The sequence below is a fragment of the Polypterus senegalus genome, chromosome 1 (genome assembly GCF_016835505.1).
Source record: "Polypterus senegalus isolate Bchr_013 chromosome 1, ASM1683550v1, whole genome shotgun sequence".
Classification (NCBI taxonomy): domain Eukaryota; kingdom Metazoa; phylum Chordata; class Cladistia; order Polypteriformes; family Polypteridae; genus Polypterus; species Polypterus senegalus.
Window position 1 is genome coordinate 253,885,029 of NC_053154.1, and position 576,716 is coordinate 254,461,744.

At 38.2% G+C, this 576,716-nt stretch overlaps 4 protein-coding genes across 13 annotated transcripts; 1 reads left to right on the forward strand and 3 right to left on the reverse strand.

Annotated features, from left to right (window-relative positions):
• The first annotated feature begins 15,706 nt into the window (after positions 1-15,706).
• On the forward strand, positions 15,707-49,557 carry noc3l (NOC3-like DNA replication regulator). The gene is made up of 21 exons (XM_039772080.1): positions 15,707-15,877; positions 20,537-20,741; positions 20,931-21,054; positions 21,256-21,413; positions 26,217-26,279; positions 27,022-27,149; positions 27,644-27,805; positions 28,936-29,029; positions 35,940-36,115; positions 36,369-36,497; positions 38,196-38,327; positions 38,404-38,484; positions 38,703-38,803; positions 39,019-39,091; positions 40,331-40,394; positions 40,492-40,563; positions 41,496-41,677; positions 44,012-44,140; positions 47,528-47,625; positions 48,501-48,585; positions 48,701-49,557. Exons 1-21 carry the CDS (start codon positions 15,869-15,871, stop codon positions 48,833-48,835), a joined length of 2,400 nt encoding a protein of 799 aa, XP_039628014.1. The 5' UTR covers positions 15,707-15,868; the 3' UTR covers positions 48,836-49,557.
• A 3,093-nt stretch (positions 49,558-52,650) lies between these two features.
• plce1 (phospholipase C, epsilon 1) lies at positions 52,651-362,931 on the reverse strand. 8 transcript variants are annotated; one of them, XM_039772100.1, is made up of 35 exons: positions 362,800-362,931; positions 325,999-327,511; positions 194,805-195,090; positions 180,323-180,639; positions 149,844-149,989; positions 129,205-129,463; positions 128,718-128,926; positions 126,023-126,064; positions 125,011-125,692; positions 121,881-122,051; positions 121,574-121,691; positions 121,061-121,217; positions 120,673-120,792; positions 118,084-118,220; positions 117,546-117,784; positions 115,837-115,898; positions 114,965-115,130; positions 112,158-112,265; positions 109,071-109,187; positions 104,801-104,959; positions 101,885-102,014; positions 101,485-101,526; positions 99,355-99,470; positions 95,522-95,636; positions 92,448-92,579; positions 87,863-88,192; positions 86,526-86,689; positions 78,257-78,518; positions 77,493-77,611; positions 75,090-75,215; positions 68,281-68,490; positions 63,680-63,841; positions 62,739-62,957; positions 62,015-62,141; positions 52,651-57,199 (listed from the first exon to the last, which is right to left on the reverse strand). In XM_039772100.1, the coding sequence occupies exons 2-35, from the start codon at positions 327,166-327,168 to the stop codon at positions 57,063-57,065; spliced, it is 7,056 nt and encodes a 2,351-aa protein (XP_039628034.1). In that variant the 5' UTR covers positions 327,169-327,511; positions 362,800-362,931; the 3' UTR covers positions 52,651-57,062. The 8 variants fall into 8 exon arrangements, with proteins under 8 accessions (XP_039628034.1, XP_039628025.1, XP_039628042.1 ...); XM_039772091.1 differs by having other exon boundaries at positions 121,869-122,051; XM_039772124.1 differs by having other exon boundaries at positions 57,125-57,199; positions 61,930-62,141; positions 121,869-122,051.
• A 78,727-nt stretch (positions 362,932-441,658) lies between these two features.
• Positions 441,659-452,538, reverse strand: slc35g1 (solute carrier family 35 member G1). The gene is made up of 3 exons (XM_039772159.1): positions 451,683-452,538; positions 443,472-443,652; positions 441,659-443,240 (listed from the first exon to the last, which is right to left on the reverse strand). The coding sequence occupies exons 1-3, from the start codon at positions 451,927-451,929 to the stop codon at positions 442,496-442,498; spliced, it is 1,173 nt and encodes a 390-aa protein (XP_039628093.1). The 5' UTR covers positions 451,930-452,538; the 3' UTR covers positions 441,659-442,495.
• Positions 452,539-488,565: 36,027 nt separating this feature from the next.
• On the reverse strand, positions 488,566-564,634 carry lgi1b (leucine-rich, glioma inactivated 1b). Of its 3 annotated transcripts, none has more exons than XM_039772179.1 (9): positions 564,213-564,634; positions 562,963-563,349; positions 562,537-562,608; positions 533,412-533,483; positions 529,005-529,076; positions 509,331-509,402; positions 499,106-499,275; positions 495,917-496,081; positions 488,566-490,009 (listed from the first exon to the last, which is right to left on the reverse strand). In XM_039772179.1, exons 2-9 carry the CDS (start codon positions 563,157-563,159, stop codon positions 489,192-489,194), a joined length of 1,638 nt encoding a protein of 545 aa, XP_039628113.1. In that variant the 5' UTR covers positions 563,160-563,349; positions 564,213-564,634; the 3' UTR covers positions 488,566-489,191. The 3 variants fall into 3 exon arrangements, with proteins under 3 accessions (XP_039628113.1, XP_039628105.1, XP_039628119.1); XM_039772171.1 differs by lacking the exon at positions 564,213-564,634 and adding an exon at positions 564,051-564,206; XM_039772185.1 differs by lacking the exons at positions 562,537-562,608; positions 562,963-563,349; positions 564,213-564,634 and adding an exon at positions 561,113-561,188.
• Between the last annotated feature and the right edge of the window lie 12,082 nt (positions 564,635-576,716).

A 576,716-nucleotide genomic window follows, 5' to 3' on the forward strand; every position in this document is an offset into this window, starting at 1 on the left:
AGCTCTGTCACTTAGGAAATATTTTACCAAAACCTGTAACCATATTGTCCCTCTGGAAGAAGTAATATTACACAACAGCTCTCCTGCCAGATTGGACATCTTACTGCTGCATCTCTTCTAGCCATCTGCAAAGGTGAAACTGGGAGAAACCCTGGATCATCAGACACGTGGATCCTGCTGATTGTTTCTTTAACAGGGTTACAAAGACACCTTTCAAACTAAGCTCTTTCCCTGACTCTGGCATCACTGGTCTTTCACTCCTTTTTGTTTCCCCCTTTCTTCACCTTTTCCTTTGTTTTGTCTTGGTAGAGTAATACATTGCTGTGCTTTCCCCTTTTGTATTATTAATATGTAGCCTTTGTCAGAATGCCTCAAATCTCACAGACTTACCACTGTTTAAAAGGTATTGTACCATATGAGTTCTCAACACCTTCCCTCCTACATCTATAACCTCAGGCAATTAGGTGTAGTAAAAGACAAGCAGGAGTTAAGTTACAATTTGTACAATGTATTATTGATGGTATTCAGAAACAATAATATGCAAAGTACATTTGAATATTGGTAACCATACAACCTGATGATAATGGTGATGTGTAGTCTCAGGCGGCACACAGACTTGTTAGTTACTTAAAATGTCTCTAGTTGAGACATGATTTGTGGTCAGCTTTCTTCAGAACAGGCCGCATGCCTGTCTCAATATGGCTGCCGAGCTGTGGTCTTCATTGTGTTGTCCTTTTCAGTTCATGGTGTGTGAGATGCTCCATCATGTGGTAAGAGAGAGAGAGTGAGGGAGAGAGCAAATTGATAGGTTTTCTGTCCAACCCCTAGAGCCAATAGGATGTCATGGTACTTAAAGGCTTTTGATACCAGCCAGTTCCAAACCGCCATACTTCAGACCAATGGGGGAATAAAACACCTTAACACCTGCCCTCCAAACCATCTGTTAAGGTAAAGCTTGGGGTTGACTGAGAGACTTCAGAGAAACACCAAACTTGTTTGAGGCACTTACTTCATCCACCAACAACCCTATCGTAAAATTCAAAGAGACCCATTCCTAAAAGGGGGGATAAACATGAATGCTTCTCACTAATGTAACACTAATATTCTATTGCTTTCCCAAAGTTACAAATAAAAACATAAAAAATATTTATCAACATGAATATAAAATTTCACATCACAACACCCTTTTCAGGCACACTACTGATGAAAGCTACACTGCCAAAACTGTACTATCTTACCATCTTTTCTATTTTTCAATGTGGAAGTAGCCTCTACCTATTTTTCCCCATTTCTTTTTTGTTTTTCCTTTTGTAGATGTGCACTGACACAGCACACTTTCTGGATATTTCAGTGCGACTGTATGATGTTTGACAAATCAGACTCTCTTCCTACTGTCTCATCCAGATCCTGCTTACAGGCTGTCAAGGTTTTTGCTTCCCCCTTGTGGCTTGGTAGCTTCCTGGATTCCCACAACGTTTTGAATAAAGAAGTGCTTTCTGGCTTCTGCCTTAAATGTACGTCCTATTAATTTCCTCTTATGTTTTTGAGTATGTGATTTACCAGTTAGTTGAAAGAATTCTGTTGCATCCACTATCGATGCTTTTCAAAATTTAAAAACCTGAATTAGGTTTTCCCACGCCGTCTCCTTTGCTCGAGATTAAACAGGTTTAATTGGTCTCACTTGTGCATTATATAGTCTAAGCATAATGCACCTTGATTTATATTTACCAGTTTTTACAATACAACGTAACATTTCTTTTGCAGTTCTAACTGCTTCTGCACATTGCTGAGATAATGAGAATGTAGCATCAAAATAAACCTCCACCTGAGGCATCCCCTTTGTTTCTTGTTTAATAAATACACTTTGTAAAATACTTATTTAGTTAACTTGTGGTTTGCTTCTCAGTTTCAGTAAGAAGGTAGATAGATGTCAGTGTTTGAACTTGTCGCTGGACCCACTGCTGTACAGCCCCACAAAGGATGCCATATTGTGATGACTTGTGCAGAAACATGGATGGCTTCTGTCACCATAGATGGGCCAAGACTTGTGCATGGATGACCCAAACCCTGTCACTCAGGACATGAACATAATGGCAATTCAAAGACATTTGGATGTTTAATGTAAAGAGACTAGCATTGCAGTACTGACATTTACTTGCCAAAATGATTTTATTTATTTTAATAAGTTTTAATGATGTTCTTAATATCTTGTGTATGTGAACAGTCACGGTGTTCTCTGGAGCGGGTTCTCACATGTGCATGATAAGTAGTAATGGCTGTACAGAGAGATATCAATTACAGTATGTCTACATGCACATGTTTACCACTTCCGCCGCATGCAGAAAATTCAATTGTGAGGGGAAGGTGAGAGTAGTATTGTAAATTCTAAGCAAACATTTAAATGTAGAAGGAGTAACACATTTAAAATAACTTGCCTTAATGCTAGAAGTATCAAAAATAAGGTAAGTGAGTTGGAGTTGTATCGTGGGCACGGAAAGTATTCAGACCCCCTTCAATTTTTCACTCTTTGTTATGTTGCAGCCATTTGCTAAAATTATTTAAATACATTTTTTTCCTCATTAATGTACACACAGCACCCCATATTGACAGACAAAAAAAAGAATTTTTGAAATTGTTGCAGATTTATTAAAAAAGAAAAACTGAAATATCACATGGTCCTAAGTATTTAGACTCTTTGCTCAGTATTTACTGTAGTAGCAGCACCCTTTTGAGCTAAAATAGCCATGAGTCTTCTTGGGAAAGATGCAACAAGTTTTTTACACCTGGATTTGGGGATCCTCTGCCATTCCTCCATGCAGCTCCTCTCCAGTTCTGTCAGGTTGAATGGTAAACGTTGGTGGACAGCCATTTTTAGGTCTCTCCAGAGATGCTCAATTGGGTTTAAATCAGGGCTCTGGCTGGGCCATTTAAGAACAGTCACAGAGTTGTTGTGAAGCCACTCCTTCGTTGTTTTAGCTGTGTGCTTAGTTAGGGTCATTGTCTTGTTGGAAGGTAAATCTTCAGCCCAGTCTGAGGTCCTTAGCACTCTGGAGAAGGTTTTTGTCCAGGATATCCCTGTACTTGGCTGCATTCATCTTTCCCTCGATTGCAACCAGTCGTCGTGTCCCTACAGCGGAAAAACACCCCCACAGCATGATGCTGCCACCGCCATGCTTCACTGTGGGGACTGTATTGGACAAGTGATGAGCAGTGCCTAGTTCTCTCCACACACTGAGGAGAGGCAAGACACATGACAGCCCGCATGGTGTTTGCTAAAAGACACCTGAAGGACTCTGAGATGGTGAGAAATAAGATTCTCTGGTCTGATGAGACCAAGATAGAACTTTTTGGCCTTAATTCTAAGCGGTATGTGTGGAGACAACCAGGCACTTCTCATCACTTGTCCAATACAGTCCCCACAGTGAAGCATGCTTCAGAAATGGCTGCAATATAACAAAGAGTGAAAAATTGAAGGGGGTCTGAATACTTTCCGTACCCACTGTATGTAGCAGAGCATAATTATGATATTATAGCAATAACGGAAACCTGGCTAAATAACAAAGATGGGGATAAGTGTAACATAGAGGGATACACATTTTTTAGGAAGGATAGACAGAACAGAAAAGGAGGTGGGGTTGCTGTTTATGCCAAACAGGATTTAAATGTAAGTCATCTTCAGTTGGATGATGAGCCCCATCTTAGTGAGGACATGTGGCTTCGCCTGGAAAATATTAGGGAAAAAGGTCTTATTTTAGGAGTGTGTTATAGACCACCCAATTCAGACAGTAATTTCAACACACATCTTTTAATAATATCAAAAAGGCAAGTTTACAGGGGTAATTATCCAAATATTAACTGGGATAACCTTACAGATGTAGGAGCACAAGAGCAGGAGTTTTTAGAAGTAACATGTTAAAGCACCAACACGGGGTGAAGCCTGTCTGGATTTAGTATTCTGTAATAATCAGGATAGAATTGAGGGTGTAGAGGTGATTGAACCACTAGGGTCAAGTGACCATAATGTAATACAATTCTCAGTATTTTGTAAGAGTACAGATGCAAAGACTAAAATTGTTAAGTTGAACTTTAGTAGGGCTAATTTTGAGCAGATGCGACAAAGTCTAAGTAGGATAGACTGGGATAAGCTTTTAAATGTGGAGACAGTCGAGGAGCAGTGGAACAGGTTTAAAAATGTTTTACATGTAATGCAGGACAGATACATACCTAAATTTGGAAGTAATAGGAAACTAAAAAACTCCACATGGATTAATAAAGATTTAAAAAGAAGTTGCAAAGGAAAAACTGCTGTATAAGGCATATAAGACTAATGACTGCAAAGAGAATCATAGCGTATGAGAACATGAGGGCAACCATTAAGAAGGATATCAGAGAGGCTAAAAGACAGTTGGAGAGGAATATAGCAGATAAGGCGAAAGAAGACCCCAAGAGATTCTTTCAGTATTTTAGTAGTAAAAGAACAGTTAAGGAGGAGGTCAAGTTCATCAGGAATAGTAAAGGGAATTAAAAGATACAGACAATGAAATAGCAGATGCCCTAAACTTACATTTTTCTGAGGTGTTTACAAGTGAGCAAGTGGATAACCTGCCAGAGGTAAACACAACTACTAAGGAGGTACTGAGGGATTTGGAAATTGTAGAGGGAGAAGTGCTGCTCAGATTAAATAAGATGAAATCAAACAAATCACCAGGCCCAGATAATATTTATCCTCGTGTTCTTAAGGAGGCTAGTGAGTACATATATAAACCCTTGACACATATTTTTAGGAAGTCACTGTGCACTGGAGAGATTCCAAAGGACTGGAAAATGGCAAATATCATCCCATTATATAAAAGGGTGACAGGGCAGATCCAAGCAACTATAGGCCAGTAAGCTTAACAAGCATCACAGGAAAATTAATGGAAGGAATTATTAAGGATAAGATTGAGCAACACATGGCAAGGACAGGAGTTATTCTGAACAGTCAGCATGGGTTCAGAAGAGGGAGGTCGTGTTTTACTAACATGTTGGAATTCTATGAGGAGGCAACAAAAGGATACGATCAAAGTGGAGCTTATGATATTATTTATCTGGACTTTCAGAAAGCATTTGATAAGGTGCCACATGAGAGGTTGGGCATCAAGTTAAAAGAAGTGGGAATTCAGGGTGATGTTTTTAGATGGGTGCAGAATTGGCTCAGACACAGGAAGCAGAGGGTGATGGTGTGAGGAACCTCATCAGAACTGGCCGATGTTAAGAGTGGTGTTCCACAGGGGTCAGTGCTAGGGCCGCTGCTATTTTTAATATATATAAATGATTTAGATAGGAATATAAGTAACAAGCTGGTTAAGTTTGCAGATGATACCAAGATAGGTGGATTAGCAGATAATTTGGAATCCGTTATATCATTACAGAAGGACTTGGATAGCATACAGGCTTGGGCAGATTTGTGGCAGATGAAATTTAATGTCAGTAAATGTAAAGTATTACACATAGGAAGTAAAAATATTAGGTTTGAATACACAATGGGCGGTCGAAAATCGAGAGTACACCTTATGAGAAGGATTTAGGAGTCATAGTGGACTCTAAGCTATCAACTTCCCAACAGTGTTCAGAAGCCATTAAGAAGGCTAACAGAATGTTAGGTTATATAGCACGATCTGTGGAGTACAAGTCCAAGGAGGTTATGCTCAACCTTTATAATGCACTGGTGAGGCCTCATCTTGAGTACTGTGTGCAGTTTTGGTCTCCAGGCTACAAAAAGGACATAGCAGCGCTAAAAAAGGTCCAGAGAAGAGCGACTAGGCTGATTCCAGGTCTACAGGGGTTGAATTATGAGGAAAGATTAAAAGAGCTGAGCCTTTACAGTTTAAGCAAAAGAAGATTAAGAGGTGACATGATTGAAGTGTTTAAAATTATGAAGGGAATTAGTACAGTGGATCGAGACTTGTATTTTAAAATGAGTTCATCAAGAACACGGAGACAAAGTTGGAAACTTGTTGAGGGTAAATTCCGCACAAACATTAGGAAGTTTTTCTTTACACAAAGAACGATAGACACTTGGAATAAGCTACCAAGTAGTGTGGTAGATAGTAAGACGTTAGGGACTTTCAAAACTCGACTTGATGTTTTCTTGGAGGAAACAAATGGATAAGACTGGTGAGCTGCTTTGGCCTTAAGGAACTTTAAAATGGTTTTATCGTCTGAGACTGATCAATATTTCTTCTACAATAGAAATAGGTGAGAGGTGAGGAAAATTGAGCAGCTTTCATCTAGCAAAGTTTCTAATTTGGAGATAGTGGAAAAATTGTGTTGATGGGAAGCCAAATTTGGAGTGTAATTATTCGTAGGATGCAAAGACATTATATACAAATCTCTAAATGGTTTAATCCCATACATTTTCCAAACATTAAAAACTGTGTAAGTTGAAGAGGGTGGAAAAAGGTGGTTATCATTTAGAGGTGCCACAGATAAGATATTCTCTAATGTGAAGTGTTTCCAACATTGGTTCCATGTTCTGAGTGAATGAACGACAATTGGGTTGTTAGCACATTGACGATACCTTGCATTTACTGGTATAAAAAGCAAGGAATACAGAGAAGTATTGCAGGATTTCATTTCTATTGCGGACCAAGCTAGTGTGTGTTCATCTATTTGTTTCAAAGTCCAGGTTTTTATTGATTGTATGTTTGCTGTCTAGTAATAAAATTGGAAGTCAGATAGAGCCATGCCGCCTTCTGATTTAGGTCATTGTGGAGTCACCCTTTGGATTCATGGATGTTTCATATTCCAAATAAATGTTATGATTGAATCTAATTTCACAAAAAAGTATTTGTTAATGTATATGGGAATTCTTTAAAAAAGGAAGATAAGCTTTTGGAGGATATTCATCTTGAGAGTGTTATTTGTCCCTACTAAAGTAAGATGGAGGGTGGACCATCTATGTATGTCTTGTTTGTTTTCTCAAACAGACAGCAACATTTCTTGTAAAAGAGCTTTATTTTTACTTGTGATATTTACCTCGTATATACAGTGCATCCGGAAAGTATTCACAGCGCATCACTTTTTCCACATTTTGTTATGTTACAGCCTTATTCCAAAATGGATTAAATTCATTTTTTTCCTCAGAATTCCACACACAACACCCCATAATGACAACGTGAAAAAAGTTTGGTTGAGGTTTTTGCAAATTTATTAAAAATAAAAAAACTGAGAAATCACATGTACATAAGTATTCACAGCCTTTGCTCAATACTTTTGTCGATGCACCTTTGGCAGCAATTACAGCCTCAAGTCTTTTTGAATATGATGCCACAAGCTTGGCACACCTATCCTTGGCAAGTTTCGCCCATTCCTCTTTGCAGCACCTCTCAAGCTCTATCAGGTTGGATGGGAAGCGTCAGTGCACAGCCATTTTAAGATCTCTCCAGAGATGTTCAATCGGATTCAAGGCTGGGCCACTCAAGGACATTCACAGAGTTGTCCTGAAGCCACTCCTTCGATATCTTGGCTGTGTGCTTAGGGTCGTTGTCCTGCTGAAAGATGAACCGTCACCCCAGTCTGAGGTCAAGATCGCTCTGGAGCAGGTTTTCATCCAGGATGTCTCTGTACATTGCTGCAGTCATCTTTCCCTTTATCCTGACTAGTCTCCCAGTTCCTGTCGCTGAAAAACATCCCCACAGCATGATGCTGCCACCATCATGCTTCACTGTAGGGATGGTATTGGCCTTGTGATGAGCGGTGCCTGGTTTCCTCCAAATGTGACGCCTGGCATTCACACCAAAGAGTTCAATCTTTGCTTCATCAGACCAGAGAATTTTGTTTCTCATGGTCTGAGAGTCCTTCAGGTGCCTTTTGGCAAACTCCGGGCGGGCTGCCATGTGCCTTTAACGAAGGAGTGTCTTCTGTCTGGCCACTCTACCATACAGGCCTGATTGGTGGATTGCTGCAGAGATGGTTGGCCTTCTGGAAGGTTCTCCTCTCTCCACAGAGGACCTCTGGAGCTCTGACAGAGTGACGATCGGGTTCTTGGTCAACTCCCTGACTAAGGCCCTTCTCCCCCAATCGCTCAGTTTAGATGGCCGGCCAGCTCCAGGAAGAGTCCTGGTGGTTCCAAACTTCTTCCACTTACAGACGATGGAGGCCACTCTGCTCATTGGGACCTTCAAAGCAGCAGAAATTTTTCTGTAACCTTCCCCAGATTTGTGCCTCAAGACAATGCTGTCTCGGAGGTCGACAGACAATTCCTTTGACTTCATGCTTGGTTTGTGCTCTGACATGAACTGTCAACTGTGGGACCTTCTATAGACAGGTGTGTGCCTTTCCAAATCGTGTCCAATCAACTGAATTTACCACAGGTGGACTCCAATTAAGCTGCAGAAACATCTCAAGGATGATCAGGGGAAACAGGATGCACCTGAGCTCAATTTTGAGCTTTATGGCAAAGGCTGTGAATACTTATGTACATGTGCTTTCTTAATTTTTTCTTATTTTTAATAAATTTGCAAAAATCTCAAGTAAACTTTTTTCATGTTGTCATTATGGGGTGTTGTGTGTTGAATTCTGAGGAAAAAAATGAATTTAATCCATTTTGGAATAAGGCTGTAACATAACAAAATGTGGAAAAACTGATGTGCTGTCAATACTTTCTGGATGCACTGGATCCACTAAGATAAATGGGAAGGTGTCCATTCTGCTGTTGTGTGCTACAGAATTCGCCGGGCAAAGCACACTTTTATTCAACTTGATTTTGAATCCAGATATCTTTTGAAATAGTGCAGTTAACGCTGCAGGCACAGAATTGTGTGGGTCTGATATATACAGTACCCTATCATCTGAATATAATATTTTCTGTTCAAGTCCTTCACTCAAATACCCGTTATCTGTGATGCATTTTGAAAGTGAACAGCCAATGGCACAATGGTGATTGCAAATAGCAGTGGTGACAGGGGGCATCCTGGTCTACCGCATTCTAGTTTGAAGTAGTCAGAAATAATATTGTTAATGCAGACTGAAGCTTCTGAACTGGTATACAGTAGTTTGATCCATGCACATATATTTGGGCCAAACCCATATTTATGTAATTTGATGAATAGGTAGTCCTATTCAGCCATATGAAATGCTTTTTCTACATCTATAAACTAGATTTCTGGGGTGTTAAATTTAATGGGTGAATGTACAAGTATTATATTAAAAAAACATAGAAGGTTTGAAGTTAAATATCTGCCTTTAATAAATCCGGTTTGGTCTTGTGATATTGCAGAAGAAAGCACTTTCTCAGTCCTTCTGGCTATATCTTTGGAGCGTATCTTAACGTTGTTATTCAGAAGAGAGATTGGTCTGTATGATGCACATTGTAATAAGTCCTTATTTTTCTTAGGAAAGATGGTAATTAATGCTTGTAGTTTGTAGAATTGTGTTATCTTTAGCTAATACAAATGTTGCTAATAATATTGGAGCTAACTTATTTGAACATTTATTTATTTATTTTATAAAAATCCACTGGATAGCCATCAGGGCCAGCTGCTTCCTCACTTTGAAGTTAGTTTATAGCATCTAGTAATTCTGGAAGTGCCAGAGGTTTGTCTCTCTAGGAGTATCTAGCTATTGTATCTGTAATGAGTCGATGAACTCATTAGATTGTATCTTATCTTCTTTAGAGTTAGCAAAATATAAGGAATTATGGTACTCTCAAGATGTGTCAGTTATATTTTTATGGTCTATGATTTTATCTGTCTGTGTGTTAATTGCATTACAAACTTTCTGCTTGTGGATTTGTTGGACTAAGATCTTATTGGCCTTTTCTCCATGTTCATAATAATGATGTTGTGATTTAAAGATAAGCTGTTCTGTTTCTTTAGTAGTCAAGAGGTGAAATTGAGGTTGGAAAACCTCTCTTTTTCCTATAAAGTGTCTCACTTGGAGACCTGGCGTATTCTAGATCTATTCTGTTAATTTCTCTGATAAACGCAGGATGCCTTCTTGGTTTCCAATTTATTTTTATGAGAAAGATATGAAATAATCTGCCCTCTTAAAAATACCTTCAGAATTTCCCAGAGTGTACCTGCTGAGACCACTGAGGATGCATTTGTCTTGAGAAAATAATTTGCTGTACAATTCTCGTCACCAAATGACAGGGGGTTAAGACGGCAGCTACAAGATGAGTGTGTAGGAGGCAGTTATTTAACCTCCATGATCAGAGGGGCATGGGCAGAGATAACAATAGTGTTGTACTTGAAAGATTTGATAGTGGGCAAAAAAATATCGTCTATGAGGAAATAATCAGTTCTTGAGTAACTGTGATGTATGGGTGAGATGGAGTATGCTGTTATGTTTGGATTTAAAAACCTCCCTGGGTCTGATAAGATACGATCCGGTACAAACTGTGTAATTATCTTTGTAGTATTAGATGTTATCGCCATTGTAGCTGAAGAACCTTCCAGGTCTGGATTAAAAACCCAAGTAATATCTCCTTCCATTATAATTTTGTAAGTGCTCACGTTAGGGATAGATGGAAATACATTTTGGGAGAAAGCTCTATGATCTACATTAGGTACTTAGATATTAATCAAAATCACTTTAATATTAGATAAGAGAGAATAAGATATTGCATCTGACACTACAAATGGAATAGTTCTGAGTATTAGGATTCACACAACCCTGGGTTTCTTTGAGTATCCAGACCACTCTTTGCAAATGCATATGTCATAGACATACTGCTTCTGAACTTTTTTTTTGATATTTTGTAGTCTCAGGTTAAGGTAGTACATTGTTTCATATAGATTTCATAGTATTGCCAAGTAATACAGATACGGAGCGTATAGTTATGTTGGCACTAACCGTTATTGCTCTTCTTCTATCCCTCCGAAGGACTGGAAAATGGCAAATATTGTCCTGTCATATAAAAATGTTGACTGGACAGATCCAACCAACTATAGGCCCGTAAGCCTAACATGCATCAGATTTAAATTAATGGAAGGACCTGTTAAGGATAAGATTTAGCAGCATGTGGCAAGGACAGGAGTTTTAATAAACATTCAGCATGGGTTTAGAAGACTGTGGTTGTGTTTTATTAACATGCTGGAACTCAATGAGGAAGCAATAAAAGGGTATGATCAAAGTTTAGCATATGATATTCATCCTTGGCTGCAGAAAGCATTTGATAAGGTGTTACATGTGAGGTCGGGCATTAAATTAAAAGAAGTGGGAGTTCAGGGTGTTGTGTGTCAATGGGAACAGAGTTGGCTGAAATACAGTAAGAAAAGGGTGATGGTGTGAGGAACTCTATCAGAACTGACTGACTGTTGGCGCAGTGCTAGGTATGCTGCCATTTTTAATACTGATTAGGGTAGGAATAGAAGTAACAAGCTGGTTAAGTTTACAGATATCGAGCAAAGAGGATTGGCAGGTAATTTGGAATTTGTTAAATGATTACAGAAGTACTTGGACAGCATACTGGCTTGGGCAGATGAAATTTAATGTCAGTAAATGTAAAGTATTACATGTAGAAGTTGAAACATTAGATTGGAATACACAATGGGCGGTCTGAAAAATCAAAGGTACACCTTATGAGAAGGATTTAGGAGTCATAGTGGACTCGAAGCTATTGACTTCCCGACAGTGTTCAGAAACCATTAAGAAGGCAAACAGGATGTTAGGTTACATAACATGATGTGTGGAGGACAAGTCCAAGGAGGTTATGCTGAAGCTTTATAACACTGGTGAGGTCTCATCTGGAGTACTGTGTGCAGCTTTGGTCTCCAGGCTACAAAAAGGACATAGCAGCGATAGAAAAGGTCCAGAGAAGAGCGACTAGGCTGATTCCAGGTCTACAGGGGATGAATTATGAAGAACAATTAAGAGCTGAGCCTTTACAGATCAAGCAAAATGCAATTAGGAGGAGACACGACTGTAGTATTTAAATTAATGAAAGGAATTCGTACAGTGGGTCAAGACTGTCCTTTTAAAATGGGTTTATCAAGGACACAAAGACACAGTTGAAACTTTAAGGGTAAATTTCACACAAACATAGGAAGTTTTTCTTTACACGCAGAACCATAGACATATGGAATAAGCTGCCAAGCCGTGTGGAAGACAGTAGGACTTTCAAAACTTGACTTGATGTTAGTTTAGAATTGAGTGGATAGGACTGGCGAGCTTTGTTGGGCTGAATGGATTGTTCTCAACTAGATTGTTCTAATGCATTGTCGGGCAACCGGTGCGCCGCGAAAACTTTTGTAAAATATTTAAAACTGCTAGTGTTTTTGAACTTTTGGTTGATTAAAAAGATAATGTTTCAAAATATATATTTTATGTTGGAAAAACAGATAACGGAACACTTACGGAAATGAAGTCTAGGAAACGTGAGAGACTTCAAATGATCGACAAGGAAATGCGCGTCTGCCTTTCGAAAATTGATCCTCGCATCAATCTCATATGTGCTGAAAAACAATCTCAATGTTCACATTAATTAAATTTAAGATTTATCCTTTGATTCATTTATTAATAAAATGTCTTTCAAACTTGTAAAATTAACTGTTTTTATTGGCGATTGTCCATAGATTGTGTCGTCACGACTGTATTAATGGGCAGTCCCTCAGCTGCGCCGCAAAAGAAACATTTTGGACTTAGTGTGCGACAACTCAAAAGTTTGCCTTTGACTGTTCTAATGTCATACTTTTAAAGAAAATGGAATCAAACCAGTTTAATTTTAAATTTGTTCTTACATTAGCAGTTTTGGTTTTTTAGCTTAAAAAACAAATTCGTGGGTAGCAAGTTTGCAATATAATCATAAAAATAAATTTTATTTATACTGCACTTTATATAAATCTCAAAAAGTGCTACAGAGTAAAATAAATAAAACAAAAAGACCTAAAAAAAATACTTCAATAATAAAATATCTTCCTTAAAAGATAAGTTTTTAAATCTCGTTTAAAAACGTCAATCGACTGTGAGGCTCGCAGGTAATCCGGGACGGCGTTCCACAGTCTCGGCGCCACAGAAGAAAAGGTCCTGTCACCCATGCTGCTGAGCTTAGTTCTGGGAACTTGAAGGGTGTTAATGTGTACAGAGCGGAGGGTACGTGAAGAAGTACAGCCCAAGATAAATGTACAAGACAAATTACATCATTTTTTCAGAAGAGCAAGGCCAGAGCGTTGGAGGTGACCCAGCTGCATGGTGGGCACACTTCCTTATTCGAAGACAGCAGTGAAATAACATGTGATCGGCCTGACGTTCCCAATGGATGCAAGATGAAACACAGAGGACTCACACAAAACCCCACGTGGGCACCGGCCAAGTGTCCAGGCCTGGATCTGACTGTGGGCTCCTGAAGGTATGAGGCAGCAGGACTAACCACTATGTCATGATGACTGTAAAGTGACAGGCAGCGTACAATTGAGGAATAAAGAGTAACGCGATAATCAAGAACTGGTACTGCACAGTAAAGCACAGCAGGTAGCACTTGAAGTTGGAGAAATGGCTTTTAGTAGCAGCTCTCACTTAAAGTAGAACATTTATGTTTTCATTAACACCTATTGGTCCATTTCTGTGTTGCAGGGAGATGGTGTTTATACTGGAAATACGGATTGCAAAATAGGTGCCATCTCTGAATGAGGCACTGGTTCACTGAAGGGCACCTCACATACTCATTTATAGTCCTCAATTAACTTCATTTGCACATCTGGGCAAGGATTTGAACCCAGGACTCTTATTTTCCTTGTATCAGCCTCTAACATTAAAAAATTGGTAATGTGAGCCTAAATTACAATCACATTATCATGCTACAATATTAAAATCATAGCTCATGCTTTGTACAAGACCATAGTAAAAGGCATCATAGAAACAGGCTTGTAGTGAGTTAGTGTCTACCTGGCACAATGTGGGTGTAAATCAGCAATGAACCTTGGAAGTGCCCACTCAGCAGAGCTCTTAATATGACACTTGAAATGAAGGATTAAAGGGGGCTGCAGAAAAATGCCACACAAGTGCCAGCCACAGTGAGCACAAGACCAGAATCAAACGGCAGTAAAGAGATATTTTAGGCAATATTATTTTTAAAGTAAAAGCCATGCTAAGACAGCTTACAAGCACAACTACTTCTCAGTACAGTAGTATGAGCAGGTTATGACATTTGTTTTACGTCAGACCGGAGGTGTGTGCTGAACACTGAATCAGCTATGTAAATGCTATGATGTGGAAGGCTTTAGGCAACATGGCATCCAAAGCGGTTAGCTTTAACATGAACTTTTCAAAAACGATCCAATATTTCTCGTTTTGTTGCATCCCTATTAGATTTCCATGTATGGTTGTTTTTTTGTTAATGCATTGAGTCTGATTAGGCTGCCAGTGTCTAGGAAGGGAATGTGACGTTCGCGTCCAAGTGTCTCCAAGTGTCCGTGCGCCTCCCACTTAACGGGCGGCTCGGGCTCGCTGTGAACAAACACTTAATGCATCGGTGGTGCCACAGTGTGTAATACTCGAGCTGAGCACAGATCCGTGTCACTGTCGCTATGAAGGTGGCGCGATCTCTCTGTTTCCCAGCCGTTACACTCCCCTGGCCCACTGCGCGCCTTTAGCCGAATAAGACTACGAAGTGCAATGCCACCCTTACATCTGCCGCTCTTCTATTTGGGGACGTTTCTTCATTTCAGCCTGACTGGGATTTGGATTCGATGGGCATGGTAATAGTTTGGATAAAATAAATTAATACGTAACTAAATCAAGATACTGTGAAATGTGAGTATAGAAAAATACACGTGTCACATGTTTGCTGCCGCCTTCATGTATTATTTTTTCGTTTCTTTCTTTAAGTGACATTTCACACAACCAAAAATATAAGCCATGAAATGTTCATTGACGATCGTTCAGCTTGGTCCGGGGAGCGACTGAAATAATTGTCAATTGACATAATAAAAACATTAGCCAGGGTCCTGGATTTTAAATTGGGGGTGGGGGCTAACCCGTCGCCCCTTATAGCCTCGCCCCTGCTGCTCAGTGGGCGTTCCGCTTTACTTCACTCGGGAATCCTGTATGTTGTGACATAAGCGAGTCCGAAATAAATGCAAGAAAACTTTGCACTGAATTAGTGTGCGGAGCGAACAGTTTCATTCTTGAAGCTCCGAATCCATCATTAGGAAGCTGCAGCTGAAGTGTCGTTTGTAAATGTGGCACTTGATGGCTGGAGATTTACGTCCAATTCACAGACTATTTAGTAATCAAAAAAACAGTTTTCGCTAGAGACCAACCTCCCAACTATGACAAGTAATTTGACAGTTTTCATTTTAAATTGTATTTTATATTATGTACGGCGTTACCCAAAAAATAAATACTGAAAGAAGTTAGCAATAAAATATATTCTGTAGCACATTTTATTATATATATCAAGATTTCATGATGTTACTTTAATTTATTGTCACATTTCACATTCTTATTTATTTATTTAATATTCCTTCATACCAGATGGATGGTGTTATTTGCACGTTTAACTTTAGTATGTGGCGGAATTAAAGAAACTTTAACATTGTGATCTCAGTGCCTTTACGAGATACCCAGTCATTAACTTCTAGTACTAAAGAAATATTACAAGAATGCTGCGTTTTAAGTCACAGATTCGCGCAAGCGCAGTAGCTTGTATGTCACTGCTCGACGTCATGGCGTTGCAGATGCTCGACAATACAATATTCCTCCACAGCACTGGGTGGCGAACTACACAATTTCGAGCGAGTGTTTTTACTCTCCACGAGTATTGTACTTTCTAAATTGTTGGAAGCAGATTCCACGTGTTTTTAGAGCTACAGTATAGTTAGACTAGGTAGCGTTTTAAAGGTATATACGCTCCCAGTTTGGTTCACGCTGCAGCGTTTCACGTAAAATGGGTCCGGTAAGTGCTTTTACATTTCGGCCGGTTTATTTTTCACAGTTATTTCCTGTACCGTGTTCCCCAAAGTGACGAAATGATTAAAAATATATTTTAACAGATTATAAACGTTTTTAGTAACTTTTATATTTTATTTAAAATTTTGTCAACTTCAGCCATGCCAGGTAGATACCATATGTCTTGTGCTTAAATAATTTCATGAGCGGATCTGTTCAGGGTTCCCATAAGTGGCTTCGCATCCCCGCCTGGGCACGGACTGACCGTCGGCCTGTATATTCAGTGAGCAGCTCGGAGACGCGTGTGTTTTGTTGACTGGCGACTTCAAATGAACCTGAAGGGACTGAAGGAGTGGGAGTTTCGGTTACGTGGGGTAGTGGACCCTCTGATGAAAGGGCCCATTCCTGCCTTAGAGCTCGTCCACTTGGCTCCATCATCGGTGTTCCATTCTCCCTTCGTTATTTATTCTTTTATTTGCTTCAGTTCTACAAATGGCTCTTTGCTTTTTCAGTATCTGCGAAGAATGCAGTTGTTTTGCATTTTTTATTTTTTCTTAGTTTTATCATCATGTTTCTTTTTGTTATCCCTGACAGCGTTCCGAAATGTGTCAAGTTAAAAAACCAATAAAACAAGCAGTCAGAAGAGGTTCGCTGTCCACTTGTAGGACTGTAGAGGTTTGATTTGCCAGACGTGGGTTCACAGACAAGTAGAAATGCGAAATGAACGTGACGGTAAAAAAATAGCCTCCAATTCTAAGATTATGATTTCCATACCAAGGATATATTTTATATTAAGAAGTCTCCAGTTTACGTGACTGGTCGGTTAACACACCATAAATCATCAATTGGTATAAAAAGTTCGACAGACACAAATATCTACACTACACGAGTTGAGCACATTTGTTAGAGCAGTGCAGGGGCAAAGTGTATTTTAATGATTATAGATATCAGCCAGCATCGCTGTTGGCAATCTTTCCACGCACACGTTAACTGTGAGTGTTTCATATTGATTAGTAGTTTAAATCAATTTGTTGCATACAGTTATGCAGTAGTTCAGTATGAGGGAAATGCTTGGCTGCTGGACTACAAAGACTGTGCATTAAAGAAAAATATTAAACAATAACAGGGCCTTACAAATATCAGAGAAATCATTATGATAAATGAATAAAAGAGTATTCATTACACCAGAATTACAGCATATGCGAGAAACAAATAAATAACTTAAATATCTCAATTTAGGGAATCAACAATACTGCGTCATAGAGCTCAAGGCATTGTCTTCGTTTAGGATGCGGATGGACTGAAGGCAGAAGAGCCTCCTTTTTTTTAAAGCTGGCCCTTAGGGCGGGCGGCACGGTGGCGCAGTGATAGCGCTGCTGCCTCGCAGTTAGGAGACCCGGGTTCGCTTCCCGGGTCCTCCCTGCGTGGAGTTTGCATGTTCTCCCCGTGTCTGCGTGGGTTTCCTCCGGGCACTCCGGTTTCCTCCCACAATCCAAAGACATGCAGGTTAGGTGGATTGGCAATTCTAAATTGGCCCTAGTGTGTGCTTGGTATGTTTGTGTGTGTCCTGCAGTGGGTTGGCACCCTGCCCAGGATTGGTTCCTGCCTTGTGCCCTGTGTTGGCTGGGATTGGCTCCGGCGGACCCCCGTGACCCTGTATTCGGATTCAGCGGGTTGGAAAATGGATGGATGGATGGCCTTAGGGCAGTGGTAGCATGTACAGAGACAACTTTTTTCTAATTTTGGTTCTAATTTTGGAAATGAAGGGATTGTGTTAAAAAAATGCTTTAGTTGCCTCACATTTTTATTCAATCTTTTTGTTCACCCACTGAATTAAAGCTGAAAGTCTGCACTTCAACTGCATCTGAGTTGTTTAATTTAAAATTCATTGTGGTAATGTACAGAACCAAAACTAGAAAAAAGTTGTCTCTGTCCAAATATTTATGGACCTAACTGTATGTCACTACAGCACAGGGAAGAGGCTGTTGTAGGGATGGTTGGTGTCCCTGATCATTCTTTATCCTGGTCCTGCATCCCTTGGTATGGATGTCCTAGAATTTAGAGAGTGCACACGTAGTAAAGTGTTCAGCTGACCACACCGCTTACTGCAGGGCTTTGCAGTCCTGTTAGACAGTAATACTTACTGTTAGGATACTTTGACTGTGAAAGACAGAACTTCTTTAGTATCTGGGAGGGCAGCCTACAGTCCCTGAGGTGTCAGAGATAATAAAGATGTTGTGCCTTCTTCACTAAGGTATCGGCTCACGTCCTCTGTGATGTGGACCCAGCAGTTATCTGAAGCTGTCCACCTGGGATGGTGATGCCTGTCCTGTTTTCTCCCAAAGTCCACATTCAACTCTTTTGTCTTCCAGACACTGAGGAGTAGTAATGAGCGGACTCCACGGTTTTTGCCTTGCCTTGCGTTGGGAGAAATCACGGAAGTGTTCGTGAATATCACCAAACTCGGCAAAGTGCATTGAAGTCAAAGGGGGTGGATTAACTGAACTAGATTTGATGAGATTATAATGGTGCAGTCAATCTTTGAAGTGTCCCTGAGGGATAGGGAAATACCTGACAACTATACTGGACAGATTATTGTGGCCAAAAAGGTGACCTGAGCTTAGCGACAGCGGTGCCAACCTCTGCACCACAGAGCCTCTGTGAGATCAAAGAAGAAAGAACTTGGTCAGAGACAAGTTACTAAAACAAAGTGTAAATTCCAAAATCATAGTCAAAAGTCAGAAAAAATATGTAGGTTTTTTTTAAGGTAGAAAATGTAAAGTGGCTGTGCGTTGGCTATTTGATTTTGAAGTTGTGCTGAAGGCTCTCCAAACTGTCTGTGCTGATGCTTTGCACATTTTCTTCTGTCAAAAAGATAGAAATGTCTTGTAAATACTAAAATCTTTTGTTATTTCATAGTCTCCTGTGTTGTTTTTGGCTTCAGGCTCCTTCAAGGTTTTTTTTTTGGTTTTTTATTTTTTATCTCCACATGGCTAATTATGCATGAATAGGGCACACAAGATTGACCTGCACACCTGATGTGGTGCTGGTTTTGTAAGGCATTATGATGAGCTGGGGAAAAAAATTCTCCTAAACCGGCCAAATTATCGGTAAATAATTTGACGAACAAGGGCAAATGCAAACGCAGCAAATTTGCTGCAAATAACACCTTGGTGAAATTCGTTGATCAACACTGACACCAGTGCGACAGACTGTGCAGTTCATCCATTTCTTTTATTTGTCATGAGTATACAGGTAGGTAATTTGCTGGGAGAGATAAAGAGGACTGTGCAATCTGGTAAGCAGTCTGCAATTTGTAACTCGGAGGTCTTTTTGTAAATCGATCAGACGTGCCCGACAGTACATGTTACTTAGTTACCCTGCTGTTTTCATTGCACCACAGGCATGAATGGCTCTGTATCCACAATGCAGAAGGGTTCTCTAAATATCCATTGCAGTTGCTCTCTCCATCAGAGGGAACAATTGCTTAATATTCTTATTGATCTGTATTTGTAGCTCGCACTGTGAATGTGTTTTGAACCAAATTGTGCTGATGTGGAGATTTCAGAAGTGAATTTACTCTTTGCTTTTGAATATTTTGAACATCGTGCAATGAAAGTATTTCAATGACAAGAAGAAAGTGTGTTTCCTCTGCTTTGTCTTTGATCGCATCCTCTTGTGCTTCTGGAAATATAGATGCAACCATCTGTAACGTCATTATACCAGCTGGATTGAAGGGGAGAGGGTTTGGTTTAAGCCATAATGAAAATTTTTATATTTGAAAACTAATTGCTTGCTGTTGATAATTAGACAAAAGACTATCTAGTTCATTGATAATGAATACTTATAATTTGTTCCTTGATAATGACTTAGTAGTTTGTAAATTCTGCAGTGGTGCACAAAGCCTGACGAGTAGCGATGATAATCAAAATTTTTAGTGCAGTCTTAAATGTTAAAATATAGTACACCATGAAATATGCACAGCATTCAATTCTGAATATGATACTACTTATTTGTGTTATTGAAGTGCTCAGTTTTAATGCATATTTCACATCAAGTCCAAAAGTAACCCAAGTATTTAACTTCAACATGAGCAGAGCATTTTATATGGCAATGTTATCAGGACTGTTAATATCAATGGTGCACTAAGTGTGAGAATTTGTAATGCATTTTTGTTATCCAAGAAATAGATTAAATAAAAAACAATCATAAAATGCAAGGGAAAACGTCCATTGTATTAATGACCTATGCTATGAATACATTATTATGCTGTACAGTATCGATCCTTGCGTCCACTAGACACTGCTTCACTTTGTATTTATCAGTCTTACAAAATCTAGTTTAGAACTTTCACTTGTTCTTAAGAGTTTTTAAAAACAATTCAATACCGCAGATAAAGCAGTTGGATAGCGACATACCCCCAGTTTTTGCAGTGCCTGTACAAGATAAGGGTTAAAAAAAAATAGTTATGCTACAACTTCCAATTTGGCTTCACGTGTCTGAAATTTAAATTTGCTCATTTGTGTAGGTCTATATCCCCAACTATGCACTTGTAGCCTGCTCTTATTTGTAGCTCAGTCTTGTAAAAGTGCTACAGACTTAGTTATTTAAACACAATCAGTTGATACTTTTTGTGTGTGTTTATTTATATTTATCTTTTTTGCAGAGGAAAAATAAAAAAAGAGCACCAAGCTTTCGGAAGCTGCTTAAAACAAGCAACATCAAGCTTGAAAACAAGCATAAGAATCGTCAGTTTAAACAGCAGAGCACAGCAAAGAAGAACCGCAAAGAACAGAGGAAACTTAGGATTGCACTAAAAGATGCTTCGTCCAAAGTTCCTCTTCCCCTGGAGACTTATAAGAAGAGGCCGGGTAATTGCATTTTTGTGAATTTTTGTTTTGGCTTTGAGTATTTGTATTAAATAGTGAGGTGCTGTAAATGTTTAGAACTGAAAGTTAACATAATAGTCAGATGCGTGGGTATTTGTAAAACGCAGATATATTTGACGTTCTGCATACTTTTTTTAGTTTTATTTATTGATGTCAAATGTTTCTACACAGATGAAGAGGAGGAGGAAGAGTTTGAAGAGTCTTTACCTATAGATATGATTGAAGAAGATGATTTAGAACAGTTGAAGGCAATGGCACAGAAAGCTTCCTTTCTTACAAGAGATCTCGCCTCCAGGTGCGCTATACTTAAGTAGTTAGCTAAAGTTTATGTGACACTGGCTCCAGCGTTGCACATCCCAGCAACTGAGGTGTATTTTTAAATACATGTTAATTCAGGTGGATTAAGAAATATTTTTAATGGTTATTGACCACATGGTTTTAAAAGAAACAATTGTCATAACCCTAGATTTTACTCTCTTGACTTGATTGATTCCAGTGAGCCAGTGCATGCAAATAAACGCAAGCGAGAAGATGTGATTGGTAAGTATGAGAAAATGCCAAGAAGGGTGCAGTTTGAAGAGGAAAAAGAAATCATTCATCTTCTGCCAATCAAGGATAAAGCACGGATTATTCCGCAAACAATGGAAAGGCCAGGTAGAGTAAAAGTACTTTTTGTCCATCCAGTTATTCTTTTTAAACATATGTTCTGAAAAGTTAAAACATTTCTTTTATGTAATATTTTGTTAATAATTAAGGGTGGCATAGTTCTGTACTGGGTTTGTTTATTACATGCAGTGTTTAAATTCTGTTTCTGTCCTTCACTGTTCCTCTTCAGGAGCATGTAATGATAATAGGTGAATTGACACATTTTATATGCCTTTAATACCTTCTGCTCTAACAGCAACTCATTATTGCAAAAGCAATATGATCAGCTAATTTCCCTTTGACCATAGCTTTATTATTCTTTACGATGAGATGAGACTTAATATGGAAATATCTCTTCATTCTGGCTAGTCTGCTGAGTTGTGTAAAACTGCACTTGTATAGGTGATGGACGCAGAGTAAAAAATACTATCCTAAGAATATCAATATTCTTTACATATGCTGATTTAAAATACATAGTATTCATTTGACATTTTGAATTAAATTCACCAACCCGCTCACATTCTGAACCTGCTTATTCCAATGCAGAAACTTGTGATAAAACAAAAAATCAATATGTAAAATATGCACAAATACAGTCATATGAAAAAGTTTGGGAACCCCTAATTCTTTGGATTTTTGTTAATCATTGGCTGAGTTTTCAAAGTAGCAACTTCCTTTTAATATATGACATGCCTCATAGAAACAGTAGTATTTCAGCAGTGACATTAAGTTTATTGGATTAACAGAAAATATGCAATATGCATCAAAACAAAATTAGAGAGGTGCATACATTTGGGCACCCTAACACTTAGTTAACCCTCCTTTTGTAAATATAACCGCCTCTAGACGCCTCCTATAGCCTTTGAGTGTCTGGATTCTGGATGGAGGTATTTTTGACCATTCTTCCATACAAAATCTCTCCAGTTCATGCTCGGCAGCCATCAAATTTAACTGGACAGCCTGCTTCAAATCATCCCATAGATTTTTCAATGGTATTCTAGTCAGGGGACTGTGACGGCCATTCCAGAACATTGTACTTCTCCCTCTGCATGAATGCCTTTGTAGATTTTGTTTTGGGTCATTGTCTTGTTGGAATATCCAACCCCTGCATAACTTCAACTTTGTGACTGACATTATCCTGAAGAATTTGTTGATATTGGGTTGAATTCATCTGACCCTCAACTTTAACAAGGGTCCTAGTTCCTGAACTAGCCACACAGCTCCACAGCATGATGGAACCTCCACCAAATTTGACAGTAGGTAGCAGGTGTTTTTCTTGGAATGCGGTGGTATTCTTCCGCCATGCAAAACGCTTTTTGTTATGATCAAATAATTCAATTTTGGTTTCATCAGTCCAAAAGCACTTTGTTCCAAAATGAATCTGGCTTGTCTAAATAAACATTTGTATACAACAAGCGACTCTGTTTGTGGCATGAGTGCAGAAAGGGTTTCTTTCTCATCACCCTGCCATACAGATGTTCTTTGTGCAAATTGTGCTGAATTGTAGAAGGATGTACAGATACACCATCTGCAGCAAGATGTTCTTGCAGGTCTTTGGAGGTGATCTGTGGGTTGTCTGTAACCATTCTCACAATCCTGTGTATGTGCCGCTCCTGTATTTTTCTTGGCCTGCCAGACTTGTGTTTAACAGCAACTGTGCCTGTGGCTTTCCATTTCCTGATTACATTCCTTACAGTTGAAACTGACAATTTAAGCCTCCGAGATAGCTTTTTATAGCCTTCCCCTAAACCAGGGGTGGGCAATGTCGGTCCTGGAGAGCCACGGTGGCTACATGTTTTCATTCCAACCCAATCGCTTAATTATAAACCTATCATTGCCAATCTCAGACCTCAGGTTCTTATATCGTAGATTTATTCCTTTCCAAGGCATCAAAACTATTTGTAGCCTAAAAAGGATAATTTTCAGTCTGTCACATTGTCTATTAAGTGTTTTATTAAATCAAACAATGCATGATGAAACACACACATATGCAAATGGGAAAAAAAAGAATAGAGAACTGCGGGCTGCTTTGTTATTTACATCTTATTGCTAATAAGGAGCCATTAAAACACTGAATGCAGCTGTTTAAGATTGAAATAAGCAATTAAGGGTGGGGAACCTTAACAAGCAAGACCACTAAAATGAAGCATCAAAATGTCACTTCAGCAGTAAGTGCTTCATCAGCAATAATTGACTTCTCATTAAGAAACTGGGTTTGAACAAAAACCTGCAGCCACTGCGGCTCTTCAGGACCGACATTCCCCACCCCTGCCCTAAACCACGATACTGAACAATCTTTGTTTTCAGATCTTTTGAAAGTTGCTTTGAGGATCCCATGCTGTCACTCTTCAGTGGAGAGTCAAAGGGAAGCACAACTTGCAATTGACCACCTTAAATACCTTTTCTCATGACTGGACACACCTGTCTATGAAGTTCAAGGTTTAGTGAGCCAATCCAACCAATTTGGTGTTGCAAGTAATCAGTACTGAGCAGTTACATGCATTCAAATCAGCAAAATTACAGGGGTACCCAAATATTTGCACAACCAGTTTTTCACATTTGATTTAATTTCATACAACTAAATACTGCTTCACTAAAAATCTTTGTGTGGAAAACACCCTAGTACTTTGATGTTCCTAGGAAATGAAAGACATACCACTGTTATTTTTTTTTAAAGTAGAGTAAATTATTATGCAGGCTGAGAAGGGTTCTGTCAGTGAAGTAGAGAGCAATCTGTAGTCTCTACAAATTCTGTAGAATGGACCTATGCTTCAAGATCTAGTTGAGTGGAAATGGCAGAATAAAATCTCTGATTCTAGCCAGGTAGTCCTCACAACCAGTGTACAGTTTACTATGGTACATTCTAGCACCTGATGTTTGTTGACAGCAAGGAAAGTTCAGTGTTGGAGCTCCCATGAACACTAGAATCCCTGAAGCCTACGAAAAAACTCGTAATCCCGGGCCACCTTAAATTCTTTCACATCTCTCCATTAGTGCCTTTTGTTTTGCAAATGTGTCGATCAGCACAAGCAACCTGTATCCCATCCCCCACTGACGGAGCCCAACTCCCGCTCAAGTGTGTTAACCTGTGTGTGAGGTGCCTGGAGTTGTAAGAGGGTAAATAATGCAGTATATCATTATTTGGAATACATGCATTTCATGTGTGTTCCATGTCTACAACAATCTGTGTAAGTGTAGGATGAAAGGAAATGTGAGGCAAGAAATGCTGAACACATACCTAAAACAGAAACTTTTTCCATGTTATACTAATAATGACATGAAGTGTATAATGTGTGAAGACTTTATTTCAAATATCAAATCAAATCACGTATGCTTTTATTCAAGAATATAACCAAAGTAAAAAAAAAAAAAAAAAATGTTGCTGTCAATGAGTTAAAAATCCAAGTTCAAATGTCAATCGATAGAAAGTTGATATGTATTCTTGAATGGTGCAGAGGTAAGAACTGCTGCCTTATAATTAAAAGGTTTCGGGTTCGAGACTGGGTGCTCCACGTTTTGAGTAGTGACGTACTACTACTACTATTATTATAATATAATAAAAACATACATTTGATTTGAGTCTGTAACACCCAGTGTAAATTTTGGGTATTTGTAAAAGTTAGAACTTTTATTTTTCTGTTTTATTCTGGCAGTGGCATTCACGTGGTACAACAAACTTGCCCCCCATCCTGAGATGATGGCATTTATCTCCATTCCTTTCACAAGATAAGCCATTTCCCGTGACTGCTATCGGACTATCATATGGCATTTGCACTTTGACAACAAAGACACCTGTGCAAAACGTGTGAGAAACGAGAGATTTGCTCTGATTTCAGACATCTGGCAACGTTTTGTTGAGAACTGTGTTTTGAGTTACAACCCAAGGCAAAGACTTTGAGTCTGCGGTCATAAAGCTTATGGAGCTGTTTTTGGACAAAGGCAGAACCGTAACAACATACAGCTTCTTCACAGCACTTTTGCTGGTTAATAGACTGCTGCACCACAACACAACTCTGCTTGGTACCATAAGTAAAATGGGACTTCCACCTGCAGCTAAAGCCACTTCAGTACGCGAGCAATTTGCCATGCTGATTCTAATTCTTACCTTGATAAAAAGAAAGCTTTATCAAAATTGTTGCGATGCCAAGTGTCAGTGCCTGGCAACGAGAATTGACAGAGAATAGGATAGATTGCCAAGCACAACATATTCTGTACCAGTTTGGATAGCCTTGTAATTAGCTGTTAAAGAAATATGCTGTGCTAAAAGAATTGATGTACGGCCATCGTTTAGACGTTCTTATACTGGCAGGTAGATCATTTTCAGTAGTTGGTGAACATACTGCTAAGAGTGCTGCTTTCTGTACAGGCCTGGATCTTTCAATTATAGTGTCTGTTCAGCACCTCTTTACTGTTGTGCATTCTACTTGACAACAGTGCATAAAGGTGTTTTTTTTTCGCACTGTTAACCTGCATCTTTCATTTTTACAATGTGTTATACATTTACTTGCAGGAAAAACATTCCAAGTTGTGAAGTTGTGTTTTTTTTTTTTTTTTTAAGTTCTGCTTGAATTTTGTTTCAGTCTGCAGTCGAATAATAATATAATTGGCCTGATTGCTGAGTTTTAAATGCCCAGTGTTTTCATACAAATATTTTTGCCAATATATTTTTACTTCCAGTTTTCACATATACTAATTTTTCGAAATGGGAGATTGTGTACTGTTCTCTTGGCTTAGAGCCTACTGGTTCCTTCCTAACACCAGCATACTTTGCATTATCATTTCTCATCCCACCTTTTGTTTTTTGTTTTGTAGTCCCTAAGAAGCTTAAGAAGGAGGAAGAAGAGGGGGAGGAGAAAACTGTTGATTCTGAGGAAGGTACTATTTCAATTTAGTTTTCTATTCAGTCAGTTGCATCATATTATTTTTTAAAGTGATTTACGGTTGATATTCTGATGTTGATGTTGAAGATATGACCCAAGTGTTCATCTTTTGCTCTTGAAAGTCACAAGACACAGTCTTGAATCGTACCTCATTCTAGAACTGTCTTTCCTAAATTTTTGGAGGTGGGCAAGTAATTGAAAAGATTTGCCAAAACAGGATAAAATAGTAGACTCTTCTTTTAAAACATTGCTCGGCTCCTCCCCATTACATTGCTGTTAAAGCTCTCACTCGCTGTGTTTTTCTAGGTACTGAGCAGTGTAGTTGACTGCAGATAAAAGCCCCTGTGGCCATACAGCTTTCCAAAGTTCTCATTGTCCTCCATAGCGGATACAGAACGTTTCAACCTGCAGATGCCTATCTAGGCTACTGTTGGTCACTGAACTGTCGATAATGAAACTGGGGTCGAAGTCATTGCACTGCATGTTGTGACCACCCACAGTAGGGTGCAACAGTATCAATGCACTACTAAGTTCCAAATTCGTAAAAGGGTCCTTTACATATTTAAAAAAAAAAAGTTCATGCTGGGATGCAGAGCATAAACCATGATTGCAAAAACAATCATTAAATGTTGTATTTGTTTTCCATTTTATATTAGTCACAAATTTCTGTTATAGTATATGCATCACCAAATTTTATTGCCAAACATTTTTTTACAATGTATTTTTTTTCTATTTAGGTAAACAGCCGGAGCTTCCAGTTCTTACAACTGAAGAACTTCTAGTCAAAAGAAGACAAACATTGCTGGAAAAGCAAATGCACATAGCATCCCTTGCATCAGCCATTTTGTCTGATCCTCCCAACAATGTGTGTATAGTGTGTGCCTGGAACCATTCACTTTAATGTCGATGGACAAATATAAAAATTACAGAAACAAATGAACAGATTTTTCTTTTGTGACCAGGAAAGGGATTAATTCTATTTTTGATTCCGTATATCAGGCCATTTAATTGTTAATCAAAAATATTTGAATGAAAAGAGAAATCTAACACTCAACAGAAAATGCAATTTCTACCTTAAAAGCAGTATAATACAAATGTTTGTGTTAGGCATATCAGTTAAACAGTAAATGCCTATTTGTTAATAGGCTGTGATGCAGTCAAGACATATTTGAGGACTTGTTTGTCAAAAGTGTCATTTTTCAGTCAAGTTGATTTGCCATTCCATCAAATTAACTGGGATTTGTTCTGATATTTTTACTAGTTCTTGTTACACTGATCTGTCAAAATGGAACCCTTTATAAATAAGTTAGTTATTATTTTTAAAATATTGCTTTTTTTTCCTTGTTTTTTTTAATGCAGATTAAGAAACTGAAGGAGCTTCGATCAATGTTGGTAGAGAATGTTCCATATGTGGCAGTTACTGTGCGGAAGTTAGTGATGCTTTCTGTAACTGAGGTTTTTAAGGATATTGTGCCATCCTACAGAATCAGGCCACTAACTGAATCCGAAAAAGCATCAAAGGTAAACATTTATTTTAGGAATTATTAGATTTTAACTTTTGATTTGGATAAGGTATGAAAGATAACAGAATCTTTCCTAGTAAGATATCTGGATTACTTAAATATTTTATAAGTTGAAAATTTGGTAGTTTCTTGTTTTGATAAAATTCTGCGTATTGTTTAATGTTGTATATGCACCCTTTGAAATTTGTATTAACAGTTTGGCAAAAGCTTAAAACTGCATTAACATTTTGTTGACACAAAAACTGTATGATCTTGAAGTGTTTGAAACTTCTTAGTAAATTATCTCCTTTTATTGGGGTAAATGTAATGTATTTCTTTCTAGAGTGAAGTTTTTAAACTGTATTTCTTGAGATGTCCTTAACTCTGTTCCTGGAGATCTGGAAGGGCTGACCACCCAATGCCAACCCTCACATCTCACCTTAACTCTATTTTCAGCCATTTTCCAATAATATAGGAGGTGCACAGCAGAAAAAAAGTTCTTTATATATGGTTTGTCAGTCATATAAATACCTTTAAACCGTAGTACTGTGTTAGATTTTTCCGTTTTAAACCTTTTACATTTTTCTTCTGAAATGGCCAGCAGTTTTAGTTCTTGATCACACTACTCTACTTTAGAAATGGCAACCAGTAAATTTGATCTAATCTTTATTTCACTTACACACACCATATCAAATTTGTCTTTACACATTAACAGTCTAAACTAGTCATGTTCTACATAACACTGCACCTTGTGTGTATTTGTTCATTTATTCTCACAACTATCCATTCATTTTTGAAATCTCCTATAGCTCCAAATTAGAACAAGCGACAGCAGTCTGTGCTGGCAGCATCAAGTGCATGTAATGAGAGATTTATACTATCCATTTCAATAAAATCGGGACTTCATAAATACATTTGTGGATGTAGCATCTGAGTTATTGTGGAAAATTTTACACAAGGAATTCATGTCTTGTAGATGAGATATAAACTGTATAACTCGTGTTGTTCACTGAACCTTAGACTATTTGTTTTTGATTTTACAAATGATCATGACATAAAACTGCTTAACATGTTTGAAAATGGTCACATGGTTAGCTAATTATCTATTACCTTTTTTCTTTTTTTTTTTTTTTTTTAATTTTCTTTTAGGTTAAAAAAGAAACACAAAAACTACGCGAGTTTGAAGAAGGCTTAATTTGTCAGTATAAGTTTTATCTTGAGAATTTGGAACAAATAATTAAAGGTATATATTTTATACATTGTATGAGTATTAATGCTGTTACACTGCCTAAATACTGTCTGTTAACACACAGAAATATCTTGAAAATGAGATGAGCAGTATTTCTTGTTTATAAATTATAAATTTAACTGTTAATACTAGTATTGAGAAAACTGGCAGAGAACTACATATTGCCACATAATATTTTAACATGTATCATCCACCACAAATGTTTTGAATGCTTAAGTGATCAACCTCGGAGAATGCAGTGTTTATCATAGTTAAACTATGTCAATTATGTGTCTCAGAAGGTCAGTACCACCATCTCTGTTTCTATCTTGCTTACTCTACTTTGCATTTTTGCCCATAAGCTTATCTTTTAAGAAATGGACATAGTGTTCACGCTGTTAACAATGGCAAAATACATGAAGGCCGCCACCCAGTGTCTTTATAATACTGCTTTTGATATATTCCTGAAAGGTCAAGCAGTGTGTGTGTGTGTATGTATGTATATATACTGCTCAAAAAATTAAAGGAACACTTTTTTTAATCAGAGTATAGCATCAAGTGAATGACATTTGTTTGGTGGTTAATCAGTTTCAGCTGCTTTGGTGTTAATGAAATTAACAACAGGTGCACTAGAGGGGCAACAATGAGATGACCCCCAAAACAAGCAGAATTTAACAGGTGGAGGCCACTGACATTTCCCCCCCCCCTCATCTTTTCTGACTGGTTTTTCCACTAGTTTTGCATTTGGCTACAGTCCGTGTCACTACTGGTAGCATGTGGCAATACCTGGACCTACTGAGCTGGCAGAGGTAGTCCAACTTCTCCAGGATGGCACCTCAATACATGCCATTGCCAGAAGGTTTGCTGTGTCTCCCAGCACAGTCATAAGGGCATGGAGTAGATTCCAGGAGTCCAGCAGTTACACTAGGAGAGCTGGACAGGGCTGTAGAAGGTCCGTAACCCATCAGCAGGACTGGTATCTGCTCCTTTGGGTAAGTTGGAACAGGATGAGCACTGCCAGAGCCCTACAAAATGACCTCCAGCAGGCCACTGGTGTGAATGTCTCTAACCAAACAATCAGAAACAGACTTAATGAGGGTGGCCCGAGTGCCCGACGTCCTCTAGTGCGCCCAGTGCTCACTGCCTGGCACTGTGGAGCTCGTGCTTGTCATTTGCCATAGATTACCAGAATTGGCAGGTCCACCGCTGGCACCCTGTGCTTTTCACAGATAAGAGCAGGTTCACCCTGAGTACATGTGACAGACGTGAAAGAGTCTGGAGAAGCCATGGAGAACCCTATGCTGCTTGTAACATCGTTCAGCATGACCAGATTGGTGGTGGGTCAGAGATGGTCTGGGAAGACATATCCATGGAGGGACAAATGACCTCTACAGGCCAGACAACGGCACCATGACTGCCATTGGGCATCAGGGTGAAATCCTTGGACCCATTGTCAGAACCTATGCTGGTACAGTGGGTCTTGGGTTCCTCCTGGTGCACGACAATGCCTGCCCTCATGTGGCGAAAGTGTGTAGGCAGTTCCTGGTGGATGAAGGAATTCATACCATTGACTGGCCCCCACGCTTGCCTGACCTAAATCCAATAGATCACCTCTGGGACATCATGTACGTGAAGGCCATACAAACTACAGAGTACGATTTTGAATTGCTGCAATGAAATTTCGTCAAAATGGCCTAGCCTGCCGCCTCATTTTTTCACTTGAATTTTCTGGGTGTCTTTGAATTCAGCCCTCTGTAGGTTGGTAATTTTCATTTCCATCAAACAATGTGGCATCCTTTCGTTATTAACACATTACCCAGTCCATATTTTTATAGATACCCAGCAGGATGTTTTTCCCATTGAGGTCTGATGTGTTTTCAAATTGTTCCTTAAATTTTTTTTGAGCAGTGTATGTGTGTGTGTGTACATGTGCTATATTTGTATGTTTGCAGGTGGATTGCTTAGGTAGTGGCTTCTTGGTGGTGTAATACAGTAATATGAAGATAGTGGAAAACAAATTTGTTCTGTGATATAGATATCTTCAGTAGTCTTTTATACTGTGTTCTTGAGCGAGTGGAATCTAATGCAGAAATAGTATTAATGTAGAAAATAACAGTTCATTTGTTTAATATTTTTTTATCTAATGAACAAATTGTAAATACATTATCCTAGGTGTAGCATTTTGCAGATTTAATGAGATGGGTAGCCTAGAAAATTGATGGCATAATCTTACATTTTTCACTGATTTAGTGTTCTGCTGTTGACTCTCTCAGAGAAAATTCTGTTTATTAGCAGCTGAACCACCTGAAATGTTAATCAAATGGGCTTTTTTGGATAGGGGGAGGTTAGACTCCTTTACAGAACACACATCTATGCTGTAAGGAACATTTAACCATCAATACATCAAATTCTCAGTATTTCACCTGTATGTTGTTTCTGATCCTGCAAATAAATATACACAGATAAACTGTTCGGATACCTTACATACAATGTGTAATACATTTTAAGTGTTGCCGTATTTTTTTTTTTCCAGGAGTGACTAGAGCAGCAAATAAGCATAATGATGCTTGCATATACAGTGCATCCGGAAAGTATTCACAGCGCATCACTTTTTCCACATTTTGTTATGTTACAGCCTTATTCCAAAATGGATTAAATTCATTTTTTCCCTCAGAATTCTACACACAACACCCCGTAATGACAACGTGAAAAAAGTTTACTTGAGGTTTTTACAAATTTATTAAAAATAAAAAAAACTGAGAAATCACATGTACATGTAATACTTTGTCGATGCACCTTTGGCAGCAGTTACAGCCTCAAGTCTTTTTGAATATGATGCCACAAGCTTGGCACACCTATCCTTGGTCACTTTCGCCCATTCCTCTTTGCAGCACCTCTCAAGCTCCATCAGGTTGGATGGTAAGCATCGGTGCACAGCCATTTTAAGATCTCTCCAGAGATGTTCAATCGGATTCAAGTCTGGGCTCTGGTTGGGCCACTCAAGGACATTCACAGAGTTGTCCTGAAGCCACTCCTTTGATATCTTGGCTGTGTGCTTACAGTCATTGTCCTGCTGAAAGATGAACCGTCACCCCAGTCTGAGGTCAAGAGCACTCTGGAGCAGGTTTTCATCGAGGATGTCTCTGTACATTGCTGCAGTCATCTTTCCCTTCATCCTGATTAGTCTCCCAGTTCCTGCCGCTGAAAAACATCCCCACAGCATGATGCTGCCACCACCATGCTTCACTGTAGGGATGGTATTGGCCTTGTGATGAGTGGTGCCTGGTTACCTCCAAACGTGACGCCTGGCATTCACACCAAAGAGTTCAATCTTTGTCTCATCAGATCAGAGAATTTTGTTTCTCATGGTCTGAGAGTCCTTCAGGTGCCTTTTGGCAAACTCCAGACAGGCTGCCATGTGCCTTTTACTAAGGAATGGCTTCTGTCCTGCCACTCTACCACACATGTCTGATTGGTGGATTGCTGCAGAGATGGTTGTCCTTCTGGAAGGTTCTCCTCTCTCCACAGAGGACCTCTGGAGATCTGACAGAGTGATCATCGGGTTCTTGGTCACCTCCCTGACTAAGGCCTTTGTGTACTTGTGTACATGTGCTTTCTCAGTTTTTTTATTTTTAATAAATTTGCAAAACCCTCAAACTTTTTTTCACGTTGTCATTATGGGGTGTTGTGTGTAGAATTCTGAGGAAAAAAATGAATTTAATCCATTTTGGAATAAGGCTGTAACATAACAAAATGTGGAAAAAGTGATGCGCTGTGAATACTTTCCGGATGCACTGTATTTTGATGAAGTCATGCCACTTATTTCTGACCAAAACGTCATTTATATTTGAGTACTACATGGTCGTCTTATGCACAGTAATCCCTTTTGTGTGGGATGTTACAGAACTGAGTACAACAAAACAGTACCTGTAGTTTGGGGCATCCGAAAGAGAAATTAAAAATTTATACATATAGTAGGGTTGTACATTATACTGAAAACCCTTTTTTTTAAAACGGTGCGGTACCAGCATTTTGTGAATTTTAGTAACATGTGTAAATGGTAGTTTTCAAGCACTGTTTACCGAGTCATTTATAAGCACAATCAGAAGTCCAAGGAGGTACTGTCTGCCTGCCTTTTGATTTTAACATGCAAATTAAATATAGCTGGAATCCCCAATGGACCCAAACATATATGTATATATTTAAATGAACTTTCTCTTTGCATCACTGGTCTCCTGTTATCGATTTGTAGAGTGTGGCGCACAAAGGAGGCATGTGCAATTGTATGGCAGAACAGGGAGGTGTGTGTGCGTGCAAGTTGGAAAATATAAGCAGGTGGGGGGAGGGGGCGCGGTGTAGTTAATGGTAGCCAAACTAATCCCATTCTCCTACTGTGTATATGAATATATGAGTCTGTGTATATAAAGGAGAGGCTGATTACGTGGGAGCCAGAATGATAAACGAGGTACTGATAATGATACAACAGGTCATCAGAGTGCAAGGAAAACATGCAAAAATATCTGAACATGTTTCCATCAAAAGATTATTACACTTGGCTTCCATTCACTGCTTTTGGTTAATGGGTCTAATAATGCACATTCTCCTTTAAACCTCCAACTAATTCTCCTAAAGCCAGCAGTTGCAGTCACATATTTTCACACATCAGCAGAGTCTCACTTTTTCTACTAAAACATTGTTAGGTATGCAACATTGACTAAAAATGGTCACCTACTGACTAAGAGTATCAATCCGCTGATTGAAGGGATCACACCAAGAATAAACAATTCAGTCACTGACCATGAGAATGCTTTGTGGTCTGCGTGTGGGCTTCATGCGGGAAGTGTACAAGCCATTTACAGAGTGTAAACGGAGCAGGGAAGTTTTCATGCACCTAATTCTGTGTTGTTTATAAGCGCAGTTGGATTTCCAAGTGGGACTTAATTCAGAACCCCCCAACCCAACAATAAATAAATAAAGATATGTAAAATACAAAGTTGAGTGACTCACTTAATAACTCGCTCATCAAAAACGCTATCCCATTTAGTTGAAAAGCTGACATTTTGGCAGGATGGTACATTTAGGGCACTAGGTATCCACTAAGACGGGACGTTTCAATATATTGATATTTAGCGGTAGAAAAAGTAAATGCCCCAAAATCTCACACGCTTTGACTTCATAGAAATTTTATATTATATAGAAAAAATATTTTTTTTTTGCTCACTAATAATGCTATAGTAAATAGGCCATTTTAATGAACCTCATCTTTTTTTCCCAGTTAGTGTAGATATAGTGCCATGCCAGTTGGAACATCTTCAGCACAACATTGCAATTCGCCAATAGTGTGGACGGATGAGTAAATAAGTGAAGCCGTTGTGACAAGATGAAATATTCACCATAGCTGAAGTGAGATATGGTGTATACTGGACGTGTATAGTTCAGCTGCCATGGAGGTAAAGAGAAATACAGGAGAAGTTTGATTCCTCATAACAAAAAACTATGACCAGTGTATGTCTAACACCAAGGAGACCCAGCAAATTTCTATGTTCAATTTATTATACTCTAACCTGTATACATGAAACATCCTTCCATTATCCAACTCGCTACATCCCAACTACAGGGTCACGGGGGGTCTGCTGGAGCCAGTCCCAGCCAACACAGGGTGCAAGGCAGGAAACTAACCCCGGGCAGGGTGCCAGCTCACCGCATACATGAAACATCACTGTCAAAATTCCCATGCTAGTGCCTACACTGACCATACTTCATGATATTTCCTTTTTGTAAGGTGCTGTTTGCTACTTATTTCATTCTTCATAGTACATGCACATAATAATGCATCAAATACATTAATATTAGTATTAATAAATACTCGATGAGCTTTCTTCATTTTGCTTGCTTGTATTTTCTTCCTCTGATTGTGACACAAACATGCAACATGTTTTTCTTGTACTGTATATACAAACATTTACTGACTCGGCAATAAAAGACTTGTAACCGCTAAAAGAAAGAAGTTGAAGGTTGTGAATTTGTGTTTCATCCTGTAAGCATATAGGCGTGAGCATTACTCTGACTTGCACTGTGGTTTGATGTACTGAAAATCTCACGACACGTTGTTCTCCTCATAACACACACAAACATTGAATCTTGAACGTACAACTGACAAAACACAAAATGTAATGTTGAGCAAATGATGTAAACAAATGAAAATCTTTTACATGGATGGAAAGATGATTATTTTCTTTACCTTCTTTATCCTGAGAAGGGTTGCGGGGAAGCTGGGATTTAACTTAGTACAGGGCACAAAGCAGGTGAACATAAATAGTCCCATCAACTTCAACAGAAGCCAAAGTCAGTCACTAAGAAAAACAAGAATTGATCTACAGCAGGATTGTTTGTTTTTTCCATGGGCAATTGTATGTAGAATATTCAAGAGTAAGAAGCTCCAGTGAACCAGTATTAGCCCCTGGTTTAACAACAAAAAATTACAAATATTATTCTTTTTTTAATGTCTTTTTTTTTTTTAAAAAAAAGAAAAAGGTACACAGGTACCTAGTACTTACGATACACCTGAATAAGTGACAGCTGTGGTCCATTGTCATTTCCCAAGAGCAGCTGGATAACACCAACTAGAATTTTAAAGCATGTAGCAGCTCTCGGATATTCTGGGATGAGCAAAACACTCCTGAATTATTCAGTACTTTCTGCTACCTGGGGGATTATCCTTGTTGTGCCTTTTTTAATTGTTGTCTGCTGCATTCGTGCAGAAAAGCAGTAGGTTTTGTATTTAGCAAATTTTTGAATATCATGAAGAGTTTTCAACAAAGGTAAAACATTTTAGAAAAGTGGTTGAAAGTGCTTTACTGATTATCATACTGATTTTTTACTAATCCTCTGCTTTATTTAATAGTAACACTTGTGTTTTCTCTAGACTGGAAGCAGATGAAGAAAAAGAAAAGTGATGTTGTTTCCTTAAAATCTTACAAAGGTCTGGCTGAAGTTGCAGTAAAGTGTTTATGTGAACTCCTTCTATCCTTGCCTCATTTCAATTTCCACAATAATATAATTGTGACGATTGTACCCCTGATGAATGAGCATTCAAAACAGGTGACTATAATCCATTTCATGGCATGTATAATTTGTTGCATACTTGCAGAAAAACAAATTTTATGTACTTAAATTAATCAATGTAAGGAGTCGTCTTAGTTGTTTCGACTTTAAGTTAGTTTTACAGATCATGAAGCCTGCAGTTGTGTTTAAACTTGGATTTCCAAAATGGGAATGATATTCCAAAATGATAATTTTTCTTTACATTTGTCATAATTATTTACAAACGGACATTTTTTTCTACTCCTGTTAGGTTTCAGAAATGTGCTGTGAATCAGTTAAGAAACTGTTTACACAGGACAAAGAAGGACAGGCCTCTTTAGGAATGGTGAAAGTTATTTCTGGCCTTGTTAAAAGTAGAAACTATGATGTCAGACCAGAGGTAAGTTTAATCATTTGTAATTCTCAGTTAAAAGTTATGTAGTTTTATAATAGGGTATTTAATTGGCATTCTATTTCATTTTATATTTGAAGATGTTGATCAGTTTATTATGCTAGGTTTATGCCAATAATTGCTAACATCATCTTTGATTATATACAGCATGTTTGTGTCAATGTCACATATACAGAGTACAGTGCAGTTATTTATTTTCAAATGCTAATCAACATGTTGTAACACTCTTGTGCCCTGATTAATGAGTTTAACAACCTTACCTTGAAACATCCTTACTGAAAAAGCTCCGAGCATATTTGTTATTAACAGTGTAAGTTATCAGGAGAGATGCCTACCTAAGTGGTGAACCGCACAATACTTCATTGAAGGTTTATAAGGATATAAGAAAGTTTGTTGTGGACCAACTTTTTTTTCCATTAGAAATACACAAACTTCTCAGTTTCCAAGAAAAAAATCGGCACACATGTTTAATATATAACCTGAAGTCAAAGAAGAGAAAAAAATGAAAGTTTGTGGCACTGATGAACACAGTGAGTTGGTGTGCTGATGAATGTGGTGATCCACCCTGGCAATAAGATTAGTCTTTAGAATGCTGAGTTGTGTCTAACCTCCAAATCAAACGGAATCAAATTGTGTCTTTGATATTCTCAATATAGAATAACCCAAACTGTAGCCAGTTGCATTTTTTTTTTTTTTTATCCTTAGTTCTTCAGAAATGGCACAGAATATATGCTCCCAGCAGAAATACTTCTTTCCCTTGATATTTTTTTTTAATTATGCTGACTGCCACAAAGTTTTCCAGAGAGGATGAAAAATTCCTTGGCCTGTCTTTTTTTTTTTTTTTTTAAATATATATAAAGGATCAGCAGTTCTCCATGATTAGGTCTACAGTATAAAGGCCTTGGGAGTGAAGAGCTACCTGCATATATGGTTGTGGACAGTAATGGCAGCTCTAAACTGGTCTGCTGCCACTAACGTAGTGCATTATTCTGTTGATACATTATTACATTCATCTAATCAAATAAGGTCAGATTGACTATGTTTTGTATGTTAATGTAGTTGAGAACAGACGAGGTTTTAGTTAATCGGACACTTAATCTCTTTATACTTACTCCATTGACAAGCTAATGTGCTTTGTTTTGCATCTGAGTTGATTCTTACTCTGTTGCATGTTCTGACATAAACTATTTTTAAGAGTAAGGACTAGGTTTGGCTATTTCAAAATAATATACAGATCTTTGAAAGGGAATCTAATTGTTCATATCCAAGTGTACATTTCATACACATTTTCTAAAATTTTATTTTGCTGTTTGAAAATTGTTGTGTAATTCTTTTGTTTTCAGAACTTTAAACCAATATTGAACTGGATTAATTTTTAATTTTGGGGTGGGGAATAGTGCAGTGTATGGTTTTAAAATAAGCTGTTTTATTGTGTTGCTTAGATATACTGTTTTTAGGCAGTGATTATTTTACATATACAACTATAATGAAATGGATTATAATTACCAGGATACTTGATTTTTGATAAATATCACTGCTGCAGCCATTTGGAAATACATTACTGAGAGCATAACTTGCTTTCTTCAAGAACAAACCTGGATGCTATAAAAAAAGGCAAAAAGCGAACTGACATGAATGTCAGGAGATGGGTCTAACACCATTGTTTGTCAATTTTTATTATTCTAGGTCTTAAATACATTACTATGCTTGAGAATAAAGGAAGTGCAAGTAAAGAAGGATGCAGATGATATTGCTCCAAAAAAGAAGTTTATGACTTACAAAGAAAAACGAAAAAATCTTTCAAGAATGAAAAGAAAGGTTGGCACTTCTACTTAGTCATGTGTCCACATACCTAAATGAATTTGAAATTAAAGTAGACTTTTGTCCCCTCTAGTGGAAGAAAACTGAGGAAAAGCTTGAGAAAGAACTTTTAGAAGCTGAAGCATCAGAAAGCAAGGACAAAAAACTCAAATTGGTATATTTATCTTCTGAAACTTCATTACCTCTGTATTTTTCCACCGCTCTATACTTGTAAATTTGCCTGTATTTTTTTTTTTTTCTTTTCTATCAGAAAGTCATTCTTGTTAACCACCATGTTAGATAATGTACATATGTTTCCAGCTTTGCTTAAATTATATATAATGGATCACTGTATAAGAAAACTTATCTTAAGCCTTTTTTTTCCTTGTACAGCATACAGAAACACTGAATATTGTGTTTTTAACTTATTTCCGGATTTTGAAAAAAGCACAGAAATCAACTCTGCTTCCTTCAGTTTTAGAAGGTCTTGCAAAGTAAGTTTTATTTTGCATATTTTCTATTAATTCATAACGAATTTTTAAGACCGATTAGCTTCTCTTTTTTCTTTTAGACCTACACATGAACTATATTAAATTATTCCCCAAAAAGGATCAGTATATTTTGACATATTTTGAAAGAGAGTGAAAAGCTTTTGTGGAAGCGTTTTATTAAACTCTTGACATTTCTAATATTTTATATTTATTTCTAGATTTGCTCACCTTATTAATTTGGAGTTCTTTGATGACCTTCTGATCGTTCTTCAGAATCTAGTTGAATCTGGGGTAAGCAAATGCTTGGTGTGTGTTGAGTAGAGAACTTTTTCTTAATAGTAAATAATAATGTCGGCCAGTCATTTTCTAACCTGCTTAGTCCTGGACAGGGTCATTATGTGGGGTGCTGTAGCCTATCATAGCCGGCAAGGGTGTCAGTCCATCACGAACATACACGTACATATACCCTCCCCAACCACACACTAGAGCCAAGTTAGCATTCCAGTCCACCTAACCTGAATGTCTTTGGACTGTGGATGAAAACCACACAGACACGGGCAGGACCCGAAATGCAAACCTAGGTGGTCTTACTGCGAGGCAGCAGTGCTACAACTGGGCCACCGTGCTGCACACATTGTTTGTCTCATTATTAAAGTAATCAAAGATTACTGTGTTTAAGACCACTAAAATGTCTACTTTAAGATGTGATGTACTGAAATAATGTACTTCAATGTTCACCTGACTTCACTTATTTCTTTTATTTTATTTAAAATTGTTTGTCCTTCAGAAGTGGAAATTATAGTCGGAAGGCCCGGTTCCCATTTCCAATTCAAACAGATAGTACAGCATTGACACATCCAAGCGTGGCTCTGAATGCAGCACAACATTTACATTTCTGGTGTGGCTAAAGGATTGTTAAATGGAAGGCTGCAGTGTTGAGTGTAGTGATGTTGGTTGAAGGTGAACACTTCAGGAATATTTAAGCAGCCTGCCTCTTTTATACTGAATGCAACCTGCAGTGGCTTTACCGCTATAACTTTTTGATGCCAGTTTTATGATGCAGCTTCCGATACTGGACCCCGTTTATCAAGTACTTTAAACGTGTTACTATCTCCTCTTTATCCTTGTTAAATGTTTGCCTAAATTAAGATGCTGTTGTGTGCATCTTCTGTTTGACAGCTGCCTTTTCAGTATGTCATTTTTGATCTTCCCAGATACGCAATACAAATCGATATAAAATTCATTTCCTACACATTTTCACTTTCCATTCCAAAAATAATTTAATGTGTAAGATAACCATTCCATTACACAATCATTATATCCACAGTTAATTTTCAAAACTTTTATTTAAATGTTGTTTGAACTGTGCCAAAGATGCATATTTTTGTGTTTGGACATTTTATTCGCAGAAACAGTAGAGTTAGTATTGTGCATTAGAACAGCAGCAATAGAGTAGGTTGTTATTCATTTTAACAAAGAATTTGAAGGTTAAATTTTTATTTTGCTTGTGTCTGAATTTATCTCCTGTAGGATCTTAGTTACAGGGAAAACCTTCATTGTATTCAGACTGCCTTTCAAGTTCTCTCCGGTCAAGGTGAGCAACAAAATGCAATATTTCCAGTGCTAATTTGCATTTTCTCAGTGTGTTACTAGATTATTACAAATGAAGTAATGGCTGTATATGTTAACAGGTGATGTCCTTAACATTGACCCCCTGAAGTTTTACACACATCTCTACAGAACCCTGTTCAGGTTACACGCAGGTTTGTATTTGTGCAAGTAAACTTCTTTGCATTTCTCATTGTATAAAGAAAAAGAACACATGCATTTTAGTTATATTTTAGGTGTAGGTAATCCATTTTTATTTAAGTCACTTTATACTAGTCTTGAAATCTCATTGTTCTTTTACTAAAGAAGACACTTTTCCATTTGTATAATGTATTCTTTAAAAGAATTAGGATTAAATTTGACTGGCACATTTTATATTTGTAATTTGAATGAAAACAGAAGTCTGTTTTGTTTGAGTAAATTGTCTCTTTAAGCGAGTGGTATTTACTCATGTTCACAAAGAACAAAATGTTTGGCTTCTGATCGTAGCCTCTTTCTCTTCATTAGGTGTATCTGTCTGATTTGACATACCTGCTTGTTTTACATTTTATGAAGAGGATTAATCAAAATAAGTGTGCATGCCTTTCAGTGGGTTGTTAATGTTTTAGTGTTTCTTTGAATATAAACTGAAAAAAAATGAAGACTGGTCAGTTTTAAACTTTAGGCATGGTATATTGTCTTTCCCTTTTATTGTTTGTTGCAGTCACAATATCCGTAACTGTACTTTGCTGTACCTTACAGACCGTTCACTAGAAGTAATTTTTCCACTATGTGTGGTTCTTTAAGATTTATGTCCATTGCATAAAATGATTTTCTGCAACACACTAAATGTGCCTTGCAGGTTTATATAAAATGCATGTGGACTGTGTAAAAACAGAGTAATTCATTCTCGGGAGTGGAGCTACTGTATGTGTAAGTGAGATATGGCATTGCAGTCAGGACATGTGGGCCTGAAGTGGGGGGGGGAAAGAAAATGTTCTCAACCATTAAGCTTTATTGTGCCATCCAGTTGTGTGTTTTAAGGATTTTTTTCATTCATGTTAAATATAACAGTATTTCCTTTAAAATAGTCTTTTTTTTCCTGCAGGGGAATCCAGTGATGACATGATAATTGTTCTTCGATGCATAGATGCTATGCTTAACAAGCGACGGAAACAAGTGACGCTGCAACGAGTTCTTGCTTTCATTAAAAGACTGACAACTGTTGCTGCTCATGTACTGCCAAATTCAAGCATTGGCATCTTAGCGTCTCTCAGGGTATTAATGCATGTAAGTTTATTTTTTATTTAGTTATTTTTTTTCTCCAGAGATGAGAAGAGTGCAAAATTCTAATCAAGCAGAATTATTAGTAACAATTTACTTAAGTAAAATTAAACTACTCAAGTAAAAGTGGAAAAAAGTCTCTGAAAATGACTCTCATGTTAAAAGTGCAATTGAGTTATGTTAGGTGTTAAAAATAAGCTCAAATTATAAATATCGTTCTGAAATTAGAAGCAAAACCAGGGTTAAAGTTATGAAAACCTGAGCCTGACATTGACAATAATCTACTAATATAATAAAACGCTTAGTCTCTAGGAGCCATCTGGATTGGTCAGTTTGGCTTTGTTGGAAAGAGGAATGGAGGTGTTGGAGCCATGCTGAGAGATGCCTTTAAAGACAGGAAGTATAAAAGCAGACAGGAGATGAGCAGGGAAGCTTGAAATGACAGAATCTCGGAGCAGGCTTTGCAAGAATGCGCTTCATACAGGGGAGAGCCTGTCGGAAAAGTGGTGAAAATGTTTGTTAGTAGGATTGTGAAAAAGTATCAAAATATCACAAGTTATCGATACTTAAACATTTTAAAGATTACTCCAAAAGTTATGGTATTGATTCTGCACCCTGCATTATGAATGTAGTTCCAGTTTGCATTGGTTGGAGTTACAGCCCTGTTTTCACTCACTCGCTGGTTTTATTGTGGCAACTTCGGCTTCACAGCCTTCACTAGACTGTGTATACAGTAGAGGGAACCATTGAGTCCCAAACCCCAGACACAATCGCACCCAAACCAGTCACGAGTTCAAATATAGTTCCTTTTTTAATTGATAAGCGTTATTTTCACAGAACAAAATAGGAACAACCAAAGTAAAGGCCCAGTAGACAATAGTCTTCCTTCTTACTCGTCCCATCAAGCCTCATCCACGTCCTCCTGACTGCCTTGCGGTTGAGATGATTCGGCTCCTTTATTTTAACCAGGCGGTACTATCACACAAGTCAGCATACAGAGAATTTTAAGAGGTCTCTAGTTTCTAAATTATTTAAACATTAAGTATAAACATGTAAAGTGTTGTGTTTGGAGTGGGGATATGACAAATCATTTTTTTTCTATTGGTGAAAATGTTTTTTGTAGTTTGTTAAAATGTTCAACCCGTTAAGGCAGGCATCTGCAATTGTTTTCAGCCAGCGAGCTAGTTTCATTCAGGGCCAACTGTCTGCACTGGGGCTCCTTCAGTACCTCAATTTTTGACCTTCTCTGTAGACAACTAGACAATAATAACTGGGGGAAAAAAACACACTTATGATCAATTATATTACATCATCCAAGGGAAGACGTGTGCTTCGGTGAGAGAGAATATTGAGTTTGTACAGCAGGCAGTGAAGTGACAAGACCTGATCAGATTTTGGAGACATACATTCAGAGTTTGAATTGGAGAAAGGTAGTGTGACATATTAGTGTGTAATGTCCCACATCAAGCTTTCCATACATACATCCATCCATTCATCCATTTATTTTTCTTGCATGCTCACAGTTAGTCTATCCCATCAAGCTCCAGTGTATTGCAGGGTGAACACACACCCACACCACTGTCATTCCTGCCTCGCAGTGCTGGGTTCTGCGTGGAGTCTGCATATATTTACAAATTGATTGGCATCAAAGTGATTGAATTGACTTACGAGTTACATTTGTGTCAGTTCTTTCATTTCTATACCATCAGCAAGAGTTGACTCATAATGGATTTTTTTTATTAAAAACAAAAAAAAAAATATTGGTAAGGTGACACTTCAGTATTTTTTCATACACTCCCTTTAAGTATTACAATTTAATAGCGGTTTGCATCGGATTGCAGACTTGCAAATATAGCTGAAGATGCGGGGCTGAGAGACTTCATTCAGCGAGGCCTGACAATTCTTGCACGTTACCTTCTCGTGGGACTGTTGTCTTTCATCCCTCATATGTGACGCAAGTCTTCGCAGCTGTAGCGTTCAAAGGGGACTTCTTAACATTGCTGAAATACTTGATTAATCACAAATAATACTTGTAATCGTTAGACATGCGCAGTTGCAATACATATACGAGCAATTTTACAGTGAGCCATGAAACTTTTTTCTAATTTTTCTAAAATAATTAGTATATTAGTGTTTAATAATTTTTTTAATAACAACTTTTGTATTTACCACTGTTACAGCACAAAGGGAAAATAGTACACTGAAGGAGTGTTTTACTGAATGCTGTTTAAGAAGAGACAATGTTTGAAAATGGTAGAGAACTTAAGAGGGACTGTATTTGTATTTTTTAAATTCTGCCTCGGTCTGCTGAAGATTTGCTTTGTTTTTTTCTGTAAACAGACTTTCCCTAAATCGGATATCCTTTTGGACAGCGAGTCACATGGTAGTGGTACATATTTGCCAGAACTGGATGAGCCTGAATATTGTAATCCACAAAATACAGCTTTATGGGAGTTGCATGTTCTACAGGTAAAATTATATTATTGGCAAATATATTTATATGGTTTCTGTGGCACTGGTTCATTAGTATTTGTAGAGCTGAATGAGAGACCCTAAGAGAATGTTTATTTTTATTTTTTTTACTCTTATGTATTGATGGTTGTGTACATTTCACTAGTTTTCAAAAGGCTAGTGATTTGTGGGCGGCACGGAGGCGCAGTGGTAGCACTGCTGCCTCGCAGTTAGGAGACCCGGGTTCGCTTCCCAGGTCCTCCCTGCGTGGAGTTTGCATGTTCTTCCCGTGTCTGCGTGGGTTTCCTCCGGGCGCTCTGGTTTCCTCCCACAATCCAAAGACATGAAGGTTAGGTGGATTGGCGATTCTAAATTGGCCCTAGTGTGTGCTTGGTGTGTGTCCTGCGGTGCGTTGGCACCCTGCCCTGGATTGGTTCCTGCCTTGTGCCCTGTGTTGGCTGGGATTGGCTCCAGCAGACCCCCGTGACCCTGTATTCGGATTCAGCGGGTTAGAAAATGGATGGATGGATGGTGATTTGTTTTTTTTTATTTTTTTTTTTTTTATCTCTGTGAGTGTATATTGGAATTCTCTCCCAAGTCCAGACTGCATCAAAATTTGGTAACACGTTTTTGTAATTTTCACAGTTTACATTTCTAAACCTTTACAGTGGATGAATAGGTGTGACAAAAACATGTACAGCTAATGAAAAATGATTTTAAAGAAGCAACAAACATTTGTCAATGAATTGTTTTTGAAAGAGTTATCAAAATATTTTAAATGGACTGTAATGTGTTACTGCTCTCTAAAGCTTGGTAGTTACAAGGACTATGCAGCTAACTGCAGATGGGTGCTGCTTTTGAATTTTGTTTGCATATGTAATAAATACACAGATGATTTATTCAATTATAGTGCATGATTTGTTCAGGAAAGTGTCCACCTTCGTAGAGTTCAGACCATAGCTAAAAGGACCCAGTAATTGAATTACATTTTCAAGGTGAAAGTAAGCAAACGGAGTATTTCAGTGTTAGACAGTAAGCTTTACTTGCTCTGTGCAGGACTGCCTGTCTGTTCAAATTAACCACAAATCACTGAGGAGGATTTTAATTTCTTTAAAGAATATATGCTGTGAAGTACTTGGTTTGTGTGGACTACAAGCATCTCTCTCTCCCTTTTCGCTGTTTTCATCTTGGTAATTAAGTATCCACAGAACTCTGTGTCTCTTTAAACTAATGTCTGTGAAGCTCATACATATAAAATAACTAGTTGATGATTATGTTAACAGTGCTCTAGAAAGTGATCCTGGCTGGCTGACATATTTGTCCCATTGTTATTTAGTTTGTGTGGCACAAACGCATCAATTAATCATTTATTCGTATGCAACAAGACATTAACAAAGGGTCCTTTTAATTGTGGTTATAAAGCGTCAGTAAAGTAGGTGGTGGTCTCTGCACTGTGTGACATGTTGAGGATTCCCAGGTATATAATGAAGACCTACCTCTCGCCTAAGCCCCTTCAGACCGGGCCAAAGTGATTATTTTAGTAGGCCACATTGCACAGATGAGGAACTACTTTACTGATGCTGTGTAACTGGCGTAATATCGCTAAAGGAATTGCTTCTTAAGGTCTTGTTACAGTGCATCCAGAAAGTATTCACAGCGCATCAGTTTTTCCACATTTTGTTATGTTACAGCCTTATTTCAAAATGGATTAAATTGATTTTTTTCCTCAGAATTCTACACACAACACCCCATAATGATAACGTGAAAAAAGTTTACTTGAAGGTTTTGCAAATTTATTAAAAATAAAAAAACTGAGAAAGCACATGTACACAAGTATTCACAGCCTTTGCCATGAAGCTCAAAATTGAGCTCTGGTGCATCCCGTTTCCCCTGATCATCCTTGAGATGTTTCTGCAGCTTAATTGGAGTCCACCTGTGGTAAATTCAATTGATTGGACATGATTTGGAAAGGCACACACCTGTCTATATAAGGTCCCACAGTTGACATTTCATGTCAGAGCACAAACCAAGCATGAAGTCAAAGGAATTGTCTTGAGGCACAAATCTGGGGAAGGTTACAGAAAAATTTCTTGCTGCTTTGAGCACAGTGGCCTCAAAACCACCAGGACTCTTCCTAGAGCTGGCCGGCCAACTAAACTGAGCGATCGGGGGAGAAGGGCCTTAGTCAGGGAGGTGAAGAACCCGATGATCACTCTGTCAGAGCTCCAGAGGTCCTCTGTGGAGAGAGGAGAACCTTCCAGAAGGACAACCATCTCTGCAGCAATCCACCAATCAGGCCTGTATGGTAGAGTGGCCAGACGGAAGCCACTCCTTAGTAAAAGGCACATGGCAGCCCGCCTGGAATTTGCCAAAAGGCACCTGAAGGACTCTCAGACCATGAGAAACAAAATTCTCTGGTCTTATGAAGCAAAGATTGAACTCTTTGGTGTGAATGCCAGGCGTCACGTTAGGAGGAAACCAGGCATCGCTCATCACCAGGCCAATACCATCCCTACAGTGAAGCATGATGGTGGCAGCATCATGTTGTGGGGATGTTTTTCAGCGGCAGGAACTGGGAGACTAGTCAGGATAATGTACAGAGTCAGCAATGTATAGAGACATCCTAGATGAAAACCTGCTCCAGAGCGCTCTTGACCTCAGACTGGGGTGACGGTTCATCTTTCACCAGGACAACGACCCTAAGCACACAGTCAAGATATCAAAGGAGTGGCTTCAGGACAACTCTGTGAATGTCATTGAGTGGCCCAGCCAGAGCCCAGACTTGAATCCGATTGAACATCTCTGGAGAGATCTTAAAATGGCTGTGCACCGATGCTTACCATCCAACCTGATGGAGCGTGAAAGGTGCTGCAAAGAGGAATGGGCGAAACTGGCCAAGGATAGGTGTGCCAAGCTTGTGGCATCATATTCAAAAAGACTTGAGGCTGTAATTGCTGCCAAAGGTGCATCGACAACATATTGAGCAAAGGCTGTGAATACTTACGTACATGTGATTTCTCAGTTTTTTTATTTTTAATAAATTTGCAAAAACCTCAAGTAAACTTTTTACACGTTGTCATTATGGGGTGTTGTGTGTGGAATTCTGAGGAAAAAATTAAATTAAATCCATTTTGGAATAAGGCTGTAACATAACAAAATGTGAAAAAGTGATGCGCTGTGAATACTTTCCAGATGCACTGTATATAACAGTAAATGTGCAGTAGATATATTTTTACAACACAAAAACTAAAGTGTTACCTTAGTGTGCTATTTTGGATTTTGTATGGAATCTGATGTATTGAGGCTCATATTAATAAAATATCAGTAAATGATAAAGTGGTTGCCTTAGTTATACATGGCCCTTATACTAGATATGACAAATAACATCATATTATTTCATTTCAGAGACATTATCACCCAGTGGTTAAGAAATTTGCTGCTCATCTGCTTGTAGGGGCTCCAAGTGAGGGCTCTGGTGCCCTTTCGACTGACCTTGGCCGAAGGTAATGTGCTAAAACCAAGTCCTGTACAGTAGTTAGCCAATGTTTGCACAGTAGACTTTTTATTATACCGTTTCATGAATTTGAATGTGGATAGCTGTCTGTCTTTGTGTCTCTGGAGTATTGTAACATTGTTGTGGCAGTCTCTGTGATGTTAGGCGTTCTAGTCACACTTACACAAGTTGTTGATTTAAAAGACACAAGCAGCTTTTGTTTGCAGTCTACTAGCCATGACAATAGGGGATAACAAAATATTAATGGCTAGCATTGTTCAATTTTTACAAGTAATTATTGTTGCTAATCCAGATTTCCTGAAAATGAAGACTGTCGTTTATGTGTCGCTTAGTATTAGGAGATATGCAGCTTTTTATCACACAAATCAACGTGAACAGACCGTCGCATGAAGTGCTGAGTCTGCCTGCTTTCGCTGTCGGCTCCGAATTTGTGTCACTGTGTTATACAGCTGCTTGTTTGTTGTAAAAAAAAAAAGCTTTTCATTTATGTGATCACATTAATATGATTGATGTCTAAGGCAGAAGTTCAGCAGAGAGTCGTTTCACATGAGCGCATGCACACCTTGCCAGACCAGCAGTACCATGACATCAGACATCTTTGGTGCCACGAAAATTATTAGCCGCTTTGCAGTGTTTAATGTGTTTGTGTTCGGACTTTGGGATTCCAGGAAAACCTTCCGTTGGACAAACTGCACATTTTTCTCTTATCAGAGTTTAGTAGTTGATGATGTAAGTTATTCATGTCTGAGGGGCTGCTGTGTTGATTATCCCATGTCCAGTAAATAGCAAATGTTGACCATCTCAGTTTGAATATTTTCAATATGGTAGTTGAATTTTTAATCTTTTGTTTTTTTTACCCCCCAGAGCATTCACTGACCTGTTTGCCGACTACTCGATGAGTGGTATGACATTCAATCCTCCTGTTTCTTTGCCTCCATCAAAAAAGAAGGTCAAGTGTCCTCTTTTGTTCTATGAGCTCCCCTGCAGTGCACTGTATGTGCCAAAGAAATCTGAAGTTTGTCACCATTATTCACTGGTCTGCTCTTTTCTTTTTCTTTTTTTAGGATAAATTTATTGCTGGCGATGGACTGTTTGACAGAACTTTGCAAGAATTTGTGGACCGTTGCCTTGGAGCCACAGATGAGACTTGCACTTTAGACTTTGCCACCCATTTTAAACGTTTCTCTGGAAAGAGGTGAATGGCTTCATGTGAAGCAATACAAAGCTGGATGGACTTCAAGGTTTTATTATTTATGTAAGAGGAATTTCCATAAAAAAGCAACTGATTTTTCAGAAACCTGTTGCTGCAGTAAAACGAGTGTTTTATATTCTGTTGCACTCAAGCAGCAGAGAGCTTAGGTCTTTGGCACAGTATTGAGGATGTGAAAGGGCAGCGGAAATGAGGCACGAGCAGAAAACGCCATACTCGTCGTGATGAAGTGTGTAATTCAGAGGCCCGTCTAGTCAGTCAGCCACCAACAGTAAGAATCTGCGCATGCTGCCCCCCGGACATTGGCCCATCTAGGGTGGGGCATAATTGGCGTCAGGCGAGATATGGCACCCCTGACAGTTAATCATGCCTTTCCATGTACTTTAAGCCCATAATTCAGAGATTGGGCACATTCCTAATTTGATTTTATTTTTTTTACTTACCTTTTTACAGCAGCCTACAGTTTTGAGGTGGGGACCCCTGCTGACCTCATTACTCCAAGTGATGTTACACCACTTACAAAAATGGCCAAGTTGTTTGCCTGTTGTAGGCTGCCACTTTGCCTCCTGTTAGACTTGTATGGACATCTCTTGTTTCACTGGTTTGTTTTTTGTTTTGTATGTAATGAACAAATCAGACTGCTGTTCATATAATATTGAATACAAAAACTTACACGAACAGAGGAGGGCATCGGTCTGAAGAGATGCAAACTGCACTCGAAACAACAAGCTTTCTCTGTAGGCTTTTACCTTGCAGTAGTTCATGAAGTCCCTATTGAGGGTGGGGGTGAGGTGGGCTTACCTGCCTTGAAGTCCTTGTGTGTAGCCAGGACTGTAATTGATGGTCTATACAGCAGCATGGCATCAAGATGAGCCCTTCTCACGCTGGCACTGGTGGACCTGCCTGCTCTGAAGCCTTAGCCCCTGCACCATCCTGTGCCCAGATGTGACCTGGCAGTGTTTGAAATCGGTAATAGTGCTCTCGGGTCCTAGCTGTTCACAATGAAACTTTGTGACGTCTTCAGCGTTTCCCTCGATTAACCAGCAGAACAAAATTCCATCATGTGTACGGCTTCTAAAACGTTTTCACATTGCCACGTCTTTCAAGTCTTAATTTCCATTGCATTTAGGGCAGTTTGTTGGTCACAAGCACATCCTAAATGTCAAAAAGTGTCTTAACTTTACAAAAAGCAAAAAAAAGTCACATTTTTGTGCTTCAGGTAATATTTTCACTTACCATATGCTTTAGTGCGTTTTGCTCCCCGTTTTGGGTACTTTGTTTATTCACAACCAGTAAAACCAACACCTAAATGTCGTCTGTCCTACTGGCACTCCTGAAGATGGTCAAAGATAAAGTGAGTTTGGGTGAGGAAAGACCTGCAAGGTCCAGCATTGACTTCGTATTGGAAGTCAGTGTGGGGGTACAGTGTGACGTTCCTAAAGAGGAGGAGGAGGAGGAGGAGGAGGGCCAAAGTAGCCAATATGTCTGTTTCTGCTGAACACCTGGGAATTTTTTTTTTTTTATTTTGCAACAACATTTATTTTTATGGCAGATTGATACTTTTTAGAAATGTTCATTTGTTTTTTGTAACTTTTCCATGGCAGGTTGCTATATAAAGAATTTTAGTTCAAAGACCTGTCTCACCATTGCTATTCTGGCCTGGTCTTTGTGATGACAGTGTGTGGCTGTCCTCCCAGTCTGTGCCAAAGCAGCGTATCACCAAACCTAACTGTGTACGCCAAACATTTGCTTTGTGGGTCAGCAAGTTACAATTATGTGAGGAGGTCTCTTTTATAGACCAGCTGGCACTCTGTTGTTCCTGACCCATGTCTGGGTGTGTAGCCCCCCTGAAATGTCAGAGCGCTGTGTCCAGCAGCATTCGGCTTCTGTGCTGTACTGATGATGTCATTTATGGAGAGGCATGTTGGGGGTAAAGATGACCGGGACGTGCGGGTGTTAAATGAGTGCAGGCCCAGTCGAGTCACCGCCTCGGATTACGCCAGTTTATGAGCACCAGCTGACCAAACAGCCTGTCTCTGGACTTTGGGTGTTAGTTTTGTGGCTCTGGTTGACATTTTCTTTGCCTGACGGCTTGTGACTTGTTTACTGTTTGGAGAGGAATGAGATTACTATGCGAGTGCTAATTTGGACTTTTAAAAGGAAACCATAGAGCCAGCTAACAGCGAAACTGTGTTACCGACCTGCCGCCTTCATCCTATACAGTGGAACCTCGGTTCATGAATGTCTCGGGACAAGAGTACAAATTGGGTTACGATCTGTTCACGACCACACGCTCGGTGTACGAACAAGCCAGTTTCCCTTTTGGTTTGTGTGCTCCGATGATTTCCACACGTGTTCAGTCTCTCCCTGTACTGTACATTGTTCTCAGTGCATCCCTCAAAACTGTAACCTCCTCTCAACCCAGCTTCCTCCTGTGGTATAGCGGGGTCCACAGCTCCCGCCAAAAAGGCCAGTTTTAATAAATAACTAAATCAATAAAGCCGGTGCAGGAGAGAGCGAGCCTGGGTGTTTGTCTCAGTGTTGTTCAATGTTTTTACATTTAGTTTACTATCACACTGTGCATTCTATGGTATAATTAACTATTTTTGTGCTTAAAAATCTTTAAAGAAAATATATTTACATACAGTTTGTACGGTCTGGAACGGATTAATTGTTTTTACATACAATCCTCTGGGGAAATTACTTCGGGTTACGACCAGAGTTTTGGAACGAATTATGGTTGTGAACTGAGGTTCCACTGTATTTCTGTGCCCTGCAATAGACAACATGTTTTGGAAAACCATAGAAGAAGGTTTCTATTATCTTTCATCTTGAGGACATGTTACTGCAGACAATCCGTCATGTTTTCAATGCTAATGTGAACTGCTTGCATGCCCAAGTTTGAAAAGGGTCTAGCATGGGCCGAATGTGGACTTGGCCACCGATTTCTGCAGTGGCAAAGCCCTGAGCAGCTCACAGATCATGAAGAACAAATAAAAATGAGGGCAAAGAAAGCACCACAGCAGGAAAAGCAGGTGGCTGCTTGTGTCCACTTCGTTCTCAGTAGCACAAATGGCCGTACTGTTCATGATTACTGTTGCTGCTTCATTTTGAATCTGGTTTGTAGATTTTGAGCCAGGAATGGCAGTCGGAATGTTGAGGCACTGAAGTTATTAACACTTTGACAAAAACAGTCAGCATGGATGTGCCTTTTGAAAGCAAACTGAACTTAGTAAAGCTGATTGAACTGTGCAGCTAAAGGACGTTGTGAATTGTGATGGTGCAGCAGCACAAACGGGAGAATTCAGGCATCCCAGCTGTGGTGTCACACAAAAAAAAATCCGTCTTGTCGAGGGTTCTAGTGAGAATGGAGGGGTACTTGCTAGGCATCATGGGACGGCCTTGACATGTACAGTATAGGGGCAAAGTGGAAGGTGAAGACAGAGAAGACTCTGGTTCAATGATCCTGAAAAATGTGTTGGAGAAACTTGAGAGCGTGAGAGAGACCCCACTGATGTGTGTTGAAGACCTCCATGAAAGAAAAAAATGACAAAGCAATAGCTTTACGCTCCTCAAAATTGCATCTTCATCACAACACAACTTTTCTTGGCCTGCAGTAGAGAAGCCGCTCACCATCTCCTAGTCGCCTAGTGGCAGGTTCTGATGTGTCTTTGACTCGGTTCAGCACCAGGCCAAGAAAAGGAAATCGGAAAGACCCTCCTAGCTGGGTTGGATTTACAACCCCAATTCCTGAAAAGTTGGGACGCTGTGTTAAATGTAAATAAAACCAATATAAAGCTTTGCAAATGTCATAAACCATATTTTATTCCAAATAGAGCACAGAAAACATCAAATATTGAAAGTGAGACCTTTTGAATTTAGTAACATGATGGGCAGCTTAGAAAGGCAGAGTCCCAAAAGTAAAGATGGGCAGAGGTTTGCCAATCTGCAGAAGATGGCAAATTGTGGAACAATAATGTTCAACGTAAAATTATGAAGACTTTGAATATCTCATCATCTACAGTACATCACATCATCAGAGGTTTCAGAGACTCTGGAGAAATCTCTTTGCACACAGGACACCACCGAACATCAGTGTTGGGTCTTCGGGCCCTTGGTGGCACATCATTCAGAACGGGCCTGACTTTGTCTGTGAACCTAGTTCACTGTGCCATCCCCAAGTGCAGGTTAAAGCTCCAACATATAAAGAAGAAGCCATTTGTGAACATGATCCAGAAACGCCACCCTCTTCTCTGGGCCAAAGCTCATTTAAAATGGACCGAGGCAAAGTGGAACACTTCTGTGGGCAGAAGAATCAAAACGTGAAAATCTTTTAGGAAAACATGGATGCTGTGGCCTCCAGACTGAATAGGTGGGGGTCCACCTGGCTTGTTATCAGCACTCATTTCAAAAGCCTGCACCTCTGATGCTATGGGGGTGCATTAGTGCCTGTGGAATTGGCAGCTTGCACATCTGGAAAGACAACATCAGTGCTGAAAGGTATAAACGGGTTTTAGGGCAACAAATGCTCCCAGTCCAGGTGACATCTTTTTCATGTCCCACTGTGGGATGTGCTCCATGCATGGAGGCCCAACTTCACAACTTACAGGACTGCTGGTGATGTCTTGGTGCCGATCTTGTGGGGTCCGTGCTACAAAGAGCCGTTTTGTTGGCACAAGGGGGATGTACACAGTATTAGGGTGCCGGTTTTAATGTGGTGGTGGCTGATTGGGGTGTGTGTGTATAAAATGTGTTAAATGTGCTTCTTTTAACTTTAGAAAAATGTAAAAATCTGCACACAGATGGCACAGATAGGTAACATTAATAAATTGGAGCTTATTAAATGTCTGGCTCGTAGCTTCCTACCAAGGATAGTGGCCAATTTCCAGCACCAATGACAACCAGCATTTCTCTGAGGTGTGCTTCATGTCTGGCTGTGCTCGTTATTGGGGGTTTGTATGGTTGATGAGGGGGAGCTGAGGCTTGGCTACAGCAGGCGGCCTTTCTGTCATACAACTTTATATAAGCGGGCAGTACAAAAAAAGAGAAAAAACTCCAGCAGTGGGGCATTTCCCAAAGTTGTTTATGTCGTAGGCCTCTGCTTTCTTCTACCGTAAGCAGAGTCCGTCACTTGTACAAATGAATAAACACAACCGGTCCCACGGGCCTGTAACATCTAAAACCACAATCCAAATATCTCCGTTATAATCGGCAACGGTGGTCACACCAACATCAGCAGAAAATGAAACCAAGTCTGACGGGCATCAGTATCCATGAGCATGACCATTGCACTTTATTTCGTATACAATGGTGTTACATTTAGGATTTAATGCTCTAGGTGAAAGCCAACACATGAGCAATAAGTTCACTTTATAATTGAACAGCCATCATATAAAAGTAGCGACATACAGAATGGGTGAAGCACCAGCAGGACGCCATGCTGGCACGTTGACTGAACCTGTGAGGCGAGTATATTCAGGTGCCATCCCCGTGTGCCGGGCTGCAGGCTAATGTCTCGACGCACACAAGGAGGCCCCAGGGCTTCTGCAAGTTGACATTTCTGGCTTGTAGCCGCCTAACATGGTAGAGTTTCTAATTAAGTTAAAGCTGAAGTCGACCAATCGCTTGCGAAGTGGTAAAGGCTGATGGTGAGACGTTCGCTCACATTTGACTGGAGGCCATGCAAATCGGCTTCTGCTTATTCAAGATCTAAATAAATTACATTTCACATAAATACACAGCAATGTTCACCAAACATCACAATTGTCATTACAAAACCACAGCTCTTAAAACAAATAAATTACACATTTGTTGAACCCTTCATTTCAGTTCTGTTTTTACTTACAAAAGTCAATGCTAAAAAAAAAGAAGAGCTTTGTTAAATGGTGAGCGGCCCTCTTCCTAAAAGTAGGCTGGGCATTGTGTGCTGCAAGTCCAAAGCCGCACAGAAGTGACGTCATGGAGGTCTGGTGGGACGTGCGGGGAGAGCAGAGTGCACAGCTGTGTGCGCGTCAGGATTTGGCCATCGGGGTCAGCATGTAGAGCAGCTCGTTCACCACTGACACATCATCTTCTTATCATTTACAAGAATATTAAGAGCTATGTACAGTATTTACACACAAAGTCAAGTACAACATGCAAACAAATAAAGGCTGTTAAATAATCACCTTGAGGATGAAGTTATCCGTTTTGTGACACAATAAAGTACGTCAACTGGAAAACAAAACCAAACAAAAACCTGTAACCGTTCCTTTAGAATCCATGAAAACACTGAAACCAAAGCAGCACGGCCTGTCGTCTCATTCGGTCCAATGAGCTCCTCTGGCGCGACACATTTTGTGTTTGTAACACTGTCTCTTACTGTTGCTTGAGCTTCTCTTGCCCATTTTTGTCTCCTGTTGTGCTGTCAGGAGCTTCAGCGGGAGGAAGTGAAGCCACGTGTGCCTGGCTGGCTCTCTTTCAGGAGGTCTGCTCTGTTCAACTTCACATGAAGCAGTGCTGGCATTCCTAGTGACTGGAGCTTCCTTCAGAGACGTCGCCCTCTGTTTAATATTCCATCACATGGGAAGTCAAAATTCACTTCATTAAGTGTGTCTGGTGTGCTAGCCGAGAGTCATCCTGGCCGCTACCTTAAATGTCTTCAAAATATCAGAACATGCAGCTGCTGAGTGAAAAAGCTCCAAAATCAAATAAACATCCCCAAGGGAAATCACCCTGTTTGCCATGCTGGGACTCCTTGGCACAATCGCCAAAGCCGTTCACATTCTGTTCATACAGTAACGTGTGCCAGAGTCGGCCACAGTCGAGCCATGGAGCACATATGGCCATCAAGGCAGGTTGTCTCTTGAAAATAACCCAAGGATCTGGCCGGCCTTCCATCAACAACAGAAGAAAATGTTTCCACCATGGAGAGAGTTGCGCTGAGGAACTGAAGAGTAGCAACGTGTGATTTATTAGATACTGAATGAACTAGGAGTCGGCCGAATCCATTCTTCAAGAACAACTAAACAGGAGCAGAGTCGGTGCCTGTACTTGAACAGTGTCAGCTTCAGAGATGAAACATCATGGCATCAACTACTCCAAGGAGAACCTTGAGCTAAGGAATTCACACTAGGAGAAATTCAAGAAAAGTCTCACAACTGAGGGTGAAACTCGGACACACGACTAGGACAATCCCAGTGAGGTGATCATCCACCACCAAGCCACTGCTGACAAGGCCGTATGAGCAGCCTGCGGCATTGAGGGTGCAGTCTAAAGCAGTGGAGCTCAAAAAAAAGTCAAGAATAAAAACAAAAAAAGGTGAAGAACGTCCGGGTGCAACTGTTTGCTTTTTTAGTTCAGATCGGAGATGCCTGACACTTCATAGCAAAGTTTGAGCAATTCCAAAATGAGGAACAAAAAAATATATAAAAGTTCCAAAGAGTGTAACAAAAAAAAAAATCGAAGAAAAGTAAAACAGATTTCAGCTGAAGACAACTGGATATTAATGAATCAGAAGCAGTTCTTCATGTTGTGCACCACAGCGGTGCTTTCAATGCCCTGGAATGTGTCTTCTAACAAAAAAGAAAAACTGCCAATTTTACGCTCGAATATTTCAAACAAACCTCCTTATATATAGAAAGAGTAGTAGACACTTTGCTGATATCCTCTCGAGTTAAACAAAGAACTGATAATCAAACAAAAGCCTTCCATCAAATTCAAGTAAATGAGCTCCCTGAGCCTGCATGACACACTACCATTTGTATAAAACCAAAGCCCAAGACTGAAGTGTCCTCCGGACAAAACACCAGCGCCTCATAACCCTGACCTTCAAAGCCTGTGGCATGGCTGCTTGTGTGCTCCTTGCTTCAGGCCTCTTGGGTGGCACGATGTTTGGCGATGGAAGCCACACAGACAGAGTTTGTGCCATTCAAATTTGAAACACAATAAAATTATAACGGCACAACATCAAAATCAAGGTACATGACAGTCTGGACTTTAACAGGGAATACCTCCAAGACAAAATACACAAGACAGGCCATTTCACCTTAAACTTGCAGCTTGCAGGCAGCTCTTGAGCCCGTGCATTTCAAGTGCAGGCTGTTATGGTTCTTCACTACGGTGCATGGCTGGCAAATGTATCAGGCTGAGGCTTCTGATAAAACCTTCCACCTAAAAGTGTTGCTCAGCTCATTTTCCAACATGTGATTCTTGAAATTAACGTCCAACTCCTGGCATCACTTGTGTAATTTCCAGTTCCTGAGTAGAGGGAATGACCACGTAGAAGAAGAGTTTGCACTGACATGCCAGTTCACCCTTCCTGCAGCTCTTCCGCTGATTTCCGCTAGGCCTTCAAGTCCGTCTTGACACTGGCCTGCAAAGTAAAAGCACACGTGAACCAAAGTGTCTCAGACCACTGCAGTTAGGAGAATGAGAATTGTCAGGGCGAATAAGTTCTGATCCTTCTCTGCTGAATTCAACTGAAACAAATGAAAGCAAAGACTGAACCTCGGACAGGAGAGCACTAAGCAGGACGTGCCCACTGGACTCGATATGCATTCCTCACAGGCTGGTGCGTTAATGTTGGAGTCCTGTGTAACTCCAGAGCAGCGCTGCTGGACATGGACTGTGCAGTTTTAGTAAGTTTTATCTGACGTCAGCTTGTGGGTACAATGACTTGGGAAACTGCCACCTCCTGCGTGTGCCATTATCCACAAACTGCAATAACATCTTCAACATTTAACAACTGGCTGCTAAAATATAAACTAATGAAAATCCATAACCAGCTTAATGCTTTTCAAAAATTGTGCTGTGAAAACTGCACATGGTGAAAGCTATTATTGTTTTATGTAATTAATTTGTTGGTGCTTTTGTATGGGGCCGTACTTTTAAAGGTAACACTTACTTTGGATGTTTTAGATTAATACCATATACACTATTTAAAGATATCTTTTATCTATAGATTGTCTTGGGCACTGTGTGATTACATAGCCGATTCCCTTGAGCTTCTTATCTGCTGATAAACCAGTCAAGCTCATTCTTCATTACTGTGCAGACCCTCAAACCAAGTGGCTTGTTCAGCTAAGCAATAACAGGGAAGCCCCAATGACTACATATATACAGGGTGGTCCAGATCAAATTATGCAGATCCAGATCGTCTGGATGACTTTGATTTATGCAGGGACGATTCCAGTTCGGTGCAAAGACGATTCTTCATGTCGTCAGTTCGTACACTCGATAGTCCGGGATTTTTTGGGTGATTTTCTATGCAATACCCTTAATAAGTTATACCGTAATGTAAATTGCATAATTAGATCTGGACCACCATATATATATATATATATACTCAGCAAAAAAAGAAACGTGCCTTTTTCAAGACTGTGAATTTCAACAATAATGTTTTAAAAATCCAAATAACTTTACAGATCTTCATTGTAAAGGGTTTAAACAATGTTGTCCATGCATGTTCAATTAACCATAATCAATTAATTAACATGTACCTGTGGAATGGTCGTTAAGACCTTAAAAGCTTACAGAAAGTAGGCATATAAGGTCACAGTTCTAAAAACGCAGGACACTAAAGAGACTTGTCTACCGACTGTGAAAAACACCCAAAGAAAGATGCCCAGGGTCCCTGCTCATCTGCGTGAACGTGCATTAGGCATGCTGCAGGGAGGCATGAGGACTGCTGATGTGGCTAGGGCAATAAATTGCCATGTCCGCACTGTGAGACGCCTAAGACAGCGCTACAGGGAGTCAGGAAGGACAGCTGATCATCCTCGCAGTGGAAGACCACGTGTAACAACACCTGCACAGGATCGGTACATCTGAATATCACACCTGCGTGACAGGCACAGGATGGCCACAACAACTGCCCGAGTCACACCAGGAACACACAATCCCTCCATCAGTGTTCAGACTGTCCGCAATAGGCTGAGAGAGGCTGGACTGAGGGCTTGTAGGCCTGTTGTAAGGCAGGTCCTTACCAGACATCACCAGCAACAAAGCCGCCTATGGGCACAAACCCACCTTCGCTGGACCAGACAGGAGTGGCAAAAAGTGCTCTTCACTGATGAGTCATGGTTTTGTCTCACCAGGGGTGATGGACGGATTTGTGTTTATCGTCGAAGGAATGAGCGTTACACCGAGGCCTGTACCCTGGAGCGGGATCGATTTGGAGGTGGGGGGTCCGTCATGGTCTGGGGCGGTATATCACATCACCATCGGACTGAGCTTGTTGTCATTGCAGGCAATCTCAATGCCTTGCGGTACAGGGAAGACATCCTCCTCCCTCATGTGGTACCCTTTATGCATGCGCATCCGGACATGATCCTCCAGCAGGACAATGCCACCAGCCATACTGCTCGTTCTGTGCGTGAGTTTCTGCATGACAGCAATGTCAGTGTTCTGCCATGGCCAGCGAAGAGCCCGGATCTCAATCCCATTGAGCGCATCTGGGACCTGTTGGATCGCAGGGTGAGGGCTAGGGCCATTCCCCCCAGAAATGTCCAGGAACTTGCAGGTGCCTTGGTGGAAGAGTGGGGTAACATCTCACAGCAAGAACTGACAAATCTGGTCCAGTCCATGAGGAGGAGATGCACTGCAGTACTTCAAGCAGCTGGTGGCCACACCAGATACTGACTGGTACTTTTGATTTTGAGCCTCCCTTCATTCAGGGACACATTGTGAAACATTTTTAGTTTATGTCTTATGGTGTTGACTCTTTTAGTGTTCATACAAATATTTACACATTAAGTTTACTGAAAGTAAAAACAGTTGAAAGTCAGAGGACGTTTCTTTTTGCTGAGCATATATATATATATACATATGTGTATGTATGTATATATATATATATGTGTATGTATGTATATATATATATATATATATGTATATAATATATATATATATAGTGATGTATATATGTACAGTATATCCACTGTATGTAGCTGAGGGTATTCTGCCTTTGGCGTGTCAGAGGACTGCGACTCTGGAGTGTTTCATCTTAGCCTCATTTAGGGAGGTACGAAGGTGGGTGAAACACAGAAGTGAAAGACAGCAAGTTATTATCTTTTTGTGTTTTACTCCTCTGTCTTATTCAGTAATTGTTTTGTTGTTTTACTTGTTGCAAGGCCCAGCAATGACAGAAAAAACTTGCATCGTTCATTATAAATGTAGTATAGGATGCAGAGAGACAGCCATTCTTATCCATAGATGAATTCTGTTTTACTTCACAAGGGACATTTTAGACACAAAGGATCATTGTGAACTCTGCAGATTGTTCTAAACACTGCTAGTTCACAGCTATCAAAGCTTGATATTAATGTACGTATAACTTCAGTGGCTTTCCATTTGTTTTGTTTGTCAAGGTGCATGCTTTTCAACATTCAAGTTTTGCATAGTTAGGATGTCCTGTGTTTCCTGGGAAAAACCTCCATGTAGAAGTCCCAACTTCTTCTTCAAACATCTCTACATGTGCCATATTTTAGACGTTGCTAATTTCACACGGCAGTAAAAGCGCTGGACATGTTTTTGCTGTAAACTAGTGAATTACATGTAATTTTAATTCTATATAAAATCTACAAGGTCTGCCCCATTCACTCTAGGAATAGTGGTAGGTAAGTTGTTTGAGTGGCGCACTGCACCTGACACCATAACACAGGTGTCCTAAGATAAGATTCCTTTCCTGTCTTTGCAATAAGACATACGCTGTGAGTTTGTGGCTTACAGACGGCAGAAAATGTCAGAGGAACAGAAGATCAGTGAAAGTACAGACTGGGAAAGCCAGATGATCCTTCTGGTTTGTGTGGTTACAAGAAAGAGGTGTGAGAAAAGATGGCACACAACTAGCTAGCTTGTTATGGCCAGATATTATTGGCTCTTCCTATTATTGTGAAGCAGAGTGCACCAAGTTTAGGTTTGTTCACCCACTAATAGTGAATGAGAGAGGGAAACCAAATTCTGTTGTCACAATCGCAATCCTGCTCAGTACGAGAGGAACTGCAGGTTCAGAAATGTACCCAACTGATGACGACCCCCGACTCCACCTGCTTCCACCCATGCAGTGCCATGCAGTTTGCCCAATCTTATCGAATGGCCCACGGTAGCCCTCTTCTGAGAGAATCTGAAGTTTTGGACAGCTTCTAAGTGGGGACTACTCGAGTATTGAAATATTGATGTAAAATAATCACTTTTTGGATGAAGACAGCAATATTTAACACACACTACAGATTACATGTTAACAAAAATATATGACTGGTGAACAAATGATTGTAATAAGACAATAGAAGCTAAGATGACTTTTAAATAGTAAAACATCACATAGGTCAATCAGTAAACAAACGTCAGACTGTTAGCGAGTCATTAAGGTCACATTTTGTTACTTGTCTAAGAAAAGAAACTGAAATGAGCATTTAGTCCTTTCTACCCGACTTTAGCACTGCTGTACAGCTCTGGGTTGAATTCAATCAAAATCTGGTATGCAGCATAAATTATGTTTAAGCATTTAAAATAGTAGATATTCCCAAAGCTACATGCCTGCATTATTAAATTTAAAAAATAAATGCTATTATTTCTTTAGTATATGCCCCATTTCTCAAATAAGCTTTTAGCTAATGAAAAACACAGACTGGTGTTAAGATGGCTGAAAACTGGAATCATGAGCTCAAACCTGGAGGGGCAAATTATTTCTTTCAGCTGAGCCATCTGACTCTGCCTAATATTTTATTTAACTTTTCTTTTTGTTCAAGTCAACATGAAAGGGCAGGCATGTTGTTTTTCATGTTTCAGAATAGGGTTTCCTTACAACACGTAACATAAATGTTCTCCATACTCACTGGTCGTCAATCCATTGCAGATCAAACTATCACACCAGTCAATCGTTCGCATCAGTCATGATTCTGTATAGGAACATGCGTTATGACAACATGCCCAAAATAAATCGAAGGAGTGCATTTTTTACAGTTGCGGCAGGTTAAATGACATGCGCCACCATCGCACATTGAACATGCAATTTTGTAATTTCAAAACCAGCCTCCTAACCAATAAAAAGTCACAAATATTCAGATTCTCTGGTCTAGGGCTGAAATGTCAAATGACAAGCCATACCTGAAAGCGACGGAAAGAAAATGTCAGTGACTTTATTCGGCAACCTCACTGAACAGCACACTGCATGCAGTTTTCTCATCCTTACTCTGACCGTTGTCAGCAGATGTCAGTGTAGCTGGACCCAAAGAGCTTCGGTTTTGTTTTCCTGATTTGGTTAATTTCTTCAGTTCACTAGCAAAAGAAATGCACTTCTTCTTGTCATCCCGCACAGTCTACCAATTTAAAAATGGTATAAAACAGAAAAAAATATGATGTTAAAAAGAAATTGACATTTCTCATTTTTTCTTACTCCGCATAGCAAGTTTTGTAAGACAGGACTTTTATTGATTGCTTAATTTTGAGCAGGAAAAACTAAATTATTGGTCGATGAACTAAATCTAAGGTGTTCATCCATTCACACACACCATAAGGTTAAATCTAACCACTAGCGGGTTGTGTATCCAGGCCTAGGTGTTGCAGGACAATTTAAGAATTTCTCTGGAGAGAAACCATGAAAGTAGTTTGAATTGATTATGCTAAAGGCTGGTGCCACTGAGCCCTGTTTAAAAAGTGCTACACTCTGTCAAAGATGTAAAAAAAATGTAAGAGAAATGGAGACCAAGTCTGTTTGCTAAAATACTCCTGATATGTACTATGCACATGTCTATAAATACAAAAGGATGTCCAGATACTTTGTAGTAAAGAAAAATGAGAACGTGATAGACATCAGTGACACCTGTAGGATGGCCAAGCTGAAATCTTGGAGTCCAGCTCAGATGCTCACATATTGCTTCACATTTAGCTTTGGCCGAGTTATGAAGTCTTCTTACCTGAACCTGCTCTTTGAGCTTGAGAATGAATTTGCCTGCTCCTTTCCACTTGCTTTGAGCATGGAAAACACTCTCATTATCAAAGAGTATGCGCTGGGAGGGCTTAGACGCTGATGCCCTCTTACTGACAGGCTCTTTGATGACCTCCTCCACAAGTACATAATCATTTGGATTGGGGTTGTTTAAGATGCTGTATGAATATTTGGCCTTGCTGAGTGTCTGTAGATAAGAAAAGAACAACAGTTACCTACCAGAATTCCCATAATTATAAATAACAGCAGCATGAGATAAGATGAAGGACACTGAAAAACTGGACAGAAGGGGTTATCACTAGAGTGATGAAAACGATATTTGTTTCTTGCATATTATATAATGAATGGAATGTATTTGTCATTACTTCTAATAAATGTGTGAGAATTATTTGTTATATATTGGCTGGTGTGCATACTTTCAAAGGAAAAAACTTCAGATTTATTAAGAATGTGCTTTATAATAGAAATTAAGAAATGATTGACAATCCGATAAACAGTGGTGCTGTTCGGTAAGTGTACATGTCTACTCCAGGTGTGCATTTACGTTGTACATCCAATTATATTCTACAGTGGAGGGGTGGACTAAGCCAGCCAACTGAAACAGCATATTATGAGTTTAGTTTTTTTATAAAAGGTCAACTCTGGCCTGGAGTTAATGCAGCAAGTCAATGTTACCAGCATTCTGGCAACCACTCTGAGAGGCAAGATGATCCACAAATTTAAAATGAATATGGTCTTCTATTAACTTATCACATGCACTAAAATTATGGAACAAACAAGACAACAGTAAAAATATACTATAAAATATATATTTGTTGAGAAATAAAGAAGAAAAAAAAAAAAACACGAAATAACCCAAGTTGAATTTTGACCTTTGTCACTTTGTCACTGCCAGGTACAAGTAAGTACCTGTTGAATGATGTCCTGTGCGGAGCTCATCCTTGGAGCTTTGATGACTGTGCGTGGCTGTTCTGGTGAGACATCATGCACCTGAACATAGAAGCTGTCTTCTTCGGCACTGGAATTATAATCCTCCAGCAATTCCGTGACAGAGTTTATTTGATTGAGATTCTGTTAAAAAAAAGAACAATTTTTTTATAACAGAGCATTTGGAAACACTTCCACTTTTTAGGAAAGTCACTATAATAGTTGGTGATATAATACTGTACAAAGTTCATCATCTGTTTATCCCTCTGCTGGACTCAAATTCATGACTTTGTGATTCTGACTTCTTATGTGGTGTAGCATCTTAGATAAAGAAAAGCTCCTTCAGACCAGAAGGCTGCTTGCTATCCTTTGTTGTGGACGCAGGCAAGGTATGAATCTTTCTGGGAGGGATTTTAAGGGAGCACTGGGGAAAGATTTTGTGGTTGCACAGGTGATTGACTGTTTCTCTTTTCACTCTTAGTTTGATAAAGCAGGACCCAGAAGAGTCACCTTGACTCCACTTTTGTCTGTGCTCACAATGATTTTAATTCTGGGTCACCTAACAAGCGTTGTTGCCAGCTGACCTGCTAGCACGGGTTACACATTCGTATCTGCCAAAAACTGTAATAACCATTGCCATTCAATATAAACCTGCTTTACAGAAATCCAATCATCCATCCATTTTCCAACCCGCTGAATCCGAACACAGGGTCACGGGGGTCTGCTGGAGCCAATCCCAGCCAACAAGGCAGGAACAAACCCCGGGCAGGGTGCCAGCCCACTGCAGGGTGCACACACACCCACACACCAAGCACACACTAGGGACAATTTTTTAAAATCGCCAATCCACCTAACCTGCATGTCTTTGGACTGTGGGAGGAAACCCACGCAGACACGGGGAGAACATGCAAACTCCACGCAGGGAGGACCTGGGAAGCGAACCTGCGAGGCAGCAGCGCTACCACTGCGCCACCGTGCTGCCCGCTTTCCAGAAATGCATACAATAATAAATTAGAAATAATAAACAAGCAATAAATAAAAAATATCATAATGTTAATGTTCAATACACAAATGTATGCAGTATTTTGAAATACTAAAGTGGAAAGCAGTTCAAGTTCTCTCAAAGTGACATTTCTACATTTATTTCCTGAACTCATAATTATAATACCTGGCCAGCATTAGACACAAGGCAGGAACTCGCTGCAGAAAGGACTCCAGCCCATTGTTTGTTTCACTCGAGCACACAAGCATACTGGACCAAGTTAAACTTGCCACTCAACCTAACCCACATCTCTTTGGGATATGGAAAGAAAACCCATGTCAATACAGGGAGTGCATGTGCTACCAGCCTCAGGCCTAGGGGAACCTGGGCCAGGTACAATTCACTGTAGCTACAGGGTGCAGCCACAGCGATATGGTCAAAAGCAAAAAGGAAACAGGCAGCAGTCCCAAGTCTCAGACCATACTTCTCTGTTCCACTTTATTCTCCTTTTACCAGAAATATTTATATGCTTCAGTTTCTGCATAGATCAACATGGCAATCAGTGAAACAACGGTGCAAGCCAATTTCCTCCTCTAGAACAAATGGTGTAAACACATTTACTTTGGTTCAACAATGGCATTGTGGCCAGCTATCAAAAAGTACTTGATTAGAAACCAATGTCCCCAGAACTCGTTACTTTTCAAAGGAAGCAGACAGTTCTGTTATCGCCACATTGTGTGTGGATGAGATACGTAATCAAATGACACTAAGCAACACACAGAAATGTCATTTTCTTTAGAATACTGAATTCTAGCCCATTATACATGCCACTGTCACAAAGTTAGTAATGGACATAAAAACTGTACCCAGGATACTGGAGCTGTGCACCACTACACAGTACCTTCCTTATGCTGTTTACATGCAAACAGAACATAAAGCCCACCTAATAAAGGAATATTGTAACACATTAATTCAATCTGGTGACACGGTATGTTTAAATTCAGAAAGATATAATGTTGTTTACTCAGAACCTAGCCACGGAATGTTTGCCCTGCCAAATAAAAGATTTCAGGTTGGAGTTCCTGCACAAATTATGTAACCCTGCCTATGTTTAACTTCTATAAATAATATATGCCAATATATCACTGTAAAACTGTATTTTATTGGGGCAAATGTTAGCAAATCCTTTCTTTCTATAATCACACATGCAGTTTCAAATTTTATATTTAAAAACTTCTGTAGACCTGCCATTTCTTCATCAACTTTGGATAGTGAAATGCCATACTCATTTTTTGTGGCAAACCAAAAGTTAAGTAACATTTCATTTTAAATTATCTGCTTATTAAATTGAGATTGAGACTGGTGGTATTGTCCAAAGTGGACGCTCACCACATGGCCTAAGTGTCATCTTTAGGTGTCTTTAGTGCTGCACAGCATATTTCATTTCACATTCTGTAAAACTCTAAAATAACTTAGTAAGCTGAACTTAAACACACAACTAGTGTAATGTTTGGAATTCACCAGAAGATGGAGTAGGATTTGCACGACTTGGCAATTTCCAATACTTCTATGCCATCAATCGTGACACATCAGCAACATGTCTCAGACGCAGTTCAGTCATTGGGCAACATTGTTTAATTTTAATTTAGGTGCATGAGAGTTATGCCTTTTGATCTTGGATTTAAAATAGTTAATATTGCAGTAATCTTGAACAAAACAATTTGCTTTGAAAAACAAATTTAATGTCAATTGCTATCATTTCTAAATACAAGAAGAAAAGTGGACATTTCAAATATGATTTAAACTATAATGTTTGACAGAGGCTTATGGGCAGATCAAACGAGGCACTTCAACAGAGTGGGTGCCATAAATGTATTAAGGAGGAGATACGTCCTCTTGTAACTGTTTCCTTTTCAGTTTACACATTCATAGCAGTTAATCTATTCCTGCCTTTTGAAACACCCTCAAGTTACTATTATACTTGTAATCAATATATTACGTATTATATCTCAGTAAGTGCTCTTTTTTTAGAGAACAAAAATTGTAAATGTAATCTCTGTTTACGAAATGTATTTTCAATATTTATTCATTGTCCTTAATGTATAAATATCCCTGAGATATTTTGAACACTGTCCAGGAGGTCAGGTCATTGAGTAGTAAAAAATACTGACATAGGAGGATCAAGAACAATGCACACCCTCTTGAAACGTGAAATTTGCATTTTTAACTATTTAATTAGATGAATCTAATGAATCGTTCTTTTTAAATAGTAAAATTTAGGATCCATACACTATAAAAATGATAAAGTAAAATATGTAAATAAATATGTAACAAAACCTAAATTCAAACCGATATATACTGTGTAAATATAGGTATTTAATTAACTGGTGTCACTTGGTACCCTGACTTTAGACAATATGTTTTCATCCTTTAAATAACTGCAGGTCAAACAATCTCCCAGTAAAACATGCTGTTATTTTTTTCACAATTGAGGCAAATATATTAATTTGTTCCAGAAACCTGTGTTCTTAAGTGAAGCATTACTTATTTAATTTAAACAAAGCCTCTCCCAAACTGACTTATAATGGTGGTCTGTAGGGCACAAAAGGAAACATGAAACAAAAGCCTTAAAATTTACCACGTATGTCCACAACAAAGAAGAAAATTGTCATTTCAGAGAACGTGCCACTTACGCTTCTGAGGTGCATTTATTTCAACAAAACAAATCTGGGAGTAATGAATTTTTGTCACTTTTTAGATGCATGCTCACATCTCTGTTTACACTGATTGATGGAAGTGGCATTTTCATTTTAAAACAATACCAGAATTACCGAACCTGGGGCATAATTTGGAAGCGCTAGAGCAGAACATTGCCAAGTAGGAAAATGGGCAAAATGTGGCCGAAAGGGAACATGAAACCTATATTATATTATATTATATTATATTATATTATATTATATTATATTATATTATATTATATTATATTATATTATATTATATATGGATAATAATGGCTATATAACTAGCTGTGTTACCCGATTTTGTCCTGGAAATTTTGTAAGAAAATATGCATCTGATATACCGCTGTGATCCACTCGCTTGTAGCGTTGTGCTCAAGACATTATGGCAGGAAGACGAGAGCCGGTTAGCATCTAAGAGTGCACGTAGTAAACATGAAAAAACAGTGCTTGCTAACCACTTTGCATTTCATCTTCATAGAGCTTTCTTTTTTCATTTCATAATGTCTCTTCTTTCCTACACAGGACACCGCTCGATCTTCAGTCATCCACCCTATTGGTTAGCAGTGCTATTCATGTAGCCTATCAAAGACTTCATTTGCATAAAGCACACTCTCTGCCCTAAATTACTCTAAATTAGCATAATTTTAATAAACATTGACCAAACATAAAATTAACCGAGAAATAAAAAAAACAAGTGTTGACTAATTTTTTTTTCTTTCCTTTTTTTTTGTTTTTTACAAAATCAGAAATAATTCAAAGGTTTGCACATTGACATTTTCCAGGGCACACACATCAGTATTTATTATTGATCTGCTTCTAGGAAAAATTACTTACTGTATATGGATAAAAAATAGACTTACATCCTCTTTAGTTTTCAGACTGATTCTTCCCATGTAGCCTTCTTCTGGAAACCAACTGTCGATTACTTTTACCACTTCCTCCTCGGGCCCAAGGACACGCTGAAATGGTTGCTTTTTGCATTCACTCTTATCCTTTTGCAGAAATACTTTCTCTTCCAGCAGATAGTAATCATTAGCATCAGATATTGAACTTTTCTTTAGGAGAAGTACCTACATAATGCCGAATAGAGAAAAAAGATACATATTTAATTTACTGTATATATATATATATATATACAGTATATATAGGCAGTTGCCTTAAATCCGGGTTCATGAACATTTCTGCTGACTGTTTAGTTTTCTTAACATTTTATAAAACTATGATTATTCATTGTACCCATTTATAAATGTTGATATGAAAAAGAAAATTACAGCAAAACTCTTTACATTACATATCTATATATATAGTTCACTAGGGGCATGCACGACAGTGAGTGCAAGTAAGACAGAGCCACGCCCACCAACTCACAGAGCCCCTCCCACCAACTCTAAGACCATGGGATACGCTCGACAGCCACGACAGCCAACTCTAACCCTCCTACTGCGTCATGGGATATGCACGAGAGAGCCCTGCCTGCCAGCCCTAACTCTCTTCCCGCGTCCACCCACAAAACCGGTCCCACCCACACGCAGCCGACATGGCATTTCTCGCCAAGCATCTGCAATATGCTTACAAAATAAAGCAAACTCTATATGCAGCGAAAATTTACTTCTCCAGCTAGATTCCATGCTCAGAACCATCAAACCCTTCACTAAATCATACAAATACATGCATGAAATCGCTCAGTCCAATCCAACAGCAGCTGTACGAATGGTTTTCGAGGAAAACCCTAGGCAGAATTTACGACGCTACAATGCCCCGACATGTCACATCAATGTTGCAGCTATTTTCGTCGGAGAAGATGGCGAACTGCCTGCTGAAAGGGACATTTGCATCTGTCCCATAGGCAACTCATGTAGACAGATTTCTACGCTCAATATAAATTGCAATCCTATGGTTTACCCACTTTTATTCCCTTACGGAGATTGGCTGGCACAAAGATTTACAACATGTTCCAGATAAAAGAAATGCCAAGCAAAGAAGGCTTACTCAATGGCAATTTTATGCGTACAGGTTAGCAATGAGGAATATTGTACGTACAACAGTACGTCGTAGATGCGTAAGTTAAAACAAAGGGCGTGCGTCTCAGCTATCTCAGATTGGATCAACAAGATCTGCGCGTGGAACAATACAAAGGACTGTCAGATGCACTGCAAGCAAACGCTGAAAATAAAAGCGTACTGTACGTGTAGGCAAAATGATCATATTACCGTCCACATTTCCAGGAAGTCCAAGATACATGCAACAAAACTAGCAGGATGCCATGGCCATAGTACGTAAATTCGGACAGCCTCATTTATTTATCACTTTCACATGTAATCCTGCTTGGCCGGAAATTCTACATGCATTGTCGGATACCCAAAGACCACACAGACCTGATATCCCACATGCTGTTTACTCTTCACAATAATTCTAACAACCAGTCTTCAGACACGGTCAGTTGTACGTGGCTTTTTCTAGGGTTAGATCTTTCAAGAAGTATTTATTACTTCTTCATTTCTGAATTTCTTTCTCGCCGTTTTCTGTTCCTATTCTTACACTGCCGTATGCTACGGCGGGCTTCAGCTAGTTGAATATATAACAAATGTATGATTTGGAGCATTTAGATTTAGTCATTTTTGGAAAACAATCAATTATTAAAGAATGATTAAAATTATATCTTAAACATTAAACTAAACACCCATAAGAAATGTTTTGCTTAATACATTACCTGATCTGAGAAAGAGACCTGCAGGCTACTTAGCAGTTCAGCATTGCTGCTCCTTCAAACTTTTTAATTCACAATGTAACATACAATAGTCAGTGGTTCTCAACTGGGGTGTGCAGCCCACTAGGGGACTTCATTAAACTTTCAGGGTGCAGCAAGATGACTAATGATAAAACAGTAGTAAAATACTTGTATCACTAAAAATCAAGCTAGAGCAAGGGTATCAAGTTTATCTTTTTAAAATGGCTTACTTTATCAATATCCAAAATATATTATATATGGGGTGTAATCACTGCTAGACCCTCTTTAACAATCATTTCATATATCGATTGTATCCATATATAATTTAAGAGGATCACAATTACACCTGGCATTAAAATGTGTCTCCACAGTTAGCTTGTGTCGGTATGCCCCACAAAGTGCACCGCAGCTACTACCCTGTAGTTATAATGGGAATGGGCTGCTTGAAGAAAAAGTGAAAAGAAGACAACATGCTATGCTGCCATAAAGAAATTTTGTGTTTCAGAATGATGGTAAAAACGTCACAGCCTCATGAAGGAGATGCAATTTGACATAATTGCTTACACTGCTCACTTTTTAAAACCGTACAGGTTTCAGAGCTGGACACCATTTCACAGCTTACCTGACTGTTGTCACAGCCCTACACAATTTTTCTTTGTCTTTTCCACAGACCTGATTGTTGTATGTGGATAAAAAAAATAAGTTAGCATTTCCACTCATTTTAAATGATGATATCAATAATGCAAGCACTCCAGTGCTGAATCCAGTGGATTACAAAGTAGCTTCTGTAACTATGTTATGAAAATGTCTACAGCAACTAATTTTGCACTTAAAAATTATTTTCTGTCCTTTATTTTCAGAAATACAAAATTATTTCATACATTGTTTAAAAGGTAATATGGTGAGTACTGTGCCAAGTGAATAGTGAACAGCTTTTGTTACAATCAAAAAAATTTGCAGTGACAAAATCAGTATTTTGGTAATTACTGGTTATTTATCCCTAAAATGCCAACTAGTTTTATATTATGTTTAAGAAATCTAGGGACTAGAAATAACTTTTACTTACTAAAAACATCGGATGCTTTTGTTTTCAAATTTAAATTCAAAAACAAGCACCTTTGTCAAGGAGAAACAAAAGTGTATAAATCACAGCCTGTGTAGACCATGTGGAGACATGGAAGGAATAAAAGTTGAGAACCACTGCCATAAATTTAAAACTTTTAACTCTAAATTTTAAATATTTAAGTTCCCTTAAAATTAATCTAATTTAATCTAATAAGTGGGTAACAATTGAAAACAGTTAAGGAAAATTACTAAACTGTAAAAGTTAGTATTAAAAAAGCATAATTTCCATTAATTACAGCTCCTACTATACAGTATACTTATAAAACCTCGTTTCAATTTTAAATTGTTAACTTAAACATAACTAAAGAAGATAAAAAAAATAAAACTGAACAGAAATGAAACATATTGGAATTGTGGAGAATTTAATTCTTTTGGTAGGATGGAGCAATGGTTAGATGGCCATTTTGCAAAGGAAAGGTAATGAGCTCTTGACAGTACAGTGTGAATTCTGTATTTTCACTGTGATTACTTTTTTTAATATTCCTAAAAACCAAACTTTGAATTCAGAAGAATTTCACTAAATGCAAGAAAAAACAAACCTTGAAAAATCACTGTGCTTTATTGTAAATGTTCACATATTAATTAAGAAATGATATACCAAAAACTATCACCTATTTTTTGCAAATGTACTGTCCAATATCCTTTCCTATACACTTCTTATAAGAAAATAGAGTAATGCTTTGGCACTCCTGCAAAATGGGGAATTGACTGTACTTTGTAAAGTAAAGGTTAGTCAGCTAAATACATTCCTTAGAATTCTACCACATTTACCTTCTCATTCACAATTTTCAAATATACTGTATTTTACTGTTACATGATACAGTAGCAGAAGTATGCTACCAAACCTAGGCCACTGTATCTGCGATGTAAGGCATAGAAAAAAGTTTGGGCTTGTCTTTATTTATATGAATGAGTCACATTTGGATGTATGAATCTATTTTTAAGCTAAAATATGCCCTTCTCTCACAAGTCTGTGTGCATCATATAAGAATGCTCACAGTTATACTAAATGAATGAGCTCAGACAGTGAGAATCCCTCAGTTTTAAGGCTTACAAGTTACAAGTCCTTATCAGACAAAGCAGACTGAAATAAAGACATGCACTATTTTGTCAATCTAAAGCAGGGGTGGCAAAATTAGAGCCTGGAGAGTCACAATGGTTGCAGCGTTTTGTTCCAGCCTCATTCTTAAATGGTGTCCACTCACTGCTGCTAATTTAAACTACTTCTTTTACCTTAATTAAAATTAATTAGTTAATTACTTAATTAGTTGTTTTTTTCATTACCCAGATTCCAAACAGTAAAAAATTGCAAAGCCAACAGATGACTAACTACCAAAGGTGTCTCCAAAAGTCCTGGGGCCTCGTGTATAACGGCATGCGTAGAATTCGCACTATAACATGGCGTAAGCACAAAAGCCGAAATGTGCTTACGCACAGAAAAATCCAGATGCAGGAATCTGTGCGTACTCCAACTTCCATGTTCTTCCGCTACATAAATCCCGGTCAGCGTGAAAACTAACGCTCGTGCACGCGCTTTATGTAACGCCCCAAATCCTCCCAGAATTACACCTCTTTGAATATGCAAATCAATATAAATTGCCTTTAAGCCCAGCCTTCTGTGAAAAGACAAAGGGAAAAGCACGGGGGAAAATATAAGAATTTCAGCGAATACCAAGTGGAGGCAAAGAAAAGACATACTGTTTGTTTAATTAAACCATGGTATAATCAACAAAAGGAAGTTGATCGAGTGACATAGCGTGTTGGAGAAACTTGAAAGCTCAGATATCAGTCGCCGTGAAAAGGCGAGTCGTAGCCCACTGCCTGAGTGCCATATGAAAGCTTATTAGAATACAGAGAAAAAAAAGGCACACAGTGAGGAAAAAGCACGAAATCTCAACTTCAATCTTGAAATTTCCACTTTAATCATGTAGTATATTTAGTCATTAAAATAGAACATCATAAACGTCATCTTAAAATCGTTTAATTAACCAGTTTCTTAAATCACGTCGTAATTAAAGTAGCACGTTAAATGCTTTGTTTTGTATTTGATCTTCTACTCGTATGTGCTCTATGTGTGTGAATCACTACTTGCTTCTTAAACCGGCTCTCTTCCTCCAACTGGACACAGAGTCCATTACATTTGTGATATTACAGTTCTCTGAATAACTAAAATACTGAAATGTATACGTGATATCATTTTCACGATGATAGGAGTTAAAGCACGTTATTAAACATGGGTTTCACGGCGCAGTGATTGTGTGCGACCTTCGATGAAATTATTTATTGCAGCAGTTCTCTGGGGCGGCTCTAGGCTTGTGGCGGCTCTAGGCAGAGAAAGAATCGGTGGCCCCATCGCCCACCAATGTCAATGTGGTATCTTCTGCACGGTGGATGGCCATGTCCGTTGCAGATTCTACATAGCCACCTCATGCTAATGACATAAGCGTTTTACTTTTGTCGAAATTTGCCGCTGCGTTTTTAGCTGTGTCGTTATTTTCTCTTTGTTTTATTTTCAATATATATTGACGTGGCCGCCCCTGTAGTCCTTGCTTTTCTTTCTCCAAGTAACCGATTGCCACACAATCAGCTATATAATAGACGTTAAGCCATCTGTAAGCTTAGAGCGCCGATTCTTTAAAACGTTTAAGGAACATTGAAATATCTTCGTAGTACATGTTTAATTATTCTATCCTTAACGCCAGTCCCAGTGAAGAATATAGATTATTTAAATGAAGTCAAAGTTTTAACTGTATAATATAATAAACATATTTTGCTGCATTTCATCTTCAAAATTATATCGTCATCATATGTAAATACGCGCTTTATAAAGTGGCGCAGGTTGTGTAATATTATAACTGTAGTGCAAGTTTACAGTGAGGTGATTGTACTTATAAGTACAAACATTTCTACAAGGAGCAATTGATTGAGTGCGTTTATAGTTCTTGGGATGAAACTGTTTCTGAACCGCGAGGTCCATACAGGAAAGGCTTTGAAACGTTTTGCCGTGGCTGAGACAGCGTGTTCTTGAAGCTGTATACCGATAATTCTCTTTCCGATCAGCTGCTGCCGTGATTCACACTCTGATACAGTGATATAAATACTCCAAGTGGTGCAGTGACAGTAATATGGAAAAAGATGATCCGCTGTGGCAACTCCTAACGGGAGCATCTAAAAGAAGAAGAAGGTGCAGTTAGAGTAACAACGCTAAAGCAGTTATGGTATTTGGAATACTATGGCTATTCCCTGGACCATTATATTGTTACAAGTTAATTACAATCAGATGCATTACACTAATAAACAATATGCGGTTAGTTTCAGTGTATTTATAAAGCCGCGTCAGGAAAATAAGTAGTGACCACATAGGAACAGTAGCATTGCTTTGACGCTGGGTGCTGCCAGTCTGCAAAACCGAGCGGAGAACTTGCGTACGACAAGGTATGAGGTACCGTGGAAAAGTGCGTGGCTTTACGTCAAGTGTAGGCTTTATATATCGCGATTTGAACGTGGAAAATTTCTTACGCAACATTTCTGTGCGTACGCACCGTTTATACATGAGGCCCCTGGACTGCCACCATTTTCATTCCAACTAATCTCCTATGTAGCTGTTAATTAAGTCCATTATTTAATTTTATTGTTTCAGGATGGATGGAAAATTTACCATAAATACTGTTTATTAGAAATACTTTAAGTAATGCTGAAATGAAATGTTATATAGGTATTTTTTTCCTCATACTTTCACTTGGAGAAAGAGAAAGATAAGTGTGTGGTGGGGGGTTGAGTTCAGTATGTATGATGCATATGTACGTGATCACTTACTTTTTCAATGAGTTCTCTGGCCGTTGCCTTTTCTTTCACAGTGATGACAATAAAAGGCTCAGGGCCTGGCACCCCATGAACTGTTACTTTGATGGACGTAGCTTGTCTTTCTTCAGATCTAAACAACTGCACACAATGTCAAAAAATTTGTCTTAATTAGACTTTTAATGTATGGTAAAACAGATTTTTCATTGTATATTACATATTTAATACTAAAATTCATTTTAGCTAGATACTGTATTTAAACTTAAACAAGCACTTCTTCAGTAATTTTGGACACAGCGTAAAAGAAACTCGGTCTAAGAAGTGGGTTAATACATTATTACACAATACATGCACTAGCGTTTTTCTGATTTGAAATGGTTTGATATAGGGTAATTATATAGCTTACTATAGGTGAGTCATTTATCCTGACCAATTTAAATTTCAAGTGGAATTTGTTAAATTTGTTTAATAAAACATCAGTAAGATGTGGTGCCTATAATCTGGAATGTTTTTCTTTGTTCTACTTCATAAATTTCTGATGACAAGAGCCAGTAAAAGTTACTAGAAAATTCTCCATCCTTAATATTTCTTTATATTATCAAGAATGGTTACTCAGCATGCTCTATGAAAAAATTGGCAATTGTTTATTTGCTTCTTTCTTTTTCTTCAAACCCTAGATGTATCATATAATCCTTGTGTTTTTTTTTTTTATTTTATATCCTTAGTATTTAGTCAAAAGCACAAAATGCTAACTAATGAGGGGTATTGCAAACTTAGTGACTATATACAAGAGGCCAACGACATTGGCTCTTTCAAAAATATAAGGTTTCATTTGAAGAAATATAATATACACAATATAATTAGTATAGCTCTGATTTATTTTCACTTCTTATTTAAATGCTTTACCAACATGTAATACATTTTCTGGCAAAGCAAATCTTGAACCATAGGTTATATAAAACATAACAGAATACAATAAGCAAAAAACACTCCTGATCCAAATCTTCTGGTTATGTTGACTATGATCACACATACAGTACACACATAAATATTATTTATTTTATCATATACAGTATAAGCCTGTTGTTTATTGCTTTTTTATTTGGCAAAACAAAACATATAACATGAAAAGAACAACAAAACACAATGATGAGAACCCACAAAACCATTTAAAAAAAGGGCACTGCTACTATGAATGTTATGATGCCATCTTACGTGTGATCCTTCTCAAACGGCCTAAAAGTGACACGCATCCTTATGTCAGTATTAACCGTACAAGGCAGCTGAGTATACTGTATTTTGATTTAGGCACTTTTACCTCTTTAGGGGAAGAATCAACAGACTATTCAAAAAGTAGCAGTAACACCATCATAAAATTTAAAGCCAGTAACATTTTAATGTGTAGGGGAACCTTTTTTTGTAGTTTCGTTGTTTTTGTTGAAGTTCAATAAATTATATTTCTGCTCTTTTCTCCACATTTACTGACTATGCTGGGGAGAGCAACCCACTTGCTGTACTCACTGTCAGTATGTACATTTACATCATGCATTTAATCTAGAAACCAGTCCAACTTTGCATAAACCACAAAGTAAAAGCAAAGAGCAGTAAATGAGATTCATTCATTGGGTGTGTAAACATTATTCATTTATGATGATGGAGTTTTTTGAGGTCCTACGGGCTTTTCATGCATTGTGCATATAGATTTTAATATAACTTTGAAATCACGACAAGGAAATTGCTGACGTCTTTAAAAATTAAAAATGTTTTCGACATCCTATTCAAGGCTTTTCAAAAATGAAACTAGTTTTAGCCAACAACAGAAGGATTTGAGAGGAATTTAAAAGCATAGTGCAGTGCATCCCAATGTTATGCGTTACTTAAAAGCAGAGATTTGGCTTGATTCAAAATGTTTTATAATACATTCTGGCAACAAAACTAATTTAGACTGCTACGTGGAAGTTTTTTCACTGTTTTTGCTACAGCATATCTTTCATTTTTGACTGTTCATCTTGCTAGAATTTTTGAATCAAATGCATGGGAACACCCAACAAAAACATACACAGAAGAGGCAAGAAAAGCAGAAGAAAAAGTTGAAAGCAAGTCATGCACTCATTTAAAGAGACATTTTACAAAACCAACATTTGTACATCTTTAATAACACTGCCCATGACTCAGTATTTGAAAAATACTTTAGAAAATGGATAGATGTTGAGAAGAATGTAAAGAATTAATAAACATTTCTGGTGCTATTGGCTTCTGTAATCATTTGCCTTTAATAAGGGAGCTTTTAATTTATTGAAGAATGATTTTAGGTACAGTAAATCTGGAAACGCTTCACCGTGTCCTTTGGTGTCTAATTAGGGAAAGCTTTGGTTAATATGCACTAATTAGGTTTTAAAAAGTGCACAATATACTAACGGATGAAGTAGGTACAGTTGTCCCATTAGGATTCTCTTCTGTCCTCCTACTGTAAATAAACAGTGTTGATACTTCCAGCGGCTCATTGTGAAGATTTCTCAGCTGTAAATGCCTGTACCCTGAAATAAAACACATGTCCAATACAAATCATCTTCTGTCTAGTCTCACTCAGCAGATACTGTTTACATTCATGCAGAAAATGTCAGCCAACTAAATTGTAAATGTTGGAATGAGGGATATTGAACTGATGAAGAAAAGTTGATTATGTAAACGAAGAAAGTAACAAAATAGTATTCAAATAACCAAACTAACGACCAGAATAATAATTTGGAAATTACTGCTCTGTTTTCTGTACAACCATTATTTACAAACACTACATTGGTAGAAACATAACATCATATATAAAAACAACACCTATAGGAAATACTGCAACCTTTAGTTATAGGTTATTTGGTTATATTTATATTAAATTAACACACAATGTCACTTTGAACCTTTAAGAAAACTACTTCTACAAAAAATTAAGCTTTCTGTTTTCCAAATAATATTAAATTAACAAATACATTATTCATTGAAAAATTTACACTGTCAATTGAAAGCCAAGTTTACCCAAACATACCTGAAAAATGAGTCTATTACCTTATTTATTTTTATTTTGAGAAGTTTTTTTTTATATAAAGTACTGTAGTTTAAATTGATTGTCAAGTTGATTCTATACAAAAATTACCTTTTCAATTGCATTTAAGGAAACCTGAACCATTTACCTCTTTTTAGTGCCTTCAATGGAATTATGCGTTGAGCAGTGACAGCAGAGCTGTTATTTTCAACTACTGCAAAGCGAATAAAAGCCAGATCCTCAAAGTAGACATGGAAAAGGAATTGTTCATTCCACATAGGATTTAAGGTGTTGCGATGAATAGGTTTGGTTCTCATGTGGCAACTGTCAGCTGGTGTTCCAAGTACATCTACTTCAACACAGGGGCTCCCTAATGTGTTACCAGGACAGACATTCTGCCCAGAAATAATCTAACAAAAAAGAAATAAAATATCACAAAATCTAAGTCACTTTCCAACTATTATTATTGCATTTTCTGTATATTTTATCTTGAAAATATACTTAAAAAATCATCTAACACATTCTCACTTTTTTTTCACAATTTTTTGCACATTTTGAATTATATTACAAAATACTTATCTGTCTTTTTAAAGTGATATACTGTATAGCAGTGAATAGATGTAATTCTTTTCATATTACTAAGACAGTGGCCCACCTTCTTGAATGTTTTATACCAGTAAGAAGATACTTACGCTGACGAGAAAAGCTTGCAAAACTGTCACTATTTTTCTTGAAAACAGTGATATGCACGGACCTGTGTGAGAATCTTCTCACCACATGCGCCTGTGAGTAGCTTTAGTATGGTTTAACCTGTACAGCAAACTCAGTATAAGAAAGACTGGGGGTTATTGGTTACAAGCTACACAAGATGTGGCCATAAGTGCAAAATGCCAGGTTGCATGGCATTTTGGAGAAAGCAGATATCTTTGTCTCTCACCTGTGACATAACCATCATCCTTGCCAAAAGAAAGATACAATATGGGCCAAGAAAAGATAAAATACGTCATTGAGCTGTGTATTGGATTGTTAAAAGTTTGGTTTAGAGGTGAGCATCAGTCACATGGTGACTTACTGCACCTTACTCAATTTCTATGATGCAGGACTTAAACTTTTGTAGTTTAGCAGACGTGGGTGATAAGACTTTATTCCTGGATAATTTTAGGGATTTTATAAATACCAACCAGACCACTTTTTTAGGTCTCAAAAGGGGCATTGTCGGGGAAAAAAATAGGCCACCTTGTTAGCCTTTATCTATTATTTTTATTATAGTAGATCAGCTGTGATTGTACTGTGAAAAATAAAAAGCACTGATAAACGGATTTACTCTCATCTGTGTCATATCCCCACCCCATCCCCAAATAATTTACTGCTGTTATAAGAATCCACTTACACTATATCCCGAATTCAAGTACATTTCAGAGGAGAAACCAGGAATACAGTCGGGAGTACAAATGAAATATTTTGCGAGAGCAGGAGAAAGAAGGCAGGAATGGATGAAAATGGAGTGGAATTTTGTGAGGAGCGGTGTAAAACAATGACAGGAGTGATCTGGAATGGTACAGCAAAAATCATTGTTGTGCAGAATCCTAGCCTACTGTTTCCTATAGAAAAACATGATAAAAATGGTTGTATTGCTCATTGCAGAAGCACATGACTTGAGAAAATTGACTTAGATGAACCTAATAACGACCTGGGGTGCATTTCCTGAAAACGATTAATCTTACAGATTAACACGCAACTTTATGATGCACATGCTAAAAGTTCAAGTTACTTTTGCTTGTGTTTCCCTTCTTAAGAAATCATTTTACGAGTAGGTATAAAGTACTACTTAGGCCGGGTTTATACTTCATGCGACGCGACACATGCTGCAGCGTTTGCTCCTGCTAAGCAAGCGTTATACTGTTTATACTTGCGCGCGTACTTTCCGTAAATCTAGAGGAATCCACCAGGTGGCAGTGCAAGATATTATCACGGTGAGAATAGTTTCGGCTTCGCTGTGTTGTGAATTGCCTGGAACACCCATTAAATTCTGATGACACCTTGCCGCAATAGCTTTGAAAAGGATATTAATGATTAATTCTATCAATCCAAGGATGTGTCCATTCCGGCTAGCATTGGGCACGAGGCGGAAACAATCCTTGGACGAGGCATCAGCTCATCGCAAGGTGAATACAAGCACTCACATACACTAGTGTCATTTTAGTGTCAGCTGCAGATCTTTGGAAGGAAACCGGAGCACACTGAGGAAACCCAGCAGGAAAACATGTAAACTCCAGGCAGGGAATATCAGCGACGTGACTCCCCGCAAGACAGCAGCGCTACAGCTCTGCCACCATGTCACCCCCATGTGTGTAATTATTAACAGTGTTCATTATTTAAACGAAATTAACGATTTATTTGCAAAATGTAACATACATACTTTAATGCATTTCATCATGAAAGTAATATCAAGTATAAATCTAAGGATTCTAAATGTGCAGAGACTTAGAATATCATACATTTAATGTGTTCAGTGTGGCGATCTATTGCTGTTTCCCGCTGCTGTCAGGTCAGGAGGAAGCCCCATAAAAGAAAGACAGCACAAATATTGGAGCATGCACATCAAACCTACTAGGATCCGCATAGTGGCTTTCTGTCACATGTAGATAGTAAACAGAGACTCTGACGTCATGTTCTGACTTTTATCACACTGCGCCCCCTCCACTTTTTGCTAGTACTGCAACTCACGCACATGTTGCATTAATTCCTGAGGAGATGCTCAGAGGACGCGTCAAATGAACGCTGGGAATATGTGGCAGCCATGATGTGTGCGTGTACGCGTTCTGAGCGTGAAGTATAAATGAGCCCTAAGTTAACTCCGCCCCTCAAGTCACCTACAACAAACATCAGAAGTCGGCTGAAAAGCAGTCGATTGGCAAGACTTTCATTAATCCTTCCATGCAATGAAAAAAGTTAAAAGTAATATGAAGTAACCATAACATTATAATTTCATAATATAATAGGACAAAGCATATAAATGTACAGTACACAAAATCAGACATGTATTATTTCTGAAACAAACATAGGAAAATGACAGACACATGCCATAAAAGAAAATCCCTGTACTAAAATACTAAATAAATAAAAAGCACATTTTTTTGGATAGCATAAGAGGGCAAGAATACACAATGAGATAATGACATCCTGCATGGAGTTTGCATAGTCTCTTCAACTGAGCTTCCTCTGGTTTCCTCCCACGATTCAAAGACATGCAGGTTAGGTGAACTGCCATTGTTGACAATACTTTCTTATCTACAACACTGATCTGTGATATTTAGTAACACAGGCACTGGAAAGGGTTTTCTTAATGTTTGGCCTACAGACATCTAGCAGTTTTATGATAATAAGCACATCCATTTAACCATAACCGAACTGCAATTTAACTGGTGTGCTTCTTGTCAGAAAAATGTCACAAGTTAGATGGCCCAAAGCAGTTTAAGCAGTGTGTGTCAGGTAATTTGACTAGTTTGTTTCTGATCTGAGCTGTAAAAGTATTTTAAAAAGTAACTGCGAATATGCACCTGACTTTAGACTCTTAAAACAAGGGTCAGATATTCATTTCAAAATATTAGTTGGAGCTGCTTTGGGCTTTCTGTGTCAAAGTGTCTAAACTGATACAGGTGCAGCTCACCATATCTCACACTGGCTCATTCACCTTCTGATCGTCATCTTTGACACACCATGCAGATCAGCAATCTGTCGTACTTGTAAAACACATAAAAGGAAGTGTTCTATTGACTCAGTTATAATGTGAAATGATGTGTGATCTAGGGAAGGTAACTTTGTCACCTGACCTGGTATGTTGCCTAGTCCATAGCACCAGTTCTTCGATGTTTTCAAAAATAGTTTCAATGATATCGTAGTCTAAAAGGGCTGACAACATTGTAATTTGTTCTGAAAAATCTTCAAATTTCACTCTAAAACAAGTAATAACTTCTGTAAAATCCATTTCATCAGCAGTGTTAAGCATTTTTCTAATTAATTTATGTGGTTTATTATTTACCTGTATCTCCCGCAGTAATCAACAGAAGACGATTCACCAATCAAAACACATGATGCGTTTGGAGGAATATTACAGGCAAAATTAATCTAAATGATACATTTATTTATTTATGCATACATTTCATCACACATTTATTTATTTTTGCTCACATCAGATGATACATTTATTTAGGCTCACATTTCAGGGAATTGTAATGTTTATGCGCATTTATGTATTTATATAATTTTGTCGAGAGTGTGCACCCTTGTGTGAAGCCTATCACTTGTGTTTTCTCATTTATATTGTTTTATTTTCTTTTAATGGAACTGTTCTACTATTCCTAACTCTTTGTTTGCTTAAAACAAAGTCACAGTCATTCTCTGGGCTATTTCTACCTACTGCTACCATCTTTATCACATTAATAAGATAGCCTTGGATTTTTCCACTTATTCCACTAGTATAGAAAGATTACCTTTTTGGACTTTTTTTTCATCTTTGCGACATTTCCCTTCTCCAGCATCATTACTTATTTACACACATTAGCAAGATGTTGCAAGTGTCGATAATTCCATCACTTCAGGATTTTAAAATCATCTAACTATCTAACACCTTTTCTTGGTGCCATTCAGATTTGCGTCTAGATATTATACTTCAGTTTTCTCATACAATTTGAGCGCACTTTATTTACTACAATATTTTCTATACTGACAACTCAAATGCCCTGATTATTTAGCATTGCTTCATATCATGTCTCTATTTTAAACTGCTACTTTCATCAAAACTCTAGGCGACTATGCTTCTTAAGGGGAAGGTTTTTTGGATATGTTTCACTGGTGCCACTTTTCACTGATCTTCTTGTGAGCCCTTGAAGAACTATAAAAAGAGCCTGGTATGAATCTAGTGAGAAGTGTTTGAATTAATCTCTCACTGTTTGTTAAAAAGAAAATGAGCCAACGTATCTGATGGCATTTAAAATTATTAGGAATAACTGATGGTACTGTATAGATGAAAAACTAATAACAGATAAATTCAGTAACAGCTGTTGCAATCTAAGGCCTCCTGCATCCTCCACAAGGACATAAATCCAAAACTGAGATATATGATGGTGATTTGTATTATTTCACATTAAATTAAATTCAATGCATAAACTGGATTAAAACAAATTTCAAACATTAGCTTAATTACAAAAGTATCAATCTAATTTAACAGTAAAATTTAAATTGTAAGCAGCTTATTAAAACACTAATCATTATTATAATTTAACCCTGAAAATAAAACATAAAAAATTAATAAATTACAATTAATTCACTCATTTTCTGAATTGTCTTTTCCAGTACAATTCAGCGTTTCAGTTCCTACATCTACACTCAGGCATACAGGGCCAAATCAGATAAACTGGCCTATTTGGATGTTTTAGGGTGAGTGAGAAAACTGTAGCTTACAGAAAATACATGCAGACATAGTGTGAGTATGCAAAATCCACATTCAGAGAGAGAGAGAGAGAGAGTGGGGTAAGGTTTGTTCCCACAAGTTTTAAGAAGTGCACATTATTTACTGTTTAATAATCTGATTTTATTTCAGTATCAGAAATATAATTACTGTATGTATAGTTATTTCACTTTGAAATGTATATGGCAAAATGATGTTGCAGTGGGTGGTGCTGTTGCCTACAAGCTCCAGGAAGCTGTGTCAATGTCTTCATAGAGTCTACATGTTCTTCCTAGACAGAGTGTTGTTCCTCTCAAATCCTATAGAAATAATCTTGGAATATGCTTTAATCTCATTTGGCTCAACATTGCTGGTGTAGGTGCAAATTAAATATGACTTAAATATATGCCTCTGGCAACTAGTACCTTAGAAAAAGCAAAGATTGTTTTATATTAGCAGATGAGATGCTGAAACAGAGACCTGTTTTTACATTAAAAGGGACTAAAACCTTTTTTTCCCCAATTTCAAGACAAAAAAATGCCAAAAACAGAAGAATTCTAAACGGGAAAAAGTACATTTATGAAAGTTAGATTAATAATTTAGTCCTGCATTTCAGAATTAAGCAAGCATGAAAACACATGTGTCTTCGTGGGTTTTGTCCAGTGCTCCAGTTTCCTACCACAGTCCAAAGATATGCAGGTTAGGTGAACTGGCAATCCTAAATTGTCCTTAGTGTGTGTGGGTGTGTGTGTGTGTGTGCCCTGCAGTTGGCTGGCGCCCTGCCCGGGGTTTGTTTCCTGCCTTGCGCCCTGTGTTGGCTGGGATTGGCCCCAGCAGACCCCTGTGACCCTTTAGTTAGGATATAGCGGGTTGGATAAAGGATGGATGGATGAAAACACATAGCCCTGATACTGCATTGGCTATATACAGTATACCTGTATGTTACCCAGACAGCATTTGACCTGCTTAAACTGAACTGTAGTAAACAGGTTCAGAAAAATGGAATACTGGTACTCACAGGCACTTATATTAACTCACAGGCTTTTTTGGAAAAAAAAAAAAATAATAATTTCCCTTTCTTAAGTCAAAGCACAGTTCCTTAAATGTAAAAAAAAATAAAACTTAGCATATGGCATATGGCAGTTTGTTCGTAAAGATCTAGAGCTCAGTGTTACCAGTGTGTACTGTCATTGAGTTCTTTATATTCCACATACATGGCTCAACAACTGACTAGTAAACTGAAAACTTAAATATCACTTGTTCAGAGATCAAAATTGAAGCCTTTCATCCACCACCAACAGTAACTAAAACTGAGTCTCACTGTCTTACAGAATTTCACAAGCAAATCTAGTAAAGGATAGAAGGAATCACAAATGTGTTTCAACATGTAAATGTTTAATCTATTATAATAACTTTATTTGAAATTCAAAACTATCCATTTTTTAACCTCATTTAATCTAGTAAAGGGTCTTGGAATCCTTTACATCAATCAATTTATTCACCAACCAAAAAATGATTCTATTTTCATGGGTTCAGTGAGAACTTCATAAACAAGGCAGGAACCAATTGCAGTGCAAACTTTCAGATACCAGCAACAGTAAACCTGGCCAATTAACACACATGGCATGTGGATGTGGAAGGAAAAACTGAGTAACCAGAATGTGAATCCTTTTTAATTTGTAATTACACAATTTAATTCAGTATTTGCGTTCATAGCAATTACAAAAATGAAAAACCTTGATAGCCTTATTGTAACTGAAATGGCTGAGCAGAGGAAGTGGCAATTTATGGAGAAAAGGAAAGAAATATTAATCCCACCTTACTTAAGAGCAAAAGAAACTCAATTAATCTAGTGAAAAAAGAATAAATATATATAATTATATGTATATATATATATATATATATATATATATATATATATATATATATATATATATACTGTATATATTGTGAAGGACAGCCGGGTCCCATGCCCGGCAGGGACGCCCCTGCTATTTATGTTCCCGGGACGCTTGGTGGCAGCCTCCCTGGCCGACGGTGACTCCCCAATCGCCCGCAGGGCTCCATGGGAGATGGAGTCCTCCACAGCTTGGTTGGGGCCCGGCATGGCCGCTAGGGGGAGCTGCCTGCTTTCCACAGCCCTGCTGGACGAGCTTTCAGCACCACCCGGAGGTGCAATCGGGACCAGGTGGTTAATCACCTGGAACGCTTCCGGGTGGGCTATAAAAGGGTCCAGCCACCACCACTCGGAGAGCCAGAGTTGGGAGGAAGGAGACGAAGCTTGCCTGGGAGGAGTGGTGGAGAATTGTGGTTTGTTTTTGTGCTTTGTTTTGTACTTTGGGAATGTGTTTGGGCTGTGTGGCACGGGGAAGACGTGTCACACAGCTGAAGAAAAAATAAGCCTGTGTGTTTGTGTACACGTGCCTCTGCGTGGTCTGTGCTGGGTCGGGTGCTATATAGCGCCTTTTACTATATATATATATATCAGAATAAATGGCACAGCTCAGAATGGTTGCAGTTTAAAATGAAAGGTAAAGAGTTCTGGGAAAAGCTTAACACTACCCATTCCCCCACATATGCTTTAATACAGCTTTCTGCCAAATCTTAATGTGGCCATTTTGAGTCAAACCAGTACTGTCTTAAGAGACCAAAGTGGATCAGTGCTTATCACTCACCACAACAAGTTGTCTGCAAGATATTAATCGAGAAATTATGTTGAAACAATTAAAACAAGATTTGGAAAATTTAGGCACACTTTCACAATGTAATTTGCAATCTGAGAAGCAGTAAGGCAGGATCCAGGGAATTTTTGAATGTATATTAATTTTATAAACAAAGAGCATAGTTTTTAAATAAACTGAATTTCTCCTAAAAAGAACTGTATTTTAACTCATATGCCTAAGCTACTTACTGTATATAAATACTGTAATACTGTAGCCATGACTCTCGCTGGAGAATTTATACTTACAATTAAAGAGAAAACAGCAGGACCCATACTCTCAACATCTCTTTCTAAAGGTGAGAACTGCTGGTACATTGGGCAGCTTTTGTCCCTGAGAACTGGTGGCTTTAAAACATATCCACAACCACCATTTTCCTCAAACATTGCTGCATTCAGTTGCATGGGAAGGTCTATTAAAACACAACAATGTAAAAAGGCAACATTATAGAAACAATGATAGCAGTTCTGTGCATACAATGCAGCATATGGTCTCAAACTAATCAAACACATTTGTTTTAAAAGGTCCAAAAACTAACACAAAGGCTAATATTTATGACTTACATAGTATTAAAGATGAAACACACAGAACTCTGTGAATATTTGAATGCATTTGACTGATATAAGAGCCATTCTCTGATCTAGTAGAAAAGCATTAAAACATTTAAAACACTGATTTATTTGTGTACATTTTGCAGGGTGGTAAATAAATAAGTTTGTAAGAAGATCAGTTCTATAAGCAATTCATTTAATATTTTAATAATAAAGTTAATTTACTGATTTAAACATAATTTTACTTTGGCTTAAAGCATTTTGATACTGTACATTATAAGGATGTTGAAGCTTGGATTTAAAGTAATAGAAAATCAAACAAATATTTGGTTTTTCTTTCTAATAAACATTAACCAAGACAAGTAAATAACTACTGAGATTTGGAATGGTGAGTAAACTATCATATGTATAAAAAAAGAACTCAGTACTCAAATTATTCAAAAACATGTGCAGTGATACAATAGGAAGTCCTATCTAAGAATTTCTTCTCTTATCTACTGTTAAGCTACATCCCATAATTAGGGGAAACATGGCCATATTTTATGTAGCATCCCGGAAGTATTTACTATATCAGAGCAAAACATTTAACTGAGTCTGCTATTATCATTTATAGGAAATTTTTGAAGTGGAATAAGGCACAACTGCAGAATGCACCTAAATAGTTCTATTTTAACAAGGAGTTTTGCAATTACTTTTATCTTAATTTTCTTTAAAATACTCAACAGGTAATAAACTTCTTACTGAAGTACAGTAGAATATATCTATGATATTCCTTATACTGCAAATACATTCAGGAGTTTGCATTTTCAATTTTTTACACTTCTTCGTAAAATGCAGTATGCCATGTTAATGCTCTAAATAAGAGCTGCTGGCTGTGACTTCAGTTACGGGAATAAAAACAAGAATTACAAAAAATAAATAAACTATATGTATAAGTAAGTCAGTGTAAGTCAGTTACTGAACATGCTATTTTTAATTATAAGTATAAGAAACAGAACACTTTTGAATACAGACATAAACCTGTTACTTCTTACCATCTGTTTGATAATTCAGTGCCACCAGCTGAATCCCATGCAGCCAAAAAATAAGAGGATGTGGATTTGAAGAGTCAATTCTTGTTGCAGCTGGGTATGTTCTCAGTAGCTGGCAAGTAGTGTGCTGAATTAGCTTCTGTGAATATCTCCTACAGAGACGTTTTGCTGCATTCTCATTGACAGAAGAGATATGATAGCATTTAGGTGTCCGAATAATTGCACTCAGTGAAGTATTTGGACTAAGTGTAGAAGAAGGAAGAGAGAGAGGAGGAGGAGGAGACGATGAAGCAGAGGATTCCTCCCAACTGAGTCGCATGTTGTCTAAAGAGCCTGAAATATATACATATATATATATATAAAAATATGCATACGATAAAGTACCTGCCAAATAATACAGAGTACACGATACGTATTTCACCCTAATTGGGGCTCATCAGGTGTATGCACCTTTGCAAACCATTACAGGGAACAAACTTCAGACGTCAGTAACTGAGGCGAAGCCTCTGATATACACAACAGTAAGTAAAAAGGTGGAAAGTATTTACCGGGGTGGCCAACTCCAATTCTCGAGAGCCACAGTGGCTACAGGTTTTCAATCTAACTACAGTGGAACCTTGGTTTGCGAGTATAATTTGTTCCAGAAACATGCTCACAATCCAAAGCACTCATAAATCAAAGCGAATTTCCCCTTAAGAAATAATGGAAACTCAGATGATTTGTTCCACAGCTCAAAACTATTCATATAAAAATGATTATTACAAAATATAAAGTAAAAATGCATAAAACAAATTAACCTGCACTTCACCTCTGAAAAGAATCATGGCTGGTGTGAGTGAGTATCTAAACTCTTGTGGGATTCCATCCAACGGGAAGACTCGCTGAAGAGCGTCCCAAAGCAATCGCAGGCTCCCAGCACTGTAGTAGTTCGCCGAAAAAGCAAATCCGAAAAGATCGCAGACATGCTATAAGAGCCTGCCGTTGATGGGTGATACAAGGAACAAGGAACATTATAAATATGCAGGGCACAGTATTACTTGGCCACTAACCAGGGCATGACCCTGCCTGACTGCTGTGACTGTGTATATGAGAGCGGCAGATCCCGTTACAATAAATAACTGTGCTGTTACTGTTTCAAGCTGAATAAAAGCTGGTGTCGCTAAAGTACTGAGACTCAGCTTCGTGTTTTAGGGTGCAAAACAGAGACTCACACGTTACACACACACACGTGGAAACAATGCTGTAGTAAACAGTATACAGTACGCTCATACGGATGTTGACTATACGAGTGAGGCATGCCGATTGACAATTACCCACAATCACGTAGCGAGAGAGAGAAGAACCATCAGCTTAGTTGTTTTCACGTGATGCTCGTTTATCAAGTCAAAATTTATTAAAAATTTTATCTCGTCTTGCAAAACACTTGTAAGCCAAGTTACTCACAATCCAAGGTTCCACTGTATTTTAATAATTAGTGACTAGTTTTTGCAACTAATTATCTTCATTTAATTTATTTACTGTTGAAGAATCAGACCCTTTAAATCAGAGATGAGCAACTTCAGTCCTGGGGCCTCATGCATAACGCCGTGCGAAGAATTCACACTATAACATGGTTTACGGGCAAAAGCGGAAATGTGAGTACGGCCAAAAAAATCCAGATGCATAAATCTGTACAAACGCCAACTTCCACGTTCTTCCGCTACATAAATCCCGCTACATAAATCCCCTTCCAGAATTACGCCTCTTTGAATATGCAAATCAATATAAATAACCCTTAAGCTCAGTGTTCTGTGAAAAGCCAATGGCAAAGGCACGGGGGGAAATAGAAGAATTTCAGCAAATACCAAATGGAGGCAAGGAAAATCGTACTATGTGTTGGTTTAAACAGTGGTATAAACAACAAAAGGAAGTTGATTGAGTGACATAGAGTGTCGGAAAAACTCGAAAGCTCAAGTTCACAAAGTCGCATAGTGCATGAAATAAAAAAGAAGTTGTCAGCTATCAAAGTCGCCGTGAAAAGACGATTTGTAGCCCACCGTCTGAGTGTCATATGAAAGCTTATTAGGGTACAGAGAAAAAAAAATAGGCACACAGTGGGAAAAAAAGCATGAAATGTCAACTTTAATTTCAAAATTTCCACTTTAATCACATAGTTTATTTTGTCATTAAGGTAGAATGTCATAAACTTCATCTTACAATCGTTTAATTTACTAGTTTCTGAAATACCATTGTAACTAAAGCTGCACGTTAAATACTTTGTTTTGTATTTGTCTTCTATGTGCCTATGTGGGTGAATCACTACGTGCTTCTTACACGGGCTTTCTTTTTCTCCGACAGGACAAAGATTCCATTACATTCGTGATATTACAGCTGTCTGAATAATTAAAATACTGAGATGTATACTTGATATCATTTTCATGATGGCAGAAGTAAAAGCATGTTATTAAACTTGGGAATACGTTGGTGCAGTGATTGTTCATGTCTCACGCAAGATGCTTGCTGTGCCGTGCGCAACCTTTGATGAAATAATTTATTGCAGCAATACTGTCTCTTTCAAACATACTAACTCCCAATTCCTGTCCTTACTTTTCTTTCTCCAAATACCCAATCGCCACACAATCAGCTCTGTAACAGACATTAAGCCATCTGTAAGCTTAGAACACCGATTCTTCAAAACTTTTAAGGAACACTGAAATATCTTCATAGTACATGTTTAATTATTCTATCCATCTATCCTTCCAGTGTCATGCCAACCCCAGCAAGAATACAGCGCAAGGCAGGAACAGTCCATGAATGGAGCGCCAGCTCCTCGCTAGCGCTGCGGCACCGTGTCCTCACATGTTTAATTATTAACAATACAGTATAGATTATTTAAATGAAGTTGAAGTTTTATCTGTATAATATAATAAACATATTTTGCTGCATTTCATCTTAAGTGATATCGTCATCATATGTAAATACGTGCTTTATAAAGTGGCTCAGGTTGTGCAATATTATAACTGTGTTGCAAGTTTACACTGAGGTGATTGTACTTATAAAACAGTTCTACAAGGATCACTTGATGGACTGATTGAATGCGTTTGTAGTTCTTGGGATGAAACTGTTTCTGAACCACAAAGAAAGGCTCTGAAGCGTTTGCCGTATAAGACCAGTTCAATAGACAACATGGCTGAGGCAGCGTATACTTGATGCTGTATACCGATAATTCTCTGTGATTCCACACTCAGATACAGTGATATAAATACTCTGAGTGGTGCAATGAGAGTAATATGGAAAAAGATGATCCACTGTGGCAACCCCTAACAGGAGCAGCTGAAAGAAGAAGAAGAAGAAGAAAAAGGTGCAGTGAGAGTAACAACACTAAAGCAGCTATGGTATTTAGAACAGTTTGACCATTCTGTGGATTATTATATTATTACAGGTTAATTTCAGTGTATTTATAAAGCCGCGTCAGAGATGTGGATCTAAAAAAGAAAGGGAAACCACACTGGAACAGTAGCTCTGCTTTGAGGCTGGGTGCCGCCAGTGTGCAAAACTGAACGGAGAACCTGCGTATGCCAGGGTTGGAGCTACTGTGAAAATATGCGTGACCTTACAGCAAGTTTAGGTTATATACATCGCAAATCGAACGTGGAAATGTCCGTACATAACATTTTTGTGCGTACACACAGTTTATACATGAGGCCCCTGGAGAGCTGCAGTGGCGTTAGATTTTTGTTACAACCCAATTGCTTTATGAGAAATTATTAGTTGCTGATGAAGAACTTATTGCTTAAGTAACACTTTTCTCCTTCATTTTATTTGTCTCGCTTGTTTAGAGTTTGAACCCTTAATTGCTTATTTTAGTCTTAAACAGCTGTATTCATTGTGTTAACTACTCTTTACTAGCAGTAAAACGCAAATGGCAAAGGAACTATTAATTCTACATCTAGCTTGTCTCTGTTTACATCTGTGTGTATTCATTATTCACTAGTTAATCATTAGAAAGGAAAAAGAAAACTTTAATTTAAGAATGAACTAACATGATAGAGTTAAAACACTAACAAGCCATGAAATTACATAAGATCTGTTATTGGTGAGGATTGGCTTCTAATTAAGCAACTGGGTTAGAACCAAAACCTGCAGCCACTGTGGTTCTCCAGGATCGGAGTTGATCACCCACTTCTTGTATACTATATACAATAAAAGTATAAAAATGGGATACAATAATATATTATTAAATCATCAAATATACTTGCCTGAATCAATAAAACAAACAATACTAACAAGAAAAAAGGACATTGAACTGCAGGGAACATGCATCCTATAATAAAATAGTCCTCTGAGAAATACAAAACAAAACATATTTCAGATATATTAATCAAACAATATGGTTATTTACTTCAATTTTTACATTAGTGTGAAATCATAATGGAGGGATCTCCTCAGACCATCATAAGCAATAGGTAGGATATTAACGTAATGGAAAACCAGCCAATCTCATGTAAAATTTTCTTTATAGTGTACATTAAGGTTGTGTTCTAGTTGTACTTTTTCTCTTTATTTCATTATAGTATATAAAAATAAGCACTGCAGGCATTTACTTTACCTTTTCCAGATGCTTTAACAAGTGTCATGGATTCCCCAGGGCTCATTTTGCCAGGATTGGCGCCAAAGATATACTTCCTGCTCTTTCTCTCTTTTCCTCTGCCAGATCCTGGTGGAGTCAGAGTTGAAAGGCCTTGTTCCCACATAAAATTATACATACAAGTAAGTTAAAGGTCTGAGCTAAAGAGAATTTTATTTTCCATCTTTATTTTCAAGGGAAATACAAATCAGGTTTTATATATGTTCCCAGTAGTGTGCTAACAGCAGGAGGAGGTAAATAAAATGTCAAAAAATTAAAAAAGACTTTAAATTAATATTTTTCTCCTGCAAAGAGAACAGTAGTATGTTAACAGCCATTTGGAATACTGAAAAAACACTAAAATTACACACAGCAAAGAGCTACTTGCATTATGACAAAGCAAACAAATTGTTAGTAATGGGCAGCATTTACTAAAGAATTTTCAACAGGTTAATAATTATGTATGCAAGCATTTAATATGCATTTAAAAAATTACTCTATACTTGGGAAAGACTATGTAGTAAAGATCTTTACATCATAAAAAAGGTGATTCAACACTGAGCAAGTATGAGCTATGTGGACCAAGTTAAAGTAAAAGGTAGTATTTTAAAGTCAAATTATTTGTTCACAATTATGTTTGCACTCATAGGCCCTGGAAACTTGTGTTGTTAAGTGAGGCATTATTAACAATAATAAAGAAAAAAAATCCCCAGTAGCTATTAAAGGTAGATTATGATTCATCACAACAAAAGCCTTTAAAAATGAAGGGAATTAGTACAGGATTGAGATCATTACTTCAAAATGAGTTCATCACAAACACGGGGACAACAATTGGAAACTTGTTAAGGGTAAATTTTGCACAAACATTTGGAGGTTTTTCTTTACATAGAGAACCATAGACACATGGAATAAGCTACGAAGTAATGTGGTAGACAGTAGAGGCTGGGTTGGCAAGCTTTGTTGGGTTTAATGGCCTATTCTTGTCTAGATTGTTCTAATGTTCTAAAATAATTATTTTCTGTCATGGATTCTTGGTAATGTCTTTCCTGAAGGAAAGAAAAGCACATACATGTTCACAGCATCTGTGGTGTGTAGGGATTTCATGTAAACTGGCGGTAAGATGGAAACCACTGTGTAAAAGTGAAGTTCTTCAGTATATTATTATTTTGATTTGATTTGATATACTTTATTAATCCCCAAGAGGAAACTGTCTTTTCACATGACCTTTATAGGTCAAAGCGCATGGTCAGCAATTATGAAGTAACTAAACAAACTTTAATGAAAAATGTTCATTTTGGTATTTCTGTTTTTGATTATCTCCATAAGTCCATTGCTAATGATGATGGAAAAGCTGTCCCCATCAGTAACACAAATGGCAGCCTAGAAAAACAATACATGCCTATCCTGACACCTCTATGTTTTTCAGTAACTCTCACTCTCTGGAGTGCTTTATTAATCTATAAATAATGTTTCACTTAACAATACTAGTTTTTGGAGCAAATGAAAGACTAAGAATCTAGGCACTCATTACAAGCAGCTTTTATTTCTAAAAGCACAGTTAAAATGTTTAAAGACTGTTAATAGCTATTATATAATGGTTATGCCACAAATGTAAATAAATAATATAAGTAAATGTGTCACAGGCAAATAATTGCAACCTGTGATAAAACACAAGAAAGTAAACAGAAAAAAAGATAATCCAGAAAAGATATTTTAGTTCACAATTTACATTGATTTACTGATGGCTGGTGCTTCCTTAATATGCTTAATATTTATTGATGATGCAACAAAAGAATCATATTATAGTTGAGCATACTGTATGCTGTTTGTTCAACTTGACCTTCATGAAAGATTTTTGATAAGGCACCCAAAGAATTCGGGGCACAGTGTTCAGATGTAGCTAAAGCAGTGGTAATAACAGGTTATGGTGAACAAAAGTTTCTGAATTAGCCAAGTTCAAAAGTTGGTTTTTCAAAGGTAAACAAATGGAAAAAGCTAGTAAGATATTGGTTATATGCTATACTATTGATGGCAAATCAAATTAACATTTAGAGCTATCTCAAAATTTACTTGAATATTTCGTGAAGTCCATATCTTTCTATCTTAAAGATATATTAACTCCATAATTAAAAAGTGGGCATAGATTCTGAAATCCAGGTAACATAACTCAAGAATGCAAAGAGCTAGGTACTATCCTCGAGGCACTGTGTGCAAGGCAGGAAACAACAGTAGATAGGGAGGTAGTCCATTGCTGGGCAGACATTTTAGAGTTACCAGTTACCATAATGTGAACATCTTTGGGTATGTGGGAGAAAAACTCTCCAGACATACTGGGAGTACAGGTAAACTACATTCTGACAGTGAGCAAATGTGGGATTCAACCACCAGATGATACTGGATCTGTTGGAGGAATCTTGTGAACATTCCATGCAGAAGGTACCCCAACCAGGAATCAAACTTTTTTCCAAATTATACCAAAGCAACAATTCTACTGAGAGTGGTGCCTGAAGATTAATTCAGTACCTTAAAAATCATTTACAATTAATGTGGTGTCAAAATGATTACATCGATATGTTTGCAAGTCTTACATTTATTCATTTTCAAGTAATTGTCTTGAGGATAAATTGTAGGTATTGCAACCTAAGTATATTGGTTTAGAAAATGTCCAGAGATTCATTGTGTGATCATCCGGAAGATGGTGAACCTGTTTATGCCTAAATAAATGGAGATACATTCTAAAAAAAACATACAATTGTAACAAATTGTATATTGTTATTTAAGGAAAATGTAAATAACTTTGAAAAGATATTTAAGTTAAAATTATAGTAGAGAATGTTTGAAATTTGTACAAAAATGTAAAGAGCATTTAGTGATATACTAACGTACTTCTTTTTCACCTTTTATGGATACAATCTAAATGAAAACAGTTTTTGCACAGGAAGAGTGGGACACGCAATTATGATCAACTAAAATTATTATTAATTAAAAATCCAATAATATACACACAAATAAAGAGAAAATAAGTAAAAAATAAAAAAAATAAAATTGATACAGACCTGGAAATTTTACTGCCTGGCAATATATAATTAGATCAGAGAGTTCTTGAGCTATTTGACGACTTTCCTTCTTGTTTTGAAGATAAAATTCTTCACCAAGTTCCATGTCAAAAATCTATAAAAAGGTTTTTGATGCACAGCCTATTACACAATATTGTACAGAGAATAATGAAATAAGTCTACAAATATGATAACAGACAAAGATATCATATTGTCCACTTTCTGCCATGTCTGTGAAGGGTTGCCAGTGAATACAGGTTTTCATTGCAGCCTATTGGTTAACCCGAGACTGTTGTGACTCATCTGATTGAGCTCATTCTGTGTTTCCAAGAGTTTAGACTGCAGTTTACTAAACATATATCACATAGGTGAACTATTCAGACAGGATTGTGATCAAATTTTGGCTGACATTAAAAAAGGAGGCTAAAATAGGGAAGTAACAATCAATTGTTGTCAAAATAACAATAAAATGGAACACCCCATCTATGCTCTAACCCCATCCACTTCACCCTAACTTGTGAGAATTGGTGTTTAAAGGGGAAAAACTATAAAATATATTCATACCAAGAAACAGACATAGCATACACAGCAAGACTGGACAAAGAACAGAAAGTCAAATTTTTAAAATTAGGAAGCACAATACAAATCAACAGTCTTCAAGTCCCACATCTGATGCCTAGAAGACTGACAGTTTTTAATATGTATTCAACATCTTTGATGCACCTGTTATGATCTCTAACTAAACAATTTGCAAAAATTGGAGTTTAATTCCAATATCGCAGCACATAACAATACCTGCAGTGGAACTACATACTAATTGTCAGTAACAGCTTGTACAGTGCAAATTGTCTACAGTTTAGACAATGAATGACAGTAAATCCGGATTAATCAGCTACAAAGTAAATGCATCTACATGAGCCAAACTGTTGTAGCATTAACACACAGGTATTTTTGGTTAAATCTAAATAAACAAAAAGTCAGAGTAACAAAGAAGTAATATTACAAGAAACAATTAACCTCTGTTTAAGACACTGGTAACAATGAAATGTTATAGTGAAAGTAGATGTCTATTAACATATCTGAGTAGCTCTAGCCCTGCTCATGCTAGTAATTTTCATCTGTTTTAAATAATCCTGAGCACATGTAACTCTTCTTTAGAGGGATATCATCTCAAAACTGTAAGGAACTATAAATAAACACAGGTGCACTTGTTTAATTTGAATTGCACCCACTATACATGTGTTGGAAAACTAAGAATGTAAAATAAAAACAAATTTTTCCTTTATGGTATTCTACAAAAATTTATTTACTGCAAAAAATACTCTTATTTTAGAAATCTATTATGATTACTAACGATTTAAAGATTTTTGCAAATTTCAATTCTCCACCATTTATGTGAGCTCAGGGAATAATACAAAGACACTCCTAGTATTCATGTAGTTAAAAAATAATAAACAATTAAAATATTGCAAACACCATTAAGTGTGTGGATGCCCAAAGTTTCTGGACTAGTAGGCCAAAATGTTATTTGTAAGGGGCCTGATATTTTTGGGGTTAATGCCAATTATAATGAGCTTCTCTCTTCTCATTCATCTCTTTTCAATATTCTTTTCCAGATCAAGTCAAAGTAATTAGTTACATTTTATTTGCAAGGTATAAATGGATAAATACCTTAGGTGTCATTAGTAATTATGTCAAAAACTTTTGTTAACATTTTATCTATAAGAAGTTAATTGATGAATACCTTAGCTGTCATTAGTTAAACCTGTTTTATTGATTAAAACACTCAAGCATGCTAAATAACCAACCGTAAGTTCACTGAAAAGTACAGGAAAACCCTGGCAACTCCTCCAACTAGCACACTCATGGAAGTGTTCCAACTTTTGCTGACCTGCCATATCCTGTGATATATTTTCAAAGTAATTATCTTTAATTTATTTGAACATGTTAACCTCATCAGGGAGCACCAATCAGCTGCCACTAGAAGACATTCTTTAAAGAACTTTCCCATGGGTAAACCTTTTTTAACTTTACTGTTGTGTTGCAGCTCTAGCTAACTCTTGTAAATCTATCTCTACTGTGTTGTAGTGACTTGCATTACTATGGTAGTCCCAGTGGAACGAACTTAAATCTTTATAGCACTTTTTTACCTTTACTGCTGTGTATGGAAGTAGGCAGTCAGAGAATAATATGTTGTAATAAAATAATCCAAGTTTTATTTATAAATTCTGCTGTTTTTAAATTGTTGAATAAACTTGAATCAGTATATTGAAGCTCATATTTTTAATAGATGTATATATAAATGTAGCTGATGTTAAAAAGCTTTCTCACATGACAATTTACAGCAGTAGGACTAGGTCTTCCACAGACACTCATATCTAAGGTGTATTACTAGGGCACTGCAGAGACAGTCAAATCAACATTATCAGGTACAAAGGGAATAAGGCCACCTCAGAATATGCACACTCCTAACTACAGTACATCTTCTAAATCTGCGCATCAAAACCAGTCATCAGTTTTGTAACTGACAGCATCACTTAGAGCTGTGCTATAATTTACACAAACTGGCAAAAACCATTTGAAATATATTCTTAATTAACAGGAGGTACTGGGCTGGTTGTACTTTGTCTGAAGGGAATGTCTACATAAGTTAAAGTCCTGAGAAATGAGTCACATGTAAAATAAATAAATAAATATAGGAAAAAATAAATATGATCTAAGAATTCAGGGCTGACCTATGTTACTATCTCAGTAAATATGTTATGTCTTGTACCCTACTTTTAATTATTTGCTTTTAATTTTTTTATTTCACCAGTGTATAGCAGTATTAACTTGTAGCTTCTTCTATTCCTCTTCATTTTCTGAATTTACGACAAGTTTTAGCAAATTGCTTTACTAATATTCAGAGAGGCAGATGATGAATATTAACTGTAATGGCCTTCTAAGAGTACTGTATTATAGTAAAAATATCATATATGCATGGCATTAAAATCTCAACAATATGAAGTATTTTTTGAAGATGCATTGTGGGCCAAATGAAAACCACCACCAGCCTTGTAAAATCAAGTGGTGTGGTACATTTGTTATTTTTATATATATCTTCATGTTCTGAAGTCCACAACATATGTTAAACCAAGTGACAAAGAAAAATACTTAATAAGACAAAAAGTTAAAAAACTAGGTTAAAAACTGAATCTGCTATACTATAGAGGAAAATGTCTGGGGATTGCAAACAGCATTGCTAAAATGAAAGCATATACCATAATCATATTACTGATCTATAAAGAGAAGTCAGTACTTATTATTAGTTTTTGAAATAAAAAGGTTATGCTTCACATCAGCTATATGTATAAAATTGATGGTGCTGTTCTTATTTCTCTTTATCTGTTTTCACTTGTCAGATGTATTAACATACTGAACATGAGTGTATATATACTTTATGGTTCAAATGAACCATACATTTTAGAGCTGTTCTTGCATACATAATGATAATGTTTACAATAATGTCCCCTTGAGCTTATCACACTTTGATCTCTAGCTTGCACTGGAATGACTGGCAGCTTGCAGCAGTTTCTTGCCCTTTACTGGTAAGCAGATGCAGATGCAGATCTGGTCTGGAACTACTACAGAAGGAGCTGCAGACTGTTGCTGAGTCACTTGGTCTGTTCAACGTGGCATGTTGCCACTGTGATTTTAGTCTGCTAAGATGGTTATACATATTGTTTATATAACAAATAAACACAGACAAAAAAGAATGAAACACAATAAATTTTACAAGAATGTATACTGTATTTAAGGTGCTGCTAATGACATAAATTAAAATTGTAGTTTACCTTTCCCTTGTTGTTATTGTCTGCTTTCTTGATTTTTTTGGGAGTCTCTTCATTGTATTCAAATTGAAAACGATCACTTGATGATCTTCCCTCCGATCGATCATCAAGAATGTTGTCTGGCCAAAAATAAGGAAAGAGAACTCTTTAAAATCTTATTTGACTTTCAGCTATATTGAAAGAGCTGTGCAATGACATTCATCTAATCAAAAAGAAAACCAGTACATTTTGCAATTACCCATAATGAAAAAGCTGTTGACAGTTACTAAATGCTTTGTCTTAAGTTCAGTGATACTACATGCATTTTAGCTTGTCTTTAAACTACAAAACAAAAAAATCCTGGATTCCTAGAAAGTATAACTAAAGAAGCAGTATATCTATATTTACAGTTACAGTATGTACAGTATTTACAGTAACTGAATTCTTTACACATAGAATTAACTGCAAACAATAGTGAGTTCATTATCTGTTCTAATTAATATAAGAATATTTATTTCTAGTGTAAGATCTCAGCTCTTCAGTAGTGTTCTGCTAAATGAACTAGGTACGACAAAATGCTGTACTGGAAATTACTAAATGCAGTATCATATTTTTCTTAAAGTAACCAACAAGTACTAAAGGCAACATGCCTTTATAATGCCTCACTGTGACTGCTCTTTTGTGTTTAGCCAAGTCAGAAGTTTTCTTCTTTTTTGTAAATTTTGTGACTATTTGAAGGAGTTGTTATTGTTTGTTATTATATTTCTCAAACTTCTAGAAAAAGCTACATTTCCTCCTTGCTGTCTGTCTATCTATAAATTGGTGACATGCTGGCTAGACCTTGATGACCATTTTACTGTATAAACCATACAGTTTATGGCGACCTGGTGTCTAAACACCCATAAGTATTTCCACTGCAAATAAACAATTAGATTCTAAAAAGTTCTTCTAGTAACATAAAAATCTCAAAACAAATTGGCATACCTAGAGAACAACCTATGCTGACCTACTGTGCTACCACTTTGAATAGGATTTGTCATAAAAAGACTTTTAAAATGTTTTAATTTTAAACTTATTGTCCAATATTAAAACAATGGACACCTGCAACATTGGTGAAGCAGTGTTAAAGAATATGATGTTAATCAATCTTTTAATTGGCAACAAGATAAGCACTGCACTAGTGGAGCTTTGAACAAGAATATAAGCAGATTGAAGAATTCCATGTATCTAACCATCCATCCATACATTACCAAATCCACTTAATCCCGTTTTAGAGCTGTGCAAAGCTAGTTACAGGACAAGTACCAGACATATAAGATGACAATTTAGTTGGATTTTGAAGGACATATTTATATAATTAGACACTGTTCATGAAGGCTACAGCTATTTGCTAATGGATATTCAGCCAGTAGCTTCACATGCCATAAATAGATATTTACTTTTCCATGTGTTAGCATGCTAAGAGGAGATGTGCAAAATGATTTCCATAACTTATTATTCAGTTTTGGTCCTTGAGTAACAAGTTATTGTGCAACCCTCAATACAGTTTATGTGAAGGTGGTTAGTGAATCAGACATCTATATCCATATTCAGTAAAGACTAAATTATTTAACAAAGGTATTCTATATGGTTGTTGGAAATATTTGTCCATTCATACATTGCCTCACTCACTTAACTATTTCAGGTCTGCAGGGAGCTTCTGATAATCAAGGAACCCATCCTAGAATGGGCAGTGGTGAAAATATAGTATTAATTCCTAAATGTTGTTGGGTTTTGTCATTAAAATAGATAATATACAAAGTTTTTAATACAACTTGACAAAAAGTATAAAATTCTAAAACTATATAATGTATGCGGCATTAATAATGAACAAATAAAGGGAACAAAAAGTCATGCATTCCTAAATGTATCAATAACATGAGTGAAGCAGGCTATACTTGTGTAAATAAGAGTACAAACATTTTCACCATTCTAATTTATGTTTATATTTTATAAATACAGTTAAAAAAATTTAATATTCAGAAGAGGGTGTACTATGGTATCATTAGATCACGCCATGTAATTGTGTTTACTATTGGAAAGCATACACAACAGTGCAATTCAAAGACAGGTGAAAGTCATGCAGCAGAACTGGCCAAGAAAAAGTTCCTTTACCTTCCTGGCCATTAGTAGCAGGAGAGACGGTAAGGACGTCAGCTAAAGGAAAACAGTCAGATGGAAAGGACAGGAAGAAAAAAGGGAAATGGAGACGAACAAAGTGTAATTGTTGAATTAAAACACAGTTATTTCATAAACACTACAAAAGCTGAAAAGATGCATTAAACATAAAATTAAGTATCAAATGTGTTTAAACCAGCTATCCAGAGTCAGGTCAACACATGTGCAGGAGACAGAGGTTAATTACATAACATGTGTAAAAGGAAACAAATTCAGTTAAACACATATTTACATGTTTAATTAGAATAGATACCATTTAATTAATATGAAAGTATATGATTATGATTTTCTCATTTTTAAAAGTATGAACAATATTAAGAGGTTAGCTTTTTTATACCATCAGACAATGATTCATAATCGTAATCATATTCATCTTCTTCATCCTCATCTTCTTCATTGTTAGTCAGTGAATTAGTTGCTGGGCTGCCATTGCTATTTTGAGCCTGCATAAAAGCAAGTTGATGAGCCTGTAAAAGACAAATAAAGAAAATATGTTTTTAAGTGCCAATTGTGTATTCTCATATTGATATGGACCAGTGATTACTACAAGGCTATAACAGATAAAACTAAATGATGTATTCATGCTATTGTTGTCAAAAATATCAATTTATGAATAAATATTCATTCTGAAATTTTAAAAAAGGTACCAATACTTGGTTTCCGTACTACCAGTCCTGTCCAAATATGTGCTTTCCTGCTTGCTTGGTCTTTTAACCCACAGACTACCATAAGCAGACACACACATTGCTCCATCCATGGAGCAGAAACCCCACTTTCTCTTACTCCCTGTACTGCTGCTCAAAATTAGCAGTGAAAACTGGGGCCTTCAAACAAAAGTCTGCCATGGAATTTAGTGTCTCTATAAACCTAGTTCAGGCCCAATAGGGCATAGTTGTTTCTTATCTCTTTGTGCTTGCATTCTCTTGCTCATGTCTCTCCTTCTGATTTAACGTATGCTGCTTTGGGAAAATTCAAATATTGTGCTTCCTCAGCTGTTTTTTTCTGCAGTCTGAATTCTTAGCTTACAGGTGTATTACATGTTATTTTCAGCAGAAGTCACTGTGAGGGATGGATCAACATGTCAAAACTTTGGAAAGCACCACTTAGGCCACTACTTACATCTTGCATCTGAAAAACAATGTCAGAGGCTTTTGGACAACTGCACTACCTTAAGAACAATACTGTTTACAGTTATGTAAAAATTTTAAACTACTTTTGATGTTTACAGAAGACTGCACTACTCTTCTTGTTTCGCATTTTAGTGACTTTTGAATATGTGACTATATTAGTCAAAAGGAATCTACAGTAGTTACTGTATCTTTATATAGATTCTTCAATAAAAATTTTGATCATCAGTTTTTGTGTTTCCCTCACTCCTGGTAATGAGGTTGGGATTTTGAAACGTACACCAAAAACAAGAAATATGTGCAAACTAATGTCCAAATGGTAATGTGTCAGGGGGCGTAATCTGGGTGTTGCCACTGTACTACTACAGGGTGGCAATTGCCAGACGGTAAGAGAGTAGAGTGGTCTAACAAAACCAAAAAGAACATCAAAACCTTAAATTAAGAAATCTCTGGCCAGAATTCAGTAAGCAGGTTGTCAAAAGCTAGAGCATTTGTGAAATGTTTTAGAATTATATCTGTAAACTTGGATGATGACACACAACATGTAAAATAGATCAGATGTTGTGATTTCTGGGACAACATTCCCTGGCCAAAGTTTGAGTGGACACTCAAAATGGCAGTGCTGACAAAAACAAGATGCCATAGTGGTAATTTCAAAATGCATCAATAAAATAAACAAACCATTTCAAAAAGAAAAATGAAAGTGAAACTAAATTCTACACAATTCAAAAAACAAATACTATATAGTTCATTAAAGAAAGCACTTTATCATATACTTGCAAAGAAGACCTTTATTGCATTACATTTTTAAAGTGTGTACAAAAAAAAATGTTAGAACTTGCAGCAGCATGTAGATGAGCGGGGTGCTAGAACGATTTCCATGCTGACGTCACTCATTGATGCATGCTGCTTCTAACCCAAAGGTTGCAGGTTTTTGTCCCAAAAGAAGCATTTACCAGTGTCACCACAGAGTGAAATTACACCAAAGAACAGAACTAATGGCATGTTGCGTAAGTGATTCATGGTAAGATATGCACCCAGGAGCAACAGTGCCGTAGCTGTAACAAATTTTTACCCATTAGGACTTTAGAACCATCTAAAAGAAAGGCATGTTCAAATATTATGAATAACCTAAATAAATATAACTTGGACTTTATAAACATTGTATAGATAACTTCAGGACAGAATATACAGACAAGTAAATAAACAAGAAACAAGTGGTTTTACAATTACCTTGGTTTATTAAGTGAATTATTTGTCTAATAAACTTTTTTCCTATACTTTCTTACATTCTAGTTGTCCTTAAAATTCAAAACATCTACCCCATCTTCTACCCATGTCTCCTTTATGATACTGTCTAAATCTTGTACTGTATATGTTGCTGATGAAATTATGATTAATAAACGGTTCATTACCATCTTGCGTAATATATTTTATATTTAAAATGCACTTCAGTCCAATATACCATACAATCACACACACACACTCTCACACACACACACACACACACACACACACACACACACACACACACACACACACACACAGAGCTTTATATTTTTCCTTTGGCTCCAGATAGACTCCCTTATAAAAAGTTAAAAGCACAGAAATAATATCTGGCTGAGGACAAATCTGGCTGTTCTCTGTCTCACTACAGGATATATTCACAACATATTAAACACATGATTTTCACCTGGGAAGGGTTATTTGAAATAAATTGTATGAAGCTCTGGGCAACAATCCAGCAAAGCAATCTTAATTAAAGTAATGTGGGAGGAGTCAGAGGTAACTCAAAGATACTTTAATTTACTTGGAAAGCAAGAACAGAAGTTTAATTTTTGTTTAAAAATTACAGTAAAATAGATGTATTTATTAACACCATTCTAACTGGGTAATTTAATTTTTTTCAGCAAGCTTTAGTATAAATGTACTGTTTGAACCTATTGAATTATAAGTTTTAGATTAAAGAATAACATCTGAATTATTAATTAGAAAAATATGCTTTATGATTAAAAAGTAATAAATACTAAATAAAAACTGACATTGTAGTACATTGTAAAAACCGTAAACCCAAACAAAATGTATCCGGTACATAATAACCAAGCTATGTTTTCTCAGCACCTTACCTTTTGTTTCAGTATATCAACAGGAGCTTGGTGTGCTTTCAATTTCTTATTTTTCAATAGAATTTTACCCTTCAGTTGCAATGGCGATGGCAAAAGTGGATCATCTGAGAAGTCACTCTCAAATAAAAACCTGGTCACCAATTTTTCACCAAAAACATTCTAAATAAGAGATACCACCAGAAAGGATAAAAAGGTCAGTGTGTTAATGTATGTTTCATTTACAGATAAAGTATATTTACTTAATTTACTTAAATACAGAACCTAAGTAATGTTTGCACAAAAAGAAAACTAACCTTTATTTCGAAGAATAAATAGTGACATAATAAGGAGTTTTAACCCATACTACTTCTACTTATGTTATGAAAAAGGGATTAGGCACATAGGTTATGTTGTTACCTTTTCGTATTAGTTTAACATAGCCTCGTATGTTGCATGGTGTTCTGTTCCTTTGCCAGGAAAAAAAACAAAACTTTTAGAGTGACTAAAAATTTAATAATGTAAAGAGTGGAATCATCTGACGCTATGAAAGTGGTGTATGCTAGGCACATCGAATCTCTGTATATTTATAGAAGACGTAACAGTGATTTTCTTATGTGCTGTTCTGACTAATTGCACTTTTTAAATTATGAAAACCCTTTGGTTTTCCACTCTTCAGATATTAATTTATCTCAGACCACCACATAATATTATAATATTTATATATTTGTTCATTTTTTTAAATCTTATAAAATGGACAATTCTAACATCTTGCCAGACTGATATCTATATTTAAAGTAATTCAAAAGTTACTTATTTTTATTAATCCAGTCAAATTGCAAATTTCAGAAATATTTACCTTAAACATTAATCAAACTTTATTTTATATACATCCTTTCGTAAAATATACCATAACAAAGTGCTTTAGAAAGCATGCAAGAATACACATCTAATGCAACAGGACACAGAAACAAGCAGGAATGTTGCTAATCAATACATTTATGTGTTTACAATGTATAGAAAAGAAGATCAGGAAATTAAAAATAAAGCACAAAAATGGACCAGACCTAACAGTATGTAGCTCCCTAGAAACCCTGCCACTTACATATATATATATATATATATATATATAATAAACCAACAAAACATAGAGCATTGTATTTTCTCACAAACATCCATCCAGCTTCCCACTTTATAAAAATACTTTATGTCCATAACAACGTACAGCCAATCCCAGTAGCATCATAGTCAGCAAGAAAACATGTTTTATAATAAGGATCTGGACATATATACTGCTGTTTTCACAGCTTCAATGATTAAGACATGAACTTGAAACAATATGCTACACAGCTGGTAGACCTCTCTCTGATATAAAACGTAAATAGTGGAGTGTACAAGTGACTTTTAAAAGATGCCACAGCACAAAAATGCAAGCTAATTCAGGTCAGTCCAAAAAATAAAGAGTGCCTCAATAATAGTACAAAAATATCAATGAAACACATTAATTCACAAATGGGAATGCAGTCAACATAATAAAACAACCAACTACTACAAAAAGCTTTCTTTAGTAGAAGTATGTTTGTATGCGTGAAGTAAATTGTATTTATTTCCACTCCATTCAGTGAGGAACAGCCAGAACATAACGGACAGCATAAACTAATTTATCTGTGAAATTTCAACACATATTACAACTTTTCTGATGCATTTTCAACAACAGATCTGATAATTTTTCTTAAAAACTATGATAAAAATGCAGAAAACTTAATTCAATAATGTAAATTCTGCCTAAGTGAATGAAACAGAATTCTGCTAGGCGCAGTGCCAGGTTATTAGCGCACCAACCTACTGTTTGGTAGCTAACCCGTGCAGCTGGGTCCCCCAAACACTCCACCCCATTTATGATCTGTGCCCTAGGCGAATACCTAATTCACTTTAATGGTTGCACTGGCCCTGGATAGGACTAGATTATTAATGGATAAAAGATGAAAAAGTGAAAAGATACTGTATGTTGGATCTTGTGCTGCATGACCAGTATGATATGCTGTTTCCAATATGAAGTTTCCACCTCCCATTCTTTTTGTTTCATTTTCATTTGTAATGACAAATTTAAATCCTTTAAATTTCAGGTGCATACTCAGAACCGGTGAGAGAGGAAATATTTGGTAGAGTTTATAAATGACACCTCTAGGTCTTTACACTCGCCCTATTCAGAAAACAGAGAACAGTAAACAAGCAACTTAGGAAAGAACATTTCATTTTAAATTCAACTGTGCACTGCTGTCAACTTAATCTTTGCATTTACAATAATTTTGTTTATTTAAAAAATACATCTTGAATCATTATATTTTGGAAAGCTTGCAAGTTGACTAATTTATTTGTAGTTTGGCTGATTTTATGCTTTAATTCATATTATATAATGCAGTCATTGAGTTCTTAGTTTCTGATTGCAATTAAAAGTTGGCCCTGATATACCAGCCCTGTTTATTGCACTTTCAGATATAATTAAAAGTACACATAGGTTTATGTCGACAGCAGTGCGATGTGCTATATTAATATAGATTGATTCTGCATTTAATGTATTGTGTTATATTTGTTATTTGTTGTTGATGCTATACTACTGTCACTAGTCTTGAGAGACACACAAGTAACATATTATATTATGTACACATCTATATATTTGAACATTGACTTTATAAGAGCTACATCAGCTAAATCCAGCAATAAAAGGTACGAGCTAAATATTAAAGCTTAAGGAAGCATACAGGTGTCCCAAACAACATGTTTGAAATTATTAAGGCAAGGATATGCCAGTTGCTACTTTCAAATGATTTTTCAGCACAAACATAGAGCTATGCAGTGAAGAAGTTAATGGTAAATTAAACACAAAAACCAGGCAGTATTTTGACTGTGAGGGTCTGAAACGAGTTACTAAGTAGTGTACTACAGTAGCATTTTCGCACCCTTTACATTTTGGTTTAGTGATATTCTGATAATGTCAGCTGAACAGCAGATGAAATCCCTGTGCTCTGTAAAACATTTCTTATGCTCTGTCCCCCTCATTGTCCTTGTAAGGTAAAATAAATTATAATGTGTGTGTGGAGTCTATCGATAACCATTGCCGCAAGGGAGGCATTTAATGGGCTTGACTAAATGTAATATGCCGGAACAGGAGTTAATGAAGTGCACTAACAGCTTTTCTCTCTCCACTGCAGATCATCAGATAGAAAGCCTACCTAAACCCAACGCCCATACCAATTCTACTTCCGGCTCAAGTCCCCTCTCTGCTCTTGACCTCACTTCCGCCAAGAGGCCTTTAGACGCTTCTCTTCCTCACCTCCATCTATAAATCCAGCTTATTCCTTTCCCAGTCAAACCTGTTCTGGACTCAGTCATTTGAAACTACTCAAGTGAAATTCATTGCTTCTTTTTTAAAGGCTATTTTAATTATATGGGATGGAACCATAGACCTTTTCCCTTCTCTTTGTGTTTCTTTCACACCATTAATTATAATATATGTTCTCTTGTGACTGCTTGTAGAAATACAGGTTATTCAATAAAAAAACAGTAATAAGATGCTTTAAGTTTGTAAAAATATTTTCCTTTTGTGCTTGGGTTCAAACATAACATTATATCTCCAAACACTTTTAATCCAATTCAGGATCATAGTTTATCCTCGTAGCAAACAACCCTAGACTGGTTGAGAAAACAGTCTCCACTCACAGTCATGAAGATCCAGTTTGGACTCTCCAATTAGCCTACCACACAATTTTATTAGGTGGGAGAAAATAACATGGAGAAATGAGAAAGTGGATTTGTATCGGTGCTAAATAATTAGACTTTTTTATGTAAAAGTATAAATATTAGGTTCTCCTTCAACAAAATATTGTTATACTCCAAAGCAGTAAATGCTGGTTTTGAACTTATCCAATAAAAACTTGCATTATTAATCCAGGACACAACACATCAAATCATTAAAGGAAAATATAAGCATAGTACCAGATTTTATTCATTTAAATTTTTGATTAATTTGACAACTCCATTCCATATAAATTCACTAAAAAGTATACTAAAAGAAAGTAACCATGTTGACTGTTCTCTTAGTTTCAAACAGTGTAAGAGAAAATAAACAACCTGTTTCGAAAACCCTAAAACACGTGCTAATTAACCAAGAGAATATGTCACACGTTTTATTTTTTGTTTTGCTAAAAGGATTAAATGCAATAATAAAAAAATAAATGTGTGAATCTATGTTTACTGAAATTGCTATGTAACAAATGATTATCAATTAGTTTACCTTAAATATTTCAGCCATCTTGCGCTGCTGAGGCAAGGAACAGTGATTCTCAATTGACAAAATAACTGGCAAGTCTGAATTGATAAATGCACTTCGATTGACAGCTTCCACGACATCCTGTGTAAATATTGACAAAAATGTGTACAGTAAAAATAATAAACATTTAAATAGATGAGAAAGACATCTTGTTTAAAACTAGTTACAACTCTACAGTACAAGTGAATCTGAAGGGCAAGATACTGAAACTAAAATATTTTGGAACTTCGAAACTGGAGGTTTTTATGGAATATTATTTAATACCTACTAAAAAATCTAAGATTAATAAACATAAACGTATTACAGTTCACCTTAATTAAGCATTAATAGCAGGCACAAATGTAAGAAAGAGTTTTAGTACCATAGACTCTATGCGGATATATTCATCATCGAATTATCATATATTTTAATGGAAAATAGAAACTCTATATAAATGCAATTAAACTCCTAGTAATTTTTCAAGTGTATAGTAAAATCATTGTTCTGGGAGATTTGATTCTGATTAAAGTGGATTTAGGGAAATTATATCTCTCTATTATAAAAAAAATCCTGTTGGAGGGAATGACTAGGAGATGATACGTGATCTTCATCACAGAAGATCACAGAAGATATGAGAATGGCCACGGAGCGTCTCTTGGGGTTATAGAACATGAGATTCTTGCAAGACACGCCCTACTTACAAGCAATATCAGAGCACAGCCAGCAAAAAAATCAGTAGTGTAAAGGCATGCAGCACACACAGATCCAGGGTCTTTGCGCATATAAAGGACAATACGTTATAAATGAAACATTGATGACTAAAAGATCGCATTAGTGCAAACAAAAGGAAATTAATCATCAGGACCACGTGTAATTGGAAAAAATAGTAGGACAAAGCAAGGTCAGAAATAAAAGGCATAAAACAGAAAACAAAGTCTTTTCGCATTCACATCATTCAATGCACAAAACGTAGATTTACACAATAATGGATGGAATGGAATACGCTATGAGAATCTGTGGTCCCGCAACAGTTAAAGCAACGACTTTAGTTTAGTTTAATTGCAAAGAAAACACAATTCAGTCAGGTGTATATTTATGATCACGGAGAAACGATCACAACGCGAGCAGCAGAGACACGAAGTGGTAAAAAGGACAGCGGTTGTACAGGCTTTAAAATGATTGAAGGTGCTCCCCCCCTTCACAATGCGAGCAGCATTATACGTCCTGCAAGAAAGAGATTTAACCACGCCTGGGGCCGGAAATAAAGGACAAGTATTGATTTTACAAAAGTTTTTAAATTAAAAGTGAAAATAATGAATATGTAACAATTCCTATGAAAATAACAATCTCTTTCAATTGTATATCCAGTAAACCAAACACTGGGGTGGGCGAGCGAAGCGAGCAGGGGGTGGAGCCCCCTAGTACATTTTAAATTAGTGTATGACTATATCAATAGATGAAAAACATCAAAAGATTTAAACACATATGCAGTACATAAGCTGGAACACCTAAAAGATGTTTTTACTAGTTTTAAATTTCAAACTGTGATTTATACTTTTGATCAATAGGCTTACCCTTTCACTCCGAAGTCCATAATGAAAAAATAATTACATTTCTTTTACCCTGCTGCTTCATTCCATTTTATCTCCCTTCTGATAAAACCATGATTAGCACACCAATTCATTTTAAGTGCAATCCATACAAACGCTGCAAGAAGTGCAAAGCTGCACATTATTAACAGTTTGAAATTCTTGTGAGAGTTATTGATCTTATACAAAGTGTTTCTGTTTTACTTTGTTATTATGACTCTAAGATTCTATTTGGTCTATGTGTGCATCATTTGTAAATTTCATTTAAAACATTTTAGTAGAACAAACTGTATAATAGAATTATGCTTTTATTAATGTAAAATAATGTGCTGTTTAATAGATCTTAATTTAGATAAAAATGTATAAAAAACATTATTTAGAGAAAAACATAAAATTCTACATGATTCTCTATCAGTGGTTCTCGAGTTCAATCCAGGGATACCACTGTGGTTACAGATGTTTAACAGATGTATCCAAATGTTGACAATTAGTGACATGTAGTATAGACACATTCAAGCATATGACACTGAATTCTAAAGCAGAGCTGCTACTTCAGTGTCATGTTAATCTGTGTGTAAATTAGTAAGAAAAAGCTTAAACCAGTGGTTCTGAAATTCAGACCTGTGGACGGGGGCAAAGCTTCAAGGGGGTCTAGGATGCCCTGGCAGAAGCCAGCCCCCTATTCATAATCAAGGTTTCTCCTTAACATTTTTTTTTTATTAATTAATGTTTTATCGTCAACAAACTGAGCCACAGAAATCTTCAATGGGGCCTCCCCTCACTGCCCCCAAGGAACAGCTGTAAATTTACATCCCAACCTCAGCTTTTATCAGGATTCTTGCATTCACTATGCAGACTGTTATTTCCCAGTTCCTGAATATTTTGTGATGATACAGAAAATACTACATTTTTGCTGGAATGTAGCAAGCAATTTTGCGTGTTAATCTGGACTGAATTACTTTTCCTTTTTCTTATTTTTAACATTTTTTTCTTTTTTTATAAAGTTCTGGTTATTTAACTATTTTCTTACTAACTGACATGCAAGTGAATGAATTTGAAGTGGTTGTGTCTCTTTATCATTCTGTGATTGATTGCACTGTTTGTAACTAATTGGCAGTATCTGGACACATTTAAGGTAGCGAATTCCACAAAATGCTGCAATAGGAATAAATGGGAAAAGAAAGTTGAACATTTTAAGCTATGGCAAAAAATAAAAAACTTCTAGGGTTACTAAAAATGTAAATGTGATACTGGCACATCTGCTTGAGCATAAAATAAAGTAAAAGAAGTAAACCTAACCCATTAATTTGTGAGTCTGATTGGAATGAAACTCTGCATCCACTGCAGCAGCCCCAGGACTGAACCTGAGAACCCATGCTCTATAGAAAACACGTTCATTATGGTATTTATTCAAAAATCATTAAAAAAACATTTACAAGATTGTGAAAAAGAGCCTTTATATCCATGTAAAACTGTAATTTACCTTAAATGAAATTTTTGTAGTAAGTGTATGTCCGTGGTATATTACAGGCATGCCATCATCTCCATCCCAGCAATCCAACTCTACACTTCTACAACCTTGTATAAGCACCTGCAAAGAACAGCAAGGAGAATTATATAAATTGCATTTAGCTTACCACATCAAACATAAACAAAAAGATTGGAACTTTAAAAGACTGTAAAGATAAAACTAAGAAAACATATGGGATAAAAAGATTTATTCATGAAATGGCCCTTTTACATTATGTATGCTTACAATGAATTGAATGAATTAGAATGGGTTCCTGCTTCATATTCATTTCTATGAGTAAAGGCTCCAGCCTTCACTGTCCCTAAACAAAACATTCATCTCATGTCACATTCCTTATTTAGGGAGATTTGGTTAATCCATTTTGAAATTCAAATAGTTTGATTAATAAGAAGAAAAGGGCTTTTAAAGGCAGTGATCAGCATGAGCTCAACCGCGTGCAGAAGGAACTCCGAGTCCAGCTCAGGGCGGCGAAGGAGCAGTACAGGAGAAAGCTGGAGCAGAAGTTGCAGAATAACAGCATGAAGGAAGTCTGGGATGGGATGAAGATCATCACTGGCTGCAGCTCGAAGCGGGGTGCCACCATTGAGAGAGATGTGGAGAGAGCAAACCAAATGAACAACTTCTTTAACAGGTTTGACCACCCTAACCCACTCTCACCTTGGAGTACTGCATCCTACAACCATCCTTCTAATGATACCAGCATAGGAGAGACATCCCCACCCACAATTACAGCAGTGCAGGTGAGTAGAGAGCTGCGGGTCCAGATGAAGTATCACCACGACTGCTGAAGGCCTGTGCGCTGGAACTGGGGAGTCCTCTACAGTGCATCTTCAGCCTAAGTCTGGAACAGGGGAGAGTCCTGAGGCTTTGGAAAACATCGTGTATCACCCCAGTCCCAAAGGTATCACGTCCTGTCGCTCTGAAGTCACATATGATGAAGACCATGGAGCGGCTGCTGCTTCACCACCTGAGGCCTCAGGTCCGCTGCGCCCTCGACCCTCTGCAGTTCACATACCAGGAGAAGGTGGGGGCGTAGGATGCCATCATCTATATGCTACACCGATCACTCTCCCACTTGGACAGAGGCAGTGGTGTTGTAAGAATTATGTTTTTTGACTTCTCTTGCGCCTTCAACACCATCCAACCTCTGGTCCTTAGGGACAAGCTGACAGAGATGGGAGTATATTCACACCTGGTGACATGGATCGTGGACTATCTTACAGACAGACCTCAGTATGTGTGTCTCGGGAACTGCAGGTCTGACATTGTGTTCAGCAACACAGGAGCGCCGCAGTGGACTGTACTTTCTCTGGTCCTGTTCAGCATATATACATCAGAATTCCAATACAACTCGGAGTCCTGCCAGTTGCAAAAGTTCGCTGACAACACTGCTATTGTGGGCTGCATCATGAGTGGGCAGGAGGAGGAGTATAGGAAGCTAATCAAGTACTTTGTTAAATGGTTCGACTCAAACCACTTACACCTGAACACCAGCAAAACCAAGGAACTGGTGGTGGATTTTAGGAGGCCCAGGCCCCTCATGGACCTCGTGATCATCAGAGGAGACTGTGTGCAGAGGGTACAGACCTATAAATATCTGGGAGTGCAGCTGAATGATAAATTGGACTGGACTGCCAATACTGATGCTCTGTGTAAGAAAGGTCAGGGCTGACTATACTTCCTTAGAAGGTTGGCGTCCTTCAACATCTGCAATGAGATGCTGCAGATGTTCTACCAGACAGTTGTGGCGAGTGCCCTCTTCTACGCGGTGGTGTGCTGGGGAGGCAGCATAAAGAAGAAGGACGTCTCACGCCTGGACAAACTGGTGAGGAAGGCAGGCTCTACTGTAGGCATGGAGCTGGACAGTTTGACATCCGTGGCAGAGTGGCGAGCGCTGAGCAGGCTCCTGTCAATCATGGAAAATCCACTGCATCCACTGAACAGGATCATCTCCAGACAGAGGAGCAGCTTCAGCGACAGACTGCTGTCTCTGTCCTGCTCCACTAACAGACTGAGGAGATCGCTCCTCCCCAACACTATGTGACTCTTCAATTCCACCCAGGGGGGTAAACGTTAACATTATTCAAAGTTATTGTCTGTTTTTACCTGCCTTTTTATTACTCTTTAATTTAATATTGTTTTTTGTATCAGTATGCTGCTGCTGGATTATGTAAATTTCCCCTTGGGATTAATAAAGTATCTATCTATCTATCTATCTATCTATCTATCTATCTATCTATCTATCTATCTATCTATCTATCTATCTAATAGAACTTAATTTTCAAAGTAATTAAAATTGACTTTTACAGACAAACATTTTGAAAACATCCTAAGCATATGTTTAGAAACACATGTTAAGATCACATTAAGGTTCTTTTTTCCCTTCATAGCAACAAAAGTCAAAATATGAGCTATGCCAAAAATATAATTAAACACATAATGGTGTTAGTACAGGTTCAGATATGAATCATTACTATGCACTAGACTGGGAGGAAGGGAGGCAACACTCACTGGCGGGAAGTGGATGGAGAGAAAGAGGAGAAGGAAGAATATTGTATGTATTCGTACTTGTAAAACTTTGGAGAAACTACTGTGAGGTATTTTTATAATAAAAATCTCTATTTTTAAGCTGCGACTCTATTGGTGTCAGTGTTGTCCAGAGTTTGAGGCTCTGTGGTACCCCTATCTGTCACAAGCAATGTCAGGATAAAAAATCTTAAAACTGTTTTTTCATCAAATAAAAGATTTGTTGATCCTACCTGACTGTAAAGCTCCACAGAAGATTCTCCCTTAAGCTGATGGCTTGTGAGATATGTATTATGTGATGATTCTATATAATAATATGACAATGGATACTGTAGATCTTCCAAGTTCATCTGAGATTCTTCATTTTTTGATGCAAAATTGTCCTTGTCCATCAGAAATCTAGAATAAAGCAAAATTGCATTCACTTTTAATTTATGTCAGAAAGATTAACACTCTCTATTTTACAGTGAAGTTTAATAATATTATTATAACAGGTTTGTCGCTAGTTTTCATCATCATCCTTGTCCCAACCCAAGTAATTGCAAGTAGAAAAGCAAACAACTTGGCTTAATGAGGCAAAATAACATTTGTTTACCCTATCATGTCACTACTACTCTTTTTTAGTGTGGAGCTACTTTTATAATGGCATCGCTTGTGACAAATTCCCCCCTCCCCACCTAAGCTGTATTGTATTACTATCAGAACAATTGTTTAAATTTCACATTGCTATAAGATAACTTTAAAATAAGACTGTTAATTCTAATGTTAATAAAACAACAATATTAATAGACATTATTTTAAAAAACGCTGTTGTCAAAGGTGAACCTAAATTTAGAAGTTATTTCAAGTATTCCTCAGCTACTCCAGTTATTAACTAAACATTGATTTGAGATGGGCAGTCATATGACTTCTCTACGCATTCTCTATTAGCTGGACAATACAAGTCATGTGCATGAGACTGATATACCATATTGCACCCCTGTATTTCTGTATTATTTTCAAAAACCTTTAAAAAAAAGACATTGAAAATACAAACTGATGACACATTATATATTACCAGGAGAGATAATTTTATAATTTTTGTGAAGACTTCTCCATGTACTACCTTGCAAACCCTTCAAATGACATCCACCCTTGTTGGCGCATACTCAAAGACGGCTCAAACTTCTGCAAATAAGAAAAAAATTTTAAAAAAGCTTGAAGCTACCTTAGAAAAAACATGCAGATTTTTCTATTTATAAACATGAAGAGTATCCACAACATTTGAAACTCCTAGTAAATAGATTCATACAGAGACAGTGCCTACAAAAATTATTCACAACCTTGGAAGTTTCAGATTTTATTGTTACACAATTTTGAATGACTGTGGATTTGTTTTAGCTATTTTGACATCGATCAACAAAAGAAGACTCTTTAATGTCACAGTGAAAACAGTTCTCTGCAAAGTGGTCTATATTAATTGCAGTCGTTGCAGATATAAAATACAAGGGGTTTAATACTTTTTATAGGCACTGTAAATACAACAAACATGATAAAATGTTACTTAAACATTTATTATGGGATTATTTCTCCATAAGCAAATTAAATATATTAATTACTATATTATTGTTTTACTTGTCTAAAAGAATGAAATATATTCAACAACTAATTGGGTTACTTTAAAGTGAATTTTCAAAAGATTCATTCCTGGGCTTTTAACAACAAGTTTTAAAAACAGATTACCAGGAAGAAGGCCATTGTGCTATCCCTCTTTTGTAAAGTTTCAGCAGGAGATTTTATGTCTTGCTTCAGTGCACACTCCTGGAAAATGCTGTAAACTTAAACTTCCTCAACTGTGCATATTTTCGCACCTCAGTGGGTACACTGTCTAAAATTGTAGAATTTAAGAAACTGAAACAGCAGAACTTCATTTACACCTATTTATATATATATTCTAAGCTTGTTTCACAGGTTTAATATCAGTTGAGTTTTTGGTTTACATTTTTAGTTGTTTTAATTACTGTTTTTGAAAACAATAATAACTTCATTGAAGAAGTAAAATAGTCTGGTATACAGCCAAAATACTGCCGTCATGTATCTGTTTAAATGGACAACAAGTGTCAAAGTAAGTCTACATAAGATACTGCAATGCAGTAAGCCAATTAAAATTCCCAACACAAAATTACTTTAATCATATAGCTGATAACATACACACACACTATATATTTTAGTGGTTTAAGGCAGCTTCAGGGAAAGACAAGAACAAGTTCAGGTGGGGATGTCAGTCTACTGTAAGGCACACCTGTATACCCTCTTACACTCACTCGTACCAGTCAACTAACCAACATGTCTTTAAGACATCAAGGGAATATCAGAGTACAGTACCTGAAGATAATCCCATACAGACACATGAAGAATTTACAAACTGTTACTGGAAACCCAAAACTATGGACCACTGAAACAGCAAAACTAATTAATGCTCCACTGTTAAACCCTATGAAATATGATTACTAATTCAAAATTATTGTTCTAATGTTTCTGTCTAATAATTATTATTTATTATAATAAATCAATAAAAAACAGTGAAAAAATATGTATTGAATCAGCAAAAGTCAGTATGATTTATTTCAGAAGATGCAAATCCATCAGTGTTTATATAGAACAGTGGCAATAATAATTTATGAAGAAAAAAGTGTTACAATTTATTTAGTAAAAAGAAGGGTTACCTCTTGTTTATTAAAAGACTGGAAAATATATTGCACATATACAGTATGTATCACTATAACAATTATAACACAGACCTAACCAAATATGAAAAGATATTAATTTACAAACCTGGATTATACTAAGAATTTCATCATAAGTATGATGTTCTCCTTGACAGTTCACAAGGAAATCATTCAGCTGTTGAATGGCCATTCCTAGTACTCCCAATGTTGTGCTTTCAACTCCAGTTCCATTAGTTACAATACTAGCAGCTGCTATTGCATCAGAGATCTGTCTTTGATTATCAGACATTTGTTGTCTGCTTCTTATGAACAGTCCAAGATCGGACCCATTACGAGTGAGAAGGTCTAACAAAAAAACATAATTATTCATTATTTCACTTTTAGTGCAAATGGTCTGTTTTCCAAATAAACAAAAACATTTTATGAACCTTTTTAATGAAAATGTGTAATAGTTAATGATTTTTATCAAACTACAACTATAATTGTACAGTGTTGTTGAATACATTTCAAGTTACATATACAGTAAATGGGTTGAATGTACAGTAGCTTTTAAAAAACTGCTGCAGCTTATGTAAAGTTTTAAAAGCCTGAATAAATAAGACATACTGATGCTGTTACATTAGAAAGAAAAAACTGAAACAAACCTAAGTCTGGTTGCAGGCCACATATATTATCATCTATTGACAAATTTGTATAGAGAGGAGTGGCTTCAGATCCCAGGCGATTACATGGCAAAGCATAAATATCAAATAGATCCTTAAGATCTTTCCGGCTTCGAATACTGTGAAGTCAGCACAATACACAATTAGTTCACAAATAACCTCACTGATTAAAACATACATTTTAAATTTCACACTGTTACTTTTAGATGTTTCCTTGTTGGATTCTAGAAGTGTGCAGTTGCAACATATAAGTAGCATAGTATTGAGGCACATATACAATCACACTGTTTTGATAAAACATTTGTTATACTTTATCATAGAAGTTGTATTCTGTTATTATTAGCCATTATTATACAACATTGAATCACAGTGTATATAATATTTTCACATTAATTAACAGAAAAAAATATATACACTGTTTAATATAAAAACACATCTCTGCAAAGTGATTTAATTTAATTACAAATCTAAAACAAAAAACTGTTCACGCTGTGTCAGGTTGCATGGAGATCATAAGTAAAATGCCAGAAGTTCTCAGCTGGAGTGAGGGTTGGATTCTGACTATGCCACTCTATGGCATTAACTCTACGGCATTAACATTGCTTTGAAGCCATTCCTGTGTAGCTTTGGCTTTAGACTTTGGGTCTATGTCTTACTGGAAAACAAACCTTATTCAAAGGCACAAGTTTCTTCCAGACTACATCAAGGTTTTCCTCCAGGATTTCCCAGTGTTTTACCCTCTTCCCTCACTAGCCCCCTAGGGCCTGCTAATAGTGGTTTTCTCTTTGACAGTTTCCAATAAAACTGCTACTGGTGAAACTCACCAGAAACAGTTGTTGTATGCACAGTCTCTCTAGACTCAGCCACAGTAGCTTGCAACACCTGCATAACTGTCATACGTCTCTTGATGGTTTCCCTCACTAGTCTTCTTGCACAATCACTCATTTTTTATGGATGGCCTGCACTAGACAGATTTACAACTATGCCATAGTCCTTCCTTTTTTAATGACTGATTTAACTGGACTCCAGGGGATATTCAGTGACTTTTATATATCCCCTGACAGGCTTTTAAATCCCTTTTTCACAGAGTTGCTTAGGTTACTCTTTTGTATTCATTAGGCAGGTTAGGCTACAATATTGACATCACAAGTTGGATATTTCAGCTACAAGGTCATTTATATTATAATCGACTGAAACCCTTTGACTACAGATGATCTCCATTTAACAAATTATGTGACTTTGAAAACCATTTGGCTGCAACAGGGATGATTTACAGGTAGGTGTGTCATTTTAAAGAAGTTGAAATCAATTCAAATCAATTGAATTGCAATTATTTTGTGTTTTATATTTGCAATTATTGTAGATCACATTGCATAAAACTGTTTTCACTTTCAAATTAAAGAGACCTATTTATTAATGTCAAAAAAGCCAAACTCAATCAAATTTGATTCAGTGTTGTATAACAATAAAATGTTAAAACATACAAGGGGTGAATACTTTTTATAGGTAATGTATATGAACAAAACAGTGTTGAAATTAGAGAATGGGTCATGTGCTTGTATGCAAGGGGCCTTCATCAGAGGATAATGCTTAGACATACAAGAACCAAAGGCAATATATAGCAAAATTAGGTGGGGGGAGCTAGGTCAGTGTGCTTCGGGGTTAGGGGGGTTTAGGTCGTAAAGTTTTATTTATTTTGAACATGTTCTTCTTAAGTTTGCATATGCTGGGTTTATGTCCAAATGTCTGTTAATGGCGTTTTTGTTTGATATTCAAGATTCAGCCAGTTCTCTGGCACTTTTAGTTCTTGCCTTAAATATTACTTGTACATTGTCCCAGTTAAATGTATGTCCTGTTGATTTTATATGCATATAGATCAGTGATTGTGAGTCCTTCCTTCTAAAGGCGTTGCAATGTTTGAAGTGAAAAGATGGAAAAGATAGCGTCTATCTTTCGTTATATATTTGTTCGTTATATATATACCCATGATCATGTGTTAAAGGAAAAAAAGGTTTACCTGTGTCATTTCAAATAGGTATTGTCAGGCTAGCAAAAGTGGAATAAACAGCTGCTGTGCCATGTGGATACCTCACTTCTTTGTAAAACCATTGCACTCATGTCAGATAAAATAACATCCTTTAAAGGAATTTTTAAGTCATATTAAATTATTATTAAACCTAAAATGGTATTACTGGAGTTATACTATATTGTGTTAGGTGGCTCTTAACAAAGTCATCTTGCACTTCCCAACAACTGAAACAACATCACATATACAATTTGTTTTGTTACATACTGTATGTATAAAGAAAGGTGCAGATGAAAGCCATAACTGAAAGGAGAAAGTTAAACAAATCAATAATACTGATGGGTTGTTGGCTACTGCAGCACAAGTACAGCTAGTCACTTTCAAAATTTGCTTTGTCCATTAAAAACCCAAGAATACACATTTTATTTTACTTTTTCACATCTCAGATTTCACCTTTGTTGAACAGCTAGTAATAAAATATTCACTTAAATTCACCACAGATGAACAAGTTTACAAACTAAGAAAATCATCAAACATATACTTACCTAAAAGATTTGAAGAGCTCCACAAATTCTGTAAAACTCATGTTACTATCTGAGATCATTAAGTTTTGAAAACCTTTTAAGCCTTTACTGCGGCCATGCCAGCTTCGACTGCTCCATGTGCTAAGTTAAACAAAAGGAAACATGCTTGTTTAGTCTAACACCTGTAGCCACACATTTTAAATATAGTTCTTTTATTGCACAGCTATCAAAAATGTCAAGAAATCCTAAAATTTATAGACAAGCAACTTTCTGAGTTCTAAATAAATGAAATACAGTCAGGCTTATTTGAATAAAATTGCAATATTTTCAAAATATTTAACATAAATTATTTGTTTTTGTCACTCATAGCCCAATGGAATCATTCCTTTTTTGTATAGGTGTTACTTACTATGATTGGCCTTTATTAGACTGTGATAGTACTGGAGAGGAAGCAGGTCTGACTGGACACGTCAACGCTAAACTAGAGGAGCCAGAGACAGCCAGAGATTGAGATTTTCTTGATGGTAGGGTGCTGACTCCAGTAAAACCAATCCTACAGCTCTCGTCTAGATCAAAACACATTCAAATAAAATTTAATTCAGTTTTAAAATGAATTGTGAAGATATTAATCATATTAGTTATACAAATTATCGATGCTAAGCCAGGAAATATGCTGTTTGTAAAATATTATTAAACACATAAAACTGCATGTAACTGGAAAAAAAAATTTTGACTCCTTTAGTAAAAACTTATTGCCACCATTGATTGCCAATGATTTACTTTATTATGAAACAACACCCTTTTTAAGAACAATATTTTTGTCTTATGTAAAACACCTTTAAAGTTTAAAGCTGAATCAAAGTATGATTATGTCATTACAACAGTAAAAAAGTATGTGAGCTAAGTAGATTTGGAACAATACCAGATTCTTCTTGCTCTACAAACTCTGGAGGGTCAGAGCCACTCCTAATACGGGTTTCTTTATATGTTTTTGGTTTTCGAGGCACCATCTCATCATCTGTAGCATCTCCACTATCTCCCTGTTGATAAAAAGATGAAATACTTTAGAAAATACATATATGGGTGATTTATTAATTATTCTAAATCAAAAATAATTAGTCTGGGCTCCGTTTAATTTAAATACTACTGCTGAACCAACGCAATATGAAAGTCCTGAAATATCTGCCTTGATTATAGATGGATATGTTCTTTCTTACCCTCATAAATACCTTCTTTTTCTTTTTTGTTGAGTTGATTCCAAGAGTACTGTTCCTCTGTACAGCAGGCTTCTCAACAACTTTTGTCATTGTTCCTGTATTTGAATTGCCTGAATTCCACCGCCTACCTCCAAATAATTCAATGGCTTGAGCTAGTGTTGGTCCCTCATATTTACCATCCTCCTGCAAATATATTGTACAGCTTACATATGTAGTATTAATCAATAATACTCTGTATTGATGAAATGCAAATTTAAGAAAGGCTAAATTTGAGAAACACTTCCAAAGGAAGTGCTCTTGCACAAAAATATTTTGATCAGTGACACTTGAACAGAAATTACTTAATTACAATGCTAGCTTAAAGGAACCATATTCAAAATCTTGGTGCCTCCATGATTATTAACACGAAAGGATTGTAACATTTAGGAAATACTTTATCTGTTACACATTATTAAAATCAATACTAAATAATATATGAACTTCTAGAATTAATCACATAATGTGATTACAAAAATTATTTATATCAAAAACACATTAAATTACAAACCGGATTCCAAACAAGTTGGGACACTAAACAAATTGTGAATAAAAACTGAATGCAATGATGTGGAGATGGCAAATGTCAATATTTTATTTGTAATAGAACGTAGATGACAGATCAAACGTTTAATCCGAGTAAATGTATCATTTTAAAGGAAAAATATGTTGATTCAAAATTTCACGGTGTCAACAAATCCCAAAAAAGTTGTGACAAGTAGCAATAAGAGGCTGGAAAAAGTAAATTTGAGCATAACGAAGAGCTGAAAGACCAATAAACACTAATTAGGTCAATTGGCAACATGATTGGGTATAAAAAGAGCTTCTCTGAGTGGCAGTGTCTCTCAGAAGCCAAGATGGGTAGAGGATCACCAATTCCCACAATGTTGCGCAGAAAGATAGTGGCGCAATATCAGAAAGGTGTTACCCAGCGAAAAATTGCAAAGACTTTACATCTATCATCATCAACTGTGCATAACATCATCTGAAAATTCAGAGAATCTGGAACAATCTCTGTGTGTAAGGGTCAAGGCCGTAAAACCATACTGAATGCCCGTGATCTCCGGGCCCTTAAACGACACTGCACCACAAACAGGAATGCTACTGTAAAGGAAATCACAGAATGGGCTCAGGAATACTTCCAGAAACCATTGGCAGTGAACACAATCCACCGTGCCATCCGCCGTTGCCAGCTGAAACTACAGTGCAAAGAAGAAGCCATTTCTAAGCAAGATCCACAAGCTTAGGCGTTGTCACTGGGCCAGGGATCATTTAAAATGGAGTGTGGCAAAATGGAAGACTGTTCTGTGGTCAGACGAGTCACGATTCGAAGATCTTTTTGGAAATCTGGGACTCCATGTCATCCGGACCAAAGAGGACAAGGACAACCCAAGTTGTTATCAACGCTCAGTTCAGAAGCCTGCATCTCTGATGGTATGGGGTTGCATGAGTGCGTGTGGCATGGGCAGCTTGCATGTCTGGAAAGGCACCATCAATGCAGAAAAATATATTCAGGTTCTAGAACAACATATGCTCCCATCCAGACGTCATCTCTTACAGGGAAGACCCTGCATTTTTCAACAAGATAATGCCAGACCACATTCTGCATCAATCACAACATCATGGCTGCGCAGGAGAAGGATCCGGGTACTGAAATGGCCAGTCTGCAGTCCAGATCTTTCACCTATAGAGAACATTTGGCACATCATAAAGAGGAAGGTGCGACAAAGAAGGCCCAAGACGATTGAACAGTTAGAGGCCTGTATTAGACAAGAATGGGAGAGCATTCCTATTTCTAAACTTGAGAAACTGGTCTCCTCGGTCCCCAGACGTCTGTTGAGTGTTGTAAGAAGAAGGGCAGATGCCACACAGTGGTGAAAATGGCCTTGTCCCAACTTTTTTGGGATTTGTTAACACCATGAAATTCTGAATCAACATATTTTTCCCTTAAAATGATACATTTTCTCAGTTTAAACTTTTGTTCCGTGATTTATGTTCTATTCTGAATAAAATATTAGAGGTTGGCACCTCCACATCATTGCATTCAGTTTTTATTCACGATTTGTATAGTGTCCCAACTTTTTTGGAATCCGGTTTGTACAATATAGTGCATGAATATAACCCTACAATCAACTAGTATGCAACAATTGTTGTACTAAACTACAAGATAGAGTGTACAGTTTGAAGATATTCAAAAGTAATAAGTTAGGCAAAAAAATGTTCTTAAAACCATACAGTGATGTCTGATATTAAATTATAATTATGGTGTGTGATACAAATGTATAATAACTAATTGCAAAAATGTTAAGCTTCAAAGAGCAAACTACACAGAATGAAATCAGCTACTATGTCAAACATGCATGGTGCATTACAGAAATACCTCAATGAATGATGATTTTGGAAATCACCAATTTCTTGAGTCTGGTTGTGGCTATGTGCATGAGTGGGCCATATAATGGACTGGCACTCTGTCTAAAGCTGTTTCCTACCTTTTGCCTCTGTGAACCAGAATTAGATTAAGTGGGTTTAATAATAAAAAATAGTATCACTTGCTTTAATAATGTTTAATATTTTCAAGTTCTCTAAATATCCAGGTAGGAAATATAAAGTGAAAATTCAACATGCATTGAACTTTGTCATAGACTGAGACAAGAATTTGAGATTTTTTAAGAAGATTCTGAAGGAAACCAAAAACCCAGAGGACACATCAATCTGGAATGTTAATTAAGAGTCTCAACCTGCATATCAAAAAAATAAAATCTAACCGTCACTGCAATCACAGTAATTATGATGTTAAAATAAGAAAGAGAAATTGCATTTCTTTTTATCATTTCAATGAGCATTTAAGTTTAACAGTTAGAATTTGTGAAGTTTTACTTATCACTATTAAAATAAAAATGAACATAAATTTCTTCCAATTTCTATTACTATTCTGCTCATTGTTTTTTTAATTAAAGCTTTACTATTTTATTCAAAATTACTATGAAGATACAATGTACTCTATGCTCGAACCAAAAACATTTTCTAAATGTACAGTATGTCTTTAAGTTAAAAATCTGATTTTGCTGTCTTTTGCAATATATTTCTAATGGCTTAACAAAGTTACCTGATATAAACTGATGTACTGTCTTCTCAGCCACTGAAGCCTCTGATCAGGAAATTTCTTCATTTTTCTCACAGCAGAAACCAATTGTTGCAGTCCATCATAAAGCATTTTGGCAGTATAAGCTGGAGCCACAATGTGCAGCAGCTTATTATCAGTAGTATGCACACCATACAGTAACGTGATCCCACTCTCTTCCAATGACATATTACATAGTTTGTTTTGAATGCAAACAGCATGCATATCAATTCCTGGATGGCCCATATATACGGCTTTTACTGCATATAAGTCCAAGAACCCATCAGAGAGTCCATTTAGTCCTACTTGTCCACAAAACTGTAACTTACAAAAGCTAAGTTCACCACTGTTACCTGGTAAAACATTCTTCATTTTAATATTTGATGGACAACAATTTGCTGACTTAGACCAGGTTAAAAAACAGTTATCAGGCTGCAACTTTAACAAGCAGCGAGCAGAGAGATGAGTTTCTTGATCATAATGAATGACTGTAGACCCTTGGAGTAAAAACTGGTGGACATCAGGCTTAATAGATAAAACATACCAAGGGATAAGTTCAGTATCATGGTTGAAAGCCTTCTGTTGTTCTTCTGTTCCTTGAAAATCCATATCCTTGGTCTGCTCAAATAAATCTCCTTCTGAATCTGAGAGGTCTCCAACTACAAATCTAAACAGATGCAGCAACTCAGCCAACAAATAAAATAAAAGCCTCTGTAATGTTTAATTAACAAATAAAATATGCTAAGCATTTTATATTTACATTTCACCATTCCATCAAAATAAAAAAATAACACAGAAGGGCTTTCTTTCACTCATGAAAGTAACAAACAAAGCCATATGATTAAATAAGAAAATCGTTGAAAGGAGTAAAATCTTGATACTTTACCTACATAAAAGTACTATGAATGCCCGTTCTCAGGCAAAATAAATATTCAAAAAGGTGGGTAAGTAAAAGTGCATAACAAATAGGCAGATATAAAAGTATCAGCAAACTTACAGCACACGGTTGGACTCAGATGTTTTTCTCACAGAAGAGGAGCTACAAATAAGTAATAGAAGGCGGAGGAAAAGAAAGGAAAAATCACAAAGAAATGTGAAAAAGTGCCAGGTGAAGAAACCTGTCAAGTAAAGGGCAAGGAGCTATAAGGATTGACATTCTCTTTCAGATAATTCCAGAATTTTATTTTAAACAAAACAGGCATGCAGGGCCAAGAAAGATTTGGAGCAAAAATGAACTCAGCATTTCTAAGCATAAATCTTCTAATTTATATTATTAAAAAATATTTAATGCTACTAAAGACAAGCTGAATTAACATTATGAAAACAGAAGACCATTATTAGTTTTGGATAGCTAGTAATTAAGATAATCTAATATCCATTCAGATACTTTTTCATAAGCTGTCAGGTATTCTGCTTCAACTACATGACTCAGTAGTTAGTTTCAGATTTCCACAACATCTTGTGTGAAGTAATGTTTCCAGGGTTCAGTTTCTTAAAGGTGCAAGTATTTGACTTACTATTTAACTGAAAATATTCTGATGGATAAGTCTTATGAATGCCTTTAACAATTTTTAAGACTCTGATTAGGTCTCTCTAAGCTCTGCCTTTCCTGTTTAAGGCTAAAGAGGTTCACTTCTCTCAGCTTGTTGAACATGTCTCCTTAGTTCTTCTCTGCACAGCTTGCAGAGCTGCCTTTATTGTAGCATGAATACCAACAGTGCACATGATAATCCAAATGGGGTTTCACTACTATATTATAGATTCTCACAATGTTCTTTGATTTATATTTCACCATAATTTACAAATACAACCTGAATATTACCTGCCTTTTTAAATTGATTCTGAACATTTTTGTCAAGGCAAACTTCAACATCTTTTTAGAAATTACTTCCTGTATGAAATTATTGCCAGTCTTGCATTTATAATTAACATTTTGCTTGTCTGTGCCATGGTTGTGTCACTATATTAAACTGCATTTCTTAAGTGTTCAGATGTTTTAAATTGTTTTAATTGTCACCTTTTCCATCTGCTATCACTTCACTTTAACCTGTTGATTCCATAATTTATCCATCCAGCCATCCATTTTCCAACCCGCTATACCCTTACCTAAATATTAAGAATCTATGTCATTATTAATGTCATATATTCAAGTACAGGTATGCACATTTAAAAGGTTAATGGTCTAAGCACTGATACCCAAGGGGAGTTCCTGATAACCTCATTACATTTGGAGCAATTGTCCCTGCACTCTTAGTCACTGGCCTACTGTGTTACAAAAAAAAAGAAAAAAGAAAAAAGTAGAAATTCAACCAGAATACATTTTTCTATATGAGTGTGTCTAGATATCTAAACAATTAATATTTACACCTTTTGGAAGGTTAAGACTACAGTATTGTGTTTATAAAATATCAATAAAATCCATTGTAAAATTTCTTACCACTAACAAAATAATTTTAAAATCTCATCTGGAAAATTGTCTAACTAGGATGTTACACATGGTTGAAGGTTATTTAGTTTGAAGTGCTACAATTTGTATATTATATTTTTGGACTAGAAAAAACTGTGTCACCATAAAACTGGCACTGATAAATAAATATCTCTTCCTTTTAGACTGAATTGAGGTGAAAGGACAGAAAACAGTAGAAGGTAAAAAGATATCTCTGTTTCATTTTCAAATTACTTTCCAGAACCCATATGTTTAAGCAATTATTTATAAACTACTTTGTTTTAACCCTGCCCTGTTCAGGACTAAGTGGATTAATAAATGACTGACCCATTCATATTTCTAATTATTTTTTTATATTCTAAACTGTACTCCTTCCTACTTAACAGTTACCTCCTTTGCTTGTTAAAAGAAAGACTGTCTATTAAGCAAGATGTTTACTTATGTGTAAGTATTAAATTATGCAAAAATATTGTAATGATTCTGTCTCTTGCATCAGCCAGGGAGATGACATCAGAGCTGAGTCCACAGTAGTATGAGCTGGCATTCCACATTCAGTGGCAGGGGTGTCTACAAAAAGGGAATGAGCCTGAAACATTAGTTTGGCCAAAGTGAGCTGTCCTTCTAAGAATAGCAAGTCACCTAAAAGAGCAATAAAATGAGCTAAAATTCACTGCATGATTGCTGTCAAGTACAATACAGCACTACAGTATTTTTAACCCTGCTAATGTATGAAGAATCATCTTAAGAAAAATGAATGTGATGATTTTCTTTTAGAAATCCACAGATGTTAACACAATGCATTGGAATGTCTAACTGTAATAAAATCTGTTTCAAAAGACTACAATCAATGTGAAACAATTTTATCCATAAATATGTGTGCATTATGGAATTCTGGCTACTGCAAAGAAGAATAAACTTTATGCTGGGCAACCATTCAGTCATTTATTTTATAACTCTCCATTCTTTCTGGGTCAAGATTGTAAAGAGTTAGAGTTTCTTATTTTATATAATCTACAGATACGGTATCTTATACTTTATAAAAATAAAAAAATCTTGTAAACTTTAAGAAACCCAATGGTCATACTTTACCTAAAAAGCCAACCTGTAAAATACTGCCTTGCAGATATTTTAAAAACAATTTAACATATGAAAAAAGAAATTCAGATTCTATTCAAACAGTTTAAAAGTATTAAAAAACAAAGAAGCCAAAAGTATTTTATCTTAAGACAATTTTTCATGTACTTACTGGAATTTGTTCTTGTCTTTAAAGGAGTTTTTGCGTGATCCAGTACCTTCACTAATTGTCTCCTCTCCTTCTTCAGACTCCAGACTCCGGTTGCAGCTGCGAATCGTCTGCAGTATATTGCTAACTGTACTTTCTTTCTCAGTATTGTTTAGACCCTCCTTGCCAACTCGCAGTAGGAAGTTATCCTGTCCATTGTAATCTGCGACAAACTGTAATAGTTTGAAAATAACTATTTTATAAAGATTTTTCTCAATAACAATTACAGAATGCAAAAGTCATTATCAATCAAATAAATAAAAAAATATAACATTTAATATTGTGATTTCATCATATGAAAAGAAGTTGGAAAATTGTACTATATCATGCTGAATGCCTAAATATCTCAGTAAAAATTATAATAAAACTTTAAAAATACAAAAAAAAACCTAAACATTTTCACCTCAGTTTGGTTTTACAAAATAAAGAGAAATTAAACAATATATATCACCTCAATTGTTTCATCTTCTGAGATTAATCCAGGGTGCAATTTCATGAGGCTTGCCGCTCCATCAAGAGCATCACAAAGCTCCTTGAGGAAAACACCACAGAAAGGCACAACTTTACAGCCTGGGATGTTAAGGGCCCTGTTCACTAGCTTCCTATATTCTGCTGAAGATTCATGTTGTGCCATTGCATCCTTCAGACTTCTCATAGTTTCAATGTCTGACTGATCCATAAACTGCCACATTTTAAGCACTTTTCGAGACCTGAAAATAAAAATTGCTGCATATTATTGATAAACATACTTTATATGAAATATTTTTTAAAGATTTGCTCTATCAGCTGCCTAATTGTCACCATGTCAAATTATATTATTATCTATTATTCTTATGCAATCGTGTAACAATACCTAACATTTTTACTTAATTTGTGTAACATTTAATACTTACCTACATTAACCTTTATGTACCTCATATCTGCCAAAGTCAGGATTCTCCCCAGGTCCATCTGCAATGATTTTTCTGATTCTGGGATATCCAGTAGTTGTTTAGTTTAATGTCATTTGCAGGTTTTCCAGCACATTATTTATATTTTTTGTCTATATTATAAATATCAACTGTAAAATGCAGCAGCACCAGTATTTCTTGAGAAACACTTCAATTATATAATTATATAATTAGTAAAATATTTTACCAGAAGCCTTTTTGAACTCAAGATAGATAAAACTATATTCCAATATGATTCAATATTTTTTCTATTTTGTTATAAACATGTAACAAGTAATTAAATCTAGAAATGCAATCTCTTTATCTAAATCCATATTTACTTTTTCAGTAAAAGACCTGTACCAGATATTACAACATTAGAACAATTCTGAAGAGAACAGGTCATTCAGTCCAACAAGCTTATCCATCACATTCACCAAGAGTCTCCAAAATCATATTAAGTCATAATTTGAAGGTTCCTAAAATCCACGTCTCCACCATACTACTTGGTAATTTATTCCATGCATCTGTAGTTCTTTGTATGAAGAAAGACTTTCTAAAATTTGTGCAAAATCTACCCTTAATATTTTTCCAACTGTGTTTGTGTGTTCTTGATGAAAAATTAAATTAACAGCAATTAAAAGTAATGGTGGCACGGTGGCGCCGTGGTAGCGCTGCTGCCTTGCAGTCAGGAGACCTAGGTTCGCTTCCTGGGTCCTCCCTGCATGGAGTTTGCATGTTCTCCCCATGTTTTTGTGGGTTTCCTCTGGGTACTCCAGTTTCCTCGCAAAGACATGCAGGGTAGGTGGATTGGCAATTCTAAAATTGGCCTTGGTGTGTGGATGTATGTGTCCTGGGATTGGTTCCTGCCTTGTGCCCTGGGATTGGCTCCAGCAGACCCCGTGACCCTGTGTTTGGATTCAATGGGTTGGAAAATGGATGGATGGTAATTAAAGTAACAGCTGGGATTCATTAATCTCCATTTGCCTAAACTGAAAAGGTTCAGCTATTTCAGTCTCTCCTCAGAGTCGATACATTTCAGTCCTATTATCAGCTTAGTCACTCTCCTTTCTCAAGTATTGCTATGTCTTTTCTGTAGGATGGAGTTTAAAACTTCCTTTACTTGTACTCCATACATTGTGATATATATATATAACCTAACAACCTACTTAAGTCTTGATGTAGATAATGATGAAGTCAGTAGGTCCTTCTCATATGGTGTACTTTCAACTTTCAAACCTCCACCACCACTGTGTTATTGAAATTCAACATTTCTACTTTCTACATGTAATACCTTGCATGGACTTACATTAATTTTCATCTGGCACAAATCAGTCCAAGACTGTATGCTGTCCAGATCCTCCTGTAACAATTTTGCTGATTACCTGTCCTTCCATCTAGTTTGATATGATCTGCAAATATAACTAGATTACTGATTATATTCTTGTCTAGATAATTTACTGTATGTATATTAAAAAGAGCAATAGATCCAACACTGATCCTGTAGACTGGAGAGACAGCACATTTAACATCACCTAATTCTGGAAAAGTTTCTCTCAGAACAATTCTTTGATTCCTGTATAATATGCATCTTTCAGTCTTTTCTGTAATAATTGCTTCCACTAATTTATCCATAGTATATTTTAAGCTAAATGACCTACAGTTATTAGGTCTGGGATCATTAACTTTTTATATAACTGGATAGTTTTAGGGTAGGGGATATACGCCCAATGGGCATGCCTGGGCACACTGACCCCCAATTTAAAATTTAAAATAATTCAAGTAAAAAGGCCGTCTAAAATCAAGATGATCATATCCTAAAATTAATTAAAATAAACCAAGGAATTATAAAAACTTAAAATATTTAAAAAATTAACTAATAAGACCTATTAAAAAAACTTTTCAAATTTAGGTCTAATAAAAAGTCATAAAAATATAATATTTAATAACTGTTTAAAAATTTCCTTGTACATTTAATCTAAAATAAAGATAATTATTAGGTTTAAAATACACCCTCCATTACTATTTTAACCTCAGGGCAGTGTATAAAAATTAAGATTTAGGGTTATTATAAACAATATAAAAATTAGGCATAAGTTGGGTTAAAATTAAATAAATATTAAATATTAAAAACACTGACTTAACATCAGGGCTTTTATTTAGTGATGTTAAGTTCAGTGTTTGAGCGAGAGGAAGGCCGTTATAATTAATTTATTGTGGAGGATTCAGGAAGTTCAAAATAATCCAGCCACTGTTGCAAATATTGGAAAGCCAACAGTGGTTGTAAAGTATAATGATCCTGAATCCAATCCTCTAAATTACTCTCCACCACTACCGCCATTGAATTTAAAAGTATTTCATCTACCTCAAATTCCCACTCTGTTAATAAATTATTTATTACACTATTATTTGTCTTAGGAGGCAGTGCAAAAATAATATTGGCTTTTGTAAATACGTTTCTAAGAGTTCTTACCAAATTACTCAATAATTTTCTCTATGGTTTTTGTTTATGTACGATTTCCTTCCGTCTCCACTATATATATGGTGGTGAGCGGCTGGGGACGGTACCCAGCCAGGATGCCTGGAAGGACCGGAACAGGGGCTACGCCTCCTCCGGACCAGGAGAGGGCAGCCGAGGAACAGAGCATGGAAACCCAACCTTATAGGGGCCCATAGGAAAGTGCTGGCGGAAGGATTACCAGGGTAACCTGGAGTGCTTCTGGGTGCTTAACCGGCACTTCCGCCACACCAGGAAGTGCCGGCGGAAGTTCATCGAGAGGCACCTGGAGCACGTCCGGGTGAACATAAAAGGGGCCGCCTCCCTCCATTCGATATCTGGAGTTGGGTGGAAAAGGACGAAGCCTGGAGGAGAGGAGTGGAGGCGGTCAGAAGGAGAGGCATTGAGGAAAGAGGCCTAGACTGAGGGTGATTGGTGCAGGGGCACTGGGTTATGTGTGTGGTTTACTTTTAGAACTGTAAATATCTATACTAATAAAAGGCAAAGCCCTCACTCACTAACTCACTCACTCACTCACTGACTCATCACTAATTCTCCAACTTCCCGTGTAGGTAAAAGGCTGAAATTTGGCAGGCTTATTCCTTACAGCTTACTTACAAAAGTTGGGCAGGTTTCATTTCGAAATTCTACGCGTAAGGGTCATAACTGGAACCTATTTTTCTACATATAATGTAATGGAGTTGAGTTGGAGATGGCCGTGGGGGGCGGAGTTTCGTGTGACATCATCACGCCGCCTACGTAAGTACGTAGAGAACAAGCGATGAGCACAAAACGCCATTTCACAATTGAGAAGGCAGAAAAACATTATGAAGCAAATGATGCATACAAGCATATTCATAAGTACAGCTACTGCGGAAACAAAGCACGGCGTGAACCGTAAGTTTATATTAAATTAAGTTCATAGACAGGCTGCCACTAGCGTTTGTAATTTAGTGCCTGCCCATATAAGGCCGTCCATCAGCGGCAATCCAATACAAACACTGCCGGTAAATATTCACGTGTGAAGGACTGTGCTTATGCAGAGGAAGATGAGATGGTCAGGGTGGTGTTTGGCACAAACTCATTGAAACTGCGAGAGAAACTTTTAAGTGCGGGTCTTAGCTGACATTACGAGATGGCACCAGCACAGCTGGGAACCTTCGATGCAAGAACACCAAGCGGCTCACGGGAACTGACGCAGTGCACAGACAAAAGCAACAGTTCCAAAGAGTGCTGAACAAAAACCGAATTACACAATTGAGAAGGCAGCAAAAAAATATGAAGCGTCTGATACATAGAATCATATTCATAAGTGCAGCTACTGCGGAAACAAAGCACACGGTGGAAAAAGTGAATGTCCCGCTAAAGGAAGACAGTGTAAAAAAACCCGTGCATGCAGTTTGTCACATCTCAGATAAAGAGGAAGGCGAGCTGTTTATTGATGCAGTAAGAAACTAATCGATGAATGAAACCTCTTATCTTTACAGCGATTGACAAACACGGAATGTAACTTGAACACAACACATCATACAAATACGACCTGATTGAAACAAATAATGATAATCAAATCCTTGATGACAGCAACATTCAATAACACTCACAAAACAATTACTGTATATTGACAATCATGTTACGTTATTTTTAAAATGTTCCCTTTTCTTTTTCATAACTTCTACTTCTCCACATATATATAAATGTATATATATACCCCGATCTACAGTACATATTCTCGCATAGACAAGCCACACGCTGTGGCTAATTGTAGAGTCTTAAGCCTCTAATGCCGACATTGAGGTTCGATTCGAGAGGGATGCACTGAGTATGTACGCGCTACCGATTCATTTTACCTTAGCATCTCCTTGGTTTGGGACGTATGAAAAATATTAGGTTAACAGAATCATGTTACGTTATTTTTAAAATGTTTCCCTTTATTAGCACAAGCACAGCTGAGAAGCTTCGATGCATGTACTCCATAAGCGTTAAAAATAGCGCATTTAATCACACTTTCAATTCCAAGCAAGCGGGAACTTTTGTCAATGCATGATTTCCTGGTACATCCATTACACTGATGCACACATCACAGCTACAAAAATGTTACAGTCGGAATAAAGCCGTTCCTACGACTGATCATTTCGACTACCGAGCGAAGCCTTGATAAAAGCATGGTTTTGTGCACACTGAAAAGCAAGCAAAATTAGATGCATTACAGAAAGCGGACTTTGTGGCTCTTACTGGGGATCATTGGACTTCCGTGACCGTTAGTAATTCTAATTACATCTAATTACAAAATGTTCAATGATCACACTGTTTTAGCCTAATGTACAAAATAATTTTGGCTAATGTTACTCAGAGTTTAAAGATTAAGTTGGTCAAATTACCTTTTATGTTTCTGACTTATTTTTTTAAGAAGAAAAACTGCACTTTATGTTGAAATTTTGGTTATTATTATTTAAAGACAATACTATTCTGAAAATGTACTTAAAGTACTTAAACTACCACTTTATTTTTAAGTCTGCCCAATTTTAACTTGGGATGATATTTTTGTTTCTGTTTTGAATTCAAATGCAGTTTAAACGCTTTTTTCAGAAATTAAAACAGCTTCAGTTTACAATATTCATGTCCATGTCTATTATTTGATTCTGTAAGCCCACTAAAACACTTTTAAATTAAAAAAAAACATTTGCGATTTGGGGCAAATTTACGTGTGCGATTACATACGATTAATCAAGATTAATTCTTACACAGCCTCTAATTAATTGGATTAATTTTTTTAATCGAGTCCCACCCCTAATATATATATATGTGGATATATATGTAGATTTGTATATATATATGTGTATATACAGTATATATGTAGATATGTATATTTGTATATACAGTATGTATATATATATATGTGTGTGTATATACAGTATGTATATATATATGTATGTGTGTGTATATATACATATATATATATATATATATATATATATATATATGCCAGCAACACTCATGACAATGACAAAACAATTACATTGTCAATCATGTTACGTTATTATTAAAATGTTTCCTTTTCTTTTTACTTCTCCGCTGCCAATCGCAGGTATTTTGCTATATATATATATATATATATATATACACAGATATATATAAATATATATATATATAAATAGATAGATATGACAATAACACTCAATATCAATGACAAAACAATTACATTAACAATCATCTTACGTTATTTTTAAAATGTTTGCTTTTCTTTTTCATAACTTCTTTAACACACTACTTCTCCGCTGCGAAGCGCGGGTATTTTGCTAGTTGTAAATAAAGCATGTGTGGTGACTTGCAACGATGTCTGCCTGTCTGTGTTCGGGCTGCAGCATCGCCTCCAGTCAAGAGCAAAAGTTCAAAGTGAGTTGGGCCAGGGGAACTAATCGATTTCAGAAGGTTCATTGAAACTGAACATGTCTTTATTTTCCGCACTGTTAATTACCCACATCAAGTCAGCGGCACCAACTCCGACTGGGCTTGCTACTCCATCCGAGCACAGGGAAGACCAAAATGTGCAGTCTGAGCTGAAGGTGACCATCACTGCAATTACCACTGCAATAACTACCGCATTCTTGGGGGCAGGGGGACACATAAATGAGATAAAAAGTAATATAAAGAAGACTATAAAGGATACTAGGAAAGATATAAAGGATATAAACATGACATAAGAGAAGCAACTTTAGGACATTAAAGACTTGGACAAATGTTTAAGAAATCACTTTTAGGCATCCTATAAAGATGTGCTAGAAAAAATTGAGGAACAAATACAGGAAAATGCAAGTAAGTTTGAAAATAAATTTATAGCACTTGGTGCTCAGCTTGAAGACATTAAGCAAATGTTAACGACTCAAATTGAACAACTGGCTTCCTCAGCCGACAAAAAGGAACAGCTACAAAATCCAAATGCAAAGTGCTTGGAGACAGACTAGCTGGCGCTGGAAGATGGATATCGAAGAAATAATATCAGAATTGAATATCTCCCTGAAAACTGTGAAAGCCCAAACCCAGTGAAATTCATTGCTGAACTATTCTCTCAAATAATTGGAGAGGACTTCAAATCAGGCACTAGGATATCAACAGCTTACCACATATGCAGATCGAATGCATCAAAACCTAGAAGCAGTTTCACTGAATTACAATCTGAATTAACTGTGATGTCATTTCTCTAAAACAAGAGATTATATTTGAAAATAACTGCATTTGCATTCTCCCTGATTTTTCACCTTCGATGGCTGCTAAAAGTGTCTCATTTTACAGCATTAAACAGAACATAGAGAAAGCTAAAATCAGATACATTCTCTTGTTTCCTGGTAAACTGAGAGTGGATATTCAAGGCAAGTTCTACATTTTGAGTTCTGCAGATGAAGCAGAAAAATAACTAAACAACTGATCCATACACTTTTTGAAATACATTTTTAAATCTTTCACTTCCTATGACTACTGTTATTAATTTAATTACATGTGAAAAATAAAATTTACAGCATTTACTGTTTTTTATGTTTCCCCCTTTGCCTTTCCTAAAATACATAATTTCCTCCTGTTACTGCCAAAATACTAAAAGAAACTCTTAGTATTGACTTTTTTGTTTTCCTCAGTATTCCTCTCTAAATGTTTTTTGACATTTGAAAATATACATTATAATATAAGCCCTTATGTTACTGCTGGAGGTTTTTGTTTCTTTCTTAACTCTTTATGCATTCACTCAATTTCTTCAATTTTCCAATTGTTGTATATTTTGAAAAGAACTTATGCTTCAACATTTGTAACACACTTTTAAACCTACCCCTCTACTCCATAACCATGTCCAAATTTAAAAGCTCACCCCTTCTCTTCTTTATTTTAAAGTAACAGTGGATACTCAGACTTCTTATCATCTCCTTCTTCTTCTGCACCACAATTTATATTTTTTATTCCCAAACCTAAACACGTTTGGGCCTGGCCAGTACTTGGATGGGAGACCAACCAGGAAAGCTTAGGCTGCTGCTGCTGGAAGAGGTGTTAACGAAGCCAGCAGGGGGCTCATATCACATGGTCTGAATGTGGATCCCAATGCCCACTGCAGTGACAGGAACATTGTGCTGTTAAAATGGTGCTCTCCTTGGGATGAAAAGTAAAATCAAGGTCCCAACTCTCTTTGGTCATAAAAGATAGCTGGGCATACTTCATAAAGAGCAAGGTATGTCCTTATGTCCAGGCTAAAGCTCCCACCTAGTCATTCTGACACCCTAATCATCCTGTTTCCAATTGGCTATGTATCTATCACCCCTTCACCACCCAACAGCTAATGTGTGTTGAGCGGACTGGTGGTAAATGGCAGCCATCACATCATTCCGGTGGATGCTGCACATTAGTGGCGGTTGAAGTGGCTTCCCACTCACTATGTAAAGCACTCTGAGTAGTGAGAGAAGTGCTTTACCAATGTAAAAAGCATTTATTATTAGTTAAAGACCAATGAAATTAGCAAAAATCCTTTGAGTCTGCGCTGATAAGCACTTCGTAGTAATACAATATGTCGATTTAAATAGTTTAGAAGTTGGATGAATATATTGAACATTTAGCTTACTACAGTATATGTCAGTCTCATTATTTTAAAGCATTAGAACAATCTAGACAATAACAGGCCATTCAGCCCAACAAAGCTCACCAGTCCTTTTCACTTAATTCCTTTTAAAAAAAAATCAACTCTAGCTTTGAAAGTTCCTAAAGTCTTACTGTTTACCACATTACTTGGCAGCTTAATCCAAGTATCTATGGTTCTCGTTGTAAAGAAAAACTTCCTAATGTTTGTGCGAACTTTACTCTTAACAAGTTTCCAACTCTTTCCCCTTGTTCTTGATAAACTCATTTTAAAATAACAGTCTCATTTCACTGTAATAATTCCCTTCATGATTTTAAACACTCATGTCACCTTTTTATCTTCTTTTGCTTAAACTGAGAAGGCTCAGCTCTTTAAATCTTTCTTCATAATTCATCTCCTGTAGCCCTGGAAACAGCCTAGTTGTCCTTCTCTGGACCTTTTCTATCACTGTTATGTCCTTTTTGTAGCCTGGAGACCAAAACTGCACATAGTACTCCAGATGAGGCCTCGTCAGTGCATTATAAAGCTTGAGCATAACCTCCTTAGACTTGTACTCCACACATTGTGCTATATAACCTAACATTCTGTTTGCATTCTTAATTCTTCTGAACACTGTTGGGAAGTCGATAGTGTAGAATCCACTACGACTCCTAAATCTTTCTCATAAGGTGTACTCTTGATTTTCAGACCTCCCCTTGTGTATTCAAACCTAACACTTTTACTTCCTATGTGTAATACTTTACACTTACTGACATTAAATTTCATCTGCCACAAATCTGACCAAGCCTGTATGCTGTCAAAGTCCTTCTGTTCAAGTCCGATCTATGCCACCACCACCTAATCAAAGCACCATGATGTCCCTACATTGATGGATTAAAGGCCAGAAGTCCATGTGACCGTCATCATCAAGTCCTTCCATGAAAATCCTGAATACAATGAGGACTGATTTTTTATCTTAGGTAGAATGCCTAGAGGGGGCTGGACGGTCTCATGGCCTGGAACCCCTGCCTATTTTATTTTTTCTCCAGCTGTCTGGAGATTTTTTTGTTTTTTCTGTCCTCCCTGGCCATTGCACCTTTCTTTTATTCTATGTTAATTAGTGTTCTCTTATTTAATTCTTACTTTGTCTTTTTTTCTTTTTCTTCATCATGTAAAGCACTTGAGCTACATTATTTGTATAAATATTTCCTACTAGCAAAATACCCGCGCTTCGCAGCAGAGAAGTAGTGTGTTAATGAAGTAATGAAAAAGAAAAGGAAACTTTTATGAGTGTTGCTGTAATCAAGGATTTGATTATCATTATTTCTTTCAATCAGGTTCGTATTTGGAGGATGTGTTGTGTTCAAGTTACATTCCGTGTTTGTCAACTGTTGTGAAGATAACAGGTTTCTTACTGCATCAATAAACAGCTTGTCTTCCTCTTTATTTGAGACATCACACACTGCATGTACGGGTTTTTTTTACACTGTCTTCCTTTAGCTGAACATTGACTTTTTCCACCGTGTGCTTTGTTTCTGCAGTAGCTGCACTTATGAATATGCTTGTATGCATCACTCGCTTCATATTCTTTTGCTGCCTTCTCAATTGTGTAATGCGTGTTTTGTTCAGCGCTCTTTGGAGCTGTTGCTTTTTGATTGCGTACTGCGTTTACAGTCAGTTCACGTGGGCCGCTCAGAGTACATGCATCGAAGGTTCTCAGCTGTGCTTGTGCTATCTCATGCAATGTCCACGGCTTTATTTAATGTTAGTTAAGACCTGGCACTTAAAAGTTTCTCTCGCAGTTTCGCTTAGTTTGTGCCAAACACCACCCTGACCATCTCATCTTCGTCTGCATACGCACAGTCCTTCACCTGCAAATATTTAGCGGCAGAGTGTTTCTATTGGATTGCCGCTGACAGACGGCCTTGTATGGGCAGGCACTCAATTAAGTGGGAGGCATGACGATGAGCGACGCAACTCCGCCTCACACGGTGATCGACCTGCAGGCTATGGCCGGTATATATGTACACAAGTAGGTTCCAGTTATGACCGTTACGCGTATAATTTCAAAATGAAACCTGCCTAACTTTTGTAAGTAAGCTGTAAAGAATGTGCCTGCCAAATTTCAGCCTTCTACCTACACAGGAAGTTGGAGAATTAGAGATGAGTCAGTGAGTGAGTGAGTGAGTGAGCGAGTCAGTCAGTCGGTGAGGGCTTTGCCTTTTATTAGTATAGATATAAATAAATGTTGTTGTTGTTCTGCAATGATTTAACACTAGAATTACCAGAACCTACGAAAAAACTCATAGATCCATCCCACCTTAAATCACTTCTTAAATCCGTCCTCACCTCTCTGCCAGCGTCTTTTGTCATGTTAATGTGCAGATTAGGAGCAGCAAGCAGCCGGCTACTCCATCCCCACCGTCGCAGAACATGCACGAGCTTCTCCCAGCTCATGCCTTGATTGATTATCTGGGAGTGAAGTGGAGTTTTAGAGTGGAAATAATAGATCGTTTTTGGAACACACGCATTTCATGTGTGTTCCGTTTCTACAGTAATCTGTATAAACACATTGTTAAAACAGAAACTTTTTCATATTTTAGTAATAAATGTTACAAAATGTAGGCATAAACTATCGAATATATGAAGCCTGATTTACAAAGATCAAATAAACACTTTCACAAAAGGATCAAGAATGATTCAACAGCTTTTGTGGCTTAGCTGTAAAAAATGCTGTCACAGCCTTTCTGCCGTATCTTAGAGACCCTGAGTTTGAATCCCAGCTGAGGAGAAAGAGTTTTTTTTTAACCTCAAACGGACATATAATTTATAAATTGGTATGCATTGTCAATATTAATATGTCTTTATATTTTCATGTGGGATGTTCCTTTTAAAATATTTTTAACAACTGAGACTGCAATTAACATGAACAAGTGTCCTTATAACTGTTATTTTTAAGATCTATAGCACAGAGACAGACAAACAGGCAGAGAAGTCACTAAATAAACAGGGAAGGCACATGTACTGAAAGAAAAAAAGATCAACATGTGCGTTGTTCCTGCCGCACTGAATAAGCTCACGCGCTCTAACAACTCCCCCCCCCCAATCTGACTCTAAGTAATGCTCGCGCTATTACTTTGAGTCAGATTGGAAGAGGCACGCAAACAGGCAGTTTTAGGATGTACAAGAACCGTCTTTCCTACATTACAACGTGTGTACCTGTTGCAATGCGCACACTTTTCTATATGCTGTGGTTTCCATTACATTGAAAGGGCACTTGACACTGACACAGTTTACTTTCCTGGGGAAGCGGCTGTCTTGGAACAGAAGCTTGTCAATGTTGCATCCTCCTTTTTTGAGTTTTATTTTCACAATGACGATCACGCTCTAACCCAGGGGTCCTCAATCACGGTCCTGGAGAGCCGCAGTGGCTGCAGGTTTTTGCTCCAACCCAGTTGCTTAATAAAAAGCACTTATTGCTAAATTTTGTCTTAAACAGCTATTTTAATTGCTCTTTATTATCAATAACATGCAAATGACAAGAGAGAGCAACATTTCTCCATTTAGCTTATTTACATTTACACCTGTGTGTATTTATCTGCACTATTGGGTTTAATTAAATACTTGGAAGAAAAATGAAGAGAAAAAAGTGAAGGACTGAGAATTACTCATCCATTTTAGCCTTCAAATCATTTGCATGATAGAAAGGGAAAGAAAATCTAGGATATGAGAATGACCTGACATAGCAGAGTTAATTTAATTTCATAGCTTGTTAGTGCTTTATTGGCAAGAATTGCTTTCTAATTAAGCAACCAGGTCAGAACAAAAACCTGCAGCCACTGCGGCTCTCCAGGACTGGGATTGAGGACCCCTGCTCTAACCCCCTGCCTGCCCGCCTATTTTTCATTTAGTAGTGCTTTCTCTGTCTGTCTATTATACTATGAACTCCGTCTATCTATATAGTAATAACAGTAATTTTATTATTATATATTAGCTTCCCTGTTTGCCTATCATATAATGTCTTTCCTTCCTATCTATCTATATAACTATTCCCTTAGCTGTTTTTTGATAAATCTATTATACAGTACTTTTACTGTTTATTTAGTGACTTCTCTGCCTGTTTGTCTGTCTCTCTATTACACAGCACTCTGTCTGTCTGTGTGTTATGGATCTTAAAAATAACAGTTATAAGGACATTTGTTCATGTTAATTGCAGTCTCAGTTGTCAAAAAATATTTTCAAAGGAGCATCCCACATGAAAATATAACGATCTCATTAACTGACAGTGCATACCAATTTATAAATTTTATGTCCGTTTGAGGATAAAAACAAAAACAACTCTTTGTCCTCAGCTGGGAATCAAACTCAGGTCTATAAGGCACAGCAGGAAGGCTGTGACAATACATTTTACTGCTAAGCCACAGAAGCTGTTATATCACTCTTGAACCTTTTATGAAAGTGTTTATTTGATCTTTGGAAATCAGGCTTCATATATTCTATAGTTTATGCCTACATTTTGTAGCATTTATTACTAAAATATGAGAAAGTTTCTGTTTTAACATTGTGTTTACACAGATTACAGTAGAAACGGAACACACATGAAATGCATGTATTCCAAATAACAATCTATTATTTCCACTCTAAAACTCGACTTCAATCCCAGATAATCAATCAAGGCATGAGCTGGGAGAAGTTTGTGCATGTTCTGCGATGGTGCGGGATGGAATAGCCGGCTGCTTGCTGCTCTAAATCTGCACATTAACAGGACAAAAGACGCTGGGAGAGGTGCGGACGGATTTAAGTAGTGATTTAAGGTGGGACGGATCTACGAGTTTTTTTGTAGGCTCTGGTAATTCTAGGGTTAAGTAGCGATTTAAGGTGGGAAGGATCTACCAGTTTTTTTGTAGGCTCTGGTAATTCCAGTGTTAACGGATTCCAAATTATCTGCCAACTCCACCTATCATCTATCCACCTATCATCTGCAAACTTAACCAGCTTGTTACTTATATTTCTATCTAAATCATTTCTATATATAAAAAATAGCAGTGGCCCTAGCACTGACCCCTGTGGAACACCACTCTTAACATCAGCCAATTCTGATATGGTTCTATGCACCATCACCCTTTGCTTATTGTGTCTGAGCTAATTCAGCACCCATCTACAAACATCACACTGAACTCCAACTTCTTTTAGTTTGATTCCCAACCTCTCGTGTGACACCTTATCAAATGCTTTCTGAAAGTCAAGATAAATAATATCATATGCTCCACTTTGATCATATCTGTTGGTTACTTCCTCATAGAATTCCAACATGTTAGTAAAACATGACCTCTCTCTTCTGAACCCATGCTGACTGTTCAGAAAATCTATTGTACTTGCCATGTACGGCTCAATCTTATCCTTAATAATTCCTTCCATTCATTTTTTGTGATGCATATTAAGCTTACTGGCCTATAGTTGCTTGGATCTGCCCAGTCACCTTTTTTCAACAGAGTATTAAATAGAAACTAAAATGAAAACGCTTACTTTTGTTCAATGTGTCATTACTTAAACATCACATATTCTTAAAATAATTGTTACTATTGTCCTGCTATATCATTTGCAGAAAGTCAAAATTATGTAGGCGTAGTATATTCATCCTTTCAATTTCTTATTTGCTGTTCCAACTGACGGCTGCAGCTAGTTAGGCATAGCTATTGAAAACACTAGACACAAGACAGGAACTTTGTCCTAGCTTGTACCTCAGAACCACTGCACTACATACATAAATACACCCATATGAGTGGTAAAATGGATATGCCAACTGACATGACATTATGTGTTTAAATTGTGTGTTGAAAGTAGCATTCCCAGGGAAATTCTATGCTCATAAGCAGAACATGCACTGTAGCTAGAGAAATAAACTTGGTACTGTGGGTTGGTAAAGGTATCCACTTAGCTCTGAGTTATATTGCCTTTATGAAAACAATTGTGTATAGGATGTTCAAAAATATACTTTATAAACACCTTTTGTCTCTGTGACAAAACTAACCAAAGATAATCTAAGCAAACAGCAAATATTAACTCTGTTTAATATTAACTGTTATGGCAATGCTAAAAACAAAGACGTTTTAGCAACTCATAAGATAATAATGGTGATGATGATAATGGTGCATAAAAACATCACACCGTAGTCAGCAGATTTTCTTATTAATTACAGTAAATGAGTACATTTGGAAGTTCAATTGCAATATAGCATATACCATTTGTTGTCAGAGTAAATATGAACTCTGCTGTAACTAAAGAATAACAGACTCTCTTTTCATGTAAGTACAGATTTGAAATGGCTACTTTGGTTAGTTTTAAACTGAATAAAACATCAGAGCAAATGTTGCTCCTAACTAATGTATTTTTCAGAGAGACAAAAGACATAAGCAGAATAAATAGGAACAAATGGTCCTTTGCTTGTGCTCAATTTACAGAAATAAAGCGTTAATCCCTAACATTCAATTAAAGATGAGCCAACAGTCTAATGCCTTTGTACTTTGCAATTTATGCTTGCTATTATATACAGTAACTGGACACTTCTTTTAAAAACTAAATTTAGCAGCATGGCCTTCTTAAAACACACTGATCCATAGAACAAATAACTAAATAACTCATGTCTTCATAACCATTTCCTAAAATGCAGATTAGATAGCATCTTTGAACAACTCCTTTCCAAAAAAAGTGCTTTAATGTTTAAATTGACAAGTTGATTAATTGACTGGTTAGCAAACACCATTACTGCCCTTGGTGGGAAAGTGCTTTGCAAATTAGGCAAAGCTTGGCTAAAAAATAGCAAAATACTCATATTCATCCTTATATCCATAAACAATTTTCTGTTTTCAATTAATCCAATACAGACTCTTGAGGGAATGAATACAAGTGAATGCCAGGGTCGAAAGATCAAGGAAAAAAACTACCTGTCTTGTTTTGTTATTTACTGTAAATGATCTATCTCAGTGGCTCATCAAATCAGTTTTAACAACAGACTATGACACCAATTAGAACATTTCTAGAAAGCAATAGCAACTATACTGTAAATACGGTATTATACCATTGTCAATGTTTTTAACTTCTAGAGAAGGATATGCCAAACTGGAGTTATACAACTTGAATCTTGTCTTAAAATTGTCTGGAAAATGTATCTGAGTTTTGCACCAGTCACAGCACAGAAAAAAAGGTTTAACTCTTGGAAATGATATTCTCATCTCCTCTGATGCTGAAAGTACTACCATTATCATGCTTTAGACCTAAGTGCTGTTTTTGCTATTAGCATTCTACTACACAGGCTTGAGAATGAAATGATGCCTGTCATACCCTGCTTTTATTGGGTTTGCTTCATATTCATTAAATCGTTTTTAATATGCATGAAAGTCATTGGAAGGAATGCTCAGACCCCCCAAAAAAGTTATATTTATTCTGCATTGTTGTAATTGCACAGCTTTTAACCTAATATTTTCCTGAAAAATGAAGATCACACAATTCCAGATATAATGGGATTCAATATAGACCCAAGTTAAACAACATTAAACAATAACAAAATGTCAATGAAAAAATCTGATTACTTGTGTCTTAAAATCCAAATTTTAATACATAGTTGTATGTTCCCAGTGTTCCAAACAAGTGTATTTTGGCCAAAATACTGTTAAATAAACGACTTCCAGAAAATGCTGTCATGTACAACAGAAAAACATTTTTTAAATAGCATCCAGCTTTTTAATTGAAGTCCTCCCAATCCTTCTTTATTTGTCTACATTGAAGTTTTGTTCTTATAATTTTACCAAACTCTGAATTGTTTGTACTGTTGACTAAGTATTTTCTAAGTATTTTCTACACATCCAAACTTTATTAGTTTCCTATGGAACAGAACAAATTCCAGTACTAAGATGATAACCCTGATAGACTTTATTAACAGTTTCTCTCCACAAACAGTATTTAATCTGTAAACCATACTCATCTAAACATTATAGACCTACAACTAATCTCATTATTAGGGTGTAATTGCATGAAGAATAACTCCAGAGTAAAATCAATTTATGTATATACATGCAGACATTCCCAGGAATTTCAAATTGAGTATGTATGTGAACAAACAAGGTCAAGAATCCTAGAAATAGTCAAGTCAAAGTCAGTTTCTGAGGTTGAGACCCAATATTTTCTGCACGATATTCCACGGTTCCTATGCCTGAATAAATCAGTAAAATTACCAGGTAAAACATGCAAAATGACACTGGACCCTGATTTATACACATGGACAGAACTGGATAATTTAGCAGAAGATTAATTACTTTTCAATTTAAGCAATTTGGAAAGTATAAATTGAAAGGATTTCTTGAAATAAGGGTAGTACTAGGGTGTTGTACCGTGTTAGCCATTATGAATGTAGAGAAAAGCCAAGCAAAATGACACCTTTTATTGGCTAACTAAAAAGATTACAATATGCAAGCTTTCAAGGCAACTCAAGCCCCTTTTTCAGACAAGATGTAATGGGGGAACAACTCTTGATCCAAGCTAAAACAGAAAGCTGTTGAGTCCAGTAGCTAACCGACACAACTGCTTGCTTTACACCTTTATGCTTGCATGTCTGATGTAAACTGAAGTTATTAGAGAAAAACACAACAGTGAATCATTGCTCAGGGTCCTTTTGCTCACTGTTCACAGACTCCACGCCCCCACCTGCAATTGGTATTTGTGACCATTATTAACCAAGAAAATTGCAGTTTTACACTAAGATATATGAACAAGCAAGTCTCAGTACTGAAATCTTCTGCATTAAAGACAGCAAGAAATATTTTGCTCACAGGAAGAAAGCTGAACATAAAACAAAAACAATTTGCAATGTGTAATGTATTTACTGTATGTTACAGAAGTACATCAGCCATACAAGACATAGTTGAAACATTATAATCTGCTAGTAGTATATAGTCAGACAAAGTGATGTTATTTCAGCATTAAGTCAATTCAGGTTTAGTTTGGGTGTAAGACACACTTAGGAATTAAAGACCACTTTATTATAGAAGAAGGGGCCTTAAACACAGTCCATTTAGTGTATTAGTTGGTTGTGGTTTTATTCTACCAAATCATATTCTAACTAAACAAAATATTTTTAAAGAAATCTCACAGGTATGGGCAAATTTTTCCGGTCATATTTTGAGGATACTTGCTAATGATTAGCCAGGTGGAAATGTTGTAACAGTAGCTTATTCTCTATAATGGGCTATTAAATGAACTGTTATTTCCCAGATTCTGTGTTTTGAGAAAATATAGAAATCTGAAAAATCAATGGGAAAAAAAATCATGCTGGATATCCATACTGATATGGACTGGGTAATGTGTTTGGAACAAAAGGATGCTACATCGTTTGATGGAAATTAAAATTATCAATCTACAGAGGGCTGAATTCAAAGACACCCCAAAAATCAAAGTGAAAAAATGATGCGGCAGGTCCATTTTGCCGGAATTTCATTGCAGCAACTCAAAATCGTACTCAGTAATTTGTATGGCCCCCACGTGCTTGTATGCATGCCTGATAACGTCGGGGTTTTGGAGGGTTGTGGGAGCTGCATGCATCTAATGAGACGACGGGTGGTGTCCTGGGGATCTACTCCCAGATCTGGACCAGGGCATCACTGAGAACCTAGACAGTCTGTGGTGTAAACTGGTGGCGTCGGACAGAACTGAAAAATTATTTCCCAGAGGTGTTCTATTGGATTTAGGTCAGACGAGTGTGAGGGCCAGTCACTGGTATCAATTCCTTCATCCTCCAGGAACAGCCTGCATACTCTTGCAACATGGGGCCGGGCATTGTTGTGCACCAAGGGGAAACCCAGGACCAACTGCACCAACATGGGGTCTGACAATGGGTCCAAGGATTTCATCCCAATACCTAATGGCAATCAATGTGCCATTGTCTAGCCTGTAGAGGTTTGTGTGTCTCTCCATGGATATACCTCCCCAGACCATCACTGATCCACCATCACACCGATGTTACAGGCTGCATAATGATCTCCACAGCTTCTCCAGACCCTTTCGCATTTGTCACATGTGCTCAGGGTGAACCTGCTCTCATCTGTGAAAAACACAGGGCAGTGTGGTGGACCTGCCAATTCTGGTATTCTATGGCAATTGCCAATCGAGCTCCACGGTGCCAGACAGTGAGCACAGGGCCCACTAAAGGACATCAGACCCTCAGGCCACCCTCATGAAATCTGTCTCTGAGTGCTTAGTCAGAGATATTCATGCCAGTGGACTACTGTAGGTCATTTTGTAGGGCTCTGGAAGTGCTCATCCTGTTCCACTTTGCCCAAAGGAGCAGATGCCAGTCCTGCTGATGGGTGATGGACCTTCTACAGCCCTGTCCAGCTCTCCTAGAGTAACTGCCTGTCTCCTGGAATCACCTCCATGCCCTTGAGACTGTGCTGGGAGACACAGCAAACCTGTGGCACGTATTGATGTGCCATCCTGGAGAAGTTGGACTGCCTGTGCAACATCTGTAGGTGCCAGGTATCGCCTCATGCTACCAGTAGTGACACTGACTGTAGCCAAATGCAAAACCAGTGAAAATACAGAAGGAAAAAAAGATGAGGAGGGAAAAATGTCAGTGGCCTCCACTTGTTAAACCATTCCAGTTTTGGGGGTCATCTCATTGTTGCCTCTCAATATCCCAGAGGTTTCATTGACTTGAAACTATACTGTGATTAAAAAGTGTTCCTGTAATTTCTTTCAGCAGTATATACAGTATATATTAAAATATACTAAGCAGTTATATGGGAATACCCTATTTTTTTCTTTTTAACAGTATTTTCATCTTGATTTTCATTATATCTTTCCAGGTGTTCTACAAAGTACTTGTTTAATCCATTATTTACTAATTAGCCTTTCATGATTTTGCCTGGGTGTCTACTTTGCTCATTTTTAATTGTCATTATTAAGATGCAATGAAGAGACCAAACTGCACAGAGCAAAGGCAAAATATAATGAAATGAACAAAAGAAAGTTAACCATGTAAATCTATAGCAAAAATAGAAATATTTCTAAATGTTGTATAAATGTAAAAATCATGAGACTGTATTTTTCTGAATGCACAATAAGAGAAGAGAAAAAAGTACCAGCTAATTAAATGAATCAGTGTTATTTTTTGTCACTGATCATGCATCTGGTTGAAAAAAACCACAGTGGGACCCCAGTACCAACTTTGAGAACCCCTGCTCTATAACATTCTTAATCACTTGTACCTCTGTCTGCTCTTTGTTAGTTGTCACTGTCTGAATACATTAAAAATAGAAAATTCAATATGTAAATGTACTGTAAATTAAAAAGTAGGAAAGATGGTGTACATTAAAATTTATGAACTAAATACCAATGGTCTGCATTTTTTTTTTACTCCTGTCAAAAATGATAGGTGTTCTTTATTGATTTGAGGGTACTCAATCCAAATCTGGATTTACATCCAATTTAGGGGAGTTGAAAGTTAAAGATGAAAAAAAAAAGCTATTTCAGAGAAAAAAAAGTAAAATATTTTTAAATTAATTATTTAGACTTGGAAAAATAAATTATATACACTTGTTTTAAATATAATTACTGCTTTCAAAAAGCAGTCACTAGATAGTTTTTTTCCTATTATAATCCACTGAAGGAGTTTCACTGTAGAATGACTAAACTCCGCTTTCAATTGTAACATTTTTCCATTAGAGCAACATGCTGGTGGAACCTCTCCCCATGTTCATGAGAGACCTATATTATGTGTTTGGGGGAAAATCCAAAGGAAATTGTAGGATATAGATTTTTAAAGGCATGTGGCACCCAAGTGCTATGTAGGAAGATAGACTGGTTCATCATAAATTTCTGCCTTTGTATTCCCAAGAAAACAATGGAGCACGCTTTTTTCCAATAATGGATGGGCATGCATTGTTTTATCATTTATTTACCTGTTACCTGTGCTAATAAACCGTAAAAATTGTAACAAGGATCACAATAAAGCTACATTTCACAAGAAGATTATTCTTAATGATCATTAATAGTTATAACTTTGTTAAAAGAAAAGTCTTTACCTCAGACCTGCAAGGAACTCCATCACAGCATTGTAGTTTCCCATATTCCAGCAGCACTTTGCTACATGAATAAGATAAGAAAAGACTTCTCGTTTCTCTTCCATGGAGCCAGCAGTGAGAATCAGCCATGTTACCCAAGTGCTTACCTGTAAACCCAATGTATAATGTTAATTTCAAATGAGTAAATATCGTATATAATAAACTTTTAATAACATATATTTTTGATTTCAAGATGTTAAGACAAGTCAAATAGTGAATTATGCTCAAACCTTTGATTTTATAAATGACTAGCAAAATACCCACACTTCACAGCGGCGAAGTATTGCATTAAAATTTTTATTAAGAAGAAAATGAAACCTTTTTAAACAGAGGGAAAATATGCCAATAATTATTTGTTAAGGATCTCTTTGTATACCATGTTGTCAGTTCGGCCCTCCGGTTGTAACATGACCAAGCTGTGCGCTGAGCTTACTCCTGAGCATGCAACTTACAGTTGGCCATGTGAACAGTAATCTTGTCTCAAATCTCACAGCTTGGATTGCTGCTGTCATAATCGGATTGAGTTTCATGGTTTGTTTCAATTATGACAGTATTTGCAGGATTTGTTGTATTGAAGTGACATTCGGCATCTGTCAAGCGTTGTAAGCACACAACTGGTTTCAGCGATAAAATCACATCCAGCTTTTGAGAGTTTAAACATTCATAAACATCAAAGTGTCCACTACTGAATCGTCACCTGTGAATCTAAGATGTTTAAGAGGCATTGGCGGTTGTCGAAAGGTGTAAAATATTTGGCCATTTCAGTACACTTGAAAGCGACAACCAAACAATTCAGCGGCAGCCATCAACTCGCATGCAGAACCATAGGTGAAGGGCTTAAGCATTTCACTCTTCTAGTGCTCCTGTGTAGTATAATTATCTCCTGTACCGTCATCAGTCCACACCTTGAACCTGTCCCAGTCATTCAATACATAAGACACAATGTTCCTCCGGATATCAAGAGTGAGCCTGATATGTAATATGTAATATGCAATATGCAATATGCAACAAAGACAATGGAAAAGGTAGGTGGTATCTCCAGGCATGGAAACCACTCGGTAAGTGATAGTTCTTTGATCGATAGTGATCATCTCGATAGACATGGTAATGGGGGTTGGAATGATAAAGGAAATGGGTACCTGAGCAATGTAAAGTAAGTGTAAAATACCTATACAATAACTATAATTGTAATAAACAAACAATAAAACAGCGGAGAAGCCGTGGATTAAACAAAAAGGCTGTAGTTATCAGTAAGGAGACGTGAATCCCGTGGCGAAGCAAGGAAGGGAATGTAGAGACCAGAGCGACGGACGGCCTTATATAGGCAGGCAGCCAACAACGGGAGGCGTTGGGATGGGGGACCCAACGCCGCCTCACACGATGACCGAGCTGCAGGCTATGGACGTATATATGTACGGAAGTAGGATTCAGTTAGCGTTGGGAACCCGTGTACCAAATTTCTTGAAGATGGGCCCATAAGTAACAAAGACTGTTGTAAGGTTCAATATGGCGGCCGACAGTGGCATCATACCACCCAAATAAGTACGTAAATTGGTTTCGGTTAGTGCAGGGAAGCCACCTACCAAATTTCGAGAAGATGGGGCCATAAATAAGAAAGTTCAACATGGCGGACGTTGTTGACCGTTATGACCATTACGCATAGAATTTCGAAATGAAACCTGCTTAACTTTTGTAAGTAAGCTGTAAGGAATGAGCCTGCCAAATTCCAGCCTTCTACCTATACAGGAAGTTGGAGAATTAGTGATGTTGGAAAATTCAATATGGCGGCTGACAGTGGCGTCATACCACCGAAATAAGTACGTACATTGGTTTAGGTTAGCTCAGGGAAGCCACCTACCAAATTTCATGAAGATGGGGCTGTAAATAAGAAAGTTCAACATGGCGGACGTTGTCGACCATTATGACCGTTACGTGTAGAATTTCGAAATGAAACCTGCTTAATTGTTGTAAGTAAGCTGTAAGGAATGGACCTGCCAAATTTCAGCCTTCTACCTACATGGGAAGTTGGAGAATTAGTGACATTGGAAAGTTCAATATGGCAGCCGACAGTGGTGTCATACCAACGAAATAAGTATGGACATTGGTTTCTGTTAAAAGTTCAATATGGCGGCCGACAGTGGCATCATACCACCGAAATAAGTACCAAATTTCAGCCTTCTACCTACATGGGAAGTTGGAGAATTAGTGACGTTGCAAAGTTCAATATGGCGGCTGAAAGTGGCGTCATACCACCGAAATAAGTATGTACATTGGTTTCGGTTACCGCAGGGAAGCCGCCTACCAAATTTCGTGAAGATGGGGCCATGAATAAGAAAGTTCAATATGGTGGACGTTGTTGATCGTTATGACCGTTACACGTAGAATTTCGAAATGAAACCTGCTTAACTTTTGTAAGTAAGCTGTAAGGAATGGGCCTGCCAAATTTCAGCCTTCTACCTACACGGGAAGTTGGAGAATTAGTGACGTTTGGAAAATTCAATATGGCAGCCGACAGTGGCGTCAAACCACCGAAATAAGTACGTACATCAGTTTTGGTTAGCGCAGGGAAGCCACCTACCAAATTTCGTGAAGATGGGGTCTGCCTTCTTCCTACACGGGAAGTTTGAAAATTGGTGACGTTGGAAAGTTCAATATGGCAGCCGACAGTGGCGTCATACTATCGAAATAAGTAAGTACATCGGTTTCGGTTAGCGCAGGGAAGCCGCCTACCAAATTTCGTGAAGATGAGGCCATAAATAAGAAAGTTCAACATGGCGGACGTGGTCGACCGTTATGACCGTTATGTGTAGAATTTCAAAATGAAACCTGCTTAACTTTTGTAAATAAGCTGTAAGGAATAAGTCTGCCAAATTTCAGCTTTCTACCTACATGGGAAGTTGGAGAATTAGTGATGAGTCAGTGAGTTAGTGAGTCAGTCAGTCAGTCAGTGAGGGCTTTGCCTTTTATTATTATAGATACAGATTCATTTTTAGAAATTTTAAATGTCCACTTAGCAATCTCCTTCTTCTTTTTCCTCTTCCTCTTCCTCCTCTTGATCTTCTGTGTGGGTCAATGTTCCTGATAGACCCTCTCCATACAGCTCAGTCCATCACTTCCTCCCTAGCCAGTCCATTTTGCTTCAAGTCTTCCTTTATCCATTTACCTATGCTGCAGCCTCTGCTGTTTTCTCTTCCAGTGTACTTCAATTTCCATCTCTCTTTTACCCACATATTTATTTGCTCTCCTCATTATATATCACTTAAAATTATTTTCTGCATTTACTTAGACATCACTCCTACAGTTGTTGTACAACATTGTCTCATTTCCTTTTTTGCCCCTTTTAACTACACACATCCATGTCAACGTTCCCATTTTTGCCACATACAGCTTCTTTTCCTGTGTTGGCTTTGCTGTTCATGCCTCATCTCTATACACCATTGCAGGTCTTGCCACTCTCTTAAAAACCTTACCTTACCTTCGCCCCTTGCTCGTTTCGCTCGCAATCCCCCTGGCCTGCGCTACACGCCAACCACTTCACGTTTCTGCTGCTCACATATGTGGATTTCACTTTCACCAAACAACAAATCTTTTAATTCTCGCGGATACGAAGGAACACTACTTATCCCTGATGGCAACAAGAATTAGATGATCTACAAGTCTCCAACTTAAAGTTTAAAGCCAAACAATAACTACATACTTCTGTCATATCACCTATGTCCATATATTCTATCTCTTTTTGCTATTCTGTTATTTCATAGAGTAATAATTTCTGTTTGTTAGCACTAATGAGATCTTTACTATCAGTTTTTTGAGACTTTCGAATTTTAGTACTTTCATAATCTCTAACCTGCTCTGTATGTGTATCATGCCAATGTTTTTGAACCTCTTTACAACATTCTACTTTGTCTTCTACTCTAAGTCTTTCATTTCCAACCCTGCTTGGAGCTGAGAGCACAGGAACTGTGTCTGACAATAACATTCACATGAATGAGAAGTGATTGGAACGTGGGCATGGTTGTAAATGTTTGAGAAGAGTGCGGGACTTATCCAAATCTCTCTGAAATTATCTCTCGCGGGAGTTGAAATTATCTTCGAGAAAGTCTTGTCCCAGGATTTCCTTTTATAATAGAAAGATGTGTTGTCAATTCTCCCTACCGTCTGTCATACCTCTGTCTAGTAATATAATATATTTGGGAGTTAATATTGCTGCCTCAATCTCAGACATATCCTCTAATATTGCCGCATCTTTGCTGATGAGTAAGCCTTTGTAAACACCTGGTCCAAACTCACCCTCTCCTTTCAGTCTTGTCTGGCCATTACCAAAATGAATATTGTACCCCACTTCAGCTTCATTAGTTCCATGCTGGCACTTCCACCTCCTACTAAATATTGGTCCAAAGTTAGGTCACTGATCTCAAGGTTAATCTGGAACGGCAAGAGACCAAACCATAAACTTTCAATACTGGTTTGAGATAGATTGAGTGCAGGTGTAGCTCTGCTGGAACCAAAAACTATACCATTGGGCTTTCACCCTTTGCCCTATGTTGTCATGGCTGTGTCCTCCCCATCATCCTCCTCCATGGCTCCCTACAGAATCCTCCATTGCTTTCCCACTTTCACTTGAAGGTGCTCTGTTTACTTCCTTTAAGTCTAAAGCTGCCAAACTTTCCTTAGGACCTATTTTACCATTCACCATATATATATGGCATTGTGTGGAAAAGTTACTTGCACCCTGGGAAAATGGCACTCCCTCACTCCTATATTTAATAACCCTACTCTTTCAGTAAGTGGCTGGCCCTGTGTATTTCTTCCTTGGCAGCATTCTGGAATTAGCATGATGGGAGATATGTTTAATAGGTCAGGGCTTATGATGTTCCAGTCTTTACAAGCACATTTTGATCTCCATGGTTCCAGTTTCTTTTTCTACCTTCAACCCCAATCAGTACTCAGAACATGTGGAATTTCTCTAACTACCCCACTACCAAATCACTGATCATACTCTTTGTTTTGTTTTTTCTCTCTGTGACGATGCCGGTCCCCTACAGACTCCCTCTTCCCAAATGGGAGTCTGCTGAACCAACACTGTCGATAGTTATGAGAGAGATGAGCTGACAATTCACTGATGAAGCCAGAGGACTGTGGAAAAAGTGCTCAAGTGCGTTTATTAAAAACCAGTCAAAACAAAAGTAAAACCAACAAAAATGTCAATTGTGCAGTGTTCTAAAAGAACATAAATCAATCCATAAAAATCAGTAAAAAGTGGGAATAAAAAATTTAATAAATAAATCCATTAAAAATCAAAGGTTAAAAGTGCAGACTAATGTCTTCCCATCTCAGTCCACCTCCCTCTATTTCTCCCTGGCTCACCCATTGCTCACATAGTCGGCAGAGACTCAGCAGCCACAAGCTCCTTTCTGCCAACCTCCGTCTTGGCTGCCTCCAGGCATCACAGCCAGACTGTCCGAGGTCGGTTCTCCTCTCTTTTTCCTTCACGCTCATGTGGTCGCACCTCAGAAGCCTAGGGAGGACACCTGTCTTGCTAGCCACACTCCACCTGGATGTTCAGTGGGGTGAACCAGCCCCTAGAGCGCCAAAGCTAACGCTCCTTCACGGGGCTCCAGCTCATGCTGTCTTCTCCTTCCAGGTTTGCCAGATCCTCCTGCTAAGACTGCTTTTCACGTCTTTTAACCTCGTTCCTTCTTTTCTCTGATCTCCCATCTTTGATCTCCTACATCTCTGATTTCTACCCCCTTTCCTTCTGCCTACCCGTATGTATACACTCCCATCTCCGTGGGCACAGTGCCTTAATCACACGCTGCAAGAAGCCAATGAAGCAATTGAGAATGATCGCACCCACACATGCAGATGCGACTCGCTCCAACTACCTCATTAACTCCCTATGGTCGTGCAATCGCGCCCACGTAGGGTGACATGGTTCTAGGGATTAAAAACTGGCCCTTTTTTTGAAGCCGCTGACCCATTATACCACACTTTTCCCCCCAAAAAAGCATTCTCCACCCTCTACTCTTTACTTTGCAAAGCATTCTATAAAACTCTGCTATGATTTCGCTTTGGTCCAGAGACCATTTTCCTCTCCCTTCACCCATTTCATGTGACACAGTTCTCTCCAATGTAAGGCTTTGTTCTAGAAACCCAAACTATCGCACAGTTCAAAATACTACACAGTTTCTGATGGGCCTCACTATTGATTCTCTCTGTGATTTATGTTCCCTTAGTTTACCTGGCACTTTTCTCCAAATGTTCTGGCACTGTCCCCCTGTCTTTTCTTTTTAGACACACCTACTGTCTTCCTTTCTTTCCTGCAGTATTACTGTGTTACCTCAAACCTATCTTCTTTTAGACCTTTCTAGGCTTCTGCTCAAATTCTCTGAACACAAGTTATTCTGTCTGGGAACTCTGATAACCAAAGTAATTACCTCCCTCTGGAAGACACCTGAATGCGTCACTGTCGACAACTGGCAGTCCTCCTACTACAATTTAATACATGTGGAGTTGTCTGCAGTGAGGATTAACACTAGAATCCCTGAAGCCTATGAAAAAAGTCATAATGCCGGGCCACCTTAAATTCCTTCGTACCTTTTCATCGCTGTCTTTGTTTTGCAAATGTGTCAATCAGCACAAGCAGCCTGCTATCCCATCCCCCAACGACTCAGCTGACATTAGTCAAAAAGTTCTCCCAGCTCAAGTCTCTTTATCTGGGTGTGAGGTGCCTTGAATTGTATAGATTAAATATCTTTATTTGGAATACATACAGTACATTTCATGTGTTCCATGTCTACAACGAAATGGATAAATGTAGGATGACAGGAAATGTGAGGCAAGAAATTTTGAACACATAGCTAAAACAGAAACCTTTTTCATGTTCTGCTAATAATTGGCAAAATGCTGATGTGAAGTGTATAATGTGTGAAGACTGAAGTCCACATATCAAACAAACACTTTCAAAAAAGGTATAACAAAACAAGTGCACTTTTATTCGAGAATATAACCAAAGAAAATTATTAAATTTAGATGTTGCTGTCAATGAGTAAAACCCAAAGCTCAAATATCATTTGACAGAAAATTGACTGTCTGCTTGGCTGATGTAGAGGTAAGAGCTGTTGCCACTTAAACAAAAGGTTGCGGGTTTGAGCCTGGGCTCTCCTCTTTCTGAGTACTGAGCTGCTGCTATTATTATTATTATCTATATATATATATAATTGACTAAGTTGCCCGACCATGAGGTACGCACGACAGAGACCATGGGATACACACGACAGAGTCATGCCCGCCAACTCACATAGCCCCGCCCACCAACTCTAAAACCATGGGATATACATGACAGAGCCCTGCCTGCCAACTCTAACCCTCCTCCCGCGTCATGGGATACGCACGACAGAGCCCTAACCGCCAACTCTAACCCTTCTCCCATGTCCACCCTTGCTCTTGAGGCATGCGCACTGCCTGCTCATGTGCCCGCACACAACACCTCACCAAATACAGCCTCAGTCGCTTTCGTCTCTGCTACAGTCCACATGCACCGCTGAGCCACGTTGGTTTTTCATTGTTCTTTTCGGTTCCGGCTGTCTTTCTATATATATAATCGACCAAGTCGCCCAACCATGGGGTACGCACGACAGAGCCCCGCCTGCCCACTCTAACCCTCCTCCCGCATCATGGGGAATGCACGACAGAGCCCTACCCACCAACTCTAACCCTCCTCCCACGTCCACCCTCGCTCTCGAGGACTTATCCTTACCAACAAAGTAACTTTCATCAGCGTTGACTGCATCGTCACAGACAATCCTACAGATCAACTTTCATTCACCAAAGAATTTCTTAACAGTCTTACTCCCACTGGCATGCCTCCGCATAAACTCAAAATTAAAGTTGGTTCAGTCGTCATGCTTCTCAGAAACCTCATGCCAGCAAAAGGTCTCTGTAATGGTACTAGACTTTCTGTTACCAGCATTCACTGCAATGTACTGGAGTATAAAAAAATCGCAGCTGCTACCTCACAAACTGTCCTTATTTCCCGAATTTCCCTGACCCCATCAGATTCAAATTTGCCTTTTACTTTTACACGCACACAATTTCCTGTTAGATTGGCCTTTGCAATGACAATTAATAAGGCACAGGGCCAAACTTTCAAACTGTTGTATCCTATAGCAAGATTTTTTCCATTCAAAAATGCTCTCCCTTTAGGTATGTCGATAAGCTTCTCCCGAAGATGCATTATTTTTATAATACCACTAAATACAGATTATCTTAATAAAGAAACTGTCTTGGCAAATGGTAATACTTCACACCTGTTTGAAAAAAACCTTAACTTTAAAAATGCCAAATCTCACCTTCAAACATTTTTCATTAAATAGACAGTGTGCCCTACCTTTTTCATAGCCATACTATTCTGAAGATTAGAAGATTTTTACCTTTGTATTAAAGTAATAGTAACACAAGTTACAAACAAAAGTGAACAAAAATTACATGGGTAATCCACATATACACCTGGTGTGACATCATACTTCAATGAAAGTTAACTGCAGTAATCTTTACTAATAAAAGGCAAAGCCCTCACTGACTGACTGACTGACTGACTCACTCAGTCACTCACTCACTGACTCATCACTAATTCTCCAATGTCCCGTGTAGGTAGAAGGCTGAAATTTGGCAGGCTCATTCCTAACAGCTTACTTACAAAAGTTGGGCAGGTTTCATTTCGAAATTCTACGCGTAATGGTCATAACTGGAAGCTATTTTTCTACATATACTGTAATGGAGTTGAGCTCGAAAGCCGTGGGGGGCGGAGTTTCATGTGACAACATCATGCCTCCCATGTAATCACATGAACTGACTGTCAACGCAGTACGAAGAAAACCAGGAAGAGCTCCAAAAAGCGCTGAAGAAAACATGCATTATATAATTCAGAAGGCAGCGAAACAGTAAGAAGCAAGCGAGTGACATATACAACCATATTCATGAGTGCTTCTACTTCGGAAACAAAGCACGGTGTAAACCTAAAGTTTAAATTTAGTTCATAGACAGGCTGCCGCTGGCGTTTGTCATGCCCACGGGTAATGTGGGATACAAGTTTAATGAGAGGACGCAGGATATAAACGAGAGTTTTGATCACTTTGTAACTAAGTTAAAATTGCAGGTGAGGGGCTGTGCTTATGCAAATTCTGAGAGACTGTGTTTGTGGGGGATTGACAGTTAAGGCGGGTGGGGGAGTCACGTCATCATCTCCCCTCCCATTCACCTCATTTCGCTCTGAGCTGCGCTCTGTAGCTAACGCAGTGTTACGACTTTGTGACGCTGCCAGCAAATACTCACAGAAAAATCCACAAGTTAATACACACGCTGTGTCTAGAGTTTCTCCACACTGAATCCTCCAGGCACTACTTACAAAAGGTTACATTGACAATCGTGTTATTTTTAAAATGTTTCCTTTTCTTAGCACAAGCATAGCTGAGAAGCTTCGATGCATGTGCTCCATAACGCGTTAAAAATCACGCATTTAATTACAAGCATGATTTCCTGGTACACCGATTATATTGATCAGCGCTTCCCGATTCATTTTAGCCTCGCACCCCCTTGGTTTGAGAAGAAGTATGAAAAAATATGAAGTTAACACAGAAAAACAGATCACCAATTGAAGCTTTATGAATAATCGATTCGCCATCAATAATTGTTTTGGTAAAGCCATACTCAGTGTAATCCTCCTTCCATTTTATAATTTTTCCGCCACTAGCCATGATTAAATGAACGGTAAAAAGTAAGAGCGGCGAGGTGATTTATTCAGGCAGGCAGTCGACAGCTCAATAGCTCGAATTTGGATATAAGTAGCTTCTATTTAGTCTCCAGAAATATCTTTGTTAGGAATGGAAGTTGAATTTAGTCTTTAAATTGCTATGGTAAAGAAAAAGTTATGCAATGATGACTACATTTAACCATATAAAGTTAAAACTTGTATATATAAAGTCATTCACAAATATATAAAGTCAAAACTTGATTATATAAAGTCAGCGCTGGAGTATATAAAGTCAAAACTTGAATATATAGCCTAAAGTCATTCCCAAATATATAAAGTCAAAACCTGAGTATATAAAGACGGCGTTGGAATATTTCGGAATATATAAAGTAAGCGCTGGAATATATAAAGTCAAATCTTGAATATATAGATTCAGCATCGGAATACAGGCTATAAAGTAAGCACTGCAATATATAAAGTCAAAACTTCAATATATAAAGTCAGCGTCGGAATATACAAAGTCAGCGCTGGAATATCCATCCATTTCCCAACACGTTGAATCCGCCCACAGGGTCACGGGGGTCTGCTGGAGACAATCCCAGCCAACACTGGGCGCAAGGCAGGAACCAATCCTGGGCAGGGCACATGCATCATTTTCAAAACATTAACCGAACAGTGTTTTTTTAATTTATTTTTCTGAATACGTTTTTGTTAACTTAGTTCAGTTCAGAGTCCTTTCAATCAATAGATTTTGACTTTCACTTTATATATTCAGGAGTGAGTTTATATACTCCGATGTTGACTTTATATAATCAGGAATGACTTTATAAATTCCGACGCTGACTTTATATATTCAGGTTTTGACTTTATATATTCTGACGCCGTGTATATTGTGTATATTCACAAAATCAATTTATTTGCCTCTTTGGCACCCCATAGTATATGTGTGTGTGTATATATGTACACATGTATGTGTATATATATATATGCCAGCAACACTCATGACAATGACAAAACAATTACATTGTCAATCATGTTACGTTATTATTAAAATGTTTCCTTTTCTTTTTACTTCTCCGCTGCCAAGCGCGGGTATTTTGAGATATATATATATATATATACACACTATATATATAGATATATATATATATATAGATAGACAGATATATAGATATGACAACAACACTCATATCAAAGACAAAACAATTACATTAACAATCATGTTACGTTATTTTTAAAATTTTTCCTTTTCTTTTTCATAACTTCTTTAACACACTACTTCTCCGCTGCGAAGTGCATGTATTCTGCTAGTATTTTATATATTTACTAAGAAACAGGTACAGTATTTTATGTTAAAAGTACATGTTTATACCCAGTGATTTCTTTATCATTCTAGTAAGTGAGAAGTGTTTCAATAATGGCTATACCATTGACTGTGTAACTGTGATATCTCCTTAAGGGTTAATGACTACCTATTGTGACAAAATGCAATTAATTATCTAGAAATGATCTCCAGGAAATGTTACAATTCTTTTCGGAACAAAATTAAGCTATCATTTTTTTTTATAAAATGTATTTCCCTTAGTAATGACTGCCTTAATAGTTTTAATTGTCATTTAGCTTGTTGACAAAAATGCAGACATTTTCTGTTTGATATATGAATTTCCACTTGAGTACTTTGAAAATTGAATGTGGTAATTTGATTTTCCCACTAAATCATAAACAGTGAGCTGAGTGTTTGAGTAAACACAGCCTTACATTTAGATATCTACCTCCTTTGAAGCAGGTATTTCTAGTGCTGAAGGATAAAAAAAACTTACATGACAAATATAATATGAGCCAAATAACAAACAAAAACCATTTTAATGACACTGTTAGTCTGTTGGTCTGTTTAAAGAATGGACAAATTTGAAAATGATACCTTAACACATCATACTTTAACACATCTGACAGTATTAATACAAATATATGTTCTTCGCTTTCTGCACAGCATGTTACACAGCAAGACTATTTAATAGTATTAAATTGGTAAAAGGATGGAGAATGTGTAATTTTACACTTAAAGACATTTGTTAGCTTACCAGCTTATGAATACCAACCCATTCCTACTAGTAAATAAAAATCATATCTCTTTTAGAGTCATTTTTGCCCATACCTTGTGTTGGACACATAATGAGTTATGTGAATATACTGACATAGTTATGCAAATGACAAGTTAAACGAATCACAACAAGGCGATCGACTTAGCATTTTCATTTAATTTTATTTTTAACAATATAAAACAATAAAACAAAAACATTAAGTCTGAACCTTGTCATAAATGCCCAGGAACGTTGCCCCGCTGGGACGGCGGAAGAAGCAGGGGACCGGAAATGGGACAATATTTTCCCTGGAGCGCAGGTGGGCGGCCTACCTGGAATGCATGGGGGTCACGGAGCTGCGAAGCTCAACCCTCTGCGAAGATGGAGTCACCGCCAGGGGGCACCCGGATGTGGTTGGAACCTTGGATGGCAGCACTTTCGCCACACCTGGAAGTTCTGCCGGAAGAAATTCCAGGGACACCCAGAGTGGTTCCGGGTGCTCTATTGACATTTCTGCCACACCAGGAAGTGACGTCAGACAGAGCACCTGGAGCCCATCTGGGTCATTATAAAAGGGGCCGTCTTCCTCCAGAAGCTGAGCCGGAGTTGGGAAGAAGGAGACGAAGCTTGTGAGTAGGGGGGTGGAGGTCACTGAGAGAAGAAGAAAGATAAAGAGACTAAGACTGTTGGAGAATAAGACATTGTGGTGTTGTGCTTAATAAACGTGTGCATTTTGGACATTCTGGTGTCTGCCTGTGTCTGGGGGCATGTTTTTCACAGCCTTAAGAATTACATAAACATCTAGTGTCTTATTTATATACTACCTTTAAAACTGTGAGAAATATTTTTATTGTAAAAGTTTCAAATTTCATATAATGGAGTACAAAATGGCTTGCTACACTTCAAAATAACACATGCATAAAAGCCACCTTTTAATATGTGGTATTGATTTTCCTGATTTCTGAATGGTAAAAATGAGGTAAGAAGCTCATAACGGCTGTGTTTCACTCTATATGTTGCTACTTAGGCTAGTGTTAGTGTCTCAGTTCCGTTTTTTCCCTCATATGCAATTTTTTTTGTTTGACGTTTTAAAATAGTTTTGCAAATGAGTTAAATCCAATATGACAGTGTACCAATATCAGATAGATAGATAGATAGATAGATAGATAGATAGATAGATAGATAGATAGATAGATAGATAGATAGATAGATAGATAGATAGATAGATAGATAGATAGATAGATACTGTATTAGTTCCAAGGGGAAATTCACATACTCTAGCAGCAGCATACTGATAAAAAACAATATTAAATTAAACAGTGATAAAACTGCAGGTATAACAGACAATAACTTTGTATAATGTTAACGTTTACCCCCCCAGGTGGAATTGAAGAGTCACATAGTGTTGGCGAGGAACGATCTTCTCAGTCTGTCAGTGGAGCAGGAAAGTGACAGCAGTCTGTTGCTGAAGCTGCTCCCCTGTCTGGAGATGATACTGTTCAGTGGATGCAGTGGATTCTCCATGACTGACAGGAGCCTGCTCAGCGTCCATCGCTCTGCCATGGATGTCAGACTGTGCAGCTCCGTGCCTACAATAGAGCCTGCCTTCCTCACCAGATTGTCCAGGCGTGAGGCGTCCTCTTCTTTATGCTGCCTCCCCAGCACACCACCGCGTAGAAGAGGGCACTAGTCACAAACGTCTGATAGAACATCTGCAGCATCTTGTTGCAGATATTGAAAGACGCCAGCCTTCTAAGGAAGTATAGTCGGCTCTGTCCTTCTTTTACACAGAGCATCAGTATTGGCAGTCCAGTCCAATTTACCTTCCAGCTGTACTCCCAGATATTTATAGGTCTGCACCCTCTGTACACAGTCACCTCTGATGATCACGGGGTCCATGAGGGGCCTGGGCCTCTAAAATTCACCACCAGCTCCTTGGTTTTGCTGGTTTTCAGCTGTAGGTGGTTTGAGTCGCGCCTGTGTTGCTGACCACAATGTCAGACCTGCAGTTTCCGAGACGCACATACTGAGGTCTGTCTGTAGGATAGTCTACGATCCATGCCACCAGGTATGAATTTACTCCCATCTCTGTCAGCTTGTCCATAAGGAGCAGAGGTTGGATGGTGTTGAAGGCGCTAGAGAAGTCCAGAAATATAATTAGTGGGAGAGGGATCGGTGTAGCATATAGATGATGGCATCCTCTGTTCCCACCTTTTCCTGGTATGCGAACTGCAGAGGGTTGAGGGCGTGGTGGACCTGTGGCCTCAGGTGGTGAAGCAGCAGCCGTTCCATGGTCTTCATCACATGTCATGTCAGAGCGACATGCTGGAAGTCATTCAGCTCACTAGCACGGGATACCTTTGGGACTGGGGTAATGCAAGATGTTTTCCAAAGCCTCAGGACTCTCCCCTATTCCAGGCTCAGGTTGAAGATGCGCTGTAGAGGACTGCCCAGCTCAAATGCATAGACCTTCAGCAGTCAAGGTGATACTTCATCTGGACCCACTGCTTTGCTGGCACGAAGTCTCCTCAGCTCTCTGCTTACCTGGGCTGCTGTAATTGTGTGTGGGGATGTCTCTCCTATGCTGCTATCAGCAGAAGGATGGGTGGAGGGTGTAGTACTCTGAGGTGAGAGTGGGTTAGGGTGGTCAAACCTGTTAAAGAAGTTGTTCATCTGGTTTGCTCTCTCCACGTCTCTCTCGATGGTGGCACCCCACTTAGAGCTGCAGCAAGTGATAATCTTCATCTCATCCCACACTTCCTTCATGCTGTTATCCTGCAACTTCTGCTCCAGCTTTCTCCTGTACTGCTCTTTCACCACCCTGAGCTGGACTCGGAGCTCCTTTTGCACACGCTTGAGCTCATGCTGATCACCGCCTTTAAATGCCCTTTTCTTCTGGTTCAAAAGGCCCTTGATGTCACTTGTAATTCATGGCTTGTTGTTAGCATAGCAGCGCACTGTTCTTACTGGAACTACAATGTCCATACAGAAGTTGATGTGGTCAGTAGTGCAGTCAACAACCTCCTCAGTGTTCTCACTATATGATCCCTGTAGGATATCCCAGTCTGTAGTTTCAAAGCAGTTTCTCAGAGCCTGCTCTGCCTCAGAGGACCACTTCCTGAATGAGCATGTGGTTGTAGGTAGTTCCCTCACTCTTAGTTTGTAGTGAGGCTGAAGCAGAAGGTTATGATCTGCTTTCCCAAGCGCCGCAGGCAGCGGGATAGCGCTGTATGTGTCTTTATGTTTGCATACAGTAGGTCAATAATCCTATTTCCCCGGGTGTTACAATCCACATACTGGGAGAAGGCAGGTAATGTTTTGTCCAGCATCACATGGTTAAAGTCTCCAGCAATTAGCACAAGCGCCTCGGGGTGCTGCGTTTGTAGTTTAGCAACAGCGGAATGGAAGATGTCACCTGCTATCTCCACGTCCGCCCAAGGAGGGATGTAAACAATAACAACAATGACGTGTCCAAACTATAAACAATAACAACAATGATGTGTCCAAACTGTAAACAATAACAACAATGACGTACAAATGTAACATTTATTTGCATTAATGTTTCTTTTGTTTATTATGTACATTTTTCTTTGTGTCTGTTTGTAACAGATAAACGCCTAGGTTATGTCCCTTGTCCTGTGTGGGTGGTTTCCTAAGGGTGACGCCACCTGCCAATCACCACCAGGAATGGCCCTCCCCCCTATTTATGGAAGGAGCTTCCATATTTTCTGGTGGTTCATTAGGAATGCACTAGAGATTGGAGTTTTTCATGTGATTTCTGTGCCTTACTATTGTTCATCATTTCCTATGGATTTTTCTACACTGTGCTCTGTGTTTTAACAACGAAAGAAATAACAAAAAGACTTTTGTACAGGGTTTGAATACAAGACCCCACCTTCCCAACTCTAATGTAGAGTGGTGACTTTAGTTTCCCTGAAGTTTAGTACAGTTAGACACCATGTGTTCTTTTAAACAACAATATAAAACACAATCGCTCCTTTTTTAGGGTTTGCTGTTCTCTGCTGCCAATCGTGGTTTGCTTAGCTCCATAGGTTTTAGATTCTACAGGACCACTGATTCAATTTTTTATCTAAACTCTTGAATAAACAATTTCAAGGAGAAGCAAAAGTGGTTGTTTGTATCATACATAATCAATGGCCACTGAAGAGGCTTTTTGTCCAGCAGAGACATAATAAACACTACATTTGTTTGATCAAGTTTTTGGTTGAACTTCCAACACCATACAACATTATTTTAAAAATCTCCTAGATTCATTTGAATCCCCTGAGCTATAAGTGGCATATAGGATATGAGGCTTGTTACTGTGGCTGCAATTCACTGTGGGTATCAGGTTAGACATGGCATTTATAGTGATTGTTAGATTGGTTACAGCCCCTGCTAGTTGCTTTATAGAAGCCTGAAATTTCTGAACTTGTTTTTCTTAATGTTTTCATCTCCCCCTAAATATCCATCAATCCATCCATCCATCCATTATCCAACCCACTATATCCTAACTACAGGGTCATAGGGGTCTGCTGGAGCCAATCCTTGCCAACACAGGGAGCAAGGCAGGAAACAAACCCCGGACAGGGCCCCCCCTGAATATCTTGCATTAAAATATGACATATCTCAGGGTGGTTAATACTGATCCAATCTATTTTGCAAAGACTTTTTAAGCAGAACCAGGAGATGCAGTGTGGTGTAGAGGTTAAGACTTTGGACTTCAAACCTCGAGGTTGTAGATTCATATCCTGCTGCTGAGACTGTGTGACCGTGAACAAGTCTCTTGACCTGCCTGTGTCCAATTGGAAAACCAAAACAAATAAAAACCAATTGTACCATAAATGTTGTAAGTCGCCATGGTTAAAAGAGTGAGCCAAATGAGTAAATGTAAATGTAAAGATGAGAATAGCAAAGCAAAAATGGCTGAACCCAGGTGATAAAATATAAATCAAAGGAAAAACAGACAAAAATCAAGGTTGAAAGAAACAAGCAAGAGATCAACACAGAAGACACACGTGAGAAAACTTCGAACAAAGGTTTTTATGGTGTTTTCATATCAGATAAGGAAAACAGCCTCTAGCCATCCTTTTAACCCATCACATCAATTACAAACAGGTAAGAATCTCCAAGGCCACACCCCTAGAAACATGAACACTTGGACCTAACAACAGAAACTCACAATTTCAGCAATCAAAGACCTATAATGGTGTCCAAGACATTATAAAAACAAACTATGGCACCTAAACAATTAAGAATTTTGAGCACTTAATAACTTAATAACATAAACCTTAACCTAAAAACACCCAATTCAAGTAGAAGATAATACCAAATACTCAAATAAGCAGGCAGCAAAACCAAATCATGAGAGTTTTTCCTTGCTATCTATGTATATGTATATATACAGTATATATATGGTCTAAAGCCGCAAAGAAGGAATGAAAAGAGTGGATGATCCAGAAAGTGACCAACATGGATGATGACAGATATAAGATCAAGGCAGTGAGTCATAGACAAGAAGGGAGCTGGACAAATTTAGAAGATGTGTCTAACAGGGTCATAACACGGGCTGTAACCTACGCAACGGATAGACATTTACTGTAAGCTATGCATTTAATAGACCCTATGTTTACACCACATTCCTTTTGGCTTCAAGGCAGCTCTAACCCAAGGTAGATACAGTTTGCGACTTGACCAGATTCAGAAGCTCTCAGAGGTCTTGGAGGAACAATGACTGGAAGTGAATAGCACCAGTCCCATAATATCAGAGCGGCTGATCCACTTTTGTCAGACAAGGTGAAGGGGCACAGAATCTCACCCAGAGGCAGTGGCCTAGACTGCCGCTTGGAAGTGAGTGTAACCTGAGAGTTGACCTATACAGAGAAATTGATACAACCCTACCCCGACCAGACATCACCCTGTGGACTGTTCCTGCCAGGACTGAAATCACTGTCTCTTGAGAAGACAGAATAGAGGCAGCCTTTGAAAGGAAGGGGTAAAAGTACAAGGAGTTGGTTGAGGTGTGCATGGAAGCAAGGTGGAAGATAGCAATCTACCCAGTAGAAGTTGCTTGCAAAGGTTTTGTTGGAACCTCCACCCAATGATTTCTGAAGACAGTTGGAATTACCGGTTCCAGGCAAAAGAAAGTGATAAAAGAACTAGCAGAGTATAAGCATAGCAAGGAAGTTTCTGGCTTTGGCTTAGGAGAAATGATACAAAATGGGTAGAGCAAAGATCCTAGGGCCATCTTTTTTAAGTATTAGGGAGACATGACTACCAATGCCCCACCAGACTAAGATGCTCTTGATCGAAGTGGCGAAACATCAGGGAAATGTGGCTCCGGGCTGATGACCATGCAGCCAGCCCATCCGCATTGGCATCAGGCAGCAATGCCAAGCAGTTGATGAATACCAGTACTTTCATCACCTTCCAATCAAGGCAGGTCTCATTTTCCCCGCGAGATGACAGTTTTTTATAGTGCCAGGAGCAAATGTGAAGAGTATAATCATCAAGTCATTGATGATGGTGAACAACACAGGACAATGTGCAGATCTTAAGTGTAAGTTTTAATGCAAGCTCATATGAGAGTTGCTTATTGTTTAAATTAAATCTGACTTAAGCAAGCATTTAAAGTTTACAATTGCTGCCTAGCTTGCCATGTTTATTGTTTAAATTTATTTCGGCACACCTGTGTTTCCTATCCTATCCCAATTTGAGAATAGTTATTATTATTATTATTTTTATATGTGCATGAGATAGAGGAAATAGTTCACAATTTTTTCTGCAAAAGAAACATGGTCCCAGTTTAGAAAATGTTAATTCATGTATGAGTTACTTCATGTACTACATTTATATGCTTAAGTGTCAAATTAAGACCAGTATCAGATAAGGACATAAGAATAAATGTTTTCAAAAAGCTTATTAAATTATGAAAAAGAAAATTCACAATTACTCTGTTCATTAATGCTACAAATATAAAACTAGTTTCAAAGGAATGACTGTACTAAAAATAAGGAGATAAACTTGTCAGGATGAATAGCAAAATATTCATAATTTTAAAAGAAATGTACTTTTCCCTACTTTATTTGTGTTCTTAATTTCAGAACATAAAATAGTTTTCTTTTATTAGTATAGATGGCATAGATAAGGGATTAGATTAGAGATTACAGATCTTTTTTTGACATACACTGTAAGAGCATTGAGAAATTCTTGTGCTGTAGATATAGTAATGTATAAAAATACAGTAAATAAATAAGAGTAACAGAAGATAAATGAATGAAAAAATAAATAAACAGCATAAATAAATACAGAAAATGAGATAAGTTAAAAACAAGAGACATACATTACAATTACACGTAAACCAGCACATGGGTACAGTACACAGTGCAGGGCAGACAGAATCATGTTACTAGGAGTTCAGTGACTTTACAGTATGTCCTGCGGGGAGAGCTGTTCCTGAAGCGGGTGAAGTGGATGGTGAGGCTCTGGTAGCTATTCCCGGAAAGCAGAAATAACAACAAGGGATGAACTGAACTGAACTGGTTGTAATTTATAAAAAACTAAAGTAGCATTATGAGGTTTTTTTTGGTACTTCTATTACATACGCTAACCTCTCAAAAGCATTATTATATAACTCATCTAACATAGAAAAATCAGAAATAAGCATAAGAACCAATTACTGAACCTCTACATGACACTGAAATCTTTATGTTATATAAACATTATATAAATGACTACCATGAGTCATGACTGCTGTAACCAGCACACCAAGTAGTTAAAGGGGATTTGGACCAAATACTTGGCATCCCATTTGGCTTTCTCAGTGAGTTTAAGGTTACAGATAGAGGGAAATATCAGCAAGCTGCTTCCCAGAAAAATGTGCTTCCCAGCTTTCAACTTACAGACTTACATAAGAGGACAGCGTCTACCCTAGAGAAGGATTCTATAAACATATCAAGAATGACCCATGAACTGCATATTTATTTAACTGCACTTCTAACAACCATTGAATAAAACCAAGATGCTGAAGCCCTATTAAACAATGGCAACAAATCAAACTAAGATCAACAGTAAGTTGTGGTGGTAAAAAGCACAAATAATTCTAAATTAGGTAAAATAGTACATTCTTCAGTCTATAAGATAATTTTTCTCATCTTGTCTTATTTTCCATCTACATTTCCTTATAAAGGTCAGACTAGACTTCCCTTAGAAAATATTTGGTTACATCTTGACAATTCTCTGGCACTTTCATGCCATACATAATATAAAATTTCTCCAGCATGCCTTGAGTGTGATTACTGCTGTTGCACTGATCTTTTGTCAGTTGGACAGTTACTTTTACTGTCATTTGTGAAGCAACTTGTTCTTCTTCTTCACTTAAACTCTTCCTCATGCGGATACTGCATCTTCCACACCAAATGGAGAGTAAATCACTCCTTTCTGGAGGAGAAGCACAACTTCGGCTTGGGCATATTCATTTTCACCAAAACAGAGTTACCAGTTCACAATGGAGATCACTGTCAGTAAAAGCCATGGGAAAAAAAATCATTGTAGAATTTCAATTCTCAGACCATCAAAACATACACTCCCTGGGCTGCAGCCGTATCTTAATATCTTGTCTATGAAAAATTACAAATTAGTTGTTATATGCCACATACATCCAATTTAACAAGATCCAATTTAATTTTAAGTACACAACACAACCCGTATTACACAAACACAGGAATTGAGCCAAATGCAGTTAGAGTATGTAGTTTGAAGGTTTCTTTAGAATCACAAAACAATTTAGAGGACTGACAGACTCATCTAAGATTTCAGATATGACTATTGTCAAGAATATCTATTGGAGCACTCTGGCACAGGTTTTCCCAGACAGGTTGAGGGTTATGGTTCCCTGGAAAATGGAATACACTGTATTGCCACCCCAGTCTGTCATTCATTGGGCACTGACAATACTCTCTACACAATATAGAAAAGGTGTGTTAAGCCAACCAAGACATGCATTAAATAGCTGTTCATCAGTTTGCTGAACCATTTTCATTATAATGCCATGGGGGAAGTAAAACAGACAATCAAAAAGGGAAAATCATTAATATAAATATATTTATGTGAAATGTTACAACTATGAATACTGTATGAAGGGACATTACAACAAACAAACCAAATATACCAGAATTGCCAATAAGAACAGTAAACTTTAGGAGAAAATGAGTGAATAAAGTGAAAGGGAACAATTTTAATTAAGCATATTCAATTAACAGAACAGCTTCAGGATATTAATTTTCTGGGCCAGTAACTATATTCATCCTTGAGGGAAACACAGCTTTATCTTCCTTTGATTCAGGGGTTTAAATTAGGAATACTTAGATGGCATGTTTCTACAGGACACACATATTGTAGCAGCCTGCAAAGGGTTGTGCACTCATTCGGTATTGATAGAAAAGATACCAGGAGGTTTTGGGACTAGATATTTCTTTGAGTATAGTTGTGGCCCAAAATTTTTAAAATGTGTGTTGAATTTGGGCATAAAGAATATAATCATAGAGTAAAAATATATTGTTGTTTTTTCATTAACATATTGTTTTTCTCATTTCTCTCTAATACCATAATTTTAGTAAACTCATGAAGGGATAATTGAAATTATATTCACAAACATGAAAACTCCGTCCATCCATCCATCCATTATCCAACCCTCTATATCCTAACTACAGGGTCACGGGGGTCTGCTGGAGCCAATCCCAGCCAACACAGGGCGCAAGGCAGGTAAGCAAACCGTGGGCAGGGCGCCAGCCTACCGCAACATGAAAACTCTACACAGACATAAAAGTAGCATGTAACTGAACTGGCAATGCCATGACCTCAGCTACTCATTGTACCAGCATGCAAATTCAACTCCTGCCCATTTTTCTGAAGTGAGAGATTCGTATTTCCATCCATTTTTCTGAAAACAAAGCCCTTTCTAGGCTTCAGTGGTTGATTTCTAGATACGTATTTCCAAAAAAATCCACATTATCTTTACAATTTATCCCATTATTTTTATAACTCATTGTATAAAGATTTAATAACAAAATGTAGAAAGAAACAAAGAAAAATTCTGGCTAAGAAGGGTGTTTTCAGTTTGTTGAAGATTTTTCCTAGGAACAGTTACCTAGTTGCCTTTTCCACTGGGAACAAAGATCACTGCAGTTGCCAAATGAGGCCAAGAAGCTCTGTTATGTTTTGTCATAGGTCATGAACTCATGCTGCTAAACTCTTTTTAAAGGTACATCATTGAGGGAGAGAATAAGTAAGGCTGCTATTTCTCACTTACAGTACCTAAATTCTTAATTTTTGTTATATTTCTTTCCATTGATGGGCTGTCAAAATATAATTTATGCTCAAAATAGTTAAAAAAATGAATGAATTCTTCTAATTTAGTTAAAAAGCAATATAAAGGTTAGGTGATTATAACACCAAACATATGGACAAACTGACACATGGTATACAATTTATTCCTTACTTAAGTGGCAACATTCTTAAGAGACTAAAAAAAGTACTTTGTAAGTCTTTCACATTAATTTTTGCCTGCACATGGGAAGCCTGAAAAATGGGACAATTTTCTTCAGATGAATGTAATGACTTTATCATTTTAATCCTTTTTGGCTTTAACATAGCAGACAAAGACTACAGGAATTCTACAGAGTTTGCCAATGCATTTTAAAATAAGTTGCTGTACAAGCCAATGTAATCATAATGTAATATAATAGAATACCACAAAGTCAAAGCTAATGAATAAAAGGTGTCCTTGACTAACTAAACTTCTGGAGTAAAGCACAAACAAAACAGACTGAATCAAGTATTTTAAAATAAAAAATAAGTACAATGCCAAACTGACTGACATCAATGGTAGGACATTTATGAAATGGTGTATTTGCTGGAGTCAAATAATTTTGAAAAATCTGTTATTCTTTTCAAAGTATTAACAATACTATATAATTTGGAAAAGAATGTTTTTCACAGTGTATAATTAAAAAGAATACTTGTAAGTTTTTGTGTTTGCATTCTTTGTATGGAGCAAATGGAGTAAAGTCCTTAGAGTGAACAAATATTTTACAAAAGAAGCATCTGTTAGCAAAATTATATTTTTTGGTATTTTTGTTTTGTTATTCCAATCACATTATTATGATGGGTACTTAACCATATTCATGGATCAGATAAAATATTTTTAAAAAAATAGCATGAAAATATGTTTATAGATATAATTTGCTTTCTTTCTTTAAGACTGTAATGTTTTTCAGTTGATTCACTCAACATTTCTAGAACTTTTTAAGCACATGCATTTATTAAGATGTTACGTTGTTAGGTATCAGATTCTCTCCTTCAGCCCAAAGACATACAAAGTAGATTTATTAACAACTATAAATTGAGTGATTTAAAGAATACTGTATTCTATGCATTTTCATAACCAAAAGTTGGCATGCAGAACCTAAAATAGGCTCTTAGGAAAGTATTACTGTATATTGCCAATCTAAAAAAGAAGTTTGTAAAACACGTGCACAAGGCTACTTAACCAGTGTGCTCTAAATTATCACAATTAGTCATGACACATTGAAAAAATAAAATATACTACTTTTATACAGCTTCATTCTTCTAAGATTTTATGGAATGCTGACTAAATAGCAGTGTAACCTTCTTGGTAATTCTATGAATGGGTATTTTCTAGCACAATATTGGATTATACCATGTGATGTGACTCTTAAAATATGCTGTTAATTGAAATCTATTTTGACACTTTTGATTTCAACCTACTCTTTCTGATGAAGGTGGCAATGGAAAATATGCTGACCTGGACAGATGAAGGCCATCCAGTTCTCAGCAAAATGTTCTAACTTCTTCCTGGGAATTCCCAAAAGTTCTCAGGCTAACCAAGAAACATAATTCTTTAAAATGATGGGGTCTGTCCCTGGGCCTTCTCGCAATGAGCTGAGGCTTGTACTGTGTATCCCCAGTGTGAACTGTCCACACACACAACACCTATTTGTTTAAACAACCTCAACTAGCAACCTGAATCCATAGTAGCAGTGGAAGTTTTCAAAGGTCCTCACAAGATGCTGAATATCTCACCCTATCACAAAAAATATACTCTCATTTCGGCCACTGGTATTCTTGAATGTCACTTACTGAATCTCATTCTTATGGAATCATTAACATTACTGAGGATGGCGAAGTAGATTAATCTTTTAATTGTTCATTGAAAAGAGATTAAATCTTGTAAGTACAATGCTATTGTTATCTCCGACCATGCCCCTTTGATCATAGACCTAAAATCATTAAGCCCCACTGTAGCGGGGCCACGTAGTTAGTGTTAAATGTCAGTTCTGAGTGCGTCTCGTTTCATTGTCCCGTTTGCTGTTTGTATGTGTGTCAGTTAATGCTGTCCCCGTAAAGGAGGACGGATGATGGAAGGAGACCACAGCCGCAAACCTGGAAAACACCTGTTCTTAATTAATCAATCACAGCCGTCACATAGACTATTTAAGTAATCAGGAAGGAGAAGAGAAAAAGAGAGGGAAGGAGAGAAGAAGGAGAAAGGAGACCATTTTTTTTCAACCACGTTTCAACTTGCTTGCTGTTTTTTCACATCGCGCCTTTTCACCAGTTTGCTTTTCATTTTGCCGGACTGTCTTTCAACCTCCATCTGCTGAGACCCCGGGGTCAATTCGCCATCCACCATACGCCAAGGAATCACGGTGAGGTTACTCCAATCGCTGGGAAAATCAAACAACGCATTTACCGCTATTTCAGTCATCTGTATTCAGGACAATTTTATAGTCGGACTCAAGTTCACAATCATTCAGTTTATCAGTCATTTTGCTATTCGTGTAGTGTGTTATATGTTACAGGGACAAGGGAGGGTTTTTGTTGTATTTATATTTGGTGGTGTCTTGTTGTTGCTGGGGTGGAGGGATATTTATATTTATATCTGTTTTCTATTTTTTGCATGTCTTGTTTCATTTAATACATTTAATCTGTTTCATTTTACATCCTGTTTTTGTGTATTATATTTACACCGTCGATTGTGGGGAAAAGTTTAATTGGTTAGAAGTACGGCTTGATAGTTAGATTATTTCTCAGTAAATTATCCAGGCCACAGGTCTTGGAGGTGTAGCTGCTGGCTGGGTAAAGGGGTCGGTTGTTACACCACATACTCATCTCGCAGCTGTCGTCTTCAGCCACTTTTAATGCTATAATGTCCCTTCAGAGTGGGAAAACAGTGGGCCCTGATGGCTACCCTAACAATTTATAAAAAATTCTCAATTAAGCTGGCTCCCCTTTTATTAGCAGCATTTACAGAAGCTAGAAACAATAAAATTCTACCTCAAACTTTTCGCCAAGCATTAATTACAGTCTTTCCTAAACAAAATAAGGACTTATTTTGCATCATACAGACCAATTTCACTTCTGAATAATGATGTTAAGATACTCTCCCAAGGATTGAGAAAGTGCTTCCTTCAGTAATATCACAAGACCAAACTGGATTTATTAAAGGCAGACACTTAGCTTCCAATCTTCTATGCCTGTTTAATGTAATATATTCGCCCACAAAGTCAAACACCCCAATGATATTATTATCGTTGGATGCAGAAAAAGCATTTGATATGGCTGAATAACCTTTTCACTATATTGGAGAAATTTGGGTTTGGCCCAAACATTTGTGCATGGATCAAACTACTGTATACCAGACCAGAAGCTTCAGTTTGTATTAACAACATTAATTCAGACTACTTCAAACTACTGTAGAATGTGGTACTAGACAAGGATGACCCTTGTCACCACTGCTTTTTGCAATCGCCATTGAGCCACTGGAAGTTCACTGTAGAAATGCTTATGAGATAAAGGGGATTATTAGAGAAGGCCTTGAACAGAAAATTTCTCTATATGCATATAATATAGTACTGTATACAGTGGTGTGAAAAACTATTTGCCCCCTTCCTGATTTCTTATTCTTTTGCATGTTTGTCACATAAAATGTTTCTGATCATCAAACACATTTAACCATTAGTCAAATATAACAGAAGTAAACACAAAATGCAGTTTTTGAATGATGGTTTTTATTATTTAGGGAGAAAAAAAATCCAAACCTACATGGCCCTGTGTGAAAAAGTAATTGCCCCCTTGTTAAAAAATAACCTAACTGTGGTGTATCACACCTGAATTCAATTTCCGTAGCCACCCCCAGGCCTGATTACTGCCACACCTGTTTCAATCAAGAAATCACTTAAATAGGAGCTGCCTGACACAGAGAAGTAGACCAAAAGCACCTCAAAAGCTAGACATCATGCCAAGATCCAAAGAAATTCAGGAACAAATGAGAACAGAAGTAATTGAGATCTATCAGTCTGGTAAAGGTTATAAAGCCATTTCTAAAGCTTTGGGACTCCAGCGAACCACAGTGAGAGCCATTATCCACAAATGGCAAAAACATTGAACAGTGGTGAACCTTCCCAGAAGTGCCCGGCCGACCAAAATTACCCCAAGAGCGCAGAGACGACTCATCCGAGAGGTCACAAAAGACCCCAGGACAACATCTAAAGAACTGCAGGCCTCACTTGCCTCAATTAAGGTCAGTGTTCACGACTCCACCATAAGAAAGAGACTGGGCAAAAACGGCCTGCATGGCAGATTTCCAAGACGCAAACCACTGTTAAGCAAAAGAACATTAGGGCTCGTCTCAATTTTGCTAAGAAACATCTCAATGATTGCCAAGACTTTTGGGAAAATACTTTGTGGACTGATGAGACAAAAGTTGAACTTTTTGGAAGGCAAATGTCCCGTTACATCTGGCGTAAAAGGAACACAGCATTTCAGATAAAGAACATCATACCAACAGTAAAATATGATGGTGGTAGTGTGATGGTCTGGGGTTGTTTTGCTGCTTCAGGACCTGGAAGGCTTGCTGTGATAGATGGAACCATGAATTCTACTCTCTACCAAAAAATCCTGAAGGAGAATGTCCGGCGATCTGTTCGTCAACTCAAGCTGAAGCGATCTTGGGTGATGCAACAGGACAATGACCCAAAACACACCAGCAAATCCACCTCCGAATGGCTGAAGAAAAACAAAATGAAGACTTTGGAGGGGCCTAGTCAAAGTCCTGACCTGAATCCAATTGAGATGCTATGGCATGACCTTAAAAAGGCGGTTCATGCTAGAAAACCCTCAAATAAAGCTGAATTACAACAATTCTGCAAAGATGAGTGGGCCAAAATTCCTCCAGAGCGCTGGAAAAGACTCATTGCAAGTTATCGCAAACGCTTGATTGCAGTTATTGCTGCTAAGGGTGGCCCAACCAGTTATTAGGTTCAGGGGGCAATTACTTTTTCACACAGGGCCATGTAGGTTTGGATTTTTTTCTCCCTAAATAATAAAACCATCATTTAAAAACTGCATTTTGTGTTTACTTGTGTTATATTTGACTAATGGTTAAATGTGTTTGATGATCAGAAACATTTTGTGTGACAAACATGCAAAAGAATATGAAATCAGGAAGAGGGCAAATAGTTTTGCACACCACTGTATATCAGATCCACAAAATACTGTGCCTGCAGTCCTAGCTGCACTAGCAGAATTTCAAAATATTTCTGGTCTCAAAATTAATTTGAATAAAAGTGTGCTCTTTCCAGTGAATTCTCAAGCACACGATATTAGATTGGACACCTTCCCTTTCATTATTGCAGATCAGTTTAAATACCTAGGGATAAACATCACAAGTAAACATAAAGCTCTTTATCAACAAAATTTTGCCGCCTGTATGAAAAAAATTATGCAAGATTTGCATAGATGGCATACCCTTCATCTCACTTTAGCTGGAAGAATTAACATTGTCAAGATTGATATCCTTCCTAAGCTTCTTATTCTATTTCAAAATATTCCAATATACATCAATAAATCATTTTTTAAGGAATTTGATTCAACCATAACCTCATTTATTTGGAATTCAAAACATCCACATATCCAAATGGTGGCCCTACAAAGACCTAATGTGAAAGGTGGCATGGTTCTACATAACGTTCAATTTTATTACTGTGCAGCAAATATACAATTGATAAAAACCTGGACATTGACACAAATAGATGAACATACACAGGCTTGGTCCACAATAGAAATAAAATCCTGCAGTACCTATTTATATTCCTTGCTTTGTACCCAAATAAGTACAAGTCATCGCCAATACACTAATGACCCAATTGTGCTTAAGTCACTTAGAATATGGAACCAATGTAGGAAGTATTTTAAAATAGAGAAGCTTTTATCTGTGGCACCTCTGCACGAGAACTACCTTTTTCCAACCTCTCAAATGTACACAGTTTTTAATGTCTGGAAAACACTCAGGATTAAATCACTTAGAGATCTGTACATAGACAACATCTTTGCATCCTACGAACAATTATACTCCAAATTTTACTTTCCAGCAACAAATTTTTTTCACTACCTTCAAATTAGAAACTTCGTTAAACAAAACCTGCCCAATTTTCCTCAACTCCCACCTACAGCTATGCTGGAAAAAAACTGATCAATCTTGAGGACTCAGACAGCATCTCCTTAATATATAAAACATTTTACAGTCTCTCCCTTTCAAAAATCCAAGTGTACAGTGGGAAAAGGATCTCTCACTCAACATCTCAGAAAAGGAGTAGAAGGTAGCAATGCACCGAATACACTTGAGCTCTGTATGTGCAAAACATACAATTACAGCTCAAAATTATATCTGTCTCACTTAAAATTGTCCAAAATGTTTCCAGGGCAAATCCAACCTGTGAATGCTGCAATCAAGTTCCGGCCTCACCGGGCCACACGTTTTGGGCATGCACCAAATTAACATCATTCTGGACCAAAATCTTTAAATGCCTTTCAGACAGCCTTAGTGTCACTATTAATCCTAATCCATTCACAGCTGTGTTTGGTATACTTCCAGATGGGCTTAAAGTGGAGAAGGACAAATAAAACTGTGATTGCCTTTACTACACTAATGACACGTAGACTTATCTTGCCTAACTGGAAGAATCCTAACTCATCTATATTAAGTTAGTGGGTAACTGATGTTAAATAATGTACTATTTGAAATTGGAAACAGTCAAATTCTAACTTAGAGTATCGGTACAAAACGTTTTCAAAACCCAGGATCTAATCAATAACATTTTAGAATAAGCATTTAAATTGAGGAAGCAGATTCTCTCCCCTCTTTTTTATTCTATTTATTTTTATTCATTTACTAATTTATCTATTTACTTATTTTTACTAGTTTAAAGTTTTACTCTGCTGGCCTAGGTCTATTACTCATGGTTGGGGTTTGATGTGTTTTGAACCTAGTTTTGTTAAACTTGACTTGCATGTATGAAATGTTATTTGATTTAAATAAAAAAAAGAAAATGCAAAAAAAGAAAAAAAAAGAAAAGCTTGGGTCCATCTTCACCACCACAATCTGGTACAATTTCCCCCAAACTGCTATGGCTATACTGATTTGTTGGACAACCTCATGATCCCATGTAGTAAAGAAAGAGGCTGCCTTCCATTCAGTGTTAGCAGGCCAGTCTCTGGATTGGACTGAGTGGTACCAATAAGCTAAACATTCAGCAGCTGCAGGAGCAGCTGAAGTGAATGGAAAAAAGTTTTCTAAGTCCATGTAGAATTACTTCTGGACTGCCTCAAATGTTCTGGCAAACCATTCAATGATTTAGGAAGGGCAAGTTGTGACATCACCCAAAATATTCTCCGCAAGGGTGAAGTATTTTTGTCCTCAATTAAGGATTGGTGGAATGAGCTAGAGTGATACTTTGAGGGACTTCATAACTCAGTGCATACACTCTCATAACAGGGGCTTATGCAAGAAACGCTGGTTGTAAAACATTTAAACAATGTTAATATTGATTCACCTAAACAGATTAGGTCAGATCAGATTTAGGAGGTGATATGACTGAAGTCTTTTAAATCATGAAATAAATTAATACAATGGATCCCAGTGGTTCCCTTAAATTAAGTTCTTCAAAAAGAACATGTGAACACAGCTGGCAACTTGTCAAATGTAGATTTTGCACAAACATTAGTAAGTTTTCCTTTGAACAGAGAACCATAGACATATAGAATAAATTAGTAAGCACTGTGGCAGAAAATAATGCTTTAGGAACTTTGAAAATTCAACTTGACATTATTTTGGAAAAATCAGGCAAACAGGATTGTTAGCTTTTTTGGACTAAATGTTTTTTTCTCATCAAAATTGTTTTAATGTTCTAAACAAGCATTTTTAAACAATACTGTTTGAACAAGTTTAAACTGATTAAAAACATAATGATGACAAACACTGTTCATGTTAAGATTATTTAAATATTAGAAAGGTTCCTTATATTCTATACACATTTAAAAATATATTACAAACCATTACTCCACAGGATTTATAAACAGTACATGAATGTATTAACTAAAATACATGCTGTGTATTTACAGTACTTCTGAAGTTATTATTACAATGGAATAAGGGACACTCAGACTCACACAATTTGGCATGATTTCTTATCAGAAAATTAAAAACAAACTGCAAGAAGTCGAAAGACAAATGTTTCACATCTTCCTACCTCATTAAAGCGTGCAACAAGATCTTCAATGGTATTGCTGCTGATGCTATTTTCAGAGAAGGCAGGTGCAGCCACAGACATTTTAAGAAGAGACTGCCTGTGCTGACAATCTATGCTGCTCAAATCCTTAGTTAAGAAGCAAAGGTAATCCATAGGAAGAACTCTGCAGTATAGTTCTTGCTCTTGTTCTGTCAGAATGCTGGCAATCTCTTCAGGAAACTGGATCAGATGCCTTAAATCCACAAGTTCTTTACTGATGCCTGCTACATTTGATGGTACAGCATTTGAACCCGCCATGGTTGAGTACAACTGACGATCTAAAGAAAATAAAGGAGTAAACAACAAAATTTGAGATGAAACTTAACAAATCAGAAAAAGAACTTAAAAACATTTATCACCTTTAGCAGTTAAAAATATATGCCTTTTTCTCCAAACCATTAAATCAGTTGTAAGTGATATTTTATGAATGGGGTCTTGAGTTGATATGTACTTAAAAGCACTATATTTCCTACTTTTGGTTTACCTTCAGTTTTTTCTTATATTTTTAGTGTATCTTCAATTTATCTATGTTAAAATCTGCATGGAAAAAGACCCCAAGTCATTAAAATGGGTGATATGGAAAGATACAGCACATGGAAGATAATCAAAATTACTATATTAGAAATTAGTATTATCTATAAGATAATATTAGAAATTATTTTAAATTTATGGATGATAGTTTGGCAATAAACAAATTAGCAATAACAAATATAAACCTGTGTTTTTTTCTCCAGGAGCACAAATTTTTGTTACACATCACAAAAATGTCTGTGTTATGGTAAATGACAACTCTGAACTTGCCCAGTATTTATAAGCATGGGTGTAACCTGTAATGGATGATATCCAGTTGAGGGGTTGGTTATGGTTCTCAGTGATACTTGCTTACAGAAAAAAAACTGCACTTATAAAATTATATTTAATGAGTACTATTATGCATATTTGTAAAGATTAAAAATGTTATTTGCAGCAACAGTTAAAGAGTTAAAAATGTAAAGCATTTAAAGAAGTACTCCACAAATCTGGAAAGAAATTAATGTACATTGATTAGAAAACATAAATGATCTTTTTAGTAAATAAATGTCATGTGAAAAACACTTTTCTTACATTCTCATACAGTAATATAATTTTCAAACTTTAATTAAACTATTAGTAGAAAATATTAGCAACATTTGAAGTTTCAATATAATTTCTAACTAAATCATGAGATGCAGGAATTTTTATAAAGAAATATTTTCAGTATATGGACTTGTTGTATCAAACTTAATGGCAACTTTTATTGTGCTTTGTGCACTATGCATGAATAGCAATTATAAATAAATGCATTATTTAGTTTATATTTATGTACAATTTCTTATAATAACATATGGTCTCCGAAATGGTGTGAGAAATTTATAGAAAATTTGCTACCTTCTGAACTGCTCTGGAAGCCTTAAATATTTTATTCACAGTATACCTATGGTCCGCAATAGAGACTAAGGAAGATTTAACTGACCACTTAGAGGGGCTGCACCATCATAAAAAATGTGCATTAAAATGTACCTTTTCTTTTCATAACTTAAGCACCCTTTTCTCTCAAATTTAGACATGAGCAATATAAATGAGAACTAAGTCTGCATTATATCCAAAATTAATCAAAATTATATTATCAATTCTCGTTTCACTAAACTTTGTAGGTATCATGAATAATGTCTCATCCAGTGTTTTTAATTTAAAACCTACATGCCTCAATATATTTCAATTCACAATGAAAGCATAAATAAATGTTCAGTGGTCTATCTAAGCGGAGTAATCGTTACTGTTGTATTCTTTGTACAGGCCAGAAGTGGCTACTTGACATATGGACAAGCATTCAAGAATATGGTAATCTAATGTGAAACCTTACTCAGGAACAAAAAACAAGCAAAAGTTGCAGGTATAATTCAACACTGCTTAAAGATTTCCCAAAACATAGATCACACACATTACACAGACAACCACCAGGCATAGGATCTAATCACTTTAAAACTATTAGCACCTAAATTGCTATCAATATTTTTCTGTAATTGTGGCACTTGCATTTTTGTCTGATTTTTATTTTAGTTTGATTTGTTATATTGATATCTATAATTAAGAAATGCATTTCTGCTGAAACTGAAAATTAGAGAATTCTAGTAATTATAAGATATACACCCATGGAAGATAAGATAAATATAAAGAAACTAAACATGATTATTTAAAAGTAACATTTAATGAAAAGATTTTATTTTAATTTTCAAATAACTTTATAGAATTAATAAAATAGTACAGTGGAAGAACATTGTTAAACACTGCACACACTGTATATTTGTGTATAGCACCTAATAATTACTAATAAGCACCCCATTAAATACATTACAACTGTACAACTATGACCATGTTAAAGCATTGCTCTAAAATGACTATTAATAAAAATCATTGTATTACACCAATATAATTTTTTTCATCTAAACTTCAATAAAAGTATAATCTTTAGTCTATTACGTTTGATCCAATATTGTCACAAATTCAAATTCTGAAGTAGGTTTCAGTATTAGGACAAATCATGCTAATTTCTTTTACACAACAGTCATGTAGCAAAAATGGTGATTAATGAAAAAAATGATAAACACTATTCATTAATGTGATGTACAGCATTTAAGTAAAGAAAAAGTTTTGTAACTCTGTTAAGAAAAAAAAAAAACTAAACATCAAACATCAAAACCATTAGTGTCTCATACCTATAAATTATTCAGTAAACAGCAGATTTATGTCACACTGACAACTTTGATGTACAGTATGTGAAGCTATTGATAGCTTGAAAATAGACCTGAATTTTTTGAAAGAATATACAGTCAACTATGTCCAAAACTTACTTTTTAAAAAGTAGACCAGTTATGCTGAGCGACTTCATTGGAAAGAGAAAAGAACAGGTATGGTTGCTTCAGGAAAAGTACAGAGAGAGCGTCCCCTGCTCGCATATAACTGTCAGTTGGCAGCTGCTGCAGCGTGCAGTGAAACCTGACGTGCTGAATGAGAGACATGGAGGCCACCCATTCCACTTTAGTTCAGTGAGGTCATGTTACCTATACATAAAAACTAACATTTGCAACACCAGAGGGCCACAGCAAGCATCCAGATACTGGGTAAGGACGATTCAAAAGCCAATAAAATTCAGCATATTAGAAGTAAATACCTAACACGTCTACTGAAACAAACCACAGTTATCAACTCTTAAGTATTTTTTAGAGACATACTGTATACCAAGCCCTTTACCTAAATTGATGTGCTTTGCAATATATTTTATATCCAGTTCTACATACGACATTCAATTCTTCTCATATAATCTTACATATGTGAAGATAATTTGTGTCTCAAAATTTAATAAGTGTGGATAAATGTAAATGTGTCAAGGATTCCTGGCATTCCATTTAATTTTGATTCACGTCTTGCACAGAATGCTGTGATTAAAGGTTCTAACACCCCATGGTACTTAACTGTACAGTGCATGTTAAGAAATATACAAACAGGCAAATGGATTGATGATTGTTTTTTCAGCTGTATTTTTCATATTAATGTTTTAAAAAAAGACTGATTTAAATATAAGGTTTAAATAAAATCAAAATTAAATTGATTAAAACATGACTTGTAAATTGCAAGCCATACAGTGTGGTGTAGGTGCTAGACTTTATAAGGTAATTAGCTTTAATCCCTGCCTCTGACTCTCTGTATGACCTGTAATTTCTGCCTATTTGTGCACCAGCTGCATAAAATACATGTAAACAAGTGTAGGTACCCTGATGATAATGCAAGTTATACTGGGTAACTGTGTCGGCCAAATATACAATAATCTTAACAATGTAAGTAATTTTATTAACTAAAAACATTTTAGACTTGTCACGTTATATAGGGCCCCGTTTCTACTCTACTCATCATTAATTGTCATTACCAAGATATAATTAAGAGAGAAGATATCACAGAAAAAACTGAAATAAAAACTATTAAAGAACATGATTAAAAAGAGTTAAGCTTTTAAATCTGTATCCAAATATATATACTGTAATGCTAAATCTACTACATAATGACACTAAAGTCTGTGTGAATGTCCTGTGCCTCAGTATGGCTTTGGTGATGTGATTGAATGAGGAAGTGTGAACATGAGGGTAAGAAACATAAGGAGGTGTGAAGGCATAGGAGGCACACCGACAGTCACCTTCAAAGAAGGGAAATGTAAAACTGGACAGAAGGCTCGAAAGGCAACTCAAAAATAAAGAATAAAATAAAATAAAAAATAAAGTAGAAGCAAATTAAGAACCAATGTTTTAAACAGGATTAAAATGGTACAGACTAATAAAGCATACGAGTCAAAACAGGGAGAGCAAAAAGATGCTTTTTTTAGCTTTAAAACAGGTTTTGTCTTACACATAATCAAAAGTGTAATATTTCTATACAGTACATAGTATTTAAATGGTTATTAAATTTTCTTTAATTAATTCATCCAACACCATTTAAAGTTTTCATTCTTCCTAGTGTAATGTACAAAATCTTTGAACTTCTGCTGACAAGCAGTAATTCAATCATCCTATAACATCGATAGTGTATATGGTACAGAAAAGCTCATATTTGGGATCCATGAAGAACAGTCAAATAACGTGGATCTGGCAAAGAGCAGATATCCCTACTTTACATGAAAATTGTGCTGGAACTAATTTTCAAATAAAATAATTAACTGACTATTAGGTTTCTCCATGTTTAAAATGCATGTCAAGGGTGTTCTTCTATTGATGATGCGCTTACTGTTGAGTGTAATTTGACAAGCTGGGAACCTGAAAGTCAACTTTAAGTGTCTTTTTTTGATAGGAAATAATAAACATATCACAGGACATAGTACTTAAAGAACATTCAGATGTTTGGGGTGACTCTCAGATTTGATCTTGTCTGCTGGTAGAACAGACCCAACATTGTACCAATTGCCATGCAAATTGCATTGAAACAATTTGTTCGGATGAATGAAGACAACCATCTTCTTTCTTAACAACCGAGATGATTAATTTCCTAATTGTAATTAATATGAATTATCAATTATAGTGAGCTCTCCTACTTTAAATTGGACTGTTAATATAATGTAATTAATTACACCTTGCCTTTACATTACAAATACATCTTCATTGTTTTGAGCAGTAAATGTAATTTTACATTATCCATAATACAAAATGAAGGCAATTATGACATCTATAGAACAAATGTATTTGCCAAAATGATGTTTTAATGTATAACTTTCATATTCGCTTAGAAAACTGGTTAATCAATGGGAGCAACTGATCTATTTTGTACCTGCTACACTGAATCATCTGCAGACCAGTTTCAAATACAACATGCACACCATATTCGTTGTTCACAAGCTTTAAGAGGAACTTGAGAATTGCAAAAATCAGTTAAATCTCAGTATACCTATGTTGAATGAGCAAGGTAAAGAGATTGGCAAGAATCAGGAGAAGTAACACTATAACAATCCCTCCAAGCACATACTAAGAATTAATAAGTTTAATGACAGCTTATCTGCTTCTAGTTTTGAAGGGAGATAAACATTATTTCATATAGTGCCATGGACTTCTGAAAGCACCATTGCACAGGCTGAGATTAAAATAAACCTGGCTAAAAAAAAAAATCAGCAATCATTTTTCATTTGTTTAATGCAACAATAAAAATACAGGAGTGAAAACTTAATTAAAACCTAAGCAAAATTTAATCATAGGCAGCTTTAAATGTAGTATCCTGTATGAATCCCTTATTAGACAAACCTACTGTTGACTTAAACTAGCCAGTACTAAGTAATATTTCAGACTGTTTCAGAAAATGAAAGCAGTCAGGTTGCTACTTAACCTGACATTTTATGATGCCAAATTTCACAGCACAGTCTAACTTTGCCTTAAAAATAATAAGGAAACAACACAATTCAGAACAAGAAAAAAATTTGCATTATGTATTTTCTTATTCATATGATGCCACATCATTTTTACCAGAATGTAAACTATACCTAAAAGAGAAACCTAGCATGTTTGGAGAGTGAAAAACAGAACAATCTTTATACTGAGATTTGCTGCTGCATTGCAATAGGATGACCAGGGATCATGTCCTGGTTGTTCATATACGTTTCCTCTAGGTGCTCTGGCTTCTTCCCATAGTCCAAAGGCCGTCAGGTTAGGTGAATTGGTATTGCTAAACTGGCCCTAAGGTGTGTGTATGTGTTTGCCCTGCAATGGGCTGGCGCTCTTTCTTGGAACTGTTCCTGCCTTGCACTTGATGATTACTGGGATAGGTTTGAGCTGCCCTGCGATCCTAAGTGGTATAGGAAGATGGATGGATTAATGTTGGTATACTGAATGTAAGGTCATTCTATTGATTTATCACTAGCACAATGGTGCCACTTTCTAGTTATAAGTAGGGGTGATAAAATTAGGAGAATCTGTCAGATCAGTGAAAGGGATTGTTAGCTCTAGGTAACCAGACCAAGAAATTGAGTATGGTGCTGTACATTAGGATTGTGTTGCCCTTGCTTTAACTTTTGTTTATTTTTGCAGATTTTCCCTTCTCCTTTTGTTTTGTGTTTTTGCCTGGTTACAATATACATTTTTTTTTATTTTAAATCTTTGTTTGCATAGAATTAATGGTTTTAAGAATTGAGAATTTTGGACTAGTATTTTTGGCTTAGGTACCTTTTGCTGCTAGTTTACAGTTACATTTTTGTTTTTTTCTGTTTTATTTTTAGCTTTAGGTTTGTTAAAGACAGTTTGCTGATTTTATTTGATTCAATTTCATTTTATTTGTTCAATTTATGTCATGTCATGTAATTGTCTAACCTGTTTAGTCCAGAATAGGGTCACAGGGAGTTGATAGTTTAATTTAATCATTTAATACACTTATTTAATTAAGTTTTAGGAGTTTTTTTATCATCTTTTTATCATCTTTGGAAGTAATCAAAACAGTGTGCACTAGACAAAGAATGATTTTTCCTAAAGAGAAGTAATGGGTGAGCTAAAATGGACAGACCTATTAAGTACAAGAATGGGAATCTCAGAATGTGGTACAAATGGTCAGTTTCTTGGGCAATACCTTTGAGAAAAGGGAAGAACAGATAGGAATAATGTCTTAGTAAAGTGAGGAATAACGTGTCTTTTATCTAATTATCACTGCTTGTTTATGGAACATTTGTTGCATATTCACAGTCATGTCACTAATTTTGGTAGTGCCTTTCATTGATAAAAAAATAATTAGCACTACTTAAGTATTCTTAGTAACGTATCACACAAATCAAAGTTATTTGAAAGCCTACTTGGAACTAATTGGATAAGACAAGAAACTTAACAAGATGTATTATAGGAGTGTACATTGTTTTCAAACTGATTGGAGAGGGCTAATATCTTACACAGGCTTAACATCTTGTTTCCAGACATACCATTCCCATTTACGCATATTAAATACTTTGGATAACTTCTACACAGGAACTGACCATTTTAGATAGCATAGCAGGAAACTGACAAGACCTCCTTTAATATAAGACTCATAAGCAAGTGACAGCTGTTGTCAAGGTCAGAGAATATACTGTATTAAACACTTACACCACTACAGTTAGAAGTACTGGAATAAAACATTTTAAAGTAACATGTTGCGCCTTCCCACCATCCCCAATGAACAAGAAGACACAGATTCAGTTTTACAAGGATGACCTGGATGACCATAATCTGTTTTTCCAAAAAGAGGTTGGGGGTAAGCAACACTGGACAGATGCCTGCAAATAAATTAATCCTTACTACTTTTCCTTATATAAATAATTTAAACTTGGATTTATTCCATTTCTTATTTAAACCTTTTAAACAGTTATAGGATTGCTGCTTATCTTCGTTAATTACAAAAAAAATAAAGAAAAAAAAACAAAAGTTTACATTCAGGTCAAAAACATGGATATTTACACTTTTCAAGTAGTTTGTGAAAAAGCCCACTGGCTACTTCATTTCCATTGCTCCATCTCAAGGATCACCTGCTGTGAGACTCTACCTCTGTACAGCTCACCCAGCTTTGCTCTCCTCTTCTCACAAGTCAAAGTGTCCCAGTGCTCAAATTATCCAAGGTAACAGCTACCTCTTTGAGGTGATCCATGTCAAAATCAAGACTGTCTGAGAACTTCTCACCCCCTCCACCTACTGCCACCTCCTGTCATTAAAGGGAGAAAGGAGACCTTGGGCCACAAGTAAGGTGAGGGGTGTTGCACCACTATGCAGCAATGCTGAAACAAACAGCCAAATTGAACAACAATAAAAGAAACCCAGAAATCTGTCATTGATAAAAGAGATCTAAAGGTCACGGGTCATATGCCGGTAACCTTAAAATAGTTAGAGATATTCTGCTTAAAGTCAAAAGTAAATCTGAAGCTGAACAAGACAGCATAATACCCTAAGAGCTGAATGAAAGTCCAAACTCACTAAGAACTGAAATCACCCGTATCTGACTTTTAGACCTGAACTCTAAAAAAACTGAGAATCACATTCACCCATAATAACAAATGAAGCCATACGAAACTTACATGCATTGCCGAAGTTCTTTCAGTGCAACATAGAAAGAATAAGAAGTTAGCATGTGCATTAGTAGACATTTGCTGAATGTACACATTACTACAACTGACAGCTATTATGTTTGTATTTCAGGCCAATCTTTAGTCTTGATCCAAGCTTTTTTTTTCCAGATTTTTTTGAGGAAATAATTTTTTATACAGTAGACAGTTTTCTGCTGTGAGTTAGTAGCTGTTTTCTCTCTGTTGAACTTACAAATACCCTTGTGATGTCATACAGACATGGGCTTGCAAAAAAGCAAGTAAACAAGGGGGTAGTGTATGTGTGTGTATATATATATACAGTATATATATATATATATATATATATATATATATACGTATATATATATATATATATATATATATAAAGAGAGAGAGAGAGAGAGAATATGAGAATGCGACTGAATATTAATACAGTACTGTAATTCTGGGAGGTAATGAGTCTATAGAAATCTTGCAAACAAAAGAAAAAAAATGTTCTCATGTATTGCTACTTTAAGAAACCAAATGTGTAGCAACTTCCTTATGACAGGCATATCATATCATGTACCTGGGTACATGTCAGGCAGATACTACATAAAAATAAGAAAGAGAAAGAGAGAGAGAGATGGAAGCTTAGAAAGACATGGCACTTTCACCTTGGCCTTCACACCTATTAACTACTACTCCAGATACCCATTTTCTAAACTTTCTAAACCTTATGTTTTAGTGTAGAAGGGAAGAGTGTATGTACCCTAGCAAATCTGGGTGAAAGATAGGAACCAGTCCGGAATTGGAAGTCAGTTTAATTATGGAAAGTGTAGACAACATGGAATTAGTTATGATTAAAATAAATTGAGCTGAATTTAATCAACACAAACGACAATTTTCAGGAAGTGGATCCCTGCACTAATGTCCATAAACTGCATGAAACTATAGATGCGCAATGTGAGCCAACAGAAAATCAATCAATTAATCATTTAAGCCTTGTTTTATATAACAATTTTGATTAAGGTACCACCCAATATTACATTTCACAGCTACTGTACATTCTGCTGCACAGAAAGTCTGCTCTACAAATTCAAATACTGTAGTAGGTTAATAACACATAAAGCAGTAATGCCTTTGCAAGGCACCATTTATGGCTGTACTTGGATAAGTAAAATTGAGGGAAATTAAATTAATAAAAAACTAATACACTTTACTGTTTACAAAGCCAAAGCCAGGTCAGGATTATGCAGGTAACTATCACTCTGTCTAAAACACTTCTAATAAGTAACTGCCACAAAGACTGCCAACATTTTTAAATCCCTATTCTATCTATCTATCTATCTTTACATGTTGATTGATTGACTGGCTGTATTATTTGCCCTGAAAGTCTGATCCTTGTTTTTTTTATGTTTCTGCTGCTGTATGCGTGTGAATTTCCTGCTAGGATTAATAAAGTTAATCTAATGTAATCTAATCTAATCTAAATCTAAGAACAACGTAAAACACAAATGGCTTTCACAAGAGCAATAGTCAAAATTATCTAATGTAAAACTGTAAAGTATTACAGAATTAAATTTTTTATTTGTTATGGGAGAGTTATTTCCCACAATGTGACTCTCAATATACAGTATGAGTTTCCTAAGCAATATAGTAAAATTGAATGGATCAGAGGCAGGCCTCACATTATAGACAAGAGCAGGGCAGACATGAAAGCTAAACAGCTTACAAAGCATACAAAAACACTATCTGAAAAAAACATAATAAAAGTACAATACAGTATCAAATATATCATAAGACATGACTGACAGTGTACCAAAACACAAAAAAATATCAAAATGAAATACACAATGAAAGCATAGTAGATCAGTGGAAAAGCTGTTAAGCAGTAAGGGGTTGGTAAGGTTCAGTTACTGAATGAAATAAACACAGGTTTAATTAATGCACAAATAAATACAATTTGTTTCTGATGTATTCTTACTGTTCAAAGAGTTATCAGGTTTTACTGGTTTGGCTGTTTGAGCACACACTCACCTAAGTTACACTTTAAGGAATGGGCAATAATTAATATATTTATTTATAGACTTGTTACTGCACAGTTATGTAGTAAAGACTCGATTCTTTTTTTGCTGTCATCTAGGGCACTTAAGTGTTCTCACCTTTGAGCAGTTATATGAAGCTGCAGAAATCAATGGGTAAAATGTAGGTTTTACAGTCTGTCTATTGAATTGCTGTAAAGAGCAGTGCTCCTGGCCAACCTAGTCAAAGTTTCTCACACAGCCAGGTTTAGGCTTTTTCAACACTGCCACGGTGTCCTGACTGCACCAAAGATACAATATGATTTAAACATCAAATAAATAAGAAATTACTAGTTTCAGTGTGCTTAGAAACTTGTAACTTAACTTCTTAAAGCACCTGTAATTACATTTCTCTGTCTGTCATGATTTTCTTTTAGATTTACCTTAATAGCTAGGTACAATGCATTTATAGGCAGACTTGGATAGGTTAAATGCACACCATGATGTGATGCTGTGATGGCTTGCCATCAGCGATGGATGCAGATCATTAGATATATAAAATTATTAAGCTATCAATAAGTATTTTTATACACCACATATTTTTACACATAATATTACATGACCAATACGGTCTCCTTAATGATACTGTAAAAATGGCCTACGCTAGTAGAAGGTCTGAAAGTTTTTCTTGTTGATTTAATTAATATTTACAGTATCAAGAAATGCTCCTAAAAATTAGCTTAACAAAATAAGTTTTCTATTCCAACTTGAGAATAGGAAAAAACATATTAGTAAAACAGAGGTTAAGCTTCTCTTAAGTTATGCCACAGAAAAATAAAATATTATTGTCAGCAGAAATTAATTGCACATCATTTACATTATTGGTAGTAAAAAGAAAATAGGGCCTACCAGTTATGGTAGTATAGAGCTGTTGATTGAACCAATAATACAGATTTGAATGCTTTACATTAAAATATATATTCAATATATCTTCTATTGGTCAACCTTCTCTTGTCTGCACTGCCGTAGCTAATGCTCCATCTACTCCATTATTAATTGCTTTTTCAACTGAGTTGTCCCTCCTGTTGCCTGCTTTTGCTAGTATTACCAACCCATCACCTCCTATTGTTGCCACATTTTTTTTCAATCCACCAAAAAACTACCCTGCTTTAATGTTCCACATTCAATGTTGCCTGGTATCACTCAGTCCTACTATACACAGACTTACAGCCTGGTCCTATAGCTTTGATTTAGATTAACCACCTCTTTTATGAGCATTGTGTCTCTGTTACTTTGCCTAGGCCTATTGCTTTGCTGCCTGTGCCTTAAGTTGCTTGAACACATATAATTGCCCCTTTTATCAATGGACCCTAAGACTCTAAAGGTGAGTACACGAAATACCCTTTCACCTTTCAGTGTATGCTTTTCAGACAATCTGTCCCCATCAGGTGGTCTTTGACTAGTGGTCCATTCCAGGAGGTGTCTGTCTCATTTTGACACCTTTGCCTGGAGGAGTCCTGCTACTGCCCTGCCAGGCCAAAGTTTTCTCGCTTCATCAGATCAGAGTAAAAATGAACTTTTCCATTGTAACCGAGTTATGTTTATGTTTATGATGGAGTTTTGTTGATGCGATTAATTTGCAATTTTATGTGGCAAATTAATATATTCAATGATTGTGAGGAAATAACTAATAAAAATACTAAACTTGTCCTTTAATAAAGGAATACATGAATAGTTATGATATACAGAAAAGAACAGTACCCAAAATGTTATGATTTTTTATGAAATCTAGAATTACTGAAGTAGGATTAGATACTAGTTTCATATAATTTAGATACTGTGTAGTTTCATATCATCCATCCCTCCATTATCCAACTCGCTATATCCATAACCACAGGGTCACGGGGTCTACTGGAGCCAATCCCAGCCAACACAGGGCGCAAGGCAGGAAACAAATCCTGGGCAGGGCACCAGCCTAACACAGGGCACAGGCACACACACACACTCGGGTCAATTTAGAATTGCCAGTCCACCTAACCTGCATGTCTTTGGACTGTGGGAGGAAACCAGAGTACCCAGAGGAAACCCACGCAGACATGGGGAGAACATGCAAACTCCACGCAGGGAGGACCCGGGAAGCAAATCTGGTTGTCCTAACTGCGAGGCAGCAGCGCCACTGTGCCAAGTTTCATATAATTTTCCAACCAAATAAAATATTGACCTTCTAATTCAATAATTACTTAAGGGGTAAAAGTATATCTAAATGTATGTATGAATATTTCTACTCAAGCTTTACTTCCAGTGTTAGACTGAAACAGGTACCCTTTCTTATTGGTCTTTAATATTCAACTGCATTCTGTGTAGAAAAGTGAATATTAACTGTTAAACAATCAGGATGAAATTACATATTTTTCTCTTCACTCTATGATTCAGACCACCAGAAACTGTGTTTGTCTTCACTGTGGTACAACTTAGTACATAGTTTATGCTTTGTAAACACTCAATTTAGAAGAATACTGTACAATTCTGATTTTTTTTAACTGCCTATAACAAAGCAACAAGCAACAATGGCTTACTTTTAGCTCCAGCCCAATTTATTACTGAATAATTTAATCCTATAATATTACTATTTTCCTTTCTTCAGACATAACTATCCCTTCACTGACTGAATGAAAAATACTTGCTCCTATTTATTTTATTATATAATAGCACTAATACCCCAGATTAAGTCCTAGTGCTGAAATACACTTCCTTTCACTGGCAGCAATGGACTACCTAATGTGTTTAGGTAAATAAGTTAGTGTGTAGTGTGCACAGCAAAAAAAAAAAAAAGGCATGTTTGGTTTCTGCTTTTTACCCATTTATATTGGTTTAACGTTCCTGAAACATTGTGCTAAAATCTGAGGGTTTCATGAAATTGATAAACTAGAATACCTTCAACAAGTTAATATAATCACTCAGCATGGTGTTACTATCTTTATTATTTTTACCAAAACATTATTAACAGCCAAACAATATGCTTTGTGTTGAGCAGTAGAAATTTAGTAGCAGTGAAAACTTTAAAGGAAGCTTACACTTTGTTCACTAAAAGTCACATTAGATTTAATAAAACTAAACTTTAAAAGTAAATTTAAAAAAAGTAAGTAAAGTATCATTTAGCTCAGTATGCCAGCCATGGTATGTTTGATATTAGCAAACAGAAAATAAATCTGGCATTTTGATAGAAAATGTGAAATGCACTTTTTTCTTAGCTCTGCTATACAGCAACTCTTTTATTTGTGGTCTAAATCAATGATAGATTATACTTTTAGCACATTAAATCAAATCAAAACATTGACTACTTGGAACATAAACATTTTCTGTATAGATAGACATTTCTTGCCTACCAGCAAATGTGGACTTACATGTAAAGATAAAGTAAATAGTTCTACTCGCTGAATTTATGTTTGATTCCACTCCTCAATACAGTCCTCTCAAGAGGATAATGCATATTATTTCTGCATCCTGATTTACCGGATGCCAGCCATCATTCTGCGAAAAGGACTAATTAAATTGTGGCTTGGAAATATAAATTAAGAAAATAAAAAAACTAGCATCCAAACGGGAAAGAAAGATACTAAATATATCCAATGAGGCAATATAAAATCAAGCAAGAAATAGATTCAAACATAATGTACCAAATATCACATTTTTTGTATGATTTCCACAATTATGAATTAAATTTTTAGGAAATGCAATGTATGAATCAAATAAAATTAGTTTTCCCCCAATGGAAATTAAGGCAAAATGATAAAGATTTGCAACATAATCATCATATTTACTAATAAATTGTACTGTAATTATTTTTATAACTTACCTTTGAGCACTAGTCTGCCAGTTGAGCCTCCAATTATGTTTAGTAGTCCACTTCTTGCTCCAAGAGATGTGGTTGCCTCTAGCAGTGCACCATGCATAAAACAAGACAGAGATGTTCTGTGGAGTGTCACACGGTAGTTATATGAAGCATCATGGATACGTGACTTTATATGGCAGATGTTGTCACCTCTTCTATAAGCTGCCCCTGAGACAAAGAATTTTCTGGAAGGATGCAGCAGGTTGCTAAGGGTCCTTTCTCCCTCTTTAAGTCTCAAAGCATTGTGGATCTGTGAACAAAGCCATAACCCAATGTGTTAAAAGCTAAATTGATTAGTGCAGTAAATTGGATTTGCTGGAAAGTGTAAAAGGAGATTTACAAATTGAATGGTGATATAAAACACTGAAGAGCTCAGCAGTACTAGTAATGGTTTCTGTTGTCAGATAGGATAAAAATGTAAGCTTCTTCACAGCAGGTTTTAAAAAAAATTCTAAAATGACCATCTTCTATCAAAGGCACAAGAAATAATTTGTACAGACCCAGCACCATTGTCAGACAGCAAACACAGAAAAATACAATTTGTGTCTAACTTTAATTCACACTAAAGCTTACTTTATATAAATAATATGGTACATACACATCAAATGTATCTATCAGGAGTGCATAAAATATTGTAATAATTTAATCCCAGCAATATGTAACCTAACCAATACACTTGTTTTGGGTATTATATCTATAAGAGCACATATTTTAATTTTGTTTTATTGTTGCACACACGCACTACTCCATACTATTTTTAGTAGTTCTTCAGTTATGCCTAGCATTTTCAATACTATGACTGCAAATAATTAACCAAATCAAGAACCTACAGTGATCCCATCATATGTCACCAAAGGAACTGAAATACACAGACATAAGGGTTTGTATCATGGTACTTCATTCTAAAGGTACAAGACTACAGGTATTATATACAAATAGAATACAGTATATAAGGTGATAGAGACTCAAAAGATACAAGCGTATGAATTAAAACAGAATTCTCATGGATCTGTACTTATATGTAAATGACTAAGCTAATAGAGGTGCTTTTCAGGCGAGAGTCATATTTAATTTGCACACACTTCTCTGAAAGCTGTTACATAAAAAAGAGGAAGAAGCTTCTGATTTCTTTTTTACTTTTGCCACTACGTTTTAGCAATTTATTTACTTCTTCAGACGGCACTCTGCTGAAATGTGTCTAAGATTTGTAATCCAAAAATGTTCTATTATCTACAGTCCTAAGTAATCATATGCAAAAAGATATCAAAGTCACAGTTTTACTCTAGGACACATTAAGAAAATCTACCTAGTTTCAACAACACAGATTCTAACTATTCTGCAAAAAAGCAAACGAAAACAGAAATTCTAAAAGCTACATTATTATTTCAGAAATAAAGCTGAGCGGGGTATTTTATTTGGATGAAATTATCTGCTAAAAGAATAAATGTAAATGTATTTCAACAACAAATGCTGTGCTATATGACAAAAACTGCCACTATGGACTTTCTGTCATTGTTTTCCTTGGTGAGGGCCAGTATGGGAAATCCAGGTTTCCCACAGATCACACAGTCTCCTGTGATTTTTCATGCTAACAACCAAACATCCTTAGTATGGCAGATATTCCCCTTTTTCCTATTCTGATGCCTAAAACATTGCTGTACCATCAAGTAAGAGACAAAACAAAAACTAGAATTTATAAAGGACTGTCAGAAAGTCAGACTGAGACAGTGTGTCAGTCAGCAAGAAAAGAAAGGCACTTGAGATAAATGTAGTGTGGCTTAAATACAATGCCAAAGCCAATCACTGAACTTGACATCCAATCAGCTGCAACTATAGGCAGCTAGGAAGCAGTTATTAGAGAAAGACAGTGAAGATGAGTTAGCATCAGAAAGAAAGAAAGAGGCTCAGTTATACTGAAAACTTTGAAAATTCAGTATTGCAAATTCCCAAATGAATAAATAAGGTTACTCAAAATCATACCATGGTGTGAATTAGGGGAATTTGTTTTTATTATTATTTAGATCTTAATGTACCTGTAATCCGTGCTCCTGGTGCATCTAAGAATATATCTTATACTGTACTTACCACAAAATAGAATATTGTGCAAAACCAAAGTGTTCAGGTCATTGTAACATTTTGCTAAGAAAAATGCGATATGGACATTTTTTAGCAAGATTGGCAACCTTCATAACTATTGCACATAAGTAAATGAGAAATATTTTTATAAGAAAAGGATATTCTGCCCAAACATAACCTGGAACATGCAAATCACCTTAACCAGCTCTCCAATGCTCTATTTGAATAAATTATTTTGAAGTTACAGCCTCATCTACCCCACATGTTCCTATTATACTTTTAAGCTATTCAATTAAAGTATGTTGCTTTTGATCTGTTTGCTAAAGTTGGTAAAAGTTAACTTTGACTCATGGCCACTGGAATGAATCTAGTAGCTCTTCTGTGTTTTTTATTTCTTTTATCTACATCCTCCTTGTAATATGGTAACAAAAATTCCTCATTCAAGATTTGGATTCACAAATCGGGTTATACAGCTTGAGGCTACCCTCTCTTGACTTGTACTCCATGCAGTAAAATTTACTGTCATATCATGTATATCATGTCACCTGATTACCCATTTTAATACTTCCATACACTCATCAATCAGTTACATAATATTGTCAAACTAGCTTAAGGGTCATGGAATGCCAAAGATTCTAGCTGAGGATACTACACATCTGAGGCAGAAGTATTTACCACTGCACCAATGTGCCACCGATCAATAAATTATTCAATAGCAATAGCCAATAGCAGGAAGGATAACCACAAGATGCTTTACAGGGTTAACATTCATGACTTCTTCTTATTATTATTTCGGCTGCACCCCTTAGGGGTTGCCACAGCGGATCATCTTCTTCCATATCTTTCTGTCCTCTGCATCTTGTTCTCTTACACCCATCACCTGCATGTCCTCTCTCACCACATCCATAAACCTTCTCTTAGGCCTTCCTCTTTTTCTCTTGCCTCTGCACATGTCCGAACCAACGCAATCTAGCCTCTCTGACTTTGTCTCCCAACTGTCCAACCTGAGCTGACCCTCTAATATACTTGATCCTAATCCATCTTCTTCACACTCAGTGCAAATCTTAGCATCTTTAACTCTGCCACCTCCAGCTCTGTCTCCTGCTTTCTGGTCAGTACCACCGTTTCCAACCCATATAACATAGTTGGTCTCACTACCGTCCTGTAGACCTTCCCTTTCACTCCTGCTGATATCCGTCTGTCACAAATCACTACTGATACTCTTCTCCACCCACTGCCTGCACTCTCTTTTTCCCCTCTCTTCCACAATCCCCATTACTCTATACTGTTGATCCCTAGTATTTAAACTCATCCACCTTCGCCAACTCTACTCCTTACATCCTCACCATTCCACTGACCTCCCTCTCATTTACACACATGTATTCTGTCTTGTTCCTACTGACATTCATTCCTTTCCTCTCTAGAGGACATCTCTACCTCTCCAGGGTCTCCTGAACCTGCTCCCTACTATCTCTACAGATCACAATGTTATCAGCAAACATCATAGATGATTGGGACTCCTGTCTAATCTCATCTGTCAACCTGTCCATCACCATTGCAAATAAGAAAGGGCTCAGAGCCGATCCCTGATGTAATCCCACCTCCACCTTGAATGCATCCATCATTCCTACCGCAGACATCACCATAGTCACACTTCCCTCGTACATATCCTGTACAACTGTTACATACTTCTCTGCCACTCCCGACTTCCTCATACAAAACCACAACTCCTCTCGAGGTACCCTGTCATATGCTTTATCCAGGCCCATAATGATGCAATGCAACTCCTTATGGCGTTCTCTATACTTCTCCAACAATGCCCTCAGAGCAAACATTGTATCTGTGGTGCTCTTTCTTGGCATGAAACCATACTGCTGCTCACTAATCATCACCTCACTTCTTAACCTAGCTTCCACTACTCTTTCCCATTAAAGAGTCATGACTGTTTAGAACTTATTGTAGAACTAGTAATGAGTAATGATGAAAATGAAATTAGCAAAACAGAAAAGAATGTCAGGACTGAGCTGAGTCTACACATAGATATCTAAAAATCAGCAATCAAAATAACAATAAGAGTAGCTCATAGTTTAAACAAAAAAGAGTCAAAACCAAAGGACAACAGAACCTCAAAAAGAAATTGCCAAAGAAACTAACTTTCTCAAGTGAAACAAAAAGTTATTACCTTTGAAAGGGAAAAAGCAACCAACTGCAGACCATGCAGCTCATTCATAAATTCTTTTATTTTTAAAAATAAAGCTAATATGTCAAATATTAACCAGTCTTCATCATCCCAATTCAGTACCAATGTACATTATAAAAATACTGTACATTGTAAATATTAGTAGTGTAATTATTATTTTCATTTGTGTACCATGCCTATGTATATTTGTTTTATATAAATATAACTGAGCGTGAATAAGAGCTACTGTATGACTGAAACACAACAGATTAGATAGATAGCAGCTGATCGGAAAGAGGATTATCGGTATACAGCATTAAGCACACCGCTGCCTCAGCCAAGCTGCCTATTTGAACTGCTCTCACACAGCAAACGCTTCAAAACCTTTCCTATACAGACCTCACAGTTCTGAAACAGTTTCATTCCAAGAAGTATAAACGCACTCAATCAGTCCATCAAGTGCTCCTTGTAGAACTGTTTGTATTTATTAGTACAATAATCTCACTGTAAACTTGCACTACAGTTATAATATTGCACAACCTGAGCCACTTTATAAAGTGCATATTTACATATGATGACAATATCATTTTTAAGATGAAATACAGCAAAATATGTTTATTATATTATACAGATAAAACTTTAACTTCATTTAATAATCTATATTGTTAATAATTAAACATGTGAGGACACGGTGTCACGTGACACTGGAAGGATAGAATAATTAAATATGTACTACAAAGATATTTCAATGTTCCTTAAAAGTTTTGAAGAATCGGTGTTCTAAGCTTACAGATGGCTTAACGTCTTATAGAGCTGATTGTGTGGTGATTGGGTATTTGGAGAAAGAAAAGTAAGAACAGGAATAGGGGGTTAGTACGTTTGAAAGAGACAGTACTGCTGCAATAAATTATTTAATCGAAGGTTGTGCACAATCCCTGCGCCACTGTGTTCCCATGTTTAATGACATGCTTTAACTCCTATCATCATGAAAATGATAAAGTATACAGTACATCTCAGTATTTTAATTATTCATTTAGCTGTAATATTACGAATGTAATGGATTCTGTGTCCTGTTGGAGGAAGAGAAAGCCCAGAAGCACATAGTGATTCACACACATAGAGTACATAGAAGATCAAATACAAAACAAAGCATTTAACATGCTACTTTAGTTACGATGGGATTTGAGAAACTAGTAAATTAAACAATTCTAAGATGAATTTTATGATGTTCTACTTTAATGACAAAATAAACTATGTGATTAAAGTGGAAATTTTGAGATTTCATGCTTTTTTCCCACTGTGTGATTATTATTTTTCTCTGTATCCTAATAAGCTTTCATACGACATATCAGGCGACAACCACTTTTTTATTTCAGGCACTGTGCGACTTTGTGAACTTGAGCTTTTGAGTTTCTCCGACACTCTATGTCACTCGATCAACTTCCTTTTGTGGTTTATACCTCTGTTTAAACCAACAAATAATACGTTTTTCCTTGCTTCTACTTGGTATTTGCTGAACTTCTTCTATTTCCCCCCGTGTTTTTGCCATTGCCTTTTCACAGAACATTGAGCTTAAGGGCTATTTATATTGATTTGCATATTGAAAGAGCCATAATTCTGGGAGTAGACGGGGCAGGACAGCAGGCGCGTGCACGTGTGTTACTTTTCATGCTGACTGGGATTTATTTAGCGGAAGAACGTGGAAGCTGGCATTCGCACAGATTTATGCATCTGTATTTTTTTGTGCATAGGCACATTTCCGCTTTTGTGCTTGTAATTGTGATTTAATTTTTTGTGATTCTGATAGTAATTAAATAGCATGCTATTATAATATTTTGCCTTAAACAGGAACCACTTTGAATAACTACTTTTTACCCTTCCTCCATGATATTAATCATTTACATCAAATGATTGCTTGATATCTTAGTTACTTTCACTGAACATATAAAGACACAGCCTAAATAAATGTTTCTCAAGTTCAGTCCTGAGGTCTCACTGTAGCTCCTGGCTTTTGTTCCAACCAGTTTCACAATCAATTAGTCATTTTACTTCCAGCTGATCAATTGTTAAATTAGCTGGTCTCTTTTTTCTTTCTTCTTTTATTCTGCATTCAGAAATGTGTAATATTTATATACTTAAGAAATTTAGAAATATGACAATTTTGTCGTAGCTCCAAAAGTTTCTTCCCATAATTTCATTCTAACTATGATACTTAAATACACGTGCAGCAAACATTAAACATCGCTAGCATGTTCATTAGCAAATAATGGATTAAATAACTACTGTAGGACACCTGCAAAAACAAAATAACAATGATAACGATGATGAAGAAAAATTTTAAAACCAAGGTTTAAAAAACACCAATCATCCCCATACAAATACATAAATGTTTGCTATATTTAAAAAAAATAACAAACCAAGTTTTGTAACGTCTGGATTAACACCAAACAACATTAAGTAGGGAAACAACTGCTTTTTAATTAACATAGAAATCCAATTAACCAATACAATGTCTTCAAATTCTAACTCAACTGAACTGACATTTAGAACATTTTTTTTTGTTTTTGTAGAGTTCAGGTATTTTAATAAAAACTTTAACATTTCTAACCTGAATAGATGACCACATTTATGGGTTGTAAACAAAGTACCCTAGTTACTGTGGAACATAAAATCCACTAAAGTATATGTTTTTTGTTCAAGCATTTTACTAATGCATTTACTCATCTGATCTGAAAAGAGGACATGTAGGATGTTTTTGTGAGTTGTGAAAAAGCAAACTGCCTGGAAAGAAATGGAAAATTTATTAAGCCAATAGTGGGTCAAAACCGATCCAAAAACATGCCAAGATAAAAGTGTTTTAGAAACTGTACAAATTAGTTTCAACTAATTTTCAAGTTTTTCAAAGTTTCAACTTGAATAGCTGGAATTTTGGGTGCTATTACTGATTTCAAATACAAAACCAAACACAATTTGACCTAAACAGATTATGCTCTTATATCATTAGCCAATTCAGAAGTTTTTCTTCTTTTTTGTAATTCTTGTTTGTGTTTGAGGGGATTGTTGTTGCTGTTTGTTATAATATTTGTATATTTCTAAATTCCCTCCTTGGGACAAATACAAGTCTATTTATCTATCTATCAGGGTTAAAAACAGAAACTAGTTAGGATGAAAACGTACAGCTAAGGCGGATACCAGGACTGAACTTAAAAGGCACAGCCTAAATTAACTCAATTTTCTTTGATCTGGTAACATAAATATTTTCAATATGCACTATTCTGTATTTCAAATGATGCATTGAGAGACCAAAAGCACTGTATTAAAGGGATCAAAAAAGGAACACAGTCTGTATGGAGTGCCAATTCACAGTAAACCATATACTTTACTATTTTTTAAAAAGCATACTAATCAATTAACCAACTATTACTATTACTGTAACTAGTATAAACGGCACATGTCTAATAAAAAAAAAAACTTGTTTCTGATCAACAATACTTAATTTGTAGGTGCAACAGGAAATAAATAGATTTCATTCCCGTTCATCTATTACAGTCATTATGGTATATGTCGGGGTATGCACTTCTTTCTGCTCTGTAGCAGGTGGCTTGAATGTGACAAGACTCTTGCCATTGAAGTTTCCAAATTGTTTCACTAGCACATTACATTTTTGGCAGCAACAGCAGAGACAGTGAGAACACTCCAGGACATAGTGTACTGCATATGACACAACGAGAGACATGTTTTAAAAAATGGATCAACAGGCTTCAGTAAATGAAAGGCATATTTGAAATTACACTGTAGAAGGCAGTTCTCTTCTACCCCTATCACTTAACAAGTAAGATAATACTAAAGAAGGAAAAATTTTTCATTTGGAACTTGCAAAATAACTTGCTCTGACAGTTAAATCCTAATGGCTGAAATGTAACTATCGAATCGTATTCTATTTGCCTTATGAGTGGCCACAATAACATATTGAAACACCCTGTAATGTACACATTTATAGTAGTAATTCAACTTTAAGTTATATCATCTTTAGTATTTTTCAGTTGATTTTTCTTTTAAAAACTGTTCAGTTTTCTATAAGTACTTTCTATTCTAAATCCAAAAGGTTGCTAGTGTATAATTAAATTATAGATCTAATGGTTGACTGGCCTTTCAGCAGAATCAAGGATGAAGCATCTTGAAAATTGTTTGCCAACAACATGGCAAAAGTAAGTGAGAAAAAGAGAGGTGCACAAAATGGGGGAGAGGGTAAGTCACAAGGAGAAAAGTGATACAGAAGATTAACACAGCAGAAAAGAGTGTTAGCTTCATGGTATTTTTAAGAACAGAAGGGAGAGAAGCCATGGTAGTATAGGAGTGAACTGAAATCATTAAACAGTGATTATGTTATTGAAGAATTAAGAACCATTAAAGAATGGTTTCCTGGTATAAGCAGAACACATACCACCATGTCCCTTGTCATTTCTTTGAGAGCTACTTCAATATATTTTGACTGTCACTAAATGTATGGCATACAATAATAATGTATTGCTTTATTTCAGCTATTGAGTATATGAGGACGAAAGGGGGTACACATTCAGCAATTACATTTATTTAGCTAAACATTTGCATATTTATCAATAATATTAAATATTGTTTCAATTCACTAAATAAACAATCAAACTGATGCAGTGTAAGATGTTATAACCTGCTTTTTGTATCTAGGGAAAGCATCTGGAGTAGAAAAATATAGCCAACATGTATCAATTTTGAATATTTGCCATTTCAAGTATTTCTTCTACAAAACATCATCTCACACATCTCTTTAAACTTGAGCAGTTTAATAATTGTTGCTTTCATCACATTTTACATGCACAAAGATAACACATTTAAATAATACAAGTATCACAAACTTTATTCATGAGAATTTCATAACCTAAGATATACGATTACAGATCATTAAAAAAAATTACAACTAATAAAACATGAAACAGGTTTTAGATAAAGCATTTATTATTAAATATTAAGCCAACCTCTTTCAAACTGGAATATATAAAAAGCATACACAGAGAGGAACAAAGGTGAATGTTAACAGTATACAGAAACAAGAAGTATTAAACAGTATTAAAAAAGTCATTATAAACTCCTCTATGATAAAATCTCCAAATTTACTGAAGAAAATGTTAAAATTTCCCAAAGGTTATACAAATGTAGTACAATAGCTGCCTGAACATAAGAAACTGTAATTGTCTGTCAACATTTCAACTAATATTAGGGAGATTAATTTATGGATTTCTGACCTAGAACTATACAGTACATATAGCAGAAGGGCGTGAGTTCCAAAATGATCCTATGATCATGTTGTCAGAAGCACTGTCTTCTTGACAGGTTTACCCTTTGTAAATTGTATAAGGTTGGGGTCAGACAATGACAATCCAAAATTAGGCTACTGTGATAGCTCTTAGTAAATCTATTCAGAAATTAGACCTAGGCCTGGTGGCAATGTTTACCAATTCTTTTTGCACATTGTAGCTGGGTGATCCATATAGTCCAACTCTTTAAGATTAGATAACCCAATTTATTTAGTTGTCACACAAAGATACTGAAGCATCTAGAGGGTTAACACTAGAATCCCTAAAGCCTATGAACAAACTTGTAATCCCGGACCACCTTAAATTCCTTTGCACCTCTCTATTAACGTCTTTTGTTTTGTGTCAATCAGTACAAACACCAAGCAGCCTGCTATCCCATCCCCTCCACTGCCGGAGCCCAATTCACAAAGAAGATTTTCAGAGTCAAATGTGCTTATCTGGGTGTGAGGTGCCTGGAGTTGTATTGGGTAAATAATATATCGTTATTTGGAATACATGTGAGTTCCGTGTCTACAACGATTTATGTAAATGTAGCATGACAGGAAATGCGACGCAGGAATTGTTGAACACATAGCTAAAACAGAAATGTTTTCATGTTTTAAAAATAATTGACAAAATGTAGACATGAAGTGTATAATGTGTGAAGACTGACCTCCATATTTCAAATAAACACTTTACAGTGGTCATTTGTCAATAATTGATTCCCATTCTTTATTATTAGTTCTGTTTAAAAGATCCCTTTCCCAATGCTGCCTTAAAAGATATGTTTTGAAAATGAGAGGAAGAGTTTATAAATATTGTTTTCATTAATTCAGTATAGTATAGTGTCTACCACCAGTATTATGGCAAGTAGCACAATTTCTGACTTGCATATACTGCACTATAAGAAATAAGTTGCTGGAAGATTATATTTGAGACTAGCAGAATACCCGCGCTTCGCAGCATAGAAGTAGTGTGTTAAAGAAGTAATGAAAAAGAAAAGGAAACATTTTGAAAATAACGTAACATGATTGTCAATGTAATTGTGTTGTCATTGTCATTAATGTTGCTGGCATATTATATATATAGGGCCATGTAGGTTTGGATTTTTTTTTCTCCCTAAATAATAAAAACCATCATTTAAAAACTGCATTTTGTGTTTACTTGTGTTATATTTGACCAACGGTTAAATGTGTTTGATGATCAGAAACATTTTGTGTGACAAACATGCAAAAGAATAAGAAATCAGGTAGGGGGCAAATAGTTTTTCACACCACTGTATATATATATATATATATATATATATATATATATACATATACATACATATATACATATACACATACAAATATAGACATATATATACATATATACACATATATATACATATATATATACACACACATATATACATATACATATCTACATATATATATCTACATATATATATTAGGGGTGGGACTCGATTAAAAAAATTAATCTAATTAATTAGAGGCTGTGTAATAATTAATCTTGATTAATCGTATGTAATCACACATGAAAATTTGCCCCAAATCGCAATTTTTTTTTTTTAATTTAAAAGGGTTTTAGAGAGCGACAGAATCAAATAATAGACATGGACATGAATATTGAAACTCAAGCTCTTTTAATTTCTGAAAAAAAAAATGCTTTTAAACTGCATTTCAATTCAAAACAGAAACAAAAATATCATCCCTAGCTAAAATTGGGCAGAAGCCTCTACAATTGCGCCACGGCGTGTGGCTTGGCTATTTGAGAGTATGTAGATCGGGGTATATATACATATATATATATATATCTGCGTTTCGCAGAGGAGAAGTCGTGTGTTAAAGAAGTTATGAAAAAGAAAAGGGAACATTTTAAAAATAACGTAACATGATTGTCAATATACAGTAATTGTTTTGTGAGTGTTATTGAGTGTTGCTGTCATCAAGGATTTGATTATCATTATTTCTTTCAATCAGGTTCGTATTTGTAGGATGTGTTGTGTTCAAGTTACATTCCGTGTTTGTCAATCGTTGTAAATATAACAGGTTTCATTCATCAATTCGTTTCTTACTGCATCAATAAACAGCTCGTCTTCTTCTTTATCTGAGACCTGACACACTGCATGCACGGGTTTTTTTTACACTGTCTTCCTTTAGCGGGACATTGACTTTTTCCACCGTGTGCTTTGTTTCCGCAGTAGCTGCACTTATGAATATGCTTGTATGTATCAGACGCTTCATATTTTTCTGCTGCCTTCTCAATTGTGTAATTTGGTTTTTGTTCACCACTCTTTGGAACTGTTGCTTTTTGTCTGCGCACTGCGTCAGTTCACGTGAACCGCTCGGTGTACATGAATCGAAGTTTCCCAGCTGTGCTGGTGCCATGTCGTGCTATGTCCACGGCTGTATTTAATGTTAGCTAAGACCCAGCACTTAAAACTGTCTCTCGCAGTTTCGCTGAGTTTGTTGCAAACACCACCCTGACCATCTCATCTTCCTCTGCATAAGCAGAGTCCTTCACCCGTGAATATTTAGCGGCAGTGTTTCTATTGGATTGCCGCTGACGGACGGCCTTATATGGGCAGGCACTAAATTACAAACGCCAGCGGCAGCCTGTCTATGAACTTAATTTAAACTTTAGGTTTACACCGTGCTTTGTTTCCAAAGTAGCAGCACTCATGAATATGGTTGTATATGTCACTCGCTTGCTTCATATTGTTTCGCTGCCTTCTCAATTATATAATGCATGTTTTCTTCAGTGCTTTTTGGAGCTCTTCCTGGTTTTCTACGTACTGCGTGATTACGTGGGAGGCGTGATGATGTCACACGAAACTCCGCCCCCCCCCACGGCTTTCAAGCTCAACTCCATTACAGTAAATGGAGAAAAATAGCTTCCAGTTATGACCATTACGCGTAGAAATGAAACCTGCCCAACTTTTGTAAGGAAGCTGTAAGGAATGAACCTGCCTTTTATTAGTATAGATGTAAATATTCAAATGATGCAAGCATATTATCAGAACAGATATATGTAAACCATATATCTTCCATGACAAACTTTGTTACCATAAATTTGCCATGACAGTAACATCTCAGAAGTATTTTCTTCATTGCTAACATATTCTGAAAGAACATAATTGACAGTAATTGGAAGCAGTTTGTGTACAAAACACAGCAAACAGAAGGAGTTGAAACATGATTTTTTTTTCCATAGCTAACCAAGCTGGTGCAATTTCATTTCTTTCCACTTCTCTCCAAAGTCATGGAATACATATTTTGTAAACCAGCTGTAGAATTGGAAGTAAGATAATACAAGATATTTGTGACAACAGAAACTTTCTAAGGTAATGTAAGGTAAAGATATTATAATCTTTTAAAATCAATTATAGGTAATTGGTTGTAATAACTACGCTTAATGAAGGATCCAAAACATCTCAGCTTTCTGAGAAAACGCTTGAAATATAGATTGATGCATACATATATTGAGTCAAAATAATATACTCATATTCTAATTCATCTTCATCTCCATCTCCAGTATACCTATTACACTTTGGAATGATGAATATGGATTGGTAATTGTGACTCATCAGAATCACAGCAATGGGCATAACCTTTAATTCTGGGACAACTGAGCAAGACTTTAAGATCAGAAGACTGCCAGATTATTTTAGAACAGACATCCAGCTCAAAAAATGTGAAAAAAGTACATATGTAAAAATGGGTCATTAGTAAATAGAACAAATAAATAAATACATTAAATGCATACCTTAAAACTAGTCAATATGTTTGGGTGTTCAATTAATAGACAATCCAAACAAATAAGTTAAAATCCCAAAAGATAAACAAGCATCCCCTGTATATTTGTAGCCTGACACCTCCCACTAATCTGCCACCTCAGCCAATCAGTTTGTATCTGAATTTCCACCTCTGTCAGTACTTGCAGTTCAGAGTGCTGTCACCATATCACCCAGGTTGCCATACCCTTCCCTATATGTGGCAATGTCTCGCCTTACTGCTTGTGCTTGTTGCCATTCTCTTTCTCTTTATCTTGTCTGCTGAAAATGACTTGGAACCTCCTCACAGCCATCAGTTTTTGCTTTCTCTTTAGTTTTCATCATCACACTTGCTAACACTTTTCAATCAAGCAATCACATCTTCTGAAGTTATCTCTCTCTCCCTAACAAAACCTTAACATAAACTTTTTTTTTCTCCCTATGCTAATCTACTCCCTTTAATTCAAACAGACCTGTAGCTGGTATTTGTTGATTAGCATGCTGCACAGCAATCATACCATTCTGCTGGCACACACTTTCACATGCATTCTGCTCAGCAAAAGCTAAAAACTGGTTGCACTTTAGTCATTAAATAAATCAATCAATTAAAACAACCCCTGCCTTCATCACATAACAGTAATATAAAGTATGTCTAAAGTGTCATCTACATAATAAAGATGTTTTTACTTAAGTCCATACCTTACTATTTCCTTAATATCTGGTTGTTTACAATGTCAGTTGGTTCAATAGCAATGGCAAACAGCACTGGCAAAAGAGATCATATCGGTCTGCTTCTGCTCTCTAAAGCAAAAACATCTTTACAGAAACAGATGCTTTTGGTTTAGAGTATAATTAATAAACGAATTCATAACTTGAGTCAAAATAGAAATGTTTGTAGTACAGAGATATCCTGATTGGACTCTATCAAAGGCTTTCACTGTGTAAATAGGCAGCATAACTTCAGGGTTCTTAATGGTTATGGAAGAATATATTACATTGAACATTCATTAAAGTTTTGATAGTATTGCCTTATTATAACAAATTCTGCACTTGCAAAATTTGAGATGGAAAGGCTTTTCCCATTTTTTATATAGTCGTTGACAAAGGTTTAACATTGCTTCTCATAATTAAACAGGTCAGTCTAGTGGTTTTTTTTTTCTCTCAAAGTGTGTGATTGACAACTCCCATAACAATTTTGACAGGAGTGTCATGATCAAGAAGATGTTTCAGAGTACCAGAGAAAATATGATAAATTAAACAGATAAGCCAAAATAGCAGTCTTAAAACAAAACCAATGATCTGTAAAAGTCAAAATAAAACCAAAATCATTTTATCTCAAATAAAGAACACTAAACAAATAATTCACAGAGTTGTTTCTATACATTTTGTGTTTCAAATTGGACTAGAGAACTGTTGAATGCAAGCAAGCATACAATATACCATGCCTGTTATGATGTCTTCTGATCACAAGGCATGCATATCGTGTGCTTTGCAATCATGCAGCTTCAAGGAAGCCAAAAGCACAAAATGGCAGCACTGATGAGATTTTTTTCTTCTTAACCTTCCTTGATCATATCTATTATGTAAATAATTGATTAGAAAGTTTCTTTCATTACATTTTGCTAGGTATCCATCCAGGCTCTCTTAGACCTTAACAATTTTCAAGTTACTGCACCTAGCCCAATCCTGCACATCAGCTAACTGTTCCTGGAGCACTGTAGCTTCACATTTTAAACCAGTAACATTATTATCTGCAGCAGACGCCGTTTGTTGCACTTGTGCTTTGCGGGATATTAACTATCATTTCACATTACAGCCCTGGGGCCTCATGTATAACGCCGTGCGTAGAACTCGCACTATAACATGGCGTAAGCACAAAAGCCGAAATGTGTTTACGCACAGAAAAATCCAGATGCAGGAATCTGTGCGTACTCCAACTTCCACGTTCTTCCGCTACATAAATCCCGATCAGCATGAAAACTAACACTCGTGCACGCGCATTATGTAACGCCCCAAATCCTCCCAGAATTACGCCTATTTGAATATGGAAATCAATATAAATCGCCCTTAAGCGCAGCCTTCTGTGAAAAGACAATGGGAAAAGCACGGGGGAAAATATAAGAATTTCAGCGAATACCAAGTGGAGGCAAATGAAAAACATACTATTTGTTGAAATAAACCGTTGTATAATCAACAAAAGGAAGTTGATCGAGTGACATAGCGTGTTGGACAAACTTGAAAGCTCACATTCACAAATCGCACAGTGCCGGAAATAAAAAAGAAGTCACATATCAAAGTCGCCATGAAAAGCCGAGTTGTAAGCCCACTGTCTGAGTGTCATATGAAAGCTTATTAGGGTACAGAGAAAAAAGGCACACAGTGAGGAAAAAGCACGAAATGTCAACTTCAATCTCGACATTTCCACTTTAATCATGTAGTTTATTTTGTCATTAAAGTAGAACATCATAAACTTCATCTTAAAATCGTTTAATTAACCAGTTTCTCAAATCACATTGTAATTAAAGTAGCACGTTAAATGCTTTGTTTTGTATTTGATCTTCTATATGCCTATGTGTGTGAATCACTACTTGCTTTTTAAACTGGCTCTCTTCCTCCAACTGGACACAGAATCAATTACATTCGTAATATTACAGCTCTCTGAATAACTAAAATACTGAGATGTATACGTGATATCATTTTCATGATGATAGGAGTTAAAGCACGTTATTAAACATGTGTTTCACGTCGATGAAATAATTTATTGCAGCAGTACTCAGGGGCGGCTCTAGGCTTGTGGTGGCACTGGGCAGAGGAAGAATTTGTGGCTCCTTCGCCCGCCTGTCAGTAAGGTAGCTTATGCACAGTGGATGGCTATGTCCGTTGCACTGCATAGCCGCCTCGTGCTCATGACACAAGCATTTAACTTTTGCCGAAATTTGTCGCTGTGTTTTTAGCTGTGTTGTTATTTTCTCTTTCTGTTTTATATTCAATATATATTGGCGTAGCCGTCACTGCAGTCAGTGCTTTTCTTTCCCCAAGTAACCCATCGCCATACAATCTGTTATTCTCTCAAAAAGCCAACAACCAATTCAAGAAGAGATGCTGTTTAGATAGGAGACATAGAACTATCTACTGTGTATCTACTGCAGTGTATATTTGATCTCCTGCTGGGCTAGGGAAAGAAACTCCTGTGAAAATATTTTCTTTTGGGCAAAGAAAGGTTTGATATACTCTTCAACCATGCTTTTTCCACACTGTTGTAATCTGTTTATAAAATATTAAAACACACAGCAATTGACTAAGGTGAGACATTGACAACTACTTTCAGGTTCATGGCAATTCATATGGTTTTTTGAAAATGCGAGTGCCTAAAATAGTGAAAAACTGTACCTTGTCACATTAAGATGAATGCTGAAGCAGAGCTTTTATACAGTGATTAATAAAGCTTCATTTTGATGCACTTAGCTGTATTGCAAGTATAAGTTCACAGCAAACAAACAGATTATCTGCTTCATCCTTTTTTCACCATTATTCTTATTCTTATTATTATTATAAGACATTTTCAAGCAATCATTTAAATAATAAGAGGACGTCCAATATATAAACTTCTCAGTAAAGAATGTGATCAAACATACTGTAAAGTTTAATGGAGAAATGTTATCACCATTTATAAGGCTTGCACCTGCTATAGCCTCTCACCAAAAGACCAGTCATATTTCTGGAATCCAAATGAGACTAAAGAGATCAGGTTTAAATTACGTTTTCAGACTGGTATAAGACCGTCAAGGCAGTTAAAGACTTTATGGTATTCTTGACTGGAATTCCGTAGCCTTTGAAAAGATGAATATGTGTTCTTCCTCTCACAAATGTAGTGGCAGATAACATATGTATCCATTTACCAATTTTTAAGCATATATTTTTATTACAAGCTCCACAGGGCCAGAGCATACCTTGGCACCACTAGTGTATCAAAATAAAATGGAGAAAACTAAACTCTACAGGCCCGCTTTGCTGCTACAAGCTTCATTTTCATCATTTTCTCTCTCTCTCCCTCTCTCTGATTTCTTTAGTTCTCTGCCTCCCTAAATGTGAGGCTTTGCCCCAACCTTTCCATACTTATTAGACTCTAACAAAGAACAAACTTGTATGCCCCATTTGAGATAAACATTTGGAGGTCACTTTTAGAATCACTTCTGTGGACAACTGTAAGTCTAAAAAATTGGAGTTATTAGGCCACAGACTCTGACAGTACTGAACGTTGAGTCCTGGTTTCTATTTAAAGGGCTGCACGCTTATCATTTTTAGTCTTGTTCTCCTTATTTATTTGCAGTAGAATCAAACCTGCAACCAGAGGAAATTGCCAGATTCCATGGACTATACTGAGTGAAATAATGTAGGATTTTCTCTGCTCCAACACAATCACAAACTTTTACTTACTCTGGAAAAATCCTTTAAAGACATCCTCTGAAAATACATGACTCCTTCTCTACATTAACTAATATGTGAGTATTACCTTTAAATGTTTACAGCAATTTACATGTGTTTATACTTTCTTTGAAAAAATGTCAGATCAAGTAAGATACAAAGTTGCTGAATGTACATATCAAGTTGTTCATGCATTTGTCAACTTTAGAATTAATATGGTTGATTTGTTGAAATATTCTTTACATATTTCAGGCTTGGTTTTAAAATGCATGTAGAGATTATGTATAGGAAAACTGCTTTCTATCTCTTGCTTTTTTACCACAGTACTAATAACAAGTACTTTAAGCCCAGTGTTTGGAACCTCATTTTAGGTGTTTTTCTTTTCTACATTTATACAGTGTTTATTATAATGTTCTGTGTTTCCCATTTCCAGGTATGTATCAATCTATATATATAATTCACTAAGGCAAGACAACCATGAAAAGCATGCCGGAAGGGGCGTGGATTCACTAAGCCGCCGACAAGTGAGACACCTAAGGCACACAGGAAGGAGCCACGGCCACCAACTCCAAGACCATTGGATACGACGACAACTCGCAGGGCCACGCCCACCAACTCGGACGCGACGACACAGAAAAAATGGCGTCATTTATGTTTGTCTGTCATAGAGGCCACATGCAGTGCAGGTCGGGTAAATGTCATGTACCTCCGAGCTACGTTGACTGTTCATAGAGGCATGTTTCTCGCGGAGGTGAATCGCCATATGCAGAGTGTGAAACTGTTTGCGAGGGGTATCCCATGGGATCATTAAAACATTCCTTTACAACTGAGGTTAAAACACAATGAAGTGAGCAGTCTTTAAAAAACGAGTTTTCGGTTACGACGCACGGCCGCGTGCAGCATAGCAAAGTGTTTTACACTCTACATACAGTAATTCGCATCCGCGACAAACATGCATCTTCTTAGATGCTCCTGCACTTTGTACACACCCCCCTCCCACCTCGCTACGCTGCACGGACGATTGTGTGTTGGTTCGTTCAGTGCATTGTTACAATGTTGCTTTTCTTGCTGATTTATTACATTACCGATTTTGCAAATGTTAAATTTTCTCCCTGTGCTTAAAAATTATTAAAAAAATGGCCTGATTATGCGGCGTATGGTACGCCACGGGTTGGCTAGTAGTTGATATTGCTAGTGAGATTTGGTATATTCTACATTTCCATAATGTGCACTCAGTTATTTCAGCACTGTCGCCAAATTGCCAAAAGCTATAAATCACTGGTGCAAGTTTCAAGATATCAAAGCATGCTTTATTCTTTTTCTATTTTGCATTTTATGATTTTGCAAGATGTATTGTAGTGATAGGTGGCCATGCATATTCCCTTCAATTGCACAGCCTCTTACATAAGATGTGTCTCTTAATGTGACAAAACTACAATTTAGATTCTTTCACAAAATGTAAACATTATCAAACAAACTGTTAAAAAATCAGGACTTATCAGAAGTGAAAATAAAAACAATCTATTTAGAATACTTGTAATGGAAGACAAATAAAGATACACTGTACTTTCCGTAACACAGCCTGATAACAAAAACAGGATCTTAAAATTAATTTTAGTTCTGTTTTAATCTAATATAATAATGCATTACGGATAAAAAATGAAATATTACTCATGCAAATAACTATGTGGTAGAAGTATATATTGTTGTCTAATTCTAAAGCAGCAACTTTCATTAGAATAAGCATTTAAATGTTTGTCACCCACACTATAACATAACATTGCTGACATTTCAATATACTGTAAATAATATAACAGGAAATGCTTTCAGTTTCATGCATTTTACTACTACTACAGTTAATCTTCACTCAGTCAAAGATAGACGAATATTTTCTTAGCTTTGGCCTGAGGCTTCTCTCTCCACAATTATTCTTGATTATATACAGTAAAGTCATCACTGAACTAAACTAATACTATTAGATAGCTTCCATATAATATATACCCTATTGCTTTTGTAATAACTTTATTGTTTTCTTGTCTACTCCAAACTTTACCACTTTCTGTTTCCAAAGCTGTCATCATAAAAATGTAGTTTTTAAATCTACAAATATAATTCTCTCTTTTTAGTTTTCATTTGTTTATTACACTTCCAAAGATAAGCAAGAAACAAGGCAAAGCAAAGAAGAAAATTTTTCACATATTACAAATTAGAAAGCATCTTCCCCAAATTTAACTTTGTTGGTTCTCATCTTTCCTTTTTATTTCTACTTTAAATGAAAGTTATACACTCTGGCTAGGTTAGTCCACCACTGGTAGGTTTCCTGCATTCTTTTTTTATGTATTTATCAATTGGAAATGACATGTTGTCTATAGATTCATTATGTTGGGCGCTTTAGTGAAAGCTGTGAAATGTTAACCATCAGCATCTTTAAGTTATTAATGCAGCATGAGGTAGGCTGGTCTCTCATTCATTATGTAAGAGGTAGACATTTTATAGCACATTGTGTGGACTAAGAAGAATAAGGAATAATGCATGCACCCAAGAAGGCTAACCATATCATCTTTGAGATTCACCTAACTTTTCTTTGTCTACTTCACATCTCATTTTGCCCGTGTGCCACAAATGATGGCAAAATTGTTAAAGCAATAGATACATGGTAGAAAATGAGCTAGTATTAAATATTGCCAAGCTTAAAAGTCTGGCGTTAAGTCAAGCAAATTCCAAAAGAGAGACAAATCTTTAGCCATACAAAAGTCACATGATGTTTGTTTGGGGCAGGTGAGGGGATTCCTGCTCCCTGTTTCCTGAATAAGATGCCGATATAGACAAGACATGTATAAACGAACAGCTTCACTATTAAGACATGAATCCAGGCATTAGGCCGGGGTTATACTTCACACAACGAGACACATGCTGCAGCGGACACTCCTGCTATGCAAGCATTGTACTGTTTATACTTGCACACGTATGTTACATAAATCTGGAAAAATCCACCAGGAGGCAGGGTGAGATATTATCATGGTTAGGACAGGTTCGGCTTTGCTGTGTTGTGAATTACCTGGAACACCCATTTTGGTCCTGTCATCAGAACACTTTACCACAATTGTTCTTCTTTTCTCCCATCTCTGCACAATGAACATGTTGCAGTTAGGTAGCTAGTAACCCTTTCCCATGATTCTATGTGGCCCCATGACTATTTCTAGAATCAGAGACAGTTTTTCACTGTTCTCCAACACCAGGCTAGAATATAGCCACCTGCCTTTCCAGCACACAGCACATAAGCTGGATGTACTGGCCTCTAGGGCCTCTGCTTTTCCACACTGGCAGCAATCCCACATTAGACTTCTTTTTTGCTTAGCTTAACCCTTCCTTCACCATGCTGTTGATGCTCTGGGAAAGTGCAAAAACTGTATGCATACTTGTTACAAGATTAGTGAAAAGGAAAGTTCTCTTCTTAGATGCATTCATCAAAGATGTACAGTATGAACGTTGACATTACCAATTTATCTGAGTCCTTCTGAATTTATTTCAGACTCCCTGCCAAAACAGATTTGTTTTCTTTTTCTTTTCTTTTTTTATTTCCATCCCCTTTCACATTAACACTATGATATTTTCTCAATATCCTATTATGTGTTAAACCCTTTTAAATGAACTATTCCCAGTCACTAGATATTTCATTTTTTACAATTCTACAGTGACAAATTGCTTTAGTATTTCATGCCTGAATCCAATCAAATATAGTGTTGTAGCAAGCCAGAGAAGTATTGGGTATAAAGGACCAATGTTTGATGGGATGCTTGATTGGTATCATTTATTCACACACACACACTGTATCTCCATCATATTGGACCAATTTATACAGGTGGTTCAATAAACATGTAGGCATGTGATTATAATGTCACAGAAAATCAGAACACCCAGAGAAATCCTTTGTAAATAAACAGAGAATATGTAAAATCCACACAGACCAGGTCTGTATTCCAGGTACCCAAAATTGTGTGGCAGCAGAGTGCCACTGTTCCTCTTTACCAGCTTTGTCCAAAAGAGCATTGTTAAGGCCTGAAGTCAATCCCACCTGCATTAGGCAGTAGGTAAGGACCAAGTCTCGTCTCTGTTAGGCTCTAATCTATCACAGAGCACAAACCTGTCCTCGCTCTTACTGGGTCAATTTCAAGTTTCCAATCAATCTAGCACAAAGGTATGGGAAGTTAAATGAAAACAAGCGAACCCAGAGAAAAGTACATGGAAACATGGTGAGAAGTTACAGACTCCACAATGACTGTTTGGGGATATTACACCTGTTATCTATTACATAATAAAACATTAAAATCTGTGTGTGTGTCCAGTCCCTCCAATCAATCTGGTTGGTAACTTTTGGCTTTGGTCTGATTGATCGATTTCGCTTTGGTTGCTCAGTCAAATGCTATTGAGAGAATAATAAATGGACAAGTGAGGATGATACACACAAGCATACAGAGAAAAGTCACAGTTTGCTGAGAGTCACCTTCAAACACTGAAAATTACAGCGGACAGGAAGCAAGGGAGATACTTCAAAACAATACCATCTGAGAAGCAGGGTTTACAAGACCGTGATCGAGAAAGGAAGTGCAGGGCAAAAGAGGTTAAGGCACATGAGTATACTGAGTACAGAAATAGATGGCACAATGAAGATCATTTTCAGAGATGGAAAGTATTCACAAGAATATGAATGAATGAGTAATGGGGTCCTGCCCACAACAGCAACAACAGTTTATTTCTTGCATAGCCCAAAATCACACAAGGAATGCCTCAATGGGCTTTAACAGGTCCTGTTTTCTGACAACATCCCAGCCTTGACTCCCAAAGAAGGCAAGAACATAAATTCCCAAAAAAAAAACTTGGGGGGTACAAAAACATTGAAGAAATCTTGGGAAAGACCAATTTGGAGACAAATCCCATTCATGTAGGTTGGGTGTTAAAAAATGGGGTAAATACAATACACAAAACAGAACACAAGTTCACAGAGCTAAATTGCCAATCTAGCATTGTTACCTCAATACAACAGTGAAAAACTACAAGGCAAAATGCAAGAATAGATTATACTACTCACTACCACTGGCGGTAGTCAAAAAGCATACAGGAGGCAAGCAAGGTGACTGAGAATAACAAGAGTCTGAGAAGCGGGCTTTAAGGGAATACAGTCAAGAGAAGAAGAGCTTGGTAAGTGAGTTTAGACAAATGCGGGTACCAAGGAAGGGTGAACAAGAAATATGTAGGGTACCTGTAAGGCATGAGATATCGAATATCAAATATTTTTAACTTTATCCTACTATTTGTTTTTAACAGGTAATGTAGATAGCGATTTTATAATTATTCACAAAGACTGATATATAAGTCACAAACTTTATAATAGTTTAACTATATTTATTCAAGTGAATTTAATTGTACAGTATATCAAAAAACATTTTTGATGAAAATTGTATGAAATACTGTATATAATTATGCAAAATGTCCATTAAAAATAATGTAATATTTGTTGTAATGTGCTTTCTGGAAATGAAAGTTTCTCAGCATTTTCTTAAAACTGGTAAGTTGTGACATTAAAGTTTTTTCCAATGTTGTAACAATTTATTAAAAAAATGATTTAATTTCTTTAAAAGATTATGGAAAATAAACAATGAAAAGAGAATCAGTAAATAATACTAACATTAAAATAAAAACTGACATCTTGTTGGCCATGTGCAGATTGCCTAAGCATTAATAAATGTTGAGCTTTCATGATTTATGCGCCTGCGCCTTTATGTATAGCAATATTAACATAACGGAAAAACATGAAACATTTCAGTTTTCTGTAAAGCATTAGTTCCACTTTTAACCCTCTGACCAACATACTTAAAGTACTTTTACAGGTAGTACTTTACCTGCCTATACAAACATGACTGTACATGTTGTACTTATATAGAATGAGATTTTTAGTGTCTGTTTAAAAATTTGACATGCTGTTGTTAGGTGGAGATGCACTGTAACTTGAAAAGTGGATTGTATAGAACATCAATATTTGATACTGTATCTATACTTTTCATTGTTTCATAAATCAAACCATGAATGGAGATTGCTATAAAAACGTTACAAAGATCATTAATCACTAGATGGTAAAGACTGATCCAGTAAACACTCCTTAAAGGGAAGGCCTATTTAGGATATTAAGCAAATAACTGTTGCAAGCTTAACTGATTTTTCATGAAAGGAATGTGCCAGAATCCTTGCCAGCTAACAACATGCATGCTATATTTCATTCACAGACAGAATGTAGTTTTAACTACATAAAAATATTCTGTGTGTCCATTTAAATAAATAAATAAATAAATAAATAAATAATACTTATTGCAAATTATTTTTAACTTAGATGACTTAAAAAATCAGATTAAATTTTTTTACCCAACTGACAGAGCATCCATCCATCCATCCATTATCCAACCCGCTATATCCTAACTACAGGGTCACGGGGGTCTTCTGGAGTCAATCCCAGCCAACACAAGGCAGGAAACAAACCACGGGCAGGGTGCCAGCCCACCGCAGGGCACACACACCCACACACTAGGGCCAATTTAGAATCGCCAATGCACCTAACCTGCATGTCTTTGGACTGTGGGTGGAAACCAGAGTACCCGGGAAAAACCCACACAGACAAAGGGAGAACATGCAAACTCCACATAGGAAGGACCCAGGGACCCGGGTCTCCTAACTGCGAGGCAGCAGCGCTACCCACTGCATCATCGTGCCACCCCCAACTGACAGAGCAATCTTATTAATATAGCATTTTCTTCAATATAAAATTGTCATGCGGACAATTTTGGGCACACTCTATGACCCTGAACAGCCTATGCTCCAAATTAAGAAAAAAAATCGAATTTTCAGCAACTAATTAAATTTCATAATAATAATAATGATTTTCCCTCCATTCATCAATGTGTACTTCTCTCAAATATGGCCTGTTTTAGGCCTTTTGCCAGAGACATCAATTCTTTCAAACATATCAACAGAAATTGTTGGAACATACAGTGGACTGAGAAAAACATTACATTTACATCCAGTACAAGTTTGAGCACTTTCATGAAATGGGTCAATAATGAGCAAAGTGTATAATGTTCTATTTTCTTTTCTTTTTCTTTATTTTATTTGAAGAACATAACATTCCATACAATTAAGTTGAACTTATAAATCAAAGAAAATAACATTACATACGGTCAAGTCGAACTTAACAAAACAAAATTAAACTCCCAGTCGAGAGAAAGATAGGACTTTCAATGCAACAACTGTACCATCTAAGCTTTTGTCACAAAATGAAATGAGCAAAACAACTGCAGTGATAAATTATACACTCAATTTAAAGAAAAAATATATTCTGATTTATCTCTGTTTTCTGTCCATTATTCAGGTTATGCAGCTGTGCAATAAATTATAATGTATTCACAATAAATGCATAGTTACTGAATATTATTAGCTGAATCAACTGTGTTTTTGTAAAGTAAAAGTACATTTGTCTGTAAGCACTGTGAAGCAATTAAGAACTGGCCACAATACAGAGAGACCTCAAATTTTTCATTTAATTAGACTTCTTTGTTTATTACTACGCAATTATATTTATGACAAATGTGATGATATAAATTAGAAAGCTGCATGCAAAGTTTACCCAGCTCATTTGAGGGAATGAAAATAATGTAACTCTAAAAAATAAATGTGAGGTTTAAATAATTCACAGAAATTATAAATACAAAAATCTAAATGGGCTGTAATCTAAACAGGTGTGCAATTCACAGTTAAAAATGATTAAATAAACCAGTTAATGAACACTAACAGCCACAGCAGAATACTTAAAACCTCTGGAATTTTTAGACATGATGGGCATAGCAATAATAAGCACAGGACAGCTGAAAGGTGATTGGCATGATATACTAGCATGAAGGCACCATTTGAAATACTGTATGATCTTTTTCTTTTGGTCTCTCTGGAACCCTGAAGCTGTACAACGCTTGCATTATAAGCTGGCAATGAAAAAATATTTTAAAAACAACTGCAATTCTAAAATTCTTATATACAAAGGCTCCAGATTAAAATATCTCACACATGTTTATGTTGCTACTTCAATGCTCCACTCCTAAAATGAACACTTGATACTTGAATTTCTAGTGTTTGTTTTAATTCAGTCCTACTTGGCCAAAATCCTCTTTTCCAGACAAACAGCACAGTTATAAATATTTTGTAAAAGAGATAGACTTCACCATTAGTTCCCTTACACACACTCTTTCTTGCATTAGACCCCATTCATGTTGTCTAAAATCTACTACAGCAGGGATCTCTTACTCACATCCAAGAGGCCATAATCGGACTCATTTCACTCTAATCAATTTCATAAAAAGAAGCCAAGTGTACCTTTTAATAAAACATCATTTAATTATATGGTTTGTTAATGCTGTCATTGTGCCACCTCAGGCATTGTTATAATACAATTTTTAAAGCTAGCAGATACTATAATTGTTCTAGTATAAGCACCATCTTAAGAAAACTGTTTTTGGTATTAGCCATTCTAATATTTTCAGTTTTCCAGTTGGCCCTGAAAACTACAGAAAACAAACTGATGAAATCTTGTACTCTACCATAAAGGGAATGAAAACCTACAGTGGGCAGTATAGTAGAGTCAAATGCCCAAAGCTTTGGTCTGTATGAAACTGAGTTCACTATCAGTGATTCACAAAAAAAATTGAAACAGACAGCAGTATAATATATACAGCTAAAGAACCTTAGCATACATAAATCTGTTACTAGTTTATCTAAATTAAGTATGGGAATCAATGTAAAATGGCAATCAATATAAAAAGACATCAATGTAATGTCTAGCAGGATAACCTATATCAAAATACAACATTAAATTAATTGTATTTTGATATTCCTTGCAATCAGTGTACTTAATTAATTAGTGAACATCTTTTTAAATTATGCATGACACAATAACAAACATAACCCCAGAATAAACAATCATTTATATTACATATTGAGTATATCCTTACATTCCTCCTTTGGCTGTTAATGATTATAAACACTGATGAATAAGAAACCTTAGTAGTTTTCAGTAGCAAAAGCCAGTGTAAAAAGATGCTTTCCCTAAAAACTCATAAGCCACTGCACTGTGTTCAAATTTATTTATACAAGATTACCACATGAGTGGAACATGATCTTTGTGTGTTTCACATGACCTTAAAGACAAATAACAATAATAAGTTAGAGTTATTTTTAGATGCTCTGTTAGAAGTCTATTGAACATTATACTGTTCATTTAAGATTCCTAAATTCTCATCTCTCAAAAAACTGATATTAAAATCAACTATAATTATATATATATATATATATATACACACATATAATTTTTCCCTTTTGATTTTGCATTATAAAAATCTATGTTAAAGCAGACATGTTGCCACATCTGTAACCCTGGTACACTTGGACAAACAGTAACTGGCAGCCTTTGTTCCCACCAAAAAAAGATGCAATTTTTCCACTCCAAAGATGTCCAGCACTTAGCTAAAGAATAGCTTCCTTTAATACTTCAAGACTCAGTTTAGCTTAAAATGGAAAAATATTCATCAACATTTTGAGCCATTTTCTGAATCTAAATTAAAGCTAGAAACTTGCAGATATACAGTATTTAACTTTCATTGTAAAGTTGCTATATATGAATATTTATAATAATGAAAAAATCTTGTAATTTGTTAATCTATTAATCCATTTTTGAATGCACTTGGTCCAGTGATAAAGGATAAAAAAAAATTATTAAAAGTTAGATATAACAAATATACTGTACAAGGAAGTCTATTTTATTAAATATTTTTATACTTTATTTAAAAATGAAAATGTACTTTTTCTATATTGTAATTATACTCTATGAAGCACTGAGTTTAATAATTCCCCTAAAATTCGGGAAAGTTTTGTTATTGTAATCAGTGATGTAAAGAATGAAGAAAATAATAATACAATATGAGCAATTACAAACAAAGAAATAGTATATACAAAAGTACACTCACTAGTAAAGTGAGATACCTGCTCCAAAGTGATTTAATGACTGAGGACATACTGCAGATTATCAAATCTTTTCTTAGCAGTGCACAAGACTACATTTTTGATCTACTTTCTTAGGCAAGCGTTGATGTTATTAGCTTTTATTATTCACATATTTAATGAAAAGTTGTAAACAAACTCATCTTTTACAGATGCCATTTGTAATTAAAGAGTTCAAAGTGTAATGCCATAATTTTTCCTTATTTCATTCTTATCTTAAAGAAACTCTTAAAAAGTGTATATATGGTAATAATGTTTTGAAATATACACTTAAATGTTAATTTAACACCAGTGATGTTGCTGTGTACCAGTGATGCTCTTCTTGAACTTGAATTGTCTTCATATTGCAGTGCTTAATTTTAAGATTTGATTGTATAAATTAACCTTGTAAGCCTGTCAAGATATCTGCAGTGGTGCATGTTGTGAATGGTACAATTAAAAATACAAACTGGTTGATTGATTCATTCTATATTTCATACCTTAGTGCCACACCATTCTTGTACTTGAAGTGTCTGTAAATTTTCAATGTAAACATTCTGTAACCAATCTTTAATTAGAGTCTAATTCCTGATTTGAAATTAATTAGACTTCTTGAACTCCAGCACTTGTATTCAAAGTATGGGATTAATCAAGTTAATTTCACATAATTATTCTCTTGTCCTCTGGTTGATTCCAACACGAAAACTAGCAGAGGCAGGTCTAGAGGATACATCAATATGTACTATGTTAACAGAGTATTCCCAATGTTACTGTGGAGATTTCTGAGCTACTTGAAACATACTTTTACAGTTAAAGGGGGTTTAAATGGGATGAAATTTATCAATTTTTTTTCTTATTAGATCTGTTAGATTGACAGATTTTTGAATAAAAGGAAACGATTACCATTGTATATTCAGTCAAATAAAAAGTGAAAATCTATACTAATAAAAGGCAAAGCCCTCACTGACTGACTGACTGACTCGCTCACTCACTCATCACTAATTCTCCAACTACCCGTGTAGGTAGAAGGCTGAAATTTGGCAGGCTCTTTCCTTACAGCTTACTTACAAAAGTTGGGCAGGTTTCATTTCGAAATTGTACGCGTAATGGTCATAATTGGAACCTATTTTTCTCCATATAATGTAATGGAGTTGAGCTCGATGGCCGTGGGGGGCAGAGTTTCGTGTGACATCATCACGCCTCCCACGCAATCACGTGAACTGACTGTCAACGCAATACGTAGAAAACAAGGAAGAACTCCAAAAAGCGCTGAAGAAAACATGCATTATACAATTGAGAAGGCAGCGAAACAATAAGAAGCGACCGAGTCACACATACAACCATATTCATGAGTACAGCTACTTCAGAAACAAAGCACAGTGTAAACCTAAAGTTTAAATTAAGTTCATAGACAGGCTAGCGCTGGCGTTTGTCATGCCCACGGCTAATGCGGGATACAAGTTTAATTAGAGGACGCAGGATATAAACGAGAGTTTTGATCACTTTGTAACTAAGTTAAAATTACTGGTGAAGGGCTGTGCTTATGCAAATTCCGAGAGACTGTCTTTGTGGGGGGATTGACAGTTAAGGCGGGTGGGACAGTCACGTCATCATCTCCCCTCCCATTCACCTCATTTCGCTGTGAGCTGAGCTCCGCAGCTAACGCAGTCTTCAATAACCAACTTTGTGACGCTGCCACCAAATACAGAAAAAACCACAAGTTAATACACACGCTGTCTCTACAGTTTCTCCACACTCTAAACCTTCAAGCACTACTTACAACAGGTTACACTGACAATTGTGTTACGTTATTTTTAAAATGTTCCCTTTTCTTAGCACAAGCACAGCTGAGAAGCTTTGATGCATGTGCTCCATAACACAGAACTTCTGGCAATGCATTATTTCCTGGTACACCGATTACACTGATGTACACATCAGAGCTACAAAAATGTAACAGTCAGAAGAAAGCACGTTGCTAAGACTGATTGGAGGAAAATTTCATTTCAAAAGACTACCCGACGGAAGCCTTGATAAAAGCGTGGTTTTGTGCACATATATATATATGTATATATATGTAGATGTATATGTATATATACTGTATATATATGTGTATATGTATATATATGTTTATGTGTGTGTGTATATATATTGTCACAAAACGAGTCAAAGACAGAAAAAGGTTTGGGGCAACCACCCATGTAATTTGGTATCCTGGCTGCAACTTCGTTTTCTTTCAAATACCAGCACTGTAGTGCTTACAACAGAGTCCAAAACAAGACTGACACAGAAGGGAAAAGGGAAGGCTTTTAAAGGGGGAGACAGGAAGTGAGGTCATAAGGGTCGGGCGTGTTCATTGTTCATTGGTTTAGTCCCGGATGTGACATCAGGGGGGCCGGAGCTGGCAAGGTCTGTCTCCATTGGCTCGGTCCCAGAAGTGACGTCCAGAGAGACAGGTGGAACCTCCCGGGTTAGGTCTACAGGGAAGTGAGAAAGAGAGTTAGTGCGCTCTGCCACATCCCGGCATGGCTCAGAACTGCCTTCACTCGAGCCCTTTAGCTGCCTCCCATGCGCGTGTGTGACAAGGCCCCCCCCTCAGCCCAGACCCGTCGGGTCGGGCGACCTTAACCGAGAGGTCGTAAACCCCGAGAGAGCATCGGCATGGAGAGCACCCGACGATGAACGAGCGAAAACTTGTACGGCTGCAGGTCAAGAAACCACCGGGTGACCCGCGGATTCGACTCCTTGTGCAGGGCCATCCACTGTAGAGGTGCATGGTCCGTGACAAGGGTGAACTCACGGCCCAACAGGTAGTACCTCAGCTGAGTGATCGCCCATTTAATCGCCAGAGCCTCCCTCTCCACCGCCGCATACCTGGTCTCCCGTCCAACAGTTTCCGGCTCAGGAACATGACGGGTGTTGACACCATCGACACTTTGGCTCAGCACGGCTCCCAGGCCTGTGTCCGAAGCGTCCGTCTGGAGGATGAAAGGCAAAGAAAAGTTAGGTGCCATCAAAATAGGTGCGGACGTAAGGGCCTTCTTCAAGTCACCAAATGCAGCGTCTGTTTTGCAGTCCATACCACAATGTTCGGGCCCTCTTCTTTGTTAAATCAGTCAAGGCGCGCTTTCTCCGAAAACCGGGTACAAACCGGCGGTAGTACCCGCTAACCGAAAGGCTTGGACCTGCCGCTTGGTTCATGGACGGGCCATTTCAGAATGGCATCAATTTTGGAGCACTGTGGCCTTACGGTACCCGACCCACCAGGTAGCCTAAATATTTGGCCTCGCTTAATCCAAAGAAACATTTCTTGGGATTAATCCGGAGCCCGGCCTCACCAAGTGTCCGTAATACCGCTTGGACATGCTGTAGGTGTTCCTTCCATGTGCTGGAATAGATGACCACGTCATCTAGGTAGGCAGCACTGTATGAGTTATGAGGCCGAAGCACTTTGTCCACCAGACGCTGAAAGGTTGCTGGAGCCCGTGTAACCCAAATGGAAGGACACGATACTGCCAGTGTCCGCTAGGGGTACTAAACGCGTTTTTCCTTGGAGTCCGTTAAAGGAACCTGCCAGTACCCTTTGTCATGTCAAGTGTGGTCAGGTATTGAGCCTGTCCAAGCCTCTCGAGGAGGTCGCCCACGCGTGGCATTGGATAGGCATCAAATTGGGAGACTTGGTTAAGCCGGCGGAAGTCATTGCAGAACCTCCAACTCCGTCAGGCTTACCGACGAGCACAATGGGGCTGGACCAGGGACTATAACTCTCCTCAATTACACCTAGTTCCAGCATGCGCTTGATCTCAGCTCCACTTCAGCCTTTTTGCCTCGGGAAGGCGTGCAGGCGTTCTCGGACAACAACCCGGGCTCTGTCACAATGTTGTGCTCAATCAGAGAGGTCCTTCCGGGTGTTCACTGACTACCTCTCGAGCGGTCCGGATAACTGTTTCCAGCTCCTGCCGTTGCCTGGGTCTCAAGTCTGCGCCAAAGTTAAGGTCGTGTGTGTGGCGAAGAGTGGCGGGCTGGCGGAGGAGGGATCAGGGTCCCTGTCCTTCCACGGTTTCAGCAGGTTCACATGATATACCGCTCCTTTGGCCGGCGATTGGGTTGACTCACCAAATAGTCGACCAGTCCCTTCCTCTCCTTAACCGTAGGGGCCCTGCCAGTGGGCAAGCAACTTAGAGTGGGAGGTAGGCACTAGGACCATGACCCGATCTCCGGGTGGAACTCCCAAGAGGCGTGCAGCGGTTGTAGTAGCGAACCTGTGCTGCTTGAGCCTCCTCCATGTGACTTTTAAGGACAGGCGAATCTTTCCAAATCTATCGCGTAACTGCGCGATATACTCCAGTATGTTAGTGGTGGGAAGAGCCTCTTCTTCCCAGCCTTCTTTCAAAATATCCAATATGCCCGAGGTTGTCGCCCATACAGTAGTTCAAAGGGGAGAACCCGTGGAGGCTTGTGGGACTTCCGATAGGCAAAAGGACGAGGGGAGGAGCTGATCCCAGTTCCTTCCATCCTCGCTGACCACCTTACGTAGCATTTGCTTGAGAGTTTGATTAAACCTCTCTACTAATCCGTCGGTTTGAGGATGATACACGAGGTTTTAAATGCTTTATTTTCAGTAATCTGGCAGTCTCCTTGAACGTCTCCGAGGTGAAGGGGTCCCCTGGTCTGTCAAGACTTCTTTGGGGATCCCCACGCCGAATACCCTAGTAATTCCCGCGATGGCTTTAGAGGTAGCTGGCGCAACGGAACAGCTTCGGGTATCGTGTAGCATAATCCACGAGGACTAAAATGTACTTGTGTCCTCGGGCTGAGGGCTCTAGAGGTCCCACCAGGTCGACCCCGATTCTGTGGAAGGGAACGTCAATCAAGGGAATAGGAACAAGAGGAGCACGGTCCCTCCTAGGAATCTGTCGCAGTTGACACTCCGGGCAGGAAGCGCCAAAGCGGCGAACCTCCTCATTAATTCCTGGCCAGTAAACCGGAGCTTGATCCGCTCCAGAGTTTTTGGTGCCCAGGTGGCCACCTAGGAGGTGGGCGTGTGCTAGCTCGCAGACCTGCCGCCGGAAGGTACGCGGCACTAGCAGCAGCCTCGTCTCCTGCCCGTCATGCATTGCTACACGGTAAAGGAGGTCATTATCTAACACAAAGTAGGGGCCCTGTGGCATCGACTGACTAGTGCGTTGGCCATTGACAAGGACCACTGCATTTTTTACAAACTTCAGGGAGTCGTCATTCCATTGCTCCCTTTTAAAGAAGCCGGCGTCTTTTAAATTGAAACCGCAACACGGAGAGAGGGTCAGCGCCGACCTCAATGGGCGTGGTTTCCTCCCGCTCCGCGGCGTTGGTGGATGGCGTGTCAGCCTGCGGCGGCCGGGAGTTGCCACGTCAGCCAGGGCGGCTGCTTCACCTCTCTCTGCCGGCTGATTACACGGCGTGGAGGCAGCTTGAGACGGTTCATCTCCGTCCATAACGAGGCCCAACTTAACCCCGGGAGTGGTATGTGTCTCACCGCTTTTAATGTCAGACCAGTACCGCCCTAGTATCACCGGGTGCGGAGGATCAGGAAGGATTGCCACGGTTACTTTCTGGACTGATCCTCCGTAGCTAATGACACAGCGGCGGTGCTGTACCAGCGGGTTTCCCGTGGACACAGGTTATACTGGTCTTGAATTTTAGCCATTGTCGCGGTAGCACAAAGCGGCGGGCAACAATGGAAATGTTGCTGCGGAATCGAGCAGAGCGGAAGTTTTAAACCGTTAACGATCACCACGTCTGTATGCGGGACAGTCAACGGGTTTGTCAGAGCACACCAAGCCCTCCTCCCCCTCCACCTGCATTCCTCCTCGCCTCCAAGCGGTTTGCGTGCCCGCGGCGCCGCGGACGCCGATGCAAGCTCCGGGTTATACAGGGAGGGGCTAGGTCTTGGGACATACCCCGGCTGAGTTTGGCAGAAGGACGGTTCTGCTCTCCCAGAGTGTGAGGCCGCCCTCTGTGTTTCCAGAAGCTCTATGAGCTCAGACATGTTCTTAAACTGCACGCCCCAGACCGGCTGGGTGAAGCCCTGGGGAAGTGCTTTCAGGAGCAGATAGCACGCTACCTGCTCAATGACCTGGTGGGGCTTGTTTTCCAAGGGCCGTAGCCACTGCCATACTTTTGCCCATAAGGACCAGGCTTGTTTACTGGTCGGCCTCTCAGGGTCCAACCTCCACCGTTATTTTACTCACCTGCCAGTCTGGGGCACCCCAAGGTGGTAAAAGGGGCTGTGGTTTCACTGGGGGGCAGGCACTCTCCCCCAAGAGAGCATACTGAGTCCCTCTTGTCTCCCCCCTCCAGGGCAGCCCAATTGGTGAGCCCCACCCGCACACTCCCTGGCCTCTCTAGGCGGCCTAGTTCTGCGTGCTGGGAGCGGAGCCCGCACCGGTCTCGCCGAACCACGGGGCACCCTCCCGCCTGAATACTCGGCCCGATGCGCTCCCACCTGGGTGTTTTGCAGGTCCTGTCCCCTTCTCTTCTGGGACTTCTCCATCCTGCCGACTACGCCACTGTCACAAAACGAGTCAAAGACAGAAAAAGGTTTGGGGCAGCCACCCATGTAATTTGGTATCCTGGCTGCAACTTCGTTTTCTTTCAAATACCAGCACTGAAGTGCTTACAACAGAGTCCAAAACAAGACTGACACAGAAGGGAAAAGGGAAGGCTTTTAAAGGGGAGACAGGAAGTGAGGTCATAAGGGTGGGCACGTGTTCATTGTTCATTGGTTTAGTCCCGGATGTGACATCAGGGGCGGAGCTGGCAAGGTCTGTCTCCATTGGCTCGGTCCCAGAAGTGACGTCCAGAGAGACAGGTGGAACCTCCGGGTTAGGTCTACAGGGAAGTGAGAAAGAGAGTTAGTGCGCTCTGCCACATCCCGGCATGGCTCAGAACTGCCTTCACTCGAGCCCTTTAGCTGCCTCCCATGCTGCGCGTGTGTGACAATACATATATATAGACATATATATATATATATATGACAGCAACACTCATGACAATGACAATGTCAATCATGTTACGTTATTATTAAAATGTTTCCTTTTCTTTTTCATTACTTCTTTAACACACTACTTCTCCGCTGTGAAGCGCGGATATTTTGCTATATATATATATGAATGACCTCCAAAGAGCGCTGAGACTTTTGATCACGTGAACGTGTCTGCAAAAAGTGGCGTCTCCTGCCCTACAAAACTGGAGCAGCCGGCATAGCATAGCTGTGCCGACCTTTAAAACGCTGACTGCGCTTCTGCCTTAAGTCAAAGTGAGCACTTTTAATTTTTTTCATCCTCCCACTGAGCTATAGCCCAGACAAGTGCAAACACGGGATCCCTTTTCTACAACACAGCAAACTAATATTAAGGCGCTTCGTACTTTCTTTTGCATGTATACGATTATGAGGTCTTCAGCTCGGATTATGAACACACGCACAGGAGTGGAGGACCGACAGTGCCATCCCAGCCGATTAATGGCTGGGGCGTCTCACCAGTCTACACAAGACCCACTGCGACTGTCCCCAAAAGGCGCTCATATCATATCAGCGAAGACATCTCTCTACACTATATAAAAGAAAAAGGCAACTTTCCTTTCTTTACACCTTTTTTCCTTTTATCCCAAACCAAAGCCTTCCTCTCTGAACACTGCAGAGGACACAAAACTAATTTTCTTTAATTGCTGGTAATGCCGGTAAGGCACATTACCAGAGGCAGAAATTTGGACGTTCACATAGAAAATGTAATTTCTATACCATAGCCGTCGTGTAGCGCCTTTCAAAAGGGATCTACTACCGAGAGATGATCCAAATACATTTTAGCTGCTGCTAGTACTACTTACCTGTTGTGTTACACCGTCTTTAAAATGAAGTTTACTCGCAACCACTCCTGTAGTGCTCAATGTAGCTTTACTTCTTAAAACGTTAATGTTTTACTGTTTAATAACTTATAGACTACATTTTATTATTTTTCCCTTGCACTCAGTGACCAAAGCTATACACACACATATAGACACATACATAGTGTATATATACACATATATATACCTGTGTGTATGTTTGTATGTATGTGTATATATATATATATATATATACACACACCAATCTACATTATATATATATATACACACACACACACACACATACATACATACATACATACATACATACACACACACAAACACACATATATATAATTTGTGTGTGTGTATGTATTTATGTATGTGTGTGTATATATGATGTACATAGGTATGTATATATATATATATGTGTATATGTAGATATGTATATAGATATGAAGATATGTATGTGTATATATATATGTATATATGTATGTATATATATACTGTATATATGTATTGTCATGCACGTGCGAATAGGAGACTGCAGAAGGACCTTGACATGCTTCGGAAGACGTTCGCCGGCAGGGAGTGGCGGGGTACTAACCTTTCTCCTTTGCTTTCTTCCAGGAAAAAAGACGCTCCGCCACCATAAGCCTCATTCCTGCAGCACGTTACTTCTGCCCTTCCTCCGCCATTGTTCCTGATGTCATCAGTCCCATCCTCCCTCACGGTTCCTTCCCAGCATTTCTCCACTTCCGGCTCCTCCTTTATAAAATGGCCGCCGACGCCATTTTCGGTGTTGTGCATTTGATCAATTTTGTTTATGTATCTGACCATTGTTTTGTTTATTGACTGTGGAGAATTTTTCAGTATACGGTGCTGGAAACCCCAAACCTTTATGCTGTCTCCTCTTGTCTCTTTTACAGTATATATGTATGTATATATATATATATATATATATATATATATATATATATATATATATATATATATATATATATATATATGTATACTGCTCAAAAGAATTAAAGGAACACTTTTTAATCAGAGTATAGCATAAAGTCAATGAAATTTATGGAATATTAATCTGGTCAGTTAAGTAGCAGAGGGGGTTGTTAATCAGTTTCAGCTGCTGTGGTGTTAATGCAATTAACAACAGATGCACTAGAGGGGCAACAATGAGATGACCCCCAAAACAGGAATGGTTTAACAGGTGGAGGCCACTGACATTTTTCCATCCTCATCTTTTCTGACTGTTTCTTCATTAGTTTTGCATTTGGCTACAGTCAGAGTCACTGCTGGTAGCATGAGGCGATACCTGGACCCTACAGAGGTTGCACAGGTAGTCCAACTTCTCCAGGATGGCACATCAATACGTGTCATTGCCAAAAGGTTTGCTGTGTCTCCCTGCACAGTCTCAAGGGCATGGATGAGATTCTAGGAGACAAGCAGTTACTCTAGGAGAGCTGGAGAGGGCCATAGAAGGTCCCTAACCCATCAGCAGGACCAGTATCTGCTCCTTTGGGCAAGGAGGAACAGGATGAGCACTGCCAGAGCCCTACAAAATGACCTCCAGCAGGCCACTGGTGTGAATGTCTCTGTCCAAACAACCAGAAAGACTTAATGAGGGTGACCCAAGGGCCCCATGTCCTCTAATGGGCCCTGAGCGCACTGCCCAGCAGCATGCAGCTCGATTGGCATTCGCCATAGAATACCAGAATTGGCAGATGCACCACTGGTGCCCTGTGCTTTACAGATGAGAGCAGGTTCACCCTGAGCACGTGACAGAAGTGAAAGGGTCTGGAGAAGCCATGGAGAACATTATGCTGCCTGTAACATCATTCAGCACGAGCAGTTTGGTGGTGGGTTAATGATTGTCTGGGGAGGCATATCCATGGAGGGTCACACAGACCGCTACAGGCTTGACAAAGGCACCTTGGCTGCCATTAGGTATCAGGATGAAATCCTTGGACCCATTGTCAGACCCTATGCTGGTACAGTGGCTCCTGGTGCACGACAATTCCTGGCCTCATGTGGTGAGAGTATGCAGGCAGTTCCTGGAGGATGAAGGAATTGATACCATTGACTGGCCACCACACTTTCCTGACCTAAATCCAATAGAACACCTCTAGGACATTATGTTTTGGTCCATCCAATGCCACCAGGTTGCACCTCAGACTGTCCAGGAGCTCAGTGATACCCTGGTCCAGATCTGGGAGGAGATCCCCCACAACACCATCTGTCATCTCATTAGAAGCATGCACCAATGTTGTCAGGCATGTATACAAGAACACAGGGGCCATACAAAGTGCTGCTTACAATTTTGAGTTGCTGCAATTAAATTTTGGAAAAATGGACTAACCTGCCACATAATTTTTTCACTCTGATTTTTGGGGCGTCTTTGAATTCAAGGCTCTGTAGGTTGATCATTTTCATTTCCATCAAACGATGTGGCATCCTTTCGTCTATATCAGTATAGATATCCAGGAGGATTTCTTTTTCCCATTGAGATCTGATGTGTTTTCAAAGTGTTCCTTTCATTTTTTTGAGCAGTTTATATATATATATATATATATAGCAAAATACCCGCATGGCATGGCAAGTACTGCCTTAAAATTTTATTAAGAAGAAAATTAAACCTTTTTAAACTGAGGGAAAATATACCAATAATTATTTGTTAAGGATCTCTCTGTATACCACATTGTGAGTTCGGCCCTCCGGTTGTAATATGACCAAGCTGTGCACTGAGCTTACTCTTGAGCATGCAACGTACAGTTGGCCATGTGAACAGTAATCTTGTTTCAAATCTCACAGCTTGGATTGCTGCTGTCATAATCGGTTTGAGTTTCATGGTTTGTTTCAATTACGACAGTATTTGTAAGACTTGTGTTGAAGAGACATACAAGCATACAACCGGTTTTATCGATAACTTCACATCCAGCTTTTGAGAGTTTAAACATTCATAAACATCAAAGTGTCCACTACTGAAATCGTCACCTGTGAATCTAAGATGTTTAAGAGGCATTGGCAGTTTCGAAGGGGGTAAAATATTTGGCCATTTTTACTTGAAAGCGACAACCGAACAATTCAGCGGCAGCCATCAACTCACATGCAGAACCATAGGCGAAGGGCTTAAGCATTTCACTCTTATAGTGCTCCTGTGTAGTATAATTATCTCCTGTACCGTCATCAGTCCACACCTTGAACCTGTCCCAGTCATTCAATACATAAGAGACAATGTTCCTCCAGAAATCAAGAGTGAGCCTGCAAAATGTAACAAAGAGAATGGAAAAGGCAGGTGCCATCTCCAGGCATGGAAACCACTCGGTAAGTGACAGTTCTTTGATCGATGGTGATCACCTCGATAGACATGTTAATGGGGGTACGGTTGCAATGATAAAGGAAATCGGTACCTAAACAATGTAAAGTAAGTCTAAAATACCTACACAATAACTATAATCGTAATAAACAAACAAGAAAACAGTGGAGAAGCCATGGATTAAATAAGAAGGCTGTAGTTATCAGCAGGGAGACGTGAATCCCGTGGCGAAGCAAGGGAGGGAATGTAGAGACTGGAGCGATGGACGGCCTTATATAGGCAGGCAGCCAACAATGTGGGAGGCGTTGGGATGAGGGACCCAACGCTGCCTCACACAGTGACCGAGCTGCAGGCTATGGACATATATATGTACGTAAGTAGGATTCAGTTAGCGTTGGGAACCTGCGTACCAAATTTCTTGAAGATGGGCCCATAAGTAACAAAGACCGTTCAAAAGTTCAATATGGCGGGCAACAGTGGCATCATACCACCGAAATAAGTACCAAATTTCAGCCTTCTACCTACACGGGAAGTTGTAGAATTAGGGACGTTGGAAAGTTCAATATGGCGGCCGACAGTGGCGTCATACTACCGAAATAAGTACAGTACATTGGTTTCGGTTAGTGCAGGGATGCCGCCTACCAAATTTCGTGAAGATGGGGCCATGAATAAGAAAGTTCAACATGGCGGACGTTGTTGACCGTTATGACCGTTACACGTAGAATTTTGAAATGAAACCTGCTTAACTTTTGTAAGTAAGCTGTAAGGAATGAGCTTGCCAAATTTCAGCCTTCTACCTACACGGGAAGTTGTAGAATTAGTGATGTTGGAAAGTTCAACATGGCGGCTGACAGTGGCGTAATACCACCAAAATAAGTACGTACATTGGTTTCGGTTAGCGCAGGGAAGCCTACCAAATTTCATGAAGATGGGGCCATGAATAAGAAAGTTCAACATGGCAGACGTTGTTGACCGTTATGACCGTTACGCGTAGAATTTCAAAATGAAACCTGCTTAACTTTTGTAAGTAAGCTGTAAGGAATGAGCCTGCCAAATTTCAGCCTTCTATCTACACGGGAAGTTGGAGAATTAGTGACGTTGGAAAGTTCAATATGGCGGCCGACAGTGGCGTCACACCACCGAAATAAGTACGTACAGCAGTTTCGGTTTAGCGCAGGGAAGCACCAAATTTCGTGAAGATGGGGCCATAAATAAGAAAGTTCAACATGGCGGACGTTGTCGACCGTTATCAACCGTTATGACCGTTACGTGTAGAATTTTGAAATGAAACCTGCTTAACTTTTGTAAGTAAGCTTTAAGAAATAAGCCTGGGAAATTTCAGCCTTGTACCTACACGGGAAGTTGGAGAATTAGTGATGAGTCAGTGAGTGAGTCAGTCAGTCAGTCAGTCAGTCAGTCAGTGAGGGCTTTGCCTTTAATTAGTATATATATATATATATATATATGTAGACTCAAACTGATTATGACAGCAGCAATCCAAGCTGTGATAAAACAGTAAAAAGGAGGCATGTCAGACGTCGTGGTACATTTTCTGATGCATCTAGACGAAAGCAACTTTGTGACACTGCCGCCAAATACACAAAACAATTACTTTGACAATCATGTTACGTTATTTTTAAATGTTTCCTTTTCTTTTTCAGAACTTTTTTAACACGACTTACGCTGCGAAGCGCGGGTATTTTGCTATATATATATATACTAGCAGAATACCCGCTTTGCAGCTGAGAATAGTGTTTTAAAGAAAGGTACAAAAAGAAAAGGAAAAATTTAAAAATAACGTAACATGATTGTTAATGTAATTGTTTTGTCATTGATATGAGTGTTGTTCTCATATCTATCTATATATATATATACCTCTATCTATCTATATATATGTATATATCACTCTCTATCTATATATATATATCTCTATCTATCTATCTATCTATCTATCTATCTATCTATATCTCTATCTATCTATCTATCTATATCTCTATCTATCTATCTATATATATATATATATATATATATATATATATATATATATATAGCAAAATACCTGTGCTTGGCAGCGGAGAAGTAGTGTGTTAAAGAAGGAAAGAGAAAGAAAAGGAAACATTTTGAAAATAACGTAACATGATTGTCAATGTAATTGTTTTGTCACTGTTATGAGTGTCGCTGTGATATACAGTATATATATATAGCAAAATACCAGCGCTAGCGATGTCATGTGTTAAAGAAGTTATGAAAAGAAAAGGAAACATTTTAAAAATAATGTAACATGATTGTCAAAGTAATTGTTTTGTGTATTTGGTGGCAGCGTCATGAAGTTGTTTTCGTAGCTGCATCAGAAAATGTACCGACGTCTGACACGCCTCCTTTTTACTGTTTTCTCACAGCTTGGATTGCTGCTGTCATATATATATACACACACACATACACACACACACATACACACATACATACATATATATATAATATACATATCTTCATATCTACATATCTATACACACAAATTATATATATGTGTGTATGTATGTATGTATGTATGTATGTGTGTGTGTGTGTGTGTGTGTGTGTGTGTGTATATATATATATATATAATCTAGATAGGGGTGTGTGTGTATATATATATATATATACACACATACATATATATACACATACATATACTTGTGTGTATGTTTGTATGTGTCTATATGTGTGTGTATAGCTTTGGTCACTGAGTGCAAGGGAAAAATAATAAAATGTAGTCTATAAGTTATTAAACAGTAAAACATTAACGTTTTAAGAAGTACAGGTACATTGAGCACTACTGGAGTGGTTGCGGGTAAACTACATTTTAAAGACTGTGTAACAAAACAGGTAAGTAACTAACAGCAGCTAAAATGTATATGGATCATCTCTCGGTAGTAGATCCCTTTTGAAAGGCGCTACACGACGGCTGTGGTATAGAAATTACATTTTCTATGTGAACGTTCAAATTTGTGCCTCTGGTATTGTGCCTTACCGGCAATTAAAGAAAATTATTTTTGTGTCCTCTGCGTGTTAAGAGAGAAAGGCTTTGGTTTGGGATAAAAGGAAAAAGGTGTAAAGAAAGAAAGTTGCCTTTTTCTTTTATATAGTATAGAGATGTGTTAAGCTGGCGTTATGATCGCCTTTTGGGGACAGTCGCGTGGGTCTTGTGTAGACTGGTGAGGCGTCCCGCCATTAATCGGCATGGATGGCACTGTGAGTCCTCCACTCGTATGCGTGTGTTCATAATCCGAGCTGAGGACCTGATAATCGTATCACGTGCAAAGAAAGTGTGAATCGCCTTAATATTATTTTGCCGTGGTGTAGAAAAGGGGTCCCGTGTTTGCACTTGTCTGGGCTATAGCTCAGGCGGCGGATGAAAAAAATTAAAAGTGCTCACTTTGACTTAAGGCAGAAGCGCAGTCAGCGTCTCAAAGGCGGCACAGCTATGCACGCGCGCTGGCTGCTCGACTTTTGCTGGGCAGGAGACCCCTTTTGTACACACGTTCATGATATCAAAAGTCTCAGCGCTCTTTGGAGGTAATTCATATATTATATATATAGCAAAATGCCCGTGCCTCGCAGCGGAGAAGTAGTGTGTTAAAGAAGTAATGAAAAAGAAAAACGAAACATTTTAATAATAATGTAACATGATTGACATTGTCATGAGTGTTGCTATCATATATATGCCTGCCTAAATAAGTCACCCTCGCTTTGCTCTTACTTTTTTACCGTTCATTTAATCATGGCTAGTGGCGGAAAAATTATAAAATGGAAGGAGGATGGCTTTACCAAAACAATTATTGATGGCGAATCGATTATTCATAAAGGTTGAATTGGTGATCTGTTTTTCTGTGTTAACTTCATATTTTTTCATACTTTTTCTCAAACTAAGGTGGTGCGAGGGTAAAATGAATCGGGATGCGCTGATCAATGTAATCGGTCTACCAGGAAATCATGCATTGACAAAAGCTCCCCTTTGCTTGTAATGCAAAGTGTGATTAAATGCATTATTTTTCAACAAGTTATGGAGCACATGCATCGAAGCTTCTCAGCTGTGCTTGTGCTAAGAAAAGGAAAGATTTTAAAAATAACGTAACACGATTGTCAATGTGACCTTTTGTAAGTAGTGCCTGGAGGATTTAGTGTGTTGAAACTCTAGAGACAGCGTGAGTATTAACTTGTGGATTTTTCTGTGAGTATTTGGTGGCAGTGTGACAAAGTTGCTTCGGATGACGGCGTTAGCCGCGGAGCTCAGCTCAGAGCGAAATGAGGTGGGAGGGGAGATGATGACGTGACTCCCCCACCCGCCTTAACTGTCAATCCCCCACAAACACAGTCTCTCGGAATTTGCATAAGCACACCCCTTCACCTACAATTTTAACTTAGTTGCAAAGTGATCAAAACTCTCGTTTATATCCTGCGTCCTATCATTAAACTTGTATCCCGCATTACCTGTGGGCATGTGAAAGCCAGCGTAGCCTGTCTATGAACTTAATTTAAAGTTTAGGTTTACACCTTGCTTTCTTTCCGAGGTAGCAGCACTCATGAATATGGTAGTATATGCCACTCGCTTCGCTTCTTATTGTTTAGCTGCCTTCTCAATTATATAATGCATGTTTTCTTAAGCGCTTTTGGAGGTCTTCCTGGTTTTCTACGCACTGCGTTGACAGTCAGTTCACGTGATTACGTGGGAGGCGTGATGATGTCACACGAAACTCCGCCCCACGTCTTTGCAGCTCTACTCCATTACAGTTAATGGAGAAAAATACCTTCCAGTTATGACCATTAGGCGTAGAATTTCGAAATGAAACCTATCCAACTTTTGTAAGTAAGCTGTAAGGAATGAGCCTGCCAAATTTCAGCCTTCTACCTACACGGGAAGTTGTAGAATTAGTGATGAGTCAGTGAGTGAGTGAGTGAGTGAGTGAGTGAGTGAGTGAGGGCTTTGCCTTTTATTAGTATAGATATACAGTATATATATATATACAGTATGTATATATACTCAGCAAAAAAAAGAAACGTCCTCTGACTTTCAACTGTTTTTACTTTCAGTAAACTTAATGTGTAAATATTTGTATGAACACTAAAAGAGTCAACACCATAAGACATAAACTAAAAATGTTTCACAATGTGTCCCTGAATGAAGGGAGGCTCAAAATCAAAAGTACCAGTCAGTATCTGGTGTGGCCACCAGCTGCTTGAAGTACTGCAGTGCATCTTCTCCTCATGGACTGGACCAGATTTGTCAGTTCTTGCTGTGAGATGTTACCCCACTCTTCCACCAAGGCACCTGCAAGTTCCTGGACATTTCTGGGGGGAATGGCCCTAGCCCTCACCCTGCGATCCAACAGGTCCCAGACGTGCTCAATGGGATTGAGAACCTGGCTCTTCCACTGCGAGAATGATCAGCTGTCCTTCCTGTCTCCCTGTAGCGCTTTCTTAGACGTCTCACAGTGCGGACATGGCAATTTATTGCCCTAGCCACATCAGCAGTCCTCATGCCTCCCTGCAGCATGCCTAATGCTGGTTCACGCAGATGAGCAGGGACCCTGGGCATCTTTCTTTGGGTGTTTTTCACAGTCGGTAGACAAGTCTCTTTAGTGTCCTGCGTTTTTAGAACTGTGACCTTAAATGCCTACTTTCTGTAAGCTGTTAAGGTCTGAACGACCATTTCACAGGTGCATGTTAATTAATTGACTATGGTTAATTGAACATGCATGGAAAACATTGTTTAAACCCTTTACAATGAAGATCTGTAAAGTTATTTGGATTTTTAAAACATTATTGTTGAAATACACAGTCCTGAAAAAGGGACGTTTCTTTTTTTGCTGAGTATATATATATAATATATTATATATATTATATATATAACAATTATATTGACAATCATGTTACGTTATTTTCAAAATGTTTCCTTTTCTTTTTCTTTACTTTTTTAACACACTACTTCCCAGCTGCGAAGCGCGGGTATTTTGCTAGTAACTAATATATCACAGAGCTAAATCACAACACGTAATATTTAAAAAATAACAAATCTCAATATTATCAAATCAGGAAGATTATATACTGTTGAACATTAAAGCAACATCCTACAGACTGGTCGCTCTACCAAAACACTCAGCTGATAGGCTGCTGGTACATAGTATAAATGAATTTGTCTATGTGAAGCTCTCAAACAGTTTTCTTACTGATGTGGTCATCACTTTTCAGATATATTATAGTACCAAAAAATAACAGGAACGATGGCATGCTATGCTTTAAACTAAAGTGTGTTTTTCTATATATTGCCTTTTTCATATAGCAAAGGTGATACAGGTGACATTATTTGCTGGGCAATGTGTATTTTGTTTTAAACTAGCTGTCTGCCACTGTATCTTCTTGAATTTAACCTTTCAACCAAGTAAATGGTATATGGGATTTCTACTTGTTTTGATTTGGTATTTTCTGACTACTGATTCATATTCTGATTTCCCAATTTTGTACATTGGTTTAGCATTAGAAAGATCCTATGTCTGTCTAATTCTCCCTCCAACCTATAATATGAAATAAAATGACCTATGGAAAAACAATAATGAGGAAATTCCAGCACAACCACCCAAATCAGACAGCCTTCTACATTTGAATGAAACAGAAAGTCATCAAATTCGTAATTGTTTATGGGCAGATATGAGGGATATTAAGCTTAATATAAACAAATACACAAAAGAAGCAAAAAACTTCATAAAATACATAGTGAGTTTTTTGAGCTCCAAAATGCCATCCATCCACCCATCCATCCTCTTCCGCTTATCCGGGTCGGGTCGCGGGGGTAGCAGCTTAAGCAGAGAGGCCCAGACTTCCCTCTCCCCGGCCACTTCTCCCAGCTCTTCTGGGAGAATCCCAAGGCGTTCCCAGGCCAGCCGGGAGACATAGTCCCTCCAGTGTGTCCTGGGTCTTCCCCGGGCCTCCTCCCGGTTGGACATGCCTGGAACACCTCACCAGGGAGGCGTCCAGGAGGCATCCTGATCAGATGCCCAAGCCACCTCATCTGACTCCTCTCGATACGGAGGAGTAGCGGCTCTACTCTGAGCCCCTCCCGGATGACTGAGCTTCTCACCCTATCTTTAAGGGAAAGCCCACACACCCTACAGAGGAAACTCATTTCAGCCGCTTGTATTCGCGATCTCGTTCTTTCGGTCACTACCCATAGCTCATGACCATAGGTGAGGGTAGGAACGTAGATCAACTGGTAAATTGAGAGCTTTGCCTTATGGTTCAGCTCCTTTTTCACCATGACAGATCGATGCAGAGCCCACATCACTGCAGATGCCGCACCAATCCGCCTGTCAATCTCACGGTCCATTCTTCCCTCACTCGTGAACAAGACTCCGAGAAACTTGAACTCCTCCACTTGGGGCAGGATCTCACCCCCAACCCTGAGAGGGCACTCCACCCTTTTTCGGCTGAGGACCATGGTCTCGGATTTGGAGGTGCTGATTCTCATCCCAGCCACTTCACACTCAGCTGCGAACCGCTCCAGAGAGAGCTGAAGATCACGGCCTGATGAAGCAAACAGGACAACATCATCTGCAAAAAGCAGTGACCCAATCTTGAGTCCACCAAACCGGACCCCTTCAACACCATGGCTGCGCCTAGAAATTCTGTCCATAAAAGTTATGAACTGAATCGGTGACAAAAGGCAACCCTAGCGGAGTCCAACTCTCACTAGAAAGGGGCTTGACTTACTGCCGGCAATGTAGAACAAGCTCTGACACTGGTTGTACAGGGACCGAACAGCCCTTATCAGGGGGTCTGGTACCCCATACTCCCGAAGCACCCCGCACAGGATTCCCCGAGGGACACGGTCAAACGCATTTTCCAAGTCCACAAAACACATGTAGACTGGTTGGGCAAACTCCCATGCACCCTCCAGGATTCTGCTAAGGATGTAGAGCTGGTCCACTGTTCCGCGACCAGGACGAAAACCACACTGTTCCTCCTGAATCCGAGGTTCGACTATCCGACGGACCCTCCTCTCCAAAACCCCCAAATAGACTTTTCCAGGGAGGCTGAGGAGTGTGATCCCTCTGTAGTTGGAACATACCCTCGGGTCCCCCTTTTTAAAGTGGGGGACCACCACCCCGGTCTGCCAATCCAGAGGCACTGTCCCCGATGTCCATGCGATGTTGCAGAGACGTGTCAACCAAGACAGTCCTACAACATCCAGAGCCTTAAGGAACTCTGGGCCTATCACGTCCACCCCCAGGGCCCTGCCACCAAGGAGTTTTTTGACCACCTCGGTGACTTTGGTGAGCTCCAAAATGCCCATTAGAAAAAGACTTGGGAGTTGTATTATACTTATTACAACCTTCATCCAGATAGTGTAAAGAACTGGAGACTAAAGCTGTTGTATTATACTGTATTAAAACAATATGCAGTGTGGACTACAAGCCAAAAGAATACATCGTATTATGGTTAAACTGTATAATGCACTTATGAGGAAAAATCTGAAACTACATGAGCTGTTTTTGACTCTATGATTGTAAACTGTGAGCATGCACATGAACGTACTGATCAACAGACCGGCTTGTGCACAATGATGCCCAAATAGGCTCCAGCTTTCTGTGATCCTGAAATGGATTAAATGGGTTCAAAATGGAAATACCTAAGGGAATAAGCACAGTGGATGCCAGCTGTTCCTGCGGTGGGCTGGTGCCCTGCCCGGGGTTTGTTCCTGCCTTGTGCCCTGTATTGGCTGGGTTTGGCTCCAGCAGACCCACCGTGACCCTGTGTTAGGATATAGCGGGTTGGAGAATGACTGACTGACTGACTGATGCTAGCTGTTACTTTAAAATCCATTCTTCAACAAGAACACAGAGGTATAGTTTGAATTAGTCAAGAGCAAAGTTCACACAGAAGTTAGAAAATCATCTTCACTAACAACATCACATTTACTCATATTAACTTTGCCAATCAGCATGAAAGTACTGGTAAAACTGCAGTTACACAGAAAATTTTAAGAAGTAACTTTGTTGTCCTAAGGTAGTCTTCAAATTAAATAGTGAAAAGTTAAACACCACTAAAAAACAAGACATACTGAATTCTTTCATATGTGCTAAGTACACATTGTATGGTGTTTCTTCGCTGAAATGCATTTAAGAAACCTTACAGTACATAGAGCATGACTATTGTTTGTCACTATGTTATTAGACATACTTAAACTGTACTGTGTGCATGTGACATGTAAAAATACCCCTTCTCCTCCACCTCCTCCTACTACTACTAAATGAAGGAGATTACACGGTAATTTATGTTTCATTCATTCTTTGTTTCTGCACAACAAAGCATAAGTTAACATAAGCTACATTATAATGTTTTAAATACTAAAAAGTTAGGGGGAATACAATTTTTCAAAAAAGTGAAGCTTTGAAGGTTTAACTTTAGTAGTGTAACTATTAACTGCATTACTTCCAGAAAGGCAGACATTGTGGGATATTTTCAGTTAAAGAGTAAATAAGTGCAAATCATATCAAATATAAAAAGCAAAATATGCAGTTATACATAAGTTAAAATAAATATGTCACAACTGAGGTGGTTGACTGGTCATGCACTTCTTCTGTCCAAACTGCTTCTTGAGTGCTGGATCAAATACCATTTTATTGTCTATCTAAACTGGAACAATATTAAGCCTACACTTTGGCAACTCTTGTGTAAAACCCTAGACTACAATTAAGTACAGGACATAATCATCTATGTTCTATCTGTTGAACAGTACATAACATGCAAAACCTATAGTTTATAAAGCAAATGTATTTATTCCAATTTTCATGTGTTTGCCATTTACCATAGGCTGGATAAAACACCCACTATGCCAAATTCCATCCAGTTTTTGCTGAAGTTTTGACTTCTTGCCCTGACGTTTTGGGCCTGGGAAGCCTTCACTATTGGCTTGTCTGAGAACTTTATTAATGTATACTTGCCACAGGATACAATCATACATTACACTTTAAGGGACAAAATCTTCCAACAACATTATCCCAATTTATTTATATGGAACTCAGATGACTGCTGAGTCAAAATATCTGCAAAAGGTGGATGTGTGTGCAACTTTAGAGCAATTTTAAAACACATATAACAGAGAATTTTTGAAAGAGTATTGTGAATGACTTGTGGTCAAAATATCCCTGCAAGTGCAATGAAAGGGTGAACTTCAGAAGGCATTAGCCCTTCTGCAGGGCTCTCTTACAAGTAACTTCTTTAGTCTCAACATGCTTTTTGACAGTAAGTTATTCCTGGCTTTCATCAGTGTCAATGTTAACCTTCCTCCCTGCAAGGGAGATAGGAGACTAAGCTTGAAGTGTTTCACAAAAGTTTACAAATTGTATGTGAAACATTATTTCCACTGTAATCACTCTGGCTTCCACAGAGACATCATGGCACCATTTACAAATGAAAATGACAGTGTAACTACAGTTTATTGCACTAGTAACATCAATAAGCAACTTTTAAGTCAATTAATTCATCTGCCTTATATGAAGTACTATGAAATACATACTATATCTTTGTAATGTTTATGGAAAATTTGCATGGACAATGTGTGCATATCTCATTATAGTCAATGAAAAAGTCATACAGTAGTAACTCTGTAATGGGGAGCTAGTATAAAGAGTAAGTATTGCTTTGACAGGCTAAGCAAACAAAATCTCTTTGGTCTTGAACAGTTAAGGCTCAAATTAAAAAAATAGCCATATCCTGTTTGTAAAATGTGCAAATTCCACACAGTGACCTGACAAGCCTGAGATTCTAATTTACTGTAGTATCCTGAAGCTGTGAGGCAGTTGTAAACAACTCCCATTGTACTGTGTAATTATATTATGTACAGTATATTCAAGTTAGGTTAATGCAGTAGCAGAAATTCTTTGAAATTGTATGTCTTAACACCTCAATACACTGATTTACTTAATATAAAATGTAGTAATCTCCATTTACTAATGTTGTCATTATACTTTGATTATATACATTATACTGGTGATTATAGCCTTAGAAGAAAAGTATCTTAAATAAGCATAACCTATCCAATGTAAAAGTCTCTGTCACCATATCTTTATTTCAGCAGTTGAAAATTTAGTCACATTTTCTAATTTTACATTTTGAAATATGGTAAGTAAAAATAAATCAGCAGTTTTCCCATTAGGGGACACTATCTGATAATGTTTGGTTTGCATTCTGACAATCTGCTTTTTGCTTACAGATTTACACTGGCAATAAGCTGAAACTTTTTATAAGACATTAATTTTCTATATAATACCAACATTTTACTGCTGGTAAAAAATGAACATAGCACATTTTCAGCAATGAACATTTTAGAAAACAAAATGTTAATTATTGAAAATCAAAGTTACAGATACTTGAAATAGTTTGGACATCAGTGTAGGGACTTGTTAGTGTTATGATGAGTCTGTATGTAAGAAAGCCTTTACCTTTAACTCTCATACATTTTTTAATATATACCTTTGCAATGCATGACAATGGAAGCTTTACACAGGCATTGATCACTTGATTGAAACAATGAGGAGCAAATGGCTGAAGTTTAAAATATTACTGCAATACTGGGTAGCACTGCATTTACACAGAAAGCAGTCAGATTCATATAACATAAAATGAAACTATCTTGGAAACTATAATGATTTCAATATGTGTACACCTAGTAGACATTCTTATAAGGACAGCAGGTTTCGGTAAATGTTCAGCCCCTTTCCATAAATAAGCTACCACAATGCATTATTTGAACCTGTTTACACTTTGAACAAATTCCCACAAAAACAGAAATATATGATTTAGTTGGAGCTCCCTAAAATGGATTAAGTGGGTTCAATGTTGGATGAACAGATGGGAAAACAGAATTTTATTCTGGTATATGTAATGGAATTCTTATCCAAATCCAGACCATCAAGCCATTCCTAAACAGCATCTCACTGATGTCTCTCTTGAGGTACATAGCCAGTGTTGCTATATGGTAAAGTCTAGGAACAGATTAATATAACATCACCACTTTTATCTTTTTTGATTACATAGTCCATTTAAAATTCAACAGAAGAGATCAGCAAATGAAACATTTGACTATTACATCAAAGCAGTCTTTATATATAGGTCCTTTAATGCAGAACCATTACAATATACTGTTTAGCAAGCAAAGTCCTAGTAGTCCGCATTCTCTACAAATACATCCATAGACAATCATATTTGACTACATCGAACAGACTAGAGTCACAGGGAGTTGAATCTTTAGTACAAGATGCAAAATCAAACAAAACGAGGCAAAAGAGAGTAAGATGTCACTTTTTACTGCCACTATTTCTACCATAAACGTTTTTAAAATGTTATTTTTTGTGTAATTATATTAAAATTAATGTTTCAAAGATTACATACACAGCATAAAAATTCATGGTAAATCAAGATAATCAGAGTTTTGCTAATACATACATATAATAGCCCTTGCCACACTAGCACACAGACTTATCCTGCTCAGTTAGAAGAATCCCATCTCATCCTCTGTAACTTTGTCGGTATGAAAAGCTTTATATTAACTCAAATTAGAAAAAAACAAATTCTGTATTAGAGGATATCTCCAAAACTTTTTGAAAACATGGCAAGAATTCATGAATATTATTTTAGAATAAACATGCTGAGTCTGTGATTGACTCTCTAATGTATTAATCATTATCATTTTTCAAACAAGATATATGGTGTATTTTCCTTTTTACCTGTGTAATTCTTCTCTTTTCTCTTTTTGTCTGTGGTGGCTGAATCTCATTTTTCTTTGATTTGCTTTGGGGTTTTTTTGTGTGTTCTATTTTTTGTTTGCTTTATTGAATTTAATTTGAAATAAATGGTTGCATCTCTGTGTTACTATTTGTATAATTAGCGGAATGCTATTGTATTGTTCTGGTTTTTAAAAATAAAATATAAAATAAAAAATTAAGTTAAGGTTATTGGACAGCAATTATGTACATTTCTCTACATTACTTGTATTGACATATGGTCTACACAATATGAGACATACTGTATCAACAAAATGTTACTTTTATTATTACTTCTGATTGTGGTGCTCGTGAAATCCACAAGCCTGGTTTACAGTCTGCATGTTTAAAAAACTAATAAAAATACATAATCCTAAATGTGCGTTTCATATATTGAAAAAATAAATAAGTAAATAAGCACTGTATTATAAACAACTTATGGCCCAGAGTGAAGATTTTTAAAAATTAAAAAAAAACTGTTTAAAAAGGCTTAATTGCTATCATTTTAAAGACAGCATCCCCTTATTTAAAATGTAATTTTAAACTAACAAAAATGTTTATCAAAACAATAATACAGTTCTGCAATGAATAACCACTACTGTATTTGCATGTGAAGATGGCAATTCTAAATCCATCCATCCATCCATTTCCTAACCCGCTGAAGCCGAATAAAGGGTCACGGGGGTCTGCTGGAGCCAATCCCAGCCAACACAGGGCACAAGGCAGGAACCAATCCTGGGCAGGGTGCCAACCCACCGCAGGACACACACAAACACACCCACACACCAAGCACACACTAGGGCCAATTCAGAATCGCCAATCCACCTAACCTGCATGTCTTTGGATTGTGGGAGGAAACCGAGCGCCGGAGGAAACCCGCAGACACGGGAGAACATGCAAACTCCCGCAGGGAGGACCCGGGAAGCGAACCCGGGTCTCCTAACTGCGAGGCAGCAGCGCCACCGTGCCGCCCCGCAATTCTAAATGTTGTTTGCAATTATCAAATGTCTATTTGCATGAGCAAGTATATTACTCACTGTGATACCCTGTCCATGAAAAGCCCAAACCTGGGAATAGACACATCCTAGGCATTAGCCCACTTTAAATGTAAACGACATAATGCCAAAAATGCTAACACAGCCCTCACTATACAAACACAGGGCACAGGGATAGATTAACATATTGTAATAGCACTAGAACCCCTATATTCCTCAATTATTTCCCACAACATAATATTTATCTCCACCCATAATCCCTCTTCATTCCACAACAACTGTTAAGCACAAATGACATCTTAAATATACAGGAAAAGGCAAAGAGTCAATCCAACATTCCACTGCCTGGATGGATGGATGGATAGATAGATAGATAGATAGATAGATAGATAGATAGATAGATAGATAGATAGATAGATAGATAGATAGATAGATAGATAGATAGATAGATACTTTGTCCCCAATGGGAATTTGCTTTACTCCTACACAATCTGGTTTAATTATTAGTTGGTGTTCTTGTGTCAGCAAACCAGAATAGATAATCAAAGCAGGCTGTATAGCATGATCCCTTAGAAAATTGAACAATTTACTTTTTTAACAAGTATAAAATATGTTCCATTAAACAAGGCATCCCTACAGTACAAGCTGCTTTCATCATTTTCAGTTGTGGATGCTTCTGGCAGTGCTTTCTGCTCTGAAAGTTCTTCCACTGTGATTAGGTAAAAGATACTACTTTTACCTTTAGATCATATCCCAAGGCATGTTAAATGTTTTAGGACACTTGTAAGAATAACATGGGCTGTATTCTGGACAAATGGTTTGTTGGAATCCCTTTGAGGCCTTGAAAATGTCAATTTCATGGCCTTATCAAATATTGCCTACATGAGGGCCAATACTCAAACCACAACATCAGCTGTCTACACCTAACAAAACATTGTAACCGATGCATCTTTCTTTAAATGTAATTGCTCCCTGAACCAATCTTTTGAATGCAACCATGACAGGCCTTGAGGCTGTGGTCTTGTGGTTGGTGATCGCAAACAGAAGGTCCATGTGACTTTTTTGGGCTTTACCCAACTGGGGTACAAAAACAAAGTCCATTATTTGTGTTTTGGGCATGGTTATTTGTCTTCTTATTACGAACTATCATGGGAATTTATTTTGTGACAGCTGTATTCTACTGGTAACCCTATGAGAAGTGCATAATTGCCAATTACATATACCTAAGGATCACTGTAGCATGTAAGCTCCTCCAACATGTCAAGCTCAAAACCCTAAGAGGAACAAGCAAATTAATTAGTATCAGCAAAATGTTTAATTTTGATACACATTGATAAAAGTATCATGAAAACTAACAGTCTACCGAACAAACACTAGTAATGAATTACCCACTCTTAAAATACTCACACAGATTTTTATATATAATGAGGCTTACCATGAAACAGTTTGCTCATTAATCATTAAATCTCAAATATAAGAGAAACTATAAAATATGTAAGTATAGACTGCATCAGTATGTAATATGAACAATTTATGCACTTAAGATTACTTCAGCTATGCTCTTTGGGTGCAACCTCATGACTCCGCATGCTCTCCAAATCCATCTAGTGATACCATAGGAAGAGTCACGAGATATAAATGTTACTGGTTAAGTAAACCTCTCAATAAGGTTAAAATTCTCTCCGCAGACAGACATACTGCTGATGGCTTTGCCCAAGAGGTCCTTAAAGGCCTGGAAATTGTTTTTGATCCAGGACACTTGCAAGCCCAGTCACTCAGACTCATCGATCAGCCTCCATTGACTCCGCGAAGACAACAGCATCATCGGCAAACTTATCAGTGAATCTTTCTTCACCAACAGATGCCCCACAGCCGCTGGACCCCTCTATCTTGCCCAACACCCAGTCCATGCAAGCATAGAAGAGAGTAGGAGCAGGAATACACCCCTTGATGAACCCCAGAACCAACTGGAAAGAATGCAGAGGTTCTGCCTCCACTCTGCACAGGACTCACAGGACCAGTGTACAGGCCAGCCATTATATCTAGCAACCTTAGGGGGATCCTGCATAGTCTCAGGATGACCCACAGTGCAGTTTTATCAATTGAGTCGAATGCTTTATTAAAATTAACAAAAGCTGCAAAAAAACATTCCCAATATTCATGTTTGTGCTCCATGAGAGCCCTCAGTGCCAGGATGCAGCTGATGGTAGACTTCTTAGGCGTAAAACCAGACTGCTTCGGTTGCTGGTAGATGAGCAAGTCATCACAGATCCTTTTGAGGAGGACCCTAGCAAGGACCTTACACAGCACCGAGAGCAATGTTATCCTCTGTTGTTGCTGCAATCTAGGCAATCACCCTTCCCTTTCCAGATAGGGATGACAAGTCCCTTTTTCCAGTCAGTTGGGATGACCTCCGTCTCCCACATGGAAGCAAAGATCACTTGCAATGCAAGGAGGACAACCTTACCAGCAGCATGGAGAAATTCACCCCAGATACCACAGACCCCTGTAGCCTTCCCTACCCACAGCTGGTTCACCACCTGTGCAATCTCAGAGTAGCAACAACAGGTCTGTGGTTAGAAATTACAAAATGGGCACTTCTGTAGACCCTGTAGTTTTGTTAAAGCCTCCAGCATCTTCCCACAAGGATGTGATCAATCTCCTTCACCCCACCATGAGTACCAAGTCCAACGGTGCAGCTTAGGGTGGTGGAACTAGGATCCAGCTATACACAGTCCCTGACTTTTTGCAAAGTTAAGAACCAAGGAGCCACTTTCAACACAGTCGCCAGACCCATGGGGGCCAACACAATCCTCATAGCCAGCCTTGTCAGTGACAGTGGTCCCACTGAAATCAGCTATGACCAGAGGAGATTCACCTCGCGGGAACCCAGCAACCACCAAGCAAACCTGCAGAATTTATGAAGGTCCTCTGACAGCAGAGGAAGATGATCCTCATGCCAGAGAGTCAAGACATTCCACGCGCCTACCTGGGTGTGCAATCTCAAATTGGGACCTGAATACTGCTATGCAGTGGGCAAAGCCTCAGCACCACACCAGTTTCGATCCCCAATAAGACCCCACTGGTTCTTCTGGGGATGAGGCTCCCAGGGGCTTTCAGCTATCCCCTTCATAATGCAAGCAACCTTCCTATGGGCAGCTGCAGCAGAGCTGCTCCTGCAGAGAGCAGAAGGAGTCCTGTCCGTCATTTCAGAGCTGCATGAAGTTTTTTTTTACAGTGGCTAGAGTGCCAATGCTGCCACTAACCCCCAAATTTTCCCTTCCAAGTTGGAGGACCTTCTGCAGAGTGGATGCAGTTTAACATCACACCCAGGACTAAAAATAAAATAAAATAAATAGCAGAAGGGAAAACTAAAACAGACCGTAAAAGTATATCATACTCATTTGTGGAAAAACCATACAAGAATATTAACTCAGACATAGGACGATAAAAGCCCTGTCCCCTTTAGTTGATAAAACAACACATGAGAGTAAGGGATATTATGTGTAATTAGCAAATTTGGCTAGACTTCTTAAAAAAAAAAATCTTAAAAAAAATTAAGAAAAACAATGTTTCTGAAAGTTATCAACTTCCAATATAAAGACGCAAACAGAAGATCTTGTGCAAAATACATCTAATTGTTTCTTCAAAATAGAGTACATTAATCAGCTTATGGTATACCAAAGTTGTTCCACTCCACAGTAAAACAATTGCAACATTATAACTGAACTACAGTACATAAAATATTGAAGAAGTCCAAAAATAAACATTCCAGAAAATGTTTTTGTCAGTTTTAAAAAAATATTATTAAAGGCCTAGAGAAAGTGGAAGTATATTAGAACTAAGAGTGGACTGGCTCATATATTTAGAGTCCATACCTCCAGACTATTTAAATAGAAAAAAAACTTCAACAGGAATGCGAAAAACAAAAGCGAACAGAGGTATAGGCAGCTCTACGCAGACTAAAACACATGTAAAATGGTTAGATGTCTATGCAAAGCAGTTTCATCAGGGTTACTTCAACATAGGCTTGAAAGTTAAATAACTAGAAAATTTACTAGATCGCAACAGTTAAACCTAAAGTACAAAATTTTAAATGTCAAAGAACATCGTTCAAAATTTGAAATGAACAACACAATAAAAAATGAGATAAGTGTGTAAAACCAAGAAATTGAAAAATATAATTAATGCTCCGAATTTTTATTATTTGCGTTTGCAAATCCAAGCACAGAATCATACCTCACCATGTCAGAGATAGTTCACATTAAAAAATATACTTAGAATTTATACACATTAACCCTTTGGTAGTTTAGAGCATAGAAGCAGCATTTACATGTGGTTATAATTAAAACTCCATTTATATTAATTATAATAACAGTAGAATATGAGACTAAAAAGTAAATGGAAAAACTTATTAAGCAGTAATTCCAGTGTTATTGAAAACAGAATGTTATTTTTAATGTCTTCCAGTACAAAAAGATATTTCTTTATAGCAAAGAGTAAATGTTTTCCTTTCTAGTATTCTTTAATTGCATGTTTGTGCCAATAAAAATAATGCAACACTTTCTATTCTTCATATATTTGTAATGAAAACAATTACATTTATCTGGATCATTAAAGGATTTAGCTTATGATTTTTCACAATTTCATTTTGAATCTATGCACAGTAAATAAATATGCATACTCTGTATGCTGTATATTCTTTAATCTACATATTCAAACTTTAAATATTATTTTAGAGAAATCAAAAGTGCATATAAACCGCCAACACACTATAAACAAGAGATATGAAAAAGTAAACTACAAAATAGCTCAATTGCTCTCTTTCAAAGGTCAGTCTTGCAGCTGGATTTACACTATGCCTGTCAGGTAGTATACAATTACTACTAGTAATATCTTAAGAAGCAACATTAAAAATCCCTATCCTCTAGCATTTCATCTGACTTCTTGTATGCCAAAAACATACTTTACTTCACATTTTGTGCTTTCTAAGGCAAATGGTACCATTTTCAAAGCTGTATATAGTAAATCTAAAACACAATCATTGGTATAAACTGGGGATGTTTTTGCCTCAGAAACGAACAATGTTTAGTTAAAAAAGAACAGGGATATCAAAACATATCTATTATCACTGGATGAATAACAACCATGTAAACAATCTGTTTGAAAAGCAGACTTGAGCGAAACTCATTCATAAAATATTTGACTTAATCAATCTGAAAATGATTGCTATGAAACAGAAAGCTACATAGCTCCCACAACAGAATTAAAGCATGCTCAGAATCCATGTGCAGCATGTAAAGCAAACGGCACAACCTTAAAACAATGGCATGAGAAATATGGAAAACATACACCTACCTTTCTGAAACTGATCTTTACTTACTTCCTTGGCCACCCACTTATCTGTCTGAAACACCCCTGCAGTTAAAAATACAGTACGAGCTGTTTCCCCTGGCCTAAAGGAGGCTGTTCTCCTTGCATCTCCCCCTGCTGAGACTATGCGTAACAGCCTGCAGGGAAATTGAACTCTGTGCCAGATCATAATCCCTTGGTGAATTTCACATGGGGTTGCTTCACCTCTTCTTCTTAAAGCCATCATTCCTTCCTGTGAGTAACAGTAAGGCAGTTATGTTTTTGTTGCTTTTTTCTCAAGGGAGCTCTGTCAATTATCTATCTTGAGATCAAGCTTGGGAGGAAAACAAAAATAAAAAAATATGCAATGGAAACACATAATAAGTACAAAAAACTTTACAGTGCATGATTTATGGTTTTTGTCACACAAAAACCTTAAGTACAGTGGTGTGAAAAACTATTTGCCCCCTTCCTGATTTCTTATTCTTTTGCATGTTTGTCACATAAAATGTTTCTGATCATCAAACATATTTAACCATTAGTCAAATATAACACAAGTAAACACAAAATGCAGTTTTTGAATGATGGTTTTTATTATTTAGGGAGAAAAAATCCAAACCTACATGGCCCTGTGTGAAAAAGTAATTGCCCCCTTGTTAAAAAATAACCTAACTGTGGTGTATCACACCTGAATTCAATTTCCGTAGCCATCCCCAGGCCTGATTACTGCCACACCTGTTTCAATCAAGAAATCACTTAAATAGGAGCTGCCTGACACAGAGAAGTAGACCAAAAGCACCTCAAAAGCTAGACATCATGCCAAGATCCAAAGAAATTCAGGAACAAATGAGAACAGAAGTAATTGAGATCTATCAGTCTGGTAAAGGTTATAAAGCCATTTCTAAAGCTTTGGGACTCCAGCGAACCACAGTGAGAGCCATTATCCACAAATGGCAAAACATTGAACAGTGGTGAACCTTCCCAGGAGTGCCCGGCCGACCAAAATTACCCCAAGAGCGCAGAGACGACTCATCCGAGAGGTCACAAAAGACCCCAGGACAACATCTAAAGAACTGCAGGCCACTTGCCTCAATTAAGGTCAGTGTTCACGACTCCACCATAAGAAAGAGACTGGGCAAAAACGGCCTGCATGGCAGATTTCCAAGACGCAAACCACTGTTAAGCAAAAGAACATTAGGGCTCATCTCAATTTTGCTAAGAAACATCTCAATGATTGCCAAGACTTTTGGGAAAATACCTTGTGGACTGATGAGACAAAAGTTGAACTTTTGGAAGGCAAATGTCCGTTACATCTGGCATAAAAGGAACACAGCACTTCAGAAAAAGAACATCATACCAACAGTAAAATATGGTGGTGGTAGTGTGATGGTCTGGGGTTGTTTTGCTGCTTCAGGACCTGGAAGGCTTGCTGTGATAGATGGAACCATGAATTCTACTCTCTACCAAAAAATCCTGAAGGAGAATGTCCGGCCATCTGTTCGTCAACTCAAGCTGAAGCGATCTTGGGTGCTGCAACAGGACAATGACCCAAAACACACCAGCAAATCCACCTCTGAATGGCTGAAGAAAAACAAAATGAAGACTTTGGAGTGGCCTAGTCAAAGTCCTGACCTGAATCCAATTGAGATGCTATGGCATGACCTTAAAAAGGCGGTTCATGCTAGAAAACCCTCAAATAAAGCTGAATTACAACAATTCTGCAAAGATGAGTGGGCCAAAATTCCTCCAGAGCGCTGTAAAAGACTCATTGCAAGTTATCGCAAACGCTTGATTGCAGTTATTGCTGCTAAGGGTGGCCCAACCAGTTATTAGGTTCAGGGGGCAATTACTTTTTCACACAGGGCCATGTAGGTTTGGATTTTGTTTCTCCCTAAATAATAAAAACCATCATTTAAAAACTGCATTTTGTGTTTACTTGTGTTATATTTGACTAATGGTTAAATGTGTTTGATGATCAGAAACATTTTGTGTGACAAACATGCAAAAGAATAAGAAATCAGGAAGAGGGCAAATAGTTTTTCACACCACTGTATGTGTGTACACATTCAAAATGACCTACAGAAACAAAATTGCCACCTCAATGTAAATATGCAAAACAAACAAAAACAGTACTTACAATTCATATAATGGAAAAATAGTGGTAAAGCCACACAAACTATTAAGATGTAGAAACTATTTTAAACAGGGCTTAGATTAGAATGTAGCCAGCATTTCACCTACTTAGTAGAACACATCTTAAGATAAGGGTCCAATAAATAAGAGTGAACCATATATAGACTGCAACAAAAATGTTTTAAAGAGACACTTAAACTTACTTTTGTTTATTGCTGGTGTAATCAGTTTATACATTCTGCATAGTTAAACAACCATTATTCTAAACCTGTTTTTTTTTCTTAACCTTGCAATGAACCGTTGTCCCACACATGGTTCACCTGATGTTATGATATACTAAGGTGCCTGTGCAACCTTATACTTTAATGCAGCAGGTTTAGAAAACATATTGTCAGCATTCAGATCCAGTAGATGAATGCTTTTTCATTTTCAGGGTTGGAAAAGTTGGACTCTACAGCAACAGCTCTGTGTACAAGGCAGGAAACAACACTGGATGGGATTCCACTACAGGGCACATTCATACATGTACATACTCATACAAGGCCAACTTACAACTGCCATAATACCCAACATGCATATCTTTTGAAAGAAACTAAATAAAGTGGGTACCAGAAGAAGATTCCACATAGATACTGAACCTAGGTTCTGGTCCACCCATATATTAAGATATAAAATTTAACATACGTTGACACTCTCTTTTTCATTTAAATTTTAATTGTAGCACACAATTTTCTTCATTAAATATTGACTAAACAGTTTAACTAATCTGTATACAGAATAGTTTAGGGACCTGAGAAAATAATGCAAGTACTCTGGCCTTGGACCTCTGGGTCCAAAATACTATTAGAATATCAGGGATTTTTTTGTATTCAAGATTTCAGAATCAAAAAGGGCACAGAAATTCTCTGTGGATTGGTGCCACTGTCATGCCCATTTCAATTTAACACAACAAACACTGCTAGAAATAAACAAACACACTATATATACTATGTATAATTAGCTACCCTCCTGCAGCTATAATATGATAGGTCGAAACTCAGCACCAGAGGAACAAGTGGAAGCAGATCACTGAGGCACTGAGATATACCCTGAAGTAATAGACACTTGGAAGCAATCTGCTGCCTCCTGTGTTTACCTGTGCAACCCTCAAATCATGTTATACAGTCATGGACAAAATATTAACAGTTTATACAAGGTACCATTCTCTCTGTGACCCTAGAAAGGGAAGACATGAATACATTCACTGCTTAAAATGATGGAGTGCTCACTGATGATGAGATTTCTAAGTTCAGCCTCCCAGGTTTTCAATTAAAATGAAACTGGAAGCAAAGAATAACCCATTCTGGCAGCTGTCTTATAATGCAGAGGGTTCTTATACTTCTCACTTGCCAAACAATGATAAACACCATCTGGAAAAATGCACAGCAGGAACAGAGCCTAATACTGTCAAAGAGGTACTTTGTGTTTCGGATTAACACTATTACTGTATGTTTTTAGCAGCAATCCAATATTAAAGGACATCAACAGTAGGCCAGAATACTAACTACTAAAGCGCATTATAATTTTAAATTATCTAATTTCAGACCATAGATTAATATATAACAAATGGTGTTAAAGAGATGCAAACTCCATTAGTTTCTCATAATATTTCATTATCTTTGTGGGAACAGAGTTGATGACTTGAGAAACACAAGACAGAACAACAAATACAAAAAATTGGTGTAGATGACCAAAGAAAGAGAATATAGAATAATTAATAGGACGTGAGGTGCAGAAAAGACTAAACAAAGGGGGTTTATTATTATAAATACAGTACAAACATATTCAAAAGTGGTATAACACACAAAAAAGTTGAAATTGTCTGGCTTATGACAATACAACTAAATAAATGTAAATGCGTGAATAATCCATCTTAATAAAAGGTTGTGTCTGAATGTCTGTGCGGTTGCTATGTCTTTGTCACTGCAAAAGACGGCACATCACAAACATTTTTAGTAATAAAATTCATTCCATTTTCCATTCCAATAGGTTGTGCATCATAAAAATGAACACTGCTTTTATGACTCCCATCCCAAATGGAATATAACAGAGACATATGCATTACTTGGTGCACTGCAAACTTTAACTCTGAGGTCTATATTGGCTAGTTAGACTTCAACCTGTCTTAAATGGATTGCACAACTAGTAAGTGATTATACTGGTGTGCAAAAGTATTCATCCCTCTTAATAGGTATTATAATTTTCTGCATTTTCTGCATGAAAAAAGATTTCTACACATTTGTATCCATTCAGTATTTTATTATGAACTCTTATGCTGTGACAATACATTTCCAGAGACAAAATAAGCTATTTTCTCTAGATATTTAACTAAAAAGAAAAACTCAAAAGTTACTGTTTTCATAAGTATTCAAGCCCTATACATTAATACTTTGTCAAGAACCCTTTTGCTACAATAATAGCTTTATTTTTTATAGGTTAAGTATGTACCAGTTTTGCACATAGTCCAGGAGTGATTCTTTCCCATTCTTCTTGGCAGAATTTACAGAGATCCTCTAGATTGGTCAGATGGTACCTGTGCACAGCAGTTATCAAATAGTGCCAGACATTCTCAGTTGGTTTAAGGTCAGGGCATTGACTTGGCCATTCCAAAACATTTACCTTTCTGTTTTTGAGCCATTCTAGTGTCGCTTTGGCATTATGCTTAGAGTCATTGTCATGTTGAAAGATGAATCTTCTCCCGAGCCATTGGTTCACAACAGACTGGAACAAGTTCTCCTGCAATATTGTGTGGTATTTGTGACCATCCATTGTCCCTTCAACTTTGACAAGATTCGCAGTCCTAGCACATGAAAAGCACCCCCAATGATGCTTCCACCGCCATATTTAACCGTACATGTGTTTCTTGAGGCAAGGGCAGTGTTAGTTTTGCACCACACATACCTCTTCGAAGTCTGGACAAAGAGTTCTATTCTGGTCTCATCTGACCATAAAACCTTCTCCCATATCTTAACTAGGTCTTTCTCATGCTTTGTAGTAAATGCCATACGTACTTTTATGCAGCCCTTCTTAAGAAATGGCTTCTTTCTTGCTACCGTACAGAGGCCTTTTTAATGGAGATCTCTTGAAATTGTAGACCCATGCACCTTCACTCCAGTTTCAACCAAACAGCATTGCACACTTCTAAGAGTGATGGCTGGATTTTTAATAGCCTCTCTAACCAGTCGATATCTTGCTCTGATGTGTAGTTTTGAGAGACGGCCCATTCTAGTAAGAGTCTGGATGCTGTGATGACAATTCCACTTTCTGATGATGGATTCAAAAGTGCTTAACTCGACATTCAAACTCTTTAATATTTTAGTGTATTTCAATGACTTTGCATCTCACATTAGCAGAATGCTCCTTTGTTTTCATTTTTGCAGTGATCATTCCACAAAGACTATGGCACTTTAAAATGGTGCTATTTATATCCATAGAGATATAGAGGACTCACAAGTGGAGGCTAATTATGTTAAGACTGTCACCTTTGTGTCATTTGTGACTAATTTGTCATTTGTGTAAACCTGGAGCACCCAAAGCACAGAGATTTAAATACTTATGTAAACATTAACTTGAGTTTTTCTTTATATAGAAAATGGTTTATTTTGACTTTGGAAATGTATTATTACAGCATAAGATTTCACATTAAAAATACTGAATAGATAAACATGTACAAATCTTTTCTCATGCACAAAATTATGATGACTTTCAAGGAGACTGGATATTTTTGCACACCACTGTAAATGATAAGAAAGGAAGCTTTCAATTCAATAGATCCATGAAATATATAAAGAACTTGTAGAAAAATAAAACTAAAACCATTTTCACTGTTAAAAATGTTAATTTAGAGAGGAAAACTTTAAGTAAAAACTAAAAGAGGCCAATTGGAACAAGCCATTAAAGGATAAGATTGGTATATTTCAGGTAAAACTTATTTCTTCACAGTCTTGGCATATATTTATTTGCCACATGAAATTTGTGTTAAACTGAAACATTTTTTATAACTTTTTAAAAAATCTCTTGCCTACTCTTGTGTTTTAAAATGGAGTTGAAAAGGCAGAAGCCTAAACCTGGAAACAAAAGCCTTAAAACTTAGAAAGTAACAATGGTTTAGATTTTGAAAATCAACCATTCCGTGTTTCTGAAAAATACTTGTGGCAACAAAAATAAACTAGAAGTAATACATTTTATCACAAATTCTTAGGACTATTTTCTTGAAGTAAATATACATTTCCTGTTCTCTTATCTGCTTATAGCAGCCAACCTGATTGGAGTTTTGACATTTTCCATAGGTGCATCACCAAGCTTTCCTCTTTTAGCCTGTCCAGTTCCGTTTCATCAATAGATATTTTCTGCCATTGTTTATAACATATGATGCCCTGCCCAAAAATGTGCCAAGTGACTGATATTGAGAAAGTGTACCCAGAATGGAATGAAATAATTTGATTTGAGTGTTCACCTGCTGTCAGACTATTGTGACTGTATGTGATTCATATTTTTTTCCTATGTCATGTGCACTTAAATAATATTTTTTATATGCAGTGCTGGGAAACATAGTGAATCACATACAGACACAGTGGTTTAACAGTAGATGTGTACTCAGATCACATGATTACTTTTCCTAAAAGGCACATCATATTGTCATGTTTCTGCCAGGGTTCCACTGACTGGGGTTTATAGTGTTGTTTCACATTTTTCTTGTTCATTCTTGAGACATTTAATTATCCTAAGGTTTCTGTGGATGATTTTGTGCATTATTCTTTGTTTTTGATCTTGTCTATAAGCTGTTAGTGTTATGTTCCATAGTTTTGTGGGGTGGTTCCCCGAGAGGCGGGGTCACCTGTCAATCACTGCAAGGAACTGTTATCCACCCTATAAATCCAAAAGTTCTTCCACAGTTCCTGGCGGTGCATTTCAAACAAGAATTGGAGTGGTGAGTTTGTGCTTTATTATACTTTTTGAGATTTATGGATTATTTTATTCTCTGCTCTATCTCTTTTGATTGCATCTTTGGATTCTGTATTAGGACTTTGTTTGCTCAGATTGCTTTGTGTTTCAGGCAATTCCATTTTTCCTTTCTGGTCCATGGAGCGTCATTGTGATTGGAATACTTTTTGTGAAAAACAAATCTTTTATTTTATAAAGATTCAGTGAATTCCATATTACTAGGTGGGATGTGATTGTGATATCCCAGTGGGCATTATTAGAGGTGTTTGGGACTACTTTGGAATGTTTAAGTGCTTGGGACTCCAAGTTCATGATAGTGTGAAGCTCCACACTACATTGGTCATTCAGGCTATTGCCCTGGTACAAACCCAGATGTGTGTCCACATAAATAGTCAGTTTTCTTTGCTTAATTTTTGTATTTTCATAAATTGTCAGGTCTGCCATTAGTGCTCTTTCAACTCTTACATACTAATTTGTCCAAGTTGTGTGAAAACATTTTAATGCCATTCTTGGTGATTTTATATATGGTTTTACCTAAAAGAAAAGATGAACCATGGAATCCACAAGGTATAGAAATTGTGGCAGAAGCTGCTTTGCTATAACATTTTGTGCTGTTATATTCTCCATAGCCTAGATGACAAGAATCACAATGAGTGGCTGCATGTTAGTTATGCTTGCACATAAGGTTTTCTGTTATACTGTGTACATTTTTAACAAAAGCCTTAGATTTTTTTAAAAGCCAAAGTTTTTTAATACCAACTTCACAATGCCAATCAACATTTAGCATTATGAACTTTCTGTGGTGTATGGTGTGCATGCCACAATAAAATTATACTGAGGAAATTAAAAAGGCACGTTACATAATAGAACTAAACCGCAATGAAACAGTTTAGTAATTTTCACTGTTTCAGAGGAATATGATCTCAGGACCAGCGATGAAGCTATCACCTCAGGTAGCACTTTGGTAATGGTGCCTTTTTCATGTAACATTTTTAACTTTACAAAATCATTTGTAATATACACAAAGTTAATAATGAACCTCAAGAATTACAAAAAAATAATCAGATATACATCCAGTGCTTTATTTTTACACTAACTTTAGAAATTGTGAGAAATTCTTTAATTTTAAAAATATTAAACAGTTCACAAAGCCTTGCCCCACTATGATTGTCCAAGAAGAAAAACATCACATTTGAAAGCAACAATCAGTACATAGTATTGTCGCTTATTTTCCTGATTTTTACATATCACAAAAGGTGCCTTTGGAGGTGGGGGGTTTAGTGGAATAATACTGAAACAATGCTATAGAAAAGTTGTGATAATACTGAAAAACCCTTACATTTGACTCTCAATGTTGATACAGCCTACTAAAGTTAGTCAGACTACAGTGTCTGATTTCCACTTTTGGGCTCATATGCACCTTTTTTGTTTGACTATTCCAATTAATTCTGTAAATTCAAATCCGATATGGCTATGTACCGATATCTATCCTGAATCTGCAAAATTAACAAAAATGTATTCATCAGTCCAATGCGAGCTAATAAACAAATATGAATACCACCTACATGTTGACTTAAAATTACTTCCAGTGCCGGACATCTGAGAAGTGATATAGCCAGTGCTAAAAGGTGCTGTGAGTGGAATCATCATTGCTGAACATGTCTGCAAAGCACTCTCACAAAAATACAGGTTTGAGATATGATACTACAGAAAACACATAGCAGGACCTTGAACTAAACTGGCTAGCCTAATATTTTCACAATATTCAATGGAATTTACAGTATAATGATTAGTTGTAAACATTAGCCATTATTCCTGTTTCCTGTATCCTCATTAATCTATGCAAACAATACAACATCATCATCCAAAAAAGCACAGCATCAGTTTTTCCAGTTAAAGACCTTATGAAAAGCCTTTTTAGTGCACCAGAAGCAAATGCAAAGAGTATAATCAACAAGTATGTGATTTGTGGGACTTTAATGCAAGTCCACTTGAGAGATTTTTATACAGTACTCTGAATTAAATCAATCTTTACTAATGCATTCAAAGTCTACATTTGTAGTCCTACTTGCAGTGTTGATCAATTAATTTTACTTTGCCATGTCTGTGTCTCCTATGCCATGCCAGTGTTAAAATTATTACTATTGTTGTTGCTGGATTATTATCTTATGTTGTAGCCTGTAATTTTTCCCCCAATGTGTATTATGTGTTGGTGCTCATGCTATCGTACTGTATATATATGGATTATGTAAAACATTTTGTTCATTTCTAGAATATGTTAATGGTCAGTCACAATGCATGTTAAAAGTTTTCTAAGTGAGCATTGCACACGTTTAAAGAAAGCAGGCTCCTTTTAGCTTGCAGGACAGTTTGAAACAGACAAGACAATTCAGAATAGTGCACATGAGTAGTCATGCATCACAGCTTTGTTTCTAAGTCAGTTTTATATGTCCCTCATTTATATAAGAATTCAGACACTGGGCTTTGACACTCCAAATTGTGGTCAGGTGCATCCTATTTGCTTTAACTATCATTGAGATGAGTCAGAAACTACATTAGAGTCCACCTGTGGTAAACTGAACTTATTGGGCATTATTTACAAAGGCACACAGCTGTTAAAAGGATAAGCCTCTCCTAAAACACTAAATCAATCAGATGTTTATAATAGAGTGTCTAGGTGGAAGCCATTCTAAAGTAAAATTAATTTAAAGGACTCTAAGAGCACGATGAAAAGATTCTCTTGTCTCACAAGTTAAAAACTAAACTCACGGGAAAAACTCCAAACACTATGTCTAGCGAAGACCACTTGCTGCTCATTGCCTGCCTAATACCATTCCTGTGGTGAAGCATTGTAGTGGTATGTTCATGCTATTATAGTGCTTCTCAGCAGCAGGGACAGGGAGACTGGTCAGAACTGAAGGAAGGACAAATGCAGCCAAAGAGAGGTCCTTGATGAAACGCTGTTCCAGAGTGATATCACCTTTCACCACAACACTGATCCAAACCATACAGCCTAGACAACACTGGAGTGGTCACAGGACAAATTTCTGACTATTATTGAGTGGCCCACCCACAGCCCAAATGTATAGTAAACACCATACAATATGAGTGGAGAGACCTTAGGATGACAGATTAAAGATGCTTCCAATCCAACCTAATAGAACTTGAGAAGATCTGCCAGGAAGAAAAGGGGTAAACCGCCCAAATCCAGGTGGGCAAAGCTTGTAAAGACTTATCAAACAGCACTCAAAGCTGTAATTGCTGTCAAAGAGTCTTCTGCAACCTATTAAATTATAAGTCTGAATACTTACATGAATGAGGCGGCATGGTGGCGCTGCTGCCTCGCAGTAAGGACACCTGGGTTCGCTTCCCGGGTCCTCCCTGCATGGAGTTTGCATGTTCTCCCTGTGTCTGCATGGGCTTCCTCCGGGTGCTCCAGTTTCCTCCCACAGTCCAAAGACATGCAGGTTAGGTGCACTGGTGATCCTAAATTGTCCCTAGTGTGTGTGTGGGTGTGTGTGCGTGTGCCCTGCGGAGGGCTGGTGCCTTGCCCGGGGATTTGTTCCTGTCTTGCACCCTGTGTTGGCTGGGATTGGCTCCGGGAGACCCCTGTGACCCTGTGTTAGGATATAGCAGGTTGGACAATGACTGACTGACTTATATGAATGACAGATTTCAGTTGTTGACTTTTAATAAATTTGCAAACCTTTCTGAAAACATATTTCATTTTGTTATGAGTTATTGAGTGTAGATTTAAGAGCAAAAATGTCAAATTTGCCCATTTAAAATTACATCTACAACACAATACATGGTGCAGAAAGTGAAGGGGTCTTAACAATTTCTGAATTGACTGTATTGCATGATGTTCCTCTGCTTTAAGTTTTGAGTTTATATTAATATAATCCATGGATTCATCCATGCATTTTCAAATGACTTAATCAGGGTAATGAAAAGCTGTAGTCTATCCCGTTATGCTCAAAATTATGAAAGAATAATCATTAGAATTATAAAACAGCCAAGCAGCAGCAAATTAATTTTGGTAAACCAAATATTTTTGCACTGTGAAGTAACGATGACTTTATAAGAAAAAAGTTAAGAGTGACAGGAAACTGCATAACAACAGTTTATTTCATACTAGCAAAATACCCACGCTTCACAGCAGAGAAGTAGTGTGTTAAAGAAGTTTTAAAAACATTTTAAAAATAACGTAACATGATTGTCAATGTAATTGTTTCGTTACTGTTATGAGTGTTGCTGTCATCAAAGATTTGATTATCATTATTTCTTTCAATCAGGTTCGTATTTGGAGGACGTGTTGTGTTCAAGTTACATTCCGTGTTTGTGAACCGTTGTAAAGATAACAGGTTTCATTCATTGAAGTATTCACTACCCAAATCGCTACTCGTGAATCTAAGATGTTTAACAGGCATTTCCGGTATTAACTTGTGGATTTGCCTGCGAATATTTAGCGGCAGCGTGTCTCTGAACTTGTGGAATTGCCTGCGAGTATTTAGCGATAGCGTCTCTATGAACTTGTGGATTTGCAGCGTCACAAAGTTGTTTCCATCTAGCTGCATCAGAAAATGTACCACGACGTCTGATACACTCCTTTTTACTGTTTTCTCACAGCTTGGATTGTTTCTGTCATAATCGGTTTGAGTTTCATAGTTTGTTTCAATTACGTTAGTATTTGCAGGCCTTGTTGTGTTGCAGTGACATTCGGCATCTGTCAAGTGTTGTAAGCATACAACCGGTTTTATCGATAACTTCGCATCCAGCTTTTGAGAGTTGAAACATTCATAAACATCAAAGTGTCCACTACTCAAATCGTCACCTGTGAATCTAAGATGTTTAAGAGGCATTGGCGGTTCTCCAAAGGTGTAAAATATTTGGCCATTTCGGTACACTTGAAAGCGACAACCGAACAATTCAGCGGCAGCCATCAACTCACATGCAGAACCATAGGTGAAGGGCTTAAGCATTTCACTCTTATAGTGCTCCTGTGTAGTATAATTATCTCCTCTACAGTCACCAGTCCACATCTTGAACCTGTCCCAGTCATTCAGTACATAAGACACAATGTTCCTTCGGATATCAAGAGTGAGTCTGATATGGCGTGCAATATGTAACACAGAGAACGGAAAAGGCAGGCGGCATCTCCGGGTATGGAAACCACTCGGTAAGTGACAGTTCTCTGATCGATGATGATCACCTCGATAGACATGTTAATGGGGGTACAGTTGGAATGGTAAAGGAAATGGGTACCTGAACAGTAAACTAAGTCTAAAATACCTACACAATAACTATAATTGTAATAAACGAACAATAAAACAGCGGAGAAGCCGTGGATTAAATAAAAAGGCTGCAGTTATCAGCACAATAAAACAGTGGAGAAGCCGTGGATTAAATAGAAAGGCTGCAGTTATCAGCAGGGAGACATGAATACTGTGGCGAAGCAAGGAAGGGAATGAAGAGACCAGAGCAACGGACGGCCTTATATAGGCAGGCGTGGGGATGGGGGACACAATATCGGAAGGCAGCCAGCTACATGGGAAGCGTGGGGATGGGGGACGCAACACCGCCTCACACAGAGACCGAGCTGCAGGCTATGGACGTATATATGTATGTAAGTAGGATTCAGTTATGACCGTTACGCGCAGAATTTTGAAATGAAACCTGCTTAACTTTTGTAAGTACAGTGGAACCTCGAGATACGAGTTTAATTCGTTCCATCACTGAGCTTGTATAGCGAATTTCTCGTATCTAGAACAAACTTCCCCATTGAAAATAATGGAAATCCAGTTAATCCGTTCCGCACCCCCAAAAATATCAACATAAAAATCAATTTTCCTAACAAATAACACTGATTAATAAGTGTGAATACACTGTCTGCTGAGCGTCATGTGATCATAACTGAGCTGATGGTTCTTCTCTCTCGTGCGCGTCTCTCTCTCCTTATCTCTCGCCGCGCGCTCTCTCTCCTTATCTCTCTCGCTCGCGCGCTCTCTCTCTCTCTCTCTCTCCTTATCTCTCTCGCTCGAGCCTCTCTCTCTCTCTCCTTATCTGTCTTGCTTGCTCACTCACGCGTGCGCGCCTCTCTCTCTCTCTCCTCTTGAGGGTAGAGAAAAGCCAAGCAAAATGACAACTTTTACTGGCTAACTAAAAAGATTACAATATGCAAGCTTTCGAGGCAACTCAGGCCCCTTCTTCAGGCAAGATGTAATCAAAGCTTGCATATTGTAATCTTTTTAGTTAGCCAATAAAAGGTGTCATTTTGCTTGGCTTTTCTTTACATTCATAATGGCTAACACGGTACAACACCCTAGTACTCCTCTTGAGGGCAATCGTCTCCTATTCTCCGTCTGCATGTCTGCGATATTTTTGGATACGCTTATACGGCGAACTGCTACAGCAAAACAATGAAATCACAAGCACACAAACGCGTAGATCCTCACACTACGGGAAAACAAGGAACACTGAGTGAGCTGACGGGCTGGCAGCGTCAGCTTGGGTGAATCCCCGAGTCGAGGAGGATCAGGAAAGGCGTCACGCATAACCATAGCCTGGCTCGTGGCTCCCTTTCGCGAGCCAATGCTCGATTTAGATCCAAATTTTTCGCTCATACTTTCCTCTTATCTTGAATTTCTCGTATACAGAGGTGATCGTATCTCGAGGTTCCACTGTAACCTGTAAGGAATGAGCCTGCCAAATTTCAGCTTTCTACCTACACGGGAAGTTGAAGAATTAGTGATGAGTGAGTCAGTGAGGGCTTTGCCTTTTATTAGTATAGATACTGTATCTGTTTTCTAAGCCAACCTTTCCATTACAGGTTCTCAGAAACTCAAAGGCCATTATTTATTAGTCTGTATGTACAATGTGTAAATATATAGACTACCAACAGGGTTTAATACATTTTGCAAGGAATGCAAGGTGTATATGTATGCTTTACACTAGTTTTGTTGATTCTGTTTTTTAAAGCTTTTTTATAGTATTTCTTTATAAATTTCATGGTTGTTTCCACTATTACTAGACAATAAGCACTTTGCCAAAAAGTATACTGAAGAAGCTGCTCTTATTTAGCAGTCATTGTTATTTGCATTTGTGTCACTATTGTCGCTATTTTGATAAGGAAGCAAATGTTACAGAAACCAAAATATTAAAAAGAAAAGAATTAAAAATAGAATCTTATATATTAAAACTTACTATGACAAAAGATACAAATACAGTATTATATATTTATTAATAAATTAATCACACTGCAGGGTCATTCTGATGCCAAAATGACAACAAAAAAATCCAAGCTAATTAAACAAAGGGTTAAATTAAAAACATAACTAAATTACTAATTACAAAATTGAAATAAAAACCTGCAGACTAATGCATAGCATCAGGAGCAGCTGTCTGTTTTTAAAAGATCATTACTCACCTCTTAGCTCCTTACCACTAAAGCCGCCTACCATAGAATCTCTTCCTAGCTCTAGGAAACTTTTTACTTCCTGCTCATTACTTGTATTCCAATTTCAGTTAAAACTCTTTTCTGGTGCCCAATTGTTGTACCCCACTTTTTGTATTATACTTTTCAAACTGCACTCTACTCAAATCAAAACAATTAGAATCCTTTCTCTTGATTCACAATACATTTCATAAAAAACATCAAGCATTCTGCTCATTTGGCTCAATTATTCCTCATTGTTTCAGCCTCTATGTAATGTATTTTCACTTATAATAGATAGATAGATACCATTAATAATTGTTGACTCTATAATTGCCAGTTGACAGAAAAGTAGAAGTTGATCTAAATACTGGATTGCTCCAAATTTACACACATAATTTGAACTTTAGACTTAATAGGAGACCAGAGTGATGGAGGAAATGCAGGTAGTAGTCTAAATAATAGTCTAAAATCAGTGTGGGGCACAAGTAATTCAAAGCAGCAACTCAATACAATAACAGTTTTCTAAATATAGTAGAAAGGGCTGTTTAAAATTAAATTAGTTGGACTATGTATTACTTAATTTTTGTGTATAATGAATATGTCTATAAAAAATTGACGTCACTTGACTGTAAATACTCCTTACATATATACTGCAGTAATCTTTGTAATATAAAATATAAAGATCGTTTATAAACATGCTGAAGCTGACAATGAAGATTAGATTCTTAAAAGTAAGAGACAAAAGTCCAAACATTTTTTTATTTACTTTTACTATTCAATTTAAGCATTATTTTTTCCTGATACTGTCTTTCTATGTATCATCACCAGAGATTTATTTAGTCTTTTTGCTTTCTTCTCCCCTACTATAATCTTGCCTTATCAAATTCAGTACACTAATAATTTAAATGTGCTATTACTATTTATGAATTAATTATATTTATGTTAAGTAATGATCTTTATGTTATTTTTTTTTTCAATTTCACTATCAGGACAGTTTTCCCAGCTAAACTATTATGAAAACTGATACAACGCGTAAGCATATACAGAAATAAATTGATGGTAGTCAACATTCAGAAACTGCATTCAATATTTTCTGAAAAATTCAGTCTCATACCAGAACTAATTGGTGCTGCTTCCAAGTTATGATCACACTGATTGCCTGGCTTTTGCACTGAGCTGTAAAAATGTGCTTGTAATGTATCTACTGAATTATCCTTCTAACTTCCTTATACAGTGTGAGAAAGTCAAAATTAGGCTCTGTATCTTTGAAACACTGCAACTAAACGCTTCAGGGACACTCAAATTATCTGTGTCTCTGACTTTAGATATGTGCTTTGTTGCCAGTTCCCACAAAACTTTTTATATGTAATTGAACAGTAGTTTATTGTAATTTGAGAATTCCTAAACACTCTAAAATCCCCAACAATATACAAAACAAAAAACAAAAGATTAACTGAAAAATAAAAAAACAAAGTATATTTCCTTTCACAACATTTACATTTAACATCCAAAGCATACGTCAAGAACTAGCCCAAAGGCACTAGTTTGAACACATCATTAAATCTAAAAAGTACAAAAGTTATGCAGCATCCTCTTTAGTAAAAGCCCTGTGTACATCCAGGTGTCCCCGTGTGTGTGTCTTCTGGTGAAGTGCACATGCGCGGGGCCACACCGCAAGTGTTCAGTCTCTTCCTGTGCATTCCTAGAGATAGACACACACACACAGGCATGTGCACGAGACACACACACACAGAGACACAGGCGCGCACGAGACAGACACACACACACGCGAGACAGACAGACAGACACACACACGCGAGACAGACAGACAGATACACACAAAGACAGACACACAGGCGCACGCGAGACAGACACACACACACACACACAGGCGTGCGCGCGAGACACACACACATAGAGACACAGGCGTGCACGAGACCAACACACACACACACGCAAGACAGACAGACAGACAGACACATACACAAAGACAGACACACAGGCACGCGCGAGACACAGACAGACAGACAGATAGGTGCGCGGGAGACACAGACAGACAGACACACAGGCGTGCGCGAGACAGACACAAACACACACAGAGACACAGGCGTGCGCGAGACACACACAGACACAGGCGTGCGCGAGACACACACACACACACAAGACACACACACACACAGGTGTGCGCGACATACACATGAGACACAGACAGACAGACACACAGGCGTGCACACGCGCGTGAGAGAGACAGACACACACACAGGCACGCAAGAGAGACAGACAGACACACACACACAGACACAGAGGTGCGCGCTTAAGAGAAACACACGCGAGAGACACACACACACACAGGCGTGCATGTGCATTGTTGCAATGTTACTTTTCTTGGTTGTTTATTAAATTCTGGATTTTTCAAATGTTAATTTTTTCCCCTGTGCTTAAAACTCATTAAAAAAAAGTGTTTTTAGCGAGTGGGTCGTAAGGCTATAGCGCGAACTCTTGCAGTGTTAGTTTTGTTCAAGGTTTCTTAGTGTTAATTCAATGTTTTTACATTTAGTTTGCTATTACGCTGTGCATTCAATGGTGTAATTAACTATATTTGTGCTTAAAACTTAAAAAAATATATATTTACATACAGGTCATAGGGTCTGGAATGGATTAATTGTATTTACATACAGTCCTATGGGGGAAATTATTTCGGTTCACGACCAAATCGGTTTACGACCAGAGTTTTGGAACGAATTATGGTCGTGAACCGAGGTTCCACTGTATTACTGTCAGACAAAATTACAGGCATTTTACGGAAATACAAACCAGTATTACTGAGAGAGAAAATTAAAGGCACACAATACAGTGACGCATATTACAGCCTTCCCATTTAATATAGACTGTTCCTACTAATGTTTATGCACTACTGTTCTAGCGGCAGTTATTGTAACAGGCTTAATGTCTAGTATATATATATATATATATATATATATATATAAAATGTGTTAATGCTGGCTAATGGATGCATTGCCTATATGCTCTGTGTACATTAAAATAAACCATTGGGTGACATCAATGTTATGGAAAATTTTGTTCCAGTCTTATATGTACCATAGAGATGTGATGGAAGGTTCTCAGGGTTTTTTTTACCCACTTTATTAAGTCTGTTACCTGAATATAAAATCAGGACAGTAACTTCTTAACTTGAGTTATTCACATATTCATTCATTCAAAGCTTAAATAGAAAAACAATATATTTTTTATTGAGCTCATAATGGTGATTTAGTGACCACACACTTTGACTAAAATATTTTTGGTATGTGTACTACACATGATTTTTATTAGGATCTGGCAACTCTAAGCAGTCAATAATACTAAATTACCAAGATATACTTGGGGCAGATGTGGTTTTGAGTCAAGTTTAAAAATTATCTGAAACGTGTTCATGATTCAGAGCTCAAAAATGGTGTTTTGTCAGTGAAATCACTATAAAGACACACGGTGCTATCTAAAAACAGCTATTTAGTATGCCTTCACATAATAGGACACTGGTGTGTAGTAAATGCTTTTATCAAAAGGAATCTTCTAAATAGTGACAAAAATGAAAAAATATATATTACATACAACAGAAGATCATAAAGCCCATTTTCATAGATAATAAATAATTAGTCACTTCTAGTAGTTCATCTTATTGACAAGTGCAATACTTTACCTCTATAAACCTGTTTTTTATCTGTTATTTTTACTGCCCTTTAACATTCACTATTACCTTCAGCAGAGTATTTGGTAAGTGTACTTAATTAATAGTAAGCTGAGATAATAATATTAATATCAGTTGGCAATATATTATTCACATATATCCAAATGCTAAATGGATATCACTTATCCTTAGTCGCTTTTTGCCAGCACTTTATACAGTACTGTACTGTATGTTGTCCCATTCAAACACTTGTGAACTTTACTGATGGTAATACTCAGTTTAACATATGGAGTTTAGCCATGTGTTACTGGGCTTTACCAGATGAAGTAGTACTCAGACAATTAGACAACATTTCTCAGATAAATCAGAAAGAGAAACAAGGATTTGTTCAAGAGGAGATCATTTTAATGAAGTAGATGAAGTTAAAAGATTAAATTATGCGCATTATACAACCCTTTTTTATTATGAAAAGGTTAAGTAAGTGTTGCTGTGGGAGGTTCGGAGTGCATCATAGGTATTTCCATTATTTCTTATGGGATAAATAGTCTTGACTTACAACCAACTTGAGTTACAACCAGTCCTCGCGAACGAATTGAGTTCGGAAGTCAATGGTCCACTGTATATACATGGCCAGGGTCCATGACCGGCTGGGACACCCCTTCGTTATATGCTCAGGGGGACGGTGCAATACCTTCCCTGGAGGTTGGATTGGAGGCTGGGTTCGAGCGGTGCCTCGGTTTCCCACAGGGCTCCATGGGAATTGGAGTTAGGGGTAGCCCTGTTGGGTCCCAGAGGCACAGCCAGGAGGGGCTGCAGCTGGAACTCCTGAGCCCTTGTGGGCAGTGCTTTCACCTCACCCAGAAGTGCAGCTGGAACTCAGCAATCAAGCATCTGGAGCACTTCCGGGTGATCTATAAAAGGGGCCAGCACTCAAGGAGCCAAAATCGGGAGGAGGGGGCTGAGGTTGCCTGGGAGGAGAGGTGAAGAAAGAAAAGAGTGCTTTGTTGTGTGTTTTATTTGGTATATTTGTGCTTGGGACTGTGTTGCGCCTGTGGAGATTAAGGGGAAGACGTGCCCCACAGGTGAAGAAAAATAAGTTTATTTATTTTACATGTACCTTACTAATCTAATATGATATTCAAAGCTGCAATTTCAGTTTTCTGTAGCTGCTGACATATAAAGAATGTTATATCTTCAGATCCTGTAATTTTATTGAAAAAATGCACTGCCCTAGAATAATACTAATTAATTTATCCATTCACCAAACATATTAAAATGATAAACTCCTTTCTTGACCCTGTTGTCTCTTCTCCTTCTCCTAAACAAACTAGCCTGAAGGTTACTCCCTTTGTACAACATATAGCCAATAACAATTTTGTCTGTAATAATCTCATTATGCCCATATTTCCAAATCAAATGAAAATTAGAATGAGAAAGCCGAGTTAATTATCCTCATTAATTTCCATTAAACATCTTCAGCAACTGTTGCTATGACTACTATTTTAAAATAAGCTTAACATGCTAAAAAGAATAGAGAATTTCCGTACTAAATAGTTATACAATTAGTGTGCCTTAATGTGGAAGGGGTGGTCTGAATAAATGTACTGTATATACAGAATTTAGAAAACATACATACTTTATTCTGAAGAGTTCTTTCCTTTGTTGTTGAAAAATTTTGTTTGAAAATTTTTTAAAGTTTACTGAATAGTAAATAGTAGTATTTATGAAGTTAAGAAAAACATTAATTTGCCCAGAAATTTGTGTTATGTGAAACGTACAATTTCAGGCAATAAAGCACCAGAAGAAATGTTAAAATAAAAACCTTAAAATTTACTGTATACTTCTTATAAATTTTGTTAAACAAGTTAAATTGCCCCAGCTGCAACTAAATCAGTCTTTTTAAGCTTTTAACATCTTTAAATTCTAAAACTGACAAGAAATGTTTATATCCATAATTCTAAGAAAAATACCCAAGGAGCCTTGCTTATTTTTCATCTTTTCCAGTTGGGGCCAATCAAATATGACTCCTCTTAACACACACAGAAACCTGTGAAATTGAAAATCACTCTAACTGCAGAAAACTGCTGTGTTCTTAATAAAATGTAAAAGGAAAAAATCTGTTGTGATTGCTGGAAAGTTTTCTGTCCCTTAGATTGGTTTAAAAAAGTTAATTCCTCAGGGAGAATACACATTTCTTCTAAAGAAGCAAAGATTGTGGATCAGATGTCTGTCAATTAATTGTTCAAAAAATATAATGAAAATGAATTGTTAAATGCTAAAAGTGGTTTGTTGTGCTCAGAGGGGGCATGGCATCCATCCATGGTAATTTCCATTGTTAATTGTGGTATTTATTGCACCTAATTAGAATTCGCTCCAGCTACCTACAACCATAAACAGGAATAATAGAGTTTAGAAAATAGAAGGATGGAAATATTCATACAATTTACGACCACAACAATGGAGTGATTTGCTCACACTCACTATGACTGATAGCAGTGGTTTAAGTCCAGTTATTTTGTCATTTCATGATGAAGTACTTACTGTACATGACTAGCACATGAATAAATGATGCCCTTCTTAATTGTGAGCCAGCCTCATATCATTTGTGTTTACATTCACTATGTGTTCCCTTCATCATTTAAAAATACACCATTTAATAAACTTGTCTCAGTCCTGTTTATCAACCTTTAGAAAAATCAGAACATTGATAATCTACATTGATTGCTATTGTTTACTAATCTTAACAATGGTAGGCCGAAATCTTCTATATGGTAACAGTACACTAGGGGTAAGCATAAAAGAATGCCAAACCAGAAAACACAACTTTACAGATTTAAAGAGATTTAAAGAATTTGTATTGTTATTGCGTGTCAATGCAATTTGGAAACAAAGGTTATCACTGGATCCAAAATGTAGGCATTTACTTTCTAAAGAAAAAGAAAACTGCATACATATACACACTATTTAACTTAAGATACTATATACTGTATCGTATTGACTGCCACATAAAATCTGAAATTACTTGCACAAGAATCGGATTTCATTCTATCTACTTAAATGTTTAAAGCTGAATTTTGCCTCATGGTAGAATTTAACCACTGCCCTCTAGTGGATATTTTAACATATTGATGATTGATATATTTAAATAAAGAACATACCAAATGTTACAACTGTTCTATGTAAAATATGAATACACCATTAAAACATATTTTCATACAGTTATTTCTGAGAAACTGATTTAAGCATGGTCTATGTCTTCATTAAATATTTTCAACACAGTGTGTGACCCAGTCATACAATTTTTAATACTACTGTTTCACAGTGCCAGATATCTGGGTAAGAATCATACACTGAACACTGTTTACATGCTTTCTCTGTATTTGCATGATTTTTTTTTTTTTTTTGTTTCTAGTTTTCCTCTCACTCTTTTAAAGATGTGTGTGTTAAACTACCTATCAACTCTGATCTGTCCAGCCTGTGCTTTATTGTGCTCTATGATAGAGTGGTGTCTCCCATGCAAGGAAGATTACTGTTTAAAAAAAAGCTTCTAATTGCTCCAACCTTAAGTTTGTTGGACTATTAAACCAAGACAAAACAACAACCAGAAAAAATAAAACACACATTGCTGTTGTTATTGGTGTCCTAACACCTAGCTATAGATTTTGGGTTGTTCTGCACAAATACAACACTTAATCAGAACTTCATTTACTAAACAAAGTGAAAAGAAAATATCTATAATACTTGAAAACTATACAGTCAGAGGCTCCAAATAGTTACACAGTGTGGCTACTTCATCGATCCAGGATCCTAGATTTTAATTCTATATGTGATCATTGTCAATGTGGAGTAGGCACTTTTTTTCCTGTATCTCTCTGGGTTTGTTCTCATTTCTCCAAAGATGTCCCAGTTAAATTGACTATCAAACCCAAACTGAGTGGTTGTGGGTCTAAGCATAGGTGGGACCAGAAAAACACTGGTGATGTGCCCTGGCCTGTTTCCTGCAATGTGCTTAGTGCTGTTGGGGCTACAACCCTGAATTGGAATGAGTAACTTAAACTATTTTAGTCAATGTGGTGGACGGAATTTCCAAATGGGGATCATCCGCTCGGTTTGTATCTGTATTAGATTTCTTGCTTTAATATAAAATTAGACAAGTTTGGCTTAGTGTTACATTGGATGGATTCAAAATTTTTGAGCAGTTCAAATTCCCAACATTTGTAAAATAAAATGTAATTGTAATTGCAAGTAGCTACTTGGCAGATTATTAAATTACTGTTATCACGAATTGCCCACAGAAAGCTAGGGCATGCAGTATGATCTCCAAGCACAGGCAGATAAAATGTATTTTATTTTTCTGTACAGTATGTGTTTTGTATTTGGCTTTGTCAAAACTACTAACACTATGCCTTTACATGAAGAATGTATATAATTTTTAATTTAAAGTTGCATGCACACCAGTATAATCAAACGTAATCTGCTCTTTAAGACTCCTTCAAACTCTAGCACAGAAAAAGAGTATGGCAAATTAAACATCTACAACCAAAAATTACGAGATGATACAGATTCAGATTACTATGGGAATCTTGTTGCTTTGAACTCTATATCATTACTTCACACAATCAGTTTAAAATGCAATAAAGAAAATGAAATAGAATTTATTACTGTATAAGCTGAGCAGTTTCTACAAGTAATAATTTAACCTGTAAATTTGTACTTATTTAGGTACCACACTATGCAATTCTCCCGTTTAAAGCTTTAACTAAATTCGATATGAGAATGAACAATGTAAATCTTAATTCCTATAAATGCAAAAGTCTAAATGTATAGACATACAGTCACAGTTTTCATTTATCCAGGTGTAAGAAAAACTGGGAAACAGACTCCATTAACCCAGCTGTTTAACTCATTACACCAAAAGTGAAGCTGAACGCAGTGCAAGCAGACCAGAAGCACTAGTCTTGTAGCTCAGTGAATTTCTATTCCCTGTGCAAACTGCTTTAATGATAGGTCTGCCCAATCATAATAAAGTTGTAAGCCTACTGTGATGGGATCTCTGTCCTCTTTTTTGGTGAGGTAATTCAAGGATTAATTCATCTGATTAATTAGTACAACATAATTTTTTTCTTGCATCCTGGTTAATAATGTCTAGATCTATTGAAGTATGCAATTCCAGGAAGGAGGAATTCATATTTCTGTGTTTAAAAAATGCACTTGCTGGAGCTTACTGGTAGAGTGAAAAGTTTGTCACTTGTGCCATTATAGCATGAGTGTGCTCGACTTGGTTTACATGAAAAGGGGTTATTTATGTACAATGCACAAAGGAGTAAATGTCTGTTTATTAGTAAATGTGTTTCTATCTTTCAACTGAGCCTTCCAAATAGCCTTTTTGAATTTATTTGTAAAAATATGTTAAGGATACTATTTATCAGCATTTAACAGAGTAACAGTCTAATCAGCAGTTTCTGTTGATAGTTGTAATTCACTATATAGAGTCATGTTTTAAGATGTGCAAGTTGCATGTTGACTGTCAGATCAGGGAACACCTTGTAACAATGCAAATGGAGCTCATCATGCAGTATTGAGACATGGACAACTGGTATGTACTTTATCTTTGATCAAGTAAGGTGCTGAAAGCACCATCTAACCCTGGGCACAAAGTATCTTTAATTTTTGAAAGCAGTTTTGCCAGACACTGCTCAACTCACTGTTATGTAGCCTCAATAAATATGTTATAAGATGATAATGAACCCCTTTTAACTGAATTAAATAATGTTTCATAGAAAGAATATTATTAAGCTCTATGTGTCACAGTAGTCGCCCACAGGAAACACCCTTTACCATATCTCATTTCTCATGGATTCAGACCACTGTGGTCCACTTATCATCCCTACTTTTAGGCCATTCTTTACTACATACACCTACATAAAACTTAGCTACTCTTGCATTTGGTTTTAGAAGAGCCTGAATAACCAGAATTCATAAGACCATGAACTTCAAAAAGCCATGGCAATGCTAACTAAGGTTAATACCAGTATATTGCATACTTTAGTTAATTAGCTGATACCAGTTATCTATTCTGAGAAGACTGTCCTAGATAAATCTAGAGATGAATGATTAAGCAGATTTCGGTAATGTTCCTGGAACAATTCATTCTTAGTTTTGAAGCACAGAGCATTATTTTGCTAAAAAAGTACATTTGGAAGTAAATTATGTTTCTGCAACAGAAAGCAACCTAACTGCAGAGATGTTCACATATTGAAAACCTTGCTTAATTTTAATAGTTTTAAGATCTTGTGGATTTTCACTTTATCTAGTTCAAGCACCTTAGTATTTCCTGGTATAAAATATTTTTGAATTCTGCTGTTATAAACTACAAAATAACTGTTATAATCCCTGAGTGATTTTGATATAAAATTTTAGTGGTTGTGGTGACTATGATGTATCATATGAGGTGGTCTGCTTTCTTTTTTTGTTGTCGTTGTTGCAATTTTAATGTTTACTTTATGTTTTGAGTGGCAATGGGAGTCCTTTTCCAATTCTTTGAAGCTGTTATACAGTATATGCAGGCAATGTGAATGATAGGCATATTCTTTATAAAATAGTTATTACATCACAGAATAGTACATCTGAATCTAAGAGAAAACCAAGTATCCAATTCAAATTTTTTAAAACCTACACAACAAAGATTTCTAAATTAAAAACTTACTCCTGGGACAGAAGATGGATGACAAGTAAAAGAAACTGTGGCTCTCATGACTGCAGCACTCGGGAGACCTGAATTGATGTGAAGCCTGTTATTCTGAAGTTTAAAGAACAAGTGGCATAATAAGGGATTTGAGAAAAACTGAAAAACACCAGACGAAATGTAGGCAGGGAAGGTGCACATAAGCAGTCCTGCCAGAAAGACCCAAAAAACCACAGGAAAACTGTCATCTGAGGATTTCCATATCCACAAATACACTTCAGTTTTCATAGTGGACATTTTTCTCAGATAAAATCGGTTCTCAGTTTTTCCTGAACTTCAGATAAGTTCTGTTATTAATGATATCTTATTGGTGTTTTACATGTGGATGGTGCTTGTACAGTGAGTACTAACTATTTCAAAATTCTTTAAAGAACCTTTGAAATACACTGTAATTACTTGTCAAGCACAATCTCTCTCATTCTCTTAGGAAACTGCACAGTTTATATTAATTCCACTAGATGGCAGGCCCCACTGCTGTATGAAAGTAAATTGAGAGTATGCAGCAATCTGAACTTTAACTTACCTTTTAAGTTGTTACTTTTGAGTTGTTGTTAGTTTTAACCTTATTTCTAACAGCTTCTAAGCAGTATTTAAATTGTTCCTTCATGTAATTCAATGTACATAAAATATGAAAAATGCAAATATCTAAAAGCTACATCATTTATTAAAATTTAATATGTAGTGACATTAAGAATGTCAAAGGAATCAAAATTGATAAATAATTGCATTATAACTAAATATAATGTTAGGTTTCTCAGAGGACATTCCCAAGGATCTTAGAACCATATTAAAACATGCCATTGTGGTCAAATGAAAGAATTATATACTGTTAAGCACCTTTAAGTATAGTAGTTATTGATGGCTAGTACAGTAAACACTGTAAATAACACCAGGAATATACAAACATGCAGCAAGAATTTATTTAGTGCCTTCCATCATTATAAATTCTTGGTAATATCCAAATATATTTGGAAGCTTTGACAATTTTTATTTTTTGCAATTAAGTAGAGATTTCTACATTAATTTGAAGTACAACAAGAAAAACAAGATAAATTAAGTACAAAACAAAAACAGCAATGGCCTGTAGGGTTCTGGCCTAGAAAAAGTCAAGAACATTTTTAACTTACAGCATAATGGAACCTTCTCTTTGTTTTAGATGTAAAATGTAAGATTATATGCCCATATGGAAACATATGAAGTTTCACAAATAAAAGACATGGAATGACACACAGAGTATAATATATATAATTCTAAGCCAAGGAAATTGCCTCACCAGTAAGATATCAGTCATGGTGAAAGATTTAGTAAGGTCCCCCTGAGTCTATTATTTTCATCTGCATTTGCTGTTAAATACTTTGTGTGTATATATATATATATATATATATATATATATATGCTCAGCAAAAAAAGAAACGTCCTCTGACTTTCAACTGTTTTTACTTTCAGTAAACTTAATGTGTAAATATTTGTATGAACACTAAAAGAGTCAACACCATAAGACATAAACTAAAAATGTTTCACAATGTGTCCCTGAATGAAGGGAGGCTCAAAATCAAAAGTACCAGTCAGTATCTGGTGTGGCCACCAGCTGCTTGAAGTACTGCAGTGCATCTCCTCCTCATGGACTGGAGCAGATTTGTCAGTTCTTGCTGTGAGATGTTACCCCACTCTTCCACCAAGGCACCTGCAAGTTTCTGGACATTTCTGGGGGGAATGGCCCTAGCCATCGATCCAAATCGATCCCGCTCCAGGGTACAGTCCTCGGTGTAACGCTCATTCCTTCGACGATAAACACGAATCCGTCCATCACCCCCGGTGAGAGAAAACCATGACTCATCAGTGAAGAGCACTTTTTGCCACTCCTGTCTGGTCCAGCGAAGGTGGGTTTGTGCCCATAGGCGGCGTTGTTGCTGGTAATGTCTGGTAAGGACCTACCTTACAACAGGCCTACAAGCCCTCAGTCCAGCATCTCTCAGCCTATTGCGGACAGTCTGAGCACTGATGGAGGGATTGTGTGTTCCTGGTGTGACTCGGGCAGTTGTTGTGGCCATCCTGTACCTGTCACGCAGGTGTGATATTCGGATGTACCGATCCTGTGCAGGTGTTGTTACACGTGGTCTTCCACTGTGAGGATGATCAGCTGTCCTTCCTGTCTCCCTGTAGCGCTGTCTTAGGCGTCTCACAGTGCGGACATGGCAATTTATTGCCCTAGCCACATCAGCAGTCCTCATGCCTCCCTGCAGCATGCCTAATGCACGTTCACGCAGATGAGCAGGGACCCTGGGCATCTTTCTTTGGGTGTTTTTCACAGTCGGTAGACAAGTCTCTTTAGTGTCCTGCGTTTTTAGAACTGTGACCTTAAATGCCTACTTTCTGTAAGCTGTTAAGGTCTTAACGACCATTCCACAGGTGCATGTTAATTAATTGATTATGGTTAATTGAACATGCATGGAAAACATCGTTTAAACCCTTTACAATGAAGATCTGTAAAGTTATTTGGATTTTTAAAACATTATTGTTGAAATACACAGTCCTGAAAAAGGGACGTTTCTTTTTTGCTGAGTATATATATATATATATATATATATATATATATATATATATATATAGCTTTAGCTTTAGCTTATAGCTTTTTTACACTATATGATTAATGCATAAAGTTCTTTTATTTTACTTATTAAAATTACTTATGATAAAAACATTTGTTCTTAAAGCATGCTGATCTCTGTTCATTTTGTATGTAAGCTACTGTATACAGACCAGATGGGAGGAGAAGGCTTATTATGCACATTCCCGACAGATCACAGAGCTCTTCTGGAACAAAGACAGTTTAGTTAAAGAACACCTGCCACTTCCAGTATTTACTGCTTTGTTTGTTTACTAAATTTCTTACTAGAGCTATCTTCAATATATTCTAGACAACACTAACACTTTATTGCAACAACTGGGGTTATTATTTAATTAATGCAGAGTATTTAGAGTTGCCTTGCTTGCGTACAGTTTTTTCTGGCACATTATAAGATCAGTGTATTTAAAAAAAGAAAACCATAATTTCTTTTTTAAGAAGATTTTGAAATTACATAATAAAAAAATTGACATTGAATTATTATTTCAAATGTATTCTCTTTTTTAAAGGGCCAAAAATAACATGGTTCTCAGTGTGGGCTGGGCTGGGTCTTACAGCAGAAATTTCATAGAGATTCATCCTAAATCAATTAATAGCAAATGACAAGTATACCTGCACTTTTCATCTTCTGTTTTCAAAAGTGGTAGAGCAGTTAAATGTAAATTTAAAAACAATAAAACACATTTTGATAATTCTCTTTTTCTATACTTTTACAATATTCATGAATATTTCCCCTATACTTCACACAGTTCAATAATATATTGCTGCAGTCACATTTATTTAATGTTGGTTTAGTGTTCTATCATAAAGTGGCAGTATTATTCAAATCTTGACAGAGGCACTGTTAGTGATGTAAAGAATCATTGCCTATTACAATCACAATAGATTTTAACATTCCATTACCTTTTACTGTATAAGTAGTATCAAAAATATTGGACGTTTTAGCAATATAACTGTTTAACATAAGAGTTGCAAGAAAGATTAAGGAGTTATTTCAATTTAAATTGAAAATTACAATTTAAAGTTATTTTAGAATACTTCTGTATATTAAACTGTTCCAAAGAATTTTTTGTAAGAAACCAAGAGATGCGTGACCAAACAGGAGAAGGTCAAAGACGGAAGATTAATTAAACTGCAACAAAACCAGAGCATCAGTCAAACATCATAAGTGAAAATAAAGATAATTTTAGCAAAAAGTTTTAAAGGTTTTTAGAATCCACAGATTGAATAAGTAAGCGTGCCTACAGCCAATCTTTTAACCTGCTGAGCCATTTACCAACAAGCCGTGACCACTGAGGTGATGCCCCAGACCACATGGGGCACAGACCAAGCAACAGGTGTAAAAAATTGAAGAAACATAAACTGTTATCCAAAACATCACAAAAAACATTCCACTACTCCTAAACTATTTGGAGAATCAAAGAATAAATGTCAGAAACAGAATCTGTTCATACCAAACAATGAATACTGAATAAATTAATAACAGTATTGAACTATAGTGTTACGTATGTTTTTTCTTTTTCTTTGGTAAGTAGTCTAATAATATTGGCTGAATATAGCCAGAAGTATGACTTGTTCCACGCATAATCTCTTTACTGCTATGTTTTTTCTCTGGCCAAAATAATATTTTGCCTGCAGTAATACATTTATTTTTAAAATGTCTCAATACTCCTCATTGTGGCATTCCAGTTATGGAAAATGAAACCGGAAAGTCTACTGCAAAGAAAAAAAAGTCATACAATGATTGATAATATGTATCTCTTTGACATACCATATTATCATTCTTTGAAAATTGCCCTTAACAAGCAACAGAATTGACAACCTAAAGTAGTTTATACTGCCAGTGTCATGACACCCGTTGTTCATCAGTGTGCCATTGGTGAGTATTCATAGCAGTAGAGTGTTGTACCGTGTTAACCATAGATTCATACAGGAGAAAGTATGGTGAAATGACACCTTTTATTGGCTAACTAAGTAGATTACAAATGCAAGCTTTTGAGGCAGCTAAGGCCCCTTCGTCAGCCAAGGTGTAACCGGAGGATATTGTCAGGGCTTCACTTTTATCTGTGTCACCATCTTGTGTGAATCTGATGACAATTACCAACAAGAAAGAAACAGTACTCATTCCTGAAACTCTGGTGCCATTCCTTGTTATCCTACACTGCTCAGGACTGACAACAATCCAGTTGTAAAGTGAGTAACGACAGATATAATTAACTCTAGGAGCTGTACAGAAGAGTTGTCTTCACTTTGATTAAAGGAATTAGGATTTAGAAAGAGAGAGTGAGAGGGTTATGTTTTTGTGCCTTTATTTTCTGTTGTTAGTTGTAGTGGTGCTTTAAAGTGGATTTGTTCAAGTGCTCCTGCTTAATTAAGGTCAGATTCAGGTCAGTTTAGGGGCACATCAAAGGTTCTATGTTGCAGCTCTAGCAGCCAGGTAGAGCTGATTGCCTGCAAATTGGGTGTAGGTAGCATCAAAGCACTAGCAAATCATTTAAGAAGCCAAAGAGAAGAGATAACTTTATAGATAAATTGGGTATGCCAGGTATGCCAGGAACTGAAAAATTAAGTTTGTCTGATATTCTGTTTCAGGTCTTCCAAAAAAAAACTAATAGTCTAAACTACTGCTAAATCCAAAAAAACAGTAAATTCAAAACCCCTTCTCTCTTCAGTAAAACCATAGTATATCCTGTTAAAAAATACACTTGGAATAGATTGTCAAGCCCATTACCTGCACTAGATGCAATATTTATACAGTATTGTCATCCCATATTTCACTTGTTGGGCTACATAGAGTCAGTGCAAGGAAACTGCAAACCTCATTGCGAAGGTTTGTGCACTTTAAAAAAAGCTCCTGAAACCTTCAGGGATCTGAAGACCCAGCAAAACCAACTATTTCTGAAATTCACATTCAGATTAAATAGAACAGCAACATGAGACAGACTGCAACACATCGAACTTGGGCTCAGGTAGTGAAAGGAGGAATAAGATACCACAGCATTTCCCGAACAAAAAAGGTCAAAGTAACAAGCAGTTTTACTTTGACTCAAAAAGGCTGAAACAAATTAAGCATTTCTCCAATTTAAACCAGGTTAAAGTGAAGGTGGTGCATAAAAACGAGGTAATAGTTGGGGATTCCATCATCCAAAATACTGACAGCTTAATATGTTGCAGAGACAGCGAATCAACAACAGACTTTCTCACATTATTCAAAGAGCAGATCAGCATCTGGCAAGAGCAATGAAAGACCCTCTGGTTATTGTTCATATTGGTACAAACAGCACTGGAAACACATTCCTTGCAAAAAACTTCAGGGAACTGGTAATCTGTCTATGTTGGAGAAAAGGCAGTTTATAATGAAAGGTACAAAAAGATGAGATATTACCATAATTCAAGCAAGTTCATGACCAGAAATTAATCCTATCTTTTCACCAAAGCCAACAATGAGAATCCTAAGACAATGTCAAAATATGAAAGAACAAAGTCAATATTTAGAAAAGCAAATGAAAGAAAACACTAAAGATTATTTTTTTTATCCAATCTCGGATAATCAGGAATTGTATGGTGCTGACTTTTTAAATTGATAAACTGTCACGCACCACATACCTCTGGCTAACCCTGCATAATAACGTAATGGCAAACATACACAAAAATACCATAAAATGGTGCCGTCCAATATAGGACAATAATGACGCTGTGTTAAGATGCAAAATAATTTTAACATCAGGAAAACACTCTAGTGGAAGTAAATAAAAGAATTGAATACTCCTCCTAATACTCCACCAAGGAATATAATAAATGCAAAATCTGCCACAAACAGTGAAGGAAACATCTGAAACATATTAAAAAGGACTTCTATCATAACAAATTGGAAACAAACTAAAGGCCAAACTACATCAGGTGTTTTATTTCTTGAAATACTTCCAGCACCAGGAAACTACATGACCAATATGACCTTAATATTCAGCTATAATGCTTGGATGAATGCAAGAAGTTAACAATAAACCAAAAACACATTCTTTACTGGCAAGGAGGACAGTATCTATAAGAGAAAGGGATGAGAGAGGATCTTCAGATGTGTACACAAGATTATGTAGTGGGAGTACCTGATAAACACACACAAAAACAGCTAACTCATTCAAATCACCATTTGGCCAAAAACACTAAGTGTAGCATTCCTCTTTAAAATATTTATTTTTTTTAATGTGAGAGGAATTAGAAACTAAACACAGGAGCTAGGGCAACAGAATTGGCCTTGGACTGTGATACTGTAAAAAAATACATAGTCATAGCTAAATGAGAGTGATGGAAAGAAATATCATGTTAGTAGCAATACATGCTTCAGGAAAGGAGATGTGACACTGTATGTTAAAATAACACTCAGGCCTAGATAATCAAGGCAGAGGAAAGGAAATTGTCAGCATCACAGTGGGTTACACTAGTAAGAAAGAAATCCAGACATTTGCTGATTGGAATTTTGTGCAATACTATTATTATTAATATTATTAATAGTATATTATTTAATCAAATGACATATATGTGCAGTAAACAGACGTAATAATAAATGCGAATCTTAACTTTCCAAACATTGATTGTGAAGTCCATATCAGTAATACAAAGGACAAAGGAAAATGAAATGGTGCCAACTGGAAATGACTGTTTTCTGAGCAGGTTGAGGAAGTCAAAACTTCTAGTAATACCTGTCTAGATGTTATCATTTTGAGCAATGAAGGCTGAATAATAAAAACAAAAAATCATCTTTGAAAACACACACATGTATACCAGAACAAGGACTTATCTAGAGAACACAAAACGAAAAAGTATAAACTTATCAGCTATGATGATTAGTTAAATTAGAGGCAGTTTCATTTCGGAAACATTGTGATCCAGGCTCAAAATAACAGTATTCTAAAAACCAAGAAAACAAAAGAAATGGTCAAAATAGATAATGTTATAAGTAAAAATATAAACCTGAAAAGATCACTATACAAGAAAATTAAAAAACAGCCAAATAATTCAGAGTAGTGGATACTAGAGCAAGAGATAAAAAAAATGTTGAAAATGAACTGACATAAATTTAGCAATTTTTGTGTGCACTACCCCAGTAAAAACATAGTAAAAGAAAATTTCAGAAACCTCAGATATGTACAAGGAGAAATAATTGAAAATGAGAAGGAAAAAGCAAATGAACTATGTAATTTCACTCAAGTATTTGTAAAGGAAGAAATGTACGTAATGCCGCAGGCAGGAGTAAAAGCAAGCCCTGCATTCATAGATTTTAAAAAAAGAATGTCAGATGTGTAACAGGCTTTTCGTACACTTAAGACCAACAAAATCCCAGATCCTGGTGGGATTTTGCAGTTATACTGTAAGAAATGAAAGGCCTCATCTATAAACCTTCAACCAGCATATTTTAGCGGTTACTTTAGAGAGAACTACCTGATGACTGGAAAGTTGCAAATGTGACTCCAATCTACAAGAAGGGAGACAAAATGGATCCTGGTAATTATATAAGTATATAAGTAATAAATAAGTTATCTATACTAATAAAAGGCAAAGCCCTCACTCACTCACTGACTCACTCACTGACTCACTCACTGACTCACTCACTGACTCATCACTAATTCTCCAACTTCCCGTGTGGGTGGAAGGCTGAAATTTGGCAGGTTCATTCCTTACAGCTTCCTTACAAAAGTTGGGCAGGTTTTATATCGAAATTCTACGCGTAATGGTCATAACTGGAAGCAGTTTTTCTCCATTTACTGTAATGGAGATGAGCTTCAACGCCGTGGGGGCGGAGTTTCGTGTGACATCATCACGCCTCCCACGTAATCACGCAGTACATAGAAAACCAGGAAGACCTCAAAAAGCGCTTAAGAAAACATGCATTATATAATTGAGAAGGCAGCGAAACAATAAGAAGCGGCGAGTGACATATACAACCATATTCATGAGTTCTGCTACTTCGGAAACAAAGCACGATGTAAACCTACACTTTAAATTAAGTTCATAGACAGGCTGCGCTGGCGTTTGTAATTTAGTGCCTGCCCATATAAGGCCGTCCGTCAGCGGCAATCCAATAGCAAACTGCCACGGGTAAATATTCACGGGTGAAGGACTGTGCTTATGGAGAGGAAGATGAGATGGTCAGGGTGGTGTTTGACACAAACTCAGTGAAACTGCGAGAGAAAGTTTTAAGTGCCAGGACTAAGGTAACATTAAATACAGCTATGGACATAGCACGAGATGGCACCAGCACAGCTGGGAACCTTCGATGCAAGTACACCGAGTGGCTCACGTGAACTGACGCAGTGCACAGATAAAAGCAACAGTTCCAAAGAGCTGAACAAAACCGAATTACACAATTGAAATGGCAGCAAAAAATATGAAGCGTCTGATAAGCATATTCATAAATGCAGCTACTGTGGAAACAAAGCACACGGTGGAAAAAGTCAATGTCCCGCTAAAGGAAGACAGTGTAAAAAACCCGTGCATGCAGTGTGTCAGGTCTCAGATAAAGAAGAAGACGAGCTGTTTATTGATGCAGTAAGAAACGAATCGATGAATGAAACCTGTCATCTTTACAACGATTGACAAACACGGAATGTAACTTGAACACAACACATCCTACAAATACGAACCTGATTGAAAGAAATAATGATAATCAAATCCTTGATGACAGCAACACTCAGTAACACTCACAAAACAAATACTGTATATTGACAGTCATGTTACGTTATTTTTAAAATGTTCCCTTTTCTTTTTCTACCTTTTTTAACACACTACTTCTCCGCTGCGATACGCGGGTATATATGTATATATATATATCCCGCTCTACATACTCGAATAATGGATACTTTATTCGCCATCAATGATTGTTTTGGTAAAGCCATACTCAGTGTATTCATTAGATGAACGGTAAAAAGTAAGAGCGAGGGGAGGATGACTCATTGAGGCATGCAGGCTGTAGTCGCGTCAACTCTATCTGAATTGCGCGATCACATTTGAAAAACATATCTTTTCAAGTTCTATTTAGTCCATATGTGTCAAACTCAAGGGCGCGGGCCACATCCGCCCGCGTGTAATTATATCCGCCCGAGATCATTTTATATACTGTATTATTGTTATTAAAGCCGGGTATATGAAGCGCTGGTAACACAATAAACTACAGATCCCATAATGCAGCGCTTCAGCTGCCTTGCATCAGGGTAACCTGAATGCAATTCAGAAGATACAGAAAACAGCATAATTAAATAAGAATCTGACACTTCAGCGGACGTTTTAACCCGTGCACAATCACAAAGTGATTTCAAGTGAAGCTGCTTTTATGGGAGACACAAATGCACCAGTTCACCTTGCCCCACTTTCCCTGTTGCCAAGTACTGTTAAACCAAGTCGTCACTACGGTGTTCCCAAATACGCACTTTGCTGATAAACTGAGCGCACTGCGCACTGAGTTTGCACGGCGCTTTGGTGACTTTAATGAACAAAAAAAGTCCGTCTACATGCGGCTCGAACCTTGTGCATGTTTGGTAGCACATATCTGTGTGAGAAGCTCTTCTCAGTGATAAAGACTAACAAAACAGCACACAGGAGTCGCCTCACTGATGAGCACCTGCAATCCATCCTGAGAATCTCCACAACACAGAACCTCACAGCAAACAGAAACGAACCTGTGGCCAAAAAGATGCCAGGCGTCCAGCTCTAAAATGACATATGAGCAAAGACAACTGAATGATTTGATTTGTTATTGCACGTAAGAGCGGGAGTCAACCGTTTTAACAAACAGTGTATTGCACTGATAATGAAATAGCTGTGTGTGTATATATGTAGATATGTATGTATGTATATATGTATATATGTATAGATATGTATATATATATATGTTTATGTGTGTGTGTGTAAATATATATATATATATATATGACAACAACACTCATCACTCACAACAGTGACAAAACAATTACATTGATAATCAGGTTACGTTATTTTCAAAATGTTTCCTTTTCTTTTCATTGCTTCTTTAACACACTACTTCTCCGCTGCGAAGCGCGGGTATTTTGCTAGTAAGTAATAAATCTTACTTTTATACCTCACACAATTATGAAGCCCATGTTAAGAAATAAACTAAAAACGTACCTGTATGAAAACAGTACAGTAAATAAAAGAAAACTTGTTTTTTCGGGGGAACCCCAAACCATTTTATTAAATTCTTTGATCAGGCTACTGGAATCTATATATATAATTCGCTAAGGGCACACAAGACACTGAGGGCACGCAAGACAGTGAGCGCAAGCAAGACAGAGCCCCACCCACCAACTCTAACCCTCCTGCCGCGTCATGGGATACGCACGACAGAGCCACACACGCCAACTGTAACTGTCCTCTCGAGTCCAGTGTCGCTCTCGAGGCACGCAACAACTCACCAAACACCGCCTCAGTTGCTTTCGTCTGTGCAAAAGTCCACATGCACCTCTGAGCCACCTTGACTTTACACCGTACGCAAGACAAAGAGCCACGATCGCCAACTCACAGAGCCCCGCCCGCCAACTCTAACTAAGGGCAAGCAAGACAGACAGCCACGCCTGCCAACTCTAAGACCATGGGCTACGCACACATTTAGTGTGTAAATGGATATAAATAATTGCATGTAAACGATTCGCCAAAATCTGGTGTATGTATGTTTTTTCATCAGAAAACCAGGTTTCCACATCTACCTGTATTAGTTTAAATGGCACTTTTACCACACGCAATAGGGCGGACACACTGACTTATCGTGTCAACTGGGCAACACAGTGAATGCGGCGTCTATCTATATATGTCTATGTTTTCCATAGCCTGCTACAGGAAGGTACTCTCTTGATCATTGGCATTGGTTTCGCTCCTTGCAATTTTCGTTATACTGCGACGGTGGTTTCCTAAGCCTTTGTTATACTGCATTCCTTTCTCACCGTTTTCCGTTCCTATTCTTACACCGCTGTATGCTGCGGTGGGCTTCGGCTAGTAGTTGGTAAAGCAAAACCTACAATACACTTTACTTAGACTTTCAAATAGCCTTTGATACAGTCCTTCACCCAATTTAATTATGAAACTAGAAGCTATTGTCATCAAGGGTAAACCTACAAAACTAGATATCAAGTTGGTTAATTCACAGAAAACAGAATACAGATAAGTGAATTTGTGATGTGGGATGACATCAATAGTGGAATTCCTCACAGGTTTATCATGGACTGCTGCTTTCCTAAATTAAATTAATGACATAGATTCCAGCACAATTATCCATCCATCCATCCATTCATTATCCAACCAGCTATATCCTAACTACAGGGTCACAGGGGTCTGCTGGAACCAATCCAAGCCAACACAGGGCGCAAGGCAGGAAACAAACTCTGGCAGGGCGCCAGCTCACCACAGAGCACAATTATTAAACTTGTTAATTTCACAGATGATACTAAAACTGGAGAGATAGCAGATACTGAGGTGCTAGGAAAAACAATTCAAAAAACACCTGCACTTTCATCAAAACTGGGCAAAATCTTCGAAAATGTAGTTTAACACAGTAAAGAGCAAACTGTTACACGTTGGCTAAAGTAAAATCAATTATAAATATAACATGGAAGACATTGTGCAACAGGAACCAACATCTGAAAAATATTTAGGTATTTAGGTTGACACAACCTGAATATCATCATCAAGGCTATGGGCAGATGAGATTGAAAAAGCCAATAAAATATTACATTATATAATAGAAACTTATATAAATCAAGGATTTTAACAAATTATAAAGTGCACTACAGAAGCTTATCTGGTGTATTGTGTGTAGTTCTGGTCACCATTCTATAAAAATACATTGTAGCACTTGAAGCTGTGCAGAGAAGAGCAACCAAGTACATCACAGGACGTAAGGACATGCCCTACTCTGACAGGCACAGAGAATTAATCTTGTTTAGTCTTGAGCGGTTTGAGCAGGCTGTTTGGGGACCTAATCTAGTTCTTCAAAATTCTTACTGATAAAACAGACCAAATAAAATTTCCCAATTAAGTGGCAAATGTCATACTCAAAGACACCAGTGGGAAATTAAGAAAGAAATTAAGAGATAGTGCTTCCCAAAACCAGGAAGCACTTCTTATTGCAAAAAATTGCAGGAATAGGGAACAAAATACTGAGTAACATACTTGAAGTAGTAACCCTGGCTACCTTTAAGATGTTTCTGGATAGGATATTGGAATCTCTTAGCTGTTAATATATTTAGGCAGGGATTATTGATCTAATTTAACTTAATATTTTGTTTGATAGTCTTTTTGTTGCTTTGTAAATATACTTTTGTGCATAATGCTATGAATTCTGTTTACATATAGTTATGTCTTTAACGTATTTATATAATAATGTGATGTTTATTATTAAATTAGTGTTTTGTGTATTGTTATTAACTTAAGGAGTTTATTTAGCTTTCTGTTCTCTCTCCTTTATGTACAGCCAAAGGAGAATGACCAACCAACATGTAACTGGGGTATTTGCCCTAGCTAGTTTTTAAGTAGTAGCAAAGGTGATGATTAAAACATTGCTGCAGATTCTCTCTCTGACACACTAACACTGAGTACTCTAGTCAACAAATTATTCAGAAGAACTGTGTCATGAAATACTACTGGGACTCCTTTATACTATCAGAACTCACTGCTACTGTGACAGCCATGTCTGAGCTTTTCTTACTTTTTAATTTTCTTGATTTACAGTCATTATTTTGTGTGTTCACATCAAAATGTGTTTTTTTATTTATTTATTTAAACAGCTTCTGTAAAAAGCCAGAGTTCCCAGAGGGACAAATAAAGTTCTATCTATCTAAAGGGACACTTCAGTTGCACAGTTTTGCCTTTTTCCTATTTTTAAAAATAATCTTTAATAAATATTAAAGAACTTTGCCTATGTTGTCCTTGAATCAGGGTTTTAGGGTTTTCCTTACCTCCTAAAAAATGGCATCTTTTTTTAACTTTAAACAGCCTTCCATTTTTGATCCAGTGTAGGCAAGAAGCCTGTTCTTTCAGTTAAGCTAGCGTATGTACCCATATACCCACACCTAATATCCCTTTTTTGGCTATGGTGATGGAACACGTGGTTGCTACACAACTCCACGATTTTCTTCTAGAAAATGCACGCTATGCACTCTTTTCTGTCTGGTTTTCGTACACAGCACAGCACTGAGACAGCTCTTCTCCGTGTAGTTAATGATCTTCTCCGGTCTGCAAACTATGGTAAACTTAATATCTTCTTCTTGACTTAAGTGCAGCATTTGACACTGTTACTCGTGAAATCCTCCTGTAATGTCTCTCTGCTGTAGGGATTTCTGGCTTAGCCCTTCATTGGCTCACATCATAGCTCTCTAATAGGCAATACAGTGATCCCTCGCTATATCACGCTTCGACTTTCGCGGCTTCACTCTATCGCGATTTTTTTCTCATACACGCTTACGTCACTACACATGCGCTTTCTAAGAACTTTTATCTAAGCCCTACGATGGCTCCTAAATGTGCTGCTTTTTCTAAGCCTTCTGACAATAAAACTAAGCGCCAGAGGAAGATGCTTACTATCCAGGAGAAGGTTAAACTCTTTGATATGATTAAAGATGGCAATACTCTACAAAAGCCTCCTCACGCATATGAAAAGACAGCGCCAGCAACTGCCTATCAAGATGTTCTTCAGCCGCGCACCCAGACACCCACTGCCTACTCCTAGTACTTCTTCACTGAAGTCAACAACGCACCTGCTGAAGATACTGCACCACCTCTGAAGACTCTCCTACTGAGGTCGTGCCTTCATAGGTTAGTGGTTGTGTGCAATTAAATGTACAGTACAATAATCTACTATATAAAAGCGTTCGGGATTGACGCAAAGCGTAGCGGTATTCCGCTTATTACAGACTTACTACTTGCGGCTTGAGGTACGAAGCGACGCGATGTGAGCAGAGTTCTGGTGCTCTCATCGTTCCCTTGCTTTTGTGCACGATGCGCTGGAAAAATAGACAAAATTATGTCTCTGGAAATAATTAATGTTGATGGAGTACAAATGCCTCACCGCGTAATAAATATCAGGTGAGATGGTGCTTGCTTATTCTCATCTATAGCTTATTTAGTGCATGAAACTCCGTCTTTAGCGGTACAGATTCGGGCTGACATTGTACGACTTTGGACAGGCACTTGAGGGGATAAAAAAAAACTTTCGGGAGATGTTATGAATAGGCACTTTGATGTTCTCATTCCCTAAACTTACATGCCTGATGTACTCATGGAGCGCACAAAAATTGAGGATAAAAGTCGGTCGCCTTAAAAGGCGAGTGCGTCTAGTGATATGATATTTGTAACGTCTAATATGTTTTATTTTCTCTTATTTTGTCTAATATATCGGGTAATACAAGTGTAATGGTGACTAAAGGGTGTTATTTCATGTCTAGAGGGCTCTAATAATGTTAAAAAACGTATTTAGAAGGTTGTAAACAGGTTTTCTATACTCTAACTGCGAAAATATTCGATTTATAAATAAAGAATCCTACTTCGCAAAAATTCATTCATCACGGTAGAGTCTGGAACGGGTTAACTGTAGTTCACTGTAGTTTGTCACACTCGGCCGATTTAAATCCTTCACCTCACCTGTGTCGCATGGTGTCACTCAGGGCTCAGCCCTTGGGCCATTACTTTTTCTACTTTATATCCTTCCTTTGGGTCAGATTATTCGCAGACATGGCCTTAACTTTCATTGTTATGCAGACAATATACAGTTATATCTTAGTACAGACTCCCTGACAGATTCACCTCCCAGCATACTCACTGACTGCATCACTGATCTCAAGCTATGGATGGAAAATAACTTTCTCAAACTTAATGCCAAAAAAACTGAAGTGTTACTCGTAGGTCCAAACTCCCAACTTTCTAAGGCATCCAGTTTCTCTGCTTCTATTGATGGTACACTTGTCAAACCTGCTCTTGTCAAAAATATTGGTATTTTCTTTGATTCATCACTTAACTTTGACCTACACATTAAGTCTCTTTTCAAAACTTTATTCTATCATCTCCATAACATTGCCCACCTCCTTCCATTTCTGTCCTTTAATGATGCTAAAACTCTGGTTCTTTATTTCAAATGTCTCGTATTGATTACTGTAATTCCCTCTTCATAGGCATCCCTGCAAATTCTTTACAGAAGCTACAGTACATTCAGAACTCCGCAGCCAGAGTCCTCATCCACACAAAGCGTTTTGCTCACATCTCCCCTGTTTTCTCCCAGCTTCACTGGTAACCGGTTCCATCAAGGATTAAATTCAAGATTCTGCTTCTCACCTTCAAAGCCCTACATAACTCTCCCCCCTACCTCACTCAGCTCCTAGCTCCTTACACTCTTTGTCACTCTCTCAGGTCCTCGCGCAGCAATCTCCTTTCTGTCCCACGCACCAGACTCTCCACCCTGGGAGGCAGGTCCTTCAGTGCTATAGCCCCTCAACTTTGGAACTCTCTTCCTCAGTCTCTCTGAGATTGCTCCTCTTTCTGCACCTTTAAATCTCAAGTGAAAACTTTCCTCTTCTACAAACTTTTGTCTTCTGTGTAATTTTTTTTTACTCTGTATGTAAAGCGACCTTGGGTTTGTGAAAGGCGCTCTATAAATGAAACATTATTATTATTATTATTATTATTACCCCAACTGAAAGTTGCAAGAGCAGAGAAGAAATTTTTAAATTTTATAAAAAAAAAAACTTTTCACTTTAGGACACAAATTTATATGGCAAATTAATATATACTATGATTATAAAGAAATAATTTCAACTTAAAAAATATATTTATCATTCCATGGATGGCTCCTGTCCACCATACAAACTTTTAAAGTCAGGCTCTGGGCAATCTGTCTCTTCTACAACTGCTGAATTTTGTATTTATTTATTTTTTAAAAAAACAAATCCAATGGCTGATTTGCTTTAAAAATGTGTTTGTCGTTTGTTAACTTAGTAGTTTTCTAGTAAAAGCCCAAACTCATTTTACAGAATGTTTATGTTGCTTTCAATAAAAACATCTGATAAATAAAAATTATAATGAGGACTAAATGCTTAAGGATAATTAAATGCAACCTTTAGTACATTCAGATACTTCATTTATGAGACATCAATAGACTAACAGTACCTCAATTTATATAAAAAAGAGAAGGAGAGTGATTACATATATTCTGGGCCCAAGGACCAAAAAGCCACTTAGCTAGAGAAAAATAATATAATGATAGTGTTTAACATGTTAAGCAATTATGGGTGATTATGTCTTGTATAGCTAGTATATTACTATATGTATGTGTATGTACATATGTAGCTGTATATACCTCACCTAAAGGATTATTAGGAACACCATACTAATACGGTGTTTGAACCCCTTTCGCCTTCAGCACTGCCTTAATTCTACGTGGCATTGATTCAACAAGGTGCTGAAAGCATTCTTTAGAAACATTGGCCCATATTGATAGGATAGCATCTTGCAGTTGATGGAGATTTGTGGGAGGCACATCCAGGGCACGAAGCTCCCGTTCCACAACATCCCAAAGATGCTCTATTGGGTTGAGATCTGGTCACTGTGAGGGCCATTTTAGTATAGTGAACTCATTGTCATGTTCAAGAAACCAATTTTAAATGATTCGAGCTTTGTGACATGGTGCATTATCCTGCTGGAAGTAGCCATCAGAGGATGGGTACATGGTGGTCATGAAGGGATGGACATGGTCAGAAACAATGCTCAGGTAGCCCGTGGCATTTAAACAATGCCCAATTGGCACTAAGGGGCCTAAAGTGTGCCAAGAAAACATCCCCCACACCATTACACCACCACCACCAGCCTGCACAGTGGTAACAAGGCATGATGGATCCATGTTCTCATTCTGTTTGCGCCAAATTCTGCCTACCATTTGAATGTCTCAACAGAAATCAAGACTCATCAGACCAGGCAACATTTTTCCAGTCTTCAACTGTCCAATTTTGGTGAGCTTGTGCAAATTGTAGCATCTTTTTCCTATTTGTAGTGGAGATGAGTGGTACCCGGTGGGGTCTTCTGCTGTTGTAGCCCATCCGCCTCAAGGTTGTGTGTGTTGAGGCTTCACAAATGCTTTGCTGCATACCTCGGTTGGAACGAGTGGTTATTTCAGTCAAAGTTGCTCTTCTATCAGCTTGAATCAGTCGGCCCATTCTCCTCTGACCTCTAGCATCAACAAGGCATTTTCTCCCACAGGACTGCCGCATACTGGATGTTTTTCCCTTTTCACACCATTCTTTGTAAACCCTAGAAATGGTTGTGCGTGAAAATCCCAGTAACTGAGCAGATTGTGAAATACTCAGACCGGCCCGTCTGGCACCAACAACCATGCCACGCTCAAAATTGCTTAAATCACCTTTCTTTCCCATTCTGACATTCAGTTTGGAGTTCAGGAGATTGTCTTGACCAGGACCACACCCCTAAATGCATTGAAGCAACTGCCATGTGATTGGTTGATTAGATAATTGCATTAATGAGAAATTGAACAGGTGTTCCTAATAATCCTTTAGGTGAGTGTATATATATATATATATAATTGGCAGTGTTAAGTGTGTCCGGTTCTACTTTCTTTATCATCACATCATTTTCTATTCAAAGAAAATTTCACTTTTGTTAATGGCCATTATCACTTTTGTTTGAAGGCTGCCATATTCACTTATCAGTGCGTGACTCAAAAGGGTTTCATGCTTTGAAGACTCACCATGAGTAAAAAAAAGCAAAAATATTAATAGTAATGTAGTAAAGCGCGGTGCTAGCATATGCTGCTTGTAAAAATTTAAGCTCCTTTTCATGATTGATTTTATGGCTCTCTATCCTGACAAAATACCCATCCATACAAGACTGAAGACAAGATAGCTGCTTCCCGTTTTTGGGTGCACCTGCATGTAATTTTAATGGCTCTTGTATTTACATAATGGTTGCCTGAGTACCTTTATGATTTTGTCCTGCTTAGATGGTCCAACCTTTCTTTTTGCAGTTGCTACTCTTACTACAATAAAAAAGTATAAATAACAAATACATATATGGAACACCCAGAATCACTATACTACATTGAAATATATTTGAATATTTACTTATTTTTATCAAACCAGCAGATTTCTTTCCCCAGGCAGGGACAGCCTACAAGTGCCAGGAGCAGAGTGGAAGAATGTGGTGGACCATTTTCACATCCCAAGGGAGATATGCCAGACTTCACTGTGGCCAGACATGGTGCTGGGAGCTGCAGCAATAAAATCTGTGCTACTGGCTAAGCTGACAGCGACATGGAAAAAAGGGACAGAAGCAGCGCATGAAAGGAACAGAATAAAATACTCAAACCTTGTTGCAGAGTGGAGGTAAATAATATTTGAAATTACGGGCAAATGATTACCTCTTCCAATTAAATTAAAATATAGAATAATTTGAAACATTCCCTTATGGAGTGTTCTTAAAAGGAAAAAAAACTTTGCTCTTGATTCAGATAGAGAAGTTGAGAATTACCCCATCAGTTCAGTCATTACAAATGGAAGTAATTTTACAGTGCAAAACAGGATAGCAACAGGAGTTGAGTTTAATGCACCCAGCACAACAAAGCTGGATGGGCCCCAAGGAGTGCGTGAAGTTGTCCATGTTGGAAGTTTTGGTCTTTTTAATCTTTTTTGTGTGTTCCTAATTTCTTTATTCATATGAATTCATTCTTTTTGGGCTTTTCTCAACACAAGGAATCTATTTTTGATATCACTGTTTTCATTATGTGTGTAGCTTTAGTTTCATAATATATTTGGGCCCTTTTTGCTGCCATATTTGATTTTTACTGAGCCATGCCATTTTGTACTCCCGTTATTAGGACCATTCCCGCAACAGGATAAAAAGGTCAGTTTTTGCTCACTTCCCTATCCAAGTTCATGGAATCCTAAAACCTTTGATTTGAAAACCCTTTTACTCATCTGATTCACTCTCTTTGTTGACTATTCACTTTTGAATCTTTTAGTTCCAATTCTTGTATTTCATTTTGGTTGCTTAACTTCTGATCTTCCAGTATTTGACCCTTTTCTGTCCTTTGGTTAAGTCTTTCCTTCTGACAGCATAATAAATGTTAACATGCGTCCAGTTTAGTACAACAGTCAGACAAGATTAGGATGAGAGGAGAGGCTTGATATAGACCTTACAGATTAACGCAGGGTGAAGTTCAATAAATTTTTTATATTTTTGCCAAACAATCTAAAATGTGGAGTAAGTACTCCTTTGGTCAGTTGATTTTTTTATCCAGTTTTATCAATAAGTAAATAAATAGCACACATCATGCAGATGCAAACTAGGCCAATAAAAAAAATGTGCATATGAGGATTCCAAATAAACAGTTACACTGGCAAGCCCACAAATATAGCCAAAAGTTTGGTTGTCGTCTTTGTTGGCATGTCTAGTGCATATAAGACTTCTTGTTCTGTGTATCTCTAGGATTTTTTCACAGAGTGTAACTAGTAAGTTGTTTACTAAAAGAGCTTTTTGGATCTTTTCTAATTTTATGTTACATATTGTGGTGAAAAGCACTTTTTGAACCCTTTCAAAGACATGTCATCTGTAAATGGCTTCAAACAGTCATAGTTTGTACATAGTTACACCTGCCCAACGTTCTATAAAATCAATTTTTTTAAACAGTTCTGCTATGAATCATTTCTATGTATGCAAACGTTTCTAATTCTCTTTTAAAATTCATTACATTATTTTAGTTTTTTTCTGGCTTTAATACCTTGAGAATTTTATTTAATATTGAATATTCCTAAAAGCGTTATTACTAATTTTTGATACTTGCTTTTTCTCACCTACTTCATTTTTTGATTTGATTTGGCTTCGCATAGACAACTATGCAAATATTGTATTATGTATTATTATGATTTGTTGTTGGTGTTCAATAAATGGTTTGTTTTCCTTTAAATTTAATAACATACTTTGGCTACTTTAGTTTTAAGATTTGCTTTTAACTTTAATTAGCTTTTAACCAGGACCTAATCTTTCCTTTTTTTATAATGCTGTTTAACTTTATAGCTTTGGCTCATCTTGTTTTTTAAGATTGGTGTTTCTGAAATCTAAAAACTTAATGAATTTTTGCTGGTCTCTCGTTTGCCACAACCAAAAAACCAAAAGGTTTGTTACTAGATCATGTTCGGAATTCTAAAAAACATCAGTAACTTATTGCTTCTGTAGTCTAACCTACACATTTCAATGTTAATACATGATATATACTGTATGTTATGGTACCCATTATCATTACACAGAGCCAGTTGATTTTGAAAATACATTATATGTATCCATACGGTGATGCAATGTTGGCACAGTTACCATACCAGAATCCTGGGTTCAGATATCAGCTGAGGCCTCATCTCTATGTTCTTTGCAAGAAATAAAATATTGTGTTTATGTATCCTCCCCATGTTACCATGGACTTTCTCCAGGTCCCATAATAATTAAATAATAATAATTAAAGTAATTTAAATAATAACAGCAGTCAGGAAGTACCTGACCCACAATTTGATGTGTCACGGCAAATTATCTAAATACTAATGTTGTATTAGTTTTTATTTTCAGTTTAATTTTAAAAATACATAGTATTTTTACATTTTTTCTGTGCTGCCATTTTATCTATTACAAGACACCACCATTTTGTGAAAGTTTTTGTTCACCATTACTACAGTATTTGCTACAACAAGTTCGTTGTACCACGTGAACTTGACTGTGAGACTTTTAACTATTACATACTAGCAGAATACCTGCGCTTCGCAGCGGAGAAGTAGTGTGTTAAAGAAGTTATGAAAAAGAAAAGGAAAAATTTTTAAAATAACGTAACATGATTGTTAATGTAATTGTTTTGTCATTGATATGAGTGTTGTTGTCATATCTATATATATATATATCTATATATAAATATATATATCTATTTATATATATATATATATATATATATATATATATATATATATATATATATATATGTATATATATATATATATATATAAAATACCCGCGCTTGGCAGCGGAGAAGTAAAAAGAAAAGGAAACATTTTAATAATAACGTAACATGATTGACAATTGTGAATATATAAAGTCGGTGTCAGAATATATAAAGTCAAAACTTGAATATATAAAGTCATCGCTGGAATATATAAAGTGAAAACTTGAATATATAAAGTCATTGCCGAATATATAAAGTCAGCGTCGGTATATATAAAGTCAAACTTGTTTCTGAATATATAAAGTCAGCGTCGGAATATATAAAGTCAGCGCTGGAATATATAAAGTCAAAACCTGAATATATAAAGTCATATGATGTCACACGAAACTCCACCCCCCACGGCTTTCGAGCTCAACTCCATTACGGTATATGGAGAACAATAGCTTCCAGTTATGACCATTACGCGTAGAATTTCGAAATGAAACCTGCCCAACTTTTGTAAGGAAGCTGTAAGGAATAGGCCTGCCAAATTTCAGCCTTCTACCTACACAGGAACTTGGAGAATTAGTGATGAGTCAGTGAGTGAGTGAGTCAGTCAGTCAGTGAGGGCTTTGCCTTTTATTAGTATAGACTAGCAGAATACCCGAGCTTCGAAGCGGAGAAGTAGTGTGTTAAAGAAGTTATGAAAAAGAAAAGCAAACATTTTAAAAATAACGTAAGATGATTGTTAATGTAATTGTTTTGTCATTGATATGAGTGTTGCTGGCATATATATATATATATATATATATATATATACACACACACACACAGACACATATATAAACATATATATACATATAAACATATATATAAATATATATATATACACATCTATACATATATATAGTTATATATATATACACATATACACACATACATATATACATATACATATATACACATACTGTATATACACACACATACATATATACATACTGTATATACAACATATACATATCTACATATATACTGTATATACACATATATATACAAATCTACATATATATATCTACATATATATATATATTAGGGATAGGACTCGATTAAAAAAATTAATCCAATTAATTAGAGGCTGTGTAAGAATTAATCTTGATTAATCGTATGTAATCGCACATGTAAATTTGCCCCAAATCGCAAATGTTTTTTTTTTATTTAAAACGGTTTTAGTGGGCGACAGAATCAAATAATAGACATGGACATGAATATTGTAAACTGAAGCTGTTTTAATTTCTGAAAAAAAGCCTTTAAACTGCATTTGAATTCAAAACAGAAACAAAAATATCATCCCTGGTTAAAATTGGGCAGACTTAAAAATAAAGTGGTAGTTTAAGTACTTTAAGTACATTTTCAGAATAGTATTGTCTTTAAATAATAATAACCAAAATTTCACCATAAAGTGCAGTTTTCTTCTTAAAAAATAAGTCAGAAACATAAAAGGTAATTTGACCAGCTTACTCTTTAAACTCTGAGTAACATTAGCCAAAATTATTTTGTACATTAGGCTAAAACAGTGTGATCATTGAACATTTTGTAATTAGATGTATTTAGAATTACTAACGGTCACGGAAGTCCAATGATCCCCAGTAAGAGCCACAAAGTCCGCTTTCTGTAATGCATCTAATTTTGCTTGCTTTTCAGTGTGCACAAAACCATGCTTTTATCAAGGCTTCGCTCGGGTAGTCGAAATGATCAGTCGTAGGAACGCGCTTTATTCCGACTCTAACATTTTTGTAGCTGTGATGTGTGCATCAGTGTAATGGATGTACCAGGAAATCATGCATTGACAAAAGTTCCGTTTGCTTGGAATTGAAAGTGTGATTAAATGCGTTATTTTTTAGCGCGTTATGGAGTACATGCATCGAAGCTTCTCAGCTGTGCTTGTGCTAAGAAAGGGAAAATTTTAAAAATAACGTAACATGATTCTGCGTTAACCTAATATTTTTCATACGTCCCAAACCAAGGAGATCGAAGGTAAAATGAATCGGTAGCGCTGTACATAGTCAGTACACCCTCTCGGAATCGAACCTCAATGTCGGCGTTAGAGGCTTAAGACTCTACAATTAGCCACAGCGTGTGGCTTGTCTATGCTAAAGTATGTATTGTAGATCGGGTTATATATATACATTTATATATATACCCGCGTATCACAGTGGAGAAGTAGAAGTTATGAAAAAGAAAAGGGAACATTTTAAAAATAACGTAACATGATTGTCAATATACAGTAATTGTTTTGTGAGTGTTATTGAATGTTGCTGTCATCAAGGATTTGATTATCATTATTTCTTTCAATCAGGCTCGTATTTGTAGGATGTGTTCAAGTTACATTCCGTGTTTGTCAATCGTTGTAAAGATAAGAGGTTTCATTCATCGATTAGTTCCTTACTGCATCAATAAACAGCTCGTCTTCCTTTTATCTGTGATGTGACAAACTGCATGCACGGGTTTTTTTACACTGTCTTCCTTTAGCAGGACATTCACTTTTTCCACCGTGTGCTTTGTTTCCGCAGTAGCTGCACTTATGAATATGATTGTATGCTGCCTTCTCAATTGTGTAATTCGGTTTTTGTTCAGCACTCTTTGGAACTGTTGCTTTTTGTCTGCATGCGTCAGTTCACGTGAGCCGCTTGGTGTTCTTGCATCGAAGGTTCCCAGCTGTACTGGTGCCATCTCGTAATGTCAGCTAAGACCCGCACTTAAAAGTTTCTCTCGCAGTTTCAATGAGTTTGTGCCAAACACCACCCTGACCATCTCATCTTCCTCTGCATAAGCACAGTCCTTCACACGTGAATATTTACCGGCAGTGTTTGTATTGGATTGCCGCTGATGGACGGCCTTATATGGGCAGGCACTAAATTACAAACGCTAGTGGTAGCCTATGAACTTAATTTAATATAAACTTACGGTTCACGCCGTGCTTTGTTTCCGCAGTAGCTGTACTTATGAATATGCTTGTATGCATCATTTGCTTCATAATGTTTTTCTGCCTTCTCAATTGTGAAATGGCGTTTTGTGCTGATCGCTGTTTGAAGTTCTTCCTTGTGCTCTACGTACTTACGTAGGAGGCGTGATGCTGTCACACGAAACTCCGCCCCCCGCGGCCATCTCCAACTCAAGACTCCATTACATTATATGGGGAAAAATAGCTTCCAGTTATGACCCTTATGCGTAGAATTTCGAAATGAAACCTGCCCAACTTTTGTAAGTAAGCTGTAAGGAATAAGCCTGCCAAATTTCAGCCTTCTACCTACACGGGAAGTTGGAGAATTAGTGATGAGTCAGTGAGTGAGTCAGTGAGTGAGTGAGGGCTTTGCCTTTTATTAGTATAGATAACAAAATATTAAACTGGGTGTTACAGACTCAAATCAAATGTATGTTTTTGTTATATTATAATAATAATAATAATAATAGCAGCTCAAACCGAGGAAACCCGAGGCTTGACCGCACAACCTTTTGCCTACGTGGCAGAAACTCTTACCTCTACACCAGCCAAGCAGACAGTCAACTATCTGTCAATTGATATATGAGCTTCGGTTTTTAACTCATTGACAGCAATATGTAAATTGAATAATCTCCTTTTATTTGGTTATATTCTTGAATAAATTTGCACTTGTGTTTGTTATACCTTTTTTGAAAGTGTTTATTTGATATTTAAACTTAAGTCTTCACATATTATACATTTCACGTTAGTATTTTGCCAATTATTAGTAGAAGATGAAAAAAGTTTCTGTTTTAGTTATGTGTTCAATATTTCTTGCCTCGAATTTCCTGTTATCCTACATTTAACCAAATCATTGTAGACACGGAACACACATGAAATGTATGTATTCCAAATAACGATATATTATTTTCCCTATACATTTGAAAGCACCTCACACCCATATATAGAAACTTGAGCTGGGAGAACTTTGCGACTGACTTAGCTGAGTCGGTGAAGAATGGGATAGCAGGCTGCTTGTGCTGATTGACACATTTGCAAACCAAAGATGCTGATGAAGAGGTGTGAGAGAATTTAAGGTGGCCCAGCATTACAACTTTTTTAGTAGGCTTCAGGGATTCAAGTTTTAAGTCAAGGCAAATTATGTCACTGGATCAACAGTATAAAGGTTAGCATCACATTATTCCTGATTTCTTAAAAAGAAAGAAGCATGTATTGTGGTGGTTGGGTTTCAACAAATTTATTAAGGGCAAAAGACATGGGCTCATTATTTTTTATTTTGACTTTTGATGAACATATTGGATTGGTTTCTTTTTGGTTTGGTTTGGATTGGATTGGTTTCTTTTGTCCTTTGTTCTGTCTCTGACTCAGAGTTTTACTCTGTCATCTCCTGATCCTTGGAAAAATATTTTTCTTTCTGCTATTGAGCATCCCCATCAAAACACTAGGAAGTAGGTCATACGGTGCTGCTATCTTAAATGGGAAGACCTGATGACAAAATACACCACATAACCTTCAAGTCACATGATGGGCAACAGGCATAGCAGCAGCAAAGATATAGCAGAGCCATGAAAAATAAAACACAAAATGGCGGAGGGAACAGCAGATTACTGATACAAAATGGCAGCAAGATAAATAAAAAATAACAAAATAACAAAAAATAACAAAATTCTCAAAACTAAATTATGGAAGAACAAAATTGTCATTAATGTTTATGTACAAAAAAATTATTCCAACTAAAAAGTTATTCAACATGCAAATAACTGCCAAGGTAAAAAGGGTTATCAAAATGGCATTGCGTAGCTTGAGGGAGAGTGTGATTGTGGGCTCTGCATAATGGTGGAGGCATGGGGGTCCAATACTATAAAGGTTAGGATATATCCTATAAAAAGTGAAAGGCAAGAGAGTATCAGTATGCTACAACTAAAAGGAAGCTATTTAGACTACTGAAAAGTGTAAGCACACCATAAAAAAACTCTGATTGCTTGTTTCTTTAAATGTGGGTGCATAGCCATTTTAACCCTATGCTTTTATAAGAAAACCTAAATCCTGTAAGGGATTCAGGGAGTGTTAATGAATATACATTATTATGTGAAAGAATTTTATCCATGAAACAACTTTTTTAGGAAGAGGAGAAAAAGATGTAATCATCAAAGGTGATCACTTACCTTAGAAATGAAACTGTAAGAATATTTTTGTATTAATAAAATATTAATGAGCACTGCCTTTGTTACAGATGACTGCCTGCATTAATTAGATCTTCATCAAAAGACTACAGCTAAAAGGGCATTAATAATATACAATATCCAAACCAAGAAGCAAAAATTATAATAAATTATTCACTTTAAAACAGGTGCCTCCTAACTGTTTATTGAAACTGCATTTTTCAGTTGCACAAGTATGACAGAGTTTCTGAGGAAAAATGCAACATTGCTAGGGACAAATCCTAAGGCATAGGTTCAAAGAGACATTTTTATTTTTTTAACATAAATAGGACAAAACTTTTCATTCTCGTTTTACTACTTTTGGCAAAGAGACTTTCAGTCATTTCACATAAACAAATCCAAAACAGAAGACATAAAAACAGGTTTAAATAAAATAGTGAAACACCTTTAAAACAACAATGATTTTACAGCTGTTCAGATGATGGTTTCACTTAAGTCTGAATTATATTAAGTGATGAATACAAGTATGTCTAAATATTATTGCTAACAGTTGCAGTTAAAATATTTTTGGCATGTTTACTTGAAAAATTCACCATGTGTCAGTATGTCCATACAATATATCGAACCATCCATCCATCCATTATCCAACCCGTTATATCCCAACTACAGGGTCACGGGGGTCTGCTGGAGCCAATCCCAGCCAACATAGGGCACAAGGCAGGAAACAAACCCCGGACAGGGCACCAGCCCACCGCAGGGCACACACACACACACACACCCACACACCAAGCACACACTAGGGACAATTTAGGATCGCCAATGCACCCAACTTGCATGTCTTCGGACTGTGGAAGGAAACCGGAGCACCTGGTGGAAACCCACGCAGACACAGGGAGAACATGCAAACTCCACGCAGGGAGGACCTGGGAAGCGAACCTAGGTCTCCTAACTGCGCTACCGCTGCATCACCGTGCCGCCCATATATTGAACCAGTAAAAATAATTAATATACTTTTTATTTGTTTTTCAGAAAGGTAGGTTTTAGTTTTGCATGTCACTTTGTTAAAGTTTGAAATAAAACTAGTTTTTTGGCTATTTAAGAAGACTACTTACAGCCATGTTGCAGTGTTTTAGCCATGGAATAATCACACAAATATCTGTCCATCGCACTTTTCTAATTTGTTAGATGAAAAAATGGTAATGTAGCTACTGTAATAGATGAAATGTTTTGGTAGCAGCACTGTTACTATCTACACTCATTTTTCATTAGAACGGACATCATATAAAGCAATACGTATCAAACTAAATGAACAAAATCATGCAACAATAAATACAATTCTCAGCACTGGTTATGCATTTCACCGAAATTTAACCCCTGTGCTATTTCTAAACTATCGATTAATAAGTGTAATTTCAATAAGTGTATAATCATTTCTTTAGGGAAACAGTACAGAAGTCCTAACTTACATGCAACATTACATTCATCTATCCAGAATATGCCTCCTTCAAATGCAATATTATACTTCATCTAAAAAACACAATTAGACCAAAAGACAAAATATTACATATAAAGAATGGAAATTTTCTACTAATTCTAAAATTTGTACAAGTGAAACCCAGTTTCCCCAAGGAACACAGATACCCACACAGATTTTCAGCTTGCTCTGCCACCTCTTTATAGCTAATAAGTGGGTATACTGTTCCACTTTACAAGAAATACAAATGCTTCTTAAGGTAGTCATTAAAATCAAAAAGCTCTTGAATTCTTCAAATTAATTTTAATTTTGAACCTGTTGCATTTTTGTTTCAAGTATATCAACAAAACAAGTTTTTTTTTTTATTCTACAAGGTTAATATCTGACACATCTACGCACTATGCATTTCACTAGGTATGGAGTATGGTTCTATGCATGATACTAAATAAATTTCCTTTGGCATTTGGTTTCATCTGAAGAACTGTTTTGGATTACTGATAACACACATTTTTGCTTTGCACCCTCCCCCAGTATAGCCATCTATGGGGAGGAGTGAAAGATTTAGATTTGTCAAAAATTCTGATTTCTGTTTTTTGATGGATCTCAATGTTCTAGGGACCCCTGATACCAAAAATATCAATATCTTGATGATGGGTGTGTGTCTGTTTGTGTGTGTGTGTCTGTGTGTCACATCTTGAGAACAGTCTAAAGCTAAAATGGCTGGATAGAAAAATACCATACTCGAAACTTAAGTCTGTTATGAGTTGATGTACTGATTAATTTTTGAACCAAATCGTGCAAGAGAAAGAGGCACACTACAGGAACCTTCAAATACCGTAATTCTGTAATTAATTACGAATTCTTTTCGTAAATTGCTATAATAATGACCTATTTTATGATCAGAAAGATCAGCATCACTGAAATGTTATAGAATAGCTCAGGACTAAAGTAAGGTGGAAAGGATTCAGACCTAGGCAGACTTCATTTGAACTTTTAGCAGTCTCAGATACTGTGATATATTATGAACTGTGGAGAATCAGCTTACACCTCTTATATCATATGCTATTTTAATGCTGAATGGGATTCATTAGAATGAGTGGATAAACCTGGAGGACTGGGGATTTTTGTGAATGTGCAGTGATGAAAAAGGGAGCACAGTATTATTAAAACTAAATATGTGACCCAGTCTTTGAATTGCAGCCTGAATTTGTCCATGTCGCTGCCTGGGAAAGTAAGTTACATCATCCTGGCTGACTCAGCAACAGAAATGATTCACTCTGTACCAATATCTTTTTGATAAATCATTCTTAACGCTGACGACTTCAAACAGAAAATCAAGGCCTATGAAATCTGTTCCTTTCAAACACTGCTCTACCCAAATATTAATGTCTTTAAATATAAACCTGTGACACAATCCAAGCAAGTCTGACCTCATTTTACTGCCACCTACAAGCCTGTATTGACAGCAGCAGATCTTTGTTATCCAAGCCAGAAGGTTTTATGTATGTGTTTTTTTTATTTTGTTTTTATCAGTTTTTGGGAGCTTCTGTAAAATTTAAATTTCCCCTTGGGGACAAATAAATTATAACCTAATCTAATCTAATCTAACCTAATCTAATAAATGTGAAAGTGTAGATTAAGACACAAATACAGTATCCCTTCACTTAGTCATCATTAAATTAAATCTCTTCCTGTCCTTCTTTATAAGCATAAAAGTGCAAAAATCAACATGCTGAACAAAGATGAACTTATGAAAATCTAAATCATTACAAAGTATAGTGCTATATTCCAGACCTAAAATACTGGATAAATCTCTCTAGAAATAAAGCTGCAGAAAAAAGGCCTGAAATAAACATACAGTACTCAACTTGGTAAACCACTACTTAGAGCACACTTCATTTTGTTTGCTTTGAAAAATGTATTTTTTGTAACTTGTACATTTTAAAACATTTAACAAATATGATGCAAGTGAATTTGTATTATGTTGGGTTGTCGATCAACCAACAATCATGGACAGCAGTAAAATTTGGCACAGGGCAGAGGCAGGGTCCAGCAAGGCCCAGGGAAGTAGAAGAAGCATGCAATATCAGGGATAATGTGTGCCATCATGCAAGTGAAGAGGGAAGGCAAAAGCTATAAGCAGTGTGTCCTGTGTCCTGTGTCCCATGATGTATACATGATCCTGTAGAACAGCTCAGTAGAGAGACACCCAGATGTTAAGGAATGTATGTAAAGTATGTAATATTACCTATGGTTGTTAGAGAGCATTTAACCCAGTAGTTTCTAAAAAGATTTAGCCCTACTTGTTAAAAGATAGAAGGGCCACAGATGGTCAAAAGAAGGTAAACAGATGTCCAGAGGGCAGCACATGGTTCCAAGGAAACTCATAGCTCAAGTGTTCAGGAACAAAATAAACCACTAGAGGGTACTCTAGTCTCTGTCACTGTCCCAACACAACTGACAAAGTTTTAGAGTGGTCTTTAACCCCAAAAATTACTTTTATGGCTGTAGGCTCTGTTGGAACTTGTTTGTAAAAATAACATAACATTCTCAAATTAGCTTAACCCCTTTAGTAACACCAGGCGCAAAATAGGACTCGGCCCTAGAGAAGATGCCAATTCTAGTGCACATTTTACAAATCATTCATTATTAACCTAACCCCCATTTCATTAGGGTTGAAAAAGGGAAACCAGAGCACCCAGAGATAAACTCAAAAAGACTCGATCAAGAGCATGAAAATTCTAAAATGGGTACTATGTTCTGTAAGAGCCATTAAACAGGCAGAATGAGTATTTCTAGAAATAAAAACCTAGCAAAGCAATAAAGTGAGACCACACCTATTTGATAGCTGTATTTACTTGTAATGAACCCTTCTCCTTTGCAATAGGAGAAAACCATGGATAATAACAAATGAAAACTGCACAAATATTATTTGTTGTAACTCAGAATGAAGTGGGTTAAATGCCAAATCCCAGCAGTGAAGTAATAGCTGGCTGACAAAGGAGAATTTCCTCAGACAGCTGTAAGTCTCATTAAACTGTGTGCTTTGAGTCCAAGTACTAAATGCCCAAAATAAGGAATTGGAAATCTGTAATGTCAAGTAAAAAGGCACATTAAAACTTAATCTTTCTTACTATTACAGAATCTAAAAAGTACAACCTAATGCCATCTAAAATTGTCATTATTTATTCTTTATAAAATGAATTAACAAAGTACATTTTCAGATACTGTAATATATGAATCTTAAAGACATTTTCATTAATTCATTTTTACAGGAAGCTGAATCCTATCTGGGCAGTAACAGGGAAATTTAGAAAACATACATAGCTCAGGAGAATGTCAGTCCATTACAAGGAAGACCCTCAGATACAATCACACTCCCTCACAATATGCTAATTTAGGCACACTAGTAAATCTAACATGTGCATCTTGGGACATGGGAGGAGACTTGGAAAACTAAAGAAAAACAAGTTGAATAAAAGAAGAATGAGCATATTTTATACAGAATTAACTAGGGCAGAATTCTAACACAGTTTTCCAGATCTGCAAAGTAGTAACGCTATCACGCCTCAAGAAATTTCAGTTGCAACAAATTAATCTGTACAAAAAAATCATTTTCCTTATAGACAGCTATGTAAGTAAGAAGTATAAGTGAAATCAAAACACATCAATATAAAAGGTGAATAGGGTACAAGACCAATAATGGGTTAATAATAATTGCTATGAATCAAGGAACCAGGAAGTGCTAACAGGGTGTGCATTCTTTTATTAGGGATGCAAGTGACTCTTATATTCCTACTTTAAGTGGAAACCTGTGCGTAGGTAATGCCATAATGTATCAGATGTCTTGATTTCCAAACAAGTGATATTGATGGCTCCCTTTAACTTTGGTGAAAGAATTTTTGAATAGATTGGGGTTCTGATGTCAAGTTAAGTACAGTATGCAAAAGAAAATCACTGGGTGCCTGTTACTCTAACATGCACAGGCGTAGTGGTGGCTCTAAGGCTACGGATCTGTACCCGCAATCGGAACCTTGCTGGTTCAAATCCTGAAAATACCAGTAGTGGTTCCACTCTGTTTGGCCCTTGAGCAAAGCCCTTAACCTGCAATTGTATGATGTTACCTTGCATCCAGCTCTACAAGCAGGTCCTCCAACTTGCAGGTAAAACTCAGCAGGATTGGCACGCCAGTCACTTTAAAAATAATCACACTGTTCCTTTCCATTTGAAATAGTGTGGTGCTGTGGTTTCACATGACAGTGCTCGGGTCCTAATTTGGTATCCTGAGGTGGTTCATTGTGTGACAATGCACTGCATCAGTGGATGTTCCCCAACCTCTAACGTGTAGGTGTAAAGCTAGTTGAAAGTTACTGTATACATAAATAGCATTTGTGAATTAATGTCTCTGTGATCACTTCAAGTTACAAAAGGGCAACAAGATCTTTAAAACTGTTGCGGTTTGCCTAAAGCATTGCATTTGGCATGAGCCACAATGACAGATACTGTATGGTTGTGATAAGTCGATAAGGACTGATAAAATTAATTTTTTTTTAAAATAATTAATGAAAGAACATTATTGATATTTTGCTGCAGTACATTGTTATATGCTTCAATAATATTTCAATTTTATAATGAAAATTTCTTTAATATATTAAAACATAACTTGAATAACTTATATATACCTTAAACATAAACAAAAATTGTATCTAAGCAGCAAAAGTGTATATATAATTAGCCAAAGCCTGCATTCCTTTATTTGCAAAACATTGTGACCGAAAGAACGAGATTTCAAATACATGCGGCTGAAATGAGTTTCCTCCACAGGGTGTCTGGGCTTTACCTTAAAGATAGGATGAGAAGCTCAGTCATCCGGGAGGGGCTTAGAGTAGAGCCGCTGCTTTTCCGCATCGTGAGGAGTCAAATGAGGTGGCTCGGGCATCTGATCAGGATGCCTTCTGGACACCTCCTGGGTGAGATGTTCCAGGCACATCTAACCGGGAGGAGGACCCAGGGAAGACCCAGGACACGCTGGAGGAATTCCATCAGAAGAGCTAGAAGTGGTCGGGGAGAGGGAAGTATGGGTATCTGCTGCACCCGCGACCAGATCTCGGATAAGCGGAAGAGGATGAATGGATGGACAACAGAAACTGTCCTCCCAACTCTAAATGTAACTATTTTGGCAACCTGAAGCAGTATATGCCCTCTTCTGATCATTTCTAGACAAAGTCCCTAATTACTTTTGTGGTCTCCAAAGTATATCCTACCTTCTCACACTGTCATACTGAGATGCTTTCTCATTGCCAGTGTGGAATATTTACTTAAGAAGGTTTTCTGAGAGACTGCCCTCCTAACGTTCATTGTTCTAGGTACAGTTATTGTCCCTGAGATCCCACTGCCAGGTGGATAATGTATAAGTAGAAAACTCCATAAGAAGGGGTTTGATTTATTTTAGGATTTAATGTGATAAGTCTTTGTCTTCCTCGTTATAAATGCTACTAAGACTCTGTTATACAATTGTACTTTTAATGTAGAGCTTACACAGTCATAATTTTCATATTTATTTTATATCAAATGGTAGTTTATTCTATAGGACATTTGTTCTTTGTCCTCCTTGAAAGTGTTAAAGAAGATAACGTTTTATTTAGTGGAAAGCATATGGTCTTCCTGTTTTGCAAAATTATTTATAGCACAGCATAACTAAACAAGGTCAGAATAATAAAACTTACTATCTACTAAAAGAGATGAGACTGTTTGGAACTCACTACTATCATAGACAATTACATCATTCCTCAATCAATTCATTTTTTAACCTTCTTGATCTAATTTACATTTTTAAGTATTTCTGGTGCCTAAGCAAAAAAAAAAAACAAAAAAAAACACTTATGCACTGGAAGAATATGCACAACTCATATAGACAGGAACCAGGCTACAATTTACATCAAGGACAAGGAACTGTAATCACTGCACCACCGTTATGAATATTTTACAAGAACTGTTGTTCCATTAGAAGGTAAGACCCTAAGCATCAAAACAAACATCAACTTTAATACAGCTACAGTTCACAGTCAGTGTTTCAAACTAATGGACAGCGATTACTGCTAAAGTAACAAGATGAAACACGTGTCAATATTACAAGAATTTACAAAACAAACATGAACATATGGAAATAGACTGACAGAAAGAGGTTACAAAATGGGGTATTCAAAATCATTATAACAGCTATTATGTGTCAAAATTAAAATTATGGTATTAAAAAGAAATAACTGAAAATCTGAGTTTTGAGCATGATCTCAAGGTGATATCACAAAGATATATAAAACCTTCAATTCCATATGAAAATTCACATAAAACTCTTGCATTGCATACGTATTTATTTTCAGCCTTCTGTAATGGTTTACTGATAACTTCTGGCATACTGTATATCTGTAGCAGTTTGTGTTAAGTTATTGGAGTGAAAACCTCAGTATTCAGTCCTCATCACTACCTTACTGTGTGATCCTCAGTAATTCAATTAACCTGCCAGCACTGCAATTATGCTAATACATAACCAGTATTACTGTAAATGTGCTCTACGAAACGGTTCCCTTGAGAATAAATGATTCCTTTTCCTCTCAACTCTCATCTTCACAAATACGTGATCACATCATACTGCTTAAAAAGAAAACAGATAATTTCACTTTTCCGTTGTTACTTCAAGCATAACATCTGGTATTGTAATCTGTAGAAAAAAAGTAGATGACTAATATTTGGATGATTTACTATATTCACTCCCATTTTTTTTAACTATACCCCAGCAAAGGTACTTGGAATGCTTTTGAAAATTCAGTGCTAAATAATGCAGCCACATTTTAAGTTGAAAAAAATGAATTTTCCACAATATGACAATAAACACTAAGATAAACTAAGGTTTTAGATATTTTTGGTGTTAGGTGTGCATATGAGAAGTTGTTCATGGCGTAGAAAATATTTTTTAAATAAATAATCAAGTACCGAGAGCATGTAGGCACACAACTGGTGTCAGTGAGCACATGATGGCGCTGCTCTGGGGTTGTTTGTGGTGCTTGGCTGACTGCACACTCATGTGCAAATTCAAGTGGATCAGTCAGGTGCTTCATTCACATCTTGGAGTGGGCAGAGGGTCTCATCTGCACCAGATCAGGCTGTATAAAAGAGCCTGCATGACAGAGAGGGAAAAAATACAGAAAGAAAAGGAAGAATGGAGAAAGCAAAAAACGAAAAGAACAGAGTTGCATGTTAAAATGGGGGAACATTATAAAGACGGCAGGATTGGTAGCCACTAGTGTGTAGAAGAAAGGTGGAAAGCAAACAGGAGCAGATCCCCTAGAAAGAGAGTAAGGCCGGCACTTGAGGGAGGCTGAAGAGGGTTACTCCATCTGAGCATTGCTTGGGGCATCTGTAGTGACTTGATGCTCATTCCCAAATAAGGCTGAGGAGTGGCAGGGAGAGCTGATGGAGCAAAGTCAGGCTCAGCGTGGTGCCTGCTAGAAGCCCAGGGTGATAGCAGTGACCCAAACCTGTGACAGAAGGTTGGCTATGCCTGTCAGAAGGATGTCTACTCCAGCTGCAGGATCCCAATTGGGGAAGGCAAAGGAGATGTCAGTTTTAGAAAGGATACACCAGGGACTGAGTTTACCTTTTTAGAAGTGTTTCCTGCTTTGGGATTTTTAACCTCATTTTTAAAGGATATTTATTTATGGATTTTTAACCTCCATCGTCACAAGCATTTTCATGGATATATTTATTGGAATTTTTTTATTTAACAAAAGAAGACTGCACTGCACTGTGTTTATTTCGAGAAACTTGATTGTTAAGAAAACCACTGACATTTTCACACCTACCTCTTGCTGTAAGTGTGTGTCCTCATTTGCACAGCTCATCTCAGTACATGACTGTCGATGCTTACGGGCTGAAGAAGCTCCTGGATGCAACAACGGAGTGCAGAGCCAACCCAGGCCGTCACAGTGCCTTACAACAAATATTCAATTAATAGACACATATACTACCAAGAAAAGAACAGTAGTGTAGTGGTTTCCATTGTTGTCTCATAGTTCCAGTTTCAATTCCTAGCCAGTCTACTATATGGATGAAATCAGTATCTTACCTCAGGGCTTCTCTGGGTTTCCTGACATATCCCAAAATTATTCAGTCATTCCTTGATGCAACACAATATTCTTTATGTTGCATAATAGAAAAAGACATCTAAAAAATGTTTGCATGTATTTACAAAGCTGTTTGATGTCATACCGCAGATAATGATTTATTTCGCAAAGTACAGACACAAAAGATTTTGTATGTCTTCTCCCTTTAATGGATATGAGTGGTTCTGTAACTCTTCCTAGCAAATTGTTTTGTGACCTTTAATTTCTTGACTGCTAGGCACAATCTAGACAACTATATGCTGTTCTGTCTGGGCAAAATGAAAATACAGTGGAACCTTGGATTGTGAGTAACTTGGTTCGCGAGTGTTTTTCAAGATGAGCTAAAATTTTTAATAAATTTTGACTTGATAAACGAGCGATGTCTTACAATACGAGTAGTACGTATACGCTTTGTCTGCCAAGCACGCCGTGATCACAACTGAGCTGATGGTTCTTCTCTCTCTCGCTGCGGGATTGTGGGAAATCGTCTCCCATTCTCCGTCTGAGTCGGCGTGCCTCACTCATATAGGCAACATCCGTACGAGCGTATACTGTTTACTATAGCATGGTGACCATGTGTGTGTGTTGTAACGTGTGAGTCCCTGTCATGCAGCCCAAAATACGAAGCTGAGTCTCAGTACTTTAGCAACACCAGCTTTATTCAGCTCTCAACAGGAACAGCACGGTTATTTATTGTAGCGGGATCTGCCACTAACTATACACAGACACAGGAGTCAGGCAGGGTCGGGGCTAAGTAATACTGTGCCCTGCATATTTATATTACCCATCAACGGCAGGCACTTATAGCATGTCCGTGATCTTTTCGGATTCACTTTTATGGCGAACTGCTACAGAGCCCGGAGCCTGCAGTTGCTTCGGGACGCTCTTCTGTCTGTTGTCCCATTAGATGGAATCCCAAAAGAGTTTAGAAATTTAGATAGATAGATAGATAGATAGATAGATAGATAGATAGATAGATAGATAGATAGATAGATAGATAGATAGATACTTTATTAATCCCAAGGGGAAATTCACAATTTTACTCACACCGTCCATGATTCTTTTCAAAGGTAAAGTGCAGGTTAATTTGTTTTATGCATTTTTACTTTATATTTTGTATATTTAATCATTTTTATATGAATAGTTTTGGGTTGTGGAACGAATCATCTGAGTTTCCATTATTTCTTATGGGGAAATTCGCTTTGATATATGAGTGCTTTGGATTGCGAGCACGTTTCCGGAACGAATTATGCTCGCAAACCGAGGTTTCACTGTACCCTGCTTGGCTGCTTTATTGAGGCGCCACTTTTATTTAACTCTAACTTTGGTCAATGAGCTATCGGCACATGCTCCCAACCTCTCTCTCTGTCTCTGAGATTCATACAGCCCTCAACTAGGTGACCTTAATTTAATGAAAGATATTTCTTGTGTAGAAAATTCTCCATCATTGAATGTATTATTCACTGCTCATCAATGTTATTTCTTGGAAATACTAAAGGCATTAGTAACAAAAACCCAAACTTTCAGTATATTCTAAAGCTATAAATGAACAAGGTAGGGCAGTAAGCACAGCTTACAATAAAAGGAATTAACTGTAATTGTACCAAAAGCTAATATTTTTCAAAAATATGCATTCATAAATATTATTGAAATATATCATGTATACAGAACACAGAACATTTTTATAATTTTTTTATAATTCTACAAATATTAAACATGCATACATATCATATTACATGGTAGCATCTCAGACATGTAAATTGCTTCTGGTTCAATATGTAAGTCTACCCAGATCAAGTGTATGAGATTTTACTTGATGCAAAAGTATGTCCAGATTAATTCTTTTATTAGAAAATATATAAATATTAATATATATATATAAATATTATGGACATTGGATCCATTTTTTATTCTCCCATGTCACATACCTTTTCTTACTGCTGGCACTGTCTCATACTCATAGGCAAATATATCCTCAATGAGCACTCACTTTTAAAAGATTAATGAACATCTGCAGAATTAAGCATGTTTCACTATGTTCACTCATCAATGAGTTCTTTTCAAGTCAGGTGACCAGCTGAATAAAACAACTGGAATATGAAAAAGATATCTATTGAAAACTTCATTGTGAAAGACATGAATGTGATTATTATTTAAACGGGGTTGCTGGGCTAACTGATAATTAAGTATTGATCCTGTGTTGTGTGAGTGTGTATATGAATGTGAAAGAACAGGCACCCCACACTGTTGGTTTTCCTGTTTTGTGCATTGTACTTCCAGGGTAGGCTAGAACCCCACAGGACCCTGAACTGGTTTAAGTGGGCTTGGGTATATTATGTTATGTAAAAAATATATACAAATGCAAAGACATCAAAGAGCCCTGCTAGAGCAGTAAACCCCTGGTTTTCTGTGCACTAGTAAATGTATACTTTGGCAAACTGAACAGAACAGGAAATGTGTACTGTACACAAGAGACACACACATTCCTCAGACAAAAACAAGAGGAAAATGATGGAATATAAATGCCCTTTATTGAGTATATTTAAGAGTATGAAAACATTTTGAGCAGTGGTAGTGCTGCTGCTTAGTAGTAAGGAGGCTGCGGAAGATTGTGGGTTCGCTTCCTGGTTCCTCCCTGTGTGGATAGTGCTTTGAGTATTGAGAAAAGCGCTATATAAATGTAATGAATTATTATTATTATTAAAAATGCATGCCTCAAAAATAAGCATCATATTACAAGATTTTACCTATAACTCTACTCCATTTTTTCAATGGATCCTTTCTTTACCACTAAGCAGTAGAAATGAAATTTGAAACTGCACTTTTCCTTACCTCAGAGCATTACCAGGTCAGTTCTGTAATGAGACCATAAATTCAGAAAAAGTTACAACCATTCCAGATTTAGGTAGTTTATTCTCCCAAGGCAGGCTGGTAGTCAGAGATTTTCTTTATATTACTGTTCCTGGCTTCAAGTCAAGTAAATTTAATTCTGCATTGGTGATGTTTACTTTAAAATGAAACTTTGTAAAGGTAATATACAGTATATTGGGCTGATTAACCTGAAAAAGTTATACAACTAACCATGGAATTTTATACCATATACAGTACATTTTTTAAAATGCACATAACTGCAGGTCCATTCAAAAAACAGAATATGGTAAAGTTCAAAGATAACTTGAGGTATTTTTCAAATGATATCTGAAAGTATAACACTGATTATGTAAATTCTGTAAAAACAGATTTTTTTTGCATATAATACACAAAAGTAAGTTAGTTAGCAGTTCTGCCTCACAGCTCCAGAATTTATATGAATGGTGGCTTACTCACTTTGTTTTATTCTGAGAATGCCTGAATATCTCCCATATCCTGTCATGAGATATGTTAGATTAATTGGTGACTCTAAACTGGCCTATCATGAGTAAAAGTGTCCTGCAGTAAACTCCAGCAACCCCACAACTGGATTAAGTTGGGTTAGAAAATGGATGGACTGACTTAAATGAAAAGTTTATATATTGTTATTTATCTGTGCTTACTAATAAAAATGTGTTGCTCATTAAAATACAAAGCAGCCTTTTTCACTTGCCAACCTGAGATTTCCCACAACGCTTCCATTAACACAGCAGGAGCTCTGGCATAAAGCTGCTTTGAACCAGACTGGTCACTTGTATGCCATTATGAACAGCAAACCTCTGAGGTAAGGTGTCAGAAGCTTTGGCTACAGGAACAACAGGCTTGAACTTCCCATTTTACATCCTAGTGTCCCTTGAATCTAGAATGTAGTTCTTAAACAGTACCTCACGTAGCTTTCAGGTTATTTCCATTTAATCTGCAATGTTGTCTCAGTCCACACAGTCAAGGATGTATGTTACCACTGATCGGGCTAGATAATTACTGACTCCCTGCTAGTCTACCCCCTGTCATAACCCATCCCCCCCCCCATTTAAAGTCTGAATAGGAAACATATAATTTTTATACATATCTAAACTTGGAAAACTTTTGTCTTTTGAGTTTATTAAAAACCATTAACCATTGTCAGAAGTATAGGATACCTTTCTGATTTTGTGAATTAGGACGCACTTTACAAAGTGAATGTTTTCAGAACATCAACCAAACCCTCTTACTTGATAAAATGTTCTATGGGTGAAAAGTTATTTTAATGGTTTATTTAAGAAGGTTATGTAACCCACTCTTTGCAAAGGTAATTGCCTCTTGGACACAATGATGGTTACACCATCCTTAGCAGCAGTAACTGCAACCAGACATTTCCTGCAGATATCCAGATGTTTTCTGTTGTTAATCAGTCTCTCACAGCACAGAAAGTAAATCCTGACTCCCTCTTGCTTATAGAACTGATTCAGGTCTAGCAAACATGAAGTACAAATTGCAGGTCCTGCCACAATATCTACAAGTATATGGGTTTTGTCATGATAAACAATACAGCTTTGTTTTAGCTTAGAGATAGATAGACCAATGCATTTTATAACAAACAATACAGAGATCACACTACGCTTGCTTTTGAGACTTTGTGTTTTCAGTAGCAAACATAAAGTACTGACAAAATCTCCTGAGGTGGTAAATTATTATTATTATTATTATTATTGCAGCACACTGACAGGCACTTTAATGTACACTTGGCCACTACTGCATAAAATTATGTTCTTGTGCAAGCATGTCATGGTGTTCTTCAAATCCAGTGATTAGTCCTCTTTGCACAAGAGCTGCACTCACAGAACTTCCCTTTATTTGCTTTGCCAACTCAACATCTATTTTATTGTGCCATTAATGGATAACTTCAAAATAGTAACAACTGTCAAACATCAGTTAATTTAATGCTTATACAGTTCTCCCTTGTCTTTCTTGTTTATATTTTGGGCATATTTTACCACAAGTTGTCAGGTTCTTATATGTTTTATCATACCTCTAGTAATGATTTTAAAACTTTTAGTATTATAATAGGGACATAACTTGGGCACAAGCATATGTACATAATGATGGTTTATTACAATGCAGAAGCTGATACTATTTATTTTACTGCACTGTTGAAACACTTCTCACTTGTTTACTGAAATCTCTCACAGGCAGAATCTAGTTCCAGGTTGACTATGAATATTTTAAGTCATAATAGATGTAAGGAATGTACATTTGTGAACTGAAGTAAACCATGTCTTGCTAAGATTTGGAGATGTATATATTCCATCTGTTCTTAGCCATTACTTTTTGTCTGAAAATATAAAATTAAGATCCTGTTCCTAATAGGGTCATAGGCAAAATAATTTAGACATACTCTTTTAATTAACTCCTCCATTGCCGGTCCCAAGTCCAGATGCAACAGGAGGAGGGTTGGGTGTTGGGCTAGCAACCTGTCCCTGAAAAAACTCAACAACCGCTACAGAAACAGCAAGAACAATCTCAAGTATTTCTGGTCAATCAGGTGGGATATCCTATGGGTATTCAATGATTGCAGCCTGGACATCCTTGGTGACAGCAAGGTCATGAACATGGAGTCAGCCTTGTCCTGGGTCAATGAGCGACAAAGGCACCCTTTGGATAGGAAATTTTCAGTGATCGAATAATCACAATCCACTTTGCCCATGGCCTCTCCAACGCAACCACAACAGATAGTGCAGACAACTTGGCAAAGGACAAATGTTATAAGCAACTACAGGACATCCAGGAGCATTCTAAACCATGACCTGATCAGGGACTTTAATGCCCAACTGAATGGTGACTGACGAGGACTAGAAAATGTAATTTCAGCCCACGCATCCTCAGCTCAGCGACAATAGCAAGCAATTAGTGTCCTTCTGCAAACACAAAAAGACCTGGTGCTCACTGGACTGGCACAACTTCAGTGAGATTGATTTAATTTGCATCAGTCGGAAGTAGATATCGTCACTGCACAATGTAAAGGCCTACAGAAGGGCAGATGTTGGATCGGATCATTACCTAGGCACAGTGGATATCAAACTTAAGCTCCGAAACCAAAGGTAGCCCATACCAAAAAGACTGTTTGCAATCGCCAACACCTTCGCTCTGGAACTGCGCAACCACTCTGGACGTGGCAGATGTAGAAAGCCCTTGAAACAATCTCAGGGACACCATCATGTAGTGTGCCCAAAACACCACTTGGAGACGACAAGGAAAATGGAAGTATCAGTGCATCCAAGACAGACTGTGGAAGTTGATCAATAAAAGGAAGGTCGCAAAGCTAAAATGGGAACAGGCTAAGATAAAAATGAAGCGGAAGAAATGACTCAAAGATACACAGAGCTTGACTGGCTGGTAAAGAAAAGCTGCCAAAAGGACAAGAAGGGATGGCTGGAGCAGAAAGGCATTGAAGTCCAAAAAGCGGCTGACCGAAACAACTCCAAAATTTTCTACTGCATTGTCAATGAACTGACTGAAACAAGGAACAGTTCCAGTGTGCCAATCAAAGACAAGAATGGGATGCTCTTACTTGATAAAGAAAAGAGGAGCAAAAGGTGTATGGAACACTTCCAGGAAACCCTCAACCAGCCAGACCTGACCACCACATACAATTTCAATGAAGAGAATGCTCCACAAGAGCTCCAGGTGAACACTGTCGAAATCACTATCGAAGAAGTGAAGACTGCAATCAGAAGCCTCAAGAACAACAAAGCAGCTGGCTTGGATGAAATACATGTGGAGATCCTAAAACACGGCAGCCAAGTCATTGGCAGAAGAACTGACATTGCTGTACAACAAGTGCTTGCAAAGTGGTGCAGTCCCAGAGGATTGGCGAAGAGGTATCATTGTCAAGATCCCCAAAAAATTAGAAACTTCTCTGAATGCACCAAATGATGTATTATTCTTCTCTCAGTACCTGAAAAGGCTTTCTGTGTAGTCCTCTTTTGACTAGAACCTGAAAGAGAAACAAACCGGCTCCTGCAGCAGAAGATCATGCAGCAAGAAAATCTTCAACTTATGGAACATCATGGAACAGTGCATCAAATATCGGCACTCAGTGGCCATCAACTTCATTGATTTCAAGAAAGCATTCAATTGTGTTCACTGAGAGCGACTTTGGAAAATCCTGCGCCTGTACAGCTTATCAGGAGTCTTCATTAACATCTTCAAGGACCTGTATCTACGATCAATCTGCTGTGTTAAGACCGCAAATGGCTACACAAACTATTTTGAGATTGCTAATGGGGTCAGAAAAGTCTGCATCCGGTCCCTGATTCTCTTACATGTGGCCTTTGACTATGTCATGCAAATAGCTGGAATATGCATTGGGGCAGGCATCCACTAGTCCAACCAAGACCGCCTTGATGACATGGACTTCAACGACGACTTCACCCTGCTTGAGGAAGACAAGTCAAAACTGAAACATGCAACGGCTGAACGGGATAGAGAAGCGTGCAAAATGGGCTTGAGGAAAAGTGCTGAAAAGTCGAAGATCATGCACATGAGCTGCTCCAGCCAAATTCAGGGCATCGTAGTCAGACCATAGTGGCTGGAAGAAGTATGAGGTTCATGTATCTGGGCAGTGTAATACCGCATCGGGAAGGCAACAGTCATTTTTCGGAGGATGAACAGGATCTGTCCTTACCATCCATATCACTGAAGCTCCATTTGTTCATCTTCATCATGGTCCCTACAGCCCACCTATGCCAGCGAGACCTGGAAGCAGTCAGTGAACATCAAAAAGAACCTGACCTCTTTAAACAAAGGTGCCTCCACTGGATTCTAGGGATCCATTATTTCAACTCAGGCAAATTCCATAACATCGTCGCACGCCGAAGACTCCAACTGGATAGCCACATCCTTCACATGGAAGACAATCGGATCCCTATGATGGCAGCTAAATGACCACTAGGATGGCCTAATTAGCCAAACTGGAGTCAAAATATGGATGTATGTTAAGGCTTACCATAAGACTAATCGCTTCTTTGCTTGACATAAAGCCAAAATTAAAAAGAAATCAGCCAGAACCTCAGAAAAAAAGACTCTGGATCCCCAAATCGGGTTCCATGGGAACAATTTCCAAGCACCTGAAGGTTTCACATTCATCTGTACAAACAATAATACACAAGTATAAGTACCATGGGACCACACTGTCATCATACCGCTCAGGAAGGAGACACATTCTGCCTCCCTGAGAAGAACATACTTTGGCATGAAAAGTACAAATCAATTCCTGAACAACAGCAAAGGACCTTGATAAGATGCAGGAGGAAACAGGTAGACAAGTATCTATATCCACAGTTAAACAAGTCCTACAGCTACATAACCTGAAAGGCTGTTCAGGAAGGAAGAAACTACTGCTCCAAAGTCACCAGAAAACAGCAAGAGTGCAATGAATCCAAGATTGAAGTGTTTGGCCATAATGACCATCGTTCTGTTTGAAGGAAAAAGGGTGAGGGTTGCATACCAAAGAACACCATCCCAGGCATCAAGCATGGGGGTGGGAGCATCATGATATGGGGGTGCTTTTCTGCAAAAGGGACTGGTGCACTTCACAAAATAGAAGGCATCATGAGGAAGGAAAATGATGTACATATACTACAGCAATATCTCAAGAGGCTCAGGCTCAGGTTCAGGTTCAGTCACAAATGGGTCTTCCAAACAGAAAATGACCACAAGCATACCTCCAAAGTTATGGCAAAATGGCTTAAGGATAATAAAGTCAAGGTACTGGAGTGACCATCACAAACCCCTAACCTCAATCCGATTGAAAATTTGTGGGCAAAACTGAAAGATTGTGCAAGCAAGGAGACCTACAAACCTTTCCCAGTTACACCAGTTCTCTCTAGAGGAATGGGACAAATTTCCAGGAACTTATTGTAAGAAGCTTCTGGAAGGCTACCCAGAACGTTTGGCTCAAGTTAAACAATTTAAAGGAAATGTTACCAAATATTAACAAAGTGAATGTAATCTTGTAACCCAATAGAATTGTGATATACTATATAAAAAGTGAAATACTCTGTCTGTGAACATTGTTGGAAAAAAATGCTTTTTCCCGGCACAAAATAGATGACTTAAACAATATTCTAATTTTACAGTTTGTTAGTATAAAATCTGTGAAGGGGTTATAAAGTGAGTTTCACAGAATTCACCCTAAGCATACTGTATGTAAACTTCTAACTTCAACTGTATGTACATTAATGCAAAAATTAAAAACCACTAGGCTTTTAGAAGAGTAAATTATATTTATTTAGCCACATTTTCTAGAAACAGCACTGCATTCCATAATCATGTAGCAGCAAAATTACTTTGAAAACCATTCTCTAAAGAAAAGCAGCTGGAAAAAATTAGCTATTCAAAACTACTTATGCCTGCAGTCTGGATTGTATTTTCAGTCGTGCTAGTTGTCTTTTTACTTATAAAGACTAACTCTGTAGCAAGAAAACTGATTATAATTGTATAACTGTAATCTGAGCTCATTTTAGTACTATACATAATTAAACAACCTGTAAACAGTAAGTGTTTCTGCATAAAGATATTCCTATACAGGGAGTAATAATATGTGTATTTTAAATCAGTGTTTAGTCTTCTCATATGTTTTTCAGTCCCAAAGTCATTAAACTGAAAAAGGAACTACAGAATCTCTAAATAACAGGGAACCTTTTGTAGCTGTGGAGTCTCATATTCTCTAAGTATTACAGAAGATATTTTCTTTAAAATGGAAATAAAATTACAATTATAAAATGAAAATGCAATCTCTCTTTTGACATTTATTTTTCAAAGTCTGCATGCAAGGATGCTACACATATTAAAAATAAAATTAAATAACACCATTTGCAATTTCATTTTCCACACACAAGTCATTTGTGAAAATTTAAAAAATAAAATTAAATCACCTTTTCGTCATTGAATTTTTTTCATTTTCTAAACCTATCTACTTTGAATAATAAATGACAGAAGAGAAATTGCAGTTTCATTTCATAATTTTATTTTTAATTTCCTTTTTTTTTACAGAAAATACCTCCCATATATGTCTCACAAACAACATCAACATTACAGAACCTTGTGCTACTGTAGAAATTTGCAAGAGTGATTGAGGGAATCAAACAGAGACAGGAAGATTTTTTTTAAGAATACAAATAAAGTAAAGCATGCAGAAAAGCTTGGAAATGAAATGACTTAATTAGTTATATTTTTCAACGAAAGCAACTGGAAGGTACAACAATGATGCAGGTCATGAATGAAATTAATAAATTATTATTTTCTTATAGAATGGAGAAAGTCCACAGAGATCACTTAAATATTAAAATTGCAATGACAGAGGCTTGTTTATTTATATCTAAAATCACTTATTAATTTGCTATTGTAAATAAACTGCATTACCTAGATTTTTTTTAAAAAAGGTTGATTAATTTTAGCTAACGGAAAATGTCGAGAATAAGGTAGAAATGTTGAGGTTAATCTTGACATAAACTGTGAGAATAAAGATGACATACAAACACTTTTTTTCCTTTACTGTGTCCATATTTTTTTTCTTGTACAGGGCCCTAATACGCTTCCGTAAAAGCTGACCTAACTCTAAATTCCTGGAATCCATGTGATCAAAAGAGATGATTTTAACATAACTAAGTTAGGAGCTGAAATAAAAGGTAACAGGTTAAAAAAATGCTCCTACAATATACTTCCACGGTAACTATCACTTTTCTAATATTTTCCTGGCAGTGGACACATAAACATTAACATTCATTAAAATGATATAGTTCATTCATTCTCAGGATGTAATCACAAAATGTATTTTACATTAGTTTGGGATCACTTCCTTCTAGTCAATAATAATTTTCAAATACTAGGACACCTGATACTAATGTAATAACAAAACTAAGGATATACTTTCTTCTATAAAATAAGAGTTTCTGTTAAATGCACATTGACAAAGCAGAAATATTTTTTAATGAGTACTTTTAGGACTTGTTGTATTTATGCACCTGCACTTGCAGTCACTGTTATTTGTATTGTGTTTTACAAAGTTATTTATTGTAGAAATACGTCAAATGCCGCTTCAATGCTTCAACTTGCTAAACCATTTAAATTTTCAAAGAAAAACTGTTAGGCAATATAAAAAAATTGTACCAGTTTTATCAAGATTATATTTAATCACAGTAAATCTGCTGCTTGAAGCAATCTAAAGTCTCTGTGGAAACAATGAATTACAGTGAAAAATAAGGCAACACTGTAAATGTGTGTAGCCTTCTCTGCTAGAGTCAATTTTCAGTAGGTTTATATCATACTGAATGGGTAAAATTAAGTAAAAATAAAAGCAGTGTATACATTAAAATAAATAAACAGTAAAAAGTAAAGTGTAAGCAATAATGAGAGTGTGCGTGCTAATTCTGAAAAATGTATATGTATTCAAAGTATAAAATGTGTCAAAAGAGAAATAAACAGGAATAGAGCTATTTCATATATAGAACACATCTGTATTTGAGTGTTATAACATTTCTTGTTGGTTTGAAGCATTACTATTTTTACTTATTTTTCATTTTGATCGAACACATTTTACATTTTTTAACTCAGAGTTTCAGAACATTATAACATTTCATAATATGAAAGTCACACATTTCAGGCTAGTGAACTATATTAAATTCTAGGCTGCATTAAGAAAGAAAAGGAAAAGACTGTCTTACCTCGGAGTGTACTAATTTGTCAATAAAATTAAACACACTGCATGACTGAAGATTAGTACATTGGAGAAGACCAAAGCATTCCATCAGTGATACAGAATGTTTTTCATATTCATTTTGTGGTTTTCTGTAAAAAGTACTGAGGGCATCTTCTCCAATATGGCCAGAAGGAAGAGCTGCTATTATTGCTCTGGTGCCAGTGTAAACAGACTTTTTCACTTCCCTGTTATTTTTGTAAAACCTCCTTATCAACATAGTTGAGCGGTCTTTTTTGCTCTGAACAATGCAATTCTCAGTCCACTGCTCAGTAACATGGAATCGAGTATTGTCTGGTATCCTATAATCTGTTCTATCTTGACAAAACTTGACACCAAAACCATTAGGTGAATATTTAATTTTTTTACTTGTCCTTTCCAAGATTAAATTCCTAGTTTTAATCCATGAAGTTCTACGACATATTGAATCCTGACTTTGGTGACTTCCTGTAACATCCATTGTGCTGCAACTGCCAGAACAGTTCACACCAGTTTCAGAAGCAAGGAGTCTACATGAATTAAGTAAATGACACTGCTGATCCCTGCCTCTGTTTTTGCAATACTCACAGGGCACCATCTTTTTCTTTTCTGTATTATCATTTGAGCGTGAAGTAACTGAAGTTTCATTAGCACAACCATCATCAACTGCGCCTTGAAAAATTGAACAACAGCTTTCCATTTGCGACTGTAGCTCATCTTCCAGATTTGTGCTGTCCTGTTTTGTGGAAATGTTGGTATCCAAGAAGACACTCTCTGATACCAGTGGATCACATGTCTGGCACAGCTGGCTACAACGGAAACTATTTGGATAGTGACCTTGAGTAGAGTGAGAGCCATAAATACTGTGAAATCCTAAGATGGAACTTGATGCTCCAGTTTTTCTCTCCCAGACGTCCTTTGTATGACAACTGCAAGATATCAGTAATTTGGGAGAATGTGAGAGAAAAGAGGGCAAGGAACCACGGCACTGCAAATCAGGCTCTGAGAAACATGTTTCTGTCAAAGCTTCATCTGATACTTCTTTGATGACTTGGGTACTTTTACTACTGCTGTTTGAAGCATGCTTTCTATTTTTACAACTTGCTGAGAAAGCAGGTGCCACTTTTTTATCTAATGCACTACATACTGAAGTATCCATTTCTTTAGACTGTATACTAATTCACTGTCTTGATGTTACATTGCGAAATCCATAATAACCATGCTTAGCAGAAACCAACCTTGTTAGTTTCTTTTTTTCAAAAGTACAAAATGTAACAGCATGTATTTCTAATTGGTTAAGAAACAAAACATAAAATTCTGGCAGGGAAGCCAAATATGAAATGCAAGCTGAATTTCGGGTATATCAGTGTTGTTATTTTCTGACAGAACAAGACAAGCACTCTGTTCTGCTTTGAGAACAAAACGTCACTGAATCACCATTTGCTCCTCCTCTAATGATGTTGACTATTTCCAAACAGGATGATGACAAGCAGGTTTTTCTTCTGAAAAGCAAAGTAAAATATTAAACAGTATAACGAAATAGTGTTAAGATTTCTAAACATTACAAACTAAGAAATTGAAAACATACTCTAAACCTAGTCTGCTTTAAATGTGTCACTGTGTTTAAAACAATAACAAAAGGTTGGGACAAAAAAAGAGCTATTTTGTAAAGTTTAATAAAGTAGTACTTCTTGGCCAACATAAAGATTGGCAGTCACTATGTAACAAAATGTGAAAACTCCAAGTTGAGTGTGGAAAAGGACATGGATTTTCAACCTTCTATTAGCATATTAGTGAACATCTAAAACTGCTACTGCCTTAAAACTCAGATATAACTTTAAAAAATTCAAGTAAAGCACAAATTAAGGTAAGTTTCAGTCTTGCTCCTGATATTAGATTATTGTGCATAACAGCATCATAATTAATTATAGATTTCTGCTGACACTGTAAACTGGATTTTTGGTATAAAGTACAGGGAGTCCTCGGGTTACAATGTCTCGACATACAATGTTTCGAGTTTACAACACTCATTCCCATAAAAACTTTAAAAAATTGAGACGTGAGAAGGAATAAAGGTAAGGATTTTTTTTACACTCATTTTTTTTCTGTTCCTACAGTACATTATATTTATGTCCTTTTCCTTTTTCTGTGGCTTAGTTGTGTTTTTATGTTCTAGATTATGATTTTGAAAATGTGTTAGGATAGGTAAGTGACTTAGGATAAGGTGTGTTTCGACTTACACCAAAATTCGGGTTACACCACTGTTGTAGGAACGGAACTGTGTCGTAACTCGAGGACCCCATGTATAATATTCTGGTACTTTCAATAAAACAAATAATCAACCAAACATCTACACAAACCACGACATGCAGTATGTTAACTATACTATACCTGGAATACACACATCATATTGTCTTTAACAAATCTTTTGTACATAGAAACTAGGCGATCATAACATGAAACATAACACAGCAGAAATCTCTGTGAGCAAGAAAACCTTTTGTAACAATATGCAGTTAAAATATAATGTCCCCTGGGTCCATCCTTTTTTGTGCTTTGGAACAGCAGTAGCCTTCCCTCATAGTCTGTGCCTTGTAGCACGTAGCTACACCAAATCACATTGAACTATGTGATCTACAGCTGTGCAAAGTCTTGGTAACAAAGGAAGTGAAAATAAAAACAAAATAAACATAACATATTTCAATGTTTAACATTTTGAATGCTAGAATTCGAAAACTCTGGATACCAAGAAATTACATGTATTGTTTCATTTCAGCTACTTCTAGAAAACATCTTCATTAAATAACTTTCAAAAGAAACATGACATGTAGATTGTGCAGAGTTACTCTAGGAGCAGGTGGTTTGTGTCTTGGTTTCTTCCTACATATCCTAATCTCTAACCTTACCAGATTTAATGAATGTAACTCAGTGCCAACTAAATCAGTAGTTTTTAGCACTCTCCTTAGACACATAAACTACTAGATATTTGCTTTTTGTAATTTGATGTCTAGCCTGTGCAAAGGTTTACTATGTTCCTCATTTGTAATAGCCAGCTGACATGTCAAAGTGTCAGTAGAGAAATTTTGCAAAGTCATAAATAATTTCCTTGGGAAATTGTTTCCTTCTTTACATGTGTTGTGTGATTTTAAAAAACACCTAACAAACAGCACTGCAAACCAACAGATGATTCTCATTCTAGCCTGAACAAGTTAAGCTGTCATCAGTTCCAAGTCATTTTTGTACACACCTGCCAGAATACATCAAAAAAATGAGAACATAGATGGCTCTGTGACATTGACTTTGTAATATAGAACAAAACAAAAGAAGATATTCCTGTATTTCTCAGCTGTTACTCCATGTACAAAAACAAAACAAGTTCTGGCCTATGTGTGTGGCATATGAAAACAGAATAGGAATAACTGCATCTTTGTTGTGTTTTTTTGACGTGACAGGTATAAAAGCTGGATAGATAGATAAAAAACTACACAAGCTGCAGTTTCTTTCTTAGTGTTGTCACTGGTGTTTATGCAACACATTTTCCATAGCAATCTGAGATTCAACAAATTTCAGATTTTAAAGATTGGTCTTCAGGTGTTTGTAATCTTCTTAAAAGCTTTTATGAAAGATGAATTAACAAAACACAGCAAGTAGCTATCATAAAATGCAACTATGACACTACTGCTGTGTAGAAAAGGTGAGCTTAAAAGTATGCAATTTCTTACAACTTCCCATATGAAATTCATTGCCTCTTTTTTATTATTTAGCATTTAATTTAAAGTTCATTCATTAATTTTTCTGCTCATGTAAAAAGATTCTGCATTTTTGCACTTATGTAATCCACTCTATTTTAAAGGATAGCAAATACTGACATAGCTTATAACAAAAATAATAATATTCAGCTATGTTTTCCTCTTCACCACCAATGGATTATTTTTTGTTATTAAGGTCAAAGGGCCATGCAATGCACTGAATGCACCAGCAACTTTATGACAGTATTATCTGAGAAAGTATGCAGAGGCTAAAGTGAGGAAACACAGTAGGCAGTCAGTCATTGTCTAACCCACTTATTCCTGAACAGGGTCACATGGTGGGGATGCTGCTGGAGCCTATCCCAGCCAACACAGGGCACAAGACAGGAATAATCACCTGGATAGGGAACCAGTCCATCGCAGGGTAAACACACACACCAATCACACACTAGGGCCAATTTAATTTTGTCAGTTCACCTAACCTGCATGCCTTTGGACTATGGAAGAAAACTAGCGCACCCTGAGGAAACCCACGCAGAGACAGCGAGAACATGTAAACTCCACACATGGAGGACCCAGAACGAGAACCCTGATGTCCCTTCTGCAAAGCAGCAGTGCTACCACTGATCCACTGTGCCACAAATCATAGTAGTAATGACATTAATTGCAATGACATTTCATAATACCATCAAATCAAATGTATCCTAACCTGCTTAAGGATGAACGTTATGCGGAAAAATAAAACGATGTGGTAGTAGATTAAAACTCTGCTACCAGTTACCATACTGTATGCTTTACAAATAAAGTTTTGAATGCAGCAAAAAAGTTACACATTGTAACTATACCTGTTACCTTTGTCAATTATTTTTAAAATGTTAAATTAAAAAACCTACTTTAAAGTAAAGGCAAATTAGAAGGAATCATTTCTTTTAAATGCCTGGTTTGTGTTTCTGTGTGTAACCTTTAAATAATGGATTAAGATACTGTATGACCACTGAACACATGAATACTGATCTATGTTACCAGAAAAGATCCTGAATGAATAAATAAATACATTTTAATGCTCATTACTGTTTGGGCCAATTTCCAGGGATGTTACTAGATAGATCTATTGTACTCCTAGGCCTCATAAACAACTGTGCACTTGATATATTAAATAAAAGGAGAGACATAATTAAATATTGTTGATTTTTAAACAAAAAGCCTGCCAAAAAAATTAAACTGTACAAAACATCCTTGCTGCTGCATAATACGGGTTAGTATGATCCTATCTGGCCTGAAACGTTTAAGAACTGCGCTAGAACCTTCTTCAAAAATAAATTCATAGAAACAAGGACACATTGTACTGTAAAACAGCCAAAGACAAAACATATGGTGATCTAACCTTGTATCCATTATTTGCTGTAATATTTTGAACTTGCTGGGTGACAAAGTGGCAAAGTGACAAAATGATATTGCTGCCTTACCAACAAAGGATTTGAAACATAGCCTCCTCATTGCAAAGACATAGATATTAAGTTAATCTATAACATAAAATACTCCTGTTTATTTAATTCAAGTGAAAATGTGTGTCTTCAGTCTTTCTTGTGATGTTTAAAAAATATTCTGCTCCCCACAGTCCTATAATGTAAAACCTAGTTTTAAAAAGAGATAGAAAAAATGGGAGTAGGAAGAGACAAATGGATAATTCTTTGTAAAAACTGGCCTGTACATGCAAACAGCACACTTTGGGTTTATTCCCTGAAGGAATGCCGCCAGCTGTTTTCTCAGTGGCACTAATGCACAGTTTCTCAAAGAAGCACTCTCAAGCAGAGCTATATGTAGGATTGGTTACATGTTGTACCAATCTTACTACATGAAAGTTTTTTACTACCATCAACAGAAATGTTGCAAAGATATACCTCAGGCACAAAAAGGCTTGCAAAAGGAAAACAACACACATTTGAAGAACAAGCCCTTGTAGCATTTAATTTACTTTTACATCATATTATTTGGGTGGCACAGTGGCGCAGTGGTAGCACTGATGCCTCGCAGTTAGGAGACCCGGGTTCGCTTCCCGGGCCCTCCCTGTGTGGAGTTTGCATGTTCTCCTTGTGTCTACGTGGGTTTCCTCCGGGTACTCCAGTTTCCTCCCACAGTCCAAAGACATGCAGGTTAGGTGTGTTGGTGTTCCTAAATTGTTCCTAGGAGGTGTATGTGTGTGCGCCCTGTGGTGGGCTGGTGCCCTGCCCAGGGTTTGTTACCTGCCTTGCGCTCTGTGTTGGCTGGGATTGGCTCCAGCAGACCCTGTAGTTAGGATATAGCGGGTTGGATAATGAATGGATGGTTGTCATGGGCTTTATGCCCCTGTTAGGGTCATCCCTGGTATGGATGTGACAAAGAAAACCTCCTATGATGTATACAAACATTGGAGGGCATTTTCCCTTGCCTGGACATGGGTCACCGGGGCCGGGGTCCCTCTCTGGAGCCAGGGGACTCTGAGGTGGGCTCTCCCATCTCTGGGACTGAGGTCACCGAAGTGTTCAAAAAACTCCTGGGGTGGATGAGATACGCTCGTTCCTCAAGGCTATGAATGTTATAGGATTGTCTTGGTTGACACGCCTCTGCAACATTGCATGGATATCAGGGACAGTGCCTCTGGATTGGCAGACCGGGATGGTGGTCCCCCTCTTTAAGAAGGGACACCGGAGGGTGTGTTCCAACTACAGATGGATCACACTCCTCAGCCTCCCTGGAAAAGTCTATTCGGGGGTCCTGGAGAGGAGGGTCCATCAGATAGTCGAACCTCAGATTCAGAAGGAGCAGTGTGGTTTTCATCCTAGTCACGGAACAATGGACCAGCTCTACACCCTTGGTAGAGTCCTGAAGGGTGCATGGGAGTTTGCCCAACCAATCTACATGTGTTTTGTGAACTTGGAAAAGGCGTTTGATCATGTCCCTTGGGGAATCCTGTAGGGGGGTGCTCCAGGAGTATGGCGTACCAGACCCCCTGATAAGGGCTGTTTGGTCTCAGTACAACTAGTGTCAGAGCTTGGTCCGCATTGCCGGCAGTAAGTCGAACCCGTTTCCGGTAAGAGTTGGACCCCGTCAGAGCTGCCCTTTGTTAAAGATTCTGTTCATAACTTTTATAGACAGAAGTTCTAGGCTCAGCCAGGACGTTGAGGGGGTCCGGTTTGGTGGGTACAGGATTGGGTCACTGCTTTTTGTGGATGATGTTGTCCTGTTTGCTTCATCAGGCCATGATCTTCAGCTCTCTCGTGGCTGGGATGGGAATCAGCACCTCCTAATCCAAGACCATGGTTCTCAGCCAGAAAAGGGTGGAGTGCCCTCTCAGTTTTGGGAGAGAGATCCTGCCCCAAGTGGAGGAGTTCCAGTATCTTAGGGTCTTGTCCACGAGTTAGGGAAGAACAGAGTGGGAGATCAACAGGCGGATCAGTACAGCATCCACAGTTATGTGGGCTCTGCATCGGTCTGTCGTGGTGAAAAAGGAGCTGAGCTGAAAGGCAAAGCTCACAATTTACTAGTTGATCTACGTTCCTACCCTCACTTATGGTCATGAGCTATGGGTAGTGACCGAAAGAGCACGATCGCGAATACAAGTTGCTGAAATGAGTTTCCTCCGCAGGGTGTCTGGGCTTTACCTTAAAAATAGGTTGAGGAGCTTAGAGTAGAGCCACTGCTCCTCTGCATCTAGAGGAATCAGATGAGGCGCCTCCCTGGTGAGGTGTTCCAGGCACGTCTAACTGGGAGTAGGCCCCAGGAAAGACCCAGGACACGCTGGAGGGACTATGTTTCTCGGCTGGCCTGGGAACACCTCAGAATGCCCCGGGAAGAGCTAGTAGAAGTGGCTAAAGAGAAGGAAATCTGGGCATCTCTGCTCAAGCTGCTGCCCCCGCGACCCAATCTCGGATAAGCGGAAGAGGGTGGATGGATAGTCCATCCATCAGTCTTTCTTAACCTTCTTAATACATATAAATATTGATTTGAAAATGTGGTCAATTAATACTGCAGCATCAATTTATTACAGCACGAGAAAAGGTTTAAAGAAAGTGAATGAGTCTTTTTAAAATAAAAGACTGATAAAAAGATGTTTGATTCTACATCATTAATTATGTTGCCATGGACCACAAGACTTCAGAGTCTGAGCTTTGCCAAGCTAGATGTTACTGCATTAAATTTATGTTCAGGTCAGTCTATTATGTTATCTTCAACTAAACAAAACTATGAAGATAATGCTGATACACTTTTGAGCCACATATGCTCCTAAAATGGACATTTCTCTTAAGCACTTTTCCAATGGCCATTGTGGTGAGGCACTACCACTGCACCAAGACCAGGTGCTGAAATTGTTTCAGAGCACCATTGATTTTACTTAAACATGATCTAGCAAAAAATTTACACATTAAAAGTAAAGGTATTGAAATGCAATCTTATTTAGAAAGACTATTAGGATGACTGGTATTCATCCCTGACCTAGTCATTATTCACAAACAGTCTGTTTATTTGGCACTTGCCTGCAGTTCTGTCCGTGTAAGTCAAAGATCACTCATCCCAGAACAAGAAAATTCACTGACATCCTGGTCAGAATACTGCTGCATTAGACTCTTGCATTCTTGGATATCTCAAAGACGCAGCAGTTGCAAAGTTTACTGTCTCTGCTATCTGTTTCTATCAGGTAGTGCACTTGCCCACCAAACTAAACTGAGGTTAGAGTCCAAACAAACTTGTGTTAAATAAGTTGAAAATGAAATCAAGACGATAAATGCTATTAATATGATGCCATTTCCTTTCAATTATGTTAAATATAACCTTGGTGCATTTGGACAATGGGTGGCTATTGGATGACCTTAGTTATCCTCTACATGCATACTTGGTAGCTCCAGTGCATAGTCCCCAAACCTTAGTTGAAGGAAGATCTAAGTGTTCACACCATGTGACACATTGGAAGATATGTATTTCATGTCTACAAAAATCTTAAATTAGTAACTTAGATTTTTAACTGAATTTTGTTGCATGGTTATTCGCATGTGTGTTTTGCTGCACAGAATTTCAGTGGAAGCTGATGTGCACCTTCCCCATGATGAAGATGAAAATGAGGATACAGAGGAATAAAAACTTGCAATTGTGTTACTGAAGAGAGGAGATAAGGACTTCATCAAGTGCATCTAGATGCATGAATGAACATTATCAGAAACGTTTTTCTTATTTTGTGTATGAATTACGTTCATAACATTTGTGTTGTGCTATTTACTTGACATACTAGTTATGTTTTGCTTCTCATGTAAACAAATACAGTGCACACTGCATTTTGATTCATTATGTTTCCATTCAATTCAAATTTTACTGTCAACTGGACTTACAAAATTTTACTGGTCTTCTGTCTGTGACAGAAAAGAGAGTATAAATGAGTGACTCAGCCACATTATGTAATGCTGTTTGTTTTCTCTATGTGACATAATGAAATCAATGTAAAGCGTTTTTTTTATTTTATTTGATACAAGTTACCTTGCACTGAGCCCAATATTAACTGTCACTGAAATGGAGAGCCTGTTGTATTGCTGTTTACTCAGAATGTCAAATATTGACAGTGACTTTCCTACTGCTGATATTCTTATTTAAGTTAAATCTGTTCTCTCTTGAGCTGAAGCCTTTCTTTCTTCCATTTATATGTGCTTCAGGTGTTAATAGTGAAAAACCTATTTGATGTTTAATGGATCAATAATTGGGGTTTTGACTGCTGATACTTTTTCTCATGCTAATGCAAGGAAGGAGTAAACAAAGAAACAGCTTAAACTGCATCATTAAAAATTGGATAACATAACACTTCAGGAAACAGCTGCAAAAGTGTACATTTCTCATAACCTTAGTTGATTTGTTCATTATTTAATATGATGCCTCATTTTCAGGAACCCCACTCCAGAGGAATGACAGTATCAACTAAAATTAACAAAAATGTAATTATTCCAAATTAAAAAGAAACATATACTTGAATATTCAATATAAAATAAAAGAAGTATTAGAACAAGTAAGAATAAAAAAAATAAATTAAATCGCTAGTGCAAACTAATTGGTACATAATGGAGTTTGGGTCACATGTCAAGCAATCGATTTAGGTGTTAACAGTTTAATAGTCCGGGGTTAGAAACTGAGAATTCCGGCATGCTACACTACAATATATATATATATATTGATAATACATATATTTATATAGACACATAGATTGATATACCGTATATAAAATGGAACAGACCTTATACAATGTACATTTGATTCATGCATACTGCATACTATTATATTTTACCAATCACAGTTTTCTAACTGTGTTTCAATGGGATTTTACCGACCACATGAATTATTCCCCATATTCAGGCTGAATGACACAGCACAACAGGTCTGTAGTTAAGAGATTTTGTGTGAGTACAATAACAGTCTGCTATCTAATGTTTGGTAAGGTACTAACTTGACCTTTTTACTTTGTGGGCTAGACACCAGCTCCCACACAAAATTGCTTCAGTTAAAGCAGGTATAAAAAAATGGATAAATGGACGTAACTTCAGTAATTTTGAAATATATAAAACAGACAAAGAAAATGACTGTGTTATATATTTTACAGCAATGTTTAAACAGGTCAAAGTGCTTAATTTATCAGTCCTGTAAACAGGGCTCTGTTTTACTATTCACCACACCTTTTTAAATAAAGTGGCTTAGAAGTAAGTAAATTATTAAGCAACAGCACGTACCAACATTTTGGTACTTCAAGAAGTAAACTGAGTTTGTTAGATTTATTTTAAAATTAGATGCTACAGAACCAACACAAAAAATAAATTCCACCATTTAGGGTGTTCTTCAGTTTTAATACATTTGAAAAATATTTTACTTTAAAATAATGTAGGATGTAGATCACAAGGAATCAAAGAATTACAAAGAAACAGTGCACATTTACCTAGGTGTGTATTTTGAAATCATCCAATTAATGCATAACATTTGGCTATAGGAATGAGCTATACACTATGAGCTTTTAAAAATACTAATGATAGTGATCACACATATTGCATGTCTGCTTTTTGGATGATTTTAATTTACTATACAGTGTCTGCATTTTCTTTTTGATTATTAAGGCAGCACAGCTCCAAACACTTTCATACAATTTATAAGTTTTCTCTAACCTACACATTTTTTATCATTTTAGCTTCCTTAGAATGCTAGTCTTTATTTCCAAACCTTTTCTTGAGATTCACTTGATAACCTAAAAACTCTTTTCTGTGTCATATATTAGCTTGCTTTTGACACCATTCTCCTTGAATAGATCATGTTATTCTTTGTTTAATTAATTAGTTACTTTCATTCTTTGCTTCCATTTTGCAAGTGTAAAATTACTAGGTTCATATTTTCCCTTTAGATTTCTTTAGTGTATTCTATTATATTATTTATTCAGTTCTGTTAATTACCCTTACTAATTTCTTATTGTTTTGTTAACTTCATTACAAAACAGATATTTATTTATCTATATTTAATCCTGCAAATGCTCCCAGAAGAGGATCTTAAATTCCGAAAGGTAAGGAGGTTCAAGGCCAACTACTACTAAAACATTTTTTATTTTAAACACAATTTAAATAGATCTGCTTCTAATTTACCAGTTCATAAATCCTACAAATGACAATAATCAATTATAACAATTTACTGTACAAAAAACATTTAAAACTAATGAGTGTTCATTTGTAAATATTAGACAGACAATATGAGCGAAACGCACATTTTATTTGTTCTACTCCATCTTCAAATACTTACAAAATTAATTTATTCAAGAAAATACCATTGCTGAGTACATTTTAAACATATTTAACAAAACTTTAATCTTAACAATTTAAAGTATATGTTCAATATTAAAATGTATGTAATCTATAAGGGAGCAGCTTAATATATACCTTATCCTTATAACTGCATTTCAGTTACTAAATGATAAAAAATACTATGTGGATTTAATCTCAAAAGAAAGGGTTCTTTCACTACAAAAACTAAATTTAAGGGGAATATATCAATTTCTCATAAATAACAGTTTTTGAGGAAAATGTGTGAAGTTTATCCATTTTTTGGTCACACTTGTAATAATTCAATGAGAAAGTAGAACACTGTACAGTACTTCCTTATAAAGACATGAGGGCAACTTTGAAAGCAAAAGATAGACACATATGTTTCTTTCATACAAAATGCTGTCCTGTTTAATGGGGGTAATGAATATTTTTTGCAATCTGTTTCTTCATGCAAGACAACACAGTGGTAGTGCTGCTGTTCCACAAATACAGCATCCAGGAATTGAATTCAATGTTTGGTTTTTGTCAATATCCTCTGGGTAGTCATGCTTTCATCCAACATCCCTAAAGATCTGCAGGTTGGTTTCATTGGCTTTTCCAAATGTCTGGTTGTTAGTGTACCATGCAATAGATAAATGCCTTGTTTAAGACTATTTCCTGTCTTGTGCCCACACCACAGGGTTCAAGTCCTTGTCACCTCTAAGCCGGTTTGAGTATGCATGCATTTTTTTCTTAAATTTAGATATTCAGTCCTTTACTTACTGCTTGTAAGCTTTGCAGCATGGCTTGTTGAGTCTACTTTTAAAATTAGTTAAATAAAATTTAATAAAGATATACAGTTCAAGGCCTAGAAGTGATTTCGGGCTACAGTGGACTGGTAAAATCAATATTGATGAGTTGAATGTACACACAATGCTCAAAAGACTAATTATGAGTAGTGTATGCAATTCATAAACAAACTTGACAAATATGAATGGCTCCACAAATATCTTCAAATACAGAAAAACTGGCCTATGTGGCTCTCCTACACTCTAGACACCTGCAGGCCAATAAAACACTTGGGCAGGTCTAGATGTAGGACTCAGTTTGATCTATACATGTTCTGTGGACTTGCAGGTGCTACAAGAGGACAAGGATGCTGCAAGAGTTATGTTTATGTAGTTGACATTAAATCAGAACCATTTAAACTGAGAACTGGAGTCCAATAAGGGTGTAGCTTGTCCCATCTCCTGTTTATTAATTTCACGGACATCTTATCAAGGTACTACAACCAGTTTAAAAATCTGACATTTGCATCTCTGTTCACTATTAACATTTATTTGCAGCTTTTTCTGACACCTTTTTTTTGACAATCACCACCTTTTGTGATACTGTTGTTACTGTATCTGAGGTCATAACACATGATGTCAGCAGTGTGACCGCATTATGTTTGTGCTGTTCACTGTTTATCCGAGTCTGACAGATAAATACTGTGGCACTTAGTGCTCTGTTTTTCTATGTATTGTCAGAGGGTGAATTTCTGTAAGTGTTAACTATAGACATCATTTTCACATGAACAGCATGCCACTGTTGCAAATAAGCTACTTTTGCATTGTATCGGGTTTTTGGATGTTACTTTATCATTTAACATTTAATATAAAATTTCTGCCTCCCTACTTTTTCTTTAAATTATGATTATGGCACTTATTTTATTATTTATTACCTACACAGACTTTGGCCATAATATCACTGCATTACTTGTGTTTTGCTGTAGACTCACTTCATGAGCCATCTCGTTTTGTAGATTTGCATTATGATAACTGTTGGTGGTCATGACTTCGGAATTACAACAGCTTTCAGACACAGTCTCTTATCAGCTTGAGCTAACACAAGACTCCTGGCCTTGGACGAGCAGATAGTGCATCTAAACACTTCGAGCAGTGCACTTTCTGATGACATAAGCTGTGTTGTCTACTCAGCCCCCACCATCAAATGGAGCACCACACCACAACTTGTAAAATAGAGCAGCGCAGCAGGCCACTGATTTTTTTTTACCTTTTTGAATAATTCTGTATAAATTGTGTTTATATCTTTAGCGCAAGCATAAGATTTCAACCAATCAATTGGTGAAAATGTGATAAGGCAATGTACATTGCTGCTGTTCTGCCTTGTGTAGAAATCATATTTTAAAATTTCTGAGCCTGTACGTCCACTGCCCCACCATGTTTTGAATGCAATATGATTACTAAGCAAGCGTCACAGAATGATGTAATGACTTTTCCTTTCACTTGTATTGTTTCCAACTGCCTTATTTATCAAATGCATCACTGTAATAAACTAAAAATATGCACAAGTACTAGTGATGACTACACTATTGCTTCATATTTATGCTAGGCTTATGTGATCCTACTTCATCTTTGCCACATTATTTTTATATAACTCATCCTTGTTTCTGGTTCAGTGTATTGTACTCTGCACTTTCCATGGGTTACACTTAACCTGAAGTGTCTATTTTAAGTGACTTGCTGCACTCTGGTTAGTGCAGGGCATTGCATTTCACATTTATATAGCTTTGAATGAGTTGGCTTGATGAGGCATTTATCAACTTAGATTCTGTCCTGTTCACATCAAAGTTCCTCCTTCCTCACGTTCCTGAAATAAAGTTTGAAAAAAACATCTCCTTTGTCCACATCTCAGTGACAACTGTGATGCAGCACAGAAATTTACTAGGTGATATATGCCATACTTTGTATTGTTTGGGATTATATATTGCTGAAGCAGTTAAACCTGACATCGCATTGTATTTAGTGCTGCTGCTGAACTCTCTCATATCTTCTGATCACTCCGTTTTTTTAACATTAACATTATATTTCAGGGTTTAAGTTATTGTTAATTGAATCATGCAGCCCTTGGTCATATAATGTACCTGTTTTTACAGAAAAATAATGCATTGGAAATACTAGATTACATTTATATAGTACCCTACATCTCTACTAACATGGGACGTTAGGTGACAAGATCACATGCAGCAAAGAGATTGGCAAAGCATGATCTAAACGCAAACTGGACAAGCAAATGGAAATGTTTCTTCTTTGTGACTTTGTTGCCTTCCATAGTGCCTACTCAGGTACAAGACAATTAAAAAAAAATATTTCAGAGTGGTGAGAAACATTTATGGAGAAATTCATAAGAGAAGTCAGGCACTAAATAAACATGATAACCTAAGCAAGAGGAAAAATCAAAATTAGAAGTCAAAAGCCAAGGAAGAAAACCTAAAAACAAAAGACACTGCCAAGGTAGACGGATTTCAACAGCTGAGTGGTTATTTGTTGGATAGAAAAGGTGCTATATAAAATGTATAATTATTATTATTATTAAACTAAGTACTAAATTCCTGACATTATTATTTAACCTTGCTTGGATACTTAAAAAAAAGTGTTATTGTAAAATTAGATTTTAAATACAAAAAGGATTACATTTACTTTCTGGAGATCTTTATTGTCTGCTAGTTATTACCCTATTACAACAGCTCTCTTACCATTAACTTATATCTTGTACTGCAGTTCCGGCAGAGCATACTATTTATGAGTCGATTGCAGTGTACGGAGATAGTACCATACTAGCTGTAAATCAAGACTAGACAATGCAGTACAGTAATAAGAAGAGACAACAGATCAATACCAAGTTTAACTAATTCGCAACTAGTCTTGTTTTTGTTTTGTGTTACTGCTCAGTTTACTTAGTTGACCATCTAATTGCCCATTAACAGTGGCGCACCAACAATTAACGTCTTTTCCTTTGTTAATAAACGACATGCTGTTACACTTTTCGTTCAGTTTAAAGGGGCAGAGCCCAGAGAAAACGTACATCCTCATGTAAATTTGTTAAAAAAATTTGTGATCTTTAAGTTATATTAGCTCAAAATTAGTGTCACTATTGTTATAAATGTTAGTCACTTCAAACACATAAAAAAGCCCTAAAATCTCTATACAGAAACTAATGATGAAGAAAGGTAAAAGCAGAAAAATATCTGAAGTATAATTGTCTCTTTGTAACATATGGGCAGATTTACCATCATGGAAACCTTTTGTTTGTTCCTTTGGGCCTTGGCATATGTAAAACAAAAAGTAATGACAACATGTTTCTGTTTGAGTGGTACCTGGTGCTTTTGCACACAACACATGTACTGTATGCATTATGTAATTGTACATTATATCACCACACCTCAATCCAATGTAACGGTGACTGCAGGCTTAAATCACAGAGGTAGACTACCATCCAGTTCGTTTCCTTTTTATATGTGATGTTCATAGAGAGTAAATATAGGTATGTGACACAGTTGGGCCTGAGGGGTTCTTAATTTGGTCTTGCTGGGACTCATGTCGCAATCACATATATAATACCAAAGGATTGATGTGAGTCACTCATTAAGCACCCAGCTTTTTCTAATAACCAAAATAGTCCAACATTCACCAAAGTGTATAAAACAACTAGTCAGAGACAGGACAATAATAGTAGTGCAAACTTCACAATGGAGCACAAGCTCTAGAGTATATAATACATATTGTCAGAGATCTCATCATATCTGGAGAACATCTTTCAATGTGCACTTTCCAAGCCATTGGCTAGGCGGTTTCTTAATTAGAAACACCCAGGGCTGACTCTACGCAATGGCCTAGGAGCACCAATGCTTATTCAAGCATGCCCCACTCTTCCATCAGATGTGACATTTGCAACATAGACCTTCCTTGCATAGTTTTAATAATTGATTACTAGGAAGGAGGACTGTTGCTGTCGTGCTGTCCCTCCTTTGAAAACTTTTGGCAGGGAATTGCCTGGCTTGCTTTTTCGTGTGCTACTGGAAAATGTAAACTGTAACTGAAAGTTGTGTGCACATGCACAAGCTTGCAACCTTACGCAGTCAAAAAGAAAATGGGTCTGTCTCCAGTGATTGGGTTATTTACAAAAATAGAGATAAACAATTTTTATTTCCACCCATTTTTATTTTATTTGGTTAGTTTTCAAGTGTACAGTTTTAATTTCACCTTAGCTTTTATTTTGTTTAATTTTAATTACCCTTTATTTAACCTTTATGAGTTGTCACAACACTATCTCAGTTGTTTCCAGTTTAGTATCTTGTTCCATTTTCTCTGAAGTAGTCATATGACAGTATGAATTTAGCCATCACCATATTCATTTTCATTCTGTGCTTTATGTGATTATTATTATTATTATTATTGTTATTATTATTACTATTATTTATGTGCTTTTAGGGTTGCAATGGCATTACACCAAGCTGTGCTGACCAGGTCAAGCAATCTGAATGTACTTCCTCCAGCTTCTCCTGGGGGATGAATAAATGCTCAAAGATGAGTAAATGGATAATCCCTCCAGCATTTACTGGGCCCATCCCTTGTTCTCTTCCAGTGGGTTTTGCCAAAAGGTTAACATACCTAAGCTGGACATTGCCAAGGGGCACCATAACTACATACCCAATGTCAAAATCTCAGTAAAAGGATTCAGGATCTCCCAATGTTAGCAGGGCCTTTTCTCTGGACCCCAGCTTTCATCCTATATGCCCAAGATTTGTGTCAGGTTAACTGATCACTCTAATAGGCCCTGTGCCAGTGCAGCAAACCAAGTGGGGATTAAACAGGACTGAGAATGTCATTTTGTTTTGTGCTAAGTATATATTTTACTCCAATCCATTTATGCTTCTTCTAATTGTGAAAGCTCTCACTATGCATACCACTTGTATCATATTACCAACAACTAATATTAAAGTGAGATACAAGAAAGAAAATATAGTGGACCATATTTCTAACAGTCTTTTCTTTCAATGCCAGAAAGGTTCCTTTAGAAGCAAAAAATGGGAAACAGCTCTAGAAAATTCTTTCATGCACATTTCACTCTTGCTACCAAAGCTACATCTACGTCTACAATCAATATGTCACTTTGGTAGCAGATTGTCCTTGCTTGCTTACAAAACAGTGACATTATTTTTGCCAAGTTTACAATTACTACACCAGCAATGTATGCAGTGCCACCTCAGAAACCTTCAACAAAGGTCACATTCATTTCAAACAAACTATCATTCTTACAACTGTGTCTTTTATGTACCTACCTCAAGCACCTCAGTCACTGAGAAGAGATCTACCCATTATCTTTATTACTTGTTACCCAGCCATTAATAAACACAATGACTGGATACTGCTCTTTCTCAACAGTGAAAATCTTAACTTTGCTCACATCTGTCTTTTAGTATATTGCTAGGTATGGATCTACTGTACTGCCTTTGTATTTCTTGTTTCATGCACAATATATTATTAAATGTGTCATTGGACTCCATTTGTAATATTATACCTAGCTGATGGAAACCACTATTTGAAAGAAAAATTTACTGTATGAGTGATAAATGGATTCTTAGAGCCTAGTAAATGCTGTCACATTTTACCTATCATGGCAATTCATTTGCTCTACTGTTCCTGGTGCAAAGTCTCCTAATTACTTTTATAAGTAAAAAAAAATCTAGTTTCTCTCAGAAATAACTGTAGTAAATGTTTGTCTGTTTTGTTAGATTTCACAACTTTTTAGTCAAAAAACAGCAAGTAGAAAATTAGACCAGCCAACAAACATTACAATAAACTGGTAAAACTCCAAAACAAGCTATTCAGACCAACACAAATCATCAGTCCCCATTAAATTAACATTTGCAATATACCACTCATCCGAGTTCTGAAGATAACAAAAGTACCGGTATCCTCCAGCATTCTAGAATTTTATCTTTGTATAGTCCTCAGAATAAAGAAACACTTTCTAAAAATTAACTTACTTTTATTTTAAAAGAGCTGGTAGAAGGCACCAAACCCAATTCTTTTAATATTAAAAACACTTCAAACATCCTCTCTTAACCTATGTTTGCTTAAAGTTAACATATACTGTAAATCCCATTCAAACTTTCCTCATAACTGATACCTTACTAGAATCAGTGTTCTTTTACCCTTCAACCATCCCTTTTGCTGCTATATTTTTTGTAATACAGAAACAATAACTGCAATCACAATTCCTGTGGAGTTCTCACTAAAACATTGTAAAATTTAAGAATAACCTCTTTCGATTTGTACTTGAAACATCATACTATATAACTTAACATCTTATTGGCATTCCTAATAGCTTCTGTATAATGTCTAGATATAGACACAGACGAGTCCACTTCAAACCCTGAGGCTGTGGGTGTAAAATCCTGCTAGTAACACTGTGTGACCATGAATAGCTTGGTTTGTGTGCCTGAGTTCCAATTGTAAAAACAAAAGAAATGCAGCCAATTGCATCTCAGATATTGTAAGTTACCTTGGATAAAGGTATCAGTAACAATAAATACTATTTATATTGATAATCACATATATCAGACCATTTGATATGACATATGTATACATTCAGAAAATTAAATGCCTTTAAACAAGCAAATAATCTTCTTTGTAACACAATGTTATATCAGAATTTAAGATGAGTGTTCAATTAAAATGCTAGCTTATGGGGGCTAAAACATAACCTTCCATTATCTGTGTAGATATGTAAAGTACAATACAATACAATACAATTTATTTTTTGTATAGCCTAAAATCACACAAGTGCTGCAATGGGCTTTAACAGGCCCTGCCTCTTGACAGCCCCTCAGCCTTGACTCTCTAAGAAGACAAGGAAAAACTCCCAAAAAAACCCTTGTACGGAAAAATGGAAGAAACCCTGGGAAAGGCAGTTTAAAGAGAGACCACTTTCCAGGTAGGCTGGGCATGCAGTGGGTGTCATAAAGAAGGGTGTCAACACAATATAGTACAATACACAGAACAGAACAAATCCTCAATACAGTATAAAAATAAAAATTTTAGAAGTATGGAGTAGAATTTAATAGTAGATGATATCACATAATATGATTTGGATTTATTTAGAGTCCTGGAGACCTCATTCATCAAGCTGCCTCCCCCATTTGGCCTTTCCACAGTTGAAATAGCGCTAATCCGATGAAAGGACCTCTTTTTCCAACGATTCCTGCAATCCTCCATCAGGGATGACTTTACCTTAGGCAAACAAAACAACTTGGCAGATGGGCCGTGACACCAAGTGCCACATTTGAGTACAGAGAAGAGAAACAGAATAGGTGAGGGTTAGTATCAAATTATAACTATCATTTTACTTATGTTTTAGTGCTAATGACTAACAACAGAGATCCAGTCTGTACAGTTAATCAGCAGCTCTAGTCAGGATATGCTAATCTAAGGTAGTGAGTCTTCAGCTGATTCAGATTTAAAAGCTGACACCGAAGGGGCACCTCTTATAGTAGCAGGCAGACCATTCCACAGTTTAGGGGCCCTGTGACTAAAAGCTTGACTTCCCACTGTCATTTTATTAATTCTTGCAATCATAAGCAGACCGGCATCTTGAGATCTTAATGTGCGCTCTGGTTTGTAAGTCAGACAAGTAAGCCGGACCTTGGCCATTTAATGCTTTATATGTTAAAAGGAGGATTTTGAAATCTTCCCTAAACTTAACTAGGAGCCAGTGTAAAGATTTAAGAACTGGAGTTATGTGTTTGTATTTTCTTGTTCTTGTAATAATTCTTGCAGCAGCATTTTGGATTAACTGGAGGCTGTATAAAGAACAGTTTGAACATCCAGTGAACAACACATTTCAGTAGTCAACAGGTCTACTAGTCTACTAGAAATAAATGCATGAATTAATTTCTCAGAATCCTGTTTATTTAGAAAGTGCCTTAATTTCCCAACATTTTTACGATGGAATAAACATGATTTGGACAACTTTGTAATATGCGCTTTAAAAGACATGCTAGAGTCAAAGATAACTCCTAGATTGCCGGCTGATTCAGTCAAATTAATGGCGATTCCAACCGAGTTAAACGATGACAGAATATTGTTGTGATCAGCATCTCTCCCTCCAACAATTAACATCTCTGTTTTATCTGTGTTTAAAGACAAGTACTTCTCATCCATCCACTCTTTTAATTGAACAACACAACTAATTAAAGACAACATCGAAGAAGCTTCATTTGATCTAAAAGAAAGATATAACTGGGTGTCATCTGCATATGAGTGAAAATTAACATTATGCTTTCTAATGATACATCCCAGTGGAAGCATGTAAAGTGAAAACAGTAAAGCTCCCTGTACTGAGCCTTACGGGACACCATATCTCACTTCTGTGTACAGTTGAACCTCAGGTCACGACAATAATTCATTCCAAAACTCTGGTCGTAACCCGATTTGGTCGTGACCCAAAGTAATTTCCCCCATAGGACTGTATGTAAAAACAATTAGTCCATTCCAGACCTTACGAACTGTATGTAAATATATTTTCTTTAAAGATTTTTAAGCACAAAAATAGTTAATTATACCATAGAATGCACAGCGTAATAGTAAACTAAATGTAAAAATATTGAATACAACTGAAACAAACACCCAGGCTCCCTGCTCAGCTGCTTGCTCGCTCTCAGCTGCATGTGTACCTGCACTTGCTTGCTCTCGCGCTTTCTTTCTCACTCGCTCGCTCTCACGCTCTCTCTCTCTCTCTTGCACCGGCTTTCTCCTCCTGCTTCCTGCCTTCTCCTGCAACCTCCCGTTCTTTCCTGTTCTCTTCTTTTTCCCTTTAGCCGACTCACGCTTCTATTTATGAAGAGGTGTGGTAGTCGTGGCAATCACCAGGGGCCTCAAGTATAAACGGTGCGTACGCACAGAAATGTTGCGTAAGAACTTTTCAACATTCAAATAACGATGTATAAAACCTACACTTGGCGTAAAGCCATGCACTTTTCCACAGTACCTCATACCTTGTCGTACGTAAGTTCTCTGCTCGGTTTTGCAGACTGGCGGCACCCAGCGTCAAAGCAATGCTACTGTTCCTGTGTGGTTACACCTTATTTTCCTGACGCGGCTTTATAAATACACTGACACTAACCGCATATTGTTGATTAGTGTAATGCATCTGATTGTAATTAACTTGTAACAATACAATGGTCCAGGGAATAGCCATAGTATTCCAAATACCATAACTGCTTTAGCGTTGTTACTCTCACTGCACCTTCTTCTTCTTCTTTCAGCTCCTCCCGTTAGGAGTTGCCACATCTTTTTCCATATTACTCTCACTGCACCACTCGGAGTATTTATATCACTGTATCTTAGTGTGAATCACAGCAGCAGCTGATCGGAAAGAAAATTATCGGTATACAGCTTCAAGGACACGCTGTCTCAGCCACGGCAAAACGTTGCAAAGCCTTTCCTGTACGGACCTCGCGGTTCAGAAAGAGTTTCATCCCAAGAACTTTAAATGCACTTAATCAATTGCACCTTGTAGAACTGTTTGTACTTATAAGTACAATCACCCCACTGTAAACTTGCACTAATATAATATCGCACAACCTTAGCCACTTTATAAAGCGCGTATTTACATATGATGACGATATCATTTTTAAGGTGAAATGCAGCAAAATATGTTTATTATATTATACAGATAAAACTTTAACTTCATTTAAATAATCTATATTCTTCACTGGGAGTGTCGTGAAGGATAGAATAATTAAACATGTACTACGAAGATATTTCAATGTTCCTTAAACGTTTTGAAGAATCGGCGCTCTAAGCTTACAGATGGCTTAACTTCTATTACAGAGCTGATTGTGTGGTGATTGGGTATTTGGGGAAAGAAAAGCAAGGACTGCAGTGGCGGCTACGCCAATATATATTGAATATAAAACAGAAACACAAAATAACAACACAGCTAAAAACGCAGCAACAAATTTCGACAAAAGTTAAATGCTTGTGTCATGAGCACGAGGCGGCTATGCAGTATCTGAAACGGACGTGGCCATCCACCGTGCATAAGCTACCTCACTGACATTGGCGGGTGATGGAGCCACCGATTCTTCCTCTGCCCAGTGCCACTACAAGCCTAGAGCCGCCACTGAGTACTGCTGCAATAAATTATTTAATCGAAGGTCGCACAAAATCACTGCGCTGTGAAACTCATGTTTAATAACGTGCTTTAACTCCTATCATCATAAAAATGATATCACGTATACAGCTCAGTATTTTAGTTATTCAGAGAGCTGTAATATCACGAATGTAATGGATTCTGTGTCCAGTTGGAGGAAGAGAGCCGGTTTAAGAAGCAAGTAGTGATTCACACACATAGAGCACATAGAAGATCAAATACAAAACAAAGCATTTAACGTGCTACTTTAATTACAATGTGATCTGAGAAACTGGTTAATTAAACGATTTTAAGATGAAGTTTATGATGTTCTACTTTAATGACAAAATAAACTATGTGATTAAAGTAGAAATGTCGAGATTGAAGTTGACATTTCGTGCTTTTTACCCACCGTGTGCCTTTTTTTCTCTGTACCCTAATAAGCTTTCATATGACACTCAGACAGTAGGCTAGAACTCGCCTTTTCATGGCAACTTTGATATGTGACTTCTTTTTTATTTCCGGCACTGTGCGATTTTGTGAATGTAAGCTTTCAAGTTTTTCCAACACGCTATGTCACTCGATCAACTTCCTTTTGTTGATTATACCACGGTTTATTTGAACAAATAGTATGTTTTTCCTTTGCCTCCACTTGGTATTCGCTGAAATTCTTATATTTTCCCCCGTGCTTTTCCCATTGTCTTTTCACAGAAGGCTGAGCTTAAGGGCGATTTATACTGATTTGCATATTCAAAGAGGCGTAATTCTGGGAGGAGCTGGGGCGTTACATAAAGCGCGTGCACGAGCGTTACTTTTCACGCTGATCGGGATTTATGTAGCGGAAGAATGTGGAAGTTGGAGTACGCACAGATTCCTGCATCTGGATTTTTCTGTGCGTAACCACATTTCGGCTTTTGTGCTTACACCATGTTATAGTGCGAGTTCTATGCACGGTGTTATACATGAGGCCCAAGCTCCTGGGAACAATTACGGATGTGGACCGCTTCTCACCTGTGCACTTAGGTGAGAAACGGCCACATCACAAACTCCTCAGGAACTGCTTCGGCCACACACCACCATGCCCCCTCGCTAAGCTGCGAATGCGGTGATTATTTATTAAAACTGGCCTTTTTGACAGGAGCTGTGGACCCGCTATACCACAGGAGGAAGCTTGGTTGAGAGGAGGTTACAGTTTTGAGGGACAGTCCCTCTGCATGATGCACCGAGAACAATGTACAGTACAGGGAGAGACTGAACACGTGCAGAAATCATCGGCACGTACGAACCGGAAGGGAAACTTGCTTGTTCGTCAAGCAAGTGTGTGGTCATGAACAGATGCAAAAGTTTGCCGAACTTTTTGGTTTGTAACCCGATTTGTACGTGTTCAGAGACGTTTGTGAACCAAGGTTCCACTGTATAATGATGGAGTCCTATCAGCACATTTCTGTACATATTGGAATCGATTTGATAAATAAGAACTAGACCAAGTGAGCACAGTGCCTGTAAGCCCAACATCATTTTCTAGCCTGTGCAGTAAAATAGAATGGTCAATGGTGTCAAATGCTGCACTTAAGTCTAACAACATAATTACAGTGGAGTTTCCTTCATCAGAGGATATCAGAATGTTGTTTACAACCCGCGTTAGTGCCGTTTCTGTACTATGACCAGTGCGGAAACCAGACTGGAATTTCTCAAATAAATTGTAATGCGTAAGGTGTGACTGAAGCTGATTGGCGACTACTTTTTTTAGTATTTTAGAGAGAAAGGGTAAATCTGAAATAGGCCTATAATTATTTAGTATGTGTGGGTCTAGGTCTGACTTTTTAAGTAATGGTTTAATGACTGACACTTTTAGTGCATCAGGTACTGTGCCATGCAATAATGAACTGTTGATAATGTTTACAATTGGCGCTGCAAGAACATCCATTGAAATTTTTACTAGTTTTGTTGACACTGGATCTAGGGAACAAGTAGTGGGCTTCATTTTATGAATTAAAGTTAAGACTTCCTACTCAGTTACTGAATTAAAATTACTAAAGTGCTCAATGCAATGTGAGACAGGGTCTGCTAAGCTAGTATGCAGTTTGTACTGTGATGCTGAGATCTGGGATCTTATATTTTTAATTTTCTCACTGAAGAAGTCCATAAAGTCTGTACTGCTAATATCTGTTGGTATTTTGCACTGTAGATCTAAATTTCCATTTGTTAATTTAGCCACTGTTCTAAACAGTACCCAAGGATTTTTATTTTTGCTATCTACTGTATTATTGTAGTAGAGTGTTGTACCGGGTTAGCCATAGATTGATACAGGAGAAAGTAGGGTGAAATGACACCTTTTATTGGTTAACTAAATAGATTTTAAATGCAAGCTTTTGAGGCAGCTAAGGCCCCTTCATCAGGCAAGGTGTAATAAAGAAACTGAAAAATACTCTCACTTATATTGGGACAGCAAAGTGATTTTTTTCTTTCATTTTAACAACCTTTTTGTTCAAATGTTAGCAAAATTAATACACCTGAGATTAATTAACCCTGAAAGAAGAGAACAATGAACTAATAAAATGTAGAGGTAAGATAACCATCACTAAAGAAAGTCCTGTAAGGTTTTTTTTGAAGTACATTGTCTGTAAGATAGGCCTCTGATGGTGTCAGCTGGTCAATCAGTGTGTTAGTCCACATATCTGCTCATAAAACTCTTGTCTATATTAAGACCATTTTGTAGAGTGTTGAATTTAAGCATAGGTTTGTATTCCCATTCTCTCCGCTCCTGTTGGGTCTTGAAATTACCCATAAGCACAGTGACCCTCAGATCCTTTATGCTGTGACCATTACTGTTAAAGTGTGCTGCCACCGGAAGATCAACACTGTTCTGATTAATATGAAATCTATGTGAGTTCATTCGCTGGCGCAGTGTCTGACCAGTTTCCCCTACATACAGTCCAGTGTTGGGGCACCTTATGCACATGATTAGGTAGACAGCATTAGCAGATTTACATGTGAACAGACCCTTTATTTTATGCTCCTGCTGGCAGTGTGGTATAACTACCTGATCTGTAGTGTAGATATGTGCACAGGTGCCACACCTGTTCTGTAGGCAGAGAGATGTGCCACCTGCTGCCGAGCCACACATAGTGTTTCGGACAATCAGTTGTTTGAGGTTTGGTGGTTTTATGTATGCAAGGAGGGGAGGTTCTAGGAATATACCCTTCAGGTTATTGTCTTTCTGTACCATGGGTTGAAGCTCTTTCATAATTTTGCGAAGTGTTTCCAGATGTGGATTATAAGTTACAACTAGTGGGACCTGGTTCTTGGTTTCTGCACCTTTGTATTCCAGAAGATTTTCTCTGTGTATAACCGTAGCTCTCCTGATTTGTAGGTCTGTTGATTTGGGAGTATATCCTTGTTTGATGAAGTCTGTCCTGAGTTTCTGCAGTTGTGTGTCCAGATCCATAGGGTCTGAGCAAATATGATTGTAACGTATTGCCTGGCTGTAGATGATGAAGTTCTGTATATGCTTTGGGTGGAAACTGTCATTTCTTAGATATGTCCGTCTGTCTGTTGGTTTGTGAAAAATAGAGGTCATAAGGGTACCGTCCTTTATGAGAATGGTAGTGTCCAGAAAGCTGATTTCTGTTTGTGAATAATTTAATTTAAGTTTTATGTTGGGGTGGAATGAATTGTTATTCCTATGGAAGCAAAGAAAATCTTTTTCGCTTACGGTCCAGATTATAAGAATGTCATCTATGTAGTGAAGGTAAAGCATTGGTTTTATTGCACATGTTGACAAGAAGTCCTGTTCTAATCTTACGATGAATAAGTTTGTGTAATGGGGTGCAAAACGACATCCCATTGCAGTTCCCATTAGTTGTAAGTAAATGTCCTGACCAAAAGAAAACACATTGTGAGTTAGTATGAATTTTATCAATTGTATCACTGGCTCTGTTTGTAAGCCATGTTGTTGCAGGTACTTCTGACAGGCCATAGTTCCATCATCATGGGGGATGTTTGTGTATAATGCCTCCACATCCATTGTAACATAGAAGGCTCCCTCAGAAATGGTGTCTAGAGCAGCAAGTTTTTTAAGGAGGTGGGTGATGTCCTGTAAATAGCTGGGTGTGTTTCTGGCAAGGGGTTGGAGAATGCTTTCAACCCATCCTGAAATATTTTCCGTCAGTGTGCCAGTTCCTGAGATTATTGGCCTTCCTGGGTTCCCATCTTTATGAATTTTGGGGAACATGTAGAAGTACATGTAGAAGTATCCCACATTTGGATCCTCAGGGATTCGACTACTGATGTGGTCCTTGGTACCTTAACAGGTAAGTTGCTTAACAATTTCTTCAGTTCTTTAATGTAAACATCAGTAGGGTCCCCCTGTAGTCTGCAATAATAAGTGGTATTAGAAAGCTGCCTCTGTGCCTCTTTTATATAATCTGATGTGTTCATGATTACTATCTATTATTATACTGTAAAATAGTATTCTGAGCGAGATTTAAAGATAGCTTTTTTGTATTTTTTAACATTCTCTGTCCATGAAATTTGAAAGACATGTAGCTTTGTTGTTCTCCATCTGCGCTCCAGTTTTCGACACTCTAATTTAAGAGCTTGAGTGTTTTCATTAATCCAGGGAGAGTTTCTATGTGCTTTAATCACTTTTGTTTTAAGGGGAGCCACTGTGTCCAGAGCATCTCTCAAGGTCACATTATAATGTGATGCTAGCTGATCTAAATTGTTTTCCACATTTACATTTGATGTTAACTGATCTAAATGGTTTTCCACAATTACACTCAACTTACTCAAAGTATCTATAAATTTTGAAACAGAATTAAAATCTAGATGTCGCACTGTCTTTGTCTTAATCTGTGAGTGCTTTGGCAAGGTCAGGACTAAATCAAATGTAATTAAGTAGTGATCGGAAATAAATTCATTTAATGTACCATTCTATTCTAGTTATATAAACATTTACTACTTGTTAATTTAGCTTTAACATTAATATACAGTACATGCTATTTTATGTGCCTCTGGTTAAATGCTTTTGTTGCTCCCTCAGAAAAATTGAGCATATTGGTCAATCATTATCTCCCTATCATAAAATACTGATATTTGTTCAATGATACTTTTGTATTTGACATAAGTTGTTTGATCCTTTATTTAATAATAATTTTTATAATATGTACAAATGATTAAGTTTAGAAGAGCTGCTTGCTTATACTGAAAATATTCAAATCCTTCAACCTTTCCTTCATACCCTACATTCCTAGCGTAAGGATAGACATTTTCATCATGGAGACCAACACCAGGCCTCAATAATGAACTGTACTGCTTAGGAATAGCCTCTCCTTTTTTGTACTTGACACAGCATGCTATGTAACCCATCATTCCGGTATTATTAATTCTGCACACTATCTGTGTATGGACAGAGCTGAGTCCACTTACACTCCTACAATGTTCTTTTGATAAGATGCACCTTCAAGTTTCAAGCCCATACTGCATAAGAATATTTAATATTGTTTCTTCCAATATGTAACACACCACATGTATTTATATTAAACTTCATCTGCCACATATCTGTCCAAGTCAAAATTCTATTCAGGTCTGTCTGAAATTGTTCTACAATAAAGATTATCAATTGGTAACCTTCAAGTTTTCTCTGACCCCACGTCATCCTACTCTAACACATTTTTTTCAATTTCAATTTTGAGTTAGGTAAAATATTTAAATATCAGGTATCTATAAAATCAAGTACATGGAGAGAGCTTGAAATGGGCAGGCCCTCAGCTCAGGTTAACAAGACCAAAAAGCAGAGAGAATCCATAATGAAAATAAATATTTAATTCGAGGTTTGCCACTTCAGTTATGGCAACCTTGCAATTCAGCATGATATTACTGGTATCTTGCCTATTATGTAAAAATCTACCACGGTTTAAGTTAATAAAGCTAAAATCATACTGCTCTTTCAAAGCAAAAATGGCCTCCATTACTGCTGTATTTATCCCATTCTGAATTAGTTCAGAAAATAAAAATACATTTGTATTTGCTTTGAGAGCATGATGATGTAAGTTTGTGATCACAACTATAAAATGTAATTGCTTTAACTTAAATTACATATTTGAATGAGTAAGTTATGAATAGGACCAACATTAATTACATTTTAATGCAGTATCACAGATAACCATGATAAAGGAATATGCACTTTGTTTTTATCTGAATGTAGTTTATATGGCTGCACTTGTCCGTTCCACTATCCATACATTTTCTAACTGGCTTATTATAGGAGAAGTCTTAAAGCTTGAACAAACTTTATATTGTAAAAAAACTGAAAATGGAGGAAGACTTAGAATATTAAAGCATGAAGGCATTTAAAATCATTCAGTTATTTTCTCCTCCATATACTGATGCAAGCATAAATCTTACAATAAATGGCACAAACCAAAGTGATCACCTGAAAAACCTGATTTAGAAAGTGTGTTGTTATAAAAGTAGCTTTAAAGAGTGTGTGTAAATTCAAATATTCTGAATAATTCTGGTATTCATCAGGTTATGCAGTAATGATAACATCATGTTTGAATTTTAAATTTCACTTTAAGAAGTATACATTTTGGTTACTGAACAGAAAATACTATTGAAAAATATTACTGAATGCACTTTTAAAGATTTTAAAAAAAGATAAGGTAGTCCATGATAATTATATATTTTTTTTTTATAAACACTATGCTGAAATCCCCTCAAGCCAATTCAACTACTCCATAGGATGTTACAGACAGTACAGTGAAATTCACCATCTGCCACAAATTCAGCCCTTGATTTCATCACCTAGAATTAGGGTAAGCTATACATCTCCACTTCAAAAAAAAGGTTCAAACATGGCACTTAAAGCAAAAGGGACAGAGGCTCAAGCACACACCGCTCCCCCAATCTGCAAATCTCCCCAAACTATGCAAGCTGTCCCACAATGGATTATGCTCAATCAAGATATCAGACATCACAGTTGTGTCATGTCTGTTTTTCTGTTGATTCATCCCTGGCTATTGATATCAGTGAAGAATTTATTAATCCATCTCCATGAAGCTTGGTTCTCATTATTGTTCAGCTGGTGAATTCATATTTTCTTGTTGTGATCGTAGCATGCTGTCAAGGCCAATGTCATGCCTCAATGTGATGGATAAGATTCTTTAAAATTGTTATGCTTCTGAAGATAGTAGAACCTCACATTAAAATCTTTTATGATAGTGACTATTTTACTGAACATAAGACAGGTCAGGTGGTGGTCAGTTCAAAAAGATGTTGTTAAAAAGACATCCTTTTGCCTGATGTACATATCTTTAACTATATTTTTCTGACACTCATTCAATTACATGAGTTCTGTTATACACATAAGATTATTTTAAAGATGTCAAATATACTAAAAAAAACATTAGTATGCTTAAACTTTACCAGGTACAAACAAATGTGTTTACCAATCCAGAAGAGTATAAAAAAGTAATCAAACTTTTATTATATGTATTTAATGTTGAAAAGAGGCTAATATCTGATAAACAACTAAACATCTTGAACATTTAACTCCTCGGTTGGCCTTACTACACAAGAACCTGCAATTCATCTACAATGTTCTGAAATCCCAGGAAAATATAATTAGTTTTATTAGATGACTGATATGTTCTAAATTATTTCAATCAAAAAAAAAATTCAAATCGTGTTTTATCCATTTCCATACTTACACACACTGATATCCTGACTTAGATACTGACAATAGTAAATATATCAAATCTGTATCTTAAATCCATATCTGGCACATTGACCTGCCCTGATAAATTTATTGCTACAAAATAAAGTAGTCTTAATTATTTTTCACCATAAAATACGAAAAATATTTTTGAAGGTATAATTAATACTCTTTACCACACTGTCTGACATACAATCCAGAAGTTTTAGGCACTCTACATTTATAAATAAATTTTGTCTCAAATGTTTTTTTTTTTCTGCTGTATTATTGTGTTAGAAGAAGAGAAAAAATTCAGATTACCATATATTCATTTTCCATAAAGTGTGTTTTGTTAAAGGAAGTAACAAATTACGTAAAATACCACTCTTCAGATAAAAACCTGAGTACTTTGTATGTACAGTATATAGATTAGTGCATGATTAAATGACATTAAAAATGATATATGACATCATGAGTTGATTGAACCAAACTGATTTTGTTCATGCCATTAACTTCATTATATAATAAAATAAAGACTATTTAATGGCTTACAAGAAGTTAGGCTTACAGTATAATACATGATTTTAATGCCATGTGTAAAGCATAATTTATAAAAATCAAATCTGAAGTTTAATATTAACAAACGGATTTTCACTTTGCCTTAAAATGCAAGTGAAGTACACACTGACAAATAAATTCTAATTTTTTTCAGGTAAGGGAGACAAAAGTTTCAAGATAGGGTTGTTATACTCTATGATGCTGGATGGTGAAGATTTATTGCACGTTAATTAGCACAGCAAGCAAGGATTTCACTGTAGTCTGTGCATGTTAATCCACCTTATGGATACTGTGTCTGTAATTCCCGTTGCTATGTCTCTGTCATTCCAAAACACAACGCATTGCAAAACCTTTTAGTAATAAAATGCATTGCATTTGTCATTCCAATAGCATATCACAAACATTAATGCTGTTTTTACAAATCCCATACCAGCTGGCTTGTAACAGAGACAAATGCATTGCATGGTGCACTGCAAACAGTAATGCTGAGGTCCATGTTAATTTACTTAGATTACAGCCCATCTTTAAATGGATAGCACGGCTAGTAATCCTATAAACCTATAATGTAATTGAAATAACCCAAAAACAAAACCCATACAGTATATGAATTTGTATGTTTTCGTTAATTTTTTAGAGCAACTTAAGTGCTGAAACCTATCCTGACAACATCAAGTAAAAGGCAGAAACCAGCCAAATATGGGAGTAGGAATATAGTCTATTGTAGCACATATCAACAAGCCCTCACACTAGAATAACTTTAAATTAACCCCAAAATCTGACTTGTACAGTATGTCTTTGAAATGAAGGGAAAACTACAATAATCAAAGAAAACCCAATGTAACAATACAAACAACTGCAAACTGAAAACAAAACCTGGACTACGGAGCTGTGTAGCAGCAATACTAACCACTGAGTCATAGTGCTAGCCAAGTTTACATAAGGTAATAAATTAAAAATCTGATGTAGCCCTCCAACCTGAAGGGAAAAACTTGGGGGTTGGTGGCAGAATTGGCACTTCAGCCACCATAAAAAACCTCACACTGTTCCACTCGTTCTGAACTAGTGTGGTGCTGAGGTATCACCCATTGCAAGGCAGCACTCGGGTCCTAATCTGGATCCTGAGTTGGTTTGTGGTGGGTGCGGCAATGCACTGTATCAGTGTGTGCTCCCAACCTCTCTCTCTCTCTCTCTGTCTATCTGCAGGTGTAGGTAGTAGGTTTAACCAAAAATATTAGCAATGTTCGGACAAGAAAAGACTAAAACTGTGTAATAATAAACTGCATGCAAATTCACTACCAAGAGAGTAACTGGCTTTCCAATAACATCTTCCTGACAGTCTACACAAATTAAACTACTGCAACTAGTCAGTCAGTCATTTCCCAACCCACTCTATCCCAACACAGGGTCACAGGGGTTCAACTATATTGATGTTAATAATTTCATTACAGAATCTTGAAAAGCCTTCATATTTTATGCAGTCTTTAAAACTTCTATAAGAAATTACTAATATTCGGTTAACAGGAGGCAAATGTTTAGATATCTATTAACTTACTCAAGTTAAATCTTTAAACTATGATCAGGTAAAAACATTTAAATGTGTTTTCACATGTCTATAACAACATATTGAATCATATTACAGAGTGCAGTATATCACAGATATACTACATATATACTCTGTGTGACAAGACAATTCTTGCATGCAGAATCCAAGATCCAATTTGCATATGGAACAAGTGGCACATGAGTAAGAAATGATTCCAAATCCACAACAAAGAACAATATATTGGTCCAGAACAGGAAATTATTCCAAACCCACAACAGAAGTAACAATATATTAGTCCAGAATAGGGACGCACATGGAATCCATTAGAATTGAATAAAGCCATGGATAGTCATGTAATAGTTGTGTACTGTATTCTGATCAAGTACCATGCAGCTGCTCTTCCAGCCAGAAAAATAGCTTGTGGACACTGAGGACCATACTGAAGTACCTGTTTCAGAATAGCCAGCATATGCTAGCAGAAAAGAAAACCATGGAAATGCACAGCCACAAAAGGCTGCTGACATCACATGGCCAATACAGAGATATAATAAATCTCAAAAGGCATGCTATAAAGGCTTATATGTAAAGCAGTACAAATAACTGCTCCTAGCAAGCAGCATGGGAACAACACCATGTTAAGGAGTACTGAGTATTTATTTGTTCACCTGGCAAAGCTATTCATATTCCATTACATTCAAACTGTTGGATAAATTATTTTTTACCAACTCTGTAAGTGTACTTTTGGGTAAAACAATGACTAAATCTTACTGATCTATTCTCATCCACTATATTATCCCCTCAATCTCTTAATGTAACATTTTGGTGCCACAACAGTTTTGATGAAGTACATATTTCAGGACTTGCAATGGGACCTTACAGTGGAAGAGAAGAATAGCATCCAAGGCATTCCATGTGAAACTATCATTTGATAAAATTGGTAATAATGAATACTTGCCTGCACCGCAATATAGACTAAGCAGGAAGAAGCCAGTGACCATTTGGCCTTTGTCTACATTTCCCAAGATTGTTTGCCGTCACTGTGAGTTTTAGATTTCTCCAAAGTTTTCACCTAATGAAATTATTATTTCTTTATTTACACTGCTAGCATTACTTATAAGGCAACAATTAAATTATACATATACACACACACGTACAATTTGTTAGTTATTCTTGTTAGAGGCATTTTGTGAATGACTACTAGTAGGCTGATCAATGATGTTTGTTTTACTGTCTTTAAACTAGTTTACCTGTTTCCTAAGATGTACAGTGCATGCAGGAATCTACATATTTACTCTTGATTTGTATGTAGATATTTCCTGTAAGGGTTTCGTTCATTACAGAAATTCAATCATCATCTATATATATATAATTCACTAAGGCAAGACACCCATGGAAAGCACGCCGGAAGGAGCCACGCCGGAGATGAATCGCCATATGCAGCGTGTAAAACGGTTTGCGATGGGTATCCCATGGGATCCTTAAAACAATCCTTTACAACTGAGGTTAAAAGACAATGAAGTAAGCAGTCTTTAAAAACCGAGTTTTCGGTTACAACACACTACCGCGTGCACCATAGCAAACTGTTTTACATGCTACATACAGCAATCCGCATCTGCGACAAACATGCGTCTTCTTAGATGCTCCTGCAGGAACACGGAAAGTCTACGCGAGTCACAGGTGCATCTGGACTGTGCAAAGACGACAACGACTCAAGTGACGAGTTGGAGGTGGGCACATGGGCGATGGCGGTCCACCAGTTTTCAGTCACGGATGATTGTGTGTTGCTTCGTTCCGTGCATTGTTACAATGTTGCTTTTCTTGCTGATTTATTACAGTACCAATTTTTCAAATGTTAATTTGCTCCCTGTGCTTAAAAATCATTAAAAAACCGGCCTGATTATGCGGCGTATGGTACGCCACGGGTTGGCTATTACTTTATATTTTTCTAAACTATGAACACTTATCTGAGGTTGGTTATACCATTTTTCATTTAAGTAAAAGATGACAGATGGATAAACGAGTTATAAATAACATACATTTCAATTAATTTGATAGGACCCTAGTGAGTATATACTGTAGGTATAATATATACAGTGTATATATATATATATATATATATATATATATATATATATATACAGAAAATATTCAGATCTCTTCACTTTCTGCACACTTTGTGTTGCAGATTTAATTTTAAATGGATTAATTTGCCATTTAATCTACTCACACTGACAATGACAAAGTGAAAACAACTTTTTAGCTCTGTTAGAATGGATTGGAAGTGTCTATAAACTGCCATCTTTTGGTCTCTCTAATAGATGTACTGTAGTTTAAGTCTGGACTTTGTCTGGGCCATTCGAAGGACTGCCAGACAACTATTGCACTGTCTTGGCTGTATGATTCAGGTCATTTTCGTGCTGTAAACCATCTCCCCAGTCTGAGTCATGTGAACACAGGAGCAGATTTTATTCAACGATCTGTCTATAGATTGCAGAAGTCATTCGTTGCTCAATTCTCACAAATCCTTCTGTCTCTGCCACACACCACCATGCTTCACCATATGTATGATGTTAGGCAAGCAATGAGCAGTGTCTGGTCTTTGTCAGATATACAGTAGTGCTTGAAGTTCCACCCAAAAAGTTTCATTTTTGTTCATCATACCAAAGAGCCATGTTCCTTGTGCTATCAGATTCCTTAAAATTCCATTTGACAAGAATGGCTGCTGTCTAATCACGCTACTAAAAACTCCTAATTGGTGTAGGGCTGTTGAGATGGTTATCTTTCTGACAGGTATCTCCCATCTCAGCAGAGGATTTCCAAAGCTCTGTTAGAGTGACTGTTGGGTTCTTGGTCATCTCACTGACCTAAGCTCTTCTTGCCAGGTTGCTAGGTTTTGCCAGACAGCCAACTCTAGGAACAGTCATTCCATTTCACAATTATTGAAGCCACCTTGCTCATGGGAACAGGAAAAGCTTTTGAAATGGTTTTATACTTGTGCGTTGATCAATGCCTCATCACAATTTTCTCAGGGAAGTCTACAAAGAGTTTCTCAAATTTCATGGCTTGGCTTTTTGTCCTCATATGCAGTGTGAACTGTGGGACCTTATAAACACAGCTGTATGTCTCTCTAAACAATATCCTATCAATTCAGTTTGCCACAGGTGGACTCCAATCAAGTTCTAGATGGATCTGAAGGATAATCAAAGCAAACAGGATGTACCTGACTACAATGTGGAGTGCCACAGCAAAGGGACTTAATAATTATATGAATGAGAGATTTCAGTTTTTGAATTTTCATACACTTGCAAACCTTTCTGGAAAAATTACTTCACTTTGTCATTATGGATTATTGTATGTAGACTGATGGTCAAAAATGGCAAATTTATCAAATTAAAATGAAGTATAAAGTGTACAGAAATTGAATGGGTCTTAATAGTTTCTGAATCGATGGTGTTAGTGGGTAACTACTATATATACAGGTGTATACACACACACATACATACATACTGTATATATATACACAATATATAATCACACACATACCTAAATATATATGTGTGTGTGTTGTGTGTGCGTGGTTTCCATTTTTCCCCCTGAGTGTTTGAAAGGTGCTAAGCAAGAACAAAGCACTTTATAGTAAATACTGTAATTTAACAAGTGAACCGACAAGGCGAATAATTTGCACAGAAAAGACCAGGCAAGGTCTGTGACCCTGTCCATTCTGGATATCCTGGCCGTTTATTTGCACTTCTAAGCAGCAGCTCATTCACCATCGACACTATTGTTGTACAATGAAAGGACGATACAACGTCACCGGCTGTGAACTCAGTGAACAGATCAGTATCCTCCTGTAAGAGCAGGAAATAAAACTCCTGCTTATTTGCTCATCTTCTCCCCACCTATCTTCCTGACAAATGCACTCTGAGCCGGCTTTTGCCGATGCTGTCCCAAATTGTCATATTGCTCACCACTTGCAGGTGAACATATTACCGGGGATATTCTGTATGCGTGCGCATCGGACGTTCAAATGTACACACTCAGGTCTCCTTTACAAATGAATTGCTCTCATATTAAAGCTAAACATATATTATGATACGTTTAACTGTGACAGAACACAAAGCCTACCGAGGGACTTTTCCCAATAACTAGTCATCCAGGGAGACTTGGGCGCGAATATTCCTGCTTCTGCACACCAGCATCTATAAACTAATAGAACACAAAATGTTTAAACGCGTGCAGTTTTTATCTCGCTGAAAACAACGTTTTCCATGTGTCTGCACAGAATGCACACTTTTACTATACACTCTATACGTCTTCTGTTTGAAGTTACCCACAGAACTATCCGCTTGAGTGCACTACAATGAGTTTACTTTTCCCTCGCCTTGCCACAACTGCATACAAACGACTGCAGCTCCGCGAAGTTTGTGCCATTATTTTGTTTCGCTCGTTACTGGGCTTTTACCCGTCTACTTACCAAGCAAGAAGGGAGCAAGGGAGCGGGCTGGTGTGAGGTGAGCCCGTACGTGCAGCCGCTAGCCAGAGTCTGTGCCGTGCGCCTCGCGTTTCGCGCTGCGCTCTGCTCAACTGCTTCAGTAGTTGAGGAGGCAGAGTGCTGATCAGCCCATCAGCCCTTGTCCGTGTGTGTACGCGCGCGCGCGCACCCGACCCCTGGCGGCTCTCTACAGATAAGTTGGGAATTGCGCCCGCGCGACTCTCTGTGTCACCGCTTTGGAATGCGCGAGTTCCCGAAAGTGCTGCTCGAGTTGAGCACTGCGCTGCACTCCCGGCACTCAGCACTTCCACAGGATTCATTTTTGCCGCGGAGATTTCAACAGCCACTGCACACAAGGTGCCGCATTTACACCCTTCTTTCCCTTTCTCGTTGAAACCATGCACTCAGTCATGTCAGACAAAGGACCCGATTGAGCCTTTTTGCTTCAGAAGTGCAGCCTCTGCTTTCTGTGAGTTTGCCAACAGACCTCCCCAGATACAGAAAGGCTTCAGTTAGAAAAATCCCCAGATTATGGAAGCGGTAGGAAGGGGTTCGTCAGATGGAAAATATGAAATGTGCGCTTACAGCACTGAAGTAATAGACCTTGCATGCTTGCACGAAATCATACATAACACACTGGACTGATTTTCGGTGCCCAGTGCACTTCCCTTTCCCCATCTGTGATAGTCCATAGGGAAATGGCGCACGGCAGACTGAAATAATTAATACTGGCAAGTAATTTTTGATATACTGTACTGAGAATGGGGCAGAATAACCGGACACATCTGGACTTGACTGGCAAGATGTGACTGTCTACTACAAACATATGGCTAAAGCAGTCACACCACAGTCTAGCAACATACAACTGGAAAAAAAAGGAAAGCAAAGCATTTCTAATAATTTAACATAAAGAAATTGTAATGTATTCATCAGTATAACAAACAGAAAAACATGAATGTAAACCTACTGATCCAAATGATTCCTTTTTACCTTTTTGCTGGATTTTTGAATTTGCTTGTCCATAAATTTTTAGTGTTGCTTTTTGGGGTGTTTTTATTTTCGCAGTTACTGCATCCATCAAATATCAACTTATCTCATCTCACTTTCTCACACTGTTTTTCCATGTAAGTATTTTCCATGCCAGCCAATAGATATAACCCTTGCCCTCAGCAGGTGGAGCCACCTGAAAGGCATCTTTCAACATGTTCAAACCACTTCAGCTGGCTCCTCTCATTCCAGAGGATCGGTAATTCTACTGTGTGGCTTATACAAATTGCTGAGCTTCTAACCCTTTCACAAAGTGTCAGTCCAGTGGTCCTGTGGAGCAACCTTGTTTCTGCTCCCTCACTAGTCAGGTCATGACAACAGGTGAGGACAGGGATGTAGATCAACCGGTAAACTGAATATTTTGTTCTTAGACCCAGCTCCTGCTTTACCATCATGGACCATTACTGCTCCCACAAAATTGCTGCTGCTGCTCCAATTCACCTGTTAATCTAAGTTTCCTTTTTCCACCACACATGTAAACAATCCTAAGATACTAGTACACATCAAATATGAGCAGTTACCTCTGACTCACTTGGAGAAAGCTATCCATTCTTTTCCAAATGAGAACTATGATCTCAGACTTGACCTCAGACTTAGAGATGCTGATCCTCATCCCTGCCACTTCATACTCTGCAGCTAATCGTTAAAGTTAGAAGAGGCAAAGAGGCCAACATCTGCATAAGGCAACAATGCTACAAATAGACTCTCCAACTGGACAGCCTTACAGGAGTGGTAACAAGACATAACTTTAACATTCCCACAGTGAATGAATTTGGCTTAATGACAAGTATATGATCAAAGTTCTCACTGCAAACATATAGGGAATGAATAGTATGCAAGCACTGCTATTACTCCATATTCTGGCAGCACTTTCCACAACACATGCTGAAGAAGACAGTCATAGACTGTTTCGAAATCTACAAAATACATCCCTTTGTAGTTGAAACACAACCTCCGCAACCTGTCTTAATTATGGAGACCACTACACTAGCCTACCAGGTCAAGCGTACTTTATCTGTTTTTCATATGACATTGAATGGATGATTTCTCCAAAGCACCTCTCCATCCATGCTTAATACAGTCTGGACAAGGTTACATTTTAACCTTCTGAGGTGTTAAACAGTTTGTTAGAAAAGCCTTAATGCCATCCACAATTCTCTCTCCATAGCCTCTCTAAATTCCTCTTAGACTCTAGCTTTTGCTTCGACAATCACTTTTTCAGCAGTCCGCTTAGCCTTTCAGTACCTCTCAACCAAGTCCATGACTTGCACAGAAATCCAAAACAATAATCTACTGTTCTGGGTCAGATTTCAGAAGCTGTTCCTCCCAATCATAGACCTATGGGTGTCTCTGTCATTCCAGATGTGAGCATTGAAGCCGCCCAGTCATCTAGGAAGGCTGAATAGTGGGAAACATCTCTTAGGTGCATATGCAAAAACTTCTTCTGTGCAACTCATAGCCGCTTTAAGGCAAACCCTTTCATACACTTTAGAAAAGCCCAATTCTACATCCTCTAGCCTGGGGCATTTGAGTATGTCCACATCACCCAAGATCTTTCACATATTGGAACTCCAGAAAAGGAGATAGACCACCCCCAGTTAAGTCGTTTGGTTCCAGAAACCAAATAATGCATGGAGATGACACCAACTATATCTAGCTGGTATTTTTACACTTTCCAAAACAGCTCAGGCTTCTTCCCTGTCAGAGAGGTAATGTTCCAAATTCCCAAAGTCGATCTCCATTGACAGTGTCTAATCCATCTAAATCATTCCCACCAGTGTCTGCCACCAAACTAGCATTGGAATCGACCCTCATCCTTTGTCTTGCAGGTGGCGAGCCTACAAGATAGTTTTAAATATCTGTTTTGGGCTGAGCCATTATATGCAGGATAGGCGCTTGATGAGCAATGCCACCTCTAGGCCTGGCTACAGTGTTGGGTGCTAATAAACCTATTCCAGGCAGAGTATACTGTTTATGAATATTTACCATCATGAGGGTCATTGTGAACTATTTTTTGTCTGATCTTTCAGTCCAAACCTATTTATCAAGTGAAACCCTACCAAGAGTGCAAAGCTCCAGACAACCAAACTCAGAGCACCTGCAAAGTACAAAAGCAGCGCCACAAAGGCAAGGCAACAGTCCAGGGAAAGGATAATCAAACCTGTTTAATCCATTTTAGGAACCAGCTCTGAATGGGGCACAAGTCCATCTTCTCTCTCCCTCTTACTCTCTCTCTCTCTCTCTTTATAGAGATACATATATACTAGCCAACCCGCGGCGTACCATACGCCGCAAAATCAGGCCGGTTTTTTAATGATTTTTAAGCACAGGGAGAAAATTAACATTTGAAAAATCGGTAATGTAATAAATCAGCAAGAAAAGCAACATTGTAACAATGCACGGAACGAACCATCACACAATCGTCCGTGACTGAAAACTGGCGGATCGCCATCGCGCCTTCTCCTGCCAGACGGAGGGATGTGGGGTGCACAGCGCTCAGTCGCGGAGTGTGAAACGGGAGGAGAGGAGAAGAACGTCCATTCAGCTCCCTCCATCATGCTAGCCTGGTGATTTCTCGTTCAGTATGCACTGCCCGCTCATGTGCCCACCTCCAACTCGTCACTTGAGTCGTTGTTGTCTTAACACAGTCCAGATGCACCTGTGACTCACGTAGACGTTTCATTGCTCTGTGCGGTTTTGGCTGCTTTTCTATATATAATCCACCAAGACACCCGACCACGGTAGTAGCGAGGTGGGAGTGGGGTGTGTACAAAGGGTTGGGACGTAACCAGTGGGAGAGTATGAGTCGCACTTAGTGGGAATTCCACGGTTAGCAGCCCGAATGGGGTTCAACGGCTTTCCCACGCCTCTCTGCGCCGGGTAGACACACGCTCAATGGAAAGACACGGTTGTCTAAAACGGGTTGGTGTGAGAATACAACAGAAAGTGAATGAAAAGATGGAACTCTGAGAGAGCAAAATGCAACACAATAGTGAACCCGCGGCATAACAAACGCTGCATAATTATTTATTGATGGTTGAACACTTCTGGAAAGACACAGTTGTCTAAAAAAGAAGGGTTTGAGGATACAACAGAAAGTGAATGAAAAGATGGAACTCTGGAGAAAGCAACATATAATTGTCCGTGAGTGAAGAAGATGCAAGTTTCTCGCGGATGCGAATTGCTGTATGTAGCATGTAAAACAGTTTGCTATGGTGCACGAGGTCGTGCGTGCGTCATAACCGAAAACTCGGTTTTTAAAGACTGCTTACTTCATTGTGTTTTAACCTCAGTTGTAAAGGATTGTTTTAAGGATCCCATGGGATACCCCTCGCAAACCGTTTTACATGCTGCATATGGCGACTCACCTCTGCGAGAAACATGCCTCTATGAACAGTCAAGGTGGCTCAGAGGTACATGAGGCCTCTACGACAGACGGATATAAATGACGCCGTTCTTTCTGTGTCGTCGCGTCCAAATTGGTGGCCATGGCTCTGTGAGTTGTCGTCATATCCAATGGTCTTGGAGTTGGTGGGTGTGGCTCCTTCCTGCGTGCGCCATAGGTGTCTTACTTGTCGGCGGCTTAGTGAATCCACGCCCCTACAGGCGTGTTTTCCATGGGTGTCTTGCCTTAGTGAATTATATATATAGATATTAGGGGTGCTCCGGTCAGGTTTTTAAGGCAGATACCGATCACTGACTTCATGTTAATTGATCAGCCATTACCGATTGCAAGTATTTTTCCTTATCCCTTAATAAACCTTTTACATTAATCTTCTGCATAACCACACAAATATAATTTTTATATCCTGCATTAAAGTGTACTTTTAAAATTAAACTATAGAACACGGGTTTTTTAATAAACAATCAATTAATTGATATTGGCAATTAAAGACTACTTAAATGTATATATATTCACATATACATTTTAATCATTTTAAATCATTAATTGACTACAGCTTCTTGCTGTTAAAATATACTTTACTATATTTAAACAGGTGTGTTTTTTTCTTCAATGCATTAACTAGACATTTGTAATTGTTGAGGTGTAATTATAAAATATGGATTACCATGTTAATTATGTAATACTTGTTTCTTACCAAAGCTTATGCTGTATGACACAAAGCAACACAGTACAAATCTTTATTAAAAAAAAACAATTTTTTACTAAGCAGCAATTTCAAATTCATCTTTATCTTTTCTTTTTCCACTTAAAAGTGTAAGCTGCTGCATTTTAAACAAGCACACTGTCCAAACTCATGTGGTGTCTGTTTTAATTTAAAGGACAAAATGAAGTTCTGAATTCTTTCAAGTAGCTTTTCTTGCCGTTTGTCTAGTTGCACAGGACGACTTCTCTGATTACTGTTTTTTTCAGTTTATTACTCTGCTTTCTTTAAATGCTAATATATCAATCACTTCTCGTTCACTGATAAAATAAGCTTCCACTTGTTGGTCTTTGTTTACACTGCAGGAAGTTTACTGCAAAAGAACAAAAAAATGTGTGCTGGCTCACCTACCATAATACCTTGAGTAAAGGAGCACTAAAACTAAATTATAATAAAGGTTAGAAAAGCAGGGGCTGAAAATATAATTTTTTGCAATCAGCATTTTCACTAATCACCAATCGAGTATTTTTTAAGTGAAAATCTGACAATTTCGATCAGCAGCCAATCAATTGGAGTATCCCCAAAATTCATCCATCCATCCATCCATCCATTTTCCAACCCGCTGAATCCGAACACAGGGTCATGGGGGTCTGCTGGAGCCAATCCCAGCCAACACAGGGCATAAGGCAGGAACCAATCCTAGGCAGGGTGCCAACCCACCACAGATCCCCAAAATTCATTTTTTCAATTAATGTGGCATGTATAACGAGTTAAAAATATTGTCACACCCAGGGCCAGCAACCAGGCAAACACCGCAGGCAGTACTTTGGTCACAAAAAAAAACAGTTTACTTGTACACCTTAGCCATGTTTCTGTTTTCTCCCTCTCTCCTGTGAAAAAACCCAATGAAAACTTGACACTTTAGCTAAATCTGAGTAAAATATAAATATCAAACAAGTAGTTCTTCTTCTTCTTTTTTCCGCCGCTCCTGTTATGGGTTGCCACTGCAGATCACCTTCTTCCATATCTTTCTGTCCTCTGCATCTTGTTCTGTTACACCCATCACCTGCATGTCCTCTCTCACCACATCTATAAACCTTCTCTTAGGCCTTCCTCTTTTTCTCTTGCCTGGCAGCTCTATCCTTAGCATCCTTCTCCCAATATACCCAGCATCTCTCCTCTGCACATGTCCAAACCAATGCAATTTCACCTCTCTGACTTTGTCTCCTAACCATCCAACTTGAGCTGACCCTCTAATGTACTCATTTCTAATCCTATCCATCCTTGTTACATCCAATGCAAATCTTAGCATCTTTAACTCTGGTACTTTCAGCTCTTTCTCCTGCTTTCTGATCAGTGCCACCGTCTCCAACCCATATAACATAGTTGGTCTCACTACCATCCTGTATACCTTCCCTTTCACTCTTGCTGATACCCGTCTGTCACAAATCACTCCTGACACTCTTCTCCACCCATTCCACCCTGCCTGCACCCTCTTTTTCACCTCTTTTCCACAATCCCCATTACTCTGTACTGTTGATCCCTAGTATTTAAACTCATCCACCTCCGCCAACTCTACCCCCTGCATCATCACCATTCCACTGACCTCCCTCTCATTTACACACATGTATTCTGTCTTGTTCCTACTAACCTCCATTCCTCTCATCTCAAGAGCATATCTCCACCTATCCAGGGTTTCTTCAACATGCTCCCTCCACTTGTTACAGAGCACAAGGTCATCAGCAAACATCATAGTCCATGGGGACTCCTATCTAATCTCATCTGTTAACCTGTCCATCACCATTGCAAATAAGAAAGGGCTCAGAGCCGATCCCTGATGTAATCCCACCTCCACCTTGAATGCATCCGTCACTCCTACCGCAGACCTCACCACAGTCATAATTCCCTTGTACATATCTTGTACCACTTTTTTATACTTCTCTGCCACTCCCGACTTCCTCATACAATACAACAACTCCTCTCAAGGCACCCTGTCATATGCAACATTTTGTGCAATCTATGCCACAATGAATTGTTGCCATTTTGAGAGTATTGGTATAGTGTTCTTAATAATTTGCACAGTGAGTGTATGTTGCCTTATGATAGCATTATGTGCCCCGCTAAAAGTTGTTGCCACCTATTGTGTTCCCTGTATGGTCTCACTTCCTTTTGGGCCATAGGGCCATGTACAGTCGATTCCTGTTAATCGGACCACATCGGGATACAATCATTTTGGTCCTAATAACCGGCTGGTCCGATTACACGAACATGCCCTATACATGTGCAACCAAGACTGGACGTGCTATAAGTAACATATTAAAATATCATTATGACTTTTATTGTGCTGCACACGCGTATGACGAACGTACAAACAAGAACTACATAGATGTACATGTACGACTGCTTACAACTTTGTTCATTGAAAAAAAAATCTACAAATTCTTCGAAACGATCTACATGACACTCAGCATGCAAAGCACAATAAAAAAGGTTACATTACCAAATTCCAGTCACCGTTTGAAGAACTTGTCTAGTGTGATCTGAAGCATTCTATTGACGCATTGTACTTGTTTACGCTCAACTTCATTTCGCTGGCTACTGGGCGATCTGTTTTAGGAAAGAAAGGGCAGGCATGTTCACCCCCACTGGTTTGCACTTGGTACAAATTTTCCGACTTCCTGACCTTGGATAAAAGCATAAATTCTCCTGGGGAGCCCAGGGATCCACCCGATGTTGCTGACTCGCTTTACATCCGCTTTCCGCGGGCGACTTGTGGCTTCTTTTTCTTATTGTCTGTCACGTTCTTTGGTCCGATTAAACAAAATTTTGGTCCAAATAAGCGAACAATATTAGGCTTATGTAATATGATCTGTTTCAGTTCTTTAGGATTCAGTCCGAATAAGCGGCTGGTCCGACTAACCGGTGGTCCAATTAACCGGAATCGACTGTATCTCCATCCACTCTTGGGTAATTTTTCCCCTTGCATCCAAGCCACCTGTCCCTCATGCTTGTGTTCTTAGCAACAATGGCATCTGCAGGAGCTCTCCTGCTATAAGCGTGACTCTCTCTCTCTCTTTCTGATGTCTAGAGGATTTTGATGGGGCCTAGATGTGCTCTGTGCCATCTGGGTTGTATTTTCACCTCTGACAATCATTCAAAAGGGCACCCATCACAAAATGTATTCACTGCGTCTATTGTACAGTACTGTATGTAAAAGTTTATTCCCAATTTGTAAGTATTAATCTGTCACTCAGGCTAAAGGAATATTTGTTTAAGCCAATTGACACAGCTACATACTTACCTTTCAACTAGGAGTGGAGTGGAGTGTATAACACAAGTTCTGCACTGTATACTGTATATTTACTCCTAAATCATTGCTTCCATTTGGCCAATGTGGCTGGCATTCTTTGTCTTGCAAGTCGAATAGCTGCATTTTATACATCACTCACACAAGTTTGTGCTCTTTCTCACTCAAGCACTCACAAATGGGATAAAAAAGAGCAAGATGTATAAGTGCAAACAGCAAAGAGGTAGTGAGAGTCACAAGGCACCCATTAGGGTGACATGAACAACTTGCAATATACTATTTGACAACATGTCAATACACAGAGGGTGAGGCATGTATAGAAATCAGATGTGCAAATATGCAATTTTAGCCCAAATTAAATCTTGTCATGCAAATTAGCAATAGACTTGGGCAGACCGCCAGTGACACTAAGCTGACTATGTCATTGCTGGCACAATAAAAAAGCTCCATTATCCACCACTGAGGTATTGTTCTGTTTTGGAATATGATATGTGTTTTAATGCAAAATCATTTTTCACCTCTCCAGTCATGAGGCATGAGTGTCACCAATCATTTGCCATTTCACATTCATCCCTCATGACTTTTTATTTGTCACTTTTCACTCATTCCTAGCACTATACATACTGGCCAAACATTTCTTGCTATTGTACAAGAAAAAGTGAGTAACAGTCATAGACAAGATGGTGGCATGACTCATCCAGTACTTTAAGCTTGTAAAGATAGTGAAACTAGAATTAGGAAATGGGAAGAAACAATCTCAGAGAGGATGAAATTGGTGGAAGGCGGGAGTGGGTGTGTAAAAGGGTGAGGCTCAAAGGTGACTCAGTTAAGTCAGTACTGAATGTGAGATTGTGTGAAGCTTTCTTCGGAACAGGTTTCTCTTCTGTTTTATTATAATCTTTCAGTGACATGTACAGTACTGTAAATACAAGTAGAGCTTTTTGGAACTGGTGTATCATCCATCCATCCATTATCCAACCCACTTTATCCTAACTACAGGGTCACAGGGGTCTGCTGGAGCCAATCCCAGCCAACAAAGGGCACAAGGCAGGAAACAAACCCCGGGCAGGGCGCCAACCCACCACAGCCGGTGTATCAAGTGTTATTTTTATGTATAAAAAGTTGTGCATATAAATCAATTCTATTTATCATTTAATATATATATATATATATATATAAAATGCAGATTACAGTTTCAAAAGCCTAATTTAGTTCCCCTCTACATTTAACACGTTAAATAACTAAGATTTTAGTGCTCAGTATCTGAAGTGTTTATCTGATAAATAAGCTATAAATTCAGATCATGTTAAATGCATGAGCCGTATTTACAGTGTTTTGATGCTTTCTTAAATTCAGCAAACCATGAACATGCTGCCCTAGTAGTATTAAGAATTTCCATTAATTTGGCACAACCTGTCATCATTAATCCATCAATTATTCAACCCGTTAAATCCTAACTACAGGGTCACGAGGGTCTGCTGGAGCCAATCCCAGCCAACACAGGGCGCAAAGCAGAAAACAAACCCCGGGCAGGGCGCGCACACACCAAGCACACACTAGGGACAATTTAGGATCACCAGTGCACCAAACCTGCATGTCTTAGGACTGTGGGAAGAAACAGGAGGACCCGGAGGAAACCCACGCAGATACAGAGAGAACATGCAAACTCCACGCAGGAAGGACCTGGGAAGTGAACCCGGGTCTCCTAACTGTGAGGCAGCAGCGCTACCCACTGTGCCACTGTGCTGCCACCTGTCATCATGCTATCCCCAATAAATTGTTTATTTCTGAACTATTTTACCTCTTTGCTTCGGTTAAATTGGTTCTGTGTTCCTCCATTTTAAATAAATAATAGTAAATCCAGTCATTATCATAACCCACTTATCCATGGCAGGGTCACGTGCAGGCTGAAGCCTATCCAAGCAAGCATGGGACACAAGGTAGGAACAATCCGAGTCTATTTAGGAGTGAACACTCACACACAAGCCAATTCAGATAACCTGCATCTTTGGACTGCAGGAAGAAACCCTGGGACATTGGAAGAGCATGCAAACTCCATGCAGGGAGCACCCTTTGACATGAACCTTGTTCTCCATGTCGCCAGACAGCAGTGCTACCACAGCACCATCCTAAAAAGTGAAAAAAAAAAACAAAAAACATTCATTTCTAGTACTTTCAACTTAGTGATTATGTGTTGAAAGTCTGGAGTTGTTAAAAAAAACTTGTTTACTTTTGTGTTTGTACCTTTGTCGTATTTTACATTCATAATTTATCATTTGAAGATTTGGTGAGTGTTACGGTACATTTTTATACTTTATGTTTTGCACTATTATTGTTGCTTCGTGTATCTGTTTACATTTGGAAAAACTTGTGAAGGTGGAGGAACTGGTCAGGTGTGGCTCTGTTGGCTCAGCTTATTGCATTCCTTTAAACATTTTGGAGGAGTTTGTAACTTCAAGTTAATTAACTGTAAGAAATTCACACTAGATTGGTAGCACCTACTGAAGTAACTGATGACACTGTGGATAAAGATCTAAATCAAGCAGCATATGCATTATGCATGAACCTAACTATCAACTACAACTCTGAATGATAGCAATATTTATCAATTTGAAGAAATGTACTTATTTATTACTAGCTATAGATAGATACTCATTGAATTGGAGATTGTGAGTTTAAAAAGCTTGGCTAAATGCCTCTGCATAAAAAAGCTGTAAGTACATGATCTGGTACAGTTATGTAGGTGATACATGACGAATCTCCAGGAGCCTTGTTTTGGGGTAATCACCTCAAAGAGTGAGCCAGACCTGACAGAAGAGGATGGTGAAGCATATGGATTGTTCTGCTCAATCCAGAGAAGGAGTCAGAAATGAGCTGTTTGTTAAGAAGAGCTATAACAAATCAATGTGAGGAGAGATCCCTCGGAGTAATGGTGAAAGAAGCCACTAGATGGTGGCATCATATATGACTTTTTTTTTCTAAAAGTTATGTTACTTAAATAATTACACTGAGAAAATAAGAGGCTTGATATGGGGACAGCTGGGCCATTCTTTCTTTTGATGGCAGCATTAAAACCCTTCAAAGGAAGGCAGAGGTGCTACAAGTAGTAACATAATGTAGAAAGCCAGAAAGTAATTTCAAGAATTATATTATAGACAAATAATCAGTGATTTTGTGGCATGACATGTGCCCAGCATTTATCAAGGGCAGTATGGTACAGTATAAATGAGGTAATTTAGGTGCATCCATCACCTTGAAAGTGAATTCACCTTGAATCGGAAGCATTTTAGGAGGGAGCAGGATAAAGGAATGTTCCCTATTAAGAGTTTTTTGAGCTTAGAATTAACTGGAGAGTTGAACTTAAGCCTAAACCTTGTAGTAAGTTAGTGCAGGCACATTTCAGTTTTCAGAGGGAGTTTGCTTAATTATGGAAAGGTTAGCAGGAATAATGCAACAGATAGTGTTGTTTAAAATGGTTATTACTACTTGAAATGACTGATTTTAAATTTATTATTCATATATGGCTGCAAAGTCTCATTTTCAGCAACCATTCCTTCAGTGTCTTAATAGTAAACTCCCTTAGCTTATCCTTAATTAGTCACGTCTTAAAAGCTATTAGAGCAGGGGTCTCCAACTCCAGTCCTGGAGAGCTACTGTGACTGCAGGTTTTCATTCTAACCTTTTTCTTAATTAATGATCAGATTTTGCCGCAAATAAACTCTTTGCCTTAATTTTAATTTATGCACAGCTTAAGACTCAGGCCCCTTAATTATTTCTTTTTTCCTTAATTACCAACCAAACAATATTAAGACACAAAATGAACCAACACATAAACAACCTGCGTCCATCACATAATAACTGAACATAAAGAAAGGTGACGCCATCAGTAATGTTGATCTGCTCAGGTCCACAAAACATTTTGGCAGCGCTCTTAAAAAGAAAATCAACAGTTTTAGAAATGTCTGCCATGGCAGAATGAGCGCCATGGAATTAAATAACAGGTTTAATTAACAATGAGAAACGGCTTCAAATTAAGAAACTGAATCAAGTGAAGTTGGTTGGATTTTGAGGCCCCAACTTAGTTGGTCATCTGTTGGCTCAATTCACATCAAATTTATGTTTAGGTGCCATTTAAGGAAAAAAGAATCAATTCTGCGGTCAGAGTCTCAAGAAAAGTCAATTAAAATAAAGGGAAACAGTTAATTAGCAGCAAAATCTGGTCACCAATTAAGAAAAGGGTTAGAATGAAAACCTGCAGCCACAGTAGCTCTCCGGGACTGGAGTTGGAGACTCCTGGATTAGAGGAACCTTTGTAATTGCATTAGTACCACTGAAATCTGTTCTTCTGTTTATTTAAGTTGCAAAGCATTGGCATTATTAAAGTTCAGTCCTGGGTTCAAAAATGGCCAAAATGGAACAGCTTCCTAAGAAACACGTCCGTCTAGTGATGTTTTGTAAAATGATGCTTATTCCATGTGACAGACTGCCATGAAACTGAAGATTTCACACATAGGTGTCTGTTACTGTCTTGATAGGAGAATGCAAACTGGATCTAACCAGGATAGAAAAAGAAGGGGAATGCCCAGATGGGCAACCGAATAAGAGGAAGAGAACATCAGAGTGTGTAGTTTGAGAAACAAGCACCTTACAGGTCCTTCATTAGCTTCTTCCTTAAAAATACGGTAAATACTAGTATCATCTAAAAGAGAGGAAAGACAATTCCAGGATGCTTGCCTTTTAGGCCAAGTTTCAAAGAAGAAGCCATACATGAAACTGGAAAATAAAAAGAAAAGATTAAAATTGGCCAAAGAACACAGACATTGGATGGAAGATGACTAGAAATATGTATTATGATCAACATCCTGGAATCATGAAACAGTCAAATTTCTGGGTGTATCATGAATTTTGATTGGTAGTGTAAATAAGCCATGCACCTCTCAGGGGATTTTAACACCTGAACTGTTAGGCATTCTAGACCAGGGGTGAACAATGTCGGTCCTGGAGAGCCACAGTAGCTGCAGATTTTCATTCCAACCCAGTTGCTTAATTAGAAACCAAACCTTGCCAATTTCAGACTTTATTTAATTTTATGGCTTGTTAGTCTGCAATGCAAGGTTCTTATATTGTAGATTTTTTCCTTTCCAAAGATATCATCCAAGTCAGGAGTGCCCACACTTTTTTGGCTTGCGAGCTACTTTTAAAATACCCAGGTCGAAATGATCCACCTGCTTTAAAAATGATATATATATTGTGACAGATAGAGGGCACTATCGTCCTCTTGAACCCTCGGACAATACGTCAGACACCAGGTAAAAGTCCAATAATTATTTATTTGAACTATAATACGGTGCACAAGCACCCTCCTCTCCACTATACTCATACAAATACCAATAATCAATAACAATACAATCCTCCACTCCCAGACACGTTGCTACCCTTCCACCCAGCTCAGCTCAAAGCTCTGGTGTTTTTCCCAGTCTTTTATAGTCCCTGACCCGGAAGTGTTTCCCATCCTTCAGTCCATGAGACTCCTTATCACTTCCGGGTCAGATAAAAAGTCCTCTTCTTCATCTCGGAAGTACGTCATCTCCCCTGTTGCTGTGTCTAAGACGCAGTTCCGAGTGATAGGGCACAAATGACTCTCTGGGCCTCCCTGCAACGTCCTGTGTTGGCCTCTGTGGTATCCAGCAGGGCTGTAAAGGAAAACTCCATTGTCCATGATTCCCTGCTGGTATCCGGGGCACCTCCATGCTTCAGGGAGAGCTTCATCTGACGGCCTGGGGGTATTGGCCGAGATGATGAGCCGGCCATAGACCACAGTATATATATATATATGAGTATACTTCATACATAAAATATATGTTGTCGTACCTTGCATAACTGAATAACCTTTATGGCACAGTAACAATTCAATACATTTATAGTCACTACAGTATTTGGATTCAATAATCTTCATGTGGGGGAAAGGCTGACTCACATAAATAAGTAGAGCCGAATTATGCAGTCAAGGAGGTAGCACATTTCTTATGCTTAATAATCGAGTGACTCACCCGGATTGATGCTTCAATGTGTCTGCCTTTGCTTTTGAATTCAGCTGAGTGAAAAATGATGGCTGTCCGATTAACTGCGATTTCAGTTCCCTCTCCTTTCTCTTTTTCAGATCGCTTTTTGGAAGGAAGTCAGTTTCATAGTTTTTATGAACAGTTCGAAAGTGCCTTTCCACATTTTCCTTCTTTGGAATAGCAATGATAGATTGACAGATCAGACAAACGCACTTCAATTGTGACATTGTAAGAGAAAAAAATCCTCTTCCAATTCCACATTCAGCCCATACCCTTCCCAAACAATTTTTTTTAAATCTTTTCTTTAGTCGATATAAATTGGAAGGCTAACTAGATCACAGCCGGAGTTTTGCAGTGGCTCGCACGTTTGATTGTGCGTGCGGGATGACTAGTGTGTTAGAAGAAAAGAGATCTCAGACTGCGCGCCCTGTATGTCAATCAAGTAGAAGATGCCATAGGGAGGATATATGATGTTAAAAAAAAACTTTTTTTGAATGCAACATGATCTACCTGCACTACCTTTGCGATCTACCAGTCGATCGCGATCGACGCATTGGGCACCCCTGATCCAAATGTTCTGAAGCCTTAAACAGACAATTTTCTGTCTGTCACATTTTTCTATTAAGTGTTATATTAAATCAAACAGTGCATGATGAACACACAAAGATGTAAATGAAAACAAGCTAGCTGGAGAACTGCTGACTGCTTTGTCATTTACATCTTACTACTAATAAGGAGCCATTAAAACAGCGAATGCAGCTGTTTAAGATTGACATAAGCAATTAAAGTTGGGGAACCTTAATGAGAAAGACCACTAAAGTGAAGAATCAAAATGTCATTTAAGCAATAAGTGCTTCATCAGCAGTAATTGAGCAGGTGGGTTGGAACAAAAACCTGCAGCAACTGTGGCTGTCCAGGACCGACATTGCCCACCCCTGTTCTAAACCAATGTAAAAGACTAAGATCTTATGATTCCATCAATCCATTCCTTTTCTGAATTTACTTTTTCCAACATAGATTTGCAGAACACCAGAATCAGCTTTGGCGGCACTGTTTACTTAGCAGAATTCAACCTTGGGTGGTATACTCCTCCACTTCAAGGCTTGTCAATGCACACACTGATCCATAATCCATGGTGTCAGTTATCCTAAAGTGTATGATTTTGGTATATGAGAAAAAATCCATGTAAATAAAGAGAGAAAGTGCAAACATTTTACAGCTAGTGGCCAAGCTTGGTGGCTATGGAGTAGCAATGCTCTCTGTTCTACCCATGAAATCATATCAGTTAATTATATGCTGTTAATACATTACAAAACAATTTTTGGAAATAGAAGGATCAATGTCATATAAAACAGAAAGATAGAATGTAGGCTATGGCAAATTGGGCAGCACAAAATGAAGAAAATGGAAGCAATAAACAAGTGGTATTTAAGTTGTCAGAAAATGTTTGCTGCATTTTACAGATTTGACCATATTAAATTTCCATATTTAAATGTTAGAATTTTAAATGCTGCACAGCTGCTTGAATAAAAAACCTTAAACGTGCACATTCAGTAATAAGAATAAATATATTTACATTATCTCCTGAAAACTAGTATTCTTGTTTGACATATACAAGTAACGGTAGATTTTATTAGCTGCTCATTGTTCTTAGTCCTCCATCACAGCTGACTAGTGCTCTCTGCTGATTAACCTTCACTTCTGAAAACACTCTTAAACCCATTAATTAAATTATTTAATAAATTTAAAGTGCAAACACTAACTTTAAATAATGCCAAAAAAAGAACTTTGATTGTGAGAGATAACTAGGCTATGTAGCAAAAATGAACTTCAAATACAAATACTTAACATTTGGAAATACCTACTGTGAACACTAGTGGTCGGTGTTGCCCCATTAAACCCAACAGATAGATACGCAGGTACAGGATAAAAGCACAAACAAGTTCTTTTTATTCTTTTCCTTCTTCACAGTGCCTTTTAAGCACCACAGCCAACCTTTATATAGTCCTTGACCCGGAAGTGCTTCAGTTCTTCCATCCCCGTGACTTGCCGGGTCAAATGGAGGACATGAGGTATTCTTCAGCCTGGAAATACTTTGGGGCTTCCGACCCCATGACTTGGGAGTACTTCCGGGCTATAGGGAAAATACAAATCCCCAGATCTTCCTGCAGCATCTCCCTGTGGCACCCACGGTACCCAGCAGAGCTGTGATGCCGAACTACAAAATCCATGATGCCCTGCTGGAATCCTGGGCACCGCTATTCTGAAGGGAACTTGCCACCTGGTGTCTTGGGGAAGACACTGTCTCACAGTAGCTGCCTTTCCCCATCCTTCTTCTCTTTGGGAGTACCGGCCAGATGGAGCAGCTGGCCGTCCACCACACTACATTAACAGTAAATATCTTAGCATTTTGTAAAAATATTAATCAAAGATGTAAATGTGCTTATGACCTGAATGGCAACAATAATTAAACAGAAAAGCAAAAAAAAAATAATAATAATAAATGGTGACAGCTACGATGTGAAATTTGAGTCCTCATGCGTTTAGGTACAGGGAAAAAATTTCCCATAATTAGAAGCATAATCGTGTGAATGAGCATTACCCAAGAGATAATAGCCCTTCATTGAAAAGTCCACATTTCAGATCTAATAAGGGCTAACAAGGCCTTGGATCTAACAAGAATATAACATGACATTTATAGGGCAAGCAGTTTTTGCTGCCAGTCTGGAATGTAAGTCCAATTTTTGTAAAGATGATTGTGTTTTAGATCAGTTTTTAGATTAGTCAAACTGTATAAATGTTGGCTGTGGTCATTGTATTTAATCTGAGTTCCAAAAAATAAAGCAATCAGACATGATTTTACCTTTCCACACACTGAAAGTTTTTTTTTTTTGTTTAAATATTTAAGAAAGTTTCAGTTTTTCAGTCTTCTCTGTAAGGTCTTGCAAGATTGCTCATGTCTTCATAGATTTTTCTCCATCTCACAGTGAGGAAAGACAGCAAGAACCACGTGGATCTCACCTCTGCTGTTAGGTGTCTGCTCAGGTGTGGCCCACTCTGGAAACAGTGGCAGATTTGGAATTTCATAAAGATAGCACACTTATCACATTCTACCAGTCAGAAGCCCGAAACCTGCCATAGAACAGACAGGAAAAAGGTTTGCTTGAATTTGATTGTTAGTCTGGAAACAGACCTTGACATATGCCAAAAAGTGACATTACAATGAAAGTTTGGTTTATACAGTATAATCCAGTTTATCTTTAACATTCTGAACCATCCTGCCTTAAGTACAAAATGCCGGTAGGATTGTGGTTTAATTGTCTGATAGGTGTCCTTGCCAGGTTAAATTTCCAGCCTGTCATTCTTGCCAAGTAGTTACTTGATGCCAGAATGAGATTCCCTCAGATCTCCTCCCTCTTGCTCACTGCGAGAGTGAAAAAAAAAAATTAAACAAGAGGCATCAATTGTACAGGATAGATATGAGATTATTACTAGGCTGCACATATTTTATTAACACACACACACACACACATATATATATATACAGTATATTGTGGATGCGGCCCGGACACAGACAGGCAGACATGTTAAAATACCACCACACGTTTATTTACAATATTTACAAATATAATAATGGTCACTTAGACCCAATCCAAAGTCCATAAAGTGCACAAACCCCAAAATGACACTCAGTCCTGGCCACAATGCCTTCTTCTTGGGCCGCCTCCACTCTCTTCTGCCTTGTCCTCCTTCCACCCGACTCTAGCGCTGAATGAATGGAGACGGCCCCTTTTAAACAGTCCCCGGATGAGCCCCAGGTGTTCCCGGCATTCCTCCTCTGGCCACGCCCCAGCATGGCGGAAGTGCCGGCTGTCCTCCTGGCAGCTCTCCGGGCGCCGTACTAATTCTTCCCCACAGCACTTCCTGGTGTGGCGGAAGTGCTGGGGTAACAGGTCCCCAAGGCATTGGGGCGCCTCCTGGCGGTGACCACGGGCCCCTACAGGGTGGAGCTTCCATGCCCTGTACCCGTGGCCCCCACGTGATCCAGGGTGGGCTTAGACCCACATCCGGTCCCTCACGGCATCCCGGCCGGGTCGTTGCCCCTGGCATCCCTGACAATATAAATATATATATATACAGTTTATATATATATATATATATATATATATATATATATATACATACAGTATATTGTGGCAGTAGGGGGCGCTAGTGCTCCCTTGAACCCTCAGGTACAACTCCAGACACCAGGTAAAATTCCAAGACTCTTTATTTTCGTCTTCCACCAATGTGCACCAAGCACCTTCCACACTACTCATAAATCTACCAATAACTACAATAAACACAATAATCTCTCTCCTCCTCGCCCAGACACTTTACTCTTCTCCCTCCCAGCACAGCTCAGCGTCTGGACTGAGGCATCGTCCTTTTATAGCCCCTGACCCGGAGGTGTTCCTGTCCCAACAGTCCACAGTTCCTTATTCCTTCCGGGTCAGGGCAATCAGTTCTTAATTTCAACCCGGGAGCACGACATTTCTTCCCATCACGTGACCGTGACATACTCCCGGGTCATACGGCATCACAGAACCCATAAGCCCCCCCACAGTGACTCCTGGTGGTCCCCAAGGTATCCAGCAGGGCTGTGTATAAACACTACAAAGTCCATAAGGCCCTGCTGGACCTCGGGGCATGATCCTGCTGTCGGGAGAGCTCCTCCTGGCAGCCTGGGGGTGAGGACCGGCATGGGAAGCCGGCAGTCCTCCACAATATATATATATATATATTGTGAGCCGGAGGGCTGATCGCACCCCAAATAGAGACAAACGCCCCTGGGAAAACCACAAACCCTGAAACACTGACTACCCTCACATTGCTCCTTATCCTTGCACTATAACGCGTAATACAAGCCTTGCGCGGTACTCCGCCGACTTATAAGCCTTGCGCAGTGCCTGTCAGTTTTGGAATTGATTGTTTGCTTTTATCTCTCTCTGCTCCTAGCGGAACTGTCATCTCTGACTTGTCATGGAGCACGTTTAAGCTCATGTGTTTGCGGTGTTTGAATAAAAATCCTTCTTGTTTCTACGACCTCCTGTGTCTCTGTGCAAATCTGTGACCCAAGCATGACAAGATATATATATGTGTATATATACACACATATATCCCTTGTGTTAACTTTGTATTTTTCTTACAAGTGGCTGGGCAGCACTGTTGTCTTAAGGCCTTGTCACCTTATATGATTTTTTCCGTGATTTGTCTCAGTATCTGTGGGGAATAGGGAAACTGTTTTGCATCGGGCACATTCACACATCTTGGGGGGGCACCTCGGTGCCGACAAAACTAGAGACCGGTTATCAAAACGATTTTATTGGCTTAATATGGGAAAAGATGTTGAACGGTTTTGTACTTCATGTCCAGACTGCCAGATCGTCTCTGCTTTTAAGCCTCCTCGGGCTCCCCTTTGTCCTATGCCCATATTGGAAGTTCCCTTTCAGCGGGTGGGATTAGATATTGTGGGACCTTTACCTAAGACTAAGGATGGGTACCAATATTTGCTGGTGTTGGTTGATTATGCGACACGATATCCAGAAATGATTGCGCTGAAAAAGGCCAACTCTTCGACTGCTGCCAAAGCACTATGTGAAACTTTTACTCGTATTGGTATCCCTAGAGAAATCTTAACTGATCAAGGCACACCTTTCACTTCTCGCGTGATGAAACAATTGTGTGACAGCTTTGCTATTAAGAAACTGAGTACTACTGTTAACCATCCTCAAACGAATGGTTTAACCGAGCGATTTAACAAAACGTTGAAACAGATGATCAGGCGAGTTGCTCATAATGATCCCACAACACGGAACACTGTCCTACCTTTTGTTTTGTACGCGGTGCGAGAATCACCACAGGCGCTGCGCAAGGCTTATAAGTCGGCGGAGTACCGTGTGAGACTTGTATTACACGTTATAGTGCAAGGATAAGGAGCAATGCGAGGGTAGTCAGTGTTTCAGGGTTTGTGGTTTTCCCAGGGGCGTCTGTATCTATTTGGGGTGCGATCAGCCCTCCGGCTCACACCCTCCCCCTCAGCTTTATTCACATTCCTGTGAATCAAGCGACTCTCTGTACCATGTTCATGTAGTCGTGATAATACGTCTGCGTTGACGTGTTCAGAACCTGGTCGGTGCTTTACTGTGAAACTATAAGGTTGTAAACCCAAAAACCATCTCATTAGACGAGAGTTTGTATCTTTCTGTCGGTACAACCACTGAAGTGGAGCATGATCAGTTACCAAAGTGAAGTTTCGTCCCCACAAGTAATAGCGAAGCGCTAGCTGGAGGGCTGATCGCACCCCAAATAGAGACAAACGCCCCTGGGAAAACCACAAACCCTGAAACACTGACTACCCTCACATTGCTCCTTATCCTTGCACTATAACGCGTAATACAAGCCTTGCGTGGTACTCCGCCGACTTATAAGCCTTGCCCAGCCTGTCAGTTTTGGAATTGATTGTTTGCTTTTATCTCTCTCTGCTCCTAGCGGAACTGTCATCTCTGACTTGTCATGGAGCACGTTTAAGCTCATGTGTTTGCGGTGTTTGAATAAAAATCCTTCTTGTTTCTACGACCTCCTGTGTCTCTGTGCAAATCTGTGACCCAAGCATGACAAGATATATATATGTGTATATATACACACATATATCCCTTGTGTTAACTTTGTATTTTTCTTACAAGTGGCTGGGCAGCACTGTTGTCTTAAGGCCTTGTCACCTTATATGATTTTTTCCATGATTTGTCTCAGTATCTGTGGGGCTGGGGGATCCTCAAATTTAAGATGGAAGAGCGCAAGGTCTGTAACATCCATCAGCTCCGTGATGTTGTCATGGAGGAGTGGAAGAGAATTCCAGTGGAAACCTTTGAAGCTCTAGTGAACTCCATGCCCAAGAGAGTTAAGGCAGTGCTGGAAAATAATGGTGGCCACACAAAATACTGACACTTTGGGCACAATTTGGACATTTTTCACTTAGGCGTGTACTCTTGTTGCCAGAGGTTTAGACATTCATGGCTGAGTGTTGAGTTATTTTGAGGGGACAGCAAATTTACACTGTTATACAAGCTGTACACTGACTACTTTAAATTGTATCAAAGTGTCATATCTTCAGTGTTGTCCCATGAAAAGATATAATAAAATATTTACAAAAATGTGAGCAGTGTACTCACTTTTGTGAGACACAATAGCCTACATAAAATTAGCATATCAGGGCAGTCATGTAATCTGACATCCCCAGCGACTCAATGCAACCAGTCTGCAACTCAACCTCACCAAATTTAATAAGTTTGATCTTGTCTTAAGTCATAGGGTTAGTCTTGTGTGTATGCCAAACCTGACAACCAGTGAGCGCTCACCTGGAAGTACAATGCATGTTATGCAGCTACAAGTAATAACATTGGTGTTTTCAACCTGACAAAGAAATGAGAGATTCGTCTGTCTGATGTCTCATGTTTTATGTATCATGATAGAATGGAAAAAAAGAAAAAAAGGACAGAGATTGCAGTTGACCTTGCTGCAGCTGGAAAGCATTTATAAGGTAGGTAGCATGTTATTGGCTGTCACAAAAAGGGGTGTGCTCACGATGCTTTGGAAATGGGAAACTGCTGGAAAGTCTTTAAAGAGTTGTCATGCCCTGAAAATTTAGTTGTGTAATCTGACATCCTCAGGTGACAAGATCACCAAATTAAGTTTGACATCCCCTCCAGTCAGAACTCATGTAATGTGACACCAACTTTACAGTACCTAGAAACCAGTTTGGTTCTGGACTGAGGTACCCTCTTTCTGTAGATGCATTTTTATGTGGGTATCTCTCTACATTTCAAAGACACGTTATTTGGATGCTGGTATCAAGAATTAAGTAATTTTGACACCATGTCCTTTGTTTATTTTTACTGTTTTGTGGAATTCTATTGGTGGTGTGGTGACAACCATTTTGTGTTTTTTCGTTACAATGCTGTGTTTGTTTATGTGTGTGCAGTGTGTGTGTGTGTGTGTGTGTGTGTGCGAATACATGACATCATTGTGACTATCTTGAAAAACCCAAGATGCAGATGATTTTGTTTTGTCACTTTGTTGTCCCAATGAATAAGTCTTATCTGCACAAAATGTTTGTTTATTTTTTTTTAATAATAAAAAGATCTCAAAGATCTCCTAAAAAGTGACTTGCAGTGAAAAGGTTTTCTGAAAGCAAAGGCTGACACCATTTAACCATTTTCTTTTCCTTTGGTGCTCCAGGACTGAGTGGGAGTATGGATGGGAGGGTGGTTGTTTAGAGTTGGTGTCTCTTTCTTTCATTGATGTTCTTGCTCATTAATTACCTATTATATAAAAATGCCCTTCAGTTTCTAAACTATTTGTACTGTAGTTTACTTGAAATAAAAAATTGATTATAAAAAAGGTTTGCTTTTTGAGTAGTTTTATTTTTTTCCAGGCATAGTAAAACCCTGATTATCCATCAGGGATTGGCACTGAGGCCATGACAGATGAGAGAAAAGATGGATAACAGAAAAGCTACTTTAAAAATGATATACAGTACATTAATTTAGCAAATAGTGGTATTTACAAAACAAAACTATGTTAATAATAATATATTACTAAAAAAATCAAATAATTCATATAATATTGAAATAACCAGCGTAATAAGCAAATACAACTCAGAGGTCCTGGAATTTTCTACATTTTACTTGGAGTTTTCGCTCTGTCTTATACTCCATTATCTGAGTTATGAAGAACAACTCCAAAACAATAAAAGAAAGCTTTCCCTACCAATCGGTTTATCTCCTGCCACTCACATTCTGTCTTTCTCCATACTACAATCACTCCTGCTTATTGTTCCTGACTCCCTGCTCAAAATTTCCTTCCCTTTTCTGCTAACTTCTCTTGTCACTCATCTCCTAACAAATGTGCCTGCCCCTTATAGAACAGAAGACCTTCACTCAGTCCCATCACTTACAATATTCATTCCACCCATTCTGCTCCGGCACAACCCATCACAAGCTGCCTGAATATTACACTATATTAATAAAACATAATAAAACAGAATTTAAAAAGAAAATTACAATGGAGTAGAAAATTAATGTTAACACACAATAACATTACCATCAGTGTTTTCCATTTTCAAAACATTTTTCCATTTTGTCTACATCACGCCTTATATCATTCACTGTTGTCCGTAAATTGAAGCAATACTTGAAGCACTTTCGCCATTTGATAAACGTTTAATAATTTCAGTTTTTTGTGATAATTCCAACACCACAGTCTTAGGTTTATTGCTTATAACAATTGTAAGAGATGGCAGGCTGCTCAACCCGACCGGGACACCCCTGAAGGACGGGGGAAGGCACTGACTCCCCTAAAGGACACTGCCTCCCCCAAAACACTAGATGGTGGCTTCCCTGGACTGCATCGGTGCCCCAGATTCAAGGCAGGAACCAATCCCGGGCAGGGTGCCAACCCAACGCAGGACACACACAAACACACCAAGCACAATTTAGAATCATCAATGCACCTAAACTGTATGTCTTTGGACTGTGAGAGGAAACCGGAGTACCTGGAGGAAACCCACACAGACACGGGGAGAACATGCAAACTCCACGCAGGGAGGACCCGGGAAGTGAGCCTGGGTCTCCTAACTGCGAGGCAGCAGCTCTACAACTGCGCCACCGTGCCGCCCCTAGGAGACATTGTGTTTTTTTATTATTATTATTGCATATTTTCCTGCCTGTTTATTGTGGTTGGGGTGCTTTGGAGCCACTGCTTAAAAGAAGAAGAATTTAAGATCTTCTTATTGCTTTTACATTGTGTCTACGTCTGTCTATTGGGTTTAACGGGGCAACACTACCAATACTGATGCTCTGTGCAAGAGAGGACAGAGCCAGCTATACTTTCTTAGAAGGCTGGCGTCCTTCAACATCTGCAATAATATGCTGCAGATGTTCTATCAGATGGTTGTGGTGAGCATTTTCTTCTATGTGGTGGTGTGCTGGGGAGGCAGCATAAAGAAGTGGGATGCCTCATGCCTGGACAAACTGGTGAGGATGGCAGGCTCTATTGTAGGCACGGAGCTGGACAGTTTCACATCTGTGGTAGAGCGACGGGCGCTGAGCAGGCTCCTGTCAATCATGGAGAATCCACTGCATCCACTGAACAGGATCATCTCCAGGCAGAGGAGCAGCTTCAGCGACAGACTGCTGTCACCTTCCTGCTCCACTGACAGACTGAGGAGATCGTTCCTCCCCCACACTATGCGACTCTTCAATTCCACCTGGGGGGGGGTAAACGTTAACACTACACAAGATTATAGACTGTTATACCTGCCTCAAACTCCCCACCTTGCATTTTTTTAACTTGTACTGCGCTTTTATTGCTCTTTAATTAATATTGTTTTTATCAGTATGCTGCTGCTGGAGTATGTGAATTTCCCCTTTGGGATTAATAAAGTATCTATCTATCTATCTATCTATCTATCTATCTATCTATCTATCTATCTATCTATGGGAATTTCCCTTTTGGGATTAATAAAGTATCTATCTATCTATCTATCTATCTATCTATCTATCTATCTATCTATCTATCTATCTATCTATCTATCTATCTATCTATCTAACAGAGCCCCCAAGTCAAGTATCTTACACAATGTATAGTAGAATATAACAAAAGAGTAATTATAACAAAAGAGAGAAGCTACGAAATGCTATTAAAACTGAAGGTACATAACTGACACTGTGATTTCAAAATGCAGCATGACATGTGGTGAACCACATGCTAGCACAAGGGAGAGTTGTTCCAATGTGCATAGCTTGCAGTGTACCGCACAAAAGTAGTAGTACAGGCGCTTTGCCCTGACAGTTAATGGAGACTGATGGTTAATTGAATGATGGATAATCAAGGTTTTACATTTGTTCCTGTTTTTCCGTTTGTCAGTTTAAAGTTTTAAAATTGCTGCTTAACTTTTCTGGCCCTGTTAACATTGCCAATTTTAATGCTTGCCCATCATGCCTGCCTAATTACTCTTGATCTACTTTTTTTCAAAAGGTATTTCTGTGCCCTGAGAGTTTGTATAAGCACCACATAGTTGTGCCTATGATGGAAGGGGGAGCAAAGAGTCAGCACCAGAGGCCTCATGTATAACGGCATGCGTAGAAGTCACACTATAACATGGCATAAGTACAAGAGTGGGAATGTACGTACGCACATAAAAATCCAGATGCAGGAATCTGTGCGTATGCAAACTTTCACATTCTTCCGCTACATAAATCCAGATCAGCGTGAAAAGTAATGCTCATGCATGCATGCCAGAATTACGCCTCTTTGAATATGCAAATCATTATACAGTAAATAGCCATTAAGCTGAGCGTTCTGTGAAAAGACAATGGGAAAAGCAAGAGGGAAAATGGAAGAATTTCAGCGAATACCAAGTGGGGGCAAGGAAAACGTACTATTTGTTGGTTTAAACAGTGGTATAAACAACAAAAGGAAGTTGATTGAGTGACATAGGGTGTCGGAGAAACTCGAAAGCTCACATGCTGTCAGATATCAAAGTCGCCGTGAAAAGGCGAGTTGCAGCCCACCATCTGAGTGTCATATGAAAGCTTATTAGGGTACAGAGAAAAAAAAAAAGCACACAGTGGAGCAAAAGCACGAAATGTCAACTTCAATCTCGAAATTTCCACTTTAATCACGTAGTTTATTTTGTCATTAAAGTAGAACATCGCAAACTTCACCTTAAAATCGTTTAATTAACTAGTTTCTGAAATCATCGTAAGTAAAGTAGCACATTAAATGCTTTGTTTTGTTTGTGTTCTTCTATGTGCTCTATATGTGTGAATCACTACGTACTTCTTAAACAGGCTTTCTCTTCCTCCGACAGGACACAGAATCCATTACATTCGTGATATTACAGTTCTCTGAATAACTAAAATACTGAGATGAATACGTGATATAATTTTCATGATAATAGGAGTTAATGCACGTTATTAAACATGGGAACACGGTGGCGCAGTGATTGTGCGTGACCTTCGATGAAATAATTTATTGCAGCAGTACTCAGGGGCGGCTCTAGGCTCGTGGCGGCCCTGAGAAGAGAAAGAATCGGTGGCCCCATCGCCCACCAATGTCAATATGGTATGTTATGCATGGCGGATGGCCATGTCCATTGCGGACTCTGCATAGCCACCTCGTGCTCATGACACAAGCGTTTAACTTTTGCTGAAATTCGTAATGCGTTATTGTGTGTCGTTATTTTCTCTTTCTGTTTTATATTCAATATATATTGGCATGGTGGCCCCTGGGATTTGGCGGTAGTACATGTTTAATTATCCTGTCCTTCACGGCAGTCCCAGTGAAGCATACAGTGCAAGAAAGGAACAATCGTGAGCAGAGCGCCAAATCCTTGCTAGCATAGCAACACTGTGTCCTTTAATTATTAACAATATAGATAATTCAAATGAAGTTAAAGTTTTATCTGTATAATATAATAAACATATTTTGCTGCATTTCATCTTAAAAATGATATCGTCATCATATGTAAATACGCGCTTTATAAAATGGCTCAGGTTGTGCAATATTATAACTGTAGTGCAAGTTTACAGTGAGGTGATTGTACTTATAAGTACAGACAGTTCTACAAGGAGCACTTGATGGACTGATTGAGTGCGTTTAGAGCTCTTGGGATGAAACTGTTTCTTAACTGCGAGGTCCGTACAGGAAAGGTTTGAAGTGTTTGCCGTATAAGAGCAGTTCAAACAGGACGCATGGCTGAGGCAGCGTGTACTTGATGCTGTATACCGATAATTCTCTTTCCGATCAGCTTCTCTGAGTGGTGCAGTGAGAGTAATAAAGATGATCTGCTGTGGCAACCCCTAATGGGAGCAGCTGAAAGAAGAAGAAGAAAAAGGTGCAGTGAGAGTAACAACGTTAAAGCAGCTATGGTATTTAGAATAGTTTGACCATTCCGTGGACCATTACTGTATATTGTTACTGGTTAATTACAATCAGATGCATTAAACTAATAAGCAATATGCGGTTAATTTCTATGTATTTATAAAGCCGTGTCAGGAAATGAAAGGATAACCACACAGGAACAGTAGCACTGCTTTGACGCTGGGTGCTGCCAGCCTGCAAAACCAAGCAGAGAATTTGCATACGACAGGGTATGTAGTACTGTGGAAATGTGCGGGGCTTTACATCAAGTTTAGGTTTTATACATCGCAATTTGAACGTGGAAACGTTCTTACGCAACATTTCTGTGCGTACGCACCGTTTATACATGAGGCCCCAGGACACAGAAAATACAAATTACTAAAGCCAAACACAAAACCAGAAAGTCAAAGTAAGAAAAAAATGGTGTTTATAATGGCTGTGCTTTTGAGAAAACAAAATGGCAGCATACCGAGATGTTAAGAAATAACAATCCCAAATTGTACAAGAACTCCATGATCAAATTTTATACCTTCCAAAGCACTTAACTAGCAAAAAGAATAAAGAAAATGTGTAAACCTGACCCTAAAATTCTTCAAGTATCCAGAATCGTGACCCAAATGCATTTGTTTTAACATGCATGGCTGCTCTAAATTGGTACAATATGGCAGAGAGGTTGATAACCTTTGAGCTTAGCCAAGTAGTTCACATAGTGGATTGTACATTACTTTATAATTCTAAGTATGATTCTAAATCTGCCAAAGTAAACTCTTAACTGCAAACAGCTGTTAAGTTAAAATGTACATGTTAACTGCAGTCTTACGATGGAGCATTTGTAAAGCTCCCTAATATAGTCAGAATTCTAATGAATTAAGTAACATTTAGTTTTTATTTTTTCATTTAATTTTTACCATTTTAGACACATGTTGAAGACTCAGTCATGTGCATCACATTGAGTTTGGTCCCTAAATGTCATATTTCAGCCAGTGTTTCTCCCCTGGCTGAGTTCAAATCCATGTTTATGTCCTTTTTGTTCTTTGTGTAGCCATTTATTTATATTAATGTTACTTTGTTAATGATCTGCTGTATTTTCTTTGACTGTATTATGTTCCATGCGTTTTGTGAGTAGTCTCCAAACAGGAGGGCCACTTGCCAATCACCACCAGGAATTGCTCTCCACTCTGGTGGTTCATCTGAATGCACTAGGGAATGGTGAGTTTAGTAGGTTTGTGTTTCTACGGTGCGTTTTGGATTCACAGGATTTTTGATTTCATGCTCTGTTTTTGACTTACTGTATTGAGACTTTGGTTGAATTGGATTGCCTTACTGTTTTGGGCAAATCCTTTTTCCTTTGTATTTCATGGAGCATCATTATTATTGAAGAACAATTTTGTGATTTTAAACTTTTTTTATGAGGGTTCTACAAGCCCCTTTTAATATTGGGCCAGGGTTTTGGATGGGATTTCCCCCTCTGGCGGGCATTTTTGGAAGTGTGCTTTGGAACTTATGTGATGACACTATGAGGCCATCACTAGTGGGTGTGTTATGATACATATGAAAACATTTTTTTTATATTTTTGATTTAGGAATTCTTGGTAATTTAGAACATTTTGTACATTAGTGATATTCACCATATAATGATTTTTACAGTTTATTGTCTGGACTTACAGTATTTTTGTTATGTTTTTGTTTTACTGCCCCTTCATGTTGTTTCACTGTGGACATCACCTGTTAGCACAGAATGTTGTGAAGTTTCTGCGAATATAGGTTCTGAAAGTCACATTATATGATGTCATTGGTGGTACACATTATAACTCCAAGATGATACATTGTAATAAATGCTTTCAGATATGATTTTAGTGAACTTTTGGTCTTCCTACATTGACTTCAACTGTTGAATTAGCTCTTTGGCTTTGATGACTGATTTTCAGTTTTACCGGTTTTGACCCTCACAATGTCTTTGAACTGCAATTCATGTCCTGGTCTATTCTTTGTTTTAGCTGCTCAGTTCCCTTTCACTGGCAGTACAGTGTGTACCATGTGAATGTGACTTCACTGGGAGGGTGTAATCAAGTATTTTTGAATTGCTGGAGATTAGACATTGAGACAGTGAGGGGGCTGAACCAGCAGCCTCGGGGAGCACTGCCCTACACTTTAGTCATTAATGTATTAGTACAATACATTATTAGGTCAATTAGTTAATCTACATTGGCATAAAGGAGCTGCTAGGATAAGTTTTGGCTCTAAACAATAAACAGCCACTGTAAAGGGACAGATAAGAACCACAAGTGGAATATCAGCATGAACATGGAAAAAAAGGGCCTGAAAGTGGACAGATTAATTTTCATATCTTTTAAATGGGTACAGTCCTTCTGTTAAACAAGTTTAATGCATCCCTAAAAGTTTTGTTTATTCTTAATGCTAGAAACACCACAGTTGTAAAAAATGCAGACTGCCTGTGTGGGCATTCATAAAAACCATGGCTTGAACACAATGACTGCATGCATTGTTTTCATCAAAATAAAATATTCAAGCAACTTTCTACATTTTGAGAAGCCTGATTTCAGTTTCATTAGAGAGCTCTGACTCACATTCCAGATCACTTGATCAGCTTATGACACCTTTATTTCAGCAAAAAATGAAAACTACTCAGTGTTTGCTGATTCAGACAAGGGTCCCAATCCTATTCCTCCTCAGTTTTCTGTAGAATGCTTTCAAGGATGAAAAACAGACACAGAAGAGTCAACACAAAGTGTGAACAAGTTTGACAAACCTTTAGCCTCACAATGTGTGCATTAGTCAAGGCAAATGCCTTTCTGGATGATGTTATACAATACTTCTCTGAAAAGAATTTTAAATCTGACATCAAATGAATATTGCCATTATTTCTTAATAGCAAAGCTGTTCATTCTTTAAAGCAATGAAATGATTCTATTCTTGCAATGGCATTTGTTGAAATTTGGAAGAACACAAAAGCTTGGAGATCATTTGTTTTAGAAATTCATTAGTATCCATCATGTAAACATGTATGGCTAATTATCCAGCTGGAATACCACTCCTTTAGTCCAGAGGGTACAATTAAAACATTTAGGCCATGAAAAAACAATGGGGATAGTTTTGCATATGTGGTCCACATTATAAGCTAAGCATAATCTATTTAGAGTCTTTCTTCACTGTGCACCACACTATGATATCTTTACAGTCACAATCCAGACCAGTTTCTTGCATATACTGTATTTCAGTTGAAACGCTAGCATGTTAAGTAATTTTATTCAAGTACTGTATGTAGTTAGTCAATACGGGAGACCCAAGTGTCAACTTGGGAATTACAGTCCAACACTTTAGTCACTAGGTAATAATAATAATAATAATAATAATAATAATAATAATAATAATACATTTTATTTATATAGTGTCTTTCCCATGCTCAAGGTACTTCACAGAGTTTAGGAAGAATGGCAGGGGATACAGTATATACTGTAGCATTGCATTAAACCAAATAAATAAATAAAGAAGAGTAAGATAGTAAATTCAGAGAAAAGCCTAACAGACAACATAATTGATGGTCTAGCACACACACATACAAGTTACATGAACATCTTGACAGAAAGGTAAACTGAGAGAAGGGTAATAAAGTCAAGCAGAGCTAAAAGCCTTCCTGAACAGATGAGTTTTAAGTTGTTTTTTTAAAAGAATTCATGGAGTCAGCTGACCTGATTAATTTTGGTAGGTCATTCTAGAGTCTGGGCGCCATACAGCTGAAGGCCCTGTCATCCATGGAGTGTGGATTAGTGTGGGGCACAACAAGATTGCCAGAATCAGAGGACCTTAGTGGGCGGACAGGCACATAGTGGTGGAGAAGGTCACTGATGTAGTTTGGCGCGAGGTTATTTAAGGCTTTGTAGGTTATTAGTAGGATTTTATATTCGATTCTGTAAGACACAGGGAGCCAGTGAAGACGGAGCAGGATGGGTGTGATGTGCTCGCTGCTGCTGGTTTGAGTGAGGACTCTTGAAGCTGAGTTTTGAATAAGTTGAAGCTGTGATATAAGATTAGAAGGGGCACCTGGTAGTAGGGAATTAAAATAATCGATGCGGGATGTGATATAAGCATGGACAAGTTTCTCAGAATTAGAAAAGGAGAGGAAGGAGCGAACACGGGATATGTTACCAAGGTGAAAGTAAGAAAGTTTCTTAATGTGATTTATGTGGGTGAATTAAGAAAAGGAGGAATCAAAAATGACACCAAGATTCTTTGCAGTAGAGGCAGGTCTGATGAGATCACCGCCAAGACGGACTGGGAAGGAGCTCATTTTATTAAGTTGCATTTTAGTCCCAATTTGCAGGAGTTCAGTTTTGTTGCAATTTGATTTTAAAGAGTTCTGCTCCATCCAGGTATTCATTTCACTGAGGCAAGCTGTGAGCTCAGAAAGCTCTGATGAAGTTCCACTTTTAACATTGAAGCAGAGTTGAGTATCATCTGCATAAAAATGATAGCCCAGTTCATAGCTATGAATAATATGACCAAGGGGAAGCATATAAATAGAGAAGAGAAGAGGTCCGAGGACAGAGCCCTGAGGAACTCCTTGTGTGACTGGTGCTGAGCTGGATCTGCTGTTGCCAAGACTAACAAACTCTTGTCTAAAAGTCAGGTAGGACTTGAACAACTGGAGGGCAGAGCCAGAGATAGCATGTTCTCCATTCTGGACAGTAGAATGTCATTTCTAACTGACAGTGTCAAATACTGCACTGAGGTCTAACAGAATTAATATGTTGGTTAATGATAAGTACATTGGAACACTTAAGGGGGCAAATCCTAGTGACATACTTAATGCAAAATATGAAATATACTGTAGTTGTCCTGTCAATCATGTAGAATCCAATGCATCCACTGAACAGTGTCATCTCCAGGCAGAGGAGCAGCTTCAGCGACAGACTGCTGTCACTGTCCTGCTCCACTGACAGACTGAGGAGATCGTTCCTCCCCAACACTATGCAACTCTTCAGTTCCACCCTAGGGGTAAACATTAACATTATTCAAAGTTATTGTCTGTTTTTACCTGCACTTTTATTACTCTTTAATTTAATTTTGTTTTTCAGTATGCTGCTGCTGAATTATGTGAATTTCCCTTTGGGATTAATAACCTATCTATCTATCTATCTATCTATCTATCTATCTATCTATCTATCTATCTATCTATCTATCTATCTATCTATCTAGCTGTAACTTGCCATATTGAGCTGATGCAGTTAAACCTGCTTTTTTCTTTTATTGCTTGGTTGTAGGGAGGTAGACATTATCAGGCCAATCCTGAACACAACATCAGCCCTTCTCAAAACAATATCTTGTACACACTGAAACCGGGTGAACTTTAATCAACAATGTACCTAAAAGGTATGTTTTTGGTAGTTGGTATTAATCCATATTACCTACACAATTACAAAGAATATGCAAATGCCACCCATACAATGACTAGGCCAGGTTCTCCTGAAGTTGTGAGCCAACAGCACTAACCTCTGCACTGCTGTGCAACTGTGCCTACAGTTGAAAAAAGGCCATAAAATATGAAAAAGAAAATTATTAAAAAATATGTCATTTACAAAGGCTGAACACTGAATCAAAAACAAAAAGAAACCTTCTGTTAGGATTGTTAGTTGTTTTTGAAACCAGAGAGTTTCACAAGAAAGAGTTCACCAAAATTGTATTATTGTATTAACACTAAGATGAAACTAAGCTGAGACAAAAGTGCTATGAATCAACACTGAAGTTGGGGTAAGGGCTCCACCTCAGAGGAAACAGAAAACTCACTTAGCCGCTAATAACACAAGCAAGGCCAGTATGTCAGCATAATGAAACCTCAGAAGAAAGACAAAGTCACTTAGCCACTAACATTGGCAAAATGGTATCCCTTTTACTTTTCCTCCCACCGCTAATACACAAGTGAGGAGAGCACGTCGGCAAAATGAAACCTCTGAAGAAAGACAAAGCTGCTTAGCTGCTAATGCACAAGGGATGCAGGCACGTCAGCAAAACGAATCCTCCTAGGAAAGAGATGTCCAGAGTAGCTCCTTTCAATTACATGACATCACTACATTTCAATTTTTTTTCTGACGATTTCAATAGTTGCCAGGACCTCAGCTTTTTACAGCACGGGCTTAAACAGCTAGTATATATATATCAACAGCACTGGAAAATTAAACTTTCAAAATATAAAAATCTTGAGAAGCAAATACGAGTAAAATTACCCGAAGCACAAATTTTCTAACCTGCTAAGGCAGATCCTTAAAATAGGAATGAATTAACAACCAAATTTTAACCTCTGCTAAAGAAATCAAATACAATAAAAACTGTGCTGTTCTTATATCCTCTCATGGATTTTCATGGATTGAACTGAATAGCCCTACTCCACCCTTTAGTATAGCATACAAACATTATTGCCAGGACTAATCACAGCTTTGTCTTTTACAAATTGATACATGGCATTAGCGTTAGACAGTAGAAAGTAAAAGATTTAACTCAAGCATAAATGGCAGGGTTTGGTAAAGAATGAAATCTTCTGTTATTCTTAATCAATGCAGTAGAAAGTTCCAGACCAAACCTGCTCCATCATACAGCTGACACAGGCCACTATGTATCAGGCCTATTTTATACAGATATGAAATTAGCCATATGAAGGAGAAAAATGGACAGTGATCAAGCTGGATAAACTATATGTAGTATCTCTGTGTATCTGTAACATCCATCCATTATCTAACCCTCTATGTCCTAACTACAGGGTCACGGGGGTCTGCTGGAGCCAATCCCAGGCAACACAGGGCACAAGGCAGGAAACACACACACACAACAAGCACAATTTAGAATCGCCAATGCTCCTAACCTGCATGTCTTTGGACTGTGGGAGGAAACCCACACAGACACGGGGAGAACATGCAAACTCCACGCAGGGAGGACCCGGGAAGCGAACCCAGGTCTCCTAACTGCAAAGTAGCAGCGCTACCCACTGCGCCACCGTGTTTCCGTATCTGTAACAAGAACTGAAAAATTACTATTTGGAAACTGTGATTTGTATTTTGTGAGCCCAATTATTTTAGCATACATGCAGCTAAGGTAAATACAGTTTTTTGGGGCAGGCTTAAGTGATTAGAGCAGGTGTACTGTTCACAGATAGTCAAATGATTGTGCTGTGTTTGAGTCTTATAAGAGCATAGTCCATATATAAGATATTCAAATAGCTCAGATGCTAGTTACCTGGAAATTTTCACCAACAGCTTATTGAATATGCAAAATGTGTAGGTATTTGTAATGGTCAGGGGCCTTCTAAAAGCTAAAGTCCATCTGCAAGAAGATGCTTTTTATATTTTTTTCCACCATGGTTACTGAAGGGGTATATACACAGGTTCAAGTATTTCCTGCATTTCTAAAAAGAGAACACATTCCTGTGGAGCAAGCACCCCCTACTGGAGACAGAATCAACTACACATATCCTGTTTTATGAAATATGTTTCAAATGATTGAGTTGCTTTTCACTAGAAGATTTCTTTTAAATTAATAATCTTGAATCAGCACTGTTTGTATGCAGCAGATGCCATGGTGATGTTGTGACAGGCTATGAAACTCTGCAATCCTGCAGTGGAAACCACAGTTTCTGAAAATAGTTGTGTGGATGGATGGCCATTGTTTATTAACTATTCAGAATGATATTTGCCATGTTGCATCCTGTTGCCTTTGAAATGTATTTCTTATTTTTATTGCTTCTGGATATATTGATAAAGGATGCTAAGAATGGAGCTGCCGGGCAAGAGGAAAAGAGGAACACCTAAGCAAAGGTTTATTGATGTGCTGAGACAGGACATGCAGGTGGTGGGTGTAACAGAGCAAAATGCAGAGGACAGGAAGATATGGAGGAAGATGATCCACTGTGGTAACCCCTAACAGGAGCAGCCGAAAGAAGAAGACGATTACTTTTCTTGATATTGTTGCTATCTGTGTTTTATTTTTTGGTAGCTCTTTAGGCAAAAATGCTTTGCTTATGAGTTATACATGCAGGATGATTTTTTTCCAGAAAATGTATCTATCTGTATTTAGTTTATTAGCACTCCATCATAGGCTGCATTAATAATGGAGATGAGTCGAAGTACAGAAGACTTATGGAGGACTCTGTCTTGTGGAGCAGGGAAAACTGCCTGCAGCTGAACATCAGCAAGACAAAGGAGTTGGTGGTGGACTTCCAGCATGCCCATGAGCCTCTGGACCAGTCACCATTCGGAGGAGGATGTGGAAGTGGTGGAGAGCAGCAAGTACCTGGGGGGTTCACATAAACAGGTAACTGGGCTGGTCTGACAACACAGTGGTGCTGTACAAGAAGGGCCAGAATAGACTGCACTTCCTTAGGAGAAGCAAATCTTTTGATATATGCAGCAAGCTGCTGGAAATGTTTTACCAGTTTGTATATTTTTATATACTGTGGTCGCCTAGGAAGCAATTTGAGTTTACAAGATACACATTACCAGAACAAAGTTTTCAGGAAAGCCTTGTCCATCACAAGGCTAACCCTAGACACACTGGAATGTGTTATGGAAAAGAAGATAGTGGCAACATTGGATGCCATCATGAAAAATCTCCTTCATCCCCTCCAGGGGGCAGTCTTTTGGAGCACAGGTTCATTCCACCATGAGGTGATAAGAAGCATCTCTGGGGATCTTTTCTGCCCATTGCTATTGTTATCAGGCAATCCAATGCTTCCTCTTGGTGACCCAACCTAAATGTTTCTACACTTTGTACATTGATTAATTGACTGATTGTATAATTTGTCCTGTGTGTCTTTATTTTTGTTTTTTATGTTTTTGCACTTGTGTTGATTGTGTAGATGTTTATCTACTTGTGTGGGTAGTATGTGTGGTGGGCACTGTGATGGACTGGTACCCTGTACAGGAATGCCTTAAGTACATTATGTTAGGTAGGATGCCCTTTGGAGACTGTTAAAAATAATAATTAATAATTCTTTGCATTTATATTGCGCTTTTCTCACTACCCCAAGTGCTCAGCAATTTTTGGCCTTTGGCCTTGGAAGCCTGTACATTTTTTTTTTGCACTTCCCTGATTTTTAAAAAAATTTTTCTATCCACCCCGGCGATCTGACCTTATCATCAGACTTATCTTTAGAGACTTAAAAACTCTGCTGTTCTGCTAATTATATATTGATTTTATGTATGTTTTAAAGTATATTGATTATTTTTGTATGTTATTTATTCATTATCATTCTTATTTAATTTGAACTTGTTTTTATTTTCTTGTATTTCTTTGACGTCTTGTAAAGCATTTTGAGCTACATCCTGTGTATTAAAATGGGCTACAGAAATATCTGTTGCTGTTGTTGCTACCTGCCTTGCACTCTGTGCTGCTAGGATGGGCTCCTGCTCCCCACACAGCATGATCCAGAATTGGGTTGAGAGGGTCTGACAACATAATGGGGGTACTACAACAGCATTGTCAATAAAAGTTCATTTTCCTTATGTATTTTTACTAGCAAAATACCCACGCTTTGCAGTGGAGAAGTAGTGTGTTAAAGAAGTTATGAAAAAGAAAAGGAAACATTTTAAAAATAACGTAACATGATTGTCAATGTAATTGTTTTGTCACTGTTATGAGTGTTGCTGTCATATATATATATATATATATATATATATATATACTGTATACTGTATATGTACACACACAGACACACACTTATAAACATATATACATATACATATATACATATAAACATATCTACATATACACATATCTACACATACACATATCTATATATATACTGTATATACATTGTGGAAGTTGACCCGGACACAGACAGGCAGACACGTTCATGTCACCCACAAACACGTTTATTTACAATATTTACACTAATAAGTGCACCACAAACCCCCAAAGTCCCCAAAGTCCTGGCCACACAATGCCTTCCTTTCTTCAGGCCGCCTCCTTGCCTTCTCCAGCTCAGTCCTCTCCACTCCCAACTCTCGCCCTGAATGAAGGGAGGCGGCCCCTTTTATCCGCACCCGGATGAGCTCCAGGTGCTCCCCGGCAATCTCCCTCTGACATGCCCCAGTGAGGCGGAAGTGCCGGTTGTTCTCCCGGAAGCTCTCCGGGTGTCCCTGCTTCTCTTCCCCCCAGCACTTCCTGGTGTGGTGGAAGTGCTGAGGTCCAGGGTCCCCAAGGCATTGGGGCGCCTCCTGGCGGTGACCACAGGCCCCTACAGGGTGGGCCTTCCATGCTCTGAACCCGTGGCCCCCAAAACAACCAGGAAGGCAGCCCCCACGTGATCCCAGATGGGCACACACCCACTTCCGGTCCTCCAAGGCGTCCCGGCCGGGTCGTGGCCCCTGGCATCCTTGACAACATATACACATCTACATATATATACACATATACACATATCAACATATATATACACATACATACATACACACACACACATATATATATATACACACAGACACATATATACATATATATATATACAGATCTACATATATATATATATACATATCTACATATATACACACATATATATATACATATCCACATATATATATATCTACATATATATATATACCTGTATATATACACATACATACATACATATATATCTACATATATAAATACTGTATATAGCAAAATCCCCGCGTATACCACGTTGTCAGTTCAGCACTCTGGTCGTAATATGGCCAAGCTGTGCTAGCTTACTGCTGAGAATGCAACGTATAGTTTTGTCCAGGAGGAAAGCAATGTTGCCTCAAATCAATGGCAATCTTTTGTAGGATGTGTCCCTAAGACTTATTAATTGTCATCATGAATTTCCTTACTGGAAATTTGAGACATTTGAATTGAAATGGGAGATCAGAGGGTATAACGGTGATGCGAGGAATACATTCAGAGTGTGGCGCTCTGCTGTTTTTTTGTTTAGCTGCCTTCACATAGCTTCTCTGCTGCTTTATAAATGAACGCCATATAAGGCTGTCGTTTCTCCTTGCTTCGCGGTTCTGTACTGTTTTATTGTTCGTTTATTACGATTCTTATAGTTATTGTGTAGCTATTCGAGACTTACTGTACTGTTCAGGTACCCATTTCCTTTATTTAATCCACGGCTTGTACGCTATTTTTTGTTCGTTTATCACGATTAGAGATATTTATTGATTCCCTTCTTTAGCTGACTGTCTGCTCATATAAGGCGCTCCGCTGGCTTTTTGTGAAGCAGCCTTTACACAGCTTCTCCGCTGTTTTATAAACGAACAACATATAAAGCCATCCTCTTTCCTTGCTTTGCCAAGGAAGCTGCATTTTTATTTAATCCACGGGTTCTCCACTGTTTTATTGTTCGTTGATTACGATTATTATAGTTCTGTTTATATAGCACGTTGTCAGTTCAGCACTCAGGTTGTAATATGACGAAGCTGCGCGAGCTCACTCTTGAGAATGCAACGTATAGTTGTCCAGGAGAAAAGCAATCTTGCCTGAAATCAATGGCAACCTTTTGTTGGGTCTGTCCCTGAGACTTCTTACTTCTCATCGCGAAGCAGAGCCTTACTGGAAATTGGAGGCATCTGAATTGAAATGGGAGATCAGAGGGTGTAACGGGGATGCGAGGAATACATTGAGTGTGGAGAAACTCTAGAGACAGCATGTGTATTAACTTGTGGATTTTTCTGTGAGTATTTGGTGGCAGTGTGACGAAGTTGCTTCCGCAAGACTGCGTTAGCTGTGGAGCTCAGCTCGGATCATATTCTTTTCCCACCTTGTCAATTGTGTAATGCGTTTTTTGAACAGGTCTGATGCATGGAAGTGATCACTCGTACTGCGGTCAGTCAGTTCACGTGAGCTGCTCTCTTGTGTGATGTTGCTATGTCCACGGCTTTATTTAATGTTAGCTAAGACCCGGCACTTAAAAGTTTTTCGCTACAGCAATTTTAACTCATTTACAAAGTGATCCAAAGTCTCGTTTATACCTCGTGTCTTCTCATTAAACTTGTATCTGGCGAATAAAGTATTCAGCGTTTTTCTTCAGCGCTTTGGGAGCTCTTCCTTCTTTTCCATGTACTGCGGTCACAGTCAGTTCACGTGATTACGTGGGAGGCGTGATGATGTCACTCGCAGCTCCGCCCCCCCCACGTCCATCAAGCTAACGTCCATTACAGTATATGGAGAAAAATAGGTTCCAGTTATGACCATTACGTGTAGAATTTCAAAATGAAACCTGCCTAACTTTTGTAAGTAAGCTGCAAGGAATGAGCCTGCCAAATTTCAGCCTTCTACCCACACGGGAAGTTGGAGAATTAGTGATGAGTGAGTCAGTGAGTGAGGGCTTTGCCTTTTATTAGTATAGATAACCATGCATGCACTGACTGAGGAAATAATGTTAAAATTATTTTGGTCCAAGCAGATGAAAGATCAAAAATAAAAAAAGACTCACTGTGAGACTGAAGTGCATTGTGACTGAGTGATGACGGATTTGCATGTATCTTGATGAGGCACTGCCACTTGCCACTGTGTTGAAGGTGAACTCATCCACTGTTTTTAATACTTTACATAAGTACTTGAATATCCCATAGCAATTACACAGTAAATATGTTGCTTAAAGCATATTAGCTGAGTGTCAAAAAGATTTACTACTGACATACCATACCAGAAAACGTACTAAGTAATTGCAACGCAAACACTGACTTAATCAGTTTTAACATGAAAAGATGCCGACGAAAGAAGAGAAGAAGCGGGACGCTAGGGTGGAGAAAAGAAGAGCTGCTCTGGAAGTAGCAAGCACATCAACCTCTGAGCAAACAAATGCTAAACGTACGGAGAAAGAGGATAAAAACTATGAGTGTTCAAGTCAAGTGTAATCACTGCATGTTATTGTGCAGTGCACCGTTACTGGTTATTAATAACACTAAAATGAAATGTTAGATGCATACATTTGTAGGATTACTAAAGCTGGATGGCCTAAATAGTGTGAGTATCTCTTTAAGAGATTAAGTCACCCACCTGTATTAATTGGCCCGGCGCAGTCTCAAGGCAGGTGTGCGAGAAGCGTAACATTGAACTGTGTGTTCGCAGTAAGGAAGTGAAATCTGTGCCTTAACTGTTTGGTTTTATGGTAGGGTTTTATTATTTTTAAAGGGTTTTGTGGAGGAATTGTAAGTATTTTGTATAGGTGTATATTAAGAGTCAAGATGTAACTAATTGTAAGTTTTGTTTTGGTTTTTTAGATACAAGGGGGCTTGTCATGTTTTTCCTTTTACTCTTTTCACAATATACTGTTAGATTAACTTGCTTTGTGTTATTGTTGCACTGTTTGTTTATAGATTTTTTTTTTATTATTTCACTAGTGTTTTTTGGTTTGTGGGGTTTTCTTGCATGCTATGAAGTTCATTTGTATTCATACAAGCCCTGATGAGTTGTACTGTATCTAGCTGTCTACTTGTAATAATTGTTATGACTCTATAAGGGCATGAGCATTTGTTTTAAATGCCGGACTTGTGCTACACATTGTATTTTTAATACTTGTTAACATCTGTCGTTCTTCTTCATTGTATATTCTTCTGCACTATTCTGCCAATTTCTAAGACTGTTCTGAAAAATCATAATACAGCAAACATATTTCCTGATACTAAACATACGTCACACTGGTGCACCAGACATGACAGAGATTGAGAAAGAGGACACAACACATGTTACAAGGCTCTCTTTCGCAAAAATCCGCTGGCCATGGTGTGTTGCTCACAAGCAAACTCCATCCTAACAGGGAGCCGCTACCTTGAACACATCAGGCAAGAAGTTGGTGTGGGCAGTGGACAGAATAACAAAGTCGGGTGAACGAAGCAGGAGTGCAGGCTTGCTGTAGGAGCACCATGAGAAGGCCACTATGTAAGTGTAAGAGATATATTTTAGATAATATACATAATAATTTGATTTAAAACATTTGAAGTATAGATACAAATATGTTTGTTGTATATAATTTTGTTCAGTTGTTTGTGATCTCTTTAATTTATTGCTTTTCCTTGGGTCTGGAGAGAGAGGAGAGATTTAAAAAAAAAAAAGTTTTGGTACACTCTGGGAACAAGGAGAAAAAAGAAAAGAATAGTTTGAAAAGGAACCCATGGCATCAGAGTCTTCACTCGTCCTTTACAAACTTGTACAAGTAACGGTCCATTATAAGGCCCACTGCTCCAACAGAGTGTAATTATGGGCTGTAGTACCTATGAGGTCAGCCACGTAACGCCCCAACATCACGAAACACCCTCAACGTCAGTCGTCAAACACCCATCATATTACACTGTGGTTAAGATTAGGGTCCTGTTACACTATGGGTTGTGGGAGGGATAGCTGACTCAAAGGGCGTTTTCAATTCAGTTTATTTAAAATGTATACAAGGCAATTTAAAGACTGTTCGAAATTGGAATTGGTTTTTTAAGAACATTAAACCTGCCAGGAGTGTCACATCTCCCCAAGCACAGCCCGGCAGACCCCTAGATGCGATGACCACCATTTTGACACTGTTCTAATGTCACTTTATTAATATCAATTTTTTTGTTATGGTGTGATTTAGGGAATGCACAATTTATCATAACATATTACATCATCTTTTACATTTCTCAGACTACTTATTGCACACCAGATTTTGTAACCCTCCTATTGTCCTTTTTTATTATTTCTTTACCATCTTCCTTGAGGATTACCACTGTTAGGCTGCTTTTCACATATTTGTGAAAAATGTATAATTTTTACCATGTTTGAATAACTAAAGATGATATTTAAAATTGTGAGAAAATTATAAATTTACATTTCCTACATCTAACATATTCAATCGAACTTCCTGGTTAATTTGTTCAGCTGATATGTTTGCCTGTAAAATGCATCAAAACTTTCCATTAATGTTCATTTGTATCTTGAATTTTTCCTTCTAGATCTTTTAAATATTTGATTTTTCTTCTGCACTTCAAATCATCACCGTCTTAAAGTTCTTCCCTGCATACTAACTTCAACATTTGGAACGAGGTGCTGTTATTGTCTGTTTTTACCCTTATTACTCTTTAATTTAATATTGTTTTTTGTATCACTATGCCGCTGCTGGATTATGTGAATTTCCCCTTGGGATTTATAAAATATCTATCTATCTATCTATCTATCTATCTATCTATCTATCTATCTATCTATCTATCTATCTATCTATCTATCTATCTATCTATCTATCTATCTATCTGTGGATCCTGGTTTGTTTTGTTGGCTCACGCTGCCAGATGGCAGGCATATGTCTTTCACTGTGCTCTGGCTTTTTGCTTGTGGTACACTAAGCAAAGCACACACGCCTATTTTACACTTGCATCACAATACAATCTCCATATATTTAACATTACTAGAATCACACATGGAGGCCAGATGTCAGAGGAAAAACTGAGAGTGCAATGAGGTCACATACAAGCCAGTATTGGCGAATAAAGCACACTGTTTGACTCAAATCAGTAAGCAATGGACAACTGCCAAATCCTATCTTTCTTCTTTTACTGACCCTCCTCTAAAACTTAATGACACATTGGTTTCTTGGGGCCACATCTGTCTATCTGTCTGTTCTAATCAATGCGTTTCCCTGGATGTCTCCAAAGGTGCACACCAGTTTGTGCAGGTGCACAATGGAGGCAGCCATCCTCATTGGCTGCATGTCCTTCTAGTACAGCACATGTTCCTCTCAGGACTACATGGCACTACAGGAAAGGTTAAAGTGACACAGAATATTGCTGAACCAATGCTCCCTTTTGTCAAGAACATATATATCACACTCTACCATGTTGGCAATGTCCTCTTGCACAGCCACTTTCCAGGTATTCATACCACTAGATTCACAGACAGTGCTTATCCATAGGCCACAGACACTCATACTGATAACTGAAAAGGTGTTGCCTGTTTAATGCTGTATTTATTATTTGTTGTTTTATCTTTTTGTGTCTGTGGGAGATAACAATACACTTATTATTTACATTTTTGTATTTTGTGAGAACATTAGGACGTGGGTACCATGGAGCAAGCATATATGATTGTGGACCCCACTGGATTCAGGCCGATCCAAACGCTTCCAATTTTAAAATCCCTTTGTATGACTGTATATATTTCACCAGAGAAATTATGCACTGTGGTTGCTTACATTTTATTGTATATTGTATGGTTTGTATGATCTAGTGAATTGTTTAAAGAAATGTTTATTCTGTGTTTATTGAAGAGGCCTGCATTACAAAACATCCAGGATGAAAGTGGGATAACAAAATGTCAGCTTTTAGCTTGAACATTTTATGTGAGTTCTGAGATCTCTGGGGTAAGGAAGACAGATGTTTTGATATAAGATTGATATATTCACTAATCATGGCACCAGCGAGTGACAATGTGTTACATATTGATTAGGAGACGCAAATAAAAATGTTACAGTACTTTGTACATGAAGCAGTAACATGTTTATAAAAATCCTATCACGGTGTCTGTAGAACTACACATCTGTATTTGTAGCACAGTGTGAAATGGCCCCAACTCCAAAATGGATGCTCCAGTAACAGAAAGAGACAAAAATGAATGTAAATATTCGATTAAGGAAAATCTTTAGAAATCAATTCCTCCCATCTATGGTATTAGAATCCTTAAGGCAGTGTTTTTCTAGTTTTAAGATATTTTTAAATTAAAATTTTTATTGACTTTTTCATTTTATTATTTTAGTTTTTCACCATTTTCTAAATTTTACTTTTTCATTCTTTTTTTTGTATTTGTTTTAGTTTTTCATCTGTCTTGTCATTTTAATTTTTAATTCTTTTTTATTTAGGTTTAGTTTTTCAGCAATTAGCTTTTAGTTTTTATGTTTTATTAGTTTGTATTACTTTATTACTTTTTATAAAACTTTATTATTTCATGATAATGTGACCGTATAATCAAAAAATATCATCTGAAGAAGCCGTTTATTGACAGATTGTTTGTTGCATATTTCTTTAATATAAGCAATGCATGTAATTTATTATTTGTGTCAGGATTGTTTCTTTTTGTTTTTTTCCCCCTTTTTGATACAATACTGTTAGCAGTAACCATTCCACTCTGTATTTCCCAGCATTGGACATAAAGCTAAAGCTTCCAGCAGGTCCAGTTCATAGAGATTTGGAAGATGTCTTTCTTTTTCTTTGTAGTATATATGCAATTTGTATGGTTATGTCCACAAATCGGTCCTCCTTATTTGTGAGTGGATGCACAATAATTCATGCATATTTCCTGGTTTAGTGATTCAGACATGCTGGATCACTGGATTGGATTTGCTTCTGGAAGGTGGAGTGGCGCCTGTGTCCACTGGCGCATTTGTTGATCCATTTTAATCCATTCACTCAGTTTCCAGCACAAAGCCACATAAACCTTGTTAACAGTGTTCAGTTTCTTTTTTTAAATTACAGTTTGATAAGTGGTTTAAAAACAGACTGATGGAAGTCTCAGTATCTACTATTACTGAAAGACGGTTACTGCAGCAGTTTTAGTGGTTAACACCACAGTGACCCCTGGTGGCTATCACTGGCTTTACAACATAGACACATTCTGAAAGGTATATAAAATGCCCCGCTTTAATTTGATAGCATGAGTCCTTTCTCTACAGCAGAATTTGTTTATTTTTAAAAAGTTTATTATCCAAACATCCATTCTGTGATAGTTATGTAATTGCTTTGAAATAACTGTTACAATTTGAAACCAGTGCAGACCAATGTGCATAATCATTTGGCCATCTGTAAAGAAAGCAATTCCCAGAAATGTCATTGACAGCAGAATATCCATCCATCCATCCATTATCCAACCCGCTATTCCCTAATTACAGGGTCATGGGGGTCTGCTGGAGCCAATCCCAGCCAACACAGGGCGCAAGGCAGGAAGCAAACCCCGGGCCGGTTGCCATCCCACACCAGGGCACAAACACACACCTATACACCAAGCACACACTAGTGACAATTTAGGATCACCAACTCAGACAGCAAAATATTCAAAAGAAATTTTAGAACAACCTATACATGTTTTGTAAAACAGAGACAAGTACATTCATGAGGATAACAAAACACAATCCTGTGTACAACTAACTCAATGGACTAGACACATAGAGAAAAAGTGGATTGAATCCTTGAACAAGGATTTAAACCAAACATAAGATTAAGTTAATTTAAGTTATGGTTAACTGGCATCACTCGCAGCACAGCAGCACCTCATAAGGCCAACACATGTGCTTCCTAATGGAGGACTGGTGCTGATGAAGGATGAGCTACACTGACCTACAGAGAACATTGGAACTGCATCTTTTGAATGGGTTTTGAATCCCTGGACAACTTCACAATTTTACACAAGTAGCACCCACTTGTACAGTTTCAGAATCAGAGTCCCTCACGCTTGATGCCAAGTATTATGTTGAGGTCAGCCAAAAAATAAGCAAGTGACTGCAAGGTTCAGAAAGGGACTGCTCTGGTGATACACTGAGGTAGGCACACCACACCTTCAGATCAACAGGGATTTTGAAGTGTGCCGGTGGGAATTTGTGATTTTTACAGACAAAAGAGCATTTGTGAAGTCGGGTACTAATGTTGGATGAAAAGTCCATGCTCACAAAATCATCCCGAAGGTGTTTAGCAGGGTTGAAGTTGGCAACTCATGCCTTTAAGGACCTGGCTTTGTGCACAGGGGTACAGTCATGCTAGAACAGAAAAAGGGCCTTTCCCAAACTGTTGCCACAAAAGTTTGGAGTGCACAATTGTCTAAAATGCCTTTGTATGCTGTAGCATTAACAGTACCCTTCACTGGAACCAAGGGGCCTAGCCCAAAACCTGAAAAACAGCCTCAGACCATTATCCCCACTCCAGCAAATTTTACAGTAGGCACCATACAGTCCAAAAGGTAGTGTTCTCCAGGCATCTGCCAAACCCAGACTCATCCATCAGTCAGCCAGATAACGAAAAATGATTCAACACACTAGAGAACATGTTTCTGCTGCTCCAAAGACCAATTGTGACATGCTTTATACCACTGTAGCCAACGCTTGGCATTGTGCATAGTAATCTTAGGCTTGGGTGCAGCTGCTCAGCCATTGAACTCCATTTCTATAAGCTCCTGATGCACAATTCTTGTGCTGATGTTGCTTACACAGGCAGTTCTGAGCTCTATTGTGAGTGATTCCACAAAAGTTAGCCGATTTTTACATGCTGTGCACATCAGCACTCGGCAACCCTGTTCTGTGAGTCTGCATGGTCTACCACTTTGTGGCTCAGCTGTTGTTGCCCTTAGATCCTTCCACTTCACAATAAAAGTACTTACAATTCACCAGGACAGACATAGCAGAGCAGAATTTCTCTTACAGACTGGTGACAAAGGTGGCATCTTATGACAGTATTTAAAGTCACTGAGCTCTTTAGTACTAACATTTGTCAGTGGAGATTGAATGGCTATGTGATAGATGTTATGCATCTATTTTCAAACTCAATAATTACATTATACATTATATGTGGAAGCACCCTGAGCACATATGAGGTGAAAATCTCTATGCAGAAATAACTCTGCATCTCTATCCCAGACATCACTCAAAAATTATTATGTACAGGGACCAAATAGGGGGGAGACTGGGGACGGTTGCAACACTTTTTGCATTCCTCTCATTTACTCAGAGACTGTACTACACCAGCCAAATTTGTATACTATAAACTTACATCTGTCTGCTAATTACCCATAGTACTTGTAGGTAATTATATTTTACATATCCTGCACAATATTGATTTGAATTGAAGAAGTCAGATGTTGCAAGTTGCAACACATATAAGGGACGGTTGCAACATGTTAAACATATATTAAATTTCAATAATTAACCTTTGCTTTTTCTCTGAACTTGCTTGTACTGTTTAAATCTTCAATTATATAATAATATTAAAGTAGATTAAATGCCTGGGATATCATAAATTGTCATTGTCATCCCCGGCTGGGTCTTCATCCAAATCACAGGCTGAGTTGACAACTCTTTTTAATGGCCCATATACACTCCTGTCAAGTGGCTGTAATTTGTGAGAGCAGAGTGGGCGGAAGGATAGCAAAACAATTCCATGGCTGCGGCAGAAGTTGTGCCTTCTATTGACAGGTGGGATGGGTGATTGTCAAGAATTAAAAGAACTTTGGAGTATGAGGAACTCTTTGTGTGTAGTTGAAAGTGTTTCAAGTAAACAAGAAAGTCAGCCTCTTGCATCCACCCAGATGCGTTGGCTGTCCCAATACAGCCAGGTGGGCCATCCTGAACAAAATGAGATTTGTAATGCACACGTGGGAAAATGAACATTGGGGGTATGGAGTTACCAAGTGCATTGATTGTACAAGCTAGTGTGACAAGTGTGCCTCTTTCTGCTGAGGTAGCTGCACCAACTTGCCTGTCACCACGTCTTGCCACAGCCCTATCGGGAGTTTGAACAGTTGTTATCCCAGTTTCATCCATGTTCCATATGTTTTGTGACTGAAACTTGTGTTTGTCCAAAACCTGGCTTAAATTGTTAAAAAGAATTGTTAACATTTGTTTCATTAAAACTGGTTGCCCTCGAAAGGCTTGTGGCTTGAGAACGTCTTATTGAGAGAGTTGGGTGCCGTTTTAAAAAACCATTAAACCAGTCAACACCAGCCATACAGGCCTCATTTCACTGTGAAGGAAAGTTGCTCTTATAGTGAGAGGCGAGTTGAAATGCAAGCCTACGAACCTGAAATAAAATGTTATAAAATGTAAATAGTTTTTATTATCTTTCACTTTTTACCAATATTACCCTAACCCTCTCACCCTCTTATTCTATTTATACATTTCTGTTAATTTCTCTAACCTCTTTAGGACTTAACCCATAATATAAGTCTGCTGCCCTTTGTAAATACTGTTTTAGACTCCTCTCTTGGTCTTCTGAGAACACTCTTCTGATGGTCCAGTACCCTGCATGCGGTAACTTATCTGATCCCTCACTTGCAAGCTTCTCTCTTTTCTTATGGAATCGAAATAAGGTGGTATGACAGATGGAAAAGTCCTTGGCGACTGCCCTGACTGTCCTGCCCTCATTCCCAATTACGTTTGAAGCTTGTTCCAAAATTTCAAGGGGAACCCTTCTGTTAGTAACTCCCTTCCTCACTCTTAGCATACTGGAAAAAACAGAATATTATTTCTATTTTTAGATCCATAAACTACAGTTAAGCTGTATAGCAGTATACTTTGGACTTAAACTGAAAAAAATGTCCTGATTCTGAACTAAAAATGTAATGATATGTAGTCTATTTCAATATCGCTGGTTGGCTTGGGGACAGTTGCAACAAGTTGTTGCAACTGTCCCTGACCTGCCAGCCATGGCAGAACATCATGTGTTAGCTATTCAAAGAGTCAGGGAAACATGCTAACAATACTTTTTAAAAGTCAACACCACAATGATTTGAACTAAGTATATTTTGATTAATTAAAATAAAAGTTATGGACAGCAAGTCAAAAAAACAACTTGCAAAAAAAATTACTTTCATACCTTCAAAACAGTTATTTTTCAATAAATACAGCAGCAGATGATGAAAGTGTATAGTTTCTCTCTGGTGGAGAGAGGGCCTAACTGAGCATGTGCAGTACGAGTATCATCACTCTAGCATGTTTCTAATTGGAGAAATAAGACTTGTTGCAACCGTCCCTTGTTGCAACCGTCCCCAGTCTCCCCCTAATGTAAATGCAATTAATTTGCAAATAATTTGAAAAAATTAAATCAGAATATTGAACACATCACAAAACCTTACCTTTATACATCAATAGTACATACTGTATAGGGAAAGTAAAAATCAAAGAAGATTTTCTGTCAGAACAAAACATACTAAGAGATCAGCATATAATCCCATGCTCCATGTGCCTTCTGAAGTGGTGAAACAGCCCCTTGCCCTGATCAGACGTGGCAGCTTTAGAAAATGTCAGAGGATACACCTCTTCAGACTTTATGGAACTGCTAGGCCATCCTATTTCTTCTGTTTCTTCTATATGCACTTTCCCGATTCTTTGCCATAATCTCATCACACTTCTGCTCTTGTGAATTTTATGCTTGAGGTTATTCCTCTGCATTGTGCCATGCCCAATTTGAGATGTAATTGATCTTACACAGGTTTCAGTACAGATTTACAGTATCAACTTTAAAGCTACTTTAAAAACAATATGCCTGTAATTTCCAAAAGTGTAAAGGTCTGCCTGTTGTCCTAATGTTTTGTCTGTATGTATGGCATATATTTTAACTACTGTCCAAAGAAGTGTTTAGACTTAAAAAATCCCCTACATTTCCCTAGGCAAGTGAATGAAGGTGTGTATACATTAGTTTGCCCAATAAAGAGAAAAGACTAAACCTCCAGCTTTAGCTCCTGCTTGAATGGCCAGGTAATGAGCAGATTAAATACAATGCCTTCTGAAAGTATTCAGACCCCAACATTTTTTACACATTTTGCTATATTTCAGTCTACAATTGTTTAAATTATTTTTTCCCACATAAACAACACTCAAAACTTCAGAATTTTTGTAAATGTAAAAAAAAAAACCTGAACTATCACATTAACAAAAGTATTCAGACCATTTACTCTGTGATAAGCTGAAGCCTGGAGTCTTCTTAAGTCTGACATGACCAGCTTTGCACATGTGAATTTGAGGATTTCTTGCCGATCCTTTCAAGCTCTATCTTTGCTTTGTGTTTAGGGTCATTGTCCTGTTGTAAGGTTAACCTTTTGGCCTTGTCTGAGGTCCAGAACACTCTGGATTAGGTTTTCATTAAGCATGTCTCTGTATTTTGCTAGATACTGTCTCTGATAAACCACACCACTGTATGATGCTACCTCCAGGGTGCTTCACTACTGGAATGGTATTGTGCAGGTGATGAGCAGTGCAAAGGTTCCTCCAGACATGATGTTTAGGATTGAAATCAAGCAGTTCAATTCTGGCTTCATAAGACCAGAGAATCTTCTTTCCTGTAGCCTGAGAGTCCTTTAAGGTGCCTTTTTACAAACTCCAAGTGGGCTTTCACGTGTCGCCTTAGCACTTTTCCATTGATCCTTCTCTCCCCAGTTGGTCAATTTAGCTTGGAAGGCAGCTCTAGGAAGAGTCATGGTTGCTTCAAAGTTTTTTCATTTAAGAATTCTAGAGTCCATTATGTTCTTGGGAACTTAAAATGCTGCCGATTTGTTTTCTAGCCTCCCCCAGATCTTTGCCTTGACACAATCCTGCAAACAATTCCTTCAGCCTTATGACTCCAAACAAGGTGTTGAAACATCACAACAATAATCAACAGAAAGGGTCGCACCTGAGCCAAATGTCAAGTGTCATATAGCAAAGGGTCTCAATACTTATGACAATGTGATATTACTGTTTTTCATTTTTATGAAAATGGCAAAATGTAGTTTTCACATTGTCATCCTGAGGTGTTGAGTGATAAGGGAAAAATGAATGCAACTGATTTTAGTACAAGGCTGCAACACAGCAAAATGCATTTAAAGTAAAGTGGTCTCAGTACTTTTTAAAGGCACCACACAGTCTATATGGTCCAAATCTCTGTGTGTTGCGGCCAGAGAAATGCACTCATATTAAAGACTTGGTTAACAGCAATGAAGCTTTCTGTATTAGGAAGCGGTTATTGTCAGCTTTTTGCCAATACTCCTGTAGGTTTACTCAGGACTAAATGTTTTCTGCAGCTTTTGAATTCATGTCTTTGCTCTGTCAGGATGTTTTCAGGGCCCAGGCTTTGTAACATGCCTTCCAGGTTAGTGCCAACCTTGCACACTACATGTTATTCTTTCTCTGTGCTGTATAGATGTGCAGTTACCTCTTTAGTGTTAAAAAGAAAACAACAATAGTCCAGCAGCCAAAAGAGGGACTTATGTAAAAGCATCACCAGACACCCACATGACCCCACTCTATGGATGCCTACCCTTTGAGAGTAACAAAGCAGTGGGTATGGGTCCATTGACCTACCACTCTTTGTTCTAATAACCTTCATTCAGGTAGTGCCTTGTTCCAGGTTCTGTAACATTGCTTTGCCAACAGCACTGTCTTTTGTCAAGGAAATCCCGAGTTGCGCAAGGATAATCTGAAACTGACTCGTAATACCACACAGAATACTTTTTTGTTGGTTTTCTTTGTTTTGTTTTTTTTTGTTTGTTTTTTTGTGGTGAGATTTTTAATTTTGGATATTGCCCTCTACCAAAAGAAGTGGCAGTTCAAAAAAGGATAGCACAGAGGGGCAGTGTCTAACTTTACAGTCTCAGATATATAGGGATCCATGTTGAATTTCAAATTAACTAACATAAACAAATCCTGATGAAGTAAGTGATCAGATGACAACAAACGAGAAAAATGCAAAAACTTCATTGAGCGGCATCCCTGGAGAAAATAAACCTCTGGGGTATTTTGAAGAGGTGACACAAACATGGAAAAAGGATTTGAGACCCCCTACAAGTCCCACAAAGCAGGCCAGAACTTTCACCAAACCAACCTGCCTAGATGTTGCCTTATTCCAGGCCGCCAGCCTCCAAACTCAAAAGGCAGGCTTCAGCTTACATAAGTCAAAAGCGGGCCCCTGTTTTTTAAAGTTCAAAATATAATTGTAAATGTAACCCCTGGCTTAATTAACAAGTCCAATAAAAATATCTTTATAAATGAAGACATATTTATTGATAATGCAAAAAAGACAAAAATAAGGCAACCCACAACAAACAAATCCCCAAAAAAATCAAAGACAAAACCAAGAAAAATCCGGAAATCAGAAAATTGACACTCACAAGTAAAATAATTCTTCCAATGTAACCGAACCACTGAAAGCAACACAAGTATTAGATAAATAAAAATAAACACAGGCTGAACCATAACTTGGGAGTCCACAGACAGTTACAGCAGAAAATCAAAAGACAAAGTCAGACACAGTCACAGTTCTATAGACCTTGGTGAAATAACTGGCCTACCCCCTTCTGGAAATTAGCTTGTACTGTACCATCAAACAAGAGGACTAAATCCTTTCTTTCTTGGAGTCTTGGGCCCCCAGTATCTTTGGAGTCTTTCGAAGGAGGAGAAACTTGGCTGTACAGGATATCAAGACGAGAAACAGAACAGAGAAGTGTCAAAATAAAAGTTTATAATTATTATAATACTAGGGGGCTTTGCCCCCTGCTCGCTTTGCTCACCAATCCCCTGTCAATCCTCCCAGGGCGTGCTACTTGCCAGCCAATTTGAGTCTCTGCCACTCATATTATGAAGAGCGGGGCTGAACACATGCTAAGGAGATGGGGTCGGATCAGCTGCTGGCTTGCTGCTGCTGCCGAGCTGTGTGTTCTGCTTGTCGCGCTGTGTGTCAATCATTTAAAAGCCTGTACAGAAGCTGTCCTTTTGCCTCACTACCTTGTCTCGCAGGACGTTAAACTTTCCCTCGTGGGACGTTAAAATGTCTCAGAGAAAATCGCATATCGTCTCCTTCCAAGCTTTTTTTTTAATAGAGAGACTATCAAACAGATTTTCAGGATGCACAGGTAATCATCAGGTCTAGGCAGGGTATGCTAGACTAATGTAGTGAATCTTTTGTGTGGATTTAAAAGCGGTGACAGAAGGGGCATCTATTATTTAAGCAGGTAGATCATTTCACATCTTTTGGGCACTGTAGCTAAAATTTTAACTTCTCTGAGTTATTTTATCAGTTGTTGGAATTGTGGTTGTACTTTCTACTTCTTGTAAAGATTTTTGCAGCATTTTGAAAAAATAAGTTTAATTCAGGGCAGTGTTAGCAACAATACTGACGCATGTAGCTTATTCTTTTCTTCAACTCTTTCTTCCACCTTCTGCCACCTTCACCTTAAACATTCCTTGACTGCTGACAACCTCAGGAAAAGGTGTCTGTCATCAGTGGTCAGTTCTTTTCACTCATGACAGTCAGTCTGCTTCCTTCTTGACAGAGTACCGCATTCCCAATTTTCTCACTGCTTTCCATCACTGATGTTTCCAACCTCCTCTCCAGTCACCCCACCACCTGTTCACTTGACCCCATCATCTTCAATCTCCTTTAGGCTACCTCTGATAATCTACATTCAACACAAACCAAGACATGGGCTTGTCTTGACTGTTCTTCAAATAGGATGCAAATTTGGGAAGGGTGTACGAAGGGGACCTGGAGGCTGCCTTATGTCTCAAAACCTAGAGACACTGAGAAAATAAATGCAAATAAATTGAAACTTCTGTAATCAGCTGCTTATACTGTGATTGCAAGCACTTACGCAGCTCAGTTTCACTATACTGCACAGACTATTTGTGTGAAAACAGAAAGGGCAATGTGTTGGCGCAAGACTAAAAGCAAGGCAGAAAGAATCCAGAACTGGTCTGCTGTCCATTAAGATAGGCAATGCTTGACTGCTTTTAAATAAGACAAATTAAATTTCTGCTCTCATATAGGAACATGGTGCAAGCAGGTACAGTGGCATTTTGCAGTTTCGGTGAGCTGGCTTAAACATGATATACCTGATACTGTTTTAATGATGGATAGATTTCATCTTATTTGAGCTCACGGAGACCCAGTGTGGTGTGGGAAAAAGACAGGAGGGGAACTGGTCAACTATGTGAAGGAGGAATGGTGTAAATTAGAGCATATTACAGTTAAAAGTACAGTTTTTAATTCAGACATTGAAATTCTGGCTATTGGAATTTGTCAACATTATTTTCTCAGGAAGATGAGTTACATCATCCTTATTAATATTTATATTCCTCCCACTGCAATGGAAATGATTATTTCTGTCATCAACACTCTAATGATTAATCATTCTCACCCTGCAATTGTAATATGTGGAGACTTCAACTATATGACTTTGGAAGGAACAATGACAAACTGCCATCTTATCCACTCATGGAAATAACAAGCTGGACCTGTCCTATTCAAATGTTAAAAATGTTCTTAAGTGTAAACTACTGGCACTCATGGGCAGATCTGACACAACCTGATTCATCTTATTCCCAGCTACAAACCAGTTATTAGACAGCAACCTGTTACCACAGAATAGTGAGGAAGTGGAGCCTGGAGCCTGAAATGACTTTGAATAACTGCTTCCAAATGACAGAATAGGGAATGGTGTGCAAATCACATGGGGATGATATTGAAGGACTCAGTCACTGTATCACAAACTATATTAACTTCTGTGTTGACACCGTTTTATCCTCAAAGGTATTGCACTGCTTTTCAAACAACAAACCCTGTATTAATAAGGAGCTAAGAAGTCTCCTGAATGAAAAAAGAGAGCATTCAAATCCAGTGACAAATAGGTTCTGAAGGATGCAAAACAAAAAGAAAAAGCTAAGTGAAGGAAATGAAAGCTTACAAAGCTAAAACAGAAAACAAACTGACCCATGACATGATATATGTCTTGAATGGACTGGGCATAATTGCTGGACTTAAGCAATCCAGGGCTCAAGTGCTAGAAGGGGATGTGGACAAAGCTAATGACCTGAACCAATTTCTTAACAGAGACCAGTGGCATGGACTATATGATTCCTCTTGTTGTATACCACCTGGACCCACTACAGTTTGCCTATTGGATAAAGACTGGATTGTAGGATGCAATTATCTCTCTGCTCCACAAGGCATATTCTCATCTGGACAAAACAGGAAGCATGGGGAGGATTATGTTTTTTGATTTCTCCAGTGCCTTCAGTACCATCAAGCTATTCCTGTATAGGGTAACCTCAGGGATAAGCAGGTGGATGAGCCTAAGGTGTCCTGGATAATGGATTATCTGTTAGGCAGACCACAGTTTTGTGAGGCTCAAGGTATGTGTTTATGATACAGATGTGAGCAACACTGGAGCACAACAAGAGTCCCGTCTCCTTTTCTATGCACTCTGTACACATCAGACTATAAATATAACACCAGTTCATGTTACATGCAGAAATTCTCAGATGATTCTGCACTGATGTGTATTGATAAAGGTGACAAGACGGAGTATAGGAGTCAGGTGGAGAACTTTGTTTCTTGGTGTTAAGAAAATTGTCTGCATCTCAACATCAGCAAAACCAAGGAAATGGTTATTGACTTTTGGTGCACCAAAGAACCTTTATACAACTATTAAGGGAGTGGATATAGAAGTTATGCAGTGCTACAAGTACTTGGGGGTCCACATTAATAGCATGCTGGACTTGTCTCACAACACAGAAAAACTATATAAGAAAGGGCAGAGCAAGCTCTGTTTTCTTAAGAAACTGTGTTTATTTAATGCAGGTAATGGCATTCTCTACATATTCTATAATTTTGTGAGGGCCAGTGCATTTTTCATGCTGTGGTGTGCTGGGCTGGTAACATCATTTCAAGAGAGGCCTACTGAATCACCAGACTAATTAAAAGGACAGGCTTAGTTACAGTATTCACTGTGGAACTCCTAGAAGTAGCAAATAAGGAGAGAATTAAAACAAAATTGAGTGCCATTATGAATAATGTTGCAAAACCCATCTCTGACACACTAATACTGAGTACTTTCAACCAAAAAATTATTCAGCAGAAGTGTGTCAAGAAAAGCTACAGAGGCTCCTTTATACCAACAGCATTACGTCTAGATTACTCTAAAACCCAAAATGTAGACCCTTGGGGTACCTTTCACAGTGGTGTTTTTTTTTACTACATTTTGTTTTAAAAGCAGTACTTTTTTCTGAATTTTGGTCACTAAAATTAAAATTAATTTATTTTAGGGGTCAAAGTATGGAAAAGGCACTGTTTTGTATTTGAGTGAATGAGCACAGAGTTGGCTGATTTGGCATATAGAATTATTGTGTCAAAAAATAGGTATTCCCTGATTTTTGAAAGTTTTCTTCATGCCGCTTTGCTTTTATGAAAAACCCTATATAAAATGTGAAAAGCCAAAATAGCATTAATTTTGCAGCAAGCCGTTATGGAGGCAGCACACACCACAACCAGGGAGAGTGGTGATGCCAAGCTCCTCAACATCTCACGCTTTGAACTGTGTATGTGAGTATCTGTGCTTTATTTTGATTTATTTCATGCACCTGTTAGCAATATTTGTTCTAAGGTAGCAGAAAAGCCAAAGTGAGCTTGTAAGGCTGTAAAACTGGACATAATTACGGTAAGTAGAAATGGCATTTCAAGGAGCACTTCAAACTAACAACAATAAATACAGCACTAGTAACTTTGGCTAAGGAGGCTGGGTTTGTGGAAGTTAATGAAGTTCATGGTGAAGAGCTTTTGGCATCCTATGACAAAGAACTGACAGATGAAGAACTAATACCATTGCAGAAGGAAAGGATACACATTGAAACTGAACACAACAGTGTATAGTGTGAAACTGGGGATCTCATGGAGACCCGAGGCCACAAGTGCAACTTAAGGAGTGACCTGTGAATGCTGCACGGCGCATACACATTCCCGTTTACTTTACAGATGGCAGTTTTTCTAAGGAGACAGGTATAAATAAGAGTCTGTAATAAAAGTACCATCACTGAAGGTTTTGAGATCTACATGGATATTTATTTATTTCTTTATTTATTTTCTTACTCTTTCATGTTTTGCATGTGAGTCTGTTTTAACTGTGGTGTGCTGCTTGGATGTGTGCCAGTTTGCGTGGGGACGTGGAAAGTTGAGTGTTGGGGGGGTGGGGGTGCAGTTTGGTGTTGGTGTTATTTTGACATGAAAAGCAAGGTATTGTTGATGTCTTGTGGCTTGAGTGTCTATAGTATTATACAAGAACAGTTAGATCTGTTAGTGGTAGTTTTGGTTTCGTTTTTCATTATGGTGTTGCACACAGTGCTGTCATACTCCCCCTGCAAGAAAAAGAATAGTGATGCCCTATTGGAGCAGACCTAGAATGCCCGAGAAGCCAAGGGACGGTGTGGATCTTCGATGAATCGCACTCCAGATTAGTGGGTGGTGAGAGTGTTCAAAAAGCTGAGTGCACAGTTGTGAGAGAGACTGAGTGTCTCAGTGGCTGGCACGTTTGTGGGTATTTTCAAAAAGCCCCTATAAGCCAGTATTAACTCCTGATATTTTTGAGGAAGTCTTATTTTTGTTTTGCTTAGGGGAAAGGCTACTTAAGAGCCTTATTTGTTTTCTTTAGTAAATAGCATTTAACACTGCTAAGCCATTATTTTTTTTTTACATAGGAAGCTAGCCTTAATAGTTTTTCTGGATATTTATTTATTAATTTTTGAGACACAGGAATTAGTATATATTTTTGGATTTCTCATTCTCTTCACTGTATGCATTTTTGCACCTTGAGTGTCCAGGAGGAGGTAATAATAAAGTGCAACTTCTTTGATTTTAACATCTCATCATCTAGGAATTTTTCTTTGTGTCAACAATGTTCACGGTCGGTCCTGACTATTGGCAGCACACCTGGTTTTGCAGGTGGGTTGTGACAAATGGCCCAAAAGCGAAGTTGTTCAGGAACTGAATGTGAAGCACTTGTGTGAGATTTTCACTATAGTTGATAGTTCTGCAATGACTGCAGAAAAGTATGACTTTAATTTTGAAAGGCCATTAAGATTTTGGATGGGTTTGCAGGATGTTTTGAGTGTCTAAAAAGAACTGTGTGATAGAAAGATTTGAGAGGCTAAGCAGTCAAGCATGCTGTCCTATTTCCTCACCAGCCACAGCAGACAACATCATGGTGTAGACATTAGTGACCTATCTGGCAGAGACAACCATTAGTGAATTTTGCTTAAACTGGGTGGGAACAATTAGATGTCTCACTAAGTATCATATTCTAAACCAATTCAACACCTCATGAAGGTGATACTTAAAGTATAGCTGGTGATTCTGAACTGCAAAGAGCAGTGGTGCTCTTGTTAACCAGACCTGATTAAGATAAACTGTCTACAGCTGAAAAAACTCATACAAGAACCCTATTAACCTTAAAATGTTTTTTGTGTCCAAACAGAACATATTTCCCTTTAAAAAAAAAAACCTGTTGTAAGCAAAAACCATTCTGTAACATCAGATTATACATTAATATTCAAAGATGTCAATGGACTTGTGGTAGAAGTAAACAATATCTTGTTTCGGATGCTGTGTTCATTTACAATAATATTAAGAATCAATCTAAGGTTTAAAGAATTTTCAGCTATGTTTGTGAAAATACAGTATGAATTGCAAAATGTGCATTTGAAGTAAACAATTTGACAAACTCTGTCAAAAGGATTACCATTACGAGAGTTGTTAATGAAAGCCACAGGAGATGCAGATTTCAGCAGACAAAACACCTGAATCAACAAATATGATAAATGACACCAGTAAAAGCATGGATGAGGCTGCACAACATCCATCTTCTGACTTATCGACTAAAGGAATAACTAGAGCAGGGGTGCCCAATGTGTCGATCGCGATCAACCAGTAGATCGGAAAGGTAGTGCAGGTACTGTAGATCACGTTGCATTCAAAAAAATTTTTTTTTAAATGTTAGTCTATCACCGGGCGGCAAAGTGGCACAGTGGTAGTGCTGCTGCCTTGCAGTTAGGAGACCCAGGTTCACTTCCTGGGTCCTCCCTGCGTGGAGTTTGCATGTTCTCCCCGTGTCTGTGTGGGTTTCCTCCGGGCGCTCCGGTTTCCTCCCACAGTCCAAAAACATGCAGGTTAGGTGCATTGGCGATTCTAAATTGGCCCTAGTGTGTGCTTCGTGCGTGGGTGTGTTTGTATGTGTCCTGTGATGGGTTGGCACCCTGCCCGGGATTGGTTCCTGTGTTGGCTGGGATTGGCTCCAGCAGACCCCCGTGACCCTGTGTTCGGATTCAGCGGGTTGAATAATGGATGGATGGATGTTAGTCTATCATATATCCTCCCTATGGCATTTGCCACTTGATTGACATACAGGGCGGCCAGTCTGAGATCTCTTTTTTTCTAACACACTGGTCATCCCGCACGCACGATCAAACGTGCAAGCTACTGCAAAACTGCGGCTGTGATGTAGTTAACCTTCCAATTTATATTGATTAAAGAAGGGATTTAAAAAAAAATTTGTTGGTTATAAGCTGGATGTGGAATTGAAAGAGGATTTTTTTCTCTCACAACGTCACAATTGAAGTGCGTTTGTCTGATCTGTCAATCTATCATTGCTATTCCAAAGAAGGAAAATGTGGAAAGGCACTTTCGAACTGTTCATAAAAACTACGAAACTGACTTCCTTCCAAAAAGCAATCTGAGAAAGAGAAAGGAGAGGGAACTAAAATCGCAGTTAATCAGACAGCCGTCATTTTTCACTCAGCTGAATTAAAAAGCAAAGGCAGACACACTGAAGCATTGTTCCAGGTGAGTCACTCGATCATTAAGCATAAGAAGTCCTTCCAAGATGGAGATATGATAAAAGATGCCTTCTTTAAGGCAGATGGCTAGGGAGAAATTCCTGCTGAGATTTCAAGACCCCTGGCCAGAGAAAAAGGAGTTTCTCCTTGTCATTAAACGTGCAGAATACAAGCAACTTAATAACGATCAATGGCCGCTAGACTTCGCATTTTTTTCCGATCTGACCAATATGTTGAATGAGCTTAATTTACAGCTGCAAGAAAAAGAGGAAACCATGGTCAATAAGATTAGCTTTGTTAATGCTATCAAACAAAAGATGCAACATCTGTCCTCAAAGCTGCAGTGCCTTGATTTGGGGAACATCCAAAACCTTATGTCAAGAGCTGGAGACGCAATGGAAGGCGTGTCCGCAACATGACAGAATACGCTACACAGAGCAGATTGAAAATTGTCTGTCAGACTTTATCTAATGGAAAAAAAAATTACGATTCGAGTGTTGCTCAATGTCACGGAGTAAGAGTAGCGTTTCTTCTTCACAAATGTACTCAAGTAAAAGTAAAAAGTATGGTGCAGTAAAACTACTCTTAGAAGTACAATTTTTTTAAAAGGTTACTCAAGTAAATGTAACAGAGTCAATGTAACTCGTTACTACCCACCTCTGATATATAATTTTGACCTGGTCATTTTAAAAGTTTCTTGCATACCGAAAAAGTGTGGGCACCCCTGAACTAGAGGAATTTAACATTACTGTCTAACTGTAAATGGAAACATACCATGCCAGAATATATCCATGGCATTTTAACATGTACTGTAGTATATACCTAGACCACAATGCTTACCTAAGCTCTATTTGCTATTGTGGTAGCCAAAATAACAGAAAGATAATGTAGCAGACAGAAGTACTTCTCAAATGTGTGGACCCAAGCAGCTGTGATGGTCTGTGTGTGTGTTTATGTTGTGGAGTTTGACCCCCGGACACAGACAGATGGACTCAGAATGTCACCAAGACACACAACGTTTATTTTTACTTTTCTGCGCGCACACAACACCAACACAAATCTCTACAATACCTCTGTCCTTATCTTTCCTTATCTTTCTTTTCTTCACTGCCTCCACTCCTCTCCTACAAGCTCCGTCCTCTTCCACCCGACTCCGGCTCCCCGAATGGAGTAACGTGGCCTTTTATATAATACACCCGGATGTGCTCCAGGATGATCTCCCTGCAGCATTTCTTGGTGTGGCAGAAGTGCTGCGGTCCAAGGCTCCTTTGTCCTTCGGGTGCCCCCTGGTAGTTGCCATGGATCCCCACAGGGTTGATCCTTCCAGCTCGATGGCTTCCACACTATCCAGGATGGCTGGCCTCTTGCATCCTGGGAAAGGAATTGCCCCTCTCCCAGTCCCCTGCTTCTCCAGGCTTCCTGGTGGGGCAAAGTTAACAGCCATCTATCACACTGCCCCTCCCCCCAGCTGAAGCCCATAGGGCGAAGCGGCTCGTCCTGTGAGGCTGGATCTTTTCTTGTGAGGGTGTTGGCATACTGGAGGCCACGGTCTTCTCCTGTAAAACAGAAATATGGCACAGAGAAGCTAGGACGATGCCACCTCCAGGTGTCCTCCGCAACCCGATACGGCCAGTGTCTCCATGTATGGTCAGTCCCATGGCACTCATAACACCAACTTGCTCCTTTCACTTGCGCCCTCGAGGAATGGAAACAAGCGGGGTATCTCCCGCTCCGCCTCGTCCCCAGCCAGGTTTGGGTTTTCTCTCTGCCCTTTCAGAGAGAGTACTCTGACTTACGCTGCTTCCTGTAGGGAGACTTTCTCTTTCTCTGGGGTCTCCCTTTACTCTGGGGTGATACAACAGCTTGGATCACCTTATGATAAGAAGCGGGACCCCGTGCAGTTTGTACCCCTCTCGACCAGAACACAACCGCTGCCCTTTTTAGGGTCAGGGCAGTCGGGGTACCGATAGACACAAGCTGATCCCTTCCACGCACCCCAGATGTTTCTAGAGTAATGGTGCAATCGGCCCACATTTCCCAGTCTACTGTTGGACACCCCGCTACTCAAATCTGTTCAGCAATATCCCGGTTCAAATCGCTAGGGCTTCCTTTTTTATTTACTGTACGGTGCCGGTATCACTTACTTGCACCACCCCATCTATTGTGAGAAGGCAGCCCCCGAGGTGCCGCAGATACTGTTCCACCTTCTTCAGCGACACCCGTGCTGTCTTCTCTAACTCGCCGATCGCTGTTTTAATCACTCCAGCGATCTTCACCAATGCTTTTATGATTTTTATTAATTCTTGCAGCTCCTGCAACATAAACAAATTTAACTCAGCCGGCGAGGGGGACAGACTTCTGTCCCTTTGGTCCTCCAGCCGGGAGTCATTCCGGATGCGCCTCTCCTGCACATGTGTTGTCGGGTTCTCTTCCAGTATGGGGTGGAGATTCATCGTCCCTGCTCACATCTTAATCGCAGGGCCCTGGTACACATTCTCCACCCCCTTACCTGCTTCATTGGGTGGATCCTGGTCCTCCACCACCCCCTTCAATGGGTTCCTGCCCACGGGATATGGCTCGAGGCACTCGTCAGCCAGCTTCATCTCTCTTCCGCACAACAGGCTCTCGTCCTCCTCGGACTTTACCCTTTACCCTCCTCAGACTTTACTCTTCGGAATCGACATCCTTTGGCCAGCAGCATGCCTCCGTACAGTGTCCCCCTGCGAGGTAGGCGTCCAAAACACCACTACTACACCCCCAGGGCAAACAGTCCCTGTGTCCAGTACCTACCTCCTGGATCCCTTCTTCTGGAGGCTGGCTGCTTCTTCCGGCATGCTAACCTTTCGAGGAGTGCCTGCTGCCTTTTGGCTGTGTCTGGCCTTCCTCTTTCCCATCAGGGAAACGGTGGTTCACACTGAGCTTCGTCACAAGGTGCAGTTCGTGCGTGCAGCAGCTGTCTTATGTGTGCGTCTCGCCTGCTGTGTCGGACACTCCACAAAATTATGTTTAGTGACAGGTCCCTGCCTTGTATCAGGCAGGGAGTCCCATCTGGGATGCAATTGTGAAGTCTGTCCCACAGACAAGACTCAGAATGTTGCCAAAACACACACTGTTTGTTTTTACTTTTCTGTGCACACACCAACACAAATCTCTACAATACCTCAGTCCTTATCTTCCTTATCTTTCTTTTCTTCACCGCCTTCACTCCTCTCCTCTCCTGCAAGCTCCGTCTTCTTCCACCCAACACTGGCTCCGTGAATGGAGTGAGGCAGCCTTTTATATAATGCACTCTGATGTGCTCCATGATGATCTCCCTGCAGCATTTCCTGGTGTGGCAGAAGTGCTCCCTGGGCACAAGGATGCGCTCCAGGTGTACTTGCTTCCTGGTTTAACAACACTTCCTGGTGTGGCGGAAGTGCTGTGGTCCAAGGCTCCTTAGTCCTTCGAGCACCCTCTGGTGGTGGCCATGGATCCCCACAGGGTTGATCCTTCCAGCTCCATGGCTTCCACATTATCCAGGTTGGCTGCCCTCTTGCGTCATGGGGAAGGGATTGCCTCTCTCCCGGTCCCCTGCTTCTCCAGGCCTCCCAGTGGGGCAAGGTTCCTGGCCGTCTATCACCATGTACATGTCTGTCTCCTCTGTTGAAGCATTCATTAATACATTCCAATTAGTTATTAAGCTTAAATTACATTGCGCTATTGAGCAATTTTAGCTTTTTATTTTGTCTTTTGTTCAGTTTCTTCTGTCCTCTCCCTGAAACCCCAGCAGTTTAAAGTGTACACAGACTGGAGGAACTGGAGGGATGTGTTTTAGGAAGAAGTCCTGTGGGTGTAGCTTCTGCACCAAATGTTTTAACATACGTTTTAACAGGATGTCCCCGGATGTGTATTCTCATTTGAGAATAATGTCCGGCCCTACTAGACTAACCTGACCTGATGGATTTCAGATGATGGTGAGATGTTAATAGATGACCCTTTTCTGCTCTTTCCTACACCCCCATCCCCTGTATCTCCTGCAAACACAACCTCCAACGACTCAGCCTAACACACCATCTTCACCACCAACACCTATTAGCCTTCCAGTGTGCTCGCTTTCTTCATGATTCTGGTACTATATTATTTATGCTTTAGATATAGTGTGTATTTATCATATCATTTCTGATTTTACTATATGTTAGTGTTACTTTAGGTTTTATGTATTATTTGTTATGATTTGGTAGTTTATTTATTGTGTCTGGGAATGCTCAAAATGTTTTCCCTTATAAATTAATGGTAATTGCTTCTTCATTTTTTACCATTTCAGCTTATGAAAGGCTTCATAGGAATGCTCTGCTTTCTGATGGTGAGGGAAACCTGTATTTCTTTCTGAATTTTATTCAGTATTTATTAAATTTCTGGCAAACTATGCCTCCTAAGAAAAGAACTGCAACTGGCAAACAGTCATCTGATGCCAAAATGCTGTCCATCTCAAAGGCTCTAAGAAAACATCAGGGCAAAGAGAACATTAAAGCTGTTACTTCCAGTGCAAATGAAACTTCAGAACAGAATGAAAACATACTAGCAGACAAAACAACAATCTATGAAATATGCTGGAATCAAGCTGGAGAATCCATGTTTTATTTTTAAATGGATAACTTTATGTTGCATGTTCCAGAGTGGGAAATCCAAATAACCCATTCATTTGTTCACCAGGCGAAGATAAGTTATAAATTAAAAACATTTCTGTGATGCAGGTGTATTTTGTGCAATAAAGCTTTTGATTTTTGAAATTGACTCATTGTTATTTGTCTCTGGAGGGTGCACTTCAAGAAACACCATTTAAGCCAGTCATTTTCTGTGTGGAATTTGCTCATTCTCTGCATAGATTGGATTGTCTGTGTCAGAATATTTTTTATTGTGGCTTCGAAATCTGTTCAGGGTTGGCTCTGGCCTTGTATACAGTGCAGCCAAGTCCATTCCAGGAGTCACACACTCCCCACTCATACATGGCCAATTTCTAAATGCCAGCATTTTTGGGATGTCAATGGAAAAATGGGGTATTTGGAAGGAGAGAAGGCAACTACAGGATTTGAATGCATGAGGCAGCGGCACTCATCACTGCACTACCTTGCCCCTCATGTCTGAAGACAACTTATTTAGGATTTATTGTGAACTAGCAAAATACCCGCGCTTTGCAGCTGCAAAGTACTGCCTTAAAAGTTTTATTAAGAAGAAATTTAAATCTTTTTAAACTGAGGGAAAATATACCAATAATTATTTGTTAAGGATCTCTTTGTATACCACATTGTGAGTTCGGCCCTCCGGTTGTAATATGACCAAGCTGTGCGCTGAGTTTACTCTTAAGCATGCAACGTACACTTGGCCATGTGAACAGTAATCTTGTTTCAAATCTCACAGCTTGGATTGCTGCTGTCATAATCGTTTTGAGTTTCATGGTTTGTTTCAATTACGACAGTATTTCTAGGACTTGTGTTGAAGAGACATTCGGCATCTGTCAAGCGCTGTAAGTATACAACCAGTTTCATCGATAACTTCAAATCCAGCTTTTGAGAGTTTAAAACATTCATAAACATCAAAGTGTCCACTACTGAAATTGTCACCTGTGAATCTAAGATGTTCAAGAGGCATTGGCGGTTGTCCAAAGGTGTAAAATATTTGGCCATTTCAGTACACTTGAAAGCGACAACCGAACAATTCAACGGCAGCCATTAACTCACATGCAGATGCATAGGTGAAGGGCTTAAGCATTTCATTCTTACAGTGCTCCTGTGTAGTATAATTATCTCCTGTACCGTCATCAGTCCACACCTTGAACCTGTCCCAGTCATTCAATACATAAGACACAAAGTTCCTCCAGATATCAAAAGTGAGCCTGATATGGCTGTGCAATATGTAACAAAGAGAATGGAAAAGGTAGGTGCCATCTCCGGGCATGGAAACCACTCGGTACGTGACAGTTCTTTGATCAATGGTGATTACCTCGATAGACATTTTAATGCGGGTACGGTTGGAATGATAAAGGAAATGGGTGCCTTAACAATGTAAAGTAAGTCTAAAATACCTACACAATAACTACAATTGTAATAAATGAACAATAAAACAGCGGAGAAGCTGTGGATTAAATAAAAAGGCTGTAGTTATCAGCAGGGAGACGTGAATCCCGTGGCGAAGCAAGGAAGGGAATGAAGAGACTGGAGCGACAGACGGCCTTATATAGGCAGGCAGCCAACAACGTGGGAGGCGTTTGGATGGGGGACCCAACGCCGCCTCACACGGTGACCGAGCTGCAGGCTATGGACGTATATATGTATGTAAGTAGGATTCAGTTAGCGCTGGGAACCCGCGTATCAAATTTCTTGAAGATGGGCCCATAAGTAACAAAGACTGTTGAAAAGTTCAATATGGCGGCCGACAGTGACATCATACCACCGAAATAAGTAGCAAATTTCAGCCTTCTACCTACACGGGAAGTTGTAGAATTAGGGACGTTGGAAAGTTCAATATGGTGGCTAAAAGTGGCGTCATACCACCGAAATAAGTACGTACATTGGTTTTGGTTAGCGCAGGGAAGCCGCCTACCAAATTTCGTGAAGATGGGGCCATAAATAAGAAAGTTCAACATGGAGGACGTTGTTGACCATTATGACCGTTACGCGTAGAATTTCGAAATGAAACCTGCTTAACTTTTGTAAGTAAGCTGTAAGGAATCAGCCTGCCAAATTTCAGCCTTCTACCTACACAGGAAGTTGGAGAATTAGTGACATTGGAAAATTCAATATGGCGGCTGACAGTGGCGTCATACCACCAAAATAAGTACGTATATCGATTTTGGTTAGCTCAGGGAAGCCGCCTAACAAATTTCGTGAAGATGGGGCCATGAATAAGAAAGTTCAAAATGGCGGATGTTGTTGACCGTTATGACCGTTATGCGTAGAATTTCGAAATGAAACCTGATTAACTTTTGTAAGTAAGCTGTAAGGAATCAGCCTGCCAAATTTCAGCCTTCTACCTACACGGGAAGTTGGAGAATTAGTGTTGTTTGGAAAGTTCAATATGGCGGCCAACAGTGGCGTCATACCACCGAAATAAGTGCGTACATCGGTTTTGGTTAGCGCAGGGAAGCCACCTACCAAATTTCGTGAAGATGGGGTCAGCCTTCTACCTACACGGGAAGTTGGAAAACTAGTGACGTTGGAAAGTTCAATATGGCGGCCGACAGTGGCGTCATACCATCAAAATAAGTACTGTGGAAGACTGCCGGCTTCCGAGGCCGGTCCGCACCCCCAGGCCGACAGGAGGAGCTCTCCCGACAGCGGGATCATGCCCCGAGGTCCAGCAGGGCCTTATGGACTCTGTGGTGTTTATACACAGCCCTGCTGGATACCTTGGGCGCCACCAGGAGTCGCTGTGGGGGGACTTATGGGCTCTGTTGTGCCTTATGACCCGGGAGTACGTCACGGTCACGTGACAGGAAGGTATGGCGTGCTCCCGGGTTGAAGTAATGGACTGATTGCCCTGACCCGGAAGGAATAAGGAACTGTGGACTGCTGGGACAGGAACACCTCCGGGTCAGGGGCTATAAAAGGACGCTGCCTCAGTCCAGACACTGAGCTGTGCTGGGTGGGAGAGGAGCAAAGTGTCTGGGCGAGGAGGAGAGGTCATTGTGTTTATTATTAGTGTGATAAAGAGATTTGTGAAGAGTGTGGAAGGTGCTTGGTGCACTGTGGAAAAGAATAAAAAGATTCTTGGACTATTACCTGGTCTCCGGAGTGTGCCTGAGGGTTCGAGGGTGCACTACTGCCCCCTACTGCCACACTGGCGTAGTCGGCAGGATTCTCTGGCCGTCTGTTGGCAGAGGACCTGCATAAAAAACAAAATTTGTGTGGGCAGACAACCCTCGGTCGAATCCCCATTTTTACACGGAGGTGCACAACACCACCCGCTGCCAAGGAAGCGGCAACAGTGCGTGCTATCCCGCTCTACAGGGCCATGGGAAAGAAAACAGGAAAAAAGAAGGTCAGTCCCAGCCGCCTGCAGGGCATGACGGACGCCGGATGTCCTGGACCCTCCTGACCGGGAGCGAGGAAGACAAAGCGCTGATACGGGCCAAACAAGCCCGGGCCGCGAAGGACCCGGCACACGGACAAATCCCGGCGCAGCGTACTCCTTCGACGGTCCGGGGTGCCGCATTCCGTTACGGAGGCGGCTGCAGGTAAACCGCCCGACGTCCCGTCTTTGTTGTTTTCCTGTTTTGCAGACGTCCGCCGGGAGGATTGCAGCGGCGTCTTGGATGACGGCCTCATGCCTCGGCAAAATGGCCGCGGCTCCCAGAAGGCAAGTCGCGGTGAAAGGCGGCTAGAGACAGCCGCGGTTGGTGACAACAGACTGGTCACCCGCGGGGTGTCGGGACGGTGGAGGAAACCCGGAGTCCGCCGACGAGGCGGTCGTCCCCTAACGGGTCCGAGCCTCCTCGAAAGGGAGGGGAAGGCGGGCGAAGCGCCGCCGAAAGAAAAAGCCACCGACAAAGAGGGACGGGTTGTGGCTGACGAGTCTGCCGCGTAAAGGAGAAGGCAGATCGCAGCCGGCTTGTAGTAGCCAGCCGTCCCTCTGAGGACTCCAACTCCCAGGAGCCTTTGCGCGACCCAGCGGAACACGTGCCTGGAGGCGACGTGCTCATTGGTTCCCGGCCGGAAGGTAAGCTCAACGCGGAAGCGAAAATGCAGCCGGCCGTAGTAACTAACTGTTTGGACTTACGGGGTCTCGAGAAATACCTCGAGCCCCTGCACCGTTCTTGCAGGGTGTCAAGAGCTAAAGGAACGAGTGGAGGAACTAGGAGCGACGGCTGCAGCACCTGTAAAGGCGCTGAAGGATTTTGTGCAGCGGCTGCCGGAAGCTCGGAGATGATCGATGCGGGAGTACAGGTGAGTCCCTCCCGTGTCGTAGAGAATAAGGGGACACAGTGCGATCGGGCACCGCTGAGAATGAGTAGCGCGTGTCAAAGCACTGTGTACCCGACAAGAGACTGGGGCACGATGACCGATTGGTCGGGGACTGGAGCAAACAGCCCGGGGCATGCGCGTGGCGTGGCTTTCCGGGGCAGTACGGCTCACCAGGACCCGACCGGTCTTAAGTGCGGGGTAGCGCCGATGGTAGGAGTGCCGGGGGATGCGCCGCTCGTGCCGGTGCAGCTGAATAGTGCTGTTCATCGGTGCGGGACGGTGCAAATGACGCCGACTCCCAGTAAGCGGAAGGTAACGGGTGTGCAGACAGCACAGAGGCTCTCCTCTTCCCATGGAGGGCCTCAGGCTGAGCGCAAGCCCACATTGCGGGAGATCCCCAAAAGGAATGGTGGGTCTCCCAACAGGATGGAAAGAAGGCTTGAGGGCCGCCAGGCGGCCATGATGACTTCCCTGGCAGGTGAAGGGGCGGAGATGACGCTGACGGAGTTCCCGAGATGTTTTTGGTCCCGCAGAGGGGAACAGCCAGGAGGACTCCGTCGGTGCTATAATTGCCGGCGACCGGGCCACGAGAGGCGCTATTGTCCCCGGGGAGACAGGAAGTACACCGCCCCCCAAGGTTCGCCGGGACAGGGACAACGATTCAAGGCCGGACGACGCGGCCCTCCTGGAGGAGGACGTCCCTCTCGGGGCCGGACGCTCCGCCCCAGAAGTCGTCACTAAGGGGGGGGAACTGTGGAAGACTGCCGGCTTCCGAGGCCGGTCCGCACCCCAGGCCGACAGGAGGAGCTCTCCGACAGCGGGATCATGCCCGAGGTCCAGCAGGGCCTTATGGACTCTGTGGTGTTTATACACAGCCCTGCTGGATACCTTGGGCGCCACCAGGAGTCGCTGTGGGGGGACTTATGGGCTCTGTTGTGCCTTATGACCCGGGAGTACGTCACGGTCACGTGACAGGAAGGTATGGCGTGCTCCCGGGTTGAAGTAATGGACTGATTGCCCTGACCCGGAAGGAATAAGGAACTGTGGACTGCTGGGACAGGAACACCTCCGGGTCAGGGGCTATAAAAGGACGCTGCCTCAGTCCAGACACTGAGCTGTGCTGGGTGGGAGAGGAGCAAAGTGTCTGGGCGAGGAGGAGAGGTCATTGTGTTTATTATTAGTGTGATAAAGAGATTTGTGAAGAGTGTGGAAGGTGCTTGGTGCACTGTGGAAAAGAATAAAAAGATTCTTGGACTATTACCTGGTCTCCGGGGTGTGCCTGAGGGTTCGAGGGTGCACTACTGCCCCCTACTGCCACAGTACGTACATCGGTTTCGGTTAGCGCAGGGAAGCCGCCTACCAAATTTTGTGAAGATGGGGCCATAAATAAGAAAGTTCAACATGGCGGACGTTGTCGACCGTTATGACTGTTACTTTTAGAATTTTGAAATGAAACCTGCTTAACTTTTGTAAGTATGCTGTAAGGAATAAGCCTGCCAAATTTCAGCCTTCTACCTACACGGGAAGTTGGAGAATTAGTGATGAGTCAGTGAGGGCTTTGCCTTTTATTAGTATAGATAGATTCATATGCTTTGCACAAGATAACATGAATGTCATTAGTGCAGTTCATGTGTTGTTTATCTCTTGTTAGGGTACTTTATTTTGTGTTTTAGCTGTCTGTATGTAAAGATGTGTCACAAAAGGGTCACAAGAGATTTTATGTTTTACTATACTGCTGCATATTTGTTCTTTTTCATCCTTATCAACACATCCTTATCATCATTTACTAGAAAAAACAACAAGATATTGTGGAAATTTGTACAGGGACAAGGGATTTATATGCCCATCTGAACAGCACTTTCTGCATAAAGACAAAAAAAAATTTGTACAACACCATCATTAAGTACTTACCCTACCCAGTCTGTGATTTTTCTTTTGACAATTTTCTAGCTCAGACTTGCATAGCCTGTTTCAGCACCAGCAAGTGAGAAGCAGATGACCACCCTGTCAGCACTGCTGGCATATTCATTAAAAGTTGATACAACTGACAGGCAGAATAAGTTGTAACTCAAGTCTCTTACTGAAAAGAAGTAGGACCTGAAAGTTCTGGTGTTGAGTTCAGGGCAGGGTCAAATGCTAAAACACAAAACAACACTACTAGTACTCTTGTTTTACAGAACTCCCACATCCCGAAGCTGTGCATGAGAGGTTATTTGACAACTTCAAACTGGCTTAGTATGAGCAAGTGTGCGCCTGTGCTCTACGAAAGAATAAACTGGCTAAACAAGCAAGACGATCACAAGGTCTTCCTTGTTGTCCTTCTCTTTGCGTCATCTGCTGAGTCACTATGGTTTCAAAAGGCTGATTACTATTTACACCTGATGTGGTACTCTTGCTTAGCCCACCCATGTCTCAATTCTTTTTCTCAAGCCTACAGACACAGAGCCTGTTAATCTAAAATTACTGTTTATACAAATTATGCAAAGTAAACTATCATGCATATTGTGTCTTGTAAAACTCAGCCGTAACATAGGAGCTCAGGGACAATGGAGTTTTTATGTTTTAAGGAAATGGATTTCCATATCCCATCAGTCATGTTAGTGTCATGTTTTCGTATTAAACATTTTTCTCCCCTCACAAAGTGATGTCAGGGAGTATGCTCTGATAGCGCGCTGCCGCACCCACCACACAACGAACCACCCTGATTGGGATCCGAGTGCAGCGGGTGACACCTCAGCACCACACTGGAACAGTGTGACGTTTTTTATGGCAGCTGGAATGCCGATTCTGCCACCAGCCCTCAAGTTTTCCCTGTACGTCAGAGGACCTGCTTGCAGGGCTGGATGCAGATGTCAGGAGCAACTAAAAATCCTTTCCATATGATTAGCTAACTGAGTTTTGACCTTCACACTTTAAGAAAACATACAGAAGCATCTTGGGTGACATGGCAGTGCAGTACACCTACATCTCCAGAAATTGGAGTTTAAATCTGAGCCCCACCTGCATGGAGTTTGCATGTTCTACACATGTCCGCACAGGTTTTTTCAGGTTTACCCCAGTGTGGCATAGTTGCTAAGTCACAGGGTCTTCATGTATAAAACTTGCTTACACTTGGAAACATGAGTAAACCCCTTCTAATGCAAAAGTCAGGATTTATAAAACACAAACTTGGCATAAAACCTGGCATATTGTTACATCAAATTCCTACGCATGCTTTTTGGTGTTGGCATTTTAGTGACTCCTCAGCAAGACAATGAGGTGAATAGAAAATAGTGTTTCATTGTGGATTTCAATGAAGAGTCAGTCACATTCTAATGTTCTTGAACTAATTACATCACAGTTAACTGACATGGTCTCTCAACTTCAACAATGTCAATAAGGCTGAATGGCTGTAAAAACCATTCTGTAACCTATAAAACATTGACTCCACATAGGAAGAGGAAGTAGAAGAAGAAGTATATGCTTAATATGAATTGCCTTAGTGTCTATTAGTATAAAAAGGGAGTGCTCTGAGTTGTTCTACATAACTATCAATTACAGTGATACCAAGAAGCCAACCATCATACGAGGTGTGGCAGAAAAGTAATGAGACTGGCAACACTGCAAGCGATCTGGCAACGCTGCGCTGTTGTCCTTGATAGAGCACGTGTATCAGTACCCTCCCATAGCTCAGTGCGAGTTTCAACTCCTTCCGTTAACTACGTGATTTTTGTGACTGCTATTAGTGAAGTTGTGTTTCTGGTTGTGCATCACGCAAAATGGAACAGCGGAATTTGGAGCAACGTTGTGCCATTAAATTTTGTGTTAAGCTTGGAGAATCGGCAAGTGTGACGTTTGAAAAGTAAAAACAGGCCTATGGGGAACATTCTTTATCCCAAGGTCAAGTTTTTCGCTGGCACAAATCATTTTTGGAAGGCAGAAAACATGTTGAAGATGAACACCGTTCAGGGAGGCCTTCAACTTCGAAAACCAATGAAAACATCGAACGTGTGAACGCTCTTGTGAGATCAGACCGTCGTTTAACATTAAGAATGTTGAGTGAACAATTAAATTTGAACAGATTTACCGTTCATCGAATTTTGACTGAACATTTGCACATGCTAAAGATCTGTGCCAAAATGGTGCTGAAAAACCTCACAATTGAGCAGAAGGACATTCGAAAAAACAAGTGTCTTGATCTTCTTGACAGAATCGCTAATGAGCAAGATTTCTTTAGTCGTGTGATCACAGGTGATGAATCATGGATTTTTGAATATGATCCTGAGACCAAGAGGCAAAGTCAGGAGTGGCACACTGCAAACTCTCCTCGACCAAAGAAAGCTCGAATGAGCAAATCGAAGATCAAATCAATGCTGATTTGTTTTTTTGACAAAAGGGGAATTGTCCACAAAGAATTTGTTCCTCCAGGACAAACTGTCAACCAAGTTTTTTATAAAGACGTCCTCGAAAGGCTCAGAAAAAGGGTCATTCGTGTGAGACCAGACATTGCAGACAAATGGATGCTCCATCATGACAACGCCCCATGTCACACTGCCCTCTCCATAACAGAATTTTTGACCTCAAAAGGCATTCCTGTGGTTCCCCAGCCCCCTTATTCACCTGACCTCAGTCCGTGTGACTTTTTCCTTTTTCCTACACTGAAAAATGTCCTCAAAGGACGTCATTAGAAAACATCCAAAAGAGTGTAACGGACATTCTGAAGACCATACCGGTTGAAGACTTCCAGCGCTGCTACCAAAAGTGGGAACAACGTCTCCATCGGTGTATAGCTGCCCAAGGGAACTACTTTGAAGGGGATAACATTGATGTTTGAAAAAAATAAAAACTTTGATAAATAAAAAATCAGTCTCATTACTTTTCTGCTACACCTCGTAGACACAACACAACCCGGAAGTCTTACTTCACTAATAATTGACAAAATAAAGGAATTGTGGGTTCAGTCTGACCACCTCACAGCAATGTTTGTCAGACACATTGTATCTGGGTAGCATCTTAAGTATACCCAGGGCTTGAAGTGAGCCAGTAGCTCTCTGCTTTGTGGCAGATAGTGAATGCGTACCATTGCATTCTGGCACACTGAGTCTGGCCTTGCATGTATTTAAGTCAGACAAACAAGGGGGACACCCCACCCATTTACTTTTTTTAAGTAACACTTCAAAGCACTACTTAAATGCACCTATTACTCATATACTGTTATGTAACAAAGCATGAGCAAAAGCTTATTTAACAGTTAACAAAGCATCAGCAAAGTGGTTATTTACTGTATCTCTGTGTAGTGGGGCATATTAAGATCCTTCAATATGTTGGTAACATTACTAGTGAATATAAAGGAGCCAAAGATCTTACACTGAAATATACAATACCAGAAGAAATAAGTCTTAACTTAGACCACCTGTGAACATTCCTAATTGAAGTAATTTTAGGACCCGTATTATAGAGATGAATAACCACTTTACTTTATAAGTGACTTTAAGACCAAAAGAAGCTTTTCCCAATGCCTTGTCATATACAGAGTTGTGACAGTAGAAGCCATACTAGCGCTTAACCCAGCACAGACAGACACAAGAGGCACACTTACACGTTCATGCTTTTTACTTTCTTTTTCAGCACAATACACACAGTGCACCAACCCACAATAATTGCTCAGCCCTTTACTTTCCTCTTTCTCTCAAGTCTGCTCCTCTCCTTACAAGCTCCGGCCTTTTCCACCCGACTCCGGCTTCCGTAATGGAGTGAGGCGGCCCCTTTTATAATGCATCCAGATGTACTCCAGGTGCTCCCTGATGACATTCCCGCAGCACTTTCTGGTGTGGCGGAAGTGCTGCATACCATGGCTTCTGAACCATCCAGGAGCCCTCTGGCGGTGGCCACGGGTCCCCACAAAGTTGAGCTTCCAAGTACTGTTCCCATTGCCCCAATACCCACCAGGCCTTCTCATGTTCTGGGGGGAGGTACTGCTCCTCTCCCGGTCCTTCTATCCTCTAGGTGTCACAACTGGGCATGAGCCCCAGCAGTCCGCCACACAGTTAAAGAGTAATAGATGCATTTTTGCAGTGCCTTAACTGAAATGTTATCTTTTTTCACTCTGCTGCTCTTACTTACTCCCTCTCCTGTTTTTTTTTTTAATTTGTAACCACCACAAAGAGGCCCACTATTTCAGTTAGTAACACCCCAAGTTCACCTTCACTGAGGTTTCGGTTTCTGTGTTCTCTGATGGTTTGTAGTAAACACATCACTCAGCATCATGGCCAAGTTTACATGGTGATTAGATCATGAATATTCAAATCAGGTGCTTTTAAAGCCATACAGTACATAATTACTGACAGGCAGTGACATGGAGTGGCTAAAAGCAAAAAAGCATGAGTGCAAAGTTTAAAGTTGATCTGAGATTTATAAAGGAGCTGGCATACTTATGGGTTTACAAATCTCATTTAAGCATAAGCAAAATTTTAGTATGGAATCTAATCAGTTTTTTATACCTGAGGTCCAAGTTTCTAAACTACACACAAGGTTGCTGATTCAATTCCCGTCTCTAATCCATTGTGTGTTACTTAACTAGCCTGTTGCAGAATTGCATTAACAATGGGAAAGGCAATGTACAAAATAAAGATTAGTTATTTGTTTCCTACAGTTGCCCTGTACTGGCCTAATCTGAGACAACGAGCCCTTAAACAAAATGGCATCCGTGACAGAATGGGTTAAAAGAGATGGATGATACTGGAAACTGTAAGGGTACTTTTTGTCATTTTAAAACTAACAGTCTAAAATTCAGTATTAATAATTGGGAAAATTATATGATAGATAGATAGATAGATAGATAGATAGATAGATAGATAGATAGAACGAACTTTACTTGTCCCATGGGGGAACCTCTCTATTATAAAAAAAACTTGGAAGGTTTGGAATTTGGATTTTCTCTGAGACACTTTCACAACCCACGTGACAAGGCAGTGAGACAAAAGGAAAGCTGTTGCAGAGGCTTTTAAATTATCGCTGAGCAGCGCAACAAGTAGAAAATGCAGCTCGGCGGCAGCAGCAGCAAGACAGCAGCTGATCTGACTGCATCTCCTTAGTGTGTGTTCAGCACCCCCTTCACAACGCAAGCAGCAGAGACGCAAAGTGGCTAGTGCATAGTGTGCTCTGGGAGTGGATGGGGTGGGCAAATCCCCCTAGTAAATAGAAAGATAAGTAAGTAAACGAACAAATAAATAAATATACACACTTTCTTCTGACCATCTGACCAAATTGACTATAAAGCAAGAAAATTAAAAAGAAAGTTCTGACACAACTGATTAATTTTGGGGAGAGCCTAAATAAAATTACTTCCACATTAATTACCCAAATGAAATTAATGTTACATATATTTTTGGCTAAATGATAAAAACGCTTACCCTATATTAAATTTCAGTTCATAATGATCAAATAGTGATTCTATAAAATAGCAATGTGACACGCAGACATTTAGTTGTCAATATATTACATGACCTAACTGTGCTATACTATATATATATATATATATATATATAGTATACAGCTGCTGGATTATGTGAATTTCCCCTTGGGATTAATAAAGTATATATCTATCTATCTATCTATACTAATTACTTAACAAATGCTGCACATTTTTTTTGACTGGTAGGCCCTGATAACTGTACCTAAAGACATTACTACACACAGTGAATATACAGTATATATATATATGACTTGTAAAGGGAGAGTTATTCAAGACCTTAGATAACACTGTTTGTTAAAACAGAAAAGTGATAAAAGAAACTGAAAACAGATAAAAATTAGCTCCTTTTTCAACAATTATCGGGTTGACATATTACAAGTTTTAATATTAAAAATATATAATGATGTAATATAATAGCAGCTTTGAACTTTGCCATGTATGCCTTTTCTGTGTACAGTATGTATGTCCCCTGTGTGAGCACACAGCTTAAATAGCAGCAGTTAAATAGGACTCATCCAAAGTGAATGAGAATTATATCTAAGCATGTCCCATGATTAACTGTTTCTGCAGGGGTAGGCTCTTCATAAACACACACAAATCAGACCATGTATTGAATAGGCAAATTCTAAGTAAAGATGAGAACAGGTGCCTGTGCCAGGACTATCTCCTTCAAGGTAGACGACAAATGATATTGAAACTGATACAATTTCCTCCTTGACTTGAAAACATGAATGGTAACATCTGGGAGGATATACGAGTTACTTGTATTCATTAAATGTTGTATCATGCTGAATTTTTAAAAAGGCTTTAAAATGACTATGTACTGTTTTTCCTGGGGGAGTCAGGTAAGACAGCCCAGCACATGACACATTTATTATACACACATCATCACTGACTTCTCCACTCAAATTTAGAGTTGCAGAATGAATGAAATGACAGCAAGTTTTAAGAATATAGAAGGAAAATCCTGACTTCAGAGCTCTGTGAAGTTGCAGTGTTACCAGGCACCCCCTGTGTCACCTGTCCCTGTATTTTAACACATGCTATGCTAAATAATGTTAATTTAACACACTATCATGATGCTGTAAATTACTCTTATTGATTGTGGGAGTGCATTAAATACTCTTGCATGAATAAAAAATATCTATGCCAAGAGTGATAACTACTCATTTAAGCGTCTCATAATGTAAGAAATACTGAATGTATATAGTTATGGGATATGTAGAGACCAGTGAACAATGATATCTGTTTCATTTTGTCACCTTCATGTTTATCAGTAACAGAAGAAAATGGTTTATACACAGTTTTTACAGCATTAATCTTTTTATACATTAAAATATTTTAATTTTTGAAAATATTCACCACAATATAATTATATTCATTACAGACTAGAAATTATACAAAAAATCTCTATAAATAATATCATATATTTTCTATGTCATTTGTGTTTGGTTTACAATGAATTCTATAAAAATATAAATACATTACCTACTTTTTAAAAATAGAAATGATACACAAATTAACATAGCCTCCAATTATGAGTGAAAGAGATAGGAATTGAATGACTTTTTATGTATGGCTCAATTCAACCATAAACACATTATAGCCAAAGACCCTTTGTGTTTCAATTCTTACGCTGGATTCTCAAATAGTCATTGTTCATTTGTGGACGCAGGTGTGCGACACTCTGCTCCTTTGTAAACACAGCACAGTTTGTTAACAAAACAGTCAAAAAATAACTGCAATATACTGTAGCATCATTACAACAGAGCAAAAATTGCTCACTTTGTTAAACAAAGGTGGGACGTACCAAAGTTTACCTGACTTTAAATACTAAGAAAAAGTAGGTTTTGTCTGCACACTAAGTTATCTTTTCCTTATTGTTATTAGCAAATCACTTTTCTTATGGAAATGTCAACAAACAGCCCAAAGGCATTGCTGTAAGCATGGTAAAAATAATCATATTTAAATTCCACTCCCTTTTACAACCTTAGGCCTACTAAAAATATCATTACCAGAATTATAATGTAATTATGACTGAACTTACTGAGAATGATTAAAAACCTACAAAACATCCTTAAACATTTTATAGAAAGCAATACAAGCAATACACATACTACAGATACTGGTCATGTTAACTGGTAGAAAAATATTTTTATATTGATATGGAGCAATTTGTTACAATATGTAAAGTAACTCTAAAAAAATGACTATTTTACAACAAAGCGTTATATAATAATCCACAAAAAACAATTAAATGTGTGAAGTTTCCAAATACAAAAGTTGATCTAATAATGCCATTCCACTGTATCTTTGCTGTATCTTTGTGAAATGAGACTGCTGACTCTCATTATTCATTAATTTTATCCAAACAAAAACACAAGCATTCAAAGTGCATCCTCTGTGAATCATGTCAATTTTACAAAGTAATTAATGCAAATGCACTGTCTCTTTCAACAGATGAATTATATTTATTGTTAGATTTCTGAAATGTACGTTTTTTGCACTTCACACAGTTAAAACAGTGTTTTACCATGAGATATTGCTTAATTTCCAAAGTAATAACAGGATTTTTTTACATTGGTATAAAAACTGAAAAACATAAGCAAACAAGCTCAAAAGTGCTTTTAAAAATGCATCCCTGAGAAACACATTTTTCTTATTTTTCTTTTTTGTATTAGCACTTACATAAAACCACAGAAGTATTTTAAAATATTTCAGAATTTCATAAAATATTGCAGTCTTAAAGTGGCAAGTTATAAAATGGGCAAACAATAAACATTTGCATATTTAAAAACAATTAAATACTGTTCTCTCCATTTTACTCTACACTAATTTCTATAAACTAAACAGAAAGCTTTGTAGAACGACTAATATTTTATCTGCAAACAACCCTGACTCTTTATGGTTTGTTTTTTCAGCCATATGTAGTGTAATAAAACTTTATAGTAAGATAAGAAATTAAACCAAAGTACAATTCACTACATAGTGAAACTTATAGTAGTTTAATCAGATAAAATAAGCATTTCTTCTGAATGCAACATACCACATAAAATGACAGATTATTAAGTGCATTTATGTTATGCTGATTGCATACCTGTCTAGCTCTTTTAAATGCATATAATTTTAAGGTTATAAGACAAACTAAGCACCTTTAGGGATGGATGCATGTGATGGCGGACCATAACAGCATTTTTATGAAAATGAAGGCCTAAACTGCAAAGAGAGGCTACAGTATGAGGTGACTGACGGAAAAGATGGAAAACTAAAAACCATTCAAAGAACATACAACAATTACAAGCTGGACTTAAAAATAGTGCACATAAAAATAAATGGAAATTCCCCCTTAAAATTAGTTTTTTTTATTCTTTTAAACAATCGACTTAAATGAATATTAAAGTATGTAGCACCTTAATATTACGATAGCTTAGTATAAATGTAAACTATGCTTATGCATGAATTTTAAGAGGCTACGCTCAATTCAGGTTTACCTTTTTCGTACACTTTGAACCCATTTATGAAGAGCAACTCCACTTGTGCTGCCAATCACACATAGCGCCCCACCCAAACTCCACCAAGTTGGACTCTGATTAAGAAAAATAAACTGCAATATAAAAGCAAATACTACGTCCATGGTTCTCACTAGAGCAACAGGGCCAGCTTTTTCATGCTGTAGTGCTTTAGTGATCATGGTCTGGCCACATACGCCCAGAAGACCTATTAAGATCAAAAGCCATCTGTCTATGCCACAAAAAGGTAGACTCCAATCCTGAATGATAATTAACAGAATCATGCACTGAATAAAACCAACAACAGCATAGTACCACACAGACAAGTAGTAATGTACACTCATTCCCATTTTCCTGAGAACAACGAATGTGGATGCCACACACACTGCACCTAGAAAAGAAGCAACTGTTCCTTTAATATGATTGGTATATTCTCCATCCATTCCAGTTGCATGGGAGCCAAAGAGAAATGGGGGCCGTGCAATCAGAACAACACCAGCCAGTGTGAAAATGATGAAAATGAAATCCCATATTGTGCATTTTTCCTTAAGGAAAATCCATGCCAGTATTGCCGTAAAGACAGGATTACTGAATACGATAACTGTTGAATCAGCCAGGGGCATCTGTTGTACAGCATAGAAGAAAAGAATCATTGCACCTGCACCCAGAAACCCTCTCAGAAACAGAAAGATTCTTTGGTTCCTTGGTCCCAAAAATCCAATTCTAAAAGCAAAAATAACAATGATCATAAGTATTTGTAAGTATTTATTTGCAAGTGTACAAAACTCTGCTCTTCATTATCTGGTCTCAGAAACTACTTCAAAAATGTTAAATCAGAAAGCAATGTATAATTTTTAAAGTAACTCTTGATATTAAGATTGCACATGTCAAATCCAATGATCAAATGTCAAAAATTTTCAGATTAACATTTTTAAAAACCATGTGTACACTTACTTGTAATATATAAGGGCAGGAAGCACAAACAGCATCTGGAAGAAACATCGGATTGCACTAATTTCCACTGCATGGACCCCTTCTATCTTCTTTGCTAAAAGAGCAACCACTGAAAATAAAAGTGATGCCATCAAGGCATAGACCAAACCAATGGCAACACAGGTATGCTTCCTTTCTGTGTCTAAAATGAAAAGAAAAGAAAAACAGTTGGTGTAATACCAATAGTCATATTTTAAAACCAACTTTCTTACCACTGCAATGTGAGAATATCCAACAACATATAAAGCAAGCCTATAGAATGCAGCAAAGTAAACAAAACCAAACCTATAAGTATAATTACTCTACTCATACTGTACATTAAAGGTAACACACTCATTAACTAGTACCAGTGACTTTTCAGCTGTATTTCTGCCTAAATTTCTAAAATAATCAGATAAATCAAGTAATGTGTGGTATTCATGAGCTCAGTAATTGACATCATAATAATATGAGAAAAACAACTTATTTTGAACAACAATATCGAGTCCTGTTAGTGCACACATTATTGAGTGAGCTTTACATGTAACATCTAATGAGATATCTAGAATGTTTTTACATTTAAATATTTCACTGATGCCTTTATCAAAAGTGACTTACAACATCTGAGATTAGAACAATTAAATTAGATAGATAGATAGAACAATCTAGATGAGAACAGGCTATTCAGCCCAACAAAGCTCGCCAGTCCTATCCACTTAATTGTTCTAAAAAGCAACAAGCCTAGTTTTGAAAGTCTCTAAAGTCTTACTGTTTACCACACTATTTGGCAGTTTATTCCAAGTGTCTATGGTTCTGTGTGTAAAGAAAAACTTCCTAATGTTTGTGTGAAACTGTGTCCCCATGTTCTGGATGAACTAACTCATTTTAACATAATGGTCTCTATCCATTGTACTAATCCCCTTCATGATTTTAAACCCTTCAATCATGTCAACTCCCATTGTGTATTTAAACCTAGCATTTTTACTTCCTATGTGTAATACGTACATTTACTGACACTAAATTTCATCTGCCACAAATCTGCCCAAGCCTATATGCTGTTCAAGTTCTTCTGTAATGATTTAACGGATTACAAATTATCTGCCTATCCAACTGTCTTGGTATCATCTGCAAACCCTATAAGGTTCCGTGGCCACCAACAGAGGGCGCCTGGAATGTTCCAGAGCCCTGGAGGACAGCACTCTGCCACACGAGGAAGTGCTGCTGGAAGACCATCACAGAGCACCTGGAGCACATCTGGGGCATTAAAACAGGGGCCATCTCACTCCATTTGAGGAGCCAGAGTTGGGAGGAGGAAGACGGAGCTTGCAAGAGAGGAGTGGAGGCGGCCAAAAAAAGAAAAGGACTAAGTAGTCGTGTGTGAGTTGGTATAACCGGATTGTGTAAATATTGTAAATATACATGTGTGTTGAGGGCATTTGGTGTTGTGTCTGTCTGTGGCCGGGCTATCTTTTACATGGCATCCCAGATGGGATCCTCTGCCTGGTGCAAAGCAGGGACCCATCATTAAAAATAATTTGTGGAGAAGCCCAGCACAGCAGCACAAGACACATGTGGTTTTGGCACGGCGCCAGGAACACGCGCTCCTGCGACACAAACGATTCAGTCTCATCTGGAAGCCAGCGTAAAAGGCGCTATATAGGTGCCTGACCCGACAGACTTACGCCGATGGCACTTGTAAAAATGAAGAACTTTTATTTTTCTTCACTTGTGGGCATGTCTTCCCTGTGATTCCCACAGGTACAACACAGTCCCCAGTAAACCAAAGTCATCCAAAACACTCTTCTTTGGCACCACCACTCCTTCTCCAAGCTTCGTCCTCCTCCTTCCGACTCTGGCCATTTTGTGGTGGCTGCTGGCCCCTTTTATAGTCCATTTGGAAGTACTCCAGGTGGTTGACTGCCGAGTTCCGGCTGCACTTCCGGGTGTGGTGAATATACTGCCCATATGGGCTCAGGAATCCCAGTTGCAGCACCCAACTCCAATTCCCATGGAGCCCTGAGGGAAATAGAGGCACCGCTCCAACACGGGGAGGGGGGATGGGGGTGGGGGGTAATCTAGAGTCCAGGAGGAGGTATTGCACAGTCCATGGCTGCTCCCCCATAACATATAAAGAAGGATGGCATGGACCCCAGCCGTCCACCACATGATATTGTAGTTGTTCTTTCTCTATGTACTTCTTAAGACAAGCCAAGTACTCTGTAGTAATAAACAGCTCCATTATTTCTCATCTAGTAGCTTTCAAACAGCTCCACTATTTTTTCGTCCAACAGGTTTTGTAGTGGCTAGTTAGACCTTACCTCCCAGCACCATTATTATATATCATTATTAAATTTTGAGAACCCTTTACTACATACCACAAGCACCCCACAACTGAGCAGAGCAGCATTGCTGCTGGAGTAATATAAGTCAATTACATTTTAATAAGAATGCCACATGAGCTATATTAAAAAATACAATTTTCAAATTGAAACCTATGCTTTCTTCATGTACAGAGTAAACAAAAAAATCTTCCTAGGAGGGGTTATGTTTATATAGATGACACTATGATATAGCCAGGAACATCCTGGAATAGAGGCCAATAATAACTTGCCCTGGCAGATGTTCCAAGTCAAAGGATTGACTGCTGGAGGCACAGGACATGACAAAGTTTGCCCCCAAGGTAACAGTGGCAGCAGGAGTGTCCACCTGCATATGTTATAATAAAAGTTCTGATGAGGCTGCATGGTGACCTGGGCTCTTCTAATAGAAGCTCTGACTGTATGGTCCTCAGGTGTATTTCCAGTCTCACAAGTGATTCCCATGTTGACACAAAAGTGTTTCGATTCTGGGACTTAAAATGGCCTGCAGGTAGATGAACACTGAGTCAGGTGCACATTAAAAGCAGGGGGAGGAGGAAGGGCCAGTGCAGTAGAAAGTAAGGAGTAGTGCTGATGTTTGTCCCCAATGGCTGTAGGAATGTGGAAAACTCTGCACAAATGTGCAGGATCTTTTTTGTATCAGGAAGGCCATGGGCCCTCTTTATTATTATTATTATTGTTTGTCTGAACTTTATTTAAAGATAGTAAATAACCCTCTTCTTGTTACCTAGACATCAAATATGCCATTTTGGGTTTGGAATCTGTAACCCTCGCTCATATGTGGTCACAACAATTCAATTTTAAATACGGTACTATCTCGTACATAGCTTGAGCAAAACATGTGATTCTTCCAAAAAATACTATAACTAGTAACTACTACAAAACTGACACTGATCAATGGGCACCTACAAGAGTATCCACTTTTTAAATGTATCCTGAAATACAAGTGATGCTTTTCTTCAGCAGTATTCATTTAAAAAGTTAAACAGGTAATTTAGAAAGGAATAAAATTTATATGTATGCGATGACAGTGGCAAATGAAGCTCTTTGAAGATAACAGTGTATTCAGATCATTATTAAACAGAACCAGTACAGTACATAACTTAAATATACTTAAATGTACTACAAGGCTGACCTTGAGCAGCAGAATATTTTGGTTCTCACTAATTTTGATACCACAAGGACAAAGGCAGTAATCACATGGCTTGTCTGAATTACTTAATGCTATATATCCTGTGGACATTTATTTACATTTAAAATTTCACTTTGCCACTATATGCTATTAAAAAAGCACTTGTTCATTATGTAGGGTATTGTTCCATATATGCATTATTTACTGTCTTACAGAGAAGAAGACAACACCCATTTGTTTAAATAATTTTCCCAATCTTAACTGTACCCAGTTTGTTTCATTGACACATGTGCAGAGGTAACTTTAGAAACAGAGATAAAAGCAGTACAGGTGCTCAGTGAAAGTGAACTGTGCCAGTGTGCACATAAGCGCAGAGCCAGAATACAAAAACAGCTCACAGTCTTGCTCTGTTTTCAGGTGTGGTTAAGTAATGTAATACCCAATTGTGACGTTTAATCTAAGATGCTTTACTTAATGTGTGAAAGAGCTCTGGTGAAACCTTATCTGTCAGGAGTTTCAAATTTTTTTGGAAAAACAAAATGTCTAATTGAATCAGAGAAGCCATAACATATGAAATGTTTATAGCAGATTAACTTGTTGGTACAGAACAAGCCATTACAGAAAGAAACCACAGCAATGTGCAAGGTTATTGAGATAACAAGGCAAAGTACAGAGGCATGGAGGAAGCAAGGTTCAGATATGAAATATACAGTAATATTAGAAATCAATAATGAGAATTTTACCAAAAGTGATTCTCAGGCTGACATTTGAGAAATGTATATCATTTAACACTACTGTAGATTTATGCTGTTTCCATTTATTAATTAAATAGATTTACTAGCGATTCAGTTTTATATCTTGTTCATGTATGTTTATATCAGATATTTACTTTCATTTGGAACAGTTACCTATTTATTTTTAATTGTCATCGTTCAGTTGAGTAGTTTATGCCTACTGTGTCATTCTGTCACGTACTGCATTGCTGCCAGAATATTTCTGCACCACTGCTGCTAATAACAAATGTTTTTCAGTGTGTTGTAAGGTTTAAGGACAATACATTTAATTCAACTGAATACATACAAACCATATTTGTAGTTATAGTACAGTAAGCAATTATTGTGAAGCTCAATTCAGACTGAACTTTGTTTACAAACTACTTTTTTAAGATTAACATAAAAATGTAGGGCCTGCACAAGCAGTATGTACAGTATGTACAATCATTTGATCGTTTGATACATTCTTTTTTTCCATACATGGGGTAAAATGTTTGCATTGGTGGCGGGGTACCTAACAGCAAGATACAATCCTTCAAGTTTGTATTATACCATGAGGCAAATGTTAACAGTCTCATACACTGTTCTGAACTACAAGTATGTCTGATAATCTGTTATTTTCAGCAAAGCAATTACACACAAAGCTGCTATGTGATCACATATTAGACATGGACCAATCAGCATGGATGCTGAGCGGATTTACTGTTTAAATTACACAAATTCAGCTATAATTGGCACTGCTGCCTGGCAACTAGGTTTATGATACAAAGAAGTGGCCACAATTAATTCTGAGCTGCCTCCATGCCAACTTAGCTTTATGATATTTGGTACTCATGTCAGGACAGACTACAGAAATGACCACCACTCCTGCCAAATGTGCCTTACAAGGATTGTATGTTTTCCGTATATATTTAATGCATGCATGGAAAAAATTGATTGCTGCAGTGAACGGACCTGACACATTTAGGTCATGCTGTATTATTTTATTACAAGCTTAAAAACCATCCACTCCACCCCGAATTGGATCATCTCTTTATAAAATGAATAGATGGGATGAAGAGTGAAGTGTATTTTATCAAATGGCATTTAGCAGAGTCACAGTCACTGCCCATTACTCACTTTGCAATGTAAAGAAAGACATTCATGGTAATTAAACATTCATCCATCATTGACAGAAAATGAAATGTTGAATTCAACCTAAGTTGTTAGTTTACAAACTAGAAAAGATATTTGTTAGCTTTCAATCCTCTATTGTTTTTTGTAATGCAGTTGGAATGTTTAAAAGGCTGGAATTAAACAAAACACAGACTGAGCGACGACAAAGTTCGCATGCATGAAGAAGATTATAGATAATGAAGGTTTATAACAGGAATGATTTAAACTTTTCTTTTTTTATGAAAAGCTAATTGTGCTGAGCAGTTAACCAAAAGGCTTTCTAGTCATGTTCAGAGCTCAAATGAGAGGTTTCTGCATGCCTTCAAATTTTGGTTTTCTTTCACTCACAAATGATGCAATTGTAAAAGATGATTCTAACATACTTTAGGGAAATAACACTGTACAGTTTCATAGTAAAGGAGCTAAGTGTACAGCAAAATTGTATTTTACACAAAACCTTGCAGAGGGCACAGTGCCTGTTTTGCTGCTGCTTTAAGGATTCAGCATCCTGCATTCTACAGTAGTTCCATGCCCAGTTGTTGTCTGAGAGGAGTTTGCATATCCCCTCTGGGTCTTTGTGGGTTTTCTTCTTGTCTTCTCACTTCTCCAAAGGCGTGAGCATGACCGATTACGTCATATTAGCCAAGTGTGGGTATTGTGTGTATGTGCCCTGTGATGGAGTTACACCCTGCCCAGTGTTGCCGGGGAAGGCTCTGGAGTTTGCTGACCTTGAATTGGATTAAACTTATTTTGCCATACATTGCAGTACCACTGTGCTCTAGGGGTTATGATGACATGCTATTGTATGTGTATACTTTCACACCAGGCGCACACACAGGTTCCTTAGTGTCACATGTTCAGTCAACGATGGGGGATGAACTGGTAATCATATGGCTTACAGTCTTATCCTTTATCACTAGGCACCTGTTCCTTTCACACTGCCACCAGATTAATAAAGTCCCTAGTGCACACTTTGAGAAGTGGAGTGCAAAGCAGATTGAAATGTATTTATTTTGGAGACAAAGGCTGACATCTCGCTTTTTTTCTTTTTCTGCAGATAATTTTCAATTCATCTTCTGATCAACAACTCTGGTGTACACTCACGCAGCCTACTGTATCATATAACCCACTGAAAAGAGAACGAGAGGGCACAGTCTGCCCAATAAGAACCCAGGCCTGGAGGGAGCAGCAATGCTAGGAGGTGGAGTGCCAGTATCAAGAGATTCTATTCTGTTAGTGTGACTCTGGCAAGCACGTCGGTATAACAGTGCCAATTTCACAAGTGCCATATCGAACTGGACTGGTAATGAGGAGGATAGGCTTTTAATTAAATATTTATGTGTAAAGGCCAATCAGACTCATCTGTAGGGGGTGACTAAACAGCACAAGACTGCAGCTACCAGTATCACACAATAGGGGATCTGGGAAAAGTCCAGCATGGTTTAACCTGCACAGTTAAATGGCCCACAAACCAGCCAGTGTGTGAGAAAATGGTTAAAAACTAAATGGCTAGGATTTACACAAACTGCAGTCTTAACTCTTAATGCACTGCTCCCAACCCTATTAAATAAAAATAACTGCATGCCCAAATTGTGATGTCTACTGCATGATTAATTAAAAAGTACACACAAAATATAACATCTAATAAAAGTTCTGAATTTTTGGACAAAGAATAATATTTCCCCGTGATTCTGTAGTGGAAGAAGTGGGATTGGAAAAATCAATGAAACCACACAATGTCACAGCTGGCAATCATCTTGTCTGTTTTTATCTATGAAAACCTGTTATTTGGAATCAGATGGTCACAATTTTCTTTTGAATTACAGAATTCTGCTACTTAAAGCTGATTCTAGTGTGTGAATGCATACTTTCTGTATTATCTTGTCAACTCTCAAGAATCTTTTTTACATTCATTTACATCCAGTGTACAGTCTTATTGTAGTCTTGCAGACGGCATAAATAAGAGAACAGCGTTTTATTAATACTACTGCTAAAGCTATAATGTAATGTAATGCAATGCTGTGTGTCGCTTTGTACTGAGTTACTCTTCTCAAATAAGTTTGTGAATATTTTTCGTAACACTGTTCCAGTGTGTCAAATATACACACGCATACTCTACTATACTCATTGATATGCATGCATCTTTATCTTCACAACACACATTTACATTTTTATAAACAGAAACAAATTAAAATATGCTTTTATATATATATATATATATATATAAATTATGCATTCACATACACACATGATATCATGTATAACTTTATATATATATGTTGGTATATCTGGATAGTCAGAAAACGAAAATCACGAACGGGCTTCCCTGTCTTGTACCACAGGAGTTGCGAAAGTCGCCGAGTGACTCGGTCATTAATAGAAACTGCTCGGTCACAGCTTGATATCACTCGTGTAAAGTGATACTAGCACTCGCTTCGCTTAAACTTCTTTTCTGAATATTAATTTCGTAAGTTCTTCAACTAAGTGTAAACAGAGGTATTACGATATCATAACAGTTGCACTCAGCATGGAAAATAAGAACAGGACGCCTCGGAACTAATGGCAGTTTAATAAGCTGCTATCAAATTTCGATTCCGGCTGAATATGTTTATGTGGAAACGCACGCATTAAATAACACCACGTCAGGTGTGCCGGCAACTTCAAGTCCTGCCACGGATTTTTAAAACAAAGACCAGACCACTTAAGCGTTGTAACCAAGGTGCTATCCGCCGTTTCTGACAAGGACACAGCGTACCTTGAGTGCCGCGGTTCTCCGCTGTCCGTGCCCGGCTCGGATCTTCTCGCCGGTGCCAGTGGCACAATAATAGAGAGACGTGCTTCCTCCTTCCTTTCTGCACATCGTCAGTTTCATCCGCTTCGTCTTCTTCCTCGAGCCCAGTAAGAACATCACTGCCGTGTTCTTTCGGAGGCGCCGCTCGCTCCTGGTCTTGGTCTCCCGAGTCATTTTGCCTCTGCGCTTCACTGCCGGCGGGTTGGCTCATTGTTTTCGGGGCTCATGCTTTACGAGTGCGGTCACTTTCTCTCGTCTTTTGTCCTTTTTCTTCTCGGAGGTTACTGGGCTACGCTAATAAATAACCTTCAGCGATTCGGTGTCGCTGTCACTCACGCAGCTTTGCCACTTTGACAGGATTCATCTCGTGGCCTATGGAGGCAAGGTTATGCAAATAACTATGAATATTAATCAGCCGGTAAGACACGCCCTTTGCCGATAAAATTAAGAAACACGATGGAAGAGGAGCTCGAAGCAAGACAATATATTATCACGTCAAAATCATTTTTACTCTTTATTTACAGTTTTTTTTACTATTGGATGTCATACCTATTTAAATGGAATCGTGGAATGTTAAAAAGTTTTAGGGGACTGAGAAGAATTTAAACGCTTGCTTCTTCTTTTAGAATTATAAAGGCACCCGGATTTTCTATTCAAAATTTTACTATGGTGAGCTCCAATGAAGAAGCCCGTTTGATGGCATCATTCCCGGGCTCAAGTGCGCTGGTCACAGTCAATGAGATTTTATTTGCGAGTCACCTACAGACATTCGGTGTGGTTTGGCAGTAAATAAACCAAACAGCGGCAGACGGTGACTAAAACACCACAAAGGAGATGCAGCATCAGAAATACATACGTCAAAGTTCAGCAGAGGTGGTCAGGACTGCATGACCACGCCAGTGTGCTGAACGCGGCTGAATTTCGCCACCTATTCACAGCTGGCTACCTATTGGCTTCCAGCTAGCTACTTATTCTCGCAGTTTGCGCCAGCCAGTTGCTTTTTCAACGTTAACAGCAAGACTAGGGATTATGCAACATATACATTATTTGAAACAAATGAGTTACATCATGTGGAGCTACCTTCATTTTCATTGTTTGTGATAAGACAGATGCCAAGTTGAAATTACCACTGAGGTTTGCCCAGTCCAACGCGGGGGTCGGGATCAAATTGACTGACAAAGTTGGCACATTCCCATGCCTTAGGAAAGGGATTTACTGCGACGTTTGGGTACTATAAAGGGTTAAATAGCGCTTGTCCACCCTGGTTTTCTCAGTTTTGAGAAAAGACAGATACCTTTTTTATGCTGCAGTTGAATTTTGTCCTGCCCAACGCAGGTACCTTGGCATAGTTGGCATACTCCCAAATCTAATGAATTAGATTTATGATGACTTTTAAGGGGCACTATGTAGGATTAAATGGCATTAGGTCATTCTAATTTTCAAAGTATTGTGACAAGACAGAGGTGTAATTTACATTTTAGTTCAATGTGGGTAGCTGGGTCAAACTGACTAGCAAAATTTACAAAATGATTAGAATTAACTGTGGTGTTTCATTGGTTAAATGGTGTTCCGCCACCCTAATTTTTATCTTTGAGAAATTACAGATGCCTTTGTTATGTTGGATTTGAGCTTTGTCCAGAGTCATATAAGTCTTCTTTTTCTTTTCCCACTTCTACTGTATGTGGGGTTGATGTGCTTCATTAACCTTCTCCAGACAGATCAGTCCTGTTGCTCCTCAGTCAGGGTCAGACAGACCCTTTTCCTTCAGATCTTTTACTTTATCCATTCACCTCCACTTTAGCTGCCCTCACTTTCTCTTCCTCAGTACTTCAATTCCCATCACTCTTTTGCCCTCATATTCTTTGTTTCTCCTCATCACATGTCCATACCACATCAACCTACGTTTGGGTCAAATAGACTGGATTATATGGAGTTGGGCCTCCCAAATTTAATGGTTTTGTGATAAGACAGATGCCTTTGTTAACCTGCAATTGAGTTTTGCCCAGTACAATCTGGGTCATTTATCAAATTGACAGGCAGTTTTCTTACGCTCCAATATCTAGTGAGTAGGATTTGCTGTGATATTTAATATCCACTGTAAAGAGTTAAAAGGCATTCGGCCACCGTAATTCCCCCTTTTTTTTAGAAGTTTTTAGAAAATATAGATGCCTTTTTTAGTTGTAGTTCAGGTTTGCCTAGCCCATTGAGTTTACCTTATTCAAATTGACTAGGAAATTTGATATATATAGCACCATATCTAATGAACTGGTTTTACTGTGATGTCCAAGTAGCATTGTAAAAAGTGACATTGCATTGGACCACCCACCTTTACACAGTGCTGTGACAAAATTGATGCCTTTCTTAAAATTTAGTTGGGTTTTGCCTGGCCCATTGTGGTACCTGGGTCAAACTGACTGCCAAAGTTTGCAGAATGATTAGAATTACCTGTGATGTTTAATAGGAATTATAAAGGCTTAAATGCCATCCACCCACCCTAATTTTCATAGTTTTAAAAAAAGACAAGATGCCTTTGGTAAAATGCAATTGGTGTCTTTGAAACAAAACATGCCTATATGCAGTAAAATATACAGTATAATAATTACAGTATTTTATTACTACTCTCTACTCTGACACATAGTCACATCTCTCTATTATAAAAAAAAATTGTGGAAAGGAAAAGCAGGGTGACGATACGTGATCTTCTCGGAAGTTCTCGGAAGACACTTAAAAAAAAGACCTGTGAGACGCAAACAATATCAAATAAGAGCACGGCCAGAAAAACACTCAGTCGTGTAAAGGCACGTAGCACACACAGATCCTGTGCTCTCAGCACATATAAAGGGTATAAGGACAAAATGTTCTAGATGAAACGTCGACGATTAAGCAAAGAAGAAAGAGCAGTGCGGAGAAAAGAGACCCAAAAGCATTGGAGAGAAAAAAAGGCAGATAAGAGATTATGAAAGCAGTGGAAATCAAAAGGCTCAAACAAACGATGGCGCGATACACATGCAGAGAAAGGCAAAGAATATGAAAGCAGTAAAATTTGAAAGTATTGTAGCGTCCTAGCCAGGTTGAAGCCTTTTTTGTTTTAAGTGACTGTTCGGTCTGATTGAGGGAGGGCGGAGTACAGCACGGAAGACTGATAGCGGGGTTATGATTGATGCAGTGTCAAGACCTGGGGGATGAGGGGTTGAAGAGGGTGCTAGAAAGTTGTGTTTGGGATTACGAAGTCAGTGATTGTTCAAGTAAAACTTTTGTGACACTTTATTACGTCAGTCGCTACAGTATCAAAAAAAAGATAGTAACTGCCTGATATGCAAAGTTTTATTAAAGTATAACAAATATTTAGCATAAGATTTCCATTTTATATTTAGGTGCTGCAAGAGGACTTTAGCTGGGCTCCAGTTTAGCAACAAGCGTTTGCAACAGACTTCATTCACCGAATACTTAAAAAAATGGCCTGGTTTCGGTGAAGTCAAGGAACCCTGCAAATTGGCAGTGATTCATATATGTGATCACTGTGTTTAGAGTGAGGATCTCCAAGTTAAAAAACAGCATGAAAGTAAAAGAACTATTTTTATTGTTGTTTAATTAATTTCCAAATGCACAAAGCAACACATGTGCGCCATCTCCTCTCCTCATGAAAAGCAAGCACATACATTTTTATACATCTCAAATTCTTCAGGTAAATGTGGAAGAAGTTGGTGAGCTTGAGCATAGCATTAAAATTGATTTGGCATCCCCCAGACTTCTAAGTTAAATTGGCTGTGCCAAGATGCAAGCAGAACTTGACCAGAAGAGGAAGAGTACTGCACCACAGAGTCATCTTTACAAGGCCCAAACTGCTGAATTGTCACCATTATGGGCAAAACTGAGGATTAATCATCTAAACATCACATAAAATGAGACAACAATATATCACTTAAGAACTAGCTCGGAATTATTGAAAAAAGGCTGCCTCAAGCAGGAAAATGTCTCAAATACGAAACACATTTTTGTATATTTGAATATATTTATGAAAAAAAATGTAAACAATGTTCATGTAAATGTTGTAAAAAATATCTATACAAAAAAAATAACTTAACACCATTAGTAGAGAATCAACCTCAACATAACAAAGGCACCCATACTTTTTCAAAATTGTGAAAATTAGTGTGGTCATGTGTTTTATATACCTTGACATAATGGAAAAACAGAAAAAAAGGCTGAGATTGCAGATCTCACCACAACTGTACAGACATTGTTGGCACCCTTACCACTCATTGATAAAGTGCTGTATGTCCTATGACAAGCAATTAAATGGACAGCAATCATCCCATGTATACCAGCAAGCCTTTGATATGTCATTTGTGTTGAAAAGCTGAAAAGAGATAAAGTATTGCTTATTCTACAAAGATATTTTGAAATGGCCTTGACACATTTGTTGATACCCTTAGAAAAATCATAAATAATTGAATTTTTCAAACTAGACATTTTCTTTAATTAGTATCACACATGTCTCCGATCACACAATCAGACATTCAGCCTATTTAAATGGAGAAAAACAGTCACTCTGATGTTTGGTATCATTGTGTGTCTCGTACTGACATGGAACAGAGAAAGCAAAGGAGAGTGTCGTCTGAGGGGATCAGGAAGAAAATTATGGACAAGCTTGTTAAAGGCAAAGGCTATAAGACCATCTTCAAGCAGTTTGATGTTCATGTGACAACAGTTGCAAATATTATTAAGACTTTGTGTACATTGGTGTACAATATAAATCAGTATGAAAGCATTGTTTGGGCTCTGACAGGAGAAAGTGAGTGTTTTGTTTTACTTCTAGAAAAGGAAGGGCAAAATTCTTCTGGTAGATATTGACTGATTTATTGTATCTAAACAATATTATCCTAAAGTTATAAAAATTCTTACCACACCCTGGCATGTTGAGACCCCACGGCTCCTGGACCCTGGACACTCTGGAGTACCACAGAGGCTGACCTGCTCAGCCCTGGGACTTTTGAACTGAAGGCCTTGTGTATCCACTCCAAACTTCTGCTCACTCTTACAACATCTTAAGAAGACAAGACCACTGCTGCTTTAATCTCTGCCAACTTTTATCTTGGGTCTCTCAGCAGAACTTGTTCATGGATTTATATGCTGAAAGATACAAGCTAAGTATACATTTATTATTTGTGTCCTGAATGTGTTTTTTTTGTGTGGTTATTTTGTTGCCATTGTGGCTTTGAGCGCAACACTGTAAATGACCTTTTCATAATTCCCAGAATTGTAACTGATGCACCTCAGGAGCTGGCACTTACTGTTGGTAACAACTTCTCAGCCATGTCTACTGAAATGTCTTCAAAATGGCAAGATATAGTGGTACATAATATGAAAAATTAGTTTGAACTTGTTAGCTTTATAAGGGCAAATAGTGTATAGTCAACAGTCACCAAAAGACATTTTTAAACAAACTCTCTGCTGCCAATAACTTTTCCACATTTTAGGATTTCCAGTGCTGCATTGCAGAATTCGCTTGTACCTGTGAACCTTTTTGTTATGTGCCTTACTATAAAAATCTACATCATTATGTTAGTTTCGGCTAAATTCTTCACCATGCTTGTGTCGTTTTAGTGCTGCATGTAGTACAGAAGGTTGAAGAATAAAACACAGGACTAAATTGATTTGAGTCTATAAAATGTTTTCTTATTTCTCAAATCCTGCCTCAATCATTATTTAAGGTACACCTCAATGTTTTAAGCAGTGTGTGCCAACACAGCAGTCAATGAGGAGATATAGTATGTTGGTGTCATGTCAATAGCTGTATTTAGATTGGTGAGAAACTGTGAATTGACAGAAGGGTCTAAAAAGAGCACTGCCAACATTAAAAAGCTCCTAAAAATGCTGATTGCAAGCACATTATATGACAAAAGGAAAACCAGACAGATGGAACTTATCCTCAATTGCCATTTACGTTTTAGCAAAGAATAGCCAGGCATTTTAACTTTCAGAGTCATCGCTCATTGTGTGCCACTGTCAAAGGGTAAGCTTAGCTGCCATTCAAGGTAAACACAAAATGACAAGAGACCTAAAATTCAAACAACCATAAAGGTGCAAATTTTAATTGTCCAGGATATCCGACACTGTGTATTGGAAGACATTGTTATAGTGCTGCGGGTTTGACTGTATGGGCACCTTTTTAAAGCAATCCCACAGAGAACTCTACTATGCTGATTTCATTGTGCAGCTTTAAAGTAGAAGGAAAAGCTTCCACTGAACATATGAGTTGAGAACAGAGCATCTTGGTGGGTGGGTTGAGAGGTGGGCATGCAGAGAAACAATTGTACCAGTCACTTGGGGCTTTAAGCTTGCAAGGAACGTCCCACTGGGGATATGGCTTCTTCATTATTCTTGGTTTTATACTACTTTGTAATTTTCTTTTTGTGTGTCACTTCCTAAAAAAACACTTCCTTTTTTGTGTATTTAGATGTCTTGACATTGTTTTAGATGTGGAAAGGTTATTATTCTCTCTTCATCTACCCCTCTGAGTGTCACCTTGACTGTCTGCCTATTTGTTTAATTCTAATGCTTTAGTCAAAAGGCTGCCTGCAGATGAATACAGAATATAAACAAATGCCCAGATTAAAGTAAGACAAGTGCATAAATAAGTACAAGTCAATATAGTTTAAAACCCAGGAAAACTGCTAAAGTAATAGATGGGGGCAAAAGAAAGTGCATTTGTGCAAGTAGGAGGATAAACTGACGAGAATAACAGACAAAGACTGTAATGACTGAAGTAATAAGAGAATCAGGAGATGGGAGAAGGAAGTATCAGCTAACAAAGTTCAAATGGGGAGATCAAGAATCAAGAAAATTAGTTAGGAAGTGAAACTGACAGTTGTAGTCGGGGGGGTGGACAAGAGTTGAAAACCAGGATATTCACATAAATTGAGATGAAGTCAAAAAAACAAAAAAAGATTAGACAAAAAAGATTCATTTTTTACAAAGAGTATTTTGGATACCGTAAGACAAGTGATACCGGCTTTTAAAGTTTCATGCCAGTGATGGCAAAATGTGTGACTTCTGAGAACTGCGTCTCCAGCAATGGGGTATTGTGTCATAGCAATGTAATCCCAAAATGATTGTACCCATTTGGAAACAAAATGGTGATGCAGTGAAGAATAAAGTAACAGTAATACAATTCTGCTTAGCTGCAGACCAGTTTCTTAAGCTTTTTTTTTTTTCTCACGACTCAATCTTGCCCTTCTTAGTGTCTTTGAAACCCAGTTATGACTGCCATCAAATTGGAGGGGGGTCACTCTTAGAGAACTGCTGCCCACAGTCAATGCGGAGCAATGTCAATTACTTGAACAACTTGGGCCAACCCATCACAAGCCACTTCCCAAACCATATGTGTCCCATTCTCATTAAATACAATGGTGAGTCGTGACCCTATGTGATCCAAAGGCAGCAACCCATAGTTTAAGAACCTGTGTCCTAGACAATCACTGAGGGTTATAAAACATTACCACACTGTTCACAGGTGAGAATAACTTCAAAAACACTCACCCTCAATAATTGGAAAAATATACTAATCACACGGAAAATTAGTAACACTATCTGACTGACAACAATCTGTTCCTTTACACGTAGTATGTCCAATGCCACATACATCATGTACTGACTACAAAATGGAAAGTCAGTTCAAAATAGAGAGTGAGGATTTGGAGGAGGAACAGATTTAAAAGGGAAGGCAAGAGTCAAAACCGTAAGTCAAACGAAACAACTGTTAAAACCAAAGAGCAAATCAAAAAGCAAAGTCAAGGCAGAACTTGTGTCAAGAAACTGTAATCAAAATTGTCAAAAGTAAATTTGTTATAATTGGCCCAATCAGGCATGCCTGATGACGTCATAAGCAGTGATGACCTGTTACATCATGACATAGAATTATATGGAGATGGCGACGTAAACTGCGCAAAATTACAATACCTATTGCCAAAACAAAATGTCAACTCTGATCCTGCAGGGCTGCTGTGCCTGCTGGTTTTCCTTTCTGCCACTTACTTCAACAGGAATCAGTTTCTGCTGTTAATTGACTTGTTGTTCCTTCATTTTAATTGCCATGTCTTTAAAGACTCTGTCCTCTGAATTGATTTTTTTCCTTAAATGATAACCAAACCAAAATGAGATGTGAAGTGAACCAACATATAACCAGCTAACTCCAACTCCATTTCTCTCTAACCAGTTTCTTAATTAGAATACAATTCTTGTTGTTAATTAAACCTGTTATTTGCCTCCATGGCTTGCTGGTGCTCCCATCTGGCCACAGCAGACATTTTCAAAACAGTTGATTTTCTTTTTTCGAAGAGAACCATCAAAATGTGTGATGGAGACCTTTACTTTTCTTTATTTTTAGATGTTGTATGATGGACACAGGTTAGTTGGTCGTGTGTCTCATTATTGCTTGATGCTAAGTAAGGAAAGGAGAAGCAGTTAAGGGGTCTGTATCTTAACTAGCAAGTCAATTACAAATAAGGCAAAATAAGTTAATTAGCAACCGAAGCTGGTCACTAATTAAGAGAACAGTTAGAATGAAAGCCCGTAGCCACTGCAGCCATCCAGGATCGATTTGATCACCCTTGGTAGTTCTCAGACGGAAGTGTTTATTTTCAAGACATTTTTGAAAGTGTAGAATGAAGTTCGAAAAACAAGCAAAAACCTTAACCAAATGGCACAATCTAAATAAAACATAGTCATTGCTCACCCCTCCATGCCATTGCCATCATGTAAGACATGAGCAGCTGTGGGCTTCAGCACTGTTCTGATGCATCATGTCTCCACCAGAAAGTTCAATACTCATTTATGAATTTCAGCATACACAGAAGAGAATAGGATAGAACTAGAGAACAACGTCTGGTGGTGTGAAAGCAAATAATTCTGCTAACAAGGGTTTATCAAATACTTGTGTCCAAAGTCTACTTCAGGAGGAGTCAGAAGAGAAGCTGCTGGTGTGTTGGCACAAAGTCTGCCTCATTCGCCACAGTGACAGCCATAACCAGAAAGACACAGAGCAGACAACAAGTACAAAGTAGGCCATACCCAAGAAAATAATTGAGGCAAAAATTAATGGTGTTCCCTATCCTTCCATTCATTTCACTATTCAGAGACAGCTTTGGAAAATGTCTGATTAAATATAATCTGAGAGTCAAGACCATATTCTAAGGTTCATTACTTGAAAGCAGTGGCCTCTTTGCATTCTGGGAAGGTGAGGCATTTCCCACCTGTGCCCATTCCCCATTCCCATTTTGATATCAAAATAGCTTATCAGAGAAGCTCAGCAGTGAATGCTTTTTCTCCTCCACTTTGAAAGGTTTAACCTGTCCCAGTCAGTGCTGGTGCAGCTTTACAGGAAGCCTTGTCACTTTCTCCATAACAGTCTGGTATGGCAGTGCATCTGCTCAGTAAAATATTTACTGTTGCTTGTGATTGGCCTGAGACGACTCTGTTGAGGAACTGTATCCATCACGGTTGAGGAAATGTGCATGATATATAAAGACCACATACACTTGGGCAGCCATCTCTTTCAGCAGTTGCCCTCACAGATATGTTACTGGTCACTAAAACCGAAACATACTTGATATACAAACAGTTTCTTTCCTATTGCAGTCACGCTGATGAAAATGGTCTTTAAACTCCTTTGTCCAAAATAAATTATGTTTAATTTATAAGACTTACTTTATATATGATTGGACATGAGTGCAATTCTGAATATGCAGTATATTTTATTATTCACAACTGCTGTACATTTTGCTGTTAATTATATTTATTTTTGGTATATGTGTATGGATGTAACGCAAGGAGAAATTCCAAACAACGATGCTGCCTTGAAATAAAGTTCAAGATCAACTTCAAGGTAAAGTAATAAACTCACCTCATCGATTTGACATATTGGTAAAACATTTACTGAAAACTCAGTTTTGCTTTCATAATCACATTCTTCCTATTTTACCATAATATGTTTAATACAATTTATTTTCTAGAAAAATGATCTGAAAAAAATTATTTTCGGAGCATGCAGGCTTTTCGACTCTTTGTGTTTATGGCATACGTTCGTTTGTGTCCAGCCTGGACTTTTTAGTTCTCCTCTTGGACTTCAAGCTTAGAAATGTCTAGGTGGTTCACTGATTTTTTATGATGCAATTTAAAGTGTGCAGAAATCTTCACATCTCTCTTTTGGAGTCGTCGTCATCATTATCTTGAATTGTGTCTATTACATATGTGCAGTATAATCTGGAGCTTTGCCTATTAAACAAACATCAGAAATTAATGAACATCCATTTGTGTTTCTGCCTTTGATGTTAATCCTTCAATATTGATGTTGAGATCTCTTTTAACACTTTCCTTTAGTGACTGTACCGTGTGACAATATGTTGGTAGATTTTCATTTTGTGTGATTTTTTATGGCATTGTTTAGCTTACAGTTTCCATCACTGCTGCTGGTAGCCTAATATGTTGTGAAACACAATGTCTCTCCATCGATCCTTTCACCTTTGGCCACCCTTCATGGCTATGATCTTCCAGAGCTCCCTCCTTGCAGCTCCAATGATCTTTTCTCTGGTGCACCCATTGCTTTCACATTCATACCACACACTCCACTTGACACTGCTAACTGGAGGTCAGAGGCTGCATCATTTGCCTTTGTAGCAGAGACATACTCAGGCCCATGGATTTAAGCAAAAGTGTGGGTTTCTTAGGTTCTGCTCCTTCAAGTGCTCAGTCATCTCTTTTTCTCTCTGTCACTCTTGCACACAAACACAAATACGCATGCATCCTTATGCAAAAGCTCCTTTGATGGCTGATTTCTCAGGATAACTCCACTCCTTTTGATGGCATCTCTCTCACAGGTTTGTGTACTTACTTAGTTACTTAGACCCTTCGACCCCTCTAAAGCATAGGTCATTGATAGCTCTTCACCTGCAGCTCCTGTCTTGTGCTGTTGCCTGTTAATTGCCCCTATCCCAAGCCAAATTGTTTGAGTTTGCATCAACATCTTTGCGTCAAATGTTTTTCAGTCATCCTCGCTTATGCTTCCCTTGTGGGTTCCAAGTTAAGGCCTGTCTCTTAACGCTGGTGTCTGGCTTTCTCAGGGTGTGACCAAGCCACTCCCACTTCCTTAGCATCTCCTAATGTATGGGGTTCTACCTGCCATAGCTCCACATTGCTAATTGCCTTCAGCCAGTGAATCCACAGCATATGGCATAGGCAGTAATTTATGAAGGTCTGGGTAATCTTTACTATTCTTCATGTCTCTGCTCCATATGGACTTGATTTTTGTGTTGAGTAAATTAAGCTAGATGTTTCACTGCCCAGGTAAATGAAGGAGTCCACTTCTTCCATGGGTTCTACCTTAAGCCAGATTGGCTTCTCACAGCTGCTTGATTTTTTTGCCTGGATGTTAAGCCCTGCCTGGGCGGAGACAATATAGGGTGGTCCAGATCTAATTATGCAATTTTCATTATGCTATAACTTATTAAGTTTATTATATAGAAAATCACCCTAAAAATCTGGACCATCGAGAAGTGAGTGAACTGATAACATGAAGGACTGTCTTCACTCTGAACTGGGATAGTCCCCGCATAAATTAAAGTCATCCAGACGATATGGATCTGCATAATTAGATCTGGACCATCCTGTATATCTGTGGCCTTCTGCTGCCTCTGCCAATGGTTAGGTGATATAATCTGTATAGTCCAGATCATCAAGTTGAGTCCACAATGTCCACTAGATCATGATCCAGTCAGTAATAAACAAAAACAAAAATGATGATGGAATGCAATGCTGTATCATTCCCATCCTAACCTCAAACCTCTCCGTCTGGCATCCTCCATGTCACTCCATTATATGAATTTCTGATCTGAGATGACAATTTCAATGGGATCCATGTAGACTGTCAAACACCTTCTCTCAGTCCTTGAAACATAGACATTGTGATGACTATGACTATGACTAACCCTTACCCTTGTGATGACTATGACTAACCCTAACCCCTCCATTCCAAAAGGATGTTTTCCTCCTTCCAGAGTTTACTAAACAGCTAGTGAAGCAAGTCCACTGTTTTATGCAGGCCCACCTTTAGAGCTTCCCCTGGAATCTTATTGGGACTGGCTGCTTTTCCATTTCTGGCTTGCATGATCACCCTTCTGATCTCTGCCCATTTCCCACAGTCAGTAGGAAGGTCTGTCGCTGTTGGGGTTCAGTGGCATGGGACAGTTAAGGTTCATGTAGCTCATTTTCATGCCAAATATTTTCAGAATATTCCTTGCAAAACAGAATGGAAAAAAAACTCAGATAAAGATTGCCCATTAACCCTTTGGTTGGCCATTTAGCACAGCCTTGCAGCTCAATATTGTCATCAATCCCTTCTCTGAAAATCAAAACAAAAATGAAGTGTTCTGGACAGAGGGAAGTGTGAGTAAATAAACCACACAGCTCATCAGTTAGCAGCCCTTCTCTTCAGTGCTGTTAAGAGTCTGCAAATAAGAAATATGCCAGCAGAGGGCAGTCATAAACTGCTCAGGATATTTGTAGATAGAAAATGCCACTTAAGTTTTAGGCAACTCTGAAAGCTCTGCAGTGAGTTGTACCAAAGCCACAATATCTAAATTGGGTGGGTTGCCGTTTTAGTTACCCCCATACTCTTTACTAGTGGCCAATAAATGCATAAAAAAGAGATGCTTACTTAATTAGTTTTCTTGCTCAGCTATTCCTATATTCTAACAATTTGGATTTTTCTTTTCAGAGGTAGTGTAGCAATGTGGCTAAGGTCCTGGACTCTATACCTTAAAGTTGCAGGTTGAAGTGTCACATTTGTCCCACTGTGAGCAATAATTTAAACTACCTGTGCTCCATTCATAAAAAGAACATGAACTAAATATCTGTACTTACAAAGTACCTGAGAAATGTGTTTGGTATAGTACAGAGGTCTCCAGCCTTTTTTCCCCAGAGAGCTACTTTTACAAAATGAAAATGGACAAGAGCTACTCATGTTTTCTGACGTTTATTCTCATAGCTTATTTCAACCCAAACAAACTGAATAAGCTTCTTCTGCCTGAACATTTACAATATGTTTGTGTCCACAACTCACATTTTGCATTAAAACATCACAAAAAATATTTAGTTCACCTGCAAGTGCATTTTGTATGTCAGTTTGCATTTTCTAGTGTATCTCACACTATTGAATTAAAACATGAACGCTGTCAAATCAAAACGATGCAGTTACAAATACAAATACACAGATATGACTTATTCACTTGTCATTTTGTTCCATGTCACTGTTTCACTTTATAAGAGTATTCACATGTCCAGTTACATGTGTGATGTGATTTTTAGTTAGTCAGGTGACTGGCACTGCATGGAGTCAACAAGAGAGGCAGGTGTATGGTGGAGTGTAGCCACTTAGGGTCACTCTAATGGAGTCATTTAAATGTTCATCTGTCAGTCTTGTTCTGAACTTTGATTTCATGACATTCATGTCAAATAAGGCAGATGCACAGAAGTATGTTGACTCAAACGAAACAGACATTTTCAGAGCTGCTTGGTGAAGATTCTTGTAGTTATCTGGCTCTACTAAGCTCCAGAAATGCTGAGAATGCTGCTGAGACTTTAACTGCACATTATTTTGAAGGTTAGCTAATATATAAAATCCAATGTTTGTCTGCCTGTAGGTCTGTCCACTTTTCACGAGAGAATTACTTAACAGATTTAGATCGGGTTTTATTCTATAATTTGCTTGAATGATCTGGTTGATTTTACGTCTTTCATTTCGATATGTATCAGAGTTCGCTTGCGGTACTAATTTATTTGCGCGAATTCAAGAGAAATGCAGTGGGCTGAGGGGAGGTGCCCTCCTCACTTATTCGCCAGCTTCAGGGCATGTTCCTTAATTACGCTTATCTAGCAAATGAGAGAACAATTGAATTCAACTTTGTCTGATATTTAAAATAAAGTATTACTTAGGTCTTGATGAGTTTGAATCCGGATATTCTCTTAAGTGTATGCCACATTGAAAAGACAGATTGCAGTTCAGATTGTGGATCGTGATTTTGTGTTAAAAGGATCATGATATGATTTTTTGGAAAGATCGCCCACCCCTAATTTGACTAATCAAGTTTTCAAATTTATGTAAGATTCATTATCCCTTTAGCAAGCTACATGGAAAGGGGTTGCAAGCTACCGGCAGCTCGCGAGTGACATTTTGGAGACCCCTGGTATAGGGTATATACCATATATATATATATATATATATATATATATATATATATATATATATATATATATATATATATATAGGGTTATACAAAATACCAATAATTAATTTTAATCATCACTTTCAGTAGTAGCTGGGCTCACCTGGTTATGCTTTCCTCAACAATGTCTTCCACTACCTTCTAGAGAATTCCCAGCTGCACCCAGGCATCCGAGAGACATAATCTTTACAGAGTGCAAATTAATGCAGATCTAACAAGTATCCCAAAATTTAAATTCAAGAGCTGCTGCCTTGTGGTTCCAGTGTCCTGGCCTTGTACTGGATGTCGAGTTGTCCAGTGGAGTTTGCTTCATTATGCCATTGTTCTCCCACATTCCCACAGATGTGCAGATTAGATTGTTGTAGGCTCTAAATTGGCTCTGAGATGGCCTGAGATACTATCCATGGCTGATTTCTGTCTTGTGCTTCTTGCCCCATGATCCAGAACTGGATTAGATAGATAGATAGATAGATAGATAGATAGATAGATAGATAGATAGATAGATACTTTATTAATCCCAAGGGTAAATTCACATAATCCAGCAGCAGTATACTGATACAAAGAAACAATATTAAATTAAATAGTAATAAAAATGAAAAAATTAAAAAGCAGACAATAACTTTTAGTAATATTTAAGTGTAATTCAGAGTGTTATGTTATATAAAATCACAGGGATTTATTTAAAGGTGGCCACTTATTAATGTCTAAATAAAAATCTGTTTCAAAAGTGAATAAAGCAAATGTGGATAACACGTATTCTTTGAAATAGAAAAAATGCAGTTGTTATTCAAAGCTGCATCTTGATGTTAAAAATGGACATAGTTTAAAATAAGACTGAACTGGCTCAACACAGCCATGTCGTAACTAACACAGATATATGGCCATGTGGGTAAGTCCACTACCATTGACTCACTATTAGCATACCATATCTGCTATCATCAACCAGTGTTGAAATTGTAGTGTATACCCCATTGGCAGAACAACTAATGATGTTACTACTAGGAAGATTTAATATTATTAGCCAGATGGCAGAAAATACAAAGACATACTGTGACAGAAAAGGACAACAGCCAAATATATCAAAAACAAGAGCTAAGTAGTATGTGATGTAGTTAGGGCCAAGGAAAAAGGCAAAACATGAAGAAATGTAAGTAAATTTAAGGTTTTATATGTAGGAAGTAGAAATGTTAGATCTGATTAGGAGGTCAGAATCTTGAAAGTATCCCTTATAAGAAGAACCTAGGAGTCATGCAGTGCATTTGCATGTGTTTTATTACTTCCAGTTATTCTCAGAAACTCAGTTTCTAAAATGCCATATAAACCTTTATTCAGTTAAAGAAACTTGGTTATTAGTCACTGAAGAGCCAGGTTAATATGCACAGATTTACAGTTAAGGATTTTGTAGTCTGTGCATGTCTGTCAACACCTTTCCACTTTCAGTAGCCACATGGAGAAAATGGTCGAAGCATCCACAAAGATAAATTGCCTGAGGCACATGCTTGCATTATTCCGATTTTAATAATTAATCTCAATACTTCAGAAATCACTAAATTTATGTTGCTGAACAGAATATATAATGCTAAATATGCTCAGCAGCACAATCTCGGGAGGAGCGTTGAGGGTCACGCATTAATAGTAACGTGTGTTACATAGTCCAATAACTTTTTAAAGTAACGAGTAACCAAATGCAATACTTATTCTACTGAAGTAAAAGTAACCGTGTTATTATTATCCCAGCAGGTCCTTTGTAGGGCTCAATTTCACAACCAGGCAGAAATGAATGTTTTAGTTTTATCCTATGTGGAAAAAGTACCCCCAAACACAGACAGACCGACACCAGGATGTCCAAAACACTCTCAATTATTTTTATTTTGAGCACCACAATGCCTTCTCTCACCAACTCTCTTCCTTTCTTCCTGTTTCTTTTCTTCTTCTTCTTCTCTCTCTTTCTCTCTTTCTCTTTCTCTTTGACCTCCTTCCTCCTCCTCACAAGCTTCGTCTCCTTCCTCCCAACTCTGGCTCGTCTACTCCTAGAAGGAGGCGGCCCCTTTTATCATGACCTGGATGAGCCCCAGGTGCTCCCCTTGACGTCACTTCCTGGTGTGGCGGATGTCTCAGGAAAGCACCTAGAAGCACTCCGGATCTTCTTGGAATTATTTCCGGCAGCACTTTCTGGTGTGGCGGAAGTGCTGCCATCCAGGCTTCTCCGACTGTCCGGGCGCCCCCTGGCGGTGGCCACGTCCTCTCATAAAGAGTGTCCCAGCTCCATTCTTGTGGCCCCCAAATAGCCCCGGGCGGCTGCCCTCTCGTGGCCGAGGAGTAACAATGTCCAAGTCAGGGACTATCCAGGCGTCCCGGCCGGGCAGTGTCCCTGGACATCTGTGACACCTAGCTATTTGCTAAAGACAACTTTAAACAATGTGATCGTGTGACACGGCAATTGGTGTCCATGCTTTGAATCTTCAGGGGCCAAGGTCAGGGATGGATGTCATTTACTTTATAGCACATGAAAGACTAAGCATACAGTATTTATGATGATGTTTAACTTTTTTTCACGCAGTTTAATGACATCAGGACACCAGGTAAAAGCACTAAGAAGTTCTTTCTTTCTTTCTTTCTTTCTTTCTTTCTTCATATATAGTGCCCTCCAAGCACCACGGCCACTATAAACAGGTAAATAAGCAATCACAATAACCGCTACATAATCTTCTTCTCTCTCTTTCTTTCTCCTCCACACCTCCCAGCAAGCTTCGTCCACCTCCTCCCAACTCTGGCTTGCTTGCTTGCTGGGTTCATAGCAGTCCTTAATATATGGTCCAACCTGGAAGTGCTTCTGTCCTTCCATCTCCATGATCCGATAGTACTTCTGGGTTATGTAAGCGTTTCCTGGCAGCACCCATGGTATCTAGCAGGGTTGTGAAGCTGAACTCCATATCCCATGGTGCCCTGTGGGAATCTGGGGTACTGCTATGCTGTAAGGAAGTCACCACCTAGCATCTTGGGGGAGGCACTGTCTCACAGTAGCTGCCTTCCCCCATCCTCCATGTCCCTGGGCGTCAGGTTGAGCTGCTGACTGTCTGTTACAAACTCCATAAGATGACTTTGCATTTAAACAGAGTTTTTTTTTTCTTAACTGGGTGCTCATCTTATCCGGGTTTTATGTGTGCAAGTAAATGTTCTTATAGTGGACTCGTCACTATCAACATCCATTGTTTAGAGACCATTAAGAAGGATAAAACAATGTTAAGTTATAGAATATGATGTGTAGAGTACAAGTCAAGTGAGATTATGCTCAAGCTTTGTAAGACACTGGTAAGGCCTCACTTGGAGTACTGTGTACAGACTCCATATTACAATACAGACAGCACTAAGAAAAGTTCAGAGAAGAGAAACTAGGCTGATTCTGAAGCTGAGCAATATGAGCTATGCGGAAAGGTTAGAGGAGTTGAAACTTTTTAGTGTAAGCAAGCAGAAATCAAGAGGTGACATGACTGAAGTGTTTAAAATTATGGAGGGAATTAGTCCAGTGGATCGAGACTGTTATTTTAAAATGAGTTCATCAAGAACACAGGGACACAGTTGGAAACTTGTTAAGGGTAAATTTCACATAAACATTAGTTTTTCTTTACACATAGAACCATAGACACTTGGAATATGTTAACAAGTAGTGTGGTAGACAGCAAGACTTTAGGAAGTTTTAAAACTAAACTTGATGTTATTTTGAAAGAATTAAGTGGATAGGTCTGGAGAGCTTTGTTAGGCTGAATGGCCTTTTCGTGTCTTAATTTTTTTCATTTTGTAATGAAAAAAATGGAGCTATGGGTTGTATATTTTCATAAGAAGTTTCAAATTATTTTAATTCTTTAACCAACAACACAGCTTTAGAGGTGAAACAATGCAAACTGCCAAACATCTGAAAACTCATCAGGATGCACTTTTACATCACAAGGTCCAGGTGGAGCAGTGCCCGATCAGGTCACTTTTATTCACAGCTACACAAAAAACCATATTTAGTAAGTTTGTTGTTGAATATTCCATAATGCTTTGAATGACACCAGACATGTTTTTACCGTACAGCTGCTGAAACTGACAGCAGACCAGATGCCCACATCAATAACAGGACAGTGAGAAACTGAATGGCCACAGAGCAAAGTGACCTGTCAGAGGACACCTGTGCATTTCTCCTCCATGACCTGACCCACAAAGAACACACACAGCTTTTGTGATCACACCTGTCCTGAGGAATGAAACCTGATGTGCGGGTGTTGCCTTGGTCTGCTTACGTTTCTTACCTTTGGGATGTCTTAGATCACAACATCTGAGGCAATGGCCCTCTGGTTGCCTTTGGCAGGTGATTTTGCCAGGAAATTCAGAAGGAAGCAAATAACATATACTGTAGTGAACTACTGATTCAGAGGGTTATTGGCTCTGTGGTGTCAAGCAGTTATTAACACAAGATACTGAAGACTGCTAGATGACTGTTGTTTTTGTTACTTTACTGTTTTGTTTTCTTATTATTCTCATTATTATCATTTGACTATAGTAATTTCAGCAATGAATGTTGAAACTTTAGTAAGACAAGTGCTGCCTTCCTTTTTTCCATCAGATTATTTATATATATTGCATGTTTCTCTGTTCATGGTTCAACATTAGGATTGTGTATTGTATTGCATTTCTTCTAGAATATATTTGTAATTATTTTTATAATGCCATTTGTGTTAATAAAAGTAAATAATTGAAAGAATAAATTGAATTTAATTCAATTTGAGAAGAACACCGGTGTGGATAGAAGATAATAAAACTTTCCATAATACGGCAATCTTAGCATGAACTTGAAATAAGTGGTGTTACTAAGGACATTGTCCCGTGTGGTCCTGTTATTCATTGAAAGGAATGTTCTGTGATGTGTTATTTGACTGTCAGCACATTTTAAATTCACTTAAGAACCACCAAATCTAATCAAACTGAAGTTATTGTAAACAGTTCTGTAAATGGGATGTATTCATTAAATTTTATTACCTTTTTGTTTAAATTTCAGCCTCACATAAGGTGGGTTGTGAAGAGTGGACTGTTCCATATAGAAGGAATGTTGTCATCCACGAATTACTGTATACCTTTTTTGTTATTTTGTGGATTTACTGTCATCATCTAATTTCAAACTAATTCCTAACAAACCTCTTTAAGTGGTGAGAAATTATATGACCTAATTGAACTAGCCTAAAGCAAAAAAAGCTTTACTGAGGACATGTCCAAACAATGTGTTTAGAAGTAGACAGCATCATTTAAGGAAAACAACGTGTACTGTAGGTTTGTGAAGTTATTAAAAGACAAATCCATACAATACAATACAATACAATTTATTTTTTGTATAGCTCAAAATCACACAAGAAGTGCCAGAATGGGCTTTAACAGGCCCTGCCTCTTGACAGCCCCCCAGCCTTGACTCTCTAAGAAGACAAGGAAAAACTCTCAAAAAAACCCTTGTAGGGAAAAAATGGAAGAAACCTTGGGAAAGGCAGTTTAAAGAGAGACCCCTTTCCAGGTAGGTTGGGCGTGCAGTGGGTGTCAAAAAGAAGGGGGTCAATACAATACATAGAAGAGAACAAATCCTTAATACAGTATAAAAATACAAATTTTAGAAGTATGGAGTAGAATTTAAAAGTAGATGATATCACATAATATGATTTGAATTTGTTTAGAGTCCTGGAGACCTCAGCCATCAAGCTGCCTCCTTGGCCACCCAGAGCTGAAATAGTGATGGGCCAGCCAATCCGATGAAAAGACCCCTCTACCACACGATAACTGCAATCCTCCATCAGGGATGACTTTACCTTAGGCAGGCAAAACAACTTGGCAGGCAGGCAGTGGCACCAAGTGCCACATTTGATTCCCGAGAAGAGAAACAGAAAAGGTGAGGGTTAGCAACAAATTATAACTATCACATTACTTATGTTTTAATTCTAATGACTACCAACAGAGACGCACAGTTAATCAGCAGCTCTAGTCAGGATATGCTAAACTGAAGTAGTGAGTCTTCAGCCGGGATTTGGAAGATGAGACCAAAGAGGCATCTCTTATAGTAGCAGGCAGACCATTCCACAGTTTAGGGGCCCTGTAACTAAAAGCTCGACCTCCCACTGTTATTTTATTAATCCTTGGAATCATAAGCAGACCGGCATCTTGAGATCTTAATGCGCTCTCTGGTTTGTAAGTCATGATAAGTTCAGACAAGTAAGCCGGACCTTGGCCATTTAATGCTTTATATGTTAAAAGGAGGATTTTAAAATCTGCCCTAAACTTAACCAGGAGCTAGTGTAAGGATTCAAGAACTGGAGTTATGTGTTCTTATTTTGTTGTTCTTGTAATAATTCTTGCAGCTGCATTTTGGATTAACTGGAGGCTGTATAAAGAACAGTTTGAACATCCAGTGAACACCACATTGCAGTAGTCAATCCTACTAGAAATAAATGCATGAATTAATTTCTCAGAATCCTGCTTATTTAGAAAACCCCTTCATTTCCCAACATTTTTAAGATGGAAGAAACACGATTTGGACAACTTTGTAATATGTGCTTTAAATGACATGCTGGAGTCAAAGATAACTCCTAGATTGCTGGCTGAGCTGACTCAGTAAAATTAATGGTCATTCCAACTGAGTTAAATGATGACAAAATATTGTTGTGATCAGTGTCATTCCCTCCAACAATTAACATCGCTGTTTTATTGGTGTTTAAAGATAGGTAGATCTCATCCATCCACTCCTTTAATTCACTAACACAACTAATTAAAGACAACATCGGAGAAACTTCATTTGATCTAAATGAAAGGTATAACTGGGTGTTATCTACATACGAGTGAAAATTAACATTATGTTTCCTAATGATATATCCAAGTGGAAGCATGTAAATTGAAAACAGTAAAGGTTCCAGTACTGAGCCGTGCAGGACACCATATTGAACTTCTGTGTATAATGATGGAGTACTGTCAGCACATTTCTGTTCATATTGGAATCGATTTGATAAATAAGAACTAAACCAAGCGAGCACAGTGCCTGTAAGCCCAGCATCATTTTCTAGCCTGTGCAGTTAAATAGAATGGTCAGTGGGTTCAAATGCTGCACTTAAGTCTAACAAAATAATTGTTCAGGGTAGTAACAGGCCTGTGATTTAAGATCATATGACTGCAGCCTGGATGGGGCTCTAATCAGTCAGCCAGGCAGTTTTGCTGCCATATTTTGGGATAATACATAAGATCTCCTCCAGTTAAGATGTAGACCATCTCTTTTGAAAAATCCAGGCCTTTCCCAAAAATCATCACAATTGTTCACAAATGCTATGCTTTTATTTACACACCAGGTTTCTAGCCAGCAGTGAAGGGAACGCAATCTGCTATAAATCACATCCCCTCTTGGTAAGGGGCCAGATACAGCTAAATTCTGACATTTTCTTTTAGCTTTGGTGCATAGAGAGATGAAGTTCCTCTTTAATACCTCAGATTGCTGTAAATAAATATCATTAGTGCTGACATGCAGCAATAAGGTAGATACTTTATCGTCGGTGACACAGTCCAATGCGGCCTCTATGTCAGAAATCTTGCCCCTGCGATGCATTTAACATTAACTGCTGGTTTAACATAGTTTGGAATTCTAACATTCCGCACTATGAAATCGCCAATTATGAGCATTTTCTTATTCTCAGTTTCCACAGGCATGTTGCCGAGTGCTGAGAATCTGCTCTGGGTCCGAATTGATGACCAGGGTGCTGAGGGACTAAATTTTGGCTTCTTAGACCCCATATACACTAGCCTTTTGGCTGAACTGTTGCTGCTGACTTCGGCCATGCACTGACTACAGTGGGACCTTGGTAATAGACTGATTGGTATATTCCTATCTCTGCATGGTTAAAATGAGCCCACCTGTTATGAACTAGGAGTCCCAAAACACTTTCCAAAAATGCAGACTAGATGGGGATATCACCGTTAAACCACAGCTAGTAATAGGGGTAAACACTGAGTCTTTATGAATACAATGCCACAAGAGTTAAGTCGCTCACCAAACTTCCAAGTACATTTGAAATGAACCATCAGACGCTCTGGATTTATAGGCGGTGGACAGTTCCCGGCAATGATTGGTAAATGGCCGTGCCTCTTGGGGAACCACCCAAAACATACATGGTTGTGTAACATTCTGTCCATTCTATATGTTCACTTCTTACCTAAAGTAGTTTACCATAATAACAATATTCTCTTATATATATTTCTTTTCTCATTTGCCCTGCTTCCACCTCAACACACGCAGCCGACACGGCATTTCTCGCCAAGCTTCTGAACTATGCTTAAAAAATAAAGCAAACTCTGCATGCAGTGAAAATTTACTTCTCCAGCTAGATTCCATGCTCAGAACCATGAAACCCTTTGCTAAATCATACAAACACATGCAGGAAATCGCTCAGTCGAACCCAACAGCATCTGAATGCTTTTGAAGGAAAACCCAAGGCAGGATTTATGACGATACAATGCCCCGACATGTCACACCAATGTCGCAGCAATTTTCGTCGGAGAAGATGGCAAACCACCTTCCGAAAGGAACATTTGCATCTGTCCCATAGGCAACTCCTGTAAACAGATTTCCACGTTCAATATGAATTGCGATACTATGGTTAACCCACTTTAATTCCCTTACGGAGACATTGGCTGGCACAGATGATTTACATTTTCCCGATAAAAGAACCGCCAAGCAAAAAAGGCTTACTCAATGCCAATTTTATGCATACAGATTAGCAATGAGGAACACATTTAGTATTTTGCACTCCAGCGGCGAACTATTCCAACAGTACGTCGTAGATGCGTATGTTAAAAAAGAGGGTGTGCGTCTCAACTATCTCAGATTAGATCAACAAGATTTGCGCGTGGAACAATACAAAGGACTGTCAGATGCACTGCAAGCAAATGCTGAAAATAACAACGTATGTGTAGGCAAAATGATCATATTACCATCCACATTTTCAGGAGGTCCAAGATACATGCAACAAAACTAGCAGGATGCCATAGCCATAGTACGTAAATTCGGACAGCCTCATTTATTTATCACTTTCACATGTAATCCTGCTTGGCCGGAAATTCTACATGCACTGTCGGATACCCAAAGACCGGAGCACAGACCTCATATTGTAGAACAAGTCTTATGGATTAAGTTGTAGGAATTATTTAGAGACATTCAACAACAACATCTTTTTGGGGTTGTTATTGATTATATTTACATAATCAAATTTCAGAAGCGCGGCCTTCCTCATACCCACATGCTGTTTACTCTTCACAATAATTCTTAAAACCAGTCTTGAGCCATGGTCAGTTGTACGTGGCTTTTTCTAGGGTTAGATCTTTCGACTCATTATCTGTCGTCACCACCAAAACACCCATTCACAACTGTATCTTTCAAGAAGTAATTAGTTCTTGATTTCTGAATTCCTTTCTCACCATTTTCCATTCCTATTCTTATATGTATGCTATGGCGAGCTTCGGCTAGTAATAATAACAACAGTACTGGGACAGCTTGCTATCTTATTGATCCAAGTAAACGGTCTGAGTCTTATACTGTACTCTCTTGTCCTCCCAGTATCATTTGTTTATGACAGGGTTTCTCCATTTGCTAATTTTTAAATTCCTTTTTAATGCCTTTTTTGTTCATTTTTGATTCTTTGAGCATTATCATTTATGCTAATGCTATTTATTTTGCTTATTTGTCTAGTTATATATTTTATGTAATTTTTTATTTCTTGATTATTTAGTTTCTATGTGTACATTTTTGTTCTTGTATGTTTCTTTCATTTTGTGAGTGGGAGAGTGAGTTCCTTGTGGGTCATTGAATACGCTTTGGAGGGTACTATGTGAGTAGGGCTGTTTCTGGTTGCTGGGTTTTTGATCATTTGCTTCTATTTATTGGCATATTCTTTGGATTTCATAACTGTCATGAGATGGAGTTCCCCAAGACAAAATAGATGTGAGGCCTCCAATAGGTGCTGCTCAAAATGGCTACGATTTTCTTTGGCCTGTCCAGCAGAAGCTTACCTTAACCCATTTAGATTAATAAGGCTACCTGCCAAAGGCAGGGATTTGGCAAAACAACTATAAATCTCACCAAAAATACAACAAAAAATATATAAACTCTCCGTCTACTAAAATGGCATACAAAGAATCTTAATAAATTAAATATTTATTAACAAAAATTACATAATACAAAGAAAGGTTCAAAAAACAAAATGAGGCACAAAGTAGTTGCCTAAAAAGCAATCCTAAGCAAGCTTGTCCTAATACAATATCTAAAAATTGGAATTAATAAAACAAAGTGAGATAGAACCAAAAATCCAGAAAATCTACCAAAGAAACACAATACTTAACTGACATTCAAACAAACAGATGACCCCCAACTGCTGGGCTTTCTCAGCCAGTTATAAAGGCCAGAGGGAACACTCAGATGTGGTGATGTCAAGGTGGTCCAGCATCCTGGGGTTCCACCCACAAAGGAAAAGAAATATAACTACATTTAAAGAGACAGTGCACAATTATAAAATTACATATGAAATGAACAAAAATAATATATAAAAATGCAAAAAAAAAATCAAAATGAACAAAAACAACAATACAACAAAATTATTTACAACTTCAAACAAACACATAACAGTATTGTGCTTTGTTTGCTCTGGATTGCCTTTCAGGGAGCTCCTTTTGCTCTTCTTTGTATTTATCATCCTAACCTGCTCTACGTCTTTCCCAGCTCGGTCCATCTGTCTATCCAATCGGTACAGGTCCTTTTCTACCTCCTTAGTGTCTCATACAACTCATCATATGCGTTTTCTTTAGCCTTCACCACCTCTCTCTTCACCTTACACCTTATCTCCTTGTATTCTTGTCCACTTTCTGCATCTCTCTGACTATCCCACTTCTTCTTCACCAACCTCTTCCTCTGTATACTCTCCTGTACTTCCCCATTCCACCACCAGGTTTCCTTTTCCTCCTTCCTCTGCCCAGATGTCATGCCAAGCACCCTTCTTGCTGTCCCCCTTACTACTTCTGCTGCAGTTGTCCAGCTGTCTGGTAATTCTTCACTACCACCCAGTGCCTGCCTTCACCAACGTGTCCATTGAAATCGGCTCCAATCACCACTCTCTGTCCCTTGCGTACACTGTTCATCACTTCATCCAACTCACTCCAAAAATCTTCTTTCTCACCCATTGCACAACTTGTAGGGCATATACACTAACAACATTCATCATCACACCTCCAATTTCCAGCTTCATAATCATCACTCTGTCTGACACTCTTTTTACCTCCAAAACACTCCTGGCATACTGTTCCTTCAGAATAACTCCTACCCCATTTCTCCTCCCATCCACATGATTATAGAAATATTTGAATCCACCTCTGATCCACCTGGCCTTACTCCCCTTCCATTTAGTCTCTTGCACACACAATATATTTACTTCTCTCCATCACATCAGCTAACTCTCTCCCCTTATCAGTCATACTGCCCACAAAGTTCCTACCCTCAGTTCCACTCTCTTTACCTTCCTCCTCTCCTCCTTCCTCCAGACACGTCTCCCCCCTTTTCTTCTCCTTCTTCGGTCAACAGCAGCCCAATTTCCACCAGTACCCTGTTGGCTAACAGTACTGGTGGCTGTCGTTGTTAACCCAGGCCTCGACTGATCCAGTATGGAAATTTGTATTGTTGTCCACATATTGATTTGGCAACATTTTACACCGGATGCCTTCCTGACTTAACCCATCCCTTTTAACCAGACTGGTTAAAACACACTGGTTTGTGCAAAGTAGCTGGGTTATTGAAATAAAAATGAAATACTGTATAGTAACAAAAAACAAAACATTCTCGGGCTGTTTGGCCCAATGCACCGTCATGTGATGGGTGGATCGCTGCTATTTCTTTTTCTGTTAAATTTTGTCTTGTTTCAAATTTGTTAGTGATATAAATTCAAACCTTCACTACAGTTGAAAACTTACATTCATTCAGAAGAATTATCATTTAATAATAATGTAACTTCAATTTATTAGATTCAAACCTGAAGTGATACTACAGACCCTCACAGACTTGGCAGTAAGAGCATGCAGGTTATATAATGTTGTTATGAATCTGTAATAATATGTCTTGTGTTACTTTCAAATGATAGGCATTAGGAAATTGTTAAAACAGAAAACTCTTTTTCATCTGTTTATCATAATCTTGGTATGATGACTGTTTAATATTTTGTAGAGAAAATAACATTTGTATTATGAGTAAACTGTTGCTTGCAAAATCTGATCATAAATACACCCCTGTTGCCGCCTGTTTCAAACAGCCTCTGTGACCCGAGTGCTAACAGTCTGCTAGGCTAATTAGGAAATTGCTACATTTGTCCAAAAAGCTGACATAATAATTTGGTATTCTTTTCAATAAAAGAATACATGGTGCTACTCACATTAAGAAATCACCAAGGGGAAAATAACACAACAAAACACAAACAAAAAGCATAATTATTATAATTAAAGGAACTCATCCACTCCAGACTATTTGTACTCAGTGAAGGAGTTAGAATTCTTTTTAGCGGGTTCCCTTGGATTAGCTTACAACACACATTTTTTTTCACTGGTGACATTAAACTATACATCCACTATTTAGTGTAATTTTTTTTTTTAAAAAAACATTGTTTATTGAAGTTATTTTTGTTTAATTTACTGAATGCTTTATTCATTCTATTTTGTTGCTTTTGGCATTTACATAATTTCTGTCCCTTATACATTTCTATAGGTTTTCTGCATATTTGGACCAGTCCTTAGTCATCCATCCTGTTCTTCTGACTGTAACAGCAATGGCAGGGCTTTTAATTTTGATCCAATGTCACCTTTGGAGAAGGTTTTGAAGATACTGAGGTGTATGATCGGTGTCAGAGCTTGGTCCGCATTGCCGGCAGTAAGTCGAGCCCGTTTCCAGTGAGAGTTGAACTCCAATTCTGTTCATAACTTTTATGGACAGAATTTCTAGGCGCAGCCAGGGCGTTGAGGGGGTCTGGTTTGGAGGACTCAGGACTGGGTCACTGCTTTTTGCAGATGATGTTGTCCTGTTTGTTTCATCAGGCCCTGATCTTCAGCTCTCTCTGGAGCGGTTCGCAGCCGAGTGTGAAGCGGCTGGGATGGGAATCAGCAACTCCAAATCCGAGACCATGGTCCTCAGCCGGACAAGGGTGGAGTGCCCTCTCAGGGCTGGAGGCGAGATCTTGCCCCAAGTGGAGGAGTTCAATTATCTCGGGGTCTTGTTCATGAGTGAGGGAAAAATGGAGCGTGATATCGACTGCCGGATCGGTGCGGCGTCCGCAGTGATGTGGGCTCTACATCGGTCTGTCATGGTGAAAAAGGAGCTGAGCCGTAAGGCAAAGGTCTCGATTTACCAGTTGATCTACGTTCCTACCCTCACCTATGGTCATGAGCTATGGGTAGTGACTGAAAGAACGCGAATATAAGCGGCTGAAATGAGTTTCCTCCACAGGGTGTCTGGGCTTTCCCTTAAAGATAGGGTGAGAAGCTCAGTCATCCGGGATGGGCTCAGAGTAGAGCCACTGCTCCTCATTGAGAGGAGTCAGATGAGTTGGCTTGGGCATCTGATCAGGATGCCTCCTGGTCGCCTCCCTGTTGAGGTGTTCCGGGCACGTCTAACCAGGAGGAGGCCCCGGGGAAGACCCAGGACACGCTGGAGGGACTATGTCTCCCGGCTGGCCTGGGAATGCCTCGGGATTCCCCCGGAAGAACTAGAAGAAGTGGCTGGGGAGAGGGAAGTCTGAGTATCTCTACTCAAGCTGCAGCCCGATCATGGATAAGTGGAAAAGGATGGATGAGTGGATGGATGGATGGATGGAGGTGGATGATAATTAAAAGTATAGTGTGAGTTAGACATAATGAGTGATTAGTGGCACTTTAATTTAAAATGGTAATGCTGATGTTAATGTCATTTTTGTTTTCTATTTACAGTACATTTACCTTTATGCCTAAATTTAGCTTGCATTTAACCAAACATAAAATATTTTAAGTTGTGCTTGGATTATATGTGAATTTCCCCTTGGGATTAATAAAGTATCTATCTATCTATCTATCTATCTATCTATCTATCTATCTATCTATCTATCTATCTATCTATCCATAAGGTGCTATATGACAAGGCTCCCCTGATATGTAAACATCCACAGACAAACTTTGAAAGCAGATGCAGCTTAAGGCCAAACAAAAATCCTTTACATAACCAAGATGTTGACAGAATTACAAAGACAAAGGTTGGAGGAGAAGGGGTTGTAGAAGATTAGAATGTTAGAAACTTTTAGATGAGATCAGGCCATTCAGCCCAACAAAACTCACCAGTTCTGTCCACTTAATTCTTTTAAAATAACATAAACTCAAATTTTCCCTAACATCTTACTGTCAACCACGCTACTTGGTAGCTTATTCCAAGTGTCTGTGGTTTTCTGTGTAAAGAAAAACTTCCTAATGTTTGTGCAAAATTTACTCTTAGCAAGTTTCCAACTGTGTCCCCATGTTCTTGATAAACTCATTTTAAAATAACAGTCTCGATCCATTGTACTAACTCCCTTCATAATTTTAAACACTTCAATCATATCTCCTCTGGAAAATAAAGTTATAAATGTGACTCCAGTGCACAATGCACTAGTGAGACTACATCTGAAGTACTGAGTTCTGTTTACCAGGCTATGAAAAAGACATAGCAGCAGTGAAGCTGTGCCAAGAAGATCAACCAAGTGCATCCCAGAATTTAAGGACATGTCCTACTGACAGACTCAGAAAATGAAACCTGTTTAGCCTCCAGTAGAAGTAGATGATGCTACATGGGGACCTAATTCAGGTCTTCAATGGGCATTGATATGGTAGATCCAGCAGATTTCTTTCAACTAAATAGCAAATTGAGGGTACCAGTGGAAATGACACAGAACCTACTTTTGATTTTAAGTGTTAGTGAAGGGGGCTTTAGCTCAGGCTTTCAGCTGTAAATCTCATATACCATGCAATAGAGAAGAGGGCAGTGCGATTTGCATTCAAGATCTTTGGAACATTGTGAGTCAGAAACAACAACAGCAGGAGAATGCCATGGATAAACTGCTCTGGTAATTTGAATCATGGCCTTTGACAAATGACAAAGAAACCAGTGAGTTCTTAGCTGTTCTGCATTAAAAATCTGGAATGTCAGTTTTCCTGTGGTCTAAATTAGAAATAAAAGTGCCCTGCTGTCTTTTTAGACAACTAGCTGATTTTATGTCTAGCGGGACAAAATGTAAGCATGCCTAGCACTAAAAAGTTACTGACCAAGGCTGTTAATAACGTTGATTGTTACTCTGCCTAGTGGGCTTTAAACAACACAAAAAGAATTAATTTCTCTTTTCTGGCCCACTTTCATTTTTTTCTATGCCAAAACACTGTTGGCCTGCATTGCTGCCGCTAAAAAGCTATAAAGAGTTACTATGAACTTATCCATCTCTCTATTAACAATTCCGTTCAGAGACGTAGGATATTATGAACAGGTATAATTATGTGTTCTTTTAAAATATAAAGCTATAATTATGTTTAAAGATAAATAAGCCACAGCCAACTGCTTCAATCGAGGATATAGATTACATCTAAAAACTCAAATTTCAAAAAGTTTAAGAATATTTTATTATATCACAAAAGCACACTGACAAGAGTCAAAGCAAAACAATGAACACAGAGAAGAAAAACTAGTGGGGGTTAGAAAGCCTTATGTGCTCACAAAATGTCTTCTCTGGCATCTCCTTCTGCCAGCTCATTTGCCAACCTCCACACTGAAAAGGACAAGAGAACCCTTGAGCACATGATGATGAGGTTCAGGGGTTCAAGTAAAAAATTCAGAGGATGTCCTGCTTGACACAGACTGTCCACCTACTAACTGTTATCATACATTTTATACAATATATAAAACGCAAAGTGGACTGAGTAGCTCACTGACTCAATATTTCCCATTTAGGTAAGAAGCTGAAATTTGGCAGGATGGCACATATAAGGCACTAGGTAATAATAATAATAATTGACCTTTTACAGTAATAAGGGGGATGCGTGAAACATGCTATAATTCAACCTCAAATGATATACTACATACATCTCTCTTGACTTAGGCTGTGACAAAATTTACCCTACTTGTGACAGATGCCTTGAAGCAGCTCCTTGGCCACCTATTTGGAGAATTTCCCTTGGTTTAAATCTTTCCCTATCTATCAGGCAGCCTAGAGATCACAGTAATCCCTAATTCTGTAACATATGTAATGTAGAAACTACACACAGACAGCAACAAAGTATTGTCATAAATAGTAGTATATAGAAAGTTCGCCATAATCCTAAGCTGCCTACCATAGCACAATGGGAAATTGATGACTTATCTCTCTATATTATAAAAGGAAATCCTAGGGCGAGACTTTCTCCGAGATAATTTTAACTCCTGTGAGAGATAATTTCAGGTCCCGCGAGATGAGACATTTTACCAAGAGATTTTGTCCCGCACTCCTCTCAAGCATTTACAATCATGCCCACAGTCCAATCAGTTCTCATTTGTGTGAATGCTATTGTCAGACACAGTTCCTGCGCTCTCAGCTCCAAGCTAGGTCAGAAATAAAAGACAAAGAGTAGAAGACAAAGTAAAATGTCGTAATGAGGTTGAAAAACGTTGGCGATACACATGCAGAGCAGATTAGAGATTATGAAAGTACTAAAATTTGAAAGTCTCAAAAAACTGATAGTAAAGATTGCATTAGTGCTAACATACGAAAATTATTACTTGGTGAAATAATGGAACAGCAAAAAGAGATCAAATATATGATAGGTGATATGACAGAAGTATATAGTTATTGTTCGACTTTAAACTTTAAGTCGGAGACTTGCAGATCGTCTAATTCATGTTGCCATCAGGGAAAAGTAGTGTTTCTTCCCAATGAAGAGACCTATTTGCAACAATTAAAAGATTTGTTGTCTGATGAAAGTGAAATCCACATACACGAGCAGCAGAGATACGAAGTGGCTGCCGTGTAGCGCAGGCCAGGGGTTGGCAAGGGAAGCGAGCAGGGGGCAAAGCCCCCAAGTTATTTAAAATTAAAAAAAAAAAAAATTCACATGGCAAATAACAACTCACTTTTTAAAGGACCCCATAAGTTTTATACGGCTAGAGCCGCTGCTACCCTCGTGCTATTTCAGTACCTTTGAATGACTACTTCTTATTAACTCTTTCTTTTGGTGGCTGGCTAGCAGGGGTTTTTGCTAGTATAGATTGAGTCTAATAATTGTAATGCTATTTGTTTACTGTTCTGCACAAATATACATGAAATTTTAAAATGAATAAAAATACTAAGTGTGTCCCACTCCAGTGCCCATATTTATCAAGATCCTAACTGACTCAACCATCACAGAATGACTCAAATCTAGTTCTACTCTTAGGAGAAGTAGTAGAAGCATTTTCTCAGTTTTCCTAATTTAGGAAACTACTTGTAACTTTATCAGGATTCAGAAGAGCTCATGAGCTGTCCTAAGTCATTAGGAGCTGCCAGAAAATGGCATTCAGGCAAAGACTGGCACACACATCCTTGGGAAGGCTGAAAATTTTAGAAACGCTGGACAACAATAACATCACAAAAATATAACTGACATACTGTAGATGGGATAATATTCTGAATAAATATTCTTGTTTGTTACATGAACATGGAGAAGCCATGTGTTGTCGATCAAAAATGAAAGTGTTGGTTGTGTTTTGGTCACAGGGAAAATGCAGCTTTTGCAATAGCAGTGATTTATGTATAGCACAACCAACCATTATTTGAATGTTGCCCCAAGATTTTCTCAAATGCCCTTACAACATGTGAGGTAATACTCAGATTATACAGTACCTTTACCCATGACTCAACATGAAGTAATATTAAAACTAGCTGCATTCATGGAAATTGGCACACACATAAAGATGTGTGGGGCATATGGGAATTGCAAGTGATATCACATTATCAACACACATGTGGTCATGGGTGCAAACTGTACTTTAGTAACCAGCATGTTAACGTGAAGATAAGTGGGGTTGAATGGGTGAAATATTACAGCAAAATATTACAGAGGTATGCTGAGCTTTGTATTCTACGAACCCCTGTGTTCCTTTTAGGGGCAATAGCTCCCTAGTTGGAATAAGTTATTTTGTAATTGTGGTATTTGAAGTAACCGAAAACTATATAGATATGATATTAAAAGGCAATATCCCTCTCATAGTGATACGGCGGTAAAAATCACATATCCATCCATCCATCCATTATTCAACCCGCTATATCCTAACTACAGGGTCACGGGGGTAAAAATCACATAAGAGAAAATAACTTAGCTTTCTTTATTGACGATTGCGCAGCATTACAGACGGGAAGCCAATAGCAAGACAATTCCAAGGTGGGATCTTGATCTATACAGTCTGCCATTTTTCGTCGCTGCGCTGGAAGGCTTTTCAGGACAGATGACAATATCACCCATCCTTCCGTTGGCTTCAAAGTATTTGGCTGATGTCCAAGTTTTTTTATACTGGTTCCTCCACGTGCAGGCCCCTACGTACAGTATGCAAATAGTCCATTTCCAAAAAAGGAAAGAAGATTTTGTGCTGATTATACTGTACATTCCTCCAGCTGTCTTTGTCTATCTTGTCCTATGCTTGGCCCAGCAATTCTAAATGCTGAGAGCCCCTGTGTGCTAACTTTGGCCTGGCTTGTACATGTGGGTGGATTTATAAAATAATTTTTGTACAGAGCACAGGGACATTAAACTTATATTCTTATTACACCCTGGAACATTACCATTTCATTTTACAAGCTCAGGAAGGTTCAAGAAGGACGGCTCGAGAGTCCCAAGGTATTAAATAAACACAGTCTTGTAGAAAATAAGGGGGTGGGGATCGGACATGGCACGCAACTCTGATAGAGAAACTGAACACTGGAAGAGTGACCGTAACTTACATCTGTGATTAGTTTTAGTATAATTGTTACTTTAGCTTTAAGGAGTAATGTTGCTGTAAAAAACAGACCGATTTTTGCACCGGGAAATCTATGAACTGACAGATCCAAAACACTAAGCCAAGTTGTAGTCAGAAATCAGAAGCACAAAAGACAAGAACCAGAAACACTAAATCACAAAAGAAATAAAAAATCTGATCAAACAGAATGTGAGCGATACTGACCTGCATACCTCTGATCTACTGATGTCACAAGCAGCACACTACAAGGCTGACCGTGATATCCAGCAAGTGTCTCAAAATGGCAGTGGACCACATAAAAACAAAATGGCGCAGTGGGATGAATGTAATCCATTTCTAACATAAGTAAAACTGTGGAAGAAAAATTAGACTTAGGGTACATAAAGTGTTTTGGTATGCTTTCCACATTAAAATATAGCATCCATCTTAGAAGTAGTATAAAATGGCTAATAAATGTCAGGAACCTGTTCAGGCAGATAAAGGACAAGTGAACAAGAAAGACAAGGATGTACCAGGAGAAATTTAATGTAATACACGAAATGTATTAAAAGATGACTAAGAGATCAGCAGATGTCCTGTAAACAACTTGACTGGACAATTGTCACATACACAGAAATTTCAAGGTGAAGGTGTTTCCTGCAGAGGCATTAGCTCTCTTGGAAATGTGTTCTTTTAATATTGTGGCTTATTAAATAATTAAACAATATCATAATATACCGGAAAAGGCGATATCCCTCCCATAGTGATTACGGCGGTACAAGAATCACATGAGACAAAATATCTTTTAGCTTACATTTACTGACGTTTTACGCAGTTACAGACGGGGAGGCATATGGACAGACTTTTTCCAGGTGGGAATCTGGATCAACACAGTCAGCCATTTTCTCCGTCCCTACGCTGGGAGGGTTTCCAACACCTTTGTGTTGGCACAGCCTCGAAGGGTCTGGCCACTGTCCAGACCTTTTATATGGTTCTTGCTTCATTTGCTGGTCTTCTCCGTCTCCAAACAAGGGCTGAATTCCTCTCCCACAAAATACAGAAATATCATAGTGCTTACATGTCGATTCTCATTCTCCCAAGAAGGAAAGAAGGTTTGTGCTGATAGAGGACAGAAATACCCTAACCTGTGTTTAAGCTGACTATACAAGCCTCCAGTTGTCTTTGGCTATCTAATCCAATGCTTGGTCAGCAATTCTAACTGCTGAGCCCATGTGTGCCACAGTTAACATGCACATGTGAATAAAACTCATAACAGTACTGTCCAGATACAGTGACATAAAGAAAAATGTAGTATTACAGAAGGCTAAACCTAAAAGTATAAGAAGAACAAGAGTATGATCAAATGGACTTTAATTTATTAAGCCAACAAACCAATCAGAGAAAATGTCAGGTGATGCGTATGCACTGTTATGTAAATTCATTTGCTTATAAAACAGATCTCTGCCCTTATTATTTTGACTGTTCTGATCATTTTGAAACAGACTGCTGTGATGAATGCTCCCTCTTCAGTACTTGCTGAGGGGGTAAATTAAAGATGCAATGAACAGTTTCCATTCTGCCTAGTTTCTGACTCAAAGATGTTTTATCAAACTTGTCCTAGAAGAGGATAAGTTTATTGATTTAATTAATGTGTTTGATTTGTACCACAAAGCGTATTAAATTACAAATAAATGTGACCATTGGATGCCTTGGTTTATTAAACCCCCAAAGTGGTATTTTTGAGTTTGAGGAGTGGTTGTGAAAAATTAAAAACAAAAGCCAGATCATGACACACGGTGTTATGCATGAGGCCCCAGGAGTGTAGCACAGAACTCTGGGCATTGTACATAAGCAGTGTCTGTGGGCCCCTTCATCTTGAAAACAAACTGTTCAATCCAGACTTCAAGCATGTTGGCCCAGGGTAATCATTACAATCCCCCCTCTCCACTACAACTCCCATGCCTCCCACTCCTAAAATACATCTTTTCACTGTGATATTAGTCCATTACAAGGCACACTCTCATATTCAGGGCAACTCAGAATCATCAATCAACTGAACAGAATATCTTTGGATTGTGGGAGGAAACCAGAATGTAGGGTGCAGGGCCGGATTTAGACTTGATAAGGCCCTAAGCTATTTGAGACATGGGGCCCTTTATAAGTCCAGATATTCTATGTAAGTGCCAAATATGATATGTTGCGGGGGCCCCCAAGAAGGCGGGGGCCCTAAACTATAGCTTGTGTCGCTTATACGTAAATCCTGCACTGGTAGGGTGTTACCATCCAGTGGCAGACATAGGAGTGGGGGGCCTGGGAGGCACACATACTGTACAAAGCACATCACTTGCAGCTTGTAAGCTGTCTTATCTACTGGGAACAGGACATTTTCTATTGCTCTCCATGATGCAAAATGTTTTTTTTTGTCTTGCAACCTGAAGGTTGCCAGCTCATGAATTCCCACGGTAAAACACAAGGAAAGTCCTTGGAACACAAAGAATGTGTGCAAACTGACTAGAAACACTGCTATGTGTCAACAATATGTGCTATGTCAAATAACAATAAACAGTTATCTAAATCTCTAGTTTAAAAGCCAAATGTACTAGACCCTACAAAGTTCAGTATACTAAATTCTAACAACATACGAGGGGTGTTCAAATATAAATGGAAATTTTTGAGCTATGCTTTATTTATTGAATACAATGAAACAACTTACATGTTATTTTTCTATGTAGTCTCCTGCCACTGCAATACACGTGTTCCAGTGCTCAGGAAGCTTCTTAATCTCTGAAGAGTAGAAGTCTTTTGACTGCATGTTGACCCATCCTCGCACTGCGTCAATAACCTCCTCATTTAGCTTGAATTGTTTCCCTCCTAAAAGTTCCTTAAGTGGACCGAAGAGATGATAGTCCCTATCTGACTTGCATCAGTTATACACTCTAGACTGACAGAGAGACACTCATCCCCAAACTGATTTTTAAGTCTCGAATAAATCTGAGATGGAATGATTCCTTCATTTGTCAAAAATTGAAGAATAATGCGCTGTGCAACACTACTGTGAACCTCCTGCTCTGACATGTTGATTACAACTGACAGGAAGGGGGAAAGAGGAGCTAGCACTACTAACGACAAGTTCATATATGCGTGTGTTTGTCCATTGAGTCAGGTCTATCTTGCACTATTTACAAGAACAGAGCCTGAAAAATCCTGTTTATAATTGAACACCCCATGTATTTAAATGCAAATTGACTCAAAGTGCCCAGAGTATAATTAATTTGAACATGTTGCTATACACTATAAGCAGATAATTTTAGCCTGTAATAGCGTTAAAAAGACTGGCCGTGACAGCCTCCATACTAATGTTAGCTTTGCTGGCGGTACACCATCATCTCCTACATATCTGTACTCTGTACATCCTCAGTCAAAGTTACCTGTTATAGAAAGACACCGTGAATGCCTCAGATGTTGGGTTCCAGCTATAACGGTAAGGAATATACCTGGAGTGAAGATTTATAAAGCAAACCAGGGTTGCTTTTTCCACACAAATGGGTTCAAGTTTTATTATTTTTTTTATTTGGAGTAAATTACTATACAGATCATACAAACAAGCAACAATACAAATTTAAGTTGCCAAGATTTGTCATTTTTCCCCAAGCACAACTAAGTTTGCATTGCAACATATGCTATTTTTTTTTACAAATATATGGAGTTTAAAATTGCAACAGTAACTTTAGTATGAAATATCTGGCTGGCATGGTCCCTCATATTTACAAAAGCTTTTTGTTTTTTAGAAATAATTTGCTTACAACTGGAAAGACAGAAAAATGTAAACATTTTATTTGGCAGGTTTTTTTCTTCTTCTTCCAAATAGGTTAATAAATAGTTGAAAAAGTACATTTCTAAATTTATTTCTTTTTGCTTTAGCAAGCGGTATGATTAAGCAGGTATTTACAGCTTTCCTTTGCAAGGCTGAGTTAGCACTGACCTTTGTTTAAACGAAGGAGTATGTAAAAGCACTACTGTAGATAATGACAGACAAAAGAAAACTGGAGACGTCTAGCAAGGCATTCACCTGATAGGATAATTGGGGGGTTTTCATGCATAAAGTCCATCAACATGTCCGTTCCCATTCAGTGCAGTGAACCGCTGTGTGAATACAAGTCCAATCGATGCATGTTAATTGCTAAGGTCAATTATAAGATGTTCATAAATCTGTGTCTTTCCTTTAAAACTTGATGCAATCAAAAACTCTCGGTTGTCAATAGAAACAAGAGAGAATGCACGGGGTGCCTGAATGTTTAGCTCCTGGAAATTAACAAACTGTCCTTTCTTTGTGTCCCAGCGATAAACCTGGGTAAAAGAATAGTCACTTCCAAGAATTGCATACTGCCAGTTATTTACTGCGAAAGGCTGGAAAACCATGGACCCTCGGGACGGCATTGTTTGTATTTCCAAAAACATTGAACCATCCCATCTCATTACTTTGGAGTCACCGATAAAGCGGGTCAAGCAGATATACAACTCATTTTTGACTTTGAAATGCTTGACAGCGTAGACATCTTCCATTTCCGGAATATCTGTTCGCCGATCAAATAACTTCTGTGCTTTGTTCCACTGGTAGATAACAGGCCTCTGTGAGCTGCTTGACAGAATCAAGTGAGGCTTGTTGGAGATCTCCAAGTACTCCACATCTGTATCTCTGTACCAAGGGTGGAGCGACTGATGAGAATAAAAGCCATTTCCGTACCACTGGTAGACAGTGGTTGAGCCGGCCTTTGAGCTGTCTGCAATCACAAAGTATGAGTCGCCCTCTATTTTAAAGGTTTCCACGTCATTTGGTTTTCTTATTTTAAGGATGTCGATATCCTGAATTTTAATGAATTTGTTTGCTGAGTTGTCTCTCTTATATATGTGAGAACCTCCAAATAGCTGAGCCACGATGACAAAGAGCTGGTTGTCTATGACCAGTGGCTTGCAGACAACTGTAGAAGTGCCTACAGAAGAAGATTAAAATAAGTTAATGTTCATACAGTGTTAATCTCTTATAAAAGTGATTGGACAACATTCTTAGTATAACTGCAGAAAACAGAATTATGTAATAAAAAAAGATTATATGACATTGGTAGATGTGGGCTTGATCTCACCCACCACAAATGTTTCATAACATCTAATGCCAGAAATACCAGCAATTGTAGTTTCTGCAGTGTACAGCTGAAATTGACTGCTGTTGTTGGGTGCTTTTACATCTACCACCCCACCCACAATCATGTGCCAAAATACTAAAGAAGAAACGAACCTTAGAGAATTTTTAAGTGCCATACCACAGGATGGAAAAGAACCATCAGAGAACAGGCAAAGACATGGTCAAGGGGTGAAGGTTGATATCTCTTTCCTCGCGCTATAGATAAGTTTGTTTATATTTAGGAAAAGGTCCAACACTAGGATAACAGAAGTGTTATGTCCTCATCTTTTATAGGGAGACCAAAATTGACACACCTTCATGTGGCAAGCAATGGACACAGTTTATATAAACAATATAACTATGGCTATGCAAAATGATCATAAAATGACAGCGGTGCTGTGTTCTGCCAGCGTAGCTTCTGCCATCTGTCAATCTTTGGTATGAGGACTAGGATAGTACTCAGGAGTGATGCTAATAGAAATTAAATACTACACAGAATTTGCTAAAGCTTATCAATGACGATAATGAAATGTCATTTATATATCTGTAATATCTGAAGTTAGTGGCAAATGCCTGAACAATGAATTAAGCTGGTTGCTTAAAAACAGAAGCAGCCTGCTGACAGTCTACCACATGGCAAACCAACTGAGGATCCCAGATTAGGACCCGAGTGCAGCTATGCGATGGGTGACACCTCAGCACCACACTAGTTCAGATGGAGTGGAACAGTGTGAGGCTTTTATGGTGGCTGGAGTGCCAATTCTGCCACCAACCCCCAGCCTACATGCAGGGCTGGATGCAGATTAACGTAATACCCAGGATGGAGCAATTGCAGGTTAAGAGTCTTGCTCAAGGGACCAACAGAGTAGAGTCACTTATGATGTTTACAGGATTTGAACTGGCAACCATTGCTAGCCTCATAGCCACCACTCCAAAGTAGACTCTTAATCATAAGCTTTATAAAGTCAAATGATGAGCTGATCAGGGTCTTCCACCACAATCATGACTTAGATACACATGCAACATATAAGAGGTTAAGATGGGAGACCACAGATGCCTGGAAGACTGACCATCAAGCACAACCATGTTGTAAGATGTGGACTGTGACATCTTGATTTGCTTTTGCTTTGGAGTATGAGATTATAGTATATTAATATTTAGAACATTGCAATATTAAGCTGAGTTAATTGCCTACATCTCTAGCTTGCACATGACAAAGTGTATTACTTAGGTCAGTGAGTGAGGTGGAGGATAGTCCAATAAAATTAATTCAGCAGTATGATATACAGTAGAATAAACTGTGGGCTGCATATCTTAGATATTGTTGAAGGTTAGAAGAAAACATAATTAGACATTATAATGTGGGTTCAAATTAAAAAGGTTCTGCACGGATAAGAAAAATGATATATTTTAAAAAGCGGTGTACCTCAAAGCCTTTCCGTGATAATACACTTTCATAGGCAGGTTCATATTGTGCACTTTATAAAAAACAGTGTTTTCTTTATGGATCCCAGTCCAGTCAGTGTGTGCATGAAGTTTGCATGTTCTGCCCATTTCTGTGTGGGCTGGGTATTCATATAACCCCTAAACTTCAAAGAGTTTCATGTTAGGGTAACTGGAGACTCTAAAATGTCCAAATAAGAATGAATGCCAGTGTGTGGAAATGGTGCCCCACTCAGGGTTAGCGCCTTCCTTATGCCAGAAAAGGCTGTGTCCCCTTGTAACTCTGAACTTAATTAAATGCATTTAAAAATTGATAAGTAGATGAATGGACGTGTATTACTGATCACCAAGAAAACATTATAATATAAAAGTGTAAAAAAACTTGTCATCCTTCTAAGATAACTATAAAAATAGATTATCCAAAGAAATGTACCCACTAATATTCACCCCACCTAACATGGCTCCAGTTTACCCTGTTATCTTTTGAAGTCACATCACTAATGGAATGAAATCCTCATCCTCATGTATAATTAAAGATTTTCAGACGAGTTCAGGTTAAGTATATTGTGTGAGGATTCCTCAGATATATCATGAAGTCAAAGTTGGAATCAAAATAAATGGGAACAATTCCAAGGTATTGAAAATCTGCCAAAATATAGCAAAGTTATTGTATTTGAAACAAAATGGGACAATACGGCACTAACTGTGACAATGCAGAAACAGGTCATCCTCTGGTATTTAATAAAACAGGCCGTGGTAAGCCTGGCAAGAGGCAGGTGGCATCTGAAATTAATTATAGCCATCTGTGCGGCACCAGTGCCTGGAAAAAATATGTAGAGGGCATCTGAAATGCTCAGGTGTGTGGTGACATTTCAGTTGAAATGCAACCATTGAACAGCCCAAAAGAGACTTTACTTTTAATCTGAGTTCCAATAAACAAAGAAATAAAAATGAATATTCCATGCTAAGTTTTGGTATTATAAAACCAAAATCTTAATTAAATATCAATTAACTGAATAACCTTATTAAATTTAATACAGATAAATCTTTCTCCAACATTAATCTTTTTATCAGATGTTCAGCATGGTAATGATATATAAGGAAAATCCACAACTCTCTGAATTGGAAACTCAATTGACTTACTAAAAAAATATCTCTCTATTATAATAAAAGAATCTTGGGTTGAGACATGATCTTCTCGGAAAGACACTTTGACGTCACGCGAGACTAGACTTTACAACCTTTGGAAGCAAGACCCGTGAAACGGTGACTTTTGCACGTCACGCCCTACTTACAAACAATTTAAAACAAGATCACGGACATCTAGCCTCTCAGTTGTTGGAATGCTTTTGGCAGACACACTTCATGTGCTCCCAGCTCTTAAAAATTTTATACGTTCTAGATGGCATGTCAACGACTAAGCGAAGAAGAAAGAGCAGCGCGTTGAAAAGAGACCCAAAAGCATTGGAGAGAAAAGAAGGCAAAAAAGAATGCACAAAAGAATAATAATAATCTGTGTGCAAATTCAGAAAATAAGGAAAATAATAATCAGCCCGGACCATGTGGAATCGAAAACCATGTAGGTCCAATCGGGGTCAGAAATAAAAGACTTAATAAAGAGGTTCAAAAATGTTGCCGCGATGCACATGCAGAGTGGATTAGAGATTATGAAAGTAATAAAATTTGAAAGTATCAAAAAAAAGAAAGTAAAGATCACATTAGCACAAACAAATGGAAATTATTACTCGGAGAAATAACGGAACGGCAAAAAGAGATCGAATATATGTACATAGGTGATATGTCAGAAGTATGTAGATATTGTAAGGATTTAAAGTTTAAGTTGGAAACTCGTAGATCGTCTAATTCGTGTTGCCATCAGGGAAAAGTAGTGTAGACTCCCAATGAAGAGGCGTAACCGCGAGAATTAAAAGATTTCGTGTTTGATGAAAGTGAAATCCATGAACACTAAAGGCAAAATATCCGAGTCTACAATAAAATTTTGGCAATCATATCATTCAATGCTCAAAACGTAAATTTACATAATAATGGACCAAATGCTATGAGAAGCTGAGGTCCTGCAACAATTAAAGCTACGACAAGTTTAATTTCGAAGAAACCACAATTCAATTTATATTTATGATCACGGACAAGCGATGCAACATAGAATCGAAAGAATATGTAACAATTCCCATGAAAATAACAATCTCTTTAAATCGTATATCCGGTTAACCAAACCCGGGGATGGGCGAGTGAAACAAGCAGAGGGCGGAGGCCCCTAGTAGAATGAAATCACCATTAATCCACTATACCCTATAACCTATGTAGAAATGTTGAGAAATAATTGTTAAAATAATTGTTTAAAAACCACAAAAGCTGCAGTTTTATTCCTGCTTGCAGCCTTGTACTGTAGACAATGTGATTTGTGTGGATGAGTAATGACACTGTGTCGACATGTCACATTTGATATGAATTAGGGATTGGGGTTAGCGTAGATAATTCTACCACTAACAAAGTCAGTCAGTCAATTTGTGACCCACTTAGTCCTGAATAGGGTCACGGAGGTGTGCTGGACCCTATCTCAGCTAGCATAGGACGCAAGGCAGGAATAAACTCTGGACAAGGTGCCAGTCCATTGCAGCACTAACAAAGTGCTAATAATTTTTGGGCCTAGGTTAAATAAGAAAATGGTTCAGAAATCTTTTTTTATCTGAAATGGAGATACCTGTGATGTTTGTTTGAGGAGATGACACCCATTTGTGCTCCCCATGGCACCAGACCTATTTCTGTGGCCAAGACAGAGAAAAAGTGCTCGCTTTATCACTACACCAGACTGGGCTGAACCGAACACTGTCACAATGAAAGCGTACACCAGAAATCATGTTTTGGGGATGTGGGAAGAACATAAAGGTTCCAGAAAACCCCCACATGGACACAGGGAGTACATGCTATCCTCAATGAGACAGTGAAAGGCCTGGGCTTTGAACTCATAAGGCACCAGCATGAACTACTATGCCAACATTACTGTATTAAAATGCAATGGAAGAATTGTGTCTTTTCATTGTTGACATTTTGAACTTTTTTTGACAGATTACGTTATATTAAATGACTTCAAAATGATCATCAAGGATCTGCTCAGACAAAGTTTTCCAAGAAATTGCATTTGAGTAGAAATGAATGAAGATGTCAGGGTGCATGTATGGTGAGGTAAACAGGCAACAATTTAACAAAAGGTTGAGAAGAAGGAGCTAAGCAAGGCACAGCAAGGAGGTAAGCAATGGAAAGGACAAAGTAGCTTATATTTAAATGTCAGCTAAATATTAAACCAAAACGGTATTTTAAGGACTCTGGTCTTAAGAAACAAAAACTGAACTCTTTAGCAGAGCTTCCAGTTACTGCTTCTAGTAAAGACCAGGCACGGCTCATCCCCATCCATGCAGTGAAGCATGGTGGTGGCAGCATCATGTTATGGGGTTGCTTCTGAGTGGCAGAATCAGGGGGAAGGATGAATGCAACCAAATGCAAAGAGATCCTTAAAGAAAATCTGCACCAGAGTGCATGCAACCTCAGACCTTTCAGCACGACAATGACCTAAGGCACACACCTAAGACAATGCTGGAGTAGGTTTGGGACAATTCTCTGACTGTCATTGAATGGCCCAGCCAAAGCCCCAACTTAAACCCCATAGAACATCTGTGGAGAGAACTGAGGATGGCAGTTTGCAGACACTTCCCATCCAGTCTATCAGAGCTTGAGAGGATCTGCCAGGAAGAATAAGATAAATGGCCCGTTGTGCAAAGCCTGTAAAGACTTAACCAAGAAGACTCAAAACTGTAATTGCTGCTACAGGGACATTTACAAAGCACTGAATTATATAAGAGAGAGATTTCAGTTTTTTATTTCAATAAATTTGTAAACCTTTCTGAAAGCAGGTTTTCATTATGTCATTATAGGTCATTGAGTGTAGATTGATGGACAAAAAAAGCAAATTTATGCATTTAAAATTAAGCGTACAACATAATAAAGTGTGAAGGAGGTGGAGGGGTCTTAATACTTTCTGAATCGATTGGCTTAGTTTGTAGTTTTGTGCTCAGGCTAGAGCATCTGCTTTCTCTGTAGGGTCATATTAACTCATTTTAGGCATCAGTAGGGCATTCAAGCCACTGTACCATACTTCAGACTTCTAAAAATGTAAAAAGAAATTGATTTCTTCATATCAACAGCGAAGTCACAACATGCAGCAAACATCAGGCTTTGTCAGGTCCATTACTTTGCTTACTTGTAATGTTGTCATAATTCCTAAAGACTGTCTCAACATGGTCCCATTCCAGAAAGCTGCACTTCCCAATGAAAGGCTGAGCAATCACAACATACTCGTCGTTCATGTAGGAGAAAGAGTCAACGGAGATAGACTCAAATTTAAAAGACTGGTAGGAAGCAAACTCTGAAAAACATAAAAGAACAGGCCATGGTGAATTCAACATCGCCTCATACAATATATCACAAAAACACCCTCCTTATATACTAAATAAAATCTTGTTAAAATGAAAGACACAAAGTAATTAATGACAGAAAACACATTTTAAAGATAAAAATTACTCAAACTGTGTAACCATCATAAATGTGAAGTCATTTTTTGCTAAAATCTGGAAAAAAATGTCAAAGCTATAGAGGTGTAAAAACTTCTGACCCTTCATGTGTAAGCAGGTCAGTGAAACAAAGAATAGAATAGACTCCTGGACTCGTTAAATTAATAAAAATAAAGATATGTTATCTGATATTTGGCGTATAAGGCACTCTGAGGTTGGACGTGGGCCTCCTTCCATTACAAGTGGCTAAGCCTTTATAGAGGGAGTGGACACATAATGCACCAATGCACCTACTCTATATCAGAGCACATTAGTTTTTGGCAGCCCTAGCTTAGTGCCACCCGCACTCCCAGATACCTTTCCTTTTGAGATCTGAGAGGCCATGGAGATAAATCAGAGTCCATATCCTCACAAAAACCCACTTTTGTCTTGCGTCGTAAACCATTCTGCTGGGTTTATAGGGATCAGATTTAAAGAAAGTACAGTACAGGAAAAACATGTAGGCGGAAGACAGGCTTATCTAATCGATTCATCTATGGTCCAGTAGTCCCTGACCTACAAGAAAGCCAAAATGAGCAAACACAGCAGTGTGAAATGAAACAGTAGGATACCAGTGTTTGCTTTACCTGACTCCACTCATTGATGCAGACTTTTGACCAACAGCGCAGTTGTTTCTTAACTTTGTTGAGTACATTTCTTTTCAAAAACACTGCCATGGTTGCTACCAGAAGTGTGTTTGTGCACAATCAAGTAAAGCAGGATCAGTAATAAGGGACTGCTCCATATTGGATTACATTTTCTCATCCTTTTTTGGTTTCTTCCCTCAGGAAATAACATTTTAAAGAAATACTCCACTGATAAATAATATACTTTTTAATAAGTTACTTAGCTCATGTGGTTTGTAGTGATGGCCGGGAAAAACGTTGTGCTTTTGAATTGAAGAATCATCTCTCTTCTCATTTACTGATCAAGAGTCCCATCTACAATTCAAAACTGTGATCTCATGTGAATGGACTTCAGGTTGTGGACTACTTTCATTTTCTGGAGGTATTTATCTAACAATATTTTTATAGAAATACATGCCTTTTGTGTGTTGTGAGTGTACAACTGGGTGACATTATAAATGGATTATGTGACACAAGTGACGTAGGATTTTTTTGAAGAATGTTTTGGTAGTGTTTGCTGTTGTCCAGCGTTGATCACTATAGACGCCTATTCTATCTGAAACTGATCTCTCCGTTCTCCACGAAGACATGAGATTAACATTTCTCTCGGCCATCATTACAAACCAAATGGGTTAAGTAACTTGCAAGCACAATATCATTTTTTGAGTGGAGTATTCCTTCAAGATTAAATTAATAGGCAGACCTTCACATGCATTTCTGAAGATCAAGGCAACTTCCAAAGGCACCAAAATGTTTAGGGGTGATACGAGACTTCTTCTCTTCTGACTCTCTCATAATGGTACCATGATGACACCCACAAAGTAGAGGGTTGGATATGCAGTTTGGACAAATCAAGGAATTGATGAAAGGAAGCAATAGATGGAGACAAGGCTTCTGTTACTAAGGAAGGTAAACCTGCCTGACTGGGAACAACAGAAGAGCTCCTGTTTAAGACCCCATTGAGGCAGGCCAGTCCTGATCTTTGTGTGTTTACCGATCCCTAATATGATTCTACAAGAGACATGCGGGCTTTCCTTTGACTCACAAGTTTAGTTAAATAATGGCTTTCTCGTCAGAACATGAGTGTTGTCTTCCTGTCTACTGGTCTGCTACCCTTCTTTCTAATTGTTTTGTTTGGGATAATGCATATGAATCGTTGATAAAACCTCAATATTTTCATCAAAATTAAAGTGATGGAAACAATTCCTACATTTCACAAGACTCTTATATGTGGTAGAGCAGGGAAACCAAATTCCTGCCCTGGAGGCCTGCAGTCTCCCATGGCCACATCTGACTAATTCCCTATTAGTTGACTCCTGTTTATATGAATGACACTACTATATAAAGAGAATTGCCAGGTGCCACAGGGAGCAACAGCTGGACTGGGACACCTACTGACCTGAAGGAGAGCATCTCACTGCAGAAAGGTGACAGAGTGGATGTGCTCTCAAGGCAAACAGGAGGACTGCTCACCATCTGCACCTTGACTGCCTGATTAACATGTCACAGGCAGAAGCATCTGAGAGAAGGTCCACAACACCAAAGGAAAAAGAGGAGTGCCATTTGCAGACTGTGATACCAGAGCCAGATGACAGCCAAAGTATCTGGGGTCACCCCTAAATGAAGCACTGGACAACAAAGAACAGACTGTAGTGCTAAAGCAGTATGGCAGGCAGAATCTTTTATTTATGGAGATATCCTTAAATAAAGCTGTAAGCAGCAAACAGACACAGCTGATACATTTGTAATATGGTTTTGGGTGCTTAATGTGGTCCATCCATGTGGTTAACTCTGCATTTCCGTCTGTGTTATTTGCTTTATTTTCCTGACAGTGTTCTCCTGTGTGTAACTGGCTTAGAAGATGTGCACAGTCATAAGACACATAGGAGGAAGAGGTGGCAGGCGAGGAAGTGATTTGGGTGGTTACAGCTCACTGTAAAAGTGGAGCTAGATTCTTGGGCTATAAGTGAATGCCAGTGTGCCTTATCTTCTGCTGTCTGCATGCCCATTTTTCCCATTTGGTTCCAGAATAGTACTAGTAACTTTTTAGAATGATGTTTTCCGTCCAATTAAAGTTAAAAATTCAATATACAATATTCTACTTACACTTTGTCCATTTCTGCTTTTTAAGTGATGCAGGAAATTTTAATAACAACAATGTACTATGCAGGCAGTTGGGAATATGGTTCCAAAAAAGCACTGCCAATTAATTACCTGTTGTTATGCAGTCGAATGACTGTGGCAGCAGGTCATTGATTTTTTTACCCTGATAGGCTGGCGGTCCGGCACAACTGATCTGATCCACAGTAGCATTGGTGTTGTACATCCATTCCACCAACCACTTCATTTTACAGTCACAGTTGAAGGCATTGCCTCTTAGGTCACTGCAAACAGAACAAGAAAGTTGACAGGATACTCGTGTTATATATGGGTTTGAGAAAAAAAAACTAAAACTTATATAAATTTAACCAAAACATTGGCTAACTGGTATTCTGTGCTTAGAAACAGCTTTGGCACATGACACAGCAAAAGCAGAAAAATACAATTTTATCAAAATGGTAAAAGACAGTAAGAGAACTGTAAGAAAGTGCAGCCTAAAGTGACACGGAGATGGAAATCAAGAGAGTAACATAACAAAGTAAACCATAACATAACGTTGTCAAACACAATGAAGCCAATTCTGTAGGGAGTGGGCACAAGGCAGTACATCTCAGGGCTCAGTCAGGCACATACTGACACTCATACAAGCCAATCTGTAAACAGCACAACTAATTTCCTAAGCAATGTTAGGCTTTGACAATCAGATGCAGTTGTAACAATTTGGCCTGCCACACTGACACGAGACCATCGTTACCGCTAACCTGTCCTAATTTGTGGCAGATGATAAAACGCATAGGCCAATATCACATCCTGTAGAGCCCCCCGTACACACCTTATTTTAAAATGTTCAGTCAAACCTGATGTCGGAGGATTTATAGTCTGAGACAAAAAAAAGACTAGTGTTCAATATCCATAAACACATGAGGAATATATTACATCATAGAAAAGAGAGGAGAAAAAAACATAACAATCTCTTCCATCTGCCCCTCTCAACCCAAAAATACCCTTATATGTGACGATACAAAAATATATTTATGTACAATAAGAAAATCCCTCCCGAAGTTCCACTTCCAGAGCTTATAAGTAAGTCCACAGTTCCAGCTCCTGTGGGCAGCAGGTAAAACGAAGAGTACTAATAGATGCTGACTCCTAGCAGCGAAAAATCTTCACAGTAAAAGCTATACAGTCAGTCTGCGCCATGATAAAGAACAGTAAGGTCTTCGAGGGGCTCACCCGAGTCCGTGGGAAATAGCGGAACGCCTAATTCACTAGTCAAAAAAGAATTACCGACGTCCACCTAACCGTCCTGACTTTAGAAGCTCCAGGACTTTCTTCTCATGGCCCGGGCAGATGTTGATCTGCTTCGTTCGATTTTCCCCGTCCTCTTCTTGGCTGACTTCTCTCCCTTGAAAATGACACAAATTATGCAAATTGCTCCCCGAAAATTAAAAAAAGGAAACCGGAAGTCCCACCTCTGGAGCACCACTGTCAATTTCAGTCTGTAAGTACAATCCCCACAAGACCCGATGGACAGCAGAAAAACATATTCATTTTATTAATGTGGCAGTGCTACGCAGTCATATTAGTTATTGTCAATTAGAAATGAAGCCTGGCTGCTGAATTCTCTGTCAGTAACTTGCATTTATTGTTTTAGTTACATTTTGCATAAAGAAATAACATGTACTTGACATTCAGGGTAAATAAGCTAATAAATCTGTAGAAATGATGAGTTTTTAATCCATTAGGATCTCATCTACATGATTTTAATGTTTTGGACTATTTTTTTCCCATTGTTAATATTTTGTTATCATTATGACAGTGACATTTCCTGCCTTTTTGTTTTGTTGCACGTTGTTCCACTTTATTGTTGTTAACAATGACTTTCCATTGCCAGTCATGTCGTTGCTAGCACTGCGGCGTCAGACATCACTACACTCTTGTTGAAAATATCGGTGGCTTGCTTACCTTGTAGACAACTTTTTTTTTTCCCTCGAGTGTTTTCTATTAGGAGTCAGGAAAAGGAATCATATAAGGGAACGAGTGTTTAGACATTGACTTTTGGATAACGTTTTGTGGTTTTGGCATTAATGCTGTTTTGCTGTGTTCAACAAACGCCTGTTTTTTGACTAATTTTTGTCTCTCTCATTCAAACTATCTTTATTTCTTAGTCCATCTAAGGTAACTTTCTTTTGGCTGAACTTTATACAGCCTTCATAACAAAGTTATACTTTTGTAATCTTGAATTCTAACTGAAATAGGCCAAGATTATATAATATTAACAAAAACTTCAATTGTAAAATGAAAAGGGAGCATTACAAAATGGGCAAACAGAGCAGCATGAAATGAAACAATGGGATACCAGTGTTTGCGCCACAGGCCTTACTGTCTTGTTCCATCAGGCCACCAGGACTCTCTTAGGCCAGTGCCTTCCTCTTCCATTTCCATGAAAAAAAGATGTTGCCTCTGTCACCTTTTTTAACCAAGGCGCATTTATGGTTCCATCTATAGGTAAGTCCCTAGACCAACAATTATTCCAAAAAAGTCTGGAGTCAAATTACAAAACATGCACTTTGTTGCTCCTTCTCTGCTTATTCTTTTGATCCTCAGATAAACTTAGAAGACCACAGTCTTAAAACTGCACAGCGCTAAACCAGTATATTTTCTGCTGGTTAGTCTGATTGCCTCCAATGTCTCATTAAACGATGAGGAAATACTGGCTGTAAGCCTCAAATTTTTTTCACAACCCATGCTTCCATCAGACAGTTCATCACCTTCAGTTATTTCTGCGTGTTCCTTGAAAATTCAAATGCTGAAGGCCATGTACAATACTAAGTGAGTGGCACTGTGCCCTTTAGTTGGTTCCTCTGACTGTGTTTGTTTCTTTTACCATAACTACAGTACAGGTTTTGGGGTCTCCCAGAAATGTTCATGTTTTTGATAGAAATCAGTACCTTTTATTATCGAAATACCATTAAATTGATTTAAAAACACGCCCTAGGCAGTACTAGTGTTTAAAATGGCTATTACTGCTTGAAATTACTGATTTCACATATGGAGGCAAAGCTCCATCTTCAGCAGCAACTCCTTTAGTTTCCCAAAGATAAAATCCTAGAGTTTATCCTTAATTATTTATGTATGAATGCTGATTGGCTATTAGAGAAACCTTTGTCATTGCATTAGCACCACTGAAGCCTGTTATTCTGTTCACCCAGGTTGCAAGGTACTGGCATTCCTAAAGTTCAGTTCTAGGTTAAAAAATGGCCAAAATGAAACAGCGTTTTCAAGAAACCTGTCAGCCTATTGCTATTCCATTTGACAGATTGCCAGGAAACTGAAGATTTCATACAAAGGAGTCTATTACCATCTTGAGAGAAGAGGTAAACTGAATCTGACCAGGATGGACATCCGAATCTGTAGTTTGAGAAGGAAATGCCTCACAGGTTCTCAGCTGTCTTCTTCCCTAAATACTCACCAAATACCAGTGTCACCAGCAACAGAGAAAAAGCGACTCCAGGATGCTGGCCATAACACAATTTTCCAGACATCTTCTGAGATCCCCCAGGATACCATCCGTCATCTTGTTAGGAGCATGCCCTTGCAGCATACAAACTACGGAGTATGATTTTGAGTCGCTGCAATGAAATTTCAGCAAAATGGACGAGCCTGCCACATCATTTTTTCACTTTAATTTTAGGGGTGTCTTTGAATTCAGCCCTCTGTAGGTTGATAATTTTCATTTCCATCAAACGATGTGGCATCCTTTCGTTTCCTAACACATTACCCAGTCCATATCAGTATAAATATCCAGCATGAGTTTTTTACCCATTGAGTTACTTTGAGTTTTCAAAGTGTTCCTTTTAATTTTTTTGAGCAGTTTAGTTGTATCTCTGTTAAGCAGTCACGGCCTGTTTGAAAAGATGAAGTCCCAAGATCAATGTTTTAGTTGTTGCTATTTATTACTCATATCAATTAAATCTGATATTTGGTCAACCAATGCTTTTCACGCTGCAATCAGTTAGATCAAGACAGTGTACAAAGATGTAATTTGGAAGGACAATTTATTTATTTTGCTCTTTTTTGTGGTTCTCGTGCTTCAATATTTTCCCTTACCAACCTTGCGAAAAGTTGCCTAATCAAACATTCGCAACTCTGCCAAAACATATTTTTAAAGTTTCTAAACTGAGCTAAGCCCATCCTTTGGGTAGGGTAACTGAGGCAGCCACCCTGGTCCCTGTGCTTGGGGGGACACTGCAGGGTGCTACACCTTACTGCTCTTTGGTCATCAGCTTTAAAATTCAATTTTGATATTTTGCACTGTGGCTGTCTTCTCTCTGCAGCCCCAGATAAATAAAAATGTCAAAGAATCCAACACGCACTTTATTAGGTACTGTCTGTTTGCTATCAGTGGGGTCAGCCCCCCTTGCAGGTGGTCCCTGTATACTCCAGTCTGCTTAAAGAGGGCATGTCTGCCTTGCGTCTCATGCCACCAGGGTAGGCACTGTGTGACATTAAAATATGGATTAAGTTCATTCACTATGGTGGTAGTGCAAATGAAGCTTGTATGGGGACGATGTTAAATGGTGTTTTCTTCTTTGTTGTCAATTGGTCTTGTTAACCTGATTTCTGGTAAGTCTCTTGTTATCAGCCTATTCATAAATGTCTGAGATAATGTGAAAATCCAATATTTTAAAAGATATATATTAATATGTGTCATGACTATAGTAGTGGCACCCTTTTTAAGAATGACCTGCAAAATACATTTTAAAGTAGTACAGTATGTAACACTCCGTTTTGTTACAATGTGTGTCTGATTAGTACAATGAAATATTTGTAAAAATAGTTTAAAATAGTTTAAAGTTTGGAGGACAGTTGAGTGAAAGTCTTATTAGAGGGGCTCAGAAAAATGAAGATACAAAAAAAAAGAACTTTTGGATAGGAAGATATAAAGTGAGTAAAATGTGCTTTTGTATGAAAGTCCCTTAAGGGCAAAGGGAAATATTTTAGCAAACAGCAATAAAGACGTCTTTCTTTTCGGGAACTCCCTCTGTTCTCCCTCCTGTGTACATGCACAAGAGCTGCTGAGCTGATGTCACTATCCTTGAAGCACAAAGTCATTGTCAGAATTACATAATCATAAAATCTAAGGGGTTTATCTACCTGTGTAATCTATAGTAATAATACTATGCTAAATACTGTCAGCTTTATCATGAATGATGATAATAATCATTTCAAATATTAGATTTAAAAATACACTAAGACATCACTAGTGGCGATTACTGCTTGAAAAGCAGATTTTATAATTTATTTTTCACATATTACTGCAAAGTCCCATTTTCAGAAGTCATTCCTTCACGGTCCTTAGGATAAACTCCCTTAACTCACCCTTAATTAGTCACGTGTAAATGTTAATTGGTTATTAGAGAAACCTTTACAGTTGCATTAGCACTTCTGAAACCTGTCATTATGTTAACCTGAGTTGCAAATTACTGAAGTTTAGTTCTGGATTAAAAAATGGCAAAAACAGAACAGCTTTCTCTAGCAACATGTCAGTATATTGCATTTTTTTTGCAGAATGAAGGTTATTCCTTCTGTTAGCATTAAGCATGATTGATGGTGAGATTTCTCTCGTGGGATTTCACTTTCACCAAGCAACAAATCTTTTAATTCTCACAGTTACGCCTCTTCATTGGGAAAAAAATCACTACTTTTTTCCCTGATGGCAACATGAATTAGAAGATCTACAACTCTCCAACTTAAAGTTTAAATCCGAACAATATATTCAATCTCTTTTCGCTGTTCCATTATTTCACCGAGTAATAATTTCCGTTTGTTTGCGCTAATGCAATCTTTACTATCCTTTTTTTGAGACTTTCAAATTTTTGTACTTCCATTATCTCTAACCTGCTCTACATGTGTATCACACCAAAGTTTTTGAACCTCTTTACGACGTTCTACTTTGTCATCTACTCTTTGTCTTTTATTTCTGGCCCCGGGCCTGGTTAAGTCTCTTGGCACAAAGTCAAGTCTTGCGGGACATGAAAGTGTCTCTCTGACAAAATCACATCTCATCTCCTTCCAACCTTCCAAGATTTTTTTTTATAATGGAGAGATCTTTACTGTTACTGTTGCATAGACATTGAAAAGTAAGGAAAATACTTCTAGAGCAACAAGAATTTTAATAATTTAATAGAAACTCTTGTTATCTGTATGGTACCAACTATGTGCTATATAGACCCCAAGTTGTCTTCACTGTTTTTTTTTTTTGTCTTTTTTCTTTGTACATTTCAGCTGACAAATAACGAACACTTTATTAGGTTTGCAGAAAGATGTAAAACACACACCCATGTTAACAGATACCAGAATAAAATGAACATCTGGGCAGATATTTTGAGGCTTCTGAAAACTCTGTAGGATTGTTAAGATTTAACTCTAGCAATTGGATAAGTTACAAATGGGTGCTGTTAACAGAAGCAAGTTCAGATGGAAATATGCCAGTTGACTGAAAAAGTACTCATTTTGCCTTGAGCAGAACTGAGTCATACAAGTTCTTTAGAAAACCACATTCTTTTTATTTTCGGGTAATTTTGAATTGCATTTTGTCTTTAACTGAAAATCATAGTATGTTCTGCTCCACTAAACATAATGGGAGTACTGTAAAAATGTTTGACACAAAAAAACAACTAGTATATAAATCGATTTTATTCCACAGCACAACTCCTGTAAAGAGTAAATGTCTATTGTACCCTTGCTAGGAAGAAGTATTTGCCCCTTACTGATTTTCTGAGTTATGACAGATTTCCAGAGTGAACCTGACTTGTCTTTTCCTCATTTGTACTCATAAATTGGAAAAAAAAGTGTGGGGGTCTTTCAAATTTTTGGGGCACAAGGAAGTCAAATATACATTCTTAAGGTGTGAAAAATGATTAAACTCCCCATCACCCCACCAACCTCAGCTCAATTAAAGGCCTAAATAAAATCAGCTGTTTAAATTGGTTATCATTAGGCCTCATTTACGTGACCCCCCTAATCAATATAAATCTAAATTTTATTATCATAGTGAAGTTGTTATCACAGAAGATCTAGACAGATATCATTTCAACCGCAAAAAAAAAAAAACTGTAAATGGTGACAAGTGGAATAGGTTACAGTCAGTATTCATGACTCCACCATCAGAAAGTTGCTTGGCAAAAGTGAGATCCATGGCATAACAGCACAGTGGATCCCACTGCTCACTACCGTGAATGTCACTACTTTCCTGAAGTTTTTCAAAATGTTGTATGAACAGATGAGTTAAAAGTGGAGCTTGATAGTGGTGTGTCACAGTCTAGGGATGCTTTGCTACATCAGGACTTAGAAGAATTTGAAGACTTTCCACATCTAAAGAAATCAAGAATTATGGCTTTTTTACAGGAGAGCAATAGACCATGGATATTGGAGATGAAGCTCAACATCTTCAGACTTGTTCAGCAAAACATCTTTCATTGACATCCGTTCAGCTTTCAACACCGCCATCCTTCAGAGGCTCATGAGGAAGGTGAGTCTGCTAGGCTACAACACTTCCCTATGCAAGTGGAACCTGGACATCCTGGCAGAAAGACCTCAGACAGTCTGCTTTGGAAACACCATCTCCAGTACCATCACAATGAACACTGTTACCCCATCCAGGGCTGTGTACTCAACCCACTTCTGTTCAGTCAATAGGGCAATAGGGATGAGTCAGTTTACAGAATGGAGATTCAAAGATTGACAGACTGGTGCAAGTGCAACAATCTGTCTGTGGACAAAATGAAAGAGACAATTGTTGACTTCAGGCAGATTTATGCTGTTCACACCTCCTCTGCACATCAAGGGCTCTGTGGTTGACCTTACTTACTAAATTAATACCACCTCCATAGTCAAGAAGACTTGGCAGGATCTCCACTTGCGTCAGTGGCTGAAAAAGGCAAGCCTGCCTCTCCCCATTCTCACCACATTCTATAGGGGCAGATCTGAGAGTGTGCTGAGCAGCTGCATCATTGTCTGGTTTAGGAACTACCATGTCTCTGACCGTATGGTCCTACAATGAATAATGCACACAGCTGAAAAGATCATCGGGGTCTCTCTGCTCTCCATTAAAGACATCTTTATAAAACAATTCATATGCAGGACCTATAGCATTGTGAAGGACCACTCAAATCTGGCAGAAGATACTGGAACATCTGAGCCAGCTCTGCCAGGTTCTGCAACACCCTTGGCTGTCTAGACTCTGAACTCTGTGCTGTCCCTCTGCTCTAAGATCTGCTCCTAGTAGTTTATTATATGCAGTACATTTGTTACACTTGTTACTACTGTTGTTTTTCTTTATTGGTTGTTATTATTTATTTACTTTATTACTTCAAATTAGGGCGGCACGGTGGCACAGTGGTAGCGCTGCTGCCTCGCAGTTAGGGGACCCGGGTTCGCTTCCCAGGTCCTCCCTGCGTGGAGTTTGCATGTTCTCCCCGTATCTGCGTGGGTTTCCTCCGGGCGCTCTGGTTTCCTCCCACAATCCAAAGACATGCAGGTTAGGTGGATTGGCGATTCTAGATTGGGCTTGGTGTGTGGGTGTGTTTGTGTGTCCTGTGGTGGGTTGGCACCCTGCCCAGGATTGGTTCCTGCCTTGTGCCCTGTGTTGGCTGGGATTGGCTCCAGCAGACCCCCGTGACCCTGTATTCGGATTCAGCGGGTTAGAAAATGGATGGATACTTCAAATTATACTATCTATTTGTTTAATTATCTATTTCTAATATAGTAAGGTTTGTTACCTTTCTTCCATCCTGTGTTTATATATATTTTGCATCATGGTCCTGGTGAATGTTATTTCATGCCACTGTATGCTGCAATATGGTGTATGAATGGTATGACAATAAAACCACTTGACTGGACTTGAAACTCCCAAGCAAGCCTATTTCCAATTGACTGAAGAAAGAAAAATGATAGTTTTGGAATCACCTTGTCAAAGCTGAGACCTAAACCCCATTGAGATGTTTTAGCACAACCTGAAAGAAATCATCACACGATAACACAAAAAATGAGTTAGCTATGACAGTTTTACTAGGAGTTGGCCAAAATTCCTCCACAGCATCAACAGTGATTTTCAGTAGCTAAGGAAAATGTTGGGCTGCAGTTATTGCTGCTTTAGGGGGGTCGTACCATCTATTTAGCCCAAAGGAGTGAGAACTTTTTTTTTTTAATAGGATGCTGCCTACTCTAGTGCTGCTGCCTCGAGGTAAGGAGATCACGGATTCATCTCTCAGGTTCTCATGCATGAAGAATTATTATTATTATTAGTCTATATGGCTTTCCTTACTTTATTAATGAAATAAATATATTTTTGTGTTATTTGCTTACTTAGGGTAAGCTTTTAATTAACATTTGCTGTTAAAATATGTAATAATGTAATACATCGTGGACATATTTTAATGGCATAATACTTCATACCAGAAGTAATTGCCTATGCAGCAGTAACTGTTAACTGAGAACATATACTTGAAGTTGGATATAAGACAAAAAGCTCCTAATAAACTGTTTAAATCAAATTTGAGAAATGCCAGGGTCCTCTGAGACCTATTAGTTGCACTTACTTCCATATTTCTTTGCCACTAGTTTAAAAAATGATGTTAAAATGATGCATTGGAAGTTTTGACTTGAATGTTTCAAATGCAGTTTTTATGGAAAAGTGGAGCTATTTATATTGTCCACGGGAATATTTCATATTGCACAGTGTGGGTGTTGCAGAGTCCCAGGGACCAAAGTTTGGATGTGGAGTGGACTGGCGAGTCTAGTTTGGCACAGTATCTATTAGGGTATAAGTTTGTCCTGTAAAACACTAGTGTCTTATCCAGAGTGAGTTTCTGTCCTGTACCTGATGCTGATATAATATACATCAGCTGCCCAGAGTCCTAAAATAAAACACCGTTTTCAAAATTTAGTCGAAATAACAATTGCATTCCTTATTTACACTTTCAAGGACTGACAACAGTGAAAAAATATTTTCATCTTACTAAAAAAATCTAATTTACAATTTTATTTAAAAACTAATACAGTAATATATCACCAGTTAAGCAACAAGGTATTTTAAATTCATTTACATAAATGCTTCAAGACCATATTAATCATTTTAGAGTTCAAAAATATTTGAGCCATAGTATTAAAAGTACAGTAACAGCATTATTAGAGTAGTATTCTGGCAAGATAAAATATTTTTTAAAAATCACTGAAGTTTTATTACCTTTTTAATACTTAAAAAAGCTGATGTCCCATAAACAAAGAGAACACTAAATGCAACAAACTCAAACATTATTAAATGTTTTACACTTACACCTTTGTCAGTGCTTCAAGTCCTTTGAAAACGTCTTTGGGAAGTGTCTGCAGGTTGTTATTTGCCAGACTCCTACAAAAACAAATAAACACACATTTGAAGGGCTTGATAATAAAACGTCCCTATAGTCTAATGTTACATACTGTACAAAAGATGTAAAAGTAAATAACAAATATATCATAAGACACAGCACAGAGCAGGTGACTGTTCAAAGTCACGGCTAAAGCTGATGGCACATCATGCGACTTCTAGTTGTTGGGTATGGCAGCCTTGCTGCATGTATTTCCTGATTTTGTCGATTGATATGTCAGTTTGTATGACTGAAAACTGCTAGTCATGTCAAATTTAGCGACTGGGTGCTGATAACACGCTACCTGACAGAACCATTGCTGAAATAAGGGTTAACATTTACAGTGAGCTTAGTTACAGTATCAGCCCGTTTTATTTTCCCCTTTCCATTCTGTTGTGGTATGTAAAACAGACACACTGCTCTTCTATTTTTTTGGTCTACACACAACTGTGTTCCTTATACCTTATCACTGCACTACAAACATTGCACTTCCAGATGAGCATTCATTGGTTGTCAGCTCTCATACACACAAGCACGCCCCTTTAACTAAAGACAAAATCAAAATTGTTTGATTTTGTCAGCACGAGTCATGGACCAGTTGGAGTCGCAGGTCATGTCATATTATGCAACTTTCTGCAGCAGAAGCATGCTGTCAACAGCCTCACTAAAGTTATGTATATGAAGGCTACAACTGAAAAATGCCTGGAAAAGTCATGTAATGTGACATAAAGCCTAAAGGCTGCCACATTACCACTGTGGACACTAGAGGGCACTGCAGCTCCTCAAACTCAGAACACAAGTGCAGTCATACAGTCAAAGGCTTCAATAAAAGAGGCTTATTAAATCCAATACCTTATACAGGTTTTGATCCTCCATATACAGACTTCCCTCCACAATAAATCCTCCATATCTCCTCCAGGCAAGCTTTGTCTACCTCCTCCTGGTTGTAGCCGGGTGGCTCCTTTTATCTCAGGACCCAGGAGTACTTCTGGTGTCAAATGACTACAGCCTGGCTGCACTTCCGGGTTAGGAGGAACGTCCTTCAAGGTGTGCAACTTTCTTATAGCTCCCTCTGGTGGCACCCATACACCCTAACAGAGTTGTTATTTGAGACTACATGTCCCAAAGTGCCCTGTAGCAGTATGAATGGGAGCTCTGCCCGAGGGAAGCTGCCATTTAGCATACTAGGGGGAATAAACAGCCCCCAGAAACAGCCATTCCCTGTCCTTCTGTTATATCTGGGCCAGAAAAGGTACCGAAAACACATGTGGCTGGGGCGTCTGTCTATCCACCTTGAGCATCCCATCTGGGTAAGGAACCTTCCTTTCTCTTGGTCGGTATGCTCACCCATTCACCTGGGGCATCATGTCCAGGTAAAGAACCTTTCTCTCTCCTGATTAAGATGGGTGTCCATTCTGTTTGGCACTCCCCATTCAAATAAAAAAAAAACAAGCAAACAAAAACACCCAATGTTTACGTCCTCCCACAAATTCACACAAAAATATTACTAACTACATCTATTAGAGTTCTTGCTTTCATACTCAAGCACAGAAAGCATTCACTTTTTAGTGCAAATAATTCTCAACTTGATTCTCGACCTTTTTCTATAAATTACTGGTCAAAAGTTTTAGAACACCTCAGTTTTTATGGAAGTGCATGCAGTTAAATATCTTAATGTTTCATGAAATCAAGGCATAGAACAAATAAACAATGGAAAAAAAATCAAGGAATCATTAAGTGTACAAAGTTTTATTTGAATTTTTGATTCATCAAAGTAGCCACCTTTTGCTGATATAACAACCAAACTGTGGTAAAACTTTTGATTCAGAATGCCAGTCACGCTGTGCAAGTCACCAACTGTAACTCCTGCAAAAGAACCCCAGACCATCACACTTCCTCCTCCATGTTTGATAGTTGGTGTCGCACACTGAAGAACCATCCTTTCATCAACTTGACGGCATGTAACTACCCTGCATGATGAACCAAAGATTTAAAATTTTGATTCATCAGTCCATAAGACCTTCTTCCAGTCTGCAGTATTCCACAGCTCGTATTTCAAAGCCCTGTTTTATCCTTAACTCTTTGAGGGCTGAATTTTTTTTCCAAAAACTCAGTTTTCTGAACAGCACACAAACTAATGGTTTCACACATATATCAACATAAAACATCTGTTGCAATGTGCTGTGGTTGCTGTTGCTGTATGTTCAACATCTCTGGAGGCAGTGGCTGCGCGGGGGCACCTTGATGGCCAGCAGGAGTGCACGGTGGGCTGGCTGCCTTCGCACAGCAGGTGGGCGGCAGTGGCAGTCACAGTGTGACACAATATGGTTTGTACCTCTTGTCATCATAAGTGGTGGTCCTTCCAGGCGAACGCTGTTGTAGGTGTATTAGCTACACAAACGTGTTCAACACCACGATCAACTGGGTACCTCACTTTCGATGACATTCGATGTCTATCTTTTGATCAATCGCATCAAATTCCAAGTCAGAGTCCGATTCAGCGATAATATGTAAAACGTCCATGGCATATTTAGTCTCTCGCCAGATGTCAATACCATTTTAGAGTTTGCTCTTTGCTACTCATGCAGGGAATTGAGGTCAAATCAACAGAGCTACTTAACTTTCCTTCTAGCAAAGAGAGTCAAACTTAAATGTAAGGGCAGGTTTTGTCGCAGTTTACAGCTGATTACTATCCTCTACCCCTGAATTTCGAGAAAAGTTCACATCAGCCCTGAAAGAGTTAAAGAAATGGCTTTCTTACTGCCATTCGCCTTGTGATACCTGCAGCACAGTCTCCTCTTCACAGTAGAAACTGAGACCTGCTTTTATCAACCACTATTAAGCTGTGCTGTGTTTGTGCTGTGAAGTGCCTATCATGCAAAATGGCGAGCCTCAGAAATATGTCTTCTGATTGGGCTGTGACTTTGGATGTGCCAGATAGATAGATAGATAGATAGATAGATAGATAGATAGATAGATAGATTTTTTTTGCAATTTCTCTAAATGAAAGGCCTACACTTCTAAGGGTAATTATGCTCTGTCTCATTTCATTTGTTAATTGCCATTTTCTTTCCATTACCACTGGCATTCACAACTTTCTGCAATGTAATATTGTCCAAATAGTAGCTTAGAAGGTGTAGTAACACAGTCTGTTCCAAGTCTGCGTTAAGACAGTCAGAGGGTTTTGAAGTAATCAACAGAAGTTGAGACCCCTGTGCAAATTGTTTGTTTCATCTTACAATGCTTAATTTACTTTAATTGTAGGTGACAGCCAATTCCCCTGAATAAGACCCATTTGTAATATACTGAAATGTCTTTTTTTCTGTTTTTGCTAACCTAAACTTTAAATTTAAACCTCTGGCAGTTTACTTCTTACCTTTTCACCATTTCAGGTCATTTATTGCATTTCAACTGATTACATTTTAAGGTGCTCTAAAACTTTTGACCGGTAGTGTATGTATATATTATATATATATAATGCGCACACAACTGCTCTGTCATGGCCTTTTACGCCACACATACACTATATATATGGCCTCCCTTCGTTTTTAACTTAGATGCTTCTTCTCGCAACCCACAGATAAACATGCCTGGTTAAAAGGTGATTCTGGGTGTGGATGTATATATAATCATGGATGTGATAAACTTGCTACTCATTCAGGGTCTTCCTGTTCTGTGCCTGATGCCCCCACAAACTTAAACTTGTATTAAATATGGTCACGCATGTGCGTATGGGAGGCAGCTAAAGGGTTCAAAAGAGGGCAATTCCACGCCAGGCCAGGGGGTGGCAGAGTGCAATAATCCTCTCTCTATTATCTCTGTAGACCAAACATGGGAAATCCTGCCTGGGTCTGATGGCACTTCCGGTTCCCATGCTGATCACATCAATTCCGATGATGTCACTCCTGGATCCTGTGCCGATGACATCACTCCTGGATCCTGTGCTGATGACATTACTCCTGGATCCTGTGTTGATGACATCACTCCTGCATCCTGTGCCGATGACATCACTTCTGGATCCTGTGCTGATGACATTACTCCTGGATCCTGTGCTGATGACATCACTTCCCCTTATCAGCCTTAAAACCCCACCAACTACCTTCAGTTGATCAGTTCTGTTTTGGACTCAAACCTGTATACAACTATGTATCTTATTCTGCGCTTTTGTATCCAGGCTCGAGTATATGAGTGGCTGCCCCAAACCTTTTTTTTTTTGTGTGTCAAGGCTGACTATTTCACAGTATGTTTAGAACAGGGATGGACAGATGCAAAACTTGTGGCAATCAGTGTTTTTAAGTAACAGAAAAAAACTGACAGCCATGATTTCTAAGAGACAGATCACATGAGAGATGTTTGGGTAACACAGAGGTTGACAGACATTTATGCATGTGATAGTTTATTTATTTTCAGTAATGAATTTTCTTTTCAAAATATGCTTAATTAAACCATTATTTAATCGATGTTTGTTCAAATGCAGGCAAGAAAAAGTTTAAAAAGAGAATATGACTACGTGAGATTATGGATTGATATAGGACTCTTTAGGATGTAAAGCACGATAAATTGAAAAGTGATAATGACAGACTAACTGAAATGAAAAAAAGGTTCTTCCAGTGCAAATGATGAAATTATACAATAGATAAAACAAGGAAAAATAATGGTGGAGACTGAAAAATAAATAAAGAGATTGTTTTAAAGTTCCACGTGTTAAAACTGGTAACAAAAATAGATATTGGTGTTTCCATGGAAATAAGGACTAAAATAAGTCACAATAAGCCAGGGTATGCAGAATAAAAAACTGTGAAACTTTTACAAATGTATTGCTTTTTCACACATTATTATACACTAGGAATAAAGATGATTCTGAAGATGATTTTCAAATATAGCTGTATTGTGCCGCATGAGAGGTTGTTTTGATTGTGGCTTAATGTATTACTAACTCACAGGTGATGTGCTAAAAGATCCAGAATGAAACGGCTGCTGCTATTCTCTTAATTAATTCATATTTCTTTTTTTATGTAGGTTAGAGATATGCCTTTATTAACTGCCCAGTAATTATACCAAAAAACACAACTCTGGGAATTATTGGATCAAACGTGGCATTTGCAACTAGTCAAACACATATAGTGTCTTAAAAACTGATATTACATGAGGAAAAATATAAAGCATACCAGCTGTTACTCATCTTGTTAATGGGCCGCAGTTCTACTGCCGTTGGTTAACTACTTTCTTATACAATATTTGTATTTTTTTTTACATGGGGCTAAAATTATTTTGTTGGTGTGAAAGAAATTTGAGGAGTACTCCGTATTAAAAGACATCGCCATTAGTAGTATTCAGTAATGTTACAAAGATGACTTTAAGATGATTCATTTGAAACCAAAGACTGCTAAAAATCTCAACTCTCCTTTAGCATCAAAGCCTAAAATTTTTATTGTCTCAATATACAGTGGTTTTGAATTAATGTCTACCAACAAAAAACAAGGCACCAATTACTTTTTCTCACTCAAAAGCACCATCCGGTTCTCTTCTTATCACATTCTGAAAAACAGCATCTCCACCGGCTAAAGAAAAAAATCACGCTTTCTTCTGTTTGATTGTGGCTTGGCTCAATCGGTTAATTTACAGTATTTTTTCTTTTTCTATTTCCTCTTTTTTTATTTATTTAGTTTTTTTACTTCTAACACTGATCGTTAAATAGTATTGCAAACTTAATGACAATATGCAGATGGACAACAGTTACGCACCAATAAAAAATGTAGTATGATCAGTTTATCTCAGGTTAATTGCCACACACGTATCCGCAAAGCTAAACATCCTCTTAGGAAAACTAAGGCACAATCTAATAAGTGAGTTTATTCCTTTAAAAATTTAACACAGAGTGATGTATGGCTCAACCTGATGAATGAGTCGATGCAAACAGGCCATGTCTTGTGCTGTGTTTGCTTGGTGGTGGTGGCTGAGTAAGTCAGAGAGAAAGAAGCTGCAATTTTATCAGAATAGTGAATATCTACTATCAAATCAATCTGAGTAGCAGACCGTTAACAAGTGTTTTGAAGGATAAGAGGTGTGGCTGTGTGCACAATTAATCAGGAGTAGATTTGTTATTTGTTAAAAAAAGGTTGTCACACGTGTGCGCATAGGGGACAGTTTATGGGCTCAGATAATTGTAATCTTCCTTCAGAAAGCCAGAGGGCGTTGTCGACTAATGCCTTTTGTATTCCTCTCTTTTCAGACCAGAATATTGGCAACCATTACACCTCTGACTTTCTTCTGGTTTCCTTCCTCCTGAACCCAATTCTTACTGCCAAGAACATTTATCACAGGAAGCAACGCCATCTTAGTCAGTCTTGCTGGAGACTTGCGTTGTCAGGACGTTTCTTTTTTCTTTTCAAAGTGCTATACCTCGCATTTTATTTGAATATACTGAATTAGCTTTCGTGGTGCCCAAACATTTTGTCAGGGATGCCAGGGGCAACGACCAGGCCGGGACACCTTGAGGGACCAGAAGAGGCTCAATGCCCACCCTGGATCACGTGGGGGCTGCCTTCCTGGTTGCTTTGGGGGCCACAGGTAGAGGGCTTGGAAACCCAACCCTACAGGGACCCGTGGTCATCGCCAGAGGCGCCCCAATGCCTTGGGGACCCTGGACCTCAGCACTTCCACCACACCAGGAAGTGCTGGGGAAGAAGAGAAGGGACACCCGGAGAGCTTCCGGGAGAACAGCCGGCATTTCTGCCACACAGGGGAGGAATGCCGGGACACACCTGGAGCTCATCCGGGATGATATAAAAGGGGCCGTCTCCCTTCATTCGAGACTGGAGTCGGGTGGAAGCAGGACAAAGCAGGAGAGAGAGTGGAGGCGGCCCGAAGAGGAAGGCATTGTGTGGCCAGGACTGTGTTTGGGGGTTTGTGTGCACTGAATTACTGTAAATATTGTTGTAAATATACGTGTGGTGGTGGGAAACAACACGTCCGCCTGTCTGTGTCCGGGCCACGTCCATAATTTATTATCTCTTCTTGTCTCTTTGTTACAATATTTTGGTCTGAAATGTACATACAGTACAAATACATTACAGCAGTATCTACTGAAAGTGTAATAAATTCTCATTATACTGTCATGTGTCTTTGGCTATACTGATCACGCTTAGCTGCGAGGATAAAACTGAGTTTCTTGTAAAAAGGTTCAGAAAATGAATGGCTGCTGCTTGATTTATTAGAAAAGAATTATACTGTTAGTGTAGGGTAAACAAACATCTATGGTAGTAGGAAGGAAGTGCCTAAGCATGGAATTCAAAATTAGGAAATATGGAAACAATCGCACAATTAAAAATGATAGATAGAACTTTATTTGTCCCCAATGGAAAATGAGTTCCTTTACAGCAGCTTATTAAATGAATAAACATATGAGGCAGTATGCAGGCATATTGTCATTGGTATAAAGGAGCTCCAGTGGCATTTCTTGACACACTTCTGCTGAATAATTCTTTGGCTGAAAGTCTTCAGTGTTAGTATGTCACAGAGAGGATGTGCAGATTTGTTCATAATGGCACTCAGTTTAGTTTTTATTCTCTCCTTGGGTCATACTTCTAGGGGGTCCAGAATGCACCCCATAACTGAGTCTGCCCTTTCAATTAGCTTGATGATTTGGTGGGGCTCTCTTGAAGTGATATTACCAGCCCAGCACACCACAGCATTGAAAAATCACACTGGCCATTACGGAGTTATAGAAGATGTGAAGGATGTCATTAGCTACATTAAAGGAACACAGTCTCCTAAGGAAAAATAGAGTCTGCTCTGCCTTTTCTTGCATAAAGCAGCTGTTCTGTGTAATGAGACCAGTCCAACCTGTCACTGATGTGGACCCCCCAAGTACCTGTAGGAGTACATCAGCTTTACATCCATTACCTGAATAAGTGACCAGACATGCAGGCTCTTTGGTGCAGTGAAAATCAATAACCAGTTCCCTGTTTCTGCTGATGTTAAGTTGCACCAAGAAACAAAGTTCTCCACCTGACTCCTGTACTCTGTCTCATCCCTCTTATCAATACACCCCATGAATGCAGAGTCATCAGAGAATTTTCGCAAGTACCATATCCTGGTATAAAAGCATCCAGAAACACCTTTTCTTAAAATTATTTCTTTTCATTTTCTAAGGAGTAATACAGCATAACTGCTATTAAATGACAACAGTAATGTGAAGCACACTGCCTTAATTGAAAGGAACCTTAACTGATGGCATTAATAATACAGGAACGCTCTGAGACCATTCTTAAAACAGCATAAAACCTACAGTTCAAGCACTGGCCCATTAAATTTTAAACTGCTCACAATTTTATTTGCTTTCAGACGTAAACTCATTTTGAATTCTGAACTTTGATTGCACTGCTCATCATGAATGCTCCTCTGGAGAGTTTAAATTGATTGGAGTTTGTCAGATAGCACAGACTTTTTAATTTAGACAGTTAACACATGGGCATCTTTTCATCAGAGAAGCCAGCTTTTGATACCTACATAGACATTTTTAAACAAATATTCTGAAATAGTTATCAACACAAAAAATGTAAGCAGATTTTTAAAGGTATGCTGCTGGGGTCATCTAAGCCGTCTGCTTATTTGTTAAATACTCTACCTTACTTTATTCAAAGACAGAGAGACTTTATGCCAATAAAATGTTTATCTGTTTTAGTGATATACTCTGAATACAATAGCTTAAATCATCTGTGTACAAACTTGCCAAGGAAACCAGAAAACAAACCAATCGATAGTAGAAATAGCTATCATTTTTTACATTCTTGTGCCAGCCACCTGATAGGTCGCTACCACAAATAACAGTGTGGTTTAAAATTACTTGTATTGATGGAGCTTCAGTTTGCACTCTGGGATTCCCTGTTATTTAGGGAAGAAGGAATCAAATGTCTGAACCTCATATGGCATTGGTGACGCATCAGCAGAGTGGAAAAATAAACCGGACAAATGGCATCCCGACTCAGGTGCTAGAGGACCAGTAAATGTAGTTGGTTCCTGCCTTGCACTGGATTCTACACAATTACAAACTGGAACTGAACGAAGCAGGAATGAAATAGACTTTCTCTTAAAAGCATATGAAAGGCATAGCCTAAAACAGCAGTAAGAGCTGGCAGGCAGAAAACTTTCAGTGAAGGAGCAGAAACATGTATTAAAAATGGGCAAGCTTCACCCTGAAATGAACCTCACAAAGAACTCAAGTAAGCCAATGAAAGACACTAAAGTGAGGGCACTATGTTGCTACATGAAAGCCTATAAAGCGCTGCATCTGGCATGCTTGGAAAATGTGTCCAGTATTTTTATCTTCAAAGCACTTCAATTAATTTAACTCAAGACATGAAAGTGAACAACATAGTTGTTCAGTGATCCAAACATGTTGCCTAGTCCCATAGTGAGACCTGGGAGTAGATGTGTCATCACCAGTGATGGATCCAGTGTCAAACCTTCATCTTATTTCATCAGCAGTGCTAATTGTGTGCATTGTGCAGTTTCTATAGTGAGCCTGATGACCTCACACAGCTGGAATCTGAAGCTTAGAATTTGCGTTCTCCTTCTCTACATTGCTAGGTGTTTTTGGTGGTCAGGTCAGCAACAATTTTGTGTGTACGTTTTATTATAATTCCAACTAGGGTGCTCTGCGTCTATGCATCTATCTATGCAATGAGAATTAACTATTTTACATTACAGCGAGTAATTAACCATAGTAAAAAATAGCAAAACATAATCAATTGAATGAAAATTAGGTTTTGTGCTGCATTACAGGCATTTGTTGCATTATGCGTTTTCATTCTGTTTGGCTTTGAAATTAACACGCAAATACACTTCAGTAAATACAATTTTTTTAATTAACTTTTCGTCAATATCGCATCGAATTTTGATTGAAAAATTGAACTTACATCGTGACAACTCAACGTATAACTGCCTGTGAGTGAATATTCTTTCTTTCTCTCTAATAAATAACCCGACTTTTTCAAATGTTTGTCCCTGTGATTTGTTAATTGTCATAGCAAAAGCTATTCTAACGGGAAACTGTAAACGTTTTCATACGAATGGCATATTAAGATCTCCTTTGGTGTCTAATGTTATACACAGAAGATGTACTACATTACCTTTCTTGTCGCCTGTTAAAATTTTACATGTCATTGCCGTGTAACCAATCGACAGTTTTTGTGTTAATGTGTTTGACTTCATCGTTTCTCTGTGCTAGGATTGCCTGTGTACTCATTTCTTCTGTTGATAACCCTTTGGGATGAAATTCATCAATAAGATTTCGACATAATAAGTTTTCTTTTATTGAGAACTTAAAATGAGGAAAATGTAAAAATTTATAAGAGCTGAGAGTGCAGGAACTGTGTCTGACAAAAGCATTCACACAAATGAGAGGTGAGTGGACTGTGGGCGTGGTTGTAAATAGTTGAGAGGAGGGCGGGACTTGACAAAATCTCTTGGCAAAAGTCTTGTCTCGTGTGACTTGACAAAATCTCTTGGCAAAAGTCTTGTCTCAAGATTTTCTTCTATAATAGTGAGATATCCATATTGTGAAAATGCTTAATTCTGTCTATGGTTATGAGAACCCAAGTCTATAAAGGCAAGCCAATATTCAACGCCATTCTATCACAGAGAACAATCAAGCACACACCCGTAATGTTCCAGTTTAGAATCTTTAACTAATCAAAAACAAACTGTATATCTTTGAGATCTGGATGGATAAAGACAAGAACAGATTAAAAATCTGCTAAAACAACAGCCTGCAAATTGAACCCTGGGTGTTGGAGCTGCTAGGCAGCAGTTGCACAGACTGAAAAACTTCGACCTTGTTTAATATGCAAAACCATCCAGCTGCTTTCTTACTCTCCTTCACCCATTATAAAGTCGTGGGGACAGTCAGGCAGAGAGCACAGGGTGAGAACCAATCCTACATATGTTGAGTAATAATGAAAAATCTATAGACAGACAGAGTGCTAAGTTGTAGCTCAGTAGTTCTAGCTACTGTGCAACTATGGCACCCTAAACAGGTACAGTATGTTGCCTGTTTTGGTGCTGGGGAATGGCAATGTATTACATGTTAGTTAGGCATGCAAGTAAGAATTCCACTATACTCTGTACACATATCAACACAATGAAAACTTCTAGTACAAGATAACATAACATTACATCACATAACACAACACTCTCTAACCCCCTTAATTCAATTTAGGGTCACGGAGCCCAAGGCCTATCCTGGGAACATTTGCCTTGAGGTAGGAACCAACACTGAACAGGACGCCGTGGCCCCACCACAAAAACACACACAGAGAGAGCCATCCAGCCTAACAAATACATAATCTAACATATTCAAGCCAGCTGAATCATTTTCATGGTCACAGGGGACTATCCTGGCAGCACTGCACACAAAGTAAGGAACAGTTAATGGATAGGGCCCACTCATGAACTGACTCACACTGTCTTAAGGGCATATTTGGAATTGCCAGTTTTAATTAAATACGCTTGTCTTTGGGGATGCGAAAGAAAAATCAGAGTGCATGAAGGAAAATACTGAGAGAACTGCAAACTCCCAGGTGTAGGATTTGAACCCAGGACACTGGATCCATAAGGTGGCAGTGCCTCCCACAGCACCACTCTCCATTAATGTCTAGCTTTTATGGTAATGATTTTCCACTTTGTGTTTTTTAGCAATTATGTGATGGCTTCATTGTACAGTCACGCAGAAAGCACATTACGTATTGAGTTAATGCAATAATACAATAATGAAAAACACTGTTTTGGCATCTGAAATTCATAAAACTATTTTCCTCCTTGAATTATTTCTTTCATTTTTGTGGGAATACATTTTTTCAGTCTAGAATCCCTTATGAGATCTTGTAATACAGTGTCACTGTGGTTACCATTGCTGCCTCACAGCTGCAGAATCCCGGGTCTGAATCCCTACTCTTGGTGTGCAGTTTGTTCTCCCCATGGCTAGATGGATTTTCTCCCACACTTCAAAGACGTGCAGCTCACATTAAATTGGCCTGATGGGAGTGGCTGTGGGATCGTGACTGTGTCTATCCGCTTACCTGAGTGTACCTTCCTTGGGCCTGGCACTGTCATCTTAGACACCAGCACCTCATGACCTTGAGCTGAAGAACTGGATGGAGTGTATGTAATTGTTACTTTACAAAAAGGAAATGCAGCTGATGCATCTTTCACTTTATTAGATAGAGTTTTAAAAAGGGGTAAAGGTATCAATAAGTAAAGTCATAAACCCAAAATACTCTAAAAGAGAATAGAATTGGTAAAAACTGAGTTCAGGATTAAACCAGTAACCAAGTACTTAGTAAGATGACATTAATATCAAAATGTAAAGGCCACAGAGCACACAGTGAAAAACAAGAAGCTACAGGGTGCCAAAGAATCTGATGTTCACCATCTCCATGGCACTGAGCTCTTTCAATCACGAGACCACAGGACTCCTTGTACTTACAAGCCATGACACAGGCAAGTAAGTAATGGAATTGAATGATGCCTGTCCGTCTCGGGGCTCCTGCTGTGCTGGCGCACTGACAGCAAGACTGAACTCCAGATCTGCCTGAATCCTGACATCACATGTCATGAACATTTACATTATAGCTTTATTATTATTATTTAAGACGTACTGGCATATTTAGACATAAATAACGAAAGTGGGGAACATGCTTGCTTTATCAAAGATTCATTCACAACTAATAACCAAACAATTGGGCTTAAGTCTTAAGTCTTAAGACAACTGCGGAAGTGGAGAAAATGGAAACAATGGGCTAAAGTCAACCATCCTATACAGTTTGTTTGCTTTTATACATTGTAGTGCAATGAATAAAACACGGATCAATAATACCATTAAGTTAGATCCAACATCCACTCCCCCACACATCCAGAGAACAAAAAAAAAAAAAAACAGAATTTAATGTTAAGCAATCACTCAAAACTATTGAGGTATCCTGAGGGTTGGCTGAGTTTCAGTATACTTAATTAATTAATTAATTATGATATGACATATTCTATACAAAATAGGTTATTCCTAAAACAAGTTTTTCTGAGCAAAGGGTAAGAAGATCAAGAAAGTCTCTACAGGGCTTAATGGAACGCTGAAGCAGGACTTGTCACAAAGCACCCAAGGGCGACGATGAAGAGCACAGTAGTAGGAGCAGCCATTCCTCAAAACTGCACATAACAAAAAAATACTGTTTTTCTTCACGGTTACTGGAATGTTTTGTATCCAGCAGGGGGTGCTCACTCCCTGGAATTATGTTCTTTTTTTGTTGCAGAAACAGACTCGACCCATACCCATCCATTTTGTAACCATGGCGGAAATAATCAGACGAGAGAACTATGGTACAAAAAGAGATAAATGTATTTAACATACTTTAAAAGATAACTTCTACTCCCACTTCTACTATAAATACATATCCAGACTGGAGAGAAGCCAATGGAACATTAAGTGTTATCCAGTTCTTCAAGTAAGGGAATGCTGACAACTATATGCGCCCCATCCGGCGAGTGTTCGGCGGTATTGAAACAGTTTCAGGCTTATCTGTGGCTTCTCCTCATTTTATATACTCGATTTTTTATGAGTCTTGGCAGATATGGCCAACTGCCATCTGGGCTGTGCCCTTCTCAGACCTATACAGCACCCTTTACACCTGTTCGAATCATTCATGGTTTCTACAGACATAATCCCAAAGGGCAAGCACCCTCTGCTGGATACAACATAGAATAAGTTGGACCAGATAACGGAGTAATGAAATTGGCGCTTATCATCCATATTGCATGTTTCACTGCATTAATACTATTATTATTACTGCTTCTACAATTTAGAGTCTTAATCTGAGCATATTTTGGAGTGAATCTGAGTGAAAAGAAATGTCTACAATGTATCATGTAGAACTTCGAGACCCTGTTTTGCACATATTAGTGAGAATTGTATTTTATCAATATTTGATTCCCATTCATTATTTGAAATTGTAACTGAATGGAAGAAACTGGTGAAGTTTGGAGACACTGCCTATGTCTTCATCACTGCTAGACAGTAAAGTCTCCACAGCAGATACTGAAGTAAAGTTAGGCAGCTAAAGCTGGTGTCTTTTACTAAAGTTTATAATGTCCATCTAGTTAAAGAAATGGCAGCTCATTTTTTTGATGATGTCCACAGTCTACAATCACAAGAGTGAAGACATCCATGATCACTTCATGGTTTTTAGGTTGCCTTTACTTAATAATCATTAATGCCATAAAGTACGAGGGTATATTAAAAAGTAAGGGTAATTTGAAAATTATGTGGTAATTGCAATGGATGGAAGCTGATGCAACACAACACGCTTGTGATGGCTTATGGGTAGTTCAAACAGGCACAGCTGAGTGTTTTACTGTTAGTTTAGCTGAAACCAAGGTCAAATGAACATGGATTGCGCCATTGTTGAGGAGCATGCCGTAGTGAGATTTGTTTGGGCAGAGGGAGTGAAAGCTACAGAAATTCACTGAAGGATGTTGGGTATATTGGGAAAATGAAGCTAAGGATAGAGCTGCCAGACAAGAGGAAAAGAGCAAGGTTTATGGAAGTGGTGAGAGAGGACATGCAGGTGATGGGTGTAACAGAACAGGATGCAGAGGACAGAAAGATATAGAAAGAAGATGATCCACTGTGGCAACCCCTAACAGAAGCAGCCGAAAGAAGAAGAAGAAGATGTAGGCTCATTAAGGAAGTGAAAACAGAACAACTCAATGAAATGTTTATGAATGGACAGAAAGGTTTAAAGCGGGAAGAACAAGTGTGAAAATCTTTCTGGCCAACCATCAACATCACGTACACAAGACCAGACTGACATGGGGAATGTCTTCATCAGAGAAGACCAACAGATGACATTGTCTGCTGTTCCTCCACATTTGGATATCAGCCATGGATCTGCACTTGAAATAGTGTATGATGACTTGGGGTGCTGTAAAGTTTGTGTATACTGTATATAATGAACAGTTTGCTGATCTGCAGAACCCAACAAACACATAAATTTACAATTTGAATTTACTTTTTCATTTACCCTCGTAATTTAAACAGAATCTTGTGCAGCTATTTAAGATTGTGATTAGATGATCTACAATGTGTAGAAAATGTTATCAAAAAGTAAATGTCACCTTTAAGAGCAAAGAGTGGTCTAAAAAAGAATCACTGAGACTGACACGTTTATTCAGAGGCTTGAACACACAGCACCCCACTTTCAACACCTACGCCATCTTCACTGATAACACAGTCGGTGTTAGATACCATCAGTTTGCATTTTTAATGCCTTACCACATTAAACAGCATGCTTGAGTATAACACAGAATCATGCCAAATAGCCGTAAAGAAGAATGGAATTAAAACATGGACAAACTACAATCTTGTAGATGTTCGTTTTTACATAAATCATTAATTCTTCACAACGACCTCTGTTTCCATCAAAAACTGTTTCAGAAGCACATTGACTCACCCCAAAGAAATAAGGTCAGGAAAAATGAAAGAAAAATGCAATAACGGATTTGCTTACTTCTTCCTTATGGTGACAGGTTGTGCTAATAAAGGATGCTAATGACGTGACGGTTGATCAGGAGGTGTGAACAGTGATGGAAAATCTCAGTATTAAAGACTTAAGGGCAAACCAGACAGAGTACTCAGACTGAACTAAAGATAAGACCTTGGCAAACTTGTTCATAGGGCAAAGCTTAACCCAATGATGATCGTTAGACCAAAGCTCATATCATTTCTTACAGATTGTCTGTACTATCAAAACTAATTTTTTTCCTTTATTTATAAAAATGCCCTTTATCATATAGCTTAACTTTAAATAGCTGGCCACTATGTCAAATGCCATGCAACACTTGCATCACATGGCTAGCAGCATGTAACATCGTGGCAACCAGCACAGAAAACAGTGGAGTCAGTGATGTCAATGATAAAAACAGTAAAACAAACAAAAACAAAAATAAGAAACAATCATTTTTCCTTGAATACTGTCTCCAAGAAAACAAAAATCAAGAAGTGTCAGTCAGTCATTTTCCCACCCGCTATATCCTAACTACAGGGTCAAGGGGGTCTGCTGGAGCCAATCCCAGCCAGCACAGGGAGCAAGGCAGGAACAAATCCCGGGCAGGACGCCAACCCAGTACAGGACACACACACACACCAAGCACAATTTAGGATCGCCAATGCACCTAACCTGCATGTCTTTGGACTATGGGAGGAAACCCACGCAGATACGGGGAGAACATGTAAACTCCACGCAGTGAGGACCTGGGAAGCAAACCCAGGTCTCCTAACTGCAAGGCAGCAGCACTACCGCTGTGCCACCCAAAATCAAGAAGTATTTCAACTTTTCAACCTCAAGAGAGAAAAATGCTTAGATCCAAAGTGCCATAAAGGATGATGTTTAAATCACAACAGCTTGTAACTTTTTCATCGTTATAATTTTTTGATAGGAGGGGGTCCTCAACATTAAGAATAAATTTAAGGAAGCCAAAGAACCGTGGATGGTTTAAAAATCAAGGAGGGAGAGCACAAAATACTAAATTGAAGCAAACCCCTCATGTCCCTCTAGGTTTGGATACAGAGGACTCAAGTCCCTGCCTGTCAGGTAGGGGGGTCCACTAACTTGCCCAGCTACCAAGTACCAATGTGCCCTCTTACTTACCTTCCATCTCTCATTCTCATACTCGTCCACAACCCTGGCTTCTCCTTGACTCAATACATCTCTGATCATATGATGACTTTAAACTCCACTACTGGTGTGACTTCCAGGATGAGGGTGTCCTTACTTCTGCCCTGTCTCCCTACTGACTCCTGGCTGTCCTGTACCCCTGTACTTTTAGCTGGCTTACCATGTGGCTGGCACTCTTTAACCTACTACTGCATTTTAAACTGCAATGTCGTGCTTCCAGCAAAACAGATGGGTGGTACAGTGTTAGCTTCCTGCCTGTCCCTCTCCCAGAAACTCTTGAAAGGGTGACCAGGCCTAAGATGTCTTAGCTATTAGCCCTGTCCCGCCACTTGGCTGCCAGAAACTTTTTTTTGTTTTCTTCTCACATTCCCTTTGCTGGCCTCACTGCCTTTCTTGGACTGTCGGTTATTCCTTTCAGTTATTGGGTTCCCTGCCTGCTCTCCCCCCTTTAACATCCTAGGGAAACATTTCATTTTCGCACACAGACTGTATCGCTCGCTTTCTCTCACAAACTTGTGTAGGGATCCTGTCTTTTACTTCCATTCTCAGCAGCCTGCGTGTTCTTACAGTGTTAGGTACAAGACCGCTTATCTCTCAGTTGTCTTCAGAAATCTCCTCTTTTACTGTAGCCTTCCTGATTCCACCTAAGAGTGCCTTTGCCCCTGGCCATCAGATGACAATGCCATTATTTCTTTTTGACTGCAATTTAAACACATTATGCATTTCTAGCTCAGAAGTGGTGTATTCTTAAGATTACCTCTCAGATTATGGTTATAGAATTATCACTTTGTAAATTAGACACATTTAATCAATAGCCTCTCAGATAATATACATATAGCAGGGCAGTGTGCATCTTTTTCACTGACCACATTGGCAGTAAGACAGTTGACTATTATTGCAGGCTGCAGTGTCCTATGATTGCCAAAACATGTTGACACTGGTAAGCTCAAGTCACTGAAGATAAAACTTTCTAAACATCTACAGTATGTATTGAAATCGCCCACCTAAAATTCTTGACTTGTACAGGGCAGCAGATTTAAGACAGGAAACAACCCTGGGCGGTGCACCAGTCCAATACATGGCATACTCACACTCAGACATACCAGGCAAAGACACAGTGACCAACAAACCCAACCTAAAGAGATGTTAACTCTTTCAGGGCTGATGTCAAGTTTTCTCGAAAATTCAGTGGTAGAGGATAGCAATCAGCTGTAAACTGTGACAAAACTTGCCCTTACATTTAAGTTTGACTCTCTTTGCTAGAAGAAGAGTTAAGTAGTTCTGTTGATTTGACCTTGATTCCCTGCATGAGTAGCAAAGACTCTGACATCTGGCGAGAGACTGAATACTCCATGAACGTTTTACATATTATCACTGAATCGGACTCTGACTTGGCATACTTGGAATTTGATCAGAATACAAAAGTGAGGTACCAGCATCAGCTGATCAGTCCCCAGTTGATCGTGGTGTTGAACACGTTTGTGTAGCTAATACACCTACAGCAGCGTTTGCCTGGAAGGACCACCACTTATGATGACAAGAGGTACAAACTATATTGCTTCACACTGTGACTTCCACTGCCTCCCACCGTGCACTCCTGCTGGCCATCGAGGTGCCCCCGCGCAGCCACTGCCTCCAGAGATGTCGAACATACAGCAACAGCAACCACAGCATATAGCAACAGATGTTTTATGTTGATATATGTGTGAAACCATTGGTTTGTGTGCTTTTCAGAAAACTAAGTGTTTTTGGAAAAAGAATTCAGCCCTCAAAGAGTTAAGGACAGCTGCAACAAACACTGGACATTTTATTCTGCTGGGAATGCAGTCTTCAGGAAAACAGAAATTCTTAAATTGATTACTGGAATATTTATTTTGCAGTTCAGTCTTTTAAGAATGTACAGTTTTATGCACATCTGACTGGTTTTAATATGTATAAAATGATGTTGCACTGCAAGTTTTGGGGAAATTCAATAGTATATGGAGCATAAGACACAAGATGAATTCGCTCACATCAGAGCAATTTAGTGGCACCAGTTTACCTAACATTTACAACTTCAGGAGAAATCCAGAGAACCTGAGAAAGCCACACGAGCAGAGGGAGAACATGAAGGCTGCACAAAGATGTTGTATGCCCAGGGATTTGAACTGAAGTGTCTGGCGCTATAAAACAGACACACTGCACCTCCAGATTTAAATCATCAGCTACCAAATGTAGCAGGTACTCGGCTGAGATTTCAAGATCCAACTTACAATTTACTTGAATGTACGGCCTTACAAATATGCACCCTGCCTCTGTTATATTTTTAGGAAATATGACGAGTGTGGTTTAATAGGCATTGGTGCAGAACAAAACAAAAAAAAATAACAAAAATATCAATGGTAGGAAACAAAAAGTAAAACCCTAGCAGAACAGAATATGTCATCCTAATGAGCTTTTGAACAAAATGTGCACACAAAGGATTATTTTTTTGGGGGAGCATGCACTGAATCATGACAAACCACCAAAAGATCCCAAATTAGGACCCTGGAGCCACCTCAGCACCACACTAGTTCAAATGAAATGGAACAGTGTGAAGTTTTTTACAGTGGTGGAAGTGCCACCAAGTTCTCCCTGCAAGATGGAGGACCTTCTTGCAGAGCTCGATGCAGGTGAACATCATACCCAGGACTTACAGTATGCAGCCATTTATTTATATTTTTGTTAAAATAAAAAGGCAAATTAAAATTAAAACATAATATTCTCAGACATACTTGGATTGGCCATTTCGAGGATGGAATGTTATGTTAAATTTAAAACAGTACATTTGAATAATATGATAGTAAGAGTGCACATCACCAAAACAGAGCGCGATTCTGAGCGGTTAAGTATACTTACAGGTGGATTAAGGATTTCAGTCCTCGAAAAGCATTTGAAGAAATTGACTGGATTTTATTGTTTTCAATAAACCTGCAAAAGAAAAAAAAGATCTGGCTTCAGTTTATTTAAATGTATGTACCATGAAGACAAGCACTCATGTTTATATCCTCCAATTAATTGATAAAATAAAGGGACCATACACACATAATATACAAAATGTTTAAATAATACTGTTGTGATGTAAGATTTTGCATTTAACTTGATAAATATTTTGTATGTCTTTATTTGTAATTTAGGCAAAGCAATGTAATTTAGTGTTACTTTGGTGAGAGGCATTCATGTTTGACCCCCCCAACCCGTTTACGACAAAGTTTCTTTGTAATTTTTCGACAGGATTTGGGGGATGTGTGAGTATTTCTCTCATCCCCTACACAAAGTCAGGTTAGTTTAACATATGATCTTGGGGGGGGGTGCAGGTCTTAAGATGTACTATTTCCCCCCATTGGTCTGAGATATGGCTGTTTGGAATTGGCTTGTCTCAGAGGCCTTTAAGTACCATGATGTCCTATTGGCTGTAGGGGTTGAACAGAAAACCTATAAATTTGCTTGCTCAACCACATTCTCTCTCTCTTACTAACATCTTAAAAGAAACATCTCTTGCTAACCTGTGATGATGAAAGAAGCATCTCTCTTACTGATCTGATGAAGAAGACCATCACACAGTGAATTGAAGACAACACAATGAAGAGCACAGCTTCAGCCATATTGAACAGGCTTGAGGCCTGTTCTGAAGAAAGCTGAGCACCAATGATGCTTTAACTAGAGACATTTAAAGTAACTACAAGTCTGTGTGCCACCAGAGTTACACATCACCATTTTATCAGGTTGTATGGTTGCCACTTTTTCAAATGTACTTTGCAATTTGTTATTATTTATGAATATTATCAGTAATACATTATTTTATGTGTAACTTAACTCCTGCTTTTTTTTACAACATCTAATTGCTTGAGGTTATAGATATAGAAGGGAAGGTGTGGATAAGTTATATACAGTGGTAAGTCCCATCCTTGAACCGTCACCTTATCGTGGTGGAGGGGTTTGCATGTCCCAATGATCCTAGGAGCTATGTTGTCTGGGGCTTTATGCCTGGTAGAACCACCAAGGCAAACTGGTCCTAGGTGAGGATGAGACAAAAGCGGTTCAACAAACCTCCAATGACGAAAGAAAACTTTGGACGACGTTTTCTCTAACCCGGACACGGGTCACCGGGGCCCCCCTCTGGAGCCAGGCCTGGAGGTGGGGCTCGATGGAGAGCACCTGGTGGCCGGGCCTGCACCCATGGGGCTTGGCCGGGCACAGCCCGAAGAGGTAACGTGGGTCCTCTTCCCCATGGGCTCACCAACTATGGGAGGGGCCAAGGAGGTTGGGTGCAGTGTGAGTTGGGTGGTGGCCGAAGGCGGGGACCTTGGCAGTCTGATCCTCGGCTACAGAAACTGGCTCTTGGGATGTGGAATGTTACTTTTCTGAAGGGGAAGGAGCCTGAGCTAGTGCGCGAGGTCAGAGGTTCTGGCTAGATATAGTCGGACTCATCTCGGCACAGCTTGGACTCTGGAACCAATCTCCTTGAAAGGGGCTGGACTTTCTACCACTCTGGAGTTGCCCCCAGTGAGAGGCGCCGGGCATACTTATTGCCCCCTGACTTCGAGCCTGTGCGTTGGGGTTTACCCCGGTGGGCGAGAGGGTGGCCTCCCTCCGCCGGGTGGGGAAGGGTCCTGACTGTTGTTTGTGCGTATCGCCCGAACAGCAGTTTGGAGTATCCACCCTTTTGGAGTCTCTGGAGGGTGCTAGAGGGCATACCTTCTGGGGATTCCCTCGTTTTGCTGGGAGACTTCAATGCTCACGTGGGCAATGACAGTGAGACCTGGAAGGGTGTGATTGGGAGGAATGGCCCCGATCTGAACCCGGCGGTGTTTTGTTATTGGACTTCTGTGCTCGTCACGGATTGTCCATAACGAACACCATGTTCAAGCATAAGGGTGTTCATATGTGCACTTGGCACCAGGACACCCTAGGCCTCAGGTCGATGATCGACTTTGTGGTCGTGTCATCGGACTTGCGGCCATATGTCTTGGACACTCGGGTGAAGAGAGGGGCGGAGCTGTCAACTGATCACCACCTGGTGGTGAGTTGGCCTTGATGGTGGGGAAGATGCGGTCAGACCTGGTAGGCCCAAACGTGTTGTGAGGGTCTGCTGGGAACGGCTGGCAGAGTCCCCTGTCAGAAGTAGCTTCAACTCCCACCTTCGGCAGAACTTCGACAACATCCCGAGGGAGGTGGGGGACATTGAGTCCGAATGGGCCATGTTCCGTGCCTCTATTGTTGAGGCGGCTGACCGGAGCTGTGGCCGCAAGGTGGTCGGTGCCTGTCGTGGCGGCAATCCCGAACCCGTTGGTGGACACCGGCGGTGAGGGATGCCGTCAAGCTGAAGAAGGAGTCCTATAGGACTTTTTTGTCCTGTGGGTCTCTGGAGGCAGCTGATAGGTACCGGCAGGCCAAGCGAATGCGGCTTGTGGTTGCTGAGGCAAAACTTCGGGCATGGGAGGAGTTTGGAGGCCATGGAGAATGACTTTCGGACGGCCGAGGAGATTCTGGTCCACCGTCCGGCGTCTCAGGAGGGGAAACAGTGCAGTGTCAACACCGTATATGGTGGGGATGGTGCGCTGCTGACCTTGACTCAGGACGTTGTGGGTCGGTGGGGGAGTACTTCGAAGACCTCCTCAATCCCACTAACATGCCTTCCAATGAGGAAGCAGAGCCTGGGGACTCTGAGGTGGGCTCTCCCATCTCTGGGACTGAGGTCACCGAGGTGGTCAAAAACTCCTTGGTGGCAGGGCCCGGGGTGGATGAGATCGCCCGGAGTTCCTTAAGGCTCTGGATGTTGTAGGACTGTCTTGGTTGACACGTCTCTGCAACATCGCATGGACATCGGGACAGTGCCTCTGGATTGGCAGACCGGGGTGGTGGTCCCCTCTTTAAAAGGGGACGGAGGGTGTGTTCCAACTATAGAGGGATCACACTCCTCAGCCTCCCTGGAAAAGTCTATTGGGGTTCTGGAGAGGAGGGTCCGTCGGATAGTGAACCTCGGATTCAGGAGGAACAGTGGGGTTTTCGCCCTTGTTACGGAACAGTGGACCAGCTCTACACCCTTAGCAGAATCCTACAGGGTGCATGGGAGTTTGCCCAACCAGTCTATATGTATTTTGTGGACTTGCAAAAGGCATTCGACCGTGTCCCTCGGGAATCCTGTGGGGGTGCTCGGGAGTATGGGGTACGGACCCCTGATAAGAGCTGTTGGTCCCTGCACAACTGGTGTCAGAGCTTGGTCCGCATTGCGGCAGTAAGTCGAGCCCATTTCTAGTGAGAGTTGGACTCCGCCAGGGCTGCCCCTTGTCACCGATTCTGATCATAACTTTTATGGACAGAATTTCTAGACACAGCCAGGGTGTTGAAGGGGTCTGGTTTGATGGACTCAGGATTGGGTCACTGCTCTTTGCAGATGATATTGTCCTGTTTGCTTCATCAGGCCGTGAGATCCGTGAGATCCTACCCCAAGTGGAGGAGTTCAAGTATCTCGGAGTTTTGTTCACGAGTGAGGGAAGAATGGAGCGTGAGATCGACAGGAGGATCGGTGCGGCATCCGCAGTGATGCGGGCTCTGCATCGGTTTGTCGTGGTGAAAAAAGAGCTGAGCCATAAGGTGAAGCTCTCAATTTACCAGTCGATCTACGTTGCAACCCTCACCTATGGTCAGGAGCTATGGGTAGTGACCGAAAGAACGAGATCGCGAATACAAGCGGCTGAAATGAGTTTCCTCTGTAGGGTGTGTGGGCTTTCCCTTAAAGATAGGGTGAGGAGCTCAGTCATCTGGGAGGGGCTCAGAGTAGAGCCGCTGCTCCTCCACATCGAGATGAGTCAGATGAGGTGGCTCGGGCATCTGATCAGGATGTCTCCTGGACACCTCCCTGGTGAGGTGTTCCCGGCACGTCCAACCGGGAGGAGGCCCCGGGGAAGACCCAGGACACGCTGGAGGGACTATGTCTCCCGGCTGGCCTGGGAACGCCTTGGGATTCTCCCGGAAGAGCTGCAAGAAGAGGGAAGTCTGGGCCTCTTTACTTAAGCTGCTGCCCCCGCAACCCGACCCAGGATAAGCGGAAGAGGATGGATGGATGGATGGACGGACAGTGGCAAGTCTGTGAGATTAGGCATTCTAAGGCTACATATTAATAATACAATAGGGGAAAGTAGAGCAATATATATATTACTCTAGCAAGATAAAACAAATACAAAACACAATGCAAATATTTAAAAAGAGTACACAAACTACATAACAGATCTGGACTTTGTAGCAATAACACTACATACTTACAGGTATTCAATGTGAGGAAGCCCCTGGAATGCATCATCAGCAATTGTTTCAAAAGAATTTGCTGTGAACAAGCTGTGAAAAAAATTGTTGACATAACATTACTGAAAACAAATTGCTGGATCTAACACATGAGCTCAAATCAATCCATCCATCTGTTTTATATTTCATGGCCAGAGTCATTTCTTGGTGTAAATTCTAAATGAACACTCTGTCTTCAGCCGCCCACTAGTTTCAGTTACATTACATCGGTTAATACAAGGGACATGTATAGCATAATACTTACTGGGATAGCCAAATAAATAAAAAGAAAAATAACATTTGAAGCATTTGCAGGGCGCTGGTGTTCATATAATGGGTTGCCTTCCTACTCTTAATGAGCTTTTAATCGGAAACTGGTAAAGAGATGTAGAGGCTGTATTATCAAGTCAGTAACAAAACTATTCGCATTCTAAAATGTATGACTCAACAGTGAATGAGATGAGCTGAAGAGTAAACATGCCATGAACAACCATAAAAGAGTACATACATAGTAAGGTAGACGTTTGTGTCAAACACACAGTATCTAAACAACAACATTTATTTATATAGCACATTTTAATACAAATGGCATAGCTCAAAGTGCTTTACAAGATGAAAAAGGAAAGTTTACGTGAAACAAAAATAAGATTAGGCAATACTAAGTAAAAAAGAATAAAGTAAGGTCAGATGGCCAAGAGAACAGAAAAAACAAACAAACAAAAAAAAACTCCAGATGGGGCAGAGAAAAAAAAAACAAAACCTGCAGGGGTTCCAAGGACAAGAGACTGCCAAGCTCCTACTGGGCAAAAGAAATTAAACATCTAACATTATTGTGTACACCATTCACTCCTACCAACTTTTTAAAAATCAAAGACTGCTCACTTTGTCTTAAATGTCTTTTCATTTGGATTTTTCCTGGAGACAATAGCCAATTTTCCATCCAAGGAGTTTTTGTGAAAAAATATTTAGCGCTTAAAATTTTAGCTGATGGAAATGCTAATTATTGATAAAATGTTGTACATGTCGACATAATATTTTTCCGTTTAACTTTAGCGCATAAATTTCATAGCAATACTTCAGATGTCGCAAAAACTACATTGGAAACACTTTTTGTGGGAAAAAAAGGGCTTTAACGCTAATAAATGTGTCACATGATACATTTTCATCACGTGCAATCAAAACAAGAATGGCGGAGTGGTTGGCATGGTCTGATGAAGAGACTCGTTATTTCTCGTGATGAGCCAATGCAGTAGCGGATAGGCTGGGTCTCCTGCTACTAGAAGGGGTACCTGAACTCCCTCCAAATCAACTGTACCCTGGGGGTGTCTCTCAGGATGTCTAAATAATACAAAAACCGCAAGGGTAATTTACTGTGCCAGTCAAATTATTTAATAAACCGTGTGTTTCATTATCTAAACATTTTTTTCTTATTATTAAATGGCAGATGTTTTAGCATATATGAGAAATTCTCTCATTAACATTAACTTTACTTTTTTTTGATTAAACGTCGTTATTTTGTATTAATTCAAATTTCAGTTTTAATTAAAAACCTTAAGGGAAGCAGGTTACAGTACTAATTCAGTTGTTATCGCACTGAGAAGGGATGTTGAAAGGTAGGCTCACCTGTACAGATCCGATGCTGCAAACACAGCTGCATCATGGGCACTTCCAGGAGTGCCAACGCAAATGTCTCAGATCATGCACCTGTCATCAACAAGGGCCTGGAGAACAATAGATGGCCACCCTTTGCGAATAATGTAATCGCGGTAGCCTTCTGTCGGGAGGGAAGAATAGGCACATGCGTGCCATCCAGCGCACCGTAAATCTGTGGCACAAGATGCACCAAGGAATTGTGGTATGCAATTTCACTGGCCTCCGCTACAGTCGGATATAACGCTGCATTAATTTTTCTTTAATAGCGGTGCACACAGCATATACACATCGATGGACGGTAGTTTTACTAACCCCGAAAGTTTCTCCAACTACTCTATACTCGGCGCAGGTTGCCAGCTTGTAAAGGGCGATGGCAATCCACTTTTGGGACTGATGAATCCACACAACATCTCAAAAGTCGGCGGTGTCATTCTAAAATGTTGCAGCCAGAGATTTTCTGTGAAGTGTCTCTCCACCACCTCCTCCCAGAAGGTCTTATTCCGTCGTCTCTCCCATACCTGTGGGTTTATGCACTGGGGTACTTTCTTCGAGCTCTAGGGCTATCGGACAAGCAACTGCTTCATTCTGCTGTCGTCTTCGGATATTATGTACAATTCCAATTATTTGTGAAACTGAAATAACAGTAAGCTGGCAAATTTCAAAAAACTGTCTGAATAATCTCTCCATTTCTTTGTTTCTTTGTTTAGTGGAGGGGGTGTAACGTGGAACACAAAAGGTAGATAATTTGCGACATACACAAAATTATGTATGGAAATGGCTCAAGGGCAGATTTTTTTCGCGATACAACAAAACTTATGTGACAGTTCGTTTTTTTATATGACATCATCACGCACACCATTTTATCGATAAAAAGCCAGTTGGATGGAAACAGGCTGGAGACAGCAAATTTCGCACATTTTTTTTTACGTATATTCTGTTTGTTGATAACAAAACGTCGCAAAAAACTGGATGGAAACTTGGCTAATGTGGTTTATGCTACTTCCATTCAGAAAAGAGTTTTGTGGTACTGTTGTACTCTCCAGTTTACGATCATCTTAATAACGTTTACCCAGATATACTGTAAGTAAGTAAGTAAGTAACTGGTGACGTTTTCCTTTATTCTGACCCCAAAATACTTTTGGGCTGGTTTGGAGGTGCTCAGTGGATGGTCATCCATTTGGTTGGAAGTGAATATGCAGGTAGAGCAGACAATCTTTACTACAATCAGTCTTGTGAAGGTGTTAGTAACCTACAGTTGCATTGCTGTTTCTCTTTCTAAGGCAGCAGTCTTGTAAAACATGGCCAATTGTCAGTGAATGCATGTGGCTTCAAATTAGAAAAGCCCAAATTCCTTGTGTACTCATTATCTACATAAATCCACCAACCCATTACAAATTAGTTAAAGTTACCAAATGATTCACTCAATAAAAAATAAAGGAGGCAGAGATGATCGACTATACAGAACATCAACTGTTGAAGGGGCCACCCATCTTTAACCTGCTACCTTCTGCCATCTCCTTGTAAATCAAGGGTGCTCTGCATTAGGGACACTTTTTGTACTAGATTGGTATTTGGTACTGACTTGGATCCATTGATGTCTTTTTAGTCAAGTTTCATGGATGTCCACAGGACATTACTGGCTAGTGATATTAGAGTAAATATGTGAAATTTCCTGAGGTGGTATAAAGAGAATAATAGGATGTTGAAAAAGATAGGGTGGGCGGCTTACACAGAATACATTTTTTTGTAATGTATTTGTGGCTGATGGCTAAAATTCTCCAAGTGGGCATCACATCAGGTGACATCCCTGTCATCTTTTGAATTGATGGGTTAGAAGCCAGCAGTGGTACCTCCTATATTTACATCCTGTCTCTAGGCAAGTTTCTGGACCTTCCACCCAATCTGCCTGCTTCAAATCTTTTGACACCAATGCAGTATATGAGACTTCAGTCCCCATTCTTAACCTGTCAACGGCAATAAACGGAACTAAATAATATGAAGACTCCTTCAGTTTTACAGATGTTTTTATGGGTATTTTCTGTTACTTTATCAGCACCATTTTTTTCTAGTCTTCTTAGGGTGTCAAGGCTGGGGAGCTGTCAACAAACAGGACCTGTTAAAACCCATTGCAGCACTTCCTTTGTGATTCTGGGCTATACAAAAAATAAATTGTTGTTCTGTTTCAAGGCAAAGTATGGGTTTTAAATGCTATCATTTTTAGGACGATTTGATTAACAATTAGGCTTTCTAGGCCTTTTTCACTGAGCAGACTGTCAGTAAGGGAACCCCCAGAAGATATCAGTGAGATTAGGCAATAAATGAGTCACAGGATGATGCTAGCTGTAAATATTATTTTATAACATCTTTTCTTTTCAAATTTTACTTTTTTGTTGTGAGTCGGGTGAAAAACAAGCTAATTCTGAAGAGGTAATTGTGAAAATGGTAAGAAAGAGAGTCAAAAGTGTATATTAAAAGAACAGTCAATAACAAGCAAGAGACGAAATCAGTCAAAGGAAACACGATGTCAAATTCAAAACATAAAAATATAAATCACAGGTTGCAAAATACAAGAAAGCTAACAAAAAAAAGACCTGACTGCCTAAAGAATCCTTTCCTTAAATAGCTAGCAATTGTGTTTATGTTGAGATTTATCCAAAAGTGTGGACATTAACGTGACTTGCATCATCTTGGATCCGCACATGCAGTACTGCTATTAAAACACGGCATAAACAACACGACTGTCACCATGAAAATAAACAAAAATTGTTTTGGAATGACATCACTGAAAGCATTAAAAAAATATCAATACAGTTTATGTATATATAAACGTACACAGTACATTTAATTTTGGCATGGTATTTTCGTGTCAGAATTAAAAACATATTGACCAAGTGATTGATTGCTTTTCAGTACACCATTCAATTTGTATGTCATTTTAAAATGCAAAAAGTGCATTGAATTTTCATTCATGTTCATAAATCACATGTCATAATTAAAAACAAATCAAATGTTTTGCATTTTGCTTAGCAGCAGCTTGCATATTTTGCATTTCGATTCCAAAACTAAATGCAATTAAATGACCAATCATTGTCAAAACGTGGGGCAAGGGACAGAGAGCAGTGTCTGGGTCAAAATGTACTTTTTTACTTTTACTAACTCTAACCCATTATGATCTGAAGATGGTGCCTATAAATAATAAACTGGACGCTATACCTCATAACTCTCTCCTAGTATCATCAGAGCCATTATGTGAATGTGATTTCTATTTGCCAATTAATAAGAATGAAGAAGAACTTCTCCTTTTAAGCGTGAGCTGTGGTACGTAAGTGTACTAAATGTAAGGTTAATATTAAAAAAAAATCAAACAGTTTAAAGATAATATTAAACTTTTCTATCAACTGAATGAGCACACTCCTATGCCTCCTATTTGAATATCACTTCATTCTATAAACAACGATGATTTCATTGAGGCAGCCAAAATTGTAGACTTCATCAGTCAACTATTTTTTTTAGAATAAGAATATATTGTGCAAACAAATATAAGTATACTCTTTATCAGTATTTTTTGTACTATAAAATAGACACACGTGGAAAGGGAAACTGTTAAAAAAACCCTGGCCCCGAAACAATACTTTGAATTATTTCATTTATTGGCACAAATAAATCTGAAACACAAATTTAAAAAAATCTGCATAACATCCATTTTGGCAAAATCTGACTGTATATACATCTGTGGTCCTATAAAGTTATAATAAATACTGATCCGAGAATCGGGTGTAACAGACATAACCAAACAAAGTGAACACAACAGTTTTTTGCATGTGATATGTGTATCTCGTGTCTCTTCTTGTATGGAAACCAATTGAGTTGCCAGCACTGTAATGTACTTTCTATTGTTATCCTGATGTAATCTTACCCTACTTACAAATAAAAAGTTTACGGTATAACAGTGCATGCTTCAACTCATAGGTGGCAGCAGCTTCAGTCCCATGTATTGTGCACCTCTGGAACGTTGTAGCGTCATCTATCTGTATTTAGCGAAAACACGTATGCTACAGTATCCTATATACCTTTGCTACTACACATAATATACTACATAATATATACTCAGCAAAAAAAGAAACGTCCTCTGACTTTCAACTGTTTTTACTTTCAGTAAACGTAATGTGTAAATATTTGTATGAACACTAAAAGAGTCAACACCATAAGACATAAACTAAAAATGTTTCACAATGTGTCCCTGAATGAAGGGAGGCTCAAAATCAAAAGTACCAGTCAGTATCTGGTGTGGCCACCAGCTGCTTGAAGTACTGCAGTGCATCTCCTCCTCATGGACTGGACCAGATTTGTCAGTTCTTGCTGTGAGATGTTACCCCACTCTTCCACCAAGGCACCTGCAAGTTTCTGGACATTTCTGGGGGGAATGGCCCTAGCCATCGATCCAAATCGATCCCGCTCCAGGGTATAGACCTCGGTGTAACGCTCATTCCTTCGACGATAAACATGAATCCGCCCATCACCCCTGGTGAGACAAAACCGTGACTCATCAGTGAAGAGCACTTTTTGCCACTCCTGTCTGGTCCAGCGAAGGTGGGTTTGTGCCCATAGGCGGCGTTGTTGATGGTGATGTCTGGTAAGGACCTGCCTTACAACAGGCCTACAAAGCCCGCAGTTCAGCCTCTCTCAGCCTATTGCGGACAGTCTGAGCACTGATGGAGGGATTGTGTGTTCCTGGTGTGACTCGGGCAGTTGTTGTGGCCATCCTGTACCTGTCACGCAGGTGTGATATTCGGATGTACCGATCCTGTGCAGGTGTTGTTACACGTGGTCTTCCACTGCAAGGATGATCAGCTGTCCTTCCTGTCTCCCTGTAGCGCTGTCTTAGGTGTCTCACAGTGCGGACATGGCAATTTATTGCCCTAGCCACATCAGCAGTCCTCATGCCTCCCTGCAGCATGCCTAATGCACGTTCACGCAGATGAGCAGGGACCCTGGGCATCTTTCTTTGGGTGTTTTTCACAGTCGGTAGACAAGTCTCTTTAGTGTCCTGCGTTTTTAGAACTGTGACCTTAAATGCCTACTTTCTGTAAGCTGTTAAGGTCTTAACGACCATTCCACAGGTGCATGTTAATTAATTGATTATGGTTAATTGAATATGCATAGAAAACATTGTTTAAACCCTTTACAATGAAGATCTGTAAAGTTATTTGGATTTTTAAAACATTATTGTTGAAATACACAGTCCTGAAAAAGAGACGTTTCTTTTTTTGCTGAGTTTATTACTAGTATACTACTACATACATAATAAAGCACTACATATAATATGGTGTTCACACAACGTCCAAATCGCAGAACGTCCCATAAACAGCTTTAATCAAAGTCAAATCCACACACCCGTTTGTGATAAAAAGATCCAGATAGTAGACCTCTGACCTTCTGCAGGTCTATTCAAAGACCTGAGGAGTATGAGTAACACAACATTCTCAGACCTGCTTAATCTTTATCTATAAAAGCCAAATACCACTCATCACGAAATCTCCCGAACCATGAAGACTTGGGACTTGGAATTTGGAATGTAGGTTACCCTTGGCCCATAGGTGCTCACTAAGAAACAGTTTTAAAAATTTCGTGCTTGGGCCACAGTTTTCTAGACCCGTTTGTGTGTCTGTCCACTTTTCACGAGAGAACTACTTAACGGATTTAGATTAGGTTTTTTTCTATGATTTGCTTGAACATTCCGTTGATGTTGCGCTAAGTATCATAGTTTGCTTGCGGTATCAATTTATTAGCATGAATCCGAGAGAGACTCATTGGAAGGGTGGCGGCACTCACGCGTCTGCCTCGGGGCGTAATCTTAACTCCACTTAGTTAGCAAACGAGAGAAGTACTTAACAGATTTAGATCTTTTTTTCTATAATTTGCTTGAACATTCCGGTTGATTTTGTGACTTCTCTCAAGGCACTAAGGATCATAGTTCGCTTGCAGGATCGATATATTTTCGCTAATCCAAGATAGAGGCTGCGGGCCGAGGTGAGGGGGATGGGTGACGTCAGGAGTAGAGAGCAGGGCGGGCCCTCCTCACTGTCCTGTTTCACTAATACGCGGGTGAAGCCGCGGGGGATGGCTAGTCTACCATATAATGCTGTAGCTTATTCTGGCAGCATTGTGTGCAAATCAGGCACCAAGTAAATTACCAGGTCACTGGTCATCTGCACTCACACATAGAATCACCTGCCAGCCAAGGAACCAATTTTTGGGGAAGTGGGAAGAAAACCTATATAGACATGGGAATAAATGATAAACTCCACACCCAAAATGACTGACCGTAGCATCTGAATCCAAGGTGCTGGACCAATAAGGCATCAGGGTAAACCACTGTATTACCATTTCACTGCTTTGGAGGAACATTTTCTCAAAATAATAAAAATGTTAAGCCTGATTCAACTTTTAAAAGGAAAATATTTACACTGAACGATGGCAATCAGAAGTGAGAAATATTAATTTCACAAATCATACATAGAAACCCTGAATTCATCATTGTTGACAACTGACAGTCCTCCTTCTACAATTTAATACATTTGGAGTTGTCTGCAGCACAGATTAATGGTGCTTCCAGTAATGCAGTTGAATCCTGGTCTGCTGTGGCTCAATTGTTTAAATCTCAGCAACTCCTTGATTATTATTATTTTTTTTAATAATCCCTTGGCCCAGGCTGGCTGGGAGAGGGTGGGAGTGGGTGAGTTGGGTTACTTTGTAATTTGTCAGTTTATTCCTGTCACTTTGTTATTGTTGCATAAAAAGTTGATCACAGACAAAAAAATAAATCATACATAGAAACATCCCAATCTATAGCAAGGTGTCCAGTAGCTGGAGTCGGTTTCAAGTACAGCTTCAGGCACAAAGCAGGAATCCAACTAGTCTAAGGGCACACTAGATGATTACATGGATGCAAGACCACAGAAAAGGAGATTTCTAGTCTCTAAATTATCACAAGAGTTAGTCATCAGTTAAATCCAGACTGAAATGAAAGCTTTGCCTTCTGTTTTTCTTTGTTCCTATTTCTGAGGCATTACCGTGAATTCTGCTCTTGACCTGTCCTCTGCCTGCAATTTTTGTCTTGCTATTTGTAAAAATCTTTAGCACAACAGTCACACAATAGGAGGCATTATGACTATGTTTACATTACTAGAATTATGGGACTCAAATCCAGTTTTTGCCTTAATGTGACACAAATCTTATTTTTTCAGGGCTGTGTGAACACAGAAATCACTTTTGTGGTTTTAGATCAGAACCATATCCAACTTGTGGCCAGGGAACATGAATGAGAATTGTAAGTTCAGAATTTGTGTGTTTTTTTGTCTATACGCATGGGCTGAGCACTGTCGCCATCAGCCAGCACCGGCAGTACAGCAAAGCAACAAATCAGCTGTCTCGTTTCTTGTATCCATATATCCCTTGGTTCGGCAGTGCTAGCAATAGCTGCAGAAACAGCAAACTGTCTGGCTTTTTTCACCTTCTCGACCTAATCATGTACAGGTCGCAAAATGTTTGCCATCCATCAGAGTAAAATGTGATACATACACTAGTTTCTAGCAAGTCTATTTTGTCGGTTTAATACCATGAGTTATCTTGTAAATATGACATTTGTGTTGTTGATGACACAGATGACTTGTGCACAAACATATCAATGTGTGCATTTGTGTCATTTTGGAGGACAGATGTATTCATATTGCAGTTAGATACAGGTCACTTGTACTTATGAATGTGAACAATGAAGGTAGGCAAGTCCGATCTGAGTACAAAAATCAGAATTGAGCAATGATACTTGTAATGTGAATGCAGTGCTAGTAACAGAAAAAGAGTATCACTTACCATGTGCTCAAGCATTGTGCATCCAAAATCTGTGAATGTCCCTCATGTCTGCTGTTTTGAGTTTTGTCTTGTTGGATATCTTTTGTTTGTTTAGTGCGTATTTAGTCCTTGATTTGCATTTTGTATTTTGGTATTGCTGGCTGCCTTTATTATATCCTTCTTGCTCTGGGCCTTTCCTCTTCTCAGGTAAGAAAGTGTTTTCCTTTATTTTTAACCTTTATTCAAGCTTTTGACCTCTGCTTTATTTGTGGTTCCTAATCTTGTAACTGGCCATATACACTAAGGAAGGCCCCAAACACATAGAAGTGCTAACTACACAGCATGTACTTGACGTTATGAAGCTAATCTTGGACAGGTATAGGTAGAACAACTTTAGCTTTATCTTCTTCTTCTTTCGGCTGCTCCCATTAGGGATTGCCACAGTGGATCATCTTGTTCCATATCTGTCTGTCCTCTGCATCTTGTTCTGTTACACCCATCACCTTCATGCCCTCTCTCACCACATCCATAAACTTTCTCTTAGGCCTTCCTCTTTTCCTCTTGTCTGGCAGCTCTATCCTTAACATTCTTTTCCCAATATACCCAGCATCTCTGCTCTGCACATGTCCAAATCAATTCAATCTCGCTTCTCTGATTTTGTCTACGAACCGTCCAACCTGAGCTGAGCCTCTAATGTAATAATAATAATAATAAGCTGCATTTATAGAGCGCCTTTCACAAACCCAAGGTTGCTTTACATACAGAGTAAAAAAAAGCAATGTAATGTAATGTACTTATTTCTAATCCTATCCATCCTTGTCGCACCCAATACAAATCTTAGCATCTTTAACTCTGACACCTCCAGCTCTGTCTCCTACTTTCTGGTCAGTGGCACCGTCTCCAACCCATATAACATAGCAGTTCTCACTACCGTACTGTAGATCTTCCCTTTTACTCTTGCTGATTACTGTCTGTCACAAATTGATCCTGTCACTCTTCTCCACCCATTCCACCCTGCCTGCACTCTCATTTTCACCTCTCTTACACAATCCCCATTACTCTGTACTGCTGATCAAAAGTACTTAAACTCATCCACCTTCACCAGCTCTACTCCCTGCATCCTCACCATTCCACTGACCTCCCTCTCACTTACATAGACGTATTCTATCTTGTTCCTGTTGACCTTCATTCCTTTCCACCTCTCCAGGGTCTCCTCAAGGTGCTCCCTACTCTCGCTACAGATCACAATGTCATCAACAAACATCATAGTCCATCATCATCTCATCTGTCAACCTGACCATCACCATTGCAAATAAGAAAGGGCTCAGAGCCGATCCCTGATGTAATCCCACCTCCACCTTGAATGCATCCATCACTCCTACCACAGACCTCACCACAGTTACACTTCCCTTGTACATATCCTGTACAACTCTTACGTCCTTCTCTTCCACTCCCGACTTCCTCATACAATGCCTCAACTCCTCTTGAAGCACCCTGTCATATGCTTTCTCCAGGTCCACAAAGACACAATGCAACTCATTCTGGCCTTCTCTATACTTCTCCATCATCACCATCAGAGCAAACATTGTATCTGTGGCTTTGTCTGACCACATCAAAGCAAAAGTTATTTTTAGTTACTGAATTAGCCTACAAAAGCTCAGCAGGAGAGAAATCATGCCGCAGGGCCTAACATGAAATGTTCACACTTTTTTTCAAACCCATAATATTGCTCTGGGATATTGTTCTATGGATGCTGTGCTGGAAAATATGCCATGTGTTTTTTTGATTATCATTCTGCCTCTCTTGAGGTTATTTTTACTTAAACAAAACTGTTAAATAAATGAGCTAGTAAACCCCAAAGGTGTATATAAATTAGTGAGTTATTAAACTTTACTGCATGAATGAGAAGCATAGGGGCCAAATGGTGCATTTGTTAAAACAATCTTGGTACATAATTTATGGCAGTGTCATGAAAGAAGGAATACACAGATGGAATGTTACACTTCTTCAATAAAATCTTCTGGATTAAATATTTCACTGAAACATAACACTATTTATACCATAACGTTTTAGCATGATCTTTATAAATCATATTTATTCACTCCCTTTTTGAAAAGAACACTAAAACAGTAGTGGAATTCTTCCACATTGCCAATTTGCAAGAAGCACATTCTGCCTTGCCATTAAAATGTAAATTGGGCACAGTAATTTGTCATTTCAGCAAGACATAGGACATTAGAATATGCAAATAAATGAAGGGTAAGTATCAAAATAAAGACCATTTTGAAAAAATAAAGTTAGATGTGCACAATCAGTCAACTTTCATCTTTTCTTCAATACATTGGAATTTGACGTTGGAATGACAGCACAGTGGAAAGCACTGCCTCCCCAAGCACCCAGCATCCTGAGATTAGATCTCACGTACTCTCAGTCATGATCTGTATGCAGTTTGCATCTTCTACCCGTGTCTGCATGGGATTTCCTCCCACATCCCCAGAAATGGCCCGGTTGGTTTAATTGGTAATTTTAAATTTGCCCTATTGGGTGTGTGGGCCCTGTGATGGACTGGCACCCTTACCAAGGCCATTTCTATCCCTGTGTTCACTGCTGCTAGGATAGGCTCTGCCTCATGACCCAGAATAAGATTAAGTGAGTTAGAAAATGGTGCAAATGTGGTTTTATAATAGTTTTTCTGAAACAAAAAAAAATAATAAATAAAATAGTACATTAGCCATGAGGCATGAATTAAACCTCTAAGTTCTGCACACTTTCTGTGTTAACTATGTAAATAAAATGGGACTGCAAAAATGGGTTGTTTAGTTACTGGGACATGTATACAGTATATTTAAAAATCAAAGAACAGAAGTACTGGGTAGGTGACTACTTTTTTCATACTGTCAAAACCTTGTCCGTGAAATTTCATTACTAATAGAACTTCATACATAAATTCTGATGTAGCACTGGATGCAGTTCACACATCATAGCTATGGATGATAAATAAAATAACATATTCTTTTCACAGCCTTCCATATTTCACTCTCTCTCTCTCCCTACTAGTTTAATGGTCACTTTCTGGGTTTGGTCAGGATGGCCGGCTGCCCCAAAAATATTGAAGTAGAGGCTTTTAAGGTCAGATGACCTTCGTGATGACTTTTGACGACACGCAAGAGGGTCGGCAACCTTATTCTGATCCAAAGTCACAGAGTGAATGTCACAGCATTCCAAGGTTAAATCAACTTCTTTTCCTTCCTCTTATATTCAACTCGTGTAAAGTACCTGCTGTCTCACAGTGAACAGAGAGAGCTGGATTGAAAACTAACTTGAACACGAGACCTAACAGTTCCATCTGTGTTTACCTTGGGTTTCCTGTTATGCCCTCAACTAACATTTGGATTGAATTTTGAGCGTGTTAGGTGACATATATGAAAACTTCAACTACAACAATTTTATACAGCATATTTTATAACTTAAAAAAAACTACAAAGGCTTTAGGGATCTTTTTAAATGACCAAAAAATCACAATCATCTGGAAAGGGGTCCTGCAGTTGTCCTATAGCATGTGGCCTCATGCCAATGTTTGGATTGATTCTGTGAACACAGGCCATGTTAGTAAGGATTTTCAATGTCAGGCTAACTGTCATTACAAGCTGAGCTGGTGTGAGTAAGTATTTAGCTTGTGAAGGACTGGTATCATATTCAACCTGACTCTTTGAAAAGATGAGTTTAGTACAGGGGTGGTGAACTCCAGGCCTGGAGTGCCACAGTGGCTACAGATTTTCATTCTAACCCTTTTCCTAATCAGTGACCAGTTTTTATTGCTTATTATAACTTTTTCCCCATCACTTTAATAGCCCTATTAGAAGAGTTTAGCCCTCTGAATTGATTCATTTCTTCATTAAATGACAGCCAAGCAGAAATGAGATGTGAAACGAGCTAACAGATGACCAGCTAAACTGGGGCTTCAAACTGTAACCAATTTTACTCCAATCACTTTCTTAATGAGAAGCCAGTTCTTGCTGTTAATTAAACCCTTTATTTAATTCCATGACTTGTTGCTGCTCTCATTCTGCCACAGCACACATTTCAAAAACGATTGTTTTTTCCTGTTCTTTCTAAGAGCACCGTCAAAATGTTTTGGTGACCTGAGAGATCAACCTTACCAAGACCATCACCTCTCTTTAATTTCAGATATTGTGTAACGGGCACAGGGGAGCTGGTCATGTGGTGGCTTGTGTTGTGTCTCATTATTGTTTAGCTGCTAATTAAAGAAAAAGAAATGACTATAGGGCCTGAGTGAAGTTAATTAAAAGAAGTAATCAGCAGCAAAAACTGGTCACTAATTAAGAAGATGAAGAATGAAAACCTGCAGCCACTGCGGCACTCAAGGCCTGGAGGTCGCCACCCGTGGTTTAGTAGGTGGATGGTTTGATTGATGAACAGATGGATGGGTGGATGAGAATTGGCGAGTGCAGAGACATAACCCTAAATGAAATGTAGATTTAGGAGTATCTTACAAAACTGCAGGGCTATGGGAGCTACTTCATAGATCCTGCTTACTGGGTTCAAACGTTGCACTTGGTTGCCATGTGTTGGGCTGTCTGGGCAGTTGGCTTTGGAACCCCTGCAGATTTATTTCATTTTTTTTTTCTTCCGGCCTAACTGGTGTTATTTTTTGTTGTATTTTTTCTGTCCTTCCGGTCATCTGACTTTTTCACCGGACTCATCTTTAGAGTCTTACATTATGACACTGTATATAAGGACTCTGATCTTCTACCTCATACTTATCTGTTTTTCAGATCATTTAGATTAACATTTTTTTTTCTCCTGTCTTTGTTACTTAATCTTTAATATCGTTGCCTAGTCTTTCTCTTTTATCTTTTGTTACATCTTGCCTGAAGAAGGGGCCTGAGTTGCCTCGAAGGCTTGCATATTGTAACCTTTTTCGTTAGCCAATAAAAGGTGTCATTTTGCTTGACTTTTCTCTTTTGTTGCCTAATCTTTCTCTTTTCTTGTCCCTTTGACATCTTGTAAAGCACTTTGAGCTACATTATTTGTACGAGAATGTGCTATATAAATAAATGTTACTGTGTGTAGAGTCTGCATGCTCTTCACATCTCTGTGTGGGAGTTTTCTCCGCATGCTGCATAAAGAGCTTCATATTTGGTTGTGTAGTGACACCAAACAAATCTAATATGTGAGAAGGTGGGCATGTGAATGAGAAAGTCATGGGATGGACTGGAGCCCTGACCAGAGTTGGTTCTTCCTTTATGTTTGATGCTGCCAGGAAAAGATCTGACTTGGCATGAACCTGAATCAGTTTAAGCGGGTTGCAGAATGTTATATCAGAGGTATATTTCAAGTTGTCAATCAAGCCATAAAAGATCTGATTTGTTATATGTGTACACAATTTTGTGACTTTGAAAATCAATGCAAAACTACCTGAAATTTAAAAGATAAAAATGTAATGGGCAGGATAGAGCACATAGTTATAAAATAAGGCTCAGGGAAGTAAAAAGACCCCACAGTGTCAATTTTTTTAGCTGCCCCGGTTAATAAATGGCCTGAACTAATGTGGCGATACTACATAGCCGAAATAAGACATTCCTAACCATGTCTGTCATTGACAGTCGGGCCTTTGTTGTGTTAGAAGTCAGTTGGAATCCTCAGCACAAAAAAGGCTGATATGTGATGTGGGGAGCGGAGGGATTCAATGGGTCTTTAAGACGGAAAAGCCATGATTAATTCAAATCCGAGATTGTCTGAAAATGCACTAATCCGTTTCCTGCTTTCACACAATAAGTGTTTGGTCGTGCAATCAAAGAGTACAGACTAAAGCTATGAGATGAACAAAACAATATATCTCTTGTCTGATGGCAATCATTTGTTTTTCTCTCTCTCTCTCTGAAATCCTTGCAAGTCCGCTTCCTCCAAATGATGATTTTATTAAAACACAGCTAAAGTGAATCTAGAATTGTTGGCAGTAAGGCTCGCCAGATACATGCTGTAATAATATTTTATAGCGAAAGCGAGTGAGTAGGAGTGCGGGTGCCAAAAAAAGGGTTCACTTGCTCTGTCTCTTTTCTGAAAACAAAAAACATGTGTTTTGAGGAGTTTTGTTTTTATTGTACTTTTCGTTAGTTCCAAGGGGCTAATGTAAGAAGTATGTTGGCGTGACATAGAGGTGCAAGTGTCCAGAACAGCTGGTAACCTGTACAAACATTCAAAACAAGCAATGAAATGCACAGAGACAGGACCTGAAAAACATTAAAACCTCCTCACTTTATTCATGTTTACATATTCTTGTTTTAAACGGTGACTGGCTATTATTGGGTTTTTAATACTCTATTTAAGGAAAGCGTTAATCACTTTATATTTTAATATGCACTAAGATATACACTGTTTAGACAGTTTTGTTACCAAGTATATAGAGTTATCATAACAGACAGACAACTTGTTATTTCTGAAATGTAATATAAAACTCAATCCTCTTTTTAATACAAACCTTCTAACATTTAAAATTTTACTCTTACCTGCATTGGTAACGGTTATTCACAAGGATTGCTGTTAACAATCGATTCACCTGCTGAATGTTCACAACAATACACACGGGACGGGTCTACAGCTTTTGGACTTGTCTGTTCTGATGGCCTTCAACAGTAGTGGATCAACATGGCAGCCAATCTAAAACCTGCCACACTAAGAGCAGTGCACACGGTTTAGAATTCTGTTGAATGAAAGAGTGTGAGGGATGGCAATTCAATGAAATACAGGGATGTGTGGAAAGCTGGTTAAATAGTGGTGCATGTTGTGGCAGGCAGCTGGCGTCCATGCCCAGCTGGGACGCCCCTGCACAGTATATTCAGGGGGAGCAGCCCTGGACAGTGCAATACCTCCCCCTGGATGCTAGATGGCCACCCCCTGGGGTGGAGCAGTGCCTAGGTTTCCCACAGGGCTCCCTGGGCACTGGAGTTGGGTACAGCCCTGTTGGGTCCCGCAGGCGGTGCTGTGTTTGGGACTCCTGAGCCCGTGTGGGCAGCAGATGCATCACACCCGGAAGTGCAGCCGGAACTTGGTGATCAAGTACCTGGAGCACTTCCGGGTGAACTATAAAAGGAGCCAGCGACCACCACTCAGCAGCCAGAGTCAGGTGGAGGAGGACAAGGTTGTCTGTGAGGAGTGGTGGTGCCAAAGAGGAAGAGAAAATGCTTATGTTACTTGTGTACTTGGGAATGTGTATTACCTGTGGGTCACGGGGAAGACGTGCGCCCACAGGGGAAGAAAATAAATAGTTTATTTTATTGTACACGTGCCTCCGTGTCAATCTGTGTCAGGTCAGGCGCTATATAGTGTCAAGCTTATAATGTCTAGGAACTTTTAGGGCACCCATTGAGGGTTAATGACGGAGGGAACTTTATGGCACATTATGGTTCTTTTTTGGGTTGTGCGGTTCCATTTAGAACTATTGCTTGATTTCATTCTGAGATGGGCTCTTTGAAGCGTTGTGCTTTGAAGACTTTCTAATATGTGAAAAAAAACAGAATCTTTAATGTACAGTAGGCTACCTAGCAGGACACTTAAAAATTAAGAAAACCTGGACTTGGCCTGTTATTGCATGCAGCAGGAGTCCATTGGTATTTCACAAATCTGTTACCATCTGTTTACTGTGTGGAGCCCATTATGGATCTAGTTTTGTCTGAAACCTCTTTGTGGATGGGTCATTTGGAAACCAAAAGGACCACCCCGGGCATGAAGGACCACACAGGCACTTTTATTTTTAAGGGTACAGAGTGAATGAAGGGTCAGAGTATGTGTGAATTACTTATGGCTCCCTCCACATGGTTAAGATATGAAAATTGCGAGTTCTCCTTGTTAAATTATGATAACTACAATGTTGAATACTTTTTATAATGCTCTGATATGGGAAAAAAAATAGTATTTACTGAAAGGCTAACCCAGGGCACCTTTGCAATTTTGTTAACTTTGTTAAATAGCTCTTTAAATCCTTCATTATTTTTCAAGGTTTAAAACTGTTGACATCCACATATTGGTGATGCGGTTAGCATTGCTACCTCTCACTGCCAGAGTCTCAGGTCGGAACCCTGACCTGGTTACTATTTGTATGGATTAGCTATCTTCTCTCCATCTCTGTGTGGGCTTTCCCCCTCTGTTCATTACAACAGTGTAATTCTAAACTGGCATAATGGATTGACATTGCTAGAACAGGCTGTGTCCCTGAATTGGATTAAATAGGTTTTACAAATAGATTTCCAAATTCATTGCTTTAGAGCTCATTTAATAAATCAGGTTGGACTGAAATTATTTTCTCCTAAAACATTATTGCCAAGCCAAACTTGACTTTTGCTTCCACATGATTTTAAAATTTCCAAATGCAGCAGATATCATATGAGGCAAAGATAGCAAGCCTCTCAATAAATAAAAAAAAATAGATTCCGTTTAAGAGGATGGTCATCTGTTTAGGAAAGTCAAGCATGGAAACTATGACAAATCCTGCAGAATTCTACAGGGTTTTGTGCGGCAGATTTAAATCCCTTGTCAGAGGTGTTACTCGAGCAGGAAACGCATGCATGTTCTTACAAGTTCAGCCTTTACATTTATTCTTATAATAGAGTGTGACCCAGTGATTACAGATGAGGTTGGGATGTAATGGACCTTTGAACACAGCAAAGCCTCTTTAAGGGTGTCTTTTTTAGACAAATGACTGATGAGTTCCATGTGTTATCTTGTGTGTCTTTAATAAAAAGTTGTTCAAGAAATGTTTCCAAACTAAAATGGTAAGTCAAGAAGCTGAATGGGAACAAACTGCTTGCACCATTTGCACACTTGGAACATTATAGCTTTATTTATGCAAAATCCATTTGTAATTTTACCCATTTTTCATTAGCAGTCTAAGTGCATGGATGTTTATAGATTTTTTGGGGACTTTAAGTTCCATATTTTTCAAATCAGTTATTTTTTTCATAATTATGTTGCAGATTTATTTGCCATGGGAAATTGTGTTCTAAAGTGAAGAATTTTTTATAAATGTGAAAAAATACACTGCCTGTGTTGGCAAATCCGAATGTACTAAATATGTCAATTTTTCGAACTAATATTGTTAGTAAGTGTCTTGCCATTTTACAAATGCTATAAAACAGCGTATTCATGTTGTTAAACTCTGGTGAGATTCTTTAATTTAAAAGAAGTCTGGCAGTGCTCTTCACATTATTGCCCATCTCCCTACAAGTGATGAGCGATCTCCACAGTGTTCACTTTGCCATGAATTCAGAGAAATCACAGAAGTGTTTGCGAATATTGCCAAACTTCGGCGAAATGCACTGAAGTCAAAGGGGAAGGACTAACTAAACTACATTTGACCGGATTATAATGGTGCAATCATCTTTAAAGTGTCCCTGAGGGTTGGGAGAAATGTTTGTCAGCTATACTGGACTGAGTATTGTGGCCAAAAAGGTGACCTGAGCGGTGTGGCATCAGTGCCAACCACTTCACCACTATACCTCTATGAGATCAAAGAAGAAAGAATGCAGTCTGAGACATGCAATCATATATTTCATCAAAAGAATGGTGAAATTACAGTCAAAAGGCAGAAAAAAATATGTAGGTCTTTTAAAGACAGAAAATTCAAAGTGCATCATGACTGAAGCCACTGCCATGTTCTGTTTTTTAAAGTCAAACTGAAGGCTCTCTAAACTGTCTGCTGTGATTCTTTGCACTTTTTCTCCTAGCAAAAAGATAGAAACGTTTTGTAAATAATAATAAATCTTTCGTTATTATTATTATTATTTCATAGAGTCTCCTGTGTTTTGGTTTGGGGGGGCATCAGGCTCCTTCAAAGTTTGTTTTTTATCTCCACTTAGCTAACTATGTATGCATAGGGTTGCTTGGAATGGCAGATTTCCAGACTCTTTGTGGCACTCCTGTTTAAATAACCAGTGCGACAGGATAAGCGCCCCATGGATAGCACTATCTAGATAGCTGTAGAATAGTCAGGATGTTTGTAGGGAGTTCTGGAGTTAATTGGGAGACTGGCTCCACTCTGTCTGAAAATGCTGTCCTCTTGCATCCATCCATCCATTTTCCAACCCGCTGAATCCGAACACAGGGTCACGGGGGTCTGCTAGAGGTGCAGTAATAGTGTAAGTACTTGGCCCAATGTGATTAATAACGGCTTCAGTCTGCTGGCTGCTACACTAAGTATACCATTTTATATACTGTATATATATATATATATATATATATATATATATATATATATATATATATATATATATATATATATATATATATATATATATATATATATATATATAGTGGCAGAGGACTGAGGTTCTGGCCCAGTCTGGATGCCTTGAGGTCCGGGTGAGAGAAAATACCTCCCCCGGAACACAAGAGGACAGTCTCCCTGGTTTATAATCAGAGACACGGGACTGGGGCTTAGAAGCTCAACCCTGTTGGGACCTGTGGCCACCGCTAGGGGGCACCTGGACTATCCCAGAACCCTGGACTGCAGCACTTCTGCCACACCAGGAAGTGATGCATGGTTCATCAGGGTGCACCAGGAGCACATCTGGGTGCAACATAAAAGGGGTCATGCCATAGCCAGTGTCAGGAGGCAGAGGACACAGCTTGCGAGTGGAGGAGTGAGGGCGGCAGAAAAGAAGGAAAAGAAAAGAAAAGAAAAGAAAGGACTGGGTAATTGTGACTATTTGAGGGTACTGCTGTGTGCTAAGAGGGAAATAAAGACAGTGGACTTCTGTGTGTCCTGGTGTCTGTCTGTAGTCCAGGCTGGTCTTCACTATGTATATACATATATACACACATACAGTATATATACAGGTAAACTTCCGTTACAACGAACTCCCAGGGACCTAAAAACTATTTTGTTGTAAAAAAAATGTTGTTGTAATGAGATTCTGTGTTTGTTACTATAGTGCTTTCTTTAACTTGTATCCAGGCATTTGCAATAATTTCAATAGCTTCTTTCACGTTAATTTTAATTTCCTCCTGCCTACAAGTTATGCTGATGAGAATTTTTCTCAGCATTTCCTTGCCATAATACACTTTCAGGGTGCTAATGATGCCCAAACCCAATGGCTGAAGCACTGCTGTTGTTCAATTAGGTGGGAGGAATTCAACGTGAACATTATCTAAATGTGGAAGCATGTTGTGGGCAGCACAGTTATCAATCAGGAGCCAAATTATCCTTTTCTTCTTCATATTGTGAGGTTTCTGAACTCTTTTGAGACAAACCACCCCCACACTCCACACCCAACGGGAACGAAACGCTGAAGTGCATCCCGAAGTGCGATTGCAGCATCTGTGGAAGATTGTTTGTCCATTGCTGGGGTAGAGCAACATCAGGCTCATAGCGCTGCAGTGAGGTGACACAGAACCAAATCATAAATAGATCGGGGTCACGCTATAAGTCTCTGTCTTGCACCCCAAAACACGTGGCTTGGTCTCAGTACTTTAGCAAAACCAGCTTTGTTCAGCTTGAAACAGGAACGGCACACTTATTTATTGTAACGGGATCTGCCACTCTGCTATACACAGACACAGCAGTCAGGCAGGGTCATGGCCAGGTCAGTGACCAAGTAATCCTGTTATCTGCATTTACAATTTACGTGTTCCTAACCTTGCATCAGTCATCGAGATCTTTTCTGTTTACTTTGGCGGAGAGACGCAGCATAGCTGTGAGCCTGCTATTGCCCCGTACAGACGCGGAGATTGGACTTCCCGGCGCTCTTCAGTGTGTTGACCAGTTGGGGGAGGTCCCAAGAGAGTTTACAAACCTCACAATTTCTTGAATGAGTGGCGCATTAATAGGAATGTTTCTTGAACGAGCATCACTGAACCACATAAAAACTGCTTTTTCGGCGTCTTCAAATGCAGCAGTTCGCATACATTTGCAACCCGAGATTTTTCTTATTTTTTTGCTCTGTCTTTCAAGAAAGTTGACAGCGTCGATGGCAAAATTCCAAATTCACTGGCAACATCTTTTTTCTTTTTGCCGCAATCAAGAGCTGCAAAAAATTAGTTTTTTTTTCTAATATGAACGGTTATCGTTTTTTCGTGTCTGCCGTTTCTATAGGAAGGTGACAATGAGTTAAATTCCAACTGATGTTTTTCAAATGTCGACAAGCAATAAGCAAGAGGTATCATTGAAAATCGCAGGAAACATAAAAAGGCAAAAAAAAAAAAAACAGTAAGAGGAAAGTCCGAACAAAGAAAATTGTTTTCACAATGTTTCTGTTTGGGGATCATTGTGCACAACTGAGCTGCTGCCACAGAACTAACTGCTCTGTGGATGATTCATCCAGGCATTTCAAGGTCTTTTGGGCACTTTGTTGTAATGAAAGTATCTGCTGAAAGTATTTCGTAGTAACAAGATGTCTATAGACTCGTGTCATATGGGGAAGCTGTCGAGACCATAAAAATACTTCGTTGTAATGAAAATTTCATTGTAAAGATATTCATTATAACGGAATTTTACCAGTATACATATATATATATATAAATACATACATACATACATGTACAAAAACACAAATAGCATTTGTTATTACAACTGGTTGTATGATAACCTTACAACATGTGGGTTGAACCGATCTCTGAAACTACTGCCACAAGTCTGAATGGTCCTGTACCTTTTGTCAGAAGGGTAGAATGAGAAAAGCAACTGTGTGTATGGCTGATGTCGTTACTAATCCTTTATGAAGCAGGGAATGCAATAGATGTTCTGATTTATGCCGCCTGTGATTTTCAGTGGTTTACAACCTTGAACTGAGCAGGTTCCATATACCAGAATGTTATGTAACTATTTAGGGTGGATTCCACAGTGTACTTAAAAACATTTGTGAAAACAATTGAAGAATCCAAGCTTCATCAGACAATGGAGGAAGTAAAGGCATTGGGAAACAAGAGCTAAAATATATTGTGCTGTTTAGCCTCTAAACTTGCTTTAAACTGAGTTTTGGGATCCCTGTTTACTGTTTTTTGAGATTTATTAAGGGTATATACACGTCTCAATATATTATATTGCTATAACAGTTATGTCACGCTATTTTGTTGTAGGTTTTTCTCATGGGCACCACTATTTTGTTCTAGTTTTGCATGACTGTCGCCATGTTGTTAATGCCAACAATGTTTATTGCCAGTCTTGTTACTGGATGTCACTGTAACACGTAACTTCATCATTTACTCATTAGCTGAAATTGGAGAACGGCAAGTATTTTATTCATGGATTCAGAAAGCAAAACAAATGTGATGAATACTAGAATAGAGTTAGTGGAAACTGTGAAAACTTTTTTTCAATTTATTTTCACATTCTGGATACCCACATTTTTCTTGTTAGAAAGGCAATGTTGCAATAACCTGCTTGACACAAGTGCCTGGTTTTGTGACTCTTTAGTATGTTTTACTTCCTAAATTACAAGAAACCTCTACCCACAACTACCACCTTTGAACAGACAAGCAAACTTACATCAGGAAAAACAGTGCCAAGAATCTCTGGTAAAATATATTTTTTCAAATATCTTTTTGCTATGTCATAAACATACCTCAGAAATGTGGGAGGCGTGTTTTATAAAATCTCAATTTTTGGCGCCTCAAAGTGTATATATTTGATAAGTGTTACTGCTTTCGTTCTATTTTTGGACTTGTGCCTTTTGGAGTCCATTTTAAATTGAAAACACTGGCAGCATATTTTTAAAATTTATAAAAGACACGCTTCAGTTTAGAACACAATTTCCTGTGGCAAATTAATGTACACCATGATTGTGAAAAATTAAAGGACTTAAAAAAAGACATTTTGAGAAGATGGGTGGAAGGCCACTCACTGGATGTAATGCTCCTTGCTGTCTCCCCAAGGTGAGATATATCCCTGGAAAAGATGCCAGTCGGCTGTGGAAGCACACGTAGAGCATGTGCACATGCACAGTAACAGTGAACATTGCCAACCCATGTTAATCCCAGGTATATGGACTGTTAGAGGAAACACAGAGAAAGCGTGCACGCTCCACACGATGCTCAAATTGTGAACTGAACCAGGATGAGGCTTCTGCACTTTCCTAATTAGTTAGAGCAATAAGTATGAACGCCATGTTTCAGATTCTTTTATTTATGATACACTTTTACACAAAGTGTATTTTTCAGGTATATACTGTATTTATAAATTACATAGCTACCTATTATCAGGTTATATAAATGACAGTTATATAAAAAGCTATGAAGAAAGATCATGGGCAATCTGAGCATAAAGTCATTACCTCCACTTCATAATCTGCTAGCCCATCTCAAATCTGAAGATTGTTTTTTTTTTGCTACTAGTGAATATGCCGTATTTTTCCCCCAATTCTGTTACGATCCCACTCCTTCTACTCACAGGTAAAGCCTCTCTCAACAGTGAATTTAAATAGGAGGGAATGTGTTTAAAATGGCTCGACCAGAGCACATTATATGGAGACTGAGATAAGATTGATTCACAGATTGAGGAGATACAATACGAAAACTTTACATTAAACAGATATTAGATGTTTATAGATTTTAAATGCGGTCAAGTAGTTGAGAAAAAAATAGTGTTTAAAGTGTCAGGGACACTTTGTTTGCACTTATATTTAGTACTACAGTGAGTCCCCTTGGTCGACTCCCAACAATAAAAAGTAGCTTGTTCTAATTAGCACTGAACAAATTGAAAAAGGTACTAAGGACAAAATGAACCTTTTAAAAAAAGGTGAGGACAACCTTGTTGTAAATTAGTCAATGCTCTAAAGTATCCTAACTTTTATTTCCTTCAGGCCAGAAATGTCACTTTAAACAGTTTAGTACTTTGGGGACTTTGTAATGCCAGAGTAAGGAGGTGAATTAAAGATGAGAAAGTCTTTCTGAAAGCATTTTGTAGGTCAACAGCCTTCGAAAGCTTATACAAGCTAGGAAACTTGGCTAAGAGAAGAATCTCTACAGGAGGCCTTAGATATCAGTTCAGGAGAAGGTCAGTTAGTGCTCCAGACATGCTGAGATGCTGTTTGGGGTGGCATGGTAAACCAAAAGGGTAGCACTGGCATCCTACTAACATTACCTGGTGGCAGGCCTATAACAGTTGTCTAGTCCTTTGAATTTATTTACAGGGTGAGAAAAAGGTGAGGTATTCAGGCATGAACTCCCACAATTGTAATAGGCATTTGGGAAGCAGGAAAGAAACAAAAGGTGACATCTCCACTGGCATACAAGAGAGAGCAGCAGCTCCTAGTTGGGAGTGCAGGGTAGACGTGTATGAGATTTTCCTGGTGAAACATCCATTTCTCAGCCAAGCCGCTTAATCCAATTCAGGGTTTCAGGGGCTGAAGCTTATTTGGCAATTGCCGGGTATGCTCAACCACATACTCACTTCTACAGGGCCAGTTAGAGTCACCAGTTAACCTAACGTGCATGTCTTTAGGGTGTGGAAGGAATGGCAGAGAACCTGAAGGGAAGCTAACGGAGACATACAAACTCCATACAGGCAGCAATCAGGTTGAGATTCAAACCCAGTCACAACCTGCCTCCCACTTGTGGAATTTTAAACATTTTTGGTCAGCATGTGAATGTATGCTTTCATTTAATTTGAAGATGCAACAAATGATATAGTTGGAGTCAGGTGAATAGGCTTGCATTCACTTTGGTGTGCGTCTGTGTGTCATTTTTGTGGCCTATCTATGATCCTCTAGCAACACCAGACACTAAAAATAAAAAGCAACTGGACATGCAACTCTCTTATGGTGTGCTAAAGGGTCATTGTGGTTTCTTTGAATGTGTATACTGAAAAAAAAGTTAGAATGTGGCAGTTTACATGACAGTCACGTGGACAAATAAATAAAACTTCTCTGTTAGAACGTTTTTTTAAATTATATTTTTCACAAACAATTAAAAAAAAACACTTTATTTTCCTCCTGGGCAATGCTGGGTATTTCAGTTAGCTATATTCTAATACTCACCTTGTAAGAGGTTGTGAATCCATCTAATTACTAATAAATCACTCTATTCTTTTTCAGGACACATTTTCTACCTTGCAGACTAGCTGGTCACTGCAGCTTATTCCAGCAGAATCATGTGTAATGCAGCAACCAACTCTTCAATATGAAAATATAAAAAATTCCCAATATATGAATTTAGCTATTTCAAGCTGTGAATGTACATGCTATTCGAGTTTCACAAAGAAGTTCTCTTCTTTGAGGAAAGCAGACAGCTATTGATAAAATAGGCTGCTCAGCTCACTTTTGATGGGAGCTCAGCATTAGAGAGATGCAGGCTCATTTAGCTAAGCTTGCTTACTAAACGTTTCAGAATGGACTATTAACAGTCAGCTATTTTTTCGGGATTTGCAAACTCATTTAGCAAACATCTGCATCATGCTGTCCATTGCAGTTTCTTGTACATACAGCACTTCACTTTACTTTTTTGTTAATGTTGCTTTATAAATATTTAATCTTCGGCCCCCAATAATAAACTCATTGGCACGTACATTAGCATGAATAATACAGCACAACAAAATGTATTTTCTACCTACATTTTGAAACTATTACACTACATGCCAGATAGACTTCACGAAATCAGTAAGTCAAGATAACAAAATAACATCACATACTGTAATTGCTCTTTTAGCCTGGCTATCATAAATGTGTATACTCTAATGTCAGTTTTATTGTTTTATAAATTAGAGAGTGCAATCGCAGGACTTCCGATTACGATGTTTACCGTATACATGTTTAAAAGTCAGATAATCTTTATTCGACTGGTGACAATATTTATAACATTTTCCGTGTAGCCACAAAAAGGATGAGGCACATATTAAACTTGAATGCATTAGCTTCACATTTTTGTCCTGCATAACAATCTGATAAACTGTCTAGAGCATCTTATCTACAAAGAAGTTTCCAATCTGAAATAATTTCCTTATTTAACAAACAAAAGAACAATTTCACTTTGTTCTTTTCTTCTGCAACTACGGTAATTAAAAGAACCAAAAGAATAACAGCTCCAAGCAGTCTGACTTCAGAAAGATAGTTACGAATGGATAATTTTTGAAATTCAAAACCATGTGCCGATATATTTATTTTTGAAAATGGATGCATGCACTCAAAACTTATCACGGCAGGTTGTGTGCAGATTCTAACATTCCTGTGGAGCCATAAGTCATATTTTTATCATTAAAGGGACACCATCTGTCAGTGCTGGGTGCAACATACTCATAATTAGGGTGAATGATGTCATTTTTTTAAGTTATCTTTTATCCACAGTGGAAAGAACCAGCTGTGTCTTGCTCATCAAGTTCAGACACATTAGGCATTCACTTTTGCTGATGCCAGTATAAATATTTTTGCAAAAAATGCTTTATTTGTTTGAATAAGAAATACATTCAGTAGAAAGTGTCTTAGGTTGGTAGTGTTTCTAATTATGTGTCATCCAGAGGATTGTTTTAAACATCAAAAGACCTGAGACCTTTTCAAGTGATTAGCAGCCCATAATGCAATTTTTTATCCATTTCGTTCCATTAGTATTCAAAAATCTTATGTTTTACCTATCTCATTCCATTTTATATTTCTGCTGTTCTAGTACATGTTGATGGGATTCTGCAGCAATGGCTGCAAATACAGAACCACAAATCTGTCATAGAGCACTCTTACATTCACACCCGTACTCGACCACGTTTCCACAACCAATTCAAATTCAATTTCATTTCCATGTCTCACTAAATACCTATGACAATTCATGGCTTGTTTAGTGAGTGTTCAATAGCTGTGCCAAACCAACAATGCATTCGTCAGGGCCGTGATGATGCCTTTGGTTACTGATTGCTTTCAGTCTGTGTGTCATCATGCAATTTGCAAGACTTTCAGTACTCGCTTTCGATGAATGGATCATTTTTGTTTTTTTCTAATGCTCATCTTTTCGTGGGCAAAATGAAGTCACAAATACATTAACCTGCAAAGTGTGAACACTTACGGCAAGTAGTTGTTGGTGATAAGAACGTTCATTTTTACTTGAAAGCATGTGGACAACACAAAGCAGTACCAAAAAAAGAAAATAAAAAAAGACAAAAATATAGGACTAATACCAAACAGAATATTTATCAGCCCAGTACTTGTCTACAGTGTGATTATGTAAATAACTATGTATCACTTAACTGCATTTGTTGTAATCGATGTGCAAGCAATGTCCCCTTCAGCATTCTTTCCTTCATTTAATGGAGGTCCAGGCCATCAGGTCTGTTCTGCTGTTTGTGGACTCAGTTAGAGTCACCAATCAACCTACCGCATATGTTTGGGACAGTTGAAAAGAAACTGGTGGGAGAGAAGTCCAAAAAGAACAATCCTCGGCCCGGATTCAAAACTATAATATTTGATATAAAAAAAATCCAACAGTTTCTAATTTGTAAAGTGAACTGAAATGGATATATATATTATTCATTAAAGACTGCAGCTATACATCCATTAAGTATTCCAATATTCATGTCTGAAACTACTTTGTGTACTGTGTGTATGCATTCTTCCATTTCTGGAGCTCACATTTTTCAATACAGTGCTACAAGGACGTTAAAGCTATGCCAGAGCCAGTGGGTATAAAGCAAAAGCATGACCAGAATGCCAGTCTTGTGTACACATACTGTATATACTCACCAAGAAAAGATCTGTAGGTTGAAAACATTACAGCAAATTATGGGATAACTTCATTCAATAACATTTAATGATTTAAATTAAAACTTGAAAGTATATACAGTATAGAAAAACGATGCTGCCATACATACACTTCTAAGGGTTAAATTAACACTGGAGGTTTTACTGTGTGCCTAACAATCCACACTCCCAGGGCACTAGAACGTATTCTGGCAGGAACAGAACACCAGTCAATTGCAAATCTCCCTTGCTCCAGCACCCATATTCACTCATACTGGGCCAATTGACAATTACCTGACAGCCTAATGCATGCCACTGGGATGTGAAAGGAAATCTGACCTGGACATATCGAGAAGGTTAAAACTTCACATAGACAGCGACCAGATTGGGATTTGAACCCTGTCTCTAAGCAGCCATGCTGTCATGAAAACTGAGCTATTAATGCATTACTAAACTCCATTAATGCAGTTCAGGCAAATCTTATACCTTCGGTGTGGGGCAGTGGACTGGAACCAAACCTCAGTGAGACACCAGTCTGCCATAGGCTTAGTTTGACAAAATACTTTGGGAAAATGTGCATGGAATTGTGAGCTACCTCTAATTATAGCCTGATGGAAAACCCCCCAAAAAAACTAGATAGACAAAAAGACAAACTGCTTTGAAGAGCACCAAACATGGAAATGTGAGTCAAGACTGCTAAGAACATACAGATGACACTTATCCCTCAGTTTATAAATATGTAAGCATCTTTTGTTGTACACCTTACTGTATGGACATTAAAACTGCAATAATGAAAATCTGCTAAAGGAAGGCAAGCTCGTGAACTGTGAATTTCAATTGATCTATCTGGTGCAGTGTAAGACACTCGCATCTTAGGCGCCGTACGTTAACTTCAAGAAAATATAAAGAAAAGGAAGAAAAAAATGGTATCTCACAGGAGCTGCAGTAATGGGTTGTGCAAGAAGCTTCCTTCGGGGAGTTCGGCGAATCCAGATTTGACAAACGATCTTTAAAAGAAAAAACATCAATTATGAACTGGTTTTGAAAAGCACCGCAAAAAGCTGAGCTTAGCATGCACCCCGGCGAGCAAAGCAGACTGGCACGTAGCGCGTTTCGCAGTTTTAAACACAATGCCATTCTTGCTGTCCAGTTCAGCGCGCTTTCGGACGGGAAGAACTGGACATCGGAGGGCAGCCTGTGGTGCCTGTTCAATTTAAATCGTGATGGCAAGCGTGTTTCAAAACATACGAACGGCTGTGGTGCGGCGGCAGCACAGACTGCTGTGAAAACACTCCCCTGCACCTAAGGTGCGGCACACATTCAGGCAAGGCGCTTTTTTTTTTATTTCAAATGACACTTACAAGGAAACCACATCAGGGGGGAAGCTGCGAGGCACCGATTTGAGATTTTCACAGAGGGCATTATCTTTGGTGCATGTGCACGATGGCGGGCACTTGGGTTGCCTGTTGGGTCTCCTGCCTTCTGTCACCAGCAGCAGTAGCGATGTGAGCCAAAGGAGCAGAGTATATTTTCTGAACGCTCTGTTACCACATCCCATCCTTGTAATCCACTTTGATTCCGATTAATATCCAGGAACATGAACCAGATACCTTGTCGCAGGCCACAAACAGCCCTCTCTCTTCTCGGCCGCTTTAGCTGATCTATATTCTCGGCACTCGGGCGTTAATCCAGCAGACGATTTGCTCTGCAAGGCGCTACAGCGAAAACAGGCAACAGCAATCTGCAAGCTGAAAAGGGAAGCAATCCAGAACAAGACGTGTTTGTGAGTCTCTGGCACCTTGCACTCCCAGCAATCAATGAAACACCAAGAGAGAAGAGCAGCACCCAATTACAGCCGCCAGGTTATTGAATCAACATTAATAAAGAAGCATTGTGAGAGTTCAATGCTATTTCGTTTTCAGACCCACCAGGCACATTGATGCGGCTTAAAATAGACTTCTGCGCAGCGATTGGCTCAATGCGGTGAGGAAAAGGAGGCCTGCGATCTGCAGGGTACACACGACTAGACCGTCCCTCCAGCATGTGTCGCAGATGGATGCTTACTTTGTGACGCTAGGTAGGGCATGTACGAAAAATCACAGCCAGGTTAGCGGCACACACCTCATAAAGCCTGCAGATGCCCCCCTCCCCCAGTAATATCGAATACACAGCATTTAGCACAATCGAAGTGATCGCCTTTTTAACAAATGTTTCATGAGGAATGCAACTTATTGATGATTTCATAATATGCAACTGTTCGTTTAATGGCCCATTCACTTCACTTTTCTAGTCAGCGCCATTAGCTTTAAGCAATTAATACACACAGGCAAGACACAGGCGCACACATAGTTGTCTCTCGCAGTTTACTTTCATCGAAATGCAGGCTATTCATAACAGTATCTCACGGAACAGAGCCGATCTGAATTAGAATGCAATTTAAAATACATACCAACCGCATCAATTCAAATAACTGATCGGTATCGCGGCTTATCCTCTGTACTTCCCCACCTTGCTCCCTGGAAACAGCCACCAGAATGTTTTAAAATGTACACTCTATGAAGTCAGATCTGGAAATGAAGCTGATAAGATCATGCCGAATCGGAACTGATACCTTAGCGACCGCGGCTTTGCCTACAAAGAGAGACTACAAGCGCTCCCGCATCCGCAGCTCGCCCAAGACCAGCCGCTGGAGAGTGTGGCTCAGTTGTTTCGGCTTTGAAGTCAATGCGCCGCTCCAGCCGTCTGGCAGCACCTCTGACATACCGCTGCTAAAGTGTTTGAAAACAGTAAGGCTTCTTCTCGATTATATCAGCATCTGACCCTCCAGGGACAGAGTCAGCGAGGTCACCCGCCGATAGACAGGTGGCAGATCTATCCTACTTGAGAGTCCGTCCCCGTCCTTGGCGTTTTATTTTCTGCTCTGACAGACAGCACCCATCTACTCGGAAATTAACAGCGGATAATATAACACGTCGTTTCTAGATCTCCTTAGCTTAAATGTTAACTGACGATGCGAGTGATCTGGTGTGCTCGCTGTCCATTCATTGGCTGAGAAAGGTGCGGGGAGTCTGCGTGAAGTGTGCCAGGTGCAGATCAACTAAGCACTCGAAGATTTCTTTTTAAGTCACAGTTCCTGAGATTGTACAACATCAGACCAGCTAATGATTATCAAAGAACTTATTCCACTTTGTCACTTTAAACCCCAGTAGTCAGATTGAATAAAAACAGAGCTGTGGAGGAAAAGTGGGAGATCGTGCTTTCATTAATAAAGTCCTTGATTTCCAGGTGAGGCTGTAGAATAATCCTGTAGAATAGTCCTGCTTTTTACTGTAATACGTTGGTAGTAAAAATATTTGGGTTGGATTGGAGAGATTTTGTGTATCTTCTGTTTTCCACTCTTTCTCTATTTTACTCTTTTTCTAATGATTATTTGTTGTAGGAGACGTCATGCAATACAAGTTGGTATAATATAATGAAGTAACATTACAATACCTGACATAAAAAAACTCAGTTTTTCAGTAGTTCCTTTTATAGCAAACTCTATCACATCCATCTTCCAAACCCAATTATTTTAAGCTGGGTTACAAGGAAGGCGGAGTCTATCCCAGCAAACAACGGATGCAAGGAATAATCAATGGACGGAGCGCCAGTCTATCGCTGGCACAAATCACTTCAAGGTTGGGAATAGAGGTTGGGAGCATGCGCTGATCACGTGTTGCCGCACCCACCACACAACGAACCCCCTGGATTGGGACCCGAGTGCAGCGGTTGACACTTCAGCACCACGCTGGAACACTGGTGGCTGGAGTGCCGATTCTGTCACCAACCCCCAAGTTTTCCTTGCAAGTTGGAGGACCTGCTTTGCAGGGCTGGATGCAGGTTAACGCCATACCCAGGACGATGCAACTGCAGGTTAAGGGCCTTGCTCAAGGGACCAACGGAGTAGAGCCGCTTCTGGCGTTTAAGGGATTTGAATTGTCATCCTTGTGATTGCTGGCGCCAATCCCTAGTCTCAGAGCCACCACTCCTTCGTGAAGGACAATAAATTATTCATATCTTATACACTGTAAATGTTCATATACTAGATAATATCAAGCAATTCAGCCTTGCACCCAGTAATGTTAACAAAGGCTTCAGTCTCTGGTAACCCTGAATTAGATCAAACAGTTTGAAAGTGTTGTTATTTTACAAATAATTTTATACTTCTATCAGTTCGTGAAATCTAACACTCATTGTAAAGCATATATAGCAGGCATGCACTGTCACAAAGTACTTTATAAAATGGTCATAAACAGAAGATTAAAGTGATGCAAGTTAAAATTTTGTCATGATAAAAAATAATGAAAAGATCAAAGTAATAAGAGACATTCATATAACATAAACACATTTTTTGGGATAGCCGTCACCCTGAAATTTGATAGTATAACAGGGTTTATGAACCTGCAGCCAAAGTCACAATACAGTCAAAAGCCCCAAATACTTATCCATGCATTCTTCCTAATGAACAGCTTTGTTCAGTGGTACTCTCTTAAGTTTATACAGCACACTATGGCAGTGGTTCTCAAAGTGTTTTGAACAACGACAACAAGGCAACATTGATGTACCTTGCTGGGTTTATATTTCAGCCAAAGATCCATAATGCAGTAAATAAAGCCTTGAAGACAGCGTTATGGCACACAGACCTAGAAAATTAATACATCAAAAGCATCACACTAGAACATCTTGTCAAAACCCATCCATTATCCAACCGACTGTATCCTAACACTGGGTCACAGGGGTCTGCTGGAGCCAATCCCAGCCAGCACAGGGCGCAAAGCAGAAAGCAAACCCCAGGCACGAGACAATTTAGAACTGCCAATGCACCTAACCTGCATGTCTTTGGACTGTGGGAGGAAACCCATGCAGACACGGGGAGAACATGCAAACTCCACTTAGGGAGGACCCTGGAAGTGAACCCAGGTCTTCTAACTGCGAGGCAGCAGCGCTACCCACTGCACCACTGTGCCGCCCCTTGTCAAAATAAAAGATATGGAAAGGCACTCATTACTGTAAATTCTGCTTTACAATTAGCACATTCTTTTTCTACAGGTACTCATTTGAATAATACTGTAACAACCTTAAGTACAAAAAGAAGGCTTTGCATGCAGACTCATATAGCGAGCTAGTATGCCTGAACATGCTTGCTTTTTGGAAAGCACCTTCTTAATGTTATTGCCTGTACTACACCCGCTGTTACGCCACTTGAACATACCCTAAGAAAAACAACCAAAGAAAAAATAACGCACAAACAGGACTCTGTCAGACTTGCACTGCTCCTCTTTCTATACTGCAACCTAATTCTTGTACAGCTACTATACGAGCTACCATTCTGGCTCCTTTGTGTTGGGTTTACATCACCTAGTGTCTTCTCTTTGGTCTGGGTGGCATATACCCCCCCTGTTTGAGACTCGTACCTACCAGGTGCTCAACCCTGCCCACCTGAAAGGAAAGTCTGCATTGCAAAACTAACTTTCAAATCTTAGTTTAGTTAAGTTACACCAATGCCTATGTAGCACATCGGGCAATGAATTGTTTCCAGTGAATACAATCGGCCATGATTTCCTCTTCCTCAGCCCATGACATATCGAGTCATTTCAGATCATCGATGAATGTCCCTTGACAGGATATTCATGGTCACCCCTTCCCTTGCTGACCACATGATGGTTTCCATGTCATGGCTGTTTTTGGGATCTGATTAGCAGTCATTCGAAAGACATGCCTGATGAAGCATAGTCGACATTGAGGGATGATGCCATGGAGACTTTTCAGGCCAATTCGTTACTGTTAAACCGTACTTCTAAAATTTTTATTATTATGCTGTCTTAAGGAATTGTTCTGTTCTGTGTATTGTATTGTATTGACCCCCTACTTTTGACACCCACTTTACGCCCAACCTACCTGGAAAGGGGTCTCTCTTTGAACTGCCTTTCCCGAGGTTTCTTCCATTTTTCCCTACAAGGTTTTTATTGGGAGTTTTTCCTTGTCTTCTCAGAGAGTCAAGGCTGGGGGGCTGTCAAAAGGCAGGGCCTGTTAAAGCCCATTGCGGCACTTCCTGTGTGATTTTGGGCTATACAAAAATATTGTATTGTATTGTATTGTTGAAGCACTTCCTCAGTTGTAACATGGTTGAGAATCTGAACATGTTGATCTGATGTTTAATCCTGGCCGTTGATTTCCAGGTCTCACACACATATATTGCTGTGAGTATAATGATGCTATTACTGGGGAAAATCTTGATGTTAATTGCAATGGACTTTGAGTACCAAATGTGACACATCCTCTTAAAGACTGCAGATGCTTTCCCGATTCAACAGCGTACTTCTTCCTCTGTATCCCCATCCTTGATAATCTAATGCGGACCAGGTAAGTAAACCAGTCGACCTCCTCGAGCTCATCTTGTTCGACTTGTATCCTACTTCCAATATGCATAATTTTTGATTTTTCAGTGGTAATTCATAGCCCGATCTTACTGGCTTTGTGGTTCCAGGGCAAGGGTGATGTACCTTGCTGGGTTTATATTTCAGCCAAAGATCCATTATGCAGTAAATAAAGCCTTGAAGATAGCATTATGATGCACAGACATAGAAAATTAATACATCAAAAGCATCACGCTAGAGCATCTACATGGAATTAAGGGACTGCTGTTCCCAGGGTTTGGCTCTTGAGGTGTACGACAAGGTAGATTTAAAAAAAAAAAAGAGTCACACATAGTGAAGGAGTTACAGTTGGTTGGATGGGACAGAGACTGTAAGTTTGAAGAAATGTCAAAAGAGAGGCAGCAATCATTACAACCATACATAATCAGAGAAGAAAGGAGTAATGTAGAATAAAAAGATGTTATTTTCTGCAAGAAAGCCAAACCGAGCACAAGAAAGATCTTTTAAGAATTATGGAGAGATCAGCTTCTGGACCACCTGGCATATGGTCATGGATTACCTGTGGCCTGTGGGTCACACTTTGAGAACCTCTGCACTACAGTGACATGAGCTAAAAGCTGTGGAGAAGGAATGGATGAAAAACTGGCTCTTAAGTGTAAGAAAGAATAATTTCAGGAAAATGCCCGAAGTATCTGCAGAATTAAGGAGAAACGAGAACCTCGCCTCATCCACTGATACACGTTGCTTTTATTGGCAGTGTGGTCTCTTTCATGGAGATTTTAAAATATGTGGCATTATTTTGTATTGCTGATGCAAATAATTTATAGATGTCTTCTTTCAAAGATACCCAAAAAGAATAAAAATAATGCTTTTTTGTGTAAAATAACATATAAACATCTTTTCTTAACTTCAGTTTTTCTCAAATTCTGTAATGTTACCTGAGAAGCCCTTATCAACAAACCTAAATTACTGTATATGTCTTCACAAGGCTTTACCTTGCTCCAAACCAGCTGCCCTTTAATGGCCATTGAATCAATTCCAACTTATGTTCTCCTGGTGTCCACAGCACTTTCTTTCACATGTTCTGCCTTGCTCTTTCTGCTATCCTCTTATTTATGTCACCTCTTGATCCATTTTTCTGTTCTCCTCTTCTGCACTTATTTATGTCACCTCTTGATCCATTTTTTCTACCACTGATATTTTGCTGTTAACACAGAATCTCATTCTTTTCGATTTGTCATCATCGCTTCTTTCCTCGTGCTAGAGGATGATATTCTGTATAAGCAGTCTTGCCACCAAAGTCCTTATCACTTTGTGCTGATAAAGTACTGAGTATGTCATAGGGTGTCTTTGGATTTTCATCCTGCTACTTCTGTTGTTGTCTGTTTCTTTCATCAGCATGGCAGGGAAAATCATCGAACATGATAAGTGAATAATGAACAACTGAAATAAATGTTGTACCCAAGTGTTTGTAAAAGAATCAGTAAATGGAATACCACAGGCAGGCATACAAACAAACTCCAATATTTTAAAAGATGTCAGATCTAGATGCATCTGGCACTAGATGTGTTGAAGACTAAAAAAACACTGGGCCTGATGGGCTTTTTTTTATTAGTGGTGTTGAGAAAGGTGTTTATAAAACAGACATATTCTGATATTCCAGTAGCTGATGACTAGATAGTTGCAAATATGACTCCAGTTAACAAGAAAGCTAAGGAAAGTATCATCAAAAATAAATTAGAAGAGTAAGACAACAATACATTAAATAACAGCCAGCGTGGGATTTACAGTATGAGAGGAAGCTCATGGCACACCAATTTCTTAGACTTTTTTGAAAGGGCAAGTGGAGTAGTAGATAAAAGCAAAGCTTGCAACATACTTAATTTAGATTTTCAAGAGGTCTTTGATATGGCTGAGCAAGAAATATTAATAAAAACTGGAAGGCATTGCGTTCTATCCATCCATTATTCAACCCGCCATATCCTAACTACAGGGTCACAGGGGTCTGCTGGAGCCAATCCCAGCCAACACAGGGTGCAATGCAGGAAACAAACCCCGGGCAGGGTGCCAGCCCAACACAAGGCACAATTTAGGGTCACCAATGCACCTAACCTACATGTCTTTGGACTGTGGGAGGAAACCCACACAGACACAGGGAGAACATGCAAACTCCACGCAGGGAGAACCCGGGAAGTGAACCCGGGTCTCCTAACTGCAAGGCAGCAGCACTACCCACTGTGCCACCGTGCCACCCCAAGTTGTAGCTTATTTATAAAAAAACGAAAGAAAAAGTATAAATAAGAGATACATTTAAAAAATATACTTTATCGACTGCAGATTTTATTGTTGCATCATGGGTACTTGGAAACATAACCAGACCTGATGAGTGTAGCTGTACATGTTCAGTCAACTACTACTAAAGTAGCTGATGCATCATTGAACAGCCAATCATTATATTAAGCAATAAGAAAGTACCCTTCACACCTCTGAATCCAATAAAATCAAAATTTTAATATTATGTATGGCAAGTAAACAATGAATATGTCACCCTATTTATAAATGGTTAACTTTTGTCTTGCACTTAATGCTACTGTGATAGGCTCCATTCCCTGATCCTGAACTGAATTCAGTGTTTTTGAAAATAGAAGAACAGACATGATTTGGTAAGTTCCAAAATCTCCTACCCACCCCACAGCATTTCTTTCCTGTCAAGTGCCGGGCTATACCTGTAATTTATGGTTGAGCGGGAGTAAGGATTGTGTCTTTCCATTTAATTCAAAAACAACAGAATACAAAACAAACGTATGTTGGGATGAAACAACAGAAATACAGGCTACAGCTTTCTCAGATTTATAAAGCAGGTCAGGCTTAAAGGAGCTCCACCATGACGTCTCATCCCAGAGTGGTAGTACATACTTCTGATAATCCAGAAGGAGATCCTCCAATGTGCATGCATGACAAAGACTGTATCGTTGTATATACTGTGTCTGTGCGTTCCGATGGCTCCGTACCATACACCACCTCATGTGATTTATGCCATTGGGGAAGTGTTTCTTCATATGGGACAACTATAAAGAAAAGGATTGCACCAGTAAATGTAATCAAAGAAATCATGATGCACACGTTTTACCTTAAAATATACTATTTTTTATGTTCCTCCTACTGGTCTGTGCACTTTTAATATTGGTTTGTACATATGCAGTATCTGTGGTGGGCTGGCGCCCAGCCCGGAGTTTGTTTCCTGCCTTGTGCCCTGTGTTGGCTGGGATTGGCTCCAGCAGACACCCATGACCCTGTAGTTAGGATATAGCGGGTTGGATACTGGATTTATGGACATATGCAGTATACACACAATTGGTCTGTGCATTTGAGTATGCTGGGTTTACACATTAACTTCTCTGACCAGTCACGTTTTAAGGTCCTTATGTACATCTTATGTTATTAACTACTCAATCAGTGACATTAACACAGGGTTAACACTGCTATTTAAAGTAGGCAGGAAAATACCAACAGGCTGTGTTGGTAATTTAGAAAGAGAATGGGCAAGATTAAAAATTTAACATGACTTTGAATATGGGGGTGGGTGGCAGGCTTGTCAGCATGACCATGAACAGCAGACAGATTGGCTCCTTTTGGCTGGAAAGAAATTGTAAATGAAGAGGATCGAACAGAGGCTGACATGACTTGGTCAGATTGACTAAAGTCAGTAAAAAAAACACTGGTGCTGTAAGAAGCCAATCAGAAAGCAGAATTCCCTCACAGATGTTGTGTGGCAGCCATTAATGCAAGAGGTTCACTGCTACGAGAGATAAAAAACAAAGAAGTTACATTTGCAGGAAGTTAAGAAAAGGAGGTCCCAAGTCCATGGATCCATCTTGTTGGGTGTCAAAATTCAGTTATGGTGTTGTAATTGTGAGGGTTGTTTTGGATTCATTCATATTTGAATGTTACCGAATGTGTTAATATTGTTGTTGATCAACTGACTCGCATTTATAAAGCAGTGTATACATTTTTAAACGGACCTTTCCAGCCTGATTAGACTAAAAGGCTAAGAAAGTCCCTGAATAGTCCCAGAAACAAAGGAGTAGATTAATGTGAATGCAGTGACCTCCTCAGTGACCATACCTCAATCCATTCTTGTAAAGAGATGAAATGAGCAGTTTAGAACTGAAACTCACCAGCAGTTAATGTCTAATAACTATTTGACATAAACTCAGTCACTTTTCAAGAAAATTTAGGCTATTCTAAGGATAAATATGGGTTTGATTCACCATTAGGTACCTGTGGTCAAAGAAGTGTGGTGATAAAGCAGCGTATATCTCCTTGCAGGCATATGGAAATGCTTGAGTAAATGACAGGAAATTATACATCATATAAGCTAATAAACTGTGATAGGCTGGGGCATTTCCAATCAGAAATACCCATGTCATATCTCTTTGACTTTTGAAAGAAAATAAAAGAAGTAGATGCTGAGTTTACTCCACTTATGGCTATTGAAGCCAGATACGTTACACACAGACTAATCACTTTCAACTACCTGCCATCTGTTAATATCAGTTGCTTCTAAAATGCACATGATCAATAATGTACTATCTATCTATTGTATCTATTGATTGTATTTCATATCTTTCTTTCTGTAATGGAAACTGAAATCATTTTTTTCTCTTTACCTTTGTGGTTAAATGAAGGGCAGTATAATCATACCCTGCTTTGTTGAGAAGATAAGGAATGCTGTCCACGCTACCAGTTTAGTCGCCTTCTATAATCAAATGTCAAAAGTTGGGTTCATCTTCATACATACATAAATATACATCTGTGACTAGTCTCCACTGTGGAGCCCAGACTCAAGCTCCTCACTGAGATACTGAACTCCTGCTCCACAACACCCCACCAGCCTGACTACCTCTTTTAACCAATTTATAAAAAATCACTTTATACACACAGCTCCCCTGAACGAACCATACAAATCTTACAAGAAAATGATTTAAAACAAATCTAACAATAAACTGCAATATAAATAAATGCTGGAAACATCCAGGGAATTCAAAAATCAATGCAATATGTCAACCAGCACGACAAAAGCAAAACCAGTAGAGCAGGCACAGAAGAGTCTGACAGTAAAATTGAGACAGGTATGCAGGTATGGCTCATGTACAAAGCAACAGAGAAATAATATAAAGAGTGATACCACATTTCAGCCAGACCTATAGACAGCAGATACAAAGGAAACAATATTGATTTTCTCTCTCAAATTACAGAACATCATTATGGATATGCAGTATACCATCAAAAGGCTGGAAACAAATAACCAAACACATTTTACACCATTCAATACACACAAAAAACTTTGTATTATATGTCAGAGGATCACCTTTTTGTCTCTTCTATTTATCCATCTACCTTCAACTTTTCTTAATCCAATTATAAGGTCACTGTGGCCAATGTCCATCTCAGGAACACTGTGGCACAAAGCAGGAGTCCTCTCTGGACCATGTGCCAGTCTATCCAGAGCACACTCATTCACTTTTAAACACACACTCCCTTAGAGCAGACCAACTTAGGGTCAAAATACATAAACTGGTGGGGAAGCATTAAAGGTGAGCACAAAGAACAAAGTAAACAGAAACAGATAGAAAACCCTGCTGCCACTTTGGTCCTGAGTATATGGGGTGGGTTATTCACTTGCCCGCCTATAAACTTCATCAAAGCACTCCATTTCTCACTTCTTTGTAACAGGCAGCACACTAAGCACAGATCAGGGTTTTCCCACTGATTGGCAATCTTCTATAGCAGCTTTCATATTTTACTGCATTTACTATGTCAGTAGGAGTCACAAGGCTGACAATTTTACATTCCTCCAATTATCTTTAAGTAAAATGCACATAGCAGAGAAAACAAGGCTCTGCACTATTGAATTACTGGTCCTTCTCCCTAGATCTCTTAAGTCCTGGGCGAGGTCAAAAATGATGATCTCAGTAATATGGCTAAAAATAACATAATTATCTTCTTAATCCAGCACTTACACAAATTGAAGCATGTTCCAGGAAACCTCAATGGTAAAAGAAGGCACCTGTGGGAACTCAGCTCTAAAAATCCTATAATACACAGCTCACATTGTATTAATAAAAGTGAACTAAAATACATCCATCCATCCACTTTCTAACCTGCTGAATCCGAATACAGGGTCACGGGGGTCCGCTGGAGCCAATCCCAGCCAACACAGGGCACAAGGCAGGAACCAATCCCGGGCAGGGTGCCAACCCACCGCAGGACACACACAAACACACCAAGCACACACTAGGGCCAATTTAGAATCGCCAATCCACCTAACCTGCATGTCTTTGGATTGTGGGAGGAAACCGGAGCGCCTGGAGGAAACCCACGCAGACACGGGGAGAACATGCAAACTCCACGCAGGGAGGACCCGGGAAGCGAACCCGGGTCTCCTAACTGCGAGGCAGCACGCTACCACTGCAAACTAAAATACAGATAGAAAAAAAAGTTTGTACTAGATCAAGATTAGTATTTAATATAACCCTGAAAATAACTTTTACCAGGGTTGATGAAATAGAAAGAATCTACATGCTAACCAACCACCTATGTTAGAAAAGCTCTGAAACAAATCGACATACTAAAAACAAACCCCAAACGCACATTTATATCTATTGAGTAATGCAGTATTTTATTTTCAAGCTATTTTCTTTAATTATACTTTTATATCAGGAATATTATCTAAAACATAATTTCCCATTTCTCTGTCACACCCTTGACCCTGAACTGAATTTAACAGGTTTGCTAATAAATGGATGGATTTTGATGTTATTATTCTGCATTAAGGTAGTCTTACATTGTACTGACACCCTGGTATTATAATTTACAATATATTAATATCATTCTTCTTTATTCTGTCTACCTCTAGCTTCTAAGTCCAGTATAATGTTCAGATGTGTGCTTTTATGAAAATTGGGATGTAATCAAAGGCAACATAAGGTGGATCACATCAGTTTGAAAAATTGTTACAATCCACCCCTCCCCCAATTCTGCTTGCACTCTTATGCATGCCAATAAATATATAGACATTGTCACACACTACCACGCCAGACCAGGGGGTGGCAAGCTGCTCTAACTCTCTTTCTCAATCTTCTGCAGGCCATCCACAGAAAATCTCACCAGTTCCTGGCGCCGGCGATGACGTCACTTCCAGTTTTCCAGAGCCAGTGATGATTCCACTTCCTTTCCTGGTGCCACAGATAATGTCACTTCTGGCGCCAGTGATGATGTCACTTTCCGGTCCAGAGGATGTCACTTCTGGTCTCGGTCCCGATGACGTCACTTCTGGTTCCGGGCTTTAAAGCCGACATCTTTTCCTGTTATATTCAGTTCTGTTGTGGACTCGAACCTGTGATCATCTCGATCAACTTAAAACCCATTTGCAGCCAAGGCACAATATACAGGTGGCTGCCCCAAACCTTTTTATGTCTGTGGTCTGTTTTTGTGACAGTGGCATAGCCGGCAGGATGGAAGCTCAGAAGAAACAGGGACAGGACCTGAATTCTGACCAGGTGAGAGAGTGCTGGGGTCAAGTTTCCGGGTGGGGGGGTTCGTCCCTTGGTCTAGACCGACCTGGTGCAGGCTCCGCTCCTATTGTTCAAATCCGGGCAAAGTAAGATACAAGAAGATTGAGAAAAAGAGTTAGTGCAGCTCGCCACCCCCTGGTCTGACATGATAGTACTATTCTTAAGGCCTTTCAGATGTTTCCTACTCGCACGTGTGTGACAACATATATTCAACCCATATACTGTATATATATATGTAGTAAACAAATCACGTATTCATTCACCTCTTATTGTATCCTTATTTTATTCAGTCACTAAAATCACACAGACACCAGCTACCCTGAAGTGACACTGAAAAGTGTACAGCAGGTTTAACAGCGGAGGTTAAGATTCACTCCGTCAAACATTTGAGCAATTGAGCTCTAAAACAGGTTTGTTACTTACTTACAGTATGATAAACGCAGAGGGCAAATTGGTTGAGTGTCCAACAAACACAAGCTTTTGGGTTGAAAAATTAATAAATAACAAGAAAGCTTTGATATTCATGCACATTGTTTATAATGCATAGCTGCTTATTCTTGTATGTCCGCACAGCAGTTGACATGCTTGCAAATTAGTCTGAGCCATGCTTCACTATACTAGCCTATGCACAGAAACACTTTTTGTGATGCTATAGCCAAAAAGAATAAGAACCATGTAGCCTGTCCTATAGCCTATACTGAATGGGTGCTCTTTCCAAATAAAAAGAAGAAGCACTTTACCACCAAACAATAAGAAAAAACAATAACAATTCATTATTGCTTTACTTTACTTCACTTTCACTCCACTGATCCTGGGCTGGGGAGTTTCTGTGAGACAGATCACTTTTTTCATAGTAACATTCGCATTTTGGGCTATACAGTTGTGGTGTTATGGGTCCACAGCTTGTTGAGCAAAGGCCATTCATTTTAAATAAATAATCGACGCGCTCGCGGCTTAGAGTGGCCGAGCTGTGGACCTGAGCTCCAGTTGCATTGGGTTGGCAGTGGTGTGGAGCCTTCCCATGCAACTGGAGTTTTATGGGGGGTGGAATGTGGTGTTATGGGTCCACAGCTCGTTGAGCAAAGGCCATTCATTTTAAATAAATGATCGCGGCTTAGCGAG

Coding starts and splice junctions, on each gene's coding strand:
- noc3l (XM_039772080.1), top strand. Junction 27,806..28,935: donor AATCCGAAAAAGCATCAAAG/GTAAACATTTAT, acceptor ATTTTCTTTTAG/GTTAAAAAAGAAACACAAAA. Junction 36,116..36,368: donor TGAATGAGCATTCAAAACAG/GTGACTATAATC, acceptor TACTCCTGTTAG/GTTTCAGAAATGTGCTGTGA.
- plce1 (XM_039772091.1), bottom strand. CDS start 327,168: ATGGATACTTCAGTATGTAGTGCATTAGATAAAAAAGTGGCACCTGCT. Junction 180,640..194,804: donor TGGCAGACTAGTGCTCAAAG/GTAAGTTATAAA, acceptor TATTTTCTTTAG/ATCGTCAGTTGTACTCAACC. Junction 78,519..86,525: donor CTGCTGTTTTCTCTTTAATT/GTAAGTATAAAT, acceptor CTTTTTTGTTAG/ATTATTTCTGGGCAGAATGT.
- slc35g1 (XM_039772159.1), bottom strand. CDS start 451,929: ATGAGCCAACCCGCCGGCAGTGAAGCGCAGAGGCAAAATGACTCGGGA. Junction 443,653..451,682: donor GGAGAACCGCGGCACTCAAG/GTACGCTGTGTC, acceptor TTTTCATTTTAG/ACACAGAAAGGAAGCATACC. Junction 443,241..443,471: donor CCTGCCCTTATATATTACAA/GTAAGTGTACAC, acceptor TTTTGCTTTTAG/AATTGGATTTTTGGGACCAA.
- lgi1b (XM_039772179.1), bottom strand. CDS start 563,159: ATGGGATGTGGTAACAGAGCGTTCAGAAAATATACTCTGCTCCTTTGG. Junction 533,484..562,536: donor AACCCATTACTGCAGCTCCT/GTGAGATACCAT, acceptor TTTTTTTCACAG/CTTGTTCACAGCAAATTCTT. Junction 499,276..509,330: donor CTTGAAGCACTGACAAAGGT/GTAAGTGTAAAA, acceptor TTCTGTTTGCAG/TGACCTAAGAGGCAATGCCT.